Source organism: Heterocephalus glaber, unplaced genomic scaffold, assembly GCF_053883595.1.
Source record: "Heterocephalus glaber isolate CG9 unplaced genomic scaffold, H.glaber_assembly_v1.0 deba00000122, whole genome shotgun sequence".
In the NCBI taxonomy this organism is placed as follows: domain Eukaryota; kingdom Metazoa; phylum Chordata; class Mammalia; order Rodentia; family Bathyergidae; genus Heterocephalus; species Heterocephalus glaber.
The window spans coordinates 41,475,010-42,051,725 of NW_028258138.1; the positions used below are offsets into that span (position 1 = coordinate 41,475,010).

The window sequence follows — 576,716 nt, forward strand, 5'->3', positions numbered from 1 at the left end:
AGCTTTGGAACTGAAAACAGTGCTTTAGTCATTAGCAATAATGCCTAAAACTGAAGTGAATATGCAAAACCTTAGGTCTTTGTATTGTGGCTAAAGCATATGTGGAATGTGTGTTAATTGAATTTATGTTCTGTATAGTTGAAAAGAAGAATATCACCAGAGTTCTTTACACAAAAATTGGTAAGTTTGCATGTGTTATAGTCACTGTCAAACTAGATGGGGAAAGCATTGGTATTGACTAAGAGCTTGTAAAAATAATGCATATTAGAACATTGTTTGTCAGGGTTGTGATAGTTAAATGATTGTATCAAATTGAATAAGAAATACCCAGCTAGGGCTTCATTGTTGGTGGGCTCCATCCCATCAGCTGGGGGCTCGGGACAGACACAGAACAATTTGGAGGCCTTGGACTTGGAGTCTGCCACACGATGGGCCTTCCTGATTGTCCATCTTGAAGACATTTTGGGGACTTCTCAGACTATATACACAGTACCACAGATCAAACACAGGACCATGTGTTTGCTAGGGAGGCACAACACCACTGAGTGGCGAGGAGCAGAGCCATGCCCAGCACCTAGGAGGTGAGCACCACCACAGAAACCAGCAGCACATATCCCACTCTCCACCACCTCCCGCACTGAAATGAGAAGACATGTAAACAAGTCTTGAAACCAGACTTCCAGATCAACTAAACCAACCCCAAAGGGAAATGAGATGGAACAATCTGATACTCAACAACCTGGACTTTCTGAACTGGCAATGAAAGAGGATCTAGAAAAAATGAAATCAGAAATAATTTCTCAGATAACAGCAGAGATTGTGCCCATAGTGCTAGACATGATTAATAAATCTAGAGAGGACACAGATAAAAAAAGTAGAGGAGCTGAGGAACATGATGGAATCCCAACACAGGAAACAAATGGAATCCATAAAACAGACACAAATAGATTTCCAGGAGATTAAAACCTCCATTGAAAGTTTACACAGCAGAATGAGCCAATGTGAGGACAGAATTTCAGATACAGAAGACAAGATTGCAAGTAGTGACCAGGAAAAGAAAAATTTCTTAAAAATAGTAAGGGACCACAAGAAATCAATGCATAAACTGCTAGACGATACAAAGAATAATAATATCAGACTAATTGGAGTCAGTGAAGAAACAGGGGAGAGTGGAGATGACAGAAGTGATAGCAGAAAACTTCCCAAGGAGGGGAAGAGAACTTGACATACAGACAAGTGAGGCATATAGGACTCCAACCAGCCTTGATAAAAAAATACACATAGGCATATAATAGTTGAGATTCCAGAAACCCAACAGAAGAACAAAATTCTACAAGCAGTGAGAGAAAAGAAACAAATCATATACAAAGGAAAGCCCATCAGAATCACAGCAGACTTCTCAACACAAACCCTCAAGGCAAGAAGAGCTTGGAGTGACATATTTCAAGTCCTAAAGGAAAACAGGCTCCAATCCAGACTGATGTACCCTACAAAATTATCTTTCAAAATTGATGGAGAAATAAGATACTTTGATGACAAAGAGCACCTTAGGAACTTCATGAATACCAAACCAGCACTCCGAAAAGTTTTAGACAATATCCGAGGAAAAGACAAGGAGGATCACAACGCAGATTGAATCCACTGGACATGACAAGAAATTAAATGCAAGGTTGGGCGGGGGGCGAGAATCCAACAAAAAGAAAAAATCATGACAATGATAGGTCAATATGTATCAGTTATAACCATTAATGTTAAAGGTCTCAATTCAAATATCAAAAGAAATAGACTGGCAGAAAGGTTCAAGAAGCAAGATCCAACAATATGCTGCATACAAAAACCACACTTAATTCAAAAAAAACCTGAAAGACTGAAAGTTAAAGGGTGGAAAACAATATTCCATGCAACAGTAACCCCCAAAAAGCAGGACTAGCTATCTTCTTTGCAAATCAAGTGGATTTCCAACCAACACTGATTCAGAGAGATGAAGAAGAACATTACATCCTTGTCAGGTGAACAATCCCAGAGGAAGAGATGACAATCATAAACATATATGAACCAAACCCGATTGTACCCAAATATATAAAATAAATACTAATGGACATGAAAAATCAAATAAGCACTAATGCAATAGTAATGGAGGACTTCAATACACCACTGTCACAGATAGATCAACTAGACTAAAAATGAATAATGAAATACTAGAACTCAATCAAACTCTTGAACAAATGAACTTAACTGATGTTTACAGAGTGTTCCACCCCACAAAATCAGAATACACATTCTTTTCAGCTGCACATGAGTCATTCTCCAAAATAGATCACATACTCACACACAGAACATGTTTAAGTAAGTGCAAAGGAATTGAAGTTATCCCCTGTATATTATCAGACCACAGTGCGATGAAATTGGAGGTCCATAGCAATAGAAACCACAAGAGTTTCATAAAAACATGGAAACTGCACAACACACTTCTGAATAACCAATGGGTCACAGAGAAAATTAAAGAAGAAATCAGACAGTTCCATCAATCAAATGACAATGACAATACAACATATCAGAATCTATGGGACACAATGAAAGCAGTTTTATGAGGGAAATTAATAGCTGTGAATACTTACATTAGGAAAACAGATGGAGGCCAACTAAACAACCTGATGCTGAACCTCAAGCTTCTAGAAAAAGAAGAGCAGGACAAATCCAAAGCTCATACAATGGAGGAAATTATAAAGATCAGAAGATAAATCAATGCAATGCAAGGAGACTAAGAGAATGATACAAAAAATCAAAGAGTTGCTTCTTCGAAAGAATAAACAACATTAACAAACCCTTAGCCAACCTTATCAGAAAAAGGAAAGAAAAGGCCCAAATCCAAGAAATTACAATAGACCCAGCAGAAATCCAGAGGATTGCCAATACCTACTTCCAAAAATTACACGTCAGTAAGATGGAAAACACAGAAGAAATGGACAGATTCCTACATATGGATGAATTATCAAAGTTGAATGAAGAAGACCCCCAAATTCTAAACAATCCAATATCAATCAATCAAATTGAAAATGTAATTAAAAATTAACCAACTAAGAAAAGTCCTGGTTCTGATGAATTCACTGCTGAATTCAATAAAATATTTAGAGAGGAACTACTGCCACTACTGTTTAAACTCTTCAATGAAATTGAAAGGGAAGCAATACGCTTGAACTCTTTCTTGGAAGCTAGAATCACCTTGATCCCCAAAGCGGAGAAAGACCCAACTGAAAAAGAGAAATTAGGCCAATCTCACTAATGAACATAGATGCAAAAATCCTTAATAAGACACTGGCAAAATGAATACAGAAGATCATCAAGAAGATAATATACCCTAACCGAGTGGGATTCATCCCAGGGATGCAGGGATGGTTCAACATACGCAAATCAATCAATGTAATACACTATATTAATAGAGCCCAGGGCAAAAACCATATGATCATCTCAATGGATGCAAAAAGCATTTGACAAAATCTAACATGCATTTATGATAAAAACCCTACGGAAAATTGGAATAGACAGTCTCTATGTCAATCTTATAAAAGCCGTCTATGAAAAACCAAAAGACAATATCATACTAAATGGTCAAAAACTGAAATCCTTCACGCTAAAATCAGGAACAAGACAAGGATGTTCACTATCTCCACTCCTGTTAAATATAGTTTTGGAAACATTAGCCACAGCAATTAGACAAGAGAAAGAAGTAAATGGAATAAAGATAGGTAATGAAGAAGTCAAATTGTCATTATTTGCAGATGACATGATAATCTATATAGAAAACCCCAAGAACTCCAACAAAAGTCTTCTAGACTTAATAACCAAATTCAGTACAGTAGACAGATACGAGGTCAACACACATAAATCAATAGCTTTCCTTTACATGCACAACCTCACTGAGATAGAAATAAGGCAAACAATTCCTTTCACAATAGCATCCAAAAAATTGAAATACCTAGGAATCAACCTAACAAAAGAAATCAAAGACCTCTTCTCTGAAAACTATAGCACTGTGAAAAGAGAGATTGAAGATGATATCAGAAAATGGAAAGACATCCCTTGCTCCTGGGCAGGAAGAATCAATATAGTGAAAATAGCCATACTTCCAAAACTTCTATATAGATTCAGTGCAATCTCAATTGAAATCCCAGAAGCATAGTTCATGGACCTTGAGAAAACAATCCAAAAATTCATTTGGAATAAGAAGAGACCTAGAATATCAAAAGCAGTTGAAGGCAACAGAGACATGGTAGGTGGTATCACAACCCCCAACTTGAAACTATAGTACAAATCTACTGTGATAACAACAGCATGGTACTGGCAAAGAAACAGACCTGAAGACCAGTCAAACAGATTAGAAGACACAGAAACAACTCCAGACACACTCAGCCCCCTCATCTTAGACAAAGGAGTCAAACACCCTCGCTGGAGGAAAGATAGCCTCTTTAATAAATGGTGCTGGAAAAATTGGGTTTCAACTTGCCAAAGATTAAAACTAGACCTATATCTCTCACCATGCACTAAATTAAAATTGAAATGTATTAAAGATTTAATTATTAAAACAGAAATGCTGAACCAGCTGGAACAGAGGTTAGGAAGAACTCTTGAAGACATTGGTGTAGGAAAAGATTTTATGAACAAAACCTCAGTTGTCCGTGAAATAGCACAAACAATCAACAAGTGGGACCTGTCCTTATTCAAAAGCTTCTGCACAGCAAGAGAAACTAATAAAAGTGTGAAGAGACAACCCACAATGAGGGAAAAAATTTTCACCTTCTGTTCCTCAAAGGTCTATTATCTAGAATCTCTAAAGAACTTAAAAAAATCAGACCTCCCAAATTTAAAGACCCAATCCAAAAATGAGCATCTGAAACGAACAGACATTTCTCAGACAAAGAAGTAGAAATAGCAAATAAACATATGAAAAAATGTTCATCACTGGTCATTCGAGAGATGCAAATGAAAACAACACTGAGATTCCACCTCTCCAGAAAAAAATAGCTGCTATCAAGAAATCAAACAATAACAAATGCTGGCGGGGCTGTGGGGAAAGAGGAACCCTGCTTCACTGCTGGTGGGGGTGTAGACTGGTGCAACTGTAAACTGGTGCAATTAGTATGCAGATACCTCAGAGAATTAGGACTCGAAGTCCCATTTGATGCAGCTATTCCCCTGCTGGGTATCTTCCCCAAAGAATCAAAAGAATCATACCACAGTGATAGATGTGCACCCATATTCATAGCAGCGTAATTCGTGATAGTTAAAACTTGGAAGCAGCCTAAATGTCCATCAGCTGGAGACTGGATAAAAAAAATGTGTTTTTTAAAAAATAAAATGGAGTACTACTCAGCCATAAAGCATGAGAAACTAGAGACATTTATGGCTAAATGGATGCACATTGAGGCAATACTCTTAAGTGAAATAAATAGGACACACATGTGTAAATGCTGAATAGTTTCTCTAGTGTGAGAAACTGAAAGTGTAAATAAGGACTAAAGGGTATTATAGATAATATGAAATATCAAGAAAAGTGGCAAAGGGGAAGGAGAAGTGGGAGAGGTAGGGGAAAGGAAAGAAGGGAATGGAATTAATATGAGAAAATGAAAAAATGGAAACAAAATCTTTGTAAATAGGGAGGAATGGAGAGGTTGAAGGGAGGGCAGGGGGATGGGGAAAAAATAAGAATCAAGAGAGATTATGTAAAGGTGCAAATTTCCAATGATGAATGTCATTACAATGTATACCTAAAATGTACCAATAAAACTAATTTTTAAAAAAGAAATACCCAACTAAATTGGATCCGCATAATTTTGAGCGTGGCTGAGCGGTTTTATTGAAGACAGAATACTTATCCTACGCTGGCTTGTTGCCTGATTGGTATAAAGTGAAAAGAAAGAAAGAAGGCTCACTTCTGTTTCTTCTGAGGAGCTCCAGTCTTTGCCTTCACCATGGACATCATCTCCAGCCTTCCAATGCAGACCCTTCAGCTGCCTTAACTTGACCCTCGGAACTCCAGCTTGCAGACAGAGCTTTTGAACTCTTCCACATCTGACTCTGTGGGCTGCTTTTGTAAGCCTACCTCGTAAATTCTTATATATTTTTATATCTTGCATTAAATCTGTTTCTCTAGTAAGCACTGACTGATGCAGCCAATTCAGTGCAAAGATGATTCTTAAAGCCTAGGCAACCAAGCTGATCTTTGGTTCCCATTATTAATTAGAAAAATACAGGAAAAGGAACAAAAAGAGGTAGGCCTTCAGAGAATTGCCACACTTATGGCAGCGGTGGTTCCACTGTTCTTGAATTTCCCTCTCCTTAATTCAACTATGCTCAAGTTGTGGCCAAGGGATTAAGGACAGAAGAGTCCTCCTGAAGAATGGTAGTATCTGGAAGGATAGTGAGAATTAGGCAATTATCTTTTCAGGTATAAATTTCAGCATGCTTGCTATGTGCACTTTTTTCAGTCAATGTGTCTTTTGACAAAAGTATATGTGTACATTGTAGTAGGTCATGGTGACAAAGTAGATCTGATAGAACAGTAGAAAAAGAAAATGATTAAAATATACATATATAGCAACACAGAAGATGCTGTTTGTTAGTAGGAAGGCTGTGTGGTGCCTTTCTATATTTTTAACCTACTGTGTCCAAGGCAGAAAATCCATGCCTGTGATGTGATTTAACTTGCCACCATTTTCCTTCCACAAGGACCATTTAGCTTTGTAGTTGATGTCTCAAATATATCCTTTAGCTTTATAATTTCAGTGGACATGGGCTCATTCTACTTCCTGTATCTGCACTTCTGTGCTTGGTAAATTTCTCTAACTCTGATGATCACTGTACCCAAATGCCAAGTATCCTGGAAATGGCAAGATTTTAATATGCATCAAAAATATTTCCCAATCACTGACTTACAGGAATTGGTATCAAAGTACCATATCTTCCTCATTTCTTAGACAAAATGACTATCTTATTTGTGCTGCCAAAACAACCACATACAAACTGTAATTGCTGATTTTTGGTACCAGGGATTGAACTCGAAATCTTGCATTTGTGAGGCAGGCTACTGAGCTAAATCCCCAGCCCTGACAAAATTACTATGGAACATGTGCTTTATGTTGACTTCCTGAGTTTCAGCTTTGCATTTGACCCTTTATTAATTCTCATCATTGTCTCATTTCTCTGTTCACCTAAGACTGTCTCCTCTGAGTCCCAAATGAACTACTTTCATTCACATTCTTAATTTACATTTTTTGGAAGGTAACCTAATTAAGATAAACACCAAAATTTAATTTTCCTTGTTGAACAATTAGGGAAGAATCAAAATAGTATGTATAGTCACTCATATTGGTCAGGAACTGTTAGTGGTCTCTCTAAAGGGAGAACTGAGACCCCGGAGAGCACTGACCTTTAAAGAAAGAAAGGGAGACAGCCTGGGGAATGAACAGCAGTTTATTCCTCTGATACTGTTCGACAATCACAAAGGAAAGAAGTAAGGCTTTTATACATATAGGAAAGCAGCTTAGTTATTCTGGCTATTGTCTTTCTGATTTTAACCTCTGCTGACAACAAGTGACTTTAAGTGACTCATAAAAGCTACAGGTGAATTTACAAGTCCTTTGTTTCCATTCACCAATCCTGTACATCTCAGAGCACACCATACCCGTCTTCTTATCAGATGGTATCAAGAAAGCAGGGCAATATCAGCAGAAATCAAGCCCACCAGCCCACTGCAAATATCACAGATGTAAACAATGAGTCCTATCTCTCTCACCACCCATAGAGTCATTGGGTCACAGTCCTCTGACCCTGGGCAATGGTTACTAAGAAAACTAGGAAAACCTGTTTTCTCCCATAAAACTTTTACAACGTCTCTTACAGTTTCCTGGAATTCTTTTAACAAACAGACTTGTGGAAATTCCCAGAGTCAACTTCTTAATTTTCTCAGTTAACAAACTTCTTGTGATCAATTCTTACAACTAGGTAACTAAATTCTACAATTTCCCACAAGGAACTATGAAAATTCTACCTATTTGTGAGCTAAATTCACCTAATCAATATTTCATGGTTCCTGGAAGCAGATGTAGGAGCCCTGTTTAGAGATAAAGAATTCCATAACACACAATACAACAAGCAAAATGAACTTCATGCTTATGTCAGTTCTGACCCCCCAAAAAGTCACAAAAAGGTGACACTGAGATACCCCAATGAATGCTGTATACATCGTGAATTTGTGTCACAATCAAGGCATTTCACTATTTTCTTACTGACAGGCAAGTAAATCTACTTTACTCCTCATTTCATGCAAACGCAACCTAAGAAATGCCTAGGGGCTCAGTAAAGAAAGTTCAAAGTCTTACATTCTTAAAATATCTGCCCAGCATTCACAGGACACTCAGGGCTCATGGCAAATTGCCTATCCCAAAAAGTATCCTTATAGAGTTTGTATTATTTTTTCTGCTAATTTGCAGGGTCATTAGTAAAACGAAGTGTAATCAACTTAAAGCAATCCTAGAGTCACCATTTTCACTCATCCTAACATAGAACATGTCTTTTTGTTCTGTATTGCTTTAATATTTTCCCTAACTTGAAGGTACAAGTGGTCAATCATAGATAATGAAATGTAGTAAGCTCATGAGAAGTACACCAAAAAATGACAGAATCATATAATAGGCAACAACAGTCAAATTTTGAAAGGTTGCTTAATTTTCACAAGAGGCATTTAAACTATCATGACAAATGCTGAGGTATACAATGATAGAAGAGATGAAAGCCAAAGAGAGGGAAAACCACAGATGAAAGGCATTAACTTGGGGAACCATCCTTGTATCCAGTGGAAGTCAGCAGAGCAATGAGACGTAAGGGAAGAAAATGACAAAAGTGAGATTGTTAATATAGTGACTACCAAATAATGAGGGAATCTAGATTTAATGTTTATTTAACAAATTTAAGTTATTAGTTTATTTAACAAATTCAATGTTTATTTAACAAATATTAAATGCATTTTAAATGTATCTTTTCTCTAATAATGTAAGCTATTATCCCAAGGTATCCATATATATTTTTATCTTCCCCAAGCCCTTCTAAGTTCAGAGTCACAGCCTCAAGGGGAAAACAAAATCAACTATCTCTTCCCTCTGCTATGCAGTGATTCTCTAATAGGCATTAATTAGTCATCTGTACCATCACAAACAAGAAAACATCATTTTAAAGAATCATTTTCTTTTTTATTGCAGTGGTATCATATAGTGGATGTGGGAATACTATGGGAATGAACTTTGCAGAAGCCAGTGTATCGGGTTCAGAATTCAAACTCTCAAATCTTCAAGCCCATAGGTAAGACTTAATGGCATGACCTTGGACAAGTCATATAACATCACTGATATTCAATTTCTATCTCTGTAAAATGTGAGTAATAATTTTATACATTTTAATATGTTCATATATTTTTATATTTTATATATTTGTATATTCCTTGCAAACTTAGAGTAATATTTGGTACTACTCATGAATAATATTCTTATGTCTGAGTGAGATAACTTATGTTATTTGCATCATCAGGAACCTAGACCACATTAATCATCCACCACAAACAGTTATAATCCTCAGGTTTATATTATTTTCACTCTTGAAAGGTAACAGTATTTGATATAACAACACATATAAAAACGAACCATTGGGTTTATTTGGCTACTGTTAAAATATTTACCAGAAGTTTTCCAAGTATGAGAGTGTTGTAATGTTCTTATCAAAACTAAAATCTGTTCACCATCTCAGAATTTGACTGTGGTTTCCTAAATAGTGCCACCTAATGTTTGAAGATGTTGGGGAGATGGACAATTTATTTTAAAGAAAATCCCTGCATATTTATAAGCAAGAAAGAAGGCATTATCTCAATACAAATTATGTCCATGTGCAAGAGTGAATTGAAAGAGTTAATATGGTTTAAAACATTACTAAGTGACAGACAAAGGTTAAATTTGGAGAAAAAATATTTACAGAGTTTAAAAGTTAAAGAAATATCAAACTAAAACACATGGTTCAATAGCTGATATTTTTCCAATATACTTTGTTTTAATTGGAAATGAAGAAGAATAAGTACGTGTAATTCTATACCACAAGCATCTGCAACACTTCTCTTGGCCAAACCCCAACCCAGAAGCCACAAAATATGCCCTATTGGATAAATTGAGGGCTTCCCCACTTGCCTGCACCCTGACACAAGTCACAAACAATGCCTGTGCCAACAATTACATGACTTGCTTTGTAGCTATAGCAATCTCACTTTTTCCTCTCTGGGGCCCATTTAATCATTGCTTGTTTATCTTGTTTCCTGTTGGCCTGTTCACTTTGCCCAGTCTTTTAAACCCTGGTACCCAAGCTCTTTGCCACACTGCTCACCCCATGTAAATCCATCTTGAAACTGCATTTTGCAGCAGAATTTTTGCTATTCACCTCTGATGTGATTCAGCCTCCACCAAATAGGATTCTATACCCTTGTCCTGCATCTCCCTTTGTCTCAGCATTTGGTATTAATGTGATATAATTCCTGCAGATGATAGAATTGACCCTCTAATCCAACCCTCTCATTTTACAAATGATAAAATCATCTCACTTTAGTTACTTTTAGATTCAAATGTTTCTCACAGGATTTTTGAAGAAAAAATAGAAATCGCTTCAAATAAGAGGCTAATTTCTGGAAGGTTTTCACAAATGGCTAATCTTCTCCACATTATATCGATTCCTAATAGTTTCATTCAGAGGATAAAATTTCTGTGTTCTTCCCTGAAAGGAAATATCTCTTTACTGATAATCAGTGGATGTGAAGAGAGACTGGAGTGTTGTCTTTGAATGTAGATGTATATAAAATGTATTTAATTCTTTATTAGAAGTCATTAATTTAAATCAATTAAATCTATATGAATCATTCTATGATTTATTTCCTCGTTCCTTAGTTCCTTTGAAATTTACATTTTAATATATATAGTACTTTAGAGTGTATAAAGTATACTACATCATTTTCTACTAATAAAATATATGATGTTAGGTGGGGAAGTACATGACTTTATAATATAAATGAATAAACTATGGATTATACCTACCTGGATGGATTAGACCATTGAAAGAAAAATAAATAAATTGTGAAAATACCAGAGTCTCTGGTAAAAGTGGAATGTTGATATATTTGATATCACTAAATTCCTTAATTTTATCTCCCCAAAAGGCCAAATATTTCAAAACACTCACAGATGGTGAAAATATCCAAGGTACTGCCTCACAGTATGCCATTTACTAGAGTACCAAAAGTAAGTCTTTAGGCATCTTGGTACCTAAGTCTTCATGATGGAATTCATTTTACAGTGAATGTCTGTCTAACACTATTGCAAGGTTCTAGTGTCTACACTTCTCTTTAAAACTAGTTTGGTTAGATTATGAGAGCAAAATTACTTTCAGTTGTAACTATTTTGTTGTCTAATGAAAGAAGGCATGGGGTGAATACTTTGTTGATCAACTGGCAAATTATATCGATCTTTATGAGAAAAAATGTCTACTCTTGAAAGAAAAGATTTGAAAAGGAAAAGAAGATTACATGCCATGAGTCAAGTTTTCCTTGAATCCAATTCCTGGTACTCATTTTGGAAACCTTGATATCAGATGAGGAAAATCACATGTTAATCCATTAACTACTTTGGTGGCACACTTCCATTTTAAACAATGCAGACATTTTCCTCTAAATTTACTATTCTGTCATAGTCAGCCACACTTTAATCCTCCTTTCTTTATCTAAAATACAGTAACTTCCTCCAATATTTGGAAAAAAGCATTAGTCAAACTATTCTATCAACATTTTCTTTGTTCTTCCCAATACCATGTCTTTCATGTTACTTTCAGAATTTCTGTAAAAGCATCTTTCCTCTGTTTAAAATGTCAAGTTTTACTACTGAAATAAATGTGCTACTGTATCTCCACAAAGCACTGCCTGGAACTAGGGATAGAATATAAGTTGTCTTCTCTTTAGTAAAGATACCCAAAATCCCACAACCAACTCTACTCTGTACAAGATGGCCTCCCATTCTTTATGTAACAGAACTACTATATTGAAAAGAAAAAAACACTAAGGAAAAAACCACTTAACATAAACATTATTTAAAATGATTGATTACTTAAGTCAATATTTTCAGCAAAATTGTATTCATTATAAGGTGCAGTACTGATTGTCAGACTGTGGCTAATATATAATAAATTTTGCAGCAATTATTTATTAATCTACTAACAGAACTATCAGCAATATAAATCAGTAAAATTTTTACTTCATTGTTCTTGTATACATCAGAACAGAATCTAATTTAAGTGTTTTAAAAGTCTAGTTTATATCTTTTCTGAGTGACTTGGGACACAGTGAAAAAAGTAACCACTAGAAGCAGAAGATATCAATATTTTTATCAGCTCTGCAGCAAGCACATTCATGAATTTAATCTTCAGTGTCTTGAAGCTGAAGAGGAAAGATGGAGGGAAGGAGAGAGACAGACAGAAAGGGAGAAGAATAGGTGAGAGGAGAGAGAGAGAGAGATGATTAGATCGATAGATGATAGATAGATAGATAGATAGATGGTGAAGTTGAAAATCAAATATGGGTATAGGCATTGATATAGACATTGACATAAAGACAGACACATAGACATATGGCATATAGATATAGACAGACCAGCATGTAGTCCCTTATACCATAATGTCCTATCCTGTTTGACTCATTATTTTATGCAAACTGGTTCCTGTATGTATTTCATACCTTATTCTTTGTCTGAAGAAATGTATAGTGATTGAAAGATCTTGCTGCACAGCAGTAGAAATTTTTATATTTGGAATGAACCAAAGATGATATACATGTGCAATTCTTACTGAAGCATGCAATCAACAAAGCATAGGAAACTCTTGGCAAAGGATCTTTGTGACTTTCCAAAAGGGCCATTAAGAAAAGTGTCCTATTACAGTTTACAAATGAGACCATGTATGTTGATGTTTAAAAACGTTTTTCCAGCTTCAATGGCAGCTTTCCTTATTTAAGTTTAAAGTTTATTTGCAAATATTATGTAAAAAAGAGACTGCCACATTGGTAGAAGAAACAAACCTTCAGCCCTGAGTTACATTAAATGCACACACACACACATACACATGCACAATCACAGCACGCACATAAACACAATTATGGACTCACGCATTTATGTACTTTTCAAGTTAATTTAAATTCATTCAAATTAATATATTTGGTGTGTTTTTATTTGGTTGACAACAGGGTTACAAACATGCAATTATTTCACTACTCCCTGTTTTTTCTCCCAATGTAATTCTTGAAATATGTCTACTTCACCTGAGATGTGGTAAAGGTCAAACTAGTTTTAATCAATATGTTAATAACTTGATATTTTAATTGTTGTAAAACTTCTGTATTTGCTGTACAGTTTTAATTTTAATTTATACTTTTCCTTCACAAAAGGGAAGTTTAAGATGGAATAAAAATGCGAAAGCCACACAAATACCAAATACATGATAGTATATTTGAAATACAGTTTATGTTTGATAAATATTTCCTGTAGTGATGGTTTGCGCTAGTAGCTTTAGATTCATTTAGCATGTAAGGTAAGTTCCTGCATGTTGATATACACTTGAATGTGTTGATTTTTTCTGTGATTCAAATGGTTTTGGCTCTTACAGGGCTGCTAAGTCTCTAAACTATTCTTGATGGGTTGATGTAATTGCTTGCAAAGATAACATGAAACACAAGAGACCAAAACCAATAACAATAACAGCAAACCATGGAAAGTCATTAGAGATCATTGCATATTTCTTTGGCATAAAAAAGTAAAATATCTTCCAATAAACAAAAACATTTCACTGTGCAGCAACTTGCAATTACTTGTACTTTTTTCTATCTTTCCTATCTACACTGTTCAGGAATCCTGTTGGAAATTATCACAATTAAATATTTATATCTCAAGTTTTGACACAATATTCCTTGTGTCTCACATTTGAAGAGTTTGAAACATACCTAGAAGATCATTCAGTTTATTTCCAAGGACACTGATGTTATCCTGAAGGGAAGAACAACAAAAATACATTTTAAAACTTACAAATAAAATATTTACCTTATAATAAGAAGATATTTTGCTAGTCTCAAAATAATTCACATATGTTTTAGAAAAAAGTTAAAATTCCTCTGAGATAAAGAAATTAAAGAATTGTTTGAGGGAACACTTATTTTCCAACTGTCTGTTGAACATCTACTACTTTCTACTAACTAGTAACTGAAAGTAGAAAAGTGAACTAATAAGGGGAAAATTGTTATTTTAGAGTTTATATATTTGTAGGTGAAGTAAGAGGAAGCAATATGATTAAGTATATTTAGTTGAAAAATATATAACCTGTAAGACTAAAGATGTTGGAGTCTGATGTCCACAGATGAACACGACAGCAAAAGATATACCTGACCAAGAAAAGTCAAGCTCTATGGTACAGGCCAGCTTCCTCTTTGTTTTCCATTTGATTCCATCCAGGCTGAAGCTTATTGGCTGGTGCCAAGTACAATCAGGGTGGGCATTCCCCCCTTTGTTTGGGGGAATGCACACCACTCATCTCTCAAAACACTCCCACAGACACACCAGCAAGTGTGTTTTAGTCATCTTCTAGGTCTCCCTTAATGCAGTCAAAGAGACAATCAAGAATACATATCACAATTTTCTAAGCATAGTGAAAGGAGAGATGTCTTTACCTTTTAGGATTATCCATTCATTTTTATTTTTGAGTGACATTTGGTATAGTTAGTCCCTTAAGTCTACCATATCTGCTTTAAAAAGTTTGACGCTGAGTCTGGAGTTATAAAGAAAATTACATGGAATATATTTTTAGCTGGTAAGAATTCTACAGTGGAGTTCTAAAATGATGTAGATTAAGGTCAACTATTAGTATTGGAAAACATTGTCCTTTGGGCCCTACATAAATATTCTGATTCAGTGAGTTTGAAATGTCTCCCAGATCGGAATATTGACAGCCACCTATCTCCCCACAATAATTCAGTTGATCTTGATAATAGACTTTGAGAAAAAAAACAAATTAAAGTGAGTGAGCCAAGCACAAAAATGATACCATTTCTAAAATTTGTAATTGATTTTTCTAAAATACAATATTGATTCAAAAATCTTTGCAAAATATGTTGTAGCTAGCATGATGGGAAACAAGATGTACACACAGACCCACTGTAATCCTATTTGCAGACTCTTTAAGAAAACAGTTTTGTATTTCAATTCCTTCCTTTGTTTTTCTTGAGAAGTTTTTTTCCAATCATATAAAGAAAACTCATAAGAAAAAACTTTGTATTTACCTCAAAAAAAAAAAAAAAGAAAATATTTCCTGCAGTGTAGGACTTATAGCCACCTAAAGATTTTTCTTTATTTTAATAGTATATGTTTGCAGTACTTATTATATTCCTCATGAGGAACTGACTCATGTGTATAATAAATTTCAATTCTTTTTGCATCCCTTCCTCTGTCTTCCTTCCACCCTTCCCCTATCTCTTGGTACTCTTCCCTTTTGCAAAAGATCTATCTCCCTATTTCCTACTATCTATCTCTTATTTTACTCTTTATGTTTTGAGTTTCTCAATAAGAGAAACTGTGCAATACTTAAGATCGTGTGTGTGGTTTATAATGTTATGGTCTCAAGGTGCACCCATTTTCCTACAAATGTCTCAAGTTCCTCCTTCTTTATGCCAGAGTAGAACTCCACTAAGTAAATAACATATAATCTTTATCTATTCATCTGTTGATGGACATATAGGCCACTTGAAAGGTTTAGTTACTATGACAAGAGAGAAAGGAAAAAGTGAAATAAATATTGATGTATGAAAGAGCAAGGAAAATTATATTCAATAAACAGAGTTCACTGTCCTAGGATTCTACCCTCTGTTTTAGGAACTACTACCAAAAGGCCTTTGTGTTTAAGAACTTCTGCAAGAGTGTGAGGAGTGTGTGTCTGTGTGTGCTTGAAAGAGAGAAATAAAATGTGTGTGAGTGGGTACATGGAGAATATTCTGACAGCTTAGGGTTGTAAACTTTTTTTCTTTAAATGGCATGTGGTTGATTTATTGGAAAATATGCAATTCAAAGAAAGCATGTTGAATATTTTTATTTTGAAATAAATGTAAGAGGAGAGAAAAAGAATAGTTTTGATTAAGGTTTTCAATCATCTTATATATGTCAAGAAGTTCATTTTCTCTTCAAATATTTTAAAAATGTTTAGAAAGATTTTATGGCATTTTTCTCTTGAGTATATTCTTGGATACTCTTATGGGTTGTGAGAGTCATTAGTCAATAGGATGACTTTTATGGGAACTTGAAAGTTGAAAATTAATAGCAAACAGGGGTAAAGGTTTAGGAAGTAGGTTGTATGCTGAATGTTAATAGAAAAAAATAAAATTTTGCTTTGGAAGACATAAGTGTGAGGTACTACAACTCTCTGAACAATATCAAGGGCAGCTGTATAGAGCACTTGTCCCGGTGTTCATCTGTGAAGAAGACTGAAGAGGAAATGGATGAAATTCAATTATTTATTTTGAAGTAAGAAGAAAATTTTTAAGACTGATGTACAACAACTATAATTTTTCTTGATATTTTTGAATATATGTGTACATTTTACAATAAGATTTTCAAATTGGACTTTTTGCTATCCGTTTTGGAGTAGTCAATCATGAGAGTAAAGCACATCATATTATACCTACCATTTCATAAGTTGAAATTTGAGTGCGTATTTTATGTTCCTTGGATACTTTTAAATTATGTGATGAGATGTCCATATTAAATACAAATTTCTTCTCATGTTTCCCATATTTCATACCCATGTTTCTAGCAGCCTAATTTATTTTTTTTAATTTTATCTTTTATTTTTTGGTACCAGGAATAGAACTCAGGTCCTTGAGCTTGCGCAGCAGGTGGTAGAACCACTGAGCTAAATCCCCGGCCCTAGCAGCCTAATTTATAATGGTTAATCTTTGGAAATGGCCTGTATGCTCATGAGTGGATGAGTGGATAAAGATGATGAAGTGATGATGCTCCTTTCATTTCATTCTCTATATCTCATTCATTCCCAATGATTTTCTTCCATGTGATAGTGGGAGTTAAAGAGGGTGAGACACACAAAGACTGTGTGTCCTTTCTGATTGCATTGAAAAGTAGCATTTAGAAAAGTTTATTTCTTTTGAAGATCCTAAAATATAAACCTTATTGAGATCAGTTTTCAAGAAAGCAAAGTATACATAATGCCCACATATACATCAATATCAGAACATATCATAAAATCAGTTTATTAATTTGAAATGCCACTGGATTATAAATTCTGCATTACAAAAAAGCAAATAAACTTAAGGAATTTTAAACTGTGTTTTATAATTGCATTCTGTAGAAACACAATATAATGTTAGGAGAAATAAAAGAAAATATTAAAAACTTATTTTGTAAAGGCATCTTGGATATATGGTAGATATTGCTTTCAAAAGGTAATAATTAATTTCCATTGATATAACATTTACACATATATTTTTTAAATTAGCATTTTCCAAGAATATTTTGATAGTTCCTCATGCTGTGCCAAGTGGGGAAGAATAAGGAGAGGAAGGGAAAATAAGTAAAACAAAGATATGCTATGTACAAGAATCTAATAACCTCAATAAATATAAATATTATACATCAGGAACATGAACTATGATTAATAGTTTCAAGAAGAATGAAAGTGGGGAAAGGGAATTCAGAGCAGGGAGGGTGGTAGAAGGGAAGGGGAGGGGATTTAAAACAAAAACAAGTTGTATCATGTCCATGTACTCACTCCTCAACATGATTCTAAACTAAAAATACTTCAAACATGTAGTAATTAACAATAAAAAAGTCCCCCCCCCAAAATTTGAAGATTACTCTTGATGAAACAAAAAGATCACTTAAAAATACATATATGCATTATATTCTGGTTGCTCTAGTCTCATAAATAAAGGACATTTAAAATTCAGTGAGTACACGTATATCACTGTGGCATGTTTCTTTTAATTCTTCTGGGAAGATACCCAGCAGGGGAATAGCTGAGTCAAATGGGACTTTCAGACCTAGCTCTTTGAGGTATCTCTATACTGATTTCCACAGTGCTTATACCAGTCTACACTCCCACCAGCAGTGGAGCAGGGTTCCTCTTTCCCCACAGCCCCGCCAGCATTTGTTATTGGTTGATTTCATGATAGCAGCCATTCTTTCTGGAGTGAGGTGGAATCTCAGTGTTGTTTTCACTTGCATTTCTCGAATGACCAGTGATGTTGAACATTTTTTCAAATGTTTATTTGCTATTTCTATTTCTTTGAGAAATGTCTGTTCATTTCAGATGCCCATTTTTGGATTTGGTCTTTAAATTTGGGAGGTCTGATTTTTTAAAGTTTTTTATAGATTCGAAATGGTAGACCTTTGTCTGAGGAACAATGTACCCATGTTCATAGCAGCACAATTTGTAATATCTAAAGCTTGGAAGCAGCCCAAATGCCCATCAACTGGAGACTGGATAAAGAAAATGTGGTTATTTTACAAAATGGAGTACTATTCAGCCATAAAAAATGAGAAACTAGAGACATTTATAGCTAAATGGATGCACACTGAGGGAATACTCTTAAGTGAAATAAACAGGACACACATGTGTAAGTACTGAATAGTTTCTCTAGTGTGAGAAACTGAAAGTGTAAATAAGGACTAAAAGGTATAATAGAAAATGTGAAATAGGAAGAAAAGGGACAAAGGGGAATGGGAAGTGGGAGGAGTGGGGAAAGGAAAGAAGGGAATGGAATTAATAACAGAAATGGAAAAAATGGAAACAAAGTATTTGTAAATAGGAAGGGATGGAGAGGTTGAAGGGAGGGCAGGGGAAGGGAGAAAAATAAAAACCAAGAGAGATTATGTAAAGGTACAAATTTGCAGTGATGAATGTCATTATATTGTATACCTAAAATGTACGAATAAAACCATTTCTGTTTAAAAAAAATTCAATGAAATAGGCCAGAGGTAGTGGCCACACCTATAATCTGAGCAGTCAGGAGCTGAGGCAAGAGAATCTCGGTGAGTTTGAGGCCAGCCTAGGCTACATAGTTAGTTCAAGGCCAGCCTGAACTACATAGCAAAACTCTGTCTCAAAAAAAAAAAAAAAAATTCAATGAAATAATGATTTGGATCACTAGAACTTTCCCTCTATTTACCATATCTTCTTTTTACCTTAATCATAATTATTTGAAAGTATAATGTACCAAAAGTTGCAAGGACTCTTGCTTCTTTTTAAAATTTGTTTTGCTTGATAAATGTTTGCTTTCCCAGAATTTTCTTCAGTCAGGAATTGGCCATATGACACAAGAGTAACATGCTGAGAATTTCTCACAAAATGACATTGCTTCTTTTTCTTTATTTGTATTTCAAACATGGATGAGATACTTAAGAGTTTTAGCAACTGTCTTTTGACCAGGAGACAAAAATGCATAAAGACAAGAGCTTTACAAAGGATAGGATAAAAAAATGAGAAAGTTTTGATGATGATGTAAAACTATAGATTAATGATTAGACAACTTATCTCTAGATGGCAGATCAGCAATTTAATATATTTCATAACAAATATTGTAATATTCAGGTTTCTGCTATTCAAAATTTGGTCAAGTAGTTCAAAAAAAGTAAGTTAATCTTAATTAGCTTTAAAGGATCACTTTTTTCAAGTAGTTGAATAATCCAATAACATAATAAAAAGAAACCAAAGCTGTTCATTTGTCTTTTCAATAGGTGATGGGTACTTATATACATATTAAAAATAACTATTACATACACTATCAAGTGAACATATATTCCCTCTATGAAGAAAAATTTATTTCAAAGCAAAAATTTTGAAAATAACTTTTATGTAGATAATTGAATGAAAGTCTATTCTCTATATGAAGAAAAAAAAGGTATTCCAAAGCAAAAATTTTAAGCTTCTTAAAAAAATAATTGACCAACATCCTAAATTTGCAAGTGGAGAAAAAGTACATTTATAAATGTATGGGCTGGGGATTTAGCTCAGTGGTTTCGCTGCCTGCTGAGCAAGCACAAGGACCCGAGTTTGATCCCCGGTACACCCTCCCCCCACAAAAAGTATGTACCTAACTCTGACTTTCCATGTATTTATAGGAAGTCCATGAGAACATCATTGTTTATAAATTCCATTAAGTTTAAAGTTTTCTTTTATGGGTTACACTTTACTAAATCTGTCTTTGACACTGTGATGGTATCTTTTATATATTCAGGTTGAAAAATTCTTAATTATCAATGGATAATGTCTCAAGTATAATTATAAAATATTGAAAGATTCTCATTTACCCTCTGAAATTAGCCCATTTCTTTAGTGAAAGATATATAAGTTTGGGAATAAACTTAGTAATAAATAATTGTACTTTGGTTGCAGGGTTTATGAAACATGTAATTCAGTGCTCTTTCTCACTCAATGATATACGTAGGAGAGAACAGATTAAAAACACCCTTGCTGTGTGGTTGTAATTAAACCAGTTGTTTAAAAAACAATCAGAAATTTACTCAGATGAAAATGAGTTCTCAGTTGAAATTGCCAAAAATGAGTAAGCAGTTTAAACATGTTCCTAATCATTTTCAGTAAGAAAGAGGAAAATAAATAAACCTCATTATCGAATGAACAGAGGGTAAACCGAGGACACCATCGTGGGGAGTTATGTTTCAATGCTTGTTCGAATTCTTTTCTGCCAAATAAACCCTCACACATGGAATAGAGAAGCCAGTGCCTTCCCTCTCTTCACTCCCCAGCCCTAGGCTTTTAATAACGGACATCTGACATGCTAACAAGCATGTGTTTTTTCATTGTCGTCTGACCTCAGCTGTCTGATATTGGCGTAAAAGGATGCGTGGAGTCACACATCAAGGGTCTTCTTTGTGAACAGTATAACCAAGGGCTTATTTCCAATTTGCAGTCTGTGCTGCTGTTTAAGAAGTGCCACATTTGTTTGATTTCCACTTGATGCTGTGCCATTAATCTACCAAACTCAGGGGTCAACTGTACTGACAATATGTGAATGAGGAATCAAAGATAAGGACTTTATGTGATTTTATTAAAAATAAAGGAACCAGTTTGTTTCAGAGGTTTCATTTTCAAATCTCCAGATATAAAATAATAAAATATCATTGCATAAAAAATTTTAAGTATACCATATGATATGTGCATACGTTCTACACTATGTATAGATCTGTCCTAAAAAAGTTTCATGTTTTCCATAATGAATGAAGAGTCAATCTGTTCTATGTTTTACTACTTGGAATTAATCCAAGACCAATTACTTCTCCAGATTATCCTCAAAATTTTTCTGCATCTCAAACTTTTCTTTGGGGAAAAATATATGTTTCCAATATTTCTGCTATGGACATGTGTTACTTCAGCAATTGTGAAAATTATCTTTAAAATGTAAACTGTAAAATCTGGTAAGGGCTTTTAAAAAAGGGATGTTATTACAAAAATTAGAAAAAAATTATGTTAGAATATTAACTTTCCTCCCTGACAATAGCAGTATGTGGTTTTGATAGTGACTCTCACTCTGTGATTAAGTGAAATACATTATATTAATAATACACTTTTGTATAAATTGATTAGATTGAAATTAAAGTTTTTATATTGAAGATGTTTGTTGTTAAGAGACTTAAATTCTCATTTACAAATCATCTTTCTTCTTAATATATATATATATATACATATACATATTCTTCACCATATATGCTATTTTGTTTTACATTTAGGAATGAAGAAAAAAATTTATAACTCTTCATGTACATATTTAATACTTATTCTTTTTGAATATCAACAATTATCTCTTAAAATCTTGGTAGAAATCAACGTATGCACTCTGCATAACCCACTTTTTTGTGGCACTGGGGATTGAGTCTCATACATGCTAACGAGTGCTCTACCACTGAGCTATGTCCCAAGCAATTTTTTTAAAATTTTATTTTCCTCTGAAACAGGCTTTCACTAAATTATCCAGGCTAGCCTTATTTACTATTTTACTGACTCAGTCTTCCTAGTAACTGGGATTATACACATGCACAACCACACCTTGTTAAACGTACTTTTAATTCGAACATTCTTTTGAAAAAAATTGATTTTAACTTCAAGTTATTTTAACGTGCATATACACATTCAAATTCTCCCAAACAATACTATGAACATATATGTTCTATATACAAGGTACTCTACACCAATGCATGAGGTTACTGGAACTTATTTGTGGCTAATTGCCTCTTTTATCAATCTTATTTTTGTTATGGTTATCTTTTCCTCAGCTGTTATTTATAAGGAGAGAACATGATACTACAAATAAGTTTAGAAAATACTCTTTAAATTAATATTTGGAGTAAAATATTGTGAAACAAATCATAAGCCTCAATACATATAAATATTAAACTAAGGTTTATTATTTATTAATTTATAACAACTTAAATATTTCTTAAATGATTATTTTCTAAAAAAGAAATTTGTTAATAGAATACTGTGTTGTTATTTTTTCAAATTCTAAACATTTGAGAGTCCTTTGATAATCATTTCTCATGGGAAAAATCTACTAAACATGAGGTTCTTGCCATAAACAATCCCTTTTAGTTCTTTGGTTTTCAGTATGTATTTTTAGGTAGGAATTCCTTTGAAAATAGTAAAATTTGAGTACATTATACATTCTTTATTGCAAATTGCTGCTAGAATTTATTATACTCTTTAAGCTATGTATTAAAAATCTTTGAAGCGTAACCACAGACTGTTAAAAAAGTAATAGTTTGAAAATAAATTTTTAATAAAACATATACACAAATTGTGATGTGAGCAAAAATTTCTCATGAAGCCTTCTTGTGATTAGATTTTTCTTAAAGAAAGCCTAACGGTACAGTATTATAAGAGAAAGGTGGATTTGATTAGGAAAGACATGTAACTATTATAAAAATCATTGCTTTGGGAAAGGAAGAGAAGGGGCATTAAAATCACAAGTGAGGTTCTAAGTCAAATGCAAGTAGTAGTTCAGCTTTGAAATGAACACTTCTCTCACCTCATGAGTGGTGAGCTGTCTTTTAAAGTTGACAACAATGTCTCACAATAAAATATAGTTCAACTTGAACATTAGAGGATTTTCCTCTCTGCTAATGATGTCTCCACATTTTAATAGGGTAACATTTTGTGTTACAATGACCCACTGATTAAATTGTACTTTTGTTGAGCTGCATAGCTGAATTTTTATAAAGAGATGTTTTATTATGTCTTCAATACCTGAGATATTGGCTATAAAATGATTTTCATTTGAGATAAAAAATAAAAGAATTAAAATGTATTATGTACATTTACTAACTCCCCAAAGTGAGTGTCATCATTATGTAATACACAGATGTACTCATAAAATTTTAAAAATTGAAGAAAGAAACGAAAAACTTGAGGTAAAAGTTTGTCTTAATCTTTATGGTCAAAAGCCAAATCTTTATAGATGAAATTAAAAGTATATTATCTTTATTTACCTCATTCTGAATATTAAAATATCAAAGTTCTCTTGCCAATAGTCTTTCATGGAGTATAGTCACTTTTTCCCTCTAAATTTACATTTATGAAAAAGAGTCTATTTTCCAGAGAAATGTTAGTGAACTTCTCTTTAAAATAATCTTCAGAAAATTGTAGTCATCCAACTTATCATGTAGATAATGGAATTAGGTGTGATATCAGATCAGATTCAATAGGAACTCTTAAGCAGAATTAAAATAATATTAAATGTTCTAATTTCAAATGTAGCATATTTATTCATATTAAATTACTGGTGGTTAAAGTTGTTTATTTGTTCTCATTTTTCATAAAGGCAAATCCACTAAAGAAAGGAGATAGCTTAACAATTTAAAAATATTCTAGACCTACCTACTAGGAAGACGGAACCAAGAGAATCACTAGAGCCTGGGAGTTCCAGGCCAGCTTGGAAAAAAAGCAACACATCTTCTCAAAGGATGATGATCATGATGATGATATATGTAGGGTTTTCTCCTTTAAATCTCTTTTTATTTACATACGTAAGTCAACCCCCCCAACACACGGAATTATTTTCCCAACTCACTGTTATTAGATCAGTGCTTTTTCAAATTTTATCATCTTTCATTTTCATTCTCCAAGTATGGCTGTAATTGTATTTGGGAGAAGGCAGTGTGCTTAGCAACAAGGAGCTTGGGTCTTTGAATGTAGAACCCTCTGGGTAATTCATGATCTTCCTTCAGAGTAGCTGTACTAATGTAACCCACTTTCTTTTGTGAGGCTCTTTCCTTTATGTTACACTCTAATTACCTTTAGCAAGGACTGAGCCACTGGTGATGAAATGATTTCTTCTATTCAGTCTGAAAAAAATACTTGATTATGACTCTTATGAATTTGATTTGTTTCTTAATATGCCAAAGAAAATTAAAATTCTTTTTTTCTCTAAAGCTTGATTTTGGAAAATTCCATTTTGAAAAACATGTGCTGAGTACTATTAATTCTCTATTTTGCACCCCTTTTTGCAAAAATCATTCTTCATCAAATCTACTACCTTGAGATTAATGAGAAACAAGTAGTCTGATAAAAGTTCAAAAGGAAAACAAATTCAACATATTTTAAAATTCTAGTACTTGTTAAAATGTTTTTACTTTTAGAAGTAAAGATCATCTGAGTTGAAACTGCAATAAAAGGATTGCAATAAAATAATATATTAAAAGTGACTAGTTCACTAATTAACTAATGTATTTACTTATTCAACACACATTTAGTCTTCATACGTTCTAAGTAATGTTCTATACCCTGGAAATATATCTCTAGGGAAAAGAAAATTCTGCCTTTTGTTTTCTCTTTTCAGGTGAACACCACAGTTATTTTAAAATGTATTACTTCACATGGCTTTAAGTATCATCTATGTCCTGATAACTAGTATCAGGATCTAATTCAGAAAACAAAAATCACTATAAGGATTAGGAAAATAACTTTAATAAAATCAAATAGCACATAGCTGTTAAAAGAGCTAAGAAGAAAGCGGGAACACTGGGGTCACTGACACAGAATCAATGGTTATACTATGTGACTAGAGACAGAATTATCAAATATGTGTCCAGTGCATCACCAGATGTAAGCTAAACTGATAGCCAGACTGTAAGATGAGAGTTGGAGGCACTAAGGATTTTTGGCCACTGCTAGAAAAGTCACGTAAGACAAAGGAAGGGTGAGGAGAGAAATACCCTATGTTCTCTATTCCTTCAACTTTCGATCTTTCATTGGCCAAATCCAATGTGAAACACGTTCAACAGTGATAAACCTACTTCTGATGCAGAGCAGTAGAAAGAAAGGGTGAATACACAGGGAAAGACTGGCACATCTATGATATTTGTATCTTCTATAATTGTTTTCCTCAACTTCATACAAATGTGTTCAAATGCCTATGTGTGATCCCTTTTGAATATGAAAAAGGCACAATATACTGACTGCATAATATATCAAACTTTGATTGCTACCATATACAGAAAACATACTAATAAATATAAACTAAAATAGGGCCTCTTCGTATTGCCCCGTTATACTACAATCTGAATTACCACAACTGCTAAATTATTAAACCTAAGTGTTCGTATTTTGTTTTCTCTGACTTACATTTCCCTTCTCCTCACCCAGTCTTACCATATTAGTTCTATTTTTCCTTTATTTTGTTATGTCACTTGAGGTAGGGGCTAGCTATCTTTCCTAGGTTTGCATCAGTTCCTGGACTCAAGTGATCTTCTTGCTTTCTATAGTGCCCAGCATTTCCATTCTGTATGTATGTCTTTTTTCTCTTCATTTATACAAACAGCTGTATAAACAAAGTCTACATTGTTTTACCCTAGATTTTAAAAAATTTTATTGGTACATTTTATGTATACAGTATAGTGACATTCATTATTGGAAATTTGCACCTTTACATGATATATCTTTGTTCTTATTTTTCCCCCATTCCCCTGCCCTCCATTCAACCTCTCTACCCCTCCCTATTTACAAAGACTTTGTTTCCTTTCTCATATTTTATTCTATTCCCTTCTATCCTTTCCCCTACCCCTCCCACTTCCCCTTTGGACCTTTTCTTCCTATTTAACATTATCTATTATGCCTTTTGATCCTTATTTACACGTTCAGTTTCTCACACCAGAGAAACTATTCGGTATTTACACATGTGTGTCCTATTTATTTCACTCAAGAGGATCACCTCAATGTGCATCCATTTAGCTATAAATGTCTCTAATTTCCCATTTTTTATGGCTGAGTAGTACACCACTTTATAAGAAAAACACATTTTCTTTATCCAGTCTCCACTAGATGGGCAATTGTGCTGCTTCTAAATTTTAGCTATCACAAATTGTGCTGCTACAAACATGGGTGCACATATATCACTGTGGTATGGTTCTTTTGATTCTTTGGGGAAGATACCCAGCAGGGGAATAGCTGGGTCAAAATGGGACTTCCAGTCCTAGTTCTTTGAGGTATCTCCATACTGATTTCCACAGTGCTTGCAACAGTCTAGACTCCCAGCAGCAGTGGAGCAGGATTCCTCTTTCTCCACAGCCCTGCCAGCATTTGCTATTGGTTGATTTCATGATAGCAGCCATTCTTTCTGGGGTGAGGTGGAATCTCAGCTTTTTTTCATTTGCATCTCTTGAATAACCAGTGATGTTGAACATTTTTTCATATGTTTATTTGCTAGTTCTACTTCTTTGGCTGAGAAATGTCTGTTCATTTTTGATGCCCATTTTTGGATTGGGTTTTTAAATTTGGGAGGTCTAATTTTTTCAAGTTCTTTATATATTCTAGATAGTAGACTTTTCTCTGAGGGATAGTTGGAAAAAATTTTTCCCACATTGTGAGTTGTCTCTTCACTGTTGGGATTTTCTCTTGTTATGCAGAAGCTGTTGAAATACCTGAGCTGTAACTTAGAGAGGCTTTGATTTGCCACCTTAATAGTTGCATTCATTTGAGTGTATTTTCTTAATTTTAGGGAACTTGGTGTACATTACTACTATGTCAGTAAATAACACCAGCTCTGTTTTAGGGATTTAATGAGTTAATTTTTATAAAACTGTATCACAGATAGCAGAGTAAGTGCCCCATTTAAAAGGATATAATAAACAGCTGCATCATTCATCATAAACTAACTTGTGATCCACAGACACCGCAGAAGGGTCCCTGGTCGCAGGGAACGAGCCCTATCCAACCCACTACCCAGGCAGGGATCCACTTAGCTGCACGGGTGCCTGCAGGACCTCCCACCACCGCTCCTCTGGCCTCTTGGCTGTACTGCCACCTAGTTCCACACTACAAAGACACAGGGGACACCGAACCACCAGACCACCATACTGAGTAAGTTGGAGGGATCATCACTTCCCATTGGAACCGGGACTATCTTCAGGGGAAGGGAAGCTGGAACCTGCAGTACAACCCTGCAGAGCTCAACCCTACAGGAGGACAGGGAGCTCAACTTGGGACTTGCAGCCAGAAATCTGCCTGAATCTCATGGGTCTGCGACTGGCTTGCTGAGACTCATTGACTTATATCTGCACACTGCTACCCACGTTGTCTATTATGACAGCAGAGACATACACTGAAGGAGGTCTTTCATTTTCATTTTTATTTTTTATTTCCAAAATTAGTATTATTGGTTTATTTTTTCTCCTCTTATCTTAAATCTTTTTTCCTACTCTTTGCAAATTTTTGTTTTTCTCTCCTTTTTTCTCTCTCTTTTTTCTTCTTTCTTTTCTCTTTCCCATCTCTCTCTCTTACACTCACTCTCTTGCTCTCCCACATTGTTTATCTCCATTTTTGTTCCTGTTCTGGCTCTCATTCAGGTTTCTTCTTTATTTTTCTATTATTCTCTTTTTCCTTCTCTTGTCTGTGTCCTCTGGCCTCACTGCTGTCCTTCCCCTATCTTTCTACTTATCTATCCCTCCCTCCCCAACTCCTTCTAACTCCCCATCCTGAAGGGTAAAGTTGTTATAGTGAAGAGTATATTCACTATAAACATATGTTGGGTTGGTCCTCAATTTTTATTTAATTCACACAGTTAAAGGTGATAGATTAATAACTACTACAGAATGTCATTTTCTAAGATGTACTTGATGCTATGGTGTTGCTGATTGAATCATTTGGGCTAAGGTGTTGTTAGTGATCTAGTCAGTGGTCCTTCCTGGTACAATGAAAATGAGATCGCCTCAGAGTCATTAGAGACACTTAAAGACCAGCTATATCTGGAAGACAACTCTGAGAAGCAAACATCCCATAAGGGTTCTAATTACAAGCAGCAAAGATACTTAAAATAAGCAATTTCAAAGTATCAACCTAGGAGTTAAACAAAGGATAGTGCCAAAAACAAAAATGAGAAGATATTTAGCAAGGCACAAACTCAGACTTCCACCCCAACATGGGTAAACCCCAGGAGAAACAAGGTGGAAAAGTCTGAAAATCAACCACCTGGAAAACCTGAACTGATAGCACAGGAAGTAACAAAACAGATGAATGAGGCTCTAGAAAAATTCAAAGCAGAAATAATCTCCCAGATATCTACAGAGATGGTGAGCAGAGTGAAAGACATGATTAGAGGATCTGGAACAGAAACAGATAAAAAAAATAGATGAGCTCAGAAACATGCTGGAAGCCATGAATACCCAGCATAAGAAACAAATGGAAACCATGAAACAGATTCAAACAGATATTCAGGAGATTAAAAACTCCATTGGAAGTGTCCACAGCAGATTAAGGGAATCTGAAGATAGAATATCAGATAGAGAACACAAGATCACAGTTAAGGACAATGAAAACAGAAATTTATTAAAAATAGTAAGGGACCATGAGAAATCAATCCAGCAGCTGCTGAATGATGCAAAGAATAACATAAGACAGATAGGAGTCCATGAAAAAAGCAGGAGAAAGTACAGTTGACATAAAAACACTGTTCACAGAAGTAATATTGGAAAACTTCCCAGACAGAGGTAGAGAATTGGACATACAGATAAGTGAGGCATATAGAACTCCAACTAGCCATGATCAAAAAAATCTACATCTAGACATATAATAGTCAAGATCCCAGAAACCCAACAAAAGAACAAAATCCTACAGGCAGTTAGAGAAAAGAAACAAATCACCTACAAAGGAAAGCCCATCAGAATCACAGCAGACTTCTCAACACAAAACCTCAACTCAAGGAGAGCCTGGAGTGAAGTATTTCAAGCCCTAAAAAAAAAAAATAATTTCCAACCTAGACTGCTGTATCCTGCAAAATTATCTTTCAAAATTGGTGGGGAAATTAGATACTTCCATGAAAAAGAACACCTGAGAAATTTCATGAACACCACAGTAGCACTACAAGCAATTCTAAACAATATCCAAAAAAAAAAAAACAAAGAAGGTCAGAACTCAATGAAGCCCAAGAGAGGGAAAGCACCAGGCAAGGTAAGAAACTAAAGGGAAAGGGAGAAAAATAAATAAAAGAGCCAACAAAAGTAAAACATCATGACAAGGAAGAATCAATATCTATCAATTATAACCATAAATGTTAATGGCCTCAATTCACCAATCAAAAGAAATAGACTGGCAGAATGGATTAATAAGCAAAATCCAACAATATACTGTATACAAGAAACACATCTAACTCAAAAAGAAATTCATATACTGAAAGTAAAAGGATGGAAAACAATTCTTCATGTGACAGGAAGCCAGAAAAAAGCAGGGTTAGTAATCTTATTTGCAGACAAAGTGGATTTCAAACCAAAACTAATTAAGAGAGACAAAGATGGTCACTACATCCTTGTGAAGGGAATAATCCAAGAGGAAAAGATGACAATCATAAATACATATGCACCAAATACAAATAGCACCAACTATACAAAACAAATATTAATGGATATGAAAAACCAAATAAGCACTAAAACAAATGTAGTGGGAGACTTCAATACCTGACTATTACAAATAAATGGATCATCTAGACAAAAAAATGTCAAGGAAATTATAGAACTGAACCAAGTTATTGAGCAAATGGACTTAATAGAAGTTTACAGAGAGTTCCACCCCACAAAATCAGAATACACATTCTTTTTGGCTGCTCATGTGTCATTCTCCAGAATAGATTACATGCTAATTCATAGGACATGTCTAAGTAAATGTAAAAGAATTGAAGTTATCCCCTATATATTATCAGACCATAGTGCAAGAAAATTGGATATCAATAATGTAAGAAACCGCAAAACTCCCACAGACACATGGAAAGTGAATAACACCCTCCTGAGCAACCAATAAATCACAGAGGAAATTAAAGAAGAAATTAAACAGTTTCTACAAGTAAATGATAATGCCAGTACAACATACAGGAATCCAGGGGACACAATGAAAGCAGGTCTATGTGGGAAATTCATAGCAGTGAATTCCCACATTAGGAAAACAGAGAGAACTCAGATAAAAAACCTAATGCAGAACCTCAAGCTCCTAGAAAAAGAAGAGCATAACAAATCCAAAGCTTGTACAAGAGAAGAAATTATAAAGATCAGAGCAGAAATCAATGCAATGGAGACTAAGAGAACGATACAAAAAATCAATGAGTCAAAGAGTTGGTTTTTCATAAGAATAAATAAAATCAATAAACCTTTAGCCAACCTTATCAAAAAAAAAGGGGAAAAAAGGGTCAAATCCATGCAATTAAAATCAAAAAAGTAAGTCAGAACAGATCTAGAAAAAATCCAGAGGATCAACAATATCTACTTTGAGAACCTGTACTCTAATAAAATGGAAAACACAGAAGAAATGGACAGATTCCTAGAGACATACAAAATGCCAAAGTTAAATGAAGAAGATATAGAAATTCTAAAAACACAAATTACAATGAGTGAAATTGAAAATGTAATAAAAAAATTATCAAGAAAGAAAAGTCCAGGTCCTGATGGCTTCACTGCTGAATTCTACAAGACATTTAAAGAAGAACAATCATCATTAATCTTTAAACTCATCAAGGAAATTGAAAGGGAAGCAAGGCTTCCAAATTTATTCCTTGAAGCAAGTGTTACTTTGATTTCAAAACCAGGGAAAGACCCAGCCCAAAAAGAGAACTACATGCCAATCATGAACATAGATGCAAAAATCCTCAACAAGATACTGGCAAACAGAATACAGAGGGTCATCAAGAAGATTATACACCCTGACCAAGTCAGATTTATCCCAGGGATGCAAGCATGGTTCAGCATTCGAAAATCAATAACTGTAATACACTATATTAAGAGAGTCAAGGACAAAAAACATATGATCTTCTCAATAGATGCAGAAAAGGCATTCAATAAAATCCAGCACTGATTCATGATAAAAACCCTACAGAAAATTGGAATAGAAGGTCTTTACCTTAACCTGATTAAGGCTATCTATGAAAAGCCAACAGCCAACATCATACTAAATGGTCCAAAACTGAAAAGTTTCACGCTAAAATCAGGAACAAGACAAGGATGCCCACTATCACCAATCCTGTTCAATGTTGCTCTGGAAAAATTAGCCACAGCAATTAGAAAAGAGAAAGAAATAAAAGGAATAAAGATAAGGAAAAAAAATTCTCATTATTTGCCAATGATATGTTACTTTACATAGAAGACTCAAAAAACTCGGTCAAAGGACTTCTAGACTTAAGTGACACATTCAGTAGAGTAGCTGGATACAAGGTCAACACTCAAAAAACAATAGCCTTCTTGTACACAAATAACAGACTCACTGAGAGAGAAATTAGGGAAATAATTTCTTTTACAATAGCATCCAAAAAAATGAAATATCTAGGAATCAATCTAACAAAGGAAACAAAGGATCTCTACACTGAAAACTACAACACTGTGAAAAAAGAGATCAAATAGGATACAAGAAAATGGAAAGACATGTCTTGCTCCTGGGTAGAAAGAACCAATATAGTGAAAATGGCCATACTTCCAAAACTACTATATGGATTCAATACAATGCCAATTGAAATTCCAACAATATATTCCAACATACTTCACAGAACTAGAAAAAACAATCCAAAAATCCATTTAGAACCAGAAGAGACCTAGAATAGCAAAAGCAATTCTAAGCAACAGAGACATGGCAGAGTGTATCACAATCCCCAACTTGAAACTATACTACAAAGCTACTGTGAGAGGAAACAGCATGGTACTGGCAAAGAAATAGACCCGAGGATCAGTGGAATAGATTAGAAGATGCAGAAGGAATCCCAGACATACTCAGCCACCTCATCTTTGACAAAGGAGCCAACCACCATTATTGGAGGAAAGATAGCCTATTTAATAAATGGCGTTGGAAAACCTGGATTTCAACCTACCAAAGATTAAAACTAGACCCATACCTACCAAGATACATTGAACTAAGATCGAAGAGGATTAAAGATTTAAATATTAAAACAGAAACACTGCACTTGCTGGAAGATAAGTTAGGTAGAACTCTTGAAGACATTGGCATAGGAATAGACTTTATGAACAAAATCTCAGTAGCACTGGAACTAGCAGAGAGAATCAACAACTGGAATCTCATCTTATTAAAAATCTTCTGCACTGCAAGAGAAACCACCAACAGAGCTAACAGACAACCTACAATGTGGGAAAAAAAATATTAGCAGCTGTAACTCACACAAAGGATTACTATCTAGAATATATAAAGAACTGCAAAAAATCAGACCCCCCAAATTCAAAAACCCAATTCAAAAATGGGCATCTGAAATGAACAGACATTTCTCAGACAAAGAATTAAAAGCAGCAAATAAGTATATGAAAAAATGTACAACATCACTGGTCATTCAAGAGATGCAGATGAAAAAAACACTGAGATTCCACCTTGCCCCCAAAAGAATGGCTGCTATCAAGAAATCAAGCAATAAAAAATGCTGTCGGGGGAGTAGGGAGAAAGGAACCCTTCTCCATTGCTGGTGGGCATGCAGGCTGGTGCAACCACTGTGGAAATCAGTATGGAGAACCCTCAAAGAACAGGACTACAGGTCCCATTTGACCCAGCTATTCCCCTTCTGGAGATCTTCCCAAAAGAATTAAAGAATCATACCACAGTGACATATGTGCACCCATGTTTATAGGAGCACAGTTTGTAACAGCTAAAGCTTGGAAACAGCCCAAGTGCCCATCAACTGAAAACTGAAGACTTGTTTTTTTTTTTAATAAAATGGAGTACTATTCAGCCATAAAGAATGATAAACTAGAGTCATTTATAGCTAAATGGATGCATATTGAGGCCATACTCTTAAGTGAAATAAATAGGACACACATGTGTAAATACCAAATAGTTTCTCTGTTGTGAGAAACTGAAAGTGTAAATAAGGGTTGAAATGATTAAAATGAATAATTGATATTTTGAAATAGCAAAAATGGTCTGAAGAGGTAGGGGTGAAGTGAGGGAAAGAGGAAGGGAAAGAAGGGAAAGGAAAAACTATGAGAAAAGAAAAAAAAATGGAAATGATGTCTATGTAAATTGGGAAGGGTGGAGGGGATGAAGTGTGCCCAGGTAATGGGGAAAAAATAAGAATCAAGGTACATCATGTACAGGTACAAACACCCAATGATAAATGTAAAAGTATTGTATACCTAAAATGTACCAATAAAAGAACTTAAGAATATAAGCTAACTTGTGTTAACGTTAAAATATTTCAGTTGCATAAAATAACAAGTTTGATATCTTTCTTGTGATATATGTGCATCATAGGAGTTAAGTTGATGAAAGATGTGCTACTGGAATTTTGAAGGTCATCAAGGGAGAAGGAAGAGAAGATAAATACTTATCCAACTTTTTTAAGTATTTGCTCCCTAGAAATGACATATATCATTTCTATTCATATATCTGACTTGAGGTACATCATGTATCTCTATTTAGATTGGATAAGTTCCAGCCCTACTATACATTTGAAAGAAAACAAAGATTATTTGTGTGTTGTTATAATGTTTATGGCAGTAGCCTATATATATACAATTTTTGTTGTATAATTTTAAAAATAAGGGAATAACTTGTCAGGTATATGCATTTCATTTCATTATTCAAAATTAGTATTAGAATCAGTCTTGTGTACAATGCACAAGGGTTATCAAAATGAAACCCAGAGAGTTCTGGTATAATGGTTATAATGAAAGGGTGGAGGCTATTGTGTATATATATATAATTTTGCTTATAAAATATACTCTAGAAGTAGATTTTTACAAATGAAAATAACTTTCACTCACTGAATATGAAGTAGTAAATTCTGACTAAAAAATTAAAGAAATATTTACATGTAAAACACCCCAAGTATATGATGGCCATGCATCAGAGAAAGATACAGCAGATGGAGAAGGCCCAGTTAAGTAACGAGACCAAAACAGAAAAGGCAGGACAGTATGAAAGTGGCTCAATACCACAGGTTAGCCCATTTTGGGCAGTTTAACCTTGGAAAATGGGGTTGGACTTTGTTGAGGTCAGTGAATACCAGACTAAATAGTCAGGTTTTCTTCTTTTTGAACCAAGGAAAAGCGATTTTAGATCAGGGATATCAATGATCAAACTTTTACTTTTTGCAAAGATGTATTTGTAATTTTTTTCTGGAGGAGAGTGAAAATAAGTTTTTAGATACAAGAGTACAGACTTGAATTTTCTTCTAAGGTACAAAATCACATTGAAAATTGGAAGAAAAGATATGAAAGATCTTTTTAAGAGAGTATAGCTGTAGACTATAGAAATGTTGACCAGTTGAGGGTAATCATTAATAAGGAAGGAACACAATAAATACTGCAAAAGGAGTCTTAATTAAAAAAGAGATAATTGGTGGTAATATTAATTAAAGGTCAGAAACAGAGAAAGGTTTAGTAATGAAATGATTTTAACTTGAAAAATAAGAGTTACAGTTGTTTATAGAAATTTCACATGCAACTGTTTAGTAATTAGAGATACTTGCATACAAAGACTATACAGAACAGAAGCACAAAGCACAGGAACATTAAAAAGCAAAGGAGAGACAGATCACCTGCACATGCATACACGTGCATGTGCGTGTGCATGTGTGTGTGTCGAAGTAGATAGGGAACCAAGTGACAAGTTAAGCAACATGGCAATTAGAAAATTATTGGTGATTTTTGTGTTAGTTTGCTTAGTTGTAGTTGAACAGTTGCCAGCTTGCACTGAGATGATAAAAGGATTAAATGGGGCATGATGAAGTGAGTTACACAGTCAAGAAACTTGGCAGAAAAAGAAGAGTTATCGCATTTTTCAATAGCCTTAAACCCTTCAGTCACTTCCAATCTTACTTCAAATGAGACATGAAGTTCTTATCACAGGATAAAGCCTCAGCATCATTTGGAAGTCTCTCAATGCACCTCCTCTACTCTCATCTCAATCCATTAGAACTAACTTTGCTGTAGTCTTGAGTTTCTTGGCTGTTCCTTGTAAAAAACACATGGGCCTTTGGCCTGTCTCTGTCTTTTATGTTTACAATTTTGGTAATTTTACAAGTTGTTCAGTCTGCACTCCACTCGTTCTTTCTGGTGAATATCACCTTAGCAATAATCTTTCGGGGAGAGGAGTTTTCTTTTTTTTTTAAATTACAACTTTGATTTTACATTTTCTTAAACTTTCCTTGTGCGTCTTGACTCCATTTATCAGTTACTTGTCACAATACAATTGCAAATTCAACCTAGATTCAAGTATTATCTAATCTTTCTTCTTACTTATAATAACAAATATGTACTATGTTATCAAAATAATAACATCAAGTAACTGTGTGAGGGTTAACAATAAAATAATTTGTTTCATCTTAATATGTATCATTTATCTTTTTTTTTATTGCTATGTGTTTCCAGTACATAATGAATACATTCTTTCTGGGGAGTTGGTACATATATGTATTACACATCTTAATTCTTTTCTTCGACTCTTTGTCTTCTCCTCCCTCCCCCTTCCTCCATCTCTTGGTTTCCCTTTCCTTTCAAAAGATTTGTCTCCTTTTTTCCTATCATCTGTCTTTTATCTTGCTCTTTATTTACATTCTGTTTCTCATATAAGAGAAACTATGCAGTATTTAAGCTTGTGTATCTGATTTATTTCACTTAACATAATGGTCTTAAGGATATCCATTTTCCTACAAATGACTCAACTTTATCCTTCTTTAATAATAGTATCTTTCTTTTAATAATAATAAGTAGTAACCCATTGTGTATAAATACCATATTTTCTTTATCCATTCTTCAGTTGGTGGACATATAGGCTGCTTCTAAGAGTTGGCTATTATGAGTCATGCTACTATAAACATGGGTTTGCATGTATCATTGTAATATGTCTTTGATTCTTTTGGTACAACACTGAGACCCCAACTTGGTCCAAAGCAAATGGCTATCATCAAAAAAACAAATAATAACAAATACTGGTGGGGCCACGGGAAAAAAAAGAACTCTTTTAAATTTTTGGTAGAGATGTAAACAGAGCAGCCACTATGAAATCAATAAGGATATTCCTCAAAGAAACTAAAAGTAAAAATGTCATTTGATCCAGGTATTCCTCTTCTAGGTATCTTTCTAAAAGATTTAAAGACACTATATTGAAATGATACATGAAATAGACTTCTTGGCCTCCTGATTTAAAATAGTCTGCTGCTTTTTGTCATTTACTAAATAGTTTTTCCTTTGTAATATTTATTGTAATCTAACATTAACAATGCATCCTCCCTTCTTTCTCTCACCTCCAAATACAAGATAGGGTAGAACAGTGACTTCCTTTGGACTAATGCTAAATACCTACTACACAGAATAGTTCCTGACATATTGCAGGTGTTCAGTAATTGTTGGTTGGATATATGCATAAAATGTATTGTAGCCTGAACCTGGAAAAAAGGAGTGGTGTAAAGAATTTTCTCAATTGGAGATATTCTGGTGGCTACATATGAGGAGAAAGAACCAATATTGAAAAAAGAGATTGATGACAATGTGAAAAGAAACAGGGTATAAATGTGATGAAACATTATTCTGGGAGAGATGTGTTCAAAAATGATTAGATCAACCCAAAAGTTCAGGGATGAATCTAAGAAAAAAATGGAAGAACTTTTCTACCTGAAATTTAAGGGGAAATTAATGGGTAGATTAAATAAAAGTGAAATCTGAGGAAGGATAAAAAAAATCATTGATTCTTAAACTATAAAATAGAATTCAAGAACTCTGGGACAGACTAGAAAGAAAAGTAGAGTAGAAGATCAAGGAGAGGCAGAAGATGGAAATTTTGAATATGTAGAGAACATTCAATGTTTCCTGGAAGTCAGTCTGTGGCAGAATGCTTCTCACTGCATTATGCTTGTGTTACAAGTTACTTGCAATGTGATCATATTCCCAGATTGAACTCTACAATATGTCTTCCTCCACCTTTATACCTCCACTCGACCTCTGATTCTTCCCATAAGTCAAAATAACCATGAAAAAGAAATGTTTAGAATTCACTCAGCACATGGAGGCAGGCGGGACAATGCAACTAAAGACACAATAGAGGACTTCCATAACTGCTTAAGAAAATGGCAAGGATGATGACGCAGGTGTGTCTGAAGTGGGAGGAGAGTATTTTGAAAGAGCTTAACAGCAATATGACTTATATTATAAAAAATTGATAAAATTCAAATATTCACCATATTTCATCATACCTTATAGCCAAAAATAAAGTACCTGGTTTTGGTTTTCTTTTAATTGCAGAGTGAACTTGCAAGTAACTACTATTTTTCTCTCTTGAGACAAATTTTTCTGTTGATTCCTGGCAGAAGTCATCACCATTTGTTCAGAATGATAACTGTTGTATAACCTCTATTGGAAAAGAGTGCAGAAAACATACTCTTGTATGAAGCTCCAGCTACTTTACTATATGTTTCAATTTCTTTTAAAGGTTCTGGCACTAGAAAACAAATGGCATTAGAAAACGAATGAGAATATATGTTTTGTCTATATAAAGTAATACATGTACATTCAAAGGGGAAAAAGAAAAAACACAAACAGTAAACACAAAAATTACAAAATTTCACTATTCAATATCACAGCTTGTTAATTTTTCTGTTTTTTTCTTTGTAGACCATTTCTTTGCTTATGTGTCAAATTTTTAAAATTCCAGCTAATAATTTATATCATTGTACAGTTTAAATTTATTCACATTTGCTATAATTAGGATTTTGTCAATCAACTGCTCATGAAAATAAGTGTATTTTTAATTGTTGCTTTTTATTCTACCATATGCTATTTATTCAATCATTATTCTATTTGCTATTTCACTGCTTTTTCTTTATGTTAACATATTGTTACAGAAAGTTTCTGTACATATTTTTATCTACAGAATTCTTCGAAATATTTTTTCTATGAAAGGCTACCATAGAGCTTTGCTTATAAACCAATATATTAGTACATTATACATCATTCCATAGTTGTTTGCTCATGCTGCTAGTGTCCAAATGATTGTATTTTGCATTGTGTTACCTTTCTCAAGTACTCATAGTTTTGAATTTTCATGATTATCTGTTCAGAGTCTGTTGGTATTGTATAATTTTTAAACTTAAATACCTAAAAGAAATAAATATTTTGCTATATGTATTTTTGTATATACTAGGTTAGAAGCACCAAAGTTTCAGTGTTTGTATCATACATTTTAGAATTATCATAGAACACTATACTATTTTAAGTTTAATTGCAAACAATCAGTATTTGCATCAAGACCAATATTTGAATACTTGGAGTTACTTTCAAAGTTGTTTCTTTTAAACCTAAGTGGATTTTTACTTTTTATCTTTATTAGCACATGTTTGCAGTGCACAAATGATTGCATCCCTGTGGGGAGTTGGTGCATGTACCTAACACATTTTAATTCTTTTTGCATCCTCTTTCCCCCTCCCTCCCTCCTCCTTTCGTCTCTTGGTCTCCTTCCCTTTTGAAAGAGATTTATCTCCCTATTTCCTATTATCTATTTTTATTTTGCTCTTTGTTTATATTTTGGGCTTCTCATGTAAGAGAAATCATATGATATTTAAATTTGTGTGTTTGATCTATTTCACTTAACATTATAGTCTCAAGGTGCTAAGTGGAATTTTTGACATCAAATTATTCAACTAGTATTAAAGCCAACATTACAAGTTTTTCTGAACACATCTTATAAATATAGTTATGTAGAGATTTTCTTTTTTTGCTGGAAAATAATTCTTCTCTGTTGCATTTCAAGAGCTCTTTCATTTTGTTGTCCTTGATCCAGGAACATAAGTGCTTCTAAGTGAATGGATAATGTGGGCTGAGAAAAGAGGAGAGAGGAGAATATATCTCACATGTTCCTATTTGGGATTCATCAATGGTATCTCCTGATGTTCAAGGCAGACAAAGTTGCTTAAAATGCAGACTTTTTGCTGTTCCCATCACAATCAATAGTGCACATTTTTCATACTTTAAAAGCTGATTTTACTGTAAATCTAACATTTCTTAGGTGATAAATGGCAGGCTTTTAGGAACCAGACTATTTCAACTAACATAGCAACTATATTTCCACGATTAAGATCTTTGTAAAACAAACTGCACTTTGTTTCTAATATAATAGTAAGAAAAGAAAGATGAAGCATAGGATAGCACATGGCTAATGCTTGATTCTTTTGCATAGTTGTTTCTTATTGGAACTTCAAACGCTTTCCTTGAAACATTACAGTCTGAAAGAAGACTTTTTAAAAAATATGATACTTTGTTTTTGATCTTTTATCTTCTGATCAAATGCACATGTATAAAGTTTACTAAATCCTATAAATTTTCTCTGGGAAACTATCTTTGTAAGCAGCTAAAATCTCCCATAGACAAAATAGTTTTACAGTGATAAAATAAGATAAAAGTCAGTGACTTTTCTGAAAGGGGTGTAGAACTTCCACTGATATCACCTCAGAGAGGAGATTCTGGTCATTGTATAATTCATATTATTTTTTGCTTTTGTTTTTGTTTTGCCAATCTTGGGCATGGAGAAAGTGAAAGGAACTAAAATGTAGCCTGAGTAGTGACTAAAGGAAAAAAGTGATCTAATATCTTTAAGAATCAATGTGTGTTTGGTGCAACTTTAAAATAAATCAATCTTTAAATATTCGGTCCACTCTCAGTTTTGCAAAATTTACATTTTTTGCTTGTCTATTTCAACCATTTTAAGGAAACTATTTTTATTTACTGGAGTCATTGGAAGATGAATAGCATTGTATTTTCTGGGACTACAAGCTCTGCTTTTCTTGAAGCAAATAGGCTATTTTTGAATTTGAATGGAGGTAATAATAGAAGAAGTGTTAGGATAGCCAATATCTTGATTGATTGGTATCGAGTGATTTAAACAATAAATGATTTTAAAATAGGTGCCATGACAATAAAATGAAAAATGAATGACCTTTTCAATGAATTATGTTAGGGCAACTTGATATCTATATGCTAAAGCACTAAGACAAATACAGTTTTTATACTTCTCATGTACCATTTTAAATTAATTTTAAAATAATTATAGTCAGGCTTGTTGCAACAGGCCTGAAATCCCAGCTAATCAGGAGGGTGGCAAGGGAGGATTTTAAGTTCAAGTACAGCCTAGGCAACATAGCAACACTGTTTCAGTAATAAAACAAAACAAAAATATTAATTATAGACCCTGAACTGTAAGAAATATAACTATAAAAAAGATTAGAAAAATGTAGGAGTAAATCTTTATCTCCTTAAATTAGGCAATGACCTAATGAGCTAAAATAAACCTTTTCTCCTTTAACTTGTAGATGTTTGGTATTTTGTCCCAGTAATGAGAAATTAACTAAGACAATACCAAAACACATCCCCTTAAATGATACTTAAGCTAAAAAACCCCACAAAGTCAAAGTTATCTAGTGTAAAATCAAAATACCCCAATCCCCTCCTCAAAATCGCAACAGTTCCACCATTGTTAAAAGTCTAAGCCAAATTTTCTCTGAAACTTAAGGCAAACTCTTAGCTGTGAGATCCTTTTATAACTCAAAAACAAGTTACATAATCCCAAGTTGAAATGGCACAATGTAAAAAATACCCATTACAAGAGGGAGGAATAAAAGAGAAAAAAATCAGACCAAAATGAGACTGAAATCCAGCAAGGCATACATTAAGTCCTGTAGTTCCATGTTCAACATCTGGGACACAAGATGATGAGATGTAAGTATAAGTAATAGAGGGCTTGGAAACTCTCATCTCTATAGACTTCTTAATTGAATCTCACAGGCTTTTTTTTGTACTAGTTCTATGAATGGCCTGTAACTTCTCTTGGCAGATGTTCCACATTCCTGACATTTCTAATTTCCTGGGATCTCCTCTGCACCTTTGGATCCATTTGCACAGCTTCACACACTACTCTTTTGGGAACTCATTGCCTGGCCATCTAGCCCTCTCTTTGAAGTTTGGATGGAATCCTTCTTCAGGCCACAGAATTTGTATTCTGCATTTTTATAAACTCAGCATCACATAAACAATGCCATGTTCTGCTATTAGTGGGAGCAGCAGGCAGCCCCCCTTGGATCAGGGCAGCAGCAGACTCTGAGTATTTGAATGGCTGAACATGGTAAATATATTACTGGAAGTAATTTCTTAGGAAGCCTTTCTGCAGTAGCGATCCCAGAACTGACATTTTAAATGAACTATTTACTCTTTGGTACCTTTTGTTCCACACTAGGTAGGGTCTTATAGATTCCAGGGGTGCCTGAAGCTATCTTTCTCTTTTTCTCTTTTAAGTACTTGATTTCTCTATAAATGGCACTAATCTCTTCAACAGCCACATCTGCTTTGGCCCCAACTTCACATGTAATTCCTTTTGGAACAACATTTAAGTTTTTCAGATTGTTCGGCTCTGTTTTTTTGCCACTGATTTTCATTATAGATGTGGCTCAGACCCGCCATAGGTACCCATGCCTTGAAATTTCCTGTGCTACATCAATTAATCCACAGGATTTAAACTCAGCCTTCCACAAAGTCTCAGGACCTGAGCAAAATGTAGGCATTTTTTGACAGTTTGTAACATGCATATTTTCTAGGTTATTTCCTAATAGTGCCTCATTCTCAACTGAACCCTATGAGCCTCGTCCTTACTGACTGAATTCCTATCAGCACTCTGGTCTTTTGAACTCTGAGCAGAACAGAATTGCCCATCAGCCTCTGCTCTAGAACTTTTCAAGACTGCACCACCAAGTCTTTCCAAACTTGCCCCACAATCCACTTCCAAAGGCTTCTAAACTTTATAGTTAGGTATAGTCATAGCAATGAGCCCACTCTTGTTACCAGTTTTTCTGAATTAGACAGCTTTCCTTTCACTGGGACCCAAAAATAAACAATCACAACTTAAATGGGAAAGGGTTAATAATCTGGATCACAGTTTCAAAGGACTCAGATCACAGCTGGGTGGTCTAAGCCAAAAAGATCATAGCAGAAGCACGTGACACAGGGAAGATGTGTAGTTCATGGCGGGGGGTTGGGGGAGGGGAGCAGAACAGCACCAGAGCAAAAGAGCAGTGCCTGATGAATCGCCTGGGTGACTCTCAAACCAAGTGAAAAGTCCATCTTAACCATTAAGTGCACCATTCTGAGTAACACAGTGAAAATCCCTAGGATCTGAATCATTCCTGGTTCTAAGCCATCCGTGCTCTGTATGTAACACACGTAAACACATCTTTCATAGGCTATCTCAGTCATCAGATCAATTTTCACAACACCAGTATATTATTGCAATGATTCTACTTTAGTTATAGATGCAATATTAATCTACTACTGTGCCCAACTTATAAACTACACTTTTGTACTATCAGTGGTTTCAAACATTGGGATCAGGGAAAACATCCCCTGAAGATGAGGGTAGACTGCTGTATTTAGACATCTTTTGTAAGTAAAAATCTGCAGACAATTTATAGCTAATGAACTTGGCTTCATTCATAATATTACAGCTAGGGCCGGGGATTTAGCTCAGTGGTTTCACCGCCTGCTGCGCAAATGCAAGGACCCGAGTTAGATCCCTGGCACTAAAAAAAAAAAAAAAAAAAAAAAAAAATGACAGACAATTTTTACATTTTCATGAATCTGCAATTATATGTTGCTATTGATCACAGATACATGGTTTTATTTAGAGATTATAGGATATATATATTTATGTAACATTTAATTCCACGATATACATTCTTTTTCTTGATATTAAGTTTTTTTATCCTCTGATTGAAATAAAGCTGGAGTTTAAATATTGAAATAGCCATTCAGATTTCCCTTCAGGAAATAGATAAATGAAATATTTAAATTACATAGCTTTACCAGGGCAATTTTACTTAAGAAAAATCCTGGTATTCTATTTTCTGGTGGAAATGTTTGTGAGTATATTTGACATTCATAGTGTTTCTCAAAATGTCAGATACACTTTCAACTTTCTAAATTAACTTGTATCATTTTATATATTTTTGTTCCAGGTAAACTGTATGAAAAAATTTAGAAGTTGGGTGTGGTGGTGTATGTCTTTTATCCACGCACTCTGTGACCCGGAAGCAGAAGGTTCTGGAGCTCAACCTGGGCCACTTACCAAAACCATGTCTCAAAATAAAATTAAATAAGTAAAATACAATTTTTTTTTTAAGGGCTGGTGATGTAGTTTATTGGGAAGGCCTTGGGCTCATTCTTCAGTACCAAGGGGGAAAGGGCATTCAGTAATGTAACTTGAAATAGTAAATAATTACATTTATCTAATCAGCATTTCATTTTAATCTATATCTTTAGTTAGAGCTTTTTAAATTTAAAATTTTGAATGTTGAATTTCTAAAATTTTAAAATTCAGAAAGGAAAATATAATTCTTAGTCAAATTACTCTCTTTAGGAAATTACTTTTAGCTACTCTTATTAAGACAGAGGATAACAATTAAAAGATGAGACTGTTTCAGTATTTGTTAAATTGTATGCTGTTCCATTGGATTTTACTTTCACTTTACTCTCATTTGCCATTTTATTTGCGGAAAAGAAAAATGCAGGGTAGTAAGACATTAGAAAGCATCATCCTACATAAATCACAAATCATATGCATCTGTGAATCTCTAATTGCAGCCAGTTATCTAATTTGCTTTAAACAATTCATGCCTTATGTGTGTCTTGAACTTGACCATTTACTCTCGCCCTCGCTTTGTGGTCTAGTTGCTGCCTATCGTAGCATAATTATCCTGTCTATCGTTCCTCTGCAACTAACTCAATAAGCAGTAAGACAGACTCCTATAACATTATTAGCCTTCCCCACAAAATATGCGAAGTTGTGATTTTTCCACATATTAAGTAAGGAAGTACAGATGCAAAATATGTTCTTAGGATGACCTCCTGAAAAGATTCTAATAATGAGATCATGAAGGAATTTCTAAATTGTTTTTAAATGCTCATACAGACATAGTAAGATGGTGGAGTGGCATCTTGAGCAAGTAAATTGAATTAACATGTCTGTCACTTACAATTATATTTACCCTATTTCTCTAAGAAGTTATTGTTTTTTAGAGTCATGATTAAGCAAAAATATCTACTAGAGCTTATTTTGGACTTTAGGATAATTGGGGGATATTCGAATTTTCCATACCCATAATTTACAACAGCTGTTTTATTTTCTCTTTTGAATTTTTGTATGTTTTTTATTACTAAACAAACTGGTGAAGGTAGTTTCAAGATTTCCAAGTTGTTAAAATTTCTCTTTGAATAACTTCTCAATGTAGTATACCTTACTGAAGCATCATTCACTGTTTTCTTTCTAGGAATTCACTGCTTCTTAAAGCACATAAGCATCCCAGGGAATAAGGGCTCATTTTTTTAAAGTAGGAAAACCTCTCTATAATATTCAGAATCTGTCAATCAGGCTGAATTCTTTTTTAAGTCCAACTAGACAGCTTTTCTTCATCCAAAGTTAGCCCTGCTGATTCTTAAATTCTTCAATATCTAAATACATAAACAAAGAAGAAAAGGCTAGATTTTTCTTTCACTTCAAAAACAATGCATTAAACTTTTTCTATAAATTTTTCTCTTATAGATATTACTGATAAAATGCAAGCAGCTATAAAAAGAGTATACAAATAAAATTTGTAAATTGATGAAGAAAATGATGAAATACATAAAGGAGTATATAATAAATACGGAACTAACTCATGACCATACAGAGCAACATTAAAAGCTTGTGTAGTGCTATTGTTTTTGTTGTTGTTATTGTTGTTTTTGTTGTTTTTATGTGCTTTTCTTACAGAAAAACATAAAGGCTTTAGATCTCATGAGTCCCAACCAGGTTTTCTCCATAAGGTAGATGTTACATTCTTTTCATTTCACACTAAGGTATTTTCTGTTAAATCAAGTATTGATAGTTCTCTAAATACTTATTTCAGGTTTTTATTTCACTAAATATTGATGCTTATTTGATGAATATTACTTACATGTCATACATTAATTAAAATACCAATTATTTGTGGACATTAAATATTTTTACAAAGATGGTTTTTAGAATACTTTGAGGTTCACAGAAAAATTAACTGGAAAGTTCAGAGATTTCCCACATCCTCCATACCCCACTCACACATAGCCTCCCTATTATCAATATCCACAAATCAAGGCCTACATTTGTTACCATTGATGGACCTTCATTGAGATATCACTTTCACCAGAGTCCATGGTTCCCTCCTGGTGTGCATTCTTTGGTTTTTGACACATGTACTCATCACTGTGGTATAAGAGAGAATATTTTCACCAATCTAAGAGGCGTCTAGGCCCTGCTTAACCACTGGTTGAACTGCTGTTTGTTTCTTTCTGAAGGAAGTCTAAAAAATAAAATAAGTCTAGATACATTGATTGTGTCTCTACTTACTTAATATAATTATATATAATACTTTTTCTCTTTTGCTTATATAAGCATGGAGCCTAGAGCTCTCTTTCTATGAGGTTCCCCTATTTGGAAGCTTAGTAGTATAAGAATGTCTTCCCTCCTTGAAAAATAATGGCTTTTCAAGGATTTAAATCTCAAAAAATTAAATGTAAAGAGAATAATATTGCAGCTAGAAAATATTTCAATCATTTTGTTAAATTGTAATTTTGTTTTGCTTCCTTCCTTTTGTAAATTCTAATATTATGAATGGTAATAAATTATCATAAATATTGTTAAATAAATGTATAAACAAAACATTTTTTTGCTATTTATTTATTCATTTCCCTAAAAAGTAATTTTTGACTACATCTACCTAGGGTCCATAGTTCCTAGGGTCCATAAACATCCCTAATATTTATATTCAACCAGTTATCTATATTTTCATGAGGAGAATATAAGGTTACTAGTATAACTTTTTATCAAAATAGCAATAAATGTATTAGTTTGTTCAAATGCTATAAAACAAGTCTTTTTTTTTTTCCGGTATTGGCCATCAAACTCAGGACTTTGCACTGGCCGGGCAGCCTTGGTGCCACTGAGCTAAATCCCTGGCCCTAGAATAAATATGCATAACCTGTTGCTGTATAATTTATTTCATTTCTTGTACTTATATTTCTGGGCTATCTTTCTTAGTTATATATGTGTATTTTGAAGTTATTGAAATGAAAAAATAATATCCGAGTTAGTAAGTTGTTTGTTAATGTCAGTCATAAAGACAAAACAAAATAATAAAAAGTAAAATCTAAAATATATTTTGAATTACATTTTCATTCAGTTGCTAAATATTTGTAGACTTACTTTGATTTGGATACATTCTAGGTAAAGAGAATACAACAACAAACAAAGCTTATCAAAGTCTCAGTTCTCCTGGTATATCTATTTTACTTGTTTAATTGCATAGTGTTTTGGGTGAAGGTATCTTTTGGCAGGCTCAGATTTTGCTCAAGGGTGATTTGTAAGTCTACTTTTCATCAATCTGTTATCCCTGTCTTATAACAACACAGTGTTCTGGACATCACTGAACTCATCATGCTACAATATGGTACTGCTTGAGTTTGACATATTGTTCCATAGATGACATTGTGATCAATAACACATCAAATGAAATTCTGATTTAGAATTCTGTTACATGGCTAAATGTTATGAAAACTATACAAGCATCCACTCTAAAAGATATTAAAAGTAAATAATTGCAAGTTTTTAAAATGTATTGTCCTTCAGAGAAGATCACTGTTACATGGATTTTCTATACCTTTTCAGATGGTACACAGTGTACCACATTCCTTTTAAAAATCATGCCAGGCTAATGGTTTTCTTTTTGTTTGTTTGCTTAGCTTGTCCTGGTGATTGAACCCAAGGACTCCTACATCCTTGCTCCTTTTAATTTTTTCTATTTTGACACAAGTTCTCATTAAGTTGTTCCATTGCCTAGGCTGGGTTTGAGTTTACAATCCTCCTTTCTTAGTCCTTCCAAGTTTGGGAATAATAGGTGTGCACCACTACACCAGGATGTGGTAAATCACTTAGGCTGATAAGTACAAAATATTTCCCATAGGAATGTCAGGTATATTATTAGGGGGGAAAAAAAAGGAATGGGACATTTTCTCTAGTCTCTTTTCTTTTGATGTTTCTTGAAGTTACACAACTTTAAATAAATTAAACTACCAAGACAAAATTATTTCATTTTTCTGCAATTTTTTCCCTCCATAATATTTTCATATTTGCTATTAGAGGGTCCCTTCTTCCTTGTGATCCTACATTAATGTGATTTCTTAGGCAATGTCTACCCACAATGGAAATCGAGTTTACTTTATTGGAAATGTGTTCATAGTTCTTTGCCTTTTACAGTAAATTTTACTAAAAGCATTTTGCAGAAAATGTGCTAGGTTGTAAATCTTATATTCACATCATTCTCATTAAATATTTTAATAATAGGAAAATTCAATGAGAAAATATGAACAGGTGTGTTGGCTCACACCTGTAATCCTGACTGAGGCTGAGGCAAAAAGATCACAAGTTCTAATCCTGCCTGAGCAGTCTGACCCTGTATCAAAACCAATAGAATAGAAGAAGAGAAGAGAAGAGAAGAGAAGAGAAGAGAAGAGAAGAGAAGAGAAGAGAAGAGAAGAGAGAAGAGAAGAGAAGAGAAAAAGAAGAGAAAAAGGTCTGGGGTTTACCTCACAAGGTCCTGGATTCCCAGTGCAGGAGGTGGGGTGTGAGGGAACATTACATATAAGGAGAATAGGAATAAAATATGGTGGCCACTTCCACTCTTTTGAGTGTGGAAATGCACTCGGAATTAAATGTGATACCTGTCTTGATTCCTCAAGACCAAGGTAAATTCATTGTTATATCCAGGTAAGATAAGTGCAAGACTATAAAACTGGTTAAAACTTATAGATGTACTTAGGATTTCATAACTCTGTTCAGTTAGTACCAAACAAGAATTCAGTTAAACTGAACCAAACAAATAAAACTGCGTGTTCTTGTAAAGGTCTCTTTGTCAATGACCTTTGTCAATGCAGAGCTCTAACACCTGAATTTTCATTGGCTGCTGCCTCTCTAGAGCCCTCTGGTGGAAGGCATGGTCTATCGCAGTTTTGCAAGCCAAGGACTTGAATAAAAACACCTTGCAAAATCCAGTGAAATACTTGTCTCTGATAGTCCATCGTTTGTTTAGATGTAATGGTAAACAGACTTCCTGTGTGTGTTGAATAGTAAATTTATCCCAGCATTTATGTTTAAAAGAAAAAATTGTAAAAATTGAAATTGAAAAGTTTTAAAAGGTTGGAGTTTTTACTTGAGGCTCTATTCAGGCACGTGTTTCAAGAAACAAATACTAAATATCTGCTCACTAAAGAAATAATAAAAATTAAAAAGAAAATAGATTTGAAATAACAAGACTATATTATGTACTTTTTAATTCCTAAAAATTGAAAGGTAAAATCATTTTTCTTAAAAAGCATATAATATTGATAATTATTTAAAATCTACTTCTTTTACCTTGATTTATTTTTCAAACTGAGTTGTCTTTGAATTTCGGTCATATCTGTAAAATATATAGCTTTTTATCTAAGTAAATATATATAAAAACCTGAGTGAAATGGAAGTATCTCTCATTTTACCTGGAAATATTGCCCAAGATGATGGACATTAAGATGTGGACTACTTGGAACATTTTAAATTATTTACCATATTTAACCACTGTATTGACGTGACATAATAGGGATCACTGACCCACGGCATAGTGTAGGAGGCAAACTGGAAAAGCAGGTGAGGTTTTGGGGGGCACTTGTGGAAACCAGAGCAACCGTGAGAAATTACAAATGTTTGACACTGTTGAATATAAGACCTCTATGACTTAATATGGATTATTTTTCCAGTTCCCAGTTGAATTAATGATACAGGTTAGACAAGCACATAATCAATTAATTTTTCTATGTTGAATAATGCTATTTCATGCTTGGGCTTATGAGATACTTTAGAGACAGAATTGAAGCCACCTGTTCTCAAAAAGTGCCATTACACAACATTCAGTACTCCTTTACTATCTTTCCCTTGATGTGAAAAAGTACTTTGGATGCACCTACAATCTGTCATAAATTTATTATCTGTTATGACATCCTAAAAATGAAAGAATATTACTATTTCTTATTTTACTGTATCATATGGCAATACTTTGAGAAAATGAAAATGTCATTTTGTATTTAAAATTAGTTGACAAGACATGAAGGGACATTATGTGTTAAATTTTTAGATAAATTTCTGAATACCTGTAAACACAAATTCATTTTGTATTACGAAGAGGTTGTTTGTACAGTGGTGTTTTTATTCTTTTTAAGAACATTTCCTTGGAGAATTGAAAGTTGTATAATATATATTTTTTTGATAAAGGAATTGTCAACTTATCATTCTCACATGTTCACCATATGTGGAGAGAAATGAAATAGATTATTATACATCATTGTAATGATGAACATTGTTTTCACACTTTAACAAATGTTAGGTACTTATGCTGTCATTAAAGGCCTTAAAATATTAGGTGGACAATTCTTGTGCTTGAACCAGGTATGGCAATGTAGAATAATAAATGAGAAAATGTTTGCAAGAGTGATTTAAATGAAATAAGGCTTCCTGGTAAGAGAAAGACAATAGTACAGGTCCTGTCGTATCCAAACCACTCTCTGAACTCAATATGCTCTTCCTCAGGGTTTGCTCAGAGATTTGGGATATTTTCATTATATTTTGAGATGAATGACAGGATTGATTTAATTATCACTTAGCAAAAGAAGCTGACAACTAGTAACTAATAGTAGTAGTAAAGTTTGTTTTAAAAAGCGGAGAAACAATTTCAGAGGTAATGATAAAATGAATGCAAAAGTATGTTTTAAATAGTGTTAGATGATTCTCACAAACAAATCACATTTATGATATATTTTCCTACTTTTTGACAGCTTTATAACAATAGTGATTTTTTTCTAATTTATACTTAGCATTTTTTGATTAGTTCAGGCATGCTAATTTTTATATTGATGCATAAACTTGCGTGTTTAAATTCAAGATATATTAATTCAGAGGATATGAATCAAAATAAGAGAATTAATTTTGAAATATATTGTGACTATTTTAAAATAAAAATTCAGTAACTGTCTTGAAAAAAATCATTCCCACAAAGTTTTCTTAGATTATGCCATTCTTCCAATCACTTTCCAATACTTAGGTAACCTAAGATTCTTGCATGTGTTTCCATAAGTGTTATTTATAATAATGTATTTGTATAATGGCAAATTCATTGAGGTACTTTCACTATCATCCCTTTTTATCGTGTGAACAAGTTAAAATCACTAATGTTTTATACTTTCTCTAAGAAATGATAGGCTATTAAGTATTGTTCAGCTCTAAAGTTAATTTTCTGGGAAGACAATCTTAATCTTACCTTATTTTTGACTAAATGTCCACTTCCTGAAGTATTATTTTCATTGTTCTCTCTAACTCATTCTCTCTTTACCATTTTTTTCACAAAATATACTCCAATGCTTTATGATAAACTCAGTCCCTTTCTGCCCTTTTAGTATTTTCTTTTAATCAGAATTGAGTTTTGTTTCTCTCTTCCTCTGGGAAATATCACTTCTTAACTTATTACCATGGATTAAGCTGCTAGTTCACCATTTTTTTTTTTTTTTTTTTGAGACAGGGGTTGCTATGCAGTTCAAGCTGGCCTTGAACTCACTATGTAGCCCAGGCTGGCCTCAAACTTGAGGCAATCCTCCTGCCTCAGCCTCCTGAGTTCTGGGATTACAGGCATGTGCCCCTATGTCTGGTTTACCAATGATTTCTTAACTTGCAATTTATATTCTGATCTCCCTTCTGGGCTTCTTGTATTAAACTTCTGGCCTTATTAACTGAATTTGGATCTCAACATGTCCTAAAGAGAATTTGTTATTTTTGCACCTCTCCTCCACAACCTAAGTTTGGCTTCTTGTTGGTTGATTGTATTACTTGTCAGCTAAGCACATAATAGAAAACTATATAAACTCTGCCATTTTACAGTATCCACTGGATCTTGCTTCTGCTTTCTAAGCTTGCCTTCTCCTGTAAACTAACTTTGTTGAAAGGCTGTCACATTCACTGTTTTCACTTCCTCATTTTCCATTTACTCCTTATTTGAATCCAATTCATATCCCCACTACTCTACCAACACATTTACCACCAATGTAATCAAACTTTATTAAACAGCTCCATTATTTAGTAAACATTGAAAGCAAATAAAATTGCTATAAAAGAGATACATTCATGCTTATTTGTATTTCAGAACAATTTACAATATCCAAGTTGTGAAATTATCCAACATGTCCAACTATGGATGAGTGATTCTAGAAATATGATGCACATATATACAATGGAATATTATTCAGCTATCAAAAGTAATGAAATCCTGTCCTTTGTGGCATGTGGATGGAACTGGAAAATATTATGTTAAATGAAGGAAGCCAGGTGCAGAAAGAGAAATACCACACTCTGTCATTCATCTGTGCAAGATGAAAAACTGAGCACAGAATAAATGTAGTATAAGGGTCACTGGAGTCTGGGAAAGGAAGGGGATAGTAGAGAAGAGTGTGGAGGTGGACAATGAGTGTGAAAAACTCCGGGTAGGAGGAAATCTAATGTTACATGACACCGTAGGATCAATATAATCCACAACGATTAGTTACACATTTCAAAATAAACATAGAAGAGTTTGAAGATCTCCACCACATAGAAATGGTAATATCTGAAGACCTGGAAATGCTATGTACCCTGAATAAATCATTATACAATGTATACATATACTGAATACAATAGTACACCCCATAACCAAGAACAATTATTTTATGTCAATCAAAGCATAAAATAAAGGAAAATTTTTTAAATATTAAGAAGAGTGAAAGGGGAAAAAAGTACCTTCACTGAAAAGGCATTCTTATTTGAAGAAAGTTATAAGAGAGTCAAAATGAATAAAAAGCAATACCTGACCTCGGAATATAGGATCTCTCAATTAAGGATTCCTAGGCCAACCGATATGAGACATTAGGTAAGAAGTTAAGAAGTTTCCATATTCTTAAGAGGATCATTTGTTAGATGTGAAAACGTGTTGTCAATAAACAGAGGAGAGCAATTAATTTGACAGCAGTAGCAGTAGGGAGGATAGAGTTCAGGGCAGCACACTGGAAAAGGCCTTGTTAGAAAGTTACCAAATCTGCTTGTTACTTTTCAGTCAACATCTCATTGAATAAACTGTATGGATATTTCATTCACCAATCTTTACGATTAATTATTTGTGAAAACGTTTGAGCTTGACTTCTTATAAGCTAATTTCTTCTAGTTCTTCACTCTTTTCAGTCTTCCTCTTAAATATTGTTGTAGGTTGTGTTTCCATCCTTGACCAACCAATCTTCTTGCCAACATTTTGCTTGAATAAATGTATTTACTTATTTTTACATACTAATGACTTCCAAATAAACAACTGCAGGCAAAGTCTTTGTCTCCTAGTAGTTTATTTAGCCTTGGCTTTTCATTTCCTCAGGTTACTCCAACCAGATATCTATAACATGGAAATCTTTTCATCCCATAGCAATTTCTTTCAAGTGCCCCTGATGCTCCTGACTACCTTGTCGTTTGTGATAGGAACCTTTCTGGACACTTTTATATCACAGTCATCAATCGATTGTAAATTTTTGCTAGTTGTCCCACGTATGTTTGTGTGGTTTGTAATTCTGTGGTTTCTGCTAAATATATCAGAGTCTAAACCATTCCCATGCATGGATCACAAATTTTTTTTTAAATGTATTGAGTGCTATTAATGTATTGAGTGCTATTAATGTGTTGAGTGCTATTAATGATACAAGTAGGGTAACATTTTATCTGTACCATCTCAAATCTTACATACTCCTTACAACATTCATAAAAGATAGGATCTGTTATCTGAATTTCCCTGACAACAACAGAGCCAGGACAATCTCCAAAGTTGGTCTGACCAAATAGTCCACTGGTAACCTCTGAGTGGCATTTCTTACCTATTGTAAAGGGCCAATAATTGGTTTCTTTAGTCTTAAGTGGCATTTTTATTTTTGTTCCCATTTCCTACTTTTTTATTAATTATGATAAAATTATTTTTAAGATGCTGTGCTAGTTACTTTTCTTGTTCTTGAGACAAAATATCCAACACCCGAAGTTAAAGGAGGAAAGGTTTACATCAGCTCACAGTTTGTAGAGGTTTCATTTCACAGTTGGCAGGCTCCAAGGCAGGGTAGCATGGCAGAGTGGCATCACAGGAAAGAAACTATTCATGGCAAGCAGAAGGCACCAAAGCAGCAAAGTAGTGAAAAAGCATAAAATGACTAGCGACTGCAGCAGCCCTGTTTCTGTTTTTTATATTGTATTTAAGTTACACATCCTTATGTTAGGTAGCACTCACACCCAGGGAGGAACTTCTCATTATCCACACTCAGAACTGTGCCAAATCAATCAATGGACTAATTAAGTAATCACACATCCTTAATCACAGCATCATACACCCTAGATCCAGCCACCTCCAGAAAGACCTACCTATGATGGCAGGAGGCTTTGGGGGGACATTTAGACAATAGCCACAACAGATGCAAATTAAGTTATATTTTTCCTGCCTCACATCACTCCACAGTCCATTCTCCTGAGAAAATTTCATATGACTTTGTTACTCATTACTTCTCCTGCCTCTTTCCCAACCTTCTGACACCAGTTCCACATCTCTGCTGTAACAACAGAGGTATATGTCATTGCCTCTAGGAATTTTGTTTTTCATATTTAGTTTCTTTTGTAACACTTTTCTTTAAAACTCCACTTTCTAGATTCCATTCAATTGCTATCTCCTCCAACAAGCTGCCCTTTAATCCTAATTGAATTATGTCACAAATCCAATTTTCTGGGGGAATATTGTGTTTCTCCTAGAGAAAGTTTTCTCATTTCCTCTTTTATCTTCCCTTTTCCTAATTCAATTCCTTATCACTTTAGTTTTACTTTAAAATAGCTTCAAGTCTAACTGTACTGGTTCTAATATTTTCTCCTTCCACTTCAGAAGTGGTTCCACGAGGGTCACCTGAAAATCTGGCCCAGTAGCAGATTTCTGGGACACAATCTCAGAGATTGAGATTCCTTAAGTCTGTGGGAGGAAAGAAGGGATCAATTTTTAATAAACAACCCAGATACTTCAATACCAGATGGTCCACATAGGATGCCACAGTTGGAGACACTGTTCTATGCTATCGAGAAAGTATTTTCCTAAAACTTAGATATCATTTATTTATTGCTGTTAAATGGTTTTGGTGTTTCTCCTTAGTGTATAATACATTGTCAAAGAATTGACTGATGGCAGAGATCTTGGCCCGCTTTTCTACCTACCCTTTGAAGAATAGTTCTTCCACTCTGTCCCCACTCACCCTCCATTTCCACCACCTCCTCTGGTCCTCATACTTTCTGTATCACAAATACTCGATGCTTCTTGTATGCCAGGTGCTGATCTTTTTGCCTAAAGCTGGACACTACTTTGATTTTTTTAATGTTCAATTTCCCTGCTTGCAGTATTTTACCCATGCTTAAAGTTACAGTTCAACTACCACTTTCTCGATGAGAATCTGCTGCCCTAATTTCTATCTTCTCACTCCTATGGCCAAATGAATTATTTTTCTGTTTGTTGTCATCACTGTTTCACCTCTGTCTAGAATGGTGCTCAGATTTTGGGAGTGCTTATTGTCTGATGACTCTGGCCCTAGGGAGGCTACAATCGAGAGATCCTATATTGGCCAGGTGTTGCTTCTTACTCATTTTGACCCTCTTGTAACTTTCTTCAAACAAAAATGCGTCTTTCCAGTCACAAACCATTTCTAAGTGTGAAAATACAAGTAATTGGGGATGGGGGACAATGTATGTTCATGAAAGCACAGTAACATGTTCTTTTAAAATGTTTTAAAGTTGTCAATTTCAGATAAGATTTTGTTTCTTTCCAAATTTCAGGCAAATCATATCTAATCCTAGAATAATGTAATTATTGTGTTGGAGCTTTAAAGATTGCCACAGAATCACTGTAATCTATGTTCTCTGTGCACTATCTCATTATTTTCCATTCTGACAGACTTGGCATTTGAGGTTTCTATAGACTCTGTTGATATAATGTGGGAAGAAGTTAGAGATACAGATAAATCACACCCAGAAAAATGAATAGGGTCGTGCTCATACTCTTGGCTTCATCTACCCATCTGTACTCCACTAACCTAGCCAACAAACAGTATTAGAAGACATTAAATTTAAGTGAAAGTTTGGTTCTCCCATTAAAAACATAGAATTTATGAAATGAATATCTTATTATCAAGGCCTTTTCAAATTATTTTTTTCCACTTTCTAGAGTTCTAAAATTGGTCAGTGATCTTGAGCCTGTGAATATACTTTTCCTCTTTGGAGTAATGCAAAGCATGTAATAATTTTGTATTCTTTTTGGAATACAAAAACATAGTTGGGTGGGAGGATATGTGAGTAATCCTTTCTGAGTGATATTTAAAAGATAAGTGAGAATTGTTCTTAAAATTTAAATTATAAAATTATTTGGCTGAAATAGATTGTCCAACAAGGAGTTTGGAGATTTAAGGCCATTTATAACCATAGTGTAAAGTAAGATGGAAAGAACAAGGACATCACGATTTAGCCACTGGATTTGGAAATGTTAACGAAGAACAGCATTAAAATGTTATCAGATTATTGGTGGTTAAAACTGCTGAATTGGGAGCTATAAATTATGCATTGTTTCTGTCACGGAACCCAGGCACCCTAATGCTAGATGGTGAAGGAGGGGTCATGTATTGTCAAGAACTTTAGTGCTAATTTATATTACTACTGTAGCACGAGACAAGGATGAATGTTGACCCACAGCTACTGCTAGGGCTAGGATTGTTCACTTCTTTAGGATGATGAAAATTACTTTCCAGTTTAGAAAACTTAAGTGTACCCTCTATATGCGCTGTAATCGCTGTGTCAAAGCTATTTAAAAGCCTGATATCCTTCCGTGTAGACCTGAAGGGACTTTCTGAGGTACTGTGTCTATTAACGTCTTTCTAAACCACAAAGTGAGTTATGATCCCATTAAACATAGGAGAGGAATAATGCTACTTTTCCTTTCAAAAACGCAATCATCCTTGAAGCCTTTTAAAATTAAAGCCCCCCCCCCGCCTTTAATAACAAACATTTCCCTGACATTTCACTTTCTTTTCCACTCATACTGCCATGACACCCTTGTCAGTCTTTCTGGTTCCTTCAGGAAATTAAGCTAAGAGACTGTATAGCAAACAATAAAATAGCTACTTTTTAATCGAAAGTAAAGAAAGAGATGCTTTGCTCCTCTCACCACGACTTCCCACCAGCGCCCCATCGCAACTTCTGCTCTTTCCTCCCCACTGGCGAAGGTCCCCACTCCCACCTCCGCCCCTTCCTCCGCGGATCAGTGCACCAGAGACGCCTGCGAGCTGAGCGCTGACCTCCGCTCCTTCCCGCGCGCTTCCGATGGCACTAGGACCCGGAGACGTCCCCCGAGTGAGGTTCGCGGAAAGGCAGCCAGACTCCTCCTTATCTCCAGTGTCAAACTTGACATCCGCCTGCGAGCGGAGCATGGTAACTTCTCCAGCAATCAGAAGGCTCCCCCTCACATCAGTGGCATGCTTCATGAAGATATGCTCCTCTCACTGCCCTCTGCACCAGCAACATGGATTGTCACCTCTCCATCCTCCTGCTTGGCTGCTCTCTTTTCAGCTGCTTCGGGGAACTGATTCTCCAGCCTTCCAATGAAGGTAAGCCAGGTACCGGTACCGGAGCGCAGGTCCTGACCCAGCCAGCGCTGTGCAGTGCGTGCTCTCTCCGAGCCTCTCCGCCTCTGGTACCTCGGAAGGGAGCAGTGTGCGCCGCGAGTAAACCAAAGATGAGCTTTTATTTTCCGCTGTCTTCTGAAATACTTTGGGAGATAATTTTGGATTGTCACAACCATTAAGGTGTGTTTTTAATCTTAGATCAATTCAAGCAATTACCTTGTTTGTCAATTTGAAGCAGAAAGAAAGAAAATCCTCCAGTTTTACAGCTCAGTATGTTAATTGCCAAATAGCTAAGGCAGTATTTTATTTTCTAATTATGACCATGTGGTACTCTGAGAAGTTTAAAAGAAAATTCAATCCTTCTTTCTAGATTCCGTAGTATGTTTAACGATAATGACAGGTTGTTTCTACTTAGGATCATGGCATTTGTGAATGGACTAAAGGAAACTCAGTTTGTTGAAGCAAAGATGTGTGTGTGTGTACACGTTACATTGCTGTATTGAAGTGATGTGTATCCCGCCAAGCAATAGTTTGCTCTGTGTTACAGGTTCTAATGAGCAGCATATGCCACATTAACATAAGTAATATTTTCAGGAATTTACAATAAGCCTGGTTGGATTCCTTTTCGTTTAATGGCTTATATACAAATAGGAGAATATATTTAATGATTAATGAATAGCTCCTGGGTAGATATAGTAAATAACTGAATAGCAAATTAAGAAAGAATGTTTATATGCAGCAAATGGCATTTCTTTGATGTTGGATTATTTATTTTCCTTTTAATGGGCATTCACCTTTTTCCAGTGTAATAGAATGGAAACCTAATATTAAGGGCAACACTTTGTCTTATAGGATTGTGTTTTTAATAGATAAATTACTTTTTCCCTGTGTGCCTTCTGCAATCTATTCCTAATGATTTGTGAATACAATCACTAAGTCTTAAGACAAACTTCTCTAAATAATTGATTGCATTAGAGCAACACTTACAACTTTGATTTCTTGCTAATGATTTTGAACTTATAACATTTCTTAATTTGTTTTGCAAGTTAGCAATAGTGAGCAATTGATGTACAAACATATTTAGGCATATATCATTCACTAAAAAATATATCATGGAGCCAATACTGTTGCAGATTATATACATTATTTTGAAAACACATGCTAAAACAGGATCTTTTAAAGCTGATTCATTAAATATAAAAACAATCTCATATTTGGTGACCTACTTTCACTGCTACTAGAGTAACTTAATTTCTTTCTTAGTCATTACCTTTATCAATTTGGCAGACTTTATTAAATTTTTCTGTTTTAGTTTAATAGAGAAATTGAAAAATATAACATGTGAAAAATCAAGAAAATCATCTTGCCCATAAATGTATTTTTTAACAAACCAAACTAAAATACTTATTTGAAAGTAATAGTTATTCATCATTAATGAAAGGCAAGAATAATATATAAATAGTTAAACTTACATTTTTAAAATCCTTTTTGCTTTTTGATCATATTAAACTATTGACAGTAACTAGAAAATAATATTAAAATTCCCACATTGCTATGATAAATCATATTTTTTCAAATGGAATGTACAAAAACTATGTAGATAATGGATATTGAATTAATAATCCATAAGAATATAACTGAAAGTCTTTGGTTTCTGGAAAACATAACCTTTTAGGAAACTGCAAAAAAATGACTCCTTAATCTTATTCACATCAATGTAAAATTAATGAGTATTAATTTAATGAAACAAGAAGCCACACCTTGGCATATCTGCTTATAATTACACAGACAGGTATACATTAGTACCATGTACATAGGAAGGAAAATATACTTAGAAAACTGATATAATTAGATTAAATTTCCTTGGATAAAAGTTTATCTATTGTTCATGGGTTTATTCTTTCCTGACTGCATCCTATGTGTAATGTCTCCTTTTACTTCTGAAGTCATCAAGAGAAGCTTTAATCCAAATTTTAAATGAAATATTTAAATTAGGTAATTTTATGAGTGAGGCATAAATGTTAATCTAATATCTTGACTCATAGTAGTTGAGTTTAATAATATGAAAATCATAAATGGTAAGAATGTATCAAGATTTTATGCAATTCCTATAACAAAGTAATGTGAACACAAAGCAATGCTTCTTGAAATTCACACATGGGGTAAATGATAAAATGAGTCACATTAATATAGCTTTTTGATATATTTTTTGAAATTTAAAATTGAAAGTACTAATTTCTATTTAAAATTGTATTTCAACACTATAGAAATTTTACTAGAGATTTACTAGAGTATATTTGCTAAAGTATATTCTGCAATCTATTATGATGTCAGGAAAAGAGAAATAATAGAACAAAACCAGGCCATGAGTGGGTTCACCAAAAACTTGTCACTATGAATTTTTTAAATTTGAGATTTGATCATTAATATCAATAGTAAAATACCATGAGTCCCTGATAAGAAAAATAACTGAATTTTCCACTTAGTAATCCAAATGCAATGACTTGCTTTATGTTTTAAGGAAAATGATTCCAGGTGATAAATTCTATCACTGGCTTAAAAATGATAATACTTATTCCTAATTTCAGTGATCACTTACATAAAGAATTGGCCTGTACGGTTCAACAGAACTTTACAAAAACTTTAAAAACTCACATTAGGTTTCTCTGTTCACCTAAGAAAAATCTTCCAATAGGAAATCAACTACTTTTCCTTACAAAATTTGAATGTTATGCCATATTTTTGTCAGAGAACATCGTATGTTTGCTCCTCGTAACCATCAGATAGATTATAATAATGATAGAAGGAAAGAACTTCAGAAAGAAATTAAAACTTAATATAAAGTGAAGGTATTGAGTTTTACTAGTTCAGTCTCCTTTAAAATTGGTCAAAGTACTCTATTTAAACACATTAATATATTTCAAGCCATATGAAGCTGAATGGACTGTTTATTCATCACTATTTACTACACTAAACATTTTTCCATCCCAAAGTGTTCACAAAACAGATTTAACATTTACTCATAGAACTCTTTACTTGAAAATCAGAGTTTTCAAAATAAAATTGAATGAAATTAAATCTACATATTTATATACTACTTATTTTGGAAGACTTCCTTTCTTTTGAAGTGGCTGAGATGATGTTTCTATGAAATGCATTTCCCTGATCATAAATCTTCTAAATACTAGAGGAGACTACGTGATTAGTTAAAGCTTAAAGTAAAACTTACAGATGAATGCTATATGTTTGTGTGGTAGGGAATGTTAGAAACAATATATATTTAATGGATTTTTCCTTTCTAAAAATTTATGAATTGACATTACTTTTCATATATATGAATACTTATCCTCAAATAAGAATGTACTAAAATTGAAATACTAATGGAGAACTATGCTATCATCTTTATAGGAATTTTTTTAAAAGATTTACATTTGCTTTTAATAGCATTTCTTCATGCTAGACTAAATAATTGAATGCATCATACACTTTTGTAACTTAATAGTTCTCCTAAAAGCTTGCCTCCCCCCCCCACACACACACTTCTAAGTGTGCTATTTGCCTGGAGGTAGGAGAAACCTTAATTTCACTATTTTGTAACCCACAACAGTTAACACTTGACCTAGGTCATTAACAGGATTATCAGCAAATTTGTTTAAGCTTTTACTGACAATCTGAATTGCTATAATAATATTTTGATTGTGCCAAAAAGAAACTCCTTGTAACTTCTCAAAATCTATCATGAAATTAATTCAATCTGAATCTCTACCTTTCTTACAATATTGATAATTATAAATTCAAGTGGGAAAATATTCACTTTGATACTTCATTCTCATTTTTGTTTCATATACCACATCACTCTCATCCTTGTCATAAATAAGCAATTATAAACATTTTAAATATTAAATGTTCTGCCAATATCTTTAGGTTTATAAATACAAAATAGCTTCACTGTAACTATAAACATTTCAGCTGTATGCATTTTTACTCTTCACCCTATAGTTGATATATTTTTTTCTACCCACTGTAAGGTAAAAAGTCAGTTGGAGATATATATATATATATATATATATATATATATATATATATATTCACAAGTGACTGGAACTATAAAAGGGAAACTACATATAATAAAACAGCACAGCCACGTGTTAGGTCATGGCTATACTTTATATAAAGTTAGATTTTTCCCCTACAAAATGGTAGAAATTGGGAGCTAGAATAATATAAATTTAAAGCAAAATATGGTACATAATCATAACCTAAAGAAAGGTATTTATTAAACATTGTTTACTGTATCTAAAAAGTTTCATGTAAGATTTCTGATTACTTGAATATAATTATGCCCTTTTCTCATGGAACCACTTTATTGACTCAATAAATTTTTAAAGATCAGATTTAGTAAGATTTTTCATCCCTTTTTATATATGACTCATATCTGAATATTCAAATTTCTTTATATTTTTTAATGGTCTAATCATTTAAAAATTCTTTTTCATAAATTTTTTCTTTATAAAAATCCCTAAATATTGAAATTGTACAGAAACTTTCAAAGTTTTCTGAAATAAAATACATTCAATATTTAAATATCAAATAATCACTTACATATGCAGAGGATTTTCAAAGGCAAAACATATTTTCACAGTATATTTGATTTACTAACTTCAGTACAAATGGAAACAGTAAGAAGTGTTCTTGAAAGTTACATTTTCCAAGTCATAAAAATCTTCAAGAAAATATAATAAAACTTTCCACAAATCATCAAAACTCAATCAGTTCTTACAGATATTTGCTTACTAAGAAATCTGTGATGTAGACTACCTTTGGTTTGAGTCATTTTCCAATGATTTTGTTTGGCAAAATACTAGACATAAGGGGGGAACTCTATTTCTCGGAATAACACTAAGTTTTACAAATAATTTTCTGTGGAGATTGTATAGTTTATTTGTGACATACATTTTTTTTTCTATAAAATATGTAATAAACCTGTTTTGAAGAAAGATTTAAAAGAACAGATTCAGGTGTCCCCCTTTTGGTTCAATTTTCAGATATCTGGATTTTATCACCAGAGAGGGTCAATAAAGGGCTTTTACCAAGTGGGCAAGTAGCTTTCCACAGATTTTTCAAATAAAAGGTTGACTGGTGGTGTGAAACATTCATTATATTTTCCATCCAGGCATAGGAAAAATACAGCCTTAGAAATTTACTTCTTGTAAATTTGAAAACCATAGCTAATTCTTCTGTAATGATTTTAGAATTTTTAAAAAATGTGACATTAAGAAAGTATCAAAGCTTCCAAGCCATAATTCTGCCAATCTAGGAAGACACTCCTGGTCATACTGATGGTGTGGATTCCTGGGTGTCCCTTGGATTCATGCTCAGGGTCTGCTGCCAGCTGCTTAGTATCAGGTAGTTCTTGGAACTTGGCAGGAGGTTTCCTCCAGGAAAAGTCTGAGGTCAGCAAGTTTTAGTTTGTCTCCTATCCGCTTTCTATGAAATCAGAAAGGGTGGTCGATTACCCACTCCCTCAAAGCGTATGCAAGTGAAAAGAAAATAAGTTGATTAGAAAGACAGAGAGGTAGGAATGTAAAGATTCTATAGCTAGTGCTAATATTTGAATCCTGTATGATCTTTAGCTGAAATCAGACTTTTCTCACATAAAGCATCTAGATAATCAATTTTTATAAAGTTCCTAAAGATTCTGCATACATTGAAAAGAGGGGGGATTGTCTTTATTTCTCCTATCAAACTTGCACACTTCTGATTTGCCCCCCATCACCAAGTATTTTGTTCAGGAAAGTTTTAAGATTGTAAGCCAAAGAATGTTTCCCTCTTTTGAATGCCTGGGCAAATGCATGTGGAGGGTGGATGGAATCAAAACCAGTTCAGCAAATAAGGCTTCAAACTTGGAGTGATTATTAAACCAGAATCCCTGAGTGTAGGACACCTCCTCCCCGCCCCCCCCCCCCGCCTTTCATTTTCTAAACCATGTCCTGCTGTTCTAGTCAAAGCAAAGGGTGAAAATCCACATAATCCAAACCAACATAGTGAAAGGAGTATAATAGGCGAAGGAGGAGGAAACAAGTGGCAGCACTGTACAAACAAACTGTTGTGAACAATCTTCTCCGTAAACAGGAGTGGCCACAGGAGATGACTGCGTCTCCTTTTCTTCATCTCCACCGCCCGGGGTTGATAATGTACTATTGATTGTTACAAAAGTGTGCCTTGAGGAATTTTAACCCCAAGTAGCGCTTTTAGGAGTAGCGACTGTAATGAAGCCATAGAGAGGTGAGCAAATGCTCCTTGCTGCCACCACACCCACCATCATCAGGGCTTCCAACGGCAAACTATTCGCAGCTCGATCAGGGAACAAGGTCCCCGCCCCACCTCCAAACCCTCCAACAGCTCGTTAATTTCTCACTACGAATCCGATTAAAGATCAGATCTTGAAATCCCAGCCCTGGGTCCGCGGAAACCCAGCCCCCAGCCTTCCGGGGAGCAGCGAGTTCTTTGTGCGCGCCCGCTCCGCTCCAGGCTGCCAAAATCCGGCCAGCGCGGCAAGCGCACCCCGACCGCCCGGGATAGGGAAGGCGGCGGGCGCAGGCCAGTGCCCACTGCTCTGGGTTTTTGCCACACGGCAGACGGCACCAGGCACTCTCTGCCCTCTGCGCAGGCAGGAGCCCGCAGAGCGCCAAGGCGCAAAATTAGGCGGCCGCCCGAGTCTAGAGGAGACTGGGGCGGGCGAGAAGCAAACGTGCGCCCTCTGCCTGCCGCCGCAGACTGCTGGAGCTAGGACAGCCGGTGTTCCCAGGACCTGGCCTTTACCTGGTCATAGGTTCTGCCCAGCGAGTGCAGGAGGCACAAGACAGGCTGGGTGAGTCCTGACCTGGGCACCAGACTTTGACCGGAGATCTGTGAAGGCTTCTTGGCCTTCTTCACTGCCATCAGCCACTTCCCAGTCTCCTTTCCATCTGTGTTCATGGACCCACCAGGTCACAGATGGAGGAGGACAGGGGCCTGCAAGGGTTCATGCGAAGCTGGCCAAGCATCCTGTACCTTTCCAGCTCAGCTGGGACTCACAGGGGCCCTGAGACCCTCGGCTGTCCTATGTGCTGCTGTCTGACCCTCTGTGCTGTGTTGATCTCTTCATTAGTTGGCGCTCCTTAAATCCCTAGATTAAAATGAGCAATTTTTAGGCTTCAGTTTTCTTTAAAGCCACCTACTGAAATCCACCTGTTAGGCCTCTTAAGATTACTAAGGGGGTGTTCTGTACGCATTTCCCTTGTACACAATCAAAAGTTGTTTTCTCCCTAAATTTCATATTGACTGTTACTGTTTTATTAAAACGTGATTCCCCTCTTCTGATTCTGGTAGAAACCTGGAGTGAGCCTGAGGAGGTTTCTGGAAGTTGGGTGACCAGGGTAGATCAGTACTTGAGTGATGCTGTATTTCAGTGTCTGTGTCAAAATTCAGTGCTTTTCAACATGATAGAATTGTTGAAGCCAGTAGATTTCAAGACTTTATTTATCTTCAGTCCTGTGTCCAATATTGAAATAACTTCAGTGTCCCACTGATTTAGCAGATTTTTCCCTTACATATATCATTTTTCACTGGACCTCATCATTAAAACAATCCTAAAGTAGGCATTATGTCACCTGAAACAACTAAAAAAACCAGATCACAATAAAGTAGTAACTGAGCCAGACTCTTTCTTGTCTTTGTAATTCGAGGTTAACTTCCTGTGTTCTCTCTGGTACACAAATGCTTGTGAATTATGTAGTCAGGCAAAGTACTAGCCTGTCATCTTCAGTCGCAGTGGCAGTGACTATACAAATTTGTCTTGTGGCTTTGCCAAAACAATTTGAAATATTCAGAATTTTAAAGTGAGAAATCAAAGTAAACCAAATAGGTGAGAGTATTTTGAAAGTGCAAAGTGAATATACACATAAATTATGGTTATTTGCATGGGTGGAAGACTGAAAAGGAAGTAAGTTAAAGGATTTTAATGTGGACAGAAAAAATAGGCGAAAGTGCCTGTAACACTTTTCCTCACACACACTTACCTCTGTCTTCCTTTTCTAACACTCTGGCTCCCCTTTCCTCACCCTGGAAGGAAGGCTGTATCAGGAATTCCACAGACAGAAATTGTGACGAAAATGTCAGTATAACCAGAGTGTGGTTATTTGGAGTTTTATGCAATAAAAACTGATGTATAATGGATTATCAGAATTATCACAGAGGTCTCTAACAGGAGAAAACTGAGCATGATCCAAAAGGTAGATCTGTTCACTGTGGACATTTTCTTCCATTTTAAAGATAATATTTACATTACTTCAGAAAACAAAGAAATTTTAATGATTTAGCTTCTCTTTCATAAAAACACTCGTGTTCTGTTTAAGGAGACACATTGAGAAAAGGTAGCCAAAAGACGGGTTTGAGAGGCAGCAAATTAAGTTGAGGGCAATTATTTGTTTCATGTGACTATTTCAGCACATATGTTTTGCATTAATTGCTGCAATAAATTCTGTTAAACTGGCAAAGAGCAAAAATAGCATATTGATGACACCAGGCTTCCAAATTACAAATCTGCTTTTAAGCATCTTTCTTTCTTCACTGTAATGTTTTAAAAAAATTAATGTATTAGCCCTTATGTTCCTAAAGCCTCATCCACCCACTCATGTTATTGGCACACTTTCCCAGAGCAAAAGTGAAGGCTTAGCAGCAAACTTTTCCCTGGCTTCTGGAGAATGAGTAGCAGTAACTCTCTTTCTCCTGTTTGGTTTTTTATTCATATGTGGAGTTGCAGAACTCTCCTCAATCAAGGAAAATGAAAATTTGAATTTAAAAACCTAGCTCTAAGAAGGATATAAATTTATAAAATAGTAGTGTTCTATAATTAAAGTTTTCGATATTATGTGAGAGCTAAGCTTGGCAAAATGGCATAATCCAGGCAAAATGGCTTATAAAATATTGCTATAAAAGAAATCATTTTATATTTCTAATATTAAAAGTTGTGTAGCTAAATTAACATGACAAAAAATTAAAAATCTCCAAACTGACTTTTCTTTTGTTTTGAAACAAAAATTTCATTTTAGTCGAACCCCAAAAGGACTGGAGCAAAGGAAATCATTTGAGTCAATTTTCTGAGTAACAAATCCATTTATTCAATATTATAATTCTCTCATTTTGAATTTCATGTATAAGAGATTAATTTATCTGTTTTCAAAAAATAAGATAAATGAACCCTACAGGTCCAATAGACAGTAAAATTCTTCCTGCTTTATAAAGATATAAAACCTTAAATTTTACTTTTTGCCTCTGATGAAGTTGATTAATTTCCAATCCCATACAAAGTTTTAGCATTTTTTAGCTACCTCGGAATGACTATGAGAAATAAGGAGCAAGTTGTTCACAGATAGCATAAATTGATTTCCTGATTTTCAAACCCAATTTAGCAATGAATGAAAAGCTACGGATCTTAGAAGGATGTATTATTTTATTGAAAAAGATAGCACTATTCATCCTGAGAGGAAGTCAGGTTGGGAAGCTGATTTGCAATATCTTCCATGTGAATTATTTTACTCCAATCCTTTAGATAAGCTAGACAAAAGGAAAAGTTCATTTGCAACAGTTGCCAGTGCTAGTACTTCCAAATGAAGGTATTCCCACACTGTGACCATGATTTAATGAATAAATGTATACCTCGTGTATACCTCATGGACTCACAATGATATAAATTATATTTTTCTCTGAATTAAAATTGGTGGTGAGAAAAAATTAATAACAACTTGTCTAACATTGTGTATTCTTGCTCACTTTTCCCAATGTCTCCTACTGATATATAGTCATTGTGATTGCTCTCAAATATGCCAAAGCTATGTTTTCCCTTTTAGCAGAGGGACAAGACCTGACATCATTCTACAAATTAAAAATTAAAATGTGAAAATGTGTTGTTGTCCTTTAATAGAATTTGCAAGCCCCATCAAATGTAACTATTGCCCAATATTGTAAATACGTTTAAAGGGGCAGAAAACAGAGTGTTTTTCTTTTGGTTTACTTTTACTATCTATTTTACAATAGATAAGTTAAGACTCATTTACATTCAATAATTCAAAAAGATAAGCCCAGAGATTTTATTATGGTGTTCTCAACATTTCTGATCTAAATTACAGTCCTTCCATTGTATTGTGATAAGCAAAGTAAATGATATATGATGTTTGAGCTAATCCATAGGTAATTATCTTGAAGAATATGAGGTTAAAACTGTATCTTGATTTTACTTTTCCAGATATCTAAACTAATGAACTTTATTATGCATTTTTAAATAAAATGTGTTTGTTTGGAAAATATAAAAATGTCCAGAGGATGTTTTTAAGTTGAAGTCTAATATCTTTTATTACTACAATTTTTGTTTCTAAACTAATATTTTGAATTCTTGTATTCAAAGGACTTCCAGGAACATTTTTAGTTCTAAAAGGATTACTATCACTATTAGAGTTGTTCTGTAGGTCAAGGTCCTTATTCTAGTCCATTTTCACAAACAACAGCCAAAACTGTACTCAACGGATAACTTCTTTCTAGGATTTAAAGTTTGATAATCAAGACTTTATGATAATTTGATAAAAATATAACAAGATAGCCTATTTTAATAGAAATGACAAATGTATATGTTAGTATTTGAAATACTATTTGATTTAAAAATTATCTTGTATAATTTAATAATATAAGGGTTTTTTTTACTTTATAATCTTCCAAAAATGTTTTTTCTAAATTAGAACCACAGAATACTTTAAAAAAGCAAATGTGCTAGGGAAAAAGTGCTATTTATAGAATCATTAATATTTTACTTTTAGACGCTATTCCACTTTGGAAATACATTTTATTTATCTTCACATTTGATCTTAGCCAAAAGGCTGAGAAGCGATCATTTGTCTTAATGATTCATATATTAGCTGATACTGCACAGAGACAGAGAACTGCTATTCCAGGGCTTATTATTAAATTTAAGGTGGTTAGTGCACTAAAAATTCACTGGTAACAGCCTCACTCATTTTTGTTATAACCCATCAACTGATGAATGAATAAAGAAAACATGGTATATATACACAAGGGAGTACTACTCAGCCATAAAAAGGATAATTTTGAGTCATTTAAATGAAAATAGATGGATCATGAGACCATAGTGCTAAGTGAAATAATTCAGTCACAAATAGTGAAATATCAAAATATTGTCTCTAATATGAAAGACACAAAATATAAACAATTTAAAGAACAAAATAAAGAGCTAGGCTAATAGAGGTTGTCTTCATATAGATGGGAAGGGGATCTGGGGACAAAGAGAGCTGTACAGGGAAGGTACACTGAGTAAAAGTGATCACAATGCAGTATGCATATGTATCAAACCCCCATGCTCAATGTAATTACTTTGGAACACAAATGTGTACTAAAAAATAAAGAACACAATTCCCATAGATAGATTTATTTTTCTGATTTTTCTTCCTTTAAAATGTTGATATTAGTGGGACCTTTAGATTTCTCTGACTGAAAAATAAATGGGTGGAAAGGAAAATGTCAACACCTTAGAAACAGCATATGGTTTACATTTGTTAAAATATTCAGGTCTCCAGTAGAATTTTGGTCTTTTTTATTTCCTTAACCTACTCTAGCCAGGGAAACATAGACATTTACTCTGAGACTGTGTGATTTCATTCCAAGGAGTTCACCCTGCTATGTGCAAAAATTTAGATGAGGTGGCTAATTACAATTTATTTTATAATTAAAATCTGTATAGAAGTAAATCCAAAATTATTGCCTCAGAGTAAAAGATAATAAGACAGAATAAATAAGACAGTATACCACCTTCTTCAGATCTTTTATCACATTAATAAACCATTAGGATACCATGCAACAAAAAATGTTTATCACAAAAATCTTAAGTACTGTAGAATTTTTCATCAATTCTCACATAATTATTTAAGTTAGTTACTTTATAAAGACATATTCAAAAGTTAATGACTCAAACGAGGTGTGGTGGCACACACCTGTAATCTCAGCACTGTGGAAGCTGAGGCAGGAGGATTGCCAGGAGTTCTAGAACAGCCTGGACTACATAGTAAATTCAAGTCTAGCCTGAACTACATAACCAGATCTTGTCTTAAAAATAATAATGAAAAAATGATGATTCAATGGCACAAAATCCCTGTTGAATTTAACACAGATTACAGGAAATTGTACCTGCAAGAAATTGATAAATAATAGTTGACTTCTTTCACAATTTAAATAAGATTTTATTATTGTTACTCTAGCAATATAATATTCTTTAAACCTCCTGGAAAGTATCTTAATTATGTTTAGATACATAGATCCTAAATTTTGGTGTTTTTTTTGGTACCGAGGATAGAACTTGGGTCCTTGAGCTTGCGCAGCAGGCGGCGAAACCACTGGGCTAAATCCCCGGCCCCTATAGATAATAAATAAATACAAAAAGAAACCCACAGAAGCCATTTCATTAAGAAATATGTAAATGCAGTATACAAAAATCATGTAACAATATCTAAGTACATCAAGAAAACTTGATATCTAAATACTTGATATCTAAATTTCTTCTCAGTGGCATACCCCAGTATATACAGAAATACTGAAAAGCTGAGCTTTTGTGGATTGTTCTAAGAAAATAAATCTTGATTTATGAATTTCATGTTACTTTGATCCAGAAAACTATACAGAAAATTATAATACCAAGAACAAAATGTACTCTTTTCTGTATCATTTCCTTCTATCTATGGTACTTAATTATGATCTAGAAGTAAATTAAAGGACTTCTGCTTTCTGTAACCTAGAGCAATGTTATTATGCCCATTATAATGGAAAGTGATGAAAATGATAAAGATTAAGTGTATAAGAAATATGGTTAGTGAAATTACAGTGATTATGTGACTAGAAAAGGAAATGTCATTATTTATTAGTAAAATCAAGGATGGAATAAAAGGATGGAATTTGTGTGTGTGTGTGTGTGTGTGTGTGTTTGTAGTTATTTGTATGTGGCTATAATACCTAAAAGCTTTATTAGAAAACATCACTTACTGTAAGAATCTGCAGTTCTGTAACTATTAAAACCTACTATTTGCTTTGAAATAATTTTTTGATAATTATATGTAACCTGATATATTCACAAAATGGAGCTATAGCATTACTACAAAGCGTATTAATGTAATGTTAGATAATTGAAAAAAAGTCTCCTACCTCAGAAATAAACTATGGCATTAAATTTTTACTATCTTTTAACACTGCATATTTGGAGCACTGAAATACTCTTTCAAATTGTGAATATTAGTTTAACTGTCAGAATTTCTAAGTAGACAAATTGTGACTATGAATCAGAATTTTGAAATGTCTTTGAAAAAAATCTTGATGTGTTGATTTTCTAACAGTAAAAACTCCAGAAATTTATACCTTGAGTTTTTAGTCTGTACTCGAGCTGAGAATATGTGCTTCAATTTCTTATTGTAATAACTGAGTCTTTGTGTAATCCTTAATGCATTCCTATTAGTAAAAAGATGGCATAAGTCTTGCCATAGGTGATTCTACACAACATTAATAATGTAAATAAGCAATTATTCGGCATAGACTTTTGATTGAATCTTGCTATTATTATGAAGGATAGAAAAGTGAGGAGTGTGACTCTTGGGCACAATCCAGTGTATTTGGAGGCATGACAGTATATTTCAGTGGGAGGAATTACAAGCAAATGTTCTTCTTTCCACAGGTTCTTATAACTAATTAGAAGCACTTTATTCCATACTTTGTTCTCTTTCTTTTACTCCATTCTACACCTTCTTATTCCAGACACCACAATTCCTTTTGTCCAGTAGATTTCACTCTAATGCCTATCTGAAAGCCAAATTGAAAGTCCAAGTGAGGATTGTCTTTAACTTCATATGAATGTAAACTTCTTCTACTAATATATCTCTATTCAAAAGCATTAAACCCAGAGACAATAAAAAGCACTTGTGACAGTTGTGCTTCTCAACATAACTGGATTAAGAGCCACCCAGTGGCTTAGTAAAGTACACTTCTGCATGTGCCTGGGTGGGTCATGGAAGCATGCTCCTGGGTAATACATCTGGTGCCTCCTTGTCCCTTGCTTTTCAGAGTTTTCGGCCTGTCCTCTGCTTACTGACTGCCATTAACAGAGCCCCTTTGCTGTGCCACACTCTTCTGCCATAATGTTTCTGCCTTGGTGCAGAAAATCCTGGACTGAATACCCTAAAACCATGAGCCAAATAACCTCTCTTCCTTTAAGTTGTGGGTATCTGATATTTCATACTAGCAACAGGAAAGGTAACCAATATAGCACATGAAAGAAATCCAGAAGCATATCCCTTCCAAACATAGGACAGTGATTTCCAAATACAATTTTGCTAAAAAGTCCCACGTATTTATGTATCAATTTAAAGATAATCATATCATTTCAAAGTATTTCTAATTTAAAACTTTTAAAATGTACCAATAAAAGAGCTTAGAAAAAAAATCATACATGCTATATAGTTCTTTGAGTAGATAATATTCTGAAATTTATTTATTTATATATTTATTTTTCTTTTTTAAATTCTTTTATTGGTACATTTTAGGTATACAATACATTTACATTTATCATTGGGTGCTTGTACCTGCACATGATGTATCTTTTTCTTATTTTTTCCCCCATTCCCTGGGCACCCTTCACCCCCTCCACCCTTCCCTATTTACACAGATTTCATTTCCATTTGTTTTTCTTTTCTCATAATTTTTCCTTTTCCTTCTTTCCTTTCCCCTTTCGCTCCCACCACCCAAACACCTTTGGACCTTTTCCTATTTCAAATTATCAATTATTTGTTTTAATCATTTTAATCCTTATTTACACTTTCAGTTTCTCACACTAGAGAAACTATTCAGTCTTTACACATGTGTGTCCTATTTATTTCACTTAAGAGAAGATATAGAAATTCTAAACACCCCAATTACAATGAGTGAAATTGAAAATGTAATAAAAATTTACCAACAAAGAAAAGCCCAGGTCCTGATGGCTTCACTGCTGAATTCTACAAGACATTTAAAGAACTATCACCATTACTCTTTAAACTCATCAAGGAAATTGAAAGGGAAGCAAGGCTTCCAAATTCATTCCTGGAAGCAAGTGTGACTTTGATTTCAAAACCAGGGAAAGACAGAACCCAAAAGGAGAACTACAGGCCAATCTCCCTAATTAACATAGATGCAAAAATCCTCAACAAGATACTGGCAAACAGAATACAGAGGGTTATCAAGAAGATCATACATCCTGATCAAGTTGGATTTATCCCAGGGATACAAGGATGGTTCAACATTTGTAAATCAATAAATGTGATACACTATATTAACAGAGTCTAGGACAAAAACCATAGGATCATTTCAATAGATGAAGAAAAGGTATTTGACAAAGTCCAACACCCATTCATGATAAAAATGCTACAGAAATTGGAATAGAAGGTCTTTATCTCAACCTGATCAAGGCTATCTATGAAAAACCAACAGCCAACATCATATTAAATGGTCAAAAACTGAAAACTTTCACTCTAAAATCTTTGCTGTTTCTGACAAAATGCTGAATATTTTGCTTGAGAGTAACTCATTTATTTTAGCTTTACTTTTTTAAAACTTGAAATTATTAAAATGTACTTTATATACAGTAATATTCATCTTTCTCACAACAGTTCAATTTTTTTGTATTAAATTCTTTTATTGGTACATTGTAGGTATAAAACACAATTACATTTCTCACTGGGAATTGTACCTTTACATAATGCATCTTGGTTTTTATTTTTTCCCCATTCCTAGCCCTCCGTTCACACCCTCCACCTTTCCCTATTTACACAGACTTTATTTCCATTTTTTCCATTTCTCATCATTTTTCCTTTCCCTTCTTTCCTTTTCCCTGCCCCTCCCACTACCCCTACACGTTTGGAACTTTTCTTCCGATTTTACATTATCGATTATTCATTCTAATCATTGGTACATTTTAGGTATACAATATAATGACATTCATCATTGGAAATTTGCACCTTTACATAATCTCTCTTGGTTCTTATTTTTCACCCTTGCCCAGCCCTCCCTTCAACCCCTCCATTCCTTTCCATTTACAAAGATTTTGTTCCTATTTTTCCATTTTCTCATATTAATCCCATTCCCTTCTATCCTTTCCCCTAGCCCTCCCACTTCCTTCCCCTTTGCCCTTTTTCTTCCTATTTCACATTACCTATTATACATTTAGTCCTTATTTACACTTTCAGTTTCTCACACCAGAGAAACTATTTGGAATTTATTCATGTGTGTCCTATTTATTTCACTTAAGAGTATGGCCTCAATGTGCATCCACTTAGCTATAAATGTCTCTAATTTCTCATTTTTGATGGCGGAGTAGTACTCCATTTTATATATTAAAAAAACAACACATTTTCTTTATCCAGTCTTCAGTTGATGGGCATTTGGGCTGTTTCCAAGTTTTAGCTATTACAAACTGCGCTGCTATGAACACAGGTACACATATATCACTGTGGTATGATTCTTTTAATTCTTTGGGGAAGATCCCCAGCAGTAGAATAGTAGGGTCAAATGGAACTTCCAGTCCTAGTTCTTTGAGGTATCTCCATACTGATTTCCACAGTGCTTGCACCAGTCTACACTCCCACCAGCAGTGGAGCAGGGTTCCTCTTTCCCCACAGCCCTGCCAGCATTTGGTATTGGTTGATTTCATGATAGCAGCCATTCTTTCTGGAGTGAAGTGGAATCTCAGCGTTGTTTTCATTTGCATCTCTCGAATGACCAGTGATGCTGAACATTTTTTCATGTATTTATTTGCTATTTCTACTTCTTTGTCTGAGAAATGTCTGTTCATTTCAGATGCCCATTTTCGGATTGGGTCTTTAAATTTGGGAGGTCTGATCTTTTTAAGTTCTTTATAGATTCGAGATAACAGACCTTTGTCTGAGGAAGAGCAGGTGAAGATTTTTCCCCACATTGTGAGTTGTCTCTTCACACTGCTGGTGATTTCTCTTGCTGTGCAGAAGCCTTGTAATAAGAAGATATCCCATTTGTTGATTGTTTGTGCTAGTTCACAGGCAACTGAGGTTTTGTTCATAAAATCTTTTCCTACACCGATGTCTTCAAGGGTTCTACCTAACCTCTGTTCCAACTGGTTCAGAGTTTCTATTTTAGTATTTAGATCTTTAATCCATTTTGATTTTAGTTTAGTACATGGTGAGAGATACAGGTCTAGTTTTAATCTTTGGCAAGATGAAGCCCAATTTTTCCAGCACCATTTATTAAAGAGGCTATCTTTCCTCCAGTGAGGGTGTTTGGCTCCTTTATTGAAGCTGAGATGCTTGAGTGTATCTGGCGTTGTTTCTGCATCTTCTAATCTGTTCCACTGGTCCTCAGGTCTATTTCTTTGCCAGTACCATGCTGTTTTTATCACAGTAGCTTTGTAGTAGAGTTTCAGGTTGGGGATTGTGATACCCCCTGCCATGCCTCTGTTACCTAGAATTGCTTTTGTTATTCTGAGTCTCTTCTTGCTCCAAATGAATTTTTGGATTGTTTTCTCAAGGTCTATGAAGTATGCTGCTGGGATCTCAATTGGAATTGCATTAAATCTATATAGCAGTTTTGGCAGTATGGCTATTTTCACTATATTAATCCTTCCTACCCAGGAGCAGGGGATGTCTGTCCATTTTCTGATATCATCTTCCATCTCTCTTTTCAGAGTGCCATAGTTTTCAGAGAAGAGGTCTTTGATTTCTTTCCTTAGGATGATTCCTAGGTATTTCAGTTTTCTGGATGCTATTGTGAAAGGAATTATTTGCCCTATTTCTCTCTCAGTGAGTCTGTCATTCATGTAGAGGAAAGCTATTGATTTTTGTGTGTTGACCTTGTAACCAGCTACTTGACGGAATTTGGTTATTAAGTCTAGAAACCTTTTGGTGGAGTTCTTGGGGTCTTCTATATAGAGTATCATGTCATCTGCAAATAATGACAATTTGACTTCTTCATTATCTATCTTTATTCCTTTTATTTCTTTCTCTTGTCTAATTGCCATGGCTAATGTTTCCAGAACTATATTGAACAAGAGTGGTGATAGTGGATATCCTTGTCTTGTTCCTGATTTTAGTGTGAAGGATTTCAGTTTTTGACCATTTAATATGATATTGGCTGTTGGTTTTTCATAGATGGCTTCTATCACTTTGAGGTAGAGACCATCTATTCCAATTTTTTGTAGGGTTTTTATCATAAATGCATGTTGGATTTTGTCAAATGCTTTTTCTGCATCTATGGAGATAATCATATGGTTTTTGTTCTTGGCTCTATTGATATAGTGTATTACATTAATTGATTTTTGTATATTGAACCATCCCTGCACCCCTGGGATGAATCCCGCTTGATCAGGGTGTATAATCTTCTTGATGATCTTCTGCATTCTGTTTGCCATTATCTTAAGGATTTTTGCATCTATGTTCATTAGTGAGATTGGCCTATAGTTCTCCTTTTCAGTTGGGTCTTTCTCTGCTTTGAGGATCAAGGTGATGCTTGCTTGCAGGAATGAATTAGGGAGTATTGCTTCCCTTTCAATTTCATTGAAGAGTTTAAACAGTAGTGGCAGCAGTTCCTCTCTAAATGTCTTGTAGAATTCAGCAGTGAAGCCATCAGGACCCAGGCTTTTCTTAGTTGATAAGTTTTTAATTACATTTTCCATTTCATTGGTTGATATTGGGTTGTTCAGAATTTTTAGGTCTTCCTTGTTCAACTATGGTAATTCATATGTATCTAGGAATCTGTCCATTTCTTCTGTGTTGTCCACCTTATTGGCATATAGGTTCTGGAAGTAGGTATTGATGATCCTCTGGATTTCTGCTGGGTCTATTGTAATTTCACCCTTCTCATTCCTAATTGCATGGATTTGGGCCTTTTCTTTCCTTTTTCTGGCAAATTTGGCTAAAGGTTTGTCAATTTTGTTGATTCTTTTGAAGAACCAACTCTTGTCTTCATTGATTTTTTGTATTATTATCTTAGTCTCCATTGCATTGATTTCTCCTCTGATATTGATAATTTCCTCCCTTGTATGAGCTTTGGGGTTGTTCTGCTCTTCTTTTTCTAGAAGCTTGAGGTGCAGCATCAGGTTGTGTAATTGGGCTCATTCTGTTTTCCTAATATGTGTATTCACTACTATGAGTTTCCCTCAGAAGACTGCTTTCACTGTGTCCCATAGATTCTGATATGTTGTATTGTCATTGTCATTTAATTGAAGGAACTGTCTGATTTCTTCTTTAATTTCCTCTGTGACCCATTGGTTATTCAGAAGTGTGTTGTTCAATTTCCACGTGTGTATGAAATTTTTTGAGTTCCTTTTGCTATGGATCTCCAATTTCATCACACTATGGTCTGATAATATACAGAGGATAACTTCAATTTCTTTGCACTTACTTAAACATGTTCTATGTGTGAGTATGTGGTCTATTTTGGAGAATGACCCATGTGCAGCTGAGAAGAATGTGTCTTCTGATTTTGTGGGGTGGAACACTCTGTAAACATCTGTTAAGTTCATTTGTTCAAGAGTTCGATTGAGTTCTAGTATTTCATTACTTATTTTTAGTCTAGTTGATCTATTTATTTGTGACAGTGGGGTGTTGAGGTCCCCCACTACAATTGTATTAGTGCATATATGACTTTTCATGCCCATTAGTATTTGTTTTATATAGTTGGGTGCACTAGTGTTTGGTGCATAGATATTTATGATTGTCATCTCTTCCTCTTGGATTCTTCCCCTTACAAAGATGTAGTGTCCTTCTTCATCTCTCTTAATCAGTGGTGGTTTGAAATCTACTTGATATGCAAAGAAGATAGCTACTCCTGCTTTTTTTTTGGGTTCCTGTCACATACAGTATTGTTTTCCACCCTTTAACTTTCATTCTACGAGTTTCCTCTTGAATTAAGTGTATTTCTCATATGCAGCATATTGCTGGGTTTTGCTTCTTGACCCATTCTGCCAGTCTATTTCTTTTGATTGGTGAATTGAGACCATTAACATTCATGGTTATAACTGAAATGTATTGAGTTATCATTGTCATGACTTTTTCTTTTTGTTGGGTTCTCCCCCTTTACATTTAATTTCTTATCATGCCAGATGGGTTCATTCTGCTTTGCTTCCTGGGGTTGTGATCCTCTATGTCTGTTCCTAGAATATTGTGCAAAATTCTTTGGAGTGCTGGTTTGGTATTCACGAAGTTCCTAAGGTGCTCTTTGTCATGAAAGTATCTTATTTCTCCATCAACTTTGAAAGATAGTTTTGCAGGGTACATCAATCTGGGTTGGAGGCTGTTTTCTTTTAGGGCTTGGAATATGTCACTCCAAGCTCTTCTTGCCTTGATGGTTTCTGTTGACAGGTCTGCTGTGATTCTGATGGGCTTTGCTTTGTATGTAATTTGTTTCTTTTCTCTGACTGCTTGGAGAATTTTGTTCTTCTGTTGTGTTTCTGGAATCTTAACAATTATATGCCTATGTGTAGATTTTTTTGGTCAAAGCTAATTGGAGTCCTATATGCCTCACTTATCTGTATGTCAAGCTCTCTTCCCCTGCTTGGGAAGTTTTCTGCCATTATTTCTCTGAAGAGTTTTTCTTATGTCATCTGCACTCTCTCCTGTTTCTTCATTGAGCCCAATCAGTCTTACGTTATTCTTCTTTGCATCATCTAGCAGCTGCTGGATTGATTTCTCATGTTCCCTTATAATTTTGAAGCAATTTTTCTTTTCCTGGTCACTAATTGCAATCTTAGTTTCTATATCTGAAATTCTGTCCTCACATTGGCTCATTCTGCTGTGTAGACTTTCAATGGAGTTTTTCATCTCCTGGAAATCTATTTGCATCTGTTTTATGGATTCCATTTGTTTCTTATGTTGGAATTCCATCATGTTCCTGAGCTCCTCTCTAGATTTATGAATCATGTCTTGCACTAGGAACACAATTTCTCCTGTTATCTGAGAAATTATTTCTGATTTCATTTTTTCCAGATCTCCTTTTGTTGCCAGTTCAGTGGGTCCAGGTGGTTGAGTATCAGAGTGTTCCATCTCATTTCCCTTTGGGGTTGCTGTAGGTGATCTGGAAGTCTGGTTTTGAGACTTATTTATGTGTTTTCTCATTTCAACTGGGGTGGGGGGCTGTTAGCTCCTGCACGGATTACCTCCTCTGAGCTGGGAGAGGTGGAATAGGGGCCGCAAGCAGTGGTAGGGATGGTGACCCAAAGCCTTTTCTTATGGGCTGGGAGCAGCGGGAAGGATGGTGGCCAGGAAGCCCCTTCCTCTGGACCAGGATCAGTGGGATGGTGCTTCAGAAGCCCCTAATTCTGGACCAGGAGCAGCAGGACTCAGTACCTTGGTCTGGTGGTCTGGTGTCCTCTGCATCTTTGCAGTGTGGAACGAGTGGCTGCCTGTGTGCAGCGGGGTGATTCGGCATCTTCTGCGGGAATCAGGACCTCGGTAGGGCGTGTACAGACCTGCCTGTCTGAAGCAGGCTGATTCGGCGTGTTCCGTGTGACTCCTGAAATTTATTAAATAATATTTCCTATTACATAATGAAGTTATTTGGAAATCAAATTAGAATAAAAAATCTGATAAGGGACAATTTGTGTCTTTGGTAAATAACTAGCATGAGGCAATCATTAAAGAATTAAGACATGCTTGGATTTTTACTCATTTTGAAAAATAATTTCTTCTTTGCTGAAATTCCAAATTGTGTACTTAAGTTGTCCAGAAACTGAAATAAATCCTCCCTGTGGTGAATTGTCTTTAAAATTCAGACTTCAGCCGGGGATTTAGCTCAGTGGTTCCAGCACCTGCCTCGCAAGCACAAGGTCCCGAGTTCGATCCCCAGTACCAAAATATAAAAAGTTAAAAAAAAAATTCAGACTGCAGCATTATGACATTGTACATCACAATGCTCAAGCCTATTGTCTCTGTTGTAGCATTTGGATAGCAGTGCCACCAGAGAAGAAATGATCAGCTCTATATGTTTTGAGAGCAAAAAACAGTAGTAACCAAAGTTCTTTCCTCTATCTGTGTGGTGTTTGAGATGTACATTGCAATCAGAGATTTAGTTAGTGTATTCAGCGAAATCGCTCATAGATTCACCTTCAAGTTCCATTGTCTTCATCTCTTATTTCAAGTATGCTATGCTCAAAGGCTATACAAAAGATCATAAGAGACAAAGGATTTTTAACCTGCGAAGTCCCAATTTAGCAACCATTTACTTTAAGTGTTTAAAACTCTTAGATTGTGTTATTCTTATTTGGCAGCACACAAAAGGCATCTTATAAAACCAAACTAAGTGCTTCTAAAGAAAGTATTGTGATGCCTCCTATTCTTCTGAACCAGGTCATGTGTTGATGGTTGATTATAAATACAATCAAAAAGCCAAACTGGAATTATTGTTACATGCACTACTTTTACAAGAACACTGGATCTACATAACACTTTATAAACTGCTTGTGGTCTAAACTACCTTCATGTTATTTGATCATTGTGACAATATTGTGAGATAATCATAGTAGATAAAATTAAATGTTTGAGAGACAGCTGAGTCAGATTTGTATATAATAGTAATTGTGTTGTCTTTACTCATTCTAGATAGAGTGCACTAGAAATTTAATTTTGAGTAAATGCAATAAATATGATTAACATACTACACTTAGTTTAATTTACTGTATAGTATAATTCTTTTTACCTTAGCTGTTCTCTTTGAGTAGAAACCAAGCATAACATGATTAGGCTAGTCCTTTCTCTGACTTCATTATCATTAGAAAAAATGTAAGGATATTTATTTCTTTAGTTAACAAATTACATCTCAATGAATTGTTTAAAGTACAGACATATAATAATCACATATTTGTTGCCTCAAGTTATTTTCTGATTAGTAATATTAAAATTAAACAAGGTATTTATCTGAACATAAGAAGTGACATATATGCATAATCTAGTGAATATTCAATTATTATTTATACACAATGATACTTTGAGCCACTAAGTTCCTTAAGGGCATTGCCAATATGATCTAATGATTTATAGATAGATTAAGGAAAATTCTACTATGCAAATCCTATGTAAAGCTCTGAGAAATCAATTCGTGACAGTGATATAACCAACAGTTGGACTATGTCTTTATCAAAATGAATATTAGGATATAATTTAAAGAAGAGGGTCTATTATATTTTCAAAATTCTTAACATTGATCAACCTGAAACGTACTTTGTAACATCAGTTAATAAAGAATCTTTATCATTTTTGAGAAATGACTCCAATATAATTAAGCAGACTCTTAATTCTCAAACAGATAGCCTGGGAAATAATTCAGTTATGGAAATTGCACTAAGTAATCCACAAAATGAATTGTTTAAAAACTTTTCTTCTCACTAGGGTTAATTTTTATGAATTCAAAATCTTTAATCATTACGACATTCTAAGGTAAGAGGTTAAGTTTAGGTTTTTTCCTCAGTTGCAAAAGTAGATAATTCATCTTTGGGAATTTTATTTTTTGAAATTGTAGTATTCAGAACTTTTCTCATACTCAATATACTTATCATCTAAAAAGCTAACCAAATATCTTTCTTTAACATATTAATAGCGTTTGAAAATTTAAGACTCCAAAGTTTTTATATTATCCCTTTTATTAGTATATTTATAATTAAGCTTTCCTTGTAAAGGTCTAAATAAAGTGCTTAAATATGGAGTGGTGCTTTTTATACACGAGGAAACACATGGTGTATTAATTAATATTATATTTTGATTTGTGTATATATGAAATCTTTGAAAATGAGACTTATGATATTTATTGATCACCTTATCTAGTTAAGATTAATAATACATGCTTAGTTTATGTAATCTTGCCTTACTTCATTCATTAATCAATCAGGGCTTTGTTTTCTGATTTAGAAGATTTATAAGGTTAAACCATAGTTTCCATTTTTTAACAGATCAGATCAACAGTCAAAGTGATCATTTTGTTATTAATTATATCTAAGGTTCCACTAATACATTAATTTCTGATCCAAAACAAAGTAACATTCTGCTAAAAATAAATAATTTTCCTATTTGAATAATATATTAATATGTAATCATGTTTGTTATATTTTACCTTTTATCCATAAATATTGATTAGAAGTCAGACTATTTAATAACTACCACAAAGTTCTCAGTAAAATCACTAAAGTCTCTGGGAAACAATACTTTCTTTAAATGAGCAAAACTTTTTACAGGTGGTACTATATTTTTTAATTTTGGTTTATCCTCAAATTGGTCATTAAGTATTTTGCTTATTATATATAAGTTAATAGTTTATATGTTACTAAGAAGATACATTCTAGAATAATATATTTGGAATTGGCCAGAGACAACATGAAGATGATATGGACAAGCAGAGATACAGATTAATTGTGAAAATATGTCTAATATATTCATCCACAGAGCAATCCTATATAAATCAAATTAATTATCTTTGCAGTTACTTTATTTCCTGTTATCATTAATGTTTCCTTTATTTTGAATGTTTATTATTTCCTCTTTAAACTTTTAAACTGTTAGAAAGGAACAACATATTGAATATTAAGTTTATTGTGAACAAAAAAATGTAAAAGGTAATAGACGCTTTGATTTCATAACTTTTCTTATGGTTGCTGTTTAAAAAGTTCTTATACTTATTATATGCTTATAGTAACAACTCATATTTTGAACAACGATATTAACAATAAGAGACAACATTAATTTAAGAGAAAAAATAGAAATAATTCATTGCTGCTAACTGTTTGTGTGTTTGTATTTTCTTTTAGTCAATCTATTGGATTCAAAAACAATTCAAGGGGAGCTGGGCTGGATCTCTTATCCATCACACGGGGTAAGTTAAATAAACTTTGGAAAGAGAATATGATTCTGTGCATTGTCTCTATTAGAGAGTGGAGGGAATTTTTGTTGTGCTCTCTGAAACTCCTGTGGTTCATGAAAAATTATATATGTGTGTTCAAAGCATGGACTTACCCAGCCTAATATTTATGTCCCATGGAACTATTGAGAAATTTTGACTATTTTTCTCTTGAATGGTAAATATCTATTGGTGAAACAGCAGCATTACTGTAAAAATTAGTGTATTTAGGTACAAAAAATTTGAATGGACTGAATAAATATTTTGATTATTATTAGCATTATTTAGGCAACCTAAGTGTGATCACTTAGTATTTTTGTGATGTTCCTAGAATAGGTAAAGTTTTAGAACGTTTTAAATTTTAACTTATGTAGAAAATGTGTAATCTGATGATAGTAATCTCCACAATTATAGGGTAAAATCAACCATGGTGACTATTCCAAGTAGGGTACAATTTGTTGTATAGCAACAACCTATGTTGCCTCAATTTTTTTGTTTAAAACATCTGTAACATCTGTAGATTCATTTCAAACTTGGATTATACTTAGAAAACAACTTGTGAGTTTACTTTTTAATCATTTAAAATACATTTTGCATTTTATCGAGCTAGGCACAGATTACTAAGGTATGAGTCATTTTAGTACCACAACTGTTTATTATGAGCTTTTTTTGTGAGAAAATTTTCATTTTCCTTTTTTCAGAACATATCATTGGGAAATGTTCATTCCTACAAAACTGCAATAAATGCTTAAACATACATTTTTCCCCAAGTATAACTTACAGAAAAATCAAAGTGCTATTTTAAAATATTTGTCATAGGAACAAGTTTATATGTTCTTATTTCTTCAATAGTCCTTTTTCAAAAAGAGATTACCACTGCTTACACTTAGTGTTGGTGTTCAGTCTTTACATTTTTGTGCCTGAGTATACTAATTTTTACAATATCGCTGCAGCCTCTTCACCAATGGATGTTTTCCATCAGAGTTACTTCATCTATCTGTCATCTTTGTATCTGCTTCTCTTCCTGGCACACCTTGACATTGACAAAATGCCAGAACCTGTAATCAGGCCTCCAAGAACTCATGGAGGGAGTTGGAGGGAGATGATGAAGTAAGGCAGGATTTGGTTTTCCCATAGTGTAAAGGAATGAAATGATTGGAATCGAAGCACAGCCTGGATTATTATGAAGAGTGAATCAAAACTCAGAATTGAGCTAGAAAACTTGTTTAAAACTAAAGAACTAAATGTCAAGCCTTTTCTTAATTTTGATTTAAGAAATTTGAGATTTTCCTTACTCCATCTGATTACATTCCATGGAAAACTTCTGCCTAATGATATAAGAAAAGCAACAACCATAGTGACAATTACTAATGGATTCACTAATTACTAAAGGATACAGGTACAGTTTTTAAAAGAACAAGACATTAGTTTATATATCAAATCAACAATCTATGTTTTCCTTTAAAGAAAGAATAAAGATAACACATACCTATATATTGAGAATTGGGGAAAATGAAATCCCTTGTTATTCTCGTAGTTTAATGATTTCCCATTGTTAATCTCAGATGTGCGAGAAAATAATGTTGTGGCTCCTACATCCAGAGATGTGTTGAGTGTGGAGTGTGTGTGTCCAGCACCCAGGTACACACAGTCTGCATGTGTACCAACCCATAGCATCAACACCTGGATACTATTAGCATGTAGACACTCACCCAGTCCCACCCCAGATTTGCTGAACCAGAATCTGCATCTTATCATTATCCATCCTCAGGCAACTCTTAGCACATTAAATTTGAGAGACACTCTTCAGAGTAATTTATCTCTTGACATTTCCCATTTTTTGCCCAATTTCCCACCTCCTTTTGACCTAGGAATCTGTTAACTTCTTCAGTCAACAGTTTTCAGTTTCTTCTTTGCCTTATCCTTGCCCAATAGAGCTTCCCTCAGGCATTTGATTTTCTCCACAGTGTTTTCCTCTGCTGATTTTGCAGCTGCACCCTTCCTAATTCAGATGTATAAAATAGCCTAAAAAATCTGGTTTAGCTCTCCAAGTTTATCATTATAACTTTCAAGGAAGAAAGAAAATCTCTCCATTAGGTCATGAAATTTATAATACCTCAAAAATACTCCCCCTCCAAAAAAAAAGGAAGGAAGGAAAAAAGAAAAAGTCAAATATTTCAGTTATGTTATATTGTGTATTTCTGTTAATTTCCCCTTTTTTATGTCAATTGCAATATCTTTGAGGAAATAATAGTTCAAATTTAGGAAATATTTTATTGATATTTATATTTCTTTTGCTAAGCCAATCAAACTATTGGATGATAACACTGCAGGGAGAAATTAGGTTGAGAATTTAACACCCTTGCTTGTACAATATATTGTTCTTTGGATTCAACTATTTTTTATTGCCTAATCTTTTCTATTCTCAATATGAAAAGAATAGATTCATTTTGTTTGTTTTGTTTATAAAAGAACTAAATACTTAAAACAATTCTAATGTTCGCTGAAAGCTTTTCCACACCAAAGAAAAAAAGTGACATGTCATAGCTGGAAACAACTTTAAACTTCTTACTATTTTAAGTAATTAATAAAAAAATTGTACATCTGATTGCTAGTTAATAAATACAAATGTATTTTCAGAGCAAAAGTTATAAAAACAATGTCACAGCATAATGAATCCTTGAAAATCTGCTCAGGAGTTCTTACTGGTGTTAGAGGCAAAGGGAGTAAGCAATTTTGCCTCTTGGGGACGTTTGATAATGTCTGAAAACATCATTACAGCTAGGAGCAGGGGCCACTACTGGCATTTACCAGAAGAGACCAGGGGAATTGCTAACCATATGTATTACAATGGACATGGCAGCCTATATAAGAAAGAATGACCTCCTTCCAGATCACAGTGCCATGGTTGAAAAGCTCTTATTTAAGGGATTAGCAAAAGTTCTCCATCAGCAGTTGCTAAAGCAATAGATACTTGAAAGCTCTTTGCTAACTTCCAATTGTACTGTAATGGGAAGCTCTAATTCTAAACCATTGTAATGTAAATTTTTAAAAATGGAACTATATAAAATTAGCATGTATGGAAAAATAGCTAAGAATAACTCATTTCTTCATATATATATTTTTTCTGTTTCTGTTCTTTCTTTTTCCTAATGATATATTTATACTAAAATTTTGCAATTAAGATATGTCATTTTCTTATGAAAATACCCCCCCCCATTCATTCATTCATTCATTTTTGTGTATGTGTGTGGTTCTGGGGGGATCAAGCTAGATAAGTGTTTCACCACTAGGGCACACCCTCAGAATTCTATCTCTAGTTTTAAATGGTTCTTCAAATTATAAAGAAATCCTGGTAGAAAAGAATAGTTACATATGTATATATAAGATGTGGTTGTAAAATACAGTGAATGCTTAATTCTTTTCTAAAATATATGTTATGGCAAAAGACATATTGCCTCTTGGGTATTGTACTCTATCACAGACAATTTATCTATAAGTGTACCTTGTCTTAGTACAGTTGTCTTATACGTTTTATATGTTCTTTGGCCTGTTAGTATGGTTTTTAATCGTATTTATGATAATTCCCTCTATGAGATCTTATAAATATATTAATCTGATGCTGGAAAAATTGAATGAGGGTGAAGGGAAGGAGGAGAGGGGATTGAAATGTGTTATGTACATGTACCAATTTCTTACAATGAATGTAATCATTATGCACTGCAAACACGTACTAATAAAAGTAAAAAAATAAAGTTAAGAAGGCAACAGAAAAAAAAGGCACATTGTCATTAGTCTCCTAGAAAATACTCCCTTTTGCTTTGATCATATATGTCCTATCTTTCTTGCTACTTTCTGAGGCAGTTCTGGAAATTCTCTCTCATGAGAGTCTGCATTGCTCTGACTCCCTCAGTGTCCTGAATTGTTTCAAAATGTTTGCCCTCCGTGGTTATTTTGACTTCAGGATGCCATATTTAGTGAATAATGTGGATGATGACATATTATTTTGTTTTAGTGACCCTGCCTTTCTATTGGATGGCATGCAGCAGCAGCATTCACTAAATTTTGATCATACCTCATAAAGACTCTCCTGAAAGACAACTTCCAGAACTGCTTCAGAAAGTGACAAGAATGATTAGACAAGCATGTTTGAAGTGAGGGGTAGTATTTTGAAGAGGAGTAGTGTCAACATGTCTTTTGTAGCAATAATTTTTGAGAATTTAAACATTCAGTGTCTATTTTGATCATATATTAGGCCAGGAACAATTTTTTTTTAATTTGGAAAGAAATTTAATGAAACTTTGTTTTTCTCTAAGTGAAGGTTGTGAAACTAATACTTAAATTTAAAAACAAAATGTTTCGGAAATCATCAATTGCAATTCATTTTTCAATTAAAGAATCATTGTAGGGAGCAGGGGAAGGGGATGTTACCAGAACCTCTGCAGTAAGTCCTAGTCTCCTGTGAGCCACGGCAGCACATGGCGAATTACAGGAAAGGTAGAAAAATGAGACTGAGAAGAAGCTGAGCTTTGGGTCTGATCAGTGCTGCTCTGGGCGGCAAAGACGACAGCCCTCTAGCTTGCAGCACCTTTTATTCAGTACATGGGGAAACAAATGTAACAAGTGAAATATAGAGTTCAGTACTTCACATTGGGATGAACAAGGTGTAACAGAAACCTGGGGGGGCGGCAGTGGAAATCTAAGAACAATGAGGAATTATGCAGATGAAGATTTGGTTCCTCCCTGGGGTCTCCCACAGGTGTGGTCTTGTCCTGGAGATTGCAGCATGGGGGGGGGGGGCATCACTGAGGTCTCAGTTGTCACCAGAGGCCAAAATGCAATTATGTCTGGAATGTCCTAGCTGGGCTGTAGGCGGGAGAACTAGGCCTACTCAAATGATTTTTCCCTAGAATTATGTAGCATTGCTCCCAACAAGTCATATTTGACACAGACATTTTCTGACATTGTTCACTTTTGTAAAGCAGTCAGAAGCAATTATGTTTTCTACCTCTGTAGATTGAATTATTTCCATGAATTGTTAACTTAATTATGTTCAAAATTTCAGCAAATAATTAAATAATTTTAATATCTTTGAACTGAATGAAATCAATAAATATGGAAACCTATACATATGGTAGGATTACAACCTAGGAAGAAATTCGTTTGGTAACACAATAATATATATTTAAATTGATTGGTTGTTTGATAAAGTCAATCTGCTTAGTAAACTTTCCTAGTTTATTTATCATTACACAGGAAGAGCCAAGAGGAAAAAGCTACATAGGTTCACTTAGTATAGTATTTATGTGATGATTAAGTAGTACAAAAAGTCATGAGCCATTACTCAATTAAAGAAACTCAGATAAGAGGAGGACAGACAAGGTCCAGGTAGAAAAAGCACAATGTGAGATGTGATTTATATGTAGGATAAAAAAATATATAAATATCACCAATTGTGGAATTGAGATTTAATTAGTTATTTAATGGTGCCTTAGCATAGTGATGTCCTTAAATAAAAGCATTCTTTTAGTGGATGGAAGTCTAGTTGTTTGACCTCAGCTATCCTTTCCCTGGTTCCTCTTGTTTGATAGACCATGGACAATGTTTAGGTTTTCACACTTTAATATGCTCCTGGAAATGTGCCTCTGCAGCTCTGTGGGGTGAAAGTTGATTCATCTGAGAGCTAAGCATAGTTCTTAGAGTCATTATGACAGATATTGATTTAAGCAAGAACCAGAAAACCAGTGAGAACCCTCTCCTTGGGACCAGAAAGGCAGAGCACAGTGAGCATCAGAGAAACCAACCAGGAGACTTGTTGTCACCAAACCCCTCAGTTATATGAAACAATACAATATTCTTGTTGTTTAAGCCACTCTTCTTGATATTTATCATGCTTTCACATTAAAGATGTCCTGAGACAATAATGTTTTATCTCTGGTCAAACATCCTGATTTCTAAGTGGAGTCTATAACAATTCTTAATTATCTGTTACAAAGTCATTTGTATTGTCCCAAGTTGTCTTTTTAGCGCTGTAGTAGACTGTTATACCTAATAGAGTAGAAAGTAGAATAAACATGTCATTTATAACTGGTACTATAGTTAGATGTCTAACTCCGTGATTTTTTGATGTATGATTTAACATAGGACAATTAATCTTCAAAAATATTTATCCTCACATTTAAAGAAGTGATAATGACAATTCACTGCACTTTAAAGCAAATGAGATTTCTTCATATGAGATATTTCTATGTATCTATTTTGAATGTGTGTGTGTGGCAACGAATACAAAAGGGCTATACAACTTTGATTATTCTAAGACAAACAAGTTTGAAGTTCTCTTATCTTAAAGTATCTTGCTAAAGTCATTTGTAGGTCTATTTAAATCTTAGTCTATTTGAAATTTAGAAGGAAAATCAGCAGTGTTGCCCAAGAGTAACACCTCTTCTGCATTGAGTCCAAAGTATTCTCTTTGACGTCACACAATTATAATTCCATTGAATCTATACAGACTATAATTTGTATATAACTTTGAATCAAAGCCATCAAGATATGGTAGTTAGATATCTATTTTATTTAGTTTAAGTGGTTATAATTTCATCACATGATAATATTTCAGATCTCAGACCAAATTTTGTTTATTCATAGAGACTATATAACCACTTTACAAGCTATTCACCTGTCACCTCCATCCTCTGACTGATCTCCTAACCCTAGTACAGGTCTGGATGCAACACCTGCTGGGCTCATCTACCCCCTCAATTCTGTTTTCTCTACTGACTCTGTGTCTTGCCATTGTATATTAATGCAATTATTTGATTGATATTTTTCTCACACAGGAAACTGAAAGCTTTGTGAAGCAAATATTCATTTTATGAAATTTTCTTCCATTAACAGCATTTAGAGTTTCCATTAATTAAAATTCTCTGAATAAGTGTATAAAAGCTTCCAAAACAAACAAATAATAAAATTAACATTAATTTTGTGTTCATTTAAAAAAAGCTGATGATTTCAATTTTGATACTAAGTTTGTTACTTTGTACAGCTTCCAATGAGTGTACTTACTAATCAAAGATAAAGTGATTCAATAAAGGTACAAAAATTTAGATGTTAAAAATTTAAAATGTAATTTTCATATTTAATTTATTATTCAGTAAATTTTAAGGAGGTATAAAGTAGTATATTTTACCCTGAATATAAATTGTTTTTCTGCTAAGAAATATCCTGTTTCTTTACTGATTTATAGACTGTATAATTAGGTTGAACATTATATTTTGCTTTCTAAGTATTCACTTACACGGGGGATATAAAAACAAATATGTCTCCCAACAGAGAGGCATTTAATGCTATGATTCTATTAAATATAAAAGAAGAATTTTGGTGAAATTTTTTCGTTACTTTTTATTTTTTGAGACATATTCTCACTGAATCACTGTATTGCCCAGGCTGGACTTGAACTCTTGCCTCAGCCATCCAGAGTGTTGAAAATTTATAAAGATAATAATTTATCCAAAGTTTTGTTTATTTAAAGTACATGTTTTGTTTTTCAGTTTCAGGAGTTATTTTTTTTTACCTTAGATTTATTTTACTCTGATGGTTAATTTCTTTTGAAAGATTTTTTTACAGTAATTAAATTTAGTCTGTAAAATATATGGTATGAATCACATTATATATAATGATAGCCACTGAACTTGAAAATATTGAAGGGTTATAGTACTATAAGTCACTGTTAAGTATTTCTGCAACCTTAACAGTCCATTGATCACCATAATTGTTTTACTAATGATGTTTACTTTATTCAGGGATTATTATATGAATATGAATATTATTAATACAGTACCAGAGACTGCTGCAGTGACAAAAATTATGTATCTCTATCCCATGATACAAAAGAAGAAAAAAGACAAGGATTCTTAAAGTAATGGAGTTTTTAGTATGCTTAAATTAATAAATAATTTTTATTCATTCCATTAATAATGTAGTTTTAAATATATAAATTTATGATTCAAAATCTTTCTAACTTGTAAATATTAATTGTTATAAGTGCAAAACCTTTGGTCCTAATCATGACTGCTACTTTAGGAGCCCTGGGGGTGGGACCTGCCAATCTGATTTTTAACAGACTTTTCAGTGATTCTGATATTGCTCAAGTTTTGAAATCACTGTGCTAGAAAATCATTATGTAGTGTAATAAAGTACACAATACCTAGTCAGATATTCCATTAATATTTGTCTTATATACTTGGGTGCACTAGTATTTGGTGCATATATATTTATGATTGTCATCTCTTCCTCTTGAATTGTTCCCTTTACAAGGATGTTGTGGTCTTCTTTGTCTCTCTTAATTAGTGTTGGTTTGAAATCCATTTTATCTGCAAATAGGATAGCTACTCCTGCTTTTTTTTCAGGTTCCTGTTGCATGGATTATTGTTTTCCACCCTTTAACTTCCACTCTATTAGTTTCTTTTTGAATTAAGTGTGTTTCTTTTATGTAGTATATTGTTGGATCTTGCTTCTTTACCAATTCTACCAGTCTATTTCTTTTGATTGGTGAATTTAGGCCATTGACATTGATGGTTATAACTGATATGTATTGACTTATGCTTGTCATCACCTTTTCTTGGGGTTGTGATCCTCACTGTGTTTTCCTAGGATATTGTTTGAAATTTCTGGAGTGCTGGTTTGGTATTCATGAAGTTCCTCAGGTGTTCTTTGTTGTGAAAATACCTTATTTCTCCATCAATTTTGAAAGATAGTTTTGCAGTGTACATCAATCTGGGTTGGAGGTTGTTTTCTTTTAGGGATTTAAATGCTTCACTCCTAACTCTTCTTGACTTGAGTGTTTGTGTTGAGATGTCTGCTGTGATTCTGACAGGCTTTCCTTTGTATGTGATTTGTTTCTTTTCTCTAACTGCTTGTAATATTTTATTCTTCTGTTGGGTTTCTAGAATCTTGACTATTATATGCCTAGGTGTAGACATTTTTTTTTTAATCATGGCTAGTTGGAATTCTATATGCTTCACTTATCTGTATGTTACATTCTTTTCCCCTGCTTGGAAAGTTTTCTGCCATCATGTCTGTGAAGAGTTCTTTTATGTCATTTGCAATATCCCCAATTTCTTTGTTGACTCTGATCAGTCTTATGTTAATTTATGCACCATCTAGCAGCTGCTGGATTGACTTCTTGTGATCCCTTGCTATTTTTAAGAAATATTTCTTTTCCTGGTCACTAATCGCAATCCTGTCTTCTATATCTGATATTCTGTCCTCACGTTGACTAATTCTGCTGTGTAAACTTTCAATAGAGTTTTTAATCTCCTGGATATCTGTTGCATCTGTTTTATGGATTCCATTTGTTTCCTATGCTGGAATTCCATCATGTTCCTCAGCTCATTTTTTTTTTTAATTTGTGTCTGCTCTATAGTTATTAATCATGACTTTCAATATGGACACAATCTCTTTTGTTATCTGAGAAATTATTTCTGATTTTACTTTTTCCAGATCCTCTTTCATTGCCAGTTCAAAGAGTCCAGCTGGTTGAGTTTCAGATTGTTCCATCTCCTTGCCCATTTGGGTTGCCTTTCGTGATCAGGACATCTGGTTTTGAGACCTGTTTAGGTGTCTTCTCATTTCAACCAGTCCAGTCTGCTGTGCCTTTATTGAATGGAATCTTGGAGTTCAGAATGAGCTGTGTGTAGTATCTTCAGTATTTGCAAACATTTACTCAATATTTATACTGTGCACATCTGGCATCCATTCCTCATGTTAAAATAGATAACATTTTAAGACCAAAAGACTAGAAAATTCATTAATTAAGTGACAGGGAAATGGAATAGGAATATGAAAGTATTCTCCAAGTAGTATAAGCTTCTCTTGGAAATTACTATGAGATAACCTAGAATGGTACTGTGTACAGATTGTGATGATTGTTATGTGTCACACTAACCTAGCGAATATCATTTAAAGACAGTATTTTAAGTAGGTCATTATAAAGCTAAGTGTAATTTCTGAAAAAAAACAGGTCAAAAAATGCACTATGAAACCTCATCTGATGTGCTAAAAACATAAAATAAATCACACATTCCTAAGATGGACCCTTTATTCAGTTTGTTATATAACTGTGATTTGCATGAAATTAAACTTTTGCTATTTTTGCTAATATTCCAAAAAATAATATTTTTAAACATTGATTCTCCCCCACACACTCCTCCTCCAGTCTTCTTTTTTCTCCTCCTCCTCTCTTCTCATTGTAGTGCATCTCCTTCTTCTAAGCAGGTGAATTTTAAAATGAAGGCATAAACCAAAGAGGAGGCATATTTGGGCAATTAATAAAGATGTAAGACTTTTAAAGAACTCCATAGAAATGAAAATTATATAATAAATTAAGGGAAAGAGAAGAGAAAAATGAGCATAAGGTACTTTAACAGTAAAAGTAAGTTTCCTTTCCTTTTATATAAACTGGTGTTTTTTTTCTGGCCTAATGTTAACAATACACTGAATTCTTAAATGAATGTAAACAGTGACCTTCCTTCTCAATAGGAAATACAAAGACCACGAATCCAGCAACTATGGAAATTCAACCAATGAAAATGAAAGGGCAGATGCAACACGATGATTTAAGAGAATTGTTACTCATAGTCTGTATTTTGATATTTACTCCATTCAATGCTATCTCAAGAAAACAGAAAGCCATACTATTTCTGGGTTTACTCAAAAATCTTCAAGAAGATTTAATGTTTATGAATGTTGTGCATCCATTTTGTGAACTACACTCACTTTAGGAATACCTTGCATCCATATGTCATTCATGTTGGGTGGATGTGCTGGATAGTCATTTTTAAGCAGAATTATTAGTATAATTTTGGTGTAAATTTGCCAATTTTCTTCAGTGTTTAAAGCGAGTGTACAATAACATATTCATAACTAATACAAATACAATCTCTAGAAGTTGGGAAAAAGTTTATTAATAGAAATGCTTCACTTTTCCATAGATGAGTAAAATCTTACTTTATAGCATATTTCAATGAGTATTCGCTTTCAGAGGCAGCAGTGACTGTAGAAATCCTTGAATGATCCAGCAGCTAAACTTCAGGCAGGATTAGTTACATGTTCAAAGTCATATTATTGCATTGTTGGGTCTAGGTTCAGTGCTCTTTTCACTCCTCCTCTGTTCATTGGTAAATGAGCAGTATCAAGGAAGGATTCAAGATCATGTGAATATATATTCAGCAGATTATACTTCACAGTTTTGAGACTATATTGCCTGAGTTTCAGCCTTACAGCACCTTAAGTTATAACCAAATCTTGGAGACATCAGTCAACATGAAGCTATTTGAGTTTAAAAAATACTAACCTTTCATAAGCCCACAGAAAAATCAAGTTGTACAAAATGATTAACTCTTCATTTTTATGGCTACATATCGTCTCATAGCAACTTGATTTATGATCCAGTGACCTAGCTTTACTTGATGAGTAAAGATTCTTAACTTATTCTCTAACAACTAGAATTTGATCTTAACTTAGAATCAAATATAAATGCAAATCTACTTGCATTAAAATTTTTTAAAAATATTAGTTCAAAACCAAAAGAAATCTCACATAGTTTCAATATTCATGAAGAAGTAGATCGTAAAACTTGTGGTTTATAAAATCTTTAAGGCCTGAGATTTATCTGCCTTATTGGTCTGCAATTGCTTTCGCTCCCATTATGAGGTGGGTACAGTAATAAACACTAGGATTGCAAACAATACCTAATGCTTCAACAATGTTATGTAATATTCATAGTGCTTTCTATATATCATTTCATTTAATTCACAAAACAATTCTATGAAGTTTTACTCTTATTTTATGAAAGAAGAAAGTGAGGATACCCAAATTTAAGTATCTTGAGCAAGATTATACATCTAGTAAGTAGTAGTGCCAGGAATAAAAAATAGGCCAGCTGATACTCTATGGTATTCACATCACTACTACTTATGCTAAATCTTGGGAAAGAGGAAGGAGATTTTCTTGGGAATCTTACAATTTGGTGAAAGAAGCTGATTTCTGAACTAGCAATTACAATAAAATTATAAACATTAACTAAGGTACAAAATAGTGTTTTATATGTGTTATGCACAAAAATATGCCATTGACAGTGTCGCTAATTCTGCTTAACTTGAGTCAGGGAAATTATTCCAAGAGGTTATGAGGCTTCAAAGATGAATAGAAATTCAGCAGATATGCATAGGTACATGCTATTAAACACACAAAGCACAGACTAAATAGCTTTGTGTGTTGAGGGAAAAACACAGCTTAGTTTATATGAAAATAGAGAAGAGAAAAGTGCTGGAATTCATGAATGAAAAAAGATAGGGTATTAGTTTAAATCATGAAGAGCCTCACACATCATGCTGAGAGGTTTGAATACTATCTTAGTGGAAAACTGGGTAAGCAGTCTGAGAGTTAAGTAGTTTATTCTATCCAATTAGACGGAAGTTGAAAAATAGGTTGGTTCTCAAGGCCATCAGAAAAAGAGGTCTAGCAAGGGGTTAGAAAAGAGGCAATGGATACCAGGTTATTTGTGGCATCTGTTGTGTAAGAAAGAGGGTCAACTGCATAGAAACAGAAAGAGATAAAACTCCAGACAATTTCTATTATATTATATGAGAACTGATGCATACACTAGTTTCCCCTAGATCAGTTATTTAAATTTCAGTGCATCAGAACCAACTATCGGATGCCAACATTATGATCATAGATTACAATGCTAATACTGCTGGACTGAAGAACACATGTTAGAGAATTAAAACCCTAGATTCATATTAAGAGTTTAGTCTGAAAATAAAATTGAATACTTTGGTTTTATAACAGTTTAAAGGGTATAAATTAAATAAACTTTAAAGGAGATACGGTCTGTTCACAAGCTGTAGATTGTCAATTAAGATAGATGATAATTTTTAAAATACTTTGTTATTGGCTTGTGCATTTCTCTGCACACACAAACAAACACATACCTCTACACATGAATATTTTCATATCTACATATATTTCTGCATCTATGACACACATAACACAGCACCATAAGTACAATTCAATATTTGAAATTGTTTCATTGCCTCTACAATATGAATAATTTCTAAGGTACAGAGAAATATAGAAGCTAATGAGACTAAATTTTTACATGGCCACAGGCAGTTGGATAATATTATTTAATGCACTTTTAAAATTTTGGAAGCTCAAACTATGATTATTTTGGCAGTGGAGGGTATACAGAAAATGAAAGTAAACTTTTTACATCAATAGAAATTTTATACTACATAGTATGTACATTCCAAAAATGGTAATTTCTGAAAAAAATTCTAAAACAGATTCATGAAATTTGTAAACAATGAGACTGTGATTTGAAAATGAAAAATTAAATTTTAAGTACAATTTTAAATAATGATGGTATTAGGAAATATTTGTTATATTTATTTTCTTTTCATGTTTAGTTTTCCTTTAAAGCATTTAAATAATACATCATTAATAGAAATTGTGATTTTCAACATAGACATAAGAATGTATTTTCAGCAATATTTAAACAGTAGAGGAGTGATTGTTTAACCTGTAATAGGATAGAGAATGTTCAACAGGAAATGAGTATAAACAAACAGAGCAAAAAATATCTCAGGGCACTATGTTCACGAGTAAGTGAACTAATTATTGTGACCTTGGAATGCTGTTCTTTATAACATGGTGAGTATTGATATTGATTTTACCCCAAAATGTTTAGAGTGAAATAAAGAGATGTTTTGAATTTTTTATTATTGAATTTTTATTTAAAATTGAAATTAGTATGTTAGTTGTATTTACATGATCTTAGACTACATTCTCAAGAAAGAGACAGAGGTCTATATTGTCAGCTTGGAAAAATAGAAATTATATTTCTCCTCAAATCTCAAAGAAGGATTTTTTTTTTAATGTAATGAACAATGACTTCTTTCAGTTGTACATAACTTGCATCTTAGCTACTTTCCTCATTGGTCCGACAAAATTCTCAACACTCCAAGTTAAATGAGGAAAAGTTTAGTTTAGCTCATGTTTTATAGAGGTTTCAGTCCATAGTCCACTGGTTCTATAGCTGGGTGGCATGGCAGAGGGGTATCACAATAGAAGAAAAGTTCATGCCATGGCAGGTAGATGGCAGTGAGCAGCAAGCAGCAGCAGCAAGCCTGACTCTTCTCTCCATTTATATTCCACACAAGCTGTAAGCCTATTGATTCCTGCTACCCACCCAGAGTGAGGTTTCCATTATCCACACTCAGAACTATGCTAATTCCAATCACTGAACTAGTTTATTACAACACACTCCTAATCCCAGTATTACATGCTCTAAATCCAGCCAGCTCTGGAAAGTCCTACCTATGAGTGCATGAGGCTGTGAAGGGACATCTAGATACAAGCCACAACAAGTTATATTTATTATTAAAATCATTTTAGATTTAGTATGGTCCCAGGACAGTGCTAAACATTTTATTTAAGATAGTAAAGTGACTGAACAGTCAACCAACTATAACATGTTTAACAATAAAATGGGGAAGTTCTCCTTTGATCTCCTAGCAAATTAGCAAATGTCAATTTGGAAAAATCTAAATGTCGTTCATATAATATTTAATAAAATATAATTAATCTGAAAAATTAAAAGCTTGGCTATTAAAATGAAGTAATAAAGTGCTGAGCTGAGGATGTAGCTCAGACATAGAACTCTTAATTAGTATGGCTGAGGTTCTAGGTTTCATCTCCAGCACCACTAAAAATTAAAAAGAAGCAGCAACAGCTATGACTTCATATTTAGGAAAATTTTAAAATACTTAATTCTACTGGATATCTATTTAGTTGGGGAGAAAAAAAAGTCATCATTTTCAATGAGATTATATTTTTCTAGAAATCCTTTTGTCTTTCTTTTGGAGTATGCAACACAAGCTCTACAAGCAGTGACTCAAAGAACAAGCTGTTGTATTAATTAATACAACACAAATTATACTAATAAGAGGCTTTGGAAGATTTATATTTTTCTTAAGTTCTAAGTGGTTAAGAATTCATCATTGATCCTATGTAAACACTTCCTCAACAAGAAATTTTAGAGTAAAAAACTTAGAAAACATCATCTTTTTTTGTATTTACTCAAATAGTCATTTTATACAGTCAAGACACTATAGAATGATTTTTTGGGTAAATACACAAAAATATGTATTTTTTTCTACAGTATTGGTTGTATAAGGATTCTTCGTGAAATTGCTCTCTTGTGTGAATATAACCAATTTCCAGGTAGATATGTCTTTCAAGCTAAAGAAATTCATTTCAATGGTTTTTTAAATAATGTAGAATGATATTTATAATACAAATGTTTGGAAGATATTATCTTGTGGCCTTTTCTTTAAAAATTTGATTGTGTAATCCTCAATAACTAATATCCTTTTCAATAAATACCTCAAACTTTTACAAAAATCTGCCCTTCCTTCTGTTTTCTGTGTCTCAGATAATGTATTACATATCTACTTAGTCAGCTTCTGTAGAGATCTTTGAATCAATTCTGCTTAGTTTTTATTCATATTCAATTGTTCCCTATTATATAAGGGTGTTTTCTTAAATATATTTGGGATCAATCACTCTGTCTCTCTTCTCACTGTTGCTGTGTTTCAGTCAAGCAAGAATCATCAGTGAATGAATCAGTGCAATAAGGCCTTTGACTTAAAATAGTAATATCTCTTTTTTATGGTATGGGGGATCGAACTCAGGACCTTTGCTTGCAAGGCAGGCAGCAGAACCACTGAGCTAAATCCCCGGCCCCAATATCTCTTAATAAAGTTATAAAATTAACATCAAAATCATAAAGGGAATAAGATATGTTTTTTTTTAAATACAGATGATAATTCTAAAAAGAAAGTTTTTATTTATATTTATCCTTGTTTTATGAATAATTACCTGGACTTGAGTAACTTTTGCCTAGGCTTAGGAATATAAGGCAGGAAATCTGCTGGTATGAAGAAGGAAATGATGATTATTGAATACTACAGTTTTTCATTACTATTAAAAATCCCTTAAAAAAAAGCCCTGAGATGATCAATTTAAGAAGAAAGATTTATTTTGGGTCCCAGTTTTGGGGGATTTGTTCATGGTTGGTTGGCCCCACTGTTTTTTGGACCTGTGTTGAGCAAAACATCTTGACAGTTATACTGACAGAGGAAACTGCTAATCTCATAGTGTTTATGAAGTAAAAACAGAAAAGAGGAAAAGACTTAGATTTCAATATCCTTTTCAAAGGCATGCACTGAATGACCTAAGATCTCTTAATAGGCCCCATGCATTAGTTAGTGAAGTTTCTGTTACTATCACAAAAATATCTGTGATATTCAATTTAAAAGGAAAGTGTATTTGGGCATACAGTTTCAGAGGTATCAGTCCATGGTAAATTTTGCTGTTTGGTGCATTTGGAGTTGTGACAAGGCAGTAAATCATGGTTGGAAGCCCATGAGTGAGAAAAGCTACCCACTTCATTCCAGCTAGGAAGTGATAAAGAGAAGAGCCCAGGATCCAAATTATCCCCTTCAAGGACACTACTCTAATGATTAACTTCTTTTCTTAGGTTCCACTTCCTAAAGGTTCTGCCACTTCCCAGTAGCACCATAGGCTGTGGACCAAGCCTGCAACACACAGGCATTTGAGGAACACTCAAAATTCGAACTATAGCAACTATACTAAAACGTGAAATAAAAGAATGACCCACATATTTAGCCAAAAACTCTTTTAATAAAGATAAATCAGCAACTTTGACTATAGTGTGGGATAATTAGTTAGAAAGGAGGAAAAGACAATAGAAAATTCTTTATTTATTATGTGAAAGAAAAGAAACAGAATGGATGGGGTATAGGTTTAGTATAATTCAATACCCAGGGAAGGAAAAAAGGCATTTGAATGAAAAAAGTTATGCTCCAGAGGTGCACAACAGCTAGTATGTACTAATTGTTTGAAGGGAAAGCAAGGAATATTGTCTGTAAATAAAATTTAAATATTAATAATTAACACCTACAAACCCAACACACAAACATATACATACACACATACACACATACTCATGCATCCATGCTTCCATTCATTTATTATTGAAAAATTAATAAACACATATCAAATTGAAAACAGATATATAAGAAAGTTGATACAATAATTTCCATGAAGACTAAATGCTTATTAAAGTGCAGTTCCTGTTATTAATGTACCCAAAAGATGGAAGGAAATATTGGTTATAAATTTACTATTATATCCTTGCATTTGAAAAATTGACTGAGGAGTAGAATAGATAAGATGTCCTAAGTAAACATATTTAGGAGCAAGTTAAATGAATTTATGAATATATTGATTTAATGACATTATCAAAGTTATACAAAATATTTTCACCTTTAATAAAACAGAACCACACTTTGAAGTTAAAATTACATTTCTCTAGGTTTTTGTATGTCTAAAGATTAAAAAATAATGCTTTCTAAATTCAGTACATTGGCTTACAATTTTTTGCACTTTTAGAAAAATAGGACTAAAATGCCTGGTTTAGAATACCCTGTTATGTTTAATTATATTGTTTTTTAAATTTATATATTAATTGGTATATTTTAGGTATACAATACATTTACATTTATCATTGGGTGTTTGTACCTTTACATGATATATCTTGGTTTTATTTTTTCCCCATTACCTATGTGCTCTTGAGCCCCACCACCCTTCCCTATTTACATAGACATTGTTTCCATTTTTTTTTCTTTCCCATACTTTTTCCTTTCCCTTCTTCTTTTTCCCCTTCCCCTCCCACCACCCCTCCAACTTTGGAACTTTTCCTATTTCAAATTATCAATTATTCATTTTAATCATTTTTATCCTGATTTACACTCTCAGTTTCTCACACTAGAGAAACTATTTGATATTTATACATGTGTGTCCTATTTATTTCACTTAAGAGGATGGCCTCAATGTGCATCCATTTAGCTATAAATTTCTCTAGTTTCTCATTCTTTATGACTGAGTAGTACTCCATTTTATAAAAAAAACCACATCTTCTTTATCCAGTTTCCAGTTGATGGGCACTTGGCCTGTTCCCAAACTTTAGCCATTACAAACTGTGCCGCTATAAACATGGGTGCACATATATTGCTGTAGTATGATTCTTTTAATTCCTTGGGGGAAGATACCCAGTAGGGGAATACCTGGGTCAAATGGGACCTCTAGTCCTAGTTCTTTGAGGTATCTCCATATTGATTTCCAAAGTGGTTATACCAGTCTGCACTCCCACCAACAATGGAGAAGAGTTCCTTTCTCTCCACACTCCCACCAGCATTTGCTATTGGTTGATTTCTTGACAGTAGCCATTCTTGGTGGGGTGAGGTGGAATCTCAGTGTTGTTTTCATCTGCATCTCTTGAATGACCAGTGATGTTGAACATTTTTTCATATATTTATTTGCTCTTTTTACTTTTTTGTCTGACAAATGTCTGTTCATTTCAGATGCCGATTTTTGAATTGGGTCTTTGAATTTGGGGGGGGTCTGATTTTTTTTCAATTCTTTATATATTCTAGATAGTAATTCTTTGTCTGAGGTACAGCTGCTAAAAATTTCTTCCCATATTGTAGGTTGTCTCTTAGCTTTGCTGGTAGTTTCTCTTGCAGTGCAGAAGCTTTTTAATAAGATGAGACATGGCTGAGGGTATCACAATCCCCAACTTGAAACTATACTAAAAAGCTACTGTGATAGAAACAGCATGGTACTAGCAAAGAAACAGACCCAAGGATCAGTGGAATAGATTAGAAGATGCAGAAACAACTCCAGACATACTCAGCCACCTCACCTTTGACAAAGGAGCCAATCACCCTCATTGGAGAAAAGATAGCCTGTTCGATAAATGGTGTTGGAAAAACTGGATTTCAATCTGCCCAATATTAAAACTAGACCCATACCTATCACTGTGCACTAAACTAAGATTGAAGTGGAATAAAGAGCTAAATATCAAGACAGAAACAGTAAACTAGCTGGAAGGTAAGTTAGGTAGAACTCTCAATGACATTGGAATAGAAAAAGACTTTATGAACAAAACTTCAGTAGCATGGGAGCTAACACAAAGAATCAACAACTGGGATGTCATCTAATTATATTGTTTTTGCAATACAATTTTCTCAAGAGAAGTTTTGTTATTTCACTTGTAAAAATTAGTGTTGAATGTACCTGTGCTATTTCAAATTCATGTCACTGGCACTTCAAACTTGAAGAGAAAAAAATCACTACATATTTCAAAATCTACGTAAGTATAGGGAAATATAAAAATCTAGTTTAATTAAAGTCATAATATAGTATTAATTAATTGTGATATTTCATATCAATTTGGAGACTTCAAGGTACACAGCGAGATAGAATGTCAAAGCATTTTTTACTTTTCTTTCCTGGGACAAAATACTCATCATACAAAATTTAAAGGAGGAAAGACAGGGCTACATAAAGAGATCCTGTCTCAAAAAGCCAAGAAAAAATATCAGTGGCATGCCAGTGATTTTATGTTTAATTGTTTAAGCGGCTACTATGTCAGTCTGCTTAATCACACCACAGATACTGCTGACTGAAAGTTAAATAGTAACCAATAATTTTCAACTTCTATGAAGTATGTTTGTATGAATGCCTTCAATTTCAAATTAGCAGTCTTCAAAAAATTTGGAAGGTAAAATTTGACAATTATCACTAGGATATATTTCATGTTTATTTATAGTTTATATATATTTAGCTAGAAAATAATACACTTTTAAGTATCAAAAAAGAAGAAATTAAAGAGGATAAAACAATTATCAGTAGGAGGGGTCTGTGTGCCATAATTTTGACACATCCTATTGTAGATAATAGTTAGCATTTTGTAGACAATAGTTCTAGAATTTGAAAATTAATATACTGTAAATGGACCCACATACATCATTGAAAAAACTCCAAAATACTGATGGTAGATCAACTTATAAGTTACTGACATGTAAACAAGATATCAAATTTAATTTTATGTGCATTGCTTTCCATATGGTTAATTACTTAACTCATCTATGGAAAAAATGACAAGGCAGAGAGAATAGAGAACCATTTATTTCTATAAAACACATGTAAATTCGGCATTTTTCATATTAGATGTGCTTCTTTTATATTTAGATAAATTCTAATACTTCTTGTTTTATGCTCAGAAGTGGACACTGTAAACAAAGGTATGTTTGAAGCTTTATGTTTGATAATGAGAGACGAATGATCAACTAAGTATAGGGATGGAGTGGTTGATGATTCATAAGAGCAACAGATAGGAGATGTAGTTTTCATGGCAGGGGCATGTGCCACTGAAAATTATTGAAGTGTCAGTGCCTGTTCCAAAATTTATCCTCCTTAGTAGTAGAAACTCTATTTTGTTCAAACTGATGGTACCTAGACTTCAAGGTGTATCCATATGGCAAATTTCTAATCAATGGGATGCCAGTAGAGGTGTGAAATTTCATGGAAGATACTCTGAAGGAAGCGAGATATTTGAGTAATGACTGGAACTCTAGAAGCACACTTGGAACATGAGGATGAGAGCCATGTGGTGGAGGCAATACAACCTTGGAGGATCTGGGCTGCCTGAGGACTAGGGGATATTGACATAATAGTTTGGAACTCATTCCCTCTGAACTCTGTATGGGAAAAACGAGACCTGCTATATTCTTGAAGATTTTTCAGATCTCATCACTATTAGTATGACACAATTAATAATTAATATTATCTTAGGAAAAGTTAATATAAGTCTACCAACAATATATTTCATGAGGAAAACAACTTAATTCCAGTATGAGTATATATATATATATATATATATATATATATATATATATTCACTAATATGTCTTTAATGTGCTTAGGAAAAAAGTTAATTAGCAATTTAAAATAAAATATTCCACTTTATGAGAAAGAAAAAACAAGACACATTTGATGCCAGATTGTGAAGAGTAATAAACAATGTATTCCTAGAAATGAAGATATCTTAATGAGAAAATAGGCATGGAATATATAAAAGCAATTCACAGATAGAGACATACAATGTCAGTTTATAAGAAAGAAGGTGTAATTGCATCAAATATTAAACAAATATACATTTACATTGAAACAGACACAAGCCAGTTTTAGTTTACTTGGCAAGTATTAAGTGGGCAGATAGTAAACACCACTGGTAAAGATAACAGATAAAGAACAACTATTTCTTTATTTTCATATAAAAATATTATATGCCTTCTTAGAAGGTAAACTATTCTCTAGTTTAAATATGCACATGCTCTTTTATTCAGAAATTCTGCTTTAGGTAAGCATCCTAAAAGAATGTATGTTCTTAAGTACTCAAAGATAATAGGTCAGGTATGTTCACACAATCACTGTTGTTTTTAACAGTTAAAATCTGAAAAATATCCATAAGGGGATAATTAATTATGAGAGAGTAACACTATCCAATTGAAAACCACCCCACATATCATGGAAAGAGCTTCAAGACAAATTACATTAAATATTTAGTGTGATACAATTTATGTAAATGATAATTATAAATATAAGTATATTTAAGAATACACAAATTCCTCCTTTTCTATACAAACATGCTAAGTGCTATTAAAATGAAACTAAACTAAAATCAAAATTAAATATTAATACATTAAATTTCCAAGTCCATTTTGTTTCCTGTCCCATCTGAACACTCAAGCAAGGAAACTCACCTTCCAGATTTTATTTGCATTCATCCATTATTCTTAGAAATAATAAGAGACTTTCCCAATAGGCTGAAGTTTAGATTCTTGTTTTTAAAATCATAGATTTCTCATGTTGAAAATATTTTCAATGATGATACATTGTTTGATAGGAACTTTTCTTCTGATAAAGACTTCTGCTCTACCTTGAGATTGTATAGAAGTTATGTTTGTATTGTGTCACATGCATTCACTTGAATTTTAGTTCTTTTTGTGTGCTCATTGTTTTGATGCTCATATTAATCTGTTTGTATGTGTTCTTTATCTTATTACAATTCCAAATTCTACCTCTATGCCAACCAATAAACATAAGCAAAACAACATAGAGAAGTCACATATATTTTAGAATTAACAAAACACTCTCATTTGTATACTATGGTAAACCTGAAACACCCACCCTGTGCTGTTCTTTAATTATGATTAAAGTGTCTCAGAAACTACACAGGCCTTTTCTTGCCACTCCCAGACTCTGCTCACATATGGAAGTTTTAACTTAAGAGTGGTTAGGACTATTCAGGACGTCCTGGTGATTTTACTCATCTGTTTTTATAAATAATTCTTTGGATCTGAAATGTTTGTACTGTTAAATATTTTAGAGAGGACTAATGGAATACGTACTATTTTACAAGTAGATTTGAAAAGCACTAGAATTCACACTATTATTCTCCCGTTGATATTTTCAACCTTCAGAAATTCAATCATACTTTCCTGAACAAACATGCTTGCATTTCCCATTGAGTTGAACTTTTTCAAAAGTCAAAACACAATATGATACAAAGTGAAAATTGTTTTATGGTTATAGTATTACATAAAACTAAATGTGAGCAATTGCAAACCAATTACTAGTATATGTATCTAAATGAAAGAATGAATGTATGCATCAGATATGCTGAGGGGAGTTTTAAAAGATTTATTATGGACTAGGGATTAACCTTTAGCATTTTTTGCTAATTCTTTAACTCCAGTTTCTTGTTTGCACAGAAAGGCATGGATCCAATCTATATTTTCTCAGTGGTAATCTATGCCAAGGGATCCCATCTCAATTTCTATCAAGCTAAATCAGATCTTGATTGTTAACAGCAAACACATTCTTTCTGCCTAAAATTAAAATTTTTAATTTTTAAATTTTTATTAGTATATGTTTGTAGTACATAATGATGACATTAACATGTAGAATCCATATACCTTTATAACACATCTTAATTGTTTTTACATTCCCATCCCCTCTCCTTTCTCCCACTTCTCTCCATTTCTTGGTTCCCTTCCCATTTACAAAAGATCTATCTACTGGGTCAGGGATTTAGCTCAGTGGTGCAGCTCCTGCTTCGCAAGTGCAAGTTTCTGAGTTTGATCCCTGTGCCCAGTACAAGAAAAAAATCTATCTATCATTTTTTTTTTTTTTTTTGATACTGGGGATCGAACTTGGGACCTTGTGCTTGAGAGGCGGCTGGCAGAACCACTGAGCTAAATCCCCAGCCCTATCTACAAATTTTGACACTGATTTCCTGAGTAAATTAAGAAATCATCTAATAACATCTATAGAATTTATAGTATTATGAAATTGTCTAATTAATTATGTTATTGTATCATTTAATAAATATTATAAGTTATAATAGGTAGAGATTAAAATCTAAATACGCATTTTTGTAACAAAGCATATTTAAATAAACACAAGTGTAGTAGGCATTATTCTCTACATTAAATACTACCTATTTAATAATTACTATGTGTGCATGAACAGTCATAGATGTTTAAAAAAATACTAAAACTTGGAAACAGCCCAAATGCCCATCAACTGGAGACTGGATCAAGAAAATGTGGTTTTTTTATAAAATGGAGTACTACTCAGCCATAAAAAATGAGAAATTAGAGACATTTATAGCTAAGTGGATGCACATTGAGGCAATACTCTTAAGTGAAATAAATAGGACACACCTGTATAAATACCTAATAGTTTCTCTGGTGTGAGAAACTGAAAGTGTAAATAAGGACTAAAATTTATAATAGGTAATGTGAAATAGGAATAAAAGGGGCAAAGGGGAAGGAAGTGGGAGGGATGGGGAAAGGATAGAAGGGAATGGGATTCATATGAGAAAATGGAAAAATAGGAACAAAATCTTTGTAAATAGGGAGGAATGGAGGGGTTGAAAGGAGGGCTGGGCAAGGGTGAAAAATAAGAACCAAGAGAGATTATGTAAAGGTGCAAATTTCCAATGATGAATGTCATTATGTTGTATACCTAAAATGTACCAATGATTAGAATGAATAATCGATAATGTAAAATAGGAAGAAAAGGTCCAAAGGGGTAGGGGTAGTGGGAGGGGCAGGGGAAAGGAAAGAAGGGAAAGGAAAAATGCTGAGAAATGGAAAAAATGGAAATAAAGTCTTTGTAAATAGGGAAGGGTGGAAGGGGTGAAAAGAGGGCTAGGAATGGGGAAAAAATAAGAACCAAGATGCATTATGTAAAGGTACAATTCCCAATGAGAAATGTAATTGTGTTGTATACCTACAATGTACCAATAAAAGAATTTAACTAAAAAAAAAAAATGACTTTCTTTGTGAACTTGTGCAGTTAAAGAAAGAAGCATTTGCAATTGGAATTTCAGCTTTGCCTTGAAAGTTTATTTGAGTCAGAGAGAGGATGAAAATGTTTGTTTAACTCACTGAACCTCTCAGGTACTATGGAGTCCTGCTCTAAAATTTTCATACTAGGGGCTCCTTCTTCAGTGACTTTACTGTTGCTTTTCCATTTTTTATTTCCAGACTTCTTCAACATATAGATTCATATATACACACAAGTTCTTAATGTCTTCATTTTAAACCAAACTGGTTAAAAATTGATCTGCTCTTTCTCTCTTTAGCCTGTCCTCTGAAACACACTCTCCTTAGCTCTCCTCATGTCACTTCATGGTTACCTCTTTCTTCCAAGTGTTCAAGCCCAAATCTTTAGAGTTAACTTTAACTGTTCCCTTCTGTCATATTTCACTTGCAATAGCTGAAAATCCTATTGCTTCTATTTTCAAAATATAACCATTTCTTACCACTTTCAATTCTACCACCCAGGCCAAAGCACTGCCATTTTTCACTTGGATTATTAAAAAAATTGAAAAATCAGGGCTTGCTTCTCCTATGCTTGTCGTATTATAGTTAAAGTCTGCATACTAAAAAAAAAGTGATCCCATTAATAGGCTGAGTTTACTTGTGTCATTCTTCCAATAATTTTCCAATGGTTTTCCCACATCACACTCAAAATAAAAGACAGAGTCTCCCAAATCACCTACAAGGCTAACCATGGTAGTTCCCAGTGCTCTCTGTGGCTTTATCTTGCCTTCTGTGTTCTGCTGTTCCATACTTGCCAGCCTCTTTGATTGCCTTGAACAAGTCAGTTCTGAATTTATCTCTGAGATTCAAGACTTACGCTTCCCACTTCCTGCAAATTTATCTGCCCCCTGATCCCAGTCAAAAGGCTCTCTCCTATCACTTTTCATTTCTGTTCCCTTCAAATGTCACTCAGTGAGACTTCTCCTGATCACTCTATTTGAATTTCCTTCCTTCTCCAATATTCCCTGAATCACCTACTGCTTTGGTTGCTACATAACATTCACGATTCTCTAATCCTCTCTTATGTGTACTTTGTTGTTGCCATTTTTTGTTCTCATTATTTTATTCTTTTCTATCAGAAAAAACAGTTAGGAAACTTTCTGGCTTCTTTGAATTGTGATTTTTCTCCAGTACATAGAACAAAGTGAGCCCTCAATAGATATTTGTTAAATGCATGAATTAATTAATTGATTGATGTAGAAGTTCCTTCCACCTATTAATTTTTCAGAGCATGTTATGAGTCTCAATAGACTGTATGGTGCTCATATGAGGATAATGGATATATGTGCAAAAGAGTAGAGAAAAGAATAGTTTCATATTCATTTTGAAAATATTGAGTGCCTAGCCTCTGGTATTTTCTTGTTTAATAGAAAAATATTTTAAATTCTTTGATCAAGCTAGGTTTAATTCTGTAAATTATGCTAAAGTTTCCAATCATTTGATAGTCATTTTTAAACAACTATTTGTGATTTGTCAATTTATCAAAACATTGTAGAGTGTAATACCAAGTTTACGGAATCAAATATGTCATGGTTTAAAAAGAATGGAACTACAACATCAATACTTTATTTGAGGCATTAAGAAGTTACATGTACATTTAATCCAAAGATCAGTAACACATCCAACACCTTTTTTGAATTTCACTAAAATATCTAAAAGCTTACATACAATGACTGTGACAGTGGTACAATGATTAGAAAATGTGACAAATTAATTTATCTATAATGAATTGATAAAAGTTAATATATTTCCTTAAAATTCTAGAAAACTATGAAATAAGTAAGTTACTTATTCAGGTTCCCTTTGTTGATAAAATGTACAGAACTGGTCTGAAAATTCTTTAGAAATAATAGTTTTATCTATTTTTATGTTCCAAAAATTTTTTAAAAATTTAAATTCATAGAAATAAATAAAATTATATCCTAAAAATAGAATAATCTCACAAACTGAGGAAATCCGAGAACAAATCTTCATTTTTAATAATATTCTAGCCAAGAGAGCAGAATACAGAAGGAAGCTCCCGGACTCTATCCCAGGTTACTAGAGCAGAGAAGCTCAGCCGGTCTCAGCACCTGGAAGGAAGCTCCCTGCCTCTATCCCAGGCTCCTAGTGCAGAGAAGCTCAGCGGGTCCCAGAACCTGGAAAGAAGCTCCCTGCCTCCATCCCAGGCTCCTAGGGCAGAGAAGCTCAGCCGGTACCAGCACCTGGAAGGAAGCTACCCGCCTCCATCACAGGCTCCTAGGGCAAAGAAGCTGAGCTGGTCCCAGAACCCAGAAGGAAGCTACCCCCTGCCACCCCAAGCTCCTAGGACAGAGAAGGTGAGCCATGTGGGTGCCAGAAGCACCCCCTCCCTTGGAAATGAGAAGACACGTAAACAAGTCTCAAAAACAGACTTCTGGATCACCTACAGCAACCTCAAAGGGAAATGAAATGGAACAATCTGATACTCAACCACCTGGACTCTCTGAACTAGCAACAAAAGAGGATCTGGGAAAAATGAAATCAGAAATAATTACTCAGATAACAGCAAAGATTTTACTCATGGTGTAAGACATGATTAATAAATCTAGAGAGGACACAGATAAAAAAATAGAGGATCTGAGGAACATGATGGAATCCCAACATAGGAAACAAATGGAATCCATAAAACAGATACAAACAGATTTCCAAGAGATTAAAAACTCCATTGAAAGTCTGTGGAGCAGAATGAACCAATATGAGGAGAGAATTTCACATACAGAAGGTAAGATTGCAATTAGTGAGGAGGAAAAGAAAAATTGCTTTAAAATTGTAAGGGAACACGAGAAATCAATCCAGCAGCTGCTAGACGATACAAAGAAGAATAATATAAGACTGATTGAAGTCAATGAAGAAAGGGGAGAGAGTGCAGATGACATAAAAAAACTGTTCACAGAAGTGAGGGCAAAAAGCTCCCCAAGGAGGAGAAAAGAACTTGACATACAGATAAGTGAGGCATATAGGACTCCAGCTAGCCTTAATCAAAAAAAATCTACACATAGGCATATAATAGTTAGGATTCCAGAAACCCAACAGAAGAACAAAATTCTACAAGCAGTGAGGGAAAAGAAACAAATCACATACAAAGGAAAGCCCATCAGAATCACAGCAGACTTCTCAATGCAAACCCTCAAGGCAAGAAGAGCTTGGAGTGATGTATTTCAAGCCCTAAAGAAAAACAGCCTCCAACCCAGATTGATGTACCCTGCAAAACTATCTTTCAAAATTGATGGACAAATATGATACTTTCATGACAAAGAGCACCTCAGGAACTTCATGAATACCAAACCGGCACTCCAAAAAATTTTAGACAATTCCCTAGGAAAAGACAATGAGGATCACAACCTCAGGAAACCCAGCAGAATGAATCCATTGGGTGTGACAAATTAAAGGCAAAGGGGGAGAATCCAACAAAAAGAAAAAGTCATGACAAGGCTTTTAAAACTTTTAACTTCACCTCCTTAATGAGTGTATAATTCAATCTTATTATTGTACTGATTAGTATTTTTCTGATTCTAGAGCTGCACACCATTCCTTGTGCTAAACTGGCTATTTATCACCTTCTTACATCTACATTTTAATTGGGTTGTCTATTAATGAACTCTAAGAATTCTTTATATATTCTGATCATAGGTTATATGTATTGTAAATATGGTCTGTTTAAGGACTACTTTTCATTTTAATAATGTCATTTAAAGTTCTAAATTTTGATGGAATCTCATTTATCAATTTTTTTCTTTTATACATCATATTTTTTGTAACCTAGGTAGTTCCTGCCTACCCTGAATTCATAAATATTTTCCCTTATAATTTCTTCTTAAAGTTTTATACTTTTAGTCTTTCTTATTTAGGTTCATAGATCTCTTCAAGTCACTTTCATGTATGGAAAAAAAGGGTTGAAGTTAATTTTTTATATATGGATACCAGGTGTTCTAGTGCCATTTGCTGAAAACACTGTCTCTTCCTCAGCTCTTGAATTGAGTTTATATTCAATAAAATGCTAATGTTAAATAATCTTTCAAAACTCAGTGGACCATATATGTGTGGTTCTATTTCTAGATTCTCTGTTTTATTCAAATGATCTATATGCCTTTCCTTGCACCAACACTGCCTCAATTACTGTAGCTTTAGAAGAGGTCTTAAAATTAGGTACTAAATGTCTTCCAACACCGTTTTTGTTTTTAACTTTTTAGATACTTTGTACTCCTACATAACTTTTAAATTTCAATATCCAATTCTTCATTTCTAGCAAGTATACACAGACCTGAATTTTTATATATACCTTACGTTTTCTAATCCTGCTAAATTCAAATACAAGTTCTAGGGGCTCCTAGAGATTTCTTAGTATTTTCTCTGTAGATGATCATTTCATCTACATATAAAGATTTTGCTTCTACCTTGCCAGTCCTATCCTAATTGTGTCATTTTATTGCCAGACTAGTTTGGTTTAGACCTATGTTTCAAAGTCTAATGGACAGATGAAGAGTAGGCATATCTGTCCTTGTTCCCCACTTTAGGGAGAAAACATTGTATTGTCTCCATTCATAGAAGTAGGTTTTTTTGGAACTATAGAGTACATGTCTTTGATCTGCTGAGAAGGTTGTGTTCTACTTCTAGTCTCCTGATAGCTTTTACCATGAACAGCTGTAGAATTTAGTCCAATACTCTTTCTCCAACTAGTGACAGGATCATATGGCTTTCTCCTTTCCTCTGTTAAAATGATGACTTTTGAGGGTGGATCTTCCAGTGCTGAACCAACACTGCCATCTCTATAATAAAACCACTTTCTACATCCTGCAAGATATGACTTCTAATTGTTTTGTTAAACAAATTTCTATCTATGTTCATACTTTTTTGTTCTATTATCTTTATCCAGTTTTAAGATTAGCATAATGTTGAGTTCCTAAAATGAGGGGAGAAGTGTTCCTTCTTTTTTCTGCTTTAAATGTTTGATATAATTTATCAGTTAAAATGTTTATGAGCCTGCTGTTGTCATATAGGTAGGTTTTCAAGCTAGGAATATACTTTCTTTAATAGATGCTATTCAAATTTTATATTTCCTCCAGAGTTAGTTTCATTAATTTGTTTTCCAATATACTTCTTAGAAGTTGTCAAATTTATTTCAAGAAAGATTTTTGTAATGTGCTTTCTATATCCTTTTAAATTCTGTAAAATCTGTGGTAATGTCTCCTAGATCTTAATATTGTAATTTTAAAAATGTATAACTGATATTGTGTAACAGGAAGAAAAGGTCTAAAAGAGCAGGGGAATTTTGAGGTGTAGGGGAAGGGAAAAAAGGGAAAGAAAAAAATATGAGAAGAGGAAAAAAAATGGAAACAAGGTCTTTGCAAATAGGGAGAGGTGGAGGGGGTGAAGGGAGGGCAAGGGAAGGGGAAAAAAATAAGAACCAAGGTATTCATGTAAAGGTACAAGATCCCAATGATGAACGTAACTGTATTTTTAATCGAAAATGTACCAATAAACTTGTAATTGGACAATGGGGGAAAAAAAGTGAAATACACATGATATTATTCTATTTTAGTATTTTCATCTTCACTGTTTATATTAGAGAAGTAATCAATAGTAAAAGTGTGTTAAATTGTGATAAAAGGACTGAAAAAGTTGTTTGCATTTTCAAGGAAAAAATTTAAGAAATTCTTGATGTCTTTTCAAAGTGACATCTATTAAGAACTTACTGTGTATGTTTTTGACAGTATAGTATATTAAATGTGAAAAATGAATATATATCAAAATCCCAGCCTGGAGGCCTTTCAGAATAGATACAAAATGTATATAAAATTGACATGTAGTGAGCATTAGTTAAAAGTATGATTAATGTTCATGTATATTTTTCAACCTTAAAAACATGAATCATTTGTTATATTGTTTTATTTAATCTGTGTCACTTAAAACAAATTGGTCAGTGTTCAGTAGTATGTTAATAAATTTATCAAATTGAATCTAGTGAATGTTTACCTTGTGTCAAGCACTGACTAAATATATTATTTCATTTAATATTTCAAAATACATTAATATTTCAATCATAATAACAATCAACAAATGTTATTACAGATCAAAGTGTAAACAAAACTTTTAAACAAGATTTTAAATTCACCATATGATTGCATTCATTTTCAGAGTGGCTTTTATATTATTAATAAAATTCAGAACAAAGAAAGGGTCAATACTTTTGCCAATGCCAGGCCTCACAAATACAATTATAAAAGCTGAAAAGTATTGCAAAATCATCGCTGCTTTAGAGCTTTATTTTAATAATATTAATTTTTTAAAAATCTTCTCTTGTACCTGTGTTTTGAGGATTGAGCTTTCTTGGGAAAGTGAAAATATTGTTTCAGTGATTTCTTTTATGAGATTATCCTTTCTTATCTCTGAAAACATTGAGCAGATTCAAGCTTTATACAGTATGTAGTTGAACGTTGGGAACCAAGTCTACAGCAGTGGTAGGAGTAATTACAGCTGTCAGTTCTTTCAACATGAGAAAACAACCTACTTTAGACTTTACAAGAAACAGATTGTATGTATCCAAAGGAAAAGACATAATAGTCTTTACATGAAGAACAGTGTGGTGATTGTTAAACTAGTAAACTTGGCCATTTGGCTATATTTACTAGGCACTGTTGGGATGAAGATACAGTTTATATGCAAGTTTGAGAGTATTTTATAAATGAATAAACAATAACATGAACATTAAGTACCTTATCAGGGAGAGGCTAAAGACTAGTAGAATTTTCAGTGTAGAGAATTTGTATTGAGGATCTTGTCTTAACTGCTTTCATGTGAGTTTGTTTTTGTGAATGTACTTCCTTTGTAACTGGGTGTTCTTCACATCTGGTTTATTTGGATGTTAGAAATCCAGGACTTCCTTATCCTAAACAAGAAGAAAGCAGATGAAATTGGAAAAAGTTGGAAACATGTTATAAAATGAGGAGCAAATAACTGGTCTCTGATAAATTGTTTATTTTTAAGTAATTGTTTACCATATCATGCTTCTTCTCTTATTACATGTATGGAGGGTGACTTGGTATGCATTTGACAAAATTAAGCTTAGGTACCATTTTCAGATATCTGGAAAACTGGCAAAAAAGTTACTTCTTTGTTTTGTTTTTTTAATTTAATTTGAAGATTGCAAGGTTTGTAATATCTATTCTTTCTTATGTTGTACAGAAATAAGAACGATATAAGTTGGCAAATTATCCAAATAAGTTGGCATGCAAAAGTTAAAAATAGATGCATCACAGACAGCAAAATTTTATTTAAAAAAATAAGGCCATGAAAGTGCTACATATACATCTCTCTATCCATGTCTCTCTCTCTCTCTCTCTCTCTATATATATATATATATATGCTACATATATATCTATCTATATATGTTTCTCTGTCTACTTTTTGAAGCATCTCTTTTCCTTTTCTCTTTACATTTGCTCATGTCCACTACACATTTTTTCCCTGAATAAATTGTAACAAAGGGAAGCCAGATGGCCTAGGACAGAAAACAGGACACTGATTGTTGCCTGGACAGGTTTCAAAATTGACACTACCTCAGTTCACACATGAGTTTGGATAATGTGGAAGAAACAAGGTGTTTGCTTCTTAATGTGTAGTGTCCAAAAACTGAAGGAATAGAATAAACTTTCATGGACAGTTCTGGTTTGCAGATATACAAGAGTGGAACTGTGATGAAGTGAAGTTTTCTACTGGGAAAAAAGCCAGCACACTATAAGGTGGTGGGATGTCAGTATGCTAGTACTAGTCAAACAAATTCTACTCTTTTCTGATAGAACCACTTATTTGCGAGTTTTACTTCAGACAAATTTAGTTTAAAATTGATGTCTTCATTGAACAATTGCCTGTATTGCATAAAGCAGCTTTCAAACAATTTTCTAAGATTGCTAATACAAATTTCATAGACTTACAATAACAGGCTGCCTTTCTCCTTCCTCAGCTGTTATCCACAACACCTGTAGCAAATTCTTACACTGTTCTTTCACAAAGCCAGATCTCTTGCAAAACTGATGAAAAAGGAAGAGAAACAAGAATAGTAGACTATCACATTTCTTTTAGGTGTTTTTCCTGATTTCCTTTGGGTTCTGGAACATGTGCTTAAATTCATGGTTATCTCAATAACCATGCTGCTCTACACAGATGGCTGTTATAAAAGGGTAATGTTGGGAGAATAAAATCCAGGGCAGGGGGACCCATTCACAGAGATGCAACCCTCTGGGGGCTGATGATGTTCTTATATTGATTTCACAATTATCCTTCAGGTACTAATTCCAGGAATTTGATTCTACATGTCTTTGGGGATACAGCAGTAAATATAAAAAGGAACAAATTGTCCTTCAGAGCGAAGGAAGCAGACAACAAACAATAATGATTTATGATGCTGAGGTGGTGACATTTACTATGGAGAAAAAGCTAGAAGAGAAAGCAAGCGAGGGACATAGGGAGGATCCATGAGTAGGGTGCAATTTTAAAGAGAATTAACAGAGAAAAAATTGAGAAGCTGACATAAGAGGCCTCCAATTAGTGAGGGCTTTTCTACCTACCTCAAATGGAGGAGCCTGCCATTGCTTGCTTGCCTGTTTCTTTAAGACATGCTTATATAGTTTAATGTATACCAATGCTTTGCAAATATGAATTCATTCAATCTACGTGATGACAGTGTGAGACACATTTTATTGTTTAACAGATGAAAAATTACAGTAGAATTAAAGTGAACAAATTGGCCAAGGTTTTATAACCAATTAATGGTGAAGAGAGGAAATAAAACTGAACAGCTTTTCCTCAGACTATTCTAAAATATTTTTTATGTATTTCTCCAAAAACAGATATGTCACTACAGACGTTTCCACTTCATTGAAGATTACTTTTTTTTTTTTTTGGTACTGGGGATGGAACTCAGGACCTTGCACTTGCAAGGCAGGCAGCAGAACCGCTGAGCTAAATCCCCAGCCCTTTACCTTATTCAAGTGAGTCACTCAGTCTGGAGGCCAGGCAGAGCCTTTATACTTCCTCCACCTGAAAGTGCAGCCCAGGTCCCAAGGCAGCTTGGATATGCAGGAGGGTGACCATGGCAGGTCTCTACCAATTTTATTTATTTATTTATTTATTTTAGTACTGAAGATTGAACTCAGGACCTTGGGCTTGCAAGGCAGGTGGCAGAACCACTGAGCTAAATCCCCAGCCTGAAGATTACTTTTAATGTTAGGGAGTTTGTGATATCTAGTTAATATGGCCTCTTCTCTCACTGCTTAATTAGGGCATAATTGTAAGTTGGTAAGAGTTTACTTTTTACTGCCTATTAAAATGAGAAAAATACCATTTATTGTCTGGCTATTTTTATCTCATTAAGAATTCCCAAATTTGTGGATTAGAATACCATGGATTACCCCAGAAACTTTTAATGTGAAATTTTTAAACAGGGTAAAATAAATTTACAAGATAAAATTTATCATGTCTTCTTCCAGATTCACAATAGAAAACCCATTAATATTTTGTAGGTTTTGAGAAATCCTGTTTAAGAGACCAGTTTGCCTTTTATAACCATTGTTTCTCAAGCATTTGTTTCAATGGGCCTCTTCTTCTGAGCAATGACTATTAATATACAAAGGATATCAATGTCCCAAGAAGCACTTCTTCTGAAACAGTGCTAAGAGAGGATACTGGAACACATCTTTCTCTAAAGTTGAAATTACCTCTGCTTAAAATGAGCACAAATTTAGTATGCCACAGCATATGATAAATATAAATGTATTTGCCCTTACTTTCCTTAATGAGCATAAACTCCTATACATACATTTCAAAAAGAAGAAGGAAAATAACCTCATTTTTACTCTCATTAGACTAAAGAATACATCTTTGTAGGGTAAGAACTACATATTATAAATAACTTTATACACAAACACACAGCTCCATAAGGTTATATGGATTATTAAATTATAAGGTCATAAGTATTATTGACTTTTGGTTCATTTTGTATCATTGTGGCTCGAGTGTTTTCATTGTTTCAGTAAGCCAATATTTATCAAACACCTACTATGCATTTTGATAGTATAAGATTTAATTTCTAGTGTCATTTCCATAGACGTAATCATTTTACAGCAAACTTAGATGTCTGACAAAGCTGCCAATGAAACTGTGGTCACATTGCTGAAGTTGCTGCCAAAAGACTAAATTTTTGGGCCCGGGGTTTAGCTCAGTGGTTTCACTGCCTACTGGGCAACCACAAGGACTGGAGTTCGATTCCAGTTAACAAAAAAAAAAAAAAAAAAAAAAAAAAAAAAGACTAAATTTCCTACTGACTTTCAGTCCCTTTAAAAAGTCTTAAGTGCTCATATTCAATGATCCTTAGCTGTAGATGCCAATTCCAGTCACACAAACAAGTGAGGAACATATGATTATTGCATAGTGGTGGTTTAGTTCTTTGGAAACAAAAATGAATAAATATTTCTACAGCCCCTAGTAGTATTGTCTATTGCTGTTATTGTTTTATTGTATTAATTGTTACATTGAATTATACAGAAGTACGCCATTGTCTTTACATGGTGATTGTGAGATTCAGCATTGAAAGCAGAAGGCTGGTTACTTAGGAAAGCTCAGAACACCAACTAAACTTTGTACGGACTTTGAGATTCCTTCTTTCTTCCCTCCTTTCCTCCTTTCTTTTCATTTTTCTTTTCCCTTTCCTCCCTGTGTTTCTTCATTTCTATTTCTTACCCTCTTGTTGCTTTTTTGGCATTTTCATAAAAAATATAATGATTGTACTAGATTTGGATTTATAAGTAAATATTGTAATAACACTGGCATCTTAAGATCTTCATTCTAAAATCATATACTGCAGAAAATTGAATTTAAAAGTGTTAGCTCTCAACCTTCTTATATCCTTACATCCAAGTGAAGACAGTTTATAAACATAGGAAATTACTAGTATAATACAATACATAATATGGCAGAGGCAGATAATATTATGGAACAATCATAATGTATTTTACATATGTTCAGACTTTTTTTTTTTTTGGTACCAGGGATCGAACTCGGGTCCTTGTGCTTGCAAGGCAAGCAACGGAACCACTGAGCTAAATCCCTGGCCCTGTTCAGATGTCTTTTGTTCCCATATCCATAATATGTCATATTTTATACAAACATATTAAATAATTGAATGTATACAATGTTGAAATTTACTAAGTTATATTGAAAAATGGCAAAAGAATTTGTAATACCATTTTAGAATTGGTTTCTTACATCAAATAATGGTGATATTCAGGATGTTTTCCTCCCAGGTTGTTAGGAGGATAAAATGAGATTCTATGTGATAGTTCTCTGAAAAATATTTAAGATTATAAAATTATCAATATTAATAAATAAGCATTAGTTAATAAATAAATAATAGCTTTATATGCCATCAGTCAGAGAAAAGAAACACTGGATTTGGGCATATTTTATTTCTTATTTTTTCTGTGTATTTATCTAAACACATGTAGGATCACATTGTGTAGGTAAATCTTTATGTTCTGTAATCTTATCTCTAATTAATGTTGAATAATAAACCTTTCTGCAGTGTTGTTATAACCTTGGTACATCTTTCTGTAAGCTGCTTTTGGTCTTTTTATAAGAAACCCATCAGCAGAAGTTTTACTTTTTTTGTGATTTCCGAAGCTTATAAGACTACTTCCATCTCAAGACATCAAATGTTTCTACTTTACAAATTTATTCAAAAGGAAATAGAGCTCCTCTGTCAGAGAGGTTCTCTGAAATGAAAATTTCATTTTTATTCTGAGATATTATGCTTTTTAAAAATCTACGGTCTATTACCCATCAATTTTTACTCTAATGAGAATGAAACTGAGAAATTTGAAGAAATCATTACTTTCACCAAACAATACAAATAAATCTTGTATATATGGATGTAAAAAACCCTAGTGATAATGTCATCATACATTATGGTGTTTCTGGACAACTTTGTTGAACACTGGTGACACAAAAAAGTCAAAAAATGAAAAGATCACTGAAGTATTACTACAAAAATCTCCTGATCTTGGATCACACTTTGGGAACTATGATATGTCAGAATATAAAACAGAAAGGAAATGTTTTGGATGGGTAATACATTCATATGGATTTAACTTCAAAAATTATAGAACGAAGCATAGAGGGTTTAGCCCAGTGATAAAGTGCTTGCCTAACATAAAATGTGACCCTTGGCTCAATTCTGCATAGCACAAAATAGTAGCCAGCTATCATCATTTTTCCTCTCCAGTAACCAATAATATTATTAGTTTTGTGTTTATATGTTTGTCAGAATTGTGTCATGTTCATATAAGTATTATCTTTCTCTTTATATAAGTGGAAGATTTCAATTATATTGTTATGGCTTATGTTTTCCATAACATAACAACATACTTTCAAACTCTTTCACATAAAGAGCTTTCTTGTTCTATAGTTTTTTCAATAGTTACACAATATGAATGTACCATGATTTATTTAACTAGTTCTTTACTGATTAGCAGTTATATCCATGAAAGAAACCCAAAGATAGCAGCTAGAATGCATAAATATCCATTCACAATTGAGTAAATATACCTGTATTAAGTGTCTGGGATAGAAATCACTGAATCAGAACTTATACATTTAAAATTTTTATAACTATTTTCAAATTGTCCTCAGTAGAAGCATTTGTTTCCCAACTCCTTTGCCAATACAAACCACTATCCCATTTATAATTACTTGATTAAATCTTAAATTTTCATCATTTTTATCCTTTTCTTGCTTAATGACCCATCTCATCCAATGGAAGTAATTTACTTAAAATCAGATAAGTTTTACCCAAGAATTGGGAATGAATTTGATCTACCTGTATTTGTCATTTGCTGTTTAATACTGAAAAAGGTTATTAACAGTATTTGTATCTAAAATAGGAGGTAACATGTTGACAGTGAGATTGTCTCGGGCTTACTGGGGAATAGAGTATCTGGAATAATATATTTTAGAAATGGGAAAAAAGTAGGAGTAATGAATGAACATGCTATGCTTGGAAGAATCTAGATCAGATAGAATAGATATTGAATTAATAAAAAATGTATAATTAGTATTTTTGACCATTGAATGAGACAGAAGCAAAGAGCATAAATTTGGGAAATGTGTTTGGTTTTAATGTTATCTGATTCGTGCTTACTTTTCTGCAATGCTCCTTCCCATGAGGTTGTTCTTCTTTCTCTCCTTTTGCCCACATATCACTTTCCCACCTGCCCCTATTTCCCAATTGTGTTTAAGTCAGGTTCCCCTGTAAGGAGACACTAGGAAGGAATTTAGCATTATTTTCTTCATCTATAATGTGGGATAACAATGCTTATTCGAAGGGGTCATTGTACAAATTAAACATCATATTTTAAAAAAAGTTTTTAACTCAGCTCATAGGATATAGAGATAATTCAACAACGGTCACTCTTTAAAAGGGAAAAATAAAAATGATAATTTGGGGTTGATTAAATTTTTACTTATTTTTATTAAGACATATTTGCACATCTTTATAGAATACATTATGGTAATTCAATACATGTATGCAATGTGTGTGTAAGAATCACATCAGGGTAATAAGCATTTTCATCTCTTTAACCATTAATCTTATGTGTGGGGAATTTCATTCTCTTGTAGTTATTTTGAAATGTATCATAGATTGTTTTAAACTATAGTTGCCCTGTGGTTCTAATGAAGAACCAGAAGTAACTATTTGATTACATTTTAGTTTCAAGTATAATATTATGATAAAATTTGGGAGGGAGATGAAGGAGAGACAAGACAGGATCAGTATGCTTTCCCAGAACATCTTATTTATACATTTGTTGATTTCTTATGCCTTGTCTGTAACTATATTTTTATATTATATTATTGCATGCTATCTTTCATTTTATTGAATTTTTAAAAGTTTTAATCAAAACATAATCCTGCTACATATTTAGGGGTACATGTGATGTTTTGCTGCATATATACCATGTGCAATGATTAGGTCAGACTGTTAAATCCAATACCTTAACCATTGTGCTAAGAACTTTCAAAATCCTCTCTACTAGCTATTCTGACATATACAATTATTTTTTGAAAACCATAGTTATCTTACTGTGCTATAAAATTTTCAAGATTATTCTTCCTATCAAATGGTAATTATGTACCAATTTTCCATCTTTTCTCCATCCCTCATATCAAAAATGTTATATTCATATGATATAAAAATGAAATGTAGAATATTGATGAATTCCTTTACTTTCAAATGTATGCTTCTGTGGAAATATGGGAATGAAATATTGTAGATATTCTAAATGGATAGTAGTTATGAGTATCTGAACTCTACCCTGGAAGTTCAGAGACACCTACACCCCACTCCCAGCTTTCTTGTTTTCTAATGGGTTATAGAACTTGGCTGGCACTTGAGGGCCAAAGAAAAGTCCAACATTCATGAACAAATAAGAATCAAAAGAGAGAATAACCTATACTTTATCATTCAAAGAATAATGTGAGGACTAAATTCTTAGTACCACAAAAAATGAGTAACAATAATTGATTGGGGAGAGAAGAGACAAAACACATTCTAAAAGGTTTTCCACTGGAGGTGAAGAAAGGTCTGCTGTGTTCATCTGGCAAATAAGGGGCAGCTTAAAGAATGGGATTTTTAAACATTAGAGTATGCCAAGTATGGGATGAAGAAATCAACAGTCAAGAGCCCCAGGCCAGTATATAAAATAATATTGAAAAATATCTTAGTAATAGACAGTTTAATCCAGTTTTAATTGTGAATTGTTTGAACAGAGGTAATGTTTCAGATAGAGTAAAATAGAAAAGGGTAATTGATCAAGAAATGCATGAAGTACTGAACAGCCAAGACAAAATCTACCCTTCACTTCCTTGAAAAAAGAACAAAACAAGGAATTATATAGTATATTTCACTGCTTGAATCAACTGGGAAATCTTTGTTTGGGAAATTTTCCAGACTTCATTTTAAGCCTGATATCTCATGATACTTCCATCCTCAGCTTCTCTTACATGTTGGATGTTTTCATAATATTCTTCTGAGGGTTAATCATATAGGTTTTTCTGTCTTCCTCTGGAGCTACTAGAAATCTTGCAACACATAACTATAGATGTCATTATGGAAAGAAAATTAGTCAAAAATTATCTCTAGATTATTCAATAAAAACATGTGCTTTTCTTCCCACTCACTTTCTTGAGATCATGAAAATGGTGGTAATAGACTTCTTCCTATCTTGATAATGCCTCAGAACACCCAGTAAAATAGTTATGGAATACATCTCAGAGACTAGATTAACATATTTAATAGAAGAAATAAATTGATGACAATCAGGGTACTTATATATTTCTATAACCATACTGAAACAATTTGTATTACTCAAATGAGAAGTTTTTGAAAGTAAACACTGTTACTACAGGGTTTTCATTTATTCCTTTTTTGAAACAATTGCTTACTTGATTTTAAAGATTGCCCCCTTTAGTCTGTACATCACTTCTAATTCTAATCCTCGAGGGAACCAGGAAAATAAAGCAGACTAATACAGGAAATATCTTGTAAGAATTCTTGATTCAGCATTCTAGACAATCTCACAGAGATTCATGAAAGAAGCCAACTGTATGTCCTCTCTAGCTACAATAGAAAAGCTAGGAAAGCTGGATGAGAGAACAAAGAACTTTCACTTGAAAAATAAGACTCTTTGCCTTTGCTAATCTTCATTAATGTCTTTCTTAATCCTCAAGTCCTATTTCTCTCAGAATTAAAATAAAATATGATATTATATAATATAACCAACTTCTACTGTTAACAAGTTAAATGCTCAAGGAAATCATTTTATCCATTGTTTTTTAATAAGTACTGTACAATCCAAGTGTATTTCAAATTGATCAAACTGTTTTCATGCCCAATTCTGCCACCGTGGTCCAGACCTTTTCTTCATTATTTGGGTGCATGAAATGGCAATTTCTGTGCTCTCCTGTTGCCTTTTTTCATCAACATCTTCATGTTAAAGTTAAGGCAATTTATTAAAATGTAAATTTTATATAATTGTCTTTTATTACATCTTTTTAAAAAAGAGGAAACTGTTTATATCCTCCCTTTCTACCCGTTTTATCCTGAGTGTTTAAATACTCATCTCTAAGGCAGATAACAGTTTTTGTTAAAACAAAGGACATGCAGAGTCCTTTCCAAGGCTGACTAAGCCTTGGTACTGTGCTGTTCTCAAACTTAATCTCTGTCCTACTGTATTGTGCTTACAGTGCCCATTTCATTTTGGTGAAATTTTCCAACTTTTTTTTTGTTTAGAAGCACCAAAACTTTCACCCATTAAATGCTGTTGTTTAAACAAAAAAGCGGTTGTACCTGCATTTTTATTTTTCCAAAGTGCTTTTTCTCTGGCCCTTCAAGTATGGCTTACCATGTGGTTTAATTTAGATACCATCATTGTTTTTATTTAACTGATGATGAAATACTGTAGAAACCAGAATGATCAAGTAACTTGCCCAAAGTCTAATTATTTGTAAATAAATGACAAAATTGAAGCCCCAGGAATCTAAATCCAGTTTCTGAACTATAACCACCAGAAGACCTTTTTCTCACCCTTGTGTAGATCTAATTTTCAGCTGAAATACCAGAAAAATTTCCTTGATCAGTATCTAACATTAATATATCAAAAATAATTCTTTTCTTTTTCTTTCCTTGTCATCTGCTTCTTATAATTTATCACAATTTTAAATTATGTGTCATTGTAATTTTTTCAGTTTTTAAATTTTTACTAAATTATAATGTTTCTAAAAGTAGGAACAAAATACTATACCCAGAGCATACCCAACCTTTAAATGTAAGAAGTCAGTCAAAATACTTTTGTTTGGATTCACTGAGGCACATGAGAGAAAATGTAGTTACTGAATATGTCTGTAAATCTTTTGTTGTTGTTTCTGGTGTGTGTGTGTGTGTGTGTGTGAGTGTGTGCGTGTTTGTAGTGATAAGGATAAAACCCAGAGCCTTATGCATGGAAAGCACATTCTTCACTACTGAGCTAAATCTACATTCCTGTCCATAACTTTTTAAATGGCACAGAATAATTTAATATAATTGCTATTCTCTAATTTTAACTATATTACAAATTTTTTCAAGCAAAACACAAGCACATACATGCAAAACAAAATATAAATACCCTTAAAAGACACCACCAACAACAAAAACTTATTTACAATGTTGAAAAATCAGTTATCTTCAATTTTTAGCCTACCTTTTTTTCCACCAAATTTACCTGCTTCCTCTGATTTGCTCTCCATTATCATTATGCTTCTTCAAATCATCCAATGAAAACTATTTTCCAAAGTGGTATTTCGCTAGAAATGTCAGATTTCCAAAATATTTTGAAAGAAAGTCTAGGCATGAAAGAGAAAATAGATCCTTCAGCTTAATTTCCAGGACTTGAATGGAGCATTCCTCGAGTGTATCAGTAAACAGCCTAAAAATATAAGTAGAATCCCAACAAATATGATGAATTATTTTAAAAAGATAGAATGGGGCACTTATCTGGCAGAAAACAGCCAGGAAAAATTCCAACATATTATTGTATTTCGCTTTAAAATATGTCCGAGGTGAAATGGAGCATCCTTCCTTTAAATGAAGAAGGTAACTCAGGAGAATGACTAGTGCTCTGTGCCTTCATGGCATAAAAATCAAGAACTTGAAAGAAAATAAAAGGAGAACACTTGGAAACATGAAGTTCAGATAACTTAAAATGTCATCTTTATATTATCCTTAATTGACAATTTTTTTCTTTTAATTAGAAGATAAGGTATAATTTCAAGAATGGTGTAAATAGAGGCAGGAAGAGAAATTCAGAGAGATTAACAAGGTTATCTATAACATTTCCCTACATGGAGAGAAATAACATCGCCAAAAATAAATATATATCAAAATGTATCATCCTTGTTTGGGTGTTACAGTTACACTTCACAGTTTGAAGTTTATAGTTATTAGAAATCCTGACATCAGTGGCAAAAAGATATTGGTGTTTCTGTTCCTGTCTTATATGAAGGCCCAAATTGGAGTACACTGGATTTTCTAATGAACAGCAAAAGGTCAAGTATTCCTTCCATTGGAAATTTAGGGATTAGTTTAAGACTAAGTTGAACAAAAGGTAAATACTTGCATGTTGCTAAAATCTTTCTCTTTACAACTGGAACAGAATGGAATTTTCACAGCTAAGTCATCATCATAGTTTGACTTCTTAGTGGGTTGTAATTCTATCATTTGTAATGATTGCAAAAGGTGCTAAAACCTTCACTAGTTTTAATCTTTCATTTAATTAATGTATATTTTACTGCTTGCCATTCTAGTCAGGTACTGTGTACGTATGTGTATATATACACACACACAATTTTGACTAGCATAGTATTTGAAGTGTTCAAAGAAGCAGAGGGACACTAAGAAGAAGGTCTGAAGTTGGCGCTGGATAAAAAGACAACCTTGAACTAATTTTAAAGTTTGCATTTAGCCCAGATCACAGAGTGGCAAGTAAAAGTTTTAATGATAGACTGGCCCAGGCCTTGAGGTAAATTATGCATAATTATTGAGTTCATAACTGCTATTTCTGGCTTGCCTGATTTGTCCTAGACCTCTGGCTGAGGAAACAATTTGAAATAATTAGTGTACTAGTGCACTGACAATGATGAATGAATTGAATACTTTTTGTGCCAAACATAGGTCTTGATAGGAAGCAGATAACTTTGGCAACTGTGGTATTCTGCTATTGGATCTCTGAAAGTGGAAAGTTGGTGTTGTTTTTGTGATTTTTGTAGTATTTTTGCTTAAGTCATTCTCTAAAGTCCTCTATCATTAAAGAGGCCATGACTAAAAATAAACCAAAAACAAACTGAGAAAGAGCATTTGCTGGCTACAAAATTTCTAAATTCCTTATTTACTTATACCTAGCTTTTAGTTTGTTTAATGTTTACAGAACAGTGTTATACTAAATATAACTTAATAGTAATTTAAAAACTTCTTTAGAGTTTAATGTGTGGAAAGTTTTTCAGAGTAAATTAGGTCAAAAAGTATTTAAGAAAATAATCTAATGATAATAAACTAAAAGCAATGTTTTTTTGAAATAAATTGTAACTAATTAGCATGTAGTATTTCTAAATATTTGTTTAATACAGAAAATAAAACACATTTTTGCTTCCATGTTTAATTCCTATTGCTAATACCCTACTTTAATATATATTGGTATATGAAATGATTTTCAATGACAAAAATATATAAATGTGTTGAAACACACACAGTTGTGCAATTCTGTTGAACAATCAAAAAATAAAACAAAAAATTAGAGTACAGGATGTATTTCTAATTAATTTTGTACCAACTGTATAAAACTCATTTCTTAAGTGAACAAACACTCAGAGATACAATATATTTAATATATTCTCCATTTTCACTAGAATAAGCACTGACAATTGTCTCTGCCTGGAGACAACAATTGTCCTTCCCTGGAAGTTTGGACAACAGACAATCTGTTTTGTGAAAATGCTTCAACCAGTCAAGTGACTTGAGTATAATATTAGACTTAAAAATCTAAATGAATTTCACAGTATTTAAAATTAAAATATCTACTATTTGAATTTTATTATTTTAAAAATCAGATATTAATTTAAGATTTCTTAGTAGTTTGTTCAAGCATCCAAAATTGCAGTGAAAATAGCATAGTGTTTTCTTATATATAGTGTGTGTACATTTTCAGGTATTCAAAATATGTATCTTTATAATTTGCATCCATGTAGTAATTGACACTTATTTATCTGTATTTCTAAAATGCTATCAAGTAATCCAACTTTATCATTCTTTATTATTTTAATCTTGGCTAAATTGTTTAAATTTGTTTTTCATTTATTGACTAAAATAGAATGGCAAATACTTTGCACATAAAATATATTGATTAAATGGTTCATAATATGTTTAAATAAATCATTATTTTATGTAATTCTTACCACAAGAGGCAAAAGCATGCAAGTTACCATTTAGTTGTTGTTTTCTTTTTCTGTGAATTATCAATTCATATATAATTTTAAATGTTATATTCCTGAACTTGAAGATTTTTTTTTTTCAGGAAATGCAAAGCTGTAAATGATGAGATTTTCTCTGAATTTCATTCTGTTGTCATTTTGATGTTTGTTTAAAAAAAAAACAATCTCCAATTTCACTGGGATATAAATGTCAATTCATAACTTTAAGTTTTGTTTTTGATTCACATTTTCTGATAGCAGAAATTGTAGCTTGAAGTCAGTAGGAAAGATCTTGTTAATTAGAGTGCCTCATAGAGTAACTGGTGTGATAATGAAACACATGACTTTTTGGGGGGGCCGGAGATCTAACTCAGGACCTTGCACTTGCGAGGCAAGCACTGGAACCACTGAGCTAAATCCCCAGCCCAAACACATGACTTTCTGAAAAGAAAGATTTAATTACAAAACTAGAATTACTAAAGTTTAAGACTGGAGATAGTTGGTTTAGTCTATGAGATAACTTTTTCATTTATTTTCCTCACAATTTGTTTATTATATCAGATTACATCACACCCAATCCCTTCAGAACACTACATCCTGGCTCTCTGTCCTGTTTGAAATGGAAGAGTAGTAACTTGGCAGTGGAGCTTTCCATGGCTCCTTGGATACAATGGGTGTAAAGTACAATGAAAGAGCTGATAACCCATGAACTGCTTACTTCTGAAATTTTCTTCTCTGACAAGTGTTCTGTGTGACAACACTACTGGAGTTAGAGCAATAACAATAGACAGTGAGATCTCAAACAATAAATAGAAATATTGAATGTGAAATATGAATTATAATAGAATTCATTTCTACATGCTATCACAGAACAGTAACACTTGAGAACTTTGATATCCTTTAATATGAAGAATTCAAAAAGGACAATTCATTTGGAAGCACTGTGTAAATTACAGAATAATGTATAATGCATATTATATATTACCTACAGTGAAGTTCATTAGTTTGATACTTGTTTAATGAATCATTAAAATTAATCTTGTTTTTGCACTTTCAGGGTATTTATACCCTAGAATGCAAATGTTTACATGAGCTATTTTCAAGAATTACATATTTTTGCTCAGCTGGATAAGGGAAGCAAAACTTAACAGATTCAACTCTAAAAAGGGGGTTCTGTTTGACATAATTTCATGGGCAAATATTTATAGATTGGTACAAATTAAACTTGATATATGTACATTTTTATATTCCAAATTCATATATGTTGTTTACAAATCTATACAAAGTGGGAAGTAATTTACCCACTAAAATAAAGAGAACAGTTTTGGGGAGGTGTACCTATATTAGTGGAACACTCCTTGTGAGAGAATTTTAAATTAAAATATTATTTTTTTCATATGTCACTTTTCACTGAAAGGCAGATTCAATTTTGTTCAATAGCTCAATATTAAAATCTATGGAAGCAATAATTTTTCAAATTGACTGAATATCAGTAATCAGTGGTGAAATAAGAGCTGCTGTCAGAAGCAATGAATTCTGATGAACAATGCAGCAGGGTATTTTATGATAACATCAATTGATATTCAATTTTGATACTTATGTTGAATGAATGTGGTAGGAGATAATAATGCAAACTCTGTCACATTTGTTTTATTTTAAGAAAATAGTGAATGACAAAATAATTGGGACGAAAACAGTTTCTAGAATTTACTGAAGATTGTTTGCTCCGAAATTGTTACAGCATACAATTATGGAGCTTGTTTTCAAAATGTATATTTTTGCTTGTGGCATGATTTTTATTTTCCTTTTATAAAGTCTTATTATGGCAAATGTTCAAGGATCTACCTGACATACAATTGAAATTCTCTAAAAGGATGCAGTTGAATGAAAGGCAACACACACATGCACACATAGACACAAGGTCCATGTCCTCACTTGGTCGAATCAGAAACCACATTATGATCATAGCAATCACGTTTAAGTACACACCTCATGGACTTGTGCCTGATATTGACAACTTTTCCTTGGGTATATGTAAGCTTGACTATAATCTTGCCATTTACAAAATCACTGTGTTTGGGGGAAGGCTAGAAAAGTGTTTGCTAGGAGATAAACCGAAATTTCTCTCATTATCCTTTTCTTTCTTCCTCCTTCCTAACCAACTGCCCTTCCTCTCTCCTCCCCCACCACTCAGTTTCAGTCTGAAGCCATCAATTCATGTATTTAAATATCCTTGGAAACTGAAAGTAATCTGGAAGGTTATTAGCATATTGTTATAAATGTTAATGGCCTGACACCAAGGATGGGCTTTTTCTTTTATGAGTGTTGTTGTGAACATCATGAGTTTAAATGGGGAAAATCTTCCCCATTCAAAATGCAGCTCTGGCCCTTCATTCACATGTCAGGAGCCCATTGTGTGCCCAAACCTTGTCAGAGGCTTCGAGATGTTTAGTGGCAGCAGCTTGCCATTGAGAGCTGGGAAGAGAGCTGTTGAGATGGGGGCAAGACTAGCCTAGGCAGCCAGGTGGTGGCCAACTGGCCAGTAACTGACAGACAATTTAACCTAACCAGCCTGTACAGTCAGGCCTGCATTACAAAAGGCCCCCATGTGTCCTTCGCAAGCTTCATTAACTCTTTTGGCTGTGGCTGTACTCCTCTGACATATTAATTAGTTGCAATGCTTTCTCTTGCTCCAACATAACCTTTACATTGGTCACTTGATTCAAGGATCCATTGGAAGCTATTAGAATAATACGTGTGCAAAATTACTGGAAAAAATAGCTAGAGGAGGAGGAAAATATCCCTTCTCACTGGACTGATTCTATATAAAACTATAGTAATAAAAAGAAAATGAATCACCACTAATGCTTCACTCCAAAAAGTGATCTGTTCTATATTGCTAATAAAAGTAGGACATCAATTAAAATGTAAAGTTTGTAGATGTCATCTATACAGAACTACCTTGCTTCCTTCTGTCAATGTATTGATAATAAATTACACTACCATGAAACAATTTTGAGATATTTTTAGTATCTTACGGACTGGAATGAACTGACCTTGGGATTATAAACTGATTCATCATTTTTAGCATATTTGCCCAATTTAAAAAATATTAGTGAAGTAAAATTATTGCAAATTTTTACAATTATATAATGTAGAAAGTATTCAGAATTTACTCTGTTTCACAGATGCATGATATATACATATAAATTTACTCAGATTTTAAAAAGGATGAGATTTTTGATTTATGCTTTCATATTTTATATTTCAGAATCAAGTGCTGTATCATGTGAACATTTACTGTAGATGGGTCAGATATTGAACTTCATGATCAATGAACCTAGCTGTTATTTTTTGTTGTGTTTACAGAATATTTCTTGCCAGAAATATTGTATAAATGCAAATTAATTTAGAGAAGTCCAAAAACCACAAATGCATTTTATATATATCCTCTAGTTAAGTAATGAATCTTCAGTGAAATACTTTTAACTTCTTACAGCAGATTAGTCCTCAATCAAGTCTCTTGATAAATTTAGACTTTTATATCTTGTGATTTTTCCCAAAGGAAACAAGTTTTATTGTTTCTTCAATATTCTATAGGAAAACAACACAAATGAGTATGATACGTTGTTTGTGTGCTTATGATTAAATACTTGAGTTTTTTCTGTGTCAAATCAATAATTCCAAAAGATTTTTGTCATCTTTTTAAACTGCATATCTAGAGGAGCTATAGTCAAAACCTGATAGAAAATACTGTTTCTGCTTCCTTTTATGATCAATTTAATTATATTGTTCCCAGTATGTTTTGTTAATATGCCTTCTGCTTGGGCTGACTGTAAAATACAGTGGACAATTCTTTATGGTCTAAGATAATATTGGTTCATTAAAAAATATAAAAAATAAGATAGTATCACACTTTAAGAAAAAAAATGATACCCTCAAACATCAGCTGTTGTTTTCTAAATTATGTTCAATAAAACAAAAAGAGACTTTGAAAATATGGCAAGCCCAATCAGTTCAGCAGCCAAAATGTGTCCCGTTCTCAGGTTGCACGAGTGTGCAGGAGTGCATGTTCCAGGAAAAAAGGGCTGATACTCAAGGTAGAAAAGACTTCAGTTGCAAAAAAACATACCAAAGAAGAGAGTTATTATAGGGGTGGACAGGAGTGATAACTTTCCTCATCCATAATGGTCATTGCCAAAAGTTCTATAACAAATGACAGGCTAACAAGAGAACCATAACAAATTTATTTCATCAAAATGTTACATGACATGGGAAATTTCAGAAATGAAGACTCCAAAATGCAGGGAAAACTATTTTTAATGGTTAAGTTCCAGCAAGAATGGACAGCTGGGTAGAAATGTGATTGGACAAAAAGATGTGATCTCATGGTATAGAATTGCACAAAGGATTGTTTTTAGGGTTCAGGTTCTCCCTGGATTCTCTGCATTGTGTTTCTTCTTCGTGGGTATGGTGCAGGACTCCTCTGAAATGACAGTCTAGAAGGGAAAATGGAGATGGGGAGAGTAAATTTTTTAGGTTTTATGGTTTTCTCTGCAGAGTGATTAGTTTCTATTGTCTGCTTTAGGGAAGAATAATTCACTTTTATATAATTCACTTCAGGGGAGGAAGAGGGACAGAAGATAGTAGGGCAGGAGAAGGTCAGAAAGAGACTTTGCTTCAGAGGCTTTTTAGGAGGCTTTCTCATTTCCTTTTGTTAAAAATATTCATCCAACCAAAATGTCATGCTTTATGGTTTTCTGAGCCCCAGTACTGTGTAAAAAAAAAAGTATTCATAGGGCTACTATTATTGTAAAAGCTGTATGTGCAATTTACTTATATATTTGAGAAGTACTCAAAGATTATGCACATTTTCTGTTGGTGAAAACTGAGCATTAAGTACCAAGGAGTCATAGGTTTTTGTGGCAACACGACTTCTGAAACAAAACAACATAAAAATATCTATTTCTTTTGTTTTTTGGGATTTTTTGGTACTGGGGATTGAACTCCGGTCCTTGCACTTGCACAGCAGGCAGCGAAACCACTGAGCTAAATCCCCTGCCCTAAAATATCTATTTCTAGATGTGCTGGAGTTTTCATAATCAGGGAACACTCTGTGTAGACCTGATGAAGATGAAAATATAGGTGTGGTCAATAGAGTGTTTCATTATTGTTTTTATTAGAGAAATGAAATTAGTTGCAGCTACATACAGGAGCTTCTTTGAAGGTAGATTAGGTTTGCTTGGGTTTGTTCTTTAATTGAGTTCTAAGCAGCATGTGGATTTATATAATTTCTACATCACTTTATGAAGTAAAATTCCATAAAGATTGATTGACTCTAGCAAGTCTGTTATTTGTTTTCAAGAATTCCTGTCTTGAATGTAAGTCAGAATTAATTATTGTCTTTAATCATAGAGTTATACAATAGGATTAACAGTTCTGGAATTACATGATGATGTTATTGTCTTAGTTACTTTTCTCTCATTGCTGAGACAAAATACCCAGCACTCACAAGTTAAGGGTGGAAATTTTTATTTAATTTGTAGAGGTTTCAGTCCATAATCAACTGGCTCCAAGGCAGGGTGGGACAGCAGACAGGCATCTCAGAGGAGAAACAGAAGGCAGCGAAGCAAAAGGGACAACCACAGCTCTTTCTATCCTTATATCTTATCCTGGATACTTAAGGTAGATATCACTCATACCCTTAATCCTGGTTCCCTCAATCCTAACATTGCATCATGGATCATTCACAGTGTCCCACACTCTAGATCCAGCCACCTCTGCAAAAGCCCCACCTTCACGAGGCTTTGGAGGGATATCTAGACACAAGCTATAATAGCTATTCAGCATCATCTTCAATTATGAAACATATATCTTTGTATGATATCTTTAGAGGTAGTAATATTTTGTAAAGGCAGGAAGTCTTTACAGAACTTGTAGTAGCTAATTTAATTACATATCAATAAGGTTTTTCTTAGTCATCAAAATTATTTCAAATAAATTATTTAATTTATGCAAATTAATATAATTTCCTAAAATTAAACATTGCTATCTAAAAAGCTCTTTTTGGTTTCTGAATAATGCTGTTTTCTTATATTTGGACATTAGTAATATTCGAAGGATAAAAAGAAGAACAAGTCATTTTGTTCTGTAGTACTTAATTTCTCCTATTGATTATATTTAATGTTTGTTTTTAAATTAGTTTTTTATCTCTACTGCTCCCAACTAATTTTTTCTTGTTTCTATATGTAGCTATTTTAACATAATTTTTATTTTATAGGCAATTTCCACATTAGTTTTGAGAGATACTTCAATATTTTAATACATACAGTTTTTTCTAGCATTTTCTGATTCTATTTGTTTTTTAGTGGTGTCAAGCCTAGTATATTCCAGTACAGTGACATTAAATTCATGGCACAGTAGAAAGATTTGGGATATGAGTTTTAAAATGTGATTTGGAAATAACTTCTTCTTACTTAGTATTTATTCTTGTGCTTCTCACTTAATCATTCTAGCTCTCAGTAAATTCATTTGGGGAAAAAGTAACAATACATTTCTCATAAAGTTATTGTATACCACATTATTTCATAGAGCATTATATTAGCTCCCTTACATATAGTTTAGAATAATATTGTTAATGTTTTAATTATTCATGTTTTAATTATTAATTCATAATTAAAGATAAGAAAATAATTATCACTGTTGGCTTGTGTTGTGTAAATTACTTGGAATTGTTATGGAATATATGATTTAACTGTAGGAAAACGAGTCAAGAAGAATTAATAAAAATTTTAAATGACTTTCAAAAATATAATTTCAATATTCTATGAAGTTAAATATATAAAGATAATTTTTCTTAATGTTTCATGTACTCAAAATTAATAAATACATAAAGACTCAAATACAAGAAAGACACAAGCACACAGAGGTTTTCTACATGCAGACAAATGACTAATTTGTAAGATCAAGACTCTTGCCTACGTGAATCGTTACAAAAATGGCTCAGAGAGAGAGAGAGAGAGAGAATGTATGTGTGTGTCTCAGGCCTATCACTTTTCATAGACATTGGAATTTTTCTAAATATTGTAGAAGTCTTTTCTTCTTTTAGCCAATTCACTATCTTAACCAGCTCTTTTACTTCTAAGCATGTGCAGAATGCTGGTCAGCTACCTGTTAGTAATTCTATACATCAGGTCTCCAAATGTCGCTTGTCTGGGTGTTGTGAATGCCTTGGTGTGCACTGACAACTAAGTGTTGAAGTCTCTAGGGAGCTTCCAGCAGCAACCGCAAGTCAGATGTCATGAATTGCCTGTCCACATTTGGAACTCTAGCAATAAAAAAGATTTATCTCTCATACATCTGCCTTCTCTCTTCTGATTTGATGCCCTCTCTTCCACTGGTAAAGTTTCAGTAAACAACTTCAGACTGACAGAAATTGACACCGCACTGCAGATGCAAAAGGGTTAGTTTTTTCCCCTTCTCCTTTAGATTTCATCTTTTTCAAAACATTTTGGAATGATCAATTAGGCTTAAGATGTAGTTTTTTACAAAAAAATTTTGAAAAAGTACTGAAAGTGCTAGAGTATGTGAAAACAAAACAAAAGTATAAAACAGCCAGGAAATCTTGAAGTTTTTGGTGCACATTAGTGATTGCTAATTAAATGCATTGTTTTATCACAGCACTCTGTGTATCCTCCGGGTAATTCCAACTGTGCTCCTAACAACATTCCACGTGTTTTGTATTTGCATTCACTGTGGCTGATTCTTGTATTTCCTCTTCTTCCACCCCTTGTTGTCTGACTCATTTTATTTCCTTTATTTAAACAGTGTATCTTTCAAGTAAATGTTATTGATTAACTTATTTACTCTATTCGGTATTTTCCAAAGAAGCTTGTGATACAAAACAAAAATAAAAGACTAAAAATAATGAAAATAATAACCCTCCAAAGAATCAAATTATTTTGATTATTGAGGAAGATCTCAAGGCATTGACTACATTCATATCTATAAATTTTACATTTATATTTTTATTTTGGGCTTTATCATTGAAATTTCATCTCATTTATGAAGTTTTACAGTATTGAGTATGACTATTAAACTCTGTAAATGTAGAGTTCCTCCAGCATTATGATCAATAAATTTTTATTTATTGGGAGTAAAAAGTATTTTGAGAATTTAAAATCAAGATGTCTAGGTAGCCTATACACACACATAGTGTATGTATTTACATATAAGATTATTTCAATTCTGTTTTACAGTATTTTGCTTCGAAGAACAAGTTTGATTTCCATCTTGGTGTTCCATTTCTCTCTGTCACTTATTTGTAGACTGATGGGATTAATATATAAAGGAGTGTTTTTACAGAATTTATAATTTCATATATATTATAGCAAATGAAGGAATTAGGAGTAGAGTCATATATATATATCATCACAAAGACACACCAAATGTTTTTCAAGAAATTCTTGTTCTGAAATTTTAGACCTGGAGGAATAGTGACTTCTATAAATCCATTATTTATTTCTGTAGATGTTACATTATATATGAAACTTGTGGTCTAGTATAGATCTTGCATTAGGTATTTTAGGTGCATTAAAATATAAAGACTATTACATTACAGATAATAGTTATTAGTTCTGGATAATATAAACTTTAAAATACTAATATCTTGAAGACTTTAGTTTTAAAGGGTCCTCTATTTTTCTGTATGGTTAGAATCATAATTTTTATTGTATTTATCTATGAAATACATATTGAAACAATAAAATAATAAATATTTATGGTATAAAAATGATGTGCAATGTATAATTAATGTGACATTTTTCTAAAAGCAAGAATTATAAAATATATGTTTTGTTATAAGAGTAATTTTCTTTTTTTTTTTTTTTTGGTACCAGGGATCGAACTCAGGACTTTGTGCTTTCAAGGCAGGCAGTGAAACCACTGAGCTAAATCCCTGGTCCCTGATTTTCATTTTTTAACTTAAAATAATAATTTCTTTATACCTAACTAATCATTTGAGAAATGTTAACTCTTGCAATGTTGAATTGTTTCATATGTATTTTCATATTTTACTAAAGATTCAAAAATTTTGAAATATTATTGGAAATGGAATTCATTTACAGGGCTAATTATTATGTCTATCTCTATTATTTTTCTTGCTCTATTACTGATCTCGGATTTTTCTGTTCACTTTTTCTATTGCCACATGTGAATGGGCTGTAGACAGGATCATCAGAGGAGGGGTTTCAAATAAGTCTAATTAAAGGAAGAGAGTTTTAAGATTGAGTTACCACTAACTAACTTTATTTCTGAAATAATAGAACACATGGTCCATCATCTTAGAAGAAAGAAATCATATGATCTACAGTGAGACTCTGTGGTCTTTGGTCCAGACTAGTTCCACTGGAATGCAAAAGTATAAAGTTTGCATCTTCTCTCATCTTTTTGTTAAGGTTGAGGTCACTGGCAGGGCAGAACAGGGAACTTTGTGGTTAACTATAGTGAAGACAGACTTTGAGCCAGTGCTAAGTGTTATGTTCAAATGTTGCCAATATTTTAAAACTCTAACTATTAAAAAAAGAATTCTTACAAAAATGTACACAATGAAATAATTGTCTAGCTCCTCTTTGACTTTCTCCTATTAGCACAGAGAGTCAAAAGGGTGTTACCAAGTGAAACACACTCACACTTAGATACATGTTCCCAGCAGGGTTTCATTTGTGCTTAGTGCTGTGGTTTGGTGAAAAACTCTCTCATGTGTGTAGTTGTTTTCATTTTTGAGCTTGTCACAGCATGAAATCAGCATCTCACTGAGAGTGTTTTTTTAATGCCCTGAGACTTAGAAGCTAAATAATTTAAATGTCTGGATATGTAGAAATAAAGCTCCTGTAGTTTGTGTATTTATATCAATTGTAGCTATTAAGGAATAGAAGAAACTTTAGAACAATTTGATCTGTGATTACTGTTTAGAAAACCTATTGTGTTTGTTACCATGATATTCTAAAACAGAGTGAATAATTTCTTCCCTAAAAATCCAAAAACACATACCAACTCTAATATAGCTAAACAACTTTGCATTCAAAAAAGGTTTCCACTAAATCTCTTTCTTTCTATATATGAGTATCTAAGATTATCTAGGTTTTGAATGTGGAAATGTTTAAACATTACCATTATTCAGTTTCAAAGTAGATTTTTTCCTTCTTTAAGCTTTCCACTATATCATAAAGAGCTAGAAGTTTGTGACTCTTTTAATTTTCAAGTCTGTGCACACTCCTTTCCCCAAAGAGAAAGATGAGACCATAACCTTGCATTTATGATGTGTGTATTTACTGACTGCCATGTGACAGGAGCACTGGTTAGGAAGCCACAGCTTCAGGGTGCTTTGGTGCAAATGTTGTTTTGACATTGTGCTTATTTTACAGTAATCAGCGTATTAAACTGAGTAGAGTTTTCTCATGTAAGCAAAAGGCAAGTATGAAAAGCAGCACTTATAGTAGCATTATCAGGCCAAGCAAGGTTTTTAAGGTTTGCTTGCCTTGTGGTGCAGCTGATAAAACAATTGAACTCCTTCCAAGATTCCTTAACTCCAGCTTTGTCATTTATTTTTCTCTGTCGATATTTTCTAGGGAAAAAAATACTTGTTTTCATGAAATTCTGAGGTGGCAAACCCATACTTTACATGAAAGGAAAATATTTTTTTGCAAGTGAAATGCATATGGAAATACTCCAATTTCAGTCTAATTTTTTTTTTTTTGGTACCTGGGATTGAACTTGGGTCGTTGGGCTTGCACAGCAGGCGGTGAAACCACCGAGCTAAATCCCCAGCCCTATCTGACTAATTTTTTAAGACTTGCTTCTATTAGAGAAGCTAAAATAATGTCCAAAGAATTTTTTTATAACAAAAAAAGATACTTTGTTACAATCTTTTTACAAGTTTGCAAACTAGGTGAATGATTGAGAACTTTAAAAGAATATTTCTACAGTCATTAACATGCAGTATTTAAAATTTGCTTTCATACTTTTGAAGTCTTTTTATTTAAATACAAGCCCTACTATATTATAATGAAACAATTCATGTTTGATAGACTTAAGACAATCTCCCAGTTTTATTAGTTAAAAAACTCCTTTGTTCTGTTTCTGTTGATATCATAATTCATTCTTTTTGTTTTTGTTTTTGTCTTTGTTTTTGACAGACTCCTACGTAGCTCGGGTTGGCCTTGGAGCCAGCCTATGGAGCCAGGCTGGCCTCAAACTTGCAGTGAGCCTCCTGCCTCAGTTTCCCTAGTGTTGGGATCAGGTGTGGGCCACCATGCTCAGCCCACAGATTCTTCCCTTTAATATTTCAGTGAATTTACATATATTTATTGACTCTCTGCCTTGTCCTATAAATTAAAAGGGGTGTCTTAATGAACACAAGAATTTTGGTGTTTACCATCTATTTTAATAAATATGACAAATTATACTAAATAAATGTATAATGTCATACAATTTAACCTTCTGATTTCTACTGAAAGATTTTTTTAATGCAACAAAATATACATTTATACCAGGGGTTATATCACCCTATTTTTCTTACACAAATTAAAATATTTGAGGAGACAAGAAATCAAATAAATTTATTTCTTAGTTAATTAATAAGAATCCCAAAAGATGACACAGTCTAATAAACAGAAAAATACATAACAGACAACATGATGAATTATGTAAAGACAGACGTCGAAGAATACTGTGGTGTTTAAAATCATTGAAGCTTCTAAATTTTTAGTGCTATAATCAATTGAAAACCATGTTCATATGTTTTCCCCTGTATTACAAGTTACGTATATCAAATACAAAATTTGAAGGGCATAGAGAATAATGGAAAGATCTTGTTGAGAAATTAACCGTTTTAAGATGGTGCTGGCAGAACATTAAACCAAACTCAGGCCCTTCAGCAGGAAGCCCAGTGTTACTGATTGCTCCAGTTACAGGCCTCAAAAGACAACTCTGAAGAACAGTAATAGAGTAAATCATCCAAACTAAGAAATACTTAGCACTTCCCTATTATTCCTTGATAAAGCCCCAGTACCTACTTTAAAGGTTGCAATGAAAATGAATGAAATATTGCATGGAAACTAGTTTGGCAATATTGAGCACTTTTGAGACAATTTGGCAAATCTTTTTTTTTTTGTACCAGGGAATGAACTCAGGACCTTGTGCATGGCACCACTGAGCTAAATCCCCAGGCCCAATTTGGCAAATCTTCATTATTATTGTTTTCCTTACTTATCTGTTAGCATAATTATATCATTTTTTTCTTATTTACTGATCAGAGTGCCATAGATTTATCTTCTCCTTTTTCCTCCCATTTTCCCCTCAATTGATTTTTACTTCGTTTCTATTTTCATTGGGAAACAAATTGGGTCTCATACCATACTTTTGCTCTGTACCAAGCCCATGCCACACTCAGGGGTGGCACTCCACTCTGTCCACCATTCCTCCATTCTAAATATTATTTCATGAGCTTCCCTTGACATCTGTAAAAGATCAGCCTGGGAATGCTTAATTGCTAGTGGTGTCATCTGTGCAATACAGAAAATATGGTTACTCATTGTGGAGAATAGCCAACTCTCCAAAGTTTAAATATCTCAGGGTCCATGTAAAAAGAAGTACGAATACATTGATGGTACAGTATAGGAAATTTATAGTTTGAACAGATGTTCAGTTGACTCTCTATACAGTTCATATATGTTTCTACTCATTTCAATAGATAATTTTAAAGAGGTAGAGCTTACATTATGCTAAAAGGAGAAAATGTTGTTTTAAAAATAAGTAAAAGGAAAAGTTTATGCAAACAAAATTTGAACAGAGAAAGTGTGGCTTATGTGAAACAGGCATTTTTTCAAATGGCTAAATTGGTATGTGATGTTGATTATGGGTGTGTGTAATCCTTTTGCTTTACCTGGAAAAAAAAAATCTATCTACATGAAAGTTGCTGTATAACCAACTCAAATGTAGCATATCTTTCCACTTTGTGACAATGTCAGGGAAGGAAGCTATTTTCTACTCATTTTGTGTAAGGAACCTTAGATAATTCAAAACCATCATAAAAACTCATACAGTATTGCTTTCCAGAGTAACATGGTATAAATTAAATGTTTAAAAATGTATGAAATGAAAATAATCTGTGATAAATAGCTTTTTCTTTTGATTTGAGTACACAAAGCAGAGAGTGGAATTTGTTAAAATGGTAGACATTTTTGAACTGAAAGGAAAACTAATTACAAATATGATATTAATTTGAGGATGCAAAGAGGTAATTCTTGAAGTCAGTTTCCCAATATAGTATCAAACCATTTAAAACTTTTTATTGTGTACTTGATAATTAAAAGAACTTATTGAACTCTATCGGTATATATGTTTTTTTTCCATTAAGTTTATTGGTACTTTTCAGGTATAAAATACAGTTATATTCATGATTAGGATCTTGTACCTTTACGTCATGTATCTTGGTTCTTATTTTTTCCCCTTCCCCTGCCCTCCCTTCATGCCCTCCACCCTTCCCTGTTTGTAAAGATTTTGTTTCTATTTTTTTCCTTTTCTCATATTTTTCTTTTCCCTTCTTTCTTTCCCTTACCCCTCCCACTTCCCCTACTCCTTTAGACCTTTTCTTCCTATTACACAATATCAATTATACATTTTTAAAATTACAATATCAAATTCTAGAAGACATTACCACAATTTTACAGAATTTAAAAGGATATAAAAAGCATATTTCAAAAATCTGTATTGACATAAATTTGACAACTTCTAAGAAGTACCTTGGAAGACAAGTTAATGAAACTGACTCTGGAGGAAATATAAAATTTGAATAGCACCTATTAAAGAAAGTATATTTCTAGCTTGAAAAGCTACCTATATGACAACAGCAGGTTCATATACATTTTAACTGATAAATTATATCAAATAATTAAAGCAGAAAAAAGAAGGAACACTTCTCCCTTCATTTTAGAAAACCAACATTGTGCTAATACTACAACTGGATAAAGATAATAGAACAAAAAAGTATGAACATAGATAGAAATTTGTTTAACAAAACAAACTATTAGAAGTCATATCTGGAAGGATGTAGAAAGTGGTTTTGTTATAGGGATGGCAGTGTTGGTTCAGCATTGGAAGATCCACCCCCAAAAGTCATCATTTTAACAGAGGAAAGGAGAAAGTCATATGATCCTGTCAGTAGTTGGAGAAAAAGTATTGGACTAAATTCTACAGCTGTTCATGGTAAAAGCTATCAGGAGACTAGAAGTAGAACACAACCTTCTCAGCAGATCAAAGACATGTACTCCATACTTTCAGAAAAAAAGCCTTATATGAAAGGAGAAGATACAATGCTTTCTCCCTAAGGTGGGGAACAAGGGCAGATATGCCTATTCTTCATCTGTCCATTAAACTTTGAAACATGGGCACAAACCAAAATAGTCTGACAAAAAAATGACACAATTAGGATAGGATTGGCAAGGTAGAAGTAAAATCTTTATATGTAGATGAAATGATCATCTACAGAGAAAATACTAAGGAATCTCTAGAAGACCCTAGAGCTTGTATTTGAATTTAGCAGGATTAGAAAACACAAGGTATATATAAAAATTCAGGTCTATGTATACTTGCTATAAATGAAGAATTGCATATTGAAATTTAAACGTTATGTAGGGGTACAAAGGACCTAGAAAAGTGAAAAAAAAAAAAAAACAGTGTTGAAAGACATTTAGTACCTAAATTTAAGACTTCCTCTACAGCTACAGTAATCAAGGCAGATTTGGTGTAAGGAAAGACATATAGATCATTGTAACAAAACAGAGAATCTAGAAATACAATCACACATATATGGCCCACTGAGTTTTGAAAGATTATTTAACATTAACATTTTATAGAACATAAACTCAATTCAAGAGCAGAGGAAAAGGTAGTGTTTTCAGCAAATGGCATTAGAACACCTGTTATCCTTGTGTAAAAAATTAACCTGGACCCTTTATTTCCATACATAAAAATAACTTGAAAGGCTCTATGAACCTAAATATGAAAGACTAAAACTATAAAACTTTAAGAAGAAATTATAAGGGAAAATGTTTATGAATTTAGGATAGGTAAGAATTTCCTAAGATATAAAAAACAATGTATAAAAGAAAAAATTGATAAATGCGATTCAATCAAAAATTAGAACTTTAAGTGACATTGTTAAGAAAATAAAAACTAGTCCTTAAACAGAAGACATATATAATGCATATAACCTATGACCAGCATATATAAAGAACTCTTTTTAAAATTTAAAATAACTTTATTATTAAACACACACACATACAGAAATTAACATTGAAAGAAGAACAATGGAAGGGAATAAATTACAATTATATTCAAATATAGTAGAACTTAACCAAAACAAAACTGAAAAGCACTTAAACATTTTTCTATATAACTTAAAAAAGCATCTCAAGTACCAACAAGACACCAGAGGATGTGATTTGTTTCAGAAAGATTCCCCCAAACCAACAATGAACAAATAGTGGTCTGGAAAAAAAAAACTTCAGTTAGCTAGCATATTCCACATAAGCCAAACTTCTCCCTAATTTAAATTTCAATACAGTCCTATGACATGTGATGGAAACACAATCCGAGAAATATGGTATTAGGCAATTTCATCAGTGTGTATCCTTAATTACATTTTCAGTTCCTCACACTAGAGAAACTATTCAGTATTTACACATGTGTGCTATTTATTTCACTTAAGAGGATGGCCTCAATATGCATCCATTTAGGTATAAATGTCTCTAGTTTCTGGTTCTTTATGGCTGAGTAGTATTCCATTTTATAAAAAAAAAAATACGTCTTCTTTATCCAGTCTCCAGTTGATGGGCACTTGGGTTGTTTCCAAGCTTTAGCTATTACAAACGGTGCTGCTATAAACATAGGTGCACATATATCATTGTGGTATGATTCTTTTAATTCTTTTGGGAAGATACCCAGCAGGGGAATAGCTGGGTCAAATAGAACCTCTAAGCCTAGTTCTTTGAGATATCTCCATACTGATTTCCACAGTGGTTGCACCAGTCTGCACTCCCACCAACAATGGAGAAGGATTCCTTTCTCCCCACATCCTAGCCAACATTTGTTATTGGATGATTTCTTTTTAATAGCCATTCTTGGTGGGGTTAGGTGGAATCTCAGTGTTGTTTTCATCTGCATCTCTCGAATAACCAGTGATGTTGAACATTTTTTCATATATTTATTTGTTGCTTTTACTTCTTTGTCTGAGAAATGTCTGTTCATTTCAGATGCCCATTTTTGAATTGGGTCTTTGAATTTGGGGGGTGGGGTCTCTTTTTTTTCAGTTCGTTATATATTCTAGATAGTAATTCTTGGTCTAAGGTACAGTTGTTGAAAATTTTTTCCCACATTGTAGGTCGTTTCTTAGCTCTGTTGGTGGTTTCTCTTGCAGTGCAGAAGCTTTTTAATAAGATGAGATCCTAGTTGTTGATTCTTTGTGCAAGCTCCCGTGCCACTGAGGTTTTGTTCATAAAGTCTTTTCCTATGCCAATGTCTTCAATAGTTCTACCTAACTTATCTTCCAGCAAATTTAGTCTTTCTGTCTTGATATTTAAATCTTTAATCCACTTCGATCTTAGTTTAGTGCATGGTGATAGATATGCGTGTAGTTTTAATCTTTGGCAGGTTGAAATCCAGTTTTTCCAACACCATTTATCAAATAGGCTATCTTTCCTCCAATGATGGTGGTTGGCTCCTTTGTCAAAGATGAGGTGGCTGTGCATATCTGTAGTTGTTTCTGCATCTTCGAATCTCTTCCACTGATCCTTCGATCTGTTTAGAATATATAAAGAACTCTTACAGCTCATTAATAGACAATCCAATTAAAAAGTAGACACAAGAAGATGATAAATAGCCAGTACAGCACAAGGAAAGATGTGCAACACTAGAATTCAAAAAATACTAATCAGTACAATAACAAGATTGAATTATACACTCAGGGAGACGAAGTTAAAAGTTTTAAAAGAACAAATGTCAGCTTAGGTGTGTACCAGTTAGAACTGTCTAATACTGCTAATGTGAATGTAAAATGACAAAAAAAAATATAGAAATTTCTTGTATTACTGTTAAGAACCAACAGTCCTGTTCTTAAGTTTTTACTTGAGAGGAATGAAAACACATGTTCACAATAGATTTGTACGTACAAGTTGAATATCCCTTATCTGTAATTCTTGGGACCAGAGTGTTTCAGATTATCATTTGAAATCCACTTGATCTACAAAGAGGATAGCTACTCCTGCTTTTTTGGGGGGTCCTGTCATATAGAGCATTGTTTTCCAACCTTTAACTTTCAGACTATGAGTCTCTTTTTGCATTAAATGTGTTTCTTGTATGCAGCATATTACTGGATCTTGCTTCTTGACCTATTCTCCCATTCTATTTATTTTGATTGGTGAATTGGGACCATTAACATTGATGTTTATAACTCATACATACTGATTTATCGTCATGATTTTTTGTTTGTTGGATTTCCCCCTCTTTGCTTTTAATTTCTTGTCACACCCAAGAGATTCATTCTGCTGGGCTTCCCGGGGTTGTGATCCTCATTGTCTTTTCCTAGGATATTTTCTAATATTTTTTGAAGTGCTGGTTTGGTATTCATGAAGTTCCTAAGGTGCTCTTTGTCATGAAAGTATCTTATTTCTCCAACAGTTTTGAAAGATAGTTTTTCAGGGTACATCAATCTGGGTTGGAGGCTGTTTTCTTTTAGGGCTTGAAATGCATCACTCCAAGCTCTTCTTGCCTTGAGAGTTTGTATTGAGAAGTCTGCTATGATTCTGATGGGCTTTCCTTTGTATGTGATTTGTTTCTTTTCTCTCACTGCTTGTAGAATTTTGTTCTTCTTTTGGGTTTCTGGAGTCTTAACTATTATAAGCCTATGTGTACTTTTTTTTTTTTATCACAGCTACTTGGAGTTCTATATGCCTCATGTATCTGTATGTCAAGTTCTTTTTCCCTGGTTGGGAAGTTTTCTGTCATCACTTCTGTGAACAGTTTTTTTTAAGCCATCTGTACTCTCTCCTGTATCTTCATTGACTCCAATCTGTCTTACGTTATTCTTCTTTGCATCATCTATCAGCTGCTGGATTGATATCTCATGGTCCTTTACAATTTTGAAGAAATTTTTCTTTTCCTGTTCACTAATTGCAATCTTATCTTCTGTATCTGAAATTCTGTCCTCACATTGGCTCATTCTGCTGCATAGACTTTCAATGGCTTTTTTAATCTCCTGGAAATCTGTTTGCATCTGTTTTATGGATTCCATTTGTTTCCTATGCTGTGATTCCATCATGTTCCTCAGCTCCTCTATTTTTTTATCTGTATCCTCTCTAGATTTATTAATCATGTCTTGCACTGTGGGCACAATCTCTGTTGTTATCTGAGAAAATATTTCTGATTTCATTGTTTCCAGATTCTCTTTTGTTGCCAGTTCAGGAAGTCTAGGTGGATGAGTATCACAATGTTCCATCTTGCTTCCTTTTGGGGTTGTTTTAGGTCATCTGGAAGTCTGTTTTTGAAACTTGTTCACGTGTCTTCTCATTTCAATGGGGGGGTGATTCTGGGGCCTGCCCAGTTTACCTCCTCTCTGCTCGTGGAGGGGCACAGTGGCCCAAAAGCCTCCTGTTGTGCGCTGTTGGCATTTCACCTCCTCTATGCTCATAGGGGTGGTACGCAGGCCCATAAGCCTCCTCTTGAGCACTGGGAGTGGCTCCCCTCCTCTTTGCTTGTGGGGCGTCCTCTATCTGTATATTTATAGTTACAGATTTAATATTAAATATTTACTCAAACCTCTGACTATATTGCACACAAAATTGAAATTAAACATAAATTTAAAATATGGCTACTTGAACATGTATCAAATTTCTTATATATTCCACCCTTCCTATATCTCACCTTAAACTCCAGACAGTCAACTGCATCTCTGATAGCAGCCAGAAATAATGCTTTGGGTGGGATCTATAGTATTTCATATTTCCTCATGGTTGAAATCAGTTTTTCTCTTATTATACCACTTAGCAAATTATCCAAAATGTGTTAAAATTCACATGTTCACAGGATATGTTAAGCTCACAGAACCATAATATTTCAATATTTTAAATTATAATTTGTCATCTCCGCTTTTCTGTCTCTGCAGTCATTTAAACAACTTTATTCTCTTGCCCTCAAATTTTGTTTAAATGAAATAGATATATCCGATGCCTTTTTTATTAATGATGATTCCTTTTCAAGAAGATTTTGCTTTTTTTAACTTTATAAACATAAATCATGAATTTATCAACTACTTGTGTTTTTTCTTAATGATTTGAGAAAAAGCTTTATTTTTTAGAAATTGGCATGTATCTACAAGCTTTTCTGCAGTTATCCTACCTGAAATTTCCTTTCAAATCTTTAGATTTGAATGTAATCATAATTGTAAAAGTCTGTGAGATTCAATGAATGAAGTAAAATAAATTTAAATGATCATGTAAATCTCTGATCAGTATAAAATAACTTTAAATGCATACTTTTAAAAAGCAGTTTACCTGCTTTTTCCTCTTACTCTTTAAAAGTTTGGTCTTTTAAAAAAATTCATTTGATTCAGAGAAATATTTGAAATTTTCATGATGTTAGTATTCTTCAAAAATTTCAGGGATCAAATAGTTATAGAGATCTCCGGAAAAGGACGATGGTTATTTTCGTACTTAACTTACTCTCAGAGACTAATTGCAACAAACGAGTTCCCCTAAGGGAAGATATTATTTTCCCTTGTATTTACGAAGGGAACATGATGATATGGGTGTAGAAGTTGTTGAGTGTCTAGTTGATTTGTTCAAATGACTTCATTGAAGTAGAGACCCCTACACTCCAGTGATATCTTAGAGCTGGTTATAGGCCAGAGAGATTTCTTGGCATTAATACCATCATTCCTATTTATGCTTAAAAGACTTCCATTCATTGAGTTGGTAGTTTATATTGGCATTAATTTAATTACATTATGGTTGTTTTGAATTCAGTTTAGATATGCCATAAGTGCTTCTACTTTCAATAATTATATGCAGAAATTACAAAGTAGCAGTCAGTGAAGGACTTTTAAAATAAACAAGCTCTGGAACAACCAAACTCTTGTGTTTTTCAGGAATATAATCCAAAATATAAACACATGCTGAAAAGCTCTTTAAAAATCAATGAATGATATTGTACTCATGACACTTAAACTTTTTCATGCTAGAATTCCTGGTACCCTGGTGATTGCTGAAACAAAATAAAACAAAGTTCTCAAAATAGAATAGTTTTACGATTTTCCCTGATTCTAGTGAGGTTGCTTTATATAAGGTAAAAATGATGATAGAAAGTCAATTGGAAAAATAAAAGACTTTGGAAAAAGCACAGCAGCAGAGATATTATGATATCAAGCTGGAAACTACTGCTTTCAGCTTTAAATCAGTTAAGTGCTCTCAAATCTTGTGTCTATTACCAACAAGGAGATTGATACCCCTAGTTTTGAAGGCATATTTTTGATATCTCCCTGCCTAAAATAGAAAAGAGCCAATTTTGTTGTGTTTGCTTTCCTATTTCCTGATTATCCATCTGATATGAGCTCTATGCTTTAATCACATATGTGTTCCTTGAAGACAGCATGCGACTCTTCAACTATAATAAAATTATGGTAAAAAACCTAAACTTTAAAATATTATGGTGTTTTTCAGTGTATAATTTGAAAAACATCATCAGTAACAAGTAAGTCAAAGACTAACAACCTTGCTGTCTCCTAGGCTTATGTTCTTCTGTCTGGTAAGTAATGAAGTAGATGAGGTTTGAAGAATGTGTTTTCTTTCTAAAGTTATATGACTTCACTTTTCCTTTTACATGGATCCTCACAATTTTTCAGATAGCCCTCTCCTTTTGCACTACTAGCAGATTATTCTTAATTCACTTATCTACAGTTATGCACATGATTAAATTCAGTCCTCTGTTACACTCAAGGATGTGGTCATTTCCAGGGATGGGAAAACTGATTTAGAAGAAATAATTTTTCAGTAGTGGACTACACTAGTGTGTCATTGTCTTTTGAAAAGTGTTATTTAGAGAGAAAGACCAGCCTCTTGCCCATTATTCAAATTTCATCACTTTAAAAAATACTGCCTATTTTCTTTGCAAGAAAGACCTGTTCTCTTTTCTCTCTCTCTCCTCCCTTTTTTCCACCCTCCTTTCCTCCCTCCCTCCCTTTTTTCCTTTCCTCTTTCTATTCCCCTTTTCATTTTATCCTCTCTACTGCTTTATCAAGTGGCACATGTCTACCATTTGTTTTTAGAAATGAAATCCTAAGTCAAAATATTACATCATATTTTATTAGCCCCATTGTGGTCCCATCTTACTTTTCATTTCAAACTGTTGAATAAAATCCCTCTATTATCATGAGACATTAATCTATCTTGACATTAGATTGTGACCTCTTTAAGCTCCTAATACACACCACCTTGTCTGAGAGGCCTAAGGACCTGTCTAAAAACCTCTTCATTTATATAATCACGTAAGCTTTACCTATCAATATATATCCCTGGTTTAATAAAACGTAGACCAGATGGTAGATTTACAACTTACCTGTAACTTGGCCTACATTTCTTTCTTTAAAAGACTTTTTTTTTATGATTTCAGAAGCAAAATTTCTTAAATTCATTTTACTCTGTCAGAAATTTAATTATATGTAATAAGAACAAGTCAAACTTTACATTGAAAAGTATTTTCTGATATTTGTTAGTTGTATTTGTGTAGTACTGTCAATTACATTTATTAGCCTTCAATATTAAACAGCTGGCAGAATTCCATTGTATATAAATAAGACATTTGAGACCTGGACAAGTGCCATTTTGAATACAGCCAGCTGGTGCTTTTTGCAGTTTCATTTGGCCTAGTGGTACTGATTCCATAGCACATTCAGAGTTTAGGTAAATGACAATAGGAAAATATGTTGTGAACTGAGAATTGTGTAAGAAATTCCTTTGTATAGAAATACAACATTTCAAAGACTTGTTAAAACCAAGGAAATGATATGTTATGCAGCTGTTTATTGAATTTGTTCAATTTTTTGTTACCTGAGCTATGTTTTGAATTTGCTATATGCCTATTTGTAAAAGCTCTGAGTTATGTGATACAAAAGCATTGTTTTTATTTTATTTTACTGTTTTTTTCTTTTTCTACTAAAATTTGACTTTTTCTCATATATATATTAATGATAAAAATATGCTGAACTTGAATAGTGAATTTATTTTCAGAATACTGCAGATCTTTAATTTTTACCTTCAATCCTATTTTATGTTCATCTCCTGTCTTTGTTGAATTGTTAAATAAAAGCTCCTTTTCGTTACATTTCATCAAGTTTGACTTTTTCTGTAGTTAATATAACTATAATACATATATTTGATATATACTTATAAATAAATGTATAACATATTTATTTAAAAAATTGAATAAATGCTTGTAAAAGAACTTGCATAGTTATAAAGTAAATATAAAACATTTAATTTTAATAAATAATAAATTTAAACTTATAACTATTAATATAATTCTAAAAATGTCTTATTTTGATCTGCTAAGTATAATTTTAGAAGTTATTAATTACTTTAGAGAGTATTGTTGATATATATCACATCTGAGTATGTGTGTGCACTTGCGTGTATGAAAAGTCTAAATCTGGGAGGAGCCTTGCCACTGTGGGCCTTTGTCTGAGATATTTGGCTATGATATCACTCTGTGACATAACCTAAGTGATTCGATTGCATTTGAGACATGAAATGTAGTGTAACTCTTGGTACATTTAGAGTTAGGGTTAATGCAAAGGATAGGGTTGTTGTTAAATAAATCTATAGTACATTAATCAATAATACAAATCTCTTAGTTACTCAATTTGTTTTCATTCATAATTTCACATATTTTCAGATTTTTAAAATTCATATAACAGAATCAAGCATTCAAAAGAAATGCAACATTATAATGGGCAAGTCAAAATAGGTTATTCTAATAAATAAATAACTACCTAATATGTGACATTTTATTTTCACTTATTTTATGATTAAATGATTTGAATCATGAAAATAAATGGATTTATTCTTATATGTGGATCTCCTTTTAGCATCCACACACAATACTTCCCTAACAAAATTTTACATAAAAAAACACATAGATGAAGCACATCTGAATGAGAAAAAATGAGCTAAGATCTCATTCTACAAGACGAACACTAGTGATACCCATGTTGCCAACTGGCACAGTCCTATTGGCTGCCACCTTTCTCATTTATAGGAACATTTGACAATGCCCATCACTGACTTATCTTCTTGTGGAAACTCCTTCTTTGGTGGGTGTTGGGTCACTATTTTTGTAGTTTTCTTGAATGATCACTTCTTAGGCTCTTTTGTTAGATTCTCCCTATATTCTTGATTTCAAATAAATGAAAAAGTTTAGAAGCCCTTTCTCAATTTCTTTTATTTTTCTACAGTAATTTCTTGCCAAAAGCATCATCTGTATATTGACAATATCAATATTGTATATTTAACTTCATCTCATTCTTAAATTCCAAACTCCTGATGACAGTTGCTTTTTTCCAACCTCTATCTAGTAAACAGCCATAATTAATATATTCAAACCACTCTGATATTTCTTCTCCAAACTTACTTCTTCAGAACCCTATCTGGATAAATAACTTCCTTCTTTACATCATTCCCATTTCTGTATGTAACAACTTTTCAGAGTAATGGTCCTTGACTACAGTACCCCTTAACCTTTCTTCATTTTTCATTCTATATTTTTTCTTCCTTGCAAGGAAGTTCAGTGAAACATGGAATTTACTCATTGTAATTTTCATATTTTCCACCTCCAATCATTGCTGTGTCTGGTTCATAACAGGCTCTCAATAAATACCTTTGAAGTGACAGAGTCTAAAATCATAATAATCACTTCTCTCTTCTTCCTAGACCAGATGTCCATACAGGTAGTATAAGAATCAGAATAAGTATAATAATTATAAGAATAAAATGTCTGCTTATAAGGTGTTTATAAAATTTTCAGAAGGGAATGCATGTAGATTTATCAAGACAATGAAGACTAAACAGGGAGTCTTGATCTGACATTCTGAATTGAGAAGTGCACTTTAGACTATAACTGATACATATCTAGTTAGTATTAATGTCCAAATCTTCAATGCAACAGTAGCAGAGTGCAATCTCCAATTTTGCACTCTGAATATAACATCAAAAATTATACCTAGCAATCTACCTTTACTCTGATGGTGTTTTTCTTCTTGAAGAGTTATATTTTTTTCCATAATATATTACATTGTGATCTTCAGTGACTCATATCCACTAGTTTTGACAGATTGCTTTTTCTCCAAAATAAGCCCTTGCTTTATTTTGCAGTTCTTTTTCCGCGTTAGTTATTCTTTTTAAAAATTAGTGTAAATACTCTATTTTTAACAGTGGATTAGTAAGAAATCATTAGCAAGCTCTACAATTTTTTACTATTTCCTCCTTTGTTCAGTAGCCTTGTTATTATCCACTCAGATTAAATAATGGAAAACAAAGTTTAAACTCAGCTACTCTTATTTGGAATCATAATTTCAACATTATATCTGAATCAAAAAAGGGACTCCATTGTGTAGAATCTTGAACTCCAATATACTTCCTGTGAAACTCTATTAAACATCTCCCATCTGTAGTCATTCAACCTTTTAGTGCTTAAACTTAACTATTTTGTGAGTGTTTAAAGAAGTCAAGAGAATGTAACCTAAAGGCTACATCACCTTCTTTCATTCATTTCACATTATTTATTGAAATCAGGTAACAATTTCCTTTAGTTATTTTTTAACATTTATTAGGAAACACTGATATAAAAATAGTTAACTTTTCCGGATTGATCTGATTGTAATAAAAGGTCTTAAACTCTTTTTTTTTATTCTCCTCAGTACTTTCTCACTAGCCGTATGTATGATAGCAGATGATCCAGTTCTTTGGAGGAAATAATATTATGTACCAACCAATTAAAAAAATCTATAAACATAAACTTCATTTGTATAATCAGTTTCAAAATTTTTCATAAATATTTTAACATGTTTTATTTTTGCTGTAGCTATTGTCCAAAATACCATGGCCTGAGTGGCTAAAACAACAGAAATATTTTTCTCACAAGCTACAAGTCTGAAATACAGGTGTCCCCAGTGCTAATTTATTCTGAGAGTCTTGAGGAAAGAATATGTTTCTGGTCCCTCTGGTTTTCAGATGTATATCTTCTCCCTGGGTCTTCACATTATTTTTCCTCTATACATATATATTTGTTTCCAAGTTTTCTCTTCTTATAAGGCCCTCGATAATATTGATTTAGGGCTCACCATAAATGGTTCATTTTCACTTAATATCTGTTCATAGACCCTGTCCCCAGTTATCCTTACATCTTGAGGTACTGAGAATACTTCAGCATATGAATTATGGGGGTATACAGTAGAGCTCATAACATATAATAATTAAACCCTTACCTATTGCATTTTGTTCTTTCTATTGAAAATATTAAAACAAAATATTTCGTAGTCATTAACTTAGCAAATATTTATAGGGTGATTCTTGTCAAATATTTGCTAGGTTTGGAGAAAAATAACTGGGATAATTTGAACCACACTGATTGTTAAAAATTAAAGTAGAAATTTCATCAAGCCACTAATCCACTTTCAAGCTCACCAGTGTGCCTATGATTCCCAGTTTTGCAGCCATATACCTTTCTACCATCTTGTCTGCAAGCTATAAATTTTCCTGCACTACACAAGAGTTTACAGCTATAGAGAATTTTCCCACATTAAGATCACATAGCTTTACCTTAAGAGAATGTGTAACTTCTTTGGAAGAAAATAGTTAAGCAAATTGGTATAATTGGTGTCCACTACACATGTCCTGTGTTAAAGGCTTGGTTCCTAGTGTGGTGCTAGTTTGAAATGTAGAACTTTAGGAACTGGGGAGCAGTGAGAAGTACTTAGACCATTAAGGCCCTCCTTTTAAAATGGGTTGTGGATCCCAGCCCACTCCTCATTCTGTTTTTCTTCCTGGTCATTTAGTAAGTGGGTTTGCTCTTCTATCTTCTCCTGCCATGATGTGCTGCTTCATCACAGCTCAATGAAATGGGACAGTAATGGACTGAATGGTCCACAATTGTAAAGCAAAATTACTCTTTGGTCTTTATATGCTGGTTACCTCAGGTATTTTGTTGTAGTGACGGAAAACGCACAAATCAGTAAAGTACTTGGTAATATGTATATGATAATAGAATTATTTAGAAGTTAAAAGTACACTTCTGAATAAAGTGACTTAATCGTGGTGGACAAGGAAGAAAATATTAACTGACAATGTGGCATTTTAATTAGGTATAAAAGGTCAAAGTGTCACACATTGGATAAGCACAAGCGATAGAACTGGAGAAAGAGGACTTTAGGTGCTATATAAGTAGGAGAGAGTTGAGAGTGTTGTCTGAAGTGTATAAAAACAAATAAACCAACCAAAAATGGGAAAAAATGAGATAATCTTGACAAAATAAACAGAGAAGTTCAGTCTGTTAGCCAAGATGCCTGAGCCAATTCTTTTCCTGGTCAGATTGTAGTGTGTAATTACAGAACCTTCTTTAATCTTTGGTAGACTAATGCTCATCCCCTGGAAGAAGGCATTAATAATTTTTTACCTTATGGACTGATTACAAGAGCTATATTAGATGTAGACATGTCTAAAACTTAGAGAAGTTTCTAACCAATGAAAAACTTTCGGTCCATGACTATTTTGGAAATTAGACAAACCTGGTAAAAGATATCAATAACTAGGTAAATCCTAGGCAGTTTTGTCCTAGAAACTTACTATATCACACAGTGTTCATTATCTTATATTCAACATCTATAATATTATGTGATGATTGTTGATCCTGAAAATAATGTATATTCAACCCTCTTGGTTCTAGATTTATAGGGATAAATACTTAAATATCTTCAAAATATCAAGGCTAAAATTGTAAATCAAGAAAATTATAATCATTACTAGTAATAAAAAGTAAAATACTATATTTACTATAAATATATATTGTAGTAAAGTCAATATCTGAATTTGCTTATATTTTGGGATTTCAATAAGATAGCCAGTCTCATCTACAAATGGAACAATGTCATCTTCTTGCATTTGCTTCAAATTCATTAATGTTTGCTGGTAACAGAGGAGAATTTCCAGTTAAATCTCATATTCATTACTAGCGTATAGGTAGTCTACCAAAACTACTGATAAAATAAGATCTTTCTCATTTACAGAGACAGTGTGACATTCTGATACTAAACACTAAAAGTAAGAAGGCCTGGGTTCCTAGGAACAGGGAGATATGTCTTTTGCAAAAGGGAAGGTAAAGAAGAGATGAAGGGAAAGGAAGAGAAGGGAATGAAAAAAGAATTAACATCTGTTATGTACATATATCAATTCGCTACAGTGAATGTAAACATTACACACTGCAAATGTAATACAAATGAAAAATTTAAAATGCACAAAAAAAGAAGACTCAGATTTTAGCCTGGGTTGGTCCCTTATTAGTATTTGGATATTAGACATTTCTCTCTCTCTCTCTAGATGTCAATTTCTTCATCTGTCCCCTAGAAAATCCATTGAATATTTCCATTCAATAACAAAATTGTTTTATAACTTCTACAATTACTGCCTTGACTCTTATACCTTCCCCAGTTCCATAAAGTTTTGAGAAACCTCTGTTAACTAAGAAAATATTCTTTATAGTTGTCTATATCTTGTTTCTTCCAAGGTCATATTTTTCTGACTGCATGGATTACACTCTAACCCCTTCTCCTTAATAACTGCACAATTCATAAAGTTCACTTTTCTCTTGTGTCCCTGATGTTTTTCTCCTTGTTCTACTCCAACCTCCATAATTGCTCATTTTTAGCAGTAAATACCATACTTAACTTGAAGAAAAAAAAAAAAACTTTTGATGTGGGAGCATTTCATTATATATACTTGGAAAGAACATTTTTTGTAATATTTCCATGTATTTCATCAGCCTATCTTTTTTTTGATACCCACTTAACAAAAACACTTCAAAGTCTAGTTTCTGAAATTCCTTTTTAAAACTTTTTTGTAAAGTATCTTTAGCAATTTCAAAGCTCTATGGAACCCCCAAATCTTAATTTCTACTCTTAAAATGTTTTTCTTGACTTCTGGATGATTTCCCACTTTTGAAAACATCATAGACCTTGCTTTATATTGATGGATTAGACTGTGTGCATACTAAACTAAACTGCTCCTTTTTCTCCCTTAACTTCGCGTACCTGTTTTGCTACCTTCCTCTGCTAATGACATTATTTCTAAATTGCCAAAACAGATTAGCGGAAATTAGGAAAGCTCCTTAGTTGTTAAATTCTGGGTTTGAATCCAGGCTCCACCATTTACTAGCTAACTGATCTGTGCCAAGTTACTGACTGCCTTCCTAAGCTTCATCTGTCTCATCTGCAGAATTAGTTAATAATAGTAACAGGTGAGCAGGATTATTGAAGGATAAAATAATTCAATAAATGAAGAAACTACTACCTTAAACAAAATTGTCAATGTGGCTATCAAATGTTAAAAACTCAGACTCATTGTAAGATTTTTAAATTGTCTTAAAGCAAATATCAATCATTTTCCCTGTCTTAGTCCAAATCCTGAAATATTATTCTTATTTAAAAATAAATCTATTCATTTGTTTAAGTATAACTGTCCTGTTTGCTTGGAATCAATAATAAGCAATAGGAACAACAAGTCCTCATTACTGCTTCCTTAGCAAAACTCATTCATCTGCTTCTATCCTTCCTCCAATCCACCCTAAACACTTTTCTCAAAGTAATGTCTCTTACTTTTATCTTTGTTTTAACCTCTTGAGTATTGAAAAAAAACTTCAGTTATATTGCAAAAACACCCACATCATCATGCCCCAATCCTATAATCTTCTAGCATCCTCTTTATGACAATCACAGTAATGCTATGAAAAAGTGACTTTGGTCAGTCCTCTACTCAGTTGGCAAAATTGGACCTAGGATCCCTCAATCACTCTTCTGTGCTCTGGGCCCAAGCCATGCTCTTTATCTCTCTCTTCCTAGAACATAAAAGTTACTTCTACCCCAACACAGGGCTCTCTATTTCTGTTTCTTGTACCTTGCATGATCTTTCCTGAACATTCATACTCAAATATACCTTGGTTCACATACTTTCCAGTTAATTCTGCCTGCCACAAGCTATCCTTTCAATTTTTCATGTAAATATAAAATTTTGGGTGAATCTTCCTGGTCATTTAAAAAAAAATCTCTTCCTCTCAAGATACGAAACTGTCTGTCTTCTGTATCTCTTAAAAAAAGCACTATATAAGAAAGCATATTTTAAACTGCTGCCCCTATGTAAAACATTGTCATCAGTTCTACTATCAGCCTCCATCCCCCTCTTCAGGTTTTATCCTGTTTTCTTTACAATGAATATCACTGTGTCCTCCTGTGTGTGTGTGTGTGTGTGTGTATGTGTTTGTGTGTGTGTGTGTTTTGCTGACTAGTTTCTCACAAGCAGAACATAAGCTCCTTGAGAACAGTAGTGGCTTTATTGTTTTTTCCCATAGAGTTGGTGGTCTCCCGCACACAGAAGAATATCTGACCCACAGGAACTTTTGTTGAATGAATAAATGGCTGTCTAACAGTATATTTTCATCTTACATGTATTTTTTCATTCTTATAATATAAATTTTCAAAAACTATTATTTCTGCCTCTTCAGAATAAAATACTGCCAGAAAATTTAGTACTGTCAGAAAATAAAATACTGCTGGTAAATTGAAGTGCTTAATAAACATTTGTTTTATGTAGTTATCAGATAATAACTACGTAAGTGCTTATTAACTATCAATAAGTTTTAAATTATCTAATAGCAACTAAGCAATGCTATAAAGTTTAATGTTATTAATCCCATCTTAGACTTAATAGAACTAAAGCTTATCACACTGTCTAATATGGAGAAAAACACAAAAGATAATACTTATTTTTATTAAAATAAAAAATGTGTCTCTTGATGCATATAAATTTTTATATAATTTTATTTTAAAAAGCAGATTAATTCAAAAAAGTGAAATAAATGTCCAATAAAATTTTTGAAAGCATAAAACCTGGAAGTGTGAAATATTATCGGCAAAAACTTCAATAGAGTTTAGAAGATCAAATTTATTATAGATAGAAATCAATAGACTCATTTATAATAAAAATGAGAAGCATCCAAATATTCAGCAGACTTTTGTAATCAATTATATTTATTGAATATCAAAGCAGTAGAACAAACACGTTTGTCAGAAATATTTGTTGCCTTTAATGTATTTAAAGAAAATCTAGAAACAAAAACCATTAGAATAAAGTTTGAATTGAAAATGTATTTCTATTATATGTTTTAAAAACAATATATTCCAAAGATATTTTTGTTTAATCCAACTTTAACAGAATAACATTTGTTTACTGCCTGCTACATTGTGTTACACATTGTTATAACCATTTTATTTTATTTTATTTTATTTATTTATTTATTTTGGTACCGGGGATTAAACTCGGGTCCTTGCGCTTGCGCAGCAGGCGGCAAAACCACTGAGCTAAATCCCCAGCCCGTTATAACCATTTTAAAGAGACAATTTACTTTCTTCACATGGCTAAATAGCATTTGCAATTGGTTTTCCCATTTTGCAGATGTGTAAATTTAATAAGTGTATAGTAAATGTTTTGGCTATTGAGTAGCACAGCTGTGTTACAAACCCAGGATTTGTCTACTTTTAAAGCCTAAACCCTTAAATCTATGATATTCAATATTCAATGGATAAAAGGTTTCAGTGTTTCTCTGAAGCATGTTTTTTATTGTTTAGGGATGAATAGTGGCAAAAAATGTCCCTGTAGCTTTAAAATTGGTGCTATGCATCTCTGACAAATGCCCCAAGAATTGCACTTATTTGGTTAAAAAATAAACTTGCTGTCTGAAGATCTGTAAAACTTAGCATATGTTCCATGGTGAAATTAGTTAATTTTATTTTCTTCACTGTGAGTGCTCCACAGGTATATTGTAAATTGCTATGAATTACTGTGGCTGTGACCCATTATCATAGCAGGAAATTACATGAATCTCACAGCTGATATGAAATGTACTGCTGTCACTGCTATGCATTAATTTCTAAGTAGTTGGTCGTTTGTAATATTTCTATAAATGTCCCTCTTAGCACAGTTTTCAGTCTAGACAAGTTAAGCCAGTGTGCATGGAATTTTCTGTCCTTATTTTCAAGCAATAATACTGAATTCTAAGATTATCTTTTTATTAAGCAATTTCAAGTTGAGCATTTTTCCAAGAATTAGAAACATGGCAGTCTCATTGTCCCATTCCCTGATATTTAAGAGAAAACTCTTCTGTAAAAAGTGAAGTCAGTTGGTATATATGAACAGGAAGACAGATTTAGAAAATCGCTGTTGAATGTGAACAATGATATTTTTTCTTCCTAACTTTTATGGAATAGATAATAATTCATTATATGCTATTTAACTATACTCTCCTTTGCTGAAGTTATTTAGATAATTTAAAGCTCGATGCTTAAAATTTTAAAAAATTATAAATCTTGACATTAGAAGCAGAAATATTTTATCATTTAAAGGAAACCTCTCTATTGAAAATTATGTTTTTTACCTTTCTTTTGTCATTGACATGACACTGAGGTCACGGCAAAAATAAAATCATTTAACTGAAGCACATTTCATTGAAAAATTACTATTGTTGAATTTACATTTGATCCCCTCAGGGCAACTTTTATTTTAGTATATCATATCTTTTCAATCCCTCTGGCAAGAGAGTATTTGGGGGTTTTATTTCCATTTTCATTCTACATATGCCAAGATTTCATATTCTTTTTCTTTCTTTTTTTTTTGTATTAAATTCTTTTATTGGTACATTGTAGGTATACAACACAATTACATTTCTCATTGGGAATTGTACCTTTACATAATGCATCTTGGTTCTTATTTTTTCCCCATTCCTAGCCCTCCCTTCACGCCCTCCACCCTTCCCTATTTACAAAGACTTTATTTCCATTTTTTCCATTTCTCATCATTTTTTCCTTTCCCTTCATTCCTTTCCCCTGTGCCTCCCACTACCCCTACACCTTTGGACCTTTTCTTCCTATTTTGCATTATCAATTATTCATTCTAATCATTGGTACATTTTAGGTATACAATATAATGACATTCATCATTGGAAATTGGCACCTTTACATAGTCTCTCTTGGTTCTTGTTTTTCACCCTTGCCCAGCCCTCCCTTCAACCCCTCCAGCACTCCCTATTTACAAAAATTTTGTTCCTATTTTTCCATTTTCTCATATTAATCCCATTCTCTTCTATCCTTTCCCTTAGCCTTCCCACTTCCTTCTCCTTTGCCCCTTTTCTTCTTATTTCGCATGACCTATTACACATTTAGTCCTTATTTACACTTTCAGTTTCTCACACCAGAGAAACTATTTGGTATTTACACATGTGTGTCCTATTTATTTCACTTAAGAGTATTGCCTCAATGTGCATCCACTTAGCTATAAATGTCTCTAATTTCTCATTTTTTATGGCTGAGTAGTGTTTTATTTAAAAAAAACCACATTTTCTTTATCCTGTCTCCAGTTGATGGGCATTTGGGCTGTTTCCAAGTTTTAGCTATTACAAACTGTGCTGCTATGAACATGGGTGCACATATATCATTGTGGTATGATTCCTTTAATTCTTTGGAGAAGATCCCCAGCAGTGGAATAGCAGAGTCAAATGGGATTTCCAGTCCTAGTTCTTTGAGGTATCTCCATACTGATTTCCACAGTGGTGGCACCAGTCTACACTCCCACCAGCAGTGGAGCAGGGTTCCTCTTTCCCCACAGCCCCACCAGTATTTGTTATTGGTTGATTTCATGATAGCAGCCATTCTTTCTGGAGTGAAGTGGAATCTCAGCATTGTTTTCATTTGCATCTCTCAAATGACCAGGGACATTGAACATTTTTTCATGTATTTATTTGCTATTTCTACTTCTTTGTCTGAGAAATGTCTGTTCATTTCAGATGCCCATTTTTGGGTTGGGTCTTTAAATTTGGGAGGTCTGATCTTTTTAAATTCTTTATAGATTCGAGATAGTAGACCTTTGTCTGAGGAAGAGTAGGTGAAGATTTTTTTCCCACATTGTGGATTGTCTCTTCACACTGCTGGTGGTTTCTCTTGCTGTGCAGAAGCTTTTTAAAAAGAAGAGATACCATTTGTTGATTGTTTGTGCTAGTTCACGGGCAACTGAGGTTTTGTTCATAAAATCTTTTCCTACACCGATGTCTTCAAGGGTTCTACCTAACCTCTGTTCCAACTGGTTCAGAGTTTCTGTTTTAATATTTAGATCTTTAATCCATTTTGATTTTAGTTTAGTGCATGGTGAGAGATATAGGTCTAGTTTTAATCTTTGGCAAGTTGAAACCCAATTTTTCCAGCACCATTTATTAAAGAGGCTATCTTTCCTCCAGTGAGGGTGTTTGGCTCCTTTGTCAAAGATGAGATGGCTGAGTGTGTCTGGAGTTGTTTCTGCATTTTCTAATCTGTTCCACTGGTCCTCAAGCCTGTTTCTTTGCCAGTACCATGCTGTTTTTATCACAGTAGCTTTGTAGTATAGTTGCAGGTTGGGGATTTGATACCCCCTGCCATGCCTCTGTTACCTAGAATTGCTTTTGTTATTCTGGGTCTCTTCTTGCTCCAAATGAATTTTTGGATTGTTTTCTCAAGGTCTATGAAGTATGCTGCTGGGATCTCAATTGGAATTGCATTAAATCTATATAGCAGTTTTGGCAGTATGGCCATTTTCACTATATTAATCCTTCCTACCCAAGAGCAGGGGATGTCTGTCCATTTTCTGATAGCATATTCAATCTCTCTTTTCAGAGTGCCATAGTTTTCAGAGAAGAGATCTTTGATTTCTTTCATTAGGATGATTCCTAGGTATTTCAGTTTTTTGGATGCTATTGTGAAAGGAATTATTTGCCCTATTTCTCTCTCAGTGAGTCTGTCATTGGTGTAGAGGAAAGCTATTGATTTTTGAGTGTTGACCTTGTAACCAGCTACTTGACTGAATTAGGTTATTAAGTCTAGAAGACTTTTGGTGGAGTTCTTGGGGTCTTCTATGTAGAGTATCATGTCCTCTGCAAATAATGACAATTTGACTTCTTCATTACCTATCTTTATTCCTTTTATTTCTTTCTCTTTTCTAATTTCCGTGGCTAATGTTTCCAGAACTATATTGAACAAGAGTGGTGATAGTGGACATCGTTGTCTTGTTCCTGATTTTAGTGTGAAGGATTTCAGTTTTTGACCATTTAGTATGATACTGGCTGTTGGTTTTTCATAGATGGTTTCTATCAGTTTGAGGTAGAGACCATCTATTCCAATTTTTTGTAGGGTTTTTAATCATAAATGCATGTTGGATTTTGTCAAATGCTTTTTCTTCATCTATGGAGATAATCATATGGTTTTTGTCCTTGGTTCTATTGATATAGTGTATTACATTGATTGATTTTCATATATTGAACCATCCCTGCATCCCTGGGATGAATCCCACTTGATCAGGGTGTATGATCTTCTTGATGATCTTCTGCATTCTGTTTGCCAGTATCTTATTAAGGATTTTTTCCATCTATGTTCATTAGTGAGATTGGCCTATAGTTCTCTTTTTCAGTTGGGTCTTTCTCTGCTTTTGGGATGAAGGTGATGCTTGCTTCCAGGAATGAATTTGGGAGTATTGCTTCCCTTTCTATTTCATTGAAGAGTTTAAACAGTAGTGGCAGCAGTTCCTCTCTAAATGTCTTGTAGAATTAAGCAGTGAAGCCATCAGGGCCCGGGCTTTTCTTAAGTGATATGTTTTTCATTACATTTTCAATTTCATTGGTTGATATTGGGTTGTTCAGAATTTTTAGGTCTTCTTCATTCAACTTTGGTAATTCATATGTATCTAGGAATCTGTCCATTTCTTCTGTGTTGTCCATCTTATTGGTGTATAGGTTCTGGAAGTAAGTATTGATGATCCTCTGGATTTCTGCTGGGTCTGTTGTAGTTTCACCCTTTTCATTCCTAATTGCATGGATTTGGGCCTTTTCTTTCCTTTTTCTGACAAGGTTGACTAAAGGTTTATCAATTTTGTTGATTCTTTCAAAGAACCAACTCTTGGCTTCATTGATTTTTTGTATTGTTCTCTTAGTCTCCATTGCAGTGATTTCTCCTCTGATCTTTATAGTTTCCTCCCTTGTATGAGCTTTGTGATTGTCCTGCTCTTCTTTTTCTAGAAGCTTGAGGTTCAGCATCAGGTTGTTTAATTGGGCTCATTCTGTTTTCCTAATATGCATATTCACTGCTATGAATTTCCCTCATAAGACTGCTTTCATTGTGTCCCATAGATTCCGATATGCTGTATTGTCATTGTCATTTAATTGAAGGAACTGTCTGATTTCTTCTTTAATTTCCTCTGTGACCCATTGGTTATTCAGAAGTGTGTTGTTCAATTTCCACATGTTTATGAAATTTTTTGAGTTTCTTTTGCTATGGATCTCCAATTTCATCGCACTGTGGTCTGATAATATACAGGGGACAACTTCAATTCCTTTGCACTTACTTAAACATGTTCTATGTGTGAGTATGTGGTCTATTTTGGAGAATGACCCATGTGCAGCTGAGAAGAATGTGTATTCTGATTTTGTGGGGTGGAAGATTCTGTAAACATGTTAAGTTCATTTGTTCAAGAGTTCGATTGAGTTCTAGTATTTCATTACTTATTTTTAGTCTAGTTGATCTACCTATTTGTGGCAGTGGGGTGTTAAGATCCCCCACTACAATTATATTAGTGCATATATGGCTTTTCATGTCCGTTAGCATTTGTTTTATATAGTTGGGTGCACTAGTGTTTGGTGCATAGATATTTACGATTGTCATCTCTTCCTCTTGGATTCTTCCCTTTACAAGGATGTAGTGTCCTTCTTCATCTCTCTTAATTAGTGTTGGTTTGAAGTCTACTTGATCTGCCAAGAGGATAGCTACTCCTGCTTTTTTTCAGGTTCCTGTCCCATGCAGTATTGTTTTCCACCCTTTATCTTTCAGTCTATGAGTTTCCTTTTGAATTAAGTGTGTTTCTTGTATGCAGCATATTGTTGGATTTTGCTTCTTGACCCATTCTGCCAGTCTATTTCTTTTAATTGGTGAATTGAGATCATTAACGTTGATGGTTATAACTGAAATGTATTGACCTGTCATAGCCATGACTTTTTCTTTTTGTTGGGTTCTCCCCCTTTACATTTAATTTCTTGTCATGCCAGATGGGTTCATTCTGCTTTGCTTCCTGGGGTTGTGATCCTCAATGTCTGTTCCTAGGCTATTGTGTAAAATTCTTTGGAGTGCTGGTTTGGTATTCACGAAGTTCCTAAGGTGCTCTTTGTCATGAAAGTATCTTATTTCTCCATCCATTTTGAAAGATAGTTTTGCAGGGTACATCAATCTGGGTTGGAGGCTGTTTTCTTTTAGGGCTTGGAATATGTCACTCCAAGCTCTTCTTGCCTTCATGGTTTGTGTTGAGAAGTCTGCTGTGATTCTGATGGGCTTTCCTTTGTATGTAATTTGTTTCTTTTCTCTGTCTGCTTGTAGAACTTTGTTCTTTTGTTGAGTTTCTGGAATCTTAACAATTATATGCCTATGTGTAGATTTTTTTTGATCAAGGCCATTTGGAGTCCTATATGCCTCACTTATCTGTATGTCAAACTCTTTTCCCCTGCTTGGGAAGTTTTCTGCCATTATTTCTCTGAAGAGATTTTTTATGTCATCTGCACTCTCTCCTGTTTCTTCATTGAGCCCAATCAGTCTTATGTTATTCTTCTTTGCATCATCTAGCAGCTGCTGGATTGATTTCTCATTTTCCCTTATAATTTTGAAATAATTTTTTTTTTCCTGGTCACTAATTGCAATCTTAGTTTCTATATCTGAAATTCTGTCCTCACATTGGCTCATTCTGCTGTGTAGACTTTCAATGGAGTTTTTCATGTCCTGGAAATCTATTTGCATCTGTTTTATGGATTCCATTTGTTTCTTATGTTGGGATTCCATCATGTTCCTGAGCTCCTCTCTAGATTTATTAATCATGTCTTGCACTAAGGGCACAATTTCTCCTGTTATCTGAGAAATTATTTCTGATTTCATTTTTTCCAGATCCCCTTTTGTTTCCAGTTCAGTGGGTCCAGGTGGTTGAGTATCAGAGTGTTCCATGTCATTTCCCTTTGGGGTTGCTGTAGGTGATCTGGAAGTCTGGTTTTGAGACTTATTTACATGTTTTCTCATTTCGACTGGGGCAGGGGGCTGTTAGTCCCTGCATGGATTACCTCCTCTGAGGTGGTTGAGGTGGGACAGGGGCCAGGAGCCGTGGTAGGGATGGTGACCCAAAAGCCCTTTCCTGTGGGCTCGGAGCAGCCGGAGGGATGGTGGTCGGGGAAACCCCTTCCTCTGGACCAGGATCAGTGGGAGGACGGCTCAGAAGTCCCTACCTCTGGGCCGGGAACAGTGGGACTCACTACCTTGGTCTGGTGGTCTGGTGTCCTCTGCCCCTTGGTAATGTGGAATCAGGTGGCTGCCTGTCTGCAGCGGGCTGACTCGGCATCTTCCTGGTGACTCCGGACCTCGGTAGGGCATGCACAGACCCGCCTGTCTGCAGCGGGCTGATTCAGCATGTGTTCTGCACAACTGGGGACCCTCTTTTTCTTTATGTTACAAAATTATTTCATGTTTGATGCCAAAAATTTTTATTATAAGTTTATTGACACATATTTTCAAGCAATTTATCTCAGACTACTTTAGGAAAAAAAATCTGCATGCATCTTACAGCCTTCAGAGCCACTTTCTAAAGCATAAGTATCCATAGCATTGATATTTAAGTCCAGTGCCATATATAACCAAAAGCATACTTCTATATTTTTAAAATTATGTATGTTTAGCATTTGGCATTTTAATTTTACTAAATCTCTATAGACCACTAACTTGGTTTTAGGCACAGATGCTTGGACAGGGAAATTGATCCAAATCAGAGACCATGTAAGAGAAAAAGAACAATGACTAAATAAATGAATCCATGTATCTTATATCAAATAGCAGTGGCTATAACTGGGATCAATATTCTCTTTAAAAATCAGATGCTCTATGTCTTTCATTACTATTTATTATTAATACAGTGTTTGGCACATAATCATTAATAAATTAAATGTTCTTGAGAGCTGAATCAGTATACTCTTTCATAAAGAATCATTAAAAAATCCACTTATTTTCATGTAAGCATTTTTGTACTTTTTGTCTGTTGATGTTATATCTTTCAGTATGGACAAGAATCCTTCTGAAATATTTTTAGTAGTAAAAATGTTCCAATATAAGAAAAACTGTGTTATTCCCTCACATGTATATATATAAAATATATAATCTTTTGGAAAAAATGAATGTATATTCATTCAACAGAAGTTATCTTTTTAAGAACTCTCTTCTGGATCTTTTTAGTAAAATGTCTGAAGATCTGTTCTTATTTTTTTTTCTTCAGTACTGGATATTGAACCATAAAATAGAAGAAATGGAAAGCCTGAGACATCCTATCTTTCTATTTCTTTTCCTGTACTTCTTTCTGAGACCTTCAATCCAGTGGTCATACTTCTTTTCCCCATGGCTTCTTACAGTACCTCAAGTATAAAGCATATCATCAACTACCTTGTGCGACAGCTATGCATTCTTCAGCATCAACTTCTGGATGACAAAAGTCACCTTTTCGTTTTTTATGATCCACAGTTTCTAACCTAAGCTTTGCACATAAATATTTGACACATGCATAGAGTTGAATAAAACAGTATTCCCAACATATTTTAAAAATCACAAATCACCACAAAAAAATCATAGTGGGGAACTATCAAAGGATAGCCAATTATAAACTTAGTATTGTGTCTAAAACCAATTTTTTCATTAGTACCAGTAGAACTATATTCTTAAAAGTAACCCCCGCCCCCCCACACTGTTTATGTTTTTGTGATGTATGTTTTCCATTTACCACTACTTAGAAATTTAATTTTACAATTTGATTTATTTGGTTTGTTACAGTATTCTCTTGTAATGCTTTGTGGATGGTAGGTGGCATGTCTGGACCTTGATAAATGTAAAGTAAAAAATGAGGGGATGAGGGCTGGGCAAAAGGCCATGCTACAGGGTCTGTGAGGACCCAGCCTGATGTTGGAGTTCCTGTCTGATTAAGTAGAGCTCAGAAGTAAAAATCCAATTATCTAAGGGAAAAGTATCATTGTCTTTTAATCATATGGTTTTTAAATCACCTAAACAACTAAAATCGAAACAAAACAAAAAATAAGTGTGTTTACACAGTGACCCATGAGGCAATATTTGAAACAGCTTCGGATAATGGTTAGTCAAGATTGAGAATCACTGAAATGGGAGAATTAGACATACTGCAGTTAGAGTATGGGGCATTTGTCCACAGAAGCAAAGAATCATAGGAACAGCCCTTGTATCTCAGCATAATCTGACTAAGTCTCAGCTAGGAGGAGAATGGCTAAAACTAAATCAAAGGAGAAACAGAAGATCCAAGGGAGGGGTCGTAGAGGACACAAGGATCCATGCCCCAGCTGCTCAAGCTTCCTGGAGACATTACATCTTTAGAAGCCTGCATCCTGTTATAACTGTAGAAATTTTTACATTCCCTCATGTTCCTGAGAACCTAAAGAGAGAGCTTATATTATTCTGTTTTTAAATGTTGTTCTCACTCTCTGAAACTCTTTGCTGCCATTCTCATTAACAGTCAGTCTCAAATTCTATCCACCTATTCATTGGTTTTTCAGCTCTTTTCAGCATACTTTACCTAAACTAGGCTATTGCCTTGCTTATGTTCAGAAAGTTAGTTCTAACACCATCACCAAATTTCTGACAAATGTTTAGAGGTTAAGGGTGGATTGAAGAATGCATAGAATCACTGGCCTTGCTTTTCCAGACATATCCTTTCTGGATATTTCTGTCTGAGAGTCTGGCCCACATTTTGACACTGATGCTACTTTCCAACATCAAGTCCCATCTCGTCTCTTCCTGATCCTTTGACCACAATGTATATCCCTGGTTTGACAATCACAGAAACTAAATAATAAAATTCTATAATTTTACTTCTCATTTCTCTCAACTCTTTAAAATTACTCAATATTATACCATTAGAAATGTGTATGTCCGTGTGTGTGTAATTTTGACACTAAAATGGGATAAGAAAACTATAAATAAATTGAAATGCAGTGTATTTTTGTAGCCATATCTGTGATTATAAGAGGAAGTGTAAGATTATGCATCTTCACACTAAAATGTAGCTTCATGGCCAATGCTCAAATATTCTACAATGAACACTGAATATTTGCAATAATTATAGATGTGCACAGTAGAAGAAGAAACACGGGAATAGAAATGTGGGTGGAGAAATAAATAACATGAATAACTGAATATCACAATTATTTAGTGAAGAAAAATCATCATTACCATTCTGTGAAGTATAGAACTGCTTGTTTCTTGAAATCTAAGATTACCATTCTAAATATTAGAATAATAGTGCTGATATTTTCTTTTTGTGTTACCTGCAAATTTTAAATAAAGGACTTTTCTCACCTTAGTACGTACTTCAGCTTCTCCCTTTTTAAAGAAAAAAATGACAATTTTTGTTCTTACTCCCTATTAGAAATGAGTTAAACATGTTATTTATGAGAGGAAGTAATGTCAACAATAAAAAATTATTACCTAATTATAATTGAGGAATTTCAGAATGATAGTTATTAAATACCAGTTAATTATTAAAATGTATGTTGCCCTCAAAAATATATGCTCCACCACAGAGATACGGAACTGTGCTTCTCTAGAAAATCTAAACAAAGAGTTTTCTTTGTACTCTACTCTTCCTTTGATGAGATTAATTGTGATTGTGCTACTTGGAATAAATTTCAGGATGATCTCTTCAAGAAAAGACTGGATACACAGGTTCTCTATCATTCCAATCATCAGGAACAACAACAAAAGTATTCAGCTCTGGCCTCTATGATTTACTAATAAAAACTTCTATCTCAGAGTTACTGATTTCAGAAAATTCAAGCTTTAGGAAATATTTTGAAGTTTTCCTAAATCTATCTTCCACTGAAGATGACTGGCAGAGATGTTTTTAAGGACTACAAAAAAGAGGAGAAAGAAGCTATGTACTGACAAATTCTGTATTGTCGATTGTGTATGTCACCCATTTTATTTTCCTAATTCTGCCTTAAGACAATTACTATTACAATAGAGTAGCCCTAGTAATTTATGAATATTACTCATTTGTGCTGAGGGTAGGAAGATATGGTAATTCTGAGTATTCTTGAAATCACTACAACACTTCCAGTTAGTTATTGTTGTACTGGTATCAAAGAAATATTCATTTAAGGATTTTATTTCCACTTTCGCTTATATTAGGGAAATGCTAAAGTTAGAGACTTGCTGTTTTTCCAAGTGGTTGGAGATGGCATGGCACCATCATTTACAGGCAATTTGGACTTCATTACAAATTAATTAACTGATAATTGTTCTGTGAAACTATTTATGTGCAAAGCATCCTGAGTTATTTGCACTATTTTTTTGCAATTTATACCTCTGCATTCAAAGATTTGTAATAGTTTGCCAAAGTTAAACTACAATAAAAGCTCCATAATTAAAATCATATTTTACATCAAATTATGAAAAACTCTACATAATATGCTCTGTTTAATGCCTAGGAAAATAATGTTAATAACAAAATGAATTTGCAAATGATTCATGAAAGTACATCCTTATAACTCATTCATTCCTATAAGGAAATCTTGACTTTAAAAACGTAAAGGCAAATGGCTTATTTTCAAACAATGTCAGATGCTAATTTTAAGATGATCATATTCTCTAGAGTTTGTACTTGCTTTATACTTGACAATACCATTGTAGAACCAGTGTAAAGATGTGAGATGTGACTGAAACGTGTGATAAATGCTTAAATTTAAAATATTTGTTGCAGTAAAAGAAGCATTGCCACTAATCTGCCTCAAATTATTGCCCCTTTCTTCAAACTCACTTATTCTATTGTTTTTGTCACTTTCTGAAGCAATTCTGAAAGTCTTCTTTCATGAACATCTTCATCATATATGATAAAAATGCAAAGAATGCTGCTGCGAAGTGCCATCCAATTGATAGGCAGATCTGTAAAAACATTTAAGGATGCCAGTGTGCCCTCACTGGCACCATGCAACTTCTGGTTTTTCCCCAAAGTCATACCTCCTAAAAGAGATGATTCCACATAACAATGACTTTAACAACACAGACTTTGGAGCATCGACTGTTCACTCTTTTCTTTTTTCTTATATTAAACTCTCACTTTAATTTTTCTTTAAATGTAGTTTTACTACCAGTATAAACACTTGAGTGTCAAATTTTTAGAATCAAGACTCTCCTTGTATAATTTTCTTCTGAAAAGCTTCCTATGTATCTATAGACTGAATATTTGAAAATAGTATACTGGTAATGATTAAAAGTACAATGTGAATATTTTCTTTCCTTATATGCAGATAATATAGATCATGTCTATTATTTCAGAGTTTTGAAAGATAGTCCAAATTTGTTCCATGTTGGGCTGATTTTAGATTTAACAATAAAGCGAAGTCAATTTTGTCTCAATAAAATAAGTACCTATTTTATAGTCTAGATTTTGGATGATAAAGACTATAAGACACATTTTTATTCATCTTATTTTATAAATTAGTAGGTAAGATAAGGAGAATTAGAAAATTTAAGTGTATTTCTCAAACTACTGAGGTTCCAATATTATTTTTGATAATTCCAGCATCCTGAGATAAATAATATTTTTCCTAAAGAAGCCTAAGAATCAAATAAATTTTATGTTTTTTTACTTGTTGTTATTGCTGACAATTTAATTCATTAATGTTTTACTTTATTTTCTGTTTAGAACTTATAGATTGAAATTCCTATGTGGCTTTGAAAAATAAAAATAGATATAGTATCAATATATTTTAAATGTTGTTGATTTAGTTTAAACTGTTTAAAACTTGTTTTGTTGGTGGTAATAGTGGAGAAAATATTTATTATAGACTACTCAATAAATTTAGCTACAAAAATAAGACACTCTCTAGTGAGAATTTTATGTTCCTTCATCTAAAAATAAACAATATTTTATTCATTTCCCAAAAGGTGAAGTTTTGTGCTGTATACTCTGACAGAAACAGATGTTAAGAGTTACCAAATGTATTAAATAAACCTAAACTACCTTTCCTACATTTTGTAATTAAATTTGCAAATGAATATGTATGAATTTTTCCAAGAAATTTCCCCAAGAACAGAAGCATTATAGAAAGCTTGGCACAGAAAAAGGATAGCTCTGAGAAGTTAACCCAGAACCCTGAGAATAAAGGACAGAAGATCCAACACAATTCTTGAAAACAGTAGAAGAATTCACACAGAACATGTATAAGTGAAATATGTAATTACTAACCTTGATTCAAAGTTTTACAAAAACTAACACATACATTGGGACAAGTTTGTGAAGAAATGCAAATGCCAAATTAAAGAGATTAAAAGTTTTTGCATAGGTTAAATGGGGGAGAAGGCATAGAAGACTGAGATCACAACATGGCAAAAGGTATTTTTCTTGGAGCAGGAAGCAAAATTGGTGTAGACACAAGGATGACAGTTGGAAACAGCTGGTGGAATAGTTTTAGGATCATAAGTAACATAAACAATATGATGCTAAATTAAAACTTGAAAATCTGTTCTAAGTATAACAAAACAACACAAATATTGCTTTACTGATCTAAGAAGGCTTGAAATTTTCAAGTTATTTATAATGAGAAAATATTTTACTTGTATAACCTCAACTACTGCAACAACAACAAAACAAATATTTTTTATATTTCTTGACTATCTAAAATTTAATATGAGTATAAAGTATTAAAATTGAAATGTACCCTACCCTATGTCTTCTGCTTCATATGCATAACTCTTTAAGTTTTTATTTTGGGCGAGAAATTTGTCATATTTATATGTTTATTTTAAATTTGCTTTCATAGTTTCCCAACATGGGTCAATGGAAATGACTTAAGCACCTTTAAAAAATATCATGCAACAAGATACATAGCAAAGACAGAATTTAGATTCACTTTATTTTGTCATACATCAAGTTTAACAGAACTTGGACCATACTGAGAGAAGATTCATAAAGATGAATTTTAGGCAGTAGTATTTTTTTATTCTCTATTTATGCAAGTGAACAAACAGAATATATATACAACAAAACCATGGTGTAGTATCATTAGAGTAAACTCATTTCAGGTGTTGATCTTGGCACTTTTGTCTAGTCTCAGTCAATTGCTAAATGCCCTTTTCCTGGATATCCAACAAAGTGCAATGCAATTCTAGCATGATCACCAAAATTATAAATTGCTTTGTGTCAATGCATTCATAGAACCTTGCAAATGATAAAAACTACAAACAAGAATGCTATGGAGTTGCTCCACAACACCTTTTAAAACCAATAACATTGAAGTTTCAGCTTACTTACTCTGTAGATTCTATACCTTTGACACCTTTGTCTTTTATTTATTATTTATTATCTTCACTCTTTAATTCTACCTCTCTACCATTTTCTTTGTTTCTTCAGTGGGAAGAGATCAGTGGTGTTGATGAACATTACACTCCCATCAGGACTTACCAGGTATGCAATGTCATGGATCATAGTCAAAATAATTGGCTGAGGACAAACTGGGTCCCTAGGAACTCAGCCCAGAAGATCTACGTGGAGCTCAAGTTCACTTTACGGGACTGCAATAGTATTCCATTGGTTTTGGGAACTTGCAAGGAGACTTTCAACTTGTACTACATGGAATCTGATGATGATCATGGGGTCAAATTCCGAGAGCATCAGTTTACAAAGATCGACACCATTGCAGCTGATGAAAGCTTCACTCAGATGGATCTTGGAGACCGTATTCTTAAACTCAACACTGAGATCAGAGAAGTAGGTCCTGTCAACAAAAAAGGATTTTATTTGGCTTTTCAAGATGTTGGTGCTTGTGTTGCCTTGGTGTCTGTGAGAGTATACTTCAAAAAGTGCCCATTTACAGTGAAGAATCTGGCTATGTTTCCTGACACAGTACCCATGGACTCCCAGTCCCTGGTGGAGGTTAGAGGGTCTTGTGTCAACAATTCTAAGGAGGAAGATCCTCCCAGGATGTACTGCAGTACAGAAGGGGAATGGCTTGTACCCATTGGCAAGTGCTCCTGTGATGCTGGCCATGAAGAAAGAGGTTTTGTGTGCCAGGGTAAGAAACAGTCTTCTATTTTCCTTAGAGAGGTATTTCTCACTTGTCAGTTTATCATAAAGGGAAAGGAAATGAACCCAATTTGAGCTCACTTACAGCAAAACATGCCTCAAACTGACCAGAGTATTTATGCATTAAAATTTTCCCACATGATATGTTGACTCACAGTTTATGTAGAAATATAGTGCTTGACTATGTGGTGGTGGATCATACCCCCTAGAGGGGTCATACATGCTACTTTTAAGTTTTTCCTACTTTTAAACCACTTATTGTAGTCTAACTTTGCTCCAACTGTAGGGAAAAAATCTGTTTCTTTTAGGTAAAGGGTAGAAACCTATTTGGTACTCAGCTAACCTAGTTCTAATATAACTAGATATTGTGGTGATTATATTTTTGTTCATCTATCTCATAACAATATTTACTTACTTGCTATAAAATACAGTCTTTTCTTCAGAGACATGTGACTATCAAATAAGCATTACCTATTAAGTACAGTGGGAAAATTCCTTGATTTGGAAATCCAGGGCTGATAAATTATTACTGTTGTATGTAATGTAGGTCAGTGATGTCAAACCTATGGCACAGGTATTACTGTGCTTTTCTTTTAAGACAGAAGATGTTAATATATGAGTTGTTGTTTCTAAACTAAAACCTAAGTAATCAGATTTAATTGCAGTGTTGGTACTTTGCAATAAATAAGTAGGTTTTGGATTGCTGTTTGGATACTAGTCTAAAATATTCGCCATCACTACTGTAAGTATAACTATTCTAAATTCACTTTGGTCCATTATTTGGCCCATTTTACTACTCAGGACAACTTCTATATCTCCCCTTAGTTGTAATGTGTATTTGATGCTTCTTATAGTAATAGAGAATATGAACTTTGTCATCAAATTTATTTTTATTAATGCATTTACTTGATCAAGTAAAATATCATTTTCATATGAAATTGTATGTGCAACATGAGAGATCAGATCATAATTCCACTTAATTTTAAAATTTGGTATCTAACAGTCATGGTTTTAATGTCTAATAATCTGAAAATATGTACATTTTAAATGTATAAGTAAATATATAGGAGAACTTTAGTCCATAGTAGTTAGAATCTTGTCTATTTTAATATCTTTGTTTGCTATTACACTCTGTCAAGAGACTGAAGTTTGGTATTCTATTACTCGGTATTCAGTAAATCACTGTTCATAAGCCCATGTAGAAGAAAGAAATATACTATACTATAATATAATATTATATATATATATTTCCCCTTGTAAATATATCATCGTAGCATTTGCTCTTGATGAAAGGAAAAACTAATAAAGTAATAATGTGCCAGGCACAGGAGAAATATACATGAATAAGTTATTGTATGTACCTTTCAGTACCAATCTAGTATGAAAGACAGATACATAAATGAATAATTTTCATGCAAGACAGACTAATAAATCTTCTACCAGGGATACAATGTGCCTTGCCACTGTAGTGGAAGAAGATTAATTTCAAAATTAATCATGGGAATTAATTAATTATGAGAAGATTTTGCATTCAGATTTGGCACTCATTTCTATTGTGCTTAAAATCTGTGCTAGGAAGAAAAGGCTAGATACTTCATACAATTTATTCATTCCACAGGCAAAGTTTATAATTTGTTTATTGAATCATTGTCTTAAGACCTCAAACTGCATAGAAGACTCATGAGAGTGCTGTTTTTTGGGTTTGTACCACAGGGGTATCTTAAATATCTAAAATGGATTGCTAGGTCATTTTCTGACTTTAGTACTACAGTACTACAAATTATGTATGCCAATCTAGCAGATAATTGAGGTAAATAAGTACATTGAATGATGAGAATGTAACAATCTCCATTTGATAGGAAAAAGAAACCATATTAATGGAAAATTTTTTACTCAAAAATTAATCTATCGATCTTAGAATAATAAATATAATATTGAAAATTAAAACAAATTCAACTTTATACAGGAGCAGAATTCTAATCATGGAATTATACTTCTATTGCTTATAATGTATAATTTCATAGCAATCCACTTTTCCTAAAATATGATGAATTATTGGAAAATATACTTTGACCACATATTTGATAGTCAATTTTTAAAGAGTCCATAAAAATATGACGAATCTTACACAGAACACTGGAAAAAAACGATGAATAATATCAGTGCTAAATTTGTTTGGTTTATAGTTTAAAAATGTGTGTGTGTTTGTATATGTGTGATTTGTAAGAAATATTTTTGTCTCAGACTCTGAAGGAACATAGATTTTTAAGTGATTTATTAAACAGAGATAAGTCAGTAAGAATTTAAACTGAAATACAAGCACTGGTATTCTTGGGAAAGAAGATATTAGTATAGAAGAAAATGAGTTATGGAAAGTTAAAAATTTCTGCAATAAAATATTTTATTATGTTTACTCTTCCTTTTTTATTTTGGTTTGTTTTATTGATATTCAGTTAAGGGAGAGAGGATACTGAAAAGCTTAGAGTAGAAAATGATACACCTTTATCTTTCAGTGACTGTTTAGAGTGAGGAAATAAGAGAGAGGGGAAAGAAATTTTGGTAGCTAGAGAATTATTCTGGAATTCCATGACAAGTAAAGTAGAAACACAGAAAAAAAATCAATTCCAATAAGCTAAAAATACTTATTACACTAAATATGGTAAATAAAATGCACATAAAATGTAACTACATTAGCTTAACTGGTAAGGATAATGTGAAATTTACTAAGGAATGTAAGCAATCATGCATCAGACTTTACTTACTAGAAGTTTCTCTAATCTATCATTTTTTAAATATGGCTTGTGTTTGAGTAAATTATTACTCATATTTAACAAAAGAAGAGGGAAATATGGCATTGGTTTTAAGTTACCATGTATGTAGCTTAAACCTTACCTGTACTATGCTCCTGGGCTCTGGGATCACTTACTGGATGACAGTGTGGTCAATAGCAGATTGAGTTGTTTTTATGGAATGTCAGCGAACTTCCTTTAAAAAAGAGAATATTGAAAGATGAGGTGAAAGAGATGGAAGGGGGATGGGAAAAAAACGAGAACTAAGATACATCATTGTACAGATACAAATTTCCAATGATGAATGTGATCATAATGTATACCTAAAATGTAACAATAAAGTTAATTTAAAACTTACTAAGTGAATTAGTGAGCCTAAATCACCTGCCATTTGCTTTCCATCATACATAATCAAGACTTTACCTTATTGTTTCATTTGCAACAACTTTAATGTTTCTTATAACTAGGAATAATTCTACATTAGCTTTTTCTTTTGAAGATTGGCGGTGTGGGGAAATTTGGGGTCAATTCAAAAGAAATATCAAGATCTTTTTTACTTTTTATTTTTAATCATTGATAATGAATTATGATATCTACTTTGATTTAATTTGGAAAGAAGAAACAAGAATGCTAATGGCTTTTTATACAGACAATTAATGACATTTGAAACACATAGCAGGAAGTTACTGTAAATTTGGCTCATACAAATTTGTTTAGGCTTAGTGTACCAAATACTTTATTAATGTCACTAAAAAATCTGTTGCTCTATGTTTTATCTCTACACATTCATTGTGGAATGCTAACTTTACTTCTTGTTCTTTTACATTAGCAGCTTACCATTAAAGTGTGTTTGATGGAATGTACGATCACAACTAGACTATTTGGATGACTACATGAAATTATATGTGCTTTACATATGAGTTAGGAAACTAATTTGTATTACTCACCAATTTCTCAATTAATTTCTGTCTATTCAGAAACTCTAAAATCAGTTGTTGAAGTCTCTGTAACAGCATACTTTATAGATCTGCTAACTGAGACAGAAAAACTAGAGAAAAATTCGTAACATCAACTGAGTATATGTATGCAAGCACAAGGCAACCTCTAGAATAGCAAGATGTTTGATATCTGAATAAATTCAGAACCAATTTCATCTAGTATTTTCAGAGTGGAAGTTTCATGGAGAAAAGACCACAATGCCTTATTAGGAACACTGTGCCTCAAACTTAAGAGTCTAATTGAAAAGGCTCTCAACTACATACTTACTGAATAAGCAATTAATATGAGATTTCTATGTCTACTCTACATTCCTGGAATATAAGTTCTGGAGAGAACATATTTATATTACTTATCTGAAGCCCACTATGTTGTTCAGAAAACTTTGCAAATAAAAGTTTTATTTTATGTAATTTGAAATGAACACATTTGACTATTAGGTTACATACATTTGTAATCAATAAAGAATAGTTCATGTGAACTCTCAAAAGAAAGTAATGAATATATGAATTGAAGGGTTAATATTACTTTAGTGTCTAAGAGAATACATATTTTACTTTTATGAGTTTATGATAGCTATTTATCTAATTTATGAACATCAGGCTACAAAATTCAAACCTATAATATAGCAAAGATGTAACTATTTTTGAAATGTTGATATTTGTCTCTAATATTTACACATTTAAATCACTCATTAATTTTTTAGTGACTGAGCTGAACTATAAAAATTGTCGGTAGCACAAGATTTTTGTCTCCAATCATGAAAAATTTGTTTTTCCTGAGTTTTAAAATAACAGCATCACATTTCTGGTTTAACAATTGTGTGATCATGACTTTTGAGCCTAGTAAATTAATTTAAAAATTTACTAAATTTTCGTTTTTTGAATACATTTACTAGTAAATTTATTTTAAAAAATGACACTGGTAAATAATAATGCAAGTTTTCAAATACAAAATTAAATAAATGTGTCATGACAGCTCTAAAATAGCTACACAATCTGTGACTTATGTAAGATTTTATGTATTCTCAACAATTTGTATCATAAATTATGATAGCATTATAATGTTGCTTTAAATCTCAACAAGCCTCAAATTTCACTTGCATTTAGTTGTTTTATTTAGCAAGGCTGTTGTTACTGTTATTTGAAGGCATAGTTTGAAGAGTTGCAGGAAGGTTACTTGTTCATTTTGTGACTAAACAGGTTGAGCCTCTCTCCATCCCCACAAGGAATGGCCTACAGAATGGTTAGTGAATGTATTCCTTTATTCATTGTATTGCATCTGGCATTGGATAAAATATATTGGAACATCATCAATATTTCCAGTCGTGGCATACTGAAATTTGCTACCACCTGGCTTTCTTGTCTCAATGAGTTTAAACAGATAATGGCAAATGTATCCATTCAACATTCTCTTCTTTACTTACCTTATAAGGCTCTGAGCAAGAGAAAGTGTATTTAATTTATATACTTGGTATTTATTATTTATTCATTGACTGCCTAGTTCCTTTCAAACAGCGTATTTCTTTTCTGAAGTGATTTCATTTTTTGTTCCATTTATCCTCTAGTCTATTCAGGCATGAATGATGTTTCTTTCTTGTCTTGTTGTTAATATTTCCCTTCCTTCTACATAGCAGTCACTCTTGATTTATACCAGCTGGTGTTTGACCCATTCTGTTACTTTTTATTGCATGAATTCCTTCCACTGATTCTTCAAAAGTGTCCATAAATTTATAAGTGGACAATTTTATAACGTATATCTAGAAAGACTTTTAGGTTTTAGCTGATTTAAGAAACAATTTAGAAAGCAAGCAAACAACTGTAACAGTAAAATTTTAATGCTACATTTCACAAACTTTAACCTGGTATTTTTCCACACTGTGTTTATATTCTAACATTTATGCTGTAAGATTAGGTTAGCTATGATACCCTGGCCTTGAAAGAATCATGTAAGTCAAAAACAAACAAATAAATAAGTAAGGGAAATAGCTGTTGAACCATTGTACTTGAAATTTTATGGAACTAACTATATTTATAGAATTTATTTTAAGTATTTTATGAGGTACACTTAAGAAACACCTAAATAAATACAAAGACAGTGGAGAAAATAAAAGTTGTATGAAATATATGCCACAACTGCTTATATGAACTACTATGTGATATTACCAGATATCTTTTATCAAATTAAGTGAAGGTACTATCAAAAATAATTAAAATGAAATCCCTTTTCAAATATAAAAAGAAAGACAGAGCAAGGGATTGTATTTTATTTGTGACTTTTTAATGTATAACAGTTCATACTGGAGTTTGTATAATAGCAATGTAAAATTAAACCATGAATTTGCATACTTAAAATACTAGAAATAAATGTGAATTCTTTTCTTATGTGCCTAAAATAAATGTGATTATTTTGAGCAGAGACAATTTAATTGCAAACATTCAGGAGAGATGTGATCATAGTGAAATTTGAAAGAACAAATTAATATTTAACCATTTAAATACATTATAATGAATAAGAACAAGTTAAATGACCAATCATGAACTACTATAAATAATCCTTCAAAACTGAAAACAATTCTATAAATTCTATAAGTAGTCATAGAATCACAATGAAATAAATTTTCCTCAAACAAATATTTTATTCATTTTTATCATGATCTGGAAGCTGATTTTTAAAGGCTGTTATTAAAGTATTTTCCTAAGGTTCTAGCATAGTCCACAGGTCTCACTTATCAAATGGTTGTAGGGTATTTTCTTTTTGAGTATCAAGTTCTCTATCATAATCATCACCATCATCATCATCATTATCATTATTTTTTTCCTTAAATTCTTTTGTTGGTACATTTTAGGTATGCAATATATTTACATTTCTTATTGAGAACTAGTACTTTTACATGATGTATCTTCGTTCTTATTTTTTCCCCATTCCCAACCCTCCCTTCACCCCCTCCATCCTTCGCTATTTACAAAGACTTTGTTTCCATTTTTTCCATTTCTCATAATATTTCCTTTCCCTTCTTTCCTTTCCCTTACCCCTCCCACTTCCCCTACCCCTTTGGACCTTTTCTTCCTACTTGGCTTTATCAATTATTCATATTGATCATTGGTACATTTTAGGTATACAATATAATGACATTCACCATTGGAAATTTGCACCTTTACATAATCTCTCTTGGTTCTTATTTTCCCCCCTTCCCCTGACCTCCTTCAACCACTCCATCCCTGCCCATTTAAAAAGACTTTGTTTCCATTTTTCCATTTTATCATATTAATTCCATTCCCTTCTTTCCATTCCCCTACACCCCCACTTCCCCTTACCCTTTGCCCCTTTTCTTCCTGTATCATATTATCTATTATACCTTTTAGTCCTTATTTACGCTTTCAGTTTCTCACACTAGAGAACCTATTCAGTATTTACACATGTGTGTCCTATTTATTTCACTTAAGACCATCACCTCAATGTGCATCCATTTAGCTATAAAGGCCTCTAATTTCTCATTTTTTAGGGCTGAGTAGTACTCCATATTATAAAAAAAAAAAACACAACACATTTTCTTTATCCCGTCTCCAGATGATGGGCATTTGTGGTGCTTCCAAGTTTCAGCTATTACAAATTGTGCTACTATGAACACGGGTGCATATATACCACTGTGGTATGATTCTTTTAATTCTGTGGTGAAGATACCCAGCAGGAGAAAAGCTGGGTCAAAAGGGGCTTCCAATCCTAGTTCTTTGAGGTATCTTCATAATGATTTCCATAGTAGTTGCACAAGTCTACATTCCTACCAGCAGTGGAGGAGGGTTCCTCTTTCCCCCACAGTCCTGCCAGCATTTGTTATTGGTTGATTTCATGATAGCAGCCATTCTTTCTGGAGTGAAGTGGAATCTCAGCATTGTTTTCATTTGCATCTCTCGAATGATCAGTGATGTTGAGCACTTTTTCTTATGTTCATTTGGTATTTCTACTTGTCTGAGAAATGTTTGTTCATTTCAGATGCCCATTTTCTGATTGGGTCTTTAAATTTGGGAGGTCTGATTGTTTTAAGTTCTTTATAGGTTCAAGATAGTAGCCCTTTGTCTGAGGAATAGCAGGTAAAGATGTTTTCCCACATTGTGGGTTGTCTCTTCACACTTCTGGTGGTTTCTCTTGCTGTGCAGAAGCTTTTGAATAAGAAGAGATCCCACCTGTTGATTGTTTGTCCTAGTTCATGGGCAACTGAGGTTTTGTTAATAAAATCTTTTCTTACACCAATATCTTCAAGAGTTCTACCCAACCTCTGTTTAGCCAGTTCAGCGTTTCTATTTTAATATTTCAATCTTTAATCCATTTCAATTTTAGTTTAGTGAATGGCGAGAGAAATAGGTCTAGTTTTAATGTTTGGCAAGTTGAAACCCATTTTTTCCAGAACCATTTATTAAGGAGGCTACCTTTCCTCCAGTGAGGGTGTTTGGCCCCTTTGTCGAAGATGAGATGGTGGAGTGTGTCTGGCATTGTTTCTGCATCTTCTAATCTGTTCCCCTGTCCTCAGGTCTGTTTCTTTGCCAGTACCATGCTGTTTTTATCACAGTAGCTTTGTAGTACAGTTTCAAGTTGGGGATTGTGATGCCCCCTGCCATCTCTCTGTTCCCTAGAATTGTTTTTGCTATTCTAGGTCTTTTCTTGTTCCAAATGAATCTTTTGATTGTTTTCTCAAGGTCCCTGAAGTATACTGGTGGGATTTCAATTGGGATTGCATTGAATCTATATAGCAGTTTTGGAAGTATGACCATTTTCACTATATCAATCCTTCCTACCCAGGAGCAGAGGATGTTTTTCCATTTTCTGATAGCATCTTCAATCTCTCTTTTCAGAGTGCTATAATTTTCAGAGAAGAGGTCTTTGATTTCTTTCATTAGGTGGATTCCTAGGTATGTCAGGGGTTTTTTGATGCTATTTTAAAAGCAATTGTTTGTCCTATTTCTGTCTCAGTGAGTCTGTTGTTCATGCAGAGGAAAGCTATTGATTTTTTTGTGTTGACCTTGTATCCAGCTACTTGACTGAATTTGGTTATTAAGTCTAGAAGACTTTTGGTGGAGTTCTTGGGGTCTTCTATATAGAGTATCATGTCATATGCAATAATGACAATTTGACTTCTTCATTTCCTATCTTTATTCCTTTTATTTGTTTCTCTTGTCTAATTGCTGTGGCTAATGTTTCCAAAACTATATTGAACAAGAGTGGTGATAATGGACATCCTTGTCTTGTTCCTGATTTTAGTGTGAAGGATTTCAGTTTTTGACCATTTAGTATGCTACTGGCTGTTAGTTTTTCATAGATGGCTTTTTTCAGATTGAGGTAAAGACCATCTATTCCAATTTTTTGTAAGGTTTTTTTTCATAAATGAGTTTTTCAAATGCTTTTTCTGCATCTATGGAGATAATCATATGGTTTTTGTCCTTGGCTCTATTGATATAGTGTATTACATTGATTGATTTGTGTGTCTTGAACCATCCTTGCATCCCTGGGATGAAACCCACTTGGTCAGGGTCTATGAACTTCTTGATGATCTTCTGCATTCTATTTGCCAGTATCTTATTAAGGATTTTTGCATCTATTTTCTTTAGTGAGATTGGATTATAGTTCTCTTTTTGGGTTGGTTCTTTCTCTGCTTTGGGGATGAAGGTGATGCTTGCTTCCAGGAATCAATTTGGGAGTATTGCTTCCCTTTCAATTTCATTGAAGAGTTTAAACAGTAGTGACAGCAGTTCCTCTTTAAATGTTTTGTAGCATTCAGCAGCGAAGACATCAGGACCTGGGCTTTTCTTAGTTGGTGAGTTTTTATTTACATTTTCAATTTGATTGATTGATATTGGGTTGTTTAGAATTTTTAGGTCTTCTTTGTTAAACTTTGGTAATTCATATGTATCTACGAATCTGTCCATTCCTTCTGTGTTTTCCATCTTATTGGCGTATAGGTTCTGGAAGTAGGTATTGATGATCCTCTGGATTTCTGCTGGGTCTGTTGTAATTTCACCCTTTTCAGTCCTAATTGCATGGATTTGGGTCTTTTCTTTCCTTTTTCTGATAAGGTTGGCTAAGGGTTTGCCAATTTTCTTTATTCTTTTGAAGAACCAACAGTTGGCATCATTAATTTTTGTATCATTCTCTTAGGCTCTATTGAATTGATTTCTCCTCTGATCTTTATAATTTCCTCCCTTTTATTAGCTTTGCATTTGTCATGCTTTTCTTTTTCTGTAAGCTTGAGGTTCAGCACTGGGTTTTTTAATTGGGCTTGTTCTGTTTTCCTAATATATGTATTCACTGCTATGAATTTCCCTTGTAAGACTGCTTTCATTGCGTCCCATACATTCCAATATGTTGTATTGTCATTTAATTGATGGAACTGTTTGATTTCTTCTTTAATTTCCTCTGTGATCCATTGGCTATTCAAAACTGTGTTGTTCAATTTGCATGTGTTTATGAAATTTTTCCAGTTTCTTTTGCTATGGATCTCCAATTTCATTGCACTATGGTCTGATAATATACAGGGGACAACTTTAATTCCTTTGCACTGATTTAAACATGTTTTATGAGCAAGTATGTAGTGTATTTTGGAAAATGACCTGTGTGCAGCTGAAAAGAATGTGTATTCTGATTTTGTGGGGTGAAGCACTCTGTAAATGTCTGTTAAGTTCATTTGTTCAAGAGTTTGATTGCGTTCTAGTATTTCATTACTTATTTTTTGTCTCGTTGATCTATGTATTTGTGACAGTGGGGTACTGAGGTCCCCCACTACAATTGTATTAGTGCATATATGACTTTTCATGTCTGTTAGTATTTGTTTTATATAGTTGGGCGCACTAACGTTTGGTGCATAGATATTTGTGATTGTCATCTCTTCTGGTTGGATTGTTCCCTTTACAAGGATGTAGCACTCTTCTTTCATTTAATCAGTGTTAGTTTGAAATCTACTTGATCTGCCAAGAGGCTAGCTACTACTGCTTTTTTTTGGGTTCCTGTCACATGCAGTATTGTTTTCCACCCTTTAACTTTCAGTCTATGAGTTTCATTTTGAATGAAGTCTGTTTCTTGTATGTAGCATATTGTTGGATTTTGCTTTTTGACCCATTCTGCCAGTCTATTTCTTTAGATTGGTGAATCGAGACCATTAACATTGATGGTTATAACTGATGCATATTGACTTATCATTGTCATGATGTTTCCTTTTTGTTGGATTCTTCCCCTTTACATTTAATTTCTTGTCACGCTCAATGTGTTCATTCTGCTGTGCTTCATGGGATTGTGATCCTCATTTTCTGTTCCTAGGATATTGTCTAAAATTATTTGGAGTGCTGGTTTGGTATTCATGAAGTTCCTAAGGTGCTCTTTGTCATGAAAGTATCTTATTTCTCCATCCATTTTGAAAGATAGCTTTGCAGGGTACATCAGTCTGGGTTGGAAGCTGTTTTCCTTTAGTGCTTGGAATATGTCACTCCAAGCTCTTCTTGCCTTGAGGGTTTGCATTGAGAAGTCTGCTGTGATTCTGATGGGCTTTCCTTTGTATGTGATTTGTTTCTTTTCTTTAACTGCTTGGAGAACTTTGTTCTTCTGTTGGGTTTCTGGAATCTTAACAACTATATGCCTATGTGTAGATTTTTTTGATCAAGGCTATTTGGAGTCCTATATGCCTCACTTATCTGTATGTCAAGTTCTTTTCCCCTGCTTGGGAATTTTCTGCCATTACTTCTGTGAACAGTTTTTTTATGTCATCTGCACTCTCTCTTGTTTCTTCATTGACTCTAATCAGTCTTATGTTATTCATTTTTGCATCGTCTAGCAGCTGCTGGATTGATTTCTTATGGTCCCTTATAATTTTGAAGCAATTTTTCTTTTCCTAGTCACTAATTGCAATCTTATCTTCTACATCTGAAATTCTGTCCTCACATTGGCTCATTCTGCTATGTAGACTTTCAATGGAGTTTTTGATATCCTGGAAATCTGTTTGTATCTATTTTATGAATTCCATTTGTTTCCTGTGTTGAGATTCCATCATGTTCCTGAGCTCCTCTCTAGATTTATTAATCATGTCTTGCACTACCAGGACAATCTCTGCTGTTACCTGAGAAATTATTTCTGATTTCATATTTTCCAGATCCTCTTTTGTTGCCAGTTCTGGGAGTCTAGGTGGTTGAGTATCTGAGTGTTCCATCTCATTTCCCTTTGGGATTTCTGTAGTTGATCTAGAAGTTTGGTTTTGAGACTTGTTTATGTGTCTTCTCATTTTGACCAGGGGCGGGGGGTGGGGTGTTGTTGGCGCCTGTGCACCTCATCTCCTCTGACCTGGGCACGGTGGAATGGCAGCCCTGAAGCCCCTTCCTCTGGGCTGGGAGCAGTGGAACAGTGCCATCATTATTGCTATTTTGATTTCTTTGGGCTTTCAGAAGTTTTGTCTGCCCTAGTGTCTCAAAGTTGCAAACAATAATTTAGGTAATTTCTGTATGCCAAAGATACAGTCCTTAGAAAACATAAATAATTTGTCCATTGTGTCATTTATTTGTTTAAAAAGTATTGTGATGTATGGCTCAAGTGTCCTAGGACAATTTTTACTATGGGAATTTAAGACATAGTAAAATAATTTAAGTTTCAAAAGGGAAAATAGTTCTGATATTACTTGAAATATTTATTCCCTATCCATTAAATGTAAATTTATCTATAAAATGATTAGAATGAGCCAAGAAAAAGTATCAACTAAGTCCTATTACCTGGGAGCCATTGAATATTGGTTATGTTGAATACATGAAGATTATAGTTCTTTGGGCATCTTAATGAACACTGTCAGATAGCTTCAGGATCTGGCATTGTAATCATTGTCAAGCCTGGTTGAATGCTGCAGAAAGTTTTGAAATTCCTTTAACTTAATTAAATTATATTTTTTATAAATACACTTACTTGGTTCTAATTTGGTGCGTGACACTTTGTTAAACAACTTTCATTAATATTTATATAGTTAAACCTATGGCTTTTGTAAAAAACATATCTTTGTTATTTCAAATGTGTTTTCTAATGATTTAAATAATTCAAAACTATTCTAAAATTTGAATAGTTCAATGTATTTCTTTTCAAAGTGCATGTAACAAATTTCAAGAGTGATTATTTGTATTTAATTAACTTTTTCAGTGTATTTATTTTCATTTTTAGTCAATCCCTTCTACATCAAGGGAAATTAAATGCTATGCACAATAAACAGAAAGCAAGATCTTTTTCTCCATCTTGATGTTCTTATATTCTGTGAAATATGTTTTTAATAGTTTCACAGACATTTCTTTTGTCAGCACAGATTCATTGGGAATTTTCTACATTTTTCCTTGTGATTCCTTCCCCCACTTCTGTGTTTATAGTTTTGACAATTCTTTATTAGTTCCAGAGTAGAACTTATAAGAGCTAATAAGTGTTTACATTACATGTCTGACAGCTGACACTGAACTTTAATAGAGAACAATTGTACAGAGAAGTACATGTTTCGGTAATATTTGATGAAAGTGTTCTTAAAGTATGGTCCATTTGGAAGGAATCAGATAGACTAGAAAGGCTGCATTTATGCTTTTCTGTTTTAGCATCGCATCCTCCAGGATGTGGGCAAAAAAATCCTGTTGGCAGATAACTCTATCATCATTTCTGGATGCCTCCGTTAGGAACCAAATCCATCACAGTGCAAGAAATTGTAAACACTTGTCACATTCCTGCCATTACTCTTATAATTCCTTGCAATATGTAGCTGTTACCTTTCTTTAGAAACACAATCACACTGTGGACTTCTAATCACATAGTGGTTCTGTGAGAGGAAACCCAGGGATCCTATGGGCAAGGCACCAACATCATGAAATCTATAACTCCGTAAGATCACGCACAGACTTTTTGTATTACAAAAATAAATAAATGTGAGAGTAGCTTCAAATATTGAAATATCTTGAATATAAATATTCTTGAATGCTCTGCTCAGTGGTCAATTGCAATGTCAGAAGAGGTTAAAAGCAAATGTTATAATTGAGAACAGCTGTGGCTTTTTGACATGAAGATTCATTTCAACAAAGAAAGAGCAAATACATGCTATGAGATGAGAATGGTGTTCTTGAATTAATGTATAAGGGATCTGTAAACTTTTTTGAACCTCAGAAACTAATCTGGATAGGTAAATGATTGGAAAGGGGTATTTTTCTTCTCTGGTAGTTTCTAGGAAGGAAAACTTATATTTCAGAGATTCGGATCTATTTGCTGTTTATCTCATGCTGCCATCTATATTAAAGATGAAATATTTTAGTCCATCAATGTAGTGTGTACAAGTTCTATAGCATGTAGAATTGATTAATGTATTGAATTAAAGGGAAGGAGAATGCTGTTCTTACTCTCAATCATCTTGGATTCTAAAGGGGATATGATCTGAATATATGTAAAAGGGAAGAAAGATTACTATTCATATAAAAAATAGTATGGCAAGCATGAAAGATGAATGTTCTTTAATGACTCATGAAATTGTGCATTAATTATTCCATCCTTTACTCATTTTCTTCAACAAAAATATATGTGTGACTACTATATCAATTATCCAATGGTTTCTTCAATGCCCCTGGAAATGTGGCAATGAACAAAACAAAACAGAAATATGTTCCTGCCCTCATGCAACTTTCAGATTCTAGCAGATATACCAAGAAGCTAAATACTAATACAGATTATTTTAGGTTATCATGAATTGAATATTAAAGTCTGTGCCAGTGTTCTGAACCCAGATGTTTTAGCCTTCAAATGACATCTAGCAGTGTCTGAAAATATTTTTGATTCTTACAGCTTTAGGAGGAAGTTGTTATTTTGTGTTGGGGGTCACAGGTGTCACTAAGTATCTTGCAATGCACAAAGTAGCATCCACAAAAAAGAATTATGGGGCAAATATAAATATATGTTGAAGATTGAGAAACCCTAATTTAATCTAATCCCGTCATTGTTCAGACATATAAATTAAGGATAAAACATCGAATTACATATTAGTAAAGGCTAAATTAGATCCAAGGTGCAAGCATTTTGAGATTGTACCTCAGATTCATTCCATCTGGATTTTCTTAGAAGTTAATGACATTTCAGAAGGCATACGAAATCCTACTAAGTACTCAGACAATTGTAAAGTGATAGTTATGTAATAAAAGCAAAAATAAGTTTCTGTATCTGGGAGAAAAACAAAGATTTCATGATTATTCACATGAAAATAAATATTTTAAAATAGTGGAAAAAATGATATTTGCATAGACCTGGAAAAAATGACTGACAATTGCTAGAGTTTAGTAATGCAACTATTGAGAATGGGAAGAGTAAGAAAAGAGATATCAGAGAGAACACTTTTGGAGGTTAAGGGCATTTCCTAATGCAAACAGTTCAGATAGTTGCTTTGGAGTTAGATTCCATTTTAGATACTCTGATAATCAAATCTGATACTTGCCCCCTTTTTAAACATAATATGGTACTTGGGTAAGAATGGCAGGTAGACATATTGTTTTAAAAGTCTTAGTACAAAAGTGTTTCCATGTTCTAGCTCTAGGAATGGTCCACTGAAGATTAAAGCAACAACTCAATATCAGTTGTTTTTTTAAAGAAAAAAAAGTCACCATTTCTTTTTCTGCCATGTAACTGAGCTTGACACTTCATGTAATAATCTTCCCAGCAACCTATGGGGCAGGTAGTATCACAAAGGCATTTCACAGGAGAAGAAACTGAAGGCTAGAGAAATTGGCTCAAGCCTCAAGGCTTTAGTTAGTAAGTGATGAAACTGCAATTTGAAATGCACAGAATAGGCATATGTGGATCACTGGTCTCTAGACCACCATAGTGTACAAAGGCAAGGGACATGATGAACTTGACGTCCATCCACCTGTGTGATCAGAGGCAGCCTGTGACTGTCAGACATGTACTTTGTGACAGCATGTCTTGAAGGCTGTTATTCAATACTTTTTATTACATCTTTTCTCTGAGACTGCTAACATACATTTGCTTCTAGCTCTAGAGCCAGAAAAGGTTTGTTCTTTGGACTAATGGATCATTTTTCATTTTTGGAAAGTGATTAATGGAAAGGTGAAAATAATCTTATTTTTCTTCTTTATAAATGAGCACAAAATAATGTTGCCCTACATCTGATACACACATGCACACACACACACACACACACACACACACATATCTACACAGCATGTCTTTTAAAATACTAAAGTCATAATTTTATTTTTCCCTTCATATATCCTTTTTCATCTATACTTCCCCTTTTAAAATATATTTTATGGTAATCCATTCCATCCTGAATTGTGGGAATCCTGTCTCAAATGTTAAAAGTAATAAATATATTTAAATTAGGGGCCGGGGATTTAGCTCAGTGGTTTCTCCACCTGCTGCTCACGCGCAAGGACCCGAGTTCAATCCCTGGTACCAAAAACAAAAAAATATATATATATATATATTTAAATTAGCATTAATTGATTGCCTATTATGCACCCAGAGATGCATATAATATATCACTGGATACTCCACAAACACCTTACAAATAAATATTATTATATTTTTTCAGAGCAGGCCTAAGAGTTACTAATTTGTCTTATGTCATCATACCAGAATAGAAATTCAGGTCTCACTCTAGAAGCCAATACTTTTAATAAGATAATAAGCCAATAATTTCCATTTAATAATGCTTTTACAAGTCACAGTGAGAAAATATACAATGTTTGCTTCCAATGGACCTTTTGCTTATTAGAAGTTGTTTATTAGAATTGAGAAAAACATTGACAATAGTTATTTAAAGAGGCAAGAACTTTATATTTGTTAACGCTTCTTTCTTCAATAAAGCTCCAGCACAAAAGATTTTCACAAGGACTCTCTGGTCTTTGTTTTCTGGACATGTGGAACTGAGTCATGCCTCTAATCAACTCTGTTTCTATTTCCATTGTCCCTGCTGTTCCTGAGGACATGATTGATAGGAGACGATGGTGAGGGGAGAACCAGGGCTCAGAAGACACTCGCTATGTGCTGAATGTGTATGCTTGCACAATATGGTTCATTATGAGCTTGACATAGCTCCAAGTGGCAGATTGGGAATGGATTTTGGAGAGGTTGACATATCTTTTACAGACATTGTTTTTTAAAAGCTCATAGTGCTGCTATATAAAAAAAGTGCATGCATGTAAATATCTGTGCGCATATATATTTAAATGTGTATTTATGTGTGTTTATTCAGACATATAGCATGCATATATAACATATATATGCATAGTATATATGTACATATATGTATCCACAGTTAACATTGCTTATGTATATATTCAATGATTAAATACGGTATTGTAAATGTACTTGAAACAGCTACTAATAATTAAGAAGAATGAAGTCTAGTAAAATATCAAGCTGAACTTTGAAATATGGTATTATGCTGTTGTATACTTTGTCATATTTCTCTGTATTGCATTTAGGATGATTCAACACACAAAGTAAGTTAATATATTAAAAAGCATAATTTCTAAAATTTGGAAAATTGGTTCATACTAACAAATGTTTGCAGTTTAGTAGATAGATCAGTGTGGTTTAAAATATACATGATTACTAAATTACCAATGAGATCATTTTATGTGGGTAACACATGTGAAAATGTTTTTCTTTGAAAATATTATTGGTAGTAGAGATCATAAACTTTTTTTGTTAGAAATTTCTTAACATTTTAAGCTTTTAAGAATCTAAAATATTTTTAGCAAACTCTTTTATAAATACAGAAAAAATTTTAAATGTTGACATTCAAGTACAGAAATTATTCCCAATGGCTTTTATTGTTTATAGTTGTTATATTTTCCAGACAAGAAATACACTGCTTTCTATCCAAACATGTGTAATGATAATGGTGTTCTATTAGTGCTTCCTGAGAAAAGGAGGCTGTAAATAAAAACTAACCCTGTCCTTCATAATGCTGATGGTTACTCTTATTAGTGATGAAAAGGAAATGAGAAAATACATTGGCTTGCTTTTTATTAAGCACAGTATGCAAACCAGATGAATGCTTGAAAGCTGCCATAAAGAAATTTAAACATTGTTCATGTGGGCTAGTAGCCAAGCTCATGCTGTAAGTCCTGGAGAAGGGCGTGATTTCAGAGAAATTGTCAACTTTATTGGTGGAGGCTGGCTTCCGTCCACTATTAGCCCAGTAATAAACCTAACTCTTACTCAGCAGAACTGGTGCAATTACATTTATTTTGTATGACTTAGTATCCATCTGAATTCACTACAAAAGTATCCAGTGATTCTTTAGCATTAGATAATGGAGTGGTTTCCCTTTTACATTTGTGTCATTTATATCATTTTATTACAGTATTTGATTTATTTGGATTCTTCATGTCATAAAATAAAATATTTAGTAAGAGTAAGAGTTCAGAGAGAACTATAAGTTGTGCTACTAAAATACGGGTACTTTTTTAAGTGAAAAAAAAACTTTGTTATTGTTATAGATGGCACTCTTTCTAAAACAAGCAACTGTGCTTTTTTTTCACCCTTTTTATATTCTTAAGACCTAGTTTAAGATCTGTACACAGCTGAAAAATCTTTTATGTGATGGTCTCTTTCTTTATCAATACTTTTGATACTTTATTAACTTGTACACAACAATATCTAACAGAAAATGTGGAACAATTGAAAATATGAATAGGATAAAAGACCACTTAGACTTGTTTTATGCTCAACTTTTGTTATTTCAGAAATTGTAACATCTCTCTTTCCTACACAAATAAATTTGCATAAAATCTATTCAAATATCAAGCTTTATAAAAGTCATAATCCAAATATTTAGCATATTCAACACTTTGACTATAAGAAAATTAAAATATTGAGACCTTTGCTACAGATGAGAAGGGCTAGTTAATAACAATAAATCATTACAGTAAATTCTAGTAAATTAGCTAACAACTAGTTAATCTTATACTAGTTCATATTTAAATATTTACACAGCCTCTTCTGTTAAAAACTAAAAAGAAAGACTATAATTAAGAAGAAATAGGAAGGTAATTGCCTTTACTCCTGTGGAAGAAGGAAGCATGGAGGCAGCCCTTAATTTATATTAAAGATCTAGATACCCTTATAAAGTGTATGCTTTCTAAACACTCCTTAATGTTTTATAAATAGATAAGGAAATTAAAATAATTTCCCATCTCTCATACTCAATTAAAAATTTGATTTGTGAGATTATCTTCCTAATTCAAAGAAAAAATTTAATTTAAAAAATTTTAAAACTAATTTTTATTAAATACAAATAAAACATAAAAAGGCATTTGGAAATTACCAAGTTATTTATTGATCAAAATGTTCACACAGGAGTGTCTGTTTTAGGATGTAAAATACTTGAAGGGTTATAACTTTGTAGTCAAATTTTATTTGCTATTTATTTACTGCCAACTCATGGATATAATTATGTATGGCAACTTCAATGAGTGAAAGGATTGAAAGTATCCTCAAAATCTACATGATTCTATAGTTGAGGAAGTCAGTGAAAATATTCTGGTAATCCTCTGAGGATATTTTCCTTCCTCTGAAAGTTTTTGGTACGTTCAGAACAGTTTCATAAAACTACACTAATAATAAAAGTAAACCAGATAGTACCATTAGATTTTCTACTAACTGTAAAATATAACAACTCAGTTACATATTTCACATTTCTTTTACATTTCAGTATTCTTAAGCAGATAGCAGTTTACAAATTATGTTACTGTAGCCTAATACATTTTCTGTGAAAGTACCGGTTATTTTTCCAAATAATTTTACAGAAAACACCTTTGCAATCTGTAATCCAGAGTGTCAAATACATCATCTAGGTAAGCCTTAAACTTGCACAGTGGAGTTTTTTATTCTTATAGTAACATCGAGGCCTCTGTCAAAATCTACCTTACTTCAGACACATAGATGAATACAATGAGTAATTTGATTTCAAAATTCATAGGAGTTAAAAATCTGAGAAGGAAGAGAGTACATAGAATGAGCACAGTAAAGATCACAACCAACCATCTAGAAATAGAACAAGAGCCCAAGGGCTGTGACACCATACACATGGTCAAATGATCTATGCCTGTGTAAATCCGGAAAACATCTCAATGATTCAAAGTGCATATAGCAAGCTGAAATACCCATTGTGCAAACTTAAGACATCAGTAAATGTTTAAATTATGTTCTATCCACTCTGGTCAAGAATCATAACATTAAAAGGTCTAAAGGAGTAGGGGAAGTGGGAGGGGTAGGGGAAAGAAAAGAAGGGAAGGGAAAAGAAAAAATATGAGAAAAGGAAAAAAATGGAAACAAAGTCTGTAAATGGGAAAGGGTAGAGGGGGTGAAGGGAGGGCAGGGGGAAGGGGAAAAAATAAGAACAAAGATAGATCATGTGAAGGTACAAGATCCCAATGATGCATATAACTGTAGTGTATACCTAAAATGTACCAATAAACTTAATGAAGAAAAAGAATCATATTATTATATAATATATTTTACAAGATTTTCTTCATAGAAAATGAAGATTGGAGGGGAAGGGGAAAGGAACAAAAGGAAAGGAAAATTATGAGAAAAGGAAAAGATGGAAACAAAGCCTTTGTAAATAGGGAAGGATGGAGGGGGTGAAGGGAGCACAGGGAATGGGGAAAAAATAAGAACCACGATACATCATATACAGGTTCAAGCACCCAATGATAAATGTAAATGTATTGTATACCTAAAATGTAGCAATAAATGAATTTCAGGAAAAAAAAAGAAAACAAAGATTAAGTACATCATTACTTTAATTAGTATAAACAGTATAAATCAGAAGACCTGAATTTTGTCATGATTCTGTTTTCTTATTCACTCTTCAATCGTAGGTAAATTACTTAACCACTCTGGGTTTCAGTTTCCTCAGTATAAATTGGAAATAACTACAGATAAAAACAATGTCTCCTTTTTAGTCTTTTTGGGAAGATAAAATGATATTTTATAATGGGTTCTACACACATCCTGGCATATAGCAAGTACTTAGTAAGTATTAACTTTTGTCATAAGAATAAATCCTTAGTTATGCAGGAAAATCAGCTATGTAGAAAGGATTTTTCCAAGAATTTCCTGAAATCCAGGGACTCAAAGATTTACTATACATCAAATAAAATAACAAATTAAACAAAGTAAAATTTAATTAAACTCCACACAGTTTGTCTTATATAATACTTCTCTACTCTTATACATATTTAGAACCTCAAATGATCCATGATTGGATAGTATTTCAGAATCAAATAATTTTACTTGCTTCAGTAATTGGTTTTGATGGTCTACCTAACATGGTTAAGGACTATTTCTTTTAAAATAAGGCATGTCATACCATTCTGAATTCTTTGTAAATTCGAGGTACCTTTCTGTGTCAGTTTTTTTTTTACCATGTAGAAAACCAGTTATATTCAATACTAGATAATTTGCTTCTTCATAAATATCATTAATTTTGAAACTTAAGCATGATTAGCAAGACTCAATCACACTTAAACCCCTCAATTGCATTTCATTGGATATTTTAAGTATAAAAGAGAAGCACAGAAAATATGTATGGCAATGTGTATATGTCAGTCATTTTTTTTGTTTTTGTTTTTAGTATCAGAGATCGAACTCGGTATCTTGAGCTTGCAAGGAAGGCGCTGGAAGCACTGAACTAAATCCCAGGCCCAATGTGTATATGTTTTAGTAGAAAAGCAGAGACAGATCATAATAAATCACTGGGGTAGAGACAGAGAGAAATAGACACAGCGCACATACATATTCCACAATGAATTTGATTAAAAACAGTCAAAAGAGTTCAGTAGAGACCCGGTACTCAGAAGTTCATCAGTTTTTTATGTTTTTTTGTGAAATATATAATTGATAACTGTCCCAAGTAGAGTGTGCATTCAGATTTTCAGTACTTTAAAATTATTATTTCTTGGTGTTTTTATTTCTATTCATTAAGTTCAAATAGCTGTTCTTACTTTAGATATATTGTAGCTACTAATGTTAAACCATTTTTTAAATGAATTTCTTCAAATTGCTATTGAGAAAAACTAAGAACCTCTTTTTTCAAAATTTGAAAAATTGACTTTAAATTTTGGTTGTAGCCTTGTTTAGACATTGAGGATAAAAGGCCAAGGATCACTTCTAGTTCTCTGATTCCTCATTTATCAGTCATAATTTATTTCTTGAATATTTCTTGAGTAAAATTTAAATTGAAGTAAGAATATTAAATTAAAGTAAGGAAGTTAATATTAAATATTTAAATTAGTGTTCAGTATGTTAAGAAACATTTATAAGTCATGATAGAGATTTAAATCCTCAAATTTGGGGTAAAATTGCTCAAGTGCTTTGTACCCATTTGGGAGCAACTTCTAAGTCTCCTATTCATGCCTATTCAGATAGTGCAAGGATAAATGATTTATAGCTTTACCTGTGATTCAAGAGGCTGAATATCACTGTTTTTATTTATTTAAACACTTCAGGGAAATTTACTATAATAATTCAGACTAAAGAATCCCAGAACATGATGGCTATTTTTTGGGGCAGTATATTTTTAATGTCCCATGTCCAAGAAGGACTAACTCTTGTTTAAGCTGGAATGGTCAAGTGACTTAAGCTTCCAAAAATTTATTTAGCATATTTCACATTTGCTTTCTGCACTGTGGTTTCTTGCACAAAGTACATACATGTTACAGCTGTAAGTACAGGGAATTTACAAGGTTAATTATAGTGCATTCTCCATAACATAGTCATTTTGCTGGTAGTTCAATATTATGTTTGGCGTGTGTAATAACATTGCAAAGTAGATTTGCTGTAACTTCGACCTTAGTATACTTAGAAATGACTGCTATCTTAGACACATAGTCCCTAGATAAAAAGCCTACTGAGAGTCACTGAACAATAGTAATACTTAGAAAAACAAAGAAGTTTGTTCTAAAAATAGTTTCCATTTTTGGTTGATATTTATGGGAGAGTGTGTAATTGGCAATGTATATTTAAAAGATGCACCAAATTAGAAAAGAAACCAGAATATGAAGATGAAAACTTAGATGAGCTATAGTAGTCCTTGATGAAAATAGAAAATAGTAATGGGAAAGCCTGCAAGCACAATTATAGTGGATTAATTTCTTGGTTTTCATATACAAACCCAATAGATACAGTATATCTACAAAGTAATTTTATAACATAGATCACTCTTATTCAACATGTTAGGCAAAACATATTTGGATGCAAAATAACAATGTAATATTTCAATACCAATTTTATATGTAGAACTATTGGATACATTATCATATGGGATAACTTTGATAAGTGTTATATGTGATCATGGACTTTGACCTGCGTTTTCAAGGAATGTAAACTATAGTGGATTAGTAACCTATAAACATACATAAAAATATGTAAATACAAAGTAAATGGAAACATATGCTTGCTACCTAAAACCAAGAACATAGGTATTTTTAAAATGGAAAGGTTTCTTAAACATTTAGAGCAGTACTTTTCAAATGAAAGTACATATAAACTAGAGATTCACATAGTTTTCAAATGAGACACTTCAGCATTTATGGTATAAGGGCATTAAGTTTATATCCTCAACTTTGCTATATAGTGAAGTTGACGTATAAGAAAATTTAACGTTTATATTCATGGTCTCAGCTAGTACCCTCCCTCTCCTTCTCTTTTTCAGAAATACCTTCTTTCTTTCTTATTAAATCTTGTTATTTGGATTGTTCATAGAATATCCAAAGGATAATTTAAAAATTAGTGTTAAGAATGTGAATAAATATGATACTGACTTTCATTCAAATGAGAGACTTGATAAAGTGGCCCTTTGATAATGTGGTATAATATCTATTTAATGATAAATTACTCAGAAATTTAATATACAAATTAAGTTCAAAGACATATCACACTGCACTAAGCAAACTATTCATATCCACTTATTAATGTGGAAAGATTTCTTAATGCTTACAACAAAGAAAAGTAGAAAATACATTGATTCTCATGGGATGTCAATAAGTAATATCCATTCTAATTGGAAGGAGAATCTAATTAATCTCTGTAAGACATGGATTTCTATTAAAAAGTATAATACATTATATAACTTTATCAAACTATCTTATACAATGTATATATATCAAAAGATTTGTTTTTATGTATCAGGTAAAAATAGATTTAAGTCTTCAAAAGTACTTTTAAAATGTGTAACATTTATAGTTTTGATCAATTATTTACTACTAATGAATTGTAATGTGAAAATTTGGGACAGCCATTTATAGCTTAAAAACAAGTAAATTGATAATTTCTATTTCAATACTTTATTTCAACAGTATATGATAGATTAGTCAAGATTTTCAAGCACACTTTCAGTTTCTTGCACTAGAGAAACTATTAGGTATTTACACATGTGTGTCCTATTTATTTCACTTCAGAGTATGTCCTCAATATGCATCCATTTAGCTGTAAATGTGTAAATAAGGATTAAAATGAATAATTGATAATTTGAAATAGGAAGAAAAGGACCAAAGTAGTAGGGGAAGTGGGAGGAGAAGGAGAAAGGAAAGAAGGGAAAGGAAAAATTATGAGAAAAGGAAACAATGGAAACAAAAATCTTTGTAAATAAGGAAGGGAGCACAGGGAATGGGGAAAAAGTAAGAACCACAATACATCATGTACAGGTACAAGCACCCAATGGTAAATGTGAACATACTGTATACCTAAAATGTACCAATAAAAAAATTTAAGCAAAAAAAAAAATTTTCAAGCACAGAAACAGATTTCCTTAGCCAATATTTTAAGGGGTGTGTTGATTGGAAACATGAATTCAAGAGAAAGAAGTATAATTTTTTTACCATTAAAGAAATACTTGACCATCTATTTTTACATAAATGATATTCATTATCAAGTCACTCTGGTAATTAAATTCTACTAAGTGCATTTAAAAGAATGGTATAACTGCTTTATCCGACAATGTCAATAGTTACACTATACTGGAAATGAGATCATGTCCAATCGTTTGCACTCATGAGGAAGCATTTTAAATGTCAACCTAAAATATATGAGTACATATATATATATACACATACATGCTTTAAAATTATTTTAGAATGTATGTGAGTAATGAAAGTTTGAAATTTACAGGTATAAGCCAACAACTTTATATTATCAATGAAGAGATAAATATACAGAGCAATTAACCAAGGTCACTCAAACTCATTAGTAGCAGATCCCAACAAGAAGGAGGGTCTCTGAGAAGTCTCATGAAGGAGGAAATCTATAATTGAAATTTTACTGTGTGAAAATAGCCTCTTAAAGCAGTGGAAAATTTTGATTGATATGAGTTTCTGCTTAGATTTATCTTCTCAATCACCTAATTATAGAATGTTTCAATATGACTAAAATGTACAATTTTAATGTATTGGCATGTAATAGTGCTATGTTCAGTTAAAGATTTTAAATTTTCTTTAGACAATACATTTTAAGTTAACTGTCACAAGTTTTTTAGTAAAGTGAAAAAGAAAAGTAATATAAAGCTACTATAGAACTTATGGGTAAGTAGTATGTTATATGATTTTATGCATCAATCCAAATTACTTTCTGCAATGTTATGCTTATTCTAAAATAAACTAATGTACTTAGATGCTTTTTTTGTTTGTTTAGGTTTCTGACTGTATAAAGTAGAGTTTCTCAAAAGTTAATGCACACATGGATCACCTGGGGATATTGCTAGAAATGAAGATTCTGAAAGCAGTTCTTGGATGGGACCTGAGACTGCATTTCTAAAGAGTTCTTGAGGGATTTGCACTTAGTGAAGAAGAGTAGTATTATTTTCCTCGTCCATTGCATGGTTTATGGCTGATTTCCTTATTTAAAAAAGTCAGATTAGTAAGAGAGAAGCATAACACATTTATTTAACCCATGATATTTAAACATTCACAAATGGAGATTCAAGGAAAACTGTATTTTAATGCTTAGATTCAATGACAAATGGACTGGCATGTAGAAATATTATTGGACAAAAAGATTTTAACTAACGGTAATAAACTAAGGAGGCATATCAAGCCCTGTCAGTTTAGATTGTTCTCTGTTATTATTCCTTTCTTTAAGTAAAAGATAGGACTCTTGTCATATAAGGAACTTCAGGGGAGAAGGTATAAAAAAGTCATTTAATGTATCAGAAGAAAAAAAGGAGAGAGCAGATCAGAGTGTCTTTCTTTTTTTTAAATAACTTTATTATCAAACACATACACACACAAAAAAATTAAAACCATTCAAAGAAGAACACTGCAAGGGGAAAAAAACTACAATAATATTCAAATACAGTAGAATTCAACCAAAACAAAAACTGAAAAGCATGTAAAAAGTTTTCCATATAACTTAGAAAATCATCTCAAGCACCAACAAGACACCAGAGGATGTGATTTGTTTCAGAAAGATTCCCCAAAACAACATTAAACAAATAATGATCTGGAAAAAAAAAAAAAGCAAAACTCCAGTTAGTTAGTAGATTCCACATAAGCCAAACTTCTCCCTAATTTAAATTTTGATACATTCATATGACACGCGATGGAAGCACAATGCGAGAAATATATTAGTCCATTTCATCCATATGTATCCTTAATTACACTTTCAATTTCTCACCCTAGAGAAACTATTTGGTGTTTACACATAAGTGTCCTATTTATTTCACTTAAGAGTATGGCCTTAATATGCATCTATTTAGCTATAAATGTCTCTAGTTTCTCATTTTTTATGGCAGAGTAGTACTCCATTTTATTTAAAAAAAGAACATCTTCTTTATCCAGTTTCCAGTTGATGGGCACTTGGGCTGTTTCCAAGCTTTTGCTATTACAAACTGTGCCACTATAAACATGGGTGCACATATATTGCTCTGGTAAGATTCTTTTAATTCTTTTGGGAAGATACCCAGCAGGGGAATAGCTGGGTCAAATGGGACCTCTAAGCCTAGTTCTTTGAGATATCTCCATACTGATTTCCAAAGCAGTTGCACCAGTCTGCCCTCCCACCAACAATGGAGAAGGGTTCCTTTCTCCCCACACCCCTGCCAATATTTATTATTAGATGATTTTTTAATAGCAGCCATTCTTCCTGGGGTGCAGTGGAATCTCAGTGTTGTTTTCATCTGGATCTCTCAAAAGACCAGTGATGTTGAACACTTTTTCATATATTTATTTGCTGCTTTTACTTCTGAGAAATGTCTTTTCATTTAAGATGCCCTTCTTTGAATTGGGTCTTTGAATTTAGGGGGTCTGATTTTTTTCAGTTCTTTAGTTCTTTATATGTTCTAGGTAGTAGTCCTTTGTCTAAGGTACAGCTGCTAAAATTTTTTTCCTACATTGTAAGTTGTCACTTAGTTATGTTGGTGGTTTCTCTTGCAGTGCAAAAGCTTTTTAATAAGATAAGATCCCAGTTGTTGATTCTTTGTGCAAATTTCCATGTCACTGAGGTTTTGTTCATAAAGTCTTTTCCTATACCAATATCTTCAATAGTTCTACCTAACTTATCTTCCAGCAAATTTAGTGTTTCTGTCCTAATATTTAAATCTGCAATCAACTTTGATCTTAATTTAGTGCATGGTGATAGATATGGGTCTAGTTTTAATCTTTGGCCGGTTGAAATCCAGTTTTTCCAACACCATTTATTAAATAGGTTATCTTTCCTCCAATGAGGATGGTTGACTCCTTTGTCAAAGATGAGGTGGCTGAGCTAAGCATATCTGTAGTTGTTTCTGCATCTTCTAATGTATTCCACTGAAACTTGGGTTATTTCTTTGCAAATACCATGCTGATTTTATCACAGTAGCTTTTTAGTATAGTTTCAAGTTGGGGATTGTAATACCCCCAGCCATATTTCTTTTGCTATTCTAGTTCTCTTCTGGTTCCAAATGAATTTTTGGATTGTTTTCTCTAGTTCTGTGAAATATATTGTTGGAATTTCAATCAGCATTGCATTAAACCTATATAATAGTTTTGGAAGCATGGCCATTTTCACTATATTTGTTCTTCCTATCCAGGAACAAGGGATATCTTTCCAATTTCTTTCTGATTATGCCAAGGTGCCGTATTTTGGGATATTACGTCCTGGGACCCAGCAAGACCAGCTTAATAGGATATTAGAGACTAAAATGATGCATATCTACTTCACTTATTAAAAATTTTTCTTTAAAAATTAGAATTCAGGGGCCAGGGATTTAGCTCAGTGATTTCACCGCCTGGTGCGCAACCGCAAGGACCCAAGTTCGATCCCTGGTACCAAAAAAAAAAAAAAAAAAATAGAATTCAAATATGTATAGAATTAAAATAAAAAATTTGGCAGTTGGGCAAAGAAAACTCTTCTGTATATGTTAAAAACAATAAGATATAAAATATTTTAAATAATTTTTATAGGAATAATGGCATGTTTGCTATGGGTGTCTAAAAAAACATCTTTTTTACAATATTTTTATCTCTTAGGTTAATGGGAAAATTAAGTATTAGTTGGAAAAGATAACCCTATTTAAACACAGAAACCATTTTCTAATTTTTATTCCAAATTAAATAATGGAAAACAATTAATATTACATCATGCTATATAATAAAGCCCCTCAAACTGGAGAATATTCAAATTCCTAAGGAGTTGAAGAGCTTTAATCAATTCTAAACAGAGTCTCAAAATGAATATGATTTTCTTAAAAACCTATACTCCTGTCTAGAATAGATTTAGCTAAAGATAAATTGTGCCTGCCATTCACTTATGTCATTCTTAATAACAAAAGTAGACAGAGTGAATGTACTTTCCTGAATCATGTTCATCAGTTCTCTTTTGTTTACCTGAATTCAATATTAATAAGGAAATTTAACTTTCAGCATATGATAAAATGAACGTACATCTTATATCAAAGCATGGTCAATTTGAGATTTTATTAAAACATACTAATTTACCCCAAAGGATAAGACTACAGACAGTTCATGTCTAAATATTACCTTGGGTTGAAAATACAGCTCTTTGATAAAGTTCTGTCTAATAGGCATAAAACCCCACATTTGATTCCTAGTATCACACACAAAGATAAAATATTTACCTTATACAAATATAGTAACACCTAATATAACAAAATAATTAGAATATAGGAACTGAATAATTTTTGTCCTGAATATTTGTCATGTATTGTTTTCTTAGTTTATATCTGAAGACAAACTACTTAAAAAATAGAAAATATTGACATGAAAAAATGCAAAAACACTGTTAGTACAATAGATAACAATGACAGTGCTGTCAAACTAATTGCATGCTTCCTGAAAGATCTACATTGTGTCTCCACTTTTTTGTCTTTGGCATTGAACCAGCATGTGTAAATGTGGTTGTCTGCTCTTTTTGCCCAATGGCTAAGGCATGAACAGCAGGCTTTGCCTTTGGTACTGAGGCTATTCATAAGATCAAAGCTTTTAAAAATGTTTTCATTGTTATTGACATGACTTTCTGCTCCTACCTCCCCTGTTGTGCCAGACCCTAAGAACTTCACTCAGGCTGTTGTTGTTTCTTCTCATGTGCTGAACTGCTGTTGGTTTGAAGATTGCTAGGGAAGAGTGAATGTTATGTAGGTTCCTCAATTAGATTTCACTGCAGGTCTTGTGCAGTTTCTAACTGAAGACTAGAGTGTAGCAATACCTCTTTCTGAGGGAACAGTGTAAGATATAATGAGATAATTGAATGCATTTTGCAACTTTTTAGGCGGAAAAGACATGAAGTTAACTAAGGAAATTCTTTTATTGACTTTCACTTACATTTTCTATTGGGTAAACAAGATAGTAAGGTTGCTTGAGACTACTTAAAAATCAACAGATTGATAATTGATTTGTTCTTAGATCTTTGATTTTGTCACTAATTTTTAAAGAGGATATAATATTGAAACAATACATTAGATGCTTTACTTTTGGTCTAAACTAGTGAAATCATATAGATCCACTCTAAAAAAGAGTATAAAATTCTGGTACTGGTCTTCTTCTGAAATTCATTTTCATTCAACATTGTAGCCGATTCACATTTTTGAGACAGCATTTTTTGCTCTATAGAGAGATTGCCTTGTGGACAGAGCCTTAAAAGAGAGTAATTCTCAGGCCTGTTATTCTTTAGAAGGTACCTATTTATTCATGGTACTATGGAGTTAGCTATTCATGTAGCCTCGCTTGGCTCCCAGATGATGAATTATTTATGAATTTAAATACACAAACATGAATTAAAAGTTGGTAATTTTTGCTAGGATTTCAAAATCTTGTTAGTTTTTAAAACTTTTTTTTTAACAAAATGGTATTTTTAATTTTTAAAAAAATGATTTTTCACTTTTAGTACGTGTTTGCAGAACATAATTACTTTGTTCTGCATAAAATGTTCATGTGGTGAAACACTCTGGTATACGACACTTCTGTGATTCTGTATAATGTAGATTTACCATTTTCAAAACAGTCAAATAGATGAGTTTAAGTTCAGTTTATGTTTTAAACAGAATTTACTTTTGCTCAAGGTTATACATTTATCACTGTCTTCTCGGGAAACTATGACCTATGTGAAATGATTATAAAACAAATAAATTATAATAATATAATTAAGTGACTGGCTTTTTCTATTCTGTCATTTTTTTGTGTCATTTTTTTTTTGAGTGGATTGAACTCAGGACCTTACGCTTGCGAGGCAGGTGTGGTGCCACTGAGCTAAATCCAGAGCCTTATACTGTCATCTTTTGTGGAGGCATAAAAAGTGATATTTTGGGGTTGTAATGGAACCCAAAAAATGTCACTTTAAAGATACAGCATGGGAAAAGATCACACAAATCTGTGTGATATATCTCCATGGCTATAGCTTTAAAAATTTTACTTCTCAGGTAAGCCAAAGCCAAAAACTATGAGGTAAGAATTTAACAGTAGTATCTCAGTTCACAAACTTAATTATTTCCATGATTCTGGTCACAAATCAAATTGGCTGAGAACCGAATCAAATATCTCCATAAGGTCAACAAGGAATCTAACCATTGAATTTGATTCGGTTCTCATCCAACTTGATCATGAACCGGAGAACCACTGTAATGTCATTAAAAAAATATTGCCACCTTTAATTGCTATTACGTGAAACACAAGTTCAATTTTATAGCATGCTAAGTAAGCAGGAATAAAAATAATAAAATTGTATTAATGAGTAATTATATAAAATATATGAACAGAAAAGATAATTTGATTTGTACTAGTGGATACATTAAATTTTGATGTTATTAACTTTCCATGGAACAGCTCTTCTCATGCATTTTAATCAATGAAACCTTACAAAACTCTATAAAATCATATAAAAAGTAATTTAAACTATGCAGTAATTTAACTATGCAGTAATTTAATCCAAGTAAATGTATTTTTGTTTATTTTCACTCAACTTTATGGCTAGGTAAATAATTTTTGTGGGTTATGATTTGAACCCACATGAACCAATAAATCGTGCCATTTCCCTCCTTGGTAATGGGAACTATTAATTATATCTAGAGGTAAATTTCAATAGGAACTTGAGTTAAAAGATAATGAAGCTTTCAACCAGGGTATAGTATCCAAATAGGTTTTGGTTGGATTATATTGATGGTAAATATTTTTCTGACATTCTTCAATAGCTTTTTTGAACTAAAAAATGTTCAAGAAAGGTGCATTCTTTTCTTGAATACTGTTTTGACATACAAAGAAACAAAACAAATGACTTTTTTTCCCCCTTAAATTATTTTATTGGTACATTTTAGGTATACAATACTTTTACATGTATCATTAGGTGTTTGTACCTGTACATGATGTATCTTGGTTCTTATTTTTTCCTCATTACCTGTGCACCCTTCACCGCCTCCACCTTTCTCTATTTACATAGACTTCGTTTCCATTTTTTTTTCTTTCTCATAATTTTTCCTTTCCCTTCTTTCCTTTCCCCATCTCCTCCCACTGCACACACCTTTGGACCTTTTCTTACTATTTCAAATTACCAATTATTCATTTTAATCATTTTAATCCTTATTTACACCTTCAGTTTCTCACACTAGAGAAAGTATTCGGTATTTACACATGTGTGTCCTCTTTATTTCACTTAAGAGCATGGCCTCAATATGCATCCATTTAGCTGTAAATGTCTCTAGTTTCTCATTCTTTATGGCAGAGTAGTACTCCATTTTATTAAAAAAAAACACACATCTTCTTTATCCAATTTCCAGTTGATGGGCACTTGGGCTGTTTCCAAGCTTCAGCTATTACAAACTGTGCTGCTATAAACATGGGTGCACATATATCACTGTGGTATGATTCTTTTAATTCTTTTGGGAAGATACCCAGCAGGGGAATAGCTAGGTCAAATGGGACCTCTAGCCTTAGTTCTTTGAGTTATCTCCATACTGATTTCCACAGTGTTGCACCAGTCTGCATTCCCACCAACAATGGAGAAGGGTTCCTTTCTCCCCACACCCCCGCCAGCATTTGTTATTGGTTGATTTCTTGATAGCAACCGTTCTTTCTGGGGTGAGGTGGAATCTCAGTGTTGTTTTCATCTGCAACTCATGAATGACTGGTGATGTTGAATATTTTTTCATATATTTATTTGCTGTTTTTACTTCTTTGTCTGAAAAATGTCTGTTCATTTCAGATGCCCATTTTTGAATTGGGTCTTTATATTTGGGGGGTCTGATTTTTTTCAGTTCTTTATATATTCTAGATAGTAGTCTTTTGTCTAAGGTATAGCTGCTAAAATTTTTTTCCCACATTGTAAGTTGTCTCTTAGCTCTGTTGGTGGTTTCTCTTGCAGTGCAAAAGCTTTTTTAATAAGATGAGATCCCAGTTGTTGATTCTTTGTGCTAGTTCCCATGCTTCTGAGGTTTTGTTCATAAAGTCTTTTCCTATGCCAATGTCTTCAAGAGTCCTTCAGAACTTATCTTCCAGCAATTTTAGTGTTTCTGTCTTAATATTTAGATCTTTTATCCACTTCGATCTTAATTTAGTGCATGGTGATAGATATGGGTCTAGTTTTAATCTTTGGCAGGTTCAAATCCAGTTTTTCCAACACTATTTATTAAATAGGCTATCTTTCCTCCAATGAGGGTGATTGGCTCCTAAAACAAATGGCTTTTAATTGCAGTATGGAATTTTAAACCTATAATCAAATATATCTAACATAAATATATTTACCCCCATACTAATACATCAGTGTTGTAATTCCATACCTTCATAAAATTTTCTGAAATCTGAAAAGGCAAATTTCTTATTTTTTCTCTTAAAATCACTGGCAATTCTTGACTTTATTACTTCATACTCATTTAAGGATTGTGTTTTTGAGTGCCATGAAAATTCCTGTTGACATTTTAATGGAATATTTCAATATGTAGATAAATTTAAGGAAATGGGACTCTTTTATATATAATTCTTATCCATGAGCCATGGTATCTCTATGCACTTATTGAATTTTTATTATATTTTATATATTTCTAGTTCATTTTTCTTTTAAAAACCTAGTTCAAATCTTAACACTCTAACTTTTGTTTATATAAAAATATATTTGTTTTATCAAAATACATTCTCAGAAAGTGAAAAAACATAAAGAAAAATTATTCACCACATATACAACTGAAAACATGTATATTAGTAACATATAAAGAGCTTGTGTATTAATAGAAAATTTAAAGTGAACAAAAGTTGTAAACAGAGATCTTCCCAAAGAACAAATATGTATGTTTAATAAATATAGAAGGAAATATTCAGTATCATTAATAAGTGAAATGCAAGTCAACAAAACAATAAGTTGCTATTTTCAACTATTCACATGTGAATGTACCTGTAGTTTGTAAACCTATACAAGATTTGGAGAAGGTGTGGTTTTACATTTTATAGTCAAAATTTACTATAACTTATGGGAATTCAAATGTTTTAGCTACTTTGGGAAACATTTTTAAATTATTATCTAGAATAAACTAGGCTATTCTCTTTGTAAATATGACTAGCAATGAATATTTCCATAAATCACTGTTCATACTATGAAACATGGAAAGAATACAAATTTCATTACAAAGAGAATAGGTAAAGCTGGACATGGTGGTGCATGCCTATAATCCCCATATTTGGATAGCTGAGGATTGCAAGTTCATGGTCAGCCTGTGTAATTTAGTGAGACTCTGTCTCAAAAATAAAAATAAAGCTGGGAATGTAGCTGAATGGTAAGATAATTGGCCCTGGGTTCAATGCCCAGTACTGAGGAAAAATAAGAGTGAATGAATGAACTGTAACACATTCACGTATACACGACTAAAACAATCAAAGTTAATGAAAAGATATAAAAACTGTTTATGAATATTAGCAATATAATACCAAGCAAAAAGTAAATCCTCGCAGTCAGAATTATCATTATATTTTTTGTTTTGTATAAAGGACTAACATATTTTCAACATCTAAAAACAAGATCACAGCAAAAATGCAACTTAAGGTATCAGTCATCTCAGGTGAAGGGAGACAGGGCTAGAATGAGATAAATAATCTGTTTAGAGGTTTGCAGATATGATGAATTTACAGGTGAATATTATAATTTATATTCAGGGAAATGGATTTTCATATACTTATTGTATTACAACTAGACAAACAAACAATTAAATGAATAAATTAATGAAAAATATGCAAAACCACATAAGTACATATTATGCTGGTCATATCTGAACCAATTAAAAAACAGTTTTCACAAAGACTGTGATTAATCTAATTCTATAAGGTCTATAATGTTGAAATAGATATTCATAATTGTCACAAAATTTTATTTTTGTTAATGTTTTTTCCTTTGCATTTTTGTCTATGATTCCAATTGGCTTGTATCAACCTTTAGATAGTGGCAGGTTGTTATGATTTGCCCACAAGTATGTTTGATCTATTAAATCATGACTAATTTTGTAGTTTGGAAGATTACATTAGAATGTATACTATAAAATATTTGATTTTTGTATTTAAACCCTTTCATGAGGGGACCAAATTAATTGACTTTCACTATAGTTGCATCAAGAATTAGGGCAATATTTTTCTCGCTGACACACCTGAGGGAACAGGAATGACAAAATTCCGTACATTTGTTAATCCACTGATATTCACTATTCATTAGTATGTTGAGTGTCTTCATGGATACAGAGGGGAAAGTACATTTTTAAGGGGGAAACGATCTCACAGCATGGGGACACCAGAAAGAAATGGGAGGCTTTTAGGTGTTCAGCTGGTAGATGGTTCAACAGCCTTTCCCAAAGAATAAATTGTAAATTTACACAACAATCTCAATAAAAGCAATAGAACATTGGAAAACTTAAGGAAAAGTTTCATTATTGTAATAGTTTAAAATCTTACTGTTGTACATAAGCCCAGTTTTGAAATTAACTGTACATTTTTTTTAAGATTTTAATATCATATTATGTGTCTTCTACCTTTGATCAGATTAAAATGGATTAAGGATTAAGTCCATCCTAGCATCTGTTTATTTTTATTTTATTTTAACCACAGATCTAACATAAGATATACATTCTTGAATTTAACTCTAAGTTTCAACATTTTTCTTTTTACTATTTGTTTAAATGTGTATAGTTTTAATTTGTAACCTTTTATTTGTAACTAATTTGGATTTTCGGACACAGCACTGACCAGGAAGATTTGTGAAATGGTGCTTCACAATATGGAGTTCATTTTTCTTTCTTTACTGCATTGTAAATCTCTAAAAAATACCTAGACTATTTCTGCAACTTTAGATACCAGATACTTGCAAAATCATTGGAAATATTTAATATTAAAGCACTCCAAAAATATTTGTAAAAATGTACAACAGAAAAGTTGACTGGGGCCAGGGATTTAGTTCAGTGTTTTCACTGCCTGCTGCACAAGCGCAAGGACCCGAGTTCTATCCCTGGTCCAAAAAAAAAAATAGTTGACTATATTTGTATGGAAAAGAGAACTTTCTAATGGAGTTGCTTGGTAGCCATGAATCTACCTTTTATTATTCTCAGAAGCAGACACAACTTGTGTTTTGCTCAAATAACTAGTGTATATTATGTTTAAAAAAATCATATGCAGTATGTTAAGAATATATCTTCAATTTGGTCACAATTTTTTTTTTGCTCGAGAATATGATGGAAGAGGTTGCACAATATGCAGAAACAATGAAAAATCTTTAATCTTTGCTCTTTCCAGATGTACATATGCTAGCTGTATTTACACTAAACTATAAAATACCAAAATCAATGTTCACTCAAAGACCATTGTAACACTCAATGTAAAATGTTTTTTTACTGACTTTTGTCCCTGGGGCCAATTCAAAGCAGTGAATTGAATATAAAGGAACAAAGATGAGTATTTTGCTAAAGATTTCATTGCTTCCCTTTCAAAACATCAGTTTCTAATTTAGATGATTCTTCATTCCAAACCATTCTTTCTTTCAGAGGAATCTGCTTGAAAGAAAGAGACTAGCCAAGTAAATCAAATAAAAATAATAATAGCAATAGTAGTGATAAATCTTATACCTTAGAAATATTATATAGTTAAGATTGACAATGTCAATTTTAATACAATATATATACACATATATATAAAACATATTTTTCAATGATAAATAAAATGTTAGGTTCAAATAAAGTAAGTGTACACTATAGGAATGTTTTTAAATCAACTAACTTCTCTGAATCTATGACATGGGTTTATAGGTTGAAATGCACCACAGGGATTTACTACCACTACTTCTCTCTTCTGTGACCTTTTGAAAAGTATAATTCATCAAGAAATATTTTTCAATAATCTCTACACATGATAATTTGCCTTTTTTTCTGATCTTCAAAGTGACAGATTGCATAGGTTGAGCCTCTGTGACTTAAACCACAGACAGTTTCATGTTTCAATGTGTTTTTCTGTCTCCTTGGCTGACTTGATTTATAATAGCTGAGGTAGTGCAAAATTAAAAATTAATTAATTTGAGTGAACTGGTAATAAAGGGAACTGAGCGGCTATATTGAGATGCTAATAGGTCTATTCCAGACCTATTCTGGCCATCTGATCCTCTGGAATATCCAACAGCTGTGGTAGGCAAAACTGACAACTGAGCACATTCAAGGAGCAGGGTCAAGAGTTTGTCATCTAACCCCAGTGAGGGCAAAGAGGGGCTGTTCTTCTCAACAGTCTACTTCTAGGATGAAAGCAGATCAGATGGTTGAAATAACATATTTGTATGGCATCGGTAGACAGTCTCTGCACAGAGTTAGTGATATGGTCTCACAATGTGTGTTTCTATTTTTTGTGAGAAAAGACTTACTAAGCAGATTTCTGTAATGCTTTCAGTAACTATGATGCTTACTTCATTGAATATTTTATTGGGAGAATGTATAATTAATGTATTTAAGACTTGTAGAAAAACAAAACTACTGTTATTTTGAAATATATATATATATATACAAATACACATATATATGCTTTAAAAAATAAAATCTAGTAGCCAAATATATAAACTATCCAATTTGTAATGTTCCTAGTAAGACATATATTTTCCTATTTATCCACATAGAACAGATTCTTTTTGAGATTTTTAAAAAATTCAGAATAATCCAAGGAAATAAATAAAAGCCATTTGCATACCATCTAGTTCCAATAATTCTTTGTACTTATATCTATTTGGATAGTAGAAAAATAATAAACAGAACTTAATGACAATAGATTATCAAGAAAAAAAATAAGTCAAAGCTGTGAACATTTAAGTTAGAAAATTGACAGCTAATTTCAGAAAATTGATTTCAAATTTATAAAGCAATTTCTATGAAGCAAAACTTTAAAAAAATATATTCAGAAATGTCTAAAACAACACATTTCTTCCAGAAAATTAAATGCATGCATGAAAGCCTAACATGTTAGATATTCTTATTTTCAGATATAATTCATCTCTTGCTTTAATATATTTTCTTTTTTCTTGAAAAATATATACACTATGTAACTACCTGGATATAATATTGCCAGTTTGTTAATAAGAAACAATGAAATTTAATCTAAACATCATAAACAAATATGAATTTTTAAAAACCCACTGGATAAGGATGTTAATCTTAATTGTTAATCTTTCTCTTATTTCATTTCTTCCCGTTTTTCCTCAGGCATAATATGGAAAAGATGATTAGCTATTTTGCTTCAGAACCCAATTGATTTTGTTGCCTGAGTGGGAATTTTGATACTACATAATGTACTATTTAGAAAATCAGCCGATCATTGTTGACAACCTATGGCTAAATGTTAGTTAATTGAAAAATTGATGGGCATTTATCCCTGACCCATACAGTCCATTAAAATTTACTGTAGTGGTGGTGACATTTTTTTAGTCACTTAAGTTTATTACTACATTTCAGATAAACATAATGATCACATTCATCACAGGGAATTTGTGCCTGTACAAGATATATCTTGATTCTTCTTTTTTCCCCTTTTCTTTCCTCTCTCTTCAACCTCTCTTCTCCTCCTTATTTAGGAAAGCTTTGTTTCCATTTGCCCTAACATTCTTTTTTAAATTTTTCCCTTCCTTTCTTTCTCCTTCCCTATTTTCCCTTCCTATTTGAACACTTTCTACCACTTTACAGTATCTATTGCAAATTGTGTTCCTAATTTACACTTTCGGTTTCTCATGCCAGAGAAACAATCAATATTTACGCATGTGTCCAATTCATTTTATTGAGAAAGTGCATCCATTTATCTAGAAATGTCCCAAGTTTATCCTTCTTTATGGCTGAATAGGACTCCATTGTATTAAAAAAAAAAACCCATATCTTCTTCATCCATTCATTGGTTAATGGGGAATTGGGCTGTTTCCAAGATTTAGCTACTACAAACTGTGCTGCTATAAACATGGGTGTGTATATATCACTGTGGTATGATGCATTTAATTCTCTTGGGAAGATACTGAGAAGGGGGATATCTGGGTCAAATGGAACCTCTAGTTTTAGTTTTTCGAGGAATCTTCACACTGATTTCCACAGTGTCTTCACGAGTCTACACTCCCACCAACAGTAGAGAAGGGTTCCCACTAGCATTTGTTATTGGTTGATTTCTTGATACCAACCATTCTTTGTTTTCATTTGTATCTTTCGAATGATCAGTGATGTTGAACATTTTTTCATATATTTATTTTGCCAGCTGTTCCTCAGGCAAAAGCTTAATATTTAGAATATATAAAGAATTGAAAAAGTCAGACCCCCAAATTTAAAGATTCAGTCTATAAATGGGGATCTGAAATGAACAGATAGTTCTCAGATGAAGAAGTACAAACAGCAAATAAATATTCAAGATCAGTGATGGTGAATTTTATGTATATTAGCAAACCTGAAATAATTAATTTTATCACATTGACCAACGACACCAACTAACATCTGTTCTATTTCTACTTATGTTAAAACTGCTACCACCTGCTAATAAATATGGTTACCATTACTAATAGCTAGCACTACCAGGTTCTTTGTGCTGGCCATTATTCCCCTGAGGGGTGTGTGTGTGTGTGTGTGTGTGTAAAACATACACATTTAATCATCACAAGAAACTCTTTTGCTAAATATTGTTAATATTCTTTTAAAAATGAAGAAACCTGGATGGTTCATATGTCAGCTTTTTGAGCACTTTCTCTATATGGTTTCAAAAGAATACAATGCACTTTCCTTTTTTCCTTTGTTTGCATAGTTAGTTATACTTTGAAATAATACAAAACATGTAAAAACAAAATGATATATTTCATTGTGAAGGTTTATTTTTATACACAAATACATGAAAGATAAAATATATATCAAGAAACAAACTATATATTTCCTGTAATGAATGAATCATTGGACGTTTTCTCCTTGGAAATACACTATGTCGAGCAGAATTATCAATATCAAGTCTTAGTCTTGTATTGATGGATCAGCAAATAAAATTATACTTCTCTCCTACAGGAAACAAGATTAAATTGCCCTTTAGCGCAATAAAGCCCTAAGTTTAAATCTAGGTTGATTCTTCAAAGGTGCTTTCAAATCAATGAGGGATATGAAAGGAAATGCACAGTTGGCAGAGTTGGTAATCCAAACCAAGTCTGGAAAAAGAATGCCTTTATCTAATTACTACAAATTCTGCAATATGAATTGATGATTGTTAAAGCAATTTCAATTTTAGAACTGTCATTCTACAGAGAAAATATTCCCGCTACAGGTTAAAAATCTATAGTGTAGGTTAAAAATAATAGGAATGATTTTTTTAGGAGATGCATATTGATATTAATGTTTCAAATAATATATGAATTGCTATAAGTTCAGGGTGAAAACAATGTCCATTTGTGCATTGTCACATAATGCTTTAATATTTCTTTTATAATTCCTGTTTTCTGCAGTTAATGTATTTCAATGGGAAAGAGTTCTAAGTAATTTGGATTGATGTTTAGTGAAAGTTTTCATTCTCAATTCAATTATTCTACCACTTATTCTTTTATGCACTTTTACACATTTTGTTGGATCAAAATATTTTTAGTCAAAGAGAGTCTCATTTTGATGTTTTCTTTTACACTGCCTCTCATGATGCTTATAATTTATAAATATGTTACTGTGGCTTGTGTCTTAGGAATTTGATAACATTACATATTCAAATATTAAAATACTGCCATCTCATACCATTTTGTATTTTTGTAATATTCATTTTATGTTACATTATTGATACATGGGCTTTAATTCTGAAAAAGTTGTTAGGGAGAAGTTAATCTGTAACAAAAATTTCTACCCAACATCTAATAGCTATCTAATCTAGTAATACAGCTATTTGCATTCTAACCATTAATTCATGAAACAAATATGTTTTATTATTTCTACAATTTCTGTTTACAAAAGTATTAATTTAGTGAAAATTTTCATAAATACTAATAGTATTTTTATAAATACTAATATGAGAAAGAAAGAGTACAGAAAATACAGGGAAGTATTTCAAATTACCTATATTTTGTTTCTTATTTGAAAATATTCTTTTAGTCACTATGGTATCATTACAAGAATAGCAATGCTGATATGCAGCTTTATGATGCCAGTTGTGTGAGTAATGCTACAATCAAGTGCTGCTCAGTTGAGTTATCCTGTTGGAGGTCTAAGCTACTTATTATTTGCAAATTCTGTCTGTTATGTTAAGCATTTGCTTTTTTAAATGAGGCTACACTTTGTCCTATGAAAATGCAATTGAACATACTGTTTTGGACAAAGTTCAATTGCACTTAACCTTCCAGATGAACAGCTATGCTCCCATTCCTCAGTGTCACTCGGGTCATTCTGAATTATTAAAGAAGATTGCAGAAAGGGTAAGTGTGGTTGGCCATTCTTAAAGCAACATTAGAAAACAATGAAATAACAAACCAAAATGCCACTGTCTATAATGGCTGCAATTCTCTTTTACATCATTGTTTTTACAAGATAAATAGCACAAATAATGCCACTCCAATTATAATGATACATTTGTGTTACTTTTTATTATACATTTTAAATCATTTATATCCTTATATTAACAAATAGATTTAATTTAATATATTAATAAATTATACATTGATACACATTACATTTTAGAATATGTAGATATACAATTATCTGAAGAATAATTAAGGAAACAAGAGTAAAAGAGAGTAAGAAGTATAATAGCTTTTTATTTTTCTGTTAAAGCCTTTCCAGTGTCAATTATATTACACCTAACATTATGCTACTTTCACATCTATATGTTAATCGACACTTATGAAACAGTTATATATCTTGAGATATTTTGACGTTATAAATATGAAAAATACCATTATGCATCACTGAAGGGGTTATTTACACTTTGATTTTATAAAAGGAAAACAAGAAATTAAATGATCCTTCATATTGATGTCTCTGGTAGGGTTGAACAATATAAAAACCATAATTGTGACAATCCTACTGCAATGGACAAGATTAATCTGTAACACCTCCTCTGAAGTGTGAATTAAATCTAGTGACTCAGGATTGTCTGTGCTTGATGGGGATGCCCGTGCATATCATAGAACTGGTAATCCAGCTGGCAGCTATTATTATCAAAGTGCTAATCATGGCTGGTTAAGTGCATTTTGCTTTAGTTAAAAAGCCTTTAGTGAAGTGGGTCAAATTGTACAAGGACAGCTTTTCAGACATCTTATCTATGATGGAAAGGTAAAAGCATAATAAAGTTACATAAAAATGTACGATATACAAGATTATATAGAAATATTACCATGGACTCTCAGGAGAATAAATTAGATCCAAATTGGGCACTGATAAACATCTTTGATTGAAATCCTAATCCTCTCATCTTTTTTCCCAGGTTGTGTAACTCTGGTGTGTTCAGTTTAAACCATAGAAATAATGACTCTGCAAAGGAAAGCACTTTGAGACAGGCACCTATATTTCTCACATGACATGAGGTTTTCTAATTTTTCTATCTTTTGCATTTTCAGCCATGCCATTCTGAATATTGTAATATGGCTGCAAAAGATCACACCTCCAAAGCAGTAATGCAACTTTGATGTTTGTATTTTATTCATGATGGGGATTACAGTATTTTAGACATTCACAGTCAGAAAGAAATTTCCTTAAATTTCATAAAATAATACATCACTGTTTATTAAATCTTATGAAATTTTTAATATATTTTAATTAAAAAAATATAAACTATGAATTTGAAATTTTGCATTTTCTAATGAAATATCGAAATTTATAAAGCTGTTTCTTTGGAAGACAAGATGATGTATTGACAGCTCCAACATCATTTTAGGAGGATACAGGATATTGACCTCTGTACCCTGATCAGTAGCATATGTCTGTCCCACTCTCACCCAGCCCCTGGCCCTCTTTGGCTTAGTTCTCCTACTCCCCCACTAAGTTTCATCAAAGAGCTTCCACGAACACCATGAAGTTGTCTTCATTTTCATAGGCAATGAAATTCACTTATTTTATGCATAGGCAATGACAATTGCTACCCTGCATTTTACATTATATACTGAATACTTTCCATAATGGAAAGTATTTCCATTTTCTTTGATGGAAAAATGAATAGCAGCTAAGAAATTTGAGTTACAATGAGAAGTATTTTAGCTTCCTTAAAAATTCATTGCTAATATTTAAATTGTTTAAATCTATTATTCAATTTGTTTTTTATTTTTAATTAAATATTTATTTATTAGTACGTGTTTGCAGTATGCAATGATTACATTCATAATGGAGAATTTGTGCATATATATATATATATATATATATATATAACACATCTTAATTGCTTTATGTCTTCTTCCCCTCTCCATCCTCCATCCTCTTTCCATCTCATTTTGTATTTTATTACCTTTGAAATAATCAGAAAGTAATATTGGTTTACTGTTCCTTGGAAAGTAGATTTTCTTCCTTGATAATATTAAATTGAAGTTGTTGTTCTAGGAAATCTTGCTGGTTCTTCTTAATGCCGAACAAGCTTCATTCTCTCTCTCTCTCTGTCTCTCTCTGTCTCTCTCTGTCTCTGTCTCTCTCTTTCTCTCTCTCTCTTTCTCACTGATAGCATATGACATATGGTATGTAGAGCTTGTGATAGATTTGTTGACTCAATTTCTGAGTAAGGATCATGTGAATATTTATTTATTGAGCATCCACTCTGTACCAGTACTGATTTAGGCACTGGATATAATTTCAAAGATGAATACAATGCAGTCATTATTCTCACAAAACTTACAGCTTAAAGATAAATAATAAGATTTAGAAAAGTAAAAAAAGAGAAGAAAATATTTCCAAAGAAGCACTGTAGAGATATAAAGCCACCCTTCTCTGAAAATAGAAGTTTTCTTCAAGCAGAGGTAATGGGGGACAATTCTGAAGAGGAGATACTCTAAAGATTAAACTTGAAAAGCTAACAGTAAATAATTAGACACTTAAAGGGTGATACTGCATAAAGAAATTTTAAATAAGACAATTCATTGACAATGTCAGGAATTACAGTGGTAGTTTGTGTTTTGGGATACATTGTTATAGGGGCTCAACAATGTGATGTTCATCTCAGGTACATTTTCTATTCTGCAATAATCCCTACAGTTTCATCATACTAATGATGCTAATTTGGTTATAAAAATTCCTGGGATTAAATACAAAAGAAATATTGTCTTTCTACAAAATCCTTTTCACTAATGTGCAAATCTGAGAAAGGACCACTTTGCTTTTATAGAAATTCCTTAGACTTTAAGGGAAGAATGAGAAACCCATAATGCAATCTGTGTCAAATTCTTCTGAAAACAAAAATAAACTGTTCTTATATGAAATAAACACCTTAGTTATTCTATGTTTTAGCTTTAGTGTGGGAGAGATTTCGACATACACCAAAAACCTAGCTGTGATCTATCTTTTTCACTATCTCTTGGAGTTAGATTTGAGTCAAGAAAGTAATTAGTTCTTACTAATTAGTTATGAGTGTAAGTGACCAATGCCACTTTGAGTGGTGCAGAATATTATGGGTTTCTTCTTCATGTCCTTGCAATGGAGACCAATTCTTGAATCAGTTTTATTTTTTCATTTCTCTTCTAAGACTCAGACTGTGTATCTTTTAGGATTACATAAGATATAAGTGATTCTGAGACTGACTAGATTGAGCATGGCATTTTTCCTGTTTGCTGTTGAGTTTTAATTGTTTCAAGTATTAAACTGTGAAATTCTATATTTGGCTAAGCCCAGGGTCCCTTTGTCAGTACAGTTTCTTTCAAAACATTAGCTTCTGGTTACTTATTTAGATATAGACTTTATTTACTCTATCTTATAATGATGGGGTTTTACCATACCTATATTTTGGAACAGGAACTTCTATTGTGAAATCTAAAAAAATAATGCATTGCTAGCCAACTTTTGCCATTCATTGTTTGAACAACCACAGAAACAAGGCAACACTCATTATCCCTAAGACAACTCTGATAGATATACACTTGATAAACCAATGTGCAATACAAAGACTACAGCCAACTGATTGTAACAGTGAGTCAAAGGGTTACTGACTTCCTAGCCAGGTACAATGGGGTCCTCCACCTCTTCACCTAAAAAGTTTTGTTATTTAGCACTTTTATTTGAAGTTCTATGCTTCTAGTGTACATCTTTTAAAAATAAGGACAGTCACTTTTGTTTTAAAACTAAGAAAGTTGGCTAATTTTATCCAAAACCAAAGTCAGCACCCTTCCCATTAAGTCAACTTCTCTGATCTACTTTTTCTTGTTAACAGAAGTATGCATATTCTTGATTAGGACTGTATTTTTTTTTTACTTAACTGTCCTCATAAATTTATTCAATTATTCTCCATCATATGTGATAGACTTTCTGGAACTCTTCCACACTGTTTTAGGGTTTTGCTCATGTAATACCAAAGTGTTACTGTGTTTCCTCTATCTCTTGTGTTTCCCTATCTTTCTCTATCCTATGAAGAACTGCAAAATTAATTTTCCTAATTTGTTTTTCTAGTCATATTACTTTAGTCTGCAATGTCTTCTATTACATAAAAATCATAAAATCAGCCTGATTCTCAAGATTCTGATCTCAGTTACCTTCTGTTATTACTCCCACTACTCTCTCACACTGACTTCATAGGGTAATTTCTAGGTATACGCAGTGGATGCTTTTAGAATCCCAACAGGTACCCAACTCTGCAGATGCTCTGGCCCCTTATGGCAAATGATGTAGTATTCACATATAATTTATGCACATTTCCTGGATACTTTAAATCATCTGTAGATTATCTATAATGCCTAATACAATGTAAGTGCAATGTAAACAGTTATTATATTGTATTGCTTAGGGACTAAGGAAAAGAAAAATGTTTTCAAATATCTTTCAAGCTAATGTTGGTTGAATTCAGTGATGTAGAACCTGCAGATATGGGTGGCCAAAAGCACTTAAGACAAACTGCAGGTTCCTCCCAGTTTACCAAACTGGATTTACAAACCACATTAGTATTTTCTTAAAAGATTCAAATCTGTAGCATCACATGCACGTTAGTCTTTTTCTATTCAAGTCTTTCTTGAAATGGCTTCTAGATAAAGAAAAATCCCTGCCATATTTTTAAATATTTCATCTCTAATATCACTTCTCTCTGAAACTTTACTTGATCCCTATAACTTCTGTAACTGAGTAAAATTTTATTTCAGTGAACACTTGTTGATGTATTTCTCTAAGACTGCAAATATGACAACAAGGAGTGGTTATTTTTATTTCAATAATTTCTGCAACCTTTTTTGTGAGGAAGCACAGTGAGGAAACAATACCAATAATCATTCTTGGGATTACTAGAAAGACTCCATGAAGAATTAATTGTGTGGAATTAAGAAACAAAACCATTCAGCCTTAGAGCCAAGCAATTCAACAAATATAATCACATAAGATTATATTGCTCTTGAAATTTTGAAAGTCCTGAGAAGTTCAATAATAAATGTCTTGGATGTGCTCTTGCCAAATTGCTGTGTTTTGTTAAAGTCAGAACTTCCCGGACTAAGAAATTCGATGAGCAAAACAAGATAAAGATGAAAAAATTATCTTAAATCACAACCAGTGCGAAAACACAACTTCGTGGAAGATTTTTCAATCTTTTTAATAGATTACAGTTATTTTTTAAAGAAGGTAATTTATATAACTTATAGAAAATGATAAATGTTTCAATCACAGTAACAATTCTGGGCCAAATTAATTTATCATACATAAACACTGAAAATGATATATGAGAAAATCTATTAAAATTTATGGAGGCATATCATATGTTAGATATGCTTCACATAATATCTCAACTTGAAGATTTATCTAATTAACAGACTAGAAACCATAACTCAAAAATATTAAGTAATTTACTATCAGAAAGTGTGCAACTGGTTAAGACAAAACTGGGCTCATACTCGTCAACTGGCACATGATTGCAAAATTTAAATCCATTAAACAACCAAGTTCAACTTGAAATAATATCTAAATACCATTACATTTTTATTTTTATAATGATTTTAAATTTTGATAATTTGTTGTACAAAGAAGAAATTAATCCATTGGAATATTTTGCTTTACTTCCAGTTATGTTCCTAGAAATTGTAGGTGGCTAAAAATATTCAAACTGAACAATTTTACAATCATATATTCCATTTAATAGAAAAATGTGATGAGTCAGTTTATTGTATTCCAAGTTCCTCAGAGTAAATCTATTTTAATGCATTATATATTAATGGCTATACTTTTTTTAAACTTTTTTGGAGTATATAGGGCTAAAATAATTATGGCATATATAATCTAAGGGAAAGAAAAATATGAATTATATGTGGAGTCTTAGTTGCTATAGATCTCCTATTCAGGAAAAATAAATGATGGAGGGAAAATATTTCATAGTTATAGGAACATTTTTTTAAAAAAGAAATATGAAATATTTGTAAAGTAAATGTGATTCCATATAGTTCTCATATTGTAAACCTTTTCAAAATTTCCATATATATTTGCCAAGAACAATGATAATTAATGTTTCATTCAATTCTTTGAGAAATATTGAATTCCAGGATTGGTTTAGACCATATTTAAACATATACTATTCCAGACTAAACTTCAGAAGATGAGAAAACATTTTATATTTTTAAAATATTTTTTGTTAGAAAAAAAATATTCTGTGGAGTACATATGCAAAAAGCGTTTGGCTAAAACAATCCATATACTATTTTCTGCTTACTCCTTAAGCATTTTATTATACTTGGATACTTTTCAAAGTCTCCAATAATTAGAAAACATTAATCATTTTGTTCATTAATATTTTAAAAAATATTTTTCAAATTTTCCAGCTTCTTACTTTAATAGATGTCAACAGCAAGGTACATCTGTTATAATATTATTATATAATTATTATATAATTATTAATAATATTATATAATATTGTTCATTAAGACTATGCACATATATGGATTTAAAAAATATATTTAAGGCCATGTGCTATGAATATATAACTATATATATATATATCCTATTTGATACAATGTTATACATGACTGAAATTGTTTAGGTAAATCATTGATTGAATTTAGCTCCTTTAACTGATTTACTTCAAAGTTACTTTACTTCTCCCCCTTGTCTCAATTTAGTCATCCCTCATTCCCAGATGTCATTTCGTTATTTCAAGCAATAGAAAAAGATTTATGCATTGACAAGTGGAGAGGTGAAACACTGGTTAAAAGAGTTCTGCAAATGATACTTCTGATCCCAGCAGGAGTTACAGCCTTACATTTAAAAAACAGGAAAGTTTTCCCTGTTAATAACTGTAAATTATGTGCTGTAGCATTTTGTCCCTTTTTTTCTTTTTCCAGTGACTGACTATCCCTTACTTTAGGGATAAAATCCCTCAAGTACGTGACTAAGATGGATACAATATATATAATACATTTATATTTGGAGAACTCTTGAGATTTTCTTTGTAAAGAATCGATTTATGAGATTGAAAGATACACACAATTCACACTCACCCTATGCCTTCCTCACCACTTCAATGTTACACTTTCTTTTAAAATAAAGAATGAAAGTTCTCAGAACTATTCCTAGCTTAGGGGTGCCTTTCATCTTTAGAATGTTTCACCATTCCCTTAGCCTCTATGAACACATCTATTATATCTTGATCTTTAAAGAATCTGCACATTTATATTAGAATGAAATATTTGTCTTTAAAATTATTTTAAAGAAAACAGAGCAAATTAGAGTTTCACCTGTGGCTTTGAATTACCTTAAGTACCAATATCTTATTATATTGAGATAGAGCCCGAAGTTAGTTAATTAGGGAAGATTCTGACCAAGTAAAAACTCAAAATTAATAAAATCTGATTTATAATTATAGTTTTTGATTAGTTTATTTAAATAGAAAATAAGAAGGCTTTTAAGAGTAGGTAAATAATAATAAAAACAACAAACACCATCAAGTAGCTATACTAGTATTAATATTATGAAAGATCCTAGATTCCATACTGATACTAACTAAAAGGTGTTGGGGGTAAGAGGAGAAAAAGCACATATTTATAGAGATATTTTATAGAGTTGTTAAATGTATTATTTTTCACCAATCAATGTAATATTTAATTTATTACAACCAATATAATATTTTGAGTATTGTATAAATAAGTGCTAATTAAACTAAACAAAATAAATAGCTAAATAAATAACTGAATTACTAACTAAACTAAATAAATAATCACTAATTAAATATGACTAGAAACCAAGTACTCACATGGACCCTAAACATCATAACACAAATACGTTTAAAATTTTTTTTAAAAATTGTCTTTTTAAAAAAGAGAATATAATGAACACTACCTAAACTATTTAACAGTGTAGCGATATTCAGGAGAGGAATTTGTCACTGTATGTTTCATGATGTGATACAGTAGGAACTACCGTAATACCTTAATTCAAATCTTTGTAGGAATAGCCAGTTGAAATATAACCATGAGAAAATAATCAGAAAAATTCATCCAGACTGTGGGATAGCCCTTCTGCAACTGTTCTGGAGTATTGAATTCATGAAAAACAATAAAAGGAAGTTGGGAGTTAGAGATACTTGTTGAGAATAGAGGAAACAAGAGAAATAATAAACAAGTATGATTCTGATTGAACTTTTGATTTAAAAACTTTAAAAATTTTCTGAAACAATTAGAGAAATTTGTGTGGTTTACGTGTAAGACAATACAGTCCCAATGTTAATTTATTTGGATGTGATAATGTGCTTATGAGAGTAGTTTTCATATGTCACATGTTAGTTGAAATTGTCATCTTGCATGTAAATTACTTTCAAGTAATTCACATAAAAGAAGGAACAACACTAACACATCTACAAATAGATATGGAAACATGAGGCAAAATAAATAGTATATTAATATTTGAAAATACATGTATGTAAGTATTCATTTATTATTTATTTATTTTAGCATGCTCTTTCAACATTCTGTAAATTTGAAGAGGTTTGTGTGTGTGTTTGTGTGTGAGAGAGACTATGGTTGGAACCCAGGGCATCATGCGTACTAAGCAGACACCGAATCCCTGAGTCACATCCACATCCAATGGAAAGTTGGATTTATTAAAGTACAAAGGCAAAGAAATGCATACACATATAAAACTGTATATACAATTATATATCATATATAATACAGTATGAATGAATAGTAAATATATATAACACTAATATGTACTTTTATAACTGTATGTGTAACTGTACACTGTGTAAACATACACTATAAAATATCTATCATGCATATGTATATAATTTTTAAAAGTCTTCTAAAGGAGCCCCCAGCTAACTTGTCTAAAACTCAGAGTTAACATTATTGTTTAGGTGGTTGTCTATGGTTAGAGTGGCAGTGAACAAGTGGGAATTAAGGGAGAGACTTAGAAGGAGTAATGAGAGAGTTCTGTACTCCAATTGTGGTAGTAATTATACAACTCTGTACATGATATAAAATCCAAACATTTTTACACAGAACAACAGTAAAAAGCAAATGCAGGGAAAAGCTCTTCGAATTTGAATAAGGTCTGTACTTGCCTGTATTGTGCCAATATCAATTCCTTCGTCTTGTTAATATATTATAATTATAAAATAGGTTACAGTTGTGGAAGGCCCAGAGAAGGGTTACTATAGATGCTATAATCTTTTTAAAATTTTGAATCTAAATTCATTCCAGAACAAAACTTTTGAAAAAATCACATACAACACAATGCCTGATCTGCCCTAGCTACCTCTCTGACCTTCTCCGTCACTACTCTCAAGCTCATCAGTTCAACTTCTGCTATGGTCATCTTGTCCTTTCTCACGTTATGGGCCATCTGTGGGAGGTCCAACAGTTTCTAGCATTCAGTTTCCTGGAGCATACTGTCATATCCCTTGGCTCAGCTCCAAGTTTCTATCAATATCAAGTATAATGCTCCTATTATTGAACTATGGAGCTACTTTATAACACTTTCAGATCCTTACTTTCTCTGTCTCTCTTTGTTGTTTTTGCTGTTTTCCATAACATTGGTGGTCTTCTATCAATCATCTTAATGATTTTCTCAGCCATTAGGTTTTCTTGTGTGTCTTTCAGGTTCAGTGAAAAATTGCCACAGGAAAAGGGTCTTTATATTTTTTTAAACAGACGACACTGCTGTACTAGAGATATGAGTGTGGCATATTAGGTGTTCTCTAAATAAATGTTAAATGAACTATTGAATCTTGGAATTTAGGTCCTGGAAATTTACATGTCAGTGATAATATCATTATTATTTGAATAGCACACTTTTTTAGAATAAGTTTTATTGTGTATACTAGATGCTTAGAATATCTTATGGGGTATATAAATAGTAAAATGGATCCTATACTGAAGTATATGACCATATCTATCATCTCATATATTTGTTCTTCTTCTATAATAAACAGCTATCATCTAGTTATTTAGCAAATATCCCTGGATCAATACAATTTTCCAATTATATTCCTCATTTTGTACCTTATATCTCTAGAGTTTTCATTCTACGTATCTGCTACTTTAAGTCCTTTGATTCACATTTCTCCATTTCTTTTTCACCATGCCCATGGCAGGCACTATTTTATACAATGTCTTTATATTTGCCTTTCTCTAAGATTACACATATAAGTATGGCAAATAATGCCACAGTCTTTTTCTTCTGTGCTGGCTTTGTTCACTTAGTGTATATATTCCAGGTCCATCGATGCTGTGACAAATAGCAGGACCTTCTTTTCAGGACTTGGTAATATTTCACTGTAGATGGGTGTGTATATATTTATTACTTATTACATATATATTTATGTTTATATTTATATTTCTTTTCTTTTATTGAGGCAAGGTCTTGCTATATATATATATATGGCCTTGAACTCATTACATAGCCCAGACTAGCCTCAAATTGATGATGGTGATCCTCCTATCTCAGCCTCTTTAGTGCTAAGATTCCAGGCATGCTTCACTGTGCCGCTTATTTTCCAACAAATGTATCACGTCATCTGTTGTCAGTGCATACATACATTTTCCATATCTTTTGGTGATTGCAAATAATGCTGTGATGAATGTAATGATCTTGGGGATCAGAGATTTCTTTACAAAGGACTGATTAATTTCCTTTTCAAATACAACAGGAATAATTGCTGAGACATATAGTATTTTATTTATAATTTCTTTGGGAACCTCTATTTTGTTTTCTGTAATGGTTATACTGATCTACATTCTACCAATAGTATGTTAAGGTTTTTTTTTCTCATAAACATTTGTTATCTCTTATCTTTTTCATAGTGATATATAACACCAATAGTAGTAAGTATCAGGTGATGTCTCTTAGTAGTTTTAATTTGTATTTCCCTAATGTCTGATGATATTGAACACATTTTCATGTATCAGTTGACCAGTATTTTCTTTTATTAGTACCTGTGTGCAGTGCATAATGTTTACATTCATCTTGGAGAACAGGTACATGTATATAATGCAGTTTTTTTCTTTTATTCCTTTCCCCTTCCCACCACCTCCCTCTCTCCACCTCTAAATCCTCTTTCCCCATTTTCTTTCTTGTTGATATTATTATTCTTAGCACATGTTTATGAAATACAATGTTTTCATTTATTGAGGTTTTTAGGGTTCTGTACAAGAAGAAGTATCTATTGGGTCTTTCATTTGGGCTCTATTGTAAGATCTATTGGGTCTTTTATAAGTTGTAAGAGTTCTTTATAAATTTGAGGTATTAATCCCTTGTCTGTTGTGCAATCTGCAACTTTAACTTTCAGTACATAGATTGCCTTTTTCTTTTGTTGATTTTTTTCCTTTGCTGTGTAGAAGTGTTTTATACGATTGATTTAAAGCTCTAACAAGAAGCAATATTTTTCACCTTTCTACTGCAAACACTATTGACAGAACATATTATGACTTCTTTTGTGCCTTTTGATTTTACACACAGTCAAAACCTCCCTCTGTGCTGACTTCCACACCAGGGTGATTCATGAAAGGCTGGGTTTCCCATTGTTCCCAGTTAGGACTCTTCAAGCATCTACAGCATTTTCTCTGAAATCTTTGTGGTGCTCTTGTTATTGTCTAATACAACATAGATGCTACTGGGCCCTGCTGTCATCCATTCTCTGCACATTTCCTTCTGTGGAGTTATAGTCCAACAAAGGGTACTGGCAGGCTCTCTGCATTTACTCTTCTTACCATGCCATTTAATTGTCACTAAGGATTACCGGTGGGTGATGAGATGGCAGTGGAAACCATCTACAGTGTTTGCAATCAAAGTCAGACTTTAAGAAGCTATAAGGACATTCTTGTTTTAAAATTGAAATCTTCTAAAGATAATTTTACATTACATATTTTTGAAATATTTAATTTTATTTCTAGATAATAAAATTTAATTAATTTTCTATTTAATATTTCCTTTTTTATAGGTTTAGAAATATAACTCATCGTTTAGATGATCTTTATACTTTCAGGGCTTTTTCACCAGAATGTTGATTCCTGCATTGTTCTATGTACATTTGCTATGTTTTACTACTTTAGCCTTAATTAAAACCCATCTGTAAAAAGAGCTGCACCTGACCACCCGATTAAAAGTGTTCTCTTACTTTTCTCCATGTCCGTGCTTGTGTAGAGCTTACTATTTAGGTGAGTTTTTAAACTTACGTATCGTCTCTGTTACCCATGAAGGCAGGGCTGAAACTTCTGTGTGGTCCTCCCCTGCAATCTGGCACCTGTGGTGGGACTTGTATGTGAGGGGCACTCAAAATAAATATTGTGTAAATAAATGGATGTTTGACTAATTTTTAGATGTCATTAGAGTAAATTCACATACTCAGAGAATAATAATTTGAATAAGTAGTAACAAATATCAGCTATCAGAACTCTGGTGTATTGTATTGACATTGTTCTTTGAAAGCCATTTTCATTCACTTTAATATTTACAAGATGTTATTTATAATGTTACATTGACTGTAACTATCCAACACGTGGGAACCCACACATACATATAAACAATTTGATTTAATTTGGCATTGTCAATAAAATATTGATATTACAATAAGTCCCTGACATACTAATGAGTTTCATTCCAGGAAAACATTCATAAATCAGACTCATTCATGAGTCCAACAAAGTGAGTCTTATATGCCTTTGACACAAATATACAATGTAAGGCATAAAGATTACAAACACAAACACACACACCTACAATACTGCTACTATGGCACTGTATAGTAAACACACAGCAGCCCAACTGTGACAATGTCTGCCACACATGTAAGCTACTTCTGGGATTCATTCCCATCTATGAAAGTCTATAATGTGAAATGAAAGTGTATTCCTATCTATGAAAGTTTGCAACTCTAATGTTCATAAGTTGAAGACTTATTGTATTTAATTTGTTTACTTTGTTGAGTTATACTCAATGATAACACAAAAAGTGCAACATTAAAGTGCCACAATTATAGTTTTTCTCTGCAAAGAACCCAATTAATACTATAATTAACTTTAGAAGAAACTGTTATATTTATAATTACCAAGCCTACCGAATGAGGAAAATTAATTCTAACTGCAGACCCCTCTAATCAGTATCTACACTGATGCCAATCAAAATATGTAGTGTGACGAGAAGCTGTATTTTTTTCATAGGGCTACTGTAGCAAATTAGTACAAACTAGGTGGCTTCAAACGATAGAAATTGTCCTCTCATACTTTGGAGGCTAGAAGTCTGAAATCAAAGTCTTGGCAAGGCCAGCTTCCTCTGAAGATTCTAAGAATACTACCTTGCTACTTGCCAGCTTCATGTGATTTCTGGCAATTCGTAGCACTCATTCTTTGGCAGCTGTATCACTCTCATTTTTGCCTCATTTTGGTTCATATGTTCTTCTTTCAGTGTGTATGTATTTATATGACTTATCTATCTATTAGCTTGTTTGTTAGCTGTCTGTTTGTTTAATCAGGTTTTTCAGGACAGGATCTTGATAGGTAGTTCAGATTGGCCTTGAACTCACTGTGCAGCCCAGGCTGGCCAAAACTCTTCTGCTTTAGTCTTCTGAGTGCTGGGTTTACAGACATATGCCACCATGCCTGGGTCATATGACTTCTTAAATAAACAGCTATTAATAGGTTAAGAGCCTAATCTACTCCAGTATGACTGTAAGACTTTGATTTCAAAGAGAATCTATTTCCAAATAAAGAAAAGACTGTCTCAAAATGGGGATACATCATGAAGATCCATTTGATATAGATTTTGGGGTGGAACATTATTCAGCCTAATAGAGTCTGTCACCTGGCCATAAATTCACATATATCCTATTTGCAAGGCCCTCTCTTCATTCCCAAACATCTTAACTGATTCAACAATCAACTGTATGTCCAAAATCTTTTCTAAGTATTGTAACATCAATTAAAAATAAACTAAATACAATACTGAGAGCTTGTTTGGAGGTTCTAGCCAGCAAGCACAGATACTTATACACTCTTGACCAAGGAAGTGGTCCTCCTCTATGGGGGGTGGTCGTCCTCTTAGACCAAGTGCACAGCTTTGGGAGGGACACATATGGAGTGGTATGGGAGGAAGGGGACACCTGCCAAGCCAGGCAGATCAGCCAAATCAACACTGGCGATCAATGGGGTGATATGTCACAGCCAGCTCTCCCTCACATCCCTAAATACAATACTAAAACATGCATAGGACAGACATTTCCATTCTCCCAGGGTGAAAAATGGAAGAATTAAGAGAGCACATCTTCCAAATCTTCCAAGCAAATCAAAATCCGGAAGATAAAATTTTATTGGGTTTCAGAGCCTAAATGTAATCCTCTGTGGCTTGATTTTCAGTCTCATGAACACACAGTTGCCTGGTCAGTACTGTTACAGTTCCTTATCTCACCAATTTCTACCCTCTCATAACTAACCTCTCATAACTCGGTGAAATCCTACTAAGCTTTTAGTCTTAATGAAACCATTATTTACATGTTTTGAATTAGATGAGGTCCCTTTACTGAAAATTCTCATGAACTGTAAACACTCATCTGCATTTTAGTTTATGGGAATTTATAAAGTTAAATAATTTCTGAAATTAATGTGATAACATCCATGCCCCCAACTATGAGTCAAACCATGGGAAGAAAAGCATTTTGTATATATAATATTTACTGTTACATCCCCAAAGCATACACGCTTCACAAACAGTAGGCTTTCATGAAATCCTTATTGAATTAATGAATAAAATTATAATTGGGATTCTATATTTTAAAAATATGACTCCTCCCCCTTGTAATGTAAAATAATGTCATGGACAATGTACATGATTCCAAAGAGTCACAAAGAATATGGATGAAATGGAAAGTAACTTTTATGCTTCTTAATAATTTTCAGATTATAGACAGATTTAAGGTCTTAAAATATTTTTTAGCATCTCTTTTGTTAATTGTGGCAGTTAGGAATCTGCCAAGGGGATTGAGGGACCACAGTTCTGGGTGTGGCTGTGTGGTTCATGGAGCTGTGGCTTGGGGTGGGCGCCTGGTCTCATGCTCCTTCCTTTCTGTTCCTCTTCCCCTGGTTCGTTCACATCCCAGGCACCATGAGTTAAATATCATTGCTCCACCAAACCCTTCCACCATGATGTTTCTGCCTCAGAGCCAGCCAACCATGGACTGAACCATGACCCAAATTAAACCTCTCTTCCTCTTTTAATTTGTGGATGTCAGGTATTGCTTCCCAGTGATAAGAACACTGAATAATACAGTAACTGATACAAAGTAAAAAACTATTTAGCCATGATAGAGAAAGACTATCTCATAGATTTTCAAAGTAATTTAATTTTTGTTACTATCATCATTTTCTAATATAAAGGCATCTCAAATATTAGAATTGTAGTAAATGAAGTGTACAATAAAATCTTCTTTCTATAATTAAATTTTCCGAGTTGCTTTTTGAAGAATGGAGAATTTCTTGTCAAATAACTAGAGATAACTTATGTTCATTTTTGCCCTTCAAATAGTAGCTTTCATACTCACATTTATGAGGTGACAACTCCCATAGAAATGTTATTAAATAAATACTTTTATTAAATCCACTTTACAGATAAAGAAAGTAAGATCTAGAATTTAAGTTGCTTATCACAAGACACACAATTACTAAGTAAAGCAGATGGGTTTTACTGCTTTGTACAATCATTAGTACTATAGAAAACCAGTGAAGCCATGCTCATTAAATATACTCATTGCTTCACATTCATGTTATTGCTTTACTGAAGCCAGCTTAGCTCTCATGTAGCTGAATTTACCTTCTGATTAGCAGAATTTATAAAGTTTTGGTTACATTTTAGGGATATCAACATTGAACTTAGGATGTTGACAAAATGTCTCGATTTTTATATGCAAATGTTTATGAATTATTTCTTAATTTTCCTCTAACTCTAACAATATAACTCAAGGAAGTATATTCAATCGTCATTGGTGATTAATATTCTTTTCTAGTTTTTTATGTATTTCTTTAATTTTTGTAATTCTTTTTACTACTCTTCTCATAATAAACAAATGACTATATTAAAAGGTAATCATTAAAATAAATTAACTCAAAAACAAATAAGAGTATACTAGAATATAAATTAACAAGGAAAAACATGATCACTTAACAAATACAAGATAATATTATCAATATCCATTTTAATGTATTCTAATACATTTTTATTTTGAAAGAGTCACCTATCCAACCTTAAAGAGAGAAGATCTTTGGTAGTTAATGGCCTTTGAAAAAGATTTAAAATTAGATTTCCTTTTAGAAAATATTACCTAATGTTCCCCATAATTCCTCCTTATTATCTTCTTTTCAGAGAGTTTAAGACAGTTTGCTCAGTAGAGGCAAAATGGTTGAAGAAAACTTAGACATTTTCTAAGACAAAACAGAAGGGAAACATAATACAATATGTAAGAGAAGTTGAATAGAATCAATGAGTAAAGTAAATTTATCTTGCTAAGGATGTAAATATTATAGTAAATAATCATAGAAACTTCAAGAAATTAAAATGGTGAAGATCAATGTAATTTTCTTTGTAACTTCAATTTAAAAAGATGTCTGGGTCCTTGAATTGAAAATGAATGGGGTTGTCTTAAAGCATATAATTAATTATCTGTGGTTGTTTCACACTGTGGCTAATTCAGATGTTACTCTCTCAGGAGACAGAGAAAAACTTGATTTATTCAATCTGGAATTCTATTCTCATTTTTAAAAGAAAGGTTTTTGCACTTATTGACTGACAGTTACAAGTCACAGCCCTATCATTCATCCTAGAAAGAGAGAGAAAGAATAGCAAAGAAAGAATGTTTCTAAATGTGCATGAAAATTCCTTGAAAGACTGTTGGAAGAAGGTGTGTTAAAGGGAAAGGCTGGACAGTAATCTATTACATTTAGCCAATCAATTTTTTAAACTAATGTTGGGGCTAGAGTATAACTCAGTGGTAGAGAGGTTGCCAAGCCCTGAGTTCAATGCTTAGCACTTCTTAAAATAAAATAAAATAATAAAATAAGTTTATGTAAATTCTCTTGGCATGTTCAAATGACACAGAGTCAATCACTGATATATTTCTGTCTGGTCTTTGACTTAATTACATAAACAACTTAAAGTAAAATAAGTGATAGGAACAAATGGAGAACAAGAAAAGATTTCAAATTTTTAGTAGAATGATACCTGTTTCTGAGATGATCCTGAGTTTAGATTTGGGAGAAAAAAATAGCTGATAAACTGATAAACTGATGTGATAACACTTTGTTTTTAAAGTAGTGCAATTCTACTGCACTACAAGCATGTTTTGTAAAGTTTTTCAAATGGTTACAATGGTGGACAATATATTTGTAGTTCCTAAGAACTAAAGATGTGTTCACTGATATAGGTTAAGAAAAATTATAAAATTAGCTATTTGTAATAGGTTAATGTTACTTTGTCCAGTTTTTCCTAAGGATTCACTTACATGCCAAAAAAAACCCAATTCACTTGCCTGAGGCCACACAAGTCAGTAGCACAGGGAGTTTGGTGTTTGAAAGGGATTAAAATTCACAAATTCTGACACCTAGTCTCCTAAAGCACACCACTTCCAAACTGCCTCCAGTAGATCAACTTTCTTCTTTCTGGAAACACGTGTTCCCTAATGCTATGGCTGCTGAAAGATATATCTGTTCATGTGGCTAATCTTCATTTCTTAGAAAGAAATAATAGCAAAGTATCACTAATCTTGAAGAAGTTCATTTTCTCAAAAGTTTAAAGGGATACTTCAAGTTTTTAAAACAATTCCTAATTTTATTTTTACTCTTTTCATTTCTTCATATGTGTGGTCTATCCTGTTTTTAATTTTTAAAATTCTTTAAACCCCTGAAACTTTTATTATATAATGAATGTGTCTAAAGATAAGGAAATTCCATATTTTCAGATATTTAGATAGACTTATAAATTATATTAATGATACATTAAAAGATAAAGCCTAACTACTACTGATTTTTCAAGAAAAAATTCTTGTCTATACTTTCAGCACTTTAGTTATAGCAGTAAATCAGCTGAGGTATTAGAATTTTACAATGTTCTTTGTGGAAGTTGAAATTTATTATTACCTTTTATATATTTCATTATTTTCACAAAGTGCTATAAAGTGATTTTACAAGTTATTTTTTCAACCTTCCTGTGTTGTGGTAAATGATATAATTTTTTATTTACAGGACAGAAAAAAATAACCTAAGGTCAAACCAAGGTTGTGTTTCTTATACAAGCTTATAGAGTAAACCCATGAGCATTAGTCACAATTGAAAAATAATACCATTTTATGGCTTGACTGTTTCTACTTTTCTACTTGTTGAAACATCATAATCTAATGAAAATATTAATTTTGTACATCTACTGACCCATAATAAGATCTCCTTAGTGTTTATACCATGCCAGTTATTTAATGCTTAAAGCAACACCAGATGAAGACTGATTTTACACATTTTACAGAGATTGACACTCAGAACTTCAAATGACAAGGCAGTATTCAAGAAAAGTTTGGAGCAGTGATTTGGTTCATTAGTTTCAGTGTGAGAACCTCAGATCAACAGCATAAACATCACCTGAGACTATGTTAAAATTTTAAATGTTTGGCTTCTACCTATACTGAGTTAGATAGTTAGGATTTAGGGTTCAGCAGTATGTGTTCTAGAAGTGATTTTTGCCATGCTGCCATCTGATGTAGAGTGTCGATTCTAGAGAAAATCTCCCCGAATTTAAGTCACAAGACTAAAATGTGAAGTGTGTAACTTGAAGTCACTCAGCTTTCATTGTCTGAGATGGGCTATCTCAAGGAATGTGATTGCTCGTATTAGTACCTCCTTGATGAAGTTATCAAGAGGACTGAATTTTAAGTCATTAATAAATCTTGTGTGACTACCAAATACAAAATTCAATTTTATTGTCTATGAGATTGCAATAAACTAATACATGGAGGTTTGTTAATTTAATATACTCAAGTATACTGTATGGTGCCTGACTCCTACTAAGATGCCATTGTTATTATTAATACTGCTATTATTAATCATTGTTATCATTGCTGGTCATTATTTGGCATATAGAAGGCTAGTTCATTGGTTCACCTATGACCTTATCCTTAGAAATCCCTTACCATCCTCCTTTTGACAGGGCTTTCCTCCACTGTCTTCTAGTCTGTGCCTGTCTTTGGCCAGCTGTTGGAACACCTGTTCTTCCTCACTAACAGGGTTAACCATGGAGACAGTTTCTCCTGATCTACAGCCAGCCTTATCTTGCTTCTGTCTTCTTTCCTTTAGAAGGGGTGCACTAGCGTTGTTAAATAATGTAGCTTTAAGAGGAATTCAGTCCACCATAACCATTTTAAAATGTGTTCCCCCCTTATTGAGTGCCTTTCTTGTAGCTGAATTCAATAAACTTAAAACTTAGTATATACATGTGAATAATCTGGGTGCACAATTCATCATTATTAAATGTGAATAAGTTCATGTCAATCTTAAAACATTATCTCTGTAATATTTTCCTTCATGCATTTTTCTTTAGTTTTGATTTTTAAAAGTCTTTGTCTCAATTAAAAAAAAAAAACGAGCTCCTCTACCATAATATTTTTTTAAGCTACAGAAATAACACTTTTCTTTAAAGTAACCATGTAGGAAAACGAATATTGAAAAAAATCACCTCTCTTCTATATTTTTGTATACATAAAATGTACATTGTATTCATAACATATTCTTTTTATTGATATTATTATATGTTCTCCTTGAGAACCAAAGCAAACTGTTTATTCTTATTTAGGAAGTATTAAATTCAATAACATTTAGAAAGCTAAATCTTTAAATTTAAAATCCCTCTTACCTTTCATATCTCCAAAAAGACATGAGTTAAGACAAAAAGAAACAAAAGCTTAGATAAAATTTGCAGTCTTGGGTGCTACTTTTTAAAAATCTAAAGAAAGGTTTATTCCTTTGCAACATTCAAGAAAATACAGTATATTTCTGAATGACATTTCTTCTAAATGTCTTTGGATTATTATTTTTTGAATGGAATCCATAAAACCAGCTATCCTGTGAAAGTATTGAAAAATGGCTTCTTCTCATCTTTATTGTTTTTGGACTTGATTTAGATGCCAACAATCTATAGGTTTATGATCAAGCCACCCATTTTATTGGCAGCATAAAAAAAACAAAGTATTTACTGTTTTTCCCCATCTATTCTGATACTGTAGCTGAGAATTGAATGCAGTATGTTGAATTAGAACACAACAGAACCTGAAGGTGAATGACGAGACTCAGGAGAAGAGGTAACTCAGAACAAAGAGAAATTATCAGAAATAAAAGGAACAAAAATACTGTAAGATTTAAACTTGCTATTACCCTTTTTATGACTATCTTTAAAATAAATTATAATTTTTTCACCTAAAATAAAACTTTAAAAAGTCATATGATTTTGCAAATATGCCATGCAGTTGTGGGATTATTGATAGATCACATAAAAATTACATTTATTTTCAAATTTTAACATTCTTTTATAAATAATACAGTTATCTTTGTACTTTTCCTGTTGAAACTTTCAAGAAAATTTTAACCACTAGTAGTTGCTTAAAAAATGAAAAATAAGAAATATACTTTCCCAGATTTTGAAGTGCCCTATGTTTGATATTGGACAGATAGCTATTAAGTGGAAACATAATTTTCTAGTTGTACATGAGAACTGTATGTGAAATATTTAAAAATTATTCTGTTTAATATGGCTTTGATCTCTTACCTGATTAGCTTTTATATTTACATTTTTCTCTTTTTCCATGTTTATGTTCATAATTTGTCATTTTAAAGAGTAACTGCCAAACATGTGGAAAGATGGGATATTATTGATAAAATGAAGGAACTTGTTTTTAAAACTTGGAAGCGTAGTGAGATTTTAAAGTAAATATGCAAACATGGGAGGTATTTTGTGGGATTAATATTCCCTGATGGTCACCAAAATATGAAGAAACCACACATCTCTGGCTGGAAATATATTCTGAGTTTATTATTTATTATAAAATTATAATCTTCAAGAATTGGTTATGCATTCACTAAAGGAAGTGGATATTTTCCTTTTCTAAGCAAGAGGTTCATTGGCAAAATAATCTGTTTGCACGGCATGATAAATTTTCAAATAATTTCTTAATACTTGTAAGTGTTGTGAGCCAAAGATTCTTACTCCAACTCCTTTAGTTCATTCCATGTTATTTTAAAGATTTTATTTTATCCATGTAATACTCTGCTTAGCTTTTAATTGAATATAGAAACGCTTGTAAATACCTACAATAATTTTACTAAAGAAGGTCAAATGAGGTGAACTAAGTGAAGTGACCTTAAAGGCAGTAAAAATGTAAGCTATGGCCATTTTCCCTTTACTGTCTAGCTCTGCATTCCACCTATTCATTTTGAACTTTCACTGTTCATATTTAGATGAAACTACATTAAGAAATGTAGTTCTTGTCCATTTCCATTAAAAATAGTCATTAAAAAATGGTCATTATAAAAAATAATAATCAAGATACATTTTGTAAACATACAAATCTCCAGTGATAAACATCATTATAATATATACCTAAAGTGTACCAATAAAATTAATTAAAAGAAGAAAAAAATCCTCATTACCTGTAAAGTCTAACTTATGAGAGAGCTTGTAATAAATATAATTGATGTGAATGGATGCTTTCCCAGTAGAAACTAGACAGGGAAAAATACACTTAGATTTTGGAGATATTCCAGTGAAGCAATATAGTCAGTTTTCATTATTATTAGCAGTTATTTATGTAAAGTCACACAAGTATTACATTGTTGCTCAGAGAAGAAGTACAAGATTAGGATCATGCAAATAACCAGTCACTCCTCCATGACCCACCCAGAAAGAGCCAGAAATGTGCTCCACCAATCCTCTGGGCAGATTCTAATGCAAACAACTTCACAGTTCACCCTAAATAGCACAACAGCCAGAAGATAACATTTTACGTGTCTTTCTGTTTAAAACCCCTTACATATAGTTGATTCACTAAGAGTAAACTATAATATAAATGAAATATAAAACTCATAGCTGAAGGAAGATTTTCTTTATTTAAATTAATTTTAATAAAACATAAAAAGTATGCATATTAGTGAGATACCAGTAATAGTTTGTACATGATTACATAGTTTAAAGAAGGTTAAATATATCTATTTCCTCAAACATGTAGCATTTCAGTATGGTGAAACCATTCAAAATCCTTTCTTTTAGCTTTTTGAAATACACAATATATTATTGTTAAGGATATTCACACCAGAGCAAACAGACCATAACATCATATTCTTCTTTTTTTTTTTTTTTTTTTTTTTTTTGGTAACGGGGATCGAACTTGGGTCCTTGTGCTTGCGAGGCAGGTGGAGGAACCACTGAGCTAAATCCCCGACCTAACATCATATTCCTTTTTTTTTTTTATCTTTATTGGTACGTTTTAGGTATACAATACATTTACATTTATCATTGGGTGCTTGTACCTGAACATGAGGTACCTTAGTTCTTATTTTTCCCCCATTATCTGTGCGCCCTTCACCCCCTCCACCCTTCCCTATTTACATAGACTTTCTTTCCATTTTTTTTCTTTCTCATAATTTTTCCTTTCCCTTCTTCACTTTCCCCTTCCCCTCCTGCCACCCCTACACCTTTGAACCTTTTCCTATTTTAAATTGTCAATTATTCGTTTTAATCATTTTCATCCTGATTTACACTCTCAGTTTCTCACACTAGAGAAACTATTTGATATTTACACATGTGTGTCCTATTTATTTCACTTAAGAGTATGGCCTCAATATGCATACATTTAGCTATAAATATCTCTAGTTTCTTGTAATTTATGGCTGAGTAGTACACTATTTTATAAAAAAGCTCACATCTTCTTTATCCAGTTTCCAGTTGATGGGTACTTTGGCAGTTTCCAAGCTTTAGTTATTACACACTGTACCACTATAAAACATAGGTGCACATATATTGCTGTGGTATGATTTTTTTAATTCTTTGGGGAAGATACCCAGCAGGGGAATAGTTGGATCAAATGGCACCTGTAGTCATAGTTCTTTGAGGTATCTCCATACAGATTTCCATAGTGGTTGCACCAGCCTGCACTCCCACCAACAATGGAGAAGGGTTCCTTTCTCTCCGCACCCCTGCCAGCATTTGTTATTGGTTGATTTCTTGATAGCAGCCATTCTTTCTGGGTTGAGGTGGAATCTCAGTGTTGTTTTCATTTGCATCTCTCGAATGACCAGTGATGTTGAACATTTTTTCATATATTTATTTGCTGCTTTTACTTCTGAGAAATGTCTGTTCATTCAAGATGCCCATTTTTGAATTGGGTCTTTGAATTTGGGGTGTCTGATTTTTTTCAGTTCTTTATATGTTCTAGATAGTAGTCCTTTGTCTAAGGTACAGCTGCTACAAATTTTTTCCCACATTCTAAGTTGTCACTTAGCTCTGTTGGTGGTTTCTCTTGCAGTGCAAAAGCTTTTTAATATGATGAGATCCCAGTTGTTGATTCTTTGTGCTAGGTCCCGTGCTACTGAAGATTTGTTCATCAAGTCTTTTCCTATGCCAATGTCATTAAGAGTTCTACCCAACTTATCTTTCAACAAATTTAGTGTTTCTGTCTTAATATTTAGATCTTTAATCCACTTTGATCTTAGTTTAGTGCACTTTGATAGATATGGGTCTAGTTTTAATCTTTGGCAGGTTGAAATTCTGTTTTTCCAACACCATTTATTAAATAGGCTATCTTTCTTCCAATGAGGGTGGTTGGCTCCTTTGTCAAAGATGAGGTGGCTCAGTGTGTCTGGAGTTGTTTCTGCATTTCTAATCTGTTCCCTTGGTTCTCAGGGCTGTTTCTTTGCCAGTATCATGCTGTTTTTATCACAGTAGCTTTGTAGTATAGTTTCAAGTTGGGGACTGTGATACCCCTAGACATGTCTCTGTTGCCTAGAATTGCTTTTGTTATTCTAGGTTTCTTCTGCTTCCAAATGAATTTTTGGATTGTTTTCTCTAGTTCTGTGAAGTATATTTCAACACATCATATTCCTTTGATCAATGTCTCCTATTGCTCTCTTCTCTCCAGAGAGTAGGTTTTCTAACACACATATTTTTTCTTCAAGGGATATAACAGACATCTTGAATTTAAGAACATTACCTGGCACTTCAGCAATATGTTTAGGAGCCATCATATGCAGCAAAAAAATCAACAAAAAGTACAACATGAGTGACAGCAGTGATGCTAATTAGATACTTGTTTATAGTGTGAGAGTTGCAATAAGAAGGTAGAACATTGGCCTAATTGACAGGAGCAGGTAATGTGCATGTCAGGTGACCTGTATTTTTTTGTTTCTGTTTTGGGATTTGTTCCAATGACCAGAAAGCAATACAAGTATTGATTCTGGGGTCACAAATAAAATTTAGCATCTAGGTGATTTGCAACTACATTATCCACAAATAATTTGTCTGGCTTCATTTGCTATTTCTTATTTATTCACCACCCTCCCACTTTGTCTGTGCCTAAACAAATCTTTGTTCTTTTTGCTCTGTGATGCGTTTTAAGCTTATTTTTCTTTCAAATCTTTAAGAAAACAAATCATTCCTATTTTGTCATGGTAATACTCTAGTACTTTTCATGTTATAGCACTATATAGTACCTTAGGATTACTGCAGGCACTCACAAGTCAACAAGTTGAAGTAAATAATTTCTAGCAACATACCAGATATATTTACATAGGTAAAGACTAATGGCAGACACTTGAGTAACATCAGTAGATTCTTCACCTGGTAATTTGTATAGATTCTTACAGTTTGTAATGACTATGGAGTAACTAAACACCGCAGATTTTTGTGCAATATTAGAGAATAAGAAAACACTTCTGAAAGAGATAGTAGCTTCATCACAATTAAAGTGATTTAAGATGTATCTAGAGTTAAAAATCAGTATTATTGATAGAGCCATCCATTATTTTCCACTGCATCAGAAATATATATATAACCACATAAAATTCCTAATATTGGATATGCTGCGAGATATTTCTTGGAGAAATTATGTGAATTGTACTCATTCCTTTCCTCTGTATTTGTTTTCTTCAAAACTCACTGACAGCTCCTAATATCAAACAATCATGACAGAAAAAAGACTAATCCCTCAGCATCAGATCTTTTAGGTTTCTAAGATTCACTGTCCTCATGATAGAGAAAACTAGATTTCCCCCTATAGCATTATGTTCCCTAAATGTTCATACTGTGCAGCTGAAAAAACGAGGAGATCTAGTCACATAACAAAGTTCTTAATTTGTGCCAACTCCAAACCTTTATCTTTAAAATATAAGCATATATTTTTATATCTGTTGGATGCCAAGAAATTCATATAAAACATTTCAAGTCCAAGGATCTATCAAAATGCAAGTCCTTAAATTATTTACAAATGTATGCATTCCCATCAAATTTTTTCCAATCTAACATTATCTCAGTAATATGTTAAAATGTTTCAATTTTGTAAAATTGATAATTGGCAGGACGAAATATATAGTCCAAATATATAGTGAATTTTAATTTCAGCTTTTCATATTTTGTTTAAGTATTCAGATTCTGTATTATGAAGAACTTTAATTCATTTTTTATTGAGGAAATACTAAGATTCATGACCTTTGCCAATAACTAACTGGTACTAATATGTGAGCACTGCAGATATCTCCCATCAGTTAAAATACAACCAGTGTACAACACAACCACCATTTTGCTAACCCAGAAGATAGTCTTGACCAAGTTGGGGAGGGCTATAGAAGGTGTCAGAGCTGGAATCCATCAAATGAGTACCAGCTAGCAAAAAAAACCCCCCCAAAAAACCAGAGGGAAAATCTACCATGAGGTACAAGTGAACAATTCAGATTTTAAAAGTGCCAGTACATACTTTCATTTTAAAAATGCACTCAAGGTATGCATCTACTATAAATGCTCTCACATTGTACATAAGGAACATATTTTGACTGACATATCAGTGTCATTGATCACCATCCATAAAAATGTGTCAACATTCTAAAGAATAAATGAAAATACAAAAAGGCCCATACCACCTGCTCTTAATTCTTGTTTCTCAGGTAGGATGTCTGTAAAGCGTTGCACTGGACCCAGTGAGGATGCCTTTGCCTGTGTGCTTAAAGTATTGATCAAACCTGGCACTAGCAAATTCTTTAAACTGGATACATTTTGATTAAGAAGGAATGCTTTACTGGATGTCCAAGCGTGAAGAGAGTGGATTTGAAAATTTCTCCACAGTGCTCCTAATTAAAGATCTGATTATAAATTACAACAAAATAACTCGTTCTCCTCTATTTTTAATATGGCAACTTAAATTCTGCATATAAATTAATAACACAAGATTCAAAAGAATCAGAGATTGATAACCGTCTTTTCCTTCCTCCTAGATGTTATTTGGGGGAAAATGTAAAATAGGTTTGATTGAGTAAGAAAGTAAGTTTTTCCAGGCTTTCTGCATTCAGGAGAAAGATTTATGATTCTAATCTGAATAGCTCTCTCAGGCAGTCCAGGTTCCCACAGAACACAGGAAATGATGTATTTTTCTATAGTACTAACGGACACATTATGTATTAAAGAGGATATCTGAAAGTCAGTCGGTTTTGAAACCATCCAGGTGCAATATTAACTTTAATAGATCATAGCAATTTTTATAGTTTCCAAAGTGATTATGGGTCAATTTAACAGTTTTCAACAAGTACATCTTTTTTCAGATGTTGTCTTATAAAGCTCATGATTAATTGCTTTGAAACAAATGGCATTGCCTACATTCCCTACAAAAAGCTACATGTACTTGCAGTAACCAAAACTTTAGTAGCCTTTCTGTTTGCTAACATATTATCAACATTTTCCACTAGGAATATCTAGTGTGAAGGCATATATTTTTCTCTGACAACTGCTATTTTCTTTTTACCAAATACATGAGCCCCTCTTCTTAATACAGATAATGATGATGATAAGTTAAAACACACTCTCTAATTCTCAGTTTTAAAGTCAAGCAATTACTTGTAAATATAAAGAAGTAGTAATATCTAAAATCTAACTATGTTGTAAAGGCACAAAAAAAGATTCTTTAAGCTTTTGAATACATTTGTAACTAATATCACAATGAATATTACATATATTGAAATATTTGTTACATGGTCACAGGAGGCGACTAGATTTATATTTACAAATTTTAAAATCTAAATTAGTGTAAAAATCTGAAGGAAAACAAAAAGATAAATCTGTCCTACAAAATTTTAGTTGAAAACTAGATGGCACTGGAAGAGTTGCTTTTTATATATACATGTATTTTTTAAATTTATGCATTACAAAAATGTTATTATTAATATAGCACACTCTACATTGACTTTATTTATAGGATTATAACACAAACTCTAGACTTCCTAGTTTAATTTTAATTTTATTTATTTATTTTTTGAGATAGGGTCTTGCTATGCAAGTTAGGCTGTCCATGAACTCACTCTTTATCCCAGGCTGGCCTTGAACTCACAGTGATCCTCTTGTCTCGGCCTCCCAAATGCTGGAATTACAGATGTGCACCACCACACCTGGGTCTAAAACTCCCATTTTTAATGGAAATAATGATGGCAGCATATTCTGTTTGCTGGCATAATACAACACTCTAGTGTTCTGTTATTTTTTTCTCTAAACATTTCCTGAGACTTTACTTTTTAGTGACTCTTCATTTTTCTATTTATGAAAATTCCTGCACATTAGCTAATAGAATATAAAATATTTTGTTCTTTCTTCTCTGTTAAAAAATTCGTACAATGATCTTCTACTGTACCTTCCTTGAATAGTGAATAAATATAGTTTCAATGAGGTGTTTAAGTTACTTTTTGTACTACAGTCAGGAGGTTGTTTGCAGCTGCCTTTCCAAATAAATGTTCATGAAGTTTGTCTCAAGTATATTTTATTTTTTGACAAAGATCTTTGCTTTTACAACCTTTATGATGGGTTTATCCTTTTTACTAGATGCTTTTCTAAAAACATGTTTAATTCCCCAGTAGTCCTTTAAAATAGAGTCAAAATACTTTTCGTTTGCAGGCGTTTTACCCCAAAGGCTAGTATGTTATATATATTTCCTGCTCTACTTTTCATTTTAAAAGATTTATTCTTAATCCCAGGCATATTGAAACATTATTCAGACAGGGTATCATGTTTGCTGGCCTCAGTGCCATACTGGCAGCCTGCATTTTGCCACAAGTCATCAGAAGCAGGTCTCTGCCCTATAGGTGGTTAAAGCCAGAGAAACTTGCTTCTTCCAGGTGGGAAATCAAGCTGTCAGGAAGAGTCATGGAAACATGATTAGTTTACTAACTTCATTAAATGAAAGCCTTTGCAGTACAGGGCTCCTTTTGCTCTCAGTGTCTACCATTGCTGAACAATCTGGTGTTTCATGGGCTAAGTAGAATGCCATGTGTAGACCCAGCAGGAGGACATTCCAGAAGGCCTGTGGGCTTCCCCCACCTTGTGATCTGTGGACGTCATGTGCAATGTCCTATTTTTATGATTTCTACACTTCGCAGCTCAATAACTCAAAGCCTCTGATACACAAATGAAGAATAAAATAAAATGGAGTTTGCCGCCCCATTTTCCGATCTTCGTAAATCTGCTTTAACATTTGAATCTATAAGCTGTCAGCTTTTCAGGTGGAGCACGTCTAATGACTAGGCCAATTGCCCCAGAGACTTGCCATAATTTCCCAGAAGAAATGCTCTAAAATGAGTGCAAATTAACTTTTAAGAAAGGATAGATTTCATTACTCTAAGTGCCTCATGCTGGGGGGAGGATGCTACTGAGCTCATATTCAACTGTGTTTAGACCTGCATCCTTGTAACTTCAATTCTTAAGTATGTCTTCAACTTTCTTGGTGGTAGTTTCAACTGTGGAAAATGTGAACCAAATGTGTATATAGTTGAGGTTTCTTTCTAGGTTTTAAAATAGTAGACTATGTATCATTTAAATTTGATGAGCATTTTCTTTAAAGTTTAAGATGTTTTCTTTGAAGTAAATAACTATGTCAAATAAACGAAAACTCTTTCGCAATTAAAGTTATAAAATTATTTTCTTATTTTTTAAAAAAATTTCATATTCAAAATCCTATCCAGGTAGAAATAAAAGCATTCTCTTATTTTTAAAAATGCATTTTAAGAAAGAGTCCTTTTTTATTAATGGAACTGACATATCCTATTTACCTTTTTGGAAAGAGTTAGAGAAAAGGTCAGTAACTAAAACATATTCTATACTTTAATATTTATAATTATTTAATAAACTATATTTGTATAAGGTATATTAATTTATTCTAGCTGCCTATTAAATTATTGGCTTAGAAATGTGTTTTTAAAATGTTAAAAATAAATGACACTGAAATTTCAAAAATACTACTCAATTAGCTTAATATTCTGTGAAATGAGCTAGACTACAAACTGCTTTTTTTGTAAGAGTTTGGCTAACTGATTTTTTTTTTTAACAAATAAGCATTTCTTAATGAGGGCATCTCTACCAAAAGTACGTGATACAATACTTATGGTACAATTCTAAAATAGGCAGCCATGTTATATATTTATCAATTAATTTGTTTTTAATTTCAGTGCTATCTGGTAAAGACTATTAAAGAAAACAGTAAATAATATCTAAATCCTACTATATTTCAATAGAAAAGTATGCTTTATACTGAATATAATATGAAAAGGTAGTTAGTTTCAAAAATAAGAAATGATCTTTATTAAATACATTAAAATATAATATTTGAAAATTTTTTCTTATCCTAAAAGATAAACTGATTATTCTTTATTCCACTTAATAATTCAAGAAACATAGATAAAGTTATTGACTGTACTGTTTCAAAGATTCTTGTTTGTGGTTATGTATGTAGTAAGAACACAGAATAAAATATATCAAAATAGCTGGACTCAGGATTGATATAATGACATAAATGATTGAAATCACAGGCATTTACTTCCTAGAAAAGGAAAGGATTGTTAGTAATAATCCTATTACATAATGGCTTGTGAATACTATTTCATGAAATAATGCTCTTTCAGATGGGAAACTTGATTTTTAACAGAACTTAAGGAGTAAGTGGTTATAGACAGTCACTCTATGACCTTGTGATTCAGGTATAGAGAACATTTCAGAGCCAATAGTAATGAAGCAGCTCCAGAGGATTGAACAGAAGAGTGGGCCAGGGGTCAAGCAAAGGGTGGCACTTCAGTTTATTATACAGCTTACACAAATCAAAGCACTTGAGTAGTGACAAGTGATGTTTCTATTCTCATCAATTCTACTGAGCAAACTATTCTGGAGAGGATGATTGCATTTCAGAAAGTCAAATGCGGTATAATCTGGTTTCAGTGGTGTTGAACAATGAGTTAATATTATTAATTTTGGGACATGAAGGCATGAGCACTTTGTGGGCCCATAAGATACTATAAGAGTATATTACTTATTAGTAACCAAGACACAATCATATATATCAAAACATTAACAATACAGCTTCTAATGCAACTGTAATGTATTGTCTAAATACAGTTACAGTGGATTTTGAGGTCTCTTCCCAGAAGTAGAAACAGAATTTTGTAAAACAGCTATGATATGACAAAGTATAATTCTTACAATTAGACTTATATACTCTACTTAGAAAAGTGGCTCATGACAATAATTAATAATTATTATTTACTATGCTATTCACATGTTATACAGCTATATGGAAAAAACTCACATGAAATTATAACCAATTTATATACAGGAAGCTCTTTGCCCAAGACCAAGCAAGGCTAGATCTTTGAGTCAACGTGTGAATGTCATTCTCTTTGCTGCGATAACTGGCCCCATTTCTACTGGAATAGTCAGTCTCCATTATTAAAACTGTACTCCTAAAACTTTACCAAACACATTTATTTTAAAATTCACATATTTATTTACTCTTGATTCCATTATTTCCTTCAACAAAAATTTACTGATAAATAATTATATCCCCATTAATTTATGCTAAATAAACATTAAAATATGCAATTTTAATTTAAAAGTATTGGTCCCAAGATGCTTCTTTAGAGATAATCCATTATTCTATATCATGTGGGTCACAAGGGGCATTTAGAATATACAGTATTCACATTGTCTATTTTGCCTTACTGCTACAAAGTTATGTTCTCTGGAACTCCCCAGTGGGAATAGTGAACTGGGAAGGTTCTACCCTAAACGACACTTTGGAATTCATACATATCAAGAAGGAAATGCCCATACCTATTTCTAATCACTGCATATATCTGTAAGAGTGATAATATATTCTCTTAATACCTGTTCTTATTTCTTTTTTTTCCAGTACCAGGGATCAAACTCAGGTCCTTGTGCTTGCCAGGGAGGCATGGTACCAATGGGATACATCCCTAGCCCTTTTAATACCCATTCTTAACAGTTTCTTGTTATTATGTTGGTGTGTGAGTTTAACAGAGCTAATAAAATCATGAGATATGATTAGAAAATACAATGGCTGTTTAAAATTTAAAAATTACTACAGTAAAAAACATATTGCTGTTATCTCCCCCTCAAAAAATATTATTTTTTGCTTTGAACACATTTACCACACTGTTCTTGAAATTTTCTAAGGATATTCTAGAAGTCTTCCTTCATGAAGTGTCTTTAGTTGACCTGCCATAGCTGCCTCTTGTCCTGAACTGATTCAAAATATTTATCCTTCATAGTCATTTTGATTTTGGGGATGAGGCAGAAATACCACGATACCAGATCTGTTAAATAGGGTGAATGAGGACACACAGTCATGGTTTTATGAGCTTGCTTTTCTAGTGGACAGCACTCAGCAGCCCCATTTGGCACGTTTTTTAAAATCACATCTTCCTAAGACTCTCAAGTAAAAGGAAATCCAGAACTGCTACTGAAAGTGGCAAGAAAGATGGGATAAGTGTATTTGAAGCAAAGGGGTGAGGGATATTTTGAGAGAGACTAATGGCAATGTGTCTTTTACTGTATTTATTTCTTTTAAATTTAGTGTTCACTGTGTATTTTTAAAATACCTTATAGAATGACTATTAGGGCCACAGATAATGTATAGATTGAGTATTAAATGGTTGCTTTTGCTATTCAAGGTCTCTTCTGGCTCCATATAATTTTTAGAATTTTTTTTTTTAGTTCTGTGAAAATACTGTTGATATTTTGATTGTGATTGCATTAAATCCTTATATCAATTTGAGTAGTATGGGCATTTTGACAATATTGACTTTTCCTATCCAAGAACAGCAGATATCTTACCACTTTCTGGTGTCATCTTTGATCTCCTTTTTCTAATATAGAATTTCTTCTTCTTCAATAACTTTTCTTGGGGTAGATATTTATAAAGTATAGGTCATCTGCTGTGTACTCCTCTGTCAGGAGTTTCTTTCCCCATGTACGTTACCTGCTTTATCTTTATCTTTACTCTTCCTTTGCAATGGGAGAGCAGTTTTCTATTACCTCCTCTCATGGGAATTCATAGGGCACTGCCTATAATGGCATGTCATAGCTTTATCTAATTGCACACTATGTTTCTCTCATGTTATGTTTACTATGCTGGCATTTTAAAATATTTATAATCAATTTTAAGTGTCAATACTTGGATTTAAATACAGTTTAAAAAAAGAATTATCGAAACATGAACTATATGCAGCCAATTGAATATCTTTTTCTCACTGGAGAAAAACAATTCTCTACAATAAACTGCAATGTATTATAATGCTTTAAACATAACAGCATAAATTAGTATGAATCTTGCTTTATTTTTTTGGTCATAACTGATATATAATGGGAACTGAATGGCTATTCCTATAGATTTTTAAATTGTATCAATCTTTATACAAGTACCAGTTTAACAATTTGCACTTTCTGTACCTTATCTGATTTAGAAGTAGCCAGGCAAACTATTTTTGTAAATCTAATCAATGGTAACAACTATGCTTGCAGTACAGTGTAAGGAATTTACTTTCAGATGAAGTAACAGGGTAGACACAAGTTTAAGTAGTCATTATGGGTAATAGAAAGAATTTGTTGCAGGTGAAATAAAGTCAAGTGTTGCTGATGAGAGGAGATGTTGGTGAAATGCATCACCTGAAAATTAGAAACCAGCAAAATGATCTATCTGTGTTTCAACTGATCTACACTAGAAAAATATCACTAATAACATGAGGGTAAGAAAAACTAAATTATGTCTTTTAACTTGGAATAAATCATTTGTGTTAATTTTCAGACAGAAGGATAAACCATCAGTCCTAAAATGTCAGCATCCTTTGTATTTAAATAATGCACCTCTCAATGGAATAAAGTTAAGAATGGATTTTTTTTATCTTTGAAATATAACCTGGAATCATTTTACATTAATTCTGTGATAGAAGTGAAAATCAGGACTGGCATAAAACATTCTGGGATTGCTAGCAAAAATATATAAGTTCAATTCTTAGCAGCACTGGAGACTTACATTAAAATTGTTGCATGTGTCACTGAGCCTCGGGGGAGTATTTGCTTGGTGCTGACCTGATCTGTGTTTGACCAGTAAAGACATTTTACACAACCACTGCCACATGGTGAAATAACAGCAAACACTCAATAACTCCAGGATGGATTGAAATAGGCCCCAAAGAGATCACATTTCTTCCACATTCTGATTCTTTAAATACAAATGTTACTGAACAGTGCAATGAAACAAAAGAGAATTAATGTTCCTTAAACATATAACTGCTACTTAGCTGCTTCTACAAATAATTTTTCCCCTTATATAATAGGGACTATAACTGAAACAAATATGTATTATTAAATAAATGGATTATGTTTAAATTTCTCTAAATTTTTGTAACAAAGTTTTCCTTTTTCAACTACAGTATTTTTATATTTTAAAAATCTTAGGAGCTTCAATAGCCTGTGTAGCCATATTTAGATGTCAGGTTTATAATCAAGAGTCTTTAATTATATATCTTAGGGTCAGAGTAATACAAATGCAGGGACATCTCGTAGACAATGCAAGTTTAAATGTATACTGACATAACAAAATATTAGAATATTATTAATAAAATTTATTTTGTATACATATATAATAACCATCAGAAATTCGTATCACAGTAATTCCAAATAAATTATGTCAATATTTGTATACAAAACTCACATATTTTTGTTATAGGGCTATATTCTTAATATTGTAATACCAATTTTGTTTTTAAATTTAATAAACAATATTTTAAATAAGCTACAAATTTTGAGTAGTTTTATTAACATAACTTAATGTATTTTTAGTGTTTTTTAATAGAATTAGGAAAATAAGTGGAAATATTACTAGTTGGAAGCTTCAGGAAATTAAGGCATTACTGGTTATGAGACTGTTAAGAAGATAATGTAGAATATTCAGAAAAAAATATATACAAAATACTTAGGATTTTGTAAATAAAAAAGTAAATTCAAACAGGGAAATTTTTATAGACTGTCAACGTTTACAAGGTAGGAAACTTCACAGACAATTTTCACATTACTGAGATTTAAATATTAATATTTTTTTTCTGATATTTCTGTGCAGAATATAACTTCTCTTCCCTGCTAGCCAAATTATTTTTAAAACAAAATAAAATTGATCTTTTGAGAAAAACATATTATATCACTGTCCCTGGGCCACACCTTCAACAGTCCCCTCCAGCAATGTTTGCTTTTCCATCAAAAGTGAACTTCAACTTTTTACTTTAGCCTCTCAAATCCCAAATAAATGGTCTCCTCTTTTGTTCATTCCTTCTCAGAACTCATTCCCAATCTTTATTCTCCACACTGAATTTTTTCTAATGATTATTCTTCCTGGTTTGCTAACATATATATTAGAATAATCATTTTAAAATATAAGATACTTTCTTCTTTCCTCTCTGCCCAATGACTAACAATTGTTGTCATTCTATCTGCTTAGAATATACACTGGTGCTGGATTGCCTTAAGGGTCTCTCTCTTTCTGGAAGATTAGGATTCAGAACAAATGTTATCCCTCAGAGAAGTCTTCCTGGTCTATGTCCATTTTTTTCTTTCATTTGTTTACTAAATATTAAAAGATACTTAGCAGTTATCTATGCAATTGGAATACATGATACAGGCAAAAATTTCTACTTTTATTATGTTTATACCCTGAGGGAGAAGAAATAATAACAACAAAATAAATAGGTTAGTGCATAGTAATTTTTGTGAAGGAAAATAATGCAGAAATTGAGAATAGGAAGTCCTAGGGATTGTGGATGAAATTTAAAAGAAGTTATCATGGAGGGCCACACTGAGTAGGTGACTTTGGAATACAAAGCTGAAAGAATTGAAGGGGCAAAGCCTGGTGAGAAGGAGGCACAGAGCAGCTGCTGTCAGAGGTAGAAAGGCCCTCAGCTTGAAGCATGGTTGGTATTCTTCAAGGATATTTAAGAGGAGATTTGCTTGGCACACAATGAGGTAGGGACAATGACGTGGGATACTGAACAAGTAACATGAGGACTGTGGGACAGATTTAGGGGGAGCCTTACAGTTCATAATCCATGGTATGGACTAGATTCTGGTACTATTCTGAGTGTATTCAGAACCATTGACGCCTTTGACAAGAGGCAGTACTGATTTCTTCTTCCTCTGGCTGCTGTTTTGGAATTTAGCTGCACGTGGAGAAAGATGAGAGCAAGGGGGCAGGGCAAATAGGAATATTTTCAGTAATGAATCCGGAGATGGGGGAATTTGGACTATCATCGTGACAGACAGAGGTGCTGACGATCGATAAAATACTAGATACATCTTGAAGATAGCGTAGACCAGTTCTGCTGAATTTGATTAAGATAACATAGAGGAGTCAGGATAGCTCCAGGATCTTGGGCTTAGTGAGAGGAAAAGGCCACTCACTTTAAAAGGACAGAGAAGCAATGTAATAAGTTTGAGGAAGTGAACCAAATGGAATATTTGGTAGTCATTTTTAAGCCTGGGTCTGGATAAGGTAATAAAGAAAGGATTCATGGGTGAAGCAGAGATAATATGCAACAAATGAAGTTGGGTTCACCTCAGCACCAAGAGATTATACAGATGTGCAAGTAAAAGCATTTTTCCATTCTGTTATTCTATATTCTTAATCTCTGTTACATATGCTTCATTTATTTTCCTTGCAATTCTTATCTCTACCTGAAAATATCTTATGCGCTTTTATATTTACTTGATTTTATCTTTTCTTAATCCCATTGGGGCATAAGGTTGAAAGGAGGAATATGATCTCCCTTATTCCAATAAATTCATTCATGGTTAACCTTCTAAAAACATTTTTTTAAAATGATTGAGTTTGCTAGTTCATGTTTGGTTTAGCAGGCAAAATATTTATAGCTGCAGAACAGTTATGAACAGAAAATATAATTGCTAATGAGTGTCAATGTACTTCCTTGTCTTTGTATGTAATAAAGCTATTCAAATTCTGGAACAACCACAGAGATTAAGGACTATTACTTTACAGATAGGAAAATGGAGGCAAAGAAATGCTAAATTCTTCACCAACCTGTATATGAAGAGTAGTGAAAAAACAGATTTAAAGGTCCTATACATTTGGAACCCAGTAGGTATTTGTTAAGCATTGTATTGATTCTTCTCAATAATAAAAATAATATAAAGAGCAAAATAAAAGACAGAGAACAGGAAGTAGGGAAATAGATCTTTCTCAAATGAGAAGGGGATCAAGAGATAGAGGGAGGGCTCAAGTGCAACCTAGGTAAGAGATGGTGGCCTGTCAAAGTCAAGTAGCACTACCATCTGGTGAAATTGTACTCTTCGGGGAATAAATATTATACAGGCAAACAAGTTTTTCAACACTACCCTGAAAAAAGTAATCAAGAAGAAAAGAAAGAAAAGAAAGTGAGAAACTATATTTAATTTACCATTACATTGTATTAAAGTAGGAAAAATTTAAAATATTGAGACAAAAACCTTGATCCTCAGGTAGAAAAATTGAATAAATTAAGTCACTCAGAGAGGTATTGATCTAAATGAGCCTTGAATCCTATCTAGCTATTCCTTTTCCTACTTAAGATCCTCCCTGAGTGGGCAATTGACCTTAAGTTTCTCACAGAAGTGGAAGAAAATACACCAAATTGTCTACCTTCTATTGTTTTCTGACAGTTTAAAATATGTTTCAATATGGTAATGTAGCTTAGAGTACTATCTCAGCTACACAAACATATTCCTTACTTGACAGAATTGACTTTCAAAAAGACAAAGTGTAACATGTGCCTGTTTTCTAACAAAGATGATTACCAAGAGGTACAATAGAATTTTTTAAAAAGATACACTTGTTCACTATGTACAGCATTTACCACCATGCAAAACAATTTCTCACATATCTGGTCAGTGTATATTCAGGCTGAAAAAAATATATATATATGCTTCCTTTAAATATAACATATATGCATTCCCTTTAAAATTAATTTTATTGGTATATTTTAGGCATGCAATATAATGACATTCATCATTGTACATTCCTTTTTAATGTAATAGTCCCCGTAAGCAAAATATCTAAATGGATGTGTCATGCCATTACTTGGTAGGATATGAATGATTACAGCCTTAAACTGGTAATACGCCTTCTCGACACAAATATAGGACTATGATGCTACATAATCTTGGCATTTATAGCCACTTCCATATACTTTATCTCAAATTCTTGAGTGGATACATGTTTACTGTATATTTATTTGAAAGTGCCTGTATGTGGACAAGTGCAGAAACCATTATGTGATGAAGTGTTACAGGCTTCAGTATTCCATTCTGCATTTTTTAGAGCCAATGGAAATATACACTTGAACCTGTACTTCTGGGTCAGTAATAAATGATTGCTATTATAGAGCAATGTTCTCAGATGACAAATCCAACTACAGGTCATGATAATTAGTTGCATAATAAAAACTGTTTATACAGCCTTTGTACATAACTAGGCACATTATACCCCAAAGCACCATAATGGTCGTACAAGTCAAATTGCATTTCTTCAGCATTACATGACAATGAGGTTTTATGGTTTAGAGAATAATTTTAAGCACCAAAGTAGAAAGCAAGCTTATTTAAACAGAGATTGATGGAACTGCTTCTAGACAGTTTTAAATTTTCTTTAGTTTTAAAATTTTCTTTTATAACCCAGGGCATCACATATGCTATGCCAGTGTTCTACTACTATGTCACATTCCCCAGCTCCTAATAAAGAATTCCAAAGACACTTTTAGCCTATACTGTTAACAAAGTATCCTTTATAGAACATGATGACTCAATAATTATCATAACAATTAATATTAATTATAGTATCAACTATGTGACATAAAGCGTCTAAGGTATTTGTTTGATTCTCATGGCCAGGTCACTATGTTGGCCTGACTGGCTTTAAATGCCCAGGCTCAAGTGATTCTCCTGCTTCAGCTTCACAAGTGTTTAGCATGCCACTGTGTCCAGTTATTCCACATCTTTAGATGTGTCAATCCAGGTAGTGCTCAGATAACCCTATGAAGTAACTACTATGCCAACCATTTTATAAGCTTAGAAGCTGAAACAGGGAGGTGAGTTGACATGTCAGGGTCAGAGAGTTAGGGACCACATATCATCAAGAATAATTGAGTACACAGAGCTTAACTTTTCTGTATCTGATTTTCACTATCATGGAGAATCTGGACTGGTAGACAGAAGTCAAATCTTCATTCTGACTTTTACTATTTATTCTTACTAGTGGTGTAAAATAATAATTTACCTTAGTTGGCAAATTTGTATTAAAGTTGATATTCAATGTTTGCTAAAGATTAATGATTTCAGAATTTAATCTTGATGTGCTCTATGAAAATGAAAAAAGTGCATACTATATTAAAGTAATACATTCTTTATAATGGGCTCTTGAAGCAGGCAGGCAAAGTTAGCCAGATTTATCTGAGAGCCTTGAGACAATCTGTTAAATTTCTCTAATTTTTTATTTATAGAGCTTAATGTTAAAAATTAAAATTTGATCTAATTTCCTAAAGTCTTTTCTGTGATGGGGAATAAATCAAAAGGCTAGATATTTGTGAGTATGTGCATGCACTCAAGCAAAAGGGATACCAGAAAGCTCAGACTCACAAAGACACAGAAGAAATGTGTGCAAGGGCTACAAATTACCCCTTCCTCTTCTGCATTGCCCTTTTATTTTCACTCTGGCTTGATTATCAGAAGTTGATTCCTTAGTGTTACATTTTAATAATGGGTTTTTCTGATGAGTGAAGCACTTGTGATTAAAATTTTAGGCTTATAGGTTGGAAGTATTAAAGAAAATTCACCTGATGAATTCCTGATAAAACAGACCATACTATTTTACCTTCAGTTTAGCATTCATGCTTTGATACATGCCTCAGTTTAGCATGCAACTGTCAAAAAACACAAAATGTGATGCTGCCTACAGTATCATAATTGTACACAGTAACTTGTGTACTATTCTTCAGTTTCATTCTAAAAGTTCCTTTCTGTAGGTTAGATATATATATATATATTTTTTTCCCCCCCTTGGTTCCTTCTAACTAGCAGCTTTGCTTTGAGGTTGTATTATGCAACTATGGATAAGCAAAAATTGTATCTTCCTTTATTAACTTATCAAAATAGCAAATATTTAGTTTTAATGAATTCTATCAATTCCCCAAATTTTGAGTATTTCTGCCTAATTTATTTTCATATATTCCTCACTCTTTTGCTCTGCTGGACAAACAAATGAGAATAGTGTTAGTGTGTTCTCCTCAGAAAAATATGTTTTTACATTTGCAGCATATGTGGGGTCGAAAGAATGGACAATTCCCCTCCAATGCACTTTAAAATAATATAGTAGTAAAATTTGAAAAAGGAAGTGTGACACATGTTAAGTAAAAGCTCCTTGCTAATTCTTATTCTTGCCTTTATTAATTGGCACAATTTAAAGAAAGCATAATTACATATTTGATTAGCAGCAAAAATGTTCCTTATTACTAAAGAAACTGAAAGCATACCTGTAAATAAGTATCACAATCCCTTCCCAATTATAGGCCCTGATTTTCAAACATTTAGTGTCAAATGATTAATTTGTTTTCACCCTTATTGTGTAATGTACATGTTTAATTAAAAACTAGAAAAAAGTCATTCCTTCATCAAGGGATTTACCAAGCAGTTCCATTTCCTTTTTAGATTTATTGAGTGCATTTTATAAGTAAAATAAATTAAATTTAACCCACAACGCTGTATTTTAAAACAGAGAATCATGAATAATTTTATTCAGTTTTTTCAATGCAAGGAATTGAATCCATTTTTTAATGAAAAAGTGAAGACAAGAATCCAAATTCACCAAAACCATGTAGTTATTTAAATTATTTACTCACATCTAAGGTAAGTAATGAAAATGAGTAAATCACTAAATCTCCTTAGTATCCAGTTGGTTAGATTACTTTCAATGCCATTTCAACTTCTCACTTTCTTTGTTTATAGGATTTTATGTGTAAGAGCTAAGAAATAATTGTGAAAGTGTATATTAATTCTTATTAATTCATTCTTATTAATTCTTCTTAATTCTTCCTATTAATTCATTTTAATTCTTAGTTGGTATTGTAAAGGAAAGGAAGTCGATACTACACTGAGTTATACATTAAATAAGATTACCAGTATTTTTGGATTTAGAAATAATATTTTGAAATTCTTTTTGAAATATTCTTTTGAAATGGGCTACAGAGAGAGAAAAACAGAGGTAGAAAAAGAGAGAAATAGAAATGGATAGACAGACAGAACATGGTATTTGTCTTATAAATTAATTATTGATTTATACTAGCTTTCAGTAATAATAAAGAGTTGAAAAGATGAATTATTTGTAGGATAACTGAGCAATAAAGTGAATTGGAGAGGGCAGATAAAAGATAACTTACGGTCAAGTGTCGGTACATAAAGTTGAAAACTTAATACTAAGACATTGGCTGAGGATCTTGAAGTGTGATGTTGCATGAGATTATGTGTAAGGATCATTTCCTCCACTTTATGACTCTTGTCACTTAAAAGATCAGGACATTCCACTCAGTGAAGCTAAAGTTTCATCTGGTTAACGGGACATGTGCCAGCTGGACAGGATAAATGAAATATCTGTTTCCTCAACAAACTAGGCATAATCTAGTTTTTAAGGACTAATTATTCTGGATGCATGGTAGCATTAATGTTTGGGAAACAGAGAAGATGTAAGTTGTCTAGTAATTAAATTGATGTGAAGTTGATGGATTCTAACATGCTGGTGTCCAGTGAGATTTTGTGCTCTCCAAGACTGGTAAAACTAATGATAACTCTAAGAAAATTGGTAAGTAAACACTATTTTTTTCTAAAAATAACAGTAATAAAAGCAAAGGACCTGTTTTATTGGGAGATAAAGATAAGGCACTAATAAGAAATAATTTATTTAGGAATTTTATGTAAAACAGAAGATACACCTTCTTGTGTTGAATAAAATGTCCTACTTGCATAGATTATATAGTAAAACAATATTTTGTTTTTGAAACACATTTAAAAATTCTTGATTACCTGTGGTTTACAGAATATATAGCTCACCACTCCAAAGCCCTTCAATTCCTGGAAGGTCTCTGCAAAGTCTGACGTACTCCAATGAATTCTTTTTAATTTTTCTTTCTTCTTTTGACCATGCACACATAAAAGATTATTCCAAATTTCAAAACAATTTTAATTATATATACATTTGTGTCCAAGCCCTTTTAATTTTATTTTATAAATTGTTTTAGTACATGGTTGTAATACATGAAGCTGATATTCATTTTAGGGAGTAGATGGACTTAACATTATGCAGCTTAACTTTTGTGATCCCTTTTCTCCCCACCTCCCTCCCTCCTTCTCTACCCATTCCCTATTTTCATTATTATTATTATTATTTTCAGTTTGTGATTATGGCATATAATGTTACACTCATTATATATGTTACATGGAGACATCTTGTATCATTTTACTTCCCCTTCTTTCCCTCCTCTTGCCCTCATTCTTCTGGACCCTTTCCTATTTGCAAAAGATTTCCGCCCTTGTTTCCTTCTTTCAATCCTTTATTTTGTTCTTTATTTCTACTTTGCTTTACCCAAATAAGAGATATCATATTGCTGGTGCATCTGATTTATTTCACTAAACATTATTCTCCAAGTGTATCCATTTTCTTATAAATGTATCACATTTATGCTTCTTCGTAGCCAAATACTATTCCACTATGAATAGATACTACATTTTCTTTATCCATTCCTCTGTTGGTGGGCATACAGGTTGATTACAAGATTTAAGTATTATAAATTATGCTGCTGTACACATTGATATGTCTGTATGCCTGTAATAGAATGTCTTTAGCTCTTTGGGAAATACACCCAGATAGGAAATATCTGGGTCAAACGAAATTTTTACTTCTAGTCCTTTGAGAAATCTCCAAATTGATTTCTATAATGGTTACAAGAATTTACATTCCCACCAACATTTCCTATTTCTTTATGTATTCACCATTGCTTAGTATATTCAATCGTTTTACTTTTTGCCATTCTTATATGTGTAAAATGGTATCTCATTCTGTTTTTATATTTGAATTTCCATAAAGTTAAGGATATTAAGCATCCTACATGTGCTTATTTTCCATCTTTTCATTTCTTCATAAAGTATTTGTTTATATTTTTTGGAAGGATTTAAATTTTTTTGAACTCTATACAAGTTTTTCCCAGATATTTGATCTGCAAAGATTTTCCCCAGTCTGTTGATTTTCATTATGCTAAGGATATTTTTTGACTATCAGAATTTTAAATTTTAATGAAGTTCAGTTCATCAATTAAAAAAAAATGCTTCTGCTGTCATGTATTTGTGAGCTAGAGTTAACAAAATATATGTGTGTGCTCTAAGAATTTACACAAATTTCAAATACAATCTTCAGGTAATTTGAAGGTTTTCTTACATTCAGTTTGAATGGTACTCTGCTGGAGATTCAGGAGTATCTTTTTCAGAGTATTTTATCTCCATACACCCTTCTTATTCCAGTGTTTTCTCTGTCAGTTTGGTCTTCTTGGGTTTGTGGTCTCCCTGGGTTTGTGACTTCACCTTCAGAAATCATGTAACTTCCTGAACTCTACTATGGTTGCCCACTCTTGTGATACAGGGTGGAAACTCTAAAGGTTATAGTGTTGCACCATAGGGTTTTGGGGTCCATTTCCTTTGTCTTAAGGATCGCTGTACTTTGTTGCCTACTACACTGCTCTTGAAAACTGTTATATGTTATGTTTTGCTTTGTTCCTTGTTATTGTTTTGTTTGTTATATTCAGGATGTCAATTGCACTCCTTGTTGATTTGTCTCTGAGTCAAGGATATAAGTTTTTCTATGTGCTATTAACTGTCTTAAAATATTTGTAATTTTAAAAAATTGTATTTTAGAGATTCTGAGAAATATATTCTATTAAATGATCAATATGCATCAGATTATCTTAAAATGAAGGAAATTTATGGAATATATTAATTGTATATCACAGAAAAAGTAAAACAATATATGATTAACTGTGAAAAAATTACAAGAAATTCAACTCAAGAGTTTAATGATGACCGACTGTGTCAAGGTGGTGCTGTTGGTGCATTTAGCTGTGACAGAATGTACAAATAAAATCTTTTCATGCAAATGAACACTATTATATAAAGATACGTTGTACAAAATAGTGAAGAGATCATGTTAAGTAAGAGAGCAATAAATGATAACATGCTTGAAGAAGTATTTAAATACCAGCTTTTTGACATTGTAAGTTTAGGTCTGGGAATGTAGCTCAGCGGTAGAGCAGTCGTCTGGCATGTGTGAGGTGCTGCATTTGTTCTCCAGAACTGCAGGAAGAAAGGAAGGGAGGGAAGGAAAAAAGGAACAAAGAAAACAAGTCATTAAAACTTTTTGAATAGCTTTGTAAAAATATAATGAAAGCCATTTTAAGGAAGAATTATCTGGAAGAAGTGACAAGGAAACAAATATTAGATCAGTAGGAGAATTATTATGCTAATCCAAATTGAATCAACTATTGGTAATGAAGATGAAAACAGAAGCAGAAGTCACATGGCACAGTATAAACTGACAGTAGTGGAGGACTGATTACATGTGTGAGAAAGTAGGAGATTTCTACCAGGACTAACATTGTGATGAAATGACCATAATGAAGCTATCAAGAGGAGCACAGAATATCCAGAGAAAGTATGGAAAAGTAAAACAAATGAACAAAAGAAGAAATGATGACAACACAATAAAGTGTAAATCTGTATAAAAACTACATTTCTTCATTACAGCATGAGCTTTTAAGATTGTGTACAATTTGTAAGTAAGGAAACTGACATAAATCTTCAACATGACTGAAAGTAAATGTTGGAGACAAGATTTGAATCTCAGTATTTCCAACCCCAGAATTACTTTCTTGTTATAATTATAAGTAAAACAGTACAAGCATAGTGTTAAAGAAAACATGTTGAGTAGGAGTATGTCTAACATTGTACAGTATAACACATAACAAAATACAATTGATTGCTGTCATATCCAGCCTTAAGTAAAAACAGGCTTAAGCAACAACCAATCCCACTGTTATGCCCATCTATAATCTAAGATCGTGTTTATGTGTGCCTAAACTTTTATGTATCGATGGCAATAGTTTTTTCCTGAGTGTAAAATGGCTTTTAGTTGTTGCAACATGTTTCTACCCCTAATCTAAATGTAGAAAATAACTTTAAAATATTAATGTTATACTTGAAAGGACTTAATCCCAAGTAGATTTACATCTTGAGTAATTGTGATTACATCATTTTGTTTATTATTTAGCTACTCAATGAATATTTTAGTTGTCAAAAAACTATTAAGGCCCCAAGCTCTGCCATGTTTTTTTTTTTTCCCACAATGGACTACATTTTTTAATCCAGAAGGTAATTTTTACACCAATATTAATATTCTCAACAATTATCTTTGTTGTCTGAAATGTAACCATTGCCACTCAAGTAATAAGCTTTGGAGCCAGATTTCAACCTTTACTGTCTGACTTTAGAGTTCACATTCTTGACCACAATGTCATACTGTTCCGTGCTAAGATATACTGAGTCCATATAGTGTCAGCCATTTATTTTAATAAAGGAAATCTTGTGTGGTGAAGCCAATTTCATAAGAGAGAATCCTCTCAAATAAAACACATAGGCTATGTCTTCTTACCACAGAGCCATTCTTACTCCACTGAGATTTTTCAGGATCTCGCTACTCTCTCTCACTTTAAGATAGTTCCCTCATTTGTGAGATTCGGTTACTAAGTAGTGTGGCTAATGTTTCCATGACAGAACAGCAATATGTCTTCCAAACTGAAAGTTATCTATCCTTTGAATAAATGAAATAGTGACAAACTTAATTTTTTCCTATGTGAATTTTACTTCTCATAATGGTAAAAAATGATCCAGAGTCAAACCTGTTGACTAATATGAATTGCCAAGTAACAAAGCCCTCTTGTAGTTAAAAAATTAAATGAGTAAAGGACTTAAAACATAGAGAGAATTATTCTCATGTGGCTCAGAAAGTGTTTCTCATGCCAAGGTAAGAAAGAATTTTCAAAAATGTTTACCATGATATTATTTTCCTGTCACTGGGTCAAAATACCAATACCTGCAATGTAAAGCAAAAGGGGATTCTTTTGGCTCATGTTTCAGAGGATTGAATCCACGGTTGTCTGGGTGAAAGGCAGAAATAGCACGCAGAGGGGCATGACAGATGAAAGCTGCTCAAATCATGGCAGCCAGGAAACAGAAAGAGAAGAAAATAAAGGAGACAGAAACACAAGTAAACCCTTCCAAGCATGGCTCCAGTGAGCACCTATATCCAGGCCTCAATTCCTAACAGAACCTCAACCATGAACTCATCAGTGGATTAGCCACTAAAGAATACAAAGTCCCCACCATCCAGTCATCTTTGAAATGATCAACTTTGAACACTTGAAACTTTGGGGGACATTTTAATTCTAACCCATAGGGAACTCCAGAAGCCTTATCTCATAATTATTCACTCTTCTTAATCCTTCAAGTTAATAATTTAGCATTATTTAAGATTAGGATTTTTTTATCATTTTTTATAATATCACTGCATAGAAATTATATACCTAATTAAGCAAGAATTTCCTAAGCTTATTTTGAATAAACACCAGGATATGACCATGCACACAGGGTTAATGAATGTCTTGACAATAAAATTAAATTTCATAGCTGTTGGGTGTGTATTATGGTCTCAGCAACTGTATTCACAGAATAACTTTAGTTTTCTGAATCTTAATATAAATATAAATTGCTAGATGATAAATTGCTAGATAGTAAAAATTGAATTAAGTATAAAATATTAAATGTTTATTTAGATTTCCAATCATAAACCCTTCCAAATATTTCCATGAATAGGAATTTACTCTAAATTTTATTTCCTGTGAGGGTTCCACAATAAAACATAGGTACCAAGGAACAGTAGTCTAGGATATTATAACACAGGTATCCATAAGCTTTACAAGAGTAGGTTTGTAAAGCTCAAGGAAAAAAAAGGAGGAGGATAGGAAACAAAGTAGTATGACCATTTGGTCAATGCTAACCTTTGAAATTTGGGATATGCTGAAGCGAGTTTTAAAAAAAAGAAGAAAAGTTAAATGTGATTACCTCAGCACTTTAGGAAGATTGTAACCTCCCAGAGAATGTAAAGAATCATGACTCATTGTCTTATTTCAAATAAAATAATGATTTTAACATAACATAAATTTCATTTAAGGGATGGCATAGCATTATTGATTTACTTTTATTTTTAAACCTATAAATTCTCCAAATTTTTATCATCTATAATTGAAATAGCAACCAAGTCGTTCCTATTTTAAAATTGATCATATTGTATTGTAATATAATTTTTAATTTAAATGATAACTAAAATCTTTCTATGTGGTGTGATTTTTCCTCCTCTCAATTCCTTTGCTATCTTTGATAACCTTTTTTAAAAATCTGTTTTACAAGGGCCAGGGATTTAGCTCAGTGGTTTTGCCGCCTGCTGCTTAAGCACAAGGACCCAAGTTCGATCCCTGGTACCAAAAATAAATAAATAAATAAATAAATAAATAAATAAATAAAGTAAGTCTGTTTTACAGCAGTCTCTCTTCATAGTCTTATTCTAGTTAATAAAAAGGACCAAAAGAGATTAGAATACTTAGCTTGCTTTGTGGGAGATACAAAAACTTGCTATTTTATATCCATTGGAGGTGTTTGACTCTATGCTAACACACTAGAAATTAAGAATAAGAGTCTGAATAGGTGGAAATTATTAGAGAATTACAGTCAGGAGCAAAGTGATGAAAGATATTGTAGGTGAATGAAGAATACCATATGGTATTGATCTCACAAGTACATCATGTGTGCTTAGTTTTCTAATAGCTTTTTTTCTATATGTTTTAAGATTTCAAAAAGATCTTCATAATGCATTTATATTTTATGAATTTATAACCCATATAGTGGTTCCTTGGTGCTAATGGTCTTCTCAAGATTACCTCTTTGTTAGTGCTCTTTTATCTTTATTTTTCTGAGTGGCATTAGAATTTCAAAACTAATATTACGTTTCGGTACAGCAGCAATACTTATTTACTATAGGATTATTCATGGTAACTTTGGAAACTGTTTTCTGCTTGTATTTGCTTAAACTATATTTGCTGACTTTTGAAATAATTTTTGTTAATCTCATTTACCCTCCACAGTCCATATTCTTTGTTCTCTTTGTAGTTCCTGTGTTGCTTTTTCCCCATTTTCCATTCACTGTCTTTAAAAGCTGCTTTTCTGGCACTGGATCCTCTAACTATTTTTCTGTTTAATTCAAGAAGATGATCTTAAAATACAAACCCTTATAATGATGAAAAGGGATGAGAGACGAGTAAGAGGGAAAGAGGAAGGAAGAAAAAGTGGGAGGGGAAAAGAAGGCTGAGGGAGGAAGGGAGAGAAAAGGAGCATATTTTTAAAATTTAACAACACTATACATTGTGCAGTATTTGTCCTATTTCTGAGTCAAAAACCATCAACTTCATGTATGAAAATATGAGGAGAAATTTAGCTCACAACTTACAGGACATTTGAGAAATATTTCAAACTATGTCATACTGATTTTACTAGTATTTATAATGTATTCAGGAATTTTATAACAAATCAACATTCAAAATTATATAAAACCAGACTTCACAAAATAGAAAATAAGCAAATAACTTCAATACGGAGAACTCCTTCTACACATACAAAAGCAGGTCAGATGGCTCTTTGTGGTCCTGTGCTTTTAGGACCAGTGTGACTAAGGGGAACTCAGATTTGGCAATTCTTCATATATTTACACCATAAGAGTATGAGCTGATCCTATCACTATTTAGAAACAGAGCCATCTTTCCTTTCTTTGCTGATTTTCAAACTACTAAGCTGCTTTGGACCGTTTTCTTCTACACAGATCTGTGTACAAACTGTTAAAACCTTTCACTCCCTATACTTGTTGTTGTTGTTGTTGTTGTTGTTTTTGGTACCCAGGATTGAACTCAGGGACTTGTGCCTTTGAGGCAGTCGGCGGCACCACTGAGCTAAATCCCCAGCCCTCCCCTATGTTGTTTTGCAACTCACCTGGGTAGACATATTTAAAGAACATTGAATATTTGGAACTAACCTTGGTTTTTGATGAAATTTTCATCCCCACTACTATATCAGACTTAGTCTGTCAGGGACAAATGCTCTACTAAGCTAGCCAATTCTCTTCTCTGTTCAATACCTTCCAGCAGCTTCTTCAGGATAGAAGTCAAAATCCTTACACTAACTTGAAGCACTGTCCCCATTTGGATTTCTGAGAGGTATTACTGGGAGGTATGACATGTTGACTTCTCTATTCAAATTATTCCCCTGAGATAGGCTCTCACTTTTTAAACTTCCTTGTTTATTTTTCATTCTTCTATATCACTGTTGTATTTAACATGTAATATAATGCACATATTTATTATGCCATGAGTTGTCTCTTTCCTTCTCTTCCTTTCTTCAGCCATTACTCATGGCAAATTTGTAAAGGGGAGTACTGTTTAATCTGCTTACTGACGAATTCTAAGCACCTTGAAATGATTGTGGAACAAAGTAGTCAATGAGCTTTTATTGAATTTGTAAGTGAAAAACTTTCTAGAAGTGTCATTAGGTTAATTGGCATCTTCTTTTGTTATTCCACCCTCTAGTTATGCAATTAAAAGATGACTCATCTCAAGTATTATTTTTCAATTTTATTTCTGATTATTTAAGATGGCATTGGCACAGCAATGTTTACAAAACCTCTATTTCTTCCATCAAGAATCGCTGTTATTTTTATAGTCTTCCATATATACCTTCCATAATTCCCACTTTCTTGTAAGTTGTCATTTTATTATCTCTTCCTATAAAAGTTATCTTCCCATATTGAATAAATATTTCAGCTCTATGGTTTTTATGCTTTTCAAAACAATGAACTGTTTAGCATAGCATGTGGAACTTGCTCTAGTTTAAAGCAAAATGAAATTGCCAAGAAAAGTATTATTTTGCATGACAGGTTTTGCTATCTGGAAATGGGAGACAGACTCTAGATGCTTTCATTCTTGTTTTATCCTGTGGAAACTTGTAAGTTTAAAATTCATAGGAACAGCCATCTCTTTTTTACATCTACTATGTAAGGTGGAGCAGAGAATATTGGACAGATATTTAGGTAATCATAGATAAAATTCTCAGTGTTACTGCTTTCTTGTTGTGTAACATGAAAGATCAACTCAGATCTCCAAATTTTAGCCTCTACATGTATTTTTTAACCTCTAAAATGCAGTCATCCCATTATGTATTTGTGTTTCTTGACTGTTGGAAAAACTACACTGTATCTCTTCTAATGCTAATATTTGCCATCATTTTAGAACTAACCATATCAACTCCTTGGTTGCTCCTCCTTTCAGATTACTGCTGCCCTTGATGTGGCTTTAGTTTCCTCCCTGTGTCTGCTCAAGTAGACTACTTACTGGTATTTCTTAATCCACAGAAGAAAAGTTTGGAAAAAGGAACTTGAGGCTTTTATTCCTTATTTTTTCTGACAAGTGAACAGCAAAAAATCAGTTCAAATATTTTATAGGATGAAAATAATATTCATTGAAAGCTGTATTTCCTAGAAGAGAGTATATAATTAGTAAAAGAAAGGACTACTATATTCATTTATCATGGATGGAATTAATAAGCTTACCAGTTGTGGCTGTAAACTCATCATCATCATCATCATCATCTTTCCCTTTATTGTCACTTTTTAAAAAATTGCTTACTTTTTCTACTCACTGTACTTAGTTCCCTACATTTAATTATTAGTATTCACTATCATAGTATGAATGAGCTAGCATTTTGATCCCATTACACAGATGATAAATCTGAGGCAAAAGGAAATAAAGTCATTTTTTTTAAAAGTTAAAGACCTCATAAATGATAATGCCAGATTTGTAACTGAAGTGACCTGTATTGAAGTCCATTTCCTTAATTACTACACTATTTTATTTGCCGTTGAACTATGGAAGGGGAATTGAAGCCTCCTCAAGATAATTAACCTGGTTAAAATCATCATAAAAGACCAAAGGCTGTTCAATGACACCATTTTTTTGTGGTTAGAATGGAACTCATGATAGTGATGGCTTTCACAAAATTTAATTTTCTTATTTCAACCACCTCAACAAAATATCCCAAAAAGTACTTAGTGAACATATTAAAGTTTGAAATGATAAATTATAGTTGAATTTTGGGTCAGACCTTTGGGAAACAAAGATATGGGCTGTATAATGGCAGTAAAATTAATTATAGAAGGCTCAGGTTTGATATATTGTCAGACTCTCTGGCTTTTCCTGACTGGCTCACCTAATCTCAGTCTAGTCGTGCATTCACAGCACACTGTGAATAATACTCAGAGAAACCCTGTGGGTTTGGATCCATTTGATCAGAGACTTGCTGTGGTTTGGCTTGCCTGAGAGCAGAGAGTAAAAGGTTACGTTTTTCACTACTTGTCTGGTGGATACTTGCCAACGGTGGAGTTGGTCCTTTTGAATTGGACAAAATTCTTTGTAGACAAAGCATCCTTCAAGTTTTACTTAGGAAGGAAAAAAGAAATTTCAAAATTTGAAACTCACATTAAAATATTGGTCTGGATTGTCTTATAATTACAAAAATTAAGCCTAAAATTCAAATTTAAAGGAACTGAAATTTGACATTAGAACGAAACACAAAGTGAGCATGCATAGTCTCAAAATCTGAAATACAAAATGCTCCAAAATAGTATACTTTTTGAACAATAACAGGAAAGTACAAATGAAACATTGTACACTCACCCTCATGTGATTGTTTTCAGTCAAAATATATAGTATATGCATTAGAAATATTACATAAAATTTCCTTAGGTTATACGTACAAATATGAAACAAAAATGAATTTCATGTTTAGACTTAGCCCTTACCATTAATTTTTCTTATTATATATAATCAAATATTTCAAAATCTGAAAAAAATTAGAGTCAAAACATTTCTTGTCTCAAGCATTTTGAATAAAGGATATTTACCTTGCATATGTATATTGGTCTAAATGATTAGTTCTTCCTCAGTTTGAAGAAAAAAATTCCGATTTCCCTGGAGCACTGACCATGGCATAGGTTTTTTAAGTTTATTTTCTATGTTTATATGCACTTGAGATTGTTTTTACTAGCTACTCTAAAATAATAACAAATAATCCAACATAACCACGGGCAAAGAAAACCTAAAATTGTTTTGGATCTTTTCAAGAAGGAAAGAGAAAATTATTGGTAGCCACATACACAACGAATTTTCAAGTGCAAAGACTGTTGACTCAAAGAATTGAGAGTTGTTAAATTTAATAAAGACCAAAGGAAATAAAATCCACTGAATAAATTATTAGGGAAATAAGCAGAAATCTAAAGAAATACAAAGATTAGTTATCCAGCAGGCAGCATTGTAGACCAATTGAAAGTATGGAAAAAAGACAACAGTTTAACTATATAAAAATATTCTCTTAAATGACACACAGATGCAATGACCAAAAGAGTAACTATGTTGGTGTTTCTCAGTTTAGTGTCTTTGGGTTGTTCAGCTTTCTTCCATTTGAATCCCAATTTGTACCTAATACAGTAATTTTAGCCATGTAAGTTGAATAACATTTAGTTAAAAGTTGTGATTTACAGTAGCATCCAGAAGTTACTGGAATTTTAAACTTATTTCATAGAATGTAAGCATTAAAAGCATATTGATCCTCTGAATCATCTAATGCTGAGTAAATTTTAGATATTCTTTTCTTCAGTTAAGGAACCAGTAAGCAATTGTGGAGGGTGTATGATATATTTGGCCATTTGTCAAATTGCATAAAATATATGAAAGAAGAAGAAAAATGAGTATTTTCAGAGATCTAATTGTACAAGTGTAAAGCAAAAACCCACATATGAAAAGCAATACAAAACAAACCTATATATATAAAGCTAAGCAGTATGGCACAGATAAGTTAATAATATATCATTACATCAATCCATGTAAAATAATACAGAAAAAGGAAATTAGAGAAAAAGACATCAGTGTCAATGGGAACCATCAAGATAAGAATTGAACAGGTGGTTGAAAGAGTGTTGTGGTAGATGGGAAAGGAAGCCAGGCAAGAGAAATATGAGGAACTGGGAATGGAGGCAATTGAGTATATCGAAGGGAAGATATTTCTAAGAATTCTACCCTAATAATGGAAATAATGTAAGATTAAGTCAAAAGGGGACAAATATTAATGAGGATTTTTATTTTTCCAATTTACAACTGCAAATTTGTGAACAGAGAGGGGGCGTTCAAATCAGCAAATCCTGTGAAGCATAGCCTACGTTATAGTTGCCTGTATTGTTGAGAATGGGGTTTGAGACTTTGAAGTAATGAAGAGATTTGTATAAATAGAATAGAAGTAACAAACTAAATGACATGTGGTCATCTTGTGTATATAATATTAAACTAAGAAGATTAATGTGTGTGTAAAGTTAGATTCAAAAGCAAAGACTTGAGGAAGACAATCTTTTCTCATACTAATTTTCAACCTGTTTGATCACTTTTTTCTAATGATAGCATTGAAATCACAAAAAGAAGATTTACAAAATGGAAAGGGGGTACCTTAGGAGCCACAATTATAATTTTTTAACATGAAGAGTAGTGAAAGTGTCAAATATTAAATTGCAGATCAAGAGTAAGTGAAAATAAAAGAGGGCCCTTTGGATTAACAACTGAGAGACTGTTAAGATTATTCAAATGGTTTCATCGAATTGATAGGCTTTGGAGAATGAATGGGTGTATGAAAGCAGAAAGAGAGGATACTCTTCCTAATTGCTTTTGGAAGGAAAAATTCAAGTTCTATCAGCATTTTATAAGAAGGGAAGTAGAAGAGGGTGCTGTTTTCATTACTTTGACACAGTTGTGCTTGATTTTGTCTAGATAATAATATTTTAAAATTTGAAAATAAAGATATGTTTTAGAGTAACACTTGAATACTTGTTTAAAGAAGATGCTGAGAGACCTATGGCTCCATTCTTCCTCTCTTATTTTCACACTCTAAAATGCCCCAACAGAAATGTACTGTTCCATAATGTTATCCTCATCTCCCATGGTTTTTATCACTACAAGTTACAATTCCTGTGAAGTAAAACTCAGAAGAAAACTGGAAATATTGCTTCAGAATCAGGATTCTGTTCTCAGTGGTAAGAGGCACAGTTTCTAAAATGTGCACTGCCTTTCTCAGCAGAGTTTTTAATAAACTGGTACCTGTATAGAACTTTGAGCAGTGTGAATCAGAGTTCTTTATACATAAAGCAGATATATCAAAGGCAGGTAAGTAAAAACCATAATAAATAATGTGAGTACTAATTACAAGGGATAGGAAGTAAATAAAATGTAATGGTTTTAAAGAAAAAGTAGATACTGAAGGAACCCTCAATTTTTCTTTATAAATGCACAGAATAATATCCAACTGCTTTGGAAGTCATGAAATGATTTCCTAAAAAAGTGCTAGTAATCACATAGTATTTTGAAGGTATTTCTTTTCAATGATAAAATATTAAGAAAAAAACTTACTTTATTTTAGCATCTCTCTTTTTTGTTACAGATTATATTTTTAGGTTTTTCATAGCCTTGGTCTTTTCACAGCACCTCAGATACTCACTGAACTCTCCAAAAGGAAAGAACACAGTTTCTTAAACAAGTCTAACAGAATCTAGATATTAGTAATACTTCATTGATAGATGTCAGATAGAAGGTGTCTCAATAATTGAGAAGTTAACTGAATAATTTATCACCTTCACCATGTGTCAGCTGTTTAAATATAAGTACTGGTTTAGTTGGAACACTAATGTACATCTACATGAAGCACCAAGAATAAAAGAACAAATTTTACTCTTTTGGGGATATCTTATTCAACCTGTATTTTTTCCATTCGTTTTTAGTACATATTAATTATACAGAATCCTGGGTTTCACTAGGCAACTTCATATGTTATCTTTATCCTACCCATCCCTCCATTAACTACTCTTACTTCTTCTTTCCTCCCTCCCATCCGCTTCCTTTTACTTAATAGGCTCCCTTCTATTTTCATGTTCTCCTATGTAATTATTTTAAGCCTAGGGATTTGTTGCACAGACCCATCCTATAGACCAAAAATCCAAGGTTGTTATCCCATCATGTTCTAGTTCACCTCTCTGGCATTTGGTTTTCTCATTTATATAATAAGAGTCAGGATAGTACTATTACAAAGGTTTGTAGTGCAGATTAAATAAAGTACTAAAGAGATAACTAGTAAATACTGGGCATTCTACAAATGGTTTCTAGTCTTACTTAACAATTTCTTCAATGAGGAAAAATGCATAAACATATACATGCTGACTCTCTGTGTCAGAAAAAAAAAGAGAATACATTTTAGATTATGGATCATAAAGAGAAGAAATACAAAACTAAGCATTTAATTTCATATATCCCTTTGTTCTCCTACTACTCTTGACAAAGCAGCGCTAATATTTTGGAAAATGGACTTTTTGGTGAATATAACCATTTCCTTGTTCTTACTTTTGACATTTACTATATCAACCAACGATTGAAGTGAAACCATGCAAGGCCTGGAGTCTAAAGTAGGACAAAAGGTCATATTGTGATGTGAGTAATAGAAGAAGATTTCACAGTACTGCATTTTATCTCCATGAATATCATTTATTTTGACTGGAAAGAAAGAAATTATAACCATAGTTGAGTCAAGATATTTTCAGAAATTTCAGATGTATTCAAGTTTAATGTTCTTTTCTAAAGGACCTGCTGGATTTAGAAGAATCATGGCCCGAGCCATCAACTATCTCTTAAAATTAATGTTTATTATTCTGTTTTAGTGATTATGGATTGTCTTTCTTCACCAAATGCCAACTCTGGAATTGTTTATTAAGTGTCTATATCATTAATACTTCCCAGGGACTCTTTGGCCTCAGCATATGATTCCTTGGCACAAGCACTTTGTATTTTCAACACTTCATAGCTGGCAATGTAACTTAGAATATTTTCCATGTAAAGTCTGAGAAATATTGTGATAGAAGATGACCAAGAATATTGAAGACTCAGAATGGAGAAATGAGGCATGATTTTATTGAAAAAGAGAGGAAAAGAGGGACATAGGAAGTGAATACAAACCCTTAAAGAAAATAATACACCAATTAGAATAATAGTGGTCAAAGTGTGGAACCTATGGCCTATCAAAGTCTGGCACCTCAGTTTTCTGTGATCAACACATTACTCCACATGTGTTTTCTGATTTTGTTTCGTTTGGTCTTTTCAGTCATGTACACTGGTGACCTCTGATAATAATAAGTTAATGTATAAATACTGTTGCTGAAGGACTTAATGAACTCAAGAATTATAATTAAGATAAAATGTATGAAGTTGTTGAGAGTGGTTTTTGGAGATAACTTAAAAATATTCATAGTTACACAATGCTGCTTGTTTTTCCTTCTTTTTTATTTTTTGTACATTTCTTAGGATTGTCTACTTGAGCAATTGTGCTGGAGAATAAAAACACTTTAAATATTCCATTCTGATCTCATCTTTCTATTAAATTTTATCAATCTTTATTTACTTTTTGCTTTAAATTCAGTACATTTGTGTTATTTCTTTTATGTTGATGAAATTTTATTGTACACATTATATCTGAATGCTTCTTTTTCTTTTTTTTTTGATACTGGGGATCAAACTCAGGACTTTGTGCTTGCAAGGCTGGTGCGGTGCCACTGAGCTAAATCCCTGGCCCCTGTACACATTATTTCTAACCATACTAATTTTGTTGTCTCTTGTTAATATAGCTACTTCAATTATCTTATGCTGTAATTCCACAGTGTACTATTTCCTCCATCTTCTTACTTTTTTAAACTTATTTTTGTTTAAAAATAAATTTTAAACTTACAATACTTCTATTATAAAAAACATAAAATTATTTCTGGCTTTTAAAATTCAATTTGACAAATTCACCATATGTTTGTGACCCTTTTTGCATTCACACTGGCATTAGGTTTGCCGTTTACTAATTTTCTCTACTTCTTTAAATGGTTTCTCTTCCTTCCTTTCCATTTCAATCTTTTATTTTTTTGCTACACCAATAGTTTCACACAGAGATTGCTTAGTATATTATTTTGATTCCTCTGATGATGTTTAAAACAAATTTTGTAGAAAGTGTAGTACATCTTATGTGATTTCAAGTAACAGCACTAACTTATTACATCTACTCCAAAAGAGTATTGAATTATTCAATTCAAGGTGGTATTAAAATATTTCTGGTAAAATATAAGAGATTTTCATAGGTATAGCTCCCCTGTGTCCCACACACTGTTGTCATGTACATTACATCACATATGTTATAAAACCAACTATACAGTCTTATGTTTATTTTAACCAGCCATATGACTTCTAAATAATTTAATAAAGAAAAGATATATTAGAGAATGTAACAGAAGAAATTATGAATCTTTCACTCAGTTACAATTGTCAATTATATTTCTAATTACCTGTATGTTGTTGTTTAAAGGTATCACCAACAAAATTAAATGAAATATTATCTTTACCCCAGGAGTTACATATTTTTATAAAGTAAATTATTCTTATAAAAATTTCAAATCTGATTTTTTGATGGTACCAAAGTAAACTAATTTTAATATTAATTTAATATTTTGTCTTTACCTTTACCTCCCCCTTTGACTGAATATTTCAACACTCCTTTCTATATATTTGGATATATTTGAGGGATCTATTATTACAGAAATTTGCATAGGAGTTAAATATATTCTCAGAGATTAATTTTCCCACTTTGAATCTTACAGTAAACATTTCAAATTTTGTCAAATTTAATTGTTTCCTTCACTATAAAATTATCAGCACATGGTCAAACTAACTTTTGAGCCTATATAAAATGTTACTTTTCCAACTTTGAAGCAGTTTCTAATGAGTACTTTTATTGTGTTTTATTTTAGGGTGACCTTAAAAGTATGCAACTAATTTCTTATGTACAGGTCAAGATCACATGAGGATAAATAAAATACTTTGTTCAAACAATAGGAGATCGTTAATGTCAAGGAGTTCAATTCTGATGGAATGCAAAACAATTTATAGTGTGTTAAAGATTCAAAGCACACTGATTGGAGAGTGAAAGCTTGTGGAAATAAATATGAAAGGATACAAATGAAGACACACACTTCCGTGACTGCCTCATTTCCAGAGCCTGGTGATAGCCCTGCTGTTCTCAGCATGCTACTCAGCCATGACCTCATCAGTAACATAAGATGCATTCAGCTATCTGGCACTTAGATGGCAGCTTACAAAATATAAACGTAGTGCTTTTAAATGGACCATAAAGCCTGACTAAAATCTTATAAATTAGTAATATAAATACCTGTTACATCATTACATCTTTTGGATACATTCAACAAATTACTCTCTGATGGAAATTATTTGAAAAAATATTTTTCTCTCTCTTTTTTCTTTCTTCCCTTTTGCTTTCCTTCTTCGTTCTTTTTTTCTGTTTTTTCTCTGCCTCTTTTGCTATCACATTCTCCCTTCTCCCATTCTATACACAGGCATACAAACATGCTCTGGAAGTTATTTGGAAAATAAATATATTTCATACTTACAAAATATACATATAAGGGATTATTTTAAAATACCACAAATGCTTAAATTTTAAAAATATATCACAGCAAGAGTCACATTGCCATTAATCTCACTCAAAATGGTCCTCCTTCACTTAAAACATGCTTATCCCATTATTCCTGACACTTTATGAAGCAGTTCTTGAAGTCCTCTTTCATGAGTATACTCATGAGGTATGATAAAAAAAAATATGATAAATCCTGCTGAATCCAACAGATAACATTCTGGTGTGTCCTTATCTACCTTATTCACTGGGCCTACAACCATGTGAGTTGTGCGTGGAATTTCAAACTCTTAAATTCTCATTCCAAATGTCTCATATGATACTGCTGAAGGTCTTAAATCCACTCAGGTTATCCAAGCAATGGTGACTGGTCAATTAAAAATGCTCATGAAAGAGGACATGCAGAACTGCTTCAGAAAGAAATAAGAAAAATGGACCATGTGTCAGCAAACAAGGGAGGGGTGGATATTTTGAAGGGGATTAATGGTAATGTGTCTTTTAGTGTAATAATTTTTTTAGTTGAAACACACACCATATTTTGATTACATCTCTTATGCTTTGTGTGTAATATGTGTGAATGTATATTAAAATTCTTACATGATTTTAAGTTTACTAAAATATAATACTTATAATAGAAGTGTACAGACAGAGTTGCCTAGAACAGTGATTAGAGAGCAAACATTGTTTGTGAATCAGCTGTATCATATGAGACATTTGGAATGAGAACTTAGAATTCGGAGTTCCATGCACAAGAACTCTTCTGTGAACTTTCAGAAAGTAATAAAAGCTGTTTTATCCTATGTGTGATAAGGACACACAGAAATGTGTTACAATTGATCTGTTTTAGCAATGACATTTAATTTTGTTTTAGGAGAATCTTCCCTAAGGCTGAATGAATATCTCTATCTCTTTTGATTTAAGATACCTGCAACCTATGAAGAGAAATTTCTTCATAAAAATAGTATTATCTGCCTAACATGTTAAGTGCAGTAGCTCCGGCAAACTCCCTTTTTTCAGACCTCATACTGGCTGTCATAGACAAAAGCCAGTGACATTAAGATGGGAGTTGTCAACAAGTCTAATTGTGATAGATGATGCATAGATAGAGATAAAAGATGTATTCTCATTTCAGAACTTAATTGTCTAGTTCGCATATTCCTTGAAAACACAGATCTGAGATGTAGGTCCCCTGAATCATCTCTGAAGTATAGTCATAAGAAAAATTTGCCCACTCAGGTGTTTCCCAGCCAGGGAACATCCTGTGTATGGTGTCTGTCAACTCAAATACACAGAGAAACCACAAGTAGATGAGTTGTGTTTTGTGCCCACTTGAAATGTCTTTCTTGATACATAACAGAAATCTAAGAGGCATTTCTTGAAGGGATCACACAGAAAGAGAAGTTGTCCTATAACCTACTTCATGCCTGGAAGATATTATAAGAGAGAGAATGATTGTCACTATTAACTATTTCAAGTACTATAGCTGGCAGAAAAGTAAGCACAGGAGGAGAAAAATTACCCTGAATTATGGATGATGTTTATGCTATTATCATGGCACCAGGTGGGAATGTTAACACTTAATCAGTCTTCCTGGCATTATTTCTCATCCATATTGCCAGCTTTATCACCATGAAAGGCGCTCTGATCCTCTACTGTGGTGTCAAGAACAACAGGCCACAGCATCAATGACATTCCGATCAGTAGGACATCATTTCACATTAGTTTTTACCATACATGATATTTCACTAATGCATTTTGATAACATCTGGTACAAAAAGAGGTCTCTCTGTCTCTCTCTCTCACTCATTCTCTCTCTCTCCCTTCCTGACACTCTCCCTCCCTCCTTCCATCTCTCCCTGTTTCCTTATATCTTTTTCCTTATGTCCTAAAGTAGAGATTAATTGCAAAGGATTTCACTTTTGCTGTTCTAGATTTGAAAGCAGAAGAAATCTCTTTAAAATCTATCACAGCTTTCTCTTTGATGGTGGTTTGTGCTCTTTTATAGAAATTGAAATTTCTAGATTTTTAATACATGTGATAGCTATTTCATATTATAAGACTATCATTTATGGGGCCAGGTATTTAGCACAGTGGTACCGTGCCTTCCTTGCAAGCACAAGGTCATGAGTTCAATCCCTGATACTAAAAATATATATATATTATTATTATTAAAAATATTCCTTAAAATTGCATTGAAATACTGCTTTTGGAATATAATAGTTATATATAGTAAAAGCTCTCTTTTAGTAAGCACCTCCTCTGCGTTACATTTTACATTTCTTCAGTGTTTACTACCACACTTTAAAGCTGACAATTTTGTGTGCTTTATATACAAATTAAGTTCAGAGAGGCCGAATACTCCAGCATCTCTTAGCCTTCATTCTCCCTGACATCCAAGTTACCATGCACATGCACTTTTTACTGCTACTTGAGGCTGCCCTCCTCTTTTACATCTATCGAACAAAATACAAAATTATTCTACAGTTGGGCTGGGGATTTAGCTCAGTGGTGCCATCTCCTGCCTTGTAAGCACAAGGTCCTGAGTTTGATCCCCAGTACAAAAAAAAAAAAAATTCTACAATTAGAACAGTTAAAATTTGGGGCCACAATTGAAGCAAAAATCTTACAGTGTGAAATCAAACAATGGTCACAGAAAATCAGATTGAAATATCTTAAAATATTTCTACAATTGGATTCTTTGGAGTTTCCATTCCTCTTACTACTCAATGATAAGAAAACGAGGAGGTGTCACACACTTATACTGTCAGCTAGCAAAAGAGTCAACTGAATATTGCTATGAAAGAGATCTGAGACCAATTTGGGACACAGGAAAATTTCAGATGTGAATGTGTTTATATTTGGCCCTGTATTGCCAATAAGAAGAATACAACATTACTGGAAAATAGAGATGCAAATATAATGTTAAAAGAGAAATAAAAGGAAGTAGCAGCATGTGATAAAAAGCAATTTACAACCTACCTCATGATTCCATAAATGCCAGTTCTAATTGCTACATATACTGTTATAAATGTATCTTGATATGAATTAGGCAGAAAAGTCAAAACCATAAGATGTTTTTAATAGAAAATCATTTCTTCACTTTAACATCAAGAAAATGTTATGGCTTCCACATTTCCCGCCACAAATGTACATTTATTTTTCGGTCCAGTCTATTAATATGAATGTATTCTGTCCATTCAATATGAAAGTTAGATTAAGTATTTTCCTAACATTACATTTAAATCTTAAAATATATCAGAGAACACTTTTTATTACAACAAAAATAATTCAACAGATGAGGTAATGCATTCTTTTGTATCACTTCCACAGAAGCAATATTCTGTGAGGTTTCTAAGTGTCTTAAAAGGTGATTTTATAGGTTGAAATATTGTCTTTTCTAGTTTTATGGTCAGGGCAAAAACAGTACTGTATGGAATGCATATAAAATTCCACACTGGGTTAATTAGGTTAGGTATGAATTAATTTGTAACAATTTCCATTATTTGACAGGCATCAATAATACAGTGCATTACTTGCATTCCAGACATCAGCATACTACCATGACCCAGTCAGATTCAATTTGGAAAAATCTTGGATCATATGAATATTTTGTTATTGATTTTTTGTAAGATCATATTTTATACTCAAACCTAGTCATAAAAGACCATAATAAATTGAAAAGATATTTTATAAAACTGTACAGTTGATAGATGGAAATCATGCTTTCTATAGTCAACAGAAAATTTACCATTTCTTTTCTGGGATGAGACATTAAAGTATATTTTTTTTCTTTTGCATTTTAAGCGGCAAGCAAAGAAGTTATTTTTCTAAGCAATCTCCCTATCTTGATTTGATATATTTGTTGGGAGTGGCACACATGATGATAGTACAAAGAGTATGATTATCCTAGTTTCTTTAAAACACTTTTATGTCAGACCATTTTTCGTTGAATGATTTGGCTTTTTGTAAAAATCTCTCTTTGAATCCAGGAGCCTTTGTATATGCCAACAGTGACCAGATAAACTATCAGAGTTTGTACATGAATTGCAAGATGTCAGATTTGCTTAATGGAGAAAGCTTATGTTGATAGTTCCTTTGGTTAAATGCACTGCATTTCCAAAGTTTGCATTAATCAGAAATTTAATTGAACTATTTCATTGATGGAGTTGTCAATCAGAATCTGCTGGAATGTTTAAAAATATAAAGGTGATACCTCTAAAATATAGTACAGTTATACCACAAAATTTGATATTAGTTATTAACTTTCTTATTCTATCTATATTCAAAAACTTACAACACCATGCACAAACACTTATACTGTGTTAATTATATTCAAATAATGTTGTGGAGTCTGAATCACATGCCCAGCCCTTCCCAGAAGAATGACAAATGGTGATGTTATACAGGCTAATGGAATTATTACTCAAGGCACATTTTCTTGGAAATATGAGAAAGACTGAGGAGAGAGAAAGAGGGAGAGACAGAGAGAAAGAGAGAGAGAGGGAGATTGAAAAGGAAGTTAATATTGCACCATACATAGGCAGCAGGTAGTGTAAATACACACACACCCCTCACATGTATATATATATTGCAATTCACTTAAATAAGAAGTAATGTGAATTTTTATATTATCTACTGTCAGAAAATTTAGTATAAAAGCTGTATAGAACACATTTTCTCTCTGAAGAATTCACAGTGTAATAGGCCCAAGAACCTTAAAGGGAGAGAATGATAATATAATATTCTAGGACAGGAGCATGAATATTGCATAGGTGTTAAAATTACAGAAAAAGAAGGCCACATATCAAAAAGGGAGTTTCATGGTCTAATATTTTAACCTGTGTCTTATAAGTACATGTAGTAATAAACTTAAATATGCATAATTAATTATATGTATATATACGCATATGATTTTAAAATAACAAGTTCTTCTATTATTACAAAAGTATGTATTTGAGCATAGCTGTATTCAAATGTTCAAAATTCTGAGCACAAGACAAATTTTGATAAGTAAAAAAGGCTGTGTAATTCTATGAAGAGCGACTCATTCTTTCATTCTTCGTTATATATAACAAGTTTGATTTATAGTATTTAGAAGAAAGACATACATGCCTTTCCAAGAATCCAAGTAAAAAATAATAAAATGATGAGGACACTAGATGACAGTGCCAACTCCCTGCTGCCGTCTTCCCATGACACCCAAGCCTTTCATTTCATCTTGTGCAGCAGCGTTTCAGTGGCCTCCAGCTGTGGTCAGAACAGTGTTCATCTTGTGCTATTCCCTGGTGTCCAAAGGTGTTTAATTTTCGAGTTACAGTTGACACAAAGGAATAGAAATTCAGCAAATGAAAGAGGAACTTGAGATAAGAAACTAAAGGTGACTAGAGGGATGTTATCTTTGCTTCAGGGGAAATATATTCTTCAATGTAATCACTGAACCATCTTGTATAATCTTTTAATCCTAGAAGAAGGATATTAAGTAAATGAAAAATTATATTTATGCTTTGACATGGAATTTTAAATAAAACAATGCTGTTGGCTGTTTTTTAAGCCAAGGGGCTACATAGAAACAGTTTTTGATCTTTATATAATCACATGCCTATTTAGAATCTTGTTTAACAAATATTAGTTACTAGGTTACCAGCAATGTATTTCAGCATACAACGCCACAGAAATATTTGAAAGTTTTTATTAGAAAAGGGCATTATTAGAACATTCAAGGTGTTACATTCCAGAAACTACTTTGTTCATATATAGAAATAATCTTTCTTTACAACTAGTTGTTCTTAATTTCTCTATAATGTAAAACTGAAAAATGAATCCTAAAATAGAATTAATATTATATTGGTTAATGAAAAGTCAGTCATGTACATACAACAATTAACAGAGTGAGGATTGCTAAAGAGTATAAAATTTGCTCTTTATGCTTGCTTATTTTATTTCCTCTTCTCCCTGAGAAAGTTTGTATCACTGGCTTATCTTATGACACTGTTCCTAGCTTTCTTCATATCCACACATGTATGTGGAGTCCAATATTATCAAAAGCAGATGCATCCCAGGTTAAATTGACCAATGAATAATTTGTTAGCTGCTGTTAAAATCCTGTGCTGTGAGCATAATGGAAGCAACATGTGCAGTGGGGGAAGATCAGGTGTCAAGTCCATCTCCACCACCCTCTCTGGCTATGGGATCTGGGAGATTTTCCCTCATTGTTACACAGTACCCTGCTAAACAAGACCAATCAGGATGAGAACATATCCCTTCAGCCTTCCAGTCTGGGGATACTCTTACATGCAAGCACATATTTGAATAGGGAAGCTATGCCTATAGTTCAATTAAGAAAAATATTTTCTACTCTAAAACATGTTCTGACACAAGTCAATTTGGGACTATGTCAGTATAACACTTCCTATAAATGTATGCTGTTCCTTTAGAAGCACTGCAATATGCTCCTCATTTGCTGATTTCCATAAGTCAGGGGAATATTTATTACCAACTCTGAACAAACAGAAAGAGAAGGAGAAATGAGAATGTAGTATAACAGAGCCTTATAAACCAGAAGGCAAAAAGCAGCAGATTTTGAAGAATAAATATAACCACTGTATAGAAAATTGAATTCTGAAATATTAAATTAATAGATGCCATAACAGAACAAACTGAATGTTGTGCTCCTTGCAAAAAAAAAAAAAAAATGTCAAGGATTGGAAAGCTTAGTTAAAATGGCATTCAATCAATGGCAATAAGCTTCTTGATGGAAAGTCATTTAAAAAGTTGAGCCACTGCTCCTAGAGTTATGATACTTAGATATATAAACATTAGCTTCTGCTAGGTTAAATCTATAATATCTTATGCAGTCTGGAACTGAATTATTATGTTTCTGGAGGTTGCAATTGGCATAGGTTTAAGTCTAGAATTTTGATACCATTTACATTGGCACATATTAATCAAAAGTGCATTATAGAAAAGTAGTAATGGCACAAAAAGAAAAAAAAAAGGATATATTTATCTTACTCAAGAGAGTTCCTATTTAGCACCAAGGAATTATGCAAGTAACCATTGAGACTTTGGAAATAATGCTATGATCACTTAAAAGAGCCTGCCAATTATTGCCATATGTGAATGTGGTTTCGGCAATCTGGACACTTATCCTGTAAAGATTTGAACTAATAGCTTGAGCCTTTTACTTCTCATTAGCTATCAGAAAAACTCAGATAAAGGAGACATTGGTCATTGCCAACATGACACAGATTTGGACAAGTGGCTGAGAGTTGAAAGGATGAGTATCACCTAAGCAACAGTTCTGTGCTTTTGAGAAATAAGATTCAGAACCCTAAAGAATTTCAAACTCATCTGTATTTTGAAATTCAGTAAAAGACAGCTCCTTCCAGAAGTGAGGACAAGATGTGGAGGGAATACAGCCAAGTAAAGTGTTTGCTGGTGTATGTGGTAGCCTCAGAAGTAAAACTAAAAAAAAAAAAAAAAAAAGCCACATTAAGGGTGAAAACAGCAAATCTATAAAAGAAGCAGAGGTTTTGCACTACAGAGCCAGAAGTGATCATTCCAATGACACCCTGAGTGGACCTATTTAGCTTCCATCCTTCCACAGGTAAAGACAAAGATTTCAGACAGAGTAGAGGCATTGGTGAGATAGGTGTGACCAGATGGACTGGCATATCAACCAAGCACAAAAGCTATTCTGATTTGCCTATGTTTCTAGAAAGAATTTTTAAAAATATAATATTTCCATCAAAATCTTACAGGTCAAAAAAATGATAGTTGGAAACATTGGATATAACAAAGGATTGCTTCCTATCAATCATTAACAAGCTTGGGAATGAGAGTATGGTTTTTGACATATTTTTGGAATTATATGAAAAAGTATAATTCGACAGAGAAGAGCAGTAGCATAATATAACAAGAAAAAGCAAATAACATGCATTTTTAAAAGAGAAAAAGCACATGTGTGTTATTATTGCACAAATACATTGAAAATTTGATTTCTATCATAGATTTTGGAAATATTTGTATGTATTGTTGAAATATTTAGCTACTTAAATAATTATGTATCATCAGTTTCTAATTTCTAGTATGTATTTGAGGCTTATATTGAATTTAATGTTTAAAAAACTGTATAAGGTTTCTTTCATTATACCCAATTATGAGCAAAGAAACTAAGGCATGAAAAAACTTTGTAACTCATTCAGTTACATACTGTCTCATTCAGGTTTCCAGTTGCTAGGACACAATACCAAACACCTGCAGCTTAGAAGAAGTGTGGTTCATTTGGCTCACTGTTTCAGTGGGTTCAATGCAAGTTTAGCTGGCTCCAATGCAGAATGACATAGTGAAAGTTTGTGATTGAGGAAAGCTGCTCAACCCATGGCAACCAGCAAGCAGAGCAAAAGCAAGAGCCAGAGCAAGAGATATGCCCTCCAAAGGCATGCTCTGAGTGACCCACTTCATACAAATAGGTCCCACTTCATAATAGTTTATTTAGTTAAGAACTTATCAATGGATTAATCCACTGATAAATACAGTATAGGGACCCTGGTCCGATCATCTTTCCAAAGCTCCACATTGAACATATGGAAATTATATAAGATTTTAGATTTAACCCATAATTGATAGTAAATGTCAGAGTCAAGATTTGATGTTTCATAGCTTGAACTTGTTTTCTTAAGAATTCAATATTTCCATCAGACTAATGTATCATGATAATTTATCAGCACTGAAGTTGCACTTGAATTGTTGGTCCAGTATTCATGATATATTTTGTTAATCTGTTCATAATTTCTCCCTTTTTTCATTTTCTCATAAATAGTATATATTAGCATAAAATTAAATAAGAAAAACACAACTTTTGATAGAATCTATGTAACACAGCTTTCCTATTTTTCAAACCAAGTATTTGGTTCATGAGGAAATCAAAATAAATATTCTGGTGTAATTATCTCCATGTTCTAAGATGTTTCACTCAACTCAGTAAAGATATTTTGTTCTTTTAAGGTATTAATAATATGGATGATTTTTAGTGATGTTTTATTGAATTCGTACATAAAATGCTATGTATTGATTGATCATATTTGTTTCCCTGAAAAATCTATATTTTTTCTTAACCAATTTTAGTTTCAAGAAACATTTGCCTGTATGACAAAGAAAATTAAATGTGGTAGGTCTCATGATAAGAAACTATGAGAATCAGTTGTTTTCATTCAAATTTTATAAATATCACACAACTTACAGCACCAAATGTTTTCTTGGCATTTATATTTGCTAATTCAATGTAACAAATCCAAAATGTAACTCCTTTGTCCTTATTCATATATCCATTTCTTCCTAAAATAGAAACAGTACTCACTGGTCAAAGAAGGTTAAATGGCTTCTTTATTCCCCCAAAGTTTATCTAGATCCAATTTTCCAGTTTAACAACATTCAATTTGTCAATATAATTGACAAATAAATTGTATATAATTGTGGTATATAATGTGATGATTTGATATATGTATACCATGTGAAATTTCCCCCACTATTTGTAAAGGTAGCACACCTATCACTTCATTTAGCTTCCTTTTTTCAGATGCAGTCTTTATGCTTTCTTCTACTTTATGCTCCATATAAACTCTATCTCCTAGACCTATCCATATCTACAAGTACATCTCAAATAAATACAGTTTTTTGTATGTCTATAATCACTTCTCTACCTGTGCTTTATATGATAGAATGTCTTTTATATGTATTTTATGAACATATCATTATACCATCAATTTTAACGTTATGTAGGTAACTATATTGCTTTTTATGTTGTATCAATTATCAACTGAAAACAGCACACCAAAAAGAAAATTTCAAGTAGCTGAAATTTTTATCTGTCTTTGAAGACACAGATGATAAAATGTTAAGGCAGCTAAGATGCTGGACTATGAGTTTTTAGATGATTTTAGATGTTACTAAACATAAACTTTCCTAGCCATAAATATTTTATTTTTCTTTTCAGATTAGCCCCCTACTATATACCATAAACTAAATTGAAAATCTTAACAAATCAATATCTCCCCAAGAGGAAACATTGCAGCTTCCAGATGTCACATACAATGTTGTGGGCACTCTAGATGCACTATGAAATATCTTATTCCACTCCTACCTAGCAATAATGTCATTGGTTTCAAAATCTGTTACGTAGTTATACCAAAGTCTCAATTTGCGTGAGCAGCACAGGATTGTATCTGTGCTGAAGGGCTTTCTTGGAATCTTTTTTTTGAGTTTGTAGTACTGGAGGGAAAATCCCTTGATGTACTCTGCCACAGAGATAGGTCCACAGCCTCATTTATTCATGTTCATATTGACTCATTCATTTTCTTTTGAGACAGAATCTCACTGTGTTGCGTGGAGGTGATCCTTGTGCCTTAGCTTCTCATAAAGCTGGCATTAGATTTGGTCCATAGTTCCAGGCTCAAGAATCTTTTCTGAAGTATAACAAATCTATCCTAAAGTCTTATGAAAGGTTTAATCTTTTTACATTTTTCTTGATATCCTTTACTTTTCAATAGATACTTTGAAGAACTCTAACCATGTTATGATTCGAAAAAAACTATCAGTTATCTAACTGATAAAGTTGAATATTTTAATTTCCTAAGTTATTGGAAAGCGTTCCATGTCTAACACACTAAAGCAATGAAGTGGAATTGCATCACTCCTTTTAGACTTGGATTGAAACTATTTCCCCTCTCCATAATGACATTCCATGCTTCAGCCCATAAGTAGACAGTTCACTCTAGAAATGCATGCAGATTCCTCTTCAAAGAAATCCAGCCCGCAACAACCTTTCCTTAGGGCCTGTACCACCTAATCATTCTCTGCTTCTATTGGCTAAAATTTCTTTCTGCCAGAGTCATTCATTTGGCTAAATGCTGAGATACTGAGGAAAACTACTATAGAACAGTAATCAGTTTCCTGGTTTACCCTGAAAAATCTTTCATTTTTATGCTTATATCTCATATAAATGTGCTATATTATTTTTTGTGATATATTATTTTTACTATTTTAGGTTACTCATTAATACTGCATGTTACCACATTGAAATTTAATACGTGAAAGATTAAACTGTTATACCTAACTGTGTCTCAGAAGCCCTCAAACACAAATTTAATTTCTGGTTGAAACACTTAATAGTCCTATAAACAGCTAGTATGCTTAATATCTTTAAGCTTTAATCATTTCTTCTGAAAGAAAGATAATGCCAGTTTCACATGATCATTTTAAAGATCAAAATAAAACACAAGTGCAATGCTAGACATATATCAGATATTTAGTGAAAGATGTGCATAATATTATACTGAGGTGTGAATTGTTCATTCTAGTAGACAGATCTGAAGGATCTGGTGCAAACAGCATAGCACTATCTATCTGCACTTGGAAAGGCAACAGAATTTGTACTGCTGGGTAAATATGTAACAGTCTCAGGGAGTTCAGTTTCCCATCTCCTTCCTAATCCTTTACCTCTCTTGCTGCAAATCTAAGCTCTAAACCTCTAAATTTGCATAATATAAAAAGAAAATGTATCTTTAATTAAAGTATAAAGCCAGTCAATAAAATTCTAAAAAGAAACTCTACAGCAGTTTATATATTGACCAAATATATAAATATCCACAACTGAAAACCTTGTTGCAAGAGAGATTCACATACATTCATACATAAGCATACACACATACTCCAGATGTGTCTATTTTAACACAAATACACACTCATTTTTTTTCTCTTCTCTCGCCTCCTCTAGTCCTTTGCAGGTGGCAGCTCTGAATACAGATGGCCAAGTATGAAGTTATGTGAAATGAATAATCAGATAGAATGAATCAAAATGGCACACATCTTCCTACTGTTGTTCTCCATTATATTCCATGGGTCCCCTTGCTTGTACCATAAGAATTCTATGTGTTTGTCAACTATAAGCAAAAGTATTTTGGTATTTCTTATATAATATTTTCCCATCCTTCTCCTATTTTTTCTACCTTTTAATTCTTTCCCCATTGTAAATGAATTTAATCATTCCTTTATTGCAATATATTTCTTAATTTAAAGGTTAAATTCTAGGATAATATAATCTTAAAGAAAAAATATTCATTTCTATATTTAGAGATCAGACACTTTATATTGAATGAATAGAATGAAAATCTTTTTAAAGTACACCTTAAAGTGTTGAGATATCTTAATGCAAACAAAATCAGTACATTAACCAGACATCTACACTCTAATTTTATTGTGGCACTATTCCCCATAGTCAAAAAGTGAAGGAACCTATATATCCATCAACTGAAGAAAGAGTAAAGACAATGCAGTGTACATACACAATGGAATACTATCCAATCATTAAAAAGGATGAAATCTTGTTAATTGTACCAACATGGATAGAACTGTATGTCATTATATTAAGTGAAATAAGCCAGGCACAGAAAGACAAGTACAACCCTATCTCTCTCAAATGTTCAATCTGAAAATAATGCTTTTGTAGAAGTCAAGAGTGGAATGATGGTAACCAGATGCTGAAGAGATTACAGGGGGAAGATATGTGGGAAGGTTAGTCAATGTGTATGGTGTTATAGTTAGGAGTAGGATGTACTACTCTTCCACATTAGGATGGCTATAGCTAATAATAATGTACTGTTCATTTTAAAAGCTAGAAGAAAGGATTTTAAAATTTTAATCATAAATATATGATAGATGAGTCAGGCAACAGATACGTTTACTATGACTTAAACTTGACATAAGCATCAAACACTATATTATACACAATTAATATGTACAATTTTTATATTTTTATGCATCAGTTAAAAATAAACTTCAAAAAAGTTTATTTCTAATCACTACTATACAGGACAATATATACTATACATTATTGCTGTGGTACCTAAGAGATTCTTCTACATATTTGAGAAATTTCTTTGTGTCTTGCTTGACATATTAATTAGAGCAGGCATACAAATATGAAACTTTACAGAGGCACAATTTTTGTGAAAAATATTTGTGTTCATATGCCTATAGAATAATTATTATTCCTTAATTAAAGAGGAACTCATTTTATATAAAATTCAAGTAGTATGTATAAAAATGCTATTCTTGATAATTATGAACTTTTACATATATCTTAATTTCTTAAAAAATGTGATTATTTTAAGGGTTTTTGAAATACTCCTTAAGCTAATACTTTTGCTTATCCTGTGGGCATTTTTTTTATAAACATTCAAAAAATGTTTTACTTGTGAAATCCGTTCTTATCCACTTATGGAATGAATTTCAGAATATTTTAAAATAGAAATTTTCTTTCTACCTTGGAAAAATCACCTACTATAAATACAAAAACAAATGAAGAAAACAGCAGATTCTAGAATTATACAGTAACTCATTTCATTTTATTTTTCTGTTACTTTATAAATATTTTAGCTATAAATTTAAGCAAATATTACTCTTAAATATCAACCCTCCACTAGTTGATCATATTATATGATAATAAAGTAAATATTCAATGTACAAAATACACAAAGGAGGTTTATGTTAAATCCATTGACTTTTAAAGTATAGTGTCCTATTAGTCATTTACAAAATTCATAAATTAAAAATGAAGTGGAAAATCTCATAGAAAAATTAAGATGTAAACATGAAGTTATTTTTTCAAAATATAAATTGACAATTTTATATAATCTCATCTAAATAATAAAACAAATTTAAAAATATTTCTGATATGATAAAATGATTGTACCATTTCTCAAATTTCCATATGGCCATCTTCTTTGGAGAATGGATAATTAACAATATAAGTAAGTGACCAAAGATTTCTGTGTCCTTATTTTATCTTTTTTCCTTCCCGGTTTCTCATCTTTTATATATTTATATTTAAATTCTGAACTTTACAATTTGTGCTATTATCTCTATAAATGTTCTTATGACAAGATTTAAGTTACTTCGGGTTAGAAGTGTAAAATTATCAAAGTTTTCAGGCAACCATACTTCTATCCCAAGTAGCATTTTTTTAAAAGGAAGAAAAATGAGGAAAATCAAGTATAATAAAAAGCAAGATCTAATAAAAACCATGTGTTTGTGCATCTGAGTGTTTGTGTAAACAGAGAGACTGGAAGGGAGTATGGATGTCTACATTTTAGCCTCACATACAGCAAGCGTACTTAGTTCTGTACTTTAGATGTAAATGATATGTAATCAAAGGTCAAATCATATACAAATAAATGCGCCCACATAGACATTTACTGAAATGTTCTGAATTTTATTCTGTCTCTAAAATAAGCTTTTGTTTCTAAAACCTCTTGAAGTTTGTCATTAAATGACAATGTTCATATTTGATGGTTTAGAAAACTTAGAAAATCAATAAAAACCCGATTATATATACACCATTTTACCTTACTCTTTTCCTGAAAGAATTTTATGAACATTTGAGGTACTAACACCATCATGAAAATAGTATAACTAGTAAAAGTTCATTAAACAGCACTATTTAACTAATTTCTGAATTTAAAAAATACATTTTTTCTAGTTTACAATATTATAAACATCATTACTTTTATATCTTTATGTAGATGTTATACATTAGACTTAATTGTTCTTTGTACGTTCATATAAATGCATCTTTTGGAAATTACAGTTTCTAAGGTCTTCATCACTTGTATCACAAACTTCTAGTCTGTGTGATATTATATATTCCATATTCAACTAATTATGACAATTTTATTTTAATAAAATTAAAATTATGAGGATAAATGTGGGCTGTGACCAATCTTTATGCTCTAGGAATGACCAGTGCTAAGTGGGAAATGTCATTCCATAATAGGGAGTATTTAGTGTAGAAGTAATTTACTTCCTCCAAAATTCCTCCTAGGAAGAATTTTCTGAGATATTCCTGTGCTTTTGTGGTCTTAAAAAACTTGCACTACTCTGAAAAACTTTTCTGGCTGTCTATTAATAATTTAGATTTAAGTCCTACATATTTTGGCATTCACCTTAAGATATCTCATAAAAATGCTTGTCTTTCTCTCTTCTTCGCCATCTGCTATTACACATATATTCCTCTTAACCCATCTTATTTTCTGAGTATGAGTAATAAAAAAAAGAAAAATTCTGCTATTGCTGCTCTTAGTATATACAATTCTTCCTTGAAAATGGATGGCATAAAATCTGTCAAAACATCACATCCTAGGACCAGGGGTTGTCCTACCATTCTTTTGTGGATTAGAATGTTCTAGGATTCTCAGTGTTACTGATACCTGTCTTGCAAAATCTGGTAGAACAACAACAAATAAAATGAAATCTTATCAATAAAGTACCTTTGAACCACTGAGATTATGATTGATTCTGTTGTTTTTAATGGCATGGAGGCATTTTGCCCTGGACCTTTTTTTAGTGAACAGTGGAAGAAGAAGGAAACACTCGATCACTTTGTAAATGCTGCACATGGTAGGCAAAGTTTAATGACGGAAAGTAGCCACTTCCAGTGTATTGAAATGCCTGTGCCTTGCCTCCAAGCATTGTACCTCTATTCAGATGGCAAAGAATAGAGTTCCTGTAAGATTGTGGAGTGCAGCTCATTTTGGGAATAAACAATCGCTTTGACCTTGTACTGGCAAATAGACCTTGTCAGGCCTGGAATTACAAGGCCAGAAAATCATCTGTTTAGCCAGTGCTGGTTCTGGTCATTAGTTTGTGTTTATGGCTGGGAATTGGTAATACAGCCCTGTGTATATGGAGCCAAGGTTTGAATACTAAAAGGGTCCTATTTATCAACAGCTTTATTTTTAAATTTAAAGTTAATTCAAATTGAAATGAGCCTTTTAACCCTTAATTAGGACCATGTTTCTTCTAAAAGTCAACCACATTAGTCAATTGGAGACAAAATTCACTTTGCAACTGAAAGACTGTCTACTTTCTTTCAACAGTAGCCACCATGGTTTACTAAGTTCATTTGTTTTTCTTTCAGTAAGGTAACTTTAACCATTCTCTGTATCACCATAGCTCAAACCCATCAATTACAATTCAGAGGAGATGTGTGCTATGTGATTTGGAAATGAGGCCAAGATTCTATCTCCAAGCTCTTCTATAAGTATTATTCACTGTATAGGTAGTGCTCATAATAGTCCCTGTTTCATAGTTTTATTATTTCCCAGAGCTAGAAGTTTGTTATTTTATGCTCCATCCCCAGAGGCCCAGGATCCTGTTTTGTTGCTGTTGTTGTTGTTGTTGTTGTTTCTCCTTCATAAATATGAAATCAGCAGTTTCCAAAAATATTTCTAATTCATCCACTACAAATTGGTATTATTTTGGCTTCCTTCTATTACCTTATTCATACTGTTAGTGTTTCTCAGTGGTAACATTTGGCAAAGCCCTCACCTTGTTTGTTTCACAGTAGCTCATGTTGGAATTTTCAATATGTTTTTTGGTTTGCTCAAAAAATGACGAGGCACTTCATTAACTCAGCACTTACAATAGAAGAATTAAAACATACATTAGCACAAAAAAAGAAAATAAATTCCACCACAGTCTACCAGAAGGAAAATGTATTCTCTAAATTTTATTTTCAATATGAGGTTCAGTTTTCTCATTAAAAGAGAAAATAATCATTGATATTTTAAAATCTGAAATTAATGTCAATATTTTCATTGAAATTCCATAAATTTTATTTTTATTTCTATTCATTTCCATAACATTCCCAAACTTTTAATAATTCTTTTCTATAATGTACAGATTAGAAAGAATAGCATCAAATATAGTTTTATAATACTGGTTAAGATGAAAGTATATTGTTATGGAACTGTTTGTCAGGCAATATATCTTGCAAAAAGATATTTCTTTCAAAAATATATTTGCAAAAAATATTTCTTTCATAAAAATCATTGTGCCCTTGGAATATTTACTGCTTGGGTACAGGAAAGTACTGCAATTTTTTTTTTCTTTCTCAAATACTATACATAACTTTTAAGTCAAGAAAGAACTTCATTTGTTTTTCTTGTTGCCATATGTGATTTTATAGTTTCAATGACTAACTTTCATCCTTGCAACAAAAATAAACACTAAAATACTTTTGTTTTCTACTTAGTGTTAGCAATCCTACAAGTTTGGGGACATAAAGTCTTGATGTTTTAAAGTGTCTAGACTGAAGAGTTTTAGAGACAACTTAGTCAATACCAGCTATTTCTTAAATTAGAAAATTGAAGTCCTGAGAGAACAATTGTTTGCAAGTTAATTATACATAAAAATGCATCTCATCAACTGCTAGGTGCTAGACAGTGCTAGATACGAGATATATAAAATTAACCGATCTCTTCTGTCTCTGTTTTGCTCAGGATTTAACTGGAGAATGCATAATTACTCAAAATGAAATCCAAGACTTATTTATAGAAGAGAAAGTCACTATCTCAGTCACTTCACTAATGTTTGAAAACTTGTGATCACTGAAATTGGGAAAACATCTATTCAGTAGAAAAGAATACATCAAAACCTAAATTTTCTCTATCATAGTACAGTGTTTTTCCCCTAATATGCTGGACACACCTTAAAGTGTCCGGATAAAAAGAAGGAAAATCAGGCACTCTTTTGGTGAATATAAGTGATTGCAAACATATGAACATATTTCATTCCTAGAATATCCAGATAATATTTAAGTTGAATTCTAGGATGTCTTATCTCTCAATTATAAATTATATTAATTTAGGCTCATGGATCATCTGACATCTGTTTTATCCATATACACAGTAAAAGATGAGAGTTTCTTTCACAGGTTCAAAAATCTCCATTATAAGGGCAAGTAGAAGGGGTAGGGTAAAGGAAAGAAGGGAAAAGTAAAAATGTGAGAAAAGGAAAAAATGCAAACAAAGTCTTTGTAAATAGGGAGGGGGGGGCGTTGAAGGGAGGGCAGGCGAATGGGGGAAAAAAAACAAGATGTATCATTTAAACGTACAAATTCCCAATGATGACTGCCATCATATTGTATACCTAAAATGTACCAATAAACTTAATGAATTAAAAAAATCTCCATTATAACTAGTATAGAAAACACCTCTGAGATCATTTTAAAAGGTGGCCAAATTCTCGGAATTTAAAACATTCTAATGTAGTTAATTCTTCTTTGGGTTTACTAAACAGGAGATCAAAGCTATGAATAATATTTATAAGCATTGGACTGAAAGGAACATTCAATATTGGATTACATAGGGAAACATATAAATCAGGCAATGAGCTTTAAATATATGTGTATCAACCTTAATTAAGTATTGCTTTAGTAGCTGGTGTAAACCAGGGAAAGCTTTGACTATATAGGTGGACTTTTTAAATTTTAAAACTTGTCACTGTATAAATCTGGACATATGTACATTTGCATACTCCTCTCACTTATTTTTTATGTTTTATTTGGTATTTTCTAATACACCAGTCTCCAACCTTTTTGGCACCAGGAATATGTCCATGTCTTGGGAGATAATTTTTCCAGAGACCATAGTGGAGAGATGGTTTCAGGATGATTCAACCACATTACCTTTATTGTACATTTTATTTATATTATTATTACATTCTAATATATAATGAAGTAATTATACAACCCACCATAATGAAGAAGCAGTGGAAGCCTTGAGCTTGTTTTCTGGAAACTGGATGACCCTACCCAAGGTTTCTAGAAGACATTGTCGCTCCAATTATGTTGCTTATGTCCAGTCTACTCTGAAATCTCATTATGGGTCCTGTCACTGCAGAAAACCATGCTTCACAAAGATAGGAGGTTGGTAATAAAAGCATACTTCTCAATGTTTTTGTGGCAGACTCAACATATTCCATCTTGAGTTTAATACAGAATGTTTAGAGATTTGAAATTGTCTTAAACATACTTTTCAGGTCATCATCAATTTTTATCTTAAGCAGTTTATCCTCTTCTATGAGAACTAAGTTGATTTTCCTGTCTTATTCCGAAGTGGGTCACATATCCATTTCTTCCATGATCGGTGGTCTTTTGTAGTTGGAAAGTAATGCTCAAACTCTTCTGAAAGGTGAGATAGGTCATCATGCATCACCTGGGAGTAAAGGAGCTCTAGTTTAGTCTTTTTTAAAACATCTGCTAATGTTCAAAATATTTAAAAAATCACAATGTTCCATCATCATCCCTATAACTCCTTTTTGCTTTGAATGTGGTCACTTTGTCTGCAGACTTGAACACAGTTGTTCTTCTCTGAAGTGTTAGATTGATTGATTTTGTTGAGCAAGTTGAATATGTCATGAATAAGCAAGTTTTGTGACCCATTCTGTATGACTGAAATGTGCTGCCAGCAGTGATTGTTGTTCTAAAAATAATCTCTGGATGACCTTTCATAATGCAAAAATTCTGGTCAGTGATCTACCATCAGAAAGCTGTCTCACTTCTGCGTATAAGAGATGTGTGTGCTCACATTTATCTCCTCACAGAGATATGTGAATATGTGAGTCTAGACCATGTAATTTAATGTGGTCAATGACTTTAATCAAATCTCGCAAAAATGTTAAGTTCAAATCACTTGTTTTTGGCTAGCAAACATTTTTTCTATGGTTGACACCATGTGTAGACTCACATTCAGAAGTGGCCTCTTTGAGCTGAACAGTGAAACCAGAAAGGTATTGAATCACAGGAACTCCATCTGTGCTTATATCAACCCAAAATGAACAGTTATGTTTTCCTAACATGTAATCATTTGAAGACTTCAGTAGTTTCACAGTAGTGATACTGATTGGCAACAAAAGTGCACATAACATATCCGTACACACAATCCCCTAAAGAACCTATCCCACAAAAACAAGCACTGTTGCCTTGCTGTCAGCATGGGTAGACTCATCAACCTGGGTTGTGAGTCATAGTGACTCACTCTTATAAGTTAGTTAGAACTTCTGAGGAAAGAATACATTACTATAGCTACTTTATACTCATTGCCTGAGTTTTCTTTTATATATGATTCTTTCTTTAGCATCTAAAATAACACTTAAAAGAGAGAAATGTGCTGCTTGTTATATTACTAGTTTTATGTTCAAGGAAGATAAGGACATGACATAATCATTGCTTTTGCCCAGTGCTTTTGTTTGTGAACTGAATTGTTTGCAAACAGAAGCATTAGTGAACCAAGGTATTGCTGTATGTTGACTTATGGTTTCAGAGATTTCAGTTCATGCTGGCTCCTTCGTTTCTGACTTTAGGCTAAGGCAGAGCATCATGGTGGAGAGACTTGGAAGAGAAAACTCACTCACATCATGGTAACCTGGAATCAGAGAGAAAGGAATAGAGTAGGGAAGGAGGGACAAGGGTCAAGATATAACCTTCAAGGGCATGTCCTCAATAACCTGCTTCCTTCAAGCGAGCCCTACTTAGTAGACCATTCATCTATGAATCCACCCACAGATTGATCCACTGATGGGTTTAGTGCCCCATACAGTCCTCTCTAAGCCGCCATCTCCGAACATTGCTGCACTGGCTGTTAAGCATTTAATATGAATCTTTGGGCAACAGTTCTTGTTTAACTCATAACAAAATGGTACATAAAATGTCTTTCAGAAACATTAATGATATATGTAAAAATTAAGCTATTATTATAGAATTTTTCATTGTATTTTGCATTTATTAAGCATTCAACAAATTTCATAAAATTGTGGTTAAAGTATATCAGCAAACTCTCAGCTATGAGAAGATACAAAGTCTGTCCTCAATCATATAGGTCATTCAACTTTCTGAACTTCAGTATCTTTAGAGGTAAAACATAGACATTGTTCAATGTGAATTTTTATGATTATTTTAGTTCCATAAGCTATAATTCTATTTAATATATTAGCAACTGAATTATATGTTTGTTTATGTCACCTAAAGTACTTTCTTTTGCAAGAAAATTTAACCATAGTTATTTAAAGAATCTGTGTGTGTGTGTCCAAGAAAGTACTGAACTATATCTGTGGCCTCTTTTTAATTTTATTTGAGATAGGGTCTTGCTAAATTGTCCAGACTGACCTCACACGTGCAATCCATTTGCATCAGGCTCCCAATTAGCTAGGATTACGAATGTGCACCACCACACTTGGCCTCCAAAATCTTGAGATATATAATTGCAATAGAATCTAAATAAGGGAGTACTTGGCTAAGTACAATTTAAAACAAAATTAAAATTCACTAACACTCAGGAAGCGAGTTTTTATATTGGCTCAGTAATCCACAATGCTTGCTTCTTTCTCTACATAATATGTTATCATTTTATATTGATTCATTTATGCTTTTAGTTAAGATTCTTACTCGCCAATCCCTATCACATTTTCATGATCTCTGTCAAATAATACTCCTTCTATGGAATCTCTACCAACCACCCAATCAAAATTGAGTGCTTGCTCAATGTGGTCTATTAAACACCTGCTGCCTATGTTCTATTGCAAAGCATATTTTGATATGGATGTAATTAGAGATATTTTTATGTTTATGGCTATCAAAGAGCATAAACAATAGTGGATGCTTGACAAAGATTTATTAAATTGTGTATGTGTCTACTTATTCCTGTTATCTCTAATGTTATTACTGAGACACATTTGGACAAAGTCTTGTTACTGGTATTAGTCATTGGATAAAATCTAGTTATTTGTTTGAATCATGTTAACTTCTAGGTTCGTCATATGTTGCTGCTTTTAAGCCAGTATTAATAATCCAGAAAAATTGTGCTGTAGCTAAAAAGTAATTATGTGATTGTCTTGCCTTTATTTAAGAGTATCATATAGCCATTTATAATATCAACATTAAAATGATTGTTTATTAAATACCTTTATGCCAAATGTTTAAACCATAAGAGCCTCAAACAAAAATACACAGATAAACTTACATGCAAACAAAATAGCAAAGTACATTGGAATAATGCAAATTAATTTTTCAAAGACTCAGCAGTGTTCACTTGCAAATCTAAGGGCACTCAGTGATGAACTAAATTGAAACCAGAAGTTAAGTGTATGGTTTGTTTATATTCCTCTTATGGCAATAGAATAAGAGATATGAGTGCAAGTTTCTAACCGGTGCTTACAATGATAAAAAAAATGTATAATCCTAATCAATATTTGATTAGGACAGTATAATTTATTTGAGCAGATCTTAATGTAATACTGAAAACTCTTCAAAACTTTTTTCAATGGACCTTTCTTAGTAAGAAGTAGAAAATAGCAAGACAGATTAATTTCTGCTATCCTTTTATGTTGTACTAATACCAAGTTTCTCTTGGCAGTGTACTTCTCTTTTTTATTTCAAGAAACATTCTGTAAAAAAGTATTTTCATACAGTGTATTACCTTTCAGAAATGCATTTAATGGTCCTAAAAGTTAAGATTCATTCACTCAAGTTTTCTCCTGAATGCAGATAAACTTTATTCACAGTATGAAGTTGACAGAAGATAATTCTAGAATTCAGAATTTAGACAATCTTTAGTCTATTCTGTGCGTAAGTGTTAGGAACTATTAAATCTCAATGTCCCTTTGAAATGAAGTTTTAAAAATTATTGACTCCCAAAAGTTATCAGGAGGAAACCTAAATTTTAAACATTGAATTTCTTCCTTAAAGAAATGTCATGAGACTTATTAGGATTTTCACTGCTATTTCATTTCCAAACATATTATGAAAATGAATCAGATGAAATTACTACATCATTGTAGATTTTCTCAGATTAAATGAAAGTAATACAATTTGAGTCATAACTATGTAAAAGTAGTAAACATAATGGTGAACATTAAATGGTAAGCTAGAAATCTATGTTGGGTAAGAAGTTCAACTGGAAACTGGATAAAGAAGATGTGGGTTTTTAAAAAAATAAAATGGAGTACTAATCAGCCATAAAGAATGAGAAACTAGAGACATTTATAGCTAAATGGATGCATATTGAGGCCATACTCGTAAGTGAAATAAGGAGGACACACATTTGTAAATACCGAATAGTTTCTCTAGTGTGAGAAACTGAAAGTATAAATAAGGATTAAAATGATTAAAATGAGTAATTAATAATTTGAAAGATTAAAGGTCCAATGGTGTAGGGGTGGAAGGAGGGGAAGGGGAAAGGAAAGAAGGGAAAGAAAAAATTATGAGAAAAGAAAAAAAAACGGAAATGAAATCTATGTAAATAGGGAAGGGTGGAGGGCATGAAGGAATCACAGGTAATGGGGAAAAAAATAAAAACTAAAATTCATTATGTACAGGTACAAGTACCCAGTGATAAATTAAATGTATTGTATACCTAAAATGTACCAATAAAAGAATTTAAAAGAAAAAAAAGTTCATTTGGCTTACACAAAAACCATATTATACATCGATATGACCAGAAAGAGAGAAGATAACACAGTTAGTACAGGACCTTTCATCAAATAACAATTCATAAGTGTATCATTTAAAACTTCATTTCTTGGAAATATGCCATAAAAAAAGACAGAAATACAAACTATACACTGGTAGAAAATATTTTCAATATAAACATAAAACTAAAGACTTGCATTTAGAATATACAAAGTAGTATAATAAAGAAATAGTGAAAAGACTTAACATTTTATAAGAGAAAATACATGAATGGCCCCAAAGTACACATAAAGATGCTTTACATCCTTACTTGTTATCAAAGAACTTCAAATTAAAACCATCATTGAATACTTCCACAAACTTCTTAGAATAGCAAAAATTGAAGAGACCAAATGTTAGTAAAGATGAGGAGCAACTAGAAAGCTCCTAATATGCAGATAGGAATGTATATTGATGCAATTCACTTCAAAAACATTTTGTTAATTTCTGAAAAACTTTAACATACACCTTACATATGATCCATCATCCATTCTACTCCTAGATATTTACCCACAGGAGAAAATCCCATATGTTAGAACAAACACCTGTACATGAATATTCATATAAGCTTTATTTTTAAGTATCAAACTGGAAAAAACTCAAAGTCCATCAGCAGTTGAATGGATAATTTATGATTTATACAATGGAATACTTCTCAGCATTACAAACGATTGTACTGTGGATACACATAATAACATGAATAAATTGCAAAACTATTTTGATGAGTGAAAGAAGTCAGGCATAAAACATTATATAGCATAAAATTCCATTTATGTGAAATTCTGGAAAATGCAAACTAATGTACAGTGATAGACGGCTGATTAATTGTTGCCAAGGAATCGTTGTTGAAGGAAAATATATTAGAAATTGACATAAAGAATTTCTTGTGGTGATGAAATATTTGTTATTTTTTGTAGTAATAGTTTCATAAATACATATATTTGACCAAGCTGATTAAATTATGCCTTTTCAATATATGCAGTTTGTTGGTATTTCTTTCTTTTTTTAATTTTTATCAATACAGTTTTGCAGTACATAGTGATTACATTAACTGTAGGAGATTGTTACATGTACATAACACATTTAATGTCTCTTCTTTTCTCCCCTCTACTCTCCTTTGATTTTTCTAGCATCAGATTCATTTATCTTATAGTAACTTATAAAGTTAATATAAAGATTGACAACCAGATTAAGATGCCAAAGAACATATAAAACATGCAAAACAATTGTACTAAGTCAAAGTGTACTTTTGAATACTTTGTCCATACTAGATAAGCATATCAGTTTTAAAACAACCTGTATTTCCCTATGTATTTCATTGAAGAAAAAGCACTTTCAAGATAAAAAGAAAAAGAAATGTTTCCCATAACAAATATGATCAAGATTCTTAAAATATACAGGAAGCCTGCATTTCTTCCTTCAGTTGCTTACAATCTGTAGGACAGAGTTGTACACATATACAGCAATTAGGAAACAAGTCAAGGTTCAGTATACTGTGAACTGCAATGCAGATAGTATACACATTGCCTCATGTTTTAAAAAGGGAATGGCTGTATGATGACATGGTTTTGCTTTATTTTCTCCACAAATAATCCAATGCCAAGTAAAGCTGTGAAAACACAAGCTGAAAATTTCATCATCCTCTAGAGCCAAAATAATTTAAAACTTGTAGGGTTTTTTTACTCTTAACATTTGGTCCAAATTCAAATATATATGTAGAAAAGAAACTACCCTGGGTCGTATTATTTGCTTCTGTGAATTCTAGTAATAAAAAGTTGATTTCTATTCATAATGAATTCAAGCTCTAACACTCTGAAATCTGTTTTGCGTGTTTTCAAGATACATTTACAAAATCATCATAGAACTTTTAAAAATCTGTTCTCTTTGTAGCTTGCTGGCCTGGCTTCTACAAGGCTGCGGATGGTAACATGAAGTGCACTAAGTGCCCACCTCACAGTTCTACTCGTGAAGAAGGTTCAGTGAACTGCAGGTGTGAGAATAATTACTTCCGAGCAGACAAAGACCCTCCATCCATGGCTTGTACCCGTGAGTAGTTTTGCTGCAACCCATGCCTCCATATTTGTTTTCTTTTTCTTCTTACAGTGCTGTTTGTTTTTTGTTTATACGTGTGTCTGAAGCATATACCCATTTCCTTCCATTACCCACGTGCAAACTTAAAGCTTCTCTGCTTCACTCTCCATGCTTGGTTCACCAAAAATACAACATTTATCACACAGAATGAATTCGTTTTTAAAGTACTTCCTGCAATGTGACCCCCAGAAAGAAAAGAAATTTTCTCTATCTTGTTTTAAGATCTTGCATTACGTTTGACAGGATAAGGGAGGTTATAGGCAGGGGATTTGTGTTTTTACATTTCTATTCCCTCTTGCTATCTATTGGTCATAGGTCATAGAGAAAAAGACTAAGATTTATAAAAGTAATACTGAAGTTTTCATAACTATTCACAAGGGTATTGAATTCAGTGGTAAATTCCTTTGCTGGACGTTGTGAATGTGTCCTCAATCCTGAGTGAAAACTCCCCCATTCCTAGCTTGGGGAAGACAGTGCTCTTGAATCTATGTGTCTATAATCTCATAGAACCTCTAAGGATGAGTTAAAAGTAGATAACAAAGACAGGATGGTTATTAACCTCTTTCAGTTCCATTGTAAATTATCTATTTCTCTTCCAGTAGAGCACAGAAGTGAGGCCCATTAATCTTTGTTGAACTACTTTGCAGGACCTCCATCCGCACCAAGAAATGTTATCTCTAATATAAACGAGACCTCGGTTATCCTGGACTGGAGCTGGCCCCTAGACACAGGAGGCCGGAAAGACATTACCTTCAACATCATATGTAAAAAATGTGGGTGGAATGTACAGCAGTGTGAGACCTGCAGCCCACATGTCCGCTTCCTCCCTCGACAGTTTGGACTCACCAACACTACAGTGACAGTGACAGACCTCCTGGCACACACAAACTACACCTTTGAGATTGATGCCCTTAACGGGGTGTCAGAGCTGAGCTCCCCACCGAGACAGTTTGCTGCAGTCAGCATCACAACTAATCAGGCTGGTGAGTACATGCTGGGTGCCTCTGACTCCTCTCACATAAAAGCAACAAATGCTTTCTGCAAAGAGAATGGGGAAAAAACAAAAACCATAGGAAAAAAACCCAGTATTTTCTCTTCTATTATGTTGAGTCAGTTGTAGCACATTCAATAACTCGGTGTATTTCTTCAAATGAGAATAAACACCACTTGTTAGGTAATTTTAAATCTACTTTACACCCATTGTTTGCAATATTGGAATCCCTAAACATCTGGGGCTCTGAGATAGTAGTTGTCAGGATCCGTAGAACATTTCTAAATGATGAGGAATTTATGCATTGAACCTGAGATTTGGAAAGGTTATGTGGAGTATTCAAATCCATAAATATTTTATATTATTTAAAATTTTATTTTTATAGTGATTTATTTACTTTGTGTTCCTTCTCCTGTCTCAAAGCACAAGGTCCCGAGTTTGATCCCCGTTATCAAAAACAAAAAATAAATAAATAAACTATTCATTTAATTGGTAAATTTTGTGCTAGTAGATTAAAAATATGGAATTATGAAGAATCATAGTTTAAAAATGTCTTGTTGGAAAAGAATTGGAATACTTAAACTGAAAGCTTTCCCTAATGTTGGATAATTTTATCAACCACATTTCTACTGACAATTTTTTACCAATGAAAAGAAAAATGCTATATTGGCAGTTGTCAGCAAATGTTATGTAATATGAGATAGAAAAATTTTAAAAACATGAAATTACCTCATATTTCTTTATCTTATCCACAACTTTTATTTATTATTATCAGTAAATTATATTATTTTATCAGAAAGTCATTTTTCAGTATTGATAACTAAAATGAATAGTCAATGTAATTTTCTTTTGTAGTCAGTATAGCTTGTGCACTGTTAAATTGGTACATGTTTGTTGCTATAATTGTTACAGATGTCATAAGTATGGATGCATTCCAAGCAGTTCAATTCAAAGATACTATTGTATTATATAAATATAACTTAAACATACTTTGGAGCCAAAAGGTGAAGGAAGAAATGAGACCGAGAGAGGATGCCAATCAGAGAATGCTTGAATTAGAACTCCAGATTTATGTGTATATTTCCGCATGTGTTCACCTGCAAATTGGCTGTCAAGATTGAGTACAAACTAAGCTGCTAATGGACCTATACCTTAAGTGATGGAAGAAAGTCCTTCAGGTCTCCAGTGGGAATTTCCCTTTGCTCTGAAAATATCCAAATGTGTACTGAAAGCTGTCTTAGACAGAGAAAGCAGAGGTGACTAAATTGTCCTAGCAACTGGAAGAGGTTTGCTAGCAGCAAAATTATAATCCAAACTCATTACAGTTTGTTTCTCTCCATTGGCTGATAGGAAGGTTAGTTCACCTTCCAGCAACACACAGTGTCAGCCAAGGCTAATGTTCAGTACGTATTTGCCAGTATGACCTACAGTTTGTTAATATATGGAACTATTTTATCCTGGTAAGCAGTCCTGTCTACTTTTGCAAAGTAGAACACAAATACACCTACATTGGTTAATTTTTCAAACATGCTGAGTAGTGTCCTTAAACTCAGTATCTCAGGTCCACCTTCATCACCTCTATAATCCAGTGATATAAGAGGGGCCTCCACTGTCCTGTGCTAGCATTCTCTTCACTAGTGCTCCCTATTCCTGCCATGCACTTGGATAGATATTTTGAATATAACCTCTGTCAGATTTCATTTTCAAATATATCACTTTCTGTTCTCAAATTTGTTTTGTTTTCTGTGTGTTTCTGCTCTCCTGGGTGGATGAAAACCTTATTCTTTCACATCACCTCATGCTGATTAATAATTTTCATTTGTGGGAGAGCTGTGCCTGTAAATGATGTTCCCTGAGTCATTATTCTAATCCTACTTAATGAATCTGTCATTATTCCCACTAGAACCTGTATGTTGGACCAACTGGTATATGTCTCAGCTTTGCTTCCGTTAATGATATTTTGACTTTATATCTAGTAATATTAAACATGTGTAACTTAGGTTTATTTAACAGTACATGAGGAAAAAATGAGTAATGCTGTTAATGTATGTCACATGATTATGGTTTCTCAAATACTGCAAACACAAGAATTTTAGGAAATTATAATGATGTGGTAAATGACTTTCACAAATCCTACACAGTATTTCAAGCTGATTTACTACTTAACTTAAAATAGGAGCATCAATCTGTATTACAGTTATCTCTTAGATCAAACAGAAACATATAAAAACTAGCAAAGGCTCTTTATTTCTTACCTTATCATTTTCCTCTGGCTTACTGACAATGCATTTATCATGAAACTAATAATTCTGAATATATACAGTGAATGAATCTAGGTAAAGTGGCAACCAAGATCAGGCCAAGACCGGAAAAAATAAATGGGGTTGATTCTTTGGCCCTCCCTGTTACAAATCATAGCATAAGACGGAGATTCAGCAGGGATGATCTCAGTTACTTTCCTTAACCCCAATCCCATATTTTTTAAATCACAATTTTGTCTACATAGTGTACCACCACACATTTGATATATGACTGTATCATAGTATGTGCCTGGGGAGATAGAGGTCTTTGTTCTATCTTCAAATCCCCAGGATAAAATATATAAGCAAGATTAGAAGCAATACCATTTGTATTGGGAATGTTTCTTTGTTTTGCTTTATTCTTGTTCTTGTGAAGGTTAATGGACTGGTAACCTTGAAAAATAACCTCCCAACCATGGGAAGGATATGGCTTGTGATAGATATGCTGCCCCGCTGTTTAAATTCCTTCTAGTCTCTATCTTTGACATGGATATAAAGGGCAAACATGAATGTGTACCTTTTAATTTAGTTTGTGAGATTGAGTTTGTTGATTCTTCTCTTGATTACATTGTAAAAGCTTTGCGATGACCACAGGATAAGACACCTTATAAATTGTAGAGGATTTCCTTGTAAATTTAGACATTAGGTCTCCACTTCAATACTTGTGCAAAGTATGTCAGCAAGATAAAAAGCATGGCTTCTGTATAAAGATTGTATCCATCAATCCATAAGTCAGACATGTAACAGAAGAATGAGAAATTTCAAACCAAATGCCTTCAAAGTTACAGCCCGTGTAAACTGCTACCTTTTGTTTTCTTCCTCAGAATAAGTACATTTACTTGGCAGTTCCAGAAGCAATCGTTCCATTGGTGGAATATCCATCTCTGTTTTTTCACAAACCTATTACTGAATCCCACTATTCTCACTCCTCTGTAGCAGATAACAATCTCAGACTAGGCTAAGGCGCAACAACAGAGAATTTATGGAATTCACAGGTCCACCTCTAACCTCCATTTTATTGCTCTAAAATTGAGATCCAAGTTTTAACAAAATTTCCTCAAGAGATCAAACTCCTGCTTTGTCTGCCAACTCTGTTTCCACTTCCAATTCCTACTTTTCTATTCTCTCTGCTGTCCTATGTGTCATGACAGAAACTATGTAGGAAACAGAAAGAGGCTTTGCTGAGAAAATTCATTAAAACATGTGCCAGACACAATAAGCTTGGTCCTTGCTGGTCAGGTACTTTTGCAAGGCGTCTTAAGAGTATTCTGCAGCAGTCTGCCGCGACCGTCTCCACCTCTCCCAAGACCTAATCTCATACTTCACTTCCTCATTCTTTACAGATGATTTTTCCTCCCAAATTTTAGAGACCATAAAAATTTAGAGGGCAAAGAAAACATTACCTCCCTTTCTCTGCATCTAATTCTTCCCATCTGTACTAACTCCCACTCATTTCGGACTCTTTATATGCTGACAAGCAAATCTCCTTCCCTTCCCTTCTAGCATCTTTAACAAAGCGTTCTATCTCCCTTTTTTTCTGTTTCAAAGGTTTTTATCATCCTATAGGAAAATACAAATAATTAAATGACATCGGTAGTTGCAATAGTACACAGAAGTACATGTGAGCATTATACATTTACAACTGTTTCTTCATGATCTTGTTCTATATTTTACCTGATATTCAATCTAAGAGTAGAGTTTTCATAATCTTTTTTTCCCCTTGAGTTTATTGGTACATTTTAGCTATACAATATAGTTACATTTATCACTGGGAACTTGTACCCTTACATGATGTATCTTGGCTCTTATATTTTCCCCATTCCTTGCCCTTCCTTCACCCCCTCCACCCTTTTCTTCTTTCTGTTTTCTCATTCACGCTCCCTCCTTTAGTCTCACTTCTTCTCTCACTCTATAACAAGTCCTCTATAGAGAACAAGTAATAATTGCTTATTTGTATCTTTATGTTCAACCAAATGCAATTGTTAGGACATAAATATAATGAGTGTATGGAAGATGTTCAAATGATCATAATTATATTTGTAGGACTTAGAGTGAAGCCTCCTAAAATACTCTAATTACTCATATTTAATGAATGAATAAATGATTAAAGGAAATTTATATTATCCAAAAGCTAAAATGTTCTCTCTTTCAAACTTCTCCCAAACCTGTTCCTCCTCCTTCTCCTCCTCCTTCTCCTCTTCCTGCTTTTCTCTCTTTCTATTTCTCCCTTCCCACAACCTCTCTCCTAATGTGACCATCATTTTCTCCAGTTTAACTGATGCTAACATTTGGAAACATCCTTGGGATATCTTCTATATCTAAGAAGTTCTAGCATGCTAATTACTCAATTTTTCTTTTCAGTTCTTTTTACTCCCTAGTTAGTGTAATAATTTAATATTCCTAGATATAGTATTTAAAAATACACAACTGCATGAGATTTAATAATCTTTTATATGTATGTATGAGATTCTAAGATAATATAGAGAACTAAAATATATTAATTTAAATTGAAATATTCTATTGAGCACATCTCTCTATTGAAATATCTGTAAAATGGGTTAATTGATTAAAATTTATATTTGAAGGTTTCTTTTATGTTCATATACTATGTGTCATGCAGGTGTTTACAATCTAAATACAGATTTTAAAAACATTATAATAAAATAAACTAGAACCATTCAGTAGATATTGAAATTAATTAAGAAGTAGTGTTTTGAAATTTAAAGAAAAACTTTAAGGGGCAACTTTAGTTAAACTTTGAAAAATAGGAATAAATTGTGTGTGTTGAGTTGACTTACCAACATAAATAAGACTATTCAAGTGTATCTGTAAAAAATGCACTGGATCATATTATTTGCTTCTGTAATTCTAGTAGGAAAACATTGATTTCCTGAAGAAGGAAGGGAAGATAGTTCTTATGAAGGGGTAAAATTAAGTCAGATTGGATAGGCAAGGAAGACTGAGGAACTTGAAAATTAAATGGTAGGATTATAGATAAAGATACATTTTTCATGGAAAATCATCCCTATTAGATTTATATTTTAAGAAATTTGATCTTCAAGCAGGAAATAGGCTAATCAGGACAATTATTCATAACTGAATGCCAGAATTATAATGAAAGAATAACTATGATATGAATATCATTTGAAAATGAGTATGAGCAATTCTATAAGTATTATATTTAACTCTAAAATACTAATTTTTATATGTTTTATAGTGCATGTTAATATCACATGATAGTAGAATTTACTTGGGGAAGTAGGTACATGCAATTAACATATCATAATCAGTGTCAGATTTCTTGTCTCCCTTTCTTTCCCACTTTCATTTATCAGCTTCCTTATTTCCAGATGTCTACAGTCATGTTTCCTGCAGTTTCCTTAATTTTAATCATTTACTTAGCTATTTATGTATTTTTAGGTTTCCCATATAAGAGAAAACATTTAACTTTCTGAGTTTAATTTCTTTAGCATGATGAGTTCTAATTTTATCCATTTTTCTACACATGATATGACTTTATTTTTATATCTCAGTAATATTCCATTATGCATATATAACACATTTTCTGTATCCATTTATCTCTTGACTGGCCTCTAGGCAGTTTTCACAGCTTGGCTATTATGAAATGCTTTGGAATAAACATGGATATACATGTGTCATTATAGTGTTTAAAATTCTTATTCAAAAGTTCAATCCAAAAATGACTTTTAGGAATTTTCCAAATTTTCCTATTTGGATTCTTGTTCATATAGATTGCTGAAAATGAAGTACTATCACACCTGAAACTGTTTAATATTAGAAAGATGTAATTTAATAAATGAACCAATTCAGCTTGAGACTTAGGAAAAGCTAGCATATCTCTCTCAACTCAACATCAATTGAAAGTAGTGTCGGTCTATTCTCTTTTTTTCTGGTATATCTATCACTCCATATCACCCAGTATTTTATTTTATGAGATAGTTTTCTTCTCCTTTAATTTTTTGCTCCAGGGAATCACATCTTTAAAATTCTTTATAATTGGATTTTAACTTTTTTCTTCCTCCTGTATTTTAACACTACCCTGTGTATTGGCCACTATACCATCACTAGGACAAAATAATCAACACACACAACTTAAAGGAGAAAAAAATTATTTGCTTCACATTTCAAAAGATTCAATCCATGGTTGGTTGGCTCCAAGCAAAAAACAGCATGACAGAGGGGGATGGTGGGGGAAAGCTGTTCAACCCCTGGCACCCTGAAAGCAGAATGAAAGAAAGGAGGGAGCAAGGACAAGAATCTATCCTTCCAGGTCATGCCCCAGTGACCAGTCTTCTCTGACAAAGCCCCAGATGTAAATGCAATTTTGGAAGCATTTTAAATCCAAATCATATCCTTACCCACAAAAAGCTCATGTCCATCTCATTATGCAAAATGCATTTAGTACCTTTCTAAGAGTTGCCAAATTCTTAACAATTTCAATAGTGCTCAAAAAAACAAGTTGAAAATTTCCTCTAAGACTCAAAGCAAACTCTTAGCTGTGACCACCTGTAAGAATCAGAAAGAAAGGTAGACTTTCAATATGTAAAGGTACAGAGCAAACATTCGCATTACACATGGGAGAAATAGGAGGATAGAAATTAATAGGACAAAAGAAAGACCAAAATTCAGCAGGGCAAACATTAAATCCTATAGTTGCGTATTCAGTTCCTGGGGCAGGTTATTTGGAAATGTGAACTCCAAAGGGCTTGGGCAGCCACAGGCCTATGTTTTTGAGGCTTGCAACCCACATGGCCTAACTCTGCTCAAAGCCTGAGGATTTCCTCAGCAGACATTCTACATGCTTACCATTTCTTACTTCCTTGAGTCTCTACTGCACTTTTATCTTCACTCACTTTAGCTTCATGTACTACCTTCTCAGGGGAACATTGCCTAATCTCCCAGGCCTCCTTCTGAAATTTGAGTAGAAGTCTCAGTAATCCACATCATTTGTATATTGCATGCCTAAAATACTAGCTAGCATCATGTAGATAACACCAAGCTTTACCCTAGGGGATCAGTTGCTGGACCCCTCTTTTACCATGGCTTCAGAAGTCTCTGAGTGCCTGGATGGCTGAACTATGGGAAACATTTTCCTCAATTGCCCTAATTGAGTTGGGATTCCTGGGGGTTGTCTTTTCAAAAGCAAAGTTTCTTTTTTTTTTCCTTTTCCATCCTTGAGATAGATGGATTGTGGCCACTTTCTGAGATATCTTGACATTTCCTCTGCCAGATTAATTAGTCTGCTACCCTTAGTCTAAAACTTTCACTATGTCTCAAGACATGACCAAAATGTAGACAAAATTTCTGCCAGATTATAACATACACTGCTTTCCATCCAAATGCCAATGTAGTCTTTCCCCCAAATTAAATCTTCCAAGCCTGTCCACATTCCTGTCAGCAATCTGGTCCTCTGATCAGTACCACCCTTCAGGTTCTATTTATAGCAATCTAGAGTTTCTCTAGCTCACATCTCCAAACGTTTTTAAACTCCTGCACAAAATTTTCAAAGTTTCTAAGCACACTGTCAGGTACCATCACAGCAACAATCCCATTCCTGATACTAACTTTCTATATTAGTCACTTTCTTGTCACTAGAACATAACTGACAGCCTCAAATTAAAGGTGAGGAGGGTTATGTTACCTCAGATTTCAGAAGATTCAGTCCATAATTGATTGACTATAGCATAGAAATGTCCTGGCAGAAAGGAATAGCAGAGGAAAGTTGACCAATCTGTGGCAGTCAGGAAGCAGAAAAGAGGAAGGAGGGTGCAACAACAAAAATACACCTTTAGGGCCAAGGATTTAGCTCAGTGGTTTTGCTGCCTGCTGCGCAAGCACAAGGAGTTGAGTTTGATCCCAGGTACCAAAAAAAAAAAAAAAAAAATACACCCTTCTCAGTCATGCTCCAGTGACCAGCTTCATCTGACCAGGCCTTACCCCTGAACATGCGACTTTTAGGGGACGTTTTAGATCCAAATGATAAAGACATGCATCAAAATATTATAAAATAGCATATGAGGACATATATGACTTAATAGTTTCCCTAGATTTTTCCAAAATTGACATTTAACACACTCACTTTACCATTTTGCTCCATCTCTCTATATAAATAGATATTACTTATTTCTGAACCACTTAAGTGTTAACTGCCTATATTATGCCCCTTTACTCCTGAGTGCAAATTTCCTTAAAAAAATCTGACATACATTATTGAATACATTTATCAAAATCAAGACATTAACATTGTTTTATACTAAGATCTCACCTGCAGATATTAGCTAAATTTCATCAATTGTTACACTAATATCCCCATAGCAATAACAGAATAATAATTAGTCTCTTTGTCTTCAGTTTTTATCTGAAACATACTTTCTATATAAAATAATAAACACTTTCCTGTAAATTTAAGTCAGATACACTGATATGAAGCAAAAAGAGATGAATGTTTAGTGATAAGCCTTCCAGGCATTTGATGTTAGTCTAGGAATTTCACACAATTAGGAATACACAACTTAAGTGTAGTTAGGTTTACTTTGAAGCACCATTGATGTATGCAAAGAAGAGCATTTTAGATACTATTTAATATATGGCAAGTAATACTGTCCTCAGCTTTAAGCAAAATCATCAACTTAAGTTGATAAATCAAAGATAAATCCCTTCTTCTTGTCTTAAACAAACCCTTCCCTTCCTTTTGAAAAAATTGCTATCTATGATACGAAAAATTTGAAGTAGAAATCCAATCATAGATTTTCTTTCCTTTATTTTTTAATTATTGTGGTTCTGCAGTTTGGAATATTATTACTAGTACACTTTTAATCAATCAGTATCCTTTTAAAGTTTTTAAACAATTATTTTAATTAAATTTATTATTTAACTAATACATAAAAATACAAAAACTGCTCATATTAATAGGATACCACGTGATATTTCATTTCCTATGACATCTTTTAGAACTTTAGTCATCCATAGTTTTGTGGCTTGTTATTTCACAGAACAAAATAACCACCAGTTAGTAGAAAAAGAAGCAGGTTGTTTTAATAAATAATATGCACTGCTTAAAGGTACCATTTGGCAAAAGTCAGAATCTATTGTCAGTTTTTCATTGATAAAGTAGACTTCTCTGAATTTTTTTGTGTTCCTTATGCTGAAACATATTTTTCTTTGTCCACACTGTTGTTGTATTGGGATTTAAAAACAGGATACATACATATGACAGAGGAACACTTCAAGTCGTAGCAGCCGGACAAGTTTTTGTGTATCTGAAACAGCATTATAATATAAAGGTGGGAGAGATGCTCAGCTACATCTGCTGTTCATCTAAAAACACATTTTTGCATAGTTTCTATAAAATTTATTTTGCTGTGGAATTATGTTTCCTGGAATAAAATTAGACAGCAAAGAAATCTAAGTGAATTATAGTAGAACATGAAGGAAAGAATTTTGCAGCATCACTGTGACAAATCAGAAATTTAAAATATCATGAAAACACCTACCAAATTATTGGAAACCATATTACTCCAGGAATGCACTATGAAGCATCCTCCACCTCCTTGTTTAATTATATGATTAATAAATCCCCAAAATATTAAACTTTTATTTCTCTCAACAAACAAGTGAGACCTGAATCCATCCCAGAGAAGTGGATCTAATGTATGTGTGCGTATATATATATATATATATATATATATATATATATATATTCACACTGCTTTTTACTTATACATTAATTTAGCTTCTGCTTTTCTGTTTTGAATTTGAGGCAGACACCTGTGAATCTAGGAACATCACTCTACAGTGATGTGTCACAGGGTCCCAGAAGCCTTCTGCATCATTCAACACATTAATAATGCCTTTCAGTCATCACACCCTGGTATGGAGGCATATTGTGTAGCTTTAGGATGAGCAGTGAGATGAACAAAAGCAAAAATCATGTATTGTTCTGACAGTTATTAAAAACCTTTCTGTGTACTTAGCATAACAACAGAAAATATTAGCAAATGCAGAGAGTTTGGAAGTTTCCAGAATCTAATCTGAATTCTTGCCCAGTCTTCATATCTGATCTATAAGGTAATACTAACTTAATTAATGGTACACCTGTGTGTCTGGAGGTATATGGTTACTCATTTAATTGCAGCTTCTCTTAAATTTTACTCACAAGAAAAATAATAAAATATCCAGTTGGAGGAGGAAGTATTATAATAACTATAGCATATATAATTAAGAAATACTCATTGAATGCTAGTTTGTTTTATCTTAACTTAATTTTTCCAAGAGCAAACAAAAAATTATTCTACAGAAAACTTTCTTGTTCTTACATTTGACAACGAGAGCATTTTTAGTCTGAAGTACACACCAAAGATCATAGTTTATCTTTTAAAAATATTCTACCCCTATAGAATCTGCTTAAATATAACCCTTGGTTAATAATTCCATTGAGCATAAATAAATGAGGAGTGAATAAATGCAAATATTTGGAAGGAAAAAAGCTGTATTCTTAAAATTAAAAATGTTACTACTGCTGGGCAGACGCCTTTATAATAAATTATTAATTGTATTTTAGTTATCTTCCAGGTATCTCAGAGTTAAAAACTCTGAAGTTTAGCCCATTTAATCCATGTGTCCCTATATTCTGACTATAATCCTGTCCATACAGTACCATTGTCCAAATTGAAAAAAAAAAATACCTGCCTTCCTCAAGTGGCCATCTGCCAAGCAATTCTAATAATTACCACAAGTAAAATTAAGTATGACACTCCCATATTGAAGGCCCTGAAATTACATAAAATTCACATCAATCAAAAGAATGCCAAGGTCAAAAGATGGAAGGTTCACATTTTATCCTGTTAATAATTTATTTATTATTAGTAAGGAAGGTATTGAACCAAGGATTTAGCTCAGTTGTTCTGATGCCTGCCTTGCAAGTGCAAGGTCCCAAGTTTGATCCCCAGTACCAAAACAGAACAAACCAAAAACAAATAAATAATGTATTATTTATCAGTAATAAATGCTGACTTGACCCTTGGTATGATGGAATGATAATGATCACTGCATTAGGACCATTTAAAAAACTATGTTATTTAGTTCAAATAACAACTTTATATGGCTATAAGTGGGCATACATCTTTTCCATGACTGCAGAATTCCAAAGCTTCTGCTCTTTACTATCAAAATAGTAAACTTTGAGAGATCTTAATTATAACTTATTATTATTTTTAAATATTCTCTTGACAATTTGTTATCATCCAGAAACAACCTCTTATTGCTTTTCATTTTTATTTCAATAGGGAAAATTAATTTTAATAAATCGACAGGAAAATAATCAATCTCTGATCACAATTTTGTCAAAGAAATAGTTTCAAAGAGGACCTATGTGACTATAGAAAGAGTTTTAGAATGTGTTTTAAAAGAGATAAATATGTATTTTTATTCCAGCTTTTTCATTTGGACCTTAGTCGTTTCTCATTGCTAGTTGGACTAGATCACATCTAAGTTTCCTTCCAGGAACATTTTATTGGGAAATAAGCTAATGTAAACTATTATGAACTCATGGAAAAATAATCTACTGTTTACTCATAACAAATAATTGGATGAAAGTAGTACTTGAACGGTCAAGTCGAATAAGACAATCAAAAGTCTAGTTGTAAATCCAGGTAGCTGTTTAAGATTAGGAAAATGTTTGTGGCATTTTAAAATTTGTTTTCTTTATGCCTTTATTCACAATTTTGTGTAAAAATGAATTTAAGGCAGCTATTGAGCTAAATGTACTGGAATGTTTATTTCTTTTTAAATTGGATAGCTTCCAAGATGTGGGAGGATACCACCTAGATTGTTAAGAGAACTAAGGAAAATGAAAAACTGTGAGTCACTGAAAACTTAGTGTTATGGTTTGTATCTATATGTGCCTCCAAAGCCTCAAATGCTGTTACTTGCGGCTTTTCAGAGGTGGCTGGAACTGGGGGATGTGAATATGGGTAAAAGATGTATGATAATTAAAAAGGCTTAGCATAATTTCTGGGTGTGGCAAATGAGGAATCCCTCCCTGTGTATGGGTGGCAGAAACCCACAGGCTTGTAACCTAAATAAAATATAAAGGGAAATACAGAAGGCAGTCTTCTGCTGCTGCTCACTACTTCACTGCCTCCTGCCTAACCTGCCATGGACTGTTTCTACTCTGCAATGCTCCTCTGCCATGTTGCCCTCACTTGGATCCAGCCCACTATGGAATGAAACCTCTATAACTGTTAGCTAAAAACAAACCTTTTTTCCTTCAACTTTGGGTGTAAGGTATTTTGTCTTGGGAACAAGAAAAGTACCTAAGACAGTAAAACATTTTGCTTTGTTTCACACATAATGATCTTGCTATGTCTGGGGAAGACAGACATGTCTCCTTTTAAAATTAAGAAAATATGAATAAATTTAAAACATGTGAGGTCAAGCCTCAAAATATTTTACTTTGGGATGATTGGTCTCTAATATTTTCAAAATTTTAGTTTAGGTGTGATGCAAGGTAGTGTTCAATATAACAAACCATTCTTGCTTTGTTCGTTGTACCATATCCCCACTACACACACACACACACACACACACACACACACACACAGAGAGACACACACACCTGTACTTTGGAAATCCTGCCACCATGGTGGTGTCTTTGAGGGCATCCAATAGAAATGTCTCATAGAAGTTGGATATATCGGCCCGTACTTGTGAGATTTCCCAAAGGCTACATAACACTAAGGGATTTATAAGACCAATAAGGGAGGATCAAGCAAAGATATCTGAGGAGATAAAAGAAATAAATAGTGATAAAGGAAGAAACTAGATGGACAAGAATATTCTAATAATCATTCTTGATAAAGAGCTAAAATGCTAAACTTTTGCCAAGAACTATATTGTGACAGGAAACGATTTTTATAATTACTTATGAAATGTTCACCTTTTACTTTTAATTGTTCTCACTTGTTTTTTTTAGTCTTTCCAAGAAAGGAATATTTTAACTGCTCTCAAAAAACAGTTTTGTTCACCAAATACATTGTAAGAAAATTGTTGACTCTTATACACTTTTATTTGTTTGGCTCATCCTGTTATCTGAATATATTTTTGGTGCAGAGGTTATTCATTTTTGTCTGCTTATGCAGAGTAATTTCTTGTATATACTCTATGAAGGGTAACATTGTGGTTATTTATGCATATTTACAACATGACAAAAAACATCCTCTTTCTGTTTCATTGAGTAACCACTTTTTATTCATGTGTTCATGTGTATGTGCCTGTTTGCTTATTTGTACATGTATATGTGTACATATTAAGAATATGAAGTTCTAGAAAATAAATTCCTCAAAAGTTTATGAAATCCAATAGATTTGAAAGAAGAAAGGTTCTTCTTCCAGCTACATTATTTAAACTTGGGTAATTTTAACCATCACATTTGATTAACAAGATCTATATCTACATTGAAATATTGTGCATATAATAGACAGATAGATGATAGATAGGTAATTCATTTGTTCTGGCTACTTAAGTGATTTATATTTGATAATTAATATCCAGAATGGATGGGGAATATTTAACAACAAATGCTCTCTAAATGATAAAAAAAAATCCTTTTAGATAAAACCTGCTCTTTTGGCAATGTATAATACACTTGATTTATTATTTGTTTGTTTGTTTGTTTCCTGAGCACTGAGTGAGCACTCAGTATGGACCAGACACTATGCTAGATGTACGGTGGACAAAATGATGATTAAGATGTGGTTACTATATTTAAGAAGCTTTCAGTTTAGGAAATCTTAAAAAACAGCATGAAATTGATTTGTTTGGCCCTGAAAAGGAGAGATAGGCCGGCTGTCAAGAGACTTCAGCAAGCACCAGCAGGTCAGTGAAGCCACCCAATGAAATATATTTCACTTGAATTCTCAGATAATGCCAAATTATATACAGTAGTTCCGTTGTGTTTTTTTTCTATTGCTGGAAGGAAGAAAATCCTACTTTTCACACTTTATAATAACCAGCATATCTAAATCCATCCTATCTATCATCGTCATCTCCCAGTGATCTTTACTAATATAGTGAAGAAAAATAAGTGAAACTAAAGTTTAGAACTATCTAGTGATATCCTCCCCATCAGTGTTGAGTATACATCACTTTATTCATCTACTTGATGTTGGATCAAACTTTGTGTTATTACTATGGAATGAAATATATGCTTGGTTAAAATAAAAGTTTACAGATAGTTATCACATGAAGAATTTGAAACTAGGATATTCCTGAAATGTGCTTGATGATAATTATCATGAAAGTAACACTTCATTTCAGATAAAAATGTCAAAAATTTAGAAATGTCATTATAACCAGATAATTCTGAAATCTAACAATTCTGAATAATGCAGCCATAAATTAGCACTAATGACATTGTTTTACTACTTTGTTCTCTGATATTTGTTAGAATATCCATGTTTAACATATTGCCTATTTGTTAGAGCTAAAAAAAAATTGGTAATTTTCTCTATTAAAAGTTAAAAAAATGTAGTTAAACAAGTTTCAAAAAGAGAAATCTATCAGAGAAATTAGATATAAAAAAAATCCATAAGTAAATTTGCATGTACAATTTGTTCCAAAGTAAGGGTTTAATTATAAGAAAGTACTTCAGAAAATGTATGTACTCTTTATATATAATACACAAATATTTAGTATAATATTTAAAATATCATTGCAGTTTTTAAAAAGTTTTATACATGCTCAGATAATAAACATTTATTTACTGTCAGTAGCCATTTCTTATTTAGGTAGATCTTTGGAGTAGATTCCACATGCATATTTATATATAGCTTTGGATTGTTTCAATAGACCAAAGAACTATTGACCAAGCACAAAATCAGAGTACGTATTATTTGATGTAGAAACCATGTGTGGAGTGCCACACAATATTATTTGTAAGCATTATACTGGGTTAGGGTTAGGGTTTAGCTCAGCCCTGTAATAGAAGTATTATTATTCTTTTCAGTACAACAGGAAACTTTTCAAAATGGTAGTTTATTAGCCATATTTGTCTAACTGGGTTGCTGAGGAGAATTTTGACCCTGGTATTTCCCAATTCCTGATAAATAACTTTCTGCTTTCACCTAAAACCATTCACTGATACACTTTTCTTATTCATGTACCACCAGGACACTTATAACAACACAAACTTTTAAAAAGTTTCATTATTTTCAGAAATATATTTGAAAAGACTTTACTCCTATAATTAGAAAAGCAGTAACACTTGCCAAAAATTATGGCTATATATGATATGTCTGTCTATGTCAAACTTAAAATCCTTTCATCATCTACCAGGGGTCCAGGTAGGGCACTATGTATAAAATACTGCCTCCCACCAACACTACCTGGTTACCAGCAGAGCTAAATAGCACCCAGCCCTTCCATTTGAGGCCACAGTAACTCCATTCTTCCAGTCAGTCAGATGAAAGTTTCTGGAGTCATCAGACAACTCTCTTTCTCTCAAACCTTATATCTGAGCCATAGAACATTTAGTAAACTATGCTTGCAAAATATGAAGGAAATTTTAGCACTTCTTATGAGATCTATTGCTACATTTCCAATACATGGTGTCATCCCTGGATTATTGAAAAAGCCTCCAAACTGGATTTTCTCCTTTCATGTCTGCCTGTTTGGGAAAATAAAGCTCCTATCATTTTTATTATCATTAATTATTTCATTTTATAGGTTTATGGATTTTCCCTGAAACATTTTATAAGTGATAGAATTTCTTACTTGTTTCATGTATTTAATTCAGTCCTCACAAATCCTCCCAAAGGAGGTGGGCATTATTTGTTATTTGACCAATGAAAACGGATGAAAGAAATAACCTCTCATATGACCAGATAGATTTATCTTTTAAAAACTCTTGTCCAGGCAGGAATTGCTGCTGATCAGTGTGTATACCTAAATGTCATCTCACAGTTATGGCAACTTAAAAAAGCAAGGGACTGAGCACTTTAAATGTATTTTCTAGGTTAACATCTCACATACTCTCCAAACCTGACCTAGAGTGCACATAGGTTTGGAAACCAAGTCAATTAGAAAACCAGTGTCGTTAATGTTGCTCATGGTCCAGCTCAAGTCACATTGCATCCCTCACCCTTTGAAAATAATGACCTTCAAGGTCCTAATCTATACCTTTTGTTAAGATCCATTTTTAAAAGGAGGTTATGTGTAGCCTAAGCTATAACTTGAAAGTTGATATAACTGGTGCTTTGTGACAGAACCACAGATGTTCAGTACATGATATATTTATTTTTTACCCCAGTGGCCCTTATAAAAAGGGCTGGAAGATCGGCTTATAACAAGTCAACTAATGACATGATATAGGAAGGCCTCTGGTTCAGTGGCTGTTATTACAGCTGTGTCCCATTACATATTAGATACCTAGAACATGCTTGCATTCCAAATGGCATTTATCTTTTGAATTTCAAACATTCCTATCATAAATAAGGATTTTATGTTTTTCAAAAATGTTTCACAGTTTAGTCTAGGGAATAGTGAAAGGTTGCTTTTACTTAATGAGATTCCTCCTTCAAGGATTCCTGGAGCTGAGATGAGCATTTCTGAGCACAGACCTGTGTCACTCTTTTCTGGGCCTATTCCTTGATATTCCCTTGGCCTGGAAAGGTGATAATAACTTGAGTTTCACAAAGGCACCAGTGTGGGAATCATAGGAGAGTTAGCCTTTGAACATGTCTTAATAATTCTTTCTTTGTTACATCTTTCTAATAGGACATATCTGAATATAATGCAGAATGACCACAATTAGGCTGAGGGAAAATCAAGATTTGTATATGTGTTTCATTTCCATAATAAACACTAAGTCTTTTAATATTTAAAGTGAAAGCATGAAAGGATGACAATTCTTTTTGCTCCATTTCTCAAGGTCTTAATTACATAGCAAAGACGTAAAGTTTCAACTGTTAAAGCATTTTAATAGTGTGAAACCTTAAGAAAGACTATGTGATATGCTTCCACTTATAGATTAATGATCGCAATTATTCCTTTAAAAGTTATGATGGTCCATGTCATCTTTTTCAAGTACAACTAGCTGCTATTCATCAAGTGTATATTAATTTCTTTTTGCCATGAATATGTGTCCTATCTTGAGGAGTGAACCATCAAGAAAAGGAAATTCATTATGTGTGTCCTTGGTTCAGGGAGAAACCCAGCCATTTTCCTTTTGTTCTCCAAATAATTGTTGAGATGATAAAAGATTAGCCTGGATAGTTATTGCTGCAGAAACAACTGCTCCCTGTGAGTAATCTTCGCACCATTTCTATGGAGAGAAAGCAGCTGCCTTAGTACTGCAGTTGGTGTCACACAGCTGCTTTTATGGTCTATATTTCTTTAAAGGGCCTCTCATTGTAAATGCAGTCACCTGCACACAGTTTACAGTATTTTAAGTTACAAAGGCTCAAGCAGAAACCTTCATATGACCACTGAAATAAGCAGGAAAGAAAATAGGGTGGAAAGATAGTTTCCTTGAAAATCATGTGAAGAATTCACATGTGTATGTCTGTGGACGTAGGAGTGCTGGGAGGTGAGACAAGAGAGGTGTGTGACATGTGTAACCGAGTGTTTGTGAAAAGCACCAGACTGACAGGGGCACACTGTTCTCAGTGTGAGAGGAGTGTCAGGGCAGGCTTCTGCCTTCAACCTTGTCCGGCACTAAAGAATAATGAGCACAATCAAAAGACCAAACTTATGCCAAGTGAATGAAGTTTTATATTTCCTCACAGTTAAAACAAACTATTTGCATTAACAAGATTATATTTATTAATACAAACTAAAGTTTTAGTCTAGTATATATTTTAATCTCTACTTTCTTCTTACTGTTTTTCTAAACAGATTTATGCAAACCCACTCTGTGACACTGTGATGAGATTTGTAAGGTGCTTGGCTGTGGCATCAGAGAAAATAGCTGTATCAATTCATTAAATACAATACAAAGCTATGTATCTATTGTTTTTTTAAACACGTATTTTAATTCAATGCATTTTTTGCAGAGAAATTTTTGTATTAGACTACTCACAATACTAGTTAATTATTTTAGGAAAGCAGTACCAATAGGATGAATGGGGTACTCTTTTTTAGGGAACTGGCTCTGTTTGTGAGGGCTGGTATGTCCAAAAGACTCAGAATAAACTCATGGCAGTAAGGAAACTTAAGAAAGAATGAAAACTACAGCTGGAGTCTGAGGATAGCCCGGATTCAACATTCCCTTTTTTTTGGAGGACCTTTGGCTTTTTCTATTAATACCTTTCATGACTAGATGCGACTTACCCATGTATGGAGAGTGCTACCTTCCTTATTCAATGTCCTGATTTAAATCTTAATTTCATCTGAATAACATCTTCACAGTTATATGTAGATTTGTATTTGACCAGATATCTGGTAACCTGACTTCACCAACTCGACATATACAATTAACGACCATGATTACTCATGTCAGTAATCTGACTGTATATTTTTTATGTGTGTTTGTATGTAAGTGTATTGGAGAGTGTCTGTATTTGAGTACTTTTTCTATAGACCTTGATTCTTCTGTGGGAGACTTTCCTGAGGTTTTCCTTGGAAGAAAATGCCTTGAGCATCAGAAAGTGACCCCTCACATAGTCCTGTCTCAAATATATTGAGTTTTAAGACCTTATTTGGATGATCACTTACCAATAGCAATGCGTTATGGTTTATATCTAGATGTCCCCTCAAAGCCTCAAACACTCATATGTGAGTCATTTGGAAGATGATTGGATCATGGGGTTGCATTAGTCCACTTATGAGGTTACAAGTAAATGTGATGTTGAGAGGTGAAATCCATTCAGAGGAGGTGAGTCACTTGGGGTATGGCCTGGAAGAGTCGATCTTCCTCCATCCTCCCTTGATCTCTCCCTGATTCCTAACTGCCTTGTCAGTCTTCCATGCTGCCATTCCTTGGAGCCAGCTGATTGTGGACTGAAGCCTCAACACATTGTTAGTAAAAATAAACCTTTCTTATTTTAAATTGTTGATGTTAGATATTTTGTCTCAGTAATGAGAATGTAACTAAGACACATGCAAATAAAAAATCTAATTTGTAGAAAAAGCATTGTATAGCGTTTTTACTGGTAAGTGTTTTTGTGTCCATATTATCCTTTTGGAGATCCTTTGCTCTTGTGCCCCGGTGGGTAGAGTTTTAGAAGCAATGTCAGGATTGAAGAGAAAGCCTCTCCTACATTCATCCTTTTCCTATCTTTGGGAGACATCCTTACTACACAACAGTGCTATGATTTCCAGGAACGATACTCAAGGCCTTTTTGAATAGTGCTATTGATGAAAATCTTCTACCCTGTGATTATTAAATCCAGTGTTCCTAAAAAAACATATAGTCAGAAACATTTCAACACACCGACATGTATCCACTCCAAGCCAGTACTCTAATGCCTTACACAGTCTACCCATGAATCTGGTCAACAAGCTCGTGAGATATTCTTAGAAAGAAAAATGATTTCCTAATTTCAAGGCTACCCCTGGACAGGACTCCACAGTTCACTCCATTTCAGCTTCAGCTTCAATTAATTATTTGGACTGTGACCATGCATATTGTATTTGTAGAAATAGAAGACAAATAAGTCTCTTTTGAAAATAGATTTAAGCACACTAAAATTATCTTGGCCTAAAAAAGGTTAACAAATATTTTATGGGCTTTATGAAAATTAGAAATATTGTTATAGTTTTAGCAATATTTCCTGAGTCCACTTCATTGTGAAAAATTACTACTTTCATTTCTAGTTGATTTCTCCCTGAATTTGTTTTCTGCAGTAACTCTCATAGTCTGTGTAATAAACACACCACAGCCAAAACTATGAATTAACTCATATCTAATTATTTTTTCTATATTCTATTCATGGTTTCTACTTTAAAAATATCCTCTTAAAATTAATTTTTTAGAGAGATTACATGTAATAACAATGAAATATTATATTTACTTAATTTAAATCCAACCATGTTTACTGAATGCTGTTATGTGACCAACACTATGTTAGGTAGTGTGGGGGATGGAATGGTAATACATGCATGCTGCGCTCAAGGAATTTCTAAATCAACATTCTATCAACTAAACATAGTTTGTGCCAAAAAAATACATGGGGATAAATGATTATTTCCAGGCTGAGAACAGAGGAAGATTTTACTGAATAGATGGTAGTTGAAGTGGACAATGAAATTTAAATAAGGATTTAATAGTCACAACGAGGATCAAAACCATTGAAGACCAAGAAAAAGAGCACAGAGGTTGTGACAGCAGTTTTGTTCAGGCATAGCCAGTCAGTTAGAGTATACCAGAAGGAGGCCTGAGTGGGCAGTGTGGGCTGGGAAGAGGGCAGAGTGCTGTATATTGTGAGGGATTTTGTTTGGCTGAAGAGGACACACATATATATTTCCAAATTCATTAAGTCAAGGGTGTAGAACTTAATGGAAATAAAAAGGACTGCGGGCACAGGAACAGATACAACATGTATTGCCTCAGCTTTTCACTCTGGGACTTGATTTCCTACAAGCAATAGTCTACCTCTCTCTGTGCAGCACTAGTCCTGCCTGACAGGGAAACATAAACTAATGTTGCTACCCCACTGCTTTGCAGTACTCAGTTCTGGGTTGCACATTTTGAGAAGAGAAATCCTGCATCAAGAATCTGTGTTCTTCAGTTTATGGGAATAATTATATATTCTGCCCTTTTGCTCCCTGACCCAGCCCAACAGCAACAATACTTGGTCTATTGATACATTTTGATGTGTTTCTTCAAGTGCTGAAATTGTACTGGTTGCTAAATTAATAAATGGATATATAGTGAGTTATCTTGTCCTATTAATTCTGTCAGTATCCACTGTGTTTCTGTAATATACTTTCTGACGCCATTTGTGCCACTAATGTCAGGTTCTCATTATTTCTCATTTGAATTATTATAACTACTTGTCTGGAATTACTCTTCCACCTCAAATGTTCTATGAAGGACCTTAAACTCAAATGCTTTGCTGTGAGTTACAAAGCTATGCATGACCTAGTCCATGTCTACATCCTATTTAAAACCTTTCCATTTCATGCAGTGAATACAGATCCTTATAATTCTGCATACACTCTCCACAGTTTCATGACTTCTTCACTCCAAGAAATATCAAATTAGAGGAAATTCTACTATTTATTTACTTCACCTATTTTATTTCTCATCTCTCAAAATTCTGTTCATGATTCATTTTCTGCAAGAAGTTTGCCATTTTCCAACTAGATTCAGCAAGCCTCCTTTATATTCACATAGGAATCTGCTCTTGCCAGAATATATGACTTCTCAAATGCAGAGACCCATTCCTATTCAAGTTTGTGGAATACTGATGAAATAATTACTAGGTTAGTATTATTGAGATAGAGTTTCAATATTGTTACTCAGCTGCTCTAGATAATGACTCCCCATAATACAGAGGGGAAAGAGCGAAACTTCTCAGCTTAGAAATCAAATCCTTTCACATAAGGCCTCACACTAATCCTCAAATATATTTTGCTCTATTCCTAGTTCCAAAGATGAATTTAACTTCTGTCATCTAGAAAATTCTTGAAAATGTGGTAATCTTCACCTAAAATATATTTATTCTGTATCTGTACATTTAAATGTCTTCAATTCTTCAAGGCCCAGATTAATTGCCAGCATCTCCATTAATTTTTCTCTAATTCTTCCCAGTTGGAAGTAATTGCACTTTCATCTGAACTCCCATAACATGACATTATCAGTTATCTGTATCTCTCTTCTAGTGCTCCTCTATTCCAGTTTGTATTATAGTGGTATTCATATGCATTTAATCTTCCTGCTCTACTCTAAGTTCCTTAGGGCATGCTCCAGACATGGCCCCCATTTGTCTATTTCATAGTGGCTAGCTTAGGTTATGTCCAAATAGGTTCTTTTAGATATATTTTAAACAAGAGAGATATAAAACGGGAGGGCTGATTGAAATCCTTTGATTTCATTACTGGAGTTTATAGAATTAGATCTCAAAACTAAATGTACTGGTGCTGGTAGTTGAGGTGGTGTGACACCTTCTGAGACACCAGAGTGAAATTTGGGGACAGAACTTGAATTGTAAGTGATAAAGTACATACTATAGGGCAGACACTGTTCTCAGTCCACCGTGTGGACACTGGGACTGACAAATAGTAAAGTTTCAAGACTGAAAACAATTTCTCACAAGAAAATCTTTCATATATTAGCCAATGTGCTTACTGATATATATGAGAAATAGTTTCTGAATGACTCAACATTTGTAGAGTTACTAGGTATGTCTGGGGGTATCAAGCCAATTGTTCATATAAGGCAACACTCTACAATTCACATTTAGCCACTGTGTTATTAAAAATGCCTTATTCAGTTCTAAATATCCAAAATAATTATAAGAGAAATTTCAGTACAGAACTGATATCTGATCTGAAAGAGTAAAATAAAACTAAGATTGATATTTGCATAGCTTATAAACTATAGATTAATATATCAGAAGGTTTTGGAATTAGTCTTCCCCTTTGGATTCTGCAGACAAGAAAGCAGGTGTATCAAGAGAAAAGAAACTGAAAGAGCTCTTAGCCTCCCTCATCAGGACCAAGAACTGAAGAGGCCTCCAAAACAGATTTGAGGTTAATGGCTCTAAGGTATCATGGTGCTTGTGGCTTACCTATAGCAGCCCCCTTTCACCTCCTGTTTAGTTTCAGCCCTCTTAAAAATGTATTCCAAGACATTTTTTTTAATAGAGCAACTTTTATTCCTATCTAGCAAAAAACGTTTTTATTTCTAATTTCAAAACATTAATCCATTGGCATATGCGCCACTTCTAGGATGCTCTTAACCACTTCTTTGAATGTAGCGCTGTTAGAGATGTTGGTTTTCATTGCCAGCCCACAAAGAGAATGTATATCACAAAGAGGAAATGAAAAACGATGAACAGTTCTAAACTTTGTTATAAAAAATGTGATTAAGTCAAATGAATCACCTTCGGCATTAGATATTCACTTTATACTCATTTATTTAAAAGGCTTAGTCTGCCTCTTTAGGACTGTGGTGAGTATTATGCTTGATGAATGAGACAGTTATGTTAAATCATAAATAAAGCAAATAGAATATTGTAACATTTATCTCTCTGAAAAAGGTGTGTTCTCTTACTTTACACTTAGAATGACATTCTCATTTTAAAGGAAGGTACTCAGTAAATGGTTTTAAACACAAGCAAACCAGGTACGCCTGCAACAACTTCTGCCTTGAAACAGCAATTTGTCCCAAATAAATACATCTTGAGTGAGAGAATATGTGCTTCTCTCATATATTCCAGCATCTTGCTTTTTGAGATTTTTCATTTTATAAAACTGCCTTCAGGCGCAAGTTCCTGAGTTTGATCCCAGGTACCAAAAAAGAAAAAAACAAAAACAAAGCTGCCTTCAATTCTTATTCTTACTATTTTCTCACTTTATTAACAATATTGCACAAAATGGAAATCACCCTATGAAATACAGTATTTATACCATAAAGTAGTTTTCATTAATTTCAAATCTTTGCAATATTAAGACAAAGTTAAATATTATACAGATTTTAACCTAAACAATAAAGACAAATTTGGTTTCCTTGTGCCTCCACAGCATCTAGTCTTTAATTATAAAGAAATTTTATTGCTCATTCATGCTTTTTGCAGCTAGCCCTTGATAACAACTTAATAAAAGTGTTGACTATTTTTTCTCATTTATCTATGCTAGCTATAGATAAGCATGCATATATTACTACATCTCTTCTTAACATCTGACTTACCTCACAAAATAAAATGTTGGAAAAATAGTTGTTTAATAGAAATGTTATTGCAAACCATTCTCAAGGTAGCAAAATGGGAACTAATAATATTAGGAAAGGAAAATTTCTGTGTAATCCCACTTGTCTCGGTTCCTATGTGACAGATGTCTCCTTTGGAAAAGTATGCTAGACAGTGGGATACCAGGGTGTCATCACCCTGCTGCAAATAAGTCTCTCCCAGAGGCAAACTGCTTATCTACCTTTTTCTTTGATTCCTACTGGACTCTAATTTTCACTCACCATGTGAATTGACAGAAAAGATTTACTCAGAGATATTTTTTGCTTCATTTTCAATCCTAGTCCTTCCTTTTATTTGTAGATTTCTACAGCATATTAAACTGACAGAACTGTAAAGCACTGAGAGGTATAGGATAAAGAATATGTCACTGTATGGTTTTATACATCCTTGGTTCCAGAACTTTACTATAAGGGACAATATGATTCATTTAATCCAAGTATTGTAATATATAATATTTTTATATACAGCACTATGTATATCAAATATCAGGGTTTGTTAAAATGACAAAAGAACTTGTAATAAAGTGTGTTTCTCAAATAAAAGCTAAATTATGTCCAATTATGCACCTTCTAAATATGTATGGTTATACATAAAATGTTCACCTAGCTATTTTCTTGTTGCTTGAGAATTGGCAACAAAGATCACAAAATTGGGCAAAAATGAAGCAAAAATATCACATTCAAAATAGACTCCAAATAGTTGGAGCCAGACACTTCTTAGGGTTAAGAAGAATGAATTGGGTTTCTGCAGTGTGGAGACTTACAGAATGCTCTAAAAAAAGTTATGAGTGCCTACAGTGAACTATCACACAATTCTAGAAGTCAGTATGAGTCATGGAAAACGGTGAAAATCAACAAATACAATGTAATTGTGTGCACAGTTATGTATAAACATTTTTCATTTTTCCAAAATCTGTCTGAAGTACCCCTAACCTCAGAAGAAGGTGGGGGGGAGGAACAATCAAGCTGACTGTTTTCATCTCTCACCCAGGAAATTTCTCAATGACTCAAAATAAACAAAATACTTTGAGGTATTCCACAATATTATCAAACAGGAAAGTAAGGTTCAATAGCTCAGAAGGACTCAGTTCTCTGTATTCCACTTTTTAGGAATAGTCCCATTGGTCTGGTCTATTTGAGAGTTGAGAGTTATTTGAAGGTTAGCTGTGATACATCTTGGCATTTGCCTGGAACTCTCCAAGAATAGCTAAGTGATGAAGTAGCTCTGCTCTCCTCTAACCTGAGAATGATGCATTTTGGAGCATAGAATAAAAAGATGTAAAAACTGTTTGTTTCCAAAGAGTAACTGCAGTTAAGAGCAAACAGAAAACTAGAGATCTGTGTAAACAAAAGTGATGCCTCTAAACTTTCACAGTATACCCCAAACTATCTTTCATTCCACTGTAGCAAATGTAGACCTATTATTAAGCAAATGAAGACCTATTATTAAGCAAATGATTTCCCATATTACTTATATTATAACTTACAACTCAAATTCATAACTTCAGAGTGAGTTTGAGGCATTGAAAGTGCTGGGGTAAAGATAGAATTCATGCCTCTATATATACATGTATTTTTATGTTTGTTTTTACCTTGTTTTTCCCAAGGTTTATCTCACTGGATGCCAAAACTTTCCAGTAGCACAGATTTGATCATTGACTTGAATCACTTCTCAGCCTTTTGGCTAAGATCAAGTGTGATCATTGACTTGAATGCACCGAGGACATTAAAGTGTCATGAAAATCTAAATAGAGATCTAGGCAGCTTCATTTCTCTTCAATATTCCAGAGCATCTTCAGAGAATTGCCCTTTTGGTTTCTCCAAGCAGATGTTGAAATAAGAATCTCAGCATAGGATATTTACTTGAGGACATGAGTTTAGGATATAGACAGGGAAGTAGGAAATTGAAACAAAGAAATGAAGACAATTATTCAAAGATGAGGTATTGATGGAGTTACTTGATGGGAAACTGAAAACTGTGACTGAACTGTGGGAGTCAGTATAGAACATTGGCTTTAGAATGATCTCCCCAAAGAAAAGAGGAAGCTGAGGTATTTGTACATGAACTCCATGCCTTCATCACTTTTCTTGTCACTGGGACAAAATACCTGACACCATAACTTGAAGATAGGGAAGATTATTTTGGCTCACAGTTTCGAAAGTTTCAGTCCATGTTTGCTCGGTATGTATAAACAAAGAAACAGCATGGCAGAAGAGTCTGGGTGAAGAATGATGGCTCATGTCATGGTGGCCAGGAAACAGAGAGCAGGGAGAGAAATATATCTTCCAAGTCATAGCTTCTAGTGGCCCACCTCTAACCAGGTCCACCTCCTAATAGCAAGTGGGTGCCTTAACTTATAGTACCCCATAATCCAATCACATCCCACAAGTCCCACTTTTGAGCACATGAGGCTTGACGTGGGGGGAAGGCTTTCAGATCCAAACCACAATATCAGTAATTAATGGAGGGCTGAACCAAGAATGAAAAAAAAAAAACTCAAGAAGACTTTTTTTTCTCAAGACAGCATAAAGTCCGTGGACAGAGGTGATTGATGACAAAATAAAGCCCTCAGTCAAACACATAAGAGTTTCTGAAGATTGAAATTGGAGTGTTTTTTTATAATAAATTCCACAAGGATATTGTTAGGAGAACAACAGAATATGTCCATTTGGTATTCTGAATGGGTTGAGGTACTTCAAAGCATTTAGAAATTAACTGAGATGAATAGATTGTATGGGTCAGGTTTCCTGTCCCCAAGACACAATGCTCAACATCCAAAAGTTAAAAGAGAATAGGTTTAATTTGGCTCACATTTTAATAGGTTTCATTCCATGGTTGCCTGGCTCCAAGGCAGAAACATCATGGTAAAAGAGGTGTTTAATTCACTATAGCAGGATAGGAATAACAGAGAGGAAGGTGCGGGGGATTAGACACAGAGTCCAAGGCCATGCCTCCATGTATGAGCCATACATAGCCAGAAGTGTGTTCCACCAACTCCCCAGGTCAATCCCAAAGCCAATCAATTTGACACTCTACCCTAACCACCACAAGGTTCCAAATACTTTTGGAGGACTGACTGTACAACAGCAGATGCTAATATATAAAATATTCCAACTCTACTAATGAGGATATTTTTAAGTTTTATAAGAATAGTCTGCACATCTGCTTTTTCCACAACTTTATTTTAAGATATTCTGTTTCCTTACTTTATTAAAAATGTGAAACTAATGTATTTAATTTTCAGTATTTTATGATTCCTGTTTTTCAGATTGTTAGAATTAAATGCAAGAATGTAAGAACTGATATATAAAATTATCAGTTATTGAGCTTTATGTAGAATATATGTGTATGTACATGTTAATGTGTATATATGTACATGTATATACACATATACATGATATCTATATATTATGAATACATATAACTATGTGTTCCAAGTTGGATGATAATGATGATAATTATTTTGATACTGGAGAATTGAAGCCAGAGGTTTCAGAATGAACTGCGTACCTAGCCCTTTTCATATTTGTTTTAGAGAAAGTGTCTCCCTTCATATCTAAGTTGCATCAGCTAGGCTTAAGCTGGAAATCTCACTTCCTCTGCCACCTACAGTTGGATTTTTAAAAGGAGTATAGCCAATATAAAGGTCATTTTCCCTTTAAATACAAAGATGTGTTATGTACATCTATTAATTCCCCAAGATGAATGAAAACATTATGTGCTGTTAATGTACTAATAAAATATAAATAAATATCAGCTGTGAGAATATGATTTTCTTATTTGCATAGATTTCCTTATACTACTATAGTAATATGAATAATTTATGTGCTATTTTAATTAAATATATTTACTTAATTTTTATAATTATATATTCATATTTCAAAATATAAAGATACAGTCTTCCCTGCACTGCATGTCTTCAACCTGTAGTTGGATTAAAAATGGGTTGATCTAAGATTCTAAAGTCAACAGAAAGATCAACCCCACACATTCAGATGCCAAAATTTGCATGAGCTGTTCTTTGAATAGTTTGTCATTAATGTTAATCAGCATTTATTTAATGAACTTCGGTAGTTAGTAACCGATGGGCCATCAGGACCTTTTAATTTGTCTTCAAACATTAACTTTGTGCATATGTTATTTTGTTAAATTGTCAATGTGAACTTAATGAATTCTTTGGTTGCATGTTTTCTTTCTAACGTTGCTGGATTGTTTCCTCCAAAACCCTAATGAATTTTCAAGGAGTGTGTTGGAAATTGTTCTCACAATTTTCCTTTTGGGCTTGTAGTGGTTGTAGTTGCTTCTCACATTATAAGCTTAATGGCCACAAGTTTTGAAAAAAGGAATATAAATGTACATATATATATATATAAAATTTTAAGTCAAAATTTTCATTTTATATATGCTGATTTTTTAATTTGATTTCATTTCCTACCACTTCATTAGAAAATACTGGTGAGTTAATTAATGCACTTCTTAATGTGGACCTATATATTATTGTTTTGTGAATGAGAATATAAACATTATATTGAATAAATGTAATTGTCTAGCCATTGGATGCTGTCTATTGAACACAAATGTTAAAGCAGTAGTCATTCCATATGTATTAACAAATTTTATAAAATGAATGTTTAGTACCTATTGTTTGATCTTACTACAGTTTTATGTCAAGATTTCTTTTCAAACATTAAAAAAAAATTAGAACCCAAGTGAATTTGAATCATTTGTTCTGAACATTTAACAAAGAATAAAATACCATACCTTAGTTCTCCAGGAGAGTAAAGTCCAACATAGTTCTACAAATGCATATATTAAAACCAACTGTGAGGTCCTTTAGAAGTAATATGTAAGAAAGCCCAATCATGTTTGGAGAGTAGACAGCCAGCTTCTCAGTCCTTAAGTTTGCTTGCCTGTAGCATTTTTCCCTCACTTTTTTTCTAGCAAGGTACATTTTGAAGGAAATTTAACTTGAAAAGCATGCTTCTGAAGCTAGGCCACAGACTCTGCAAAGCAAATAAAATGATTCTTAGTTTATTGTTTTTCACTTCCAGAAGAAATCTAACAGACCAGGCCAGTACCATTTTATAATGTCTATATAGTAGTTTCATGAAGATTTTTCAATAATTGGCTCTGAAATTATAGTAGAATATAGAAAAGAGTAGAAAAATTTTGTCATTCAAAGCCATATATGTTTAATTCTAGTTTAATTACCTCTCAGTTCTAGCAAACTTATACACTATCTTTATTTCAGATTATTCTTTTTAAAAGTAAATCTATTGGCATATATTTGCAGCTCACAAAATCAACCTAATTCATACATACAATTCAACGATTTTTAGCAATTTTACTGCCTGATGACACATTATCATTATAAATCAGTTTTAATATGTTTTTTTCCCTATTAATCAAAAACAATAAGTTCATCATTGAACCTTTAGCTCAGTTTTAAAATACAAATTTTAATTTATGAGTCCTTGTATAGAATATAGGTTTCTATAAATAAAAACACAAAACGGTGTGTTTACTTTCACAAGCTCAGGAATGAATGTTTAGAATCTTTCTACATATTAGTTAAAATGTAGTGTCCCCTATAAAATTGAAGTCTGTACAGCTGTGTCTAAGAATGTTTGATCATGCAGACTAATAACAATTTTCTGTTAGCTATTGGGGTAAGGAATCAGAAATGCAGGAACCTAAACAACCACATTAAAATGAAAGCCAAAACCTTAAAAGAAAATGTATAACTATATTTATATTCACATAATTTTCTTTTCAGCTTTACTTATGCAATCCGAAAATGGAATTACTTAAGGCTATTTTTTTCTAATGTGCTAAAATTTTTATGGCGCATGTAAAAATTAATCAGCTCCAGTTCTCAAAATTCTAAGGTCGATTATGTGAAGACTTCATAATTGTAAAAATATGTATTGATGTATCTTTTTTCTTGGCTGGACTTGACAATTACAATTGCCTCAAAATTCATGGCTAACTAAAAAGGACATTTGACAAAAATTCCTCAGATAAATTAATCCTGTTCCTAGAACTAAAGAAAGGAAGCCATAGGTATCATGGATATTAAACAGCAAGTATTCTGCTTCTGCAATTTCAACTGTTTTTTCCAACTTGAATTTTTAAAAAATATCTTTCTGGGGGATAAAGTTATTTACTGCATCTAAATATTTTCACTACTTAATCAAGTTACATGGAGTAGAGAATGAAAGAATTTGTTTGAGAGAAAAAGAGGTTAGGAATTATTATAAATACAAACATAGACAAAGCACATTTTACAGATAAAAGTGAAATTTTGCAGGCATGATTGCTTTTGGAAAATCTGTAAGCCTCTGTTAGTATTCATTTTGTTTGTATAAATTTGAAAATGCACCTAAGATAACATATTTCCACCTGAATCCTTCACATAGCTAGATTAGAAAAAATTTATCATCATAGTTTTTAAAAAATTGATTGTACTCTAAATGAAATTTGATAGTGGGCTTGCGATACATACTCAGAAGAGATGATAATACATACTAAGATTATGTTGTAATTGTAGAATGCATATATTTTTCTATTTTATTTAAAAAGTTTTTTATTTAAAAGTTTTTGTGTTCTTTAAGTGTATGCTTATATTACAAATAAATCTCTGGCGTGACATTAACATGGAGTTAGGCTTCTCAGAAATTTGATTTCATAGTAATGAAAATATTTACCATTCTATAATAACTTACCAAAATTGTACTCTATTCTGGAATACTCTCTCTTCTCATCTAAAAAAAAAAAAATGAGTAATTCTATATGTGAATAAATTGAATATCTCTAAGTTCATTTCCAAAATCTGATTTCTTAATGTTTAACCAAAGTTCATAGATTCTATTATGGAAGATTTGGTCTTTAAAGTTTCTAAAGCAAAGATCAACTACATCATGTCTGACATGGACTTCACCTTTGCTAACTCTCTATTGCCCTTGCGGTAGGACTGCTGGGCATATACAAGCCATATGGGCCAAATATGCACGAGCCATATGTGAACAGAGATTACCAAAATGGTTTTCCTCCTGCACACATCATGAGTAATATTTAGATGCAGTGCTTATTTTTATGTTGTACACCATTTAAAAAATCAAAGAAAGACAATATCCTATTAAATTTCCTGATTTGTACAACAATGAAAAGTTAAACAACTGTTCCTCACTCATGAATGCAGTACTTATATAAGGACAACCTTCATTCCTGTAGACTCTCAATTTCTTTCTCACTCACCCAAAAATATATTTAAGTGAGAATGAAATTGAATTCATATATATATATATATATATATATATATATATGTGTGTATACATATATATATATATATGTGTGTGTGTGTGTGTGTGTGTTTGAGTGTGTGGCTCAAATTTTGATACCTGTTGAAGTTAGCAATTTATTTTTTGTGACATCTACCCAAAACAATCCTACATAAATAGCTTGGCATATGATGCTTTAATGAACTCTGAGCCGCTATAATCGTGGCCTCATCTTCCTCCTTATTTGAACTTTTTACTTGTAAAAGTGAAAGGATCCAGCCAACAGTGACCAAAATTGCTAAGCTGGGGCCTCAAAAATATTGGCAAGGGTTAGAGATGTATGAGTTTAGATATGTGTGTTAGCTTCTGCTTTTGTGTATTGTTCCAATTAACAATGTGATCTGACTAAAATCATAGGAGCTAATCATCATTGATACAGAAGTCTCACAGATAGTAACCTAGCAAGTGTAGAAGATTCTATACTTTAAGTAGAATAAGAGGCTGAAACTATGTATTACCAGCATTTCTACAGGCTGGTTGTAAGCTTGTATATGAATTAAACATCAAAGACATTGTACCATGGAGGTCTGCCATGGCTTGAATATTTTAACCTCTTCAAATTCGTAAGTTGAAAATTAATCACCAGTGTGATGCTATTTGGAAGTGGTGCTTTGGGAAGGTGATTAGTTTCTGAGTGTGGAAACCTCATGAATGGGATTATTGCTCTTTTAAAATGGTTTCAAAGAGCTGCCTTGCCCTTCTACCATGTGAGGACACAGATAGTTGATGTCATCTATGAACCGGGAAAGGTGCCCTCAAAAGACACCAAATCTGCCAACACCTCGATCTTAGACTCCCCAGCCTCTAGAACTGTAAGGACAAAATTTCTGTTGTTTATAAGATCGTGGTATTTTGTTATAGCACCCCAAACAGACTAAATCAAGCTCTCTAGAATTGAAGGGGGGAAAGAAATTATCCCAAGATTGTGTAGGCCTCAGAGGTTTCCTCAGACAACTCATTGTCTCTTTAAAGAAGTCTGCATGCTTGAAAAAAAATCCAGATGGTTCACTGTTGTTAATATTTTAAAATGTGTATTTTAATATTAAATAGGTTTGATGACACCAAGAAATCATGAACTACTAAAAGGATACTTTATTGCCATTTTCAAGAAGGAGGGAAGATGGTTTGATCAATGTATCCTACTTTATAGTTAGGTAGTTATACGTTTCTGGTATGCTACTATGTTGTAGAATGGCTATAGACAGTGATACCATACTATACATGCAAAAACCTGGAAGAAGGGAGTTTGAATGCTTTTACCATGAACAAGAGATAAATATTTTAAGAGTCAGATATATTTTACCTGATTTAAACATTATATACAATGTATCACAACACCCAGTAAATAAGTATAATTTTTATTTCCTATGTATCAGTTTAAAACAAATATAAAGAAAAAAATGAAAAGAAAAATGTGTTACAGGTTTCAAGAAAAGGGAGCATGCCATGCATCACAGGGCCACAAAGGGAAGCACAGGAGTTGACCACAGGGTGAAGGAGACAGAAGAAAGCATGAGCAGTAGCTTTCACTGTGGTTTCCATGGGAAAGCAGGGCAGACTTAGGGACTAGTTGGTTTAAATAATTTCACTGGACTCAGAAATGATGACTGAAGTTTCTGGTTATCTGGTTCCTGGCCCTGGGGTAATTAGGACAGAGGAACATTGCCTGCAAGAGTGTTAGAACCAGATACATAGAGAAAGTGTTTTACAAAGGCTCTGGATTGGTTAGTTTGCATGCAGAAAGGGGTTATTTGCTCTAATTGACTAGCCTTGAGGAAAGCCTTCATTTTTCTTCCAGTGAGGCCCCAGACAAACATCAAGAAAATAGAAAATAACCTTTAGGGTTAATACTATGATATCTTTAAGTCTAGTTAAGCCAACTAGAATTTTTACTTCTGTTTAAACTAAGGTAATATTCACACACCGTGAATCATACTGATCGTAAGTGCAAAACATAAGTGACTTTGATAAAAATATTGACTCCAAGAAAGATATAATTTACTTTTGTCAATGTAGAATGTTCTGCAGTGTCAACTTTCAGTCTAGAGTCATAGAATAAATCAAAGTTTATTTTAGATAAGTCTATATTTTGTTTAGTTTTTAAATATAAAGTAACATGGTAAAATGAACTTTGTTTTACTCCTTCCTGACCCTCTGCTTGAATATGTGAACAAATAACCTAAAAGGATAATCTTTCAGAGTAGTTTTCTTACTACTCTGTAAGGCTAAAGATGAGTGTCAGTGCTTCCTGGGCTAAAAATGTATTTAAATTATATGAATTAATGCTGTATACCCAACTCCATGCTGGAGCCTGAACTCAAGGAGTCTAGCATGCCAGGCACACATTCTACCACTGAGCAACTTTCTCAGATTTTTTTTTCCTTTAATCAACTGATTGATTTTTAATTTTCTTGGTATAATTTAGATATACATACTGTTCACTGTTATCATAGGGAATTTGTACCTGTACATGATATATCTTGATTCCTCTTTTTTTTCCCGATCCCCTCCCCTACCTTCAATCCCTCTTCCCCTCCTTATTTACAAAAGGTTTGTTTCTGTTTTTTTCTTCTTTCTTCTTTTTTTCTTTTCCCTTCCTCCTGTTCCCCCTCCTCCCCTTCTTAGTTTCCCTTTCGTTTTGAACAATTTCTTCCTATTTCACATTATCTATTTTGATCCTTATTTACACTTTCAGCTTTTCACACCAGAGAAACTATTTGGTATTTATACATGTGTGTCCCATTTATTTCACTTAAGAATATGGCCTCAATGTGCATCCATTTAGCTATAAATATCTCTAGTTTCTGGTTCTTTGGGGCTGAGTAGTACTCCATTTTATAAAAAATCCACATCTTCTTTATTCTCCAGTTGATGGACAATTGGGCTGTTTCCAAGTTTTAGCTATTACAAACTGTGCCTTTATAAACATGAATCCACATATATCACTATGGTATGATTATTTAATTCTTTTGGGAAGATAGCCAGCATAGGGATACCTGGGTCAAATGGGACTTCTAATCGTAGTTTTTGAAGTATATCCACATTGATTTCCACAGTGGTTGCACCAGTCTACACTCCCACCAAAAATGAAGAAGGGTTCCTTTTTCCCCACAATCCCACCAGCATTTGTTATTGGTTGATTTCTTGATAGCAGCCATTCTTTCTGGAGTGAGGTAGAATCTCAGCATTGTTTTCATTTACATCTCTCAGATTACCAGTGATGTTGAACATTTTTTCATAGGTTTATTTGCTATTTCTACTTCTTTGAGAAATGTCTGTTCATTTTAGATGCCCATTTTTAAATTGGGTTCTTTAAATTTTGGAGGTCTGACTTTTTTTTTTTTAAGTTCTTTATATATTCTAGACAGTAGACCTTTATCTGAGGAATAGCTGATAAAATTTTTTTTCCCACATTGTGGGTTGTCTCTTCACTCTGTTGGTGGTTTCTCTCGCTGTGCAGAAGCTTTTTAATAAGATGAGATCCCAGTTGTTGATTCTTTGTGCTAGTTCACCTGCGACTGAGGTTTTGTTTCTGAAGTCTTTTCCTTCGTCAATGTCTTCAAGAGTTCTGTCTCACCTCTCTTCCTTCAGGTTTGGTATTTCTCTTTTATTATTTAGATCTTTGATCCATTCCAGTTTTAGTAGTGAATGATGAGAGATATAAGTCTGATTTTTATCTTTGGTAAGTTGAAACCCAATTTTTCCAGCACCATTTATAAAACAGGCTGTCTTTCCTCTAACGAAGGTGTTTGGCTACTTTTTCAAAAGATGAGGTGGCTGAGTATGTCCGGATTTATTTCTGCATCTTCTACTTTGTTTATTGATCCTCAGGTCTCTTTCTTTGTCAGGACCATGCTGGGTTTTTTTAAATTCTTTTATTGGTACATTTTAGGTATACAGTACGTTTACATTTATCATTGGGTGCTTGTACCTGTACATGATGTATCTTAGTTCTTATTTTTCCCACATTACCTGTGGCGCCCTTCACCCCCTCCACCCTTCCCTATTTACATAGATTTCGTTTACATTTTTTTCTTTTCTCATAATTTTTCCTTTCCCTTCTTCCCTTTCCCCTTCCCCTCCCACCACCCCTACACCTTTGGACCCTTTCCTATAACAAATTATCAATTATTCATTTTAATCATTTTCATCCTTATTTACACTTTCAGTGTCTCACACTAGAGAAGCTATTTGGTATTTATACATATGTGTCCTGTTTATTTCACTTAATAGTATGGCCTCAGTATGCATCCATTTAGCTATAAATGTCTCTAGTTTCTAGTTTTTATGGCTGAGTATTACTCCATTTTATAAAAAATAACCACATCTTCTTTATCCAGGTTCCAGTTGATGGGCACTTGGGCTGTTTCCAAGCTTTAGCTATTACAAACTGTGCCACTATAAACATGGGTGCACATATCACAGTAGCTTTGTAATATAGTTTGAAGTTGGGGATAATGATATCCTCTACCTTATCTTTGCTGCTTAGAATTGTTTTTGTTATTCTAGGTCTCTTCTGGTTCCAAATGAACTTTTGCATCATTTTCTTTAGTTCTGTGAAATATGCTGTTGGAATTTCAACTGAGATTGCATTGAATCTATATAGTATGAAAGTATGGCCATTTTCACTATATTAGTTCTTTCTACCCAGGAGCAAGGGATGTCTTTCCACTTTCTGATATCCTCTTCTATCTCTTCTTTCAGAGTGCTATAATTTTCACAGTAGAGATCTTTGATTTCTTTCATTAGGTTGATTCCTAGGTATTTCATTTTTTTGGATGTTACTGTGAAAGGAATTGTTTTCCAGTTCCTGTCTCAGTGAGTCTGTTGTTCATGTACAGGAAGGCTATTGATTTTTGTGTGTTGACCTTGCATTCAGCTACTATACTGAATTTGGTTATTAAGTCTAGAAGACTTTTGGTTGAGCTCTTGAGGTCTTCTATATAGAGTATCTTGTTGTCTGCAAATAATAATAATTTAACTTCTTCATTTCCTACCTTTATTTTTTTATTTCTTTCTCTTGCTTAATTTCTGTGGCTAATGCTTCCAAAACTGTATTGAACAGAGTGCTGATAGTAGATATTCTTATCTTGTTCCTGATTTTAGTGTGAAGGATTTCAGTTTCTCACCATTTAGTATGATTTGGGCTATTGGTTTTTCATGGATGGCTTTTATCAACTTGAGATAAAGATCATCTATTCCAGTTTTCTGTAGGGTTTTTATCATTAATGGGTTTTGGATTTTGTCAAATGCTTTTTCTGCATCTATTTTGGTGATCATATGGTTTTTGACCTCGGCTCTGTTAATATAGTGTATTACATTTATTGATTTGTATAAGTTGAACCATCCCTGAATCCCTGGGATGAATCCCACTTGGTTGGGTATATGATCTTTTGCATTCTGTTTGCCAGTATCTTGTTGTGGATTTTTGCATCTATGTTCATTAGGGAGATTGGCCTGTAGTTCTCTTTCTCATTTGGATCTTTCTCTGCTTTTGGAATAAAGGTGATGCTTGCTTCCAGGAATGAATTTGGGAGTATTGCTTCCCTTTCAATTTCATTGAAGAGTCTAAACAGTAGTGGCAATAATTCTTCTCTAAATGTTTTGTAGAATTCATCAGTGAAGCCATCAGAAAATGAGTTTTTCACAGTTGGTAAATTTTTAATTATGTTTTCAATTTCATTGAATTATATTGGGTTGTTCAGAATTTTTAGGTCTTCTTTGTTCATCTTTGGTAATTCATATGTATCTAGGAATCTGTCCATTTCTTCTGTGTTTTCCATCTTATTGGCATATAGGTCTCAAAGTAGGTATTGATGATCCTCTGGATTTCTGCTGAGTTTGTTGTAATTTCACCTATTTCATTCCTAATTGAATGTATTTTGGATTTTCTTTCCTTTTTTGATAAGGTCGGCTAAGGGTTTGTCAATTTTGTTTATTTTTTTGAAGAATCAACTCTTTGTATCATTTATTTTTTTGTATCATTCTGTTAGTCTCTATTACATTGATTCCTGCTCTGATCTTTATAATTTCCTCCCTTGTATGAGCTTTGGGTTTGTCTTGCTCTTCTTTTTCTAGAAGCTTGAGGTTCAGTATTAGGTTGTTTATTTGAGCTCACTGTTTTCCTATTGAGGGTATTCACTGCTATGAATTTCCCTTATATGGATGCTTTCATTGTGTGCTATAAAATCCAATATGTTGTATTGGCATTGTCATCTAGTTGTAGAAACTGTCTAAATTCTTCTTTAATTTCCTCTGTGACCTATTGGTTGTTCAGGATGGTGTTGTTCAATTTCCATGTGTTTATGTAGTTTTTGTGGTTTGTTTTGCTATTGATCTCTATTTTCATTGCACTATAATCTGATAATATAAGGGGCTTAACTACAATTCATTTGCATTTATTTAAACATGTTCTATGAGCAGTGTGCAGAGCCAAGTTGAATCTCAGTGAACCAGCTCTTGCCCAGTGAGATTCAGGCTGGTTCCTGAGTGTGAGGCCAGAATTGAGCTCGCTCAGAGCTCTACAAGGTTTTATTGCAGGTTTGAGCCACCCTTCCCATGTAGCATATCCAGTTTCTATAGATGGTGCTCGTCCCAGCAACTCACCAATTGTTGTGGTCACCTCTGTCTTCGCTCTCCCAGTGGGCTTCAATTTTCAATAAGAACATCCTCAGAGAGGCCCTCTCTCTGTTGCTTACCACTGTGCCAACTTCCCAAGGTCATAACAATGATTTTCTGGCCCCACCTGCCTTTGTTCAGGATCTTGTGGGTGTGGGAATCCCCTCTAAGGCGCAGGATCCAGAATGAGTGGGTGCAAGTCTTGCAGGGCCCGGGAATAAGGGAACCTCTCAACTCTTGCAGCTAAAACAAAAGGCAGCAAGGTGTTTGTAGAAGCTCCCCCCACAAAATCTCACCACCACCAGGAGAGAGATTTACCTGTCCTGTACTGAGATTCTAACTAATCCTGACTCAGAACATAAGTATCCTTTAACAACCTTTTAAAGAAAAGCAAATAGACAAACACAACCTCAAAATGTGGTTAGCAAGTTCTAATCTAAAATTTGTTCTGTGTTTACTTGGGCTCAATCTGGTATGAACATCTTTTTCCCATCACCACGTTTCCTTACACTGTCTCTCCTCAAATTTTAAGACCACCTACACTGAAATAAACTTGTGAAAACTAAAAAGTTGTAAGAGAGCCTGTATGATTTTGCCAAAGATTTAATTTTTATTATGTGAATTTTTATTATCAGTTTGGTTTTATAGTTTCTACTCTGTTGTCTTTAATAGAAAATAATGAATTGAGAAAATCATTTCATTAAGAAAACAAGCAGGAAATATTGGCTAAGTAATACTACTTTAACTGGTTGAGGACTTGGGCTATTGAAAGTCCATAAAAGCAATTTTTAAAAATGTTATAATTCTGAGATTGTGCCCAAAGATATCATTGGCAAACTCAGAACTTAGGCATATTTCTACTCCCAAAGCTGAACCATGTCTACTGAAAGTCTTAAGATATTTAGAGACTTAATGAAGTTAGGAATTTCTCAGGCTATTTTTGACTCTCTCAGAAGAAAAATTCTATTGTCTCTATGTGGATTATTATGTCTCTGGAATGCATTTTTCTAAGTTTAGGCTTAGGCAATTACTTAGAACTGCAAAACACATATTTTGAAACAGAAAATAGTGAATGATGCATTTTAAAAATGAACACATAGCTCAATGCCAAAGTTATAGTTGAACTTCATTTGTCTCCAATTAAGAATGAAAGACAAGCAGATCCTGCATCAGTATATCTTCTGTGAAAAGAAAAAGCAGTAGGCTGAAAAATAAACACAGAAACAACTGACATTCTGATTGCTTTATTTAAGAATGTGTGATAGCCTAGGATAGGACTCACTAGATTCTTAACTCAAGAAATATGGGAAGTACTTACAGCCTTGTAAAGGATCTAAATACAGGAAAATATTGTAGAACATTCCAGACAATCCAAGGAACATTTCTTCCTAAAATATATTGTAGTGGTTTATAGTTAGATGTCGTCAAGAGTCTAATGTGCTCATAGGTTGGGTTTTTGGAAGATGATTGTATTATGGGACTTATAACTGACTTTTTTTCCTTAAATTATTTTATTGGTACATTTTAGGCATACAATTCATTTACATTTATCATTGGGTATTTGTACCTGTACATGATACGTCTTGGTTCTCATTTTTTTCCCATTATCTGTGCTCCCTTCACCCCCTCCACCCTTCCCTATTTACATAGACTTCGTTTCCATTTTTTTCTTTTCTCATAATTTTTCCTTTCCTCTCTTTCCTTTCCCCTTCCCCTCCCACTACCCCTACCCTTTTGGACCTTTTCTTGCTATTTCAAATTATCAATTATTCATTTTAATCATTTTAATCCTATTTACACTTTCAGTTTCTCACACAAGAGAAACTATTTGGTATTTACACATGTGTGTCCTATTTATTTCACTTAAGAGTATGGCCTCAATACACATCCATTTAGCTCATTCTTTGTTAGGAGTTGGGTTGGGGTCTGGCTGGAAGAGGCTGATCACCAGGGTGTGTTCTGAAGGGCATAGCTCTCTTCTTCATCCTCTCTCCACTCTTTCTGCTTCACTGTGGGTACAAACTGAGTTGCTATCCTCGATTATGCCCCTCTGCCATACTGTCTTGCCTGGGAGCCAGCTGACTATGGACAAACATGAGCCAAAAAATCCTGTCCGTTCTCCTTTCTGAGTTGTGGTGTCAGATACTGTGTCTCAGTGAGAAGAAAGTGGCTAAGATATATATTAATAAAGTATGTGTGTCTATGTGTGAGTGTATATATCCTTAAAAAGAATCTCAGTATTTATGATAGATTCACTAGTATGTGGCACTTTCCAAAACGGAGTTGTTATGAAAAATTTTTTTTTTTAATTTGCTCTACTTTGTATTACTTCTACTTAGATAATTTCTTATTTCTTAAATTAATCTATTTTAAGTAAACAATGTTTTAAATACAGCTGCTAATAAATATTAAACTTTCACGTTGAATCATTACACTTAGAATAAATCTATGATTTTCAGAGCCATGAAAAATTCATGCAAACATTGTTTTGGTTCTGTGAAGGTACGGATGACATTAAAATAAAGAGAATTTGAAATTTTAAAAAAGGAATTTGAAGGTCAATTGAGAAATAACAAAAAATGATTTTATCTTGAGTTCATACAATAAATATTTATGAGATGAACCCTCTTATCTCTTCTGCCCTCCCTTTTCTTTTCTTCCTCTCCAGTCTGAGATAGGAATGAGATTAGAAATTTTACCTGAACTCTTCAGTTTTCAAAACTATTTTAGTGTCTTTAAAATTCAATAATTAGAACTTTGGTGTGTTCTAGAAATTTAGAACTGAGACAATTAAATCTTGAATACACTCTATTAATAAAAAGTAACATAAATAAATCCTGGTCAAAATTCATTTTCAATGTATTATATTTTAGAATGTTTATTCTCCAGCACCACTGATTGGGTTGAGAAAATTAATTTTCTGTTTATTATAGAACTTATAGAAAGGTAAGAATGAAATAAATTTATAGAAAATGATTTCTCTCCTAGGCATATTTTAATTATAATTTTGATTTGACTTTTATTATTTTAACATCAGGAGAAAAATAGAATTTCTCATTCAAGGAAACCAGCCACAAATACATTGTCTTTTTATTCCAAATCTAACCAAATAGCATGACTAGATTTGTGCAAGCTTAACAATACCAATATGTAAGACTTGAAGACTCTGAGTGCTTACAATGGGAGTGCTTACAGTGCTTACAACTGTCAGAGAGGGAAGACATACTTGTAAGAAAAAAAATATAATTAAAACATAATTCAGTGGTCTAATTAATAGATGTAGGGATTAAGTCCTCTTTTATCTGTTTTTGGCTTACCATGGTTTGAGTGACATTTTGTTAACTGTGGTCTGAAAATATTAATGGAAAATTCATAAATTCTAGAATGTACACCATTCTGAGAAGTGCGACAAAATATCACACTGTCCCACTCCATCACACCTGGGATATGAATCATTTCTTTGTCTGGCATCTATATGCTATTATATGCTACCTGCAAGTGATTAGGTTGATTACTGCAGAATCATAGTACCTGAGCTCAAGTAATTCCTTATTTAATAATTATTGTTATTAATCTCCTACTTTGCCTACTTTATGAGCTAAATTTTATTATAGGTATGTTTGTTCAAGAAAAAAATGTAGTGGATATAGGGTTCAGTACTGTCCCTGATTTCAGTCATCCACTGGGAATCTTAAAAATTATTCCTTAGTTTAAGTGTATACTATGGTATTAAAACCCACAGAGGAAGGAGCTGATTATTGTCTAAAGGACTCAGCAAAAGCCTTCATAAGGGAATTATACTAACAATAGATTTTTAAAGATGAGTAGAAATGATTTTGCACATAGAAAAAGAAGAGATCTAGTGTTCTAGACAGATGAACAAAAGAATTATCTTTAGAGCCTTAGTTTTGAATGGAGAAAAATAATTCACAAGTACAGTGTGTATGTTGGAACCTCATAAGAAATAACAATGCAATAAATTTCACATTATGTATCCTATTAATATCTAGAAATTCCCAATTGTGTGCATTCCTGTTTCTTTCTATTGACTTCTTTAAAATATAGAACCCTATAAGCCCAGCATTCTTTGAGACCCTTAGAAAGACCTTCTCTTAAAAGAAATAAAAAGGGCTAGAGAAGTTGCTTAATGTATATATACATATTGTATACAGTAATACTTAGTTCATGAATGCTTCTATTCATGAGCAATTCAGCTCACAAACAGAAGCATTTGGAAAAATTTTGCTTTCATTTACAAACTGCACTGGGTGATAAACAAGGCTGTGGCCACCTTCCCTGCATGAACACAAAGATGACCATCTTCTCTAGAATTGTGGAATAAATTAAATGTTTGAACTGTGGTACCACTGCATATACATATATATTATATATATTTCTGGACCACTCTTCTGAGTTTGTCTGGTTGGGTAATGGAAGTATAACTTTGGAGTATATGTCTATACTTCCTCTCTGGCACTGTTCCACTGTTTTACTTTCTAGTTATCATTAACCGAACAGCTTTTGTCCTCCATGTCCTTCCCCCATGATGTTTCTGCCTTGGGGATAATCAATCATAGACTGAAACCATGAGCAAATTAAACATCTGTTCCTTTAAAACATAGGTGTTTTATATTATGTCTCAGTAAAGAGAATGCTGAATAATACACAAAAGTGGTACTAGAAAAGTGTGGTTATTTTTGTGCCTGCATCTAACTATGTGGTTTAGAAGCCTTTGAAACTGGTTTACAGGAGACGTTAGGAAAGAGTTTTCATGCCAAAGAATGCTGTAAGAAAGCTTGATGGGTGATTCTATTCAGAACTGAGGAGATTAGAATGTTGATAAAGATGGGGACAGTAAAGACCAGACATTTCTGGTGGGATCAAGGACTCTATTGGCAACTAGACTAGACGCCATGCACATTACAATCTGGTAAAAAACTTGTCCACATTTTGCCCATCTTCTGAGGGTTTTCAGAAGATTAAGACTAAAAGTAGTGGAGTGTTATCATGTAGAGAACATTTCAGGATGTCCCAATATTCAGGCTGTAGTATGAGTACATTTGGCCATTCTCATTCAGATTTATAGTGATATTTAGGGGTAAAAGCCAAAGAAGAAAATTTGAAAAGTTTAAATTTGGCCTAATAAGAGCTACATGTAAAGTTGAGACCAAAAGTGGTGTGGTTACTGAAGAAATTAAAAGAGTACTTTTTACAGAGATAACAAGAAAGATCTCATAAGGGCATCTCAGCAAGTAACTACCCAATGTACTCATGCAAAATGGTGCATGCTTGTAGTCCCCACTCTTGGGAGACTGAAAAAGAATTGCTACAAGTTTGAGGCCAGCCTGGACTACATAGTTAGTTCAAGGCCAGCCTGAACCATTTAGCAAGACTCTACCTCAAAAAGCAAAATGAAATAAAATAAACAGACAAACAGAAAAGGAAGAAAAACACTACTTATTATAGGCTCAAAGGAGCAAATATGTAAATCTTTCATTTGAGATGAGTCCATGGGCCATCTCCTTAAGAGAGAATACCTAGGGAATTGGATTCATGAGATTCATTTTAATCTAATCGGCCATATAGGCAGCAAGAGGTTATTGCTGCCATCATCCAAGGGTGCTTGGCTACTGCCCATGGTGTTGATAAACCTTCACTCTGTGATCATGTTACTGGCTTTACTGGCACGCAGCATTTAAGAGTCGTGGGGTCAGATGGGCATATACCTAGTTTTCAAAGGAAGGCTTAGGTGGACAGACAAGGAGCTCCTAACAGGGCAGTGCATGAAGCTGTAGGGATGAAGCTTAAGGTGTTGTGAGGAAGTCTGAGATTCCAAGAACATGAAATATCTGCCAAAGAAAACTGGAGGGCAATAATGGAGTGACCCCAAGTGAAAGGCTGTGTAGGCTGCAGCCAACAAGGCCATAGAGGTAGGCACATGCCTTCAGAACTCACAAGTCACAGCTGTATGTCCAGATATAGAGCTATAGGAATTAATGTTGGCCCTGATGGGTTTCAGTTTAGTTTGATTCTTCTTTATCTCCCTGCTTCTCCATTTTGGAATGGGAATGTATACCTTGTGCCATTGTAACTTGGGATTATGTAACTTGTTTTTGGCTTTTATAGATGTTCAGAATTTACCTTGAGAGTCAGAAGAGATTTTGATTTGGAATTTTAAATAATGCTGGATCTGCTAAGACTTTGAGGATGAAATTATTACATTTTCAGTTGTGTATAGAATAATTGTAGCATGTTAAGCAAAATTACAAATTTATTACTCTGTTTATTTGGAGATTAAATATGGTTTGAAGAAATATGTTTTGGTTATAGGTTGGTAAGAGGTGGTATGTGGCAGTTAGGACAACGTGCCAACTGGATTGGCTTTAGAATTTACCTGGATGATTGGTGGAGCCCACTTCTTGGTGTGTGCTGGTCATGGAGATGTGGTGTTAAGTGGGGTATCTCTCTCTCTCTTCATTGCTTCCTCTCTGACATGCTTCCTCTTCTATTCTTCCCAGCAGCAAATGAATAGGTTTACTCCTCTCTGTCTTTCTACCATGGTAGACTATGAAATCACATTTAACCTTTCCTTTTATGTTGTGGGTGTCAACTATTTATTTAGCACTTAGGAAATCTAGATTTGTAATTCTGAGGTTTTAAAGGAGAACATTAAAATTTCATTTGCTTTAAAAATTATACCTCATTAAATTGCATAGAAGGTTGAATTTCTGGAAAGACTGAGATGAAAGACAATAAATTAAATACAGGTGCAAAATGGCAAGGATTCAGAAGGTAGAGCCCATGGCAAACTAGGGGAATACATAAAGAAATATCACTCTGAAATTTCATACTGGGTACATTGCAAAAATGATGAGGCTTGAGGCCAGAAAAGTAAATTCCAGAGAATGCCAACTTTGGGAAAACCAGAGTAGCGATGGTAAGATACAGAACATTAAGCTTTGAAAAGTCATGTTAAATCAAACACAAAAGTGTTTCTGGATTTAATAGAAGTGTACAATTCTGAAAAAAAATGAGAAGGAAATGTTCTTAAGTGGCATTGTAATGAATGTCAAGGAATAATAAGGGAATAATGCTTTTGAAGGCATGTCTGATTCAAAAGAAAAATCTTTCAACCATTTGCTGCATGATATTTTCCCATGGAGATAATTTTTAAAAGCTTTGGCTCACTTAGAAAAGAAATAGTGAGGCCTTTTTGTTATTACTTTAACTTGTCCAATCTCTAAACCACAGAGATACCTCAGAGGTTCATTAGAAATTCGCAAACCCAGAAAAAGGAAAGTCCCAATAAAAGCAAACAAACCAAACCAGACCCTTTAGGAGCTGAATTTTGAAGTTTTGACTTCGTGTTTCTAAGGAAGGGTTATATTTTAGTTGAAGAATAATAGTAAATGTAGCTTTAAAAACACCATAGTTAAAATAATGAATCCTTTCCATGCCTGTCAGCTTTGCCATACGCAAGTATTAAGCATGATTCTAATACAAATTGTGAATAAAATAGGTCCCATTCCCAAGCAGTCTTTACAAGGAAAACTTTTTGTGTGTGTGTAGTAGTAATTTTGCTTCTCTGTTGTAACTTGTTTTTCTGTTATTTCATTAGGTATAGACAATGACCCAGGTTACATCAACAGTGAGAGCAAATTGTACCCTTTCGCCACAAATAAGAGAAGGGAAAATCTTTTTGAGAAAGTTATTTTCTGCCCTTTGACTGAGATTCACTTTTTAAGTATTGAGGCTCATACATCTCTATATAATATCTCTGACCTGGTTATTGCATGTTATTGTTGATACAAGAAGCTTCATTGCTTGGCCTAGAACTGGGGAAAAAACATCCCATGAACTCATCAACTTTGCTCCCCAGAAAGTGATGTCTTCTTGGAAGAGAAATGGAAAAACAGAAAAACACTTTGATTCCAGTTCTCACAAGTCAGAGTATTAGATAAGATATGGTGAAAATATGTTTCTAGTTGTCTATTATGACAAAAGAAATCCAAGGTGTGATTGAAAGATGCATTGAATAAGTTTTTTAAAATGTTACAGGAAAAGACATGTTAATCCCCCTCAAAATTTCATCCATTAATTGGACAGAGTTATCCCACTGTTCTTGGCACTTTCTGAAGCATTTCTGCAAATCTTCTGTGGTTGTCTTTAGTTGTACTCTTAAGGCTGGCTCAATGTCCTGAGTCCATTCAAGAAGTTTAACTTCATGATCATTTTGACTTTTGGGAAAAATCAGAAGCAGCACGGTGACAGATACGGTGTCTAAGATAGATGAGTGCACATCATAATGTTTTTATTTGACAGAAAATTTCCACAAATATTTTCTCAATAAAGTATTTTAGAAAATACATTGATTGTTTAAATTTTAAAATAGTTAATACAGTAAGAAACACATTATTTACCTAAAAATATTCAAAATATTCTCCCTCACTTTGAACATAATTATAGTTCTTAGCAATGGGTCTTTTAATGCAATTTTAAAAAATTTAAACTTCAACATATCTTTTCAATCACCTGTGTACTTTATAGAACAATGAATTGTAAGAATCATGAGCAAATCTAACACAGCAAGGTAAGATTTTTGAGTACTCAAGTGTTTGGAAGTTTATAGTAGGATAACATACATCCAGAAAATCTTCCTAGAGGATAATTAATTGTGCAATTGATGAGCTACCCTTTTCCTTCCAAACTTCATTCTTTTCTGTTGTATATGTGTTCTTTTGAAGAAGTATTTTAGTTAAATATAATCATTAGATATCACTCTTACAACTATATCATGTCTCATTCTTTTGTTTCTTTTAACAAAGGATAAATATGTTTGTATTCAGAATAACAAAAGTTCAGAATCAAATATTACCTCAAATAATAATGCAACAAAATGTATTTTATATGTCAAAGCATTATTTTTAATTTTAAAAAAAATATTATCTTCACCTGATGCAAGTTATCTTTTCACTGTTTTTTTTTCTCCCTAGAAAACTTCCCATTTCATAATCTGTATAAATGCCTGGTCCACTTTCTTAGTGTCCTACTCTGGCACCAACTTTTCTCTTTTAATAAGAGGAACATTTTAGTAATTTCTTAGATTATAGGCACACAGTTAAAATTCAATACTGACCTGTTGAAATATTTGACAGTACTTACTATTTTAGCTTATACATCAGCAAGTTTATAAAATGAAACCTATCTTTCTCTTTCATCTTAATTTTTCCTTCTAGCTCCCAGCATTTCTCCTCATTCTATATAACCATTACTCTTCCTTCTTACAAATCACAAGTTTAAAAAATAAAGAAATGAGAAAAAATTAAACAAATCTATCCTACAATGTATATAACAATGCCATTTTCATATAGAAAAAACTTGGAAATTTTCCTACAGATTTTGAAATTAATAACTGAACAAAACATACATCGACACTTGAAAATTAACAAAAAAAGTATCCTGTATCACTCTTTATTATTAAAGATTGAAATTATAATCCAAGAAGACCTTGTTCAAATGGGAAGGGGAACAAGAAAGGGGAGGGGGAAGGGAAGGAAGGGGAAATTTTTAAAAAGGGTATTTTAAAAAAGAGAATTGAAGGAAAAATAATGGAGACTCATCTGTAAATGAGGAGAGGAACAAAGGTTTAAGAGAGGATGGGAAATAGGGAAAAAAAGAATTAAGATATATTATGTAGAGGTACAAATTCTCCATGATAAATGTGATTATTATGTATGGCAAACATGTAGTAATAAAAAATAAATTTAGAAAAGAAAAAAATAATATGAATTACAAAGTGTTCTAAGAAATTTTATTTTAAAAACTGATACAATAAGGTGCCCGCATGCTAATTATCTTTATGAGTATGTGTTATAATATCTCAAGATTATTTATAAGGGTGCAGAAAAATAATTTCTGTAAATGTTTAGTAATATTACAATATTGATGACCATTACCTAAAAGTAATGGGCTTCCAGCTGGTGTACTGGGTTGAACTGTGCTGAAATACAGCCAGCACGAGGGGCATGTATTAAAAGAGCAGAACAAATGACTTAACAGGGGTCTAAAAGCGGCGATCAGAAAAGGTTCATTTAACATAGAGATGGCACAAGCTTCAAGCAATTGCCTTTACTTAAGTAAGTGTGGAATTACAAAAGGCTATTTATTACAGGCCAAAGGGGCCCTGCAAATTTAACAGTTATAAAGTCTTGTTCAGGGCAGAAGCAGTAAAACTTGGGCAGACTCCCAAAACAGCCTGCAAAGCTTCTATTAAAAAGTTAATATAATCCTTGTTGTAATTGTTTGGCAAAATGATCTTTTCTTTCTATTATTTGTTAAAGAAGAGATAGTATACCTGGTTATTTTCCAAAACTTCTTTGAAATGTATTTTAACCATTAGGAAAAATAAAATTTTTGTTTGGTAAGGAATTAAACCCAGGGCTTCATGGGTTTAAAAGTAAAGTATTTCAACATTAAGTTTCTTTGAAATGCTTTGTAAGCATACATTAAAAGTTACACTATTAATGCATTTGCTTCAGCAGACAAATTAGTGGAATTTCTCCATTGTTTGTTCAAGAAGCAAAATTTGGTTCCCAGACAATCAGCTACCTTTTTTTCATCAGCAATTGGAAAAGAAATTGATTTTTCTAAGGATTAGGGTAAATAAAAAGAAAATTCTCAAATATTCAACATTGTGGTATTAATTTCACTGATATGTTTGTACACATCAAATATATTTATAAAACATCAATCAAAATTTAATGGAAATGACTTTGGAATCAACTTCAGAGTGACAAACCACAGGGATGGGTGATGATACCAATTTGAGAACTAAAACAGAAGAATATGGAATAGATGAGGTGTATATGGAAAACATGTCATTAATGTACATAAATGGATATTAATTGGTAATGGAATAAATTTGAGAATAACAAAATGAATTTACTTTTCCACAGGAAAAGCAAAATCTACACTTTTCCTTGGTAAAAGAGTAAGTGATCATTTCCAGACCATTAGGATAACAGTGCTTTAATTAGAAAAGACTTAAGAGAATCTTAAAAACAATAAAAACAGGTGAGTGGGAACTTTATGTCAATGGATTCTCACTGAAGTATCACAAATCAGGATAAATGAAGACAATGTTTTAAGAGAGAAATATAAATGAAAGGCAGGTATAAATATAAACAATTTGAATGAGTTGATGCATGTAAATGCAGTTGATGAATGCAAATGTTATTTTGTGATAATCATAATAATCTTGTGATAATCAAAACAACAAATATGGAACCTGTATGGCTAACTTTTGTGAGGAATATACCTATATGGGTTCAAATAGTTATTGATTTGAGCAAATTTATAAGAAATATGTTCTTAAACAATATGACAGTTAATATATATCAAAATCAATGTTTTGTGTTTGTGATTTGGTTTTCTGTGTTCCATGAGGGTAGAGTGCCACTGCATTCTTGTGAGACATTTCAGTGGAGTATATACCAAGTTGAGATTTCAAACCAGAAGTACACTGATAAATACTATGCACTTTCCTTTTTAATGGGAGAATTTGATATAGTAAATCACTAAAAATATATTTAATCTTTATTAAGAAATGAAAATGACTCTAAGAAATCTGAACCAAAAAGTTCTTAATTGATATTCTGTACATGTGAAAATACATAAGAAAACATAGCAAATATAGTCACCATCAAACAAGATATTCAGAATATGTAATACATATAGTAGACATTTTGTTGTATTTTTCAAATATTTTAAAATAAAAATGCAAAAGTAGAAGACTGTTGTTTTCTTGATATGTATATTGATGGGTCAGAGATTTTTTTTGCCAGGAATCAATCATATCTATTTAACAATACACTGAATATTATCATTACCTATAGATACCATGCAACTCTTTGTGTATCAAGGATTCCAGTCTTCTTATAGGGTTGCATATGAAAATGCTATCAAAGAACTAAAGAATCTGGCATTAATAACTTTGCAGCATTATAACAAATAGGTAGTACTGATATTTTGTTCTTTTTTAATACATCAAAAATATTTCATTGTTTACATTATAGTAGCAGATTGAAAACATCTGCTCACTTGCCACTAGTCCTCCAGCAGCAGAACATCTCAGCTCATTTTCCATAGGCTTACTTGTACTGGGGCTATAATCCAGCTGCTGACCCTGGATATGGGGCTAGATTAATACTCAAGAGCCTTGGAAATGGAAATAGTGCTTTCCTGCCAAAGATTTAAACTCTGATGGACTCCATTTGTTTGTTCCCCTCTTCTCTGCTCTTGTCAAAGCCCTCCCCAACTTAATAACTTGTTTTCTTCCACCGTCCCCTCCCTTGCTCTTTCTCCAGCTCCATCACCTGTCATGACAATTAAGAAAGATAGGACATCCAGAAACAGCATCTCTTTATCCTGGCAAGAACCTGAGCATCCTAATGGTATCATTTTGGACTACGAGGTCAAATACTATGAAAAGGTGGGGAAGCGATGTTACAAGGTTGAGTTATATAAGGAAGATTATTATCTCATGACCCATGCTCTCGTAAAGAAACCAATGATATAGCTAATAAGATATAGAGCTCAATTGAAAACCATGGTCCAGTGACCCTCTTGATTTATAGGCAGAGTGGGTCTTAGAAATTGTGTTGTCAATACGCATAATCTCTCTTCTACAGCAATAAGTAGTGTCAAAGATATCATTTCCAAAATAAAGCCAGTTAATTATAACGGTAGACAGGACATATATGTCTTTGACTCCAAGATCCTTGGTCATTAACAATTTTATAGTGATTCCTTAATTTTTTGATGAACTTACCATTCTTTAGTTCATTGCCTCAAGCATGATTTTCTGACCTTCATATTCACATGAATTTCATTTAATACAGATAGGAAACTTGGCATCAATAACAAAAGCATTGTATTACTGAACTGGTAATGAAAGGTGTTCTTTACTATGTAGAAGAAAATTTAGAAGTTGAGGGTGGGTGGATAAATTTGTCTCACATCATAAAACTATGGTGCAATAATGGAATTATTAAAAATGTGCACATCAAATGATTATACATAGAATTCAGAAAGTGACATTTTATCATTCTAACACTTATTTCCCCCTTTTAAATTATAAGGAAGCCTGAAAGCAAGATATATTTGAACTTTATCATCAGATGTGGTTCTTTTTATAGCTACTCATGTGAACAGAATATATTTGTGTATCTGCTGCAGTTTATGAAGTATTTTAAAGTGGATTACAAACAAGCTGTGCATTTATACAGCATTTTACATTTACAGAATATTTCTGCATGTATTATTCAAATATGTGCTGTGTAATAATCTCATGAAAATTGGTAAATATGTTCTTTACCTTAAAAATAAGAAAACTAAGAGTCATTGACATTGGATAAATTTCCCATGGCCACACTGCTCATAAACATTAGGTTTCTGCTTTGAATCCTGACATCCATGGTTTCTCATTTATTGTGTGCACTCCCACCCTATATTGTGTACCTTCTCCAAGATAATTAGAAGTATAGGAACCATTGGTATGATCAGTTATACTGAGGAACAGTGTATAATATACTTTTGCATGATCCAGTTATTTCCTTCATTGAAGTTAATGTATTTCACAAGTATGATGTCTTGTTTTTATGCTCTTTGGTACCGAGAAAAGAAAAAAGGCTCCTTTTCATTAGAAGAAAATGAGTTTGCATAAATTTAATTATGGCAAAATCCCAGGAGGGATAAGTTTTATGGTAGCCAAACATTCGTTTGACTGTGATTTTCTATTTTTAAAAGTATTACAGAATATACTGTGTAGATTTAACAATCTATATGCTATTGATGATCCAAAAAATAAAAAGAAAATTAATTTTGTACTTCAAGTCAGGCTAGATTAAAGAACTAGGAGAAATGCAAATTTAGATTTGTGATGTTGATTCTAAAATACAATTGACTATTTGCAAACATGAAAAATATTTTCAAACTTATTTCAAGTTCCACTAACAAAATATACATTGTTATTAATTTTAAATTCACTCATAATAATGAATAGTGACTGATTCTGAATACTTGCTCAATAATTTTTAATGATTGAAATACTGTAATTATTGATAGAAAAATGTATTCAACACTTTCAATATTTAATATAGTAACTCAATTGTTACCTAACATATAGCCAGCATCTTTAGCTAAAAAAATCTATAATTAATTATCATATATATGAGAAGAACAATAAGATTCTGCATAAATTAAATTTTTATGAACAAGGCTTGGGACTAAGATTTTACTGTTAGTGTGCAGGATGTGAATTTCCTAATATGCAATGTGAATCTCCTAGAGGAGATCTTCATGGGAGAATATTTCTTAAATTTGACCTGAAGATATTTGTCTCTACTAAATGACATTGACTTGGCTTGAGTAGAACCCAAATATAGTTACACTGAGAAAATTTGAGCCAAATATTTAACCTTAATTTTTATATTTGATATTTGAAAATTAATAGAAACATTTTCTATTTGAGATTCAGTAGGATATTCCTATTAGGATTAATTCAAAGGTATATTTTCTTCTTTGTCAGTTTATTAAATTTAGTTGCAAGTTTTCTCTTAAATTTGAAGGGAATATATTGTCCCTCACATACTTACTATTTAGTATGAATAAAATCTAACTTAACAGTTAATGAGTATAACTCATTATCTCTAAATTAGAAAGTGCTGTAAATATGTTCATTGTTAAAAGAATTCCTCTATTGTATCCAGGTGGTAAAATACCTGACATCATTTTTTCATCCATTATATGTTCTACATTAGAATCTCAAAGAAATGACTTTGAGTGGCTCATTGTTTGTCAATTGACAGCATTATGAAAATTTGATATTAACATGGTTTTTTTCTTACCTCAAAGCAGGAACAAGAGACAAGTTATACAATTTTAAGGGCAAGAGGCACAAATGTCACCATCAGTAGCCTCAAGCCTGATACCATGTATATATTCCAAATCCGAGCCCGAACTGCAGCTGGATATGGGACTAACAGCCGCAAGTTTGAGTTTGAAACTAGTCCTGACTGTATGTATTACTTCAATTTCGTATTCAGGGGGCAGGGGTGTTGCAAAAAGCTCCTCATATGCTGCTTTCACTCTAAGTATTAACCAAGTGTCATACATTGAGCATATATTGATAAAGACCTTTAGCAATTTGCCTAACATCATATCTGTGTATTTGTGTTTGTATGGGTATGCATTTGAGTTCTTTTTTTCCTTTACAAATCAAACACACTTTCTATGGCTTCAAACACTTCAGGTTTTCTATTAGTCATAAATTGCTTTTGAGGAATGTTGTTTACTATGATTAAAAACCCTCAGTCCTTGTAAATCCAGATGTTCCAAGTCCGTTGCATGATTCAGTGAACTACAAAAAAGAAACTTGATGATCCATGAGGTTTTTAATTTTGTTCTAATTTTTAGCATATTCAATCACACTTAACAGCAAATAAGGAATTTCTAAAATGTTTTTATCATTTCTTTTATGTTCACAAGCAATTTGGACAGCCTATCTGACCCTGAGTTTGACTAAAATTTGCAAGTATTATTTTCCCAGTAAGTTTTCTTTCCTTAAATTCATTTATTTCATATTTTAAAATTCCTTGGCCAAAATAGACTTAAAATAGACTTTTCAAAGAGGTAATATCATAACTTTGCTTACTAATATAAAATGAATTCAAATAAAATATTTTATTTGACTTATTAAGAAGATATTCATAAGCTAAGACAAAGTTTGAAGAGATGCATCCACACACTTACATGCAGATTTCTGTGAGTGTGCACATGCACATAAATGGTTAGGTGATAAAGAACACTTAAAAATTTCATATGTTTCATAACACTAGAACTGATTAATGTATTATGGAGGAAATGAAAATAATGATTAAGATAATCTTTTCTACAGGCTATAAACCAATTCTATCTCTAATGAATAAGTATCATATTAATAGGAAAAATTATATATATATATCATCTATATATAAACCTATCTATATATATATCATTGATATATCTATATCTATATCTAGAGAGAGAGAGAGATCATTAACAGATTTCTATACCTGAAACTCACAGTTCCAAAACATCCTAGGAATAAGATAAAAGATGCACACCCTTTAGAATTAGATTCTCTTGGACAGGTCCAGCAATATCCAATACTCTATTGAAGAAAAACTCAGTAATTTCCTGACAATTCTAATTTGCCATTTTTTTGAAACATCTATATTCTCTATTTTTAAATGTTTTTTCTTGAAATAAAATCACACTATTATTCATATGAGAATATTTTATGCCCAAATTTCTTAAGTAGTGTGAACCTTCAGAACTGATAAAAAATAATAAAAACAGTTAATATGATGGAATGAATATTTTAGGACATTTTTGTCAATTAGGAATGTTGCTTACAAAAATCAATTCTAACTTCTGCAAGGTATTAAGAGTGTAAAGTTTTTGGAAATTATCAGTTCACAGCAGAACTATCATGATTCATCTACATAAAGGAGAACTACCACCCTCAAATGCATAAATCTGTATTTAAAGACTCCTCCTAATGCTCTTATGATGAAGCGAGCATGGAGAAGCCACTCTCTGAAGATATTAAAAATGAAACATTGGGCCGGGGATTTAGCTCAGTGGTTTTGCCGCTTGCTGAGGAAGTACAAGGACCCGAGTTGGATCCCTGGTACCAAAAAAAAAAAAAAAGAAAGAAACATAAAATCTCATGAAAGTCATTGTAAACTAGGTTTAAAATAAATTTTAAAAAATTAGATGTCTTGATAAGATTTAATTGAAGCTTAACATTAATATTTCTGTCTTTCTGAAATGCTTATGTGTTGCAAAGTCTTATCCTTTTGAAATAACTGCAAATTGAATCTTTCACACTTATAAAGGGGTATTAGAATCACTAGCAACAATAGAATCTGTATTTGATATGGTATGAGGGATGTCAAATTACACAAGTAAGTAAAGCAAATATTTATGATATCTTGTGATGGGAATTAGGCATCTTGAGGGTGAGAAAGTCAAATCATCATTAGATAAGTAACTATAATGTTGATGTGGATTTAGAATTTCCATCTAAAAGTATATGATACTAACCAGCACTTAATGTTTTCTAGTAAGTATATTTACACAATAAACAACAAATTCCAAAATTTTAATATAAATTTTTGCTACAGATATTCCTGAATTAAAAATTATGCATGGACTTCTAATAAGGCCTCAGTATGGGGGTTAAGAAAACATCAGTTTAGCTGTTGGAAGTATAGCTGAGACATAGAGCATTTACTTAGCATATGTGAGTCTCAGTGTTTGATCAGTAACAGCACATACACTTGCGTACACACACACACATACTCACTCACACACACACACACACACACACACAAACTTCCAGTGAGGAAAAAATTGAATTCAGGGTTTATGCTTTGTACCCAAGAAAAGAATAAATAATGTAAGAGTTAAAAGTGAGGAATTTGGAGCTGATTTGCATGTATTACAATGACCTTGAAAAGTTACTTCAATGCTATATTCATCAATTTCTCTACTTGGAAATCGGAGATCATATGTGTAACTCATGCAGATTTATAGGTTGATGTTGATTAAATTATTTACTATTTGTAAAGTAAATAAAATATTATCTGATATAGCAAGTACTCACTACGTAGGATGAGAGTGTGTGTATCTATGTACATGCAAGTGTATGTGCTTGGCTTAGTTTATTTTGGGGTATTACCAGTTTATCAGAGTGTGGGTAACTTTTAAGAAAGAGGAATTTATTTCTCTCAACTCAGGAAGGTGGAAAGTCCAAGATCAAGCACTGGCGTTTGGCAAGGGCCCTCTTGCTGTATCCCTATATGATGGAAAGTGAATAGTCACAAAGGGATGAGCAGTGTAATCTTCACCAAATGCACTCCTGCAAGCCTGTTTTATATGGACATTAATCTATTCATGGAGGGAGAGCCCACATGGCCTAAGTACCTCCCATTAGGCTCCATTTTCCATTATTACTGTATTAACACTCAAGTTTCTAACATGAATTTTTGCACAGGACGCCATAGAAATGTATGTGTGTGTGTGTTTTGTGATTAATAAAATAGTTCATAATTTGAAGATTCAAAGAATAAAAAATATAAAAAAATCTGTGCAAAAGCTGAGCATTGGAGTTGGAGAATTCCATTCAATATTACTATCCAAGAAAATGAGCCCAAGGACAATTAAATTAGGATTCCTAAATACCTCACACCTGCTTTTCATTGTTTCTAAAGAGTGTGCATTAACCCGAATCTTTTGGACCCTATTATTATGGTGCATTAAAGCAGCCTGTCAAAGGTATAACAGAATCATTATATGGAAAACTTTGTATACCAAAATACAGAATTTCATAGGAAATAGAGTACTTTTCGACATTTTGTACTTCCGAATCATATAAAATATAGATGCTTATTCAGAATTTACTATGTCTATTATTGTTTTAAATGTTTTAGTTATATTAACCTTTTTAATCTTCAAGCAACCAATTTATGTCACATAGCATAGAAGTATCAATCTAGGCATTTCACCTCACTCGTAACTAACCACTCTTCAGGGAGAAAAAGCCCACAATATATGTCTGATGGATTAAAATGGAAGGTGATGAGGAGCAATGGGAATAATTGGCTTGCAGGAAAATAAATTCCATTTGAATTTTTAAGAAAGGAAACATTTATCAATGGTTAGCAATATACCACTTTAAATTATAAGACAACTACAGAGTACATCAAAATTATGCATTCAAATGTTTACTAATTTCAGTAACAAAAGTGATCTAATTTGGTTTTGGGTTTTATTGTCTATAATTCATATATATTTCGAGCTGAAGGAAACTATAAAGAAATCTAAATGCCATATTTTACAGAAAAAGAAACAAAATTCTTTCTCTTGTAGTGTTTTCCCTGTTGGTGTCATTGAGCTTTTTTAATTTTTATAAATTGGTTAATCAAAATGGCCAGAGAATTTAAAACCTCTACAAATTATTATAATATATCAAATGAATAGTGTGAGTAGGCTTATTATTATATGTTTATGAAGAATTCTTGGAACACTAGGCTAAGCAAGTTTTATAAACTAGTCAAAGATCTATAGCCTAAAGAAAGAGATGTATTGTATTGTGCATATTTATGAAGCACAATGTTAAATTTTGATAAATGTGCACACTGTGAAATGACTAATAAAGTTAATTACTGTATATATATCACCTATTTTTTTGTGAAATGAGGTCATTTAAAACCTTGAAATATTCAACGTTATTATTAACTACATTCACTTTGCCATGTAATAGATTTTGAAAACTGAAATTTTGTTCCTTTTGTTGGTGTCCATTCTCACCCCTATCCCAGCTCTGGCAACCACAAATATCTTCTTTACTGTTATAAGTTAGACTTTTTAAGATTCCTGATAAAAGGGAGAACACAAAGTATTTGTCTTTCTGTGTCTAGTCTAATTCACTTAACATGATGTCCTCCAAGGTTATTCATGTTGTAGCAAATGAAATACCACTTTTTGAAATAAATACAGATATTCAAGGGCAAATAACCTTAATTAGAAAGGATTTATATTTTTGTACTGGGAAATAATTATCTATTCACTGTATTCATTCTGATAACTTCGATTTATCCAATGAGTTTCTTGCTAAACAGAACAGAGACCAGTCCAGTCATATTTACTTCAATAGGCAGCCAAGTATTGTTGATTGATGGTTCAAAACAAAGTTGCTTTATTGTTAAATATTAATTTTAATTGTGAATTGGAAAAAATATCAAAAATAATCATTGGAGTATTTTTACAATAAATAAAGTTTTTCAACATTGTAGCAAAAATTCAGTCACTTTTCACATAGAAGTAAAACAGGGAACTCAACTTATACTGTGTGTCCTATACACATTAGTCATGATGTGATAATGCTTGTTCTTTTCGTGTTTTTTTCTCTTCTCACAGCTTTCTCCATCTCTGGTGAAAATAGCCAAATGGTAATGATTGCCATTTCAGCAGCAGTAGCAATTATTCTCCTCACTGTCGTCATTTATGTTTTGATTGGGAGGTGAGTTCACAGCCTGTTTTATTATGTATTTTCATTATTGCTTTCCTTACTGCCTTTAGTTGCTGGTAAAATTTGGAGTGGTCAATAAAGTTTATTAACAAATAAAAATGCCTCACTTTATATTCTAGGTCCTTCTTTTTTCCCGCCATCCTTAGTTTTGGTTTTCCTTTCTCCATTAATTCCTGCCCCCACCCTCTAACAAACCGCTTTCCTCTTTTGACCCTACTCCTAGTTTCTAAGTACGTCTTTTTCCAATTATCCCTTCACTCTTCAAATCAGCCCGGATTACCTTGACACTTTCTCACCCAAAACACAGGCAACATTGCCCAGCAGTAATCATTACCAATGGAGACTTTACCTTCATTCATTCTAACAGTAGTTGTTAAAAATACTATAAACACATACTAAGGCCACTATAAAAACTGAACTAGAGGGGTCTTCTCAGTGGGGAAGCAACTCTACATGTCTTCTCATTAGGTAGTTTTTCAGAGTCCCCTGGAAAAGAGGTTTTCTATTGAAAATTTTAAAAATATGAAGTCAATAAGCTTGAAACAAGCTTTACTTTTTGCGCCTTGAATAATTTGAACATATATAATTGTTTGAATTATAATCTTCTTATGTTCTCTTAGGTTCTGTGGCTATAACAAGGCAAAACATGGTGCAGATGAAAAAAGACTTCACTTTGGGAATGGACATTGTAAGTTTTAAACTTTGTTTTGTTTCAACATTTTAGTTTTAGCCATTCTTGATTTATAGTTGGATAATTTGCCCTAGATAAAGAGAATTCAAAAGTAGTTTTATGGAAATATTGGGTAAATTAAATTTATTTTAAAAGGAGAAGGAAATTCATGGCTCTGCATTAAGTAATTTTTACATGGCTAAATTTCAGCATGCATAAAGTGAAGGGCAACCTGTGGTTTATATTCAAATAATGCACATGATGAGTAGTATGAATTGTAGTCAGCTCTGCATGGCTGAAATGCAAAGCGTATCATCAATTTCCTTATTTCCAGTCCTTTGCTAAAATCTAAATAGGAGACTTTTCTCTTTTGTAACTGCCAAGTAAATATAAACAATCTCTGTTTATGTGAAACGCCTTCTCCATTTTGTCAACCAACCAGGAAAGAGTCTTTAGAATAAACTGTTTGTTTTGGAGTTACATGATATCCAGCTGGTGGGAAAGCCAGCACTTTTCTCCCCATTTTAATACCAACCAATTTAGTCCCTTTTAATATTTTCTAAAAGAAATATTCTTTTAGAAAACAAAGTATTTACATTTAGTCAGAAGATTCTTTTTTTTTTTTTCTACTAGTGAAACAAATCATTCCAGGTGTTTTGTTTTTCCAAACTACAGCTCAGCTCCATGTGGCAATTATAAATCAGTGGCTTTAAAAGGAATAGCATGTTCTTATGGAAAGTAGTACAAAAACTAAAGTCAAGCTCACGTGCTCCAAAATATCTCAATACAATAAATGTGGTCTTGTAATCATTACTTTCTTTGGCATTCACTATTGCCGTTGAAAATTGTTTTCAAATCAACATTGAACTTCCTTTCAGCCATTGGATATGGATCTAAAAATAATAATTTTGGTTATAACTCAAGTATAAATCCTGATTTCTTTTTGTTAAGATGGAGAAAGCATATAGTTTCTAAAAAAAAGGGGAAAGAGGAAGACAGAGAGAGACAAAGAGAGACAGAGAGAGTGAGAAATGAAGAAAGAGAGAAATATTTTCCAAAATGTAAATTGATGTGAGATAGAAACTATGCAAGAGTTTGTAGGAGTATTGTGGGTTTATCCATCTAATTGGAGAGTCATTATGGAACAGGTCATAAAACAAGCCAAGGCACTATCTTCCTGATATCAATAACATATCACTCCAGGTTAATTTGGCTACCAACACAAAGGCTTAAAGGAATGAATGAATAAATAATAGGATGCTAATTTTCCTTATTTTCTTGGGCCCACACACACAAAAATACTGTGTCACAATCTCCATGCATAAATTATGGCCATTATATTCTTTTGGATTAAATCTCTTAAAGTATTAGGTGGACAAAAAGTGTAAAATTATCTTTAGAGCCAGGCCATGATGGTGTACTTATTTTATGGGAATTATCAGTCTTACAAATAAGGAGCTTTGATAAAGTTCTGTGTGATAATTTTAAGTAGGCTCCTGTATTCTTCTCAATCTATTTTGCTACTGGTTGTTATGGTGGAGTTTGTTGAAACGTAAGTTATTTTTTTTAATGCATAATATACTTATAATGGAAAAAATACATTTTATTCTAGCTTTAAAAAGTAACATATATGCATGTCATAAAATTTCTGTCTCTCCATACAACAGCTGGTTTATTTCAGACTATTTGGAATTATTTTAAAAAGCTGTAGCTATGAACTATTCCCTTCAGCCTTGTTACAAATCCTATAATATTGCTTCAAAAGGAAAGAAATGTGTTTCACCTCCTAAGACCATGTCCCTTTGCCCTCTCTGCCTGGACCTATTTACATTTTTTGCTCTCCTTAGGGCAACTCAAGCTGGTAAAATGGAAGTATAAATTATTGTGTTTCCACAGAATGAGCTGTAAAGTAGTACAGCTTAACACGTGTGCATGTGTTTATTACCTAGTTTTCATGGCAGAGCCCAGTTACTCTGTATGTTGCCCTTAATTACTGGTGTGAAGGGATTGTGATCCTTATAGCCTGAATCTTCTCATTCTTGGAACCTGTGGGGTGAGCAGTTAAAACTCAGCTGCTAAAGCTCCCCACAGTGAACAAAACATTATTTACCTGGGAGTGAAAAAGAGTCTTTATATTTGTAGTTTTTCCCTCGAATGTCATATAGGTAGGAAAGCAATTCACCTTATTTTAATTAACAAAAGATAATATAATTGATTTAGAAGAGAATGATTGTCAAACATTAAGATTATACATATATTCTCTAGGGTTGACTGTTAATCTAATGCTTTGAAAGCTCCTTTTTTTAAAGCCAGTGCTCATTTAAAATGTTTAAGACACTGTTTATAACAACTCCTTTTATACTTCGTAAATTCTAATTTCACCAGTCTTCCTCAAATTGGTTTTCTTAAGTTTATCAAGGTAAAACTTTTGCGATTATTTACCAAAAAATTCAATTTTACTTTATATTTAAAGTTTTATTTTTTCAACTAGAAGAAAAATGTTAGATTTCCTTTCTGCACAATTAATATACAGGGAAATAAAAATATACCCTCATTAGTGTGAAATGAGTTTTCATCAAAATGTAACAAAATTGATTCAACATTACTACCTACCATATTTTAGTAACTCAGGTTACTTTTATTTTTTTTTTCTCCAAAGCAAGGAACATATGGTAGCTTTCTTTAATCTGTTTCTTGTTTTAAGGGTAAATATTCTGATAGTTAGAAGTCATTTTAGTTTAGTAATAAAGTATAGCAGACCTTTATATTAAAGAATGACTTTGCCATCTGTTTTTGTAAAAAGAGTTAGTGTTTATGAGAAAGAAGTATGCAAATTGATCTGTTAGGTCAAAAGAAATGACATTTATGAACTGAAATTCTCAAGCCAGGAAGCCTCAACAATATTAATAACTGTAAATAAGCATTCTTAAAAGTAAAAATACCAATTAGGGCAATAATCCTGTCATTAACTGAGCAATGCAAAATAATTTAACCAATAATATAAAAAAGATTTACATATAATAAATTTTTTATGATTTATGTTTAGACCTGCTGAGTATCATTATTATGTTTGTAAATTATATCGGTCAGCTTTCCAATTACTGGCACCAAATGCCTGATATACACATCTTCAAGAGGGAAATGGCTTTTTTATCTTATGGCTTCAATTCATGGACAGCAGGTTCCAAGGCAGCAGCATCACTGAATGGCAGAAGAATGGTGTTCAACTCCTGGTACCCAGGAAGCAGAGAGGAGAAGAAGCCAGAAAGAAAGGGGCCAGAGACCAGCAATTATGCCCATGGTTATTTCCCCATGACCTGCTTCCTCCAGTTAAGCCCCACCTCCTAATAGCCCATGGAACTATAAACTCCTCACACTATAATCTCCTCTCCAGGAGTCACTTAATCCACTCAGGTTGACAGTCAAGATACCTGGCACATTAACAATGCTTATATTGCCTTAAATTATGTTGAATAGCTGCACAAGAAGATTTCAGTTGAGAGATAAGAAATGGCATATGTATATAGTACATACCTATGTATATACACACTCACAGCTTAAGCTAGATCTATAATTCCAATGGAGGCTTTTGGTTATGAATGTAAATAAATATAATACAGTATCATACAGAAGGTACACCATTTTATATCCTTTAATTGATCAGCCTATAGTATAACCCTTATACTGCTTTATTAAAATACAGTATTTATGTCATTTTATTTGCATTGTAAAAGATATTTGGTTACTACAGTATTTGTAGAACCAGAAATGAACAATGTCAAAAAACATTAGCACTACAGGTTGTAATTATTAGGCCTATTGAAATTCTGAATTATCTTTCTTCCTAAGATTTGCTTTCTAGGACATCTATTTTTCTTCTAGTGTTTTTGTAGATAGAAACTCATTGTGGTTTCTTTTAAGGTCTTATCATGGAGAATTTTTCTTACAATTTTCAACATTTAGGTCAACATCTCCCTTTCTGTGACATCACAGAATAAACTAATGACTTAAATATAAAGATCAGCTGACGTTATTTGGATGGAGACTTCTTTTAGCTAATAAAATTGTCATAACAGTTGCTCAGTAAAAGTTTAATAAATGTCATGGCAATAATGTCTTTGTTCCTCCCCTTAAACAGTAAAACTGCCAGGTCTCAGGACTTATGTTGATCCACATACATATGAAGACCCAACACAAGCTGTTCATGAGTTTGCTAAGGAATTGGATGGCACAAACATATCCATTGACAAAGTAGTTGGAGCAGGTAAGTAGCCAACCTAGTGTACTAATTACACCAGGCTTAAGTATATTGTAATAAAAACAGGTGTTTTCTTATTTAATGATCAAAGACAGGCAATAAATAAGTGGATTATGTAATGGAATGGAACATTTTCAAAGGTGTCAGACTTAACAGGCTCTCAGACCATGGCTGCCATTTATTTATTGAATTTCAGAGATGGAAGCAACAATGACTCAATCTTCCCATGACTATGCTGATCATGGGTCACAAAGCTGTTAGGCTAAATAGGGATAACAGGATAAAACTGTGTCTCACTTTAATCAAGCCAAACAATAGAAAACTTCAATTTTCAATTTTAAAATCCTCTTTGGAACAACAACAACAAAATAAAATCTTGGTACATAAATTCCACCACAACTATTTTGTATAGTTATTTTAAATAACATAAAATACTTCATTTTAAAATACTTGTTGGACTCGATATAGTGTACTTATTTTTTTCTTTATTTTTCTTTTTTGTCTTTGTTATTTTTACATTTATAGGCTACTTGTTTTAAATTGTCTTTCTATAAATATTTTTCTGTTCCATTCCTCAGTACTCAATCACAGATTTATTAGCAAAACTCTTCCAGTGAATTTTAATGAAGTTGCATTTTCTCAATAAAAATTTCAGATATGTATTAAATAACAGCATTTTATATAATTTCACATAAACACATGAACACCCATAATATATGGCAGTATATACAGCCATAAAACTACTATTCAAAAGTAAAAATGAACCATGCTCAACAATCAAGAGTTTTGCACAGTTATTAAACCCTTTAATGTTGCTCTCAAAGACAAACCAAACTAGTTATGTTGATGCAGGAATTAGAATGAAAGATTGAGAAATTAACTCATTGAATTATGCATAACCTATTAGATCACATTTTATGCAAGTGCTATATTTATATATTTATGACTGATTCTTCTTTACACAAATATGCATGTAATTGCCTCTATTTTTTTATACACCAAAACAGTATTTAAAATTCAATCAATAGTTAGTATGCAGACAGGACAATCTGAGTAATTCATATTATCCAAATAAAATGATAATTTTCTAAAGCTTCTCTTCTAATTTTCCTAATGTCTTATGCTTCTCCCAACTCACATAGGCAGGTAATATTATAATGTGAAACTTGTCCTCATAAAAAGGAATTAGTTTAGGGCTTCTCTTTTTACAAGTTTTGAAAGTGCACCCATTCACTGCACACCTATACTCATCCAATGCCAAACAGATACACATAGATCACTGCTTCATTGGTGTGGTCTGCTTCAGGAGCACAGAGGTCTTCTGCTTGGCTGATTTCAATGTTGCCCCACAAGAGCACACTGTTTTGCAGTGTGGAAACTGCAGTAGCACAAGCATCACAAAGACTTTGCACACTCACCTAGAGTCTGAGGAGAAAAATGAAAAGTCACCGATGCTGAGCCAGTGCCCAGAAGACCTGACAGACATCATTATGAGCTTGAAATCTCTGGCCTTCTGCATTGGTAAAAGACTTAAATAAAAGCTGTCAGTGACAGAGGCAGATATCCAAAACACAGTTATGAGACAAAGCTCACACATTAAAAAGGGTATCATAAATGAGCTAAAGGAAAGTCTTCTACTTACAGGAATCACAGAATAATTCCTGATGCCTATTAAAATTAGAACAGATCTGATTTGTCAGTCTTCAACCATGTTTGTAAAGAATTAGGCAAATAGCCCATATTTGGGGCTTTGAAGCCAATATTCTTATTTGCCACATTAAAAGCAATACACTGTGCCTATTTTATTTGCAAGTAGATTTCTCTTCAATGTTGGTCATACTTCTGGTGGAAGTATTTAACTTAATATACAAACTGAATTCTAGACTACGTTGCTTAGACATTAGAGGGTTTGCTTTACCAAGATAGAATATGGAATCAAAAATTTAAAAACCATCAATTTTTAAATATTTTCCCTTGTACCTTTTAAAGTATGTATATTAACATAATTAATGTGTCTGTATACATTTCTGTGATAGGTGAAATAATAATCAACTCATGCCACCCTCAAAGTAAATTTTTTGTGGTGCTTGGGACTGAACTCCGACCACCTGCATGTTGGACAATGATCTACCACTGATCTGCACCCCAGGCCCTCATGCCAAACTTGTTCTATGGATACAGTTACCTACTTTATATAAACTTCTGAGTTTTAAAAAATGATTTAATGCTTTCAAATGGCTTTGTTTTATGACAAGAATTATATCTCAATAAAATTGTTAAAAATAAAAGTAACAAGGTTATTCATAAAAGTTTAATAATTATGGTATATTGATTAGTAACTATCTTCCATACCTGCCATTCTTAGGCTAACTCTTTCAGCCAGTGATAGTTAATATAATTTCTCTCTCTCTCTCTCTCTGGCTAATTCTCTATTTTTTCTAACAGTTTTTATGTAGATATGTGTTACAGAAACTATACATTATATCCCCAGAAGCATTATACTTATAATGCAAATTATAAGTATAAAAAATTAAAATTGACCCATGAATTAACTCACTAAATTAAATTTCTATTAGTGAGAAATTTGTAATGACTAAAATTCCTACTTTTACTCCTCCATCTAACCACTTTTTTCAATCATGTGTCATTTAACTTTGTCAGAAAATTCAAATAGATATTACTAGCTGTACTTCAACAGCTAAGCAACAAATAGCTGACAATTTCAAGGGCCATAATTTAGTCAATCACAATAGTGCCTTTTTTGTATAGAATTTTTGTTAGGGCTAAGTGACACAGTTTGTGTAGAATACTTAGCTGAGGCACAAACATTGTTCAATATGGATTTTTATTACGTTTCTCTTACTAAGTTAGTAGACGAATAGGCTTTGAGTCTAATGTGGGAAGGTGGTCATTCTATTAAAACACAAATAGACTTTTTTCTATTTTAAAATAAATAAGTGAAGGAAATTGTATTTATTTACTTATTTACTCATCTACTTATTATTTATTTAAGTTCTTACATATTATGGATGTATTTATTGTACTGAGGCTCAAAGGTGGGTCTCGAATTTGGTAAACAAGCACTCTGTCACTGAGCTACATTCTCAGCCTTTCTGTAAGTTTCACATTGTGCATCTTAAATCAAAGTATACTATTCCTTCTCATAAAACATATATAATTAAAAGGAAAAATAAAATGCCACTATTACAATTTAAAGTATTAGCATCTAGTGACTGTAACATTTGTTAGAAATTATACAATTCACATTTTTTTCTCATATGTGCAAAATTAATTGAAAAAATAATAGAAAACTTGGCTACTGGGAATGGTGGGGAATTATATTTGCCCAGGCTTTGTCAACTACCTTAATGTAGTTCTTTTAAATTATTATAAAGAGAATTGAAATACTATTAAGCATTTCTATTTTATATATTGATGACCAATTCTAGTATTTATCTGATGAAGTAGTCATATTAAAATATTGAAAATTTAGCATTACTGAAATACCATTTCTACAAATTTTGAAGGTAGTTATACATGTATGTATGTCCAGGGATACCACTTAGCACAAAAAACCTGTAATTGGCTCGCTTAAAATGTGAAATCTTACCTTTAATCTCCACTGTCAGGTACTCTTAGAAATATTCTCCTTTACAAATATTTGTCCAGAATGACAAGAAAGTTGTTAATACTATCTCTTACATAGCATTTGGCATTTTAAAAAACACTTTTATATTCATTTGTCAGTTTGATATAAACAAACTCTTAAGCAGTAGATAATTTAAGCCTGTTAAGTTGGGTCTGAATGCAAAGAAATAAATAGTAACTTAGAAGTCACTATGTGTTTGGCACTGTTTCAAGTTCTTCACATAGAGTAATTCCTTTGTGTAACAGCCTTAGGAGGTAGAAACAAGTGGTGTACCCAGTTGTAGATAAAGAAAAGGAGGTGCAGAGAGGTAATGACACTTACTTAAAATCACAAAGCTAAATAACAGCAAGGATTACACTCTGAACAATTTGGCCCCAGGATTCATTCTTTTTTTTTTTTTATAGGCTTTTTTTTTGGGTAAATTCTTTTATTGGTACATTGTAGGTATACAACACAATTACATTTCTCATTGGGAATTGTACCTTTACATGATGCATCTTAGTCCTTATTTTTTCCCCATTCCTACCCCTCCCTTCACTCCCTCCACACTTCCCTATTTACAAAGACTTTATTTCCATTTTTTCCATTTCTCATCATTTTTCCTTTCCCTTCTTTCCTTTCCTCTGCCCCTCCCACTACCCCTACCCCTTTGGACCTTTTCTTCCTATTTTGCATTATTGATTATTCATTCTAATCATTGGTACATTTTAGGTATGCAATATAATGACATTCATCATTGGAAATTTGCACCTTTACATAGTCTCTCTTGGTTCTTATTTTTCACCCTTGCCCAGCCCTCCCTTCAACCCCTCCATTCCTCCCTATTTACAAAGATTTTGTTCCTATTTTTCCATTTTCTCATATTAATCCCATTCCCTTCTATCCTTTCCCCTAGCCCTCCTGCTTCCTTCCCCTTTGCCCCTTTTCTTCCTATTTCACATTACCTATTATACATTTTAGTTCTTGTTTACACTTTCAGTTTCTCACACCAGAGAAACTATTTGGTATTTATACATGTGTGTCCTATTTATTTCACTTGAGTATCGCCTCAATGTGCATCCACTTAGCTATAAATGTCTCTAATTTCTCATTTTTTATGGCTGAGTAGTGCTCCATTTTATTTAAAAAAAAAACACACATTTTCTTTATCCAGTCTCCAGTTGATGGGCATTTGGGTTGTTTCCAAGTTTTAGCTATCACAAATTGTGCTGCTATGAACATGGGTGCACATATATCACTGTGGTATGATTCTTTTAATACTCTGGGGAAGATTCCCCAGCAGTGGAATAACAGGGTCAAATGAGACTTCCAGTCCTAGTTCTTTGAGGTATCTCCATGCTGATTTCCACAGTGCTTGCACCAGTCTACACTCCCACCAGCAGTGGAGCAGGGTTCCTCTTTCCCCACAGCCCCACCAGCATTGGTTATTGGTTGATTTCATGATAGCAGCCATTGTTTCTGGAGTAAGGTCTTTTAACCACAGCCCTGTACTTTCTCTTCTGTGAACTGCTAGGTTATAAGTCACTAATTCTTGGTAGTATTTGAATGCAAAACATAGTTCTTTATACCATGTTCACTCATGCTAAAGGTAGGTAGAACTTTCAGAAGATGCAGAAAATGAGCGAGTTCTTAATGAAAATCTTTTTATGTAAGATTTGTTCAAACTTAATATTTACAGAAAATGAGCTGGGGTTCCCTGGCAGTGTTCAGAAAACCCTGGGAAAGAAACTCTTACTCTTGCTTACAGATTCTAACTTCATGCTATAACTTCTAATATTCCCATATTGCAAAGACATATTCTCAACTTCTACTCCCCAATTCTCCTCATAACCCTAAGGAATAAGGTAGCTGCAGTCACTTAACAGTTTCTCTGCTTCCTCAAAGGGAAGCAATTTGTCTTTCCCTGTTTAAGTTTGTTTCATAGTGTCTTCATACTGTTGCCAGTCGATGAATATTGTTAAACAAATGCTTGAGTATCTGCTTTTGGACTTTCAGAGACTTTGAGAACTTACTATACATTGTGAGTCACTGCTTGGCAAAGAGCAATGAGATTGGGTACCTGAAAGAATTGTCAGAGGGAGGGGGACTCTAGCTTCCCAGGGAGAGGCAAGTCAACTTTAGTCATAGAGTTGGCAAATTGATAGCACATCATGCTATATTTGTCAATCAAACGACTTACTTGGATCAATAAATAAAACAGTAAATATAAAAAATAGATAATCATACACTTGTCTCTGGCTGACACATAGAGTATGAGGCTCATAGATAACTCACAGTGAGATGAGAGCAAAAATTGTTTTTCTTTTATAGGGAACCAAAACATTAGTTGTGTAATTATTCCTAATATTTCAGAAAAAAACCTCCTATCTAATACGAAGCCTATTGTTTGAACATGATACAAAACAGGTCTGATAATCCACATGACATTTGTAGTTCTTCTGTGGACAAGGGACAGTCTATGGTCATTACTACTTTGAGGCCATTATTATGACAGCCAAAGATAAGAGAAATGAATGAAAGCTTAAATTCTTTTTTTGGCGGGGTACTGGGGATCAAACTCAGGACCTTGTGCTTGAGATGAGGCAGCCGTTGGCACCACTGAGCTAAATCCCCGGCCTGAAAGCTTAAATTCTTGTGAAAGACTGATGAGTAAATTTTTTCAACAACAATGTTTATGAAATGTACTTCCCATCTAGTTCTAGGCAATTTTATATTAGTAGGGTTAGAATATTCAAGAATCAGCAACACTCTAGTCTCAATTAATTCTGGATAAATTTCATATTTATAACTGTTTATTGAGGATATTGAATCAAATAGCTCCACAGCGATTTTTAAGATAAGACACACTGCTTTATTTGATACTGTTACATTATCATACTCTTCTCAGAAGTGCAGAGAACTTTATAGATAGTGTGTCAATAATGAAAAATACCAAAGCTCCAATAAAATAAATTGGTAGCAGATGCTTTCATTCTCATTTTTATAGTCTAAGTATAAAGCCAAATTATACTCCAATAAAAAGAGAATAGTTACAAACAGCTGAAACTTAATCCAATATTCAACTTATTAATACCTGGGATAGCCTGCTGATTACCCTGAGATAATGATAGCTATGGTAGCTATGAGAACGAGGGGTAAAATACCTGCTAGGTCAAGCTTTCAATTCTCTCTCTCTCTCTCTCTCTCTCTCTCTCTCTCTCTCTCTCTCTCTCTCTCTCTCTCTCTCCCTTTTCATAGTGTGGTGCTTTAAAATATAATTCTCACAAGATCCATTTTCCACCAGGATGTGGATATCCTGAGGTTGCCTATGTAATTTTAAACTGTCATCTTCTAAAATCATTTGGAGGACTACAGTGTACATCTTCCAGGTCAAGGGCTATTTGAAATGTAAATATTGAAAAGAAACAGTAGCTACCCACCGATGCTTTTTTATTATATAATTCCTTACATTTTGCTGTTCTTCATCCTGGCAGGTGAGTTTGGAGAGGTATGCAGTGGTCGTTTAAAACTTCCTTCGAAAAAGGAGATTTCAGTGGCCATCAAGACCCTTAAAGTGGGCTATACAGAAAAGCAAAGGAGAGATTTTTTGGGAGAAGCCAGCATTATGGGACAGTTTGATCATCCCAACATCATCCGACTAGAAGGAGTTGTTACTAAAAGTGAGTAAAGTCTTAAGATCTGCTTCTGTGTATGTTGAGTGCAAGTTGTTTAAACACAATCCCAATCATAAGTATTTGGGGCTGGTGTGGTGGCTCATGCCTGTAATGCCAGCACTCTGGGAACTGAAGCAAGGAGGACTGCAAGTTCAACCAGCCTGAGGAATTTAACTACTTAGCTATATTATCTCAAAATAAAAAATTAAATAAAGGCCTTGGGATATAGCTTAATGTGAAGGCTCTAGGTTTAATCCCCAGTACTTCCATTAAAACTAATTTTTTCACATGTTTAACCAGTTCTAACAAAACTAAGAGTTCAGATTAATATGTCTTTCTTTGACAAGTAGTATATGGAATATTATATATATATATATATATATATATATATATATATATATATATATGTTAGATGTTGGGCTTTTTAAAGATATGCAATTTAAAGATAGCCAAGAAAAATTTTTGGAGAACTTTCGGGTATGCAGGATAGCAAGGAAAAACAGTGACTCAGTTTTAACAGGAACTCCCAGCTAGCTGCCTTTTCTTTATTCTTCACTAGTTTCATTTAAACTCACAAATCTTTACCCTTTCTGTCCCCCCCACCATCTTTAGTAAAATTATAGGAGTCTTGAGAATGCTTCTGAGCTGTAAAGATTGGGATCACAGAAGGCCCAGGGCTTTTTCTTGGTTCTCTGTCTATTTAAAATAGCACTGATCTAGGCTCCCAGGTGGATTCATGATGGCTCTGGGGAAACTGGCTTACCGCCCATGATAGAGATCAGAATTTATTTCCATGATGGTTTCTCCAGCCAGGCTCAAAAGGGATCCTGAGAGGCTGATCTGTGATTTTTGGCTCCAGTCCCAATGAAAACCTCTTGAGAATGTTCTGGGACTATTTTCCTCAAGATTTTGGAGCACAGGATGACGAATAAGTGAAATTGGCAGCAAATTCCATACAGTGAAAGACAACATATGGCAGGGAATTTGGCATCCTTTAGGGGATAATTCACTGGCACCATATTTACATATTCTATGGTTAGCAACAGACATTATTCATTATATTTTTCACATTATTAGTTTTCTTTAGGATTACATAAAGTTCTTTCCAAATGGCACTAATATCTATTCTCACTTAAGTGTGACTAAAAAGGCATTTCCTTCTTCACAAGAACATGGTATAATTGAAATATATTTTGATTTCTTTTTGAGTTTTTATATAAAATAGAATTGATTACTTGATAATGTTGAATGAATTATGAGTTTTTATATAAAATAGAATTGATTACTTGATAGTGTTGAATGAGTTAATAAATTGTATGTCCATGTTTTTCTTAATTTTTAAATTTGTATTAGCGCATGCTTGCATTACATAATGTTCACATTTCTTGTGTGGACTTGGGACTTGTACATAATACATCTTAATTCTCTTTTCAATCCCCTCACCCTCTCCTCCTTCCCTCCTCCCTCATCTCTTGATCCCCTTCCCATTTGAGAAACATCTCTGTCCATGCTTCCTACTACTCATATTTTATTTTGCTTCCTTTATGGTTTTGATTTCATATATAAGAGAAACCATTGATATTTAAGTTTGTGTGTCTGATTTATTTCACCTAACATTATGGCCTCAAGTGCATCCATTTTCCTACTGTTCAGTCATGTACATATTAAACTCAGGCCATATTAGTAATAATAGTGGAATATTTTCTGATTAAAATATATTTGTTTCAGTTTTTAAATGAATAAAAATCCTAATAGCAGTGGTAAAGATTGGGAAACTGTATGAATCCATTGTTCCTTCAGGGAAAACCCATATTATTTTATGTGCATGGGGTCTCATGGAGCTTTTCGTGTCATTTGGTCATTGATATCCATCATGGCATCCTGTCTAAGCAGTTGTCCTTCAGATTTGAAGGTCCTACTGAAGAGAAAAACTTCATTCATTCTCAAGTTTTTGTTGTTGTTCATTATCTTTTACTAGTGCATATTTGCAATACATAACAAATGTAATCATCATGAGGAATTGGCACATATACTTATCACATCTTACCTTTTCTACTTTCCCTTCCTTCCTTTCCATCTTCCCCTATCCCCAGATTCCTTTCCCTTCTCCACAAAGTATATCTCCCTGTTTCTCATTTTTCTTTTATTTGCCCATTTTTGTAATTCTCAATTTTTACACATTTCCTTTAAAGAGCGTTTATTTTATATCTAACAATCTAACATTGTCCTCCTTTTCTGGAGGAGTGTGACCAGGCCCCTCTCTAAGGAATGGGGGGCTTCTCTGAACAAAAAAGATAACATGGCTTGTTGATTTTTATTTTTTAATTACATTTATTGGTACATTTTAGGTATATAATATGATGACATTCACTACTGAGAATTTGTACCTTTACGTAATATATTTTGGTTCTTATTTTTTCCCCATTCTCCTGCCCTCCTATCAACCTTCCACCCCTGCCTATTTACAAAGACTCTTTTTTTTATTTTTCCTTTTCTCGTATTTTTTCCTTTTCCTTCTTTGCTTTCCCCTACCCCTTCCACTTCCCCTTCCCCTTTAGACCTTCTCTTCCTATTTCGCATTATCTATTATACATTTTGATCCTTATTTACACTTTCAGTTTCTCACACCAGAGAAACTATTCGGTATTTACACGTGTGTCCTATATGATATATGTGCACCATGTTTATAGCGGCACAGTTTGTATTAGCTAAAACCTGGAAACAATCCAATTGCCCTTCAACTGGAGATTGGATAAAGATTTTTTTATAAAAAATTTTTATTTAAAAATTTTTAATAAATTTTTGTAACAGCCACAAAGAATGAGAAACTAGAGACATTTATGGCTAAATGGATGCACATTGAGGCCATACTTTCATTTCTTGATTTTAAGAAATATTTCCTAACAACTTGACTATAGCTAGGCATCCTTCAAATTTCTGGAGAGAATTACCTTTAACATCTGAAACAAAATCTGAACTCTCATAAAAGGGCAAGGATAGCAACTACAATAGAACCTGAATCATAGTAAGTAATTTACTGATGTTGAGAAATCAGATATGATTGATATTTAATGAGTGAAAGTTGGAAGCAAAGGAGGGAAGGTGACAGAAGGAGAGAGGGAAGAAGGGAGGGAGAGAAGGGGGGAAGAAAGAAGAGGGAAGCAGTGTCTTCTATCTATTGTCTTTTTTTTTAGTGTTTGAGTAAATTAAGTTGAATGCAATTTTCAAAATTCAGTTATACAACAGCTGCATTACCCAGGGAGAGAAGGAGCAAATGAATACATTTAGCTTGGATACAATCACCCCCTAACATTTCCAACATCTATAACTTAAAAAAAATAGATACAAGTTATTAGCAAACTAAATATTAGTTTTCAATTTAAGCTTACTTATAGGATCTATTATTTTATTCAGCATGAGTTTAATTTTTGTCCCCAATGTTATGAAGCATTAACTACAATATTATAAAACAAAATTCAAGATAAAAATGTAGAATAAATTCATTAAGAAAGCAATAATCTGTAAAAGTTGTAGATATTATACATTAAATATCTTATTCAACTCTGTTTCTGTAAAATTATAATACATGGCTACTGCCTTAGAGTGAGTTTTAAATTTGATATGTCTCCCTGGTCAAGTAAGTATATAAGAATCTGACAAATCTAAGTATATAAATCCCAGTCATCTCATATATTGTAAACATAATAAAGTAGTAGACCTTGAATTAGATTTTGAACTCCTGAATGGCATATTTAAAAGCTCTAAGTCTGGCACCCTGTAATAACAAGTAGAAAATTCTTAAGCGAATATGTTGCATTTAAAACAAATATGACAATTTTGTCTCCAAAATAAGTTATTCATTCTATTCTTATTTTATTATCTGAAATTGATGATTTTGAAAGATCCACACATAAACAACTAGAATGATATGCAGCTTATACTTTAATAAAAAGTTTTATTTAATAAATAAGCATTTATGTGTATAGATTAATAATCACTGGGTCTAAAATCAAATTCTAACTTAGCATTACTGGTTGTGAGAGCTCTTGTAAATCAAATTAATCATAGGTACTTCTTCACATGAAACAGAACCAACAGGACTACTTTGCTGTTTTCAGATTCATTTAACATGAGATGAGATTATTGAAGAATATAGTAAGTTCCAAAAAATTATATAAATCTATTTTACTGGTTCTGGTTGATGTGAACATATTACCAATTAAAAATCTGGGTATATAGAAGAAAATTCTTGAAAATAAATTCTTGTGAGTTTTTATTTTTCTTGCTCAAAGAAAATTCTTTTTATTATTGTTACTCTGTACTTGGAAATACTAGGTCTATTGCAGTGTTTCATTTTCAAACCCTTTAGAGAAAGCCCTTTATTAAATCATTATTTTCACTTATCTGAATCCAGCCATAAACTACTTAAATGGTATGTGTTTTAGCCTGATGGTCTTAAACAAGAGAAGGTGATAGAGTCTGTGATCTTCAAAGTAGCAGAAAGCTGCAGCATAGTCTGCTCAGAACTAGGTACTAACATGTGTTATCAATTTAAGTTAAACTTCAAAAGGATGGAACTTGTTTTTAGCAAATGTTTTATATTTCTGCCATCACACCATTAGTTAAATTATGTTCAGACTCCAGCAGTAATTTTCACTGGCAACATTTTTACCTAGTGAAATAGTAGGAATTACAGTGGACCCTTGAGTTACAACTGGCCTGAAATACGAACAACTTGTGTTACAATCAGAATTTTAGTTTTAACTTACAAACAAAGTCTTGAGTTATGACCTGAATGCTGACTGCTTGTGCTTCAAGATGGTCTTAGATCAGATTTAATCCTTAAAAAGTTCTGGAAGGAACCGTAAAACATCCTTTGTGGGATTAATTAATTAATCCTTTGTGGGATTTAATGAGAAATCCTGAGGGATTATCTAAGAACACTGAGATCTGCCTGTATTCAGGAGAGAGACTTTGAAGGCTATGCAGAGGAGTCTGAGCCTTCAATTGACCAACTTGAGTTACATCCAGGCCTGAGGAACGAATTGAGTTCATAAGTCCACTGTATACTAGATGAGAATAATGTAATTTTTCTGGAAATTAAAAAAATATTATCATCTAAGTCAACTATAACCTTGCATTATTTAGGAAGGTCATATAGTGAAAATTAAGAGGAATTTTTCATAATTAAAAGATATGTTTTCATGTGAGTGTCCATGTTTCACCAAAGGATTAGATATTGATTTGCACTTTCTTATTCCCTGAACCTAGAAGGAAACATGGGAATAAGATGACAGACTTCAGAAGCAATAATCCTTGTTATTTCCTGTCTGTTTCTAAAAGATTTCTTCTGCACTTATCTGAAAAGCAACATACTTCATATGACTTTCTTAGTAGAAAATAGATTTGTTGTGCTTGTTTTACTAATAATTTAGAAATAATTTGCTAGAATAACAAAGTTTAGAAATTATGGTAATACAATTTGTTCTTATATGTTTATAATCGAAAAACTAACAAAGGGATACCGCATATAATGCCAGCATTCTGAGAGCCTGAGGCAGGAAGATTGCAAGTTCAAGTCCAGCCTGGGAAACTTAGCAATTTAGCAAGACCTTGTCTCAAAATAAAAAGTGCATGCTGTATTTATTAAAAAAGGACTATGGTAATATAGGTCAGAGCAAAGACCCTGGGTTTAGTTTTCAATAATGTAATCAATCAATCAATCATTCAATAAATCAATCAACAAATGAGTTCTGAGCATGTCTATTTATATGCCCACATCAGTTCAATTAGAAAAATTTCTATTCAAAATATTAGAGAATAAAATAAGGAAAGAAATACTGTTTTTATATATTCAAGAGCTTTTATTTCTTTTTCACTGTCTGCTATGATTCTTAGGTGAATTTGCCACATTTGAATTATAAGAGGATGTGGTGTGGTGTGTATTTTCTTCATTTCTATAAACTAGATAATTTTTTAATAATTTGAAAGATTAAATTCAAAATAACAAAATTTGTTAGACCATGATTTGCATGTGCCCAAAGACATTTTATATAGCACTGGTTTACACAATAACTGTTCTAAAAGAATAAGACAAAAAATAATGTATTTGTTTAACAATTCTCATGGTATTGCTAATCCTGTACAAACCTTTGCAGAAATATCCCTAAAGAGGCTACTGATATCCCTTCTGATATCAAGTATTATTACAAGTAAAATAACACGTTATTGTGATCCATAAAATTCAATAACAGAGTGATCAAAAAGCTGTATTTAGAGCCAGGGATTTAGCTTAGTGGCACCGTGCCTGCCCCACAAGTGCAAGGTCCTGAGTTCAATCCCTGCTATCAAAAAAAAAAAAAAAAGGTGCATTTAGTAATATATGCAAAGGGCACCGTGACGGAGTTGTTTATTCCAATAATTCACAGAATTAAATATTTAAATATTTTCAACGATTTACAACATTGATAGATAAAAAGAAAACACATCTCAATAGGTGCAAAAATAAATTACCTTTTGGGGTTTAAGTTTCTTTTTTTTGTTTTTTTGTTTTTGTTTTTTTGTTTTTATACTGGGGATCAAATTCAGGACCTTGCCTTTGCGAGGCAGGCTCGGGCACCACTGAGCCAAATCCCTGGCCCCGAGGTTTAAGTTTTTAACAAAATATACATAGAAAATATGTATGCCAAATAAAGGTATGCCGAATTGACCAAAGAAGAACAAAAAAACTAAAAATATTATAGGCAATAGTAAAATATTAGTAATATTTCTTTTAAAGTTGGAACTAGAATCCTGTTATCATCACTTCTATTCAATATTATATTAAATATCTTAAACTTTACAATTAGACATAAAAATAAAAGGCAAAAAGCTTGAAAAGATTAAACACAAAACTGACCCAGTAAAATTGATCAGCATCTTCATATTACTATAAACATTACTTGGACTTACTGTATGACTTAGCTTTGACTGGAAGAAGGAAAAGTAGAATTAAGTTATTGTTATATTAACTCTTATTTCAATTTTAAACAAATTTAAATATTTTAAAATAACCTGAATATTGAGTATTCTATGTGTTAAGATTGAAAGTATAATTGGGAAAGGAAAATTTGAAGATAGTGTTTCTCAGCCTGATTTTTGAAGAAAATTGTTCTTAGCCAGTCTGAAATAAGGGCCATAATCTAATCACTTGTAACTAGCTCACTGGTAAGTAGTGGACTTATAATTACAGATATATGAAATTGGCCCCTGTCTCCTTAGCCAAAGAACAGTAGATTTAACACTGTTCGTTACAACAGGGTAATGTCTTGATTAAAATGGAATTTGGAAGACATTGCCCTGTTTTTTTATAATGACTTAATGAGAAACTCACAGAAAATCCCATAATTCCATGTATTAAAAAATTTCAACCTTCTAGATTTTCAATCTTTTAGTTATATATATAACTGAAACATTTTTTCTCATCAAAGATGATTCAAGTCTTCTGTCTTCTGAACAGTGAAGTAATTTTTGTTAATTTTTTTTTTTTTTTTGCTTCTACCCTGATTCTGATTACATTCTACTAGACTGGAAGATGCTAAGGTCAAAGATTTTGATTTCATAGGCCTCACTCATGTCTGTTTAATTCTTTCAAAACTAAAATGTAGGGTGTTAGATTAAAATTACTGTTATAAGTAGAAGGCAATAACATTTCCTGCAGAAATGGATAAAATTTCAATACTTCATAATACTTTAATGATTTATAAATATTTTGTTTGAATATAAATGTTTTAACCCCCAAAATAACTTTTTAAAATTGCAAAGAAAATATTTTAATTACTGACTATGTATATATTTATATCACATTATTTTGCTCTTCTGTTTAGAGAAAGTGTCATTAAGAAGATTGCAGTGAAATGCTCAGGGCTGAATCTGGAATTTAGACATTTTGAATCACATTTTGCTATCAAGTAGTGATTTAATGATTATAAATATCTCTCATCCACTAGGGATATTTGGGGAAAGTGAACTGATTTTAACAGACTTATTTGGTTCTCTTTGTTTTGTGAAGATTACCATACCATCTTTACTCAGAAATCAATTTAAGAATAAAAGCACAATTCCACTACAGATTTTGTTTTACTTATTTTTGGTGTCATTTTATTCCAGCCAGTCATATCACAGTACTTCCATTGAGTTTAGCATGTACACCCAGACACATTTTGCAGTTGGTCTCTCAAAGCAGTGAATAAAAATAGGCTGTCTTGAGAAAGTTCATCATTTAATTTGTAAATCAAAATACAGATGAAGTATTAGGCACACTAGACTGCCAATGCATTGCACAATCGGCAAATGACCTGATATCTTATAAATAATTTCCCACTATATTTAATGCATGTTAGAACTATCTCTTCACCACTATTTAAGAAACTCCTTTTCTATAACCATATTTATCTAAATTAAGATCATAAGGGAGACTCTAAAATAGAATGTTGTTTACCAATGTAGATTACTTGTGATTCTGTTTACTCTTTGAACATTTGGTTTGCAGGATCTTTGAACTTAATGCAAAGCACATTTTCAGACTTGCCCACCTTAACTGATCTGTTTACAAATATCTAAATTATAGAGTTAAATGCAGCCTGATCTGATTTATGAATGGTCATGGGGCTTTGCCTTAATTGACTGGTTTGACATTTTAGCTACTTTTATTTCCTCTGCCAAACATTCTACTAGACATGCTAATGACAAATGAATTAGTCATATGGCTGAGAGCCAGAGAGAAATAGTGATAAGCAAATGTCTGAGAAGTACACAAATGTAGTAACTTGGAGTATGAGGAAAACTATCTCTGACTCCACTTGAAGTATACATTGAATTTTGGCAGCATGTTATTCTTCCCAGAATTTTGTTAAGAAAGGAAATTGACACTGATGATGGCCTATAAAGTACATGCATATACAAGATTTCATTTATTCATTCACTCATTCATTCATTTTAGTTCAGGCCAGGTCTCTGGGAATAGTAGTTCAGGAAACATCAGAGGCTCCAAGGCAAGAGAGATTTTTCTGTTTCCTTGAAAATATTGCCCAAACTACATTTAGTTAGAGTTTGAAAAAAGCAAGTTTTAAGACTCAATAGTTTTGGCTAAGATGATTTTTCAGATATTACATCAGCTAGTTATATGTGATGTTGCACCTAAATAATATAAAAAAGCAGTGTCTTAATGGAAATAGATCAATGTGTCAGTTAATATAACATTTGAAATTATTGGGGAAATTCTATAGAATTTAAAGGGTTTTTCTCCTCAATAAAAAATATATACACTCTATGATGTATTCAAGTTACTAAATTTATAAGTGTAACCTTCCTGGTATCGATCCATGATTTGCAAGCAGTATAAATTAAGAGTTTTCACATATAAAAGGAAAATAAGCTATTTTCTAGCATCAAAATGGCAAACCTACCCTCATAATATAGAAGGTACATATGAGGAAAGTTTATAAATCTACTATATAGTTAGACATACGTGAATGATTTTTAAAATCTATTATTTCAAAGTCTTTCAAGAATTCTCCATTAAAACTCAGTCTTATGGACTTGGAAGAAGAACTATTTTCTCTTAATTGGAAGGATTTATAAATAAACAACATAGTAATAATACAGTAAAGCTCTGTAATGTGGTAATCCACCTCAGCTTTAAAATAGGAGAGAGCCATATCTAGGATCTGCTCAATTACTAGCTAATTGTGTGACCCAACAAGTTGCATAAATTTACAATGCTTTCAAGTGAAAAACACCAAAGTGTGACTAATGAATATTATCAAAGCATAAAGATCAGTAAGGATGAAGTCATAGAACAAATGTCAAGTACCTAATGCAATGTTACAAAATTTTAGAGATGGGAAATTTTACTAACATTTACTATATATCACAAACATTCTCTAATTTTTGAAGTGCTTTTCATTACTCCTTCCCTAGTAATTATCATAATGTATATACAGTTATGGTTCAGCTTTGTTTATATAACGTTATAGTGCAAGAGCTGGTTAAAGTGCTACAGTTTTCAGAGTCATTTTAATTCAAACTAGTCTAAATGCTTGCCATGAAACAACTAATTATTTACTATGATTAAACATTTGTTTTATTTTTAGCTATATATACATATATATACTTAGCATCTTTTTGGCTGATGCTTTTTCATATTTTAAATGTTTCTCTTAGTGACAGCATAGTGTATGTATGTAGCAACTTTTGGCTTAATAACTTGTTAGCTGTATAGTACTGTGGAAAGTTAATCTCAATGTCTCAATTTTTCTCATGTATAAAATGTAAATAATAAGTTAACATATCTAATAATCGATCCTATATTTTGCACATAATAATTACCATATTAGCACATTAAATTGCTGGATTGAAAGGCTTAATGTTATCTAAGGACACATTTCCAAATGATTACTACAATTTATTTCCCATAGCAATTTTAATTTTAGTTTCATTTTCCTTTTGAACATAATATGGGCTTTAGAATTGAAACTATGTAAAAAGATTATTATTGTCTTGTTTTGTACAACTGTCTTCTATAATCTATAAAGACAGGGATTTTGATTTACTTGTTTCTCTGTAACCTGCATGAAAGAGAATATGTAATAGATAGCCCTATAAATATCTACAGTAAGAATACATGAAGGTTGAACTCTTGACTCCATCTAGGACTTGAAGGCAAAGTACCTGAACTTGAAAGTTAGTTAAGGTGCAACTAAAGGAAGAAAAAGTGTACATTTGTGTTCATGGAAAACCATGTCAAACAGGCCAACTCAAATTGTTATGAACCTTTGTTCTGGAAAATAATCTCCAATTTTCTTCTTTCAGTTTCATTTTCTATTGAACTCTAGGTTTTGTTCCTTTGTTTATTTTTGTAATTGCAACTTTGTAAACTTAGGAGGACAGGGAAAGATCTTACATCTTTGTGTTAATCAAGTGTATCAAAATGTATTATATACTTTCATAGCATGGCATTTGTTGAACTATACTTATGATGTGTTGTTTACCGTATACCTAGGTAAGCCAGTTATGATTGTCACAGAGTACATGGAGAATGGCTCCTTGGACAGCTTCTTACGTGTAAGTGAAATATGTACACATACACATACATATGTATGAGTGAGTTGCTGAAAACATGAGGAAGGCTTTGCAATACTGTGCCAAGCAAAAATCTAACTGTCAAGTATAACTGAAATTTTCTGGGACTAAATAGGAACAACTGTTACACTACATTTTCTGCATGATCTTAATGTTAATTGTTTAATTTTTTAATGGACAAATTTCAGGCCTTTCTATTCCCCAGATTCACATCAGTTAAATAAAACGAAACATAAAAACCTCTAAAGCAAGATATAAATAACTTTTATGTACGAAAGAAATATTCTCTTCTCTTTATTTAATGTAACCTCAGTCTGTGATAAGATGGACCATCTATATCTCACGTAGTACTATCTACTAAGAAAATGTACATGTTTTGTAGTACTGAAGTATATATATATATATATTCCCATTTGAGGGATATAATTCTGGTGATACATATACTAAAATTCTTTAAATTTAGAATATTTGCATTTTTTATATTTAATAGATTTTTTAAAAATTTCAATAAATACTATGTTCAAAGAAATACCAAGAGTTTATATCCTCCAAGACACTATGAATCACGAGTCACTGCAGAGGATAAGCAAAGACATATGCCCTGTTCTCAAGGTGTTTTTCTTTTCTTTTTTTTTTCTTTTTTCTTTTTTTACACATCTTTATTTTCATTGGTATATGTCTGCAGTACACATTGACTATATTCTTAATGGGGAGTTGTGACATGTACATATACATCTTAACTATTTTTAATCCTCTTCCTCTCCTCTTCCTTTCTGCCTCCCTCTGTCTTTTGGTCTTTTTCCCCTTTGCAAAACATCTACCTCTCATTTCCTATTATCTTCCTTTTATTTTGCTCTTTACTTATATTTTGTGTTTCTGATACAAGAGAAACCTTGTGATATTTAAGCTTATATTTAGTACTTTATATATTGAAAAAATAAATGATTGATAACTAAATACATGATAGATAAAACATAATACAATTTATAGTCAGGGAGAAAAATTCTTTTTCTAAGGATGAAAAAAATGATATATTTTATTTTAATATTCATGAACCAAATATAATTTTTAGTTGTAAACAATTTCACAAACATTTTTAAAACATTTTCCAAATCAAGTGATTTTAACTATTATCATAACTATTCTTTTAACATTGCTTTTATAGATATATTTAGATGTGGAATTTTATATTGATATATTACCTTTACATTTCTGTTTTAAATGGATTGGAAGTTCTAAATCCAAGACTGATTTTTTCTCCTTTTCTTTCTCCTTTATAACCTACAATTCAGGGTTTAGTAGAAAAACATAAATTCAATAAATATTTTTACTAATTGTGAACTAATTATTTATGATTAATAATTAAAAACAGTACATACATTATTTGAAGAAAGAAGAAAGAATAAATATCCCATCAAACAAATGTAATAACAAGCTGAAATAGTTATAAGACCCATTTCATTTCATGTTGTTTTGTTTTTTACCTTAATGTTTTTGCGCAGGAGGTTGTATACCATAGAAATATCAGGAAAATCTGACTTTTGAATCTCCTGATGATTACATGATATTAGCTTTGTTTTATTTTTATGTCCATTGATCCACATATGTTGTTAGTCTTGAGTGCTTGAGCTAAAATATGCATAGTCAGCCTTAGTAGAACAGCCTTGTTGAGATTTTAAAGGAAAAATATATTTCAGGCTATTAGAAACATATCTTAATTGTACATTGGAAATGATTTGCAGAAACATGATGCCCAGTTTACTGTCATCCAGCTTGTGGGGATGCTTCGAGGGATAGCGTCTGGCATGAAGTATCTGTCAGATATGGGTTATGTACACCGAGACCTTGCTGCCCGCAACATCTTGATCAACAGCAATTTGGTGTGTAAGGTTTCTGATTTTGGACTTTCACGGGTTCTAGAGGATGATCCAGAAGCTGCTTACACAACAAGAGTGAGTAAGATGGATTTTCCCTTCTTTTTAATCTTTACATTCCATCTTATGTCATGTGAACCCTGAATAAGTAGAAATCATGAATTCAAATGCTTTTCAGTTGTGCTTTCCACTGAAGGAAACTTCTCTAAAAATTAAAATATTATTACTCACTATGGGAAACACAGATCACTGTTTAAATGTTAGCTTACTTAACTTTCCTCACTGCTGGCATGAAATACCTGACCCCCACAACTTAGAGGAAAGGTTTATTTTGGTTCCCAGATTATAGGGATCTCAGTACAAAGGCAGCTGGCTCTAAGACAGAACTACGTGGTAGAAGGACATAGGTGGAAAAAAGCTATTCACATCATGGCATCCAGGAAGCAGACAGAGGGTGAAAGGAAAATCTTGGAAGGGAAAGATAACTTCTGGGCTGCACGGTGACTCGCCTCTTCTTAGCAGACCCCGCCTTCTAACAGCAAGGCAAGTATAATGCTCCAAAGTCTCATCATCTTCCAAAACCCTGCCTATGAGCATATCAGGCTCTTTGGTGACATAAACATGATGTAAACCATAACAAAAAGAGTGTGACAATTTTAAATATGAAATAGTGTACTTGGTTTGTGAATCTTTTATTTCCAATTTTTCTTTCTCTCTCATATATAAACAAGAGTGAATAATTATTAACATAGATTATCTGTAGCTTCATTTTGTACTATTTTCTCATTAGCAATATACCTCTTAAAGATATTTCACTGTTAAATTTTTTTTTTCTTTTTAGCAGCATAATGTATTGTTTTTACTTTTTATCATTTTTACGCCAAATTCTAGGGAGCAAATATTACTAATATGGAGTTTTAGTATTTTACATAAATGCATAAGTGATACATCCTGCATTCACAAATATGTGGTCCTGGTGATTTTCTTATGATATATCCTTAAAAGTGCATTATGTGTGCCAAAGGGTGTGTGGTTCTTTTAATTTTTATTCATTTGATTCAGAATCTTTTAGGATATTTTTGTATATTTATTGATATATTTCTTTGAAATCTCATTTTAAAGAATTTTTATGGCAGAAAATTTAGAAAACTGAAATGAAAAATAAAGATGATAGTCATTTTAATGATACTACTTAAAGATAACAGGTATTGACAATTTAATGTTATCTCTTCAGAATATTTTTCTATATAAAAGTAATTCTTATACAAATAATACTTCTCATACAGATAATTCATATATAAATAATCCTTTCTTTTGCATATACCTAATTTTTCATGCTGACTCTGGTGACATATAATGTATTGCCAATTCATAAATACAATATTTTTATTCTATATAAATTCAAATTTTTTGAAATCCACTTTTTCAAACTTAAAAATGTAAAATACAGAAAGTTCCATATAATTATTCTTTTACATCAAGAATCTATAACTTTCTTTTTTATTCATGTGCATGATTTATTTTAAACAATACATTATTAATTGGGCAGAGCTCCAAATCTTTGATACTATTAAAAATACTTTGACACACATCCTATTACGTTGTTCATCTCTGTTTATGATTACTTCTCCAGGATACATATCTAGAACTGAAATTTCTTGGATCAAAATTTGTGCAAATATGTAAAGAATTTTTTGGATTTGAATTGTACAATTATTTTTAACATATCAGTTTGCAGTCATAGAGATAGTGTAATGGTTCATCCTTATCTGCAATAGATATCTTCAGTGGATAATAGAAACCATAGATGATTCTGAACTCAACTTCTATTTTATTCTTTCTTCTGAAGTTGAGAACTTTCACTTTTTTGGTTAAAGGAATCATTTTATAGCTTCTCTCTGGCAAATCTGCATTCCCAGCATTATTACTCTTTTGCTTTGGGACCATTACTAAATAAAATAAGAGTTATGAGAACACAAGCGCTATGATACTAAAATAGTGGATCTGATAACCCAGAAGGCTACATGGTAACAAAAATGCTAGTAAGGCATACAGTATGAGTGCTATGGACAGAGGGATGTTTACTATCCTGGTTTGGATAAAGCAGGAAGGTATGAGATTTCATCATGTTGCTGGGAGTGGCATGCAATGTAAAATTTATGAATTATTTATTTATGGATTTTTTTAACTTAATATTTTGGATTGTGAATGACCTCAGCTCTCTGAAACTATAAAAAGTGAAACTGGATATGAGGGGACTACTGTGTATCAAAGCCTTTTTTATGCTTTTTAAAGCAAAGATAACAGACAGTTTTTAAAGGCAGTAGATTTCTGTTATTTTCTTGCCCCTATAGCAAAAGTATATTCTTGTTTAAAAAAACAAACAACCCTCTCCTTTCTTCACCATTTAATTAACAACCACCAATACTGTCTCATAGCATCAGTACTTTGAGAATGAGCCTGATTTACCAGACATGTTTCATCTACAGGTAAAGCAATAGTGAAGAAAATAAAGAAATACAGTGGCACAGTGACCCTGGGGATTACTAGATAACTTACGAGTTTTGACTCTTTTGATGGCTTTGTACATTATACTTCTTTTTCTTTTCTTATTTTCAGTTTTAGTGTATAGTGGATTCACTTTGTTAATAAATCTAAATATTTTTAAGACATATCTTGCATTTTGGATCAGAAATTTTTTATACTGCAGCTAACATTTCTAACAATGACTATAGCTATATAGTTCTGAACACTTGATGAAATGGAAAAACAAACTTAATTTTCTTAATAATGCTTTTTAATGCTTCTTTAAAATCCACAAAAGATCAATCAGCCAATGTTCTATAGAAAAGCATTATTTTTATGACTGAACTATCATCTCAAGAGACAACATATGCACCAAATAAGATTTATTTTTTCATGAAATGTCTTTATTTTTCTCCATACTGCTATGCTTTCTATAGATGTCTTTCATCACTATGTGAGCTTCTAATATAATGCATGAAAAGTATCATGCTCACTTGCATTGTCCTTCTTGTTATAATAGTCATATTATTTAAAAATACTTCTATATAATAACAAAATATTTGAACTTATTTCACATATGAGTTATTCAGTTGAGTTCTACTTTCTATGCCACATTCAATTATTAAACAAGAGCAACCTTATTTTCAATATTAATCTTGATTTCTAAGATATTCAACAAACTATTTTTTTGTTGGTAACTTGAAAAAATAATTTAAAAAAATAAAATCTAAATAATCTGATCTCATGTTCATGAATGATTTTGTTTGCAAACAAATTGGTTCACATACAGAAGTGTTTAGCAAAATTTTGTTTTTGTTTGCAACCTACATTGGGTGACAAACAAGACTGTAGCCATCTTTCCCGCACAAACACAAACGTGGCCATCTTTGCCAAAATCGTAGAACAAATTAAGTTCCTGCACCGAGGCACCATTGTATTGGGTTAACTTTCAGAGGTTCATTTCCACTACTACTTTGTCCTGACCAAAGAATCCTAATGATTTATTTGTCCTTGGCAGAAGAAAGTTTATCGGGGTGTCAAAATTTCTCTTAACTTTCTTGAAACAAAGAAAGAACATCCTCCTTACATTGATATTTCAATATCAAAAGATTTTTTTTTTTTGGTATGGGGAATCGAACTGAGGTCCTTGTGCTTGCACAGCAGGCGGCAAAACCACTGAGCTAAATGCTCAGCCCTGAAAAAGATTCTTAAAACCCATGCTAATCAATTGAGTTCATTCATTATCAATGAATAGCTGTTTAGAGTTCTTCATTGTTCACCCTCATATTTTTCTCTTACAAAATTCCACAGAATATCCATTGGTCTTTTTCTTTTGAGAAGTTGGATTTCCATTTATAATTCTAGAATAATTTAGAAGTCACTGATTTAAATTGCCATAATATTGTTTAGTACAATCATTTTATATTTACCCTAAAGATTAAGATAATAGAGCTGCTATCCTTTTTAAAGAAATATACCAAAATAGCTAATTAAATTGTTATTTCAAATTGTCATATTTCAAAATGTGTACTTTTGGCAGGAATATTGTTACTAGAAAGTGTCTTTGAAGTTCTTAGTTTTGGAGTTATCATAATGCTGGAATGTGATAATATTAGTCAAAATTATTTAAGCATGTAGTACTTTGGGAAACAGACTTGATTGAAATAGAGTTTGTCATCTCTGTAAATTTATAGTGTAATAAGAAAACTAGTCCATTACTGTTATCAGTCTTCTGCTTGCTTGTTTGTTTTTCTAACCAAAAGCAGCATTATCAAACCTAGACACTCACCGTTTTTATTTAGTTTAATATGCTATGATTTGATTATTTCAGAAAAACAAGCTCACCATTAAAAACATGGAATGAGATATTCTTTTTGCATAAATATATTCTGATTAATCTACTGAAAAATGAGTCGCATCATTTAAATAACACTTAAAACAGTTTACCTAGTATCTGAAATTTCTTTAATTTGAAAATTAGCATTCAGTTCTTCAGTGCATTAAAACTTTCTCAAATGCTTCTCTGAAAATTATTGGCTTTAGGTAAAGAGCAAATGCACTAAGGAATCATGAGAGGCATTTGATTTGATTCGCTGACACAGGGTGTCTGCTCTCCTGTCTTTGGAACATCTCTATGACCAACACAGAGAATAGTAGTATAGAAATTATACCAACTTATTGTGAATTTAAGAATCTTAAAGTGGAAAGAGTACTTGAGAAGCTGAGAAAAGGCTTAACTTCAAAACTTAAAACAATCTGCCTGGCAGTTTTCCACATTGATTTCTCTCCTCCTGTACGTATATGATATTTCCTCCCTTATGTCCTCAACGGTGTGCCAGATGAGAAAGGGTCAGTTAAGGTATTAATATGCATGTTTCTCTTTTTCCAGAAAAATATTATTCAGGGAATAAGATTTTTCAAATCATCACTTCTAGTTAATTCAAAATCTCTACTGCAGAATAGAACCTTCAAATATTAAAGCTTTATATTATACAATATTATTATGCATCCTGTAACCTCTATAAAATTCCATTGTGCACTCATGGGATATTGGGAGTAAAAAAGGCTATAAAGTTTTAGTATATTATAAAAAAATTTTGATCTCATGGAACCCTTGAAATGCTCTTGAAGACTAATATAGGTGCATGGATGACACATTGAAAACCACTATTATAGATGCTTTATTAGGAAATAGTCCCTTAAAAACTAAATAAATGTTTCAGTAGTTTTTCAGTGATATAAATCTAAATTATGGTATAGTTTTACGTGATATAATATGTTTTTTAAAAATAGCCCTGAAAGCATAACTGCAGCTGCACACAAGAGGTTGCAAATCATCTTAAAATCCCTGGATTTCATTTGAAATGGATAGGATTGGAGCATTTAACCCCACAGATATAAAGCATCAAAGAATTTTTGTTCCTTAGAGCAAATAGAAAAATAAAACCTTCTCTTTAGTTTCCCAAGAATGTGAATTTCAAAGTATAATTATGCCATATGTCCTCTTTGTTTTTGCTTTGGTCTACTAATTTCCTTCATTCTAAGAAAACCATGTTAATATTGGTAAGAATTGTTTGTCACTGAGTAATTTTTCTCTCCTTTTCTTACAAAATCTTACGTCAAATTGGTTAGTGATTTTGCACATATGCATGCATGCATTTATGTACATAAATATCCTTACATTCCTGTTGAAACTGATGAAGTCCAAAATTTCAACATCGTGGTGATCATTTTATTCCCCACAGGATCAATTTAGAGAAGGTATAAATTTTTATCTAATTTGTATGCTGTGTGGTCCATCAATCCAGTTCTCAGGCCCCTAAATTCATTTTAGAGGTAAATTAGTCCACAAACTGCTTACAGAAATTTGAGACAATTTATTTGTTCTTGGTTATCTTCCTTATTATTAAATCTTTTTCTTTTCATTTATGTTCTGCATACCAAATAGTTACCTTCAGGATTTTGAAAATTTTTGAGAGTATTCTATCTGGTCAGAAAGAAAATCTTATTTTACATAACTAGTTATTTACTTACTGATATCTCCAACTCTTCCAAGTTGGTGACAGGAATATATTAGCACAATTTTGTCTTATCTAATTTCATTTTCAAAATAAGAAAAAAAGTTGTTAAAGCTACACAAATACATTTCTTTTTAATTCAGAATAACTCCATTTTAACAACTTAAATAATAACATGAGCCCTTGTTCTGAAGGATTCTCAAGAACTAAAAACTATGCATATCAAAAATGGTATATATAAAAATGGTATGTTATTTTTATAAGTAATATATGTCAGATCATTTATACACAAATAAAAAAGTAATAACAAAGTTTTTATTTAGTAGTCTTCATATACTAACAATATTTTAAGCTTTCTGTGAAAATAAAATCAATCACAAATTTACTTTCTACTTTCTTATAGTAGGTATGAATACTTCTGTATGTAACTTCACAAAGTAAGGTTACTTATTCATAAATCTGAAAAGTATAAATGTGTTAGTAATTTCATCTATCAGTGTTGTACCACAGCATAATGAGAGGTGTTCAGACATGAACAGTGTAAATATTTCAACAAATGAAAAGAATAATTATCCAAATTTATGTGGTAAAAATTTACACTATAATTTTGAAGTACAACAGAGGAGTAAAGAAACTATATGTAAATATGTTTAAATGTATTACAATCTCAAGCAGGAACTATTTTCTCTAAAATGCATGATTTATTTATTCAACAAATACATGAGCATTTCCAATATATTAGGCAATGTCCCAGGGTCAGAGAATCAAGAAGTTAGTAAGGCACAGTAACACACAGTTACAATCTAATATAGACTTTACATCATTAGTAATAAAAATGGAAAAAAAAGCAAAGTGTAAGTGTAGTATGGCAAAGAAGGAAAATTGGGAGTGTAGGCAGTGTGTGGAGCGTGTCATTCATACAGGATAGATAGTTTCTCTGATAAAATGACATTGGAGGACAAAATTGGTGAACACGAAGATGGAAATAATGCAAGTATTGAGATAGATTAATTTTGTTTCAACTACTTTTAATTGAATAAATAATTATAACTACTGCTCTGAGTCCTTTGGAGGAAGAGAATATAAGTAGTCAGATTTTGATTAACTCAAACCATTAACATTAGGCTAATGGTGACTAATCTCCCTTCCTATTGCCATGGGTCAGCCTATTGTGTTGGTGACTCCTAGAAAATTAATAACAATTACATTCAGTTATTTCCAATCCTCTTTTTCTTACATTTCCAAATATGTGATGACATGTGTTACTTGAAGATTTTTCCATGTACTCCCAAGCCATAGATGAGCCTGCTTCCTCTGGCATCTGAGGGGCTGCAGTCCCAGGCCAATCTTATAATTACACACCTAGAATGGCCAATAATTTGGCTCATTTCCTTTTTATCACACTTTTCCACCTTTGATCTGTATGTCACAGATCATATTTATTTTCCTTTCACTAGTAAACTTATGTCAGGAATTGGTATATATTTTGAGCAGTTATTAACTAAACATAGACACTATCTTGATCTCTAATAGTCTCAAAACCACCAGAAATTTCTCAGTGGATATTTGTGAGATTTTCAAGCTACCAATTTCACCTTTTAAAAAATTCTCGGTTGCTGATATTAAACAGATCAACTTTAAATTTTGTTTCTTTGAGGTTATTACAGTGAATCTAATATTATTTCTATTAACTTTATTATAAATACACAACAGTCCTGCTATAATGGCTACTTCATTTTACTTATAATGTTGCCTGTTTAAAAATTTGTGTTCAGACAACTAAAAATTTAGGTATTCAAATGAATAACTAATTTTTAAAAATTTTAACTGATACTCAAGAACATAAAATTATACAACTTAATGTATACTTACTATCTTTGATATGTCAATACATATACACTGAATTCATTTCAGAATCTTTCAGTAAGGTTAAACATCTGTCTTCTCAATTGTTTATCATTTCTTTTTTTTCTATTAAATTCTTTATTGGTACATTTTAGGTATACAACACAAATACATTTCTCATTGGGAATTGTACCTTTACATAATGCATCTTGGTTCTTATTTTTTCCCCATTCCTAGCCCTCCCTTCACCCCCTCCACCCATCCCTATTTACAAAGACTTTATTGGCATTTTTTCCATTTCTCAGCATTTTTCCTTTCCCTTCTTTCCTTTTCCCTGCCTCTCCCAATACCGCTACCCCTTTGGACCTTTTCTTCCTATTTTACCTTATCAATTATTCATTCTAATCATTGACACATTTTAGGTATACAATATAATGACATTCATCATTGGAAATTTGCACCTTTACATAAACTCTCTTGGTTCTTACTTTTCACCCTTGTCCAGCCCTCCCTTCAACCCCTCCAGTCCACCCTATTTACAAAGATTTTGTTCCTATTTTTCCATTTTCTCATATTAAACCCATTCCCTTCTATCCTTTCCCCTACCCCTCCCACTTCCTTCCCCTTTGCTCCTTTTCTTCCTATTTCACATTACCTATTATACATTTTAGTCCTTATTTACACTTTCAGTTTCTCACACCAGAGAAACTATTCAGTATTTATACATGTGTGTCCTATTTATTTCACTTGAGTATCGCCTCAATGTGCATCCACTTAGCTCTAAATGTCTCTAATTTCTCATTATTTGTGGCTGAGTAGTACTCTATTTTACAAAAAAAAAAAAAACCCACATTTTCTTTATCCAGTCTCCAGTTGATGGGCATTTGGGCTGTTTCCAGGTTTTACCTATCACAAACTGTGCTGTTATGAACATGGGTGCACATATATCACTGTGATATGATACTTTTAATACTTTGGGCAAGATTCCCCAGCAGTGGAATAGCAGGGTCAAATGGGACTTCCAGTCCTAGTACTTTGAGGTATCTCCATACTGATTTCCACAGTGCTTGCACCAGTCTACACTCCCACCATCAGTAGAGCAGGGTTCCTCTTTCCCCACAGCCCCGCCAGCATTTGTTATTGGTTGATTTCAAGATAGCAGCCATTCTTTCTGGAGTGAAGTGGAATCTCAGCTTTGGTTTCATTTGCATCTCTCGAATGACCAGTGATGTTGAACATTTTTTCATGTATTTATTTGCTATTTCTACTTCTTTGAGTGTGAAATGTCTGTTAATTTCAGATGGCCATTTTCAGATTGGGTCTTTAAATTTGGGAGGTCTGATCTTTTTAAGTTCTTTATAGATTCGAGATAGTAGACCTTTGTCTGAGGAAGAACAGGTGAAGATTTTTTCCCATATTGTGGTTGTCTCTTCACACTGCTGGTGGTTTCTTTTGCTGTGCAGAAGCTTTATAATAAGAACAGATCCCACTGGTTGATTGTTTGCGCTAGTTTACAGGCAACTGAGGTTTTGTTCATAAAATCTTTTCCTACACCAATGTCTTCAAGAGCTCTACCTAAGCTCTGTTCCAACTGGTTCAGAGTTTCTATTTTAATATTTAGGTCTTTAATCCACTTCAATTTTACTTCAGTGCATGGCAAGAGATATAGGTGTGGTTTTAATCTTTGGCAAGTTGAAGCCCAATTTTTCCAGCACCATTTATTAAAGAGGCTATCTTTCCTCTAGTGAGGGTGTTTGGCTCCTTTATCAAAGATGAGATGGCTGAGTGTGTCTAGTGTTGTGTCTGCATCTTCTAATCTGTTCCACAGGTCCTCAAGTCTGTTTTTTTTTTGCCAGTACCATGCTGTTTTTATCATAGTAGCTTTGTAGTATACTTGCAGGTTGGGGATTGTGATGCCCCCTGCCATGTCTCTGTTACTTAGAATTGCTTTTTCTATTCTGGGCCTCTCCTTGTTCCAAATGAATTTTTGGATTGTTTTCTCAAGGTCTATGAAGTATGCTGCTGGGATCTCAATTGGAATTGCATTAAATCTATATAGCAGTTTTGGCAGTGTGGCCATTTTCACTATATTAATCCTTCCTACCCAGGAGCAGGGGATGTCTGTCCATTTTCTGATATCATCTTCAATCTCTCTTTTCAGAGTGCCATAGTTTTCAGAGAAGAGATCTTTGATTTCTTTCGTTAGGTTGATTCCTAGGTATTTCAGGTTTTTGGATGCTATTGTGAAAGGAATTATTTGCCCTATTTCTCTCTCAGTGAGTCTGTCATTTGTGTAGAGGAGAGCTATTGATTTTTGTGTGTTGACCTTGTAACCAGCTACTTGACTGAATTTGGTTATTAAGTCTTGAAGACTTTTGGTGGAGTTCTTGGAGTCTTCTATATAGAGTATCATGTCATCTACAAATAATGACACTATGACTTCTTCTTTTCCCATTTTATTCCTTTTATTTCTTTCTCTTGTCTAATTGCCATGGCTAATGTTTCCAGAACTATATTGAACAAGAGTGGTGATAGTGGACATCCTTGTCTTGTTCCTGATTTTAGTGTGAAGGATTTCAGTTTTTGAATATTTAGTATGATATTGGCTGTTGGTTTTTCATAGATGACTTTTATCAGATTGAGGGAGAGACCATCTATTCCAATTTTTTGTAGGGTTCTTATCATAAATGCATGTTAAATTTTGTCAAATATTTTTTCTGAGTCTATGAAGATAGTCATATGGTTTTTGTCCTTGGATCTATTGATATTGTGTATTACATTGATTGATTTGTGTATGTTGAATCATCCCTGCATCCCTGGGATGAATCCCACTTGATCAGGGTGTATGATCTTCTTGATGATCTTCTGCATTCTATTTGCCAGTAACTTATTAAGGATTTTTGCATCTATGTTCATTAGTGAGATTGGCCTATAGTTCTCCTTTTCGGTTGGGTCTTTCTCTGTTTTGAGGATCAAGGTGATGCTTGCTTCCAGGAATGAATTTGGGAGTATTGCTTCCCTTTCAATTTCATTGAAGAGTTTAAACAGTAGTGGTAGTAGTTCCTCTCTAAATGTCTTGTAGAATTCAGCAGTGGATCCATCAGGGCCCAGGCATTTGTTAGTTGATAAGTTTTAAATTATGTTTTCAATTTCATTGGTTGATATTGGGTTGTTTAGAATTTTTTGGTCTTCTTCATTCAACTTTGGTAATTCATATGTATCTAGGAATCTGTCCATTTCTTCTGTGTTGTCCATCTTATTGGCATACAGGTTCTGGAAGTAGGCATTGATGATCCTCTGGATTTTTGCTTGGTCTGTTGTTATTTCACCCTTTTCATTCCTAATTGCGTGGATTTGGGCCTTTACTTTCCTTTTTCTGACAAGATTATCTAAGGGTTTTTCAATTTTGTTGATTCTTTCAGAGAACCAACTCTTGGCTTCATTGATTTTTTGTATCATTCTCTTAGTCTCCATTGCATTGATTTCTCCTCTTTGTTCTTATTTTTCACCCTTTATAATTTCCTCCCTTGTATGAGCTTTGGGGTTGTCCTGCTCTTCTTTTTCTAGAAGCTTGAGGTTCAGCATCAGGTTGTTTAATTGGGCTCATTCTGTTTTCCTAATATGCATATTCACTGCTATGAATTTCCCTCATAAGACTGCTTTCATTGTGTCCCATAGATCCATATGTTGTATTGTCATTGTCATTTAATTGAAGGAACTGTCTGATTTCTTGCTTAATTTTCTGTGTAGCCCATTGGTTATTCAGAAGTGTGTTGTTCAATTTCCACATGTTTATGAAATTTTTTGAGTTTCTGTTGCTATTTAGCTCCAATTTCATCACACTATGGTCTGATAATATACAGGGGATAACTTCAATTCCTTTGCACTTACTTAAACATGTTCTATGTGTTAGTATGTGGTCTATTTTGGAGAATGACCCATGTGCAGCTGAGAAGAATGTGTATTCTGATTTTGTGGGGTGGAAGACTCTGTAATCATCTGTTAAGTTCATTTGTTCAAGAGTTCGATTGAGTTCTAGTATTTCATTACTTATTTTTTGTCTCGTTGATCTATCTATTTATGACAGTTGGGTGTTGAAGTCCCCCACTACAGTTGTACTAATGTATATATGACTTTTCATGTCCATTAGTATTTATTTTATATAGTTGGGTGTACTAGTGTTTGGTGCATAGATATTTATGATTGTCATCTCTTCCTCTTTGATTGTACCCTTTACAAGGATGTGGTGTCCTTCTTCATCTCTCTTAATCAGTAGTGGTTTTAAACCTACTTGATCTGCAAAGAGGATAGATACTCCTGCTTTTTTTGGGTTCCCGTCGCATGGAGTATTGTTTTCCACCCTTTAACTTTCAGTCTATGAATTTCCTTTTGAATTAAGTGTGTTTCTTGTATGCAGCATATTGTTGGATTTTGCTTCTTGACCCATTCTGCCAGTCTATTTCTTTTGTTTGGTGAATTGAGACCATCAACGTTGATGGTTATAACTGAAGCATATTGACTTGTCATTGCCATAACTTTTTCTTTTTGTTGGGTTCTCCCCTTTTACATTTAATTTCTTGTCCTGGCAGATGAGTTCATTCTGCTGTACTTCCTGGGGTTGTGATCCTCAATGTCTGTTCCTAGGATATTGTGTAAAATTCTTTGGAGTGCTGGTTTAGTATTCACAAAGTTCCTAAGGTTCTCTTTGTCATGAAAGTATCTTATTTCTGTATGAATTGTGAAAAATAGTTTTGCAGGGTACATCAATATGGGTTTTAGACTGTTTTCTTTTAGGGTTTGGAATATGTCACTCCAAGCTCTTCTTGCCTTGATGGTTTGTGTTGAGAAGTCTGCTGTGATTCTGATGGGCTTTCCTTTGTATGTGATTTGTTTCTTTTCTCTGACTGCTTGGAGAACTTTGTTCTTCTGCTGAGTTTCTGGAATCTTAACAATCATATGCCTATGTGTAGATTATTTTGATCAAGGCTATTTGGAGTTCTATATGCCTCACTTATCTCTATGTCAGGTTCTTTTCCTCTGCTTGGGAAGTTTTCTGCCATTAATTCTGTGAAGAATTTTTTTATATCATCTGCACTCTCTCCTGTTTCTTCATTGACTCCAATCTAGCAGCTGCTGGATTGATTTCTCATGTTCCCTTATAATTTTGAAGCAATTTTTCTTTTCCTGGTCATTAATTGCAATCTTATCTTCTATATCTAAAATTCTGTTCTCACATTGGCTCATTCTGCCCTGTAGACCTTCAGTGGAGGTTTTCATCTCCTGGAAATCTATTTACATCTGTTTTATGGATTCCATTTGTTTCCTATGTTGGGATTCCACCATGTTCCTCAGCTCCTCTCTGGATTTATTAATCATGTCTTGCAGTAGGAGCACAATTTCTCCTGTTAGCTGAGAAATTATTTCTGATTTCATTTTTTCCAGAGCCCCTTTTGTTGCCAGTTCAGTGGGTCCAGGTGGTTGAATATCAGAGCGTTCCATCTCATTTCCCTTTGGGGTTGCTGTAGGTGATCTGGAAGTCTGGTTCTGAGACTTATTTATGTGTTTTCTCATTTCAACTGGGGGGGCGGATGTTGTTTGTGCCCACACGGATCACCTCCTCTGAGCTAGGAGAGGGGGGACGGGGGCCAGGAGTGGTGGTAGGGATGTTGTCCTAGAAGTCCCTTCCTCTGGGCCATGAGCAGTGGGACAGAGGGCGGCCCAAAATCCCTTTCCTCTGTGCTGGGAGCACCGGGAGTTATGGTGGCTGGGAAGCCCCTTCCTCTGGACTAGGAGCAGTGGGACAGCGGCTCAGAAGCCCCTACCTCTGGGCCGGGAGTGGCGGGAGGCTGTTTATCATTTCTTTATGATGAAAACTTTGAAACACTTTTCTTCTTGCTATATGATGTGTGCAGTACTTTAGTGTGATCTATAGTCACCCAGTAGTGCAAGAGAGCACTAACACTGCTTGCTCCTATCTAAGTGTATCTCAGTGCCTATGATTAACCTCTCTCTATTCTTTCCCCACCCCCATACACATTCTGGCTTCTGATATCCAGCTTCTACTATCAAGTTTTGTGAGATAAACTTCTTTTAAATGCATTTATTATTTCATTCCTTTTTGTGATTGAATTATGTTCCATTGTGTATGTGTTACATCTTTATCTACTCTTCCATTGCTGGACACTTAGATTGCTTCATTTCTTGACTATTATGAGTAGCACGTTAATGAACATAGGAGAGCCTAAGACCTTTTGATATGCTGGTTCCACTTCCTTTGGATATGTACTCAGTAGTGTTATTACTGGAGAAAATGACAGTTCTCATTTTAAATTTTGAGGAACCTAATGTTCTCCACAAAGGCTGTGATAATCTACATAGTTACCAATGATATGCAAGCATTCCCTTTTGCCAACAGCCTGGCCAGGCCTTCTTATGTTTATTCTTTTCTACTGCAGCCATTCTGATGGTCATGAGGTGGTAGTATCTCATTGTGGTTTTCACTTGCATTTTCATAATGATCAATAAGTTGAACATTTTTTCATACACTTGCTTGCTGGTTGTATTTCTTCTTTTGAGAAATAGATACTTAAATCCATTGTCCATTTTAAAATTAGATTTTTTGCTTTTTGCTATTAAATTTTTGCATTTTCTTATGTGGTCAGCATATAAACTGTTTGTCAGATGTGTTGCTTATAAATGTTTTCTCCTATCCCATATACCCTCTGCACTGGGTTGGTTATTTCCTTTGCTGTGCAGAAGGCTTTTGGATTGATGTAATTATATTTATTTTTGTTTTTTCCTTTTCTTTTAATATCCCCTAATTCCTTGCCCATTCTAATCTCCTGAAGCATTTCTGTACATTTTAATTTTATTTTTTTATTAATTATATTGGTACATTTTAGGTATACAATATAATGACATTCATCATTGGAAATTTGCACCTTTACATAATCCATCTTGGTTCTCATTTTTTCCCCATTCCCCGGCCCTCCCTTCAGCCCCTTCATCTCTCCCTATCTATGAAGACTTTGTTTCCATTTTTTTCATTTTCTCATATTAATTCCATTCCCTTCTTTCTTTTCCCCTACCCCTCCCCTTTCCCCTTCCCCTTTGCACTTTTTCATCCTCTTTCATGTTATCTATTATTCCTTTTAGTCCTTATTTATACTTTCAGTTTTTCACACTAGAGAAACTATTTGGTCTTTACACATATGTGTCTTATTTATTACACTTAAGAGTATTGCCTCAATGCGCACCTATTTAGCTATAAATGTCTCTAGTTTCTCATTCTTTATGGTCCAGTAATACTCCATTTTATTAAAAAAACAAAACAAAACAAAACAAAACATTGTCTTTATCCAGTCTCCAGTTGATGGGCAATTGTGTTATTTCCAAGTTTTAGCTATCACGAATTGTGCTATGAACATGGGTACACATATATCTCTGTGGTATGATTTGTTTAATTATTTGAGGAAGATACCCAACAAGGTAATAGCTGGGTCAAATGGGACTCCCAGACCTAGTTCTTTGAGGTATCTCCATACTGATTTCCACAGTGGTTGCACCAGTCTACACTCTCACCAGCAGTGGAGCATGGTTCTCTTTCCCCACCACCCTGCCAGCATTTGTTATTGGTTGATTTCATGATAGCAACCATTCTTTCTGGGATGAGTGTTGTTTTTATTTGCATCTCTCGAATGACCAGTGATGTTGAACATTTTTTCATATGTTTATTTGCTATTTCTACTTCTTTGTCTGGGAAATGTCTGTTCTTTTCAGATGCTCATTTTGTATTGGGCATTTCTTATATGTTTTCTAAGAGTAGTTTAACAGTTTGGGATTCTATATTCAAACATTTGTTTCATTTTTGGTAGATTTTTCTAAGTTTTGAGAGATAGGGGGCTATTTTCATTCAATTTTCTCAGCACTGCATAATAAAAAGACAATCTTTTTGCCAGTGACTATTCTTAGAAACTTTGTCAAAAATCATTTTTATGTAGATATATGAGTTTACTTCTAGGCTCTCTATTCTGTTCCATTGATCTACGTGCCTGGATTTATGCCAGTTCTGTACTGTCTTAATTACCACAGATTTATAGTATATTTTGAAGTCAAGTATATAATGCCTCTTAGTATATGCTTTTTCTCAAGACAATTTTTGCTATCTCTGTAAATATATTTTTTATTTTAATTGATCATATATACAGCAGAAAAATTGTCCTACTAAACCAGTGAATTTTGGAAAAAGCTGGACTCATATTAAGACATATATTTAACCTTTTTTCTAAATTTTTATATTAGTTTCCTTTTAAAATAGATGGCAAACGTCATATTACTTTGCTTTTATATTATTTTATGTAAACCTGTATAAAATAAACATTATTTGCTTATGTTTCATTTCTAGAGAGCTAAAGAATAACAATATAAAAATTTTTATGTATATTAATAAATTCTTAATCATTTTGCTTCATGTTTAAAAATTACAAAAGTTCCTTGGATGGGCTTTTGATACCTAAAAAATCATCTGTCTCTGATCTCTTGTTGCAATCAACATCTGCTGAAACTATCCTCTCAGTGACTTTTAGGTTTGAACTACTGGGGATTAGAATAAATGCTTCCCCTGGGAATCTTCTTGGATTGCCCTTCACCTTCTTGTCTACCACAATGAGTGAAGTTCATTCTCTGACAATAGATAGATTCTAAGCCCTACAGAAAAATGATTTATCCTTGTATGCACTCTTAACCTGAAAAGTCAATATACACCTCCAGGTTAAATACTCAATTACTTAGGGTTACTCAGATAAACTTTCTAAAGTCCTTTGTCACACTGTATGTATGACCTGACATAGTTCATAGGCAGGTGATATGAACTGTGAAGCAACAAAACATTCTCTTAAATCAGGAGGGAAAGAATTGTGTATACAATTAGAGAAAAATTGAGGCAGATATGAGTTGGTATATCTCAAGTACATATTTCTTAGCAATTGCACTGCTTTTTATTTTAGAAATCAAGCTGGAGACCCCCTAACCTACAGCAAAAGAACTGCCTTCATCTATGCCGAAAAACAATTCAGACTTCTAGCCAAATGTCTCATTTAAACTGTCTAAATTCATTAATCTGAGAGAAATGAACTGCAGAATTTTTCAAGTTTACTTCTTGGGCTTACTGGCTCATTCCTACTTTAACTGTTAGCAAAATCAGGAAGAGTGTGAACTTCTTCAACTAACCCTGAATGGGAAGTTCATAATTATGTAATGCTTCTGCCAAGAGAATCCCTAGAATCTTCACACCATTTTATTCTTGTCCTTCAACACATCCATCAGAATTTTGGTGTGGTAAATACAGGTATGATGCCCAAGAAGACATGCAGTTTACTCCATAGTCCATCTTTAAGAGCCCCAACATAATTAACATTGTAAATGTCAGTATCCTTGATATTCAAGAGAGTTTTCCATAGAAATTTGAGAGTTGGAAGAGCTAAGGTTTATAAGACTCCAACCTTTAAGCTGTTGGAGGTAGATAAATTAGCAGATAGTTGTTTTATATTCCCCATAGCCTGTAGTGTATGCATGACAAAATAGTTGCACAGAAAGTTTAAAAATCTTAGCTAAAATTAAATAAGAAGTTAAAAGCTGGTCTCATATACCTAGATGCCTGAGTCCTATAAAGTAAAAAATTTGTATAGAATATGTAACTAAATCTTTCTCTGAATTTCTGAGCTACACAGAATTGAATGTTAGGAGTAACTGGCTCTAGGTTTTGCATTGCAGATGTAGGAGCAAACAATGACTTGTGATGGTGTTAAATTGGAATTGGAGGTCCCTCTGCAATTGAGGTTTTAGATGCACTCCATATGCTATGATTCTGGCAAGCATTTGGAAACTTTTCTGAAATATATAAATATTTGGGGAGCTTACATGTGGATATAGAGGCCATTCAAGGAAATGCTTCATTTTGAAATCTGCTAAAATATGGTAAAATTATCTACATAAATTATATTTTATAATAACTATTTCAACTTTTAAAATATTCTGCTTGCCTGATAGTATTACCTACCAAAATTTAAATTATATACCTATTTCAAAATTTAAGTTCATCAATTAAGGCCAAATGAAGACAATATTGCCTCCTCAATTCCAAATTTTTGCATACCTCATTAAAAAGTTTTGGGCAGTTATTTAAGAAACATCTACTTATAAAAAAAGATCCCTATATATAAAGCAATTTCTGAACCAAAAAATGAACAAAAAATTATAGGGAATATGAGCTTGACTTCGTTGAGGTAGATGAGGGAGGATGAGAAATTATTGTGTTCAGAATCAGGTACAAAATAATGCATAAGTCCTGAAATGTATTATTTGTGGGAAATTCAGTGTTCTGTATATTGAATTTATTTCAATTTGATAGTCTCAGGTTTATAGGTTCTCTGCCTAAATGCAAGCAGCTTCATAGTGCAAGTAAATTAAAATCTGTGGGCCCCATAATTAGACTCAAATGAGTCTTTAAAGACAGTTACCAAATGTCTCTCTGTGGCAATGACATGTATTTGCAGGTAGAGATAGCACTTAACCTTGGACTAAGCACTTATGTTTCACTAAAATGCTTTGTCAGTGATGGGTCCTTCTGATAAGGAAATTGATGCTTAATTCCTAAGTTTTTGTTTGTTTGTTTGTTTTTGTACCAGGGATCAAACTCTGGGTCCTTGTGCTTGCACAGCAGGCAGCGAAACCACTGAGCTAAATCCCCAGCCCTCATAAGTTTAATTTAAGTTTCACTAAAATAGAAAATTGTCCTATTTTCCAAATAAGGGTGTGTGTGGGGGGGACTAAATGAAAAGAAAAAAGCAAATTAAAAACAGGGATAATTTCATATTGGATATTGTTATGTTATCAAAATCTAGGAATTAGAAGATTAGCTTTGGTGAATTTGGCTCTTGTTTTTCCCCTTTTAAAAGATGAAGCCCAAGGAGGGGATTAAAGTATTCCTAGAATGGTGAAAATATGTGATTCCACTTAGTTTATGTAAAATCCTCAAAAGATCCTAGGCCTTTTTTGGATTATTTTCTTTTGATAATAGAGATTCCTCACACATCATCTAAAGCAGTATTTCTCAAATGGGGATGATTTTGTTCCCCAGTGGATACTTGATATTGTGTGGAAACATTTTTGTCTTCAAAACTGGGGAATACTAATGTAATTTAGACAAGAAAGGTCAGGAATGCTGCTAAATATCTCACAATAGACAGTGCAGGTCTCACCATAGAAATGACCTGGCCTGAAATGTGGATAATGCTCCTCTAGCGAAGTCTTGCTCCAAAGTTGCCCAAGATGGATAAAGATGGGAGTAGGAAGGCAGTTTTTTATCCCAATATACTCTGAATTTGGTATGTTAATGGATGAGTGGCATATATGCACAATTGAATACTATTCTGAGAGGGAAAGAATAAAATCCCACTATTCATGATGACATGAATGGACTTGGAGAACATTATATTAAGTGAAATAAACCATGCATAAATGGACAGATACTACTTGATCTCACTCATATGTGAATTAAAAAAAAAAAAGTTAAGAGTAGAATCCTGGTAAGCACAGACTAAGGTAAGGGACTGCTGGGAAGGCAGTCAGGGAAAGGTTGTTGTTCACTGAGCTACAGTGAGATGGGAGCAGGAAGTCACGGTGCACTGTTGGAAAGTAGGGTGACAATAGACAATGGCATTTTAAGGTACATTTCAAAAGCCTGGAAGAAATAATTTTGAAAACCTTGACCCTAAAAAAATGTTCAGTGTTGAAGGAGATACTTGTAGATATCTTTAATCTGTTTTAAACATTACAAAATATATACAAATATTGAAACATCATGTTACTCCATTAATACATATGATTTTTATGTTTTTATGTAACAGTTAAGATATTTTTAAAAGTGATGATCTTATACTAGTGCAGGGAGTAGGAAGGTGGTCATCAAAGATGGGAAGGGAAATAGGGAGGTGTTGCTGAAATGATACATAACTGCATTTACTTAGAAGGAATAAATTTTCAGAAATCTGATATACAATAAAGTCAATAAACAGTGATACTATAGTGTGGGTTTGAAAAATGTAACGACTGGGTGTTATGTCGTCTTGTTTTAAAATGATAACTATGTGAGGTATTAAACTTGTTAATTAGATACATTTAGTATTCCATTATATAGCATGTAATATGTACTATATTATCACATATAATTATGTTATTTATTGCATATTATTTAAATATATTGAAATACATTTATATACTTTTTATAATATTCATATATTTACAAAAATATTTAATATTCATATTAAAATATTAAATACATTATAAACATAAATATAAATGTTAATGCCATTATATATGATATGTATTACACAATGTATATTTACATAATAGATATCTGCATATATGTATATATGATATTTACACGTTTGTGTATATATTTATAATAGTTATATATAAATATATGGATATACATGTTTATGGTTATATAAATATTTACACAATATATATTTCAAAATATAACATTGTGCCTAATAAAAATAAAATATTTTCTATCAATTGAATATAATGATAAATTTTTTTAAAGTCCAAAATAAATACGAGTTAACCTTGAGCAGCCCTTTATTGATAGATCATAACAATATTTTTCTGCTGAGACTCAACAAATAAAGCATCTCTTTTAAAATATCATCTAAATGGCATTAAATTTAGTAACAACATCATGCCTCATACTGATGACTAAAAACAAAGTTATAATCTGTGAATTTATCCTTTTCTTTTTAATCTGAAAATTGCATACTTTAAAAAATAAACAACAGTAAAGCTTAAAGAAAAAGGATGGGAATGGAATCCAAGAATATCTCTTAGGTACCTCTTAATTCACTTTAGCCATCCTGGGAACAAATTGCCTGTTACTATATAAAATATATTGCTATTTGTGAGCAAATGTGCAACAGATAAGCCATCTCACATCCGGTCTCCTAGAATGCAGAACTTTGAGATATCACAAACACAATGAAACAAATGACGAATCTTTTATTTCTAAAAAATTTTATTTTCATTTGGTTTTGACCTAACACTTGAAATTACTAATATATCCTCACGCTTTAAATTTCAAAAATGACTACTTTAGTTTTGATCCTTCACTTTTGTTTAAGACATAGGAGTTAAATCACAGACTTATCCTTGTAGCAGGTAAATATGTAAGACATTTTTAATCAGTATATAAGTCTGACCTGTGCAAAAATTTATACTTTATAATTTTACTGAGTTTCATTCTACAAAGAAATAGAGTAGTATCTATGTGGATACACTAAAGATATTTTTAAAATTCTTTTGGTATTTTTAGGTTGGTAAAGTTCATATTTTCAATATACTAATATGGAAGCAGTTGATTATGGGCTGTGTAATGTTTATGGAGTCAAATGAAAATCTTTATAGCACCTGCAAATATTAAAATACTGAGTCTTACAACAGCTTGTGACAAATTTTCATAATTTTATAGATGCTAAAAACTGATGCTGCTCAGTATTTCTTGTATTTATATTATGAAGCTATTAAAATGTTGTAATGTAACATAATTATTATATAGTAGTACAAGGTAAGAGGGGTGGATAACAGAAAATAGTTTTAATTTCCAAAAAATGAAATTATGCTGCACACTTATTTGATATTTATATTGGCTCATTTATTATTATTAATATTTAGAAACACTCTGAAAAAATAGATTCAACTTATTATTTGAAAAGTCTAAAATTTATCAATGATCTTTAGTGTAATCCACTACACTCTGTCTAGAAGATAATAAGTCAAATTCTCACTTAATGTAATTCTACACTGTATTTACATTACAGATGCAAACAGGAGAGGTAGAAAATCTCTCTCTCTCTCTCTCTCTCTCTCTCTCTCTCTCTCCCCCCCTCTCTCTCCATTATGAGCTATTACACCCAAAGCATTGGGGTTAGATTGGAGTTAGGCAAGTGTTCTACCACTGCACCACTGAACTACATCTCCAGCCTTGCCTTCCCTTGCCTTGCCTTACCTTGCCTTTTCGGGTATAACCTCAATAAGTTACACAGGCTGGCCTTGAACTTTTGATCCTCTCACCACAACCATGCCCAGCATTCAAATTCTTTTTTGAACTATGAGAATGAAAAGATGAAGATGTAAAGGCAGGATATTTTCAGCAATTGAAAGATCACAGAGGATAAACCAATTCTGCTTGGAAGATTCCCAAATCTTTCACCAATGAGAACTTACTTGCCAGAATGTTCAAATAAAAATATTTACAAGTAATTAAGGGCAGGTGGGGAAAAACATCACCCAAGGAAAAAGTACAATATGTTTTTTAAGAAGTTAGCATATGTTTATGAGAAAGGGAATTCAACTGAGATCAAGTTGCCTTTGTTCAGTGCCTACTCTGCACACTGATGAAGATAATATATTTATATAGAAGAAAATAATTCTCTGTACTGAGCACAGGCTCCTGTAAATTATGTTCCTTGTCAGCTTCATAAAATGTTCACCTATTCATAGGCTTGTGGTTTCAAATTAGAGTTGAAGAACACTAGTTTTACTTAAGTCAAAAGATAAGAGAAACCTACTTGAACTTATTTTACTACTGTTGAATATAGTTTGAAACTACAGTGTCCAGTTGGAAGATTTTGTGATAACATGCCCAATCACTTTTCTTTAAACTTCATCAATGTTTCACTGGTTTGAATTCTCTTCTGTAATTATAACTGTAGGAAAGATGTGTCTACCTATTGAAGTGATTGAGAGAGCAGGAATGGCAAAACATGTACTAAGGATTCTATTAAAGATCAGACACTTTATTAGTTTTCTTACATATATCATAAACCCATTACCAATGACAATATATCTGCTAAATAATAAAAATACCGAATCATTTTTATTCAACTCTTGACTCTTTCAGTGATGAATTGTATCATTTACAAGATGCCTGGCTAGGGAAGGAATGCTAGTATTAAATTTATAATTATCATTTTATTATTAGAGTTAAGAAATCATTATATTGAAAAGCTTGAAGCTGTTATTATAACAGTAGCATGGTGTGTGTGTGCTTGTGTGTGTGGTGTGTTTTGCAGGTCACAACAGTTATAAAACAGGTCAGGAAGAGAGGAGAATTTTAAAGATATTTCTTTCAATAAAATAAATTACAACATAGTTTTCCAAACACATTTTCCATTTGTATGAGTTAAAAAAAACTTCTAATAAGATTTAAACAGGTAAAAACAAATGACACTTGGGGATGTAGCTCAGGGGTGCTGCACCTGCCTGGCAAGCACAAGGTCCTTAGTTCAATCCCCAGTACCTCAAAACAAAACAAAACAAACCCACAAAAACAAAACAAAACAAAAAAATGGCACTTGATTGGAAAATTGAAGTGGAAATAATCTGCCTGAATCTGTACACACTCTACAAAGTCCAGGACAAGTTAAGAGATTCTGGAATACAGAGCCCCCAGGAAAAGATGTACATAGGAATTCAGCAGAAACTTCCTCAAAATCCTCATATTTGCATGTAGAATAGCTCTTTTCTAAACCTAATCATGGGTATGGGTGTGTCCATACAGATGAAAAAAAGACTAATCTTCATTATTTGAGTATTGTAAGGAATTTTATTAAAATTAAAATGCTCTTTCTGGAAAACAATTATGAAGAACTTAAGATGAAACAACTTTGGTGTGTTCCATTTTCATGTGACTGAAATAAAACTAAATAAAAAAGCTTTTCTGCCATTTGCTTATGGCTATTTTTAATGAACATAGCTTAATTGTAACCAGTGACTTTAGCAGGGTGACAAATACTAATCTTATTTCTAAATAGATACAAAGATTTCAACATGGAAAGATTTTTTTCTATTTTTAGTGCCATTTCAGTAATTTTGTTCTAGTGAAATGAAAAAGCATAAACTACTAAGAACATGCGGAAGTCTCTATAACTGATATTTTAAGATATTCTATTTCCTTTGTCCATGCTTACGGCTTTGTTTGATTTTTGTTAATTCTCTGAGTTCTGTAAGGAAGAGGAAGTATACCCAATGATATCATTTAGCACTCTTATTAAAGTTTGTTAAATGCCATATATATAAATGTTTTTGTCAAAATCAAGAGTAATACTTGAAATTTTGAATCCTAAAATCCCAAATTTGGCCTAAGAATCCATAGAACCTGTCATTCTTTGCTACTTAGTGGACCAGAATAATCAGCATCACTTGCATTAGTTAGAAATAGACACTGAAATTCTCTAATCAAAATTTTCCTTTTAATAGGAGTGAGCCCTCCATGATACATATACACTTAAAGTTTGAAAAAGAATATACTAGGTACTTATTTTTCTATATTTATTTACAACAAATTATTATCATTCCTATTTGCCCAACATTTTCCAAACAAAAGAGCCAGTTTGTTATTTATAATAGTCTTACCCAAAGTGATGAGTATAGTCTTTCCCATATGACTGACAGTTGGTATATTTTATTAATATTATTTAGTAAATTGACAGAGAATTCTATGGAATATATAGTTCTATAGTTCCTGTACTCAGGGAGGTAAAATTATTCTTCTCCAGACTCTAAGTTCTGGGAATTTAATTATAGTATCTCATAATGTTTAAAAATTTTAATTGTTGAGTGCTATCTATTGAGTAGAGCATAGCATTGTAAAACATGTGCACATTGTGTGATGAACAACTTCATCTAATTGTCACATCCGCCTCCGAAGCATTTATCATTTCTCTGTGTTTGTAACATTGAAAAAGACTGATTGGTAAACTGAAGAGATTTTTAAAGTGTAATTTTATTTTAAGTGTACTTAGTTAACAATAACTGTAAGCATATGTGTCAGGAAGCATTCTAAATTATTTACAGACATTAAGTTTTTATTTTTTCTAAACATACCTTCGTCAAACATAATCTATGTTAAATAAAGGGTGATTTATGATATCTCTTTTAATATTTGTGTATGTTGTATCCAGTATGCCTCAGTTTTGTTTTAGGAGATTAATTAATGTGTCAAAGTTAATGTAAAATACTGATATTGAAGCACTTTTCTACTCTTTGTGATTTTGAAACTTTTTCACATTATTTGAAAATAAATTTTGTTATAAAGGGAATATTACTGCTTGGTATTAAAATTGAATATCAAGATATTTTAGTAGGAGCCTATATTCCATTTCAGAATAAAAATTACCCCGACAAATTTTCTCAAATTTCAGGTTATATTGTGTATGTTATATGTTCAATGAATTACTTACTCATTTATTTATCTGTGATTTTCTATTTGAAGGGAGGGAAAATCCCAATTCGGTGGACATCACCAGAAGCAATAGCCTACCGCAAGTTTACATCAGCCAGTGATGTATGGAGTTATGGGATTGTTCTCTGGGAGGTAATGTCTTATGGAGAGAGACCATACTGGGAGATGTCCAATCAGGATGTAAGTATGTATTTGTAATTTCTGAGTTATGAGTTCAGATTTTAAAAATCAAGCTGTGCAAGGAAGTGGAGCATAATGAAACCAGGTGCTCCTAGTTTATGATTGAAATAGAATACTTAGAAGAAATGGAACTCTTTCCAAGTTTTACAAGGATATTATTCCATTGTTCTTATAGCCTTACATGTCTTCATCCAGCACAAGTTTAGGGATGTGACAAAATGAAACATCTTTTGGTTAAACATGAAATGGTATAAATGACCAATAAGAAAACCAAACATATGTCACGGAGTATTTGAAATATTTTTGCTACAAAATTGTTCCTCTGTAACATTAAGATGTGAGTTTTCCATGCTTTCTTGATTAACGTAATGTACCTATTCCAACATTTTGCTTAAATTTTGTATTGCAAAATGAGACAAAATAATCAGTCTCTATCATGTTGTTTCTGGTAATGTAATAAACTTGCACATGAATTTTGTTTATAAAATTTGAAGTTTCTAGATAGAGAAATTAGTTTTCTATTATAACTGTCATATTATTGTTCTTCCAAAGGTAGTTTGGTTTTATGGCTTACATTTTGCTAATTCTTAGTAAAAGGATGTTATTAGTATCTGGAATCAGAACTTCATTCTTAGCCACAGACTTTGAGAATAATCTCAAGGATATATAAAAAGCCAACCTGAGATGCTTTTGGTCATTTGTTACTCACTAACTTAAAAAATTGCTTTAAGGCATTTAGATATATGCATTTCTTTACTTCCACTAACATGCTGTTGTTGTTTTTTTAAAAAATAATTCTACTGAGAAAATCAGGCTCAATTTTCTGTAATTTTTTTTTTCTCTACATGTCTTCATATCTCAGGATCTCATAGTATAGTCTCTGGACCAGCACTTTTACCACTTCCTGGGAATTTGTTACAAATACAAATTCTCAGGCCTTACCTCAGACCATTGGATTATGAAACTCAAAATTTGAGGCAATAATACTATTCTGGAGTCCTCCCGATGTTTCTAATGCATATTAAAGTTTAAAAATCCTCACTTTGTGTGTTTTGAAAATTCTAAATAACAGGTACTTAATTATGTAGTAGATTTTACCAGAGGACGTTGCTATGGTTTGGGACCATAAAAATTGTGCTAGACTGAAAATCTGTATATTGATTTTCTTTGCATGCATTCATATAAGACTTCCATAGTGATATGTTTAACCAAATAATAATTTTTATAGCAAATTTTCTTTATCATGGAACATTTCTTTTTATGTTAATCTGCCAAGGATCTTTGCAAAGACTTCACTAAAGTTCTTGTGCCTAACTTGATTTTCCTTTCTTGCAGTCATGAATAATTTGTCATTTTTCTAATCAGCCATTATGACTTTAGTGAATTTACAATGACAGCTTTTAAACTTAATTCTAAAATACTCGTATCTGTGTTAATGAAGAAGTAAAATAAGCCCCACTTTTTAAGTCTATGAGAACTGTATGTCTCACACAGGTAATTAAAGCTGTGGATGAGGGTTATCGCCTGCCACCTCCCATGGACTGCCCTGCTGCCTTATATCAGCTGATGCTGGACTGTTGGCAGAAAGACAGAAACAACAGACCTAAGTTTGAGCAGATTGTCAGCATTCTGGACAAGCTTATCCGGAACCCCGGAAGTCTGAAGATCATCACTAGTGCAGCAGCAAGGTGACATGTTATATTCTGCATCCTGCACTCATTATGAAATGCATGTGTTTTTTCTCTTTCCTACTCTACTCACATTCTTTGAAACTTGTAATTCTCAAGACTAGAGAGATGTGCTTGCTTGCTTTTTTTTTTCTTTAGGAAGAATTCTTATGCTACTTAATAGTAATGATGATATTCTGAAGTATTTTTAGTTTCCATGGTTTAACAGAAGTATTTCTATGTCCAGCCTTGTTTAAATGTTTGGGAAATTGGAAACCTAAACATATAGCTTTATCTCATTCTCTTTTGTTTAAAAAAAAGGAAAAGAAGGAAGGAAAGGGGGGAAGAAGGGAATGAAAACTTTTGGGTTTGTTGCTAATTGCAGTAAAGTCCAGATTCTTTTTGTTGTTGTTGTTTAAAACCTTCAAAAACTAATGATAACAATACATGCAAATATTATACTCCTAAATGAAATTCCTTTCCTTCTACTTTATTGAACAAAAGTTCTTAAACCTATATTGGGTACCAATTACTGTGCTAGACAATGTTAATGATAAAAGTAAAATAAGGTTTATTTTTCAAGACAGCAGCACAAATATACATACATTTAAGTATAATACAGTACATAATACATAATATCCATTAAATTTTATGTGTATTTAATACAGTGAAGAATGAACTGAATTTTCTCAGTGTTTTGGTATATTGTAGATTATAGCGCAACTATAGGTACAATGGAGAAAATGAGGAAAGAGAGATAAATTTGTCAGGGTCCAGATAAGAAGAAAGAAAGTATATTAATAAATTGAGTACACTTCAGAAAAACTGAAAGAAAAGCTACCTGTCTTGTTTAATAATGTAAATTTTCACTTACATATCAGAGAAAAAGCAGTTCTTCTGATCATGTGTATTCTTACAGGCTTGGAAACATTTGTTCTTATTTATTATATGAATTACTATATATTTCATACTTTAAAAATATTCCTCTTGTTGACTAGAGGGATAAGCACTTCAGAATTTTTAGCTGTGTGGCTATAATCAATAGTTTGAAGACTAGTGAGTCCAAAAATACCTTGATAAATATAATGGAATTTACTCAGGAATGAGTTATAGGCTACTGCACACTTTCTTGAAATTTTGAATAACCAGTTGTTTCTTTACTAGTGTCAAATGTACTATTGTAGTTTCCATTTATGTTAGCCTACCCTATTGTTTGCATTGCTACAGAGCATGGTGAGTAAAGCCTTCATTCCTTGTATGGAAAATTCCTTGATTATCACCTTAAGTTATCTGTTTGAAGAGTAATAGTTAATGAATATGTGTGTGATTACATAAAGGTATAAAAAGTTTAATTATCTTTTCATATAATGATCTAACATTAATATTTAAAGCAATATTTTAAGAAATTAAGATTAATGCCCTCCAAATCTGCAGTGAACAAATACTGAAGTTTAGGTAAAAATGGAAACAGAGTAAAACTAAGCAATGTTGGAGCATAAGGTAAAAGTAAATATGAGCTCCCCCATATATATGTCGGTATGTATTTTATTATAATATTATTAACAAATAAAATTGTATATTTTCAAGTTACAGAACATGATGTTATATATATATATATATACACAATATACAATAATTCTAAAAATCAAGCTAATTCACATCCCCATCACCACACATGGCTACTTTTAATTTAATTTTATGTACTTTTGTGGCAAGACTACTTGGAACCTTTCTAAGCAAATTTCAATTCATATTAATATGATATTTTCTACAGTAACTATGATACATATTAGATCTCCCTAAATTATTCATCTTATAAGTTCAAGTTTATATCCTTTGACCAATATTTTCTAATTTTCCCACTTTCTGACTTATAGCAGCATTTATTCTACTCTGTTTCTATGTGTTACTCCTTTTTAAATACCACATATAAGCAAGATCATGCAGTAGTTGTCTGTTGTCTTCATATAACTTATTTTACTTAACGTGATGTCCTCCAGATTTATCCATGTTGTCACAAGTAGCAGTATTTCTTTCTTTTTAAGGATGAATAGTATTCACAGAATATTTTCTTGATCCATTCATCTGTTGATATTTTGATTATTTCATCTCTTAGCTTAAGACAAATGCTGCAATAAATATGAGTACAAATATTCAAGATAATAATTTTATTTTCTTGAGATATATGCCCAAAATTGAGAGTGCTAGACCATAGCATAGCCCTACTTTGATTTTCAAATGGTTACCTAATTTACAATCATAGCAACAATATTTGTTTAACCTACATCATCACCAACACTAATTATCTGTTGTTTTCTTGGGAATAGCCATATCAACAGATGTAACATCTGCATATACTTAATGATTCCTGACACAAGAGTTATTTTTTGGATCCAGTACCTATTAGTATGTCTCCCTTGGAAAATTTTCTAGCAAATATTATGCCAATTTTTAGTCAAGTTGTTTGTGGGATTTTTGTTTGTTGATACTGAGTTTTATGAGTTTCTAGTATATTGTGGTTATTTATCCATTGTTACATGTGTGCTTTGTTAATATTTCTCCATTCTATACATTGCCCTTTTTCTCTTTTTTTTGATTCATGCGTTTGCTGTGCAGAAATTCTTTAGTTTGATGTGGTACTATTTATTTTATTTTTGCTTTCACTGCCTATAGTTTGGAGGAATGATCAAGAAGATTATTACTAAGACCACTGTCATGGAGCTTTTCCCCTGTGTTTTCTTCAAAGAGTTTTATGGATCAAGTCTTAAAGTCAAGTCTTTAATCAAGTTTGCGCTTTTATAGATGATTCAGTTTTTACATTGTATTTCAATAAAATGTATAAGGGGGGTGTGAACCAAATTCTTAAGTAAGAGTTTATTTGTTAGAAATATCATTTAGGGCTCACTAAAATTGAATTTAGTGACAGATCTTTAGATAAAAATTCTCATATCTTCTCCTAAAAAGATGAATCTCTGTCTTAAACGTCACAAGGAGAGACAGTACAGGCTCTTTGAGAAATCTATCTGACAGTTTAACAACTAACAGGATAAAAAACCTGTCCTTAGTTGGGCCATATGGTCTTCATTTTACACCTTGGAGCCATTTCTTTTGATCTTCACTCAATAGCAATAGCAAAGAAAGTCATCTTTTAAACTATTTCCATATCACAAAAAGACATTTAAAACTTCTCTACAGAATGATATCATCAATAAAAAGCTAATTTATTCAATGTGATCTGATGAAATTCAATCTCAGTTTAATGGGTGAAGGTAATCTTAATATCAATCATAGTATCCCATAATGTCTCCTAGCTTCCAAATTTTAATATTCTTCCTTACTTTATTTTTGCACTGTATGTGGAACATTTTCCTTAGGACATCTTAACACCTGAACATATTTCATACATTTTAGCATAAATTATTTAATCTTAGGAAAATTATAAATATTTTTTCTATGAAGTAAAGTTCAATTTAATAAATGTAAAATATTAGAGGATTATATGTTTACTTATTGTCATTGGGAGATATAACTTGATAGACTGTGTCATTCAAAGTTATTGTCAAAAATGTCACATTGCCACATAAACATTTCAAGAAATTTTGTCCTTTGGAAAATTTCCTTTCCCACATTTGAGAATGATTGTTTCATTTCAGGCTTGATTAATTCTCTCTCTTTTTAAATTTGCTAGTGATTACCTTGAAAATATACTTGATTAAAAAAATAGTCATTGATTAAGTGGGGACTTCAGAAAGAAAAACAGAAAGAAAAGAAAAGAGCAAACAAAGCAAGTATATTGGCATCTGAGTTACCCATTTGTACTTTCTCTTTTTTTTGTACCTTTTTTAATGATAAGAGAAAATGAAAATGTTCTTTTAATTCTCAGAGGCAAATCCTTCTCCTTCCCACTTTCTTCCTGTCTCCTTGTCTTTCATATATCTGGGTTCCTTCTTTCTGCAGGACCACTGTCGTATAAATATATCCTAATTCATTATTTCTCATTTTTCCTTGGTAATAAGAATCACCTAGAGAATTTGTTAAACATGTGACTTTCTCAACATACTGTTTATTTTTTTCCCCCATTAAGTTTATTGGTACATTTTAGGTATAAAATACAGTTACATTCATCACTGGGATCTGGTACCATCACATGAGTCTCTTGGTTCTTATTTTTTTTCCCCTTTCCTTGCCCTCCCTTCACCCCCTCCACCCTTCCCTAGTTGCAAAGACTTTGCTTCCATTTTTTTCCTTTTCTCATATTTTTTCTTTTCCTTTTTTTTCTTTCCCCTACCCCTCCCACTTCCCCTGCTCCTTTAGACCTTTTCTTCCTGTTACACGATATCAATTATACATTTTTTAAATTACAATATCAAGTTCTAGGAGACATTACCACTGATTTTACGGAATTTAAAAAGATATAGAAAACATATTTCAAAAATCTGTTTTGAAATAAAATTGACAACTTCTAAGAAGTTGAAACTAACTCTGGAGGAAATATAAAATTTGAATAGAATCTATTAAAGAAAGTATATTCCTATCTTGGAAACCTACCTATATGACAATAGCAGGCTCATGAACATGTTAACTGATAAATTATATCAAACAATTAAAGCAGGAAAAAAAAGGAACACTTCTCCCCTCATGTTAGGAAATCAACATTGTGCTAATCCTAAAACTGGATAAAGATAATAGAGGAAAAAGTATGAACATAGATAGAAAATTGTTTAACAAAACAAACTATTAGAAGTCTGATCTGGCAATAGGTAGAAAGAGGTTTTATTATAGGGATGGCAGTGTTGGTTCAGCATTGGAAGATCCACCCCCAAAAGTCATCATTTTAACAGAGGAAAGGAAAAACCCATATGGTCTTTTCACTAGTTGGAGAAAAAGCATTGGACTAAATTCTACAGCTGTTCATGGTAAAAACTATCAGGAGACTAGAAGTAGAACAGAAACTTCTCAACAGATTAGTGACATGTACTTCATACTTCCAGTGAGAACGCTTTATATGAATGGAGAAGATACAATGCTTTCTCCTTAAGGTGGGGAACAAGGGCAGATATGCTTATCCTTTATCTGTCCATTAAACTTTGAAACCTAGGCCCAACCAAAATAGTCTGGCAATAAAATGACACAATTAGGATAGGATTGGCAAGGTAGAGGCAATTTATAGATGAATTTGTATGTAGATGAAATGATCATTTACAGAGAAAATACTAAGAAATCTCTAGGAGCCCCTAGAACTTGTATTTGAATTTAGCAGGATTAGAAAACACAAGGTATATATAAAAATTCAGGTCTGTGTATACTTGCTATAAATGAAGAATTGGATATTGAAATTTAAAAATTAAGTAGGAGTACAAAGGACCTAGAAAAGATAAAAAAGAAAAAAGTGTTGGAAGATGTTTAGTACCTAATTTTAAGACTTCTTCTAGAGCTACAGAAATCAAGGCAGTGTCGGTGTAAGGAAAAGCATATAGATCATTGGAATAAAACAGAGAATCTAGAAATAGAACCACACATATATGGTCCACTGAGTTTTGAAAGATTATTTAACATTAGCATTTTATCGAATATAAACTCAATTCAAGAGCGGAGGAAGAGATAGTGTTTTCAGCAAACGGCACTAGAACACCTGGTATCCGTATATAAAAAATCAACCTCAACCCTTTATTTCCATACATGAAAAAAACTTGAAAGGATCTATGAACCTAAATATGAAAGCCTAAAAGTATAAAAATTTAAGAAGAAATTATAAGGGAGAATGTTTATGAATTTAGGGTAGATAAGAACTACCTAGGACATAAAAAAATGATGCATAAAAGAAAAAAATTGATAAATGAGTTTCCATCAAAATTTAGAACTTTAAATGACATCATTAAAATCAAAAGTAGTCCTTAAACAGACCATATTTACAATGCATATAACCTATGACCAGACTATATAAAGAACTCTTACAGCTCATTAATAGACAACCCAATTAAAAAGTAGACATAAGAAGATGATAAATAGCCAGTATAGCACAAGGAAAGGTGTGCAACTCTAGAATCAGAAAAATACTAATCAGTACAATAACAAGATTGAATTATGCCCTCATTAGGGAGATGAAGTTAAAAATTTTAAAAGCCTTGTCATGACTTTTTCTTTTTGTTGGATTCTCCCCCTTTGCGTTTAATTTGTCACGCCCAATGGATTCATTCTGCTGGGTTTCCTGGGGTTGTGATCCTCATTGTCTTTTCCTAGGGTATTGTCTAAAGTTTTTTGGAGTGCCAGTTTGATATTCATGAAGTTCCTGAGGTGCTCTTTATCATGAAAGTATCTTATTTTTCCATTGATTTTGAAAGATAGTTTTGCAGGGTACATCAATCTGGGTTGGAGGCTGTTTTCCTTTAGGGCTTGAAATACATCACTCCAAGCTCTTCTTGCCTTGAGGGTTTGTGTTGAGAAGTCTTCTGTGATTCTGATGGGCTTTCCTTTGTGTGTGATTTGTTTCTTTTCTCTAACTGCTTGTAGAATTTTGTTCTTCTGTTGGATTTCTGGAATCCTAACTATTATATGCCTATGTGTAGATTTTTTTTTTTTTTATCAAGACTATTTGGAGTCCTATATACCTCACTTATCTGTATGTTAAGTTCTTTTCCCCTCCTTGGGAAGTTTCCTGCCATCACTTCTTTGAACAGATTTTTTATGTCATGTGCACTCTCTCCTCTTTCTTCATTGACTCCAATCAGTCTTATGTTATTCTTCTTTTCATTGTCTAGCAGCTGCTGCATTGATTTCTCATGTTCCCTTACAATTTTAAAGCAATTTTTCTTTTCCTGGTCAATAATTGCTATCTCTTCTTCTATATCTGAAATTCTATCCTCACATTGGTTCATTTTGCTTTGCAGACTTTTGATGGAGTTTTTAATCTCCTGGAAATCTCTTTGCATCTGTTTTATGGATTCCATTTGTTTCCTATGTTGGGATTCCATCATGTTCTCAGATCCTCTATTTTTTTAATCTGTGTCCTCTCTAGATTTATTAATTATGTCTTGCACCATGAGCACAATCTTTGGTGTTATTTGAGTAATTATTTCTGATTTCATTTTTCCCAGATCCTCTTGTTGACAGTTCAGAGAGTCCATGTAGTTGAGTATCATATTGTTAAATCTTTTTTCCCTTTGGGCTTGCTGTAGGTGATCCAGAAGTCTGTTTTTGAGACTTCTTTATGTGTCTTCTCATTTCCACGTGGTGGGGGGGGTGGTGATTCTGGTGCCTGCGTGGCTCACCTTCTCTGCCCTAGGAGCTTGGGATGACGGCAGGGGAACTTCCTTCTGGGTGCTGGCACTGGCTCAGCTTCTCTGCCCTAGGAGCTTTGGATGGCGGTGGGGGAGCTTCATTCCTGGTGCTGGGAGCAGCTCAGCTTCTCTCTCAACATACTGTTTCATAATCCATAGAATGTGGACACTTGAAAGAAATTCTCGTTGGTTTTCCTCCTTGGGTGCCATGGAGAAATACTGCTTGTCAGCATCATCACATTGACCACATATCCCTGCCCACTGAATCCTTATTACTCTAACATGCTTCACAGCCACACTTCTCAAATAATGATTCCATAGACATCTCAAACTTCATTTTCTGAAAATCCATCTTTCTACAGTGGACCCTGGAGTTACAACTGGCCTGACATATGAACTTGGATTATGACTGTAATTTTAGTTTTAACTTACAACCAAAGTCTTGAGTTATGACCCGAATGCCAGCTGCTTATGCTTCCAGATGGTCTCAGATCAGATTTAACACTTAAAGAGTTCAGGAAGAAACAGTACAACATCCTTTCCTGTGTGTGGTTAATTGAGAAATTCTGAGCCAGTGTCTCTCTGAGGACACTGAAATCTGCCTGGAAGAAAATATGGCCTAAAATTATACATGAGAGAGATTTTGAAAGCAATGGACCAACTTGAGCTACAACCACCCCTTGCAAAGAATTGAGTTTGTAAGTCAAGGGTCCACTCTATTTTCTTCTGCTAGCCAATCCCTTCCTCTTTTTTCCTTCCTTCCTTCCTTCCTTCCTTCCTTCCTTTCCTTCCTTCCTTCCTTCCTTTCTTCCTTCCTTCCTTCCTTTCCTTCCTTTCTCCCTTCCAAGATTTCTAATTTATTTGACTACATCAGCAATGCCTGGTTTGCCCAACCAGGAATCACAGCACCTCTTAGTATTCCTTTCTTGCCCCGAACACTTTCATCTAGGTGATCACTGGATCAATGTGATCCATTTTTTCCTCTTCCTCACCCTAAACACTCTTTTTTGACTACTTCTTCTTTTGACCTATAACATTGAAATAGCTTCTTAACTCATCCCTAGCTTCTATTCTTAGCTTGCTCAGCAAAACCTTCATAATTTTCTTGTATCTATCTATCTATCTATCTATCTATCTATCTATCTATCTATTATCATCATCTATCTCTGCATAACAAATTTCAAATTCTTTTTACACTTATAAAAAAATCTAGACTCCTTTTTTACAATTAAAAATCTTGCTTCTCCAATGGCAGTTCTTGTATTCAAATAGCTTTTTATTCACTTGTTTCAACAAACACTTATGATATGCTAATCTGCTATATCCTAGGCACTGCCTAGAAAACAAGTACGGTCCCCACCTTACTGAAGTTTATACTCTACAAGATGCACAGTGAACATTAGACAATTATACAATGTAAAAAGGAAATAAATCGATGATTGTTATTAACAGTAAAGAATTATTCAGAAAGGGCCTGGGATTTAGCTCAGTGGTTTTGTCGCCTGCTGTGCAAGCACAAGGACCCGAGTTAGATCCCTGGTACCAAAAAAAAAAAAAAAAAAAAGAATTATTCAGAAAGAACTCTCTGAGGAGATAAACTTGAGTTTACCTGAAGATGACAATGAGCTGGCTGTTTACAGAATCTTCCTAACCAAAATATTATTGTTGTAAAATATATCATCTGAAAATGAGTTGAGATGCTTGAAGGTACTAGGAGGTGGTAGGAGATAATATAACTGATGTCCAGTAGAGAAAGGAAGAGTTTGTCATAAGCCTAAAGAGGCAAATGGAGTCCAGAGCACTTGAGGCTACACAGGTCATCGTGAAGACTTTGCAATTTTTTTTCAAATCCATGAGGAATCCATTCAGGCATTTGAAGCATGATAATTAAATGATTTGACTTATACAACTGCTTTGTAGGAGGGAGGAGAATGTGAGGAATAGGAGACCATTTATGCTTTCAGCTTGTGTCACTTTCACTTACACAATACTCCAGCCTCCTTGGTAACTCCTAATTTCTTCTGAAAACCAAACATTTGTGAAGACAGTAGTGCATGTTGTATCTTTCATCTTTAATTTTCTTTGTATCTTTCTTCCTCTTCAGGTCATGTGCTTATTGAGCCATTCTCTGACAAAACAGTTTAAAGTTCAATACTATTATTGTTTTACAGAGTGCAATATAATTGTTCTTTATCACTATTTTAATTCAGATTTTTCTCTGTGTCTGTGTATGTGTATATTCTTTTAAACTATCTGTATCTTTTATGTGTATTCTTTTAAACTATCTGTAAGATTGGATGTGATGATTCTCTTTGATTTTCAGTGCTCAGCAAATAGTGAAAACTCAATAAATATCTGTTAAGGGCATAAATAAATATTTGCTGACATACTTAGTAAATTTCCATATGAATAGACAAAATGTTTAGAAAAATCTAATATCTTATCATTACATAGAGTTCTTTGGACATCGGTAAACTGTCTAAATTGAACAAGTGGTAAATAAATTAGTAAAAATGCTAAAAACTTAAAACATCTTCTAAGCAAAATTTCACACAAGTGTCCCTTTCTATCAATTTAGTTCTAGAAATACACTCTTCAAAACAGAAGAGACTCTTCTACTTTTATTTTGTGCCTATTTCCAAGGATTCAAATTTCTCAATGATATAGTGAGATCAATGTGTAGAATTCTCCCTATATATAAACCCTATGGTAGTGGTGACACCCTATGGCACACATGTGATTTGCTTTTCTTTTAAGACAAAAGATATTAAAGTATTGTTTTTTCTAAACTAAAATCTCAGTATTCAGGTTTAATGGCAGTATTAGCACTTTGCAATAAATAAATGGGTTTGGGGTTGCAGTTTAGGCACTCATTTCTAAAAAGTTCACCATACTACCATATATGGCATCTTTTTGAGAAAAAGTCATGATTTTACATGAATAACATTTTAGGAGTTTTCCTAGGTCTAACTAGTGAGAATGGATGGACAGTTATATTACATTTTATGTTATGCCTATTTTTAAGTAATGATTTGTTTTCTTAAAACCAGATCCAGTCTGAGAAGTTGAAGATCCCGTCCCAAGCTTGGGGAAGAGAGGAAAGCTATACATACAATTTAGAGCATTCTTTCTGTAGAGATAGAAATAGCAGACATAATCATATGTTTAGCAGCTACAAATCTCAATCTAGGAATTGCAGTTTTAATCACAAATATAATCATCTTTACTTTTCTAATATTGTTTAATTTGAAATAAAGCCCTCATTTCATGAATTATCAAGAAACTTTAATCTTTGAATGGTGAAAAGCATTGGTTCAAATAGTTGGACTTGAGCTATGCCTCATCTCAATCTGCAAGAATAATTTTCATCTTTTACTTGCTGTTTCTGTTTTCTGGATCCTTGTATCCAAGGAACTCAATAAATCCCCTAACTGCCTCAGTCATTTAGATCAGAAGTCACCAACTCAAATGACTAAAAGAACCAAGAAGCTAAAAGAAATGATTCAGTGTTTCTGTTGTATGTAATTGGGTGTGATGGTGGCCAATGGAGGTTTTAGTCTCCTTGTAAGGGTACTGTGGAGTCAATCCGTGCCTGTGAATGGAAATCTCAGAAGAAAACAAATATGAAACATTCATTCATATTTCAGATCATTAACCCATAGCATTGACTCCCATCTGCAGAGGAAAAAATGAAAACTGCCTCTAGAGCTTTGAAGAATGCTACCAATTATAGTACAGAAGAATGTGGAATGCTAAGGTCGAAATAAGGAAGAATCAGAGTTAAGATTAGATTTAAATCATTACAGAAAACCACAGCTCATAAGAGTACCAAAAAGTGGGCAGAAAGAAGTATGCTATCAAAAACTGCAAAACAATAGGGAAAAGAGAAAACTTAGGAAAAAAGCCTTTCCATTCAAAGAAAAGAATGGCACTGAGCTCTTTTTGAAGAAGGATTTTAATTCTCTGAGGGATAACTATGGAAATTCAAGAGGCCTATGTATAAGTGAAAAATGAAAAGGAAAGACAACATAAAATGATTCTTTAGGGAAATTTAGGAAAAAAGAAAAATATAATCAAGGCACAGGTATAAAATAGAAGAATAAAGCTTTCTGTCCCGTTCTTTAGGAATCAGAGAAAGCTTTCTTAAAGTTGGTCTTGATGGAAAATGCTATTTAAAATAAGGCAATCAAAACAGGATAAATACTGTATGATCCCTCCCATATGAGGTACTTAAAGAAGTCAAATTCATGAAAATAAAAAATAGAATAACTATTGCAAAAATCTTGGAAGAGGATGGAGAAAGAGGAATTATTTGTGTAATGGGTACAAGGTTCCAAGTATCACTTTGGAAGATAAAAATGATCTAGACATGGAAGTTAGTTATCTTTTGTACAACAATACAGGTGCAATAAAAGGCACTATACTGTACAACTCAAAAAGAGTAAAGTGATGGATGTTATGTAAAGAGTAAAATGATATTTTTATATATTTAAAACTAAATGCTATATGATAAAAAGAAAATCATCTTACAATGACAAATTTTCTATTATTTTACAACTTTTCTTTAGTTAGACACAAGTGAAATAAACAAAATTCATTTTTGGAAGGAAAGTATTCTGAAATGTTATTTTTACAATATTCTTCTTAGATTTACATAAATGTATTCAGTTACATACATGAATGGAAATAAAAATAAAAAGTAATAAGGTAGAAATGAGGATGAATTTACTTCTATTGAGTAAAATGCCCTTTTATTTTGGATATTTATGTATTTATACAGTAAATTTGGATAATATGTAAATTTTTATATATACACATATATGATACAGTACAGACACTAATTTTTCTTCAGTCACAAAAATTTTATAATCCATGGCTTTGTCAACACTATTGTAAATTCATGGAATCCAAATTCTTGTCATAAGAAATTAAACAATACTCTGGAGTTATGGCGATCAAATTTATGGCATAAAGACTTAAATAACATATTTAATATATGTAGAATGAAGTTCTGCCGTCCCAATTACAAAGTTAATTTAACTGAAATGATTATAAATACATTGTTCCATTGCATTGGCAGGTAACTCAATTTGCAGCATAAATAGCAACATTAGTTAAAAAAAACCCAACTTCTTCTCTACTTCTGATCTCTAAGAGTACATAATACTTTTTGAGAATAACTGCTGTTTTGATGAATCCATCAAGATAATTTTAATGACCAAGAAATAATCTATTTCCCAAAATGACTCTGACCTCAAATTCTAAAACTGACAGGGTGACTTTGCTGACTGAGTAAGTATAATACAGAACATTTGAGAAGAAAGAAAATATCCTAAATACCCAAGTGATTTCTTTCCTTTTTTTTTCTTTTCTTTTTAAACCTTAAAATCAAAGTAACTAATTTTACCACAGGGAGGAATTAAAGCAGATATGCTGGCTATAACTGCTGATTTTTTTGTCCTTAGAAGTTAAAGATAAACAGAATGGCTATACTTTTCCCTAATGTGTCATTTTTGTATTAATTTCCTATTATAATTCAATAATTCAATATTATTTTGTGACTGATGAAAAATTAAATACATTGAATCTTATCTGGATTTTAAATGTCAAAGGTACAATGACCAAGATCAGCATGAATCTACATAAAAAAGTTGATACACAAAAAATGTTCATCTTGAAATAATGAGAAGACAATTTTAAATTAAAAAAATAAGAAATAAGTTATGAAAGATATTGAATGATTATATTGTATTCTCAGGCAATAAAAAGATGTCATCAGTAATGTGCCTGAAATTGTTCAAAACTAATAAAAATAACTGTAGTGGTTACAGAACACATCTACAAATACATTTTTAACTCTTTCTAGAGTTCTTTGGCATGTACTTGTTTGTCCAAGAAATATATATTAACACAGTTTTGGCTCGTGAAACAAAGCACTGAACCCAAATTCTACAAAGACAATTTATTCAATTCTGGTAACTGGGAATTCTAATATTGTTGAAGTAGGGTCATTTTCAGACTACATTCTTGGGATTGCCCGTTGTTGACATTTGTTTCCCAGGACCTGGCACTAATTTGTATGCAACTGTTCATAGCTGCAGTAGGGGTTGATGGGCAGAAAACGTGTACGTCTTTAATGCAGCAGTATAAAAGCTTATAAAGAATAATTCATAATCTCAAATACAAGGAGGGAGAGAGAAAGGGAGGAAAGTTATTTTTTACTTCCCTTGAGGAAACGTGTAATTTCCATGATTTCTTTTTAATGACTGTGGTCTGTGGCCAGTAGGCACTGATTTATGAAAAGCTGTAAAAGATCAGGTGGAACTCTGTAGGACATCGTTTACAGCTGCACAGATTGAAACCTATCTAATTTGTCTAGTAAAAGTGTGAGCTCACGGTGCACATCACCCGGCCTATAAATTTCCTCCTCAGACCCAGCGTCTGGGGCTGGGTCTGAAAAAAGGCCGATGCCTGCAGCTGCTCCGAAAGCCCCGATTCCCTTGGTGCGCATGAAGAGACATCACAGGCTCTTCACAGTGAGAGACAAATTCCTATCCATTGATAAACTCTCCAGATGTCCTCTCGGAGGAGGAAAGGAACCAATTTTTATTTGAAATCCCCAGAGAAATCCTGGAAGTGGAAAAATGATACTTTGCAGAGCTGGTTATTCTGAGGTCACTGGCATTAAAATTAGGTCATTTTTTGTCTTGGTTGTACTTTGATCCAAATCATAAAGAGAAAACCTCGTCTGGGGTCACTCTAATCCCTAATCCGCATGTCCTGTTCTATTTCAATTTGTTTATACTAATTTTCCCCAAGCTTTTGTTGAGTCTGGCCGAAGTGCTGAGTTAAAGAACACAAACGATTTTGAATTGAGAGGAAAACATTCTGCATTTTGCTATTAGGCACACTTCATAAATATTCTGAATAAATGTCCTGGGGTTTGATTCTTTACACCCAGGAACCCATAAATGAGAAAGTATTACTATTCATGGGACTAAGAGTCCACAGTACGGTTCTATGCTACAGCTACTGTAGACACAGAAATCGTGAGGAGTGTGTGGGGGGCATGGATATTTGTGTGCCTGTAGGCTAATCCATCACCATCCCATTTCCATTTCCATCCTCACTTCATTTTGCTTATCAAATTTTCCCAGAATCGATTTAATGCTATTCTATCAATTTTGTATATTGTTTCAACAATGTCTCTGATGAGCCCAGGATCACATATATTATGTTTAGTAGTAGTAGTAGCACAGACTATTTCATTCAAGTTAGCTGTATTAAAACAACCCAAGAATATTGTGTAAGACTTGGAATCTGGATTGTATATATCTGGTATATATATCTGGTAATTCCTTAATGTTTTAGGAAAATAAAAAAACCTTTTAATTATGAAAATAAAATGTTTTATTATTTTATAGATGAGTAATTTAAAGAATCTTAGTAAGCTACTTGTATAAACATTTCAAAAGAGAATAATTATTGAAGTAGTTTATAGTTTTGTAGATATCATTTAATAAAAAATTAACTGTAAAATAATGCCTATTTTTTTAGATAACTTCTTAGAGCTAGTTAAAACTAAACCATAGGATATAAATATAAATCACTGATTCCATAACTAAAATTTCTAACATAACACACCAATGTAGAAGAACTGAAGTTGTCAATTTTAGTTCAAGAGAAAGCTGTTGAAAAAATTTCAACTTTCAACTGTCCTCCACTTTACACATGATCCTGAAAGTGAGGAACTTGGGCATTGATCTGTGTTTTCAAAACAACATGGAAATAGAGGCAGAACTTTAGACACAGTTTTTACTTTTTTGTCTTTTTTTGGTACCAGGGATCAAACTCAGGACCTTGAGCTTGCCAGGCAGGCATGACACCACTGAGCTACATCCCTGGCTCTAGTTTTGTCATTTTTTAAAAACACAGAAGTAAGCAAATAATTGTAATGCAGCTTCACAAATATCTACATGTATATTTAATCTAAAAGTTCCTCTCCTTTTAGAAAGCAGGCAGGTCTAGGACATGATCTGTAATTGTCCTAGCTTAAGAATCTTAACTTCACCGGTAGCATTTCTCTTATATATGAGGGAATGAGTTGGAGAAATATCACCAATAGTAGTAGAAACCTCCCAGTTAGAAGTCTTTTTTATTTATAGGTGGGACAGGGCAGGGAATTTAGCTCAGTGGCACTGCACCTGCCTCCCAAGTGCAAGGTCCTGAGTTTGATCCCCAATACCAGGAAAAAAAAGTATAGGTGGAATTGACACATTTATGGATTTGCTTCACAGGGAGGGTGTTGTTTTTCTTTCATTTAATACAAGAACTTCAGCACATATCCTAATTGAGAATCAGTGATTACTAATTATAGACAAATACTGTACAAGTTCATTTCATTTGAATGGTTCGTTTTGTTGTTAGTTGATGCAATTTGTAAATATATTGCTGGAATTAGCTAACTAGAAAGTAAATTCATTTCTACACTTGATCTTAGGCAAAAGACTAAGAAGTGATAGTAAATTCATTTCTAAATAAAGATAAATGAATGTCATATATATCCTTTGTTTTAGTGTCTTTTGATATAAAATAATTAAATTTAAATGTTCTCAATGATGAATTTAATATTTGAAATGATAGTTATAATTTGGACAAATCATTTTAGAAATAGAAAAAATAATAGTCTAGTTTTAAAGCTGATAGAATTAGAGATTTTATGATAATAACTAAAAACTGTTAAGAAATCAGTACAGGTGAAATCTAGTGGAACTTTCAAAAAATGTGAAAGATTCTGAGTAACAATTCTGAAGAGGTAAAAAATCAAAATGTATCATCCAGATTATAAAATAGAGATTAGGTTTATATATAGTTAAACCATTACTGACACTGTATTACAATAATGAAGACATAAATGGCTGAGGTAGAAAAGCACAAGCATTTTCAAGCACTGGGTGTGGAAAGACTGTGAGCTTGTAAAAGTCATTGACTATTTTGATGAGGCCATTATAATATCCACCTTATAGGGTAATTGCTATTACATATATAATGTACATGACTAAACTTACAGGCATTCAAAGTGTTAATGCAATCATTGTATTACCATCATTTTATATTAACTGATATTTGTCATGCTATTCTCTTTTTAAAAATATAAACTATTTCACCAAATGTGTTAGTTAATACCAGAATAATGAATAGGGACATATTGTACTCATTATGGGACAGTACTGCTCTAAGTACTACGTGCTTACAGTTGTGCAAAATATGCATAAGTGCTATCTATTCATTTTACAGATAAGAAAACATAAAATAGGTAACCCATAAAGGTCACCCAGCTATTCTGCTATACACCCAAGTTTCTCTACTAGTCTTATGGTTCCAGTATCTGTCCATTGAACTACTTTATTTGATAGCATGGAAAAATCAAAGAGGTCACATCACAGAATCATAAATAGCTTAAGAATAAAGAGAAGATATAGAATATAAAATAACATCACCATTTCACCTAAAAAACATAGCAGTCAAAAGTGTGAGCTGTGATATAAAATAACATATATCTAAATCTCATTTCTATCACTTTTGTCTGAGGAAATTCAAATTATAATTTACCTCATGTAGTTTCAGGTTTTGTATCTAAAGTGGATAGCATTAGTGCCTAATTAAAGATTAAGATCCTTCATATCTGTGTAACATGTTTAGCATAGTGCCTGGCACATAAATGCTCATGAATTTTCATTGTAATTTGAAAACAACGGAATTCATAAGTACTTTGGGTTAAAATTATTTTCCTTAAAGGAGAAGAAAACAGAAAGAGAGAGAACAATAAATGGTTCATCTAATGACTAGGCCCAGACTTATGAGTCAAAGGACAATTAAAGAGGTCAGTGAAAGCTGAAAAAAACACCCTTGAGGCAGTTCACTAACAGCTCTTTCTTTTGCGACATCAGGGATATAAACATAGTCTTCTCTATTTCTTTTATGTCATTCAGCTCCTTTGATGCAATAGATTTTGTAAGTGTTAATTGATCTGTGAACTCTCTTGCAATTAAATAAAATAATCCTATAAGATCCTCTTCTTAATGCTTACAGTACTGTGAAATACAAATCAAAATCACGATCTATATTTATATGTCTCTGAATGTGTGTGTGTGTGTGTGTGTGTGTGTGTGTGTGTATAGCATAGCATATCTATTTGGTCTTACTAAACGTGTAAGAATTTCATGCTCGGCTGCCATCTGAGGCTCCTAGGGCAGAGAAGCTGAGCCAGTCCCAGCACCCAGAAGGAAGCTCCCTCCCCGCCATCCCACGCACCTAGGGCAGAGAAGGTGAGCTGCGTGGGCACCAGAAGCACAACCCCCCACCATGGAAATGAGAAGAAACATAAACAAGATTCAAAAACAGACATCCGGATCATGTACAGTAACCCCAAAGTGAAATGAGATGGAACAATCTGATACTCAACCACATGGACTCTCTGAACTGTCAACAAGAGGATCTGGGAAAAATGAAATCAGAAATAATTACTCAGATAACACCAAAGCTTGTGCTCATGGTGCAAGACATAATTAATAAATCTAGAGAGAACAGAGATTAAAAAAAAGAGGATCTGAGGAACATGATGGAATCCCAACATAGGAAACAAATGGAATCCATAAAACAGATGCAAAGAGATTTCCAGGAGATTATAAACTCCATCAAAAGTCTGCAAAGCAAAATGAACCAATGTGAAGATAGAATTTCAGATATAGAAGAAAAGATAGCAATTATTGACCAGGAAAAGAAAAATTGCTTTAAAATTGTAAGGGAACATGAGAAATCAATGCAGCAGCTGCTAGACAATGAAAAGAAGAATAACATAAGACTGATTGGAGTCAATGAAGAAAGAGGAGAGAGTGCACATGACATAAAAAATCTGTTCAAAGAAGTGATGGCAGGAAACTTCCCAAGGAGGGGAAAAGAACTTAACATACAGATAAATGAGGTATATAGGACTCCAAATAGCCTTGATAAAAAAAAAAAATCTACACATAGGCATATAATAGTTAGGATTCCAGAAATCCAACAGAAGAACAAAATTCTACAAGCAGTTAGAGAAAAGAAACAAATCACACACAAAGGAAAGCCCATCAGAATCACAGAAGACTTCTCAACACAAACCCTCAAGGCAAGAAGAGCTTGGAGTGATGTATTTCAAGCCCTAAAGGAAAACAGCCTCCAACCCAGATTGATGTACCCTGCAAAACTATCTTTCAAAATCGATGGAAAAATAAGATACTTTCATGATAAAGAGCACCTCAGGAACTTCATGAATATCAAACTGGCACTCCAAAAAACTTTAGACAATACCCTAGGAAAAGACAATGAGGATCACAACCCCAGGAAACCCAGCAGAATGAATCCATTGGGCGTGACAAATTAAACGCAAAGGGGGAGAATCCAACAAAAAGAAAAAGTCATGACAAGGCTTTTAAAATTTTTAACTTCATCTCCCTAATGAGGGCATAATTCAATCTTGTTATTGTACTGATTAGTATTTTTCTGATTCTAGAGTTGCACACCTTTCCTTGTGCTATACTGGCTATTTATCATCTTCTTATGTCTACTTTTTAATTGGGTTGTCTATTAATGAGCTGTAAGAGTTCTTTATATAGTCTGGTCATAGGTTATATGCATTGTAAATATGGTCTGTTTAAGGACTACTTTTGATTTTAATGATGTCATTTAAAGTTCTAAATTTTGATGGAAACTCATTTATCAATTTTTTTCTTTTATGCATCATTTTTTTATGTCCTAGGTAGTTCTTATCTACCCTAAATTCATAAACATTCTCCCTTATAATTTCTTCTTAAATTTTTATACTTTTAGGCTTTCATATTTAGGTTCATAGATCCTTTCAAGTTTTTTTCATGTATGGAAATAAAGGGTTGAGGTTGATTTTTTATATACGGATACCAGGTGTTCTAGTGCCGTTTGCTGAAAACACTATCTCTTCCTCCGCTCTTGAATTGAGTTTATATTCGATAAAATGCTAATGTTAAATAATCTTTCAAAACTCAGTGGACCATATATGTGTGGTTCTATTTCTAGATTCTCTGTTTTATTCCAATGATCTATATGCTTTTCCTTACACCGACACTGCCTTGATTTCTGTAGCTCTAGAAGAAGTCTTAAAATTAGGTACTAAACATCTTCCAACACTTTTTTCTTTTTTTTCTTTTTTTATCTTTTCTAGGTCCTTTGTACTCCTACTTAATTTTTAAATTTCAATATCCAATTCTTCATTTATAGCAAGTATACACAGACCTGAATTTTTATATATACCTTGTGTTTTCTAATCCTGCTAAATTCAAATACAAGTTCTAGGGGCTCCTAGAGATTTCTTAGTATTTTCTCTGTAAATGATCATTTCATCTACATATAAAGATTTTGCTTCTACCTTGCCAACCCTATCCAAATTGTTTCATTTTATTGCCAGACTATTTTGGTTGGGCCTAGGTTTCAAAGTTTAATGGACAGATAAAGAGTAAGCATATCTGCCCTTGTTCCCCACCTTAAGGAGGGAGCATTGTATCTTCTCCATTCATGTAAGGCGTTCTCACTGGAAGTATGAAGTACATGTCATTAATCTGTTGAGAAGGTTCTGTTCTACTTCTAGTCTCCTGATAGTTTTTACCATGAATAGCTGTAGAATTTAGTCCAATGCTTTTTCTCCAACTAGTGACAGGATCATATGGCTTTTTCTTTTCCTCTGTTAAAAGGATGACTTTTGGGGGTGGATCTTCCAATGCTGAACCACACTGCCATCCCTATAATAAAACCACTTTCTACCTACTGCCAGATATGACTTCTAATAGTTTGTTTTGTTAAACAATTTTCTATCTATGTTCATACTTTTTTCCTCTATTATCTTTATCCAGTTTTAGGATTAGCACAATGTTGATTTCCTAACATGAGGGGAGAAGTGTTCCTTCTTTATTCTGCTTTAATTATTTGATATAATTTATCAGTTAAAATGTATATAAGCCTGCTGTTGTCATATAGGCAGGTTTTCAAGCTAGGAATATACTTTCTTTAATAGGTGCTATTCAAATTCTATATTTCCTCCAGAGTTAGTATCATTAATTTGCCTTCCAAGGTACTTCTTAGAAGTTGTCAAATTTATTTCAAAAAAGATTTTTGTAATATACTTTCTATATCCCTTTAAATTCTGTAAAATCAGTGGTAATGTCTTCTAGATCTTGATATTGTAATTTTAAAAATGTATAATTGATATTGTGTAATAGGAAGAAATGGTCTATAGGAGCAGGGGAAGTGGGAGGGGTAGGGGAAAGGAAAAAAGGGAAAAGAAAAAATACGAGAAAAGGAAAAAAATGGAAACTTTGCAAATCGGGAAGCGTGGAGGGGATGAAGGGAGGGCAGGGGAATGGGGAAAAAAATAAGAACCAAGATGCTCATGTAATGAGTATCCCAATGATGAGTGTAACTGTATTTTATACCTAAAATGTACCAATAAACTTAATAAGAAAAGAATTTCATGCTCATCTATTTTTAATAGTTTGCTTTTGAAATTTTTACTTTTTATTACAATTACAACATAATTTAAATATGTGCTGACCTTATGTTCTACTGTAAGTCTAGATGACTTCATTCAAACTATTCTTTAGACAGTAACATTTACAATGTCTACAGACAAACGTCCAATGGGCAGGATGTGTACTGAAACTGAATCCATCACCAAGGAAGATAGAAAATTATTTAATTACCATGTCTGCTATAATTGTATGCTAAATTCCCACCATCTTTACTAATGATGAAACAACAAAAAATATAAAATGTATGAGTATGTTTACGGTTTTCACTTGCAAAATTTTAATAATTTTAAAAGCAGTCAGGAGTAGAGAAAGGGAAAACTTAGACAGGAAGATTATACAGTCTTCTTCCAAACTGCCAGCTTGAACAGATGAAGTCTTCATGGCAGATCAATTTCACAAATAAACAGGATACCCCACGAAGCCTGGAAGTTCCTGCTGATGTTGGTGTCATATTTTGACATACAGCAACTCTGCTGACTCTGGATCGATCTCTCTCTCTCTTTCTCTCTCTCTTTCTCTCTCTCTCTCCTTCTCTTTGGTGTTTTCGTTTCTTGCAGGCCATCAAACCTTCTTCTGGACCAAAGCAATGTTGACATCACTACCTTCCGCACAACAGGTGACTGGCTTAATGGTGTCCAGACAGCACACTGCAAGGAAATCTTCACAGGCGTGGAGTACAGTTCTTGTGACACCATAGCCAAGATTTCCACAAAGTAAGAAAAAATTTATTATGGAGAATGTATGATTGTGAACTTTCTACTGATCATATCTGACCTGGGTTGTTGTGTTATAAATATTGATTGTACTTCTGAAGTACATGTATATCTTGTAATCATTGATCTGGGCTCAGGATCCTTTTGTTACCACATTTTTATATTGATGTGTGTTGGAGTACCTTTCTGTCATGTAATAGGTCTTCACAATAGGTATCTTCACTGATACCATGATATTTAGGTAAAATCAAGCTGCTTATTTGAAACGTTAGCATATATAGCTTGATGGATATTGAATAATCTTATGTCTTATTTTCTGTGACTTTTACAAAAGAGTAACCTCTGTGCATGTCGAATATTGAGATGTGAATGGATAAATTGATATATAGAGAAGTATTCTAAATCTAGAAGTAATTTTTACAACTACTAACTAAATATCGTACTTCATTGTCTACTATCAAGTATCTGCTTTGAAAAATATTATGCTAAATAGATTTAAGGCAATTTCTTTTTGTTTTTCTCAAAAGACTGATAGTTGTCAAATACAGAATATGTATCAGAATATTAGTATTAAATTATAGTTTCATTTATGTTACATATCAAACATTGATCTTATGTTAAAAGCCAGTAGAAATCAAGTATGATGTGGTGCATTTCTTATGGAATATTTGCTGGCAGAAATCTTTTGATAGGAGAAATTCATGGACATAAGAAAATGAGTTTTATAACAAATCTCATAAATCCAGTGATAAAACAACTCAACTCACAAGTTATGATAATTGGAAACAGGAAAGTGAAGAACTAGAGGTTAGATTCTTCATCTACCTACGACTGAGGGCCAGTTTTGCTTCACCTCCTAATGACTGCATATTCTTTTATTTTCTGCACAGTGACATTTCCTGTTTTCCTACACACCTAGCTAAAAATGGGTTCCTCAGCTTTAAGTTTTACTGCCACTCAACAAAGGAGGGACCAACTCTCTTAATTCTAAGTCCCAAGAGAGAAATTAGGACTCAGTTCCACTTGCAGATGGAAATGGCTTGTCCTATTTGTAGAACTTGTTGAAGTGGCTCAGTTTCCCTTGTAGACTGGCATCTCCACAGCCATATGTTAGCCACTATTTATTATTTTTCTTCAAGAGAAATATAGTGAGATAGCATTAACTTGGATCTAGAGGCTATTTCCTGAGGGAAAGATGGAGGACCGTTTCAAAGAAAGATTTGTGTGGGGTAGATTTACCAAAAGTGGTCTGGAATATAGCAGCTTTCATGGTGTATTGAAAACCGTGTCCATCTTGTGTCAGAATCTTCTGCCTTTCATCTTTATTCCATTAACTAAGTTCTTAGTCTCCTCAAGTTCCTTTAAGTCCTATTCTCTCCAACTAATATTTAAATATTTATTGTTATTAATATACAAAGAAATTTATTGTTAACAGCCAATCATTTAAGCAAAGTCATTACAGAGAACAACCAATTAGATATCAAAAAAGAAGCATATAGTGTAATTAATATAGGTACAAATGCCCAACATAAAAATAAGTTTATAAATCATGGTGTAACATTCTAATCAGAAACATAAAACCACAAGAAGACCCATAGGAAGGGTTTATTACTACTGAAGAGAAGAACTTTTTCTTAGAAAATAAACTCACATTACTCTAGTTAACACGCATTGCCATTTTTGTTTAAAATGGAAGGCTATATTTATTGAAAAGACTTCTGACTCAATCAACAATATAATTTGAGTTTCTATGGTAACTATTGAGATTAACACAGTCACTGGATATATTCCATCATTTAAACATTTTTGTATATTCTTATTTTAGTAATATAAACAGTTAGGATTATGATATACAAGACACCTGCTTTAGAGCACAGAAGCATGACAAAGAATAAGTACAAGGCTGAACATTTCCACACCATTGCCAGATTTTCAAAGGCAAAGTTATGTAAATATCAACAGTCAGAGCTTTTAGATAATGAAACACTACATTGAAGTGGTTGAGGAAGAACATTGTTAATAAGATTAACTGCTAGTTCATAATTTAAATATAGTCAGCCATTAGAAGTGCTGAACATGGCAAGAAAATTCTTTGCTAAAGAAGTTGAAGTGACAGCATTTGTCATAGTTCCAAATTACTGATATATTAGAGTCAACAATATAATGTTGGATATTATATTGTTTCACTCTCACTATGTTCTTTTTAAAAGGTTACAATATTTTTCTTATTACTTGTATTTATTTAAACAACCAGTTAATGTACATTAGAGTTGAAAGCTGTCTTTTCCTGAGATACTTGGCCCTTTTGAAATTGTTCTTCCTACTCAGTCACATAGTCTTCAATGTCTCTGTATTTCACTTCCACAGTATTCTTTACTCTATCTTTTCTTTTAAATTCAGGAACAATATAAGATTAGTATCTATTGTCCTAAAATTCCTTAAAAGGAATGATTTTTTTTCTTTAGTCACTATAGAGTCATATAACTCATGCCTTTATTTTAAAAATGAGAGTTTATTAAAAGATCTTTAGTATACTAACAGTTTGTGTAAATCTAATCAGGTATTATTTTTATTTTAAATGCTATCAGATATTTAGCTAGAGATTTTATCTTTGCTTCTGGAGACTAGGACTTCTTATTTGAATTCAGGTGCTGCGACCTCAAATTTTTGTGTGTCATCCAGACTCAATTCAGAAATTCACTTCATCAAGTAACTGTAGAAATTCTCCTAGAATAGAGAGACACTTAAGATGGTTATTGGATTTATTTGATCTTTTTCCCTATTCAGACTATGAAGTCCAGGGAAAGATCACGAGAATTTTATTCTCAAGTAAATGTTAAATGATTTCACTTAATTTAAGTATTTTCTTAACATGTGAGTTATAAAAGTCACCTAATTTTCAAATAAAACCCAAAATAGATGCAGTTTTATTCAATAAACATAATGTTAAAACATTTTTTCATAGCCTAGTATGGATTTAGGAAGTTTGAATGAGAAAAAAAAAAGAGAAAAGCAAAGAACAGCTTGGCTGTGACTGTGAGATCTACAGAAAATTGTGTGTATGAATGTTAGATAGATTGCCGGCTACACGCTGTGATCCCGCACCCTTGGCGGCCACTTCAAAGGGTCAACACCTGTCCCCTTTGCAGTTCCAGATAACACATTAACCTCTGGACTCCACCCCTGGCTCTTCTTTAGTATTGAACTTCTTCACCCCTCCTCTACATGGGACAAGCAAAATGAAATGAATACACACTCACACACACACACACACACACACATGCACATACACATGCATGCACACACAGGACATCTTATTGGGATTATAGCATCTGGGTGTTCAGAATGATTTTGGACCTGGCAAGGTGGAGTACAGAAGATACACTTTCAGGAGTAGAGAGAGTAGAGGGACCATAAAAACCTAACTAAAGTATAATGAAAGGGACTAATTTGTTTAATTATCTTTTCGAAAATCCAATATAATCCTTTGCACTAAGTGTAAACAAAACTTTATATATGTTGGGTTATATTGGACAGATAGTTTGAGTCAGGTTTATAGAGATTTCCTGAGGGGTACATTCAAAACATACATCTGTAAAGAAGTAACAAGGGATGTCACAAATTGGACTGAACATTAAGCATCTGATTTTTTTCTTTTCCAACCACTTGAGGGAGAATGCTTCAGTTTAGAAGGGAAGTTAAAGGCTAAGTATCACAGTATATATTGCTAAGTTAGTATGCTTAAGTTTCTTAAAGAACTCAGAAAATCTGTATACTACATTGGGTTATTTTTCTGCTTCCAATGGCTGTCATTCTATTTTTTAACTATGTGAGGAAGAGGAGAAAAAGAAACAAAAAATCTCAAAGTCATAGAAAATATGGTATAGAATTAGAAGAAAGATTAAAAAAAGAATTCAAAAGGGTAAGAATCTGGGACTGTATTGATTTGCACACCTATGTGTATCCATCATTTTCTGGTTCTCTATTCATAACTTGTTTTAGCTTGGGAATAGATGGGAACATAGTTCCACTCATTTTAAAGATAGACTCATGGTATATAAAAAATCAAATTGCCACAGCAGAGTTTTCAAAGGCAGGAATTGACAGAAATAGCACATGTTTACTCCAAATGAGGGCATTCATTGTCCACAGTTACTCTAAGAGGGCCAAGTCTGATGTAAACATACCTCCCCAACAACCTTCCCCATGAAGAGAGAGTGTGGTCAGACAGGATCTCAGGCAAGAGAAAATCCGTGCCCAGAGAATTCAATAGCCGTCTGAAGGGCAGCAAAGAAGGAGCCCACAAATCACCAGGAGCTTCATTCTCAGGAACTTGGCTGAAATGTACCACAATTTTGGTTAATTTCAAGTAGTTGATGCTTAAATAAAATATACATTGTTTCTTAAATGTCTGCCTGCTGTCAGTTTGTACATATTTATTGATTTCAAACTTACTTTTGAAGAGGTCAACTAGTATATTTCTATGTGGTTGCATTCCCATCTTTTCCTTCTGTTGTAGTCAATCATTTCTGTGTTTATGCAGTGTGTATGTGTGTGTTCACGTGTTTTTTTTTCTTGACATTCTCGACTTGCTTGAGTCTACTTGCCAAATAGTATCTCACTTTCAAGTTAATTTCAACAAAAAAACATGTTTTTCATTTTCCTTCATTAGTAAATATGAATTAAGCCTCTACTAAATAGTAGCTATTGTATACGGTGCTATTAACTAACAGCACAAAATAAAGCAGATTTTCTCCTAAAATGGAATTCCTTTTCTTGAAAAAAAGACAAAAATGAAAATAAAACAGAAAGAAAGATGATATGCTAGATGGTGATCAAATTTTCAGAGAAAATTAAACAAGATAAGGATATAAGAAGTGCAGAACCCAGATCAGGAAAATTTTGCAATATTACTTATGAGAGTTGGGGAAGTTCTCATTTGAGTTTGAGTCAAGAATGTAAAAAGGAGATTATATGAGTGAATTACTTGAAAGTGGATATATAATCTATAATATGTACATGTTTAGCTAAGACTTTTCTTAGTGAAATTCTTTATGTTCATTCTGCCTTAGATTCTCATAATCTTTATTTAATGCCCAGTTCCTGAACTTAAAATATTTTAAATTTAATAAATAAGGATTTATCTTTTTTACTTGTTTCCATATAGAAATAATTTTTTATTTCAATGAAATTGGTTCATCTAGTGATGGCTGTATAAATTTAAATACTAAAACAAAAATTTTATTCTGTATCCCACTGTTGGGGATCATCAGTTGGGAAAGAACTCAATGTGTAACTCTTTTTGCTCTAGTGTTGGAGTTGACTGACACATTCAGCTAACAAATAGACTGATCACTGCTGTAAAGATGGAGATGCTTTCAATGTCTTTCCTTCTACAATGGTGCCTCGATTCACAAATGTTTTTGTTTACAAATGTTTTTGTTTGCAGACAGAAACGTTTGGTAAAATTTTGGTTTTGCTTTCAACTCTGCATCACGTGACAAACACGACTGTGGCCATCTTTCCCACACAAACACCAACATGTTCATCTTTTCCAAAATCATAGAACACAGCAAGTTTGTGAACTGAGGTACCACTATACCTGAGAGTAAACTATTTCTAGTCTCAGTTAAGAGTGTGGACCACAGTACTTGCACAAGACCTTTCCTATGCCATAACCTCAGGGTAGTGAGACTTACTTAGTAGCACCTTTATTCCAGAGAGGATATCTCAAGAGATGAAAAGTGGTAGTCTTCAGTTTCTGAAGACTTGAAAGCAAAAATTCATACAATTTTGACTTCTATTCTAGGTAGTCAGAGCAGTCCCCAAGCTGGCCTGGATTCAAGGAAAATATATAAAGCCTCACGAAGATTATGTAACCATCTGTATTAACTGTTTGTAAATAAAACTGAAATGAGTTGTTATTGCAAACTGACACAATTTATAGCTTAATTAAACACCAGAAATTTATTGTCACAAAATTCTGGATTCAGAAGTCTAAAATCAAGATATAGGCCAAGAACACATTTTATTTGAAGTCTGTAGGAGAGAATCATTTCTTGCCTCTTCCAGCTTCTGGTGGATTTTGGTATTCTTTAGTTTCCTGCATTATAACTGTAATAAATGCCTCAGCTTTCATATATCTGTCTTCTCCATATCATTATGTGCCATTTCTTGTCTCATGTTAGGAAACTCTCACTAGAACTAGGATCCACCCTAATCCAGGGCAATATCATATTAGTCCTTGCCTTCACACATTTGCAAACACTGTTTCCAAATAAGATCACATCATTAATTTCCAACTGCACAGAAATTTGGAGATTACACTACAGCCTTCCAGAAGATATAGGTAGAATAGTAAAAATATGATACATGAATGACACAAAAATCAGAAAATTAGGTCCAAAGTATTGATATACATAATAGTATAAATTTTGCTAATTAAAAACATGATTCTTATTGCATATTTTATCTTCTATTTTTCAGTGATATGAAAAAGGTTGGTGTCACTGTGGTTGGGCCACAGAAAATTATCAGTAGCATTCAAGCCCTCGAAACACAGTCCAAGAATGGTCCAGTTCCAGTGTGAAGTTCTGCTTCTGAAGAAAGTGCTTGCTGTGGAGGCTGCCGCATCCCTCTGCAGGCTGCTGCTGCTGCTGACAGAGATATAAGCGGAAGTTCCCAGTTCCATAGGACACTCAGACACTAGTACAAATGCCTTAAAATGGAATTGAAAAACTCTTTATTTTCCCCTGCTATTTAGCGGATGGGTGGGTGGGTGAATTTTGTTTTGTAATTGCTTTTTTAATATTAGTTGATGAATTAAATTAAAATTCTTCAGCTCAAAATTGTGAAGAACTAGTATAGAGCCATTGATCACAAACTGACTACCATAAAAGCAAAACAGTGAAATGACAGAATGGACATGGTGGCTTGATTTATGAATAGCCACAAAAGAAAAAAAACTTGTGATATTTTTATACACAGAAGAAATCCATAACAGGTATTTTGTTTCTTTAAAAGCAAGCAAAATAGAGGAATTTATACCTCAAACTATCTGGCCATATTTACTACTTTATCATTGTATTCTCTTTTATCTGTTGAAAGTATATAGAGATGAAGTTTGTAGTTGTTTTAAGTACTACACATTTTTAATTGTTAGTTTTCTCAAGTATGTCATGTAAAAATGTGTCTTGATTTTTGAAAAAAGTACATATTTATTTTCTTTTGAATCATTTTTATTGTTTGATATTTATACCTTGATTTAATTTGGATTTGTTACAGCCAAGTGCCAAATGCTCTCTCAAAATGTCAGCACTAGGAAATGTGTCTTACTAGACATGAAGAATGAAGAGTTTCCTTCCAGACTTTTTGAACCATCCACTTCCATGTATTTAAAAAAAACTGAAATACTTTCCCTGTTCATATAGTAACCGAATCTCTTACAGTATGAATTACCCCATTTGTTTTTGTCTTTCCATTTATTATAACTATGCTCCTAGTTTAGTGTAATATACTGGCTTGTACGTAATCAGTTTTTAACCAGATGACAAACCTTCCTGTTCTGGAGCTCAGAGCCATGAACTCCCTTCATTCATGAAGGGACCAAGTTAGAATTCATGAGAATAGCTACACTGGAAATATTTAAAGTGCTATTTAGATTGTTGCATTCATTGACAGCACAGCAAATGCATGGGTCAAAAAATCACTTACTCCCTGGCTTTGAAAAGTGACTAAATATATTTTGAAAAGCTTACTCAAGTGTTTATAGGGAATGATGATTAGCTAAACTACTCATCTGCATTACTGAAGTTTAGGACAATTAATTAAACATTGTAATAACCAGTATCAGGTATAATTATCTTTAATAGTCTTCACTTCAATGCACCTATTATAATTTTGGTGTATCTCAGAAGTCTTTAATTTCTTTTCACTTATTGAACATATTTTTCAATAGCTGACCATCTAGCAAATTTCTTAAAATCTGTAAGCAGTGCAGAGTTGTGTCACTGCAGGGATTTAGACTTGCTGTTACATAAAGGCCAACTATGAGCATGTACATTGATATTTGAAAGGATGTATCTGTTAGAGATCTAGCTACTAATATATTCTGAAGCAACATTTTAGACCTATCCATAATCTTCTAATGCTGATAGGATCATGTCATAGATATAAGAAATGTATATGTTACAAAAATAGAATGGGGGAAACAATGCTGCAACACTTATGTTTGTATGCAAAATGGGACAATAAAGAAATACAACTTTCAATCACAGATCAAAATCCACAAGGGCCAATCTCTTATAGATTTAACATAATAGAGGTTAGATTATGTGAGTTTTTTTAGATATGAGTCTGCTTCCCAAATTTGGCAATGTTCCTTATAATCAAGTCATGCTACTAGAATTTTATATCGGATATATAAGAGCATGAACTTTTTAAAAAGTGAAGTTAATAAAAAATTTCATTCATGCCTGCTAGAAGCAGCAAGAAATAACTCGCCCAATCAAGAATTTTGTGTTTTGGAATATTAGATTGAGATTCAAATCTGGCTTCAGTTTTATATCTTCCCATACTAACATTTAATTTCTCGAATACTGTTCTGGGTCTAAGCAAAAAATCTGTGCATTTCATAAACTAGGAGGATTTGAGAATTGTTGAATATATTGAACTTATTTTGGCTGCAGTTTTTGTTTGAAAGTAGAAGTTGTATACGCAGTATATAGGTCTTCATTTTTTCAGTATTTTTCTACCTGATCTCTTAAAAATTTACATAATTCTTATCCTGTATATATGTAAACATAACAGTGTATGATTCCTAACTGTTGAGTAGAGGTACTAGAATGCTTGTGGCCATCTCTTTGTACATGAACTGCAGTGAATTTCAGTAATCACAAATATACAATTCCTTCACAATGTTACATACCACATTATCTGTTCTGTATCTTAAACTTGATTTATACATATTATTTATTTCTGGTAACACATCCAGTGTATGCTATACTATCTGTTAAGCCATGTATAAATGTGATATAACTGGCAATATCTCTTTACCTTGAACTTGTCTTTTCAAAACATTACTCATTTAGTTTATATTGTGCAATGTGGATGGCCTCTTACTAATGTAAAATGATTTGTAGTGGAAACATTTATATTTTTATAATAAACATAATGAAAATATTTTTACAGATTGGAATACAGAAGTGGTCTTTGAAGCCTTTTTTAAAAATATAAAATATGTGCTTATTTAAGCAAAAATTAATGCAATGTAGATAAGCCACAAAAATGTGCCTTTTCCTTTTTTTCTACATTAGTGAGGATAGACTTGTGTCATGTAATCTGTTATTTTAATCCCAATATTATAACCAATAAAATAGAAAAATGATAACTATGTTCTTCATAGTTAATGAATATTATTGTATTAGGCAGTTCTCTTTTGATTACATGTTACAAAAACCAAATAAATTAGCCTCACAAAAACATTTAGGCCATGTGACCATATCCCAGGCTGAGACATCAGGCAAAAACGGAACTAGAAGTTCTAACATCACCAGTCTTAAGTCTCTCATTCTGTATGTTCTTCCTTTCACTCTGTTTTTCTCCTAGCTCAGTTAATTGGAAAGACTATCTTTTCACAAGGTGAAAAATACTGCTCTAGTTAACGTAATTTTATGCTGGGACTCCTGTGAAATCTTCAGTTTTTTAATTGTTCCTACAAAAATTATAAGGCATTTTCTTTAATTACAAGCTACAGCTGAATCACTTTGGGTAGGGGAATAAATGAATCATATTGACAAGTCCTATGCTTGTCCTTGGAAATAGTAGATGTGATTATGTGATGTGATGCTGCTCTATGTGGTTTAGGGGTATCAAAGAGTTCATGTTTAAAAGAAAGAATACTGTGTATGAGACAAAAAGGCAATAAATTCTATAGGAATCAGTGCAACAAAATGAAAAACAAGCAGCTACAACTGCAAATCACATGCTGAAACATATCTGCTATTTTTTGTAAAGAAAACAGACTAGTGGATCGATGGAACAGAACAGAGGATGCAGAAACAACTCCAAGCACACTCATCTATCTTATCTGTGAAAAAGGAGCCAAACACCTTCGCAGGATGAAAGATACCATCTAACAAATAATGGTAGGAAAACTGATTCACTACATGCTGAAGATTGAGTCTGGACTGATGTATCTCATCATGAACTAAACTAAAACTGGAATGGATCAAAGATAAAGTATTAAAACATAAATACTTAGTCTGCTGGATGATATAATAGGGACAATTTTTGAAAGCATGGGTATATGCAAAGACTTTATGAATAAGACCTTAGTTGTTCAGAAAATATTACAAAGAATCAACCAATAGGTTTACATTAAATTAAAAGGTTTCTGCACAACAAAGGAAGCCACCAACAGAATGAAAAACAACCTACAGAATGGGAAAATAATTTTGCCTCCTCAGACAGAGGACTAATATCTAGAATATATAAATAACTTAAAAAAATTAGAACCCCAAGTTTAGTGACCCAATTAAAAAATGAACACCTGAAATGAACAGACACTCCTCAGATGAAGTGGCTAATAAATATATGAAAAAAAAAAAAACACTCAATGTGGCTTGCCATTCATGAAATGCAGATTAAAACACTAAGATTGCTTCTCCAGAAAGAATGGCTATCATTAAGAAATCAACCAATAACAAATGCTGGAAACTAGATGGAAAGCAGTATGGAGATTTCTCAAAAAATTAAAACTAGAGGTTCCATTTGACCCAGATACTTCCCTCCTAGGTCTCTTCCTGAAAGAATTAAAGATATCGTACACATGATACATGAATACCCATGTTTATGTCAGCACAGTTCATAGTAGCTAAATCTTGGAAGCAGCACCAACAGATAAATGGATAAAGAAAATGTAGTATTTATATGCAATGGAGTACTACTCTGCCATAAAGAAGGATAAACTTAAAGCATTTTTAGGTAAATGGGTGCACCTCAAGACCGTAATCTTAAGTGAAATAAATAAAGCACAGAAAATTAAACATCACATTACTTGTGTGAAAAATCCAAAATATAAATAAGGAGTAAAAGGGGGGAGAGATACTAGAAAGTAGGAAGAATATGTACAAATAAGAAGGGGAACAACAAATGGGGGAAGGGAAGGAAGGGAAAATGGATTTTTAAAAAATTGGAAAAAAAATATGGAAATAGCTTTTGTGAGTGTGGAAGGGAAGAAGGGTTGGAGGCAGAGGAAGGAAAGATAACAAAAAAAAAAAAATTGGGCCGGGGATTTAACTCAGTGGTTCCGGCGCCTGCCTCAAAAGTGCAAGGTCCTGAGTTCGATCCCTGGTACCCACAAACAAGTAAAAATCACAATACCCAGAACTATGTCTAACGTATTGTAAGTGTCCAATATATAACTTATAAAAAAAGAATTAAGTTGTGTTATATACGACTACACATCCCCCATGATGAATGTAATCGTGCCCTGCAAACATGTACTAATATAAACTGAAAAAAATAAAGTAAGCCTCTTGTCTTTTGAGATCCACTTAAAGAAATAAAGTGATTTACATGAAAAAATTAAAAGTTAACTCACAATATAAGCAAATTAACCTTAATGATAAACATAGTAATGTCTAGGGAGAAGCCATAAAACAAGTCAGATTTGAGTTTGTCTTGAAAAAGAAATAGCATTCCATCATATTGAGTGGAATAAAGAATAACTTGTAAAAGATTACCTAAATGAAGGGAAAGCAGTGAAAAAGGACATAATTGTTGACTCAGTATGCATGTAGTAAAACTAGTTTTGAGGCATGTGACTTGCTATTACCAGTTACGTTACCCATTAAAACATTTGTAAAAATTCTATGACTAATTAATACCCAGGATTAATATGAGGAACTCTACATTCAGAAACAAATCAACTTCACCCTAGAGCATGGATCACTTTTTATAAACGAATATTTCAAACTGGAATCTTCCGATTCTGAATTGTTCCCTTCATACCATTGCAGTTATAATCATTAATGTGCTCCTGATGACAGTGACAGACACAGTTTGCAGTAATGGACTAGGGTAGACTGTAGGTTGTATAGACTATATGATGTTACAAATCTCTTTTGGGGTTTTAGGCACAAAGCTAGATACTTATTTATGATTATCATAATAAGAATGTGAAGGGTGAAAATCATATAAAGATCCATGAAGAAAAAAGAATAGAATTTATCAATTTTATATAAGAATATTATGAGAAGTAGAAATCAAAGCATCTTAGGTAAAAATAAAATCTAGTTCCTGAATATTTGTAGAAAAAAATGGAATCATTAGTGGAAAGAGGGAATGAGAGGTCAGATATATATCATGAGTTTGTTTATATAATAAAATTAATAGTGTTAGCCAAACTTTAATAAATTAGTAGGTATTAGAGTTGTGAATCTGAGACTTAAGAAAAACAAATTTAGTGGTAAAAATGTAAGATAAAATGTAAAGATTCACCTACCTTTACTTGATGTATATACTCACGTCTTGAACTACTGTTCTTAGGTTAATCTTAGTACTTTTTGGAGTTAAGTGCCCAAATAAAATCAGCTTAAAAGAATCCCACTTAGCACAGAGTAATCCAAAGTAGGTGTTTGCAGGCAGCATGTTGGTAATGATTTGGAACCCACACTTTAGATTGTGTAGGGCCTTGAAGTCTTTTGCTTCCAGCCAGTAAAAAGTAGGAGATGAAGTGTGGAGTGGATTTTATGAGCTCTGCTTGCAGGTGGGACATATTACATCTCTCATTCCATGGTCTGGAGCTCAATCACAATGCTGTATTTAACTACTAGAAAACATAAAGAAAACACACTAACACTGTATCTAGATATAAAACAAGAGTTTGGAGAATGAATATAGCAATCTCTGCTATAACTCTCTTTTACTTACGTATGTAATATGTAGGTTCAGATAGTACCAAAAGGCTTGGTTTTTTGATGTTGTTTTGTTAATAATTTTAAAGTTTTTTGTTTTGTTTTTAAAAATATTTTAGTACATGTTTGAAGGACACAGTGATTACATTCAATGTGAGGAGTTGGTACATGCATATAAAACATCTTAATTCTTTTTACTTCCCTTCTCATTCCTGTCTCTCCCTTCTTCCTTCATTGCTTGATCCCCTTCCCATTTGCAAAAGATCTGTCTACATGTTTCCTATTATCTATCTTTTATTTTACTCTTTAATTTATCTGTGCTTTGGGTTTGTCATATAAGAGAAACCATGCGATATTTAAGCTTGTGTGTCTGGTTTATTTCACTTAACATCGTGGTTTTATGGTACATCCAACAAATGACTCAAATTTATTCTTCCTCATGGAAGAATACTACTCACTGTGTAAAAGGCTTGTTGAAGAGCCATCTCTTGCTAACTAATTCTCTATCTACAGACAAACAAACAAACAAACAAACAAACCTTAACTCTCTCCTCTCATCACCAGAATCAAATATTTTACTAATAGTACCTGAATCGACTATGAGATTACCCTGCTCAGAACTCCATTCCAGAGGGCTTATTCAAAGAACAGATAGATGACAACTGTGAATTTCTGTACACTCAAAATCCCTGGAACAGCTTTCCACCAGGCCATACTCTATCTTGGTTGGTCCCAGTCAATGATTCAGCACAGTGGGGACAGGAACACTGCAGTGGCTATGTTTCTTCTTAAATGGTAGATTCTTTTCACAGTCCACCTTCTGTCTCCTGTGATCATACCCTGGCTAAGGCTTTCTTAGATGTCATTTTAAGCTGAGATCTTTCCTTTACTGCTCTCCTGCATAAGTGTCTTAACTCGTTTATGGTGCTATAATAGAATACAACAGACTAGGGAATTTAAGCAATGGACATTTATTTTTCACAGTTCTTAATTCAAGGAACAATAATTAGCATCTCACATGGCAGAAATAAATCTTATGCCCTTACAGGGAACCAACCAAGAAGGATGGCAAAGAAAAAAGTGTAAGGTACCTCTGTCCAGCCTTTTGTTAAGGAAGAGCCCTTCTGATTTAATAGCTTCCCAAATGACCTCATCTTTTGAATTTCAACACATGAATTTTGAGAGAAATAGGCTCAGATCTGGTTTTCAATTTGAATGTTCCCTGAGTTTTTTCATATTCTCTGTCCCAGGGTTTTGTGGGCATTTCCACACATACACATAAAAATCCCTTGCAAGTCTAGCAAGTCTAATTCCTGTTTGTATGCCTGTATAAGATCTTAAACAGACAAGTCTAAATTGGCTGACCTGGAAACTAAGACATCATCCGTTATTCTGCCATCTACCTACATTTTAGATCACCAGAGCCACAGTACCACCTTCGGAAGCTTGGTCCCAACCCCTTTTCTTCATGGCCCACCACAACCTCTGCTGGCCATTCATTAGCTTGTTGGGATTCTTGAAGGAATCACTTTAATTTGCTGCTGACTCCAGTTCTGATATTTCCAACACATTCTTCATTATGCAGCCAGACTAAGCTATTATAGCAAATTTAATTTTGTAGTTCCCCCTCTGGAGGCTCACAAACACAAACGCCTCCAGGGGTCTGGCAGGTTATATAAACACATGAAGCAAATGAAGAGTGTGGTAGCCCATAAAACACCTTTCCTTCCTCCAAAATCAACTGAGTACCAGGCAACACCAATCCAATGTGAATACCTGATTTTTAAAAAATAATTCCTAATATGAATTTCTGTGGCTATTTTCCATATATTTCTAAGATGACATTTCGTCTGATAATGAAGAAAACATGGGGGCTGAACTTAGTCTTCATCTATGAACTTTTCATTTCTAAAGTGCAGAATACTTTTTGGCATTGACAGAGAAAATCTGTCTTGAATAAAATCCTGCTTAACTTTTTCTCCCATTTGTCCACTTTGTCCTCAAGACTCTGCACAACCATTCTAAACCACATGCAGCTCTCTGAGTACGGCACCATCTTTTTAGTGTTCAAGAGCCTTTGACCTTTCTGTTCTAGCCAAAATCATTTAACATATATCAATTAATACTTCAGGCCAAACTGGGTTAGCTAATCTTTTCTTGTGCAGAAAAATAAGTTAATTCTTGTTAATCTTGCCTACAAAATTGCAATCTCTTACTAAATTTGCCTGTTCTTCATGACACAGCACCACACCTAAGAGTACCCTGAACAAAAACTCTGCCTTAGAAATGATACTGGCCCTTTACTTATGGTAATGAGCTTAGTATATAATAAGCATATTTATAATATTGAGTTGAATTAATATGGTATGAAAAATATATGATAACATAATAAAGGATAATGTCCCTGATATTTTTCCCTGTAGGGAAAAGTGTAAATTTCCTTCTGGTCAATAAAACTAGTCAATGTCCTAGTTATATATCTTGGATCATTGAATATACTGATCTCTGCTTGAACTGGTTCATTTTCATAGAATTCTGTGGACTCGTTTCATTGGTCTCAATGGTCCCATTTTTCTTAGTGCAGTTAAGTCATTTAAGTAGGCCCTTGAACCAGAGCTTAGCTATAAAACTTTAACAAGGTAAATGCCAAAGCTTTCCTGATCCATTCTACTCCCTTTCAAGGTGCATATAATGTCAACATGCCTACTAGGAACTATCCTTATGGTGAATCTAAGATGCACAGTTGATTGACCTACAGGATCGAGAGACAATGGGAAAATGGGTGGTATGGTTAAATATATCATACAATGAAGATTTTGAAAGCTTATAGAAGTCTTCACCCCAAAACTTTTGGGGAAAATTCAAGTTGAAAGAGAAGAGGAGCAAAGAATCGTATTTTCCTGCTGGGTGGGCCATAATCTTTCTTTGTTGAAAAAAGGTAATTTTCTGTATATATTAGACATTATAAAAGTGGGAATAGCAACACAAAAAAATAAAAGTTGCTTGATTTGTCTATTATTACATTTATTTACACATTGTATTTAACTGTTCTAAAAATTACAAATAATATCAAATGACCATTTATTATGTACAAAGTCCTTAATTTATATTATTTAATTTTCTCAACAATCCTGTGAGGTGAGAATATTGTTATCTGCTTTGTAGGTTCAGGCTTAGAGCATTAATAATTACACAAGGTCAGCTACCAAATAGCTAGCAAAAAGAAGAACTGAAATCAAATTAAACTCCAGAACATTTGTTCTGAGTTACTACAGCCTATTAGCTATCGGTATACTATTACAGCTGTGGATAAAATCTGAATAATTGTGAAATACTTTCTGGAATTCAGGTCTTAAGTAGTCTCCATTTTTCACTTTACAATGTTTATGATGTTACTTACTCTGTAGAATCCTTTGATTGTTACTGCCATGTAAGACACATTTCTGCAGAATTCTTTGATTGTTACTGCCACGGTAGAGGAAGGAGCCGCAGTTACACTTGATTTCATTCCTGTAAACTCCATTTCAATAGTCTGAGATTTGTCTGACATACAGTGAACCCTTCCAGAAAACATGCACCCTTGAACATTCAACAAATAATCTAATTTGGAAATGCCAAATACCACAAAGAAAAAAGTGGAACTCTTATACTCTTTCTTGACAGATTTCTACATTAGTGATTTATAGGAGTGTACTGAGTTTGGGATTCTTATTGAAAGCCAAGGGGAGAAAAAAAAAAAAAAAAACCTCTTACATTTTTGAAGCCTATCACGCTCAATGATGGAAGCCAAAAGTTTGGAATGCTTGCTAAAATCAAGAATGAGAGAACACAGAATGTCATGTACTATCAAGAACTTATTGGCTTTCATATGGTTCTCATTTATTTTCATACATTGCAAATCAACAGCCTTGGGAAGAAGCCAATATAAATTGTTATAGATAACACTATCTGAATTTAACTTCCGTAGGTACCCATCATATAATATATATAAATATACATATATATTTCATATCAGCAACTCAGCAGTACAAGAATTGAAAAATGCTCTAGTCAAAATTCATTTGTATCAAGAATTGAAAAATGCTCAATTTGCTAATAAATATATATTGATTTTTTTGCTAGAGGTATTTTAATATTCAATTTGCTTCATGTCGTCAATTCTAGAGAATATATATGTATTTATGTGTATATTTATGGAGAATCAAACAAAGTTGTTGATATTTTCAAATTGTCAAGGACATTTTGCAAATAAGAATTTGTCCTTGTTTAAGTAGCTCAGTTTGAGTCATCATTTAAGCTTGGAAAGATCCAGCATAATACTATTCTCACTTTTATCTAATAGTGATGGTTCATTTATCAAATGCCTAATACAGTACTTAGACCACAATATGTAATAATAAGCACAAATTTAGTATTTGTTCAATGATTATTAAATAGACTTTTGAACAAAAGCTGAACAATATTACCTTTTTCAACTAATATGGTATGGATCTTATGAGTAATATACAACTAATTTCTGCTTAAATTAATATTTCTCTCAAATACTCAAAGAGTTTTGTAAAAGAAAATCTAATCTAACACATGGAGTGGTTCAGGGCCTGAGCCATAGGATAAACTCATAGTTGTTTGTAAAATGATACACAATCTTAAAGCAATATAATTAAAAGTAACAAAAAAAAATCCTATTATGTTTTTTCATTATGGGAAAAGAAAACTACGTATTTGTAAGTGACTTACTAATATGAAAAGAATTAGTAAATGCTAATCCAGGAATCAGACTTAACAATTCTGAGAAATATTTTCCTTTTCAGACAACATGTGCATGAAAGGTATCAAGAAATATTAAATAAAAGCTTCATTTATTCATTTATTTATTTATTCATTCATTCATTTATTTTTAGTGAATGATATAGTCATCGTGGTAGCACAATATCACTTAGTGACTTAAAACAATTAGAGCTACCCACTGCTCACGCTTTCTGTGGGTCAGAAATTCATAGATTTTCTCTGTTCTACAATACCTGGACCTCAGATGGCAAAACAAAGGTGAGGATTCGAAGCATCTAAAGCTTCCTTCACACATCTCCCTGGTTAATGGCCTATCATTTGGGATCTAGCTCTTAGCAGGAATACTCATACATGCTTGTTGTTTTTGTTTGCTTCTTTGTAACCCATGATTCCTTACAAGATAGAATGTAGTTTGAAGTAAAAGACAACCTGGAAAGTAAAAGACAAAAGAGAAATACTAAATGTCTTACCCTATTTATAAGCCATCATGTTAGCCTGCCACACCCTCATGGATGCTGACAGAAGGTATGAAGTTTCTTGGAACCTTCAGAGAAAGTGCACAATTTGGCTTTCATGGCAATAGCGATGTCCAGAGTGTCATCATTTTCATGTACTGGTTCCCAAGCCACAATTGACATAGTTGTGAAAAAACAGCAAAGGCATACCTATACGGGCAATGAGTTGGTCTCAAGAAAAGAAGAACATGCACTTAAAGATTCGTATTGGGCAGAAAGCAAATTTGTCTTAGCATTTGCCTCAGAAGGAAATATTATATGTATCATGCTAGACCATCAACAAATCTACTTTTCACTTTATGTATGAAAATTATTTAGCTAAAAGCATCTTTGAAAATATAAACCAGAAAATAGGCAATTAATATTTCTGCTTCTAAGACAGGAGAGAACACAAAAACTCAGAAATTTTCTCTTCAAAAGTAGCTCTGAGTCTTGAGTAATAAAGAAATTTAATATAAATTTATTAAAATATTCATCCCCTAAATCCATTGTCTATAGTTAAGATTATTTAGGAAAGATACATCCACTCTCTTGCACTCTCTTGTTTAAGAACAGCTATATAGGCAAAAATGGGACTCCTGGGCATTTAAAAAATTTCTTGTTCCATAAATATTGTACATTAATAGATATTTTATAAAATATGGTGGATTTGACTGGATTTTTATTAAACCCAAGGTGGACTTTGAGTAGAATTGGCATCTTTACAATGCTCAGTTTTCCAGTCTATAAGTATGATATAATATATCTCTCTATTTATGTAGGTCTTCTTTGATGTTTTTCATTTGTATTTTATAATTTTTAATCATAAAGATTTTGTGCAAGGCTGCTAACACCTAAGTATTTCATTCAGAAAATTTACTTTCAAGATAATTATATTATGACTAACACCTGCTAATTTACTGTTTTCTGTTTTTTATTCTCTCTCAGTTACAAATCTGTTCCTTCTCTTTTCTTGACTTCTTATGGGTTACTTGAACTTTTTTTGGAATTACTTTTTGATGTATTCATGTTTTTCAATAATTTTGCATAGTTTTCCTATTAGTTGCTCAAGATATTATAAGAAACATTTGCAAACTGAAAATACATGCAAACTGTTATATGATTTAAGTGAACAAATAATTGTTATCTTTACCAAATGAAAATTTGTCTAGATACTTTCTAAATTTTCTTCTGGTTATAATACTATATTATGTGATAGTCACTATTTTAAATTTATTAACATCTGAAAATTATAGAGCTATATATGGAAAAGAAAAAAATCCCTAAAATTCTACTACCCATGCTACCCATGCTTACCTTTCTAGAATTTAAGAACTTAATTCAAAACAGTTCAGAACTTTCTTGGTTGCAAACTTTGATCATGTAAGAATATTATGTAAGCAAGGAGAGTTCTAATCATTCTTCTCTCTTCCTCCTCTTCACCTGACCCTAAAGATACTTGTATTTTTATTTTCACATATTAATAAAGATAGTAAAATAGCTTTAAAATTTTTAAAGCTGCTGCTGTAACATAAACTCACTCTGGTGATTCATTTGGCTGTAGATCACTGCCCATTTGAAACCTTAGAAACAAAAGGATGAGAGTAGGTAAGTTTTCTGAAGTCAGTAAAATAGGCCAAAACTGCATACATTGATTTAATAGCAATTTAAAATCACGATTTCATTTTTTGCTTGTGTTTTGTAATGCCTATGCTGTGTCAGGAATGATTCTAGGGGTTGGCTTTGTTGGTAAAATAAAGAGGTAAAGACTGTAGTGAGCACGGATGCTGACATTATTAATGAAGTCTAAAACACTTTTAATCCTTTTTGATTCATCCAAGAGTTCATATGTTAAAACTATTAGCTCTTCCCACAATCCATGTATCATTAAATAAACCCATATTCACAAAGTAAATGCTGTTTTTCTTTGTTTTTAAATTCCTAAAGAGTCTAAGGGTCAGTTTTAGATATTAAAGTGTATACTCTTGGATGTTTGGCTAGAATTATTTTTATTTTAATACTAATGAGATTTTAAAGGGACTAGTGTGAAAGTGAGTATATATAAATATTATCAAAAATTACCTATCAATATTAGTACATGCTCTTTGTTAAAGATCCCATGGAATGAGGTGTTAAAGTGAAATAAACCTGAGTTTAAGACATTTGGCTGCTTTTAATAGTTGAACTCAACACTGGTTAAACTCAGATCTAGTTTTCTCACCATTCAAATAAGAGTGATTATATCAAGATACCAGAACTAGAAAGATAAGCACAATATTAGAGGTAAGTTCTTTTCTTTAGTTTACCTACTTGAGTAGCAATATTTCCTTCAACGATTTAATTGATTTGATCATTGTTTTAAGATTTATTCTTATCAAAATTATAATATAAGCCAGCTGTGCTAGAAGGTAAACTTTGGGAAGTGAAAATTGCACAGGCTTAGTCAACTCTAAAAGAGCTTTTTAACATTAAAATGACCCAATAATTGTCTTCAAAATGCAGAACAAGCCTTCTTTTATATACTATTGTGAATAAAATTACTTCTTTTGAAGTTTGTATTGGTAAAAGATATAGAAAACCAAAAGAAGCTTCTTTCAGTGAAACAGAACATTTTAAATTTCTATGTAAGTGATTAAATTTGACCCTAACTAAATACTGCTAAATTTAGTTTCATTTCCTGGTTTTAAATTATAAGTCATATTGCTAGTTTACAGTGGACTACCTGCACTTAGAGGGCTGGATACATTTTGAAAGAGGACATATTAAATCTCACAAGTAGTGGATCCATAAGCATAGTTTTCTATTATGTAGGATCCATCAACTATTAGATTGGGTATGAAATTATTGAAAATATTTGTAATATCTTTTAGCAATTAATAGAAAAATTATGAGGCTCTGAGAAGATCTTATTCAGTCAGCAAATCTGTATTTTTCTTAAAGGAGCTACTTGATCCTACACAGTAAAGGCCTAAAAAAATAATGACCAGTCATTTGATTAAATATGGTTGATAGTGAAAAAAATATATACTTTTACATGGAGTTTGAGCCTTATGTAATTCTGTTATTGTATTGTTTACGCATGGTGAAAATCTCCTTATTAAATTGTGGGAAAGAGGCACTTGCATTGGTTTTCCTAACACTGACTGGTTATTTCAGGAAGCATTAGATTAAAATACTAGAATTGGATTTCTGGAATTAATCTTATAGCATAGCTAGAGCATATTGACTTGATATTTAGACATGTGCAGGAGACAACTTCCTAAAAGGCTGGATGCAATTTCTTTCTTCTAAAACAATTTTTTATAATTTTTTCTACTCAAGCTAAAGATGTGAACATATGCATCTAATGATGATGTTTGATAAAGCATCTTTTTTCATTTTAGCTGTGTGTGTATGGAGCAACTGAGCATTACGTGGCTACAAAACATTATTTTTAAATCCAGTGCTCAGTCCTGTACACATGATGAGCTGTTGTTAGTTGGTATGCTTTCATTAGCTGTTTTAGTATCAACACTACTATCAACATGGTGCTGAACTCTTGTTGTTTCCTCTTCTTCACTGCTAGCTGTGTGTTCCTCTTGTTCTTGGGCCAGCTAAGCCATACATCTTGTATCCTAAAACATATGGAGTGTATTTTGTATAAGTTTCCATGATTGAGGACATCTGTCTCAGCCCTTACATTTGCCTTTGGGGATCTTTGCATCATTTAATGGTATAGTTAACAGCATGTTTTGTATCATGAAGTTGGCCTTACATAGTTTTTCTGAGGATTCCGCTGTTTTTATTCATTCAAAAAGAAAGAAAGAAAGAAAAACACTGAAAGAAGTTTATATTTTGTTTCTATTTCTCTTTTTTGTCTTTCTTGCTTTTCTTTTGCCACCTTTTGCTCCCTCCCTTTCTTTCTTTATTCTATTAATATTTACTGGGTGGCATGTAAGTACTAGGCAGGGCCTATATTCCTAATGGTATGTTTCAGTACTATGAGGATTGCTTGAATCACCACTCATTCCTCACTTGTGTATATCTTGAATACCTCCAAAATTTATGTGTTATTTTCCCATATATTTTATTATTTGTAATATGATTCAGATTCATTTCCTTAGATGTCACTGAAAATATTAAGTAAATCTGTCAAAAATGTTCATATTCCTCATAAATTAATAACCTAAAATGTTGCTGATTTTATACTTAATTTCTACTAATTCTTCCTACTTTGCAGAGATTTATTGTAGTTGATACCTATGTATATATTATAAGGTACAATTAAAATAAGTTTTACTTTTATTTAGATGCGCTATTACTAAATAGAATAGTTACATGTCATCAAAACTCTCAAAACATTAGAAAAAATGTAAAATATGTACAATTATTAAATCAATTATATGTTTTTATTGAGTTTGACTTTATTGTTTATAACATTTTCTTTTTTATATCAAGTCAAATTTTCTTTAAAGATACTTTAATGAAAAAGCTTAAATTACTTTAATTCACTTTATGGACTTTATTATTAATATTTTTTCTCATTGGTACAGTTAGTTCATCTATGTTTCCAAATAATCCTAAATTGTTTTAAACAGTCTCATTGAAAGCATGTGGAGTAGTGAATTAGATATACTGCGTTGTTTTACTTCTCTTAATTTTTGTTATTCTTTATTACACACCTCGCACATATATGTAGTTGAACAGAAATACTGAAACTCTATTGGTGTGACAATTATCATAATGCACTAAAGATTATATATAATATAATATATATATATATATATATATATATATATATATATGAACCAAGGTGTATCTGTTCTGGTGGACAAGTTGACTTGTTAGTATTACAAGCTAGAAAGGAAGATAGCGACACAAAATGATGTACTTTGTTTTCAAAGTTTCTTGCATAAGACATATGCAAAAAATGGCATATTTAAACAAATGATTTGAAAATATTAGAATTCCTCAAACACAAATATACTTAACTTTTTAAGTAGCACTTTTGAGTTATAAACAATATATCACTAATTCACCCATGTTAAATGTACAATTGGAGTATTATTAGCAAATTTTTGTAATTGTATCAGTGTCACCACAATCTAGCTCTAGAGCATTTTCCTCATCTAAGAAAGCTCCTTCATGCCCTGTTTTCACTCACTCTTGATTCCAAGTCCACGGATCTTTTTTCTATCTCTTAGAGTTTTCTTTTCAAAAAATTTTCACAAAAATGTGAGGTTAAATAATATATAAATCACCATGCATTTACAAAATATGTAGTCTTATTTCCCATTTTCTTATTTTTCTCAGCTTCTTTTCTGCTATTGTAAACTGTACTTCAAGTGAAATTTTAAAATGTAAAATGTGTTTTTTGACTAAGAACTTTCAGAATAACAACCCTAATCATATTTTCTTCATTTTTATGTATGTGAAAACTAGGCCTTATAGAAGATCAGATATTTGCCTAATGACTCTGTTAGTAACAATTGAAATTTTAAACCAGGTTTATCTAACTCCAAACTAATCACCTTAATTTTTCATAAAATGAAAATATTTTAGCATCATAAACTCTTTGGTGGCTATGGATATTCTTTCTGTTTCATTTTCATGGTTACCTTAAGGTCTAAAACAACACTCAGGTCATGATGGAGTTTTAATTGGAATCAACTGTATAATAATTTCAATAGTAAGTGTTCATGTACCTAACATTGTAATTGATGCTTGAAATTTGAAAAAAAATGCATTGAAGGTCTCCGATAACATTTGTTGCTAATCATCTGGTCTTGTGACACACCTGAAATCTACACATGAACATTACAAAAGGAGTCATTTTTCTTGAACCCTTTCTCTTCTTTACCAGGCAAAGCTTATACAAATTTGCTTTGTCAATTTCTTTAACTCCAATTTGCCACCAGATTGTGTTGTTCTTGTTTTCTTAGTCCTTTAGGACAGATAACTAACATGAAATGTAATTTAACTATATCACATCTATCAATAGTCACTCAAAATTTTAAAAAGTAAATGAAATTATAATAAATCCAAATGCATTCTGGAGCTCACTGGGAGGTAATGCTTTTAGAACAAAATCTCAGTCTATTTTACTGCAAAGCTTTACCATCATGTAGAATTTTAATATGTTTCCATATGCAAGAATTTTACATACTTTTTTATCAGGTACTAGAAAAACATTGAATGCTAATATCATTAAATTTTGCTAAATTAGTGTACTATACCAGTCACACATTAAAGTTTTTCATACTTCACTTCAACACAAGTAGTGTTTCCACAGTACATGCTATGACACACACGGAAAGACATGGCTTTAGGTTCAGAACCAAAAGGAAAAGAAATATTTTCTGGCAGGTATCTTTCCATTTAAATAAAGAAAAATTAATCTTTTTTGCAAAAAAATTTTGAAATTCACATAAATTCTTCATTTTCAATGGAAAGCAGAAATTTTACTTATGAAAAATTATAGGTGTGTGTAAGTCTCATAGTATATGACCATCATTATAAAAAAGACATTTATGAGAGCACATCTTGTTAAAATTTCCTGTCAAAAATCTTCTTTATTCTACTTAATGCCAGGCTTTGATTATATTTGTTAATTAAAACCACTCACAATGTCTTTCATCTGAGTTCTTCTTATAAAATTCTTTTATTTTCATTCATTTTTTTCCTTCTTTTTTTTTTAAATAATGAGATTGAAGTAAGATCATGTGACTATATCATTAAATCTATCATTCAAAACTTAACAGGAAATTGGAAATTTAAAAATTACTTATACGTTTATATTATGCTAAAGTCAAGGCATAAAACAAAGAGGTGTTTCTAAAATATCTTCCAATGACAATGAAAAAACGGAAGTTATTTGTGATCCTAGAAGATGGTTAAGGCAAAAGTGAAATCTGAAACTAAGGAAACAAAAGTTTAGACAAGATAATCCCAACATCAGAGAGTGCATTTGTCATTGTCAGAACTGCAAAGGGCAATAAAGCTTTAATCCATTTCATAGACCCCAGGACTCATGGTCTAGTAATTCTTATGTCACTAAACCATCTTATGATCTGTATGAAATTACAGTGTGTCACCACTCTACATCTGTAATCTTAATGTTTCCGTCCTTTGATTGCATGGCAAGGAAACTCTTGAAACAGAGCACTGCACTTCACAGGAGTCCGATAGACCAGCTGCTCATAATTTTGGAGTCTTATAGAACTTTTAGCCTGAGAATCCCTGTCTGACCTGGGTAGCTTTTCAGAATTCTTCAGAAAAAATTTTGGCTGTCTTCATATCTGAAACAATTTTAAGGAGATGGAGAAGGAAGGGCAGGGGAATGGGGAAAAACTAAGAACCAAGATACATCATGTAAAGGTACAAGATCCCAATGCGGAATGTAACTGTATTGCGTACTTAAAATGTATCCATAAACTTAAGGGGAAAAAAAATAATTTTAAATGCTGAGAAAGAATTTCAAAGCCACTCATAGACTCACTGTCTCTTCCAATGTGTCTTCATGTGGGTAATATGAAATCTCAAGAGTAACTATTTAAATTGTATTCACTCATTTTGAGATAGTTGGTTTTTTTTTGGTACCGGGGATCGAACTCGGGTCCTTGAGCTTGCGAAGCAGGCGGTGGAACCACTGACTTGAATCCCCGGCCCCTATACTCACTGATTTTGAAACAATTTTAAAAACACTTTAATTTAATTTAAACAAAGGGAGTTTAGAAATGTAATTGGTGAAAAAATAAACATCATATGCACAATAGCTAAAAATTTTATGTTGTCATTTTTCCACTCTGTGGAAATCCAAACATTTTCCAAGTTTTCTAGTAGCTGTATAGTCAATGATATTTTATTTGGCATTAATTGTTTTCTACAATACAAGTATATGACACAATTTACTTATGTTAAGAAATGTTAACTACGAAACTGCTTATAAGAGCTACACAAATTCTATATTTGCTTATTTTTCTTCTACAATAGCTAGAACTTTTGTAATCTAAATGTTTTAGAAATTAAGGTCATAATTAAGATCTCTAAGCTAAAAAGAAAATTAACCTTTCATAGTTAGATACTTATGTCACTTATTATAAATGGTTTTACATGCCAAGTTTTGATCTTATTTTTTCTATTACAGACATATAGTACTTACGACACCAATTTGAGTTACAATTGATTCATTTCTAAATATCACAATAAATAAGCATTGCTAATAATTATTACAATGACTTATGCATATTTAAGTGAAATTACAGATGATTCCTGGGGAAAGGAATTATAAGGATTCATATCTAATGATCTGTTTTGGAAAGAGCAGCCCTGGTATTGTGTTCATGTAGTTTGGGAACTACTAAGTGCTCTATACATCCTATTGCTAAATCACTAAGATTGTTCTTTGTTAAAATGTCTAGAAAGTGAGGCACTGAAAACATTTGGTCAACTGTGTTCATTCTACATCACTGAAATTTATTTGGCTTGAGAACACACTTTTCATATGTATGCATTTTGCAGAATACATGTTGGGAAATCCTGTTGGGTACTATATTCAATCACAACATGACATTTTCTACTGACATGATGTTCAAAAGTTGAAATATTTCCTTTGCTTGTTTAGTTTTTAAAATTTAGAAATTTTTTGCCAAAACACATAAGGCAACCTGATTATCAACGTACTTGTTATGTATTATAGTGTATAAATGTGTCTTTTTTCTAAGATGCTAGGTATGTATCTTTTATTGATTTAGAAGGAAATTTTCCATTGTTTCTTTAATCATATCTAAGTGTAAAGGAAAGTCTGAATATTTTTTTTTGGAGGGGGGGACTGGGGATCGAACTCGGGTCCTTGTGCTTGCAAGGCAAGTGGTGGAACCGCTGACCTAAATCCCTGGCCCCTGGAGGTCTGAGTCTTAGAAGAATCATAATAAATGGAGGATAGAATTGAAATCTGTATTTTATGATTCAGCTGGCATGAAGCACAGTTTCTATTTGATTGCACTTAATTATTTTTAATGTGATATATTTTCCATTTAGTTTCTTTATATAATACAAAATGAAAAATTTTAAGAAGAATGTGAATTATCTGAACCTTGGTTGCTACTGTGAGATACTTTATGGCTTTGTACCAGGAAAGTATGAGGCTACCTTAAAAACATCAAATAAAGGAAGAAAAGGGACAAAGGGGAAGAGGAAGTGGGAGAGGCAGGGGAAAGGAAAGAAGGGAAAGGAATAAATATGAGAAAAGGAAAAATGGAAACAGAGTCTTTGTAAATAGGGTGGGATGGAAGGGTTGAAGGGAGGGCAGGGGAATGGGGAAAAAATAAGAACCAAGAGTGCAAATTTGGTACAAATTTCCAATGATGAATGTCATTATATTGTGTGCCTAAAATGTACCAATAAAATTAATTTTTAAAACAACAAATAAAACTAATATTAAGATTTATTTGATGAACATGCATAGTTATTACAGTTAAACTGAAAATTCTATAATTGAATAAAAAGACTTTAATTTTCCTCTTGAGTGAGTCATTTTATCCTGAAATGGTGCCCCCAAACACTGGAAACAGTCAGGCCCCAAAGAGAAGTGTATGATAAGGCGTCAGATGAAAAACTTTCATCAGGCACCACAGGCCCAGCGTCCATGTCTGGGACTAAATTTCTTTGATCATTTAAATGTCTTACTGCCATACAGTATGAAATATGATGCTTATAGTTGAGTGATATTTTGCTGTTCTTCTTATCTTTCTTTGTGTTGCTCCATCACTGGCCAAGTGTTTCTTCAGTGACTCAGCTTGACATCATTAAACATGTGGCTAAATGGTAAATGTTCTGAAAGCCCAGGAAGTCTATGGAAGGGATAAAGTCAGAATCTATGCTGTGTAGGCAAAGATTTATCTCAGTTGCACTTCCAGTTGGGAGAGATGGAAGTGGAGAGGGAGAAGGGAGAGAGGGAGAGAGAGAGGGAGTGAGGGAGGAAGGGAGGGAGGGAGAGAGAGAGGATTATATTAGATTAGCAATGCTCCTTCTGGAGACATCAGCAGGTAATAATGCTTTCCTGCTTATCAATTAGATTTGCTGCTGTCACTCCAACCTGGGTTTCCTTGGGGGAACTGGCTGTATCCCAATATGTGAGACACAGAGCGAATTGTGTCACCTAGTTTCTTACCACTCTTCAAGTAAAGCCACTTGATGCTTGTTCATTGATTTTCAACATGTACAAAAAAATGGAAATGTAAAATATGCATGAAATTGAAAGCAGTGATAGATACTAAAATAGATCTGAGAAGAAAGCATCAATATATGCATAAATATTCTTCCCTAAATACTCTCAGTACCTTTATCTATTACTTTTGTCCTTAACCTGAACTTTTTAATAAGCTTATCACCATAAACTATCTCAGTCTTACTTGCCAGCCTCCTGCCAATAGGTTAGGTCCTTAGAGTTCTTCCAGTTTATGTTACTTCAGCCAGGCTGGCAAGCTACCTGGAGTGATGCAATATAGTTGCCATACTAAGGCTTTTATGTCTAAAACAATGACATATGGTACTTATAAAGTCAAACTGAAATATGTCTAACTTTGTGACAATATTTGGCAAAATGACTGTTGAATATCTCCAGAGATCTTAATAATTACAAACAGAATTTTCAAAAGGAAACATGGTTGATGATCAAGAAAAATTATTTGCAAGATCAAAAGATATAGGAATCTTCATTTCTATTTGCATTACCACATCTGTTTGTGTCAAGTTTTTCAAACAAGATATTTTATTGATAGTAACACATGGCATAAAGTGAGGACCCATGTTTGTTATTCAGTAAAGCTAATTTTATCTCATTTTTAATGTATAGCTTCAGACACTGGGCTGCAGCTGTCTGGTGACCTCATGGAGAAATATTGAACAGTTCTTCATTTGTATAATATAAGAGATAGTGTATTACACAGGACTAATTTATTATTGTGACAAGAAAAGATAAAGCATCTAATAACTGAATGATGCCATATGTAGAATCATTAAAAATATTCAGTACTTTCTACCCTTCATAATAGCTATCTCAGTTTTCTCCGTAGCTACTCTTTTTGGTACCTTGTTGTTGAAATCAACAATATAAATTCAATGATTTCCTGAACTTCTGCTAACCTGGAAGCAAAGACCTGATTGATATTTCTAAGAGAGAAAAAGGTATGTGCAGTCAGGAGCTTTCCTTTATTTTCAAGTAGCATGAAGCCAGACACAAATCAGTTAACTCACAACTTGGTGCTATCCAGACATGAAACTGTTCACAGATAGTAGGATGCGTCTACATATCATTTTTATCTTATATTGAAAGATGTTAAGTGATTCCAGTCATCCTTGAATAACTCTGTGTAGAATGAAATATTTATCACTTTGTTTCCAAACAAAATTAACCTTTCCAAAAAGTTTAAACTCTCAAATATAGAATTTTCCTAGTGCATACATAAGAGAAAGAGGATTTTTCAGGCATAAAAGTGCAGAAACAATGATATGAGTTACAGCATTCTTTAAATGTTTTATAAGATACTATTTTCACTCATTCCTACCATAAAATAAATATTTCCTGGGACTCATGTATTATGACATCTGGTAGAAGCAATTGATAAAACTATTCAGACTTTGTCTTTTGGGAGCTTTAACTGTCAGACTCAGGCTCTGAGCTCAAGTGACATCCTGATCATCTAGGGACATACATCAGTCTTGAGAAGTGAATTCACAATAGTGGGGTTTTGTTTTGTCAGAATATAAGATGAAGAGTGAATACCAAGAGAAATGTGTGTTCTATGTTTTAATGATACTGAAGTAGAATGCTTCAAAATTAAAAATAAGCTTTCATAACCTTACAATTATATCAATTTTAATAGGCAGATATTTTTTAGTGTTGGTAGTCATAACCAGTAAGTTTCATTTTCTCTTATCAGAATACTGTTAAGATTACCTCAGGATTGGTTCATGTGTGTGCTTCTTCCTTCTACCCTGAAGCTTTTCCTAGAACAAAGCTGGCTATGAAGTGGAAATACAGACGCTATCATAGTGCTGCATGCCACCATTTGAGATGTGGTCTGGAAAATGCTATGGAAAATAATTCTCAAACCCTAGCCTTCTTCCTGTAGTAAATACTTTTGTTTGACATATTTTTACAGTTCAGGTTGTTAGTCCAATACAAAATGATACATTATGTTAAACTAGAAAAATCCACAGTGAAAGCACAGACCTGAGTGACATCACTTTTATTTAGTAACTGAGTAATATCACATGTAGAATCTATGTTTACAAAGATGTATGACTGGATTCCCTCAATCAGTTCTTTCCTTGAATTTGAAGATCTGTTTAAAGCTTCACTCGGGGAAAAAGGAAAATATCACAATGGTTGCTCAGAATTCAGTTGGAAAAGGGTAACCAATTTGGGTAGGTTTTTAGCCTTAAACTTAAAAACAGTATTAGTATCAAGTTTGCTTTTTCTCTCTCTTTATTCAAAAGTTGCTATCATTATTGGGTTGCCACTTGACACTTGGTTTAGCTTTTTATCCTTTGGGAATAAACATGCATTCTATCGTATTTTAATATATTAAGAGATGTATGTTGTATTTTAAACCACTGATGAAAGAATTAGTCTGGTATGAGATATACCAGGTTATTTATCATTGCTAAGCACAAAATAGAAATTCAAATAATGTAGCATAGGTGATGATCCTCACATAACAGTTCAGCACTCTTTAGACCACATGTACATACTTCTTGTCTAGAAGGGAAGAGAGTTTTCCATCTGGTTCATCCCCATCAACCTTGGCTGGTGGTTCATGAAAACTGCTTGGATAGGCTATGTGCTAGGGACTACCAAGATCATAATAGTTGTCTGTGTGAACTTGCCAGCTGATTTTGTTTTTATAAATGAAATAGTGAAAATAAATGATTAGAAATGTACATAAAATCATAATGAGCTGTACATTGTTCTACAATCATTTGGTCTACATACTTGTCTCATTCCATACTAAAGAGAATGTTTTTAAGGACATTCACAGAAGTTTCATTAAAAAATATTTTTGGAATTCAACTATCAGAAGTGCATGGTACTGACATGTAGCTGTTTATATATAATTTAGCTTTATATCCTTTTCACATAACTAGAGTAAAAATAGGGATTACGGAATGAATTATCCATATTCATATATATATATATAGGTAGATTTAAAAACTGTTGTTAGGATTCTATTTAGCTTTCAGCTACAAAGTATATACCATGTGGACCCTCAAGTTACGACTAGCCTGACATACAACTAACTTGGGTTAATTAGGTTAATGGCAGATTAATCTGCCTCTTGTTATCTATAGGGTATACACAGGGAAACATCCAGATCCCAGCTGTACTGACTTACAACCAACTTGAGTTACAACCAGGGAACTGATCGAGTTCATAAGTCAAGGGTGTGTATATATATATATTATATTTTTATATAATGTACTTATTATATTAAATATATATTTATATATTTGTGTGTACATATGTATGTGTATATGTATATTAACCTTCATTAATTACTTGAACTCCATAATCTCCTACTCTGGCCATAGATCACAGTAACATGTAAAATTTTGGCTCTCAAAGAATTAGTGTTTATTCCGAACTGATGTATGGTAATGAGAGAAATATTTGATTATTTCTCTTTCCCTATTGCACAAGCATCTGAGTAAATAATGACAGGGTCCTTTGGGAAATGCAAGGAGAAATACTAACAATATAAATTTTGTTAATGTAGCGGAGACCTTCTTCAAGGGAACCTGAGGTCTTTCATTTAAGATGTTTTGAATCTGTGCTAATCTTCACCTATATATAATTTCCTATTTCCCTAGGCTAGTAAATCAAAATTTTCTGTATTTTAAAAATTGTTAAAAAATATTGAATAATCATTCAACCAGTAAGCTGTGTTTATTTATATTTTCCACATTTGTAATGCTCCTATAATGCACAATAATGTACACTTTCTTTTGAATATATGTGTTTTTTCTTCTTAGATCTTAAGAAGTGAAATGCTGGGACATGGTGCGTGTGTGTGTGTGTGTATATATATATATATATATTCCAGTGTAGCATCCAAACTCTGCTACCATCAGCCTTATCAAAAGCCAAATTTCCTTGCCATTGAGAACACTGAAAGATAAATGAGAAACGAGACACAGAGAAGCGGAACATGTGATATTTTCTGCCATTCTTTGGGAGTATGATATTCTCAGTTCATGAAATGAGGTAGTTTTCCCAGTATCACAAGCACACAGCCTTCTATTTCAGATGTGAGGGAGTTATACATTTGTTTTATCTCTTCTCCATCCTTGAAGGGAACTCAAGAAAACTGCTTTGAGTCACTGTGTTTTGGGATCCCAAGACCACACTTAGTCTTAATGGCTTGCTAGAAAGTCTTCAAGATACTCAAAAAAGCTGTAATATTCATGATTTTGGCTTATTATAGTGAAGTGACAATATATTAAATAAGCCAAGGGCAAGTAAAATAAAGTGAAATCCAAGAAAATCAGGTACAAGCCTTCATATCTCCTCCTACAGCCAAGTCACATACATATGCTTAATTTTCCAAGCCATGGTGTACGACAACATGCATGAAATGATGCCAATCATAGAAATGCATTCTAGCATTGGTCTAGGAATTTTACTGGAGTTTAGTCACATAGACCAGCAGTGCCCACACAGACTGACCTCTGTTCCTCATATGCCAGCTGCCAGACAAAAACATATGTTCACCATAAATCACATTTGTGGTGATTAACATAAGTTATCTAAGCAAACTTACCGAGGCTCACCCCCTCAGAATACAAAAACATTCAACAAATGGAACATTTTAAGAAATCAGAACTTATTTCCCAGTAGCCAGCTAAGATCCAACCCTAAAGACAGTGTTTCTTGGGAATATACAGTTTTGAGCCATTCAGGATTTCAGTTAATCCTTTACTTTGTACCTACTTTTGTACCTACTTCAATGGTTGGGTGACAGCCAAGTCTTCTCACTTGCTGGCTTGCCTTCTTGCATGCCAGTAGAGAAGGAATCATGAAGCCACAGGGCCACAGACCAATATGGTGTCCCACAGCAGGAAATGAGAGGCCGGTCAGCAAAGCATCATCTGTATTTACAGCAGCTACCCGTTGCTTGAATAGCAGCTTGAGCTCCAGCTTCTGTGAGATCAGGAGCACCATTAGATTCCCAGGAAAGCACGAAACCTGCTGTGAGCTGGGCATGTGAGGAATCCAGATTGTGTGCTCCTTATGAGAATCTAATGCCTGATCATCTGTGGGGAACTGAGGCAGTACGACTAGTGCTGGAAAGTGGCTGCAAATACAGATTAACAATAGCAGAGAGATTTGACTGCACACAGATCATAAAAATTCAATTGCTTACAGATTCATATCAAAACCCCATCAGGGAATGGCAAGTGTTAGTTAAGCTGCAACTGGTGGCAGGTATATAGTGCAAGTGAGTTGAGGTACCTCCATTCTACAGCTACAACTGGTAGCCGACTCTAAATCAGAATCTCAAACTTATTTTGGTCCTTGTATGGCCTGACTAGTCCTTCATTTACCGCTTCTGACCATGCCTCTTTCTTGCACTGTGCACTTATCTCAGTCACAATTTTGATAAGCCCGTAAGCTAACCTTAGACAGAAATGAGCAAAAAACAAATGTTATTGGAAAGCTTCATTGAAACAGGGGAAAGACCCAATGACAAAGACAATAGAAGACTTTAACATTTCCCAAAAAGAAAGCGGAATTTAAAGAAAAACCAAACCAAAACAAAAAAGTACATTGCACGGGCTTATTGTAACAGGAGAGTCACATTCTCCAAGACTGTTTTGTAAAATATATGGCAACCAGCTATCCAATGAAACTGTGAATCTTCAAATCTGCCTTGCCACATGGAGACTAAGCACCCGACCTTAAAAGATAACCATGTGAGTTTTCTAAAAGAAAATGTGAGCAGAAAGAAGAGAAGCAATTGTTGAAGGCCACCACTTCATAAAATGTGTCTGAATTGAGCACATCATTTTTAGTTGCTAACCACATTGCTGAAGATATACTACTGTGTTAGTGAAGAGATGATTCTTCCTGCTGCTATGGATGTTTCCTCTTTCAGTTAGCACAATAATGAGATGAACTGATGAAGTACAGAGGATATTGGGGGGCAATTGTTACAGAGGTTAAGGAGTCACTGTAGTACACAATCCAGGTTGACAAGTATAAAGACATTACTGAGGAAACAATACTTGTTTTTGTAGAATATATTCTTCAGGAGGATGTGTATGAGGTTACAACATGTACACTTTGTTGCCAACCAGCAACATGGCCTCAGAATTATCCAAATATTTGAATAATTACATATCAGAAAAATTCAATTAATCATTCTGTGTTGGAATACACCAGGATGGAATGGCTGGAATACCTGGATGGGTGTCTGGTTTAATTACTTGGGTCAAAGGAGTCACTTCTGAGTATGAGTCTATGCACTGTGTCATTCATAAATAAATGCAGGGTAGACAAAAAATGTCACCTGAATTTAACATTTTCCAGGATGTGATTAAAATTATCAACCACGCTAACATACATGACTTTATGTCCCATCTGTTCTTGCAGCTGTGTGAAGAGATATACTCAAAATACACATGCCGTCTCTTATACATAGAAGTGAGGCAGCTCTCTGGAGGTAAATTACTGACTAGTGTTTTGAGATGTGAGAGCTGCTACAGAAATTTTGTTTAGGAAAACAATCACCACTGACAGAAAATTTCAGGAATATAGAATAGGTCACAAACTTGTTCACTTTTTTTTTTTTTTGGTACTGGGGATCAAACTCTCGGGTCCTTGTGCTTGCGCGGCAGGCGGCGAAATCACTGAGCTAAATCCCCGACCCCATTTGTTCACTTTTATGACATATTCAACCTACTCAATGATATCAATTTGTTACTTTAGGGGAGAGCAATAACCGCATTCAAGTCAATAGATGAAGTGATATCATCGAAAGACAAATTGCTATTACGGGAAAATTGGGATTTTTGACATGTTTCAAACATCAAAAGAGATTTTGCAAGAGACTGAGCCATGGCCTTCTTTTTCCCAGCTGGTGTATGATCACCTCATGCATTCCAGAAGAGAGGGACCAGAGCTTTAGCTCAGTGGTGCCACCCCTGCCTTGCAAGCGAAAGGCTAAAGACCATCAAAGTGGGAAGCAATGGATCTGGGATGCATTCCTGAATAAGCCAGGTGAATTCACTTTGTGCTAGAAGAGGGTCAATGACTTGAGATCATAAATGATAGTGGCCTTAACTGTATGTTTGAGACATTTCAAATTACAAAATATTCTGGATGAAAGTCAAGATGGAATATCCTGATATAGCCACAAAAGCACTGAAACTCCTGCTTTCATTTCCAATATCTTGAAGCATGGTTTTCTGCTGAGAGGGCAAAAAAATGAGATTAGGTGCTATATCAATGGTATTATTTTCCTAGTTATTTTCTCAGTGAGTTCATTTTTGGTGTACAGGAACACTATTGATATTTGTGTGTTAATTGTGTACCCTGGTATATTGCTGAATTTGGCTGTTGTTTCTAGGAGTCTTCTGTGAAATTTTGGGGGGCTTCTGCCAATAATTATAGTTTTATATCTTCTTTTCTTTTATCTATCCCTCTTATTTCTTTCTCCTGCCTGATTTCTCTGGCTCATATTTTGAGGACTATGTTGAACAGGAATAATGATAGGGGACATTCTTATTTTGATCTTGATTTTAGAAGGAAAGCTTTCAGTTTTTGCCCATTTAATATGATATTGACACCAGGTTTGTTATAAATTACTTTTATAAGTTGAGATAATGTCCTTTTATACCTATTTTCTTCAGTGTTTTTATCATGAAAAGATGTTGGATTTTTGTCAAATGCTTTTTCTGCCTCTAATGAGTCATCACATCATTTCTGTCCTTGGTTCTGTTGATGTAATAGATTACATTTGATTTGTGTATGTTTAACCATATTTGCATGACTCCAGTGAAGCCTACTTGGTCATGATCTATGATCTTCTAAATAATTTGCTACATTCCTTTTGAAAGTATCTTGTGAAGATTTTTGCACCTATGTTCTTGGAAAAGATTGTCATGTAATTCTCTTTTTGGGTGGATCCTTCCCTGATTTTGGAAACTAGGGTAATGCTAGCTTCCAAGAATGACTTTGGGAGTGCTCCTTCCTTTTCAGTTTTATTATTGAGGAGTACAGGCATTAGATCTTCCCTGAGGTTTTTCTAGAAAACAGCAATGAATCCATTGGGACATGGACTTTTTTTTTTTTTTTTTCATTGATAGGTTTTTTTTATGATGACTAAAATTTCATTGGCTGTTATTGGATTAGTCAGGGTTTTAAACCTCCTTGTTTCAGTTTTGGTAGTTCATATGTATCTAGGAATCTATTCATTTCTTTGAAATTCTCTAACTTATTGTTGTATAGGTTTATTAAGAAGTTGCAAATAATCTTCCGGATTTTGGTGGAGTCCACTGTGATTTCACCTGTTTTAAAATTTATAATTGCATTGATTTGAGTCTTTTTATTCCTTTTTTGGTAAGATTGGCTAAGGATTTTTCTATTTTACTTATTCTTTCAAAGAAAAAACTCTTTAATTTATTGATTCATTGTATTGTTTTTCTAGTCTCTAATTCATCAATTTCTGCTCTGATCTTTATAATTTTCTGCTTTGTATTAGATTTGGGTTTCAATTTTTCTTGTTTATTGAGGACCTTGAAATTAATTATAAATTTTGCACTCATTCTGCACTTTTTCTGATATGAGCATTCTCAGCTATAAGCTTCCCTCTTAGAACTGCTTTCATTGTGTTCCATAAGTTCTGGTTTGTTGTACTAATATTATCATTTAATTCTAGGAAATGTCTTATTTCTTCCTTGATTTCTTCTGTGACCCACTGATTGCTAGGAATGTGTTGTTTAAGTTTCATTTATTTCCATAATTTCTGTCATTTCTTTTGTCACTGACCTCTAGTTTTATTGCACTATGATCTGATAATATGCACGGTATAATTTTGATACTTTTGTATTTACATAAGCTTCCTTTATGACCTAGAATGTGTTCTATTTTGGACAAAGTTCCATATGATGCTAAAAAGTGTATTCTTTTGTTTCATAGAATAATGTAGGTATCTACTGTGTTTTTTCAAAAGTTTGGTTGAACTCAAACTTCTTTGTTGATTTTTTTGTCTAGTTGATTGTATCTGTGATAGTGGGGAATTGAGGTTCCCTACTATAATTTTATTGATGTTTATCTTATTTAATATTCACTAGGGTTTGATTTATGAAATCAGGAGTGCTATTGTTTGGTACATATATGTTTATAATTGTTATCCCTTCCTGTTGAATTTTTCCCTCAATCAATATCTAGTGATGTTTTTTGCCTCCTCTGATCACTTTTGGCTTAAAATAGGATAGCTATTCCTAAAAACTGGTTAACTATTCCTGCCTGTTTTTACTTTATGGTTGCATGGAATATTGTTTTCCATCCTTTGATTTTGTCAATCTAAGAATTTCTTTTTGTATTAAATATGTTTCTTGTATACGGGACCCTGTCAGATTTTGTTTCCTGATCAATTTGGCCAGTTTGTGTCTCTTAGTTTAAAATTTGAGACAATTCAAATTGAGAGTTTTTGATAGGTATTGGCCTATCCCTGTCATTGTGTTATTTTGCTGTCTCTGTTGCCCTTTCTTAATTGCTCACTCTACCTGGTACATTCATTCTATTGAACATTTTTTGGCATTGTTAGGATCAGTGTCTCTTTCTGGAGTATTGTTGAGAAGTTTTTGGAGTGCTGGTTTCATGGTCCTGAATTTATTTAGATGTTCTTTATCATGGAAATATCTTATTTCTCCATCAATTTTTAAAGATAAATCTTTTAGCACCTGAAACCCTTGACTCCAAACTGTCTTGGCCTTAAAGGTTTGTGTTAAAAAGTCTGCTGTAGTTCTAATATGTTTTCTTTTAAATAAAATTTGTTGTTTTTCACTGATAGCTTTTAAGATTCTGTTCTTTTGTTGGACTTCTAAAATTTTGACTATAATCTGTCATGGAAAGGTTCTTTTTTTTTTTTTTGGGTACTGGGATCGAACTCAGGACCTTGTGCTTGCGAAGCAGGCACCAGAACCACTGAGCTAAATCCTCCGCCCAGAAAGTTTCTTTTTTGATAGAGACTAATTTGGGTTTTATATGCCTCACTTATCTGTACGTTAAATTCATTTTCCATGCTTAGAAAGTTTTCTATTATTACTTCTATAAACAGGTTCTTAAAGCCATTTGTTCTTGCTTCAGATTTTTCACTAATTCCAGTTAATCTTAGATTTGTCTTTTACACTTCACCTAGCAGCTGTTGGAACAATTTTTCACGTTCTTTTGTTGTTTGGAAAATATCTGTCAATAATTGATCATGACAATAACCCTGTCTTCTAGTTCTGCCAGTGTCCTCAGATTGTTCACTTCCGCTGTCCATACTGTCAATAAAACATTTAATGTCCTAAATTTCTGTTTGCTACTTTTACATACTCTAATTTTTTTCTGTTTTGGACATTCATGTTTTGCATTACTTGGCTTACCTCAGCTAGATTTTTATTAGTGTCTTTCATAGACTTGCCAATCATTTTGTTTAGTAGGATCATTAACTGTTAAGTTATATCTTCTTTGAACTTGCCAAGCACCTTAGCAATCTGTTTTATCTCCTCTACTATTGCTTCAAATTCTTCATTCGGCCTTGTAACTTTTGATTTCCTCCCCGTTCATTACCCGAAGATCAGCTTTGGGGGATTTGGGCATTTTTGGAGGCATTTTGTTGCCTTGTCTTCTTGTGTTTCTAATTTTTCTTAGTTCATTTGTTTTCTGTGCTGAGGCTTGTAGATCCAGTATAATAAGACTTTTTTGCTAGTATGAAGACTCCTTTATTAGTGTTTGCTTTTCAGTGATGCACTCTAGGCTTGGGTAATTATCATTTTTGCCTCTCTCCTAGGTTACCACAAGCTCTGTTCATCTGGGAGGGTAGGCTACAGTGTAGATAGTGCAATACTCAGCTCTCTGTGAATGGTCCAAATTATTGTTAATAGCACCAAGGCCATCCAGATATTGACTTACAGATAAAGCAAATTGATACCGTCAATTATATCACCTTGCCTATATAGTGGAATCAGCAGCAATAACAGCATCAAAGACAAATTGGATCTTGACATACCTTAAGAACTAATAATGAACCACTTGTAACCATAGAAAAGAGATCTAGGATTATTGTATAAACACTAAGACAGTACGAATATGAACCTTCAGTAAATATTTACTAAATGGAACAACTTTTCCTCCTCTAACAATAGAACAGTATTCAACAAAAATAGCATATACTTAACTATCTATATATGTATAAATATTGATTGTAATGATAGAGATTATGGGGAATAGGAGCATGCAAAAAGTAAAAATTGAAAAATTAAACAAGGGAAGATAAAGAGATAAGAAAAGTGAAATAAGGTATTTTATTAAGGAATAAAGGGAAATTAATCTTAAATGTAAGTAACATATGAACAAACAAGAAAAAGAAGAAACAAAGTACTTATGCAATTTCAGGCCTGTTTTTAAATTGAGTTACTTGGTTTTTAGTTGTTGAATTCTGTGTGTTCTTTATCTTGTATAATAGTCTCTCTTCATATATTTTGTTTGCTAACCTTTTTGTACTATTCTCTGGATTGATATTTTTATTTTTGTGTTCACTTCATAACTTTCTTGAATAAACTCATTAAAGTCAGTGTTTTTTATATGTATCTAATGAAAACTGTGCTTAGCAGTTGTATTCAACTAATGGCTGTATGTAGATTTCCTTAAATGTCTGGAACCTATAAGCTATCACCCTTTGCTGAGGAGTGTTCTGTATCTTTGGATAGAATGCCTTCATTAAGTGCTTGGTCAAGCAGATCAGCACTGTAGCTTAACTTCTGCTTGCAAAGAGCCTTCAAGCCAGAAAATGGTAAATTGTCAGATCTTTCTTAGCTCTCTTCTTGGTATGTGCATGGCCATTATCATGTGTACAGTTTTTCTACATCTCCAAGGATATATTGTTGCTCTGTTATCTCAGCTTTTCCCTTTAAGTATTTTGGTTAGCAGGTCAATTTCTCCAACCTTTATAGCCATCTCTGTAAGCTATGATTTTTCAAAAAAAATCACTTAAAATTTTTATTAGTTTGACAAAACCCTTCAGATTAAAGATTAATCTCAATGTCCAGACATTGATAGGATGCAAGTATTGTTGAATTATATCAAAAAACTAAACATAGCAAAGTAAGTTTTCAAAGAACTGCAAGACAAATCAAATAGGAGTTTCGGAGGAGCTTTAATCTTGTTCCTTTCTTCCAAAGGCTGTCAAGATGCTATTTTTCATTATGATTATAAGGTTATTGGCTTTCAAGGGTACCTTCAAGCTGGGGAGAGTGGTAGGAAAGGACAAATGACAATATCTCAATGTTTACTGCTATTATTGAGGTGTAGGTATCTCCTTTAGCAGATACTTTTTGGATTATGGAACCATTTAGATTCCAGAAATCTAAATGAGTGGATGTTACCTTCTGCTATTCTTTTCTTTTTTTTTTTTTTTTTTTTCTGGAAAAGAGAACCTATCAGGGTCTTTACTCTTCCAATCCAGGTAATGTATTGCATGTGCATTTTAACTAGCAAACAATGTCAATTTGGATAATTAATAAAAATAACTGACCAAATTTGCCATAAAATCACAGGAGGTGGTATTTTTTACTTCTGTCCCCTGATTGCCAGCCCCATGGAAGTTATACAAGGAAAAAGCAAGGTCATGAAAGAAATCAGAATCTCTTATCTTTGCAGTGCTAGATGTCCAATTGTAGCTTCCTGGAGGGGCTACCAATTAGAAAAAAATGAGAGTAGGTCTTCATTTTCTAAAGCTTACTGGTTATCTTGTCAAACTTACTGTTGGATTTGCAGTTTAGAGTTTGTCAGGTTCTATGGAAATTTATACTGTGATTTGGATTGTGATGCATTGAAATGATAGATTTGGTGAGCTTTAATCCATTTAAAATATTAAAATGCTGCACACCTGATAACTGTACATTTCTATATTTGTATATTTCAAGTGTTTTTAAATAAATTTTTATAATGTTTATGTCTTTATAAATTTATTGCATATTTCTTGTTACATTTAGTATTTATTTTTTGTTAGATTTAATCATAAGTCAATATTATTATAAATAAACTTTTTAAAATTAATCATATTTTAATGCATCATCTGAGTTGATTTGGGTTGTAAATGATGTGCTAAATCTATTAAATGTTGGTATTAGATGTTTTTGAGTTCCACTTTCATCTTCAGTATTTTTATGTTAATTCTCTACAGACTTGTTAAATTATTATATTTTCTTTAGTTAATGATGGTTTTTCTCTTTCTTTTAAACTGCTATGACCTTAATTTAATTTTTCAGTTTAATCCAATGTTTAAAAATTGTGATAGAGAAATTCTTACTTCATTTCTTATTGCAAAGTTTTATTGTTAAGAATTATTTTTACTTCTCATATATAATTTTTATCAGCCTAAAAATGTGTCTTAATATTCCTGAGACTATTTATATAAATGACTGTTAAGGATTGCCTTTTTCAGTTTCTATAAAGAAATTTGTTTTAAATTTTGTAATATAAGTAGGTCATTATTTAGTTATACAAATAGATGTTTTCCTCCTAATGTTTCATCATTTTTTTAACTTTGAATTCAGGAAAAAATAATTCATTTTATTTTTATTTGAATACAGAGGTGGCTATGATGTGATATTATTTTTAAAACATTTTCATTTTCAAACTTAAAGTGAAATCAACCTGCATATTTTTCTCATATTAGTGTTTATTAGTATCTTATTGTAATCCTAGTGTCCCAGACCTTTAGTCAGTTTTGACCACTGTATTATTGATTTTTTATTCCTCATGAATTGTGGGTGTGAGAAAATCAACTAAGAGTTTTGCATTCACAAATTCATATTGAGATAATTTTTAATTCCATTAAGCTTAAGGATCTATTTCTTCTCATTTACTATAGAGCCAGCCATTACATCTCTTGTAGTTTTACAATATGTTCACCTTTCATAAATATACTATGTGGTATTAATTCATACCCCTCCTTTCTGTCCCAAGGAATATAATTTTCATTTCAACTTCTATGGTACCACACAGGCCAAAAAAATAAAGATAACTACCTTCCCCTTTCTTTTCTGTTATTTTTTTGAATTATGTGTTTCCATAACAATGGCAAACTCATTTATATTTATGATATGGGAGTTAGATAACTACTTTTAATAAAGTATGCTCTTTAAAAGATGAGAGAGGCAGAATTGAGATTTGAGGCAGAAACATTTTAATTACACAGTCAAGAATCACTTCTAAAAATGAAACATAAATGCCTCCACTTTATACTTACCTCCATAAAAACCTCACAAATTTAAACATTTGTTTAAGACCTCTTATCATGTATATAGCAATAGTGGCTTATGTATCTGACTTTAACTAACATTATGTCCTTAGTTTAGCTAAAGGGTAAGAACTCTGAAAGTAGTTTTCATTTTACTCAAGTGAGGTATTGAAATTTTTCTTACTCTGTAACCTCAAAAAAAGTATGACAGAAAGAGAATTAACCTACAAACAGGACACCTAATTAGCTTCCTATCTTTATCAGTAAATGCTGTGAGACATCAGACAAGTTTTATTTTAATCTCAGTGAACACTGCTTCCATGTAAAGAGAGGAGCATGAAATGCTTATCTCCAAATTCCACCATATTTACAGTCTTGTGATACTGTGGTGATTAGACACATAGTACTGAAGTGTTACTGGATAGCTTAAAACTGGAACGTTAACCTTTATCCTAGAAACACATTTGATGTTGAAATTAGCTGATTTATTTCTGAAAGAGTTCAGCTTTGATCTAGTCCATAAATTCAAAACATCAAGATGTGCTTTAAATGTAATTTAAACATGAAATGACAGTCTGAAGGGTGAATTAGTGTTAAATATCTACCTTTTTTAAAAAAGAGCTTATATTACAATTTCATCCTTAATTAGCTAGAGACTCAAAGTCTTTACAAAATGTAGACTATTTATTTGTTCACTTTATTGTAAAGAAATTTTTCACAAAGCTTCAACTACTAGTTGAATTATAGGTAACAGTTCAACTTTAATTTGTCACAATAGATTTTTAAGGTATTCATTGAAACATATTTTTAACATTTATTTAAATGATTTAAAACTCAGTTTGAAATGTTTTGTTTGATATCATTATGACTGTATAGAAACGTGCCTTGAAAGAATATTTATTTTTTAATATTTTTTATTAAATTTTACTTGGTTTTATGCCATACCCCCTCAAGCCCCCTCCCCTCCCTATGTACAAAGTTTTGTTTTCATTCTATTTTCTACTATTTTCTATTTTATTTCTGTTCTATTTTGCTTCCATTCCTTCCTATTTTCACCTTTTTGAAAGAATTTTTAATTTAAAATTATGATGAGAACCCTAAAACTACAAGAATTAATGGTCCAAAAATCAAAATGAGTGTCAATGTGCATTTTATTTCCCTGGTAATATGCAGTGTCTTATATTTAACTTATTTTATTTCTGTAGACAGTGAAGACAAATATTTATATATTGAACTTAACTTCAGTAATTAAATTAAAATATATAACATGCCAAATAACCACTTGAAAACATTGGGCTAAAATTTAGAAATAAGACATGGTTACCAGAAATGGCCCAAAGCCTAGAATAAATGTAATTATTATAGGGCTTAGATGAAAATAAATAGAAATCTGGAGAGCAAACAGTGATAAAGTTGACAGAAAATACTAAAAATCAATAAACTGATCTTTGACTTTTTAAAGAATGTCTTAGAATAAATTCTTGAATTATTTATTGAATGAACTGAAGAGAACAATACATTTCCTTGCTACTTCTCATTTCTCTTTATTCTTCTTCTTTTCTTTAATAATGAAGAGTATTTTTAGTAATTGAAATAAGAAAGTAATACATGGCTGAGTTATTTTCTCCAAGAAGTCTCTAAATACTTCAAAGCCTGGAGGAAAACATGACTGAATAAAGCATTTTATTGATAGAGAAAGTTGTAATTGCTAAAATGAGAGATTTTCTTGTTTTCTTTGTTTTTCTTCTGACCTTTGATAAGTATATAATTTAGTGTTAGCTTTGTTCTGAAGCCATACCAATGCATTTAATCAAAATTAACTTAAAGGTGATTATTTCAAAATAAACATTTGAATGATATATCATGCATGTTAAACAATTTTACTTCTCATTACTCAGGTATATATAGATATAGATACAGATATATAGTCTCATTCAACACTATCAGGTTTGCCCTCTTTATCCAGAAGTTTCCTGTGCATGATAGTAAAGAAGGAAAAAGATACCCAGAATAAACTATGATATATTTCACAATAATGATAGTCCAGGCCACAAAGCAAATTAGTGACAGACTGACCTATTTTCCTTTTACTCAATTTTGTATTCTAGACTCTAAGTGGGATATAAATTGAAATTAAATCATTGAATGTTTGAAAGCTATAAATGCAAAAGAAAATAATTTCTGTGCTCAGACAAGGTAAATGTGTTAAAAATCAAAACAGGGCTGGGGATTTAGCTCAGTGGTTCCAGTGCCTGTCTCCCAAGCACAAGGGCCCAAGTTCAATCCCCGGTACCAAAAAAGAAAAATCAAAACATATTTATGACAAAATTTAACATTAATTAATATTACATTCTTAATATTTATACAATAAAGACTTCTAGGCATGCCAATTATTATAACTTCTGTGCCAATTATTATAGCTTATTTATATCAATTGATTTTATTTGTTTAAAGGTGCTACTGCAATTAGTACAGATATTTTATTTATAAATATTTAAAATCATTTTCATAAGAGATTAAAACTTACATTGAACAGCTACCTTAATATTATATAAAATAACTGCTGAAAAAATACTCATACAGCTTGTGGTTTGAAAAAATGGACTTCATTTTGAATTACATAAAGAAAAGTAAAATATATGTATATATGTATAAATATGTCAATTTATTAACATAATAAAATCCCAAATATTTCATTTGTTATTTTCTCAATAGAAGAGTGAATTTTCAGAAGTCAGAGTTTAGGAAACATCCCTGTGGATTTTAAGCTGAAGTAATTTTGTTTAAATACCTATTAAATTGAATTACTATGAAATAGTTCATTTTTTCTACCTTTTCTTTTTCTCCTTTACTTTTCTTGTACCTACACTTGTAGGATTTTACACAATTTTGTACTATACAATCAGTTTTTTCTATCTTATAATTGAATTAAGGATTCTGAGGCAGATCTAAAAGAACAGAAAGAATTGTAACCAGACAGGTATGAAGTTTGACAACATAAAAATAGTAATGTGTTCAAACTTAGAACTGCTTGTAATCCCTCCTCAGGAGGGATGAAGGAGATACCTTGAGATTATAATGCTGAAAGTAATTTAAGAAACATGAAGAAAAAGAAAAAGGAGAGAGAGGGTAGAGGAAGAGGGAGGGAGGGAGAGAGAGAGGGAGAGAGAGATCCTTGAGAAGGTATAGTAGGAGAATAAAATAATCACAAAGAATTATTCTAGATTGTGTGATCCAACACATATGCCAAAATAACATGCCCTATGAAAGGCTGTTGTTAACAAAGGATAATTTGAGGACTGACGGTAGGCAAGTTTTATTCCATATATGTCTGGCTCTTTTAGTTCTTGCTAGTAATAAACATAAGTAGTTATTGACTTAATGACAGGCAGGATTTCCTGCTGAGCCAGGAAGAAGATGAGATTAAAGTACAATGTTAACCAGGAGAAATATTCAAAATAGCTAGTACTGATTACTTTTTCTGGATTAAAGCATGATTGCATTTTTAAGGACATCAGGGAAAACATAAATAGTATTTAGTACTTCATTTAGTTACTTACCAAATATATAGAATATTTGAATTTTTCTCCAGGGATAATGAATTCATCTTTCATCTGGGTTTTGCTGAGATAATCATTCTCACAAGAAAAGACTAAAAACATATTCTTAGGATATTCCATCCAGCTCTTTTCTGCAAATTCATTCCGTTACATGGAGTAGCCAGTCCAGTACATACACCTGTGTTATAAAGAAAGATGACAGATAAAAAAATATTCAATGAAAATGACAAAAATCTCATTCTTTCTACTGTTGTTGTATGACAAATTATTCAAATCACCATTAGCCATAACTCTACTAAATTTCACCACAGGACCCCTAGCCCTGCATTCTTGACTTTTTCCTTTGAAATAACATAAAAGAAAGATTTTATAACAAGGTTGTAAAATGTGAGGTCTTGTAGCATACTGTTATGATGCATATACATATATTTTAAGTAAAATTTTCTCATCTGAAAAGATGTATTTACTTGTTATTTCACTTTACAACTAACATTTACCACTTTGACAAGTAGGTCCAAAAGGACAAGAGAGTAGAAGTTAAATAAATAGAAATCATCTTATTTACACATGGTTATAGTTAATGTCTAAAAATTGTTTGAATTCAAATATGGTCTCTTGGAGGCAACCTTGATAAGATTCACCTGGAATCCCACAAACCCTGATAAAGGACAAATGTTTGGTTTCTATAGTTTATAGTATATTTTCTCACACATGAAACTTCAATTTATCTCTTTAATAAAAATATAAATGATCCCAGAGAACTGTGACTCACAAAAATTTAATTTATTTAAGGTCACAAGGTCAATTAGTGTATAAGATGACACCAGATTTCCTATTTGGTCTCATTATATTGCCCATGCTACACTTGACAAAAAAAAAGCACAAGGCAAAACAGAAAACTGATTAAAGAAACAAAACTGTAATCTTTTGTTTTCTTTTGGAAGAATAGGGAATGATGACATTTGTTTACAATTATTCCTAACTTGGCTGATTTGTATAACTGTCCTTGCCCTCCCTTGTTGACATTAGCCCTACCCTGCACTTGATTACTCATTTATTCATTACTTTATGCCCCATAGTCACAAATAGCACATCATGTATAGTAGATATTCAGTAAACATTTACACAAGCAAGTTGTATTTTGTACTTGCAAAATCTAATATTTTTAACACACCAACTGAATAAAGGTAAGACTTGACATGGAACCACCCATACTGGCAAAATGTCTGTTAGCTAAGTATGGTTTGAATCACTTAGTCCTCCTTATTACTGTCACCCTTTAGGAGTCCAGTAATAGGACATGTTAAACTGTCAACTATCCTGGATAAACAATAAATATGAAATGCAAAATATGGATCTTTTTTCTGTCTGCAAGTGAAATTGAGCTCATGCTAAAATATGGAACATATTTTGTCTGACACAAGAATGTCTTCCTATTTTCTCACACTATGCAAATTTGAAATACATTTTAAAGAATTAGAATGTTGCTACATAGTATGCCATTACATTGCATGACTATTATTTTCTTTAGTATCCTGTAGCATATAAGATATATTAAAGACATGCCCTTGACTATATTTTATTTTCTTATAAACTTTCATAGACTTTGTTACAATCAAATTTGCTACTTTCTACAGAATGCGTATGTTAGATGAAAACAAAATTGTCATCCTTTGAAAATATCATAGCAGAGTTTATGCTAAAATATGTGATGAGTTGATGTTTGATTGAATCATTACTGAATAGAGATACAATGTTCCCATAGTAGTATCACATGCAATTCAGACATATACAACAGGATGTCTGGCCACGTGTAAGGGCGAAGTGTGTGTTCTCTCTTTCACAGTGGGAATGTTTCTCCCACCAAAGCCCTTAACACTCACAAACTGCTTTTCCCTACAGGTTGGTGTCCATTAATCTTACCACCTCCTGCCTGGCTGAGTCAGCACTTACAGACTTTGCACAAGCACATGGATCTTTCATTGCTAGACTGTTAGGTCTTATGCAAGAGGCATATGTAGTACAGCGTGGCATGATCAGGATTTACACATTTATGATTCAGAATGGCATTAAGTAATAATTTCATTCAAAATAAATAGGATTGTTGGGACAATTATTATATTCCAGATCATCTAGAGAGTGACAGGGATATAACTACCCAACAATGTTAAAATTTTAGTTCCTCAAAAAAGAAGTACAAATAAGTAAAGACATCTCTTTATTTTTCTATTGTAAAATAATTTCTTCCAAACTACATAAGCATCTTTCAAATAGGTTTAATTCATTCAATTTATTAATACTTGCAGATACTTATTCTATTTGTTACCAATAAATTTTTTTACCTATTGCTGTTTTCCTTTTTCCTGGATAGAGAAACCTCCAAGATATTCCCTGATTTAACTGAAGGATAAAGTTCATGATATATTACATATGATGCTTTGATGTAGAGAATCATACATTTTTAGAGAAGTTACAGATTTTGTGATAAGTAAAATCCAGATATTTCATATATTCTTGCACAGATCTGAAAACATTAAAATATTTAAATACATATCTTTTGCAAATTGTCAGGGAATAAGTGTTTTATTAGGCGGCTCTGGGCTCATGGCTATAATTTTAAAGTATGTGCTACAACTTTGATTATAAACTTGACTACTAAATATAAAAGATATGAAAAATTTATAGTATATCATACTGCAGACAGGTCAAGTGACAGATATATTCAAATTTATTTTCTTAATGCCTGCTAGATATTCCACCCCTTAAATAGTTTTTTCATAGCTTCCAGTCTATACTCCTCGATTGAATATATTTCTTAGGTTGATTAATTTTAAGCCTCTTGAGGACAGGTGCTATACCTTGTTCCATTGTTTATAAATGTAGTGTCATTTTGCATAAATGAGATTCAATAATGTTTACTGAAATCAATGATGGGAAAGTGTTCTCTGGCTTGACCATTACAAATTAATTCATTCTTTCATCAGACATTATGAATGTCTTCATCCAGTCACTGAAAAACTTTAGCATGCAGAAATTTTGCAAGGTACTTGGATACAATGCAGATTCGAGGGCCTCAGATGCAATTCTCCTGTAGTAGTTCTGAATCAGTAACAAATGACCTTATGATATTGACACAGATGTTTTCTAAACAACTTTTGAAATACTATTTTTATAATAATATCACATTGTTCTCCATTGTTCATCACTATATTTTATCATAAAGCTAATTTTTAGAATGAGGCTCTCTTAATACTATCTGCCTCTTCTGGTATACTTCGTATGTCTGTGTTTTGGCATGAAACAAGGAAGATAGTCTCAGCCTAATGCTCAGCTGGGTGACAACTGGTAATAGTGGAGAGTCAGTACTAATTACTGTGTCTCATTTGCATGAGAAATTCTGAAAGATGAAAACTAAAGTATCTGTTGCATTTTCTGCAAACAAATTACCTGTCTGACAGGAGGGTGTCATCCCTCCTTAGTACTGATAGTTTGTAAGCTGGAGGGTTCAATTATGAAGAAGAGAAATATTGCCTCAGAGAGTCACTTTCCTAATAGTAATTATTGTAAGTGTAAACAGATTGGAAAAACAAGGGTGTTTATTTGGTGTTTTATGAGTAATGTTGTAAATGACGAAAGGGCTGATGATCATCAAAACCTTTATCCAACCCCTCAGTTTACTCCTTTGTCATTGATTATAAGAGCAAAAGAAAGGGCTCAGAAAACAAGACAAACCTCTGTAATTTTTCAATTGGTTTGAGACACTTCTAAGATGAGGTTACTATTTTAAGACATAATGTTCTTGGGTATAGTACAAGAACCAACAAAAATATTAAAGGAAGGAGACATTGTTAGAATGAAAAAAAAGTGTTAGACAAGAATTTATCAGGAAAGGAATTTGAGTTCACATTTTCTGGGGCCAAAAATTTGTAGCACCTGGGGGCTTTGGTTTATGTCTCCATACAGGCTTGCCAGTTTCCCTCCTGAATTAGGAACTGCTTTCAGTCAATGTCTTCCTCTTTGCCCTACTTGCTTCAGGTTCTCCCTCTGGCAACATGTTTCCCACACTGAGAAACAAGCATGCCCTGAGTTTTCTAAGCTCTTCTTTGTAGTCGTCAAATGTCCGCTTAGAGCCCCCTCTTGGAGAGGAAGTGTACTGGAGTGTTTGCTAAGATACAACTGAACTCGAGGACTGAGGAGTAGAGACCTTTTCTTCTGGTTTATATAGCTCAGAGTTCACTACCATCATCAACACTGATCACTTCAGAGTTCTGTAGTTCTGTTCTGCATTAACCCCCTCAGACCCCTATGGCCTCTGAGAGACCTGACCCTTACTTTGAGACACACTGAACTGGAAATAATAACTCCCATATGGGAGAAGAATACTACAGCTTCAAGAGCTTATCAAGCTTTGTTTTTTCTATGACCACTAAGAAAAGGAGTGTGTATTGGAAGCAATTCTCTCAGCTTATGGCTATTTTCATTGGGGTTCTATATTTAATAAAGGTTAAATCCATTGAAGTAGTGAGTCAAAGGCACTTTTCACGGCCCACAATTTCACCTACTTTAGAAGCCTGCTTCTCCCACTTTCCCCATGTCTGCTCAAAGTGGGAAATGGGCGACACTGGCTTTGTTTCATAGGCAAATGACCCTTTCTCTAAGAATATGAATAAGCATTTTCAATCTGAACTTATGCATCACTCTTATATGTTTCTCTCCTCCACACAAAAGAAAGCTCTCTGAGTAATTGCAAGACTTAATTAGCCAGTGCTCACACAAAGCCTTGCTTTGTTCACCTATCAACAAGCTGCTTTCATCAGTAGTTCTCTGACTTTGAAAACTATTCTTTTTCTAAGTTTTACACAGACTTCTATTTTCTCCTTCAGAGTCCAATGATATAAGAACTCTGCATTCCAGACCTCAGTGTTTCTTTGTTTGATTCATTTCTACTACAGATAACTCCTTGCTGGACTGCTGGTGATCTGATAACCTTCCCAGTCTGCTAATTCCTAGTCTTTAATAAGATGCAAACAGATTTTTGGGAAGCAGTGATGCAGTAGTGATAATGGACCACTAAAGAACTGACTTCCTTCCAGTTCTGTCTTTCCATCTTTATGTAGGAGCTATAGAAATAGCAGGAAAGGGAATTTCAATCACCTGAGAAAAACAAAAAGATAACAGTGAGTACACTGTAAAAATATGAGCTATATATTCTTTACTGGTGAGAAAAAAGAAAACACATGGTATATCATTTCTTAGTTTAAAAGAGAGATCAGATTACTTATCAATTTGTGGCAATTACATTCTGAGAATTACCCAATATTACTCTCACTGAAATTATCTTTTTCTCCTCTGCTTAGGTCAAATCTACAAAAGTCTGAGATTGTCATATTTCTTCCTAAGTAATTAGCTAAAAAGTATTTACTTTTGGAGACTGATATCTTTAGACTCAAATCTATAGTGATTTATTTTGCCACTAAAAAGATTTTTAAAATTTTACAGTTTCTGTTAATAAAGAGAAAATTCTCACTTCCTGGAATATAGTAATCCTTCCAGAAAATGTATTTAATATCATGATTATTTTCATCACATATTAAATGATGCTCAGAATTTATATTCTAAAAGCTGTTTATGTATGGTATCCTAAAAGCTGATTATGTATGATATTCATATGCATAGATCTCTATATCACATCAAAAGTTTTATAAGTCACATTATCTCTACAAAGCTTTCTGTTAAATCTGTTAAACAGAAATGTTAATTTACATTACCCTTGAATTTGAATGATAATGCATGATATAGATAAGGGTGTTTTAAAATTATAAACATTTTATTACAATAAATTTGTTCTTGATATTCTTGAATTATCATTAAGCAATACCATAATCAGTATATTTTTTACTTGTTTAAGGAAGAAAAATTTACTAAAACTTCAAATGTTATTAGTTGAAATTCATTTCTGAAAGTTTCACAGATATTAGACTGCAAACAGGTTTTGTTTGCTGTTGAATAAAATTAACCAAGTTTGAGTATGTATGCTTACATTTGTATTTTTCTGGTTTAATTTTCAGATTTTGATATATGAATGTGCTCGTCTTTCCATGATAGAAATGCACAGTAAGTTCTCCCCATTTAACTGATCTGAGGAATTTTTCTTTCTCGAGAAATCAGATTCATACTTGAAATCACCACTAGAGTTCCAAAGTTATCTATTGCTTCTAATACATTCAGCACCAGTTTTGTCAAATATGAAAAGCAATTTTTTGTTTCAGCTTTTTCAGTAGAGTTATTTTTACAATTCACAGATGTTTGTTCAATTTTACTATAATATCTCATCAATTCCTTGTGTGCTGTATATCCCGGCATATTCTATCTACAACAGCTATAAGAACTAAATATATGTTTCTTGTTTGGCATGACTTTCCTAGTAAGACCAATTTTCTAAAAGAAATATTTTTTCAGTCAGATGGAAGCAATTTACTTGATTTGTAGATATTTCTGAAGAGACAGATTTTGTTTGCTAATTAACTTATTTGTACAAACAACTGGCCACTCAGGTATATATGATTTCTTGTACACTCTGCCATATAATATCAATTATGCTCTCTAAAGTGATTTGAAGTACATGTTCTGCTAATTTATTGTGTACATTATTAAAATAATTAATGAAAACATGTGTAAATTAATTTTTTATCATGAAACTAATAGTGTTAATCACCACACAACTACACAAAGTATTCTGAATTTATAGTCACTAATTTTTCTATCAAGATAAAATAGTTTGGAAACAGACTCATTGTAATTATTAGTTCCATATATAAACTTCCCTAACTCTTCAATATCTTTAGTTTCCACTCTTCTATAATCAATAATAAACAATTTTGGATATCGACAATGGTGTACAGTGTGTTCTATATAGAGGGAACAAGCAGTATTTCTGATCTTGTATAATCTATGCTGCAATGCAATAGTTAATGCATACATCCAATAGAGCATAAAAAACAATGTAAGGAAACTGCTCATACATATTTAACAAATAAGTTCAGACCACAAGATTAAGGAAAGATTATGTTATATTAAATCATGTAATAAACAGATTAAAATTTTCAAAAAAATTATATTGAGGGAAGAAGAAATGTTTGCCTACACAATATATGAGTGATTTTTTCAAATTTATATTTAACTGAAACAGGAAAACATAAAGTTGTACACATACAAGAGCTACCATGTTAGGTAGCTCATATATACATTGAGTATCAATGTTTGAATCAATGTAAACATATTTTTCTCTGCAACATTTTTTATTCCTTTATGGTAGAAACTTTCAAAATCCTTTCTTGTAGTCCTTTTAGATGTACAATAACTTATTGTTATCTAAAATCACCTTATTATGTGATAGCACACCAAAACTTCTTGCTCCTGCTCAATTGCAACTGAAAAATCATTGTTCAAAGATTTGCCAGCCTTCACTCTATTACTGTCCCCCATCTCCGGCAAGCATCTTTCTATTTCAACTTTTATGAGATAAAGTATTTACATTTGAGCATACAAATAATATTACATGATAGTTGTCCTTGTGTGTCTGTCTTATTATACTTAACATAATGGTCCCCAGTTCCATTCATGTTGTTGCAAACAACAGGATTTTATTCTTCTTGTGGCTGAATAGTATTCATTGTTTGTATATATCACACTTTCTTCGTCCATTCACTTGCTGATGGAGATGTAGGCTGCGTTCATTTCTTGGCTGTTGTGAGCAGTGGTGTAGAGAACGTGGCAGTGCAGATGTCTCTGACCCACGGATTTCATGTCCTTTGGCTAGGTACCTTGTAGTGGATGTGTTGTTAGCTCTATAATTTTCTGAAGAGCCACCTCAGAATTTTCCACAATGACTGCCAACATTCCACATTCTCACCAACAGTGTGTAAGTAGTCCCTCTTCTCCATATCCTCTTCAGCACTTATATGAGTGATTTTAAGGCAGTTTAAAACAGAAGATTTAAAATCTACTCTCCTAGTTTCTGAAGTTTGTTTAAACAATCAATTGTCTTAAAAACCATAATGGTTAATTTAATTGTCTGAATATTTTATCACCTTCATCGCTTTTAATCTAAAAGTTCCTTAAGAGCAGAAAACTCTTCAGAGCAGATAAACACTAGGAAAACATTTATATTAGCTCCTTCCTATCATCTGTCTTTTAATTTTGTTCCATGAAAATCATCAAGATTACTGTTTAAATCTACCTATGTTGAAAGATAAACAGTTAAATTTGAAAAATAAAAAAATTTTCTGTGGGTTTTCACTTTGATTTTTCCACTGCCTTGTTTTCCCTCTCTTGTTCATATTTCATAAAAATCCACATCTATTGACAACTGCAGGTAGACTCTAGTAGGGTCCTGTTTCTTCAAATTACAGTGCACCAACTTCCATTGAGTGCACCCTTTAGGTCGCAAATTTTGAGGCTCAGGACCTCTAGGCTTTCCCTTCTTGTCTCTATCAACATCTGCTCTCAGAAGAATCTGAACTTTGTCATGATTTATGGTGCTTCTTTCACTAGAAGCACTTTAGCATATATTTGTCATTTTCAAGCATAAGTTATAGGGGATAAAGAATGTTCACTGTTGTTTGCAGGATTTTCCCAATATCTATAAGACTTCTTCATGTAGGCACTCACTTACCTTACATGAGGTAATCTCACAAGATATTTGAAATGAATTTATCTTTCTATACAACAAAATGTAAATATTATAATACAAAGCTCAATCAAAGTAGATAGATGCAAAATTTCAAAGTAGATCATAAATATGGAGATACTTTCACTTTTTAAATTAACAATGAAATATTAACTGTAAGTATCCCTGGGAAATAAAATGTTTCATTCACAATCCCCAGAGTATAACTTTAAGATGCAATTCTAAATTAAAACTAATGTCTATTCCTCAGTTATAAGAAACGTTCCAATGTTGTGCTATATTCTTAAGTATCACTAATTTTCTCTATGAGCATAAAGAACTTCCAAAAATAAAGATCTAACTCTGTAATTGTATATTTAGGTAAAGAAAGAAAAGAATAGTAAAATGATGCAGAATCAATAATTCTAGTGTAAAATTTCTAATAGGTGAGTAAATACAAAAAATTCTATGTACATAACTTAAATGTTCCTCATATTTTCTCATTTCTCTCAAAAAAACTTCAATTTGGTTACATAATGAAAATATTATCCTACCCATTTTATTATGAATTTAGAATCATACCAGGCATTAAGAACAAGATGTTCAAGAAACAGTATCAATTTCAATGAAATGTAGTCTTTTTTACACAAATGTAGCATAGTTTTTCAACCTGGAAAAAATAGACTATGACCTAATCCAAAACACAGCATGATGTCTAGGCTGAGCTATAGACAACTGGCTGTTGGTAGTCACAACTGACTTTCTGTGAAGCTTGTGTGGTCCTTGTTAGGAAGTCCAACAGTGAAATAATGACAATAGACCTTACTATAAAAAATCATATTTTGGATTAACTATGTTTGTTGTGTTCAATTTATGGTTTAAAATGACCCTTTATTAAGGAAAACTGGCTGGACAGTTTGGCTTAGTTCCTCTGTTCTCCAATTTTCCACAGAACCATTGGCCACCACACACAGTGCTGTCACAGGGTTCTGCTTCTTGTCAGCTGCAGGCAAACAGAAGGCTGGTCATTCACTCAGTAGAAGGACAGGCTTTTTTTTTTTTTCAGTTTGTTCTGAGAACCATGAGTGAAAATATTACCTTATCTGAATTTTATTTAAGGGGAAAGAAGATAGAAAAATTGTAGAATAGAATTTTGAATATTTTTGGACTGGGATGCTGAGGAAAATGTGTTTTGAGAATGGCAATACTTTCAGAGTGAAATTCTTTTCTGAAACAAGCAGGAGCTAAACTATAGTCCTCGCAGAATGGATGCTTTCAGAAGCACTTCTAAAATTGTAGAATTCCTCATGTCAACTCTACTATCTATGTAGCTCTGTTTTTTTGAAATAATTATAGATTGATAAAGGTGTTAAATTTGTAGGAAAAGTATTCATCTAAATTGACAGAAAAAACGAACAGTATAAATGTGTAGTATATTGAAAATTCCCACTGCAAATTTATGTTAATATTGTTACTTATATATGGAAAATGCCATAAATTGAAGTTTTTCCACCATTTTAAAAAAAGTTTTCTTGTGCGAAATTTTTCTTAACTTGAAATTAAAAAATGCTTCATTCTCTTTCAATATGTAAGATTTCACAAAATTCACTTGTTTACTTTGGTTTCTGGGTTTATTTTGCCTATATTTATTTGCATTTGGGGGGTTGAATATACATTTTAATTTAACTGTAAGATTTTCTAATAAATTATTCTATATATATTTTGAGATTCATGTTTTGTATTTCAGCTTATTTTTATAACTCCTATGTTTTGATTTTTCTTCATAAAGTATAAAATTAATCATCTTACATATTTTCTCTGTATTTCTTGCCCCATGTTTTTCTGTCTCCTTTCCTTTATACATTTTTTGAGATTTTGTAAATATACAGCAAGGCATCCTATGAACACAAAAAATGTCAGTTCAATATTTTTAAGTGGAATGATTTTATTTATTTTTATTTTGCCTTATGATTTGAATGGGATATTAAGCATGATTACAAATACACGTAGAGAGGCAGTGAGAGTGGATATCCTTGCCTGATTCTTGACACTAAGGACAGGTATTTTGCCTTTCACCATTCGTGTAGGTATTTCACAGTTTATAAAGCCTTTCTTCTCTTCCTTGTTTGCTGAGGTATTTCATCATTTATGGCTGTTGAATTTCATCAAATATTTTTCTCCATCTGTTGCAATGATTGTTTTTCTTTCTTCTCTACAGTTTGTTGATATTGTGAAGAATATTCATTGGGGTTGAATGTTGAACTAAATTTGCATTTTGAGGAAGAAATTCCCTTGACTATAATGGATTATCCTTTTGCTATATTATGAGACTCTTCGCTGATAATTAGTTGGGAAGTTTTGTGTCCATATTAATACAGGACTATGTTCTGTGGTTCGTTTTATTGCAGCCTCTTTGATTTTATTATCAGGATATGTTAGCATCACAAATGAGTTGGGAATTTCTTTTGCTGTATGTAGAAGGGTTTGGTTATCAATGGTTTTATCTATAAAATCGTTTGGTCTTGAAATTTTATCTGTGAGCACATTTTTTTGATTGACATGTAGGCTGCTCCCAATATCTAGCCATCATGAGTTGATTCATGAGCACATTTTAAGAGTTAGTATTAATTTGTGAAAATTTTACAAGTCCATTAAGTTATTTCCTTATAATGAATTTTGTTTTTCAAGAAATTTGTCAATGTCACTAAAGTTTGGGGGTTTATGAAGTTGTTTTCACTATTCTGTTTTCATATTTTAATATTCTCAGGGTTTATAGTGATGTTCTAACTACTATTACTGTTGTCCATAATTTGCTTCTTCTTTTTCTCTTTCATTTGTAAAGAACTGAATAGGGGGCAGAATATACCACCCCAAAATATGTCACTTTGGTGCAAGGATTATTTTGAGCTAAAATCACTTGAAAAACAACAGATGCAAGAAGGCCTTCAAATTTCTTTTCTTTGTAAAAACAGTAGCTTAAAAACTCCCATATGAAGGAGGTTCTCACTGTACCAAGAGATAGGAAAATTCTTTGATGAGGAGTCATAGCTGAGTAAATTCTATGCAAGCAAACCATATTAAATTAATTCTCTTCCTTTAGCTCCCCTCCATAGTTACTTTTCCACGATTTCCTATCTTTGTTCACAGAATAGAAAAGCATTTAGTTTTTGCATGTTCCTTTGATCTTCCTTTTCTAATGTTCGCTCTCAAATCACTCAAAATTTTTATAAATTTTTGTGTTTTTCATCTGGTAATCCAATTTATCCCAAGGTAATTATCAGGCTCAGCTAGAGACCCTAAATAGGTATTGGTAAAGTTTTTCCTTCCTTACAAAATCGTCTTTTCATTTCATTGAAATGTTATTGTTTATTTTAAATTGAATTAATTCCTGCTCTTCTGATAATTATTTTAATATTTCTACTTAATTTGGGTTTAATTTAATCTGTATTTGTTTCTTAAAATGGATTTTAGTTGATTTGCTTAAGATTATTATTCTTTTTTTGGTACAAGTACAGTGGCACCTAAGGTCACAAATTTAACTAATTTCCATGATTCTGAAAAGATGGGAATGTTTGTATTCATGCAGAGGAAATGGCCATGGTTGTGTACGTCACCCAATGTAGATTTTGCAAACAAAAAAAGAATTTTTCCAGACACTTTTGTTTGTGAACCAAATGGTTCACAAACAAAAGAGTTGGTGAACGGAGGTACCACTGTAGTAATGCTGTAAATTTTCTTATTACCATGGTATTTCTTTAGCCAGACATCACAATTTTAATATATCATATATTTATTTTAATTCAATACAAAGTATTTTTTTTACTTCTTTTTCAGTCTAAGGGATATTTAGAAATGTGCTGCTTAACTTAATAAATATTTGAAAACTTTTCAGGTATCTCAGCTGTGATTTCTAACTTAATTCTTCTTTGGTCAAAGAATTTTTTAAATTTACAGTTAATTTAGTTTATTGAGGTACAGTTTATTTGGGTCAACAATGTGATTTAATGTCATTATATTTCATAATAATCACACATTATTTTAAAATTCATATGAAAGATTAGTGATAGGAAAGCATTTTCTGGGGCTCATTTTCCCAACTCTTAGCTTTTAGTTAGGTCAGTCTTACTAAGACTTGAGGATGATTTGGGTTTTTTGGTAGTGGTTGTTACTTTGAATTCACTATGGCTTTAAAAATTCCTGTCAAATTTCCTACTGCAGTGGCTTTATTCTTGTTGCTTGCTATCTATCCTCTGGTCAAAGGCAAGATTTGTTTTTGTGTTGTTCTAGCGCAACCTCAAAATTTTAGGTAGCTGTCTCCCTGGGTTTTGGGCTTGAAATCAGCCTCATTCAAGAGTTGAGGGACATTTTTAAATGTTGCTATTAGTCTTCAGATACTGACAACTCTCTAACATAGTTACCTTAAAATTTCACTGAACTGATGAATTAAAAAATATAAATGTTATAATCACTTCATCTTCTATTAGGTTAGGATTTATATTACTTTCAGCTTTCTATATTCATAGGAGAAATTATTTTATTCTTTCCTTTTAAACTAAAAATAGTATTTTTACATATTCTCTTATGAGTATGTTTGATCATATGTCATCATGTTATAGAAATCATCATAACAGTTATTTTAAATTAGTCAATTTTAAAATTTTAATATCTGCGTCAGTTAAAAACTTAGGTAAGATTTTTCTTATATTTAGTTCTGTAAATATTTGCTAAAATTTTCTGGTTTTTATTATATTATAATCAGAGGCTCTGACACACAAAATATCTGCTATTTCATTGAGAATATTAACAGTTTTAATGAGCCTTTGATAATTGACAAAAATTTGTATACCCAAAGAAATAGATTTTCATATGGCACTTAGAAATTCAATAATAAAAATAGTGCTAAAATTAATTATATACAACACCTTAATTGTGAGATAAATGCATAGTAAGCAGTGAGGTACAGAAAAATATTATTTTAGAAGGTACTTTTTTCTTATATTAATATGACAAATATTCAATATGTTTTTATATAAGTTCTGAAATTTTATATAAACTCTAAAGTCTTTAAAGTGCTTATGTAGCTGAACTCTATAGTTAAATCTATAACTCGACATTTTGGGAATTTGTTTTGTTTTGTCTTTTGCAGTGCTGCATCTCTAGCTCTGACATTTTGGGATTATGATTTCCTTGCTTGTGACTTCAGTTTATCAGCACTAAAATCTGGTGCACTTTATTTAATCCCTTATTTGATGTAATGGAGGCCTTTTTTAGATAACAATACTGTCAACAAAAAGATCATTCCTTCCAGTTTTATGTCAATTTTTATTTGAATAATAATGTCTTCATATAAGTCAGTGATAAATAGTGATAAATATTAAACTGAGCCAGATTGAGAAAAAAGCCTTAGGCTCTGCTGCTGGAAAAGCCTATTTATCTTGACATTCTTCTATAAATAAGCATATTTTGTTACATATATTTAATATTCTAAAATCTGCCTGCTTATTACCTCAACCCAAGGCTACATATTGACATCTTCTCCACACATACGATAGAAATAGTCTGGTTTAATGACATTTTGAAATTCAGATATGTCTTATTTCAAGATCCACTTAATAATTTATTTTAAAATGATGCTTGTGATTTATGTCTATATTTGAAGAAAATGACTATAGTAGAAGATAGCAAAAATAGCTTAGCCTACCAGTCCTTCTCCTGTGCACCCCTTTTGCTTTGTAACTTTGTATCCTCTCTAATCAAAAGATGCACTCTGTTTTCCTTACGCCTGACTGTGGGTTGTCCCTGTAAGGTGATATGGTGAACAGGTTATGGTTGAAGAATCACATGACAGATTCACTGTTAGACATGGAGAACACTTGACCACTTCCATTGTTCCTTGAAATTCTGATCCATCATAAGAATAAGCCTGGAATAGCCAACTAAGGAAAAAGAAGCCAATGGAACAGAGCAGTGTTGCCCAGCAGGGACTGCCTAAAACACTTAGAGGAGAAATCCCAGAAAAAACTGATAGAATCATTCATAACCTCACCAAATTCGTGTTTGTTACTTAAAATACTAATTTTGGAAAATTTTATTGTTCTGTCCATTTTTACCTTTTATGAAAATTGGAATAAAGACTCATGAATATTTGATAGTATATCAATTCTAACGATTGTGCAGAAAACATTTATGAGTTTATATTTGATGTTAACAAACTCATTACTTTACGCTTTAGGTGATATGAGTTTTATCTAAACTTTTAGTCAGGATTATGTATTCATAATGATACCACATCAAGAAAGATCTTTAAAATTATTTGTTTCTTATGTCTTCAGCAGACATAGAGTAAAGTGCTAATAGCACAAATTCAGTATATCTGTTATTCTTATTTTAAAGTCTAATGTGCTTTGCATAAGTGAATTTTTACAACATAATCACTTCAAAGTTATATTTCAAAGATAAGGACACTGTCTATACTATCTCAGTGTTTACTATTAAAATTGTATTAAATGGAAAGGAGAGATTATTTCTATTTATTATTAATGCATATTTATTTGTTAGATTAAATAATTGTTATCTTAAAGACAATATAAATAAGATGACTGATCAAAAAGATGAATTGTCCTGAGAAATGAAAGGAGATAATGAAGTTTCATTAGGAAAGCCACTTCAGGAGTCATCAGTCTTCCTTCCTTAACAGACTGAGGCAAAGTGATAGACAGTCCCTAATGTGCAGTTCTCAGTAAAGCCCCAAGGATTATTATTATGGTTGCTGTTGTTCTTATTATTTGCTTATATCCTTTCTGCATGTAGCCAGAATTTGTATATCAGATATGTTTTCTTTTATTGGGGCAATCCATTACTAAAGGAGAAAAACAATAGCAGTGTGAGTGTTTTCCAAATTTATGGTAGAAATTGAGTTTCAAATGACTAAATTTTTGCATGTGCTTGGATGGAGAACTATCACTTACACTTGTGCTTTGAATAATAATCACTAATTAACTCTAAAGAACTATTAGGATGTTTTTGCTTAACCTTTTAATATTATATATAAAATTTGTGATTTTAAAATACCAAATGAAGAAACAAATTTATATTCAAATTTGGCTACTGAGTTAATAAAATCCTTTTAAATAATTCAATAAAATAATAGGTTTGTGTTACTTTTCTTTTAGTGCTTTAAATAACATGAAATGTGGCATTAATATTAAATGATACAAAAATTCTTGTAGTTTCTACCAAAATTATTAAATAATGTCCAGAAAATATGGAAGTAAGTGCTAAAAGTTGTTCCACATGGCCTCCAGGTGATTCTGATGCTTGAGAATTACTGGCCTAGGGCATTTTTCTGTGCCAGTAGCACATCTGTTTTTCTCTTCCTTTTGTTTGTAATCAAAATCTACCACTTATTTCAGTCTTATAGAGAAGTTCAATGGAAAAGACAGAAAGCTCCATATGTCTCTACAACTTCCTTTGATTAGACTTTTGAAGTAGCCAAAATATTTTGTAGTTTTTTTCTTGAATAATAGATAATAGAATCTTATACTCACCCAAATAATTAAATTGCATAAATTAGAATATTTACATATTTTCATTTGGATTTTGTTTTGTTTTACAAAAACTATAGGTTTAGTTCTTTTTCTATCATCTGGAAAGAGAAATTGAACAAATATATAATCCAAATATAATAATTGAACAAATATATAATCCTTCTCTTTTTATTTCTTTAAGAACATGTCCATATTGTTCACTGAACATAAACTTTCTTTGGGATATATTTTCATTGTCCCTATCCTTGTTTTCATTTGTAACATCTAATATTTGCAAGGGCTAATGTAAAAAAACTGGGGTGAGTTGATTAAGTCAATTGAAATCTAGTATGCTGGTTGATGGGTACTTTTGTTTTCATATTTATTGCTATTTCAGAAAATAGCAGCTGGTAAGAGTTATCAAATGCGAACTGCAATTGTCAATGGGAAGTAAGTAAAATAACATCTCAAAATTACTTTCTCATCAAGTATATCCCTGTGCACAAGTACAGTCGAAATAAATAATACATAGTTATTGGTAAATTGCAAATCTGAGTTGCATAATATATTCAGATGGATATGACTTAGGTAAATATAAACAAAGTTTGAGAAGAGTATATTATATTTGAAGATTTCTCATTTCAAATTGAGACTGCAGAATGTTTCCTTGGTGTTCTTGTAAATTTGATTCTAAGTACTTCTACATCTTATGCACTATAAATCAACTTTTGAGAGGAATACCCAGAACCCTATACTACTATATTTTGCAGATAAATACTCCCGCCTCTAAGCTTGTAAAACTAAATGTATTCAGCTGAAATTGAAATTTCAAATTATGACTAAATTTAAAGATCTGTCTAGAGATTATATACATAGTCAACTTTGAATGTGAAAAATGATGTTTGAATGTAATATATATGTATGTATGTATATATTGCATATTTGCAGTATATAATGTTTCCATTCCTTGTGGGGAGTTGGTACATGTACATAACACATCTTAATTCTTTTTTTTTTTACCCCCTAACCTTCCCTTTCTTTCCTCTTTTCTCCATCTGTTGTTCCCCTTCCACTTTGAGAAAGATCTACCTCCCCTACTTCTTACTATCTAATTTTTATTTTACTCTTTAACTGTAATTGGAATTTCTCACAAGAGAGAAACCATGTGATATTTAAGCTCATATGTCTGATTTATTTCACCTAACATTATGGTCTCGAGGTGCATCCATTTTCCTACAAATGACTAAAGTTTATCTTTCTTTTATGACAGAGTACAAATACATTTTCTTTATCCATTTATCTTTTGGTGGATATATAGGCTCTTCCAAGATTTAGTTATTATGAATTGTACAGCTATAAATATGGATATGCATGCATCACTATATCTTTAATATGTATATGTATTTTATATATATTTATATTTATACCCAGATATATAAATACATTGTGTTTACTGTATATGTATATATTTATATTTGGTAGATCTTTCATTTAAATAAAAATAAGTAAAATTTTTAAAAATCAACATTCTTATTTTTATGTCAATGTGGAATTTTTATCATGATTTCACAGGGCATGCAATAAAACAGAAAATTGTAAAATTCTGGATAAGAATTAGAAATTTAAATAGATTTGAGGTATACACATTCCTACTTTTACAAATACTGTATACATTATTTTATGTTCTTTTTAACATATGGCTACAAGATTATTTTTAACCTTTTGATGTACCAGGCTCTAATATCAATTTATGGCTTCAATAAAACAGTGTACTTGCTCTTTTTTGCTTTTCTTTTTGTTACAGTAGGCTAGAATCTAGAAAATTTGATTTTTAGTCTCTCTGATCAGCTGATTTTCTCCCAATGAATGCATTGTCTAGAGATTAAAGTGCAAGAAGATGACTATATTTGTCTATTTTCTTCTTCTTACCATGAAAGAAACTATAGGAAACCATGGACCACCCAGTGTCTAGGAGTGTGGCTGGCCACTAAATGATAGCAGGGATGCTCTTAATCCACAGTGCTTGAGGCACCTTCAGTGGACAATGATTCCAGTAGCCAAAGCAGCAGCAGCAGCAGCTGGTGTAAACTTTTGCATATCAGCAACTATGAGGCCTCTAGAATCTCTGCAGCTGCATTTTCTTTAGTTAAAACTCACTTTACTCATGTGTTCCTCCAATCTCTCTAACACCTTTAAAACTGACTCTTATAGATTTTAAAATTCATTTTTTTAATTTTCATTTTTCTTGGTAGAAGTTTACATTACATAATGGCTACACTCATCGTGAGGAGTTGGTATATGAACAGAACACATCTTACTTCTTTTGCTCATCCCCTGCCCCTTTCCACCGGGATTCCTCCCTCCACCTTTTGCTCCCCTTCCCTTTTGCTAAAGATCTATCTCTCTGTTTCCTATTATATATCTTGAATTTTACTCTTTACTTACATTTTGAATTTCTCATATAATAGAAATAATGTGATACTTATGCTTGTATGTCTGATTTATTTCATTTAAAATTACAGTCCAATGGTGCATCCATTTTCCTACAAATGATTCAGATTTATCTTTCTTTTTTATGGTCTTCTAAGCTACTGATTCAAGTAGATTACCTTTAGATTTGTATTCACTTAATCAGAATGTCACACAAGTTCTGAATATTTCAACTTCCCAGTAAGTTTTGGTGTACATTTCCACATTTAAGCAACATTTTTCAGAAATAGAGCCTCTTGACAAATATAATTGGAATTACTGTCTTTCCCATGTTTAAATTCACAACTTCTGTGCCTGAGCCCGGACCACTGAGTCAGAGGCTCTAAATTTTGGGTCTTGGATTCTTCAATTTTATAAATAATCAGAGTACTTCTTATGGATGCTTAATTTTAGCAATCATCACCAGTGGGCAAGGTCAGTTCAAGAGCAAGTTCTGCACCTGCTCTGACATCTTCCTAACACTTTGTCTCTATTTTGTCATTACATTCCTACAATAAATTTAACCCTGCTTCAAACTTACATTAAAGAAAATTAAGTTTCGAATACAAACAACTGATAAAGTTCACTGAAAAGCGAATTATGGTTTTCATTTGTCTAAGCTGAGTCCTGGCTCTTTCCTTATTTAACCGACAGCCTGTGTAGGGTTGGTATTATTCTTTCATAATTAATGTGGTACATTTTAGGATTCATTTTACATAACAGCATTTGTCACTTTTGAGTCTTGGTTTCATAGTTTCCCCAATTTAGAATGAACCACTGATTCTTTTTTCTGGTCAATTCCTGCTCCTCCTTCCAAGTTCATCTTAAACATATTCATCTGTATGTAGTGCATGTTTTCTAATCTCTCAACTCCAGGTTATTCATGATCTTAGATGTAGAATCCAAAACACTAGGCTTTGCAAACCTTGAATTTTCTTACATAACTACTCAAATCTGTCATTATAACATGAAAGCAGCAGGGTACATATAAGACATGATTGTTTCCTGATAAAATTTTATTTAAAAATTGGGATATTTGGCCCAAGAGTCATAAATTGTTGACAGACTGTTAGCTGAACATGACCATTTTTAACCACCATATAGTAGAACAGTCCCGTGGCCAATAGGAAGCATAGATTTGTTGAATTCAATCCATAGTCTCTGTAGAACCTGATTCAGCTGATAACAATCAAACAAGTAAATAAAGTCTTTTAAATAAGATAAAAGTTTATTTCTTCATTAGATAAGAGAATTTTGGAAGTAAGTGATGTAAGGAAGGTAGGGCAGCTCCATGGTCTTAGTGTTTTCAATCACTGTCCTTAACATGTGGCTTTCATTCTCAAAGGGGATTTATACATGCAAGAATTAAGAAAGGAGGAAGTCCATTCAGGAGACTTCCTGAAAGTCTGATACATGTCTACTTACAAGAAATTGTCCAGAACTTAGTTACATGGCCATATTTAGCTGTAAGAGAAGATGGGAAATGTGGTTGTTTAGCAAAGGATACTATGAATAGCTAAAACTCAGGGACCATTTACACAGAAATAGATGAGAATATTCAATATGCATGTTAATGCTTGTTGTTGGGTGTCAATGTTATTTTGTGGTCCAATATTATGTCTATTCATCAGAAAATGGAGCCAAATGGCATTTACCTAGACTAGTTGAAATATGGTAGAAGGAAAGAACAAATTCCTTCTGTAGTTTTACTTCTCACCTGATGATTATATTATTTCATAAACATAGGAAAAAGATCCAATAGTTTCAAAATTTTTAATTTCTGAGTGGCACCTAAAGTTCAAAAGTATTGACCTCTTTAAAATTTTCCTTTCATGATTAATGTGCTCACCTTAACTCTGATCTCCTGTTCTACATTTCAGATAAATGAATGTTTATGTTAGGCCAGCCCCATCCACAAATTCTAAAGCAACTGTTTTTGTGCATCAAAGGTAGCCTGAAACATGCATAATTACAAATGTTTACATCTGTTTCCAATCTCTAAGCCTGAGCATAGAATTACTTTGGTGCTGGGGCTAACACAGCGGTCTCATTTGTTTATTTATGTTTTGGTTCTTGAATTATATGTAAACATGAACAATAACAACAATGTTATAATATTTGACATCTGTCACTTAGTAAGATTAACACACAGGAAGAGATTTGGGCCTTTATGAACAGTGGAAATTTGATCTTTACCAGAATAGTTCTGGAATTATAGACTTTAAAACATAGAAACTTGTGTAAAGCTAATAGATTTTCATTCATAAATGGAAAAAATCCCCCTCCTTTCTCTCTCAACTCTCTCTCCTCTCTCTCCCTCTGTCTTCCCATATACAGAGATATAAACTTAGACCTTATGAATAACTGTGACTCTACTATACCATATATATTATTTTAATACTCTAATTATATATGAGATAATTTCTGTATTGGAAATGGAAGTGTTTATGTTTTTTTACTCCTTAGCTCATCAATTTCCCATGATGATCTCATGTCACTTTAGGGATTTTAGAACTTAGAGTAGTGTTCTTAATTTTAAGTCACTAATGCATTTAATATATATTAGCATATTAAAAAAGGAAGTACTCATTTAATACTCTTTTCCTTTGGATTTACTTTTATTACTTTTGCATTACTCTAACATTTGACATTCACAAATAAATCACTAACATTTACAATATATCAGAACAAGCAGTGGTCCTCTAATTTTCATATCAAGAATAATCACATATGGGAGTTGAAAAATATACGAATTCCAGGTTTTTGTTTCTTGAGATTGGGATTCAGGAAATACAGAATTTGGCTAGTATGTACAAATTTTTGAGTAAGTAATAGTCTGTGGTTTATGCTTTTAGAATATTGTGCAGGTGTATTTACTTGCTTCTGTTATATTATCTTCTTTATAGCAAGCATTGTGTGTGTGTGTGTGTGTGTGTGTGTGTGTGTGTGTGGTGTTTCTGTTGTATGGCTTGAGAAGTCTCTTTTTTCTCCCCTCCCTTTTAAGTTAGCATCTTTTATTTCTTTCATTTACTTGCTTTGAAGTATCTTCTTCTCTTTCATCCTCTCCCCAGCATCCGTGGTATCTAAATTGTATGAGAACTATCAGAGCTAAAGTTCTTTCCAGAAAGCGGTTCCACATTTCCCACCTAGAAGTATATGATGCAATTGGGATAATGGCAAAAGATAGTGCAACTGACTTGCTTTCATAAGGTTCCAACGTTTTTTCTTATCTTCCATTTTATTCCATTGTATTCTTTCTTCTTACTTAGCATATATATGTGTTCCTAACTAATTTAAAATTTTATCCCTGTGATGCCAATAGATTTTGTGGCAGTCTTTTTTAAAGAAAAATAAACCTTGAAAATTGCATGGAATTTTTAAAATACTAAGATTTGAGGAGGAACCTTTTTGGACACTGGTTGTTTAAGGATTCCAGAATTCTTAGCAGCTGCAGAGTGTTGGGAATGCTCTTACACTTGAAATTAAAGTTCATTAAATGATCAGAGATGAATTTACCTGGTATTGTATCTTTTTAAACATAGATAATGGTACTTGTAGAGAATAGCACTAGTCAATTTTAAGAATCTTTTCAGGTAAATGGTACAATACACCATAATGAGCTTTCTCAGTGAACGAGCAAAAAGTGGGAGAACAGGTGCCATTGTAAGTGTCGGGTAAGTGGCAGCTCTTCTTCAGCTTTTACAGCACATGAAATATCTACAGCAGGAACCGTACTGGAGTTATTAAACTGACATCTTGGAAAGAGGACAGTCATTATCCTATTTTCATAAAAAGGATATATGTAGAGATTTCTTTACCTCATTTGCAAGAATACTGTTTTTAGGATTGAGCTATCATATGGAGTTCCCACATAATTTCAACAAAAATAGGAGACATATAAAATAAAAATTGTATACATCCATATGGTTCAGTGTAATCAATATGACAAACATAGTAATCATAGCCATTAACTTGCATATTTAATATCACATTCTATAGATTTCTATTTTACAAATTTTAAAAGGCAAAAGTTTTATATATATACATATATATACATGTATATGTTAAATATATATATGCTTTCATTCATACAAATTCATGTTAATCTATGTAATTTGTCAATTCATACATTACCCTTTGTTATTATTTTGAAATCTGTGCATTTGATAAAGGATTAGAGATAATTCTATACTCAATAAATTTAAACAAAAACTTCATTCATCAATAGATGTTATTACTCAAAGGAAATGACACACAACCTAAATTTCTATCTACACCACAAATTCATGAGGAAATATTTTCTCCAAAAGGTTGGATTCTACAACAGAATTAGCACTTAAAGAGAACTGTGCCACTTTCAGACCAAAGTGCTCAGATTGAGTTTGCAATATTCTAAAAAGGTCATTGCTGAAGATATATATAATGCATGCTTCAAGAGTAAACATAAAAAGGCTGCAAAAATCTTTATTGTTGAATGCTGGTGATATAAGAAGAAAACATTCAAAAGAAGAAAACTTACCAGGCAAGGTGTGTTACATCAAGGCTCCTCCTTTTCTATGAAATCTAAAAAGGAAAAAGAAGTAGCTTCTACTTTTCCCTCCAAAGGGAATCAGTTCATTTCCTAATCCTACCCACTCCTTCATGACTATTCTTCATAAGTAACTGTTCTTGCCTTGGTTTTATCTTTTATCTGCATTGAATTTTTCCTATCAGGAACAAAACCTAACTTTTATCTAAAAGTAAAGCCTATTTTCAGAAGGGAGTCAGGGCACACACTTGTACATCTAGTTCTGTGGGGAGCTAAAGGAAAGAGTTTGCAAATTTGACCCAGCCTGGGCAATTTAGTGACTTCAGGAGACTCTGTCTCAAAGTTTAAAAACATTTAAAAAGGTCTGGGCATGTAGCTCACTCCAAAGGCCCTGAGTTCAGTTCTTAGTTCTGGAAAAAAAATGTATCTTTTCTGCATATTGTTAGTTATTTTCAAGGAACGATTAATACATGTTTCCTTAATATTAAATTTCTTGAGTGAATAGTGTATGCATATTCATTTTCTCATATTCATTATTTTATTTGTCACCTCTATGTGACCTTCAACAATTAGCTAAAACTTCTCTTAAAAAACAATTTCAATACCATCAAATTTCTAAATTTACTAACTTTAGTTTTTTAACAGAAGAAATGTATGAAAGTTTTATTAAATTTATATTTACTTGGAAATTTTTTAAAAATTGAAACACAGAAATATAAAAGTTGTGTGTATTAATGGAGTACCATGCAATGTTTCATTTTCCATTACATAATATGTAAATTGGGTTAAACATTTATTTCCTCATTTCTTCATGGAAAATATTCAAAATTCCTTCTTTTAGTGTTTTAAAATGTATAGTACATATTATCTAAAATCAACCTGCTGTTATAAGAGGATGACAGAATCTTTTACTGTACTCCTAACATACCCACTGATCAACTTTTTCCAATAATTGTGCCTCTGGCCTCTGGTAACCACCCTTCTATCTTAAACATCTACAAGATGAATATTTTAGATTTCACGTATGTGTGAGATCGTGTGGCATTTGTCTTTCTGTGTATGGATTATTGCACTTAACGTGTCCAGTTCTATACATTTTATTGCAAATGACAAGATTTTAATCTTTTAATGGTGGAAGAATATTTCATTGTGTACATGCACCACATTTTCTTTTTCCATTCATCCATGGACACTTAGATCATTTCCATTTCTTGTCTGTTGTGAATGATGTAGCAATGAACATGGATATGAAGATATCTCTCCATCATACTGAAGAGATTTCTTTGTATATATATCCAATAGTAAGTGTGTTGGCTCTTATGGTACTTCTATTGTTAATTTTTTGCAAAACATCCATACTGTTTTCCATAGTGAGTGTATCAATTAACATTCCCATCAACAGGATACAAGAATTCTATTTTCTTCACATTTTCTTAAGCATTTATGTTTATTCTTTTATTTATTATTTTTTTTGGTATCGGGGATCGAACTCCGGATCTTGTGCTTGCGAGGCAGGAGCCTGAACCACTGAGCTAAATCCCCAGCCCTGTTTATTTTTTTTGATAATAGCCATTCTTACTGAGGTGGAGTGATAATCTCATTGTGGTTTTAATGTATATTTCCCTGATTATTAGTGATGTTGAGCATTTTTCATGTATCTGTTGGCCATTTGTATGTGTGATTTTTGGAGAAATGTCTACTTATATGAATTTCTCATATTTTAGTTAGGTTATCTCTTTCTTTTTTTCTTCTTATTATTTTGGGCTATTGAGATTTGAAGTACCTTATAAATTCTGCAAATCTATGCCATGCTAGATGCATGTACCAGAGTTTTCAACTTATTATCAAAAACTTAAAAGCTGGTTTCTCCACCTGCTGCGCAAGCACAAGGACCCAAGTTCGATCCCCGGTACAAAAAAAAAAAAAAAAAAACCCTTAAAAGCTACTCTCATTCCAGTATTACAATGTTTATATACCAATGTTGATTGAAAGTCTGTGTTCAACTGTATATATCAGACCATGACCACTGTCACAAATTACTTGATTTCAACTTCAAAAATTGTGACTTATTTGATTTTCATATATAGTTTGTAAGTTTATAGTTATAAACTCATAAGTATCCTTATGAGTTTTAAAAGATACCAGTTACAGCCATAGAAACATGACTCACAACAAGGAAATAGTTTTAAATCAGAGTGAATATTCTTTAATCTTAATATCCCTCATTCTTCATTCTCAGACTAAAAGGAACATTAAATGATTAGTGGAATCTTCTATCCACACCATGTTCAAAGAAAATCCTGAGAATTCAAAGATTAGTTTTTTAAAACCTCATCCATGAGTCCCATGCAGTCAGTTTCAAAAAGGTATGTTAGAACAGAACTCTCCATCTCAAGTATACTTTACATCTGCATTAGACATCCCAAGGCTGCTTTTGAGGACTCTAGCTCCAGGCCCAAACCCTCAGTCTGTGTGATCTTGCTCTACAGCCTGCAGTCTAGGGGAAAGCTGCTTTCCTCACACCAAAACTTGTACACAGCCAGTGGCTAGTGCACTGCAGTTTTCTGGAGGGAGAAGCATTTTTTAATTTAGGTCCTCTGGGCCGCTGCTCAAATACATACCTTGTGTTCCTGGACAAACATCTTCATTAAGAGGCCTTATCAGGAGATTCTGTCTAAAAAACCTGTTTCCACTCAGTAAGTTCCCACTTCAAGAAGTTTTCTCCTTCTTCCTTGGGCCTTATGGGGCCATGAAACAGTAAAAGTCTTTTGTTCAGGACTCTTCGGGATGAGATGATCCCCTTATCCATCTGATCCATCAGCCCTTTGCATAGCACTATTAAAAATAGAACTTTAGAGAAACAGTGCCTGAGTTTGCCTCTTGCTTAATGATCTCAGCAAGTGAATAAAGTCTTAATTATCACCATTAGTTTGTCCTGTTGTCCTAGCTACCTAGAAATCTGGTAGCTTGACAGTATAGTGAAGCACACAGGTCTTTTCCCCAGACACTGCTGAGGATTAACAAAATAGCTGGGGAATATTTGTTGGAAGGGAATATTTTCTGCTTTATCCAGCTAGTGATTAACACATCCAATTACGCTTTTATCTGTACTAAGGTTGGCCAACTGCCCAAAATATAATTATTTTAGAATGTGTGAGTTACACTTAAAAGGAAAAAGATAAGTAGCATGTGTTTATATAAACATAAACAGCAGATTCTTTGATACATATTCTACTTTCTTGAGATTTATCAGGCCACTTTCACCGAACACTTCTGATGAAATTTAGCCAGTGCTGCATTTTCTGGCTTAGAAGACATAAAGACCTGGGGGAGATAATGCGTATAATATCTTCCAACTGGCAGGAGGGAGCTAGACCAATTTTTCCTTCATTGCTGTGGCTGAAATGCTTAAGCTCAAGCTGACAGATGGAACTCACACAAGAAAGTATTGGGAAGGAGAAGGGAAAGGAGCTAGAGACAGAAGTGGATTATTTTGTATTGGCTAATATATACAATTGGCTGCCCAGAGGCCCCAGTGCAGTTTTCAACTCAGCTTGCTCTTCTATAGAAGACTCTTTAACAACTTGGAGTAATATAGGAAGATACATAGTGCCAGGCAAGTTACACAAGTACCAAATCCAGGACATTATTTAAATAGATATTTTTAATTCACTGCACATCATAAAGCACTAATGATTGTGTTTAAATGCAGATTTTAGAAGGTGGTGGAATCTGAAACTCTGTATTTGTAAAATGCTCCCAGAAGTGATATCAACTCTGGTAGTATATTAAGTATACTTTGAGTAAGAAATCTTTAGACTGTAATGGAAGGGTACCTTTTGGATGTGCACTATACAATCTACACAAAGGTTTATGGTGGCCCAGCCAATAGCACTCAAGAAAAATGAAACCATGGCAACTTTTATACTTTTCATAAGTTTCTTTTCACCACAATGAGAAAAAATAGTTTAAAAAATTACTCTCTTCCTCACCTACCACTGTCTACTACCTTGCCAGGAGTCCAGTTTCTTGATAGCCAAATTCAATACCCATACTCAAGAGTGAAATCAGAGATAGTTTTTCTTAGTTGCATGCAAAAGTGAAACCATTCTGTCTAGACTGTAATCCAATTCTATCATTTCTTAACTAATGTCTATCCTCAAAAAAAAGAAAAGAAATAGTTACCCAACATCACATTTATTCCAAACATACTGTAGTACTAAATGTCAAAGTTAACACAATATAGTTTCTATAAAGGAAAATTAAAAATAGTAGTGACATTGGTTTCAGCAATGATTTTATAGACATAAAACAAAAATAATTTTGATTAAACCTCACAAAAATGTAAAATTGTTGATATTTAAGAGAAATGGAAAGGATTAGGATATAACTCGAGAAAGTGTGCTTGCCTGGTATGTGTGAGGTCCTATGTTCGATCTTCGCCATGACAAAAGCAAAAACTAAACAAAACAAAACAATACAAACAAAAAGACACAAGAAAGTATAAAAAAAAGTCACAGAATGGATGAAAAGATTTTCAAAATGTATCTCTGAGAATTATTTTATACAGAATATAATATAAGTAACTTTCACAACTCAATATTAAAAAAGCATTTGAGAAATTCAATATTACAAGGCAATAATAAGGCAACAAACCTCATTAAAATTATTAAAAGTTTTAAATACCCTCTTTACCAAAAATACATACAAAGCTCTCACAAATACATAGTTTTAAATCAAGATCATTGGTAGGCAAATGTGAATTAAAACCACACTGAAAGACTACTATGCAACTATTAGGATACTGCTAAATAGGAAGAAAGAAAGAAGAAAAAAAGGAATGGGGATAGAGAGACAGAGACAGAGACAGAGAGAGAGAGAGAGAGACAGACAGACAAGTGTCAGCAAGACCCGAATCCATGAGTTCAATCTTCAGTGTCAAAAAATAAAAGTGAAACAATTGATAACATTGATATTCTGATAGAAAAAAATTGATATAACTGATGTAAAATCCTAGGATGCACAAAATAAGCTATGCTTATGTACTTACAGAAAACAGATCAAGGGTTGTCTGGTACTAGGTGAGGTACTGGGGCTGGGAAGGAAGTGATAGAAGGATTTTAGAAAAGCATAGGGATCACAATTTTCATTAACATGGTTGTAGTGTTATGAACAAAGTCATCAAATAGAACTCTAAATGTTCTTTGCTTATTGTTTGCCAATTTTAAATAGTTCTTAAATAAAGCTTTCATAAAAAGGCCACAAGAGGGAAGTCTGTGTAGTTTCCAAGGCAACTTTGTGACACATTAGAAATAATATCTTCAATCCATGACCGAGATCCTAATAGAAGGGTTTAATAACCCATGGCATTATGGAAGATAACCTCTAATTTATGTTTAAATTTCATTGCTTTCCTCAATTTATTTTTATATTTTCTTCTTCATGAGTTTTCTTACGTTATATAATCATTTTATTTATTTTATTGGGTATACAGCAATTGACCAAATCATATAATTTAAGGTATACAACAACAGATTTTGAGATATAGGTATATTGTGAAATGATACCTACAATCAAGCTAATTTATATATCTATCACCTTACATAGAGCAATTACTAACATCCTATGCTTAGAAATATTTTATAATAGTAAAGTGAATAAATAATATAATTATTTTAATGGTGGTGTGGGTAATGTAATTTGTTTAGTGAATCCATAATTCATGAACTTCTAAAGTATTTCTAGTTTTTCACTTTTACAAATAATGTTAGGTACATATTCCAGCATACAAATATATACATACCCTGATTATTTCTTTACAATAATTTCACAGAAATATAATTATTGGATTAAGGGAAACACACATTTGCAAGATTCTGAATGATTTTAACAGACTCTCCCTAGAAATGCATTTACTTTAAATAAAATTTGTTTTTCCATCAATAAGAGTGTGAGAATGTGGGATCTATGTTTCCTTGGTAATCTTGGGTATTTATCGATCACCAGGAACATCTCTTTAGAAGATTTGGTAACATTTTCTTAACATAAATCTTGTACATTCCTTTAGTTCACTGCTAAATATATTACAGACATTTCTGATTTTCATTTTTCTCTTTACAGTAGTATCTGTTTATCTTTGCCCTCTACACTTTAAAATACAAAAATTCTACTTTCATCTGTTGAGATTGTCAAATGTCAGTGGCTTTTTTTTTTTTTTTTTTTTTGGTACCAGGGATCAAACTTAGGACCTTGCGCTTGCGAGGCAGGCACCGGAACCACTGAGCTAAATCCTCTTCTGCGAGTGGCTTTTAAATATGACATCAGTCTTTTAGAAAACATTCCAGAAAAATGTTTCCCATGAGATACTTATTTGAGCTCTATAGCTTTAGTTGTGGTGATGATTTATATGAAGAGAACAGTGCTTCATTTGATTTTTAAATAATTTTTAAAATTTTTATTAGTATATGTTTGCAGTATTTAAAGATTACATTCATTGTAGGGAGCTAGTACAGGTATATAACACATCTTAAATCTTTTAATTTCCCCTTCCTTTCTCCTCTTTCTCCCTTTCTTCATCTCTAGATCCCTTTTCCATTTGCAAAAGATCTATATCCTATTTTTAATTTTCTATCTTTTATTTTTCTCTTTGAATTATGTATACCTTGAGTTTCTGATATAAGAAAAATCCTGCGATATATAAGCTTGCATGTCCCATTTATTTTACTTACTATTATGGTCTGAAGGTACACCCTTTTTCCCATAAATCACTCAAATTTACCCTTCTTTTAAGCCAGAGTAGTACTCTATTATATATTATACCCCATTTTCTTTGTCCATTCATCTGTTGGTGGACATGTAGGCCACTTCCAACATTTAGCTACTATTCGTTGTACTGCTATAAATATGGCTATGCATGTATCACTGTAATATGATACATATAAATCTTTAGGGAAAATACTTAGTCAAGGAATAGTTCGGTTAAGTGGAATTTATATTTTTAGTTTTTTGACGTACTTTCACAGTGATTTCCCTAATGTTTGAATCAGTTTACATTCCCAGCAACCATCTAGACAGATTCCTTTTTCCTCGCATCCTCAACAGCAATTTTTATTTGATTTCTTGATGAGAGCTAACTTTCTGGAATAAGATGAAATTACAATGTTGTTATAATTTGTATTTTTCTAAAGTCCAGAGATGTTGAATATTTCTTCATGTTCCCTGAAATTTTAAAGGGTGAAAATGTGATGTTGTTGTTTTTTGTTATCTAAATTAAGAAAACACAGCTCCAAAATCCCAAATTTTCTGCGTCACTGAAAATTTATGTCGTAACTTAATTCTTTTATACTATTAAACAATATTATTCTGAGTTGTTTCTAGAAAATTTTGCATGAAGAAAATGATATACATATTCTAAACTTTCTGAAAGAAAGCAGCAATGAATTTCTGATTAGAATCTAATATCAAGTAGAAATCGCTTCTTGATAAAGAGTTCATAGAATTTGCAGATGGGCTTCATAGAAAACCCATTAAAGAAAAGGATGTGATCTCTGGTCAATCAAGAGATACAGATGAAAACAAGGCGGAGATTCCTCCTCATCCCAGAAAGAATGGCTGCTATCAAGAAATCAACCACTAACAAATGCTGTTGGGGTTGTGGGGAGAAAGGAACCCTTCTTCATTGTTGGTGGGAGTCCAGACTCGTGCAAGCACTGCGGAAATCAATATGGAGATACCTCAAGTAACTAAGATTAGAAGTCCCATTTGACCCAGCTATTCCTCTACTGGGTATTTTCCCAAAAGAATTAAAAGAATCATACCACAGTGATATATGCACACACATGTTTATAGTGGCACAGTTTGTAATAGCTAAACCTTGGAAACAGCCCAATTGCCCATCAACTGGAGAATAAAGAAATTTTTTTATAAAATGGAGTACCACTCAGCCATAAAGAATGAGAAACCAGAGACATTTATAGCTAAGTGGATGCGCATTGAGCCCATACACTTAAGTGAAATAAATAGGACACACGTGTAAATACCGAATGGTTTCTCTGGTGTGAAAAACTAAAAGTTTAAATAAGGATCAAAATGTATAATTGATATTGTGAAATAGGAAGAAAAGGTCTAAAAGAGTAGGGCAAGTGGGAGGGGTCGGGGAAAGGAAAGAAGGGAAAAGAAAAAATATGAGAAAAGGAAAAAATGGAAACAAAGTCTCTGTAAATAGGGAAGGGGAGCAGGGGAATAGGGAAATATAAGAACCAAGATACAACATGTAAAGGTACAAGATCCCGATGATAAATGTAACTGTATTTATACCTAAAATGTACCAAAAAATTTAATGAAAAAAGAAGAATGTGGCGTAATTCTAGTTGAGTTGGCTTCTTTAATCAATCTATTGAGTACTCTTTGGTTCTATTATAATTTACCTAATAAATTATATAAATTATCTTTAGTTTTAAATTATAAAATAATAAAATTATGCTATCTTTTCCTCACATATATATAGGATATGGATAAAACTCAAAATTAGTTATGGTCAATAAAATAAAACCTTTGAAACTTGCCAGTGATATAAGAAAATGATCACTCATTTATAAAGCAACTGAAGCAGGTTTGTTTTTGCTGAACTGCCTCTTCCATCCTCACATCCATTCTACACCACTTCTCTAGTCAGGGTCATATTTTTGTCCTCCATGTTCAGCCATTTGATATAGCTTTTCTTCCCATTTCTTACCCATGCTTTCTGTCTCAAAACACCCTATCCTTAATATCATAAAATCTTCACTTAATATTACTTCTTTAGAAAAAGGAAATTGTTATGTCAAAAAAAATGAGTCTTTTTTTTTTTTGGCCATGCTGCAAATCAAACTTGGGCCTCATCCATGCTAGGCAAATGCTCTAACACTAAGTTATACCCCAAGCCCTATATTCATTTTTTGATAGGAAACACTGCTGTCAAAAAATGAGACTTTATTTATGTATATTTTAGTGTTAGTGAAAGAAGAGTCTTCTATTGCTAGTTAATTTGCTTTGTGGTCTGGGTAACATAACATGCCATGAGAGAAATTTACTATTGTGCCTGAAAACACAAGACATTGATGATCCTGCTCTGTGCCTTTGAGGATGAATAAGAAACACAAACAACTCTTCATTCCTCAGACCTTAAATTGGGTATTTCATCCAGGAGTTAATTGAAAGTAATTGTCAAATGGAACAGTTTAGGCAACCTCATCCTTCACATTTATTTTCCACAGGCTTTATGCATATGTAAAAAAAAGGCTTGGTCCACTCTTCTAAAATATAATATGGAATTTAGACACCATGTAAAATTGACAGGAATAAAATAGGAATTGAAGGAATAAAAGTTACATTTTCAATTGATATCTGCATATTTTCCCTGTTACATTTATTTAAGATTTTGGTTCCATCATTTATTTTTTATCTCTACAGAGAAAAAAATAAATTCCAACAATTGAACACTGTCATATAAATTCTACAGAAACATTTAAAAATGAAACATAACATTCCTCTATAATGTAGAACCTACATTTCCATAAATTTTATTACTTGGTTATTTTTAATGAGCATATATCATATTTACTATTTTGATATTATTGTCTTAAGGTAACATTAAAATAAGCTAGCTTTTATTTTAATTGAAATAGCTCTTTTTCTGCCTCATGTCTGTTAAAATATGATTTTCAGAAAAATAAAATTGCCTTTCATTAATATGAAATGACCAGTTGTCAAAGTTTTCTTTAAGTCACTAATTAATAATGAGTTCAGTAAGATATTGAAAACAATTTGAAGAATTATAAAGATTGATAGTCTATAAAATATTTATTTGTGTTGTTATGAGCAGGAACCATTTGCATTACTGTGTCACGCAATTCCAGGAAATATATTCATTGTTTAAGTCTCTCCAACTTAATTTCCCTTTATCACAAGTAGATACTCATATGAAATCAGAAAAAAATCCAAAGGGACAGTTACACAATTCTCTGCATTTTATTCAAAGGCTGCTTAGTAATCTCGTCTGTGTATTCCAATGTCTTACACCACATTTTCTGACTTAGCATATTTTCCATTATACCAGTGCTGTTATGATTTTGCTAAAATTCATTGAAGTGTCATACTTGATGATAACAAAAGTTATGTTATTATAATTTATGAAACTGATTCTTCAGGAAATAAGAGTTTCAAAAGATATGTGAATTTTAGACAGGGAGGCTAAAAGAATTATCTATTTTAAATTGTAACTAATTTGTAAAAATTACAAGGTATAGATACTCAACCACTAAATGGGCTACGATTCCTTTGAAATATATGTTGATATTTTGGAGGCAAAAATATTAACTATTCCCTTAAATTAAAATAATTTATTCTAACTAAAAAATTCAATAAAATATTCTTTTTTTATTAATTATATAGGTACATTTAAGGTAAACAATATAATGACATTCATCATTGGAAATTTGCACCTTTACGTAATCCATTTTGGTTCTTATTTTTTTCCCATTCCCCTGCCCTCCCTTCAACCCCTCCAGCCCTCCTTATCTATAAAGACTGTTTCCATTTTTTATTTTTCTCATATTAATTCCAGTCCTTTCTTTACTTTCCCCTGCCACTCCCATTTCCCCTTCCCCTTTACACCTTTTCTTCCTATTTAACATTATTTATTATACCTTTTAGAATTTATTTACATGTTCAGTTTCTCACACTAGAGAAACTATTCAGTATTTACATGTGTGTCCTATGTATTTCACTTAAGAGTATCCCCTCAATGTGCATCCATTTAGCTATAAGTGTCTCTACATTCTCTTCTTTATAGCTGAGTAATACTCCATTTTATATATTTAAAAAAAAAACCCAGCACATTTTCTTTATCCAGTCTCCAGTTGATGGGGAATTGGGTTTGTTTCCAAGTTTTAGCTATAACGAATTCTGCAGCTATGAACATAGGTGCCCATATATCACTGTCATACAATTTTTTTAACTCTTTGGGGAAGATACCCAGCAGGGAAATAGCTGGGTCAAATGAGACTTCCAGTCCTAGTTTGAGGTATTTCCATACTGCTTTCCACAGTGGTTGCACCAGTCTACGCTCCCACCAGCAGTGGAGCAGGGTTCCTCTTTCCCCACAACCCCACCTGCATTTGTTATTGGTAGATTTCATAATGGCAACCATTCTTTCTGGGGTGAGGTGGAATCTCACCATTGCTTTCATTTGCATCTCTCAAATGATCAGTGATGTTGAACATTTTTTCATACATTTATTTGCTTTTTCTACTTCTTTGTCTGAGAAATGTCTGTTCATTTCAGATGCCCATTTTTGGATTGGGTCTTTAAGTTTGGGAGGTCTGATCTTTTTAAGTTCTTTATAGATTCTACATAGTAGACCTTTGTCTGAGGGACAGATGGTGAAAATTTTTTCCCACATTGTGGGTTGTCTCTTCACACTGTTGGTGGTTTCTCTTGCTGTGCAGAAGCATTTTAATTAGAAGAGATCCCACTTGATTGTGCTAGTTCATGGGCAACTGAGGTTTTGTTCATAAAATCTTTTCCAAAACCAAGTTCTTCAAGAGTTGTTCTTAACCGCTCTTCCAGCTTGTTTAGTATTTCTGTTTTAATATTTAGATCTTCAATCCATTTCAATTTTAGTTTAATGCATGGTGAGGGATAGAGGTCTAGTTTTAATCTTTGGCAAGGTGAAACCCAATTTTTCCAGCACCACTTATTAAACAGTCTATCTTTCCTCTACTGAGGGTGTTTGGCTCCTTTGTTGAAGATGAGGAGGCTGTGTCTGGAGTTGTTTCTGCACCTTCTAATCTGTTCCACTGGTCCTCAGGTCTGTTTCTTTGCCAGTATAATGCTCTTTTTATCACAGTAGCTTTGTAGTATAGTTTTAAGTTGGGTATTGCAATACCCCCTACCTTGTCTTTATTGCCTAGTAGGGCTTTTGCTATTCTACGTCTCTTCTTGTTCCAAATGAATTTTTGGATCGTTTTCTCCAAGTCTGTGAGTATGCTACTGGGATTTCAATGGGGATTACACTGAATCTATGCAGCGGTTTTGGAATTATGGCCATTTTCACTATGGTGATTCTTCCTACCCAGAAGCAAGGGATATTTTTCCATTTTCTGATATCCTCTTCAATCCCTTTTTTCAGAGTGCTATAGTTTTCAGAGTAGAGGTGTTTGTTTGATTTCTTTTGTTAGGTTGATTCCTAGGTATTTCGATTTTTTGGATGCTATTGTGAAAGGAATTGATTGCCCCATTTCTCTCTCAATGAGTCTGTTTTTTGTGTATAGAAAAGCCATTGATTTTTGTTTTCAGCTTGTATCCAGTTACTTTACTTAATTTGGTTATTAAGTCTAGAAGACTTTTGGTGGAGTTCTTGGGGTCTTCTATATAGAGAATCTTATCATCTGCAAATAATAACAATTTGACTTCTTCATTTCCTATCTTTATTCCTTTTATTTCTTTCTCTTATCTAATTGCTGTTGGTAATGTTTCCAAAAGTATATTGAACAGGAGTGGTGATAGTGGACATCCTTGTCTTGTTCTTGATTTTAGTGTGAAGGATTTCAGTTTTTGACCATTTAGTATGATATTGGCTGTTGGTTTTTCATAGATGGCTTCTATCAGATTGAGGTAGAGTCTGTCTACTCCAATTTTTTGTAGGGTTTTTATCATAAATGCATGTTGGATTTTGTCAAATCTTTTTTCTGATTCTATTGAAATGATCATATGTTTTTTCTCCTTGGTTCTATTAATACCGTGTATTACATTTATTTATTTGAAAATGTTGAACTATCCCTGCATCCCTGGGATAAATCCCACTTGGTCAGAGTGTATGACATTCCACTTTCTGTTTGCCAGTATCTTTTTGAGGGTTTTTGCATCTATGTTCATTAGTGAGATTGGCCCATAGTTCTCTTTTTTAATTAGGTCTTTCTCTGCTTTGGGGAACAAGGTGATGCTTGCTTCCAGGAATGAATTTGGGAGTATTCCTTCCCTTTCAATTTCATAGAAGAGTTTAAACAGTAGTGGCAGTAACTCTAAATGTCTTGTAGAATTCAGCAGTGAAGCCATCAGGACCCAGGCATTTCTTGGTAAGTTTTTAATTACATTTTCAATTTCATTGATTGATATTGGATTGTTTAGAAATTTTAGGACAACTTTGTTCAACTTAGGTAATTCATGCTTATCTAGGAATCTGTCCGTTTCTTGTGTTTTCCATCTTATTGACGTATAGGTTCTCAAAGTAGGTATTGATGATCCTCTGGATTTCTGCTGGCTCCTTTGTAATTTCACCCTTTTCATTCCTAATTGCATGGATTTGGGCCTTTGCTTTCATTGAAGATTTTAAACAGTTGTGGCAGTAGTTCTTCTCAAAATGTCTTGTAGAATTCAGCAGTGAAGCCATCAGGACTTGGATTTTTCTTAATTGGTAAGTTTTTAATTGTGTTTGCAATTTCATTGATTGATATTGGGTCATTTAGAATTTTTAGGTCCTCTTCATTCAACTTTGGCAATTCATATGTATCTGGAAATCTGTTTCTTCTGTGTTTTCCATCTTACTGGCATATAGGTTCTCAAAGTAGATATTGATGATCCTCTGGATTTCTGTTGGCTCCATTGTGATTTCACCCTTTTTATTCCTAATTGCATGGATTTCAGTTTTTTCTTTCCTTTTTTGATAAGGTTGGCTAAGGGTTTGTCAATTTTGTTTATTCTTTCAAAGAATCAACTTTTTGATTCATTGATATTTTGTATCATTCTCTTAGTCTCCATTGCATTGATTTCTGTCCTGATCTTTATAATTTCCTACCTTCTATGAGCTTTGGGTTTGCCCTGCTTTATTTTTTATCTAGAAGCTTGATGTATAGCATCAAGTTGTGTAATTGAGCTGGCTCTGTTTTCTTAATGTGGGTATTCACTGCTATGAATTTCCCTTGTAAGACTGTTTTCATTGTGTCCCATAGATTCCAATATGTTGTATTGGCATTGGCATTTAGTTTTAGAAACTATCTGATTTCTTCTTTAATTTCCTCTGACCCATTGGTTATTCAGAAGTGTGTTGTGCAGCTTTCATGTGTTTATGAAATTCTTGCAGTTTCTTTTGCTATTGATCTCCAATTTCATCAAACTATGGTCTGACAATATACAGGGGATAGCTTCAATTCCTTTGGACTTACTTAACCATGTTCTATGAGCGAATATGTGGTTTATTTCAGAGAACGGCCCATGTGCAGCTGAAAAGAATGTATATTCTGATTTTGTGGGGTGGAACACTCTGCAAATTTCTGTTATGTTCATTTTTTCTAGAGTTTGAGTTCTAATATTTCATTGTCTATTTTTTGTGTAGCTGATCTATCTATTTGTGAGAGTGTGATATTAACATCCCCCACTACTATTGTATTAGTGCTTATTTGATTTTTCATGTCCTTTAATATTTGTTTTGTATAGTTGGGTGCACTAGTGTTTGGTGCATATATATTAATGATTGTCATCTCCTCCCATTGGATTGTTTCTTTGTCTCTCTTAATCAATGTTGGTTTGAAATCCACTTGATCTGCAAAGAGGATAGCTACTCCTGCTTTTTTTAGGGTTCCTGTCACATAGAGTGTTGTCTTCCACCCTTTAACTTTCAGTCTATGAGTTTCTTTTTGAATTAAGTGTTTCTTGTATGCAGCATGTTGTTGGATCTTGCTTCTTGACCCATTCTGCCAGTCTATTTCTTTTGATTGGTGAATTGATATCATTAACATTGATAGTTATAATGGATATGTATTGACTTATCATTTTCATGACTTTTTCTTTTTGTTTGATTCTCCATTTGAGCTTAATTTGTTGTCTGGAATAATGGATTCATTCTGCAGGGGTTCCTGGGGTTGTGATTCTTGTTGTCTTTTCCTAGAATAGTTTTTGGAGAGCTGTTTTGATATTTGTGACATTCCTAAGGTGCTCTTTGTCATGAAAGTATCTTATTTCTCCATCAATTTTAAAAGATTGTTTTGCAGGGTACATCAATCTGGGTTGGAGGTTGTTTTCTTTTAGGGCTTGAAATATATTGCTCCACACTTTCGTTTCCTTATGGATTTGTATTGAGAAGTCTGCTGTGATTCTGATGGCCTTTCCTTTGTATATGATTTGTTTCTTTTCTCTAACTGCTTGTGGAAGTTTTTCTTCCTTTGTGTTTCTGGAATCTTAAATAGTACATGCCTATATGTAGGTGTTTTTTTAATTTTGTTTTTTGGGGGGTTTTTAATTTTATTTTTTTTTAATCAAGGCTTGTTGGAGTTGTATGTGCCTCACTTATGTCAATGTCAAGTTCTTTTCTCTTATTTGGAAAGTTTTCCACCATTACTTCTGTGAACAGTTTTTTTATGCCATCTGCACTTTCTCCTGTTTCTTCCTTGACTCCAATCACGCGGATGTTATTCTTCTTTGCATTGTCTAGCAGCTGCTGGATTGATTTCTCATGGTTCCTTATTATTTTTAAGAAACTTTTCTTTTCCTGGTCACTAATTACAATCCTATCTTCTATATCTGAAATTCTATCCTTGCATTGGCTCATTCTGCTGCATAAACTTTCAGTGGAGTTTTTAATTTCCTGGAAATCTGTTTGTATCTGTTTTATGGATTCCATTTGTTTCCTATGTTGGGATTCTATCATGTTCCTCAGCTCCTGTATTTTTTTTTAACTGTGTCCACTCTAGATTTATTAATCATGTCTTGTACTATGGGCACAATTGCTGCTGTTATCTGAGAAATTAGTTCTGATTTCATTTTTTCCAGGTCCCCTTTCGTTGTCAGTTCAGGGAGTCCAGGTGGTTGAGTATCAGATTGTTCCATCTCGTTGCCTTTTGGGGTTCTCTTTGGTGATGTGGAAGTCTGATTTTGGGACTTATTTAAGTGTCTTTTCATTTCAACAGATGCAGCCTGCTGTGTCTTTGTTGAGGTGACTTTTTGCTCACCCAGTGGTCTTGAATTCTAAGCTAGCCACTGAGCAGCCTTTACTCTGCTGCTTACCAGTACACCAATTCCTGGGTTCAGAGTGGTGGCCTTCTAGATCTCTGAGCTGACCTGTTGTCTGGGAGGGCTTCTGGCTGGGACCTGAGCACACTTGGGATGGTACCTACACTTACCTCTCTCTAGGGCCCCTATATAGCTATTGTCTGGGAGCGCCTTTGGTTAGGGGCTGTGCACCCCAGATTCTGTTGTCTGCACAGGCTTTGGGTACAGTCTCCACACACTTATCAGTGGTATTGTGGCAAGCCTCTGGGTATTGGTTGTTTGCCTGTACAGTTCTTCTGCAGGCAACTCCCAGGCTGTGGCCGATGATATGGCAGGACTCTGGCTGAAGTCCATGTGACCATGTAGAGCCTTTCTGGACTGGCCTGGGATCTGCCCACCTGCAGCCACTCTGGTCTAGGCCACATCACTGCTCCCCAGGATCTGCCCACACTTAGGGATGGAATGGTGGGCATCTGGTGGGAGCCCTTGTGCCCATGCAGCTCGTCTCTCAAGAAAAAAGTCTTCAATGAACTTTTGATAAACTTCATGACAAACTCATGATAAAGCTCAATATAAGCTAACAAAAAATAACCATAATAGCTTGTCACTTTGCCTCAGCAATTTTCCCTATTTTCTTTTACAGCTCATTGATTATGAAAAGTAATTCTTAAATTTCTGTATATAATTAAAATATAAAAATCCCTTTATTTAAGTACTATAAAATTAAATATATTTTAAAAATTACATTTGTTGTTTAAATAATGAATGCAATTACTTTTGAACTGATTTATTTCTCAACAATGAATTTTTGTTACTAGTTTTTGGAGACTTATAGTAAATTCTATGGTAGTATCTCAATTTAAAAAAACTCAGAGTTTGAGTTTCTGTTACAATTACTTTAATCCAGACTATTTTTAACATGAGTATGATCCATGGCTTTACTCAATTTCATGACTTACTTTTGTTTACATGGGCCCATTTTATCCAATGAATACGCAATGGGAAGAGATTAAATTTTACCCCCTCATATGATGATTTAATGCATACTCAAGGAATGCAGTAGTATTTCTTTATCCATATCTCTTCCATATCAGTTTAGTGTAGACTCAGTCATTTCTCTCACCCTAGGACAAAATGGAATTCATCCATCTTGTCCACTCACACAAAGTACATGGAATATTTCACAGGCAATTAAAGTGACAGAAAAATAAATAGCTCTCTGCTCAACCTCTTTGGGATGCACCTAGTGAGCTGCTTTCTCTGGCACCTCTGTGCCAGCTGGGTTTCTCCACTCTGTAACTACACAGTAGTTTCATTTCAAGTCACGGATTCTGGATACCAACCAAGCTGGCAAATGAAAAATAACTCAGCTGGGGCCCTTTCACCCACCAGTGATCTCTGTCTGTAGATAATTCCTCCCTGAGATTTCTTTCTCTCCACTACTGTATTCTTAGAGGTCTAAAGCAAGGCTGCAGGCTGGGGCCACTGTCTGAGGTTTCAATTAAGACATGTGGATATATCAAAGAAGGAATAAACAGGCCTCCACAACAATGTTCCACATTTCCCTCTCCTCTTTAATTCAAAGATGGCAAGATACTGGAAAAATGAAGTTCATTAATCCTCACAGCAGACCCTGGAGGTTGATAGGACAGAGATGGAGCCAGCAGCAGGATCAGCTTTGAATAGTTTCTCTGTTGGCTGTGTACATTGGGAGCTGACTGTGAAATCTATGTGGACATACTGAACCCCATGGTTAACCTCATGGTGCAAATACATTGATCAAAGGCTCTCTGTCAGTATCTGATTAAGAGCTGTGTAAGAGCACTGAAGACATTTCCTTCTGGCTAACAACTGTGATTGCTGGGGGCTCCTGGAGTGAGTTTTCCTGTAAGCAGTCCACCAAGTCCCTGGGCTCCAGCTGTAGCTATAGGGTTTCCCAATGACAGAGCTTCCTGTTGCTGAAGGCTTCAATTCATTCACAGCTTGTAAATCAGTAGCCTGTAAATCAACAGATGGAGCTACTACTGTTTAAAACACAGTTTCCTCAACAAGCTTCCTTCTGGTTTTGTTTTCATCTATCAAAGGTATGAAAAAAAAGGGTCTAAATTTTAACACCTGGACCGATGTGGCTCAGTAGGAGAGTATGTTACATCAGGCTCTGCAGCTTTTTTTTTTGTTTCAGTGAAGTAAAGAGGTAGCAGTTTAAGTCAAGAGAGAATTTGTTTAGAGCAATGATAGGGAAAATTAAAATCATAGAGGCTGCATGTAGTCAGCCATCTTTAATTTCTACTAAGAAATTAAAAAAACTAAAACTAGAATAGCAGTCAAGACAGTCTTGTTTGTTTTACTCCCCAGCATTAAAGATATTTAGATAAAATCTTGAAATTGATCTGAGGTGATCAATTGAACTATTTAAAGATTTTTTGTGACTTAATGCTTATTAAAACTGGATGGATGGAAGACTGATTTATTACAAAATGTATTCTGTTGTTATTGATCGAATACACTGAAGAAGACATCAACAATGCTAAACTGAAAATATATCAACTGCCTAAATTCATGGCTTCACTTATATTATCATAGTTTTTCAGAAGGCAATAACAGGTCCCACATAATCTATAAAACATTCTAATTAGCTGTTACTCATTATCATTATGTTTATTTGAGAAAGCAATGTCCTGTGAAAAGTAATGTGTAACTTTTACTGTTATAGTCAAAGTCAACATTAAATGTTGATAATCAATTACCAAGAAAATTAATATTTACATTTTATTCTGGTCCTATACTAAATGCAGCAAGATTCACATAAAACCTTTATGTCACTTGTTAGAACTCTGAGACTATTGATAAATTGAATCTATTTATATGTTTTTAAGCTGTCTGATAAAAAAGGAAAGGATATTTGGAACTGACCCTTTAAATAATGTTATTTTTATTATCCTTTATACAGACTTGGATCTGAAGATTAATCCAGGAACTTAAAACAGCCTCTTAGTAAGGAATCGTGATAAGCCAGAAAACTTCCTCTGATACAGAGATAAAGAAAACCTGCTCCTTTTTAGTAGGAGAGGCTAAGACAGCTACATAGCTGGTTACACACTCCTATTACACAACAGTGTTCTTAGGAGAGCTGGTTTAACTTCCTAGACAGAAAAGTATAATTCCCTAAGAGAAGAGTGCACAGAGAAGGGGGGGGTTCAATTCATTTTGGGGGCATATTTTACCTGCAGTTAAAGACGTTTGAGCAGTTAAAGATTTGAGACTCAAAAATACTGAATGATACTAGCAACAGTGAAGAGGAGACAGCTAAGTAAATTATCCCAGAACTTTGGTGAAAGGAAAGCCCAGGATTATGTGAATTGTCCTTTCCTAGTAAGAAAGGAGTGAGAGTTAAATTAGTATCTAGAGATTAGCATCCTAATGAAGGGGAAGTAGAAACATATTCCAAGAATAAATGTAGATGGAATTGAGACTCTGAGCATCCATTGTAGAAACAGTATTCTGGCTATGTGTCCCCTGATGTTGCCTGGCAACTCCTCATATATACCCATATGGATAAGTTGATAAATGGTAATAGTTATAAATTATCCACCCATTTGTCTTTCTGTGCTAATCTTTATCTAAATGTCTCACTTCATCCTCAAGTCTTCTCTCTGTCTTCAGCCACTTTTTGATATTCTTCAGATCTCCTCCTTTTAAAAATTTTATCATGTAGCCTCAAGATTTTATTCATAATTCAGCCCATAGGCAGGGTTTAAAAGCACAGATTTCCACTTAATTTAGAAAAAATTTCATGAATCTCATCTGTGAAAGAATGTTTACTTTTCATTCTTAGTCCCCAAACACCTGCTATATAAGATTATTATTTATATTTTTTGCTCACTACAGATATTTCAAAGTTCTTTTCATTTTATAATCTTTATATTAGGAAAATCTTTGCATTTTTTCATAAAAATGGTATTTCTGACTCACTATAGTCAGCAGAAAGAATACATTTAATTGAGTAGAACCCTCCAGGCTTCCATAATTTATGTTTTAACATCTCATATTTGTCTAATTAGTAAATCTGAAAAGCAGCCATTAAAAATATAACATCGTCCCTAGAATATCTCACATTTTCCATATCAGCTGACCTGCTTACCTTGTTTGTCTCTGTATGTGCAGGATAAGCTGTATTTTTACTCTTTGCATGTCAATTTATCAGAAACTTTCTAGAAAAAAAAATTGAGCAGAAAGGAGGAAATGGAATAATTAAAAATCCACCCCATCGATTTTAAGACATATGCCATCAGTATCCTGACCTACTCCCATTATGTGTAAGACACATTACAGTAATTTAATTAAAACAGTAGCATAGGTAATAATACCAATTTTGCCACGTAGCAATGAAAACAATTAAGGGAAAATATTGACAATTTTCTTTGATTTTCTTAAAATGAAGCCAAATTGAAGAAATACTGCTTTATATCAAACTAATGATTTGGGTGATATTTCCAAATAATGAAAGGCTAAATTCAAACAAGAAAAAAATAATAAATATTTCTTTCTCACAATCACCATTGGAAGTCTGCAAAGGCAGTACAAAAGAGAATGTCTATCGGTATCAGACAAGATTTCAAGACATTGGTTGAGTTGGAGGAACCATAGGGGGTCATAGGGAATACTACTTTTCCTATTTCAGAGGTTTCTTCCAATTGCAGAATTAATGAGCAGAATTAATGCTCACATATATGTGAGCAAGAGAAAGTTGCCATGAAAAAAAGAGTACCTCTGTGGACACAATGACTAACTTTTTTGTTGTTGTTGTTAATTCTTTTATTGGTACATTTTAGGTACACAACACAATTACATTTCTCATTGGGAATTGTACCTTTACATAATGCATCTTGGTTCTTATTTTTTCCCCATTCCTAGCCCTCCCTTCATCCCCTCCACCCTTCCCTATTTACAAAGACTTTATTTCCATTTTTTCCATTTATCAGCATTTTTCCTTTCCCTTCTTTCCTTTCCCCTGCCCCTCCCACTACTCCTACCCCTTTGGACCTTTTCTTCCTATTTTGCATTATTGATTATTCATTCTAATCATTGGTACATTTTAGGTATACAATATAATGACATTCATCATTGGAAATTTGCACCTTTACATAATCTCTCTTGGTTCTTATTTTTCACCCTTGCCCAGCTCTCCTTTCAACCCCTCCATTCCTCCCTATTTACAAAGATTGACTAACTCTTGAGGAATTCTTTTCATTCTAACTAATATAAAGAAATGGACAACATAGCTAGCATTTCAGCCTTTACTTAGATACAGTACAATATCTTTCTTAGGTTCACATATTTCTACAGGAAGCAATGTGGATATTTACATGGCAAACTGGAATGATTATATTGGTAAAACTGATGATGTACAGAAGGGCTCAGTGAGGTTGTTGGCTATTTTACTGAGTGATTTTTCTGGGTAATGTGACTAAAACAGATAGGAATGGAATCAAACACATTTTGTGCATGTACCTATAGAGAGTAATCTAGGTTTATAGATTATGAAAATGAGCTCCAAAATTACAGGGAATGACTAAGAGGATCAAAGATCTTAGAGAAATTAGATTAAACTTCTTGGTTGCCACTTTATAGGATAGGAATTTTGACTCCAAAAAGTAAAAAAAAGAAAACAAAAACAGATGCAATCAGATCAGTATCACACCTGGAATACATTACTGTGTCCATCTTTGAATTTATCTTTTTGATTTCCTATTGAATTTCCTGTAATTACCATCACTAATGGAATTGTCCCTATTACAACCTCATTTACTTGTCTGAAGATTTTTGAAAATACACTTCCAGTCAAATCTTTATTTATTTTTAGAATCTTAGAACATTATCAAAATGGCTGGACTGAAAATATTTGAGAAATTTTGTGGAGATAGTTCATTATTCCTTCTTTCTGGCATGCACGCGCACACACACACACACACACACACACACACACACACACCCCTCAATAGCATTATATGTACTAATTTACAAACAAAAGAAGAATCTTCACAATTCAGGACAAAACCTCAAACTACATTCTTGATAACATCACCAGCCACTTTTTCCAGGACCTTGACGTTATGATATCATTTCATTTTTTATTGCATTTTTCAGCCTCATAAATTTTTACTATTACTTGCTTGCCTTAAAAGTAAATCTATGTCTTTCCTAACACAGAGAGAAAACATAATCAAATTTTAATTGACATTTTCATATTGTCCCTCATTTACTATTACAAAATTCATCAGTTTTTACTCAATATTCTTATGATAAATACAATATAAACATAATATAAACATATTTTGACAAAGATAAACTTGTCCAAATACAATTAATACATGTTTTCCTCATGGACACACACTGATACATTGTAATATATAACTTTACATATTTTAGCTCATTTACTCATATATTAATATTTAACATGGAATTTAAAATATATTTTAATAATTATTTGCAATAGTTTCGTCCAAGTACTTTTGTTTTCCAGATTTATTTGCCTGATTACATATTTTTCTCATATGTCCTATAAAATCATCTTAGATTTAAAATAAAGCTAGTTGTGAATTTGATAGTATTACATTACAGTTTTAGACATGACTCCAAATTCCATTTGATAGGCCAAATATAGTTTTTCTTATAAGTAAAATTTGATCAGCTCACAGTGACACCCTGTACTGTCTTTGACTGCTTTTCTTTTGTGCTACAACAGAAACAGTAAGTGATTGTGATCAGGAATGTATAAACCAAATCACAAAAATACTTGTTCTCTGATTTATATAGTCAGTCTTTTCATTTGGATTGTTCCATAGATACTTACAAATTTATGAGGCAATTAACAAAATCAACTAGTTTAATACAACAAATTGTATTTATTGTACCAGCTATTCATTCATTCATTTACTATTTAATTAACATTTAAGACAAAAAGAATATTGTATAATACATTGAACATTTAAAGGTGAACAGAGCAGAGTAAGTGCCTGCTATTAGGAACTCATTTTACATAGGCAGATACACCAAAATTAATTAAGCAATATTAAAACCCTATATAAAAAGTAAAATTGATTTGAGGTAGAAAAAACTAGCTGAGTATGTCTGATTTCATATTAAACTCCAGTAATGACTGTAAGTATACTAATGTTTATTTTGAAAACTATCCAAAATCATGTAAAATAAAAAATTTTATTTTTAAATATTTGTGTCATTTTTCATTATATATTTTGTTTACTATTTTCAAATGATTAAAAATATCAAGAACACTGTAACTTATTTTTTAAAATTCTTGTATTAGCATATAGTATACACACAGTGAATTCCCATTTAATTGTAACTACATTTGTCATTAACAGCTTGGTTAAATACTTGATTTCTGTTTAAGACACTTCTAGACCAAATAATACATTGTGAAGAGCTACAAAACCTGAAACAATCTTAGGAGGTATGAACAGGTATTCAAGATTGTCAATACTAAGATTAGAGATCTCCTTGATAATTTTATTTTATATCCAATTGCTCAAGCATCCCATCTCATGAATTTTATATTTTGTTTCATTACTGAAGTAGGCCACCCAGCAAAATTCAAGGACATTTAAAAATATTTACTTTGCCCAGATGAGCCTTGACATATTTTCACTTGGGAGGAAATAGCCTTTTCCAGTTGCAAGGGCTCACAATTCCCTTGCTTCTGTTTCAGAGGCCCTGGGGTAATCTGAGGATTCATTTTCAGTGTTCTAGAGAGACTAGTTAAATTGAGAAGAAAACAATCATCATAAATCATACACAATGTCATGAAACTTAAAATTTGTCATATAACTGCAAGGCTGTTTCAATGACATAAAATAATGACACTTGAATGACATAAAAATAATAAGGTACAGGGACCTCCGATTATGAGACCTGTGTAGTCCCAAAAGATGATACAGATCCTTTAAATTGCAATATATGGTTAATAAATTGTGATTTAACACTGGCCAAGGTTAGCAGAAAAATCATTAAATCTCTATCCATATCAATTATCTTAAATTGAAGATTTTAGTAAAAATGTAACAGAAATAATTGCATAAACTGATTATGGAATGAAAAACATGCTATATCATCTCTCTGCTCTAAGATTATTTTTTGTCATTATTTACAGCTATATTATGAGACACAACATTATTATGGAGGGCCTAATAGTAAAATCAAAAATAATAGTTCAAATATATAAACATTTCCTTTAGAAATTTAGATCTTAGTGACTAAATATCTTCTTCATCTGCTGAATTTTTAAACATGTTAAAATTATGCACCTACATATTAAAAAAATGCGTAGGTCTTAGATAACTTCTCACACTTAGATAGTGGTGAAAGATTTCAGTTTTAAAGCCAAAACATTCATTTAATGTTTGTTTATATTAAAACAAAAAAAAAGTCAATTTGTCAAAATGATTTTATGGTCATCATCTGATAATTCATTTTATGGTTCTTTGGTAATTCATAAAGGAGGTAGAAAAAGCCAGAGATTAAGTCTTCAATACCTCCATTTTAAGTACTCTCACCCTTCATTTATGAATTTGTCAAAGCTTTTCTTATTCTGCTTTTCAAATTCATCTCCCACAGTTCTCTTTTACTATCATATTTTCTAAAACTAAATTTGCTTGTCATTATTTCTTGCTCATGCCCTATAGCTTTTACCTTTTTTTTTCCCAGCAATTTTCACACCCAGAATGTTTATTAAAAAAAAAAAATCTTAAATATCATCTTGGTCATGTAGTTCCTCGAATCCATTCCAAACCATAATGATCTCAGTTCTTTGATTATTATTTTATTAGTAAATGTTTCCAGGAAAAAGTAATTACATTCATTGTGGGGAGTTGGTACACAGCTTAATCCATTTTATGTCCTCTTCTGCTTTCCCTCACACTCCTTCCCTTCATGTCTTGTTCCCCTTTGCAAAAGATATGAACCATAATGGTCTCACTTTTTCTAGACTCATAAAACAGTTCTTTCCATGATGTACCTGGAAACCCAAAAGAACTACACATCTCACCGAGATAAGAATGCCTATTTACAAGACTCTTGGTAACCTAAATGATGAACGCAAAGGCTGCAGTGACAACCCATGAGACAACTTTAAGCAAGGATTCCTGGAGGAGAGGACTAAATCTGAGTCTATTCTGTGACATTTTTCAGGTGCTTTTGTCTTGACTTTGTCATTGCTCATTATTGGACTCTTCTTTTCCGGTTTTTTCCACTTTTTGAAGAATTGTCTTAAATTTTTCTGTATTTTTTCATTGAAGTTGTGATAAAATATACATAACATACCATCTGCTATGTCAATCATTTTTAAAGGTACAGTTCAATGATAAGTAAATTCACGTTGTTATGCAACCATCATCAAGATTAGTCTTCAGAACTTTCTTCATCTTTCCAAATTTAAAATCTACCCATTAAGCTACAATTTCCCACTCCTTTCTCCTTTTAGTGAGTATTCGATGATTCTGACTGCTCTAACTACTTTATATAAGAGAAATCACACAGTATTTTTCCTCTTATGATTAGCCTATTTCACTAAGCATAATATCTCTAAAGTTTGTTGGTAATTATTTTTAAAATGATAGTATTTGTCATTTTGCTCAGCACCCAGAAGATCCTTCTTCTCTCTCTCCTATATATCTTTCTCTCATTAGTTTGTTTTATGCTCCTCTCTAAGAAGCTTACATTTAGTAGAATAATTGTTTATGAAAAAATTTAGTTTCTGATTACATTAGAAATTGTGTATCAGTTCTATTGTATTTAACATATCATTTCCACTTAAATTCCTTTAGTAGGAACAAAAATCATTTATTTGAAAGGAGTTATAACTCACATAGTTATTGATTTTTAATTTTGTTGTATGGATTAGTTTATCACATAAAATTACATTGTTTCCATTTGACCCTAATAAATCTATTATTTTATATTATATTATTGTGTCACAATATTTTACAAGACCATGTCTCTTGATAGTTCTTGTTCTTTTGGGGGCCCCTAATATACTTGTTAAAATTGTTTTTAGAACCCATCATTTTTCTCTAAATAATTGTTAGTAATTTGATAGTTTATAGCAACAAGTTTTGTAATGTAAATTTCTTCATTATTAGCCTTAGTTAAACTAATGGTCCTATCCTCTGGGAAGATACTGTCTATAATCTCTGATATACTGATAAAATCAGCAAACATGGTAGCAAAATAAAAATAAATTTTGAGGATAATATACACATAATACCAATATTAAAGAGCAATTCCAAATTGAAGCATTTTTATACTTATACTGTCCTACACTTTGTAATTTCTGTTTCCTTATTTCATTGTATAACTTCAAAGTTCTCTGTAAAAACATCTTCATAAATGAATGTGCTTATACAGTATTGCAACCAAATCTAGGTAAAACATATTATTTAAATTGCTCTTTCATCCTGAGCTCTTCATTCAATTTCTTTAGATTTATTTTGAATTCTGTTGGTTACTACACTCAATGACCATAATATTTAAGTTGTAAACTAATTTCATATCATATATTAACTTTAAAATAATTAAGCTTAAATTTGCTTTGTATATAAATAAGCATGTAACGTAGCACTACCTCACTTATTTAAAGTGTGTTTATAACAAATTACAATATAACAGTTATATGACTGAGACGAAACTGAAATATTCAGTTATTTCACATAACAATCTCCCAAAGTATATTAAAAATTAAAATGTACACATGAATTTTCTATCAGTTTTAGTTCTGTAATAGTTAATAAGGGGTTTCCTACTTAAAATAAAGTTTTAAAATGAGTAAGGAAAAATATTCTGATACCAATTTTAACAAGAAAGAAAATCTAAAGTTGATATTGCTTATTCATTATGTAGAGTGGGCGTTTGAAGATACTTCTATGTGAATAACTTCCATATTAATAGTTTCATGAATGAGGATATTCATTTACTATAAAATTTCAGGGATTTTTTTTTTGCATAAGCCATACAAAATCAGGTCATTTTAGATAAAATGCTTAAGCAAACAACAGAATGAAGTAAAAATATCTTATAATTCATCAAATTCTATTCATATGCTAATCCGTCAATGAAACAAACTACAGAGGGTCACCAATGTATTAAGGTTCAGTTTATGGTAATTTGACTTCACAATTGTGCAAAAGTGATACTTATTATGTAGAAATCATGCTTTGAATTTTGAATTTTTATCTTTTTCCATGCTAATGATATGAAGTACAATACTCTCACAATTCTCTTCATCAAAGTACTCAAAAGAATAAAGAACAAATACTCTATATGATGTTGGTAAGCTATAGTATTCAGTGGATCAGATGTATTAAATGCCTTTTTGAGTTATGATATTTCCAGTTTATGATGGGTTTATCAGGATATAACCCTACCATAAGCTACAGAACATCTGTATATAATGTAAAGTGAAAATCCTTAGTTTTTCATACCAGTTTTTCTGACCTAGGGTTCTTTAATTGTATCATCAGAACTTGATCAAAAAAGAGAAACTATGCCATCAAAATGTAAATGGTTTATTATAAATTTAGGTAATTGTTGCAAGAACTATTCAATGAAGAGAAAATTCCATTAATGATTGTGCGAGATGCTGTCAAATTTTAAGAAAGAACACACTGGAAAGCATCAAAATATGTTCTCAAGTATTTTCCAGAAAGCTCCTGTAATCATCAAGAAATTATGTGAATTTTGCAATTTTTATCTGTTATTAAAAACAGAATCAGGAAGTGAAAATACACTGAGAGTCTCCTTCATTTCTGACTTCTATATGTTGGACTGGATCTCTCTAGTTAGCAAGCTAGCCTCCTATCAATAGAGGAACCCACTTCTGGGAAATGTAGTTCCTAGCAACACAGAGTAGATTGGGAAAAGGATAATGGTGATGTCAAGTTACAAACTAATAATCTGACAGTACATGTTGATATACATTACTTTCTAACATTTAATTTTGAATAAACTTGAGGTTAACACAATATAGGTACTTACATGCTTACTCTCTTCCTGAAAGAGGAGACACAGAATTTGATACGTCATTCTTAAATATCAGGGTAAAACTCATTGTTTTCTAGATCCATTTAAACTATTCATATATCCATATATGCATATGTAGTTATTCAGATGTCCATAATTTAAACACTGAAATATTGGGCTCAATAATATTAATGCATTTATATTCAATTTAAGCAAAGAGAAAAACAATGCAAAATTGTTTAATATATGCAAGTACATAAATATCAAATCATATAAGTAAATATCTAATTCAAGCACATTCATGCAACCAGGGACATGCCCATTGATGGCATTTATATTTAAAACTTCTTCCATTAACTCAAGCATTTGATGATCACTTTGAATTTTAGCCAGCATATTAGCATGTTAATGGCTTTTATCTGGCATGATGGCCCAAGTCTTTATTCTCAAAAGATCTGAAATATTAGTGGTCTTGCCAGTATTGAGTTCTTAGAGTTTGAATTAGGTTTTTACTATTGAACATGAACGCTACAATATTGGTCCCCATTATGTGCTTGTAGTCTCACATTTTGGCTCATCCCTGTGTTGATGGTAAAGCCTCTCAATTGCATAAGGGACTAATGTGACTAAAAGAAAGTTTACCATTGCAGCTTCTTCTTTAATTGTATCTTTCTTGTTTCACTGAAGAAGAATTCCAGGGCTGAATGAGGCCTGAGCTAACTAGTAAAGGTGGTATCCTGACACATATAGAATATGTTATCTTAGCATTTTGATTGTTAAGGGTGTCCATTCTGTTGGTGAGTATGTAATAAATTTGTGACCTTATGGGAGTAAATACTAAGGTTTTCCCTAAAACTTGTTACCAATGTAGCTTCTTCCAAATCGCTTAGCATCCAGCCAGCCATTAGCTACTACCCATACAATCATGCAGATCTGTGACATTGCTTCTACACAAAGGGAACATTAAAATGTAGTGTTCCAAGCTCTGCTTATTTAGGATTACTTTTATCATTGTCTTTTATGGGTATTATTGGGGGAATAAGACAAAGCATTTGTGAGTAAGACAAAGCATTTGTAAATAAGCATGTATCAGTCATAGCAATAATAATCAATAAGTCACCACAAATGCTTCCACAGATAAAATCATCCTCTTTACTATTCCAATTATGCTGCTTATTATAGTAACAAATTCTATCTTATTTTAGAAGATGAAGTAATCTCACTTGTTCTTTCCTTCTGTTGGACTGCCTTATCCCAGATAGCAGAAGTAGAATATTCCAAAGAATTGTATTCAAGGCCAAATTTCACTAGTTATATCTTCTACTGTAACATTTGACTTAAAATAATTCTTGTTAATGATGAGAGTACTCTCTTCACCTCTGTAGAGAGAAAGCTAAGACCTCAGCCTGAGAAGGAAGATTACTTCTGCACTCAAAGACAGAACTGGGTTCGAGGTATTGCATTTACATTAGTTTTCCAGGGCACTTGTAACTGTACCATAAGCAGGGTCCCTGCATAACAGAAATTATTTCCTCATAGTTCTTTAGCACCTAGATGTCTGAGAGTGAGCTACTGGCAGGTTCTGTTCCTTCTGAAGGCTATGAGTGAGTCCATTTCTTGTGTTTCTCCTAGCTTTGAGTGGCTTGCTGGCAATCATTGGTATTCCGTGGCTTGTAAATGAATTGCCCTAATCTTTGCTTCCATGGTCACATGGCATTATCTGCATATGTAAGTCTGTCTTTATATCCAAATTTCCATTTTTATATAGCTACCTAATAGAGCCCACCCTACTGACCTTATTTTAATGAATTAAATGTATAACAGGATGACATTTTCAGGAACTGGGGATTAGGATTTCAATGCATACATTTTGGAAGAACACAATTTTGAAAGAAGACAATTCAACTCATGACAGTAGTGAAGGTACTCAGATTTGTCATAATTTATTCAAATGTTCTAAACCTATTTTCTAGCTCTATTTATTCTAAAACAATGCCCTAAAGATAGAGAATTAATTATTATATAATTTGACTTATTTTTTAAATGATTCAGCTACTCAAAAAAGGTCAGACTTTGGGTTTTGTTTCTAGAAATATTGGTTATGAGACTATAAAATATTACTTCTGAGGGTTGATATTAAACTGGATGTTTAAAAGTGAATGCATCATTTTCCTTCTTCAAGTTTTCCAGTACATGTAGAACATGCCAATCCATCCCACAGTTTTGGTACTCTTTGTTACAATACACTGTACTCTAGTTCCCAAATTTGCCTTATATAGGCACTTACTTATGTGCTGATTTTTTTTAAGACAAAGTTTAACTGTCTATGTAGCCCAAGCTGGCCTTAAGAGCAGCAATCCTCCAGCGTCAGCCTTCTCAGTGCTGGAATTATAGGCATGCACCATGCACCCGCCTTATGTGCTGATTTAGATGATTTGTTCTTAATTATAGGCTAAAATATCATCAGACTTTTTATTTTCCATTTCCCTTGACAATGAGATCATTAATAAATTCAGCTGTAGCAATAATTGTCAGTTCTGTATTCCCATGGTTCAGGCCCTATTAGATATATGGCAGCAAATGCTACATGAGTCAGCTTTAAGTCAGGAGAGAAGAACCTGCTCAATGCATTCTGAGTGTAAAGACTTAATATACAACTAGGGACTTATATGATTAGTAGGAAATGTTGCGTGGTGAAGATGCCAAAAGTAAGGTTGATACTACTGATGACTGAGAAAAAAAAATGGATAATCTTATCCTGAAGCAAAAAAGTGGTTCTCAAATCCTCAAAAGAAAACTATCATATGCTCAAGTATCCCTGAGAAGACTGGACCAACTGTCTTTATCTGCAACAGGGACAGGGTATAAATGGTTATTAAGAGCTTCTTGGTAAGGTGCTGCAAATTTCATACTTTCCTGTTCTTTTGGCTGCAACTGTCTCAAAGAAATAGCTTTCCCTTTTCTTTTACTTTTAAAGTTGGGTCATCTCATATACCAACTCCGGAATTTTGTATAAAATATGATGTCAATAAATGCAGAATGCCACTCAAAAAGTAGTAATTAGACTAAATTGAATACAGAAAATCCATGATGGTCATAGAGTCGTTTATTCTTCAAGTCAGTCTCTCTCCCCCTCCCCCTCTCCCTTTCATATATATATATATATATATATATATATATATATATATATGTAATCCCATAATACATAATCACATATATTATATATAATATAATAATATATCATATATATCTCATATATTCACTTATATCACATATATTCCTCTGTGTGTGTGTGTGTGTGTGTATGCGTGTGTGTGCACTTGCTCCCCAGGATATGGAATCTTTAGAAGATTGGGCCTTTTCAGAGGTCTTAGGTCACTGAGTGCATGTTTTTGAAAGGCATTGTGGCATCTCAGCTTCTTCCTCTCTCCTTTTTGCTTACTGACTTTGAAGTGAATACTTTGCTAAACTATGTACTTCCTGCCATCTCCTTCTAGTATTCCCTCCATATCATCAAAGCAATAGCCTCTCCTAATACTAAACTGAAATCCCCAAAAATGTAACCCTCTTGAGTTTAATTACTCAAAAGTGTAAGACCCCTTTTGCAAGTTAATTATCTCAGGTATGTAATTACAATGATGGAAAACTACCACATCCTGAAATATAATTGTAATACTGTCACTCTCCCATCTACCCTTTCAAAGAATTAAAAAGCAAAATGTTGTTTATATCTGCATCCAACTTCTTTAGGCTCATTGCCAAGACATTTAGTATGCTCGCCTCTCCAATTTCTTTCTTAACATCTAATTTTGGTTATGTCTCCCTACAGTAATATGTACACATTGAAGCTCTATGATTTCATTTTCTTCTCATATTAAAAAATGCTATTTTGTTCCAATCCAACCCTAGTATACTTAACTGTTATATTTTCCCTGGACCCTTTTTCTGTAGTCCACATTATATGTAGTACTGTTTTACATGGAAAATTACTTATAACTTCATACAGCAGTCATGTCATACTGCCTTATATTTTCTTGCTCCACCCCAAAGTGCAATGTGTATCTTTTCACTTCATAAGCCCAAATATTTCCCATTGTATTTTCAGAGATCTACATTTGCCAACTATTTAGGGAAGTCAACTTAGATTTTCAACTATCTAGGAAAGGACAGTCATTTGACAAAATTTGGTATTCCATGGCTGCTGTGATAGACTGTGATAGAAACTAGTCATGTCCAAAACACATGAAGTTCTCAGCTTCAGTGTCTGCCACATATGCTAATACAATGCCTTGTCTGGAGATAGTGATGCCCTCTGACAAAAGATTATTTCCCTGCTCAGACATTTCCAAAAGGAATAGGCACAATCTGATATGACCAGACACAAGCATGCATCACATTAGACTATGGTGATACCTTAGATCTAGAATATTCTGAGAAATGATGTGGGACCCAGGTCACCCAATTCTGACTGTTACTATCTTTGCAGTAACATTCTTCTAATCACAAATATGAGAGTATTTCATCATATTTACTCAATAGTGTTTCATGAACTCCATTTATCTTCTGAAGTATATATTTGTAACATATGCATATTTTATATGAATTATTATCTTGTACATAAAACATAAATGTACATATATAAATATATATGTATTCCTATTTTCCCCAATAGTAGAACTTACTACACAAGATAAAAGTAAACAGATCTATAGATAGATACACTATAGTGAAATATTCAGGAATTGAAACAAAGATATAATCTGAAAAGCAGGAAAAAATGATATGAGAAACAGAAAAACAGAATAAGATTAACAGCTGCCTTTTCAACAGAAATGATTAAAGCCAGGAGAAGTATACTAAGATATCAAGTGCTAAAAAGAAGAAAAGGCCAACAAAGAATTATATATTTAGTAACATACAATTCAAAATTGAAAGTGATTTATATAAAGGGTGTAGTAGTTTGCATTACCACCAACAATGTAGGAGGGTTATTTTTCCAACACAACCACACCAGCATTTGTTATTTTTTGATTTCTTGATGATTGCTACTCTTTCTGGAGTAAGACGGAATTTTAGTACTGTTTTAATTTGCATCTTTTTCATGGCCAAAGATTGTTGAACATTCTTTCATGTATTTGTTAGCCATTTGAACCTCTTCCTCTGCAGAGTGTCTGTTCATTTCATTTGCCAATTTCTTGATTGGGTCTTTAATTTTAAGTGGTTTAATTTCTTGGAGTTCTTTATATACTCTAGATATTAGTCCTCTGGATCCACCTGGAAAATATAATGTGGAATGAAATAAACCAGACACACAAACTTGAATGGCATATGGTATCTCTTATCTGAGAAAGGTAAAGTACAAAGTAAGAGAAAAATAAAGGAAGGATAGAATGAGACAAGAGGATGGATCTCTTGCAGATGGGAAAGGGTTCAGGGGATGAAGGAAGAGGTGTGAGGAGATGGGGAAATAGAGTGAAAATAGGCCATGTACAAGGTCCTAAAAACCTTAGTTAATATGGACATTATAGGCCATAAACATGAACTAAGATTAATAATATCAACAAGAGGAAAAGAGGAAAAGTGGAACTAGAGGAGGAGTGATGGAGAGGGAAGGAAAGGATTAAAAAAAGAAACAATCTGTATGATGTACATTTAACAATTCCCCAAGATGATTGTAAAACACATGTACAGTAAGCATGTAACAATAAAATAAAATTTAAAGATTGAAAGTGAAATAAATTCTCAAGACAAATTACTGAGAAAATTCCTTGCTAGCAGATATGATATAAAAGATGTGCACAAATATTTCATTGTATCATTTCATATCACTCATATATGGATAGAAATGACAGTAATAACACAAACACTGTGGACAATGTAAATATATTAGATCAAAGTTTGTGTATTTTCTCAAATTAAAATGTATTAATCCAAAGTGAATGTTATTAACTTGAAGAAGATAAATTAAAGTTGATATTATAATGTGTAGTGCAGTATATTGTATAATTCTAGTTATTTTCTAAGTAAATGACTCAAATAAATTAGCATGAAACATTTAATACCAAAGAACATAGAAAAAGATATACTGAGGGAGAGAGAAGTACAGAAAATAACAAAATTGTAGTTATAAATCCACCCATATCAATAATTACATTAAATATAAATTGATTTTAGGAAAAATTAAAAAGTTTTTTCCAACTCAGTAAAAGTACCTGAACAAACAGATAAAAACCAACAGGGCTGGGGATTTAGCTCAGTGGTTCCAGCGCCAGGTCTCAAGTTCAATCCCTGGTACCAAAAAAAAAAAAAAACAACCAATAGAATCATACGCTGTAACATCTACAAGACAGTTTTAGATTCAAAAGCACAAGTAGGTTAACAGTGTAACATGCATACATATATATGTATGTGTCTATATTTTATATATATATATATTATATATACACACATTCACAAGAAAACTGGAATAATCATACTAATATCAGAAAATATTGACTTTAAGTTAATAAGAAAACTTAGAAGAGACAATAATGAACATTTTACAATGGTAAAACTTCAGTTCTCAGAAAGATACAATCCACCTAACATCTGAATTTATGAATCAAGGACTTACATAATAAGAAGAAATAAAATTCAACATCAAGATTCAGAAACTTTAAAACACCAGTCTTGATAAGAGTAAAAGCCATTACTTAGATGAGTACACATGTATAGTGCATGAGAACAAAACTATAAACTAACTTAACTTTACTTGTAAGGAAAACTAGTTCACCCACAATAGCAAAGTAGACATTGTAGGTCCAAAAGGGGATTGTGCAATACAAATCATATTGTAGAATATAAATGAATTCTCAATAAATATAGGCTTGGAATCATACAAAACATCTTTTGTTATCAAAACATAATTAAATTATAAATCAACATATAAAAATTGGAGGCCCAGGGATTTAGCTCAGTGGTTCCGGCGCTGGCCTCGCAAGCGCAAGGTCCCGAGTTTGATCCCCTGCATGAAAAAAGAAAAAAAAAAAAAAAAAAAAAAATTGGATAAATCCAAAAGTATTTAGAAAATAAGTCAACTGTTATAAAATTCATGGATGAAACAAGAAATCATGAGAAATTATAATTCAATTTAAACTGAATACATATGAAAATAAAAATATAGAAATTGATATGCTGTAGCTCAAACAGTAATCAGAGAAATTTGTAGTTAAACAGACACTAGAAAAGAAAAAAGATTTTAAGTTAATGAAATTTTCACTTTGAGAAAGCAGAAAATAAAGATCAAACTAAACCTCAAGCAAGAGAAAGGAAGGACAGCAAATCAATAAAATGAAAAATAGAAAAAAATCAGTGAGCTAGAAGTTCATTCTTTGAAACATATAAACATAATTATCAAAACTTGATTGTTAAAGAAAATAAAAGAAAAGGATTTAAATGGAGTGTTATTTAGTTCATTGTAAAGTAAAATAAAACTTTTTAAAAAGTGATGGAAATGCAAGTGATATAGAAGACACAACACTGCAGAATGTAATTTTTTAAAATCAAAGGTGTTACTTTTTGACATATATATCTTCTCTCAGAAAACAGATGAAGACTAAGACATTAAATATTTATTTAAGGTAGCATAGATTCAAACCTTGCCCCATCACTTTCTTAAAAGTGCATTATCAAAACTATTGTAAATATGAATTTATTTATGTAAAGTAAAGATAATAATAGTAACATAAAAATAGGATAAAGAAGTACTGTGTATAAAATGCTTATCATGGAGCCTGACATCTAAATGACAAAAGACTTATTTTTTTAAACCTTATTAAAGGTTTCTGTCCATGATAGAAAGTTTTCCTGTCCAGAAAAGTGATAAGAAATCATTTATATATAAGAAAAATTAGTATCCAAAAATAATTTCAGTTAGAATAAAGTCTAATGCTATTTACCATTTAAATGATCTATAAGTATAGTTCAAATATGGACAAGAAAATTATTCTTATTAACTTTTAAAACAGATTTTTAGGCAGAAAATAACACTTTAGGATATCTTCAAATTTTCTCTCGCATCTATAGCTGGGACAGGAAACAATATGCAAATAGCTTGTTATATTTTCTGTAGTGCAACAGTAATGGCTGGTACCCAAATAAACCTTGAGTTTGTTCTTGATGAACGAGGTCACCTATTTAAAATATTCTCCCTCCCTTCTGGTGTACTTTCTATAATTTGGAATGTTCTCTAAAGAAATGCGAATACTCTAAAGGCTGAGAGGAGAATATTTGCCAATTATAGCTCCAGTTGACACACAAACAATTCCACTCATCAGTAAGCAAGAAGGTGAACAATTCAAGAAGCTTCTTATATTAATACTGCAATAAATGTGGCAAATCCATCATAGAATTTTCTATATATCGTGGATGTTATTTGGATTTACAAGCAACTGGCTGAGAATGTGGAGACCTATTTTTTCTCTTCTGTGATTTCAGTGCATATTAGGAAACAGCCTTCAAGTTTATCTCTTTCCTAAAATACTTAACTCCATAATACTTTTCTTTCTGAGTTTCTAGGAACATGTTGTCTTTTCCCATTTTAAAGAAAAGCAGTATTTCCCGAGGTGGGAGGCGCCTCAACCTAAAATCTTGTGATTTTTGCATTGGAAAAAAATCAATCCTGCGGACTTCTAAAACATAGAAAAAAAACCAAATACATAATTTATTACTAAAGAAAGTATAAGTTTAAGAAAATAAATTATAAGTAAACATTAAATAAAGCACTTAGAACAATTGATAAACTTATTATTCTCATTGAGGCAAAATCAAACGATGATCTATCATCCATTATAGATTTATGCTGTCAATATAACTGCATGTTATTTCACAAACAACGTAAGTCATGTAATAATAATATTTTTGGAGGAAATATTACATGTAACTGGTCGAGTTAATGGTCTATTATAGTCAAGAGTCCTTAAAATATGTAGCAATTTCATGTATTGATGATTTTTAATAATTTAAAATTATAGAGCAGAGCTGTGAGCTGAAATGGAATTCTGATTGATTTTTTTGGTAGGAAGTTGTAAAACAACCTAATAGAGTTTTTCCCCAAGGTAGAAAATACACATTTTTTAAAATGATGGGCAAGTTTGGAAGAAAGGATTCATTCGGTGCAGCTGTTATATGTGTCCAATGCCTTCTAGCAGTAGGCCCATAGGAAGCTTTGGCTTTTGTGGAGATAGTGTCTCTGTTGAGTGGAAAAGCACAATTTTTTTTAGAGAATAATAAGCATATATTAAATTAAAAAACAACTTGACCTATTCTACTAACACAAATGGGCTAGTATTTTGCCTGTGGCATATTAGCATTAACTGGAAATACAAGTTCACTTTATACTTTGAAATTTAATGTAGCTGAAAGATAAAGATTATGGACAGAGAATTACATTGTATGGATTTAAATCTTGACAAGAACAGTTATGAAGTGTATAATTTGAGGTAATTTATTCAGTCTCTACATATTTCAAATTCCCTTTCATCAGAGAGGAAATGCTCTACCTTATACACTGGTTTGGGTGTTAAATATGAAATCCATGTAAAGTTCTTATTGTAGTGTTTGGCCCATAATTAGTACTTTTTAAAGATTAACTGTCATCTTCTTTATCGCTATATTTAAGAACAGACACTAAATACATATATTTTAGTTCCATTGTGTGTGCATGTGTGTGGTGTTGGATATGGAGCCCAGCACCTTGTACAAGCTAAGCAGGAGTTCTACCACTGAGCTACATCTCTAACCATGTTCTGTTACATTTTGCCTACAATTTTCTATTGCTTTTTTCACTATTATCACATGTTAGGTTATAAACTTTTAGAATTTTATGAATAGATAAACTAATTCAACAAATTCTGAATATCTATCATGTTTTAATTACTGTTAGTCATTAATGAAATAGTGACAAAATAGCATTTTTCTTTCATAGCATATTATAGAAGGATTAAGGTAAATATAGGAAGGAAATTTGTATTTTTATAAGAAAATTGTCCCTCTTTTTTTCCCATTAAGTTTATTGGTACATTTTAGGTATACAATATGTCCCTCATTTTTAATTGAAAAACGGAGATTATGCACTTATACTCACATATATCATCGGTTACCATTTGCAGAAAACATCAAGTGACTGAAAGCTAAATCTACCTGCAGACTAATTACTTACTATAGTACTAAACATAGATCAGATATAGAAGTTGACAGTTTCGGTCTGGCAACTGCACCCTGCCTTATATGTAAGCACTTTTCATAGTCATTCATCTGTTGAATACAGTAGTTGTTAAATCCTTCTCTGTACTTACCAAGCTCTGAGATGCACTCTGAAACCAAACAATGATATGACATTTCCTTCCTTATCCTGTGAGCATCCTGGGGAGGTAATATTTAAACAAAATGAGTTTGTTTACTGTAAAGGTGTGAGCAGAGGACTGTGGGAAAAAAGAAAATGAGTAGAAAGAAACAACTTTTAAGCAAAAAGCTTACCAAGTACAAATATATAAAAACAAAATTTATGAAATATAATTTACATAATATTGTATTTTAATATATAAGTAATATTACAAGATACATTTTATTGAAATTGTAATTGGAAATACAAAGACAAAAACCAAAACAAGAAGCAACAACTGACTTCTGATTTAAAAACTATTGTCATGTACTACTCAGCCATAAAGAATGAGAAACTAGAGACGTTTATAGCTAAATGGATGCACATTGAGGCCATACTCTTAAGTGAAATAAGTAGGATACGCGTGTGTAATACTGAATAGTTTCTCTGGTGTGAGAAACTGAAAGTGTAAATAAGGATCAAAATGTATAATAAATAATGTGAAATAGGAAGAAAAGGTTCAAAGGGGAATTGAAGTGAGAGGAGTAGGGGAAAGGAAAGAAGGGAAAGGAATAAATATGAAAAAAGTGTAAACTTTTCTAATAACCAATAGATTATTAGAAATACATATTATTAGGAAACAAAGTGTAAATAGGGAAGGGTGGAGGGGTTGAAGGAAAGGCAGAGGAATGGGAAAAAAATAGGAACCAAGATATATTATGGAAAGGTACAAACAAATTACCAATAATGAACGTCATCATATTGTATACCTAAAATGTACCAATAAAATTAATGATAAAAAACTATTGTCATGAGAAAATTGAGGGGAGAAATAGTTCAACTGAAAACAATGAAAATGAGATCTAGCAGAAGTCACCCAATTAGGAAGAACTCCTCCATAACACGGGGATTGGCTAAAGGAAGATTATGGAACATTGTGAATACTAACAAGTGAGAAAGTAGAGACGATTGTCTGTTTGCTGTAGTACTAGAAATTGAACCCAGACCCTCAAGCATGTTAGAAAACTATTATAAAACAGAGCTACATCCTGAGCTCTTTTAATTTTATTTTTGAGACAGGATCTTGCTAAGTTGCCCAGCCAGCACTTCATATTCTCTTGCCTTAGATGCCCAGATGCCCCAGATGTAGCTGGGATTAGCATCTTGCCAGCTAAATTGCTTTTGTGAGAGAAGAAAAATATCATATGTATAAAAGAAACTATACTGTCAGAAGAATAACTCCAAGGCTTAATACTAATTTTAAAATACTACTTTTACAAATGACCACTCTTAGCATTTTATAAGTTTAAAGAAATATACATACTCTAACATTTTACATTTTAGTAGACAAAACAGCAAGATGATGCTCAGAATCGTGACAGTACATTGTTTTGTTATTGAGGGGAAAGACTTGATTATTAGACAAAAGCAATAATAGGAAATTATATAAAAAATGAATGGAAGTCATAAACCCTTTCTTCTGATGTGTAGTATAATTCCATTCTCCACAAACCAAGGCCATAATGATAGCATCTGAGATTTCAGTTAAGGTTTACTTAAGTAATATATTCATTGTTAAGTATTCATTTAAAATCATTATATATTTTAACTGAGCTATATTCATTTGAGGGCTGGTTTCCAATTTTATATATACCTAAAAATGCCCAAAAGAGTCATTTATTTGTAGTTCATTTGTCATTCAATCAGGAAAAATTAATTTTGAATTCTATGACTGAATGCATTACGTTAGAATTTCAACTTACAGAACATGTAAAACAATACATGAATAATTAGTAGTGGAGACCCTTAGCCTGCATTTTAGAACTGGTGGGAATTTTTCTTTGTTTAAGTGGTATAGAATTTTTACCAGTTTTTCTACCTCACTGAAAGTAATAAATCTTATATTTACAAGAGTTGTTTGGGATTATTACCTTTGTTTTGTGTAAACCCATACTGAATAAAAGTAAAATTAAATTGGAAAGAAAAGAACAAGTCAGATACTTCTGCTGAGACCTTGTCCCTTCACAGTCTGACAAGTGTTAGGAAATGAGCCCTTAATTTGCTACTAAGTGAGCCAGAATTCAGTATAGCCCATTAACATTTGCCACCCCTTGGGTTGTTTGACTTCAAATGCATTCCTCCTTTTGCACTGCTCTGCTTATCGTCAAACAAAAACTGACCTATGCAAGACTGCATTTTCCAGACTCTTATGTCAGATAACTTCTGGTTGAATTTGTCTAAACAGAAATATAAGCAGGGCCAGGTGGCATCTCTGGCCACAACTGCTTCCCGCAGACCAGACTCCTGTGGCTCCAAGTTTCAGGGAATAATGCAGGCTCTTCAGCTCTAGAAGCAAAGCTCTTCCTTTGTTCCTCCAGCCTAGCAGGGGTAAAAGATTCTTGTGGTTATTCACTTTAGATTCTCTTTCCCATTTCCCTATTATTTTAAAAGATTTTCCATTCTCTCTCTAAATGGTTCTCTGAATTAAATCATATATGTTTTCAATGTTCAGAGTACCAATTGCTATTTTGATTTAAATTAATCAATATCATTCCTGAAGTCAAAAGTACTCTCATGACAGAAATCTTCAGTTTGGGCTTCTACAATGAATTATTGTTTAGGAGAGATATTGTTAATCAGTAGCTTGCAGTGATTGTGTAAATTGTTGCCTGTTATTTGCTTAGAATAAAGTGGCAATCAAAAGAAAAATGAGAAAATCAAAGTGGTTACACTTGACTATTCACTGTCACAGTAATTATGCTTACTCAAATCTCAAGGTGAAACCTCCACTTCCTTTCTTGTACTGAGGACTGAACACAGGCCTTTGCATTAAGCTTCATCTCCAGCCCTTCTTTATTTTGAGATAGGTACTCCTAAGCCATTAAATTGCCCAGGCTGGGGTTGAACTTGCAATCTTTCTGTCTCAGGCTCCTAGGGCACTTGCAGATTCCTCATTTCTTCTGCCATTTGAGCTGGCACAGAGGAAGTTTCTGAAATGAATAAATGCAAACAGCTGGGGATTTAGCTCAGTGGTGCCACTGCCTGCCTGGAAAGCACAAGGTCCAGAGTTCGATCCATGGTGCCAAAATAATTAATTAATTAATTTAAAAAATAAATACAATATCAAAGCATCAAACACTGTACTCCGTGGCAAGGGAAGAAAAATGTGAACTTCAAAGCTTAATTTAATGAATTCTTACTTCTTGAAGTTTCAGGGAAAACATAGTTGTTCATGAGGAGTAAAATCTAACTTAGTGATAAAACTACAATGAAAAATAATCACACAATTGTACTGAGTCTGTTATATAAAACGAGGGCATTCAATTTCAATAGGAATGGACTATGGCTAAGACTTGGGGTGAAGCCTGAGAACTTTTAATTCCAAATTCCTTTGAATTTTTTGTTGGTAGAAGCAGTTCATTCTCTCTTTCCTGAGAGAACTAGCTACATTAGTTACAGTCTACAGAAGGTGTACTCATATGGATTATTGAAATTAATGAGTAAGTCTGTAAGGAATTTACCTACTGTTAAAGAAAAAAGGATAACAATATACTCAAGGACTTGAAACTCTTGTAATTTTTTACCATATATGAATGGGCAAGGGAGAAAAAGTGGAGCCCTGATCAGTCCTAGAACTACTCAATAGGAATTCTGGTTGCAGGAAAATGTAGCTATCACCAATTTGTTTTGCATTCAGCCTAAAATGAATGGGCTTTCTCTAACATGCACTCCTGCCATGAGGAACTATAATTTCTTTGGATCAAAGCAATAAGGCTGATTGGCCATGGACTTATCCCTCTAAACCTGTGAACCAAGATAAATGTTTGTTTTCTTACAAGTTTATTATCTTGGACATTTTGTTACAGTAACTGAAAACTAACACAAAAACTTGATACCAAGAAGTAAAGTATTGCTATGCCTATAAGTGAAATGACATAGAGAAGGTTTTGGAACTGGTTTATGGGAGGAATGTGGAAAAATGTTGACGAGAAAATTAGGAAAAGCTTAGAATACTATAAGCATATCACAGGCAATTCTAGTGAGAGCTGAGAAGACCTGAATCTGAAAGAAATGTAGACAGTAAAGGCCAAGCCGAAGGGGTTTCAGATAGAAATGAGTTATCAATTGGGAATTGAACTAGAGGCCACTGTACTACACCCTGATCAAGAAATTGATACATTTATCCTACACCCTGAGACTTTGCAAGAGACTAAATTTAAAGGTGGCAGACTAGTTTATCTGGTAGAGAAAATTCAATCCATCACCACCATCAGGCAGCAAGATTTCTAGTTGCTTTTCTCCACATTTACAATAAGAACTAGGAGGAAAAAAAGCAGAATGAAAATATTGAATGATGCAGAGTTGGGTGAAAAGAATATATATAAAAGTTTAACCAATGAGATTGCACTTTAGGATTATTAAAACAAAGCCAAGCACTTTGCACTGTGGCAACAGGTAAGATGCCCTGAGGAAATCTCAGAGTCACCAAGACCCATTTGTGGGATGTTCAAAGATATTCCATTCTTTGAGAACAAAATCTCAGAGTGCCCAGCTCACCAAGGACAATCTCAGGTATCATTTTCTCAGGTTCTTTTCAGGATGAAAGGCTCTAAAGTCTGCAGCAGCTTTGGTTCAAGTGGGTGCAGGTACAGTTAGTGTTGGTGATAGATCTTGGTATTATCCATGTGATGCTGGTTTTGCAGACCTGCAGAATTCAAGAGTTATGGGGCCATGGAAAGTTCCACTGAGGTCTCAAAGAAAGCCTTGGAAGTCAGGTAGTGTGTGGTAAGACTGGTAGAGTTGGAATTTCTGCAAGCAGGCTCTGACAAAGCAATAATGGAGCAGTGAGAGAGAGGCCAAAGCTGCAGCGGAGATCTCAGGAAGCAAGAAGTGCCAGAAACATGAATGCTTGCTGAGGGGAAAGGTCAGGAAGTGTGCTAAGCCAACACAAGAGAGTTGCCATGTGGTCAAGAAACCAACAAAGCCGTATTAGCAAGACTGCCCAAATATTTAGGAGACCACATCCAGCTGCAATGTGTCCCTGATTCTGCACACGGAGGATTAGAATTTAATGTTTGTGTGTTGGTTTTAGTCTTGCTTCAGTCTGATTGCTCCTTTTTATTCCTGTATTCCTTCCATTTTGAATGGGAATGTTTACCATATGCCACTGTATCTTGTAACAAGTTACTTATTTTTTTTTTTTATTTTTGCAGGAGCTTGAAGCTGAGTTTGCTTTGAGTCCCTGAAAAGTCATTGGATTTATTATAGCACTTGAGACTATGGGTGAGAGAACTGAATGCAAGCCCACTATGAGACAGGTGTAACCCTTTAGGAGCCAGAGGTAGAGAGCCATATTTTGGATTTGGAATATTTTCCAAAAGTTTTCTGTTAAAGAATTAGTTCTCAGCCCGTGGAAGTGTTGGGAGATGGTGAAGCCTTTAGAATTTAGGACTTAGTGAGTGGTCTGGTTATTGGGCACATTTTTTAAGGGGATAATTGGATTGTACTCCTCCCTCTTTATAGCAACTCTTGGCTTTCTCAATCTTGTACTGTTTTCATAATGTATTGTGCCACTACAGGCTCTAAACAATGGGATCAAGTGTTTCTGAATTGAAACCTTGAAACTGTGAGTCAAAATATTCTCTTCTCTTTATAAGTGATTAACTCAGGTATTTTATTACAGTAATGGAAAACTAACACAATATGTTATTAAATATATCAGTGAAAATGAACGCCTTTCCCTTGTTTAAAGACATATAAATTCTAAAGATAAATTGGAATACAGGGTAGCTGAAGAATGTAAGTGAATCTTCAATAGCACATAACACTCTTTTCTCAAACTTTTTTCTCTCAGTAAAGAGTTTATGGAAGGACCAGTGAATCTCTCAGATATGAACTCATTGTTACATTTCTGTGATTATAAAATGAGTTTGGTGCTCTGAAGCAATGATGTGTGAAATTACATGTCTGAAAATAAGACAAATTCACTGGTGAATATTCCAGCAGAAGTATTTAAGACATGGAAGGCAAGTTCATTTGTACTTATTCCACAAAGACAAATCACTGCCTCACAGCTGCAGGAAAGGATCAAAATAATCTAACTGTGGCATCTATTAACAAGTTGGCAGGTAATAGCTAAATTAGCTTTAATGAGAAGAAGTTCATAATGTTTAAGCTAATGTCTACTACATATTTCTACCTATACTGTGTTTTTTGGCACATGAGCCCCTTGAGGATGCAGTGAGGTATTTGGAGAATGAGCTTGAATGACATCAATAGGGTGGTTCACCTAGTCCACCTGATTATCTCTATAGTGAACACTCCTGGGAACTCCCTTGCTGATACGTGGATTCTTGCCCTTTTTTTGCTCATTCTAGAATATTCATCTATATACATCTTCCTAATGATTTGCTGTAAATATTCCAATTTTATTCATTATTTTTCCAGGTAAAAAATGATTTAGCCACTACCTATGAATCAGTATAAATCAATGTCATATATAGTATCTGTGTCAAATATATATGAGTGGAGATAGATAGATAGATAGATAGATAGATAGATAGATAGATAAATAGATGATAGATAGAACACTTGATGTTCTGATAAAAAGAAGATTTTTTTTCACCTTCTCAAGTCAGGTTGTAAATATATACAGCAAATATATACTCCCAGATGCAACATGCTACTGTGTTAGCCCATCTGTAAGCCAAGTCTATGTTTTTACCTCTTTACTTTACCGGTCTTTAAGAACTCACATTGAACACCTAGAAGGAATTTAGTAAGAAGTGATGAAACTGTTAGTGCTAATATTCATGAGTTTGAGCCATCTGTTTATGCTAATTATCTGTACATTCTAGAATTTCTACAGCTTGATCTTGCATATACCATTTTTATTTTAAAATAACATGCTGTTGCTAATATCCACCATTATGATTTTATGAATAATACAGACCCCATATGTGGAGGGAAGACACATGGCTCTGTACTTGATTATTCAATTGGGGCTTGCCAAAGACCTGTCCAGCATGCCTATCTGCACACAGATTTTCTTCATTATTAACTGTGCTGTGTCATTAGGTACAAGTGGCAGAGAAGCTTGCATCTCAGATTAGGTCTGTTGCACACCCTTCTCTTGCTCCAAGTTGTTTTCAATGCTGACAGCATTATGGATTTTGCAGCAAATGGGACAGGACAGCACATCTAAAATTCACTAAAATCTCAGAGTATTAGAATTTGGATTTTTTCTTCCTGAACAGCAATGCAAGGTATATAAAGATTTATTTTATAGGTCTAGTCCCAGTATTACCCATCTACTTGAGAAAACCATTAATATGGCAGCCTCTGAAGTTTCTCAGGGTTTATTGCCTTATGCAGGTATAAATATATCTCATTAACCATATAAGAAGTCTGCTAGTTCCTTTCTATCAGGCTAGTTAGCAAAACGTTCCATACTATTAGGGATGCTGAGTAAGGTGATTATAATACATTTACTCCAACATTTACATTTTCTAAACTTTGGGCCCCTTTCTCTATATACATGCCAGGGATGTTCTGGCAGCTTAACTTTGATATCATTGACTTTTGGGCATTATTAAGTCCTGAAATTCATTAACCAACAAAACTACTGACATCCATCCTAAGTGATGGAGTGATGAATTCCAATTAATTGCCAACATATTATGCATTTAGACTGAAATAACTTTATATACTATCCTTATTCTTGAATGATTAGGATTCTTTCTAATTAAGGACAAAAGAAAATTCCCCAAAATTAAATACAACAGAAGTAATTTTTCAATTGGGATCTAGTTTCCTCAAATCGAGGGAAGGTTTGACTTTGCTTCTGAGAAAGTTTCAGGGAAAATTGAAGGTTTTTAAATTTTCATTTAACACCTTTCATTTATAGTAATGTAGCTCTAGTCTTCACGGATTTCTTCATCCACTCAACAAATGTTTGCTGGAACTTTGTATCTACAAATACATCAGTGAAAAAATCCTTTTCTTCATAGTTACATAGTAGGAAAAGCAATAAATATGACAAATAAAAAATAAAAGTCTACCAGCTGTTAATTCTAAGAGGAAAAATTAATCAGGAAAGGGTCCTAGACAGAACATGTCTGTGATAGTGGAGCATGAAGATGAAATCCATTTAGATTCCAGGGTACCTAACATATCAGTGAAAGGAAAATGCAAGGGTGAAGGCCTTTACCTCAAAGGCAAAGCAGAAGTATAAATGATCAGCTGAATGCACAAGAAGGAGCCCAGCATAGATGGAGTAGAGTGAATCACAGGGAAAGGAGTACCAGATTAAATAAGAAGGAACCAGATTTACAAAGCCTTGAAGATTATCGTAAATTTTTTATTAACATATTAATTGTACATACCATGGGTTTCAGTTTGATATTTCCATACATGCATACAGCATGCACTAGTCAAATCTAACTTCCTTTATCCCCCCTCCTACCCAACACATAAGCACCCTTTCCTTTCTCTAGGCAATGCTATTGTACTTACCGGTAAATAATTTTTTTGCTCCTACATATGTTTTGGCTTGTGTCTAGATGCCCCGCTACCCAAAACCTCATGCAGTCATAGATGGGGCTTTTTAGACATGGCTGGATCTAGAATGTGTAATGCTAGAATTAAGGGTGAGTGATTCCTAAATTATTCCACTGATTGGTTTGGCATAGTTCTGAGTAGGATTAAGGGTGCCCCACCCTAGGTGTGAGCACTACCTGCTCTAAGGGTAGTGGCCTGGATAAAAATATAAGGGACAGAAAGAGAGCTAATCCATTGCTTGTCACTCATTGCTTGTAGTTTGCTGCTTTCTGCCTGCCATGAACTGTTTTTCCTCTGTGATGCCCCTCTGCCACACAACCCTGGCCTGGAGCTAGTTGATTATGGATTGAAAACTCTGCAAACTATGAGCCAAATAAACCTTTCCCCCTGTAACTTTGGGTATCAGGCGATTTGTTTCAACAATGAGAAAAATAACTAAGACAACATATAAGAAGGAACATATGTTATGTGTATTTCTGTGTCTGCTCATGTAACATGATTTCTAATTCCATCCATTTTTCTGCAAATATCAATATTTTATTCTTAACATGGCCGAATAATACTCCATTTTTTTTTGTTATTTTTTCCCCATTCCTAGCCCTCCCTTCACCCCTTCCACCCTTCCCTATTTACAAAGACTTTATTTCCATTTTTTTCATTTCTCATATTTGTTCCTTTCCCTTCTTTCCTTTCCCCTAGCCCTTCCACTTTCCCTTCCCCTTTGGAACTTTTCTTGCTATTTCACTCTAATACATTTAAATGAAAGCATTTAAATGCAAAATAACTTAGAAATTTTTCAGCATACATAATAATGGTGTTTTCCCCTAGGGGAAAGAAAATACATAGTAACTGAGTATCAAATGTGTGCTACCCTTCTTCTTGTTTGTTGTTGTTCTTGTTTTTGTTGTTATATTATTTTATTGGTACATTTTAGATATACAACACAATTACATATCTCATTGGGAATTGTACCTTTACATAATGCATCTTGGTTCTTATTTTTTCCCCCATTCCTAGCCCTCCCTTCATCCCCTCCACCGTTCCCTATTTACAAAGACTTTATTTCCATTTTGTCCATTTCTCATCATTTTTCCTTTCCCTTCTTTCCTTTCGCCTGTGCCCCCCACTACCCCTACCCCTTTGGAGCTTTTCTTCCTATATTGCATTATTGATTATTCATTCTAATCATTGGTACATTTTAGGTATACAATACAATGACATTCATCACTGGAAATTTGCACCTTTACATAATCTCTCTCGGTTCTTATTTTTCACCCATGCCCAGTCCTCCCTTCAACCGCCCCAATCCTCCCTATTTACAAAGATTTTGTTCTATTTTTCCATTTTCTCATATTAATTTCATTTTCTTTCCTTTCCTCTACCCCTCCCACTTCCTTCCCCTTTGCTCCTTTTCTTCCTATTTCACATTACCTATTATACGTTTTAGTCCTTATTTTCACTTTCAGTTTCTCACACTAGAGAAACTATCAGGTATTTATTCATGTGTGTCCTATTTATTTCACTTAAGAGTACCACCTCAATGTGTATCCATTTATAAATGTCTCTAATTTCTCATTTTTTATGGCTGAGTAGTACTCCATTTTATTAAAAAAAACACACACACACACACATTTTCTTTATCCAGTCTCCAGTTGATGGGCATTTGGGCTGTTTCCAAGTTTTAGCTATCAAAAACTGTGCTGCTATGAACATAGGTGCACATATATCACTGTGGTATGATTCTTTTAATTCTTTGGGGAAGATCCCCAGCAGTGGAATAGTGGGGTCAAATGGGACTTCCAGTTCTAGTTCTTTGAGGTATCTCCATACTGATTTCCACAGTGGTTGCACCACTCTACACTCCCACCAGCAGTGGAGCAGTGTTCCTCTTTCCCCACAGCCCCACCAGCATTTGTTATTGGTTGATTTCATGATAGCAGCCATTCTTTCTGGAGTGAGGTGGAATCTCAGCATTGTTTTCATTTTCATCTCTCCAATGACCAGTGATGTTGAACATTTTTTCATGTATTTATTTGCTATTTCTACTTCTTTGTCTGAGAAATGTTTGGTCATTTCAGGTGCCCATTTTAGGATTGGGTCTTTAAATTTGGGAGGTCTGATCTTTTTAAGTTCTTTATAGATTCGAGATAGTAGACCTTTGTCTGAGGAAAAGCAGGTGGAGATTTTTCCCCACATTGTGGGATGTCTCTTCACATTGTTGGTGTTTTCTCGTGCTGTGCAGAAGCTTTTTCATAATAAGAGATCCCACTTGTTGATTGTTTGTGCTAGTTCACAGGCAACTGAGGTTTTGCTCATAAAATCTTTTCCTACACCAATGTCTTCAAGGGTTCTACCTAACCTCTGTTCCAACTGGTTCAGAGTTTCTATTTTAATATTTAGACCTTTAATCCATTTCGATTTTAGTTTAGTGCATGGTGAGAGATATAGGTCTAGTTTTAATCTTTGACAAGTTGAAACCCATTTTTTCCAGCACCATTTATTAAGGAGGCTATCTTTCCTCCAGTGAGGGTGTTTGGCTCCTTTATCGAAGATGAGATGGCTGAGTGTGTCTGGCATTGTTTCTGCATCTTCTAATCTGTTCCACTGGTCTTCAGGTCTATTTCTTTGCCAGTACCATGCTGCTTTTATCACAGTAGCTTTGTAGTACAGTTGCAGGATGGGGATTGTGATACCCCCTGCCATGTCTCTGTTACCTAGAATTGTTTTTGCTATTCTGGGTCTCTTCTTGTTCCAAATGAATTTTTGGATTGTTTTCTCAAGGTCCATGAAGTATGCTGCTGGGATCTCAATTGGAATTGCATTAAATCTTTATAGCAGTTTTGGCAGTATGGCCATTTTCACTATATTAATCCTTCCTACTCAGGAGCAGGGGATGTCTGTCCATTTTCTGATATCATCTTCAATCTCTCTTTTCAGAGTGCTATAGTTTTCAGAGAAGAGGTCTTTGATTTCTTTTGTTAGGTTGATTCCTAGGTATTCCAGTTTTTTGGATGCTATTGTGAAAGGAATTATTTGCCCTATTTCTCTCTCAGTGAGTCTGTCATTCGTGAAGAGGAAAGCTATTGATTTTTGTGTGACCTTGTAACCAGCTACTTGACTGAATTTGGTTATTAAGTCTAGAAGACTTTTGATGGAGTTCTTGGGGTCTTCTATATAGAGTATCATGTCATCTGCAAATAATGACAATTTCACTTCTTCATTTCCCACCTTTATTCCTTTTATTTCTTTCTCTTGTCTAATTGTCGTGGCTAATGTTTCCAGAACTATATTGAACAAGAGTGGTGATAGTGGACATCCTTGTCTTGTTCCTGATTTTAGTGTGAAGGATTTCAGTTTTTGACCATTTAGTATGATATTGGCTGTTGGTTTTTCATAGATGGCTTCTATCAGTTTGAGGTAGAGACCAACTGTGCCAATTTTTTGTAGGGTTTTTATCATAAATGCATGTTGGATTTTGTCAAATGCTTTTTCTGTGTCTATGGAGATAATCATATGTTCTTTTTCCTTGGCTCTATTGATATAGTGTATTTCATTGATTTATTTGTGTATGTTGAACCATTCCTGCATCCCTGGGATGAACCCCACTTGATCAGGGTGTATGATCTTCTTGATGATCTTCTGCATTCTGTTTGCCATTATCTTAGTAAGGATTTTTGCATCTATGTTCATTAGTGAGATTGGCCTATAGTTCTCCTTTTTGGTTGGGTCTTTCTCTGCTTGGGGATCAAGGTGATGCTTGCTTCCAGGAATGAATTTGGGAGTATTGCTTCCCTTTCAATTTCATTGAAGAGTTTAAACAGTTGTAGCAGTAGTTCCTCTCTAAATGTCTTGTAGAATTCAGTAGTGAAGCCATCAGGGCCTGGGCTTTTCTTAGTTGATAAGTTTTTAATTACATTTTCAATTTCATTGGTTGATATTGGATTGTTTAGAATTTTTAAGTCTTCTTCATTCAATTTTGTTAATTCACATGTATCTAGGAATCTGTGCATTTCTTCTGTGTTTTCCATCTTGTTGGCATGTAGGTTCTGGAAGTAGGTATTGATGATCCTCTGGATTTCTGCTGGGTCTGTTGTAATTTCACCCTTTTCATTCCTAATTGCATGGATTTGGGCCTTTTCTTTCCTTTTTCTGATAAAGTTGGCTAAGAGTTTGTCAATTTTGTTGACTCTTTTGAAGAACCTACTCTTGGCTTCATTGATTTTTTTTTGTATCATTATCTTAGTCTCCTTTGCATTGATTTCTCCTCTGATCTTTATAATTTCCTCCCTTGTATGAGTTTTGGGGTTGTCCTGCTCTTCTTTTTCTAGAAGCTTGAGGTTCAGCATCAGGTTGTTTAATTGGGCTCATTCTGTTTTCCTAGTATGCATATTCACTGCTATGAATTTCCCTTGTAAGACTGCTTTCATTGTGTCTCACAGATTCGGATATGTTGTATTGTCATGGTCATTTAATAATTGAAGAAACTGTCTGATTTCTTCCTTAATTTCCTCTGTGAGCCATTGGTTATTCAGAAGTGTGTTGTTCAATTTCCACGTGTTTATGAAATTTTTTGAGTTTCTTTTGCTATGGATCTCCACTTTCATCTCACTATGGTCTGATAATATACAGGGGATAACTTCAATTCCTTTGCACTTACTTAAACATGTTCTATGTGTGAGTATGTGGTCTATTTTGGAGAATGACCCATGTGCAGCTGAGAAGAATATGTATTCTGATTTTGTGGGGTGGAAGATTCTGGAAACATCTGTTAAGTTCATTTATTCAAGAGTTCGATTGAGTTCTAGTATTTCATTACTTATTTTTGTCGAGTTGATCTATCTATTTGTGACAGTGGTGTGTTGAGGTCCCCTGCTACAATTGTATTAGTGCATATATGACTTTTCAAGTCCATTAGTATTTGTTTTATATAGTTGGGTGCACTAGTGTTTGGTGCATAGATATTTATGACTGTCATCTCTTCCTCTTGGATTCTTCCCTTTACAAGCATGTAGTGTCCTTCTTCATCTCTCTTAATCAGTGTTAGATTGAAATCTATTTGATGTGGAAAGAGGATCGATACTTCTGCTTTTTTTTCAGGTTCCCGTCACATGGAGTATTGTTTTCCACTCTTTAACTTTCAATATATGAGTTTCATTTTGAATTAAGTGTGTTTTTTTATGCAGCATATTGTTGGATTTTGCTTCTTGATGCATTCTGCCAGTCTATTTCTTTTGATTGGTGAATTGAGACCATTAACGTTGATGTTAATAACTGAAATGTATTGAGTTATCATTGTCATGACTTTTTCTTTTTGTTGGGTTCTCCCCCTTTACATTTAATTTCTTGTCATGACAGATGGGTTCATTCTGCTTTGCTTCCTGGGGTTGTGACCCTCAATGTCTGTTCCTAGGCTATTGTGTAAAATTCTTTGGAGTGCTGGTTTGGTATTTACGAAGTTCCGAAGGTGCTCTTTGTCATGAAAGTATCTTATTTCTCCATCCATTTTGAAAGATAGTTTTGCAGGGTACATCAATCTGGGTTGGAGGCTGTTTTCTTTTAGGGCTTGGAATATGTCACTCCAAGCTCTTCTTGCCTTGATGGTTTGTGTTGAGAAGTCTGCTGTGATTCTCATGGGCTTTCCTTTGTATGTGATTTGTTTCTTTTCTCTAACTGCTTGTAGAACTTTATTCTTCTGTTGAGTATCTGAAGTCTTAACTATTATATGCCTATGTGTAGATTTTTTTGGATCAAGGCTATTTGGAGTCCTATATGCCTCACTTATCTGTATGTCAAGCTCTTTTCCCCTGCTTGGGAAGTTTTCTGCCATTATTTCTGAGAAGAGATTTTTTATGTCATCTCCACTCTCTCCTGTTTCTTCATTGATCCCAATCAGTTTTATTTTATTTTTCTTTGCATCATCTAGCAGCTGCTGGATTGATTTCTCATGTTCCCTTATAATTTTGAAGCAAATTTTCTTTTCCTGGTCACTAATTGCAATCTTATCTTCTATATCTGAAATTCTGTCCTCACATTGGCTCATTCTGCTGTGTAGACTTTCAGTGGAGTTTTTCATCTCCTGGAAATCTATTTGCATCTGTTTTATGGATTCCATGTGTTTCTTATGTTGGGATTCCATCATGTTCCTCAGCTCCTCTCTAGGTTTATTAATCATGTCTTGTACTAGGAGCACAATTTCTCCTGTTATCTGAGAAATTATTTGTCATTTCACTTTTTCTAAATCCCCTTTTGTTGCCAGTTCAGTGGGTCCAGGTGGTTGAGTATCAGAGTGTTCCATGTCATTTCCCTTTGAGGTTGCTGTAGGCAATCTGGAAGTCTGGTTTTGAGACTTATTTACATGTTTTCTCATTTCATCTGCAGTGGCAGGGGAGGTGATGTTGGTGCCCTCGTGGCTCCCCTCCTCTGAGCTGGAAGAGGTGGGACAGGGGCCAGGAGTGGAGGTAGGGATGGTGGCCCAGAAGCCCCTTTCTCTAGACCAGGACCAGTGGGATAGTGGCTCAGAAGCTTCTACCTCTGGGCTGGGAGCAGTGGGATGGATGGTGGCCCGGAAGTCCCTTCCTCTGGGCCAGGAGCGGCAGGACAGAAGGTGGCCCCAAAGCCCTTTCCTTTGGGCTGGGAATGGCAGAATGGATGGTGGCCCAAAAGCCCTTCCCTCTGGGCTTGGAGTGGCGGGACAGATGCTGGCCCTGAAGCTCCTTCCTCTGGGCTGGGAAGGGGGGGTACTCCATTGTTTATAACTACCAAAATTTCTTTTCCATTTATCTGTGGAAGCACATCTAACTGATTCCTTATCTCAGCTATTGTGAATAGTAACACATTAAAGATGAACATGCTAAAAAAAGATGAACACACTAAAGATGATCACTTTGATATACTGATTTCACGTATAGCCTCAGGCAGTTCCAACAGATTGAGGTAGGAATGAAGAGAGGTGAGAGGTGACTCAGAGGAAACATAGAATTAGGTCACTGAGTGACACGCAGACTTCTGGAGAAGCAGAGCCAAGGTTCTTGAAAAAGTTAAGCCCTAGCAAAGCTCTTTCAGAATGTAGGAGAAAGAGGTACACCCACTCTGAGATCCCTGCACTCATTACTCAGCAAACCCTTTTAGGATTGTTCACTTGAAAATTCTGATTTTTTGTCTTCTATGTCAAAAAGAAATAACAGTACTTTGGCCCAGGAAGGCAGCAGTTAGAGATAGTGAATAAACTTCAACTTCTAAGTGTTTCTAAAATTGAAATAGCAGGATTTTGTTGAAGATATGATACAAAATGGGCAGGACCTGAGGAATATTTTTGAGTTTTTGACTGAATTACTGGAAAAAGGAATAGTCAGTACACACAGACAAAAAGAGAAGAATGTGAAAGTATGTAAATGGCGAAGTGGAGCATTAGTTTGAAAAAATAATAAGAGAACTAATAGCATTCTTGTATGTTAAATAGAATTAAAAGTATGTAGAAGAAACAGGGCAATGTCTTAAAGTAACTAACTGGAGAAGGAATTCCATATACCAATGAGAAAGTTAGACATGGCCTCCAGTACAGAGTTCATTTATTGTATACAAAGAATACGTGGGAGCATAGATAGGGCTATAGAAGCCCATAACATTTCTTTTCTGATCACTTATATTTTCCTTGTGAAATTAGTAAATTAGGTTAACAACTAAATGTGGACATGGAAAAGATTTGGAGGTCTCTGTACAGAACAGATTATACGAAATAGTCCAGGGGCAACCCACTTTCCAGTCCACTTTCTGTCTCTCTTAGACAGAAGCTTTCTTTCTCCAATAATGTTTTCCTATTATTAAAAAAAAAACGAGTCCTCCAATAAGATGGTTTATTTAAGTTACTCTCAGCCAAGTATGGCAATGCACATCTTTAATACCAGCACTTTGACAAGCTGAGCAAGGAGGATCACAATTTGACACCCCATCTGGGGTATTTACCTCACCTAGGTCCTTAATAAGACACTGTCTCAAAATTTAAATAAAAAAGAAAAGAAAAATTTACTCTTACCAAAGCTTAACAATAAATCCTAGTGTATACAACAGAAGGGAAGGTAAAAACTTGAAAAACATCAAAAATTAAATTATGGATTGTTTATTCAAGTTCTGTGAAATCAGTTTTCCAAACTGATTTACACAGTGGTTGCACCAGTCTACACTCCCACTAACAGTAGAGAAGGGTTCCTTTTTCCCCTGCAGCCCAGCCAGCATTTGTTATTGGTTGATTTCTTGACAGCAGCCATTCTTAATAAATAAATTTACCTGCATTTACCTTTGAGAACATTCATGGTTGGTGTGAGGGAGATGAGAGAGGAGGGTTATTGTGTAAGATGACTTTCACTATCACTACTGGAATCACTGCTATCAGCTCACTGGAATCTTTTCTTTTCATGCAACTTTAACAAGGAATCTATCCAATGACACTTGCTTTTGCCTTTTCTTGAAGATTTTGTGGAAATCTGACACTGCATTGTCATTAAACAGATTCACTGCTTGCACAGCTACAGCCCTATTTGGTAGGTAGTTTTCTACAAAATTTTGCACTGTTTTCCACATTTTACACATCTTCCTAATCTCATTTGAAATGAGGGCTTCCTTCACCCTTTCCTTATATTGTGACGCTGGCTCTAAGTATCCATGTTAGGTTTAAACATGCTACAGTTACAAACAATTTCTAATATCTCAGTCATTTAACATAAATGAAGGTTTGTTATTCCCCATACAAAAACAGAGTAAGGGTAGAATCTCTCTTCTAAGCTGTGACTTTAGGAATTATGTGGCTTTTTGTAAAAAGCAAAGAGATATTTAAGCCATATACAGTCTTCTAGATGTTTCGGCCAAGAAGAGAAAAACACAAATTTTTCAGATAACCAATTGTCAGAAATTAAAACACAAACTCACCTAAATGCATAAAAGTCTATATAATTTGAAAATGCAAATACTAACAAACTATCTAAAGAGATGACTTTAATTCATCATGGAAAATTATGAGAAGAGAATATGATGTGTGAAAGATATTCTATATGTAACTTTTATGAGCCTCTTCATTAGTTTTCCTAATAAGGTCAAGTTTTTTTTGCTTTTAACATAAAACACTTTAATTGATACATAATCCTGTAACATAAAATTCACCTTTTGAGCTTTTATGTTCATAAAACTGTACAACCATTAATCACCATTTTAGATACAATTTTATTGTACCTAAACATATATCCTTACCCTTCATGAGTCCTTCCCTTTTCTCCCTGGTACTACAGTTCTAGTCAGTCAGTTAATCTCTTTTTTGCCTCTATATATTTGTCTACTGTGAATATTCCTTATAAATGAAATGATATAATATGAGTTCTACACTTATCTTCTCTCAGATCACATAACATTTTTGAGACTTAGACGTGTAGCATGTCTTGACTAAAAGAACTTTCATCAAATAGGAGTATATTGCATTGCATGGACATGTCACATAGTTTGTCCATTCATTTGTCAGACATTTGAGTCATTTGTTTTCATCTTTTTGTTCTTGTGAATAATGCTACTATGAACATTCATGTTAAAATTTTCATGTAGATTTGTATTTTCATATTTCTTTTATATACCTAAAAGTAGTCCTCCTGCATTTTATTATAACTCTGTGCATAGCTTTTTGAGAAACTGTCAGAGTGTTTTTCAAAGTGGCTGTATGATTATATATTCCCACTAGAATTATACGACCGTTTTGATATTGCCAAAAAGCCAAAAATTGTTTTATTATAGCCATCTATTGGGTTCAAAATGTTATATCATTGTGGATTTGTAGTCCCCCGATAACTAATAACATCAAGTGAACATTGATGTTTTTGTTGACCATTTGGCTATCATTTTTGGAGAAATATCTATTCATATTTTTGCTCAATTTTTAATTGGGTATTTGTTGTTTTAATATTGAGTTGTAAGTTTCCTGACCATACTGGTAATCTGGGCTCATACTTTCAGCCTCCAGAACTCTAGGGAATAAATTTATGTTGTCTAACCCACATAGTGTATGGTATTTTGATATGGTAGACCAGACTGATTAGACTCCAGTGTTTTTGGTTTTGATCTTAGCTTATGATACAGTTGTTGGACACTATTCCCACATATTCTAATGAATCCAGAGCATGTGTTCTATCTGTGGAGATCCATATCCATATGCCAAGTGTAATATTGGGTTTCAATGTTGTACCTTATTATATTCAGTCTCAAATGCTAACTCATACTCCTATTCCAATCATCATGATTTTAGAAAAGAAAACCACTTGTAGCCACATATTTCCTGGGACCAGACCTTACATTTAAAACATGGAGCCCAGTGATGGAGCTAGATAAATAATACAGATTCTTTATGCTTTGTGGTAAGATTTGGGGTGTTCTTAATAAATGTCTCTCCAGTCAATATCAGTTTGGTCAATGAGAGTCTGTCAGAGAAGTTTTATTATTACATTATATCTCAAGAAAAAAGCTAAATCCTTTTCTTTTCAGGAAGATTGTTTGCCACACTTTACACATGTTGACCACTTATCTACTGAGCAGCTGTGCATCCCAAGGATATTTGGTAGAAGTTCAAGGTATCAATCATCTTATTACACAATTCTCTAGACACAAATGCCTCCTATTTGTTTCATATTTGCATTTATAATAAGGTATCTTTTATTAGCTCACCCCTAAACAAATTCTCCCGTAGGACGACCTGTTCTGTCCACAAATAAAGTGTGCTGATAGTGACATTTTATAGGATTTTAAATTTTTTCTTCTATTTTAAAAAAATTTATTTATTTTTATTAGTACCTATTTGCCATACATAATGATAACATTCATCATAGGGAATTTGTACCTCTGAATAATATGTCTTAATTCTTCTTTTTTTCCCATTCACTTCCCCTTCTTCAGGCTATTTCTTCTACCCATTAACAAAAGCTTTGTTTCCATGTTTTCTCTCTTATCTCCCTTTTTAAATCCACTTTCCCTTCCTTCTCTTTCCCTTCTCTCTTCCCTTGTTCCTCAGCACACATTTAAAAGTACTTTTGTTGAAAAATTAGCAAACTGAAAAACTGACAAATCATCAAATTCTTTGTGAAACATAATGAAGTGATTTATTTTTTACTACTTTTTAAATTATCTCTTTTAAGTCTGTACAATGAGCATTGCATTTTGGATCTTCCTCTCATGTAGATATATGTATTTTACAAAATTATTGGTGATATATTTTGTAATACAAATCAAAATATACAGGTTATACACAGAGTTTAGATTGTTATACATTTCTCTCCAATGGGTCCTTACATTTGAGAAATTGCTAATGAAAACTGAGGCGATTAAGTTGTGACAACCTTGTTATATTAGTGGATTCATTTCCCATTGAGACAAGGTCAGTTCTTTAACACGTCTTGTATATAAGAAAGCCACATAGGACACCACCACATCATACTTCTTAGCCCTCAAACACTCATAATATTTCATTTTACATTGATTAAATGTACCTGACTCTTGCTTCATTAGCCCAAAATGAAGGCTTTCCTTAAAATTTCTACTTTTTCACTGAAATAAAAGCCACATGTTTCTCAAGAGACAAAATGTATCAAACACTGTAAGGAATTTGTCTCTTATTTTTTCTTTTTCGAATAATGAGTAGAAAATTCTATTTTATTCCACAATATTGTAACATTTGAAAATACTTTGATTATAAAATATTACAAGAATATCCTTGTTTTGAGAACATGTAAGGCCACCATTTTCATCTTTTACTCCTACCTTTTTCTTTCTCATCACAGGTCAACACTATTAGTAGCTCTTCAATTTTCTTTTCTTTCTTTTTCTGTCCTTTCTAGTCAGTTCTATATACAACTCACAGGACAGTAAATGGGATTTTCTGGATTTTTTTTTTTTTTTTTTGTACCAAGGATCGAACTTGGAACCTTGCGCTTGCAAGGCAGGTGGCAGAACCACTAAGCTAAATCCCCGGCCTCTTTCTCGATATTTTTTCCAAGGTAACCCTAAAGAAGTCTGTGGACACTCTAACATATCCATTACTCTTTAGTAATTTTATTTGCATAAAAATCTAAGATATATTCTATTATTGTCTAAAAAATTTCTGAAAGACATGGAGGCTTTACTTGAATAGTTTTCTGCAGATGGTATCCATAGGTAAGAGACTTTCTAAACATCTGGTTATCATTAAATACAACAGCTCAGTGACACTCTAGTGCAGTAGTGTATTTCATGTTGTTGTCCTTTCAGTTCAGCCTTACGTAGAAGCTACTCAACAATTCTCTAAATAATTTTTTTCTCTTTTGTGAGCACTTTGTTTCTTCCACCATTAATCTTAAAGGTTCTTTTTCTTCTTAGTTTCTTAGAATTCAGGTATTTTTCCCAGGAAGTGTTTGGGTTTGTGTCCTCATTCTCATCAGCTTGCCTTTCATTTTAATTACACTTTCAATAAGAAACTATTTTTTATTAATTCTTCCATTCGGGAAAAATTTCTTGGAATTGCTAAATTGTTACTTTTTCCAGTATTCATGTATTAGTCCCATTTCTGACTAATACCTGACATAACTTACAGGAAGAGAGGTTTCGTTAGGTTCGTAGTTTCAGGGAACTCAGGCCATGTTTGGCTGGTTCCACGATGGACGGAAAATGAGGGGTAGAACAAGCTGCTTAGTTCTAGCTGGAAAGCAGAGAAGGGGAATAGCACCAGAGAGAAAGCAACATGTTCCCAGACATTGAGAGAAGGACCACATTATCATGACCCACAAAGACACACCCAGAAGTGCTCTACTAATCCCCTAGGCAGTTCCCATACCAATGAAGTTGACACTCCATGCTATTTGGCATATCCTATCCCTTGCCAACTTCATACACAGACACATCTTAAACAATACTTAATCTCTAAATAATGATAATAACAAGTTCATAATTCTACCAAACAATACAATCATCCTGTTTACAACTAGGAACATTATAATCCCTACCCCAAATACACAACAGTTCAAGAACTTTTTAAAAGTCCAAGTCAAAGTTTCTTCTATAACACAATACAAACTCTTAGCTGTGAAGTTCTGTAAAAATAAAACAAAACCCAAGTTATATAATCCAAAGTATAAAGGTACTAAACATTCCCATTCCAAAAGGGAGGAATAAGAAAAGAGGAAAAAATCAGATGACAAGAAGTATGAAATCTGATAAGACAATTAATAAATATGGTAGCTCCATAGCTAGTATCTGTGGCACATGTTGATGAGATATGAGCTCCAGAGGGCTGGGTAGTACCAACTCTATTGTCCTGCTGGCTTCAGCCTACATGCCCTCTTTCATGCCAATTCCACTCACAGCCTTCAGATTTTCTCAACAGACATTCCATCTTCCTGGCATAACTGACTTCCAGAGCGTTCTACAGCACCCTCAGCTTCATTCCCACAGCTTCACACACTGATCTCTCAGTGATTGCTTGCCTTCCTATAAATTTGAGTGGAAGTCTCTCTGACCTCACAACTCTTGCATTCTTCATGACAGATAAAACAGTATCCTATGAAAGATGTCAAGATCTGTCACCAGCCTGGGCTGTAGTCAGGTCCCTTGAACCAAGGCAGCAGCAGCCTCTGTGTTCCTGGATGGCTGATCACAATGAGATGAATTCCAGAGAAACATTTCCCTAGAATGCCATTCTGGAGAACCTAGGCATCCCCTTCTCAAATAAAAAGTTTATAGTTTTGGGCTCTTTATCCTGCAATGTGTGGGATCTTGCTGATTCCTCAAGGGATCATTCTTATCCCTGTACACTGTGCTTGGTATCTTTTCAATGGTGCTAATTTCTCCAGCAATATACCTTCTTTGGGCCTAGCTTTACACACAGTTGTGTTTAGACCAAAATTTGTTTTTCAGATTTTCTGCTTGACTCTTTGCTACTGATTCTTAGTATAAATCTGGCTAAAAGTAGTCAGTATGAGTGTTGAGCTGCTTTGAAATTTACTCAGTGAGAGCAATAATCCCACTTTCTTTAATCTCAAGCCTCCTGAAGTCTCAGGACATGAGAAAAATGTAAACAAATGTTTTGTCAGAGTGTAACATACATGGCTTCTAGTCTAACTGCCAATGGAGTTCTTGCTCCCAACTGAAGCTTCGAGGCGAATTGCCTTCCTTCACTATTTGGAATTGGTTGAGATTGTATCACATTAACACTTTATGTTATCATAAAACAGATGTTCTCAAAATAACTTGAAAGAATATACCTTTGATTTGCTGGTGAACAGCTACTTGCAGGCAATTTCTCTCTATTCTGAACATAATAATGAAAAAATCAATTTGAATTGTATGTTTTTGGCTTTATTTTTCTTGTTTTCATGTGATATTACACACCTTTGACAATAACATGAAATTTAAGAGAACAATGCATCTGGCCCAGACACATTGATATATTTTATTATAGTATATTTTGTACTTTTGAATTTTATTAACCTCTATTGTTATTAATTTTTTACTGTTCTTAATTTATAAATTAAAATTTATCATAGTTATGTGTGTATATAAGGTTGGGTATTATTCTGGATTATAGACATCCACTGGGGCCTTAGGATATATCCCAAGTAGTTTGGGAGTATGATTTTAATCATATTTTAGTCTAAATTATATTTGTTGAAGTAATTGTTATGCTCATTTTAAATTATATGTAACATTTTCTTTCAAATGTGTTCTCAAGGGCTTTCTGATGGTTTCACACTATGAATATCAAATTCAAGTGCCTATCTCACTATTGTCTTATGACACTTTCGTCTTCTCAAGTGAATTGAAATGTTCTGTACCTCTGTATTGCCATATTGAAGAAATGAGACCAGTATCTTGAAGTTTCTGTCAGATATATATATATATATACACACACACACACAGAGAGAGAGAGAGGCCTATATATCTCTCTATATATATCTAAGTTTCAATAAGTAAAAACATCTCATACATTACTAGGACAGTCTGAAAGATAAAAAGAAAGAATAGTGATGTGGTATGCACAAATTTTTTTTGGAACTGGGATCAAACTCGAGACCTTGCATTTTCGAGGCAGGTGGCAGAACCACTGAGCTAAATCCCGAGCCCTACAAATATGTTTTTAAGGTAAAAGAAACTGAACTTGATATCTTGGCAATTTTTGTTGGATTTAAAGTAAAAAGATTTAATTTTTACTCATATCAAAAGTTGTCAATCATATATCTGAGTGTAACATTTTCCTCAAAGGCTATGTTTTCTTTTTAATTTTAAATGCCTCAGTAAAATTATTTTGTAGAATAGAAATGTTACTTTTGGAGTCTGTGCTATATGGTACTAATTATAGTAAGGTATTGGTAAAAGCAGTTACATCTGATTTATTGAAATGACAAAACAGGCAGTTTGTTCCTTTTATCTTTACATTAACTAATAATTTAACTTCTGTATATCCCAGAAAATTAAAAACTGTTTCTGATTGTTTAAGGTATATAGTTAGTAGAAGAAGCAATTTTAATACCAAAATAAAGAAGTTTTGAACTTCAAATTAGAAACTTCATTTATAGGCTAGTAGAGGATAACAATTTAATTATCTTACTTAGTTTGAAAATAATCGAATGGTGTGATTTTATTGAGAGAAACATTCTGGACTTTTTTGCCTCAGGTAGTATGTGAGTATTTAGTATTTTATGTGAGTATTTAGTTTTGAAATTCTTATATTTCATTTCCCTTTAGTTTGAGGTCCTAAATACAAATGAAGACAAAACAACTGCTTCATACTTGTTCTGACCAGTAATATTAAGTGGAATTTGATCCTTTATGATTACATTGACAGATACATATTTTTCCAAGGGACCAATCTACTGAGATCATATTTCAGAAACATATGGATTTTAATAATCTCAGATTTAAACTGAATTAACCAACTAGGTGGAGACAGGTCTAGAATTAACTAAAATTGTCTAGAGTTCCAACTGGCCAGATGGTTTAGAGCAGATCTCAATGAAAGGAAGAAACATAAATAAAAAGCTTCATATATATATGATATATATATATATCATATATATATGATATATATATATATCATATATATATATGATATATATATATATCTTTGTTGAAAGTGTGAATGAAATTATTATAAGTGTGTTGTAAGTAGAACTCTTGAACCTGTAAGTTTTCAGTTGCATCAAAATTCCCATTTGTCGGACACCTTTGTCAATTATGTAGGTACAGAGGGTAGGGAGTGAAGGGTAGGGCAATAGGTTTTGGTTACAATTTGACCTTTTGTGGTGCTTTTGTAATGCAATATCCTAGATCTTTTGCATTTGTATTGTTCACTGATTTATTGAAACTTTGACCTTTCTACACTTTTCTTTTAGTCTCTTTGAGTCTTCTAGGGTTTGGATAGTATCCACCCACAATGGTAAAGGGGATCATTTTTACTCAGTCTACTAATTCAAATACTGATCTCTTCCAAAAACAATTCCCAGACACAAGCAGAATGGTGCTTTTCTAGCTATCTGGCCATTCCTTAGCACAAACAAGTTAACACAATAATCATCATGGGTCCTAAAGTTCAAGTTATTCATAAGTTTTATTGCAGCTATAGATCTTTTCTTCATTGTTGAGCTAGGTACTCTATTCAGGTTAACAGAGCAGTTATGGCCCATTGGACAAGACCTGTTAGAGGCATTTATCACAATAGAGCTCATTTACTTTTATAATGCTGTTCTTTCATTTATGCCAATGGTATCTCACATTAGCTGTTGATCGGAAGTACTGAGCCTTTTGCATATTTACTGAATTAGAGTTATTGGTGGCAGAATCCAACAATCACTATTCTTAAGCAGTTTATCAGATGATGAAATATGGGCCTATTAATAATTTTAAATCTGAACCCTGCCACTCAATTTCACTCATTCTAGCGAACTCATTCATTTGTTTGTTTTGAGGTTTATTTGTTTATTTGTCTCAAAACCCTATTTATATTTCCACCTGAGTCCATATGTGAACTAAGAGAATTAGAATATAGCCAAACCTAATCAAGCAATTCAGAATATACTCACACCCTTACTGTGGAAAAAATTAAGTTTACTCTCACAGGGATACATGAAATTCAAAGCTGTGGTTTACATTTTTATGTCCCTGGGCTGGGACCAACATTCCACCCCAGGTCTAAGTTTATTTTAATATTTACTAAGGATAAAAATACTGGTGTGCAAGAACAGAGTTCAGAGAATGGTTGTGTCTAAATACCAGGAAACTAAATGAGTATCATTTTTAATTCAGCCAAAGTACAGTTACTCATAAAATTGTTGTGGGAAAGAATATTATTAGAGATAAAGATACAAAATAGAGCATTAAGCTATGAAAATGACTTTATATTTTTCTAAATTCTGCTTCTGAAGCTATAAATCTATCTAGATTGATGAGGAAAGTATAATGGTAAATCCAAGTCAAGAATTTTTTGTATTGGCAAGAGCTCTTTATCATCATCATATTTTCTTCTTGCCAATATGAAAAATACTTGATTTGGATTCAAGTACTGGCAATGATGGATTCTAACTGGGTGGTCAAGATAAAATGTTTAACCTCTAAGCTCTAGTTTTCCCTCACTGTTGCACACAGGAACAGAAATATTAAACTGAACCTACATTACAGAGATATTCTGAATAATAGTTAAGACAGTGCAAGTTAGGCACTTAATATAGTACTTAATACACTGTAATGATTTGAGAAAATATTAAGTGGTATTGACTTAATTTTACTGACATTTGATCTATCTATCTATCTATCTATGTAGATACCACAATGGTAAATAATATTAAATATATGAGAAATATAATAAAAAGTTAAACATTTAGTTTTTTTGGTGAATCCACTTAAAAGTGCTTATGAAAAACAATGTTGGGTTTCAAAAGGAAACCTACTTCTAAAATATATATTACTTATTTTGAAATGATTATGTTCCTTCTCAGTGTTTACTCCAGAATTTGTATATGGAAAATTCTATGACTCAATAATTCACAAAGGAAGACAGAACAGTAATCACATGGTAAAAATATTGCAACTCATCATCATGGCACACAACTGTCCTATTTGTGATGACATGGGCAAAGGGTTTGCAATTAATATGAGGTGAGGGAAACAAGGGAATAATTTGATTTGTACCACCATAACTCTCTTCTCTCTTCTCTTCTCTTGTTAACTCTTACAATAATAAATTTTACTTCAGGAAGAGAAGAATTAAGAAACTGTGCATCTCTCACATTTCAAATTATAAGCTCTGTACTATTGTATAATTAAAACTTAACATAGCAAGTATGACACAATAGAAACTTTAATCAGTAGTAAAATTTAAAGATATCTTAGCATTGATTCTAATAATCTGAAATTTTCTCATACTATAATTTTGACTCTCTACTAGAACTTTTTGTGGATATCTGTGATTTACAAACACAGTTCAATTTGGGAAACAAAAATTATCTAGTGAAACATAAAAACAGAACTTTAAACAGAGAACTTTCATTTAAGGAGAATCATGCAAATTCAGCCTAAGGGGAATAATGATGATAAACAGGGTCATATATTATGAGATTTACTATTCTATTGAATGATAAGGTACATTCTGGTACAGAGATGACCCCTAAAGAATCAAAAGGGCATGTCTAATTCTCTTTTATGTTTTAACCCTAGTTTGAAGATTCGATCTGTATGGAGTTATAAGAGAGAGAGAGAGAGAGAGAGAGAGAGAGAGAGAGAGAGAGAGAGAGAAACCTGTATCAGCAGAAAATTTTATGGTAGCACTCAAATTCATTTGTCTTGTTTTTCTTTGCTAATACCTTAGTGTAGAAGACATGCTAGTGCACTGGAGCACACTTGTATTCCTGGCTATGGAGGAGGCTGAAACAAGAGGCTCACTTGATTCCAAGATTATAAGGCCAGTCTGGGCAACCTAGCAAGAATCTGTCAAGAAAATTAAATTAAATATGTAACTAAAAGTTATGAAAGAAGACAATCATCTTAATGTACAATTTTAGAAATAAGAAAATAATCCTTATCTGGAATAAACTTGAATTTTCTGGCTTATATATATAGTTTGACTTTTATTTATAAATCTATGCCATGAATTTCTAGATTAAAAAATTTGCCACTTCCCTTAACTTCTGAGTTTGAAAATCTATTACACAGTTTATGCCAAAAATAAAATACTTTATTGTAGGACAAGCATCTTCTGAGATAGAAAATCAGAATGAATTATATAATTGTTTCAATGTCCCTAAATCCCCAAAGGCAATAGAAATAAACATGAACAACAAAATTATTTTTAAAAAGAAAATTAGTCCCAATGTCATCCTAATGGGATATGCAGTACTATGAATCATACTGCACAGGCTTTAAGTAGCAAAATGCTAGGTTGCTAGATGTTTATGGGAAATCCATGCACTTCCTCTCAAGAAAATTCACATCCAAGCTTCCATAGCTTCCACTGTGATTGAATGATGTCCTCTTTTTTGCAACCTAATCATAAAAGTAGACAAATATAGAATGGCACAATCTAAATTGTTGCGTGTTAGTTTCACTCAAAATACTCAGTTTTTGTTTTGTGAGTTACTCTCTAGTGAATGACTGAAGTAAACAAAATTGACTTTACTGCTTAAATTGATCACTATTACAGCCATGTTAAGGTGCATACCAACTTTGTTTAGCTGTGATAACTCAATTTCCAACTAAATCCACATTGTTTAACTACCCCACCAATCTACTTGGCTATTTTCAGCTTATGCCCAACTTTGTACATTTGACATAGTAGAACAAAAATGCAGAGATTTGTTCTCTTACAGATCAGGTTCTCATTAGAGTAAATTGAGTGCTTTAATCAACAACATATTTTTATAAGAAATTAAAACCAATGTTTGGAGATTTCCTAGTTTTCTAGTGCTTTATTTTTCTCTTTTTAAAGTAGCCTAAAGCCAAAATGAAGTTGAAGTTCCTGGGGTGGGTTATGCAATCCAGAAGTTTGTTGAAAAGTATTTTTTTTTGTTTTTTTTGTTTGTTTGTTTTTTGATGTTTTTCAATTTACAATGGAAAGTGAACTTCCAAGAATAGTATGAAAAGCAAGTGAGTCAAATTCTTCTTAGGGTAAAACTTAAATGCAAAGTAGTTCAAAAAAATACTCGTGTTTAAGTTTTGGATCTTTGTAACAGATATTAACTTCAGGAGTAGTTTATTCTATGTGAAAAACATCCATATACCTAAATAAATACTATATAGAGATGATAAAGCTAATAATATGCAAAGTAAGAAAAAGTAAAGGCCCAACTTAGTGAATTGATCCTTCATGTAGACTTTCTCATTTGAAGTACATTGATTCTAAAATTAAAGTCTTATGCAATAACCAGGAATAGAATTAAAAACAGGTAGTATTTTATTTAAATATTTTATCTTACAAAATCCTATTTTCTGTAATTGATTGATCCAGAGTAGAAGTCAAGTTAGTCACTCTGAGACTAATTTAGATTCTATACCTTCAGGTTCAAGAGAGCAGTAGTGATAATTTGACTGATTTCTACCAACTATTTTTTTTAAACTGTTCTCCCATTTTAAACTCAAATAATCCTGTTAGTCTTTTGTATTTTTCTTTAAATTCTTTATTGGTACATTGTAGGTATACAACACAATTACATTTATCATTGAGAATTGTATCTTTACATAATGCATCTTGGTTCTTATTTTTTTCCCATTCCTAGCCCTCCCTTCACACCCTCCACCCTTCCCTATTTACAAAGACTTTATTTCCATTTTTTCCATTTCTCAGCATTTTTCCTTTCCCTTCTTTCCTTTCTCCTGCCTCTCCCACTACCCCTCCCACTTTGGACCTTTTCTTCCTATTTTATATTATAGATTATTCATTCTAATCATTGGTACATTTTAGGTATACAATATAATGACATTCATCATTGGAAATTTGCAACTTTACATGCATCTTGGTTCTTATTTTTCACCTGTGCCCAGCCCTCCCTTCAACCCCTCCAGTCCTCCCTATTTACAAAGATTTTGTTCCTATTTTTCCATTTTCTCATATTAATCCCATTCCCTTCTATGCTTTCCTCTAGCCCTCCCACTTCCTTCCCCTTTGCCCCTTTCCTTCCTATTTCACATTACCTATTATACATTTTAGTCCTTACTTACACTTTCAGTTTCTCACACCAGAGAAACTATTTGGTATTTATACGTGTGTGTACTATTTATTTCACTTAAGAGTATCTCCTCAATGTGCACAAACTTAGCTATAAATGTCTCTAATTTCTCATTTTTTATGGCTGAGTAGTACTCCATTTTATAAAAAAAAAAAAACCACATTTTCTTTATCCAGTCTCCAGTTGATGGGCATTTGGGCTGTTTCCAAGTTTTAGCTATCACAAACTGTGCTGCTATGAACATGGGTGCACATACATCACTATGGTATGATTCTTTTAATTCTTTGGGGAAGATCCCCAGCAGTGGAATAGCGGGGTCAAATGGGACTTCCAGTCCTAGTTCTTTGAGGTATCTCCATACTGATTTCCACAGTGCTTGCATCAGTCTACACTCCCACCAGCAGTGGAGCAGTGTTCCTCTTTCCCCACAGCCCCACCAGCATTTGTTATTGGTTGATTTCATGATAGCAGCCATTCTTTCTGGAGTGAGGTGGAATCTCAGCATTGTTTTCATTTGCATCTCTTGAATGACCAGTGATGTTGAACATTTTTTCATGTATTTAGTTGCTATTTCTACTTCTTTGTCTGAGAAATGTTTGGTCATTTCAGATGCCCATTTTCGGATTGGGTCTTTAAATTTGAGAGGTCTGATCTTTTTAAGTTCTTTATAGATTCGAGATAGTAGACCTTTGTCTGTAGAAGAGCAGGTGAAGATTTTTTCCCACATTATGGGCTGTCTCTTCACACTGCTGGTGGTTTCTCTTGCTGTGCAGAAACCTTTTAATAAGAAGAGATCCCACTTGTTGATTGTTTGTGCTAGTTCACGGGCAACTGAGGTTTTGTTCATAAAATCTTTTCCTACACCAATGTCTTCAAGGGTTCTACCTAACCTCTGTTCCAACTGGTTTAGAGTTTCTATTTTAATATTGAGATCTTTAATTCATTTTGATTTTAGTTTAGTGCATGGTGAGAGATATAGGTCTAGTTTTAATCTTTGGCAAGCTGAAGCCCAATTTTTCCTGCACCATTTATTAAAGAGGCTATTTTTCCTCCAGTGAGGGTGTTTGGCTCCTTTATCGAAGATGAGATGGCTGAGTGTGTCTGGCATTGTTTCTGCATCTTCTAATCTGTTCCACTGCTCCTCAGGTCTGTGTCTGTTTCTTTGCCAGTACCATTGCTGTTTTTATCACAGTAGCTTTGTAGTAGAGTTGCAGGTTGGGGATTGTGATACCCCCTGCCATGTCTCTGTTACCTAGAATTGTTTTTGCTATTCTGGATCTCTTTTTGTTCCAAATGAACTTTTGGATTGTTTTCTTGAGGTCCATGAAGTATGCTGCTGGGATCTCAATTGGAATTGCATTAAATCTATATAGCAGTTTTAGCAGTATGGCCATTTTCACTATATTAATCCTTCCTACCCAGGAGCAGGGGATGTCTGTCCATTTTCTGATATCATCTTCCATCTCTCTTTTCAGAGTGCTATAGTTTTCAGAGAAGAGGTCTTTGATTTCTTTTGTTAGGTTGATTCCTAGGTATTCCAGTTTTTTGGATGCTATTGTGAAAGGAATTATTTGCCCTATTTCTCTCTCAGTGAGTCTGTCATTCGTGAAGAGGAAAGCTATTGATTTTTGTGTGTTGACCTTGTAACCAGCTACTTGACTGAATTTGGTTATTAAGTCTAGACTTTTGATGGAGTTCTTGGGGTCTTCTATATAGAGTATCATGTCATCTGCAAATAATGACAATTTCACTTCTTCATTTCCCACCTTTATTCCTTTTATTTCTTTCTCTTGTCTAATTGTCTTGGCTAATGTTTCCAGAATTATATTGAACAAGAGTGGTGATAGTGGACATCCTTGTCTTGTTCCTGATTTTAGTGTGAAGGATTTCAGTTTTTGACCATTTAGTATGATACTGGCTGTTGGTTTTTCATAGATGGCTTCTATCAGTTTGAGGTAGAGACCATCTGTGCCAATTTTTTGTAGGGTTTTTATCATAAATGCATGTTGGATTTTGTCAAATGCTTTTTCTGTGTCTATGGAGATAATCATATGTTCTTTTTCCTTGGCTCTATTGATATAGTGTATTTCATTGATTTATTTGTGTATGTTGAACCATTCCTGCATCCCTGGGATGAACCCCACTTGATCAGGGTGTATGATCTTCTTGATGATCTTCTGCATTCTGTTTGCCATTATCTTAGTAAGGATTTTTGCATCTATGTTCATTAGTGAGATTGGCCTATAGTTCTCCTTTTTGGTTGGGTCTTTCTCTGCTTTGGGGATCAAGGTGATGCTTGCTTCCAGGAATGAATTTGGGAGTATTGCTTCCCTTTCAATTTCATTGAAGAGTTTAAACAGTTGTAGCAGTAGTTCCTCTCTAAATGTCTTGTAGAATTCAGTAGTGAAGCCATCAGGGCCCGGGCCTTTCTTAGTTGATAAGTTTTTAATTACATTTTCCATTTCATTGGTTGATATTTGGTTGCTCAGAATTTTTAGGTCTTCTTCATTCAACTTTGGTAATTCATATGTATCTAGGAATCTGTCCATTTCTTCTGTGTTTTCCATCTTGTTGGCATATAGTTTCTGGAAGTAGGTATTGATGATCCTCTGGATTTCTGCTAGGTCTGTTGTAATTTCACCCTTTTCATTCCTAATTGCATGGATTTGGGCCTTTTCTTTCGTTTTTCTGACAAGGTTGGCTAAGGATTTGTCAATTTTGTTGATTCTTTTGAAGAACCAAATCTTGGCTTCATTGATTTTTTGTATCATTCTCTTAGTCTCCATTGCATTGATTTCTCCTCTGATCTTTATAGTTTCCTCCCTTGTATGAGCTTTGGGGTTGTCCTGCTCTTCTTTTTCTAGAAGCTTGGGGTTTAGCATCAGGTTATTTAATTGGGCTCATTCTGTTTTCCTAATATGCGTATTCACTGCTATGAATTTCCCTTGTAAGACTGCTTTCATTGTGTCCCATAGATTCTGATATGTTGTATTGTCATTGTCATTTAATTGAAGGAACTGCCTGATTTCTTCCTTAATTTCCTCTGTGACCCATTGGTTATTCAGAAGTGTGTTGTTCAATTTCCACATGTTTATGAAATTTTTTTACTTTCTTTTGCTATGGATTTTTAATTTCATTGCACTATGGTCTGATAATAGGGGATAACTTCAATTTCTTTGCACTTACTTAAACATGTTCTATGTGTGAGTATGTGGTCTATTTTGGAGAATGACCCATGTGCAGCTGAGAAGAATGTGTATTCTGATTTTGTGGGCTGGAAGATTCTATAAACATCTGTTAAGTTCATTTGTTGAAGATTTTGATTGAGTTCTAGTATTTCATTACTTATTTTTAGTCTAGTTGATCTATCTACTTGTGACAGTGGGGTGTTGAGGTCCCCCACTACAATTGTATTAGTGCATATATGACTTTTCATGTCTGTTAGTATTTGTTTTATATAGTTGGGTGCACTAGTGTTTGGTGCATAGATATTTATGATTGTCATCTCTCCTTTTGGATTGTTCCCTTTACAAGGATGTAGTGTCCTTCTTCATCTCTCTTAATCAGTGTTGGTTTGAAATCTACTTGATCTGCAAAAAGGATAGCTACTCCTGCTTTTTTTCGGGTTCCTGTCACATGGAGTATTGTTTTCCACCCTTTAACTTTCAGTCTATGAGTTTCCTTTTGAATTAAGTGTGTTTCTTGTATGCAGCATATTGTTGGATTTTGCCTCTTGATGCATTCTGCCAATCTATTTCTTTTGATTGGTGAATTGAGACCATTAACGTTGATGGTTATAACTGAAATGTATTGAGTTGTCATTGCCATGACTTTTTCTTTGTGTTGGGTTCTCCCCCTTTACAGTTAATTTCTTGTCATCCCAGATGGGTTCATTCTGTTTTGCTTCCTGTGGTTGTGATCCTCAATGTCTTTTCCTAGGATATTGTGTAAAATTCTTTGGAGTGCTGGTTTAGTATTCATGAACTTCCTAAGGTGCTCTTTGTCATGAAAGTATCTTATTTCTCCATCAATTTTGAAAGATAGTTTTGTGGAGTATATCAATCTGGGTTGGAGGCTGTTTTCTTTTAGGACTTGGACTATGTCACTCCGAGCTCCTCTTGCCTTGATGGTTTGTGTTGAGAAGTCTGCTGTGATTCTGATGGACTTTCCTTTGTATGTGATTTGTTTCTTTTCTCTGTCTCTGTTGAGTTTCTGGAATCTTAACAACTATATGCCTATGTGTAGATTTTTCTTAGATCAAGGCTATTTGGAGTCCTATATGCCTCACTTATCTGTATGTCAAGCTCTTTTCCCCTGCTTGGGAAGTTTTCTGCCATTATTTCTGGGAAGAGATTTTTTTATGTCATCTCCACTCTCTCCTGTTTCTTCATTGAGCCCAATCAGTCTTATGTTATTCTTCTTTGCATCATCTAGCAGCTGCTGGATTGATTTCTCATGTTCCCTTATAATTTTGAAGCAATTTTTCTTTTCCTGGTCACTAATGGCAATCTTATCTTCTATATCTGAAATTCTGTCCTCACATTGGCTCATTCTGCTGTGTAGAGTTTCAATGGAGTTTTTCATGTCCTAGAAATCTATTTGCATCTGTTTTATGGATTCCATGTGTATCTTATGTTGGGATTCCATCATGTTCCTGAGCTCCTCTCTAGATTTATTAATCATGTCTTGCACTAGGGGCACTATTTCTCCTGTTATCTGAGAAATTATTTCTGATTTCATTTTTGCCAGATCCCCTTTTGTTTCCAGTTCAGTGGGTCCAGGTGGTTGAGTATCAGAGTGTTCCATGTCATTTCCCTTTGAGGTTGCTGTAGGTGATCTGGAAGTCTGGTTTTGAGACTTATTTATGTGTTTTCTCATTTTGATTTGGGAGGCTGTTAGCGCCTGCATTGATTACCTCCTCTAAGCTGGGAGAGTTGGGACAGGGGCCAGGAGCAGTGGTAGGGATGGTGGCCCAAAAGCCCTTTCCTGTGGGCTGGGAGCAGTGGGATTGATGGTGGCTGGGAAGCCCCTTCCTCTGGACCAGGTGCAGTGGGATGGCAGCTCAGAAGCCCCTACCTCTGGGCTGGGAGGGGTGGGAGGAGTGGTGACCTGGAAGCCCCTTTCTCTGGGCCAGGAGCAGCGGGAGAGTAGGTTGCCCAAAAGCCCTTACCTCTGGGCTGGGAGCAGCAGGAGTCATGGTGACCGGGAAGCCCCTTCCTCTGGACCAGGAGCAGTGGGATGGCAGCTCAGAAGCCCCTACCTCTGGACTGGGAGCAGCGGGACTCAGTACCATGGTCTGGTGGTCTGGTATCCTCTGCCTCTTTGTATTGTGGAACCAGGTGGCTGTACAGAGGAGCACTGGGTGGGGTCCAGTGGATTGTTGCTGGGAGATGGGCTGAATCAGCATGTTCCCCACCACTGGGGACCTTGGTAGGGCATGGGCAGACCTGCCTGTCTGCAGTGGGGTGATTCAGCATCTTCCACGTGACTCCTCCTGTTATTCTTTTATTACTGCACTTTAATTTTACACTATTTGGTGACAACAGCATAAGCTGAAATTATTTTTACTGTTATAAGTATTGTTTAGCTGAGCTTTATCAAAATTAAAAATGTTTACTTTTTAAAAGGCATGAGAAGAGAATAAGGAGACAAATGAGAAAATGAGAGAAAATATTTACAAGAAAAGCCTGAAAAAGGACTTAAAACTCAGCAATAATAAAATGAACAATCAAGATTAAAAACCTGGTAAAAGACCTTAATGTATACTTCACCAAAGAAAAATAGATTGCAAGTAAGTGTCTGAGAAGATCTTCATTAGTGAAATTTCAACTTAAAACAATGAGACAATGCTGTACACAAATTACAATGACCAAAGATAAGAACACTGACAACAGCAAATGCTGGCAAGCATATGAAGTAACAGAGATTCTCATTCATTCCTCATGAGAATGCAAAATTGTATAGCCACTTTGAAAACCAGTTTGGTATTACTTACAAACCTAAACATCACCATACAATCCAGCAACCATAATCTTTCTAATTACTGAAAATAATTGCAAAAATTTTTATACAAAATCAGCACACAGATGATTATAGTTGCTTCATTCATAAATGCTTAAATGCTGAAGCCACCCAGATAGCCTTCTGTAGATGAATAGAAACATTCTTACAATTTGACATATCTTTGCAGTTGGAACTAGGCATTAGGCTCATGGTAGGCTCAATGAATTGGCTACCATGCACAGGATCCTATCCTCATCCCCAGCATAACAAAACACAAAACAAAACAAAAAAGAGATAATAGCACATTATTCAGTGCTAAGAAAAAAAAAAAAAGAGCTATCCATCCAAGACATGGAAGAAATGTCAGTGCATATTACTATGTAAAAAAGGCCAGTATGAAAATATTATTTAATGTGTGATTCTAATTATACATTCTGGAAAATGCAAAATTGAAAATATTAGAATGATTAGTATTTTTCAGAGCTGTGAGGGGGAATGAAGATGAATGAGTGGAGCACAGAAGATATTTAGAACAGTAAAACTGTTCTGAATGAAACTGTAATGGTGGATACCCATCATAATATATTTGCCAAAGCAATAGAATTCAACTAACAAATAAATCTAAATTCAAACTATGAACTTGAGGGCAATTCAACTTCATTCAATGTCTACTCAAGAGACTTCTGTTCCCTTTTTAGTGTTGCTATGGTAAATAGTCATCTAAACAACTTCGGGATGTTTTCCTCTTTGTCTTCCTATTTATTATTTACTTATTTATTTGTTTGTTTATTTATTTATTTATTTAAAAGTCTTTCCATTGCTGACTAAGCACTACTGATTTTTTTCTAGTCAACTCAGTCCCAGCACTCTTGAGTCATATTAAGAAAGCAGATATTAGTTAAATTCATTCCTCATTATTTTCATTGACACATTTCCTTGTTCTGGTGCAGAAGATTTTGTGAATTTATGTTGACACCAGTTCATTTTCCACTCTGGATTCATTCAACCACATCTCCCTTGGCTCTGGCCACTTGTCTTGTTCATTGGTCCAAGCAGCTCTACCAGTATCCCTAGTGAGTCTCACAGTCTTACAGTTCTCAAAGCCACCATTGGTATCAAAACTATAAGCAGAAGGATCCTTTGCTTGTTGCCCACCGACAAGAAAAGATTCTGTGTCTGAACAATGACTGGATTATGCTCAAGGAATTTTTGAGTTTCCTTGATGACTTTCTAGAGAATTGTTCAGGTTAAACAAAACAGTTGCTTGAAGTATTAATGCCCAAGGACAGAAAAATGACAGGAAAGATTCTGCAATTAAATTTCTCCCTCTTATTCCTTGGCTCCCTATTTACAGACTCAGGGATTTCCACGTGGCCTCTTGGAATATTTTAAATGTAATTAAACACAAAATTTGCTTTAATGCAGAGCTGTGGCCAGCTCTGGAAATACTATCTTGTTTTCACTCTTTTACTCTCTTTGAATCATTTTCTTTTTTCCTTAACTTTTACTTTAATCTGCTAGTTTGTGCCCTATGTTCTATTTTTCAAAGTGATCAGTAGAGAGAGGAAGGGGGAATATGGAATATGGGAGGAGGATTTCAAAACTATTTGTCACACTATTTTGTTTAATATGCACATGATTTGTTTCACCAAATATTTTTCTTAGAATTTCATATAATGGTACTGCAAACATCATTTCATTTAAATTTCATGAGAGCAATATGTTATTTAGAAAGAATTGGTGCTGGGCATGGTGGTACATACCTATAATCCCATCACTCAGGAGGCTGAGGCAGGAGGATTGCTTTGAGTTCAAGGCCAGCTCAGGCTGTATGGTGAGTTTAAGGCCAGCTTGAACTACATAGTGAGACCTCAAAAAAAGGCCTCAAAAAAAAGAATTATTGTAAGTCTCTAATTCACTCAATTCTTTTATTCTAGTATATCAAAATATTTGATCAATTCAGCATTAAATGCATTAATATTTTTTGATTAAGTGATTTTGTTGGGAAAATTTTATAAAATGAAAAAGGTAATAAATGTGAAAGAAAACGTGAGGCTTTGTTTGCTTATTTATTTTTCCTTAACAGAATACTGACTATGCTTTAACCATGGAAAGTGAATTCCATAGCTTAATCTATTACTATTCTTATTCCTACAAGAATTTTTATGTTTTGAAGGTGATTTGCATTCTAGTTTAGAGCGGAGAATAGAACAGAAAAATATCTGTCTTCTACTGTCAGACAGTAACTTAAAATTGAGTAACTGAAAGAAAATTTTAAACACAAGTTGAAATTCTTCTTTATTAATTAAATGAGGATGAAAGATATTGCTGACATTAATTGCAGTGAGTATGCCAGGTGGTCTGTTATAGTTAAGTCTAAGCGGCAGAAATCAACA

General features: G+C 33.0%; 1 protein-coding gene across 2 annotated transcripts; it reads left to right on the forward strand.

Annotated features, from left to right (window-relative positions):
• Positions 1 to 57,185: 57,185 nt before the first annotated feature.
• Epha3 (EPH receptor A3) lies at positions 57,186 to 439,886 on the forward strand. Of its 2 annotated transcripts, none has more exons than XM_004857918.3 (17): positions 57,186 to 57,398; positions 82,294 to 82,358; positions 171,721 to 172,381; positions 297,335 to 297,490; positions 298,183 to 298,518; positions 349,079 to 349,203; positions 351,627 to 351,789; positions 356,739 to 356,841; positions 357,471 to 357,538; positions 361,659 to 361,784; positions 368,901 to 369,086; positions 380,122 to 380,183; positions 381,944 to 382,153; positions 407,291 to 407,440; positions 408,935 to 409,128; positions 430,537 to 430,692; positions 437,179 to 439,886. In XM_004857918.3, the coding sequence occupies exons 1-17, from the start codon at positions 57,314 to 57,316 to the stop codon at positions 437,279 to 437,281; spliced, it is 2,949 nt and encodes a 982-aa protein (XP_004857975.1). In that variant the 5' UTR covers positions 57,186 to 57,313; the 3' UTR covers positions 437,282 to 439,886. The 2 variants fall into 2 exon arrangements, with proteins under 2 accessions (XP_004857975.1, XP_087070195.1); XM_087214069.1 differs by having other exon boundaries at positions 57,189 to 57,398; positions 351,630 to 351,789.
• The last annotated feature ends 136,830 nt before the right edge of the window (positions 439,887 to 576,716 follow it).

Excerpts from the sequence above, each read along its gene's own strand:
- Epha3 (XM_004857918.3), top strand. The coding sequence starts at position 57,314 with ATGGATTGTCACCTCTCCATCCTCCTGCTTGGCTGCTCTCTTTTCAGC. Across the intron at positions 297,491-298,182 it reads TCCATCCATGGCTTGTACCC|GACCTCCATCCGCACCAAGA; the intron begins GTGAGTAGTTTT and ends ACTACTTTGCAG. Across the intron at positions 361,785-368,900 it reads TGACAAAGTAGTTGGAGCAG|GTGAGTTTGGAGAGGTATGC; the intron begins GTAAGTAGCCAA and ends TCATCCTGGCAG.